We start from the raw sequence: 545,016 nt of genomic DNA on the forward strand, positions 1-545,016 counted from the left end.
ACAGTAAAAACTCCCCCAGATAGATGCTGCTATCCTGAGATAAGCGCAGATGGCACTTTGGGGCTCTATACCATTTTACAACTATGGAACTCACAGTTACTTTTTACGTCCAAAGTACATATTTTATTTTAATTAAAAAATATTTTTTGAGATAGGATCTCATTCTGTCACCCATGTTGGAGTGCAGTGGCATGATCATGGCTCACTGTACTTTCGAACTCCTGGGCTCAAGCAATCCCCCCGTCTCAGCCTCCCGAGTGGCTGAGACCATAGGTGTGTGCCACCACACCCAGCTAATCTTTAAAAAATACTTTTTTAATAGAGACAGGGTCTCCCTGTGTTGTCCAGGCTGGTCTCCAGTTCTTGGGCTCAAGTGATCCTCCTGCCTCGGCCTCTCAAAGTGCTAGGATTATAGACATCTGGCCTAAAAATATATTTTTAATAGAGACAGGGTCTTGCTATGTTATCCAGTATGGACTCGAACTCCTAGGCTCAAGAGATTCTCTCACCTCTGCCTCTGGAGTAGCTGGGACTACAGGTGTGCACCATTGTGCCCAGCTCAAAGTATCTATTTTAAAATATTAGAATATCTATCTATTTGTATACACACACACATACATATACTGTTTTAATTGAAAGTATTTAACCATAACAAACTGTTTAAGAAACCCGTAATCTGAGTGTGACAAACAAAGTAACAGTTTGGCAGAGAGTTGAGTACAAGCAGCTGGTGACAGTACTAAGGCGGGAGAAGGCGGCTGCGTCTTTTAAATGTGTTAGGGAAAGGCCCCAGGTTACAGGATTGGGAAGGCACTGTTGTTGAGAAGTGGCTGAGGGAATATGAGGACAGTTCAAATGCTCTGGGTTTAACATCGAGTGTGGGGTAATGTGGTGATTGTAGCAGTGGGTCCACACGGCACCTTGGGGCACAGGGAGGGTTTGGGGCCAGAGGGCAGCTGGGCTGCACTGGCTTCCCCAGAGGAAGATGGAGGCCTCTGGTTAATGAAGCAACCACAAGGGGTTAGGACCAAGAGATGTTTGTCTCAAATGGGTGTAACCATCCTATTTGAACTGTTTCCTGGAAAGAAATGACAGGGGGATTCTGACGGGGCACCTGTTATTTTATTGATAGGAAATGGTTTCCATCCCGTGACCATGGAAATTTCCATGGTGCATCCTGGCCATGCATATTCTATGAGCCAGCTACCCCCAGCCCACGGCATGTCACTGTGCTGGCACCCACGAGGCAGTGCCCTGCAGAATGGGTGACAAGGATGGCTGAGCCCTCCGGCCTCGGCCTGGTTGTGCAGTCTGGACTTGAACCCCTGGCGTTCAAGCAGTCCTCCCAGCATAGGCCTTCAGTACCAGCAGAGGTGTGGGCCAGCCCCTGAGCTTCACCCTGAGGGGAAGGTGGATGGGACTCCTTTCAAGAGCCAGGTGAGGGAGGTGTGGCACAGGGCAAAAGTTGAGGCTCCCGGGTGTCCAGGGAAGAGCAGCCTCTGAGGGGCCTGAGGGCACTCAGAGGAGGAATGGGTGGAGAAGAGCTGGCAGCCAGGGTGCAGCTGTGAAGGCCACGCCAGGGCCAGGGTGCCAGAACTGGGCTGGGCTGGTGGCAGTTGGGCCATATTCACTCTGTCCGCTGACTTCAGTCTCAGCCTGCCCCAGCCCAAGGCTTCGAGGAAGGCCTGGGCTCCCGGAGGATGCCCCCTGGCGCTATGGGGCCAGAGGCCTGGGCCAGGCTCCTGCTGGGGCTGGAGATGGGAGGGGTGGGGGAGGCCGGCCCTGGCCTGCCTCATTTCTGCGCTCCGACCAGGCTGGGAATCTGTTTCTGTCATGAAAGGCGAGGGTGACCTGGCGGGTTTCTGCTCCTGGTTGGTCAGAAAGTCCGGGGATCCTTGACTCCGGTTAAAGGGGTCCCCATGTCTGCCGTCTTGCCTGGCCGCCTCCGAGAGCCTCCAGCCCAGGGCTGAGGAAGGCGTGACGCGGGTAGAGAGCGCGAGGGCCGGGCAGGGAAAGGGGTCCCGGAGCCAACCCCACTGCCCCGGCCGCCCCCGGCCCGCGCCCGCCGCCCCCACCGCGCCGCGCGTCTGTTTGGAGAAGAAAGCGGGCCAATTTGTTTTCATTCAGAATCACTTAAGATCCCATTTTGGAGAAATGAAAAGAGAGAAGCGGGCTTCCCGCGCCCGGCCCGCTGGGTGCCCGCCCGTGCCCGGCGGCTCGTCGAGTGGGGGCACAGCGGACCCCTCCCCGGCCCCGGCCCCAGCGCGCCCGGCCGCGGCTCGCGGAGGTCCGAGGCGGCCGGCACCGCGGGCCCGAAGGCGGCGAGGCCGCGCTCATCTGCATGAAGCACACACTCGCGGCCCATCTGCAAAGGCGCAATTAAACGCGGGGGTGGGGGGGCAGGGGCGCCCGAAATTAGCATTTCCGCGGCCATCTGGCGCGAGGAGCGGGCGCGGCCGGACAAAGGGCGCCGGGCGAGGGGAGAGGCGAGTGTGCCGCGGCATTGACCTGCAAATGAGGCTTTGTGCGCGCATTAAAGCTCGCCGGACCCCCGACCCCGGCCCCCGCCCCGCCCGCCAGGCCCGCGGCCCTTAGCGGTCCAGGCTCGGACTGGGCACCCAGTAGGTCTGGGGGTCGGGCCGGGCAGTGCTGCGACTGGGCAGGAGGCCGGCCGGGCCAGGACAGGCTGGGGAGCGTCGGAGCCCCCCATCCAGGCCAGGTCCTTCTGCAGCCTCCAGGAGAGTCGCTGGGACCCTGGCCCCTTGACCCCTACCCCTGCCCCCACCTGGTCCTCGCCCCTCTGGGCCGGTATTCCCCAGCCTGCTCCTGGAAAGGGTTTCTCAGGACGCAGGGGTCCTGGCTAGAATCCCTTGGGGTGGGTAAGTGGAGGGGGCGTGGACAGGTGGGGGCTGCTTGGGGGCAGTTTTGTATTGGGAGCTACTAAAAACTGGCCACCTGGACAAGTTTTTGTTTTTCCATGGTCATTAATGCCCTAAATCTTTGAAAAGGGCCATTTCACAGTGTTTTATGAGCCTTAAAAATCAGGGACTCTTTGAAAATGATTGCGGTGCAGCTTAGTGACAGCCAGATGATTAGCAAGAGCTCAGGATCAGGTCTTTCGGGGACCAAGTGTGTGGGGTGGTGGTACAGGAAATCTGGGACTCCCCAGTGGGTACAACTGAGGCTGCAGGCAGGGCCGATGGGCCGGGGGGCAGGAGGCTGGGACTGGGAGCCCTGGGGCCAGCTGGACTCTGCCAGATGTCTGGGTCACTTGTGGGCCCCTGGAAGGCCCCCTGGACTTTCTGCCACATTGCTCAGGCTCTGGGTGCCTACGAACTGTCCCCCATGCCGTTGGACTGCTCATTAGGGGTTGTGGCCCCAATTAAACTGCAGTAGCTACCCCTAGAACCCCCAAAGGCCCGGGAGGCAGTGAGGGGCATAGAGGACAGTGTGTGGCTGTCTCTGAGTCTCTGTTCTCCCAGGTGGACCAGTGGGGGTGGTGGCGATGTTGTCCAGGGTGAGGTCCAGCTGTGGTTCCCGTTCTGTCTCTCAGCACCAGCACCCAGCATAACCCTAGGGCCTGGGCCTGGGCTCCGGACCCAGCCTGAGGGTGATGAGGAGGTTTCCTGAAGGAGAAAAGCCGGAGTGGAGTCCTGAATGGAGCAGAGGGACCGCGGCCTGCCTGCAGTCTGCTAGGTGGGGCTGGAACCTGGGGTTTTGCTTGGGTGTGATGAAGGAAGAGGCTAGGGATGCAGCTAGGTGCTGGTTCCTCATAGACTGAGTCATGATTTATGAGGACCTTCAATTATATCCCCTTAGCAGGGGCCACAAAGTCTCAAATCTGCCCAGAAATCCATGCCTCGGAGCTCAGGTGAGGTCTTCTTCAGGTTTTCCTTCTGCAGTACAGATGCTGTCAGAAACAGCAAGCTACAAATGGAGAAGTCAACAACACTCTAGTGAGAATTACTCTGCCAATTAATTTTCTCAGAAATCGGGGCCTCAGGGACCAGTGTGTAGTCACGAGTCCCTTAGATGGGGGGTTCAGACAGGGTGGATGTGGGCACACAGGGATCCGTGCTAAAGCCTGGCACTGGATCCCAGGTGTGGGGACTCTAGCTCCTCCCAAGGGGCAGGGGATCTCCCATCTGTGATGTGGCTGAATGACCCATGACCTCATCTGTGGGCCACACGTGTGGTGGGGTAAAGGTCTCTGGCCTGGTAGCCATGTGAGCTGGAGAGGGTGCACTTCTCTATCTAGGCCTTGCATTTTCTCTTAGGTAAATGGGGCAGAGTAACCCCCTCCTTCCCCTACCACAAGGGTTCTGGGAGGTGTGGAGCCTGGGGTGTGGTGGCGCCTGGTACTTAGTGTTCTTTGGAAGCTGGAATGAGGTTCCTCAGGCCAGTTATGGGTGTGAGATGTCTGGAAAAGCGAAGTAGACTGGACGGTGGTGTCATCTATCTGTGCTGGGCTGGGCACCAGCACCTCGCTCTCCCAACATCTTGGGGTGTGACCATGGAGGAGATGGAAGCGCAGAGGATTTCAGAACCACTCCCGCTTCAATGCTGCCTTCAAAAGTATACCAGTGTGGGATGTGGGCAAGGAGGATTCTGGGGATGGGTGGGCTGTTGGGGGAGTAGGCACATGGGTGGGGTGGGCCCAGGGGAGCAGGCATGAACCCAGGAAGAGGGTACATACATGGGGTGGAACCCCAGGGCTTCTGAGGGACCGCAGCACGGCTGGTCTGCCTGGACAGGTGCTGGATGGGGCACTCTGCAGAGAGCAGGAGGTGGGTGAGCCCCTCTTTCGCCTCCGTCCTTCCCATCCTCCAGGACAGGGAAGCAGCCGTCAGCAGACAGTGTGAGCCCTATGCTGAGTGTGAGCATGAGCACAGCTCCCTGCACTTTGTTCTCAGGAAGTCTCAGATCCAGCCTGCATTGGCTTTCGGCAGACCCCCATTTCCTAATCCCCAAGGATTCTCCTTGTCAGTCATCCCATTTGCTATGCCCTCGAGGGCCACTGTCCGTGTGGCAGGGAGATCAGCTTCAAGATTCACACAGACAGTATCTGCGGTGGGTGCTGAGTGCCAAGGGGGAGACCCTGGGCTCTTTTGGAAAAGGAGCATCACGGAAGAGGGGCCTTTTGGCTCTGGGCTTTGGAGGATGAGTAGGAGTTTGCTAAACCCAGATGGGGAAGAGAGCCAGTTTGGTAGGTGGCATTTGGGAGGGGCTGGGACAGCTGGTGCAGGGTGTGCTGGGCCTGGAGATACCTCCTGCGCCTGGGTTTCCAGCTCTTGCTTCCTGAGCTGAGTTGGAGCCGATATCCATGCCTCCCAGCCACTGGATGCTCTTTTCAGTGTGACCAACCGGGCAGAAGAGCTGAGTGACAGGCAACTCGTGGCCTGGTCTGTGGAAGGCAGGGCTGCCTCTGAGCCTGCGGGTTGGCGCCAGAGTCCGGGCCTGAGCCTGCCACTCAGGAGGGAGCCCAGGCAGCCTAGAGGAAGTACCAGGCCCTGGGGCCCTGCTGCAGAATCGGGGTGTGCCCTGCACTGCGGAGGGCCTGGCTGTCCCTGGGGCTGATGACTGGGTGTGGGTGGGGATGGGCCCCAGTGGCCTGAGAACACTCACACTTGCTTGTCCCCTCTGTCCTTCTCTTTACACCTGGCCCATAAGCAGCCAGTCTGGCTGGAGACCTCAAGCTGGGGAACCACTGGAAGAGAAATGGTTACTTTCTGCCTGGAGAGGGGGTGTTAAGCCTCCCTGGGGCTGGGGCCTGGTCTCTTTAGGGCCTCCACGGAGCCCACGAGGCTCCCAGGTTCAGCCATCCTCCACGAGGTGCTTGGGGGATTTGGATGAAGCCAGGGTCAAAAAGCCAAAGCCTCTTCCTCCACAGCCTTTGTCCAAATGCAGAGGCCAGGGCTGGGGGTAGGGGAAGGTGATGAGGGACCAGCTATGGCTGGTGGTCTCAGGTCTTACAGGATGTTAAGGAGGGGAGGGTGGGTGGGTCTCCTGTCTTTGATGCAACTCACTCAAGGGCTGTCCTGGTGCCTTCTTGTCAACTTGCTGCCGAGGCTGCCACTTCAGCTGCCTGTCTGTGAAATGGGTCCATGTGTCCCCATGCCTTGGCCTGTCTCCTGTTCTCTACAGGCTGCTGTGCAGCCTGGGGCCTCTTCCAGGCCACTTTCTCCATATGCTCACTGAGCAGGGACCCCTGAGGCAGCGAGGCGCCAGCTTGGCTGCACCCAGCTGGCAGGTGAGTTGGTGCCCAGCCTCAGGCTCCTCATCCGTAAGATGGGGCAGCAATGCTTGGCAACTTCAGGAGACATCCCTGTTAATGCTTGGCTTGGAGGCTCCCTCGAGCCCACTCTGGGCTGCAGGAGGCCCTGGTGATGGGGCAGGGTCTCTGCCACCTTCACCATCCATCCTCGAACTTGTGGGAGCCCCAGGGTGTGGCACGTCCCAGCCCTCTGTCTGGGCAGCACTGGCTAAGTGAGGCCTGGGCTCAGGCGTGGGAGGGCCCAGGTGGGGGAGGCGGCCGCCAGGTCAGGCCAGGCCGGCTCCAGCGGAGGCTGAATGGGCACTCTGTCCTGCCACCCTCGGCTGTCATCTGCCGCTGGGATTTGGTTTCCTAGACTGGTGCGGCTGCAGGTGGATTCTGCAAGGCCCGGTGACCTCACAGCTTGGAGCCCCCGTGTCTCCTGAGCCAGGCGGTGGCCGGGGGGCGGGAGACAATGAAGCCTTTTCCTGGGGAGCAGGGGCCAGCCCGAATAGAGGAAAGCAATCTGCCTGTGCCCTGAGGCCTCTCCGGCTTGCTGGCGGCAAGAGGGGCCACTGGGGACAGCGGTGCCAGGCCTTGGCAGAGCTATCTGGAGGCTGGGCCAGCCAGGCGCCGGGTAACTGAAGCCACCTGGACACACACGGGGGCTGTGGAGCGTTTTCAGTACACAGTTCTGCCTGCTTTACCTCAAGGATGGTGGCGGGGAGCCATGGGGGAGGGAGGGAGGAGTGTGTTCGTGGCACCAGGGGGCTGGGGACTAACCCCCACCGGCCTCTCGGCTCCCTAGCGCAGCCTGGGTTCTGCTGAGCTGAGGGCAGGGGCCGGCCTTCTCTGCTGGCTCCTCTGGAGGTGCAGGTGCTGCTGGTGGTGTAGGGAGTGAAAATGTCTCCCCCACCCTTCTCATTCTTTGGCTGGGCCACGAGTTAAATTGAGCAGATTAACAGGAGGAAAAAAATAATTTTCATTATGTACATATGAGGGAAGGCCACAAAATGTGACATCCAGAGAAGGGCAGGATGATTTAAGCTTATATGTCCTCCCAGCCACAGAGAGGACTAAGGGCTGGGGCTTCTGGGATGGGGGCGGCACGAGTCGTGGGAGGGCTGGGGAGGGAGCATGAGTGACGGTGGTCTCGCATGAAAAGTCCCCTGGGACCCATGTTGCCTCTGGGCAGCCCTCAGTGGAGGAGGTGAGGGGCCTTCTGGGCCGATGCCCCTGGCGGCCTCCTCTCCTGCCCGCAGCTCCGTGTGGTCTGCAAACCAAAGCAGCACGGTCTGGGGTGGTGTTTCCCGAGCTCCTTCAGTGGTGGGGGGTGAGGGGGCTTCCTGGTGGCACAGAGCTCCGAGTTCGAAGTCTGGCAGGTGCAGTTAGTCACGAGGGCTGAGCTTCCAAGGCCTTGTTTCTGTCCCATCAGTTGGGGGCATGGTAGCATCAGGTAGGCGATGAGGGGCCCCGGCTGGTACACCACAGACACTTGTCCTTGAAGCCCTCCGTGGGGTGACCCTCCTCATCCCAGGACCAGGGAAGGGGTGAGGCCAGGGCTAGGGGCGCACAAAGCCCTCTTACTGGGAGTGTTCCCAGCTTTCATTGGTTCGTTTGTTCCACCCATAGCCCCCAACCTGGGTGTGCCCACCTGGCTGTCTGCCCCAGAACAGTGGTCGCAGCCAATGGAGTCAGAGGAGCGGCCGGGCCTGGGAGCCTGAGAGGAGGCAACTTCTGAGCCCGGACTGTTGGCCACGCACCTGCTCGATGGGGCCGGGAGCAGCTCTGGGAGGGTGATTTTGGCTCTTGGGGGTGCATGTGGGGTGGCTGGGTGTGAGTTTGCATCTCAGTCCAACCCAGAATGGGTGAATTTGCATTTGCATAGGGAGGCTGGATACGGTTAGGTCACGGTCGCCTGAGAAACTCTTTGCAGAAGGTCAGGAGAACAGGAAGGTCTTCACAGATGGGCTCCATAGCATCTGATGGGTGAGGACAGCTGGCTGCAGAACAATTGGGATCGCAGGCCACTGCTGTGTGGTTTCAGAGCCCTTAGCACTTGCAGGTTAACCACCCAGGTGGGAGAGGTGTGTGGCTGTGGCGGGGGTGAATGGCCCTGCTTTGTTCAGCCTGTGACTGCAGGACATTTGGGAACACACAATAAGAAGGTTTTGTGTCTATACCTTGAAAAAATGCCCAACGTGGCCTGGAGCCGTGGCTCATACCTGCAGTGCTTTGGAAGGCCGAGGTGGGAGGATCACTTGAGCCCAAGAGTTTGAGACCAGCCTGGGCAACACAGCAAGACTCTGTCTCTACAAGAAAATAAACAAAATTAGTCAGGCGTGGTGGTGTGCACCTGTAGTCCCCACTTCTTGGGAGGCTGAGGTGGGAGGATTACTTGAGCCTAGGATCCGAGGCTGCAGTGAGCTGTGATCAGGCCACTGTACTCCAGCCTGGGCAACAGAGTGAGACCCTGTCTCTAAAAAAAAAAAAGTCCAAGGCAGATGATGCGGGGCATCTCGGGGATTCTGAAGGAGCCCAACAGGACCACTGAGGACTGTGGGCTTGCGATGTCACCGTGGAACATTGTGGAAGCACCTACCACATGTGCTGAGTTGCCTGACTCACAGCCCATCCCAACCATGTGAGGTAGTATGTGGTCTCAGCCTGTTTGATGGATGAGAAACCAAGGCAAAGCATGGTCAGGTACCAGGCCCAAGTGCCAGGGAAATTCAGGCTCTGGATCCTGTGGCTCTTCTATGCCTCAGTTTCCCTTTCTGTAAGCGGTGGTTCTCAGCAGCTGTGTTGATGGTTTGGAGATGCCGCCGAAGCCTCCTCCTAAAGCGGCGAGATGAGACATTTCCCTTGTAGACCCCCTCCGAGGTGGTGCCTGCTCCCTGACCTGGGCAGTGTGGGTTCGCCCCAGGAATGAGGTGGAGGCCCAGAGAGGAGACAGGCTTGGCTGGGGTCAAAAATGGAGTTACAGGCGGAGTGAGAGCCCACAGGCCCCCATGCTGCAGGGCCACCCAGTCAGGTGGAAAACCCACGAGAAGTGTCTGCCCCTCTTCTCCTCTCCAGAGTCCTTTGACGTGATCTTGTGGACCGAGAGGGGGTTTGATTAAGACCCTTTGAAATTGCTTAATGGACTTCACCACCATCCTGACAACCCCTCTTTAGAAGCCTTTCTCGAGCAGCCTCCTGCCCACCCCCAGGATGGGCCCTTTTCCTGGGCAATGCTGTGGTCCAGCTCCCTGGGCCTCTGCTGGGGTCTCTGGGGTCGGCCCAGGCCGGGCCCATCAACACTCAGGGTCTGCACATTTCCACCCCCAAGTGCCTTGGGGGTCTCCACCCTGGGGCTGTGGCCTCTCCCAGCTGGAGCCTCCTCTTCCAGAGCCTGGCCAGTCCACTTCTAGCCCATTGCTCCCATTGTCCCTAGTAGAGATGCTTCTGGCCTGGCCTTCCTGGGGTGGCTGGGGGTATAGCTGGGGTGAGTGCTCTCTGTGTGCCCACATGAAGGCCCCTCCCACAGATCCTCTGGCCCCTCTGGGTGTTTGGGGGGGCTTCTGACACCAGCGGCCTCCTGGCCTTGCTATGGGGCCACACTTCCCCATGGCACCTTGGCCACTTGTGACCTCTCTCGCTGTTCTGGGAGAACTGGATGGCATTTGGGGCCCTTCCCCCTCTGGTCACCTGTGCTGAGTCAGGCTCTGCCTGGCAGAAGTGTCCTGTGGGTGGATTTGCTGCGGAGACCTCTGTCTCAGGAACTGTTTGTGTGTTAAAGCTACAGGTTGCTGGGCTGAAGAGGACATCAGTACATGGTGCTCCCTGAGTGCAGCGAGCTCTGTCATTGCTGCTTGGTCTTGCATTTGCGGCAGCTTTTGCAATACCTTCCACTGAATGTCCTGGGGTCAGCCCTGTGGAGCTGGGGTTGCACTCAGTTACTGAAACTCAGAGAGGCCTGGCTCCTGCCCCAGGGGACCCGAGAGAGGGGGTGAGCCTGCCCCAGGGCACCTGAGAGAGGGGCTGAGCCAGGTTGTGAATGGGGGGATCCCTGGCTTCCGACTTCAGCTCTTCCTTAATCCCCACTGCCTTCCGCCACACACACAATGGAGGCAGTTCTTGTGTTTAGGTGCGTGTGTGTAGGTATGTAGGTGTGTAAGGGTGTAGAGGTGTGTGTAGGTGTGTGTAGTGGTGTAGGTGTGTGTGTACGAGTGTAGGTGTGTAGGTGTGAGTGGGTGCAGGTGTGTGTGTATTGCCTGTGCAGGTTTGTAGATGTGTGTGTAGGTATGTGTGTAGGTGTGTGTGGGGTGTAGGTGTGTAGGCATGTGTGGGTGTGTGTAAGTGTGTGTACAGGTTTGTACGTGTGTAGGTATGTGTGTAGGTGTATGTGTGTGCAGGTGTGTGTAGGTGTGAGTCAGGGTTGGCCAGGGGAGGGATGTGGCTAAGAAACAACCAAAAGTCATTCAGTGGGATTTGTTGAATCACATTTGTGGTCAGGCTGTAACAGAGTTTCTTGAGGATCCACCTGGGAAGTTGGGGATTTTCTGTGTGGCAGGTGCAACAGCAGCCTTCTTGGAGCCAGTTGATGTGTTCCGAAGGCCCACCTGTATCAGGCAGGCACAGTGCTTTGTGGCTTCTTGGCCTGTGTGGGCCAGCAGAGGAGCTGTGCTCAGACCACCCTGGAATTTTGAGCATCTCTTCCTCAGATCTGGCCTTTCCAGTCCAAGGTCCGGCAAAGCCAGCTCTTGCTTTCAGCCAGTTAGTTCCTTCCTGCCCTCTGGCTTCCTGGCTGAGCTACCGACTTCTCTGCTATCGGAAGTCCCATTTCTTCTCTGAGGCTTTTCCAATGCAAAGTCCCACAAACAGGTGCAGCACTGGCCCAGCCTTCCCCTTGCCTTGGTCTCCCTGTCTGTACCAGGCTGGGGGCTTCACGAGCTCTGAGGCCTTTTTGCTCTGGGGTCTCTCCCCTCAGCGTGAGTCTTCTCTATCCTTGGGCACCTGTTAACTCTCGCCGTGGGTTTGCCACTGCCACTGGCTTCCCAGGGCGCAGGCCCAGGAGGGAGACGAAGCTGTGAGCCTGGTTCCCAGAGCCTGCACCTCCTGCCCTGAGGCTGCTCAGCTGTGTTGCCACAGAAAGACCACATGCGTCCTGCAGGCTGGAAAGGAGCACGTCATGGGGAATGTTGTGGAGGGGCTGGCCGTGGGGAGAGGAGAAGGTGGGGGGTTTCCAGGGTTGGGGTCATGCAGGTGGGGATCACTGTGCCCAAGTGACAAGCCTGGACTCCGTCTTGACACCCCCACCCCTGCGTCTTAGGGCTACTCCCAGGAAGTGGAAGGAGCTGTGTGTTTGAGGTCCCAGAAGGCACCGGGATGGACTCTGTCCACTGAGTCATCCATGGCCACCTCTGGGCCTGGCTTGTGTCTTCTTGGGCCTAGGGCTTGCTGCCTGGACATGTGAAACCCAAGCCTGGGGATAGGTGGGGGGCGGGGCTGGGCTTGGCTCTTGGAATTAAGGGCAGCCTCATCCCCTCTGGGAGCCATGGGTGAGGGTCTAGAAGGAAGAGGAGGGGAGGGGGCCCGAGCATCCCCTGGAGTCCAGCAGGGCTGCCCTGGGCTAGGCTGTCTATCTCCTCTACCCTCTGCCTCACTCAGGTGCCTTGAGTTGTGGGGGCTGCAGGGGAGGGGAGTTGCAGGAGGCCTGGTACCTCGCAGGGGTGCTGAAGAGGAGGGCCAGGAGGTCATAGCAGGACCTACTGAGGGAGAAGGATGTTGAGGTCAGAGCGGATGCCCCACCTCCTATTACACAGCCAATGCCTGGGTGGGCACAGGCGGGTGCCCTGGCCTCTAAGCCTTGGGATGGGGGTGGCAGCCCCCAGCCCTCCTGCACTGCCTGACTGAGGGCCCTCTAGGCTTCCTCACCAAGGCTCCACAGTGGAGTTGGGAAGGGCCGGGGTGGGACCTCTCAGCTTTTAGGGGGCCCTGGCTCTGGCTGTCTACACTCAGAGGCCAGTGGAAACTGAAGTTCTGTTTGGCTCTGGCTGCCCCAAGCGTACTCCAGGCCTGGCTGCCTGGGACCCTGGCTGACCTGGGTGGGGACAGGAAAGGTGAAGGGTGCTGAGACACAGGACACAGGCCTGATCTCCCAACTAGCTGGCCCTCCAGGGCCACAAGAATAGGGCCAGAGGCAAGAGAAGGGTTGGTGCCGTTGGGGGCCGAGAATGGTGAGGCTGAGACATGCTTAAGATCCCCAAGGAGGCCGGGCGCAGCCTCCTTGTAATCCCAGCACTTTGGGAGGCCGAGGCGGGCGGATCACGAGGTCAGGAGATTGAGACCGTCTTGGCTAACACGGTGAAACCCCATCTCTACTAAAAATACAAAAAAAAAAAAAAATTAGCCAGGCATGGTGGCAGGCGCCTGTAGTCCCAGCTACTTGGGAAGCTGAGGCGGGAGAATGGCGGGAACCCGGGAGGCGGAGCTTGCAGTGAGCTGAGATCACGCCACTGCACTCCAGCCTGGGAGACAGAGCGAGACTCCGTCTCAAAAACAAAAACAAAAACAAACAAACAAACAAAAATCCCCAAGGAGCCCCTGGGTCCTGGGTCCTAGAGCCCAGAGGGCTGTACCGGGAGGAGGCAGGGGTGCTGGGGGGAGCAGGCTTTGGCACAGCTCAGATGGGCACTCCAAATGAAGGACCTGATACAGTTGAGAAAGTGGGGTCCCCATCCCTGCAGGTGACTCAGCAGATCACCTGGAGATGGGGGTGCTGCGTGTGGCAGCCCCAGGAGCCCTGGCTCTTGTCTGCCTTCCTGCTCCTTCCCCCAGCTGTCCGGCTGCCCCAGATCAAAACACCTGGCCTGATCCCCTCCTTCAGGGCACAGGGTGTGGACCCCTCTCCTATCCATTGGAGGGACGCCTGGTGATGCCCTGCTTGGGTCCTGGTACCTCTGCTGCATGTGCAATGCTGGGCAGCCTCCTTCCAAATTTTCGTTTTATTCCTTAATTTAACTGGCACTTCCTGAGCACCCAGCTGGGGCCAGGCCTGTACTAGGCACTGCCAGCCCCAGCCCCTTTTTGGGGCCCAAAAGGCCCAGCACAGCCCCTCCCCCAGTGGTGGGCCTGACTCCTGACCACCACGCTGGTGGGGGACTGCCTGCCAAGATGGTGCTCAAAGGACGTCCTGAGTAGGGAGGGGGGCTGGACATCAACTACAGGGTGAGGATGGAGAAGCCGGGCTCATGGCAGGGGATGCCCAGGGTGAGTGGCAGGGCTGCAGCCTGTGGGGCCTCATAGGCCCACTTGGCAGTGGGGAGTCACAGTCGGCTTGAAAGCAGGCTGGGGAGCTGCCAGCTTGGGTTTGGACAGCTCTCCCTGGCACCGAGGGGCAGGGAGCTTGGTGGGGTGAGGCTAGAGGCAGGAGGGACCTCGGAAAGGAGCTCCAAGGGGACAGGCAGGAGTGCAGCAAGGAGGCAGAGCCCAGTATCACCCACCCAGGTGGTTTGTCTGGCTTCCTTTATTAAGCACCTACTGTGTGGCTGGCCTAGGCCCAGAGCTCACGTCTCACCTCCATCAAGCCCCTGCCTCCTATGCCCCTTCCAAGGGGGCACTTTTACTGCTCGCCATTTCACAGACAGGGCTGTGGTGGGAGCTGAGGGGCTGCAGGTCGGCCACGCCCTTGCCTCCTCCTCTTCCTGGTCCCCCGGCCCAAAGACGGAGAACCTCAGGCTTGGCCAATGCCAGCCCTGGAGACTGGCTTCCCCAGGGCCACGCCCAGCACCCTGAGAGGCCATCTGAGGGCAGGCGATGGAGGAGGGGAGCCTGGCAGAGGAGGTGGGTGCCCCGGGAAGCAGGAGCAGCCCCTCCCCCAGCCACCCCCAGCAGATGCTCTTGGCACCCATTGGACCCCGAGGACCTCAATAAGGGAGCCCAATTTGGAGACAAAGCCGGTTCTGCGGACAAACACTCACGGCTATCCTCAGCCAGAGCAGCCAGGCAGCCGCGGTGAGGCCACAAAGGGCCCGAAGAAAGGGGCCGCGGGAGGGGCCATGAATGGGCCGGGGCTGCACATGCCACCGTTGCCCGGGCGACGGCCCTCTCGCAGAGAGGTCTGCCGGGCCATTGTCCGGGGCCCGCAGGACGTGCCACACACCAGATGGTCGTGTGCTGTCTAGGTCACTTATCGGGGGACAGAGTGAAGGAATGTGGCCGGCATGGCGGGCCGAGGCGCCATCTGTTCCCTAAGTCCGTGGGCACCGGCGGGCATTGAGCACCCGGCCGGCCGGGCCCAGCCTCCGCCGCGGCTTTAATTAGCTAATTCCATAATTGGGCTTTATTTCAGGTAAATTGCATTTCACACCCGAGAAGGCTGCAATGGCCCGTCCAGGAGTGGAGTCCTCGGGCACTTTGTGCACAGTCCATAATACGGACAACAAGGGCTGGGTGCCGGGGCCGCGCCCGGCCCAGATGGGCGGCCCCATGGAGCTCCCTGTGGGCCGGGGGCCTGGGGTGGGCGGCCGGGGCTGGGGGGCCCGGGCGCTGTGGAGGGCCCTGCTTTCCGGCCAGCATCTCCGGGTTTCCACAAATATTTACCCAACAAGGAAACAACAGTTCCTGCCTTTCAGTAACTGCTGCACTGGCTCCTCCCGGGTGGGTGCAGACCGGGGAAGCCTGGGAGGCCCTGTGCTGCCCCTCCACCTCGTCCATTCCGGTCAGTGCTGGCTAGGCCAGATGCCAAGACCCATGGATTGGGGGCACAGGCCCAGCGGGCTTGGCACCAGGTGGGACGTAGGGCCTTTCCCTCTGACAAGGGCTTCCACCTCTACTCCACACAGAAACCTGGGGCCCCTGTCCCTGCCACCTGCTGCTGGCCGCCTGCTGCCTCCAGTGGACTCAGGACAGCCCCATCCTTGAGATCTCAGATGCCCCAAGCCCTGGTAGCCTGAGACTTCGGGGTGGGCTCTGGAAAGAGGACAGAAGGGGGCTGCAGTCTTGAAGGATTGAGAAATGGTCCAATAGCTGAGGTGTGGGCACAGCAGATGCACCTGCCCCGACTGAGTGTGTCTGTGCCAAGAGTGAGGCACTCTTTCCACCCCAGGAGAGGAGGGCCTCACAGTAAGCTGTGGGCACAGGGTCAGGGCAAGCAGGGTGGTGGCCCCTCTGTCCCACTCAGAGAACTGGACAGGCTTAGGGAGCATCATGTTACCAATGGGGAAACAGAGGCCTGGAGGAGGACAGGGGTGAGCATAAGGGAGCCTCAGGGGCCCCAGGCCTTCCTTGCACCACACCCCATCCAGAGTCTAGCCCTTGGCATCCTGGGGAGTGGGCCTGGGTGGGGCCTGCTCCCAGAGTGGAGCATGTGGGTCCTTGGCCAAGGGCCACCCTGGCCTGGAAGGGGCAGACAGAGAGGCCCAGACAGAGCCCACCTGCCCCAGGGGCATAGAGTCTGCTGGAAGACAGGGAGTGACCACACTGTGACTGCACTCCATGGCCAGGGCCAGCCCAGGGCCCAGATCAGGAGCAACATCGCTGAGCTGGAGCCTTTGATGGCATCTTGCAGCCCCTCTGAACTCTTTGAACCCTGACCTCAGTACACGGACAGAGCGTCCCTATTCCACGGCCACCTGGGCACTGCTTCCAGGGGAACTGCAGGGGTCCTGTCCGTGGGTGAGGCTCTCCTGGGGAGGAAGCTACCCAGAGGCCCGCAGGCATTGGCAGGAGCTGGCCAGGGATGTGGAGGCCAAGCCCCAGTTTGTCCCAGAGACCCCATGGATGCCCCAGGAAGCAAGGTGAGAGCAGTGCCCAGCCCAGCCTGTGATTCTCCACGTTTATTAGGAAAAGCTTGCACAATTAAGAATCAAAATCACACCGTGAAACTCATTAAAACACAGATCCAAATCACCACAAATTATTGATTTCTATACGACGTAATGCCCAAAAGGAACCCCTGTCCTGTGTAGGAACCGTGACTTCTCTGCAGCTCAGCAGCTGGCGAGGGGAGGTGGCAGTCCCCTTCTGTGTGTTTGGCTGACTGCTGGGACTGGGAGAGGGGTTGGAGGCGGGAGTCCCACGCAGAGCGGGCTTGGGGGCAGGGAGCAGGGCTCCTCTCCAGCTAGGAAGAGCTGGCAGGCTAACCCAGGGAAGTGGGCGTTCCCCCCACTCAACCACGTGCCCTGGGGAAATGGTGAGACTGTTTCTCCTGCTGGTAGCTGGGGGCCCAGGAGCAGTCTCCACAGTCTTCCGCCCATGGGGTCAGCATTTCCTGAGAGGGAGGGAGCCAGCCACAGGCCCTCCAAATGGGCTCCTGGGCTTTTATTGCCGGCGGCCCTATAGTCAGTGTGGGCTGGTCCTGCCCTGCCTGTGCCTGGCAGGGTCCTGGATTTGAGGCTGGGGTCCAGAGGTTGCTCTGTCTCCCCTCAGGAAGCCCCCTGGGCCAAGCAGGGTGGGCCTGCACTCAGCCTGTGCTACTTCCTGGCCATACACGGGCCAGGCCCGGTACCCTGCCACTGGGTCCCAACCACCATGCCAGTGATGTCAACATCACCATGTGGGGGCCCAGGGCGCTAGGGGTAACAACTCAGACCTGAGACGGGTTCCCCACACCCAGCCAACTTCTGGTACCCACCGACCAGGAAGAGGTGGCCTTGCTGAGCCCCCAGGCTCAGGCTGTGCCGGACAGCATGGTCCACGGGGTATTGGGGCCGCCGAGAGCAGGGCTCTTCTCTCTGGGCCTTTCAGGAGGTGGCCACCTTCAGAGAGGGCCAGGTGGGGCCGCCCTTGGCCTCCCCTCTGAGGCCCACCCCCCAGCCCCAACCCCCCATCAGGACCCCTCGTCGGGGCCCCTCCTGGGCACGGTCAGCTGCTCGTAGGTGGGCAGGGCGTTGCTGGGCAGGAAGAGCTCAGGGTTAACGGAGCCGCCACTGCCGCAGGGCTGGGTGACGTGGACCCCGCCCTCTCTGGGGGGGCCACCGCTGCCGGGGGGGCTGCCACCGTGCAAAGAGAGCAGCTGGTGAAGCATGTCGGTGATGAGTGCCAGCCTCTGGTCCAGCTGCGTCACCTGTGGGGACAAAGGCAGACAAGAGAGTCAGTGGTGGGAAGCAGCCAGGTGTGTAGACAGCCTCAGGGGCCGGGGAAGGGAAGGTGCCAACCATCTCTGCAAGTGTGTGCTGTATGCAGGCGGCACGCACGTGTGCACCCTATGTCTGCAAGACCCTCGGTCATGCCCGTGTGTGTGCAAGGAATGTGCATGTGTGCCCATTGGAGTCCATCCCATGCGTGCTGGGAGTCCCTGTGTGTGTCCACAGGCATGTAGGCTCAGGGTCAGGAGCTCTCCTCTCCTCCTCCTCTGCTCCCCAGGCTGGCTGGCCTTCTGTGCCACATCCCCACATGGCAGGGTCTGCACCAGGGACCCGGACCTGGAATATTTGGGTTTGCGGCAGCCTTTGGCTTCTTGAGGCCAGGCTTGGGGACCTTTGGGTTAAGGGTCAAGAAAGGCTGGGGGCTGTGTCTACTCCGTTTGGAGGAGAACTGGACAGAGGGCAGAGTTCAGCAAGGCTGGCTCATGGGCAGGGCCTGGAGTGATTGAGGAGGCAGAGGCCTTGGGCCTTGCCTGGGTGTGCAGGGGATGCCCCTGCTGGGCCACCACCAGAAGGGGCTTACAGGGGCACAGGGGGCTTGTGCCTCTGCGATGCTTTCTGCAATGGGGTAGGGGTGGGGTTTTTTGTCATCCCCCAGGAACCACCATGCCCTTTCTTTAACCTGGCAGGGACAGCACCATTTTCCCAGACACCATCTGCACCCACATTCTGTGGTCAAAGCAGTGCCCCAGAGCATGCCCTCTGGCTAGCCATGTGGCCTCCACCTTCTCAGGGGCTGGTTCTGCAGTGAGCTATGTGCCAGGGTGGCTGCCCTGCAAAGCTGGCAGGGAGGTCAAGGCAGGACAGAACCCGAGATGCACCCGGCGCAGAGAGTAGGTGCTCAGAGGCCTCGCAGGGCTGCAGAGTCAGCAGAGAAGCCAGGTGGTCTGAGAGCTCCTTGGAAGGACAGCACCGCTGGGGAATGAGGCTGGAGCCCAGCCCTGGGTGGGAAGTGGCCCTCCAGCCTTGATGGGGAGACTGGAAGGCCCTGGCCGGCAGGCCGGCACCCTCAGAGCAGGTGCTGGGTAGAGCAGGGCCAACCCCAAGGGCAGACTAAGGCAGGTGAGGGAGTCCAGGTTGGGGATCCCTCTCCCTAGGAGGGTGGACCTGGGGGCCCCAGCATGAGGGAGGGTTTGGGGAGGGCGTACAGCTCTGTTGGTGGCCACAGGAGACAGGGGTGGTCCTTCAGCCTGCGGTGTTCTTGCAGGAGAGCCCCTCAGCGTACTCTGTGGAGAATGAAGTAGGCCCTTCCCCACCGTGGGTACCTGGAAGCCTGGAAAGACCTAGAAGTGGTGCGGGAGGGGCAACCAGATTAGCACCGGACAAGGGCTGAACAGCAGAGCTGCTTCAGGGAAACATGTGGCTCCAGAGAAAGGCACCAAGATGACTCAGCCACAACAATGACAGCCACTGGCCCTAAGGACAGGCAGCAGGCGGGAGCTGGCCTGGTCCACCTGGCCGTGCACTTGAGGTGTCTGCACCCTAGCTGCTCTGGGCAGGCCTTGTCCCTCATGCGCCCGGCCCCACTGCTGATCCAACTGGATAGGCTTGGGGCAAGGTGTGGGCCAGGGCTGGGTTCTGTGCGGGTGAGACCACCCCAGGGAAGATGCTGCTGGGTGACGTGGGCACAAGCCCCGAGATGGCCAGAGAGGGAGCAAGCAGTTTGCCAGAGTCCAGGTGGGCCCAGGCCAGCTTCAAAGGCTGGGTGCTATGGTCGTCACCCACAGCACCTACCATGGAGGCTGAGCATGGTAAGGAAGAAGTGGCCAACAGGGTGCTGTGAGAGGCTGAGATGAGAGGGGGGCGCCTGCCTGAGTGGGGTCGAGCGTCTGTCTAGAGGGCTAGCCGACCTGTCTAGAGGGCTAGCTGGGCAACCTCCACGTGGGAGGTGGGACTGTGCCCTGCCCAGAGCAGGAGTCCAGGGGACCCACTCCCAGTCCTGGGTGGTGGGGGCTGCACTGTGGAGGCTCCCGGCTCCCCTGTGGTTCTGCCTTGCAGGTATGGGGTGAGTCTGAGACCCACCTGTCCTGAGCACAAGGGCAGGTGTACGTCCAAGGTCTGACGGTCCAGGCCAGAGGGAGCCCCATCTTTTATTTTTCCCAGATAAACCAGATGTGAAGCCTGGATTGTGGAGGAACGGGGTGCAGGGCTTCTGTGGTTTGCCAGGGGCAGGGGCCCAAGGCCATCCACCGGGGCCCCTCACACCCAAGGACCTGCCAGCACTTCAGGGCTCTGCAAAGCCACTTGGGGACCAGCCACAGAGGTCCACACCCCATCCCACAGATGTAGACACTGAGGCCCAGGAAAAGAGGGTCAGGGTCACCGGCTGAGAGTGCTATGTCTCCCATCCTGTCCCCACAGCTCCCACCCCAAGGCTCCATCTCGAGACCGTGGAGCTGCCACGGGGGAGGACATAGTGTCAGGCAGGGAGCTGGCGACAGCGGAAGGCAGGATGGGGCAGGGCCTCTGGGAGGGGGACCGGCCTGAGGTCTTGTTCTTGTTCACCCACACCCTGACCCCTGTGTCTCCTGCTGCCGGCAGGACCAGCCCTCTCAGTCCCACGACCTGCTCGTGCCTGGCGGGAGGCACGGGAGGTTGCTCAGCCTTCAGGGTGCACATGAGGAAACTGAGGCCCAGAGACCTACGAGAGCATAGCAGATCAAAGGTGCAGCCAGCCTGGGTCTTTGAGGGCAAAGCCCAGGTTTGTGTCCTAGGACCCACCTCGGCTCCCTGAGTCCTGCATGCTGGTAGCGTTGGACGAGGCTTGCTCTGCATGGCTTACTGTCACTAACTGTGCAGGCCCCCGCTTGGGTATCAATTGGTTTGGCATTAATTAAAGCACCAAATACATCACAGATGAACATTTGTGGTTTCATAAATTTTCACTTTACGGCACTTGAACATCTGTCCAAGTCCCACATGTGCTAATGGGCGTGGAGGCCTTCATAGGGGATTCTTGGGACAGAAGGAGACAGTGGGTGTCAGGGCCACAGGCAGGGTGTGCAGGCTGAGGGTGTGGCTGGTGCCAGCGCTCAGTCCTGAGCCACCTTGGTGACAGCTCCTCCCGGCAGGGAGCCTCGGCACTGTGTAGAGAGGCACTCAGCCACCTTTGGGGTAGGGAGGCAGCCACAGGGCCGAGCTTGTCTCTGACTGACACTGAAGGGCTCCCGGAAGCTGCCCGGGCCAGCATCAGCCCATGCCTGGCTCTGGCTGATCCCAAGCTCACCTCAACTGCTGCCTGTGCCAACTGGGGCTTTGAGGGACTGGCTGGGGTCTTTGGCCCCAGAGACATGCTCTCATCATCCCAGCTGCTAGTGACAGAGGTCCCAGGGGTGGGCCAGGATGTGGGCTGGATGCCCAGGGCAGGTCCACAGTCTGATGCATCCTGATGCTGCCCCTTTTGTGGGAAGGGCCCAGGCCTGGGCTACAGGTGGCTCCTCTGCAGCCCCAGAGACTTAGCTCTGACTCAAGCACTTGTCACAGCCTGCGTCCCTGAAGGCTCCCACCCCACCACTCTGCAGGCAGGGTGCCTTCATCTTGCTGGCATGTTTGGTTTTGGTGGCGATGGAGGAGCCTGAGAAGCACCTCACATGGCTGAGGCCATACCCCACCCACAGGGGGATGCATCCGGGCAGGTGCCATCGGGGAGCTGAAGGCAGTGCATGCTCCAGGCACTGGGGCCGGTTCCCCAAGAACTGCTGGGACAGATCAATTTTGGGGATCTCGGCCCCCGCCATTATTTGCAATTTGATAGTGATTAAAAGGCAAGGCAGACAAAAGCTGCTTTGTGCCCAGCCTGCACTCACCAAATTAATAACCATAAGAGACCTATGCAGCCCTCGGAAGAGAAAAAAGCAATTAGAATAACAGCTAGTTAGAGAGCCCCGGGCGGCCGGCGATCAAACCCAAGGCAACGGGGATTCCTGTTTGATGTGGTTATGAATTTGTTTTCAAAAGAAAATCCTGAAAAAGAGTCTTTCAAGGGAAAGTTTTGCAGAACCTGCCCGGCCTTGATCCCCGCCTAGGACCGCCAAAGGCCCTGGCCTCATGGATGCCAGACTGGACAGGGACAGGCGGGAAAGGCCGGGCACACCTGCTGCTCCCAGGGTGGGGGTCCTGTGCTCTGCCAGGGCTGCAGCTCCCCAGGAGGCAGCAAAGTCACTGCTCCCTCTAGCATTCTCGTTGGGCAGTGTCAAGACCAGGCAGGGTCTCCCCGGGGCCCTCTGTGGGGTCACAGGGCAAAGGTCACCTTGGCCTTCCTCCTGTCTGCCCTGAGGAACCAATAGTTAGTAAGCCACTCTCAAGGCGGTACCTAGAACGCTTAATACTAGGCTCCGAGCAATCGGATGCCAGCCCCGGCTCCCGTGTGGAGCCGGGCACAAGCGGCAATAGGTCACAGCCCGTGGTAAGGTCACAGTTCATGGCAGGGCACGACGTGATTGTGTTTGACTTTGCTTTAGTGCTTCAGTTCTTGGACAAAAGTCGCCCGTGTTTCTCACTGCTGAGGTTTTACTGCCAGGCCCTCGGGCAGCTGCGCTGCTGGAGCTTGCTGTGCTGTGGCCAGTGGGAGACGGCCTCAGAACCTGCCACACCGCTGCAGGGCCCTGGGCACGCAGGCTGGCTGGGACACGGCACCTCCTCACGGGAGTATGCAGGCAGGCATGTGTGTGCCGTAGCGGGTCTGGGGTCAGACTGCCTCTGCCACTTCCTGGCTGGGTGACCTTGGGCAAGTCACTTTTGCTTCTCTGAACCTCAGTTTCCCTGCCTATAAAACGTGGCAGCTGTAGCACCTTCCCCAGGAGGATGCTGCGGGGATCAAGCAGACTGAGGCATGAAGACACCAGGGACAGAGCGTGGTGCTCAGTGCATGGCGAGCCACCCAATGACCACGATCGTTAGGGATTCCTTGAGTGCACATACAATCGCAGATGTGTGCCTGTGACCTGAGGCCAAAGGAGCATTGCTGTGCACATGGGAGGCATGCTAGGTGAGCCGGCACATGTGTACCTCATACGCACCTGTGGCTGTATGAGAGTGTGGGACACTGTGCAAGAACGCAGGAACCACCCTGCCTGTGATCTTGCACAATTCCCTTCACTTTCCATTAGGTTGTTCTCTGAGTTGCCCAAGGGTTGGAGTGCACCTGCCTGCACTCCCAGGCCTTGTGTGTGCTACAGAGGTGAGAACCCCCTGCAAACCATCACAGGAGTTGGGGGTGCTGCTGGGACAAAGCTGCATGGAGAGCAAGCAGCAAGTCCCATGGCACGGGTGCTTGGGCAGGTACCAGGTGTCCTCTCCTAATGGGGAGACAGATGGCACTGAGTCTGGGACCCACGGTCACACACATACCAGCTGCTCCACCTGTCCCCCAGAGCCCTCCACCTGGGCAGTGTCCAGGCTGGGTGTGAGTCTTGGCCCAGAGAGTCGAGTGTTGTGGCAGCCCCTGTGCTCAGGCTCGGGACTGGCGCCTGCGGTGGGGCTGAATTGGCAGGCACTGAGGTGAGTGTGGCCCCTCAGAGGCTGCAGACCAAAGCGTCATCCTTGCTGCTGTCCCTGATGTCTCACTGTTGTCTGCTGAGCAGCCAGAGGAAGCTCTGCTGCGGCTGGGGACCCACACTGTTCACGGTCAGTTATATCCTCAGCGGGTCCTCGGCACAGCACAATCACGTGGCGGGGGCCTGGTCAGCACCACCCCAACACCCTTCCTGGGTCTGCTGCTGCCTGGCCGGCCCTCACTGACCACCCCCCAGGAGTGGGGTTGCCTCCCTCTGAGAGAGGGCCAGGATGGTGAAAGACCCTTCCCGCTGCTGCTGACATCCACTTTTGCCAGCCTCTGCCCACCGACGGATGCTTGGCCCCCCAAGGGTCTCAGGGGCGCCATGTCCCTGGCTGACCGCTGTGGGGGATGCCTCGGGATCATCACCACATGACTCTGGTTCCCTTCCTGGGACCTGGGTTAGGATGTCTCCGTCAGCTATTTGCTCTCTCCAGGGGCTCCAAGGCATGCAGGCCACCAGCCCCGCAGCTCAGTGTGTCCCAGCAGGAGCTCAGATGCCTCCCAAGCCGGCCCGAATCCTGTATCCACAGGGCACAACCAACTACCCAGGGTCCCTGGTGTGTGCCTGGTGTCTGCGGCTCTCTGATCTGGAGCATGTGCTCTGAGCCTGCCCCCCACGCCCCTTGCCCAGGCTTGCGGAATCTTCTGCCTGAGCCGTCATAACCACCTCGCCATGTGGCTATGCCCCCAACCTGTCCCCAACTTGCTCCAGGCAACAGCCAGGCTGAGCCTTCCCTCCCAGCCTGGGCCAAATCCTCCTGCAGAATTCCCACTGGATTGGGAGTAAAATCCAGTCTCCTTCTGCAGTGCCCCCAGGGGTGTCTCCTCCACTGGCCCCTCTCCAGCACTTAGCACGTCCATCTCAATTGGGCCCTGGGGCCTTTGCACCCACTGTTCCCTCTGCCTGGAACACTGTCCTCTGTTGCTTTGTATAACCTTAGCTCAAAATCCTGGGTGGCCTCCTCATCTCGTCTCTCCCTGTGTTCCTCGAAGCCTTCACCACTCCCTGAAATGTCCTCGTTTATCGATCTCCTTGCTTGGTGTTTTGCCACCAGCTGGAGGCCCAGCTCTAGGCCGGACAGTCACCGTCTTAACCCCAGACAATCTTCCAGAGCCTGGAGCCTAGAAGGTGCCCAGTAAACACATGGACGGTAGAGTTAGTGCTGCAGAAATGTTTGTTGAATTAGTAAGTGAGGCCCTGGCCAATTTCCTGGGGCCCCAAGGATGGAGTGAGGGGGCAGAAGCCCCTCAAACCCACTCCCTTCCAGGGTGGGTGCTGGGCAGAGAAGCTGAGGCTGGGACTGGGCCTTTTCACGTTCATTGATTTGTAAGGACTCTGTATGTTAAGAAAGATGTCAAGTACACATCACACATGTTTTTCCCTAGTGTGCTATTTGTCTCGTGTATGGGTTTATGGCATTTATTATTTTTTTGTTTTGCCACACAGAGGTCTTACTTATGGTTTCACTTTTTCACGTGGTCAAAGCCATCCATCTTTTCGTTTATGCCTTCTCATCCTGTGCATGCTTGGAAGGGCCTCCTCCATTCCAACACCAAAATCTTTTTTCCTAATACTTTTTTGATTTGTGTTTTACCCTTAAATCTTTGAATCGCATGGGATTGATTCTGACCTACAGACTTAACTTTGGCGGGTTATCCTGTTGATACCCCACCACTTATGGCATGATCTACCTTTTCCCCACTGGATTCGAATGTTCTTTTTGTATATCACTGACCCTGAACAACACAAGTTTGAACGGTGCGGGTCCACTTCTATGCGGATTTTCTTCCTCCTCCATCACCCCAGACAGTAAGAGCCACCCCTCCCTGCCCCCCCAGCTAACTCAACATGAAGATGATGAGGATGAAGACTTTTACAATGATCTGCTTACGCTGAATGAATATCTTTTCTCTTCCTTATGGTTGTCTTAATAACATTTTTCTCTAGCTGACTTTATTGGAATACATGAAGCATACAAAATATGTGTTAATTGATTGTTTATATTATTGGTAGGGCCTCCAGTCCACAGGAAGCTGTTAGTGAAGTTTCTGGGGAGTCAAAAGTTATACATGGGTTTCTGACGGGGCAGTTTGGGGGTCGGTGCCCCAACCCCGCGTTGTTCAAGGGTCGACGGCACAAAGTTCCTGCACGTCCTCATGTACTTTGGTGTCTATGCAGAACTGCCCTAGTGATCGCTCTTGTACATGCTTTGATACCGGGGGCGAGGGCCCTGCTGTCTGGAGGTGAAAGACAACAGGCTCATTCTGCTGTCCAGTTGGGGAGTGGCGAGGGGAGCTGGAACCCGCCCTGTCCCAGGTGACCTCATAACCTCCCCTCTTTTCCCCCTGGTCGGAGAGGGCTCGCTCCTCTGCTAAGAACCCGGAGAAGGCCTCTTCTTTGTACTCGGAGCAAACAACAAAGTCCGTACCATGGCTGTGGAGGCTGAGGGATTCCAGCCCCTGATGCCTCCCCTCCCCCAGCTGGCTCCAGCCACCAGAGCCTCCCCTCTCTTCCTCTCGGCCTGGACGCCTTCCTAGATTCTCCCTCAGCTCAGCCCTCACCTCGTCATAGCCCTCAGGGGTCTACGTGTGCTGTGTCTGCTGACACGAGCCGGTGCCACATGGCCCCATGCTCCTGGACATTTAGCCACCTCCCTCCCTCTCTGCATCTGGGTTGGGGCTGACATTTATGCCAGAGCCAGACCTGTCACGTCCACAATCTCACAGCCCTGCAGAGGCTGCTCTGTGCGGACATTCATGTCAACTTCAGGGTGGGGACAGAGGTCTTGGAGGGAGTCAGTGGCAGAGCCAGGGAGGCCCACGTGGCACATCACTCCCTGGGTAGCACTGGAGCCCCTTTGCCCTCCTCCCTTGGAAGGGGCCTGGGCAGGGGGGCCCAGGTGCACCCAGATGCCAGGGAGCTGCCTTACTGCCAGCCAGGTGGGAGGGGGTGGGGAAGCCCCAGGCTGGGCTGGGGTCTCGAGCCTCCCCAAGGGCTGGCCCATCCCTAGCTTGGCCTCAGGAACGTCCTGCTGGCAGACGCCAGGTGGGGGCGGCTCTGCCCAAGAGCCTGGGTCAGCTGCCCACCTGCCCACCTAGGTGGGGCTGGTCCCACCGGCCGCTGTTTGGGGGCCAGGCGGGCTGGAATGCAGGGCAGGCTGGAGGCCCAGGAGCCGTGTTTGTGCTGGCGGCACGCACAGGCCCCACCTGCATTTGATTCTCTGCCGCTGCCTCCTGAGCTGCCCCCTCTGGCGAGCCCACGGAGGCCCAGAGGCCAGGGGACACCAGGCAGAACACTTTGTTCAGGGAGCCAGCGAGCACTCTGCTGCCTCAGCCAAACCCCAGCCCAGCCACGGGGGCAGGTAGGCAGGGGAAGCCAGGGCTGCCTGGCCACTCCCACGTCATTGCTCCAGGTCTGCCCACACCAGCCTTGCTGCCCCCACATCCTCCCCTACCCTGGGCCCTCAGCCACTTCCTGGGCCATCTGGAACTCCTGAGTGCACCAGCCCCTAGGACCCCAGCAATGCCCCTCGCTGTCCCCGGAAAACCACAAGCAGACCTTCGATACTTCATCTAGCCTCCCTTTCCCAGCCCAGCAGGGTGGCCCCATTCCACTGGAAGTCAGACCCCTGTCGTAGGCTCTAACCCTCAGTGGCTCTGGATAAATGCCAGAGTCCACTCCCAACCCTGTGGTCTGGCCCAGCCCCCATCCCTGGCCTCACTCTGCAGCCTGCTTCCCAGTGCCCCGGTCCCCGGCCCCCAGCCCCAAGCCTGCTTCCTTCTTTCCGAATGCTGTTTCACACTCCTCCAGGAGCCTGACCGGCATGGGGATAGTTGTGCACCTGTCCCCCCACCTCACCAGTGGATGTGAGCCATGTGAGATCAGTCTGGCTTCCTTCCGTCCCCCACCTCTGCCTGCCCAGTCCCTACTGGTGGTGTTTGCTTCTTAGAAGTAGATTCCCTTCCTGAAACTGCCCTTGGCATGCAGCAGATATACCCCAAATATTCCTGAACGTGGGCCGGAACATTTCTGGGCTGGCTCCCTCTGTCTGTTGCCACCATTTTTCTCTAAGATGAAGGCCTCTGAGGCCCGTGACCCCTTCTCCTTCCTGCAGACAGAGAAAGCACCTGCTGATCTCCCACACAACGTCAACTCACTAGGTGAGGACCCTTGAGGCTTCCCCGCTGTTCTCGAGATACAGACTTGGTGCCAGCCTCAGCTAAGGGTCCCTTGCCTTGGGCCCCTGTGGTCCCCTGGACACTGCCCTTCTTGCCCCAGAGCCAGTTTCCTCTGGTTCCCACTTCAGAACCCTCATATGGGCTGGCCCTGCCTCCTGGAGCACCCACCCCTCTCCTTAGCCTCCAGGCCCTTCTCATTCTCCAGGCCCCAGGTGAGGGTCTCCTTGGTGAGGCCCCCTCCCTTCTCCCTCCTGGTTTGGCTGTGGTCACTTCCCCTGCTTTCCATCCCCCACCTCTGTCTGCCCGGTCCCTGCTGGTGGTGTTTGCTTCTTAGAGGCCGTCTCCCCGAGGGCAGGGCACTGCACAGTTCAATGGCCTCTTGCTCGCTGGGAGACCTGGGCCCTGGTCACCTTTCGAGCAGGGAGGGGCTGGTGAGTCTGTTCTGTGGCACAGTGCAGCCTGGGGGCTCAGGCCGGGGCGTGTCTGGGAACAGAGACTGTGAGTGCAGGCCAGGCTCTCCTGGGCCCCAGGCCACTCCCTGGGCCTGAAGGGAGGGGCTCAGGGGAAGGATGAGGCCCCTGGTCCCCAGCTCCCTGGGCAGCACCGAGAGGCCTCTGGCCACCTCTGTCCCCCAGCATTGGCCACGCCCACAGCCTGCTGTGTTCTCTCCACCCAGGCCTCTCCCAGGGCGTTCTTGGCTGTCCCTGCTGGCTCAAGACTGTGTCTTCTTTCTGTACACTCGAGACACTGCCCAGGGTGCTCCCAAACATGCACACTATGTGAGCCTCTTCCTCAGCCCCACGTGCCCCACCTTGCCCATCCCCAGGAGAGGGCCGCCATGCCCCGTGCCCCCAGCCCGCGGGCTCTCTGCTGCTGGGGTGCTCGTCCTCCTGAACCCTTTCTGTGAACGCTTCACACGTTTGCTTCAAAACTACTCTGTGTACAGGTTTTTCATGACATAAGTACTCTATGAAGACATTCTCCCGCCAAATAAAGACATTTCAAGACACATCCCTGTCTCACCTGCCCCATTTCCCTCTAGGGCCCCTGCCTACCAGGTAACCAGCTTAGGGATCTGATGTTTCTCCTTCCAGCAACTTTACTATGCAGCTCGTGCCTGATTCTGCCTGGTCAGCAACGCTTAGCATGAGTGAGGCGAGGCGTGATGTGACACCATGTGGCTCTCCACTGCTTGTTTCCATGCGACACGCTTGTGGAGGCTGCACGTAGAATCACGTGGACAGTTCGCTCCTGGGACGGCTGTGCAGCCCTCCTTTCTGTGGGGATTGCTGACATCATCACCCAGTCCCTGCTGGTGGGCGTGGAGGCTGAGGGCTCCACAGGCCAAGTCTTTGTGCCTACATGTGCTGGTGTTTGGGGGGAGGGAGCCCCTCTTCTGGGGAGCTTGGTGGCGGCAGCCAGGCCATGCTCTCCCACCTCCTCCCCTTGGAGTGCAGTCTGGCCTCACCCTCCAACTCCTGGGTGAAAGCTTCTGCCTCCTGGCTGAAATGTCACCATGCCTCCCCACAGACAGACAGACAGATGGGCCTCCCTGCACCTGCTCTGTGGGTGTGGGGTTTCCTGCTCAGCACAGTTTCCAGACTCGTCTCCCTGCTTTCTCCAAGCCACCCGCCTTGAATCTGGGGTGCTCTACCCGACCCATCCCCTCATTTCTAAAGATTTGAGCCACTGGTCCTGTCCCTTTCCCTCAGAAATGCCTTTGTGACAGTTGGCTGCTTTCAACTCTTCCACCCTCTGCCTCTTGGTCTTGTCTTTACCTCCTGCTAAAGGTCCTGACCCCCACCCCCGCCATGCCATGGGGCACCCCATGGTGGTCCCTCCTTGGGAGCAGCTCTGTCCCTTTCCCGTGGCCTTTGCCCTACCTCCTACGACGTCGACTCCCACCTGTCCCTGATCCCCCAGGCCCGATCACCCTGTCACTGCCCTGTCGTCTGCTTACCCCATGCCGTGCTCTGCTGACCCAGGTCTTGCTGTCTCCCAACAGCCCCACAAGACTTCCCGTCGCTCCCGGACACTGCAGGCTAAGCCCTCTGCTCCACCGCCTCCATGAGGAAGGCTGTTCCTCTGCGAGCCCCAGGCCACCCCTTCCCTCCTGTAAGTAATTACTTATGTCCCTTTCCAGGGTCCTCCCAGCACCCTTTCTAAAGACGCCCCTGCCCCAGCACGCCACAGGCTCCTGCTCCACTTTCCTCTCAGGCCCTCATCGCTCTGGTGCTATCTTTGTTTTCTGTCTCTGCCATGGCAGGGGGTCAGCTCCTTGGGAGTGGGGCTTCTGCCCTTGCTGTACCAGTGCCTAGCACACAGTAGGTGCTCAATAAAAACTTGCAGGATGAGCTGCATGAAGAATTGTCACCAGAGGCCAGAAATGTCTATAGCTCTGATGGTAGGCCGAGGGGCTTGGCCTGCACATATGCACGTGTGTGTGTGTGTGTGTGTACACATGTGTGAGTTGGGGTTTATATGCAGGTGTCCACAGGAGACATGCTGGGTTCTGTGCTGGGTGTGAGGAATATGGGAGCAGAACCCCAGGGAGGTGGCAGAGACTTGGGGGCCAAAGGGCTGGGGTGCAGGGGGGCAACAGCCGAGTGCCACTGGCCACCCCAGCCCCAGGGAGCCCTGCCCACCCTCCGGGTGCCTGGATGTCCATCCTCACTGCTATTCCCACCTCAGGCCAGGCCCGGAGACAGAGGCCCCATGACTCAGCCAGGGCCGGTTTGCAGCTGCAGCTGACCCAGACGGGCGGGCAGCCCCCAGCCCCTGGGCCTGCACCCAGGACAGGGCCGCCCTCCCTCCCTCCCCCGCTTCTGGCTCCCGCTCCTAGGACAGGATTCCCTGAATTCAGCTCCCCTGAGGCTGGGGCCAGGTTGGAGGCCAGGCCTGGGGGCTCTGGGCTGGGGTCCCAGATGGGGGCTGGGCGGCCAGGCTTGGAATCTGGAATCCAGCCCCATTCCTGGCATCTGCAGGAGCCTCGTGGAGAGGGAGACTTGGGATGGACTTCAACCAGCCACGGCTGGATTCTTGCCCCAGAACCTGCGTTTCTGGGGCAGCCAAATTATCCTTCCCACTTCTGGGCCCAGTCTGTCCCTGCCTAGCATTTGAGGCCCAGATGGGGCTTGGGGGCATCTCCCCAACTCAGAGACATAAGGATACCCTTCCAAGCTCGTTCCTTCACCTGGCAGGGCCCTGACCCCCACACCCTTCCCCTGTCCTTTCTCCATCTGACATCAAGCGCCTCCCTGCCTCTCCTCGCACAGTCTCTGAGATGGGGAACTCAGTACCTCACAGGTGGGCCCAGCTCTGGTGCTCTCTGTGTTGGGGGAGCTGGAGCGGCCCCCAGAAGACCTTGGAGACAGGCCCTCAGAGGCAGGACCAGAGGCTGGCAGTGGACGCTGTGCCTGGAGGCCTCGAGGGTGAGGTGTGATGATGAGGCCCAGGCTGCAGGGCTCTTTCTGGCTCTCCAGCTCCGGAGAACAAGGGACTTCCTCCTGCTCTGCCTGGGCTTTGCCCACCTTCCCCAGCCAGTGCATGCTCAGCCCCAGCACTGCACCTGGGCGCCCTCCATGATCTGCTCCCCCTGGACACATGGCCCGAGGGGCATACTACCATGCCACACGCCATGCCATGCACCTTGCCACTCCACATGCGACACAACCCAGCCCCAGCCCCAGCCATGCCATGTGCCACACCATGCCACCACCCCAGCATGCACACAGCCATGCCAGGCACAGCAGGCGCTAAGCTCATCCTGTACGAACACAGCGGTGTGTGTGTAGGGGGACCCAAGCCTCTGCCCATGTCCTCCTGGGAGCCAGCCCCTGGCTGTACTCCTTGTGGCTAAGTGGGGTGCTGCTGCCCCCCAGCCCCTGCTGACAGTCTGGGAAGGGGGTGAGGACATTGGGGAGCAGGGTGGGCGGGCAGGAATTTGCTGGGGCTCCTGGCCAGGCCCCGAGCACTCCAGCCCCATCTGGACATATTTGGCAAGCCCTGCTCCCCTCCGCTCCTCAGCCTGTCAGAATGGCCCCTGGCGCTGGCGCTGGACACTCTGGCCTTCCGCCAGCTGCCTGGCCCACCTTCCCCACCGCTGTCTTGGTCCCACCTCGGGGCATGCGCCCCAGTTCCTGCTGCTGGGCCCAGTGGACCGCACAGTCACAGCCAGGTACAAACATGGGACTTGGTGTTTTGTCACCTCTCTGAACCTCCATTTTGCTTCTGCAAGACAGGGACTGCAGATGGAGTGAAGGGGGGAAGCCTGCCCACTCCAGGAACCCAGCCTCTCCCCTCCCAGTGACACGGTTGCTGGTAGGGCAGCAGCGGGGGTGCTCAGTGACTCCTGCCCTTGAGGCGGGCTCCCAGGTCCACGTGCCTGGGGTCGACTTGGGGCCTGACAGCTGCACCCAGGTGCCCACCCTAAGGCTGAGACCCCCCACATCTATGCAGTCTTCACAGAGGTCCCAAGGGGCTCTGGGTTCCTACTTAAGGAGAAGCTTGGAGAGGGGTGGGGCATGTGGGCAGGTGCGGGGAGGACTTGGCTCCAGGGCACTGGCCCGGCTTGGCTGCTCTTGCCCCACTACTCTGCCGTTGTCTCCAAAAGTCCATAGGCCCCCCGTCCCTCAGGGAAGCAAGAAGGGGCTATGTCCTCTGCCCTGCTGCATGGGCCCCTTCTGTGCAGGGGCTTCCACAGGGCCTCTGCTAATTGCCCAGGCTTCAGAGGCACATAGGTACCCCTGCCCAGCATGTTCTCCCACATCCACAGCCTCCTAGCTGTGGGATAGCTGTGGACGATGCTGCCAACCTCTTGTCCCCTGGTCTGGTGGGCAGTCGCTGGGCACCAGCCTGCCCTGAGCAGGGAACAGCAGCTGCATTGCCCATGTCTGTCTCCCACTGGGAGGAGGCTAGTGTCCAGGTCACTCTGGGGGAGAGGGGAGGGACCAGGTCAAAGTGGGAAAACGGAGTGAAGCCCCCTGAGCTGAGCATGTCTTCTGCCCCATGGAGCCCTGGCTAGGCCCTGTGGACCACGGCGGTGGCAGCCACCTTCCCCGCTCACTACAGCTGTGACCTGGGGCAGCCACAGCCAGATCATGGTCTCCTCCTGCCTTGGGGAGCATCAGCTCCAGCCTTGCCTTTCACCCCATAGCTGGGTCGCTCAGTGATGCCATCAGCAACCTTCTCCACACAGGCCCTACCGGGAGCTACAGAGGGAACATGCTCCGGGGAGGCGGGCAGACCCGAGGAGGGCTTCCTGCTGCAATTGTGGTGCCCCAGGCAGCGGGGCTGTCGGTGCTTTGCCTGCACTGGCTCTCCTGACCCTGCCAAGGCCCTGGGCATGGGCAAGGACTGCGTCCCATCTCCCCAATCTTGCAGCAAGGGACGGTGAGTTGTGGAGTCGCAGAGCCCATCTGAGTGAGCAGCTTGTGGGCATCCTGGTTCCTCTCACTCCCCGTGACCCTGTGCAGTTGGAGCTCTGAGGGCCCCAACTCCCAGGAGGGGACACAGGCACCCTGTCCTAGTCTCCCAGTCCAGAAGCCCCCACCCTCCCAGGCCCTACACAGGCATCTGGGCCTTCAAGTCCCTCATCTAGTTCAGCCCTCTGGTACCTCCATTCGCAGGGCCAGGTCCAAGGACTCTCTAACGCTGCCCATCTGCTAAGATGCCAGGCAACCCCCACTGTGCCCGAGGGGCCAGGCCTTCCCTAGGGGGTGTTGGGAGAGGGCAGGGTGGGGGCTGGGCTGGTGTGTGTCCTGGGGACAATGACGCTATCACTTGTCAGGAAAGCTGGGGGTGGTCTAGGCAGTTGTCCCAGGTCCTAAACTCCAGGCCCAGCTGTCTACCTGCAGGGCTGCCTGGAGGTGGACGTCTGCCTGGGCCTCAGGCCACCCCACTGGTGCAGAGGCTCCTAGTACATGGGCCGGGCCTCCTTTCCAGTTTCCTACCAGGGGCTTCTCCAGCTCAGGCCACTACAAGACCATGTGCCAGGGGCTGAGTCAGGCATATCCCACGGGCCCTGGTGAGACTCATGAGACTCAGAGAATTGAAATCACTGGGGGTCATGGAGTGGTCACTTCCTCGCTGTACCTGGCCTTCCAGGGCTCTGGTTGGGGAGGGAGGAGGGGGCAACGGAGAGGGGCAGAGGAGGGTAGCCGGGAGAGGAGGGGAGGGCAGTGGGGAGAAGGGTGCTCGAGGACAGAGGGGAGCAGTGGTGGGTAAGGGGAAAGGGGAGGAGGGGCAATGTGGAAGGAAGGAGGGGAGAGAGGAGTGGAGGGGACACTGTGGTTGTGGTCATCCAGGACATCAAGAGAAAACAGACTGAAGTCTACAGAAGGATCAGGAATAGATCTGGGCCTAAGGGTGGCTGTTCAGGGTGGAGAGTACCAGAGGGACCCAGAGACCTGGAGAGCCACTTGTGTCTGCACAGTCAGGGAGGGCTTCCTGGAGGGAGAAGCACCTTGGACAGCCCCACAGTGTTCCAGGCCTACAAGGCATTCACCCGTCATCTCCTCTGTTCATGGGTTATTTCCAGCCGCCACTGATCCAAGCACCCCCTGATGGTGTAGGGCGGGCCGGGCCACACACTTGTTCTCATGGCCCAACTGTGGGCATGGGCACCCATCACGTCTGCTGAGGTGCCTCCTCAGGCACGTCCTGCCCTGCACCCGATGGCTGTCCCTGTAGCAGCTGCTGATGGTCACAGAGCACCTGTCATTCTGAGAACATCCCATTCACAGCCATACTGGGAAGCAGGCAGGGCTGCCCTCTGCATGCCAGAGGCCAGGAAATGGGGCACAGAGAGCACGGGCAGCTTCCCTCAGGGGGGCCATTGGATGGGTGCTGGGGTGGGGCTAGCACCCAGGCCAGTTGCCTCTCATCATCACCACTTCCCTGTCCTGCCTTGACAAGACCTGCATGGGGTCTCCCAAGGGTACCCTTGCAGTCCCAAAGAATCCCTGGTCAGCTCCTAACCCTGCATTTTCCTGACAGGAAAGCTGAGGTCTAGAGAGGGCTAGGCCAGCCTTTGCTGGGTTACCTGATGATGGGGAGAGGGGAAGGCCCAGGTGTGTGGCTCTGTGGCCAGGGTGCTGGAGGGCACACACATGGGGTGCCCTTGGGAGGCCAGAGGTCTGAGGGCCACAGAGATGTGGGGGTTCCTGGGAAGGCCCACAATGCTCGGAAGGTGAGTGGAAGGGTGGGAAGGTCTCCACCCAGGAAGGAGGCCCTGGGCTGGCCCCCAGCCTGCCTGGCCCGGGCTGACCCTGTGAGTTGATGAGAGATTCAGGCCCCATCCTGCAGCTCCCAGCCCGCCCTTCCTGCTCCCGGGGCTGGAGGAAGAGGTTCTTGGGACACTGGGGCTGGGGTGTGGGGACACATGCTGACTAGACTGGGTGTGGTTTGCAGGCCGTTGGGAGGACCTAGGTCCTTTAACAGGGGACTTAACAGGGACTTAGATCCCAGTCCCTTGGAGACCGTCTAAGGTATCATTCAGGTCACAGCTCTGGGAGGCCTGCCCAGGGAAGAGCCCAGATCCCTCTGTCAACCCTTGCTAAAGGTGGGGAGGGGGCAACCACCAGTGAGTCCTCTTTTCTCACTGGCCTCATTCTGCAGAGCCCCAGCCCCAGCTAGTCAGAGGGCTCCTGTGTAGCGCCCAGCCAGTCCTGAGCCTGTGCCCATGGTGTAAAGGGTCCGCTGGTCTTTCCCCTTCACCACACACCTGCTGTTCCCAGCCAGGGTGGCATGTCCTCACCTTCTCCTCTCAGAGCTCCTTGGCCAATCTCTTCCTTCTCTCTCTTTCTCTCTCCTCCCTCCTCCTTCCTCCTCATCCTCTTCCTCTCCCCCTCCCCACCAGGGTATCAGCAGAATTCCCTATTCTCATTCCCTATTCTCTGGCACATCACTGCCTTCTTAAATTTTCTTATCTTCAGTGAGAAAACCCATGAAGCCCTCCCATCTTTAAACAGCCTTCCCTGGACGCTAGATCTTCTATCTCCAATTTCTGTTCCCAGAGGCAGTCCTTCGACCCTATTGACTACCTCTTGGCTTTACCGTGGCATTTCCAAACTACACATTTACGTTGCTGTTCCTTGCAATTTTGTCACTTTAGACATTATCTAGTGACTGCCTAACACAGAAGAGGAGTGATCAAGATTTTGTTCTCATGCCCCTACCCTCCCCACTCCCTTATCTTTGCAATACAGTTAAATCAGAATTCTAGGCTAAATAAGTACTTACTGTTTGCATTTTACACAAACATTATGTAACTCTTTATGTCACTATGTAATCACTGTTTTTAGCCGTGTCCTGTGGTCTGTTATGATTACATCTTTTTGTTTTCCCTTGGGTTACAAATGGCCTTAGGTTTTGCTTGTTTTTTGCTGCATCTGTCACTAATTCATTCTTGAACTTTCTGTAAGAATTGTAAAACTTCTTTCATCCTGTTGAGAATACTGGCAATCTATTACCTTCATTATTTTTTTTTCTCCTGGGATTTCTTCCTGTAGTCCTAGCAGGACTGTTTGCACTGTGGGCATGCTGAGCAGCTGTAATGCTAGAACTTCTTTCATGCATCATGTTGAAAATTCTCTTGGCCTTTTGTTTTTGGTGTTGGAATCTCCCTGGTTCTTGAATTGTGTTTCTCTTTCTTGGTTTTTCCTCTCATTTTGCTAGAGCACGTCCTCAAGTAACTTTCTGAGAAAAGGCACGTGGTAGATAAAATTTTTGACTGTGCATGTTTGGAAATGTCTTTATTCTACTCTCATACCTGAGAGTTTGACTAGGTATAGAATTCTAGATGGGAAATCATTTTTTCCCTCAGATATTTGAAGGCATTTCTCAACTATGTGCTAGCTTTCTGAATTTCTGTTAAGAAATTGGATACCATTTTGATTTTCTGCTGTCTTGTGTGTGACCTACTTCTTCTCTCTGGAAATGTGGAGTGCCTGCTTTATTGCTGGTGTTCTGAAAACAATGGTGTGCCCCACGGGGCATTCTGGAAGTTGATGAGGGAAGTGGGGGAGGAGGTCTTCCTTTTTAGCTTGAATGCATTTACTGAATCCCTGTTGTTTTCATCATGATAGCTCCTGCCCCACCCACAGCTGCTCCTGGTGGCCTTAAGTTCAGAACCTCTCAGGCTCAGCTTTTCTGGAGACTCAACCTGTCTCTGGCTGGACTTGAGAGTCGGTAGCATCTGGCTTCGTGGGCCGGGGTGAGATCTGCCTGTCAGTGTCCTGGGCTGGGAACTGCCTCATTCTTGGTGGCTCTTCCTCCTGCAGGGCTTGGTGTCTACCCCCTCCAGTCTCCTAGGCCAGTCTCCATCTGTCTTCCTGCTTCCCAGCTTCCAAACCTTTGTCAACATATTTTTGGTCTTCTCTTTTCTCCTGACCACTTTACCCTAGTTGATTTACATGTTTCCATGTTTTCATGCCTTTACTGTCACCTTCGTGGGATTCAAAGAAGCTGAGATAGACATATGTTTAACCAGTGCTTGCACATGGCTCCGCAGCCCTGGCTTTCAGCTCCGGCACCTACTGCTCCAGTCACCAAACCTTCCAGCAGCCCTCTGACGATGCCATCTTCTGTCCTGACTTCTCAGAGTTTTCTTCTTGGGTGCTAGTCCCTGCCTGCTGAGGTCCTCCAGCTCCCAGGCGCCATGTTCCCATGGGTGCCTTTCTGCACGTGGCTGCCTCCTCCAAGTCCCCACTGTGGCCCCTTCCCGCTGGCTGCTGTGTGGTGCCGCCCAGCCTTTGTCCTGCCCTCATCCCTTTGCAGGTGGTGTCCCCTCTGTTGCTGGCCTCCCCACATCTGAGCTTTCAAGACCTCTATGTGCCTGGTGGTGCCTGGCTTGGACTCAGGGCCAACGCCACCACAGGGTTCTCGGCCCCTGACATCACCACTTTCATGTCTCAGAGGCATGAATTTGACATATCCCAAACAAAGCTCTCACTGCCTTCTGCCAGCCCCTTCCTCTTCATTTCGGAAAACAGTACCACCACGTACCTGCTACTCACGCCCTGGCCTGAGCCACTGAAGTGTACCCCCATTTCCTTCCTCAAGCACCCAACCCCTATCTGAATCCTTCTGATCTGGCCTCCAAGCCACATGTGGAATCTTCCCTCTGGCAAAACAGCCACTTGTCCCCATAGCCACTCTCCCCCACCCTTTTAAAATTTTATTTATTTATTTTTTAATCAACAGAACCCTGAATTAAGCTGGGTGTTTGCCTGCCTGGAATAGAGACTCCATCCCCAGGGGCCCTTGCAGCGATGCAGGTGTGCGTCACATTCCGGCTGGTGGACAGAAAGGGGGATGACATGGGCCACCTCTGTGTAGGGTTTTACAGGAATGGGGCCTGTCCTTCATGTCTTTTACCTCCCTCCTGCTGCTGGAATGCAGATGTGATGGTGAATGCAGAAGCAGCCACTGGGGACCACAGGACAGAAGCACTGAGTTGTGGACAGCAAAGCAAACAGAGAGAAGAGGTCTGGGGCCAGGCTGTTTCGCTAGGCACACATCAACCCTGAAACTTCTGCTACTCTGGGACCTTGCAGGTGGCAGAGTTCTTTCTTATTTGGGCTGTCCCCAGGGTCACTGTCTCAGCAGCTGCTGAACCAAGAACAACCTCCCCTCCTCCCACCTGCCCTGACTCTAGTCCCTCAGCTCCTACCTGGGGGACAACAACACGAGGTGACTGTGCCTGGCCTCCTCTCTGCAGCCCAGCCTGTTCCCCACCTGGCTTTGTGACGTCCAAGCACGTCACCTCTGAGCTTCAAGCTGAAACACTCCTGTGGCTTGCGAGTGACTGAAAATGACTCCAGACTCCTTAGAGGACTGCTCTGATGTCACCTCCTTGGAGATGTCCCCTTCCCCACCTACTTCATGGCTCGTGGGCCACCTGCCTGGCTTTCTTCCTCTCTGCCCTTGTCACTCCAGGACCAGACACCGCACGCCCAGTGGTTTATGGGCTGCTGGCCTGTGCGTCTCTCTGGTTGTGAGCATATGGGGAAGTGGTTAGTGTGTCTCCCCAGCACCTAGCTCGGCTCCAAGCACACAGTGGGATTCTGAGTGGAGGCAGGGCAGGGGCCCCAAGTTGAGGGGTACCCAGGGGAGCCCATGCCTCCCTGGCTCTCTGCAGCCCTCTCTGTTCTCCCTCTGGGAGCACAGTAGTGGGCTGGGTGTGCTGGGCCAGCCCTCTTGTGCCACAGTCAATCCAGCGCATTTCTACCCTGTGGGTGCCCAGCTGCAGGTCTGCTGGGGAGGCCTTCGGGGAAGCAGCAGCAGGAGGGGGCGGGGGAAAGTGCTCCCACACCGGCCTGGCGCACCCAGCGCCGGGTCTGCCTGAGTTTCCGTGACTGTCTGCGTGGAACCGCACGGCGGTTTCCATCAGCACTGCCAAGTGGCGGCTGCTGGGCCTGGCCGCGGGTTCTGACCCCCAGCTGGCCTGGTTACTGCCAGAAGACCCTGGGAAGCTGGGGAATACTGGAGCCCAAAGGGTTAACCTGCCCTCCCCACCCCCAACCCCGGCTCAATTTCTTCACTTTTCAAAGGCCGGGCCCTCTTTCCTTCCAAGTCACAGCTGACGTGAAATGTAGTCTTAAAATGCAGCTGACATGAAAAACAATAGCACTCCCTCAGAGAGGTTCTGCTGCGGGCTGGACAGCCCCCGCCCCCCAATAATTACTCAAGACATTGGCATGAGCCAGGCCTGGTTAGGTAACAGGCTGCTTGCTGTGGAGGCTTATAACTCACAGGCAGTTACACATAATCTCTGCAGACAACAAAATCGTTTCCAGGATGGCGGGGAGGACGAGGCCTCGGGAAGAGGGTACAGGGGCAGGAGGGGCTGAGACCATGCCGATGGGGACAGGGTCTGTGGAAGGGGCTCCCGGTGGCCCTGGGGAGGCAGCTTGTAAATGTGGGGAGGTGGTAAAGTGTCTGTGGGAAGGGGTTGCCCTGCCTCTCTCTCTACTCCAAACTCCACCCTTGCCCCAGTCGCTGGCACAGAGGCTGCACTGGTCCGGTCCGTTACTGAGCAAAGTACCGGGAGACTCATTCATACTGAAGTGTGAATGACTGACTGCTTTGGGAGAGCTGTCCCCTTGCAGCTCTGTAGAGGATAATTAATTGTCTGTTTATTGTTCATGGCCCCACTGTACTGACTTCCTCATGGGCAGGTCCACATACTTTCCCCTGTGTTCCCAGAGTCTAGTACATAGCAGACATTCAGAAAATATTTGTTGAAGACGACGACATCTAACCCAAAGAAGGAAGCGTCCAGGGTGTGATTCCAGGCACATGGGCGGGGCCCCTGGCAGCAAGGGCTGAAGGACTGGAGGGACACTGGCGAGTAGAGAGCTGGGGCGCCCCTACACCCCCCCGCCGCGTGGTGCTTGCTCTTCCAGCACCCGGGGCCCCTGGCACCTTCCCACAGGAAACGCCCATTTCCCTGGAAGGACACTGAGCTGAGCAGGCTGAGGGCTTGAAGGTCTGGGCTGCAGAAGGCCTCCCTTAGCCTCCCATTGGTCTGGGTCTGCACCCTGGCGGCTTGGCTGCAGAGCCCACCCTGACAGGAACTGGTTTCCTGGGCTATGAAGGCACACGCCCGACAGCAGGGTGGGGGAAGCCAGGCCCCAGCCCCAGTCCCGCTGCAAGGAAACGGCACCTCCCATGTTCTCTGGACTCTCTTTCCACCATGACCCTGTCTCTGCGCATGGGACAGCCTTGTCCAGGCTGAGGCCCAGCACACTGCGCCTCCTGCACCCTCCGCATGTGCAGACCAATGTCTGAGCTTGGAGCTGGCCCACAATCCCTGGCCCAGGCCCCTCTGCTGGGCAGAGCCAGCTTCCTTCCACACCCGGCCTCCCCTGTCCAAATGCCCCTGTCCTTGCCCAGTCATTCGGGCCCTAGAACTCACTGGGAACCTGCTCTGTGCCCGGCAGGGGAACTCATGTCCCTGATCGGTGTATCCTCCGGTGCCAGGGGCAGGATGGATGTGGCATGGCACTGAGACAGGCCAAGTACAGAATTTTATGGCTCTGTGGGGTGGAACCCAGGGGACGCTCCTTCCTCAAAGCTGTCCCGGGGGGCCTCTGGGACACCCAAGCTCCTGACTATCTTCTTCCCGCCACCCCCAGCCGCTGCTTCCTATACTGCAAGGCCCTGTTCACCCCTTGAGTGGCCCCATTCTCGCTCTCTCCTCTCCCTGCAATCTCTTGCCAGGCAACCTCATCCACACCCCTTCTTCAGGTACCACCTCCATGCTGCAGCCTCTGTTTTCAGCTCCAGCCTCCCTGCTGAGCCTTGCAGCCTAAACTGCCGGGCAAACACCTCCACATGGACACCTCAGAACCTGCCAGGCCCTGCATGTCCTCCTCCCTGCTCCTGTCTGGATGAATCGTTTCAGCCTCCAACATATGGCCAAGCCAGAACCTGGGGGTCTTTCCTGAAGACTCCCTCCTTCACCACCATATCCAGCTTGTCCCCAAGTCCGGGGATTGTGTCTCCAAATCCCCTATCGTATCTGTCTTCTTTCCACCCCCAGTCCTTGCCTCCCTCCTCCCAGGGCCTCTGCGTAGCCTCCTCACCCACCTCCCCTCTACCCTGGGCCCTCCACGGACAGCCTCACACTTCAGCCAGGGGGTGGCTCTTGCGGGAAGAGTTAGTTATCCGTGTGCATGCATGTGTCTGGCTGTGTTTGTGTGAATGTGTTTCGAGTGTGGATGTGTGTGACGGTGTGTGTCACGGTGTGTGTACTGTGGAAAGGGCAGGCCTGCTGTACGATGGATAATCACAAGCCTCCAGGCCTTAGTGTGCATGCCCAGCTCTACTCCTGGGAAGCCCATCACTGGTCCTCTTACCAGCCTTTGGTGACATGCTGGCCACATGGTTTCTCGACTTGTCAATCTCAGCTATTAGAATCTTCCTTCTATGAAGGAGAGGCTTGAGCTCTCACCCCACCCTCGGCTTTGTCCACCCTCTCACTGTCCAGCACAGCTTTCCCACTGTTTTCATGAAATCTATGCCCAGTGCCTGGGTTCCCCATATAGCCACGGGGTACACTGTGCTCACATCTCCTGTCTGGGTTCTTCTGCTTCTCTGCTCTCTTCTCTAACAACACCTCCCTCAGGGAGATCCTCTGCTGTTTTGGAAGCTCCATTGCAGATTTTCTTCCCAGTCCCACCTATTTTCTCTTCCTGGGCGGCCTCTTCAGGAGTAGCCTGTCCTCTGCTCCTGCCTGGGCTGCCTGGGCTGGAGGCCTCTAGCCCTGAGCCAGCTGCTGGGCTTGGACCTCCCTATTGTCTCTGTGTAGGGTCTTCTGCCTCCTTGTCATCAGTGCCTTCCTTTTCCCTGGTTTCCTCCCACGTTTTGCTGGAGTACATTCTCCAGAACCTTCTGAGAAAAGGAATAGAAAGCAAATTTTACACTTTTTTTCCTGCCGTGACTTGGAAAATTTTTATGAGTTCTTGAGTATCTGAAAATGTCTTTATTGTATCCTCACCCTTGATAGATACTTTGACTGGGTATAGAATTTTATTTTCCTTCACAATTTTGAAGGCGTCTCTCTTCATAAATTTTCTCTACTAAAGACTGATCTGTTCAGAGGCCCATGTTTGGAAAACCACCTGTTAGTTCTTTGAGAAGATTCTAGAATGTTCTCTCTATCTCTGCTGTTCCTGAAGGGCATGATGACACAGTGGCTGCTCTTTTCTGCTAGAGGTTCTTAGTGGGTCCTTTCTTTAATCTCTATCTCCTCTCATCTCCCTTTCTGGAACTTCCAGTAGCAGGATATTGGATGTCCTTGGATTGAGTCTCCATGCTTCTTGGGTGTTCTGATTTTCTATCTTTCAGGCTTCATTCCACTTTTGGGGGAGATTTACTTCCATCTTTTACTAATTTATTTTTATTTTTATTTTTGAGATGGAGTCTTGCTCTGTTGCCCAGGCTGGAGTGCAGTGGTGCGATCTCAGCTCACTGCAAGCTCTGCCTCCCGGGTTCATGCCCTTCTCCTGCCTCAGCCTCCCCAGTAGCTGGGACTACAGGCGCCCGCCACCATGCCCAGCTAATTTTTTGTATTTTTAGTAGAGATGGGGTTTTATCGTGTTAGCCAGGGTGGGCTCCATCTCCTGACCTTGTGATCTGCCTACCTCGGCCTCCCAAAGTGTGGGGATTACAGGCGTGAGCCACTGTGCCCAACCCTGATTTTTTTTTTTTTTTTTAAATTCAGCAGCATAATTGACATTTCCAACCACTCTTTCTGCTTCTCTAATTGTTTCTTTTTCACAATGTCCTATTCTGGCCTATGCCACCTTTCTGAATTTCAGATCTGACAATGGTGAGATTTGTTAATTGCTCCCTTGCCTCACATCCTTTGGGGCTCCCCCTTTTCTGAGCTGAGCCCCTGTTGAGGACTCCACCTTCCCTCCCTAACTTTCTCTTTTGGCCCATGTTCAGCCCTCTCCATCTTCTCAGACCTACGGGCCAGGCCTATTCCTTCCTGCTTTGGGGCCTTGGCCCATGGCTCTCCCACCTCTCCACTTAGTTGAACTAATTTCCACCCATCCTTTAGGGTTCAGCTCACAGGGAGCTTCCTCAGGACACCTCTGCTAATACCCTAGGCAGGCTCACAACCTATTATGTAGCCTTTAGCTCTCTTTACAGCACCTAGCACAATTCTAACTAAATACTTGCATCCTGCCAAAGTGGCCTAATACCTGTCCCATTTCCCCACCTCCACTTCCTAAGGGACATCCCTAGGAGGGTTGGGTCCAGTCCGTCTTATCCACACTATACCCCAGGGCCTGGCGCTGCACTGGTGCTTGTGTCAGCATCCTGCACGGTGGTGCAATGTTACCACAAGCATAGTGCAGCGTGTGTGCCATCTTGCAGCTCTGGAGGTCAGGAGTCGCACTGGGCTAACAAGGTGTCGGCAGGGCTGATACCTGCTGGAGGCTCTAGGGCTGATTCAGTCCTCACCTTCTCCAGTTTTCTAGAAGCTGCCTGTGTTCCTGGGTTGTGGCCCCTGCCCCATCTTCAAAGCGAGCAGCACAGAACTTTCACCCTCTCTGAGCTCTGCTTCCAGTCCCCTGTCTTCTCCACTGACTGACCCTCCTGCCTCCCTCTTAGAAGGACCCTTGTGATCACATTCGGGGCCCCCGGATAACCCAGGATCATCTCCCTATCTCTGGATCCTTCACTTAGTCACCCTGCAAAGTCCACTCTGCCATGAAGATACAGGGATAGAATGGGGACATCACTGGGGCTGTGACAGGACTGTAGTACTCACACATGCTTGCTGGGGTGGGGGCGTGCAGAGCAGGGATGTGGCTGCAGAGGAGGGCAACAGGAGTGGCTTGGAAGATGCACCCTTTAAGGAACACCTCTAGGACCAGTACATAGCAGCCAGGAAAAGGTGGGCAGGTAGGTGTCATGGGCACAGGGAAGAAGGTGAGCAGAGGGCAGGACCTCAAATGGCTGGGAGGGCTTCCAGAAGAAGGGCAGCACGCAAGGCCCATACCAAAGGCCTTGGAAGCCACTGTGAACAGTCCAGAATTACCACATGGGGAAGAGGACACTGTGGGTGACTGAGTGGCGTCAGCGGGGCTCTGTCCTCATAAGGCTTTTTGCCAGCCACTTCCCAATGGCCTCCCACCCCATCTGAGCCCATCCCTCTGGCCCTCATGGGTCTGCAGACTCCCTCAGCCAGAGAAATGATTCAGGACACATGGTAGCCCTGAGGCTCCACTTGAAACTTCTCAAGAAAGTGTGTGTGGCTGGTGTGACCCCATGGGCACCATTCTCACCACACTCCCCAACCCTTGCCAGGCCCACGGCCGCCTTCCCATCCTCTCGCTTGCAGTGCTTCTGCCCCACGCGGGGCCTCCACGCCTGGAGTCACACAGCTGAGAGGCGAGGAAGCAGGACTTACACAGAGCACCAGGCTCCGGTGCCTGCCCTCTGACACCCATGGAGCTACAGCACCAGCCAGGGGCCACTGAACACTTGAGAGATCCACCCCATCCCACAGAGACGAAAGCTTCCCACCAAGGGAGCAGAGCAGGCCGGACCCGGTCTCGGAAGACTGTTGATGTCCTCAGAGGGAGGCGAGGGCTCAGGTAGCTGCAAAAGCAAGGCAGGTTAAGGAACCCCTCGCTTAGATGGCCCTAGAAGCAGCCCCAGAGATGGCCGAGACCCAGCACCGAACAGGGGAGGGTGAGCAGCAACGGAGGTGGGGTGTAGGCACTGCCCCTTTACAGCTCAGTCAGGGAGAGGAAAGTATGGGATGAAGGAAGAGCCAGGGGATGTGGAGGACATGGCTTCCAGAAGCTTCCAGAGGTGCTCTAGCAGGAGGGAAGGGAGGTAGGAGCCAGGCAGACTCAAACCCTCAATGGAGACCATTTCCCTAGACGTAAGGAAAGGACACACATACCCAGGCTTTAAGGGTCCAGAGGACAGGGCAGGAAAAACAAATGAACAAAACCAACACATCAAGAAATCCACAATATTATTGGCCATCCTAGTGCCTTTCTCTCAGAAACTGACAAACCACAGTGGGAAAAACTAACAAACAAACAAACAACAATGTAAGTCAGGAGGTGGAGGAGTCGCAGAACTCCACTAACAAGTTTAACACAACAGAAAAGAGTCCACTGCCTCTGCACATATATAAAAAGGTCACAGAAATGACCTTATTAGGCACCAAAGGAAAACTCCATAAATTTTAAAAAGTCTGTACCTTGAAGTAAAATAGAAAATTATTAATAAAAATAGCAACAGATGGATACATCTTGAAGTTTAAAAAGTACCCTTCTAAATAACTGTTTGATTAAAGAGAAAATAAGGCAAAGAGAAAATCTTAGGATGGATTCACAGTGAGCTGATTACACTCCAAGAGTGTGGGATGCTTCCTATAGGGTATTTGGAGAAGTATTGACGGCAATTTTAGAAAATAAAAAAGATTGAAAATAAATGTGCTAAGCTTTCAACTCGAGAAGCTAGAAAAAGAACACCAAAACAAATACAAAGAAAAGAATTAACAAAGACAAAGGAAGACATTAGCAAAATAGAAAAATATTTTATGAAAAAGAATTGACCAGTATAACCAAATGCGGGTTGTTTGAAGAGCCAGTAAAATAGATAAACCTTAAGCAAGTAAAGTAACAAATAAGAATTAGGCATGAACACTACTGCTACAGAGGGAATTGAATAATTGTAAGTGATTATGATACATACTTTCATATCAATAAAATTGAAAACACAACATGATGGATAAATTTCAAGGCAAAAAAATACCAAAAGTGGCTTATGCGGTAGAAAATCCTAAGAAAAATAAACCCACTGGGGAGACAGAAATGCCAGCTACCTACCCTCCTCTAAAAGGTTCCCAGTCTAGTTTTTAGGGGTGATTTCTATAATTTCCTAAAAAAGCAGGCGACATTCATCCCATACATCCCAGAGCACTAGCCAAAAGGGGAGGTTGCTCAACTTATCTGACAAGGTAAAACCAGGCACCGTAACTGCTCAAGGAAACACAAGAAAGTTCTAGGCCCAAATCAGCAGCTGGACTTGAGTCAAGATCATATAAGGTTTACCTCAGGAATTCAAGGAAGGTTCAATGTCAGGGAGGTTCCTGGCACCCGGTGTTTGGATCCTGCTTTTCAATTGGACTTCTACTCTCATGTATGGGCTGACAGGTGTTGGGTGTCTTCCATTCCCAAATCCCCAGCTTGCCCAGGGGAGGGTGGGTTGGGCCTCATACAAGCCTTGCCCACTCCACACTTAAACTCTGGTTTGCCTTCCTCCTGCTCCTCCCTCAGCACACGGTCAGGCATAGAGCACACAATGCTCTGTCATTGTCTGTTCTCCCAGTGGGCCACAGCCCTTGGGAGGAGGGACTTTGGCTGTCTGGCCTACCACTGATGCCTGGAGCACAGGGATGCTTGGTGAATACTTATTGAATGAATGAATGAATGAATGAATGAACCAATGAACAAAGGCCAGGTGAGGGTACTCCCTAATCCTGTAGGGCAGAATCTCCCTGGAGAATGGCCAGCTGGTCTTTTCAAAGGGACTAGAGAGGCCTAGCTCCTTTCAGGCTGGAGCTGGGAGCAGGAGGTGGGTTCTGTGGGGCTGGGTAATGCTGGAGGGTGGGATGAACCACATGTGCCACTTGCCTTCCAAGAGGCATGTGGCCCACTCTCCTAGACGTGATTCTGCTGGGCCTGGGGGTAGAGGAAAGAGCAGCTAAGCTGAGCTGTCTCCTGGCAGTTGTGGAGACACCTGTTGGGGAGTGTGTGGTGGGGGCTGTGCTGGCAGCTGAGCACAGGGCTAGCCTGGGCAAGGGAAAGGGCCTGGGTCATCAGACTAGGGTAGGGGCTGGGGGCTCTGGGCAGCTGGTGCTAAGGACCCAACAGGTGGGTGGGGTTAGGGACCAGCAGCTGGGCTGGTGGGGAACAACTGGAGAGAGGGTGGGCCGCATTCCAGGGGTTTCTAGTCTCCAAGCTGTGTGTGTGTGGGGGGTGGGGGATGTAAGGCATCTGGTGGAGAAGGGACCATGGGGGGTTTCTAGGCCCCTCATCCCAGGTGGGAAAGTCCCATGATAGCTCCCATCATCTGGCTCAGACATGCCAGAGGCACCTACCCTTGCTATTCCTCTGAGGAAGACCTCTTAGCACTTTCTGAGGACCTCTGGGCCACCTTAGGATGCACACTCTGTGGGGGCCTTAGCCGCATCTGGGATGGTGGCTCCAGGAATGTGGGCTGCAGCCTGTGTACATGCTCCAGCCAGGGCTTGGTGTGTGCCTTTGCAGAAAGGGAAGCTGTGTACCCACAGATGTGGGTGACGAGGGCACAAGGACGCCATGCCTGACTCCCACACTCTTGGGTCACCTGACACTGAGGGGAAGAGCAGACAAGACCCTTTCCTAGGGCTCGGAAGGTGGGGTGTGCTCTCCCACTCTGAGGGCCAGCAGACACTGGGTTTTCATGTTGTGGAACTCAGGGTGCGGGGGCGGGGTGGCCATGTGTTTTTCAGACAATCCTGCCACTTCTTTGCCAGGATAGTGGGTTTTAGGTGTTAATGCATGTTCTTTAATGATAAAAGATAAACATATTTTGTAGATAGAGAGTTTGGGAATAGTTGGATTATACAGTTAGGTTTTTTTCACTGCAGGCCTTCTCAGGGCTTTTAAAATGCAAATGTGGAGCATTTGCACAAAGCTGATAGGTGCTGGCTGGGGAGGGGAGAGTGCCAGAGGTTTCTAACATACATGTGGCTCTGGATTCAGGGCCTCTCCTTGGAATTTAAGTTGCATCCCAAGGGGATATCATGGCTCTTTGAGTCTAATGTTTTTACCTTTGCCATGGAAGAGAGGAGGTGGGTCATGCCTGGGTGGGCCCTTGTGGGAAGGGGGCCCTGCTCAGGTCTGTGCTAATAGTCCCCAGGCCCGGGGTAGCTCTCACCACCTCTGTGATGGTCCTGAGTTAATGCCCAGGGCTCTGCCCAGTGTCACCACCTCCCTGGCCAGGGATGTCATCTGAAGCCATCATCTCAGGCACCATGAACCAAAATTGGGGAACCTGTTCTTTCACAGGGTACATGCTGCTCAGGATCTGAAATACCCCAGCAGGTCCTTCCCTGCCTGCTGGGGTGGCTGCCACAACTGGGGTCAGCTTCATCCTAAGGGTGTCAGTGTCTGCACAAGGCTGGGGGTCAGGGGACACTGGTGTGATTCTCATCCTAGGGTACAACAGGGGTTCAAGGTAGTGCTCAGAAACTGGCTGAAGCCATGGAAAGGGCCGCCGTGGGTTCTGTCCAACGTAGTTAAAAACATCTGACTGCAACCACAAAAATGCTGGCATCCGGGCCTGCTGCAAAAACATTTTCATGTCAAAGGCAAGCGCACTGGTGCTGTGAGGAGCTTGCACCATTAACCCTTGAAAGGAGCGTGTGCAGAGCTGGCCTGTGGAGCAGAACCGGGTGCAGGCTGGCGCCACAGGCCTGGGTCATGGGTCGGGCATGTGGACTAGGGTGAGGGTGGGTTCCCTCTGTCTCCTGGAGTCAGGAGTGCCACTGGGCTCTGTTGCCCTGGGACCTGCCTGTTGACCTCAAGCCCTGACATCCTCTGTGAACAGGGACCAAGGTTTTGGAGGGGACCTCCGGAGGCAGAGGGGCAGCCACTGCCCAGGGGTTGGGCTGCGGTCACAGACATGTGTTCGTGCATTTGAGGAGCCCTGAACAGGCTCCTGTGTGGAGATGGAGATGCCTGAAACGGAGCGGGTGGTGGCTCAGAGAAGGCCTCCCGAGCAGGGGACTTTGGAAGGCATGAGCTGGGAGGAGTGTTCAGTTCAGGGAGTCCAGCCAGGGCAGTGGGCCTGAGGCGGGAGTGAGCCAGAATGTTCCAGGAGCAGCAAGTGCTTTTCTCACTTAATGGAACAGCACAGTTAGCCCTTGAGTCAAAGGGTCCTATAGCCCCCTTTCTGCTGCCTCTAGCCCCGCATCATATGTGGTGTGGCTTCACCACGGAGTGGCTGTCTGCTCCCTCTGGATGACAGGCAGTCAGAGTCCAGCTTTTCACCACTCCCGGATTGTGGTGACACACAACCCAGAAGCCGTTCTCAGTCCCAGGGGTATTACTGCTCCAGGGTGGATTCTTAGAAGGAGGAGATCACTGGACCACAGGGTGAGTGTGGTCTCACTTTCAGCAGCCTGACCATTTTCACAAATGGCTCTTGAAATTCTCCCTCACTGCGCAGGAGGCCCCTCTCCCCAACATCGTCTCCAGAACTGAGCTTGACTCCACTTTTTAGTTTTGGCCAACTTGCCCTTCAAGTCTCCTTCCCATGACCTGAATCTTTATCCACTTCATTCGCCTGTTTGTCTTTTCCACACTGCAGCAGGAACTCTCTGCACTGTGGCCACTGACCCTTCAACTGCAATGCCATGGTGAGTTTTCCAGGATGGGCAGAGGCATGCGAGGTCTTGCCCCTGGCTACTGTCCTCTTCCTCAGGGACTTGCTGATCTCCCAAGCCCAGGCTGCCAGCCATCCACATTCATCTAACGGAGCCCTCACCCAGGGCTGTGTGCACACTTGGGCTCCCCAGTGCCCTGCCCGCCTGCAAGGGAACATATCCAGCTGGCTGGTCCCCCAAGTCCCCTCCACCCCAACAGGTGTGCGGTGACTCAGCGGCGCTTAATTTTTCAGCACAGGCAGCTGTTAGAGACAGCCTGGAGACCCCCTGAACAACTTGGATTGGGTGAGGGTACAGCCTCGGAGCCTGGAGCTCTGGGGAGCCTGGCAGGAAGGGCTGGGGGCAGCTCTACCCAGTGCCTCCAGGGCCCCCACTCTACTCCCCTGTCTGCTCCCACCTTCTCCTGAACAGCCTCTAGCCCCTTCCAATTGCCCCTCTGCCTGCATAGGGAGGGGACAGCCCAGGGAGGGACTGGGCCAGGCCCCTGAACTCTACTCTCAGGCATCCTGGGTGCCTCATCTTTCTTGGGCTTGGCAACTACAACAGGACACCCTGCCCCCACTCTCAAAGGCTCTGGGATGGGGCACTGGGATAGGGATCCTGAGCTGAGATCAGGCGTTTGGATCTACAGGAGGTGGGTTTCCAGGACCTCCTCTGAACCCACAGGGCCAGGAGAGCATCCCCCGAACTCAGAACCATCCTGTGGGGCCTCAGCATAGCTTCTCAGAACCTAGAGGTGCCCATGAGCTCCCTAACAAGTCCCCCACCAAAAAGCCCAGAGGTCCAGTGGGTCCCTGCTGGGGTACCCGTAAGACCTATGTGGGCTCTAGGGGGCAGTGTGGATGCTGCGGTGGCAGCCTAGACACCCCCAAGGCCCCAAGAGAATAAAGGCTGCCTAGGTTCAAGCTGTGACCTGGCCACCCCAGCCTTGGGACCCTCACTGACACAGGAAGCACCCAGCTTGGTGCTCAGCACACAGCAGGTTCCTGGATGATGGTTGCTAGGACAACTCCTGCCCACGGTCCATGAGGCCGGGATGAGGAAAGTTGGATGTGCAGAGCAGGCCTCAGATGGGCATAGTGCTGGGGCCCTCTGCACAGGTGCTTTCTCTCCAGGTCCCAGGCCAGGCTCCAGAGGCAGCTGGGCCAGGCTGACCAGGAAGCTCCAGCAGTACCCTCTGATGAGCACGGAAGAGTCCAAGACCTACCAAGACCTAGGCCTTGGTAGGACAGCAGAGTGGTCTGCCCAGCAGGCAGAGGCAGATGGAGCAGGAGGAGATGCCAGCCTCGAGGACTTGGAGGCACATGTGTTTCTAAGGGAGACACCCTTGCTTGAGGTGCTTTAGCTATTCATCCAAGCCTGCTTACTCCCTTTCCCTCCCTCCCTTCCCTCGACCTTTCTTTCTTTCCTTTTTTCCTTCCATTCATCTACCCATCCTATCCATCATCTCTCCATCTGCCCACCCACCCAGCCATCTCTTTATCCAGCCTTCCCTTCCCTCCATCTCCCCATCCATCCATTCATTCACCACTCATCTGTCCATCCACCCACCCATCTCTTCATTTCCCCATCCATCCATTCACTCACCCACCATCCTTTTATTCAGATCTCCTTCCCTCCATTCATCTATCCACCTCTTTATCCATTCATCCATCTCTTCACCCACCCACACACCCATCCATCCATCCATCCATCCATCCATCCATCCATCCATCCATCTTTTATTCAGCCCTCCTTCCCTCTATCTCTGCATTTATCCATCCACCTCTATCCATTCATACATCTACCCACCCATTCAATCATCCATTCATCCGTCCATTATCCACCCATCCCTTTATTCATCCCTCCTTCCTTCCATCTCTCCATTCATCCATCCACCTCTTTATCCATTCATCCATCTCTCCACCCACATACCCACACACCCATCCATCCATCCATCCATCCATCCATCCATCCATCCATCCATCTCTTTATTCAGCCCTCCTTCCCTCCATCTCTCTATTCATCCTTTCACCTTTTTATCTATTTGTCTATCTCTTCATCTATCCAACCATCCATCCATCAACCATCCTTCCATGCATCCCTTTCTGCAACCCTCCCTCCCTCCAGCTCTCCATCCATCTACCTATTCATCCACCACTTACTCGCACTCATTCATGCTTCCCACACCCCAGGCCTATGTGCCCGCCCTCATTCTTTCCACAAGCAGTGAGCAGCTGCCTCCTGTGTATCTTGCGGCAACGAGAAGATCAAAAGGCACTGATGACGCAGTCACTGGCCTCTGGAGTGACAGCCCACCACCAACTAAAAATAGACCAGGATCAGCCAAGATGTTGGTCCTCCCTCTGTTCCTTCTCTCATCCTTTGAGTCCCAGCCCCCTCGACAGAGGACATACTCCATGTGGCTGAATGGCTCCAGATCAAAGAGGGGATCATAGAGACAGGGACTGGAGGTGTTGTCAGGGCTTGGTGACCAGGCGTAGGGTTGAGGAAGGGGGTGAGTCATGAAGATATGGTGGGGGAGGGGCATTTGCTGCAAGCACTGATGGCAGGCGGGTTTGGGGGTGAAAAAGAGGTGCAGGTCTCCAACCCTGTGAGAGTGGGGAGCCCAGGTTCCCTGAATGGAGGTGCATGAGGACACAGGGCAGATGCTCTTGAATGAGCCCTGGGCATCAGAGGGCCTGCTGGCATCCCGAGGCCATCAGTGACCTCCACAAGCGGCTCCAGGCACCTTGGGGCTGGGCTGGAACTCCCTCCAGCTCTGCCAGCCCCAGTTTGACAGGTGGCTCAGGGTGCCAAGAGGAAGACAGCGCTCACAGTCTGTCGAGTTCTCCCTCTGTGCCAGGTTCCATTCTAGGCACAGGGTTCTCACAGGTGAGATGGTGCCGGCCAGCCCTGTCTTCTCAGAGCTTCTGTTCCAGCTGGAGAGCCAGGCCACAGCCTCCAGGCACAGGCACAGGCGGGGCAGTAATGAGGGGTTGGAGGCTGGGGCAGAGACATGAGGCCGTGAGGGGGCAGCTTTGTAGCCAGGAGAGGGCAGGTGCCAACAGCAGACCTTGGGGGGCTTGAGGGCTGGCCATGGCACAACCCCAGGGTGCCACTCACACAGGCACAGAGGCCTTGAGGCGGAAGCCCCCAGAAGGCTGGGTGGAGTCAGGAAGGGGATGTTGCAAGGGCAGGCATGGGGCCCCGGGGGCGTGGGGCCTCAGGGGCGTGGGGCCTTGGGGGCGTGGGGCCCACAGCCATGGAAGGGTGCCTGGATTGCTTCCTAGGGAAGAGGGAGGCCATGGGGGGCTTGAGCAGGCAGTGCTGTGGTCTGGTTTATGTTTTAAAGTCCCTCTGGCTGCTGCATGGAGACAGGAATGTAGGGGGAGAGAGAAAGCCGGGAGCCCCTGGGGACGGGGCTGGCCCTCCTCTCCGGGAAGGAGCTCTGCCTTCATACATACTGCTCCCGCCTCCCGGAAATGCCCTTCCGGCCCCGGCAGAGGCTGCAGTAGGAAGATCAGGGGCCACAGAGCCAGCCGGGCAGGCTGTGATGCAAATATGTCCCCCATCATTTTCAACTGGAGCCCCCGAGCCCTGCCAGGGTGGGGGAGGGAATGGAACCCTCCTCTGCATCCCAGGTCTCAGGGAGGAAGGAGAGAAGGAAGCCAAGAGGGAGGGAAGGAGGGAAGGGGGGAAGAAGGAAGGAGAGAGGAGGAGGGAGGGGAGGACTTCGAGGAGGGACTCAGGCTTTTCACGTCTGTGAGTTGACACATTTCCTTCTTAGACAAGTTTCAGGGGTGTTTTGGTTCCTTGAAACAGAAAGTTTGTGTGGGGATCAGCCACCTGGGAGTGCCTGGCCAAAGCTGGGGGCTGGGGGTCAGTGCAGGGAGCATGGATGCCTGGGAGGCTTCCTGAGGAGGAGGTGGCTTAGAGAACCATGAGGGCTGGGCTGCGGGGTGGCCGGCGGTGCCAGGAGGACAGGAGCGAGAGGCGGCACAGCCGGTTGGGCTGCGTGCCAGGGCGTGGGGTCTGCCTGGGGCGGGGCCTGAGCATGCCTCTGTGAGGACTGTCCCCCTGTCACGCCGCGGCGGGCACTCAGGAGCTCAGGAAACTGTAGAATGGGAACGTGTTGCTCACTGAGTGCCATTTTCCAGGCCTGAGCCTGCAGGAAGCAGGACTTTTGCCGGCCCCTCCTCCTTGGTGGTCTCCACCCATCCCAGCCACCATTGTTCAGCTCCCAGGCCCACTGCCGCACCGCCTCCCACACAGCCCCCAACACTGACCTCCTCCAGCCAGGGGTCTGCTGACCCTCGTGCAGCACGCCCACTGGGACATCCCCATCCTGAATGTGCAGCCCTAGACCGCAGCCCAGAAGGAGGACAATCACTCAGTAACTGCCAGCCACCCCGACACTCGGCAGGGGCCCCGCCTGGGCTTGTCAGACCAAGCAGGGCCCTGTGTTCATCTTCTGTCCCCCCATGAGGGCTTTAGGGCAGTGAACCTCAAGAAAGTCTCCAGCAGCACAGACACAGGCACAGCCGCATGCATGCAGGCCCGTGGACTTGGCAGCCACTGCTCGACTGACCCAGACACTGGCTCAGGAGAACGTTCTGCTGCCTTCACAAAGCACTGATAAGGGCAGAGGAGCTGTGTTTGCAGAGATGATTCCCCACCCCAGGAGGTCACAGGCTAGGACCAGTTGCGATAGGGGAAATCTGGGTTGTAACAGGGACAATGAGCCAGGGAAGCCGGACAAGGGCCGCAGGGACGGATTCCCACCAGGGGCTTCCTGGGGGAGGCTCCATTTGGATTGGGGTATCTGTACAGGGGTGTGACAGGCTCTAGACAGGATACAGCACTGCTGAGCTACACAGCCTGAGGAGACACTAGGGTCCACACCTACCCTGGTCTCACCGGGGCTGTAAGGGTGTCAGGACTGGACGGGGGTGAGGCCAAGCCATCTGCTGCTCTGAATGCCATGCTGGGAAGGCGGGAGTCCTCGTGGAGGCACACAGCAGGCCCGCAGCACCAAGAGGATGGGAGGAGGCTGAGCGTGAGGTCCTTGGCTTGTCCCTCTACCACATCAGAGCATCCTACCAGGTGGGACTCCTGGCTGCCAGCCCTGTACCTTGAGTCCAAGCCCTCAGATGCAGCGGCCTCAGAGCTCTGACATATAGGGTTCCTCAGTGTAATGACAGGCACCTCCCCCAGTCATTGTCAACACATCCTCAATGCCAGCAGGCTCATCCATGCACAGATCCCGAGCAAACATTGAAAAACATTCAGAACATGAGAGAGAGGGGCCTGGCTGGCCAAACATAAACAGAAGATCAAGGAATTAAGCAGAACTTAAGATATAAGATGTATCTGGAGTCTCCAGAAAGATCCTAGGAACTGTTGTGCCCATCAAATAAGGGCGGAATGCCATGACCATGGTCAGAGAGCAAGCACATGCTCTGGGATATTAAAAACAGGACTGCTAAAAACATTTCCTAGAACTCTGAAGAGATAAAGTTAAGAATATAATGCCACAAAAAAGAGAAGAAAGTTGAGACATCAAAGTTTCATTAAAAATGTCTTCGATCTGACTTAAAAGGAATTTCAGAAAGAGAGAACAGAGATGGTGGCCTAAATGATGAGAAATCATGCAGAGACCTTTCCAGAGCTCAAGCACTAAAGTTTCCAAAGGCTCCACCAAGTGCCCAGAACAGTCAATGAACAAAACCATCCAACAGGGAACTTCACTGGGAAATTCAGACCCCTGAGTCCAGATGCTAGATACTAAACATTTCCAGGAAGAAAAGAAAGGCCACTTACAAAAGTATCAGACTAAAGCAAGTGTAAGACTTCTGAATAGTAAGCCTGGATGCTAGAAAATCATAGGACAAGGTCTTCAAAATTCTGAAGGAAAATTACATTCAGCTTCAAATTCTATACCCAGTTAAACTATCAATAAGGCACCATGGTTGAATGAAGATATTTTCACCAGGTAAGAACTTTGAATGCTTACCTTCCACACAGTCCTTATCAGGAAGGGCCCTGAGGCTTCCCCAGAAAACTGAAGAAATGAGCATTAAGCAGGTCTGAGTACCAGGGAACAGTAAACCCAACCTAGAATGGCCATAAAAAAGGTCAATTGCAGAATGATGCAAGGCAGGAGGGTTTCTGAGGAAAATGCATCAATTAGAGTGAGAGAGGAAGGGCTCAGGGAAACATGGCTAGAACCAAAGGGGGTTTGAGAGAAGGGCACTGGCCTGGAGTGATGAGTACACGGTGGAGATGATAGAGACCAAGAGTGCACAGGAGGATAGCAGGGAAGCAGGCACGAGCCGTGGGGCCCTCTAGAGTCAGCAACCGAGGCAGAAACCCAACCAGTCAGGAGATGAGTCCAACTGGAAAGGAAGAACTGAGAAGAGGCGTCTGTGGAGAGAGGACTATGGGGAGTCTGTTGCCACCTTCATACACAGCACCAAGACGAACAAACGGAGGGAAGCAGAGCCCCTGAGCTGCTCACAAGCATTGAAAACCTGGACCAAAGCCACGGTAACAACAATCCATAATGAACACGTGCTGCACCAGGAGGTCACGGGGGTGTGGTTGCAGCATTGCTGGCTACCACACAAAGCTGAGAGAAGACCGCAGAAACTCACAATGAGTCCAGCTTCCCACATTTTCTTTTCCTTAACCTGAAAGTGACATTTAGAAATGAATTTCTCTTTTGGTGAAGAAACATTTATCTGAATTCAGCAATTACTTCTGTTTTACTTAGGTTTCTTTTCTCAAAAAAAAAAAATCAACAATTCAAAAGCTGTAGGCATCCCTTGATTCCATATTTATATTTGTTTCTGATGGTATCTGTCTGTCTGCCCACCTATTCATCTCCACTCACCTCACACATTCACAAGGTTCAAGCCACCACCCACTCACCCGCCCATCCATCCATCCATTCCTCCATTTGTCCGTCCATCCATCCATCCATCCATCCATCCATCCATCCATCCATCCATCCATCCATGCCCACATCTACTTCTCTGTCTTTCCATGCATCCATATACCCATCCATCCTTCCATCTGTCTACCCATCTATTCATTCATCTACCCACACATTGTCTATCTGTTCATCCATCCATCCATCCATCCATCCATCCATCCATCCATCTGCCCACATCTACTTCTCTGTCTTTCCATGCATCCATATACCCATCTATCCTTCCATCTGTCTACCCATCTATTCATTCATCTACCCACACATTGTCTATCTGTTCATCCATCCATCCATCTATCCCTCCCCTAATCTTCCATACAACCATCTGTCAATCCATTAATCTGCCCATCTATCTAATCATCCTTTTTCTATGCAACATGCAGAGAACTGTCTGGAGTGCTGCTCCCCTCACACTGAGGATGGGCATTTCTAGGATAACAAGGGTATCCTAGGGAAAGGGAGCGTGGTGATGAAGGTATTTACCTTTCATTTCAGACCTTTCTGTACTGTTGGAATTTTCTAGAAATTCAAATAGAACCAAGATTATCAATCACTCAATCAACCAACCTACTTAAGGACTCCCATTTAAAAAATTAATGATAGTTCTCTATGGCGATATTATGGTCCTCTTTTGTTTTCTTCTCTGCTCAGTTCTGCATCAAAGCCTATTAATAGCAACTCTGAATGCTATTTTCAGATGCTCCTCCTTCGGAGGTCTTCCCTGACCACCCCTGTTCCTCTCCGGCACAGTGCCCTGCTCTGTTCCTGCACAGTAATTTTCCTGGTCTGTAATTACATGGTATATTTTTGACTGGGGCAGCTCTGTGATGCCAGGACCGAGTTCTAGCCCATCCCTGTAACACCTCCAGTATCTTCCACTGGGATATCGCAGGAGCTCGAGTGGGTGCTAGGGGAGGGATGGAAGGCGGGCCAGCCTGGATGGGTTCACCCTCGATGCCCTGGGCAGATGGCATCAGATCTTGGTCTGGTGCTTGGCAGCGGGCAAGGAAAATAAGCCCACAGGGTGCCCAAGTGGTGCCCACAGCAGTGCCCATGAGAGGGGCGGGAAGCAGGCGCCTCCACTTGCCACGTGCCAGGCACTGGGCCAGGTACTCAGTGGGGAGGGCTCCAGGTACCACTGGCTCTGCGCCCAGAGAGAGCGTTCCTGTCTCATCCTTACAGATGTGGAAACCGAGGCTCCAGGGGGCTGTACAGGGCGCCCAAACTTGGCCTTCTCTACCGCTGCCTCCCTCATGTCGCAGCCAGGGCTGGTTGGGGGAGCCTCAAGTTGGTGACCAGATTGCAGGCCAGGAGGCATGGTGGGCAGGGAAGGTGGTCACTGGGGCATTGTGATGGGGGAGAGGGGCAGAGAGAGGTCGGAAGAGGCCGGTAGGTGGCAGGAAGCCAGGGAGGAGAGTGTGGGAAAGGCAGGCAGCTTGGGTGGGTGGGGAGGAGGCTGAGGGAAAGGGGGCCCGGGAAGGGGTGGGGGGTGCCCCTCGCTCGCCTGTGCCCACCACCGGCCATCCTGGCGCGGGTTGCGGAGGCGCTGGGCGGGAAGCCCCAGTAGGCTGGGCCTGAGGAGAGCCCGGCCCGGGACTGTTCCGAGGAGGGATTTATTAGTGAAACAAAAGCATATTTTTCAGCAGGACTGTTTGTTCAGTTACCTCATGACATCGTGCTGGCCCTGGGCCCGGAGTGGGGGGGCGAGGAGGCCCAGTGCAGCGACCGCGGGCGGTACAGGCCCACTCTTCATGGAGGGTCCCTTCCTGGCCTTATCTGGTCCTGGACATCAAAGCGGGGGCTTTTCATAAGCGAATTAAAATAGCACACAAACAGCACAGGGCTGGGAAGACCCCGGGCCAATTAGCTTCCAGCAGAATAAGAGGCCTTTCAGGGCCGGCCACGTTCGAGGCGTCGCTGCGGCTTGTCAGGCTCGATGACATATTTTGCCCAAAGCTCATTATAATAATGAACCTGCATTTCTTTCCTCAAGAGAATAATTAGCAGACTTCCAAACAGGCTAAAGCAGCCATTTAAACACTGCCTCTTCATCGTCCCATTTACTTCATTCTGTGACAAGGAAATGCTGGCGCCTTCCGAAAGAGCCGAGACTCCCCGCACCCTCCCTGCATGGTCATAGACTGTAGGGCCTGCAGAGAGGGGCTGCACCCCAGCCCCAGGGACCCCACCCAACATGTCACCCCTCCTCATGCCACTGCCAGTGCCATCCCTCGTCCCTCTCGGGCTGGCCTGAGAGTGGAGGAGCGGAAGGCTTTCGTGTGTCACTGGGGCCAGCACGCAAGCCAGGCTTTCACTGTTTGTGGCAGCACGCTGTTCTCCCAGGGCATAGGAGAGGGGCGGGGAGGGGTCAGGTGGGGGCCACCCTCAAGGGAAACCTGAGCCCGAATGTACTCCCAGGCAGTGGCCTGGCACAGCTGGGCCTCTGATGATGTCCACGGAGAGAATGAATGGGGACCCCCCCCAGGGCAGGTGGAAGATGGGAGCTGGGGCTGAGCACGTTAGGGAAGGGTGAGCCGTACCCTCCTCGGAAAGCAGATGTGGTCCAGCTGCTCGGTGAGGAGCACAGACAGGTTACCTGGTGCCCAGCTATTGGGCATGACCGGGGTAAGGAAGAGGCAAGCCTGCGTCACACAGCCCAAGGCAGGTCGCCTACCCTTCCACACGGCTGGCACCACAGACAAGGAAGCCAGGCTTCACGGAGCGCAGCGGCCCACGTGGCCCCAGGCAGGCTGGAAAGGACAGACAAATTACGGAGGGGCTGGCGTCCTAAGCAGGGAAGTCCCCTTGCTGCCTCTCTGCGTACCTCCCTCCCTTCCTCTCTCCTCGCCCTCTCTTCTTCCTCACTCCACATTGATTGTTTACTCTTTTTCTATTACAGAGGTAAGAATCACTTATGGGAGAAATTTTGAAAAATACAAAAAAATCTGTTTCAAAAACACATCTGTAAGTCCACCCTGCAGAGACACGTTTTGGGGCATTTTCTGCAAGGTGATGTTTTGTGTGCCACCCCCCACCCCGCAAACTGGGACCATGTTTGTCTCCAGTAACCTTGTACACGGGGCATTTTCCTGGGTCACTGAGGGATGACTGAAAGCTGCATAATTGTCCCTAATGTGCATAACGAGAACCAACATCCCGCAAATGCTGCACATGCGGTCTGTTTCCAATTTCTCACTATTATAAATAAGGCTGTGATTAGCTTGTTTGTGCATAACTCTGATTTGTTCTTTAGGGAGAGAATCCTGGAAGGAGGATTATGAGGTCAAGGGGGGAGGAATGTTTTTTAATCCCCGTGATACGTGTCATCAGAGCGATTTCTGGAGCAGGGAACCGGCTCATACTTCCAATTCTCCTCAGCTTCCCCAGCACAGAAGACCACACAATTAGGTTCATTTCTGCATCTTGCGTCTCTTCACTGAAACTCTTAGGGCAAAGGGCTAGCACACTTTTCTCTAAAGGGCCAGAGAGTAAATTGTTCTGGCTTCGTCGGTCACGTCGGTCACACGATCTCTGTTACAACGACTCAACTCTGCCAAGGTGGTGTAAGGTTCGCCAGGGATGATGTGTCCACTGGTGGGTATGGCTATGTGTTATTAAAACTTTATTTACAAAAACAGGCAGTGGGGCCAGATGAGGCCCTCCAGCCATGGCTCACCAAGCCCATCTTACAGGATGAGTGCAGGGAGGACCTTCAGATCCTTTTGTAAATTGTCTTTCTAGTTCTTTGCTGCTTTCCTACTGCGGGGTGAGTGCTTTTCTCATTGATTTGAGTTTTTACACGCAAAGCGTAGTCCCTCTCTGTTGTCGGCTGCAGTTCTCTCCCCAGCTTGCTATCTGGTAGCAGCTTTGGGCTGGCAGGGAGGGGCCCTGTGCAGCTGCAGCCTTTGCTTTCCCCGGCCAGGCTGGAACTGGGGGAAAGGCTTTGTGACCTGGGTCCCCAGGGGCCTGTGAACCACCCCTGTGTCTTCTAGAGACAAAGCCCTTGCTTCCGGCTCTCAGCCTCATCTCCGCGTCTGGCTCAGCTTGACCCGCTGACACCAGAGGGCTTGTCCGGCCGCTGCCCATGGGCAGAAACTCAGGCCGGGGATGGCCAGGCACTCTTCCTGGTTTTGTTTTCGAACTGCTTCATTTTTACCCCGGGGGCCTCATTGCCTGCGGAACTCTGCCATCCCTGTCAGCATTGTATCTTTCTGTGGTGCTGCTTCTCCCTGACCAAATGTGTCGTCACATGTTCCAGTGGCCTGAGCTAGGTGGCCTAGGACAAATCCCAGCTATGTAACTGTGGGCTCGTGCCTCAGTCTCCTTATACACAAGATGGGATGAACAGCAGCATTGATTTCATGGTGGGGACACACATTTCCAGCAGCTCCAGACCCTGGGTGCGGGCACGGGGAAGGCCTTGGTGTCGTCTCCGTCTGCGAGACTCGTCCTGTGCCAAGGGCCAGGAGAGTGTCGAGAACGGTGGCTGCAACTTCATGCTGGGTGGTGCAACCCTACTCATTAGCTTTTGCCTTTAGAAATATCAGCCATTTTCACCTCTTTATGCTTCTATATGAGCCCTGGAACCACCCTGTCAAGTTGGAAATTTCAGCGATGCTCTCCACAAATCGACAGACAAAGCTGGGGTGACACCCAGCCCTCCGAGGGGAGTGGCCGGCTCTGTTCTGGCCTCCATCCCTTCCCTCCCCTCATCTCTCCCAGCACCGTCTACACGGCCTTGTTTCTGTCCAGGGCGGCGGGGTTCTGGTTCACAAATGGGTTTGACCAGGCGTCCTGCATTCAGATCTCAGCTCTACCACTGAGTTGGGTGACTTGGTGGCGGTGGAGTACTTTGTGCCTCAGTTTCCCTTCTGTGAAATGACGTTGCAGGAGGCCTGTGCTTGCTGACGTGCCGAGGCATTTGCAGGGCTGGGTGGAGAGCAGGCATGCGGCATGGGTAGGGGTGGGAGCTGGCGCATGGCGCGGGTGAACTGCAGTTGTTCTCGGCCCTGCGACCATTGCTGCCTCCGTCTCTTCTAATGGGCTCTTGCGCACTGTAGAAAATCCAGTGGATCCCTGCAGCACTTCCAAAGAAAATGCAGAAGGAGCTCCAGGCTCCTCCCCATGTGGTGCAGCCGCCATCCCGTCCTTTCCCCTCTGCCTTCGACTCCCCGAGACCTTCTGCTGCAGCCGGGGCTGTGGCCACATGCTGGGCAAGGCTCTGTGTGAGCCGAGTGGGACCTGCCAGGTGGCTGGAGCAGGTGACAGAGGCAGCCCTATCCAATGGCTGGTGTGAGGTGTCCTGAGTACCTGAGTGTGCATAAAAGCTGACCCTGGGGTCCCTAGGCATAGCAAGGTGGGAGCTGGTGGGCCCGAAGTGGGGATGAGAGGGGAGGAGGGAGGTAGGGAAAGCATCAGGGAGTGCTTCTGAGAGGCCAGGAGAAAGAAGGGCCCAGGAGCTCCCTGGCAAGTCTGGGCAGGCCACAGCCCTGGGCATTTGGGGGACAGGCTGGGGGTGGGCAGGCTAGGGCAGGCCGGGACCTGGAGATGGGGCTGCAGACGGCACAGGCCTAGGCTTGTGTCCCCAGTCCTGGCGGGCTCCGCTGAAGCCCCATCACCCCCAGCTCTGCCAGTGCCTGCAGGGGCAAGGGGCGAGGTTTGGGAACAACTGGCTCCTGCTACCCACCACACCACCTGGGTACCCCCAAAGCTCCTGGGAACACAAGTGCATTCTCCAGAGCCCAGGGGGCACCATGGTCTGGAGGGAACATCATTTTACACACACCATGAGAACTCTGCCACATCCTCCAAGCCCCATCCTCACCTCGCCAAGTCCTGTCACCATCCGGGCTGACCTGGGCCCCCAGGAAGTCCTTGCTGACTCTGGGGCCCTATTTTTTCCTGACTAGGGACGAGTCCTTGGGAGGATGCTCTGGACAGTCCCAGGGGCTTCCAGCAAAGCCATGGCAGGTCCTCCAGCAAAACCAGGGTGGTTCCTGAGTGCCCGTGGGGGCACCTGGCTGGGTTTTCAGGGCTACCCTGAGCCCCTTGCTCACTCTGCCCCTCACCATTGGCTCCCATGGCCTTCCGGCTGATGGGCACTCCCACCCTGCCACCTTCCCCTTCATGTCACCTCCTGCTCTGAGAGAGCGGCCAGGGTCAGCTCCTCCGGGTGGCGAGGTGGAGCCGAGGGGTTGCCCTATGGTGGCCAGGGCACTGTCTAGCCCACCTCCCTGGCTGGCCGGTCTGGCCTTTGCAGGTAGCACTGTAGGGTCTGCTGGGGCTGGGCCCTTCTGGACTAAGTAGGGAAATGCTCAGGGAACATCTGAGGATGGATGGCCACTCAGTTTCCCCTTTCTGGGACTGTGAGATGAAGGGCTGGGAGCATGCAGAGGCTTCTCCCCTCTAGCTTGCAGTCCTCAGGAGACAACCCCACCCTGCAAATGCCACCTTTCTGGACCCGGCCCATCTGTTCCCCAGTGAGTGTCATCTAGGGGGTGACCGGGAGAATGAGCATCTGCTGGGCCTGTCGTCACTAATCCTTGGGGTCTGGCCCTATGCCCCGGGGACCCAGGAGGCACTGGGCTGGTGCCTGAGAGGCAGGGTGGCTGCCAGAGCGACGGTCCCCAGAGAGCAGGACTTTATGAGAGGGCACCGAGCCGAGGCCCCCAGCTCCTGGAGTCTCCAGGGGGTTTAATTAATAGACATTGTGCATGCCCATGAAGGCCTGCCTGTGCCCAAGGATGGCACATTCCAGGAAAGGCTCCCTGCTGCCTCAATGGCCCCCTTCGGATGACAGTTAATACTGATGAGGGCTGGGAGGCTGTGCTGGTGTCCCCAGTGCTGCCGGCTGGGGACAGGGCCGGAGCCAGGGCTAAACCCCTGTCCTGCTGCCCCCAAAGCCAGCGCTGTCACTGTGAGGACAGAGGCAACAGCTCACAGACCAGGTGGGCTTAGCATTGTCAGAAGGTGGGTGTGGCTGAAGCTGGGCACCCCCCGGCCTCCCCCTGCCTGAACCCCGGAAAAGTGGAGTGGAGGGTGGATGGGCCCCGACGCCCTCAGCACATCCTGGGCCTGTGTGAGTCTGGGTGAACGTGCCCTGCTCTGCAGCTGGTGAAATTGCCCCCAGCCACAGAGAATAGGGAGCTCCCCCAACACCCCACTGGAGGTAAAGACCCCAGACCTTGTTCTGGCTTTTTCTGTGCTTGGGCCTGCCCAAGGCTCCAGCCTTCTGAGGTCTGTGTGCTGCCAAGAAGGGCAAGGGAGGAGGCAGTGCTGCCCCAGGGGCTGCGGGGACACCACCCCTGTTACTGCTGGTTTTCCCTGGTGCAGGCAGCGGGCACGGCCCTGAGAGGCAGGGACACCTCCCGCCCCACAGCTCTCCCCTCCCTCACCTCCTGTCTCTCAGCATGGAGTGGGGGCATCTCCCCACGCCCCAGTGGCCCGATGGAGGACTTGTGTTATGAACTGAACTGTGCCCTCCTAAATTCACATGTTGAAGCCCTAATCCCCAATGTGACTGTGTTTGGAGATGAGGCCTTCAGGAGGTGATTAATATTAAAGGAGACTGTGAAGGCGGGGCCTTGGTCCCATAGGACTCACGTCCTTACAAGAGAAGGCGGCAGCACCAGGGATGTGTAAGCATAGAGGAAAGGCCCAGCCTGTCAGCCAGGAAGAGGGCCCTCACCAGGAACCAACCCTACCACAACCTTGCTCTCGGACTTCCAGCCTCCAGAACCGTGAGGAATAAATTTCTCTTGCCTAAGTCCCCTGGTCTGCAGTCTTTGCTGCTGGGCCAGCTGATACAACTGGCCAGCAGGAAACTGGGGAGCTAGAGGGGACTGCGAGGGCGGGTGAGTGCCCGCCCCCACAGGCACAGGGCAGGGTCCAGCACTCCGAGTGGGTCAGAAGCCAGGCCACTTGCAGACAGTTCCACGTGACAGCCATGGAGCCCAGTATCCTGTTGGAATTGGGGAGCCTCCAGGGGGCTGGTCTATGCAAAGAGTGGACCCACTCCAAACCTGACTGCACTCTACCCTTCACCACTTCCAGTCTGTCTGGGCCACCAGCACCCCAGGAGCCACTGCCTGGCCCTGCCCCAGCCCTGAACCCACCTCCATTGCCTCTGTCACCGGCTCTGGCACCTCCCATTACCAGTGTTCCCACCCTGGGCACACCTGTTTTCCTGCCTCCCCATGACTTCTGGAACATTCTCTAGAGTGGGCTCTGAGACTCTGTCCTCATGAGTGCCTGCCAGCCACACCTTCTCCTCCTGCTCCAGCGCCATCCTGTTCTCTGCTCTCACCACAGCTGAATTCTCCCACAACTCAGGGAATGGTGATGGCAGATGGTCACTGAGTGGACAGCATGTGCTCTTCTCCGTGCTCAACGGGGTCTCCTGAACCCCCACAAGCGTGTCCCCATTTTAGGGTTGAAGAAACTGAGTCACAGAGAGGCTATGTGGTGCCCAGATTTACACAATGATAAGTTGGGCTTTGGACCTTGGCATCAAAACCTTTTCCACTTCAAGCTTGGAACCTTCATAGCTACAGCTGCTCTGGGCCCCGGTTCTGTAAAGGCCACCTCAACCCTTTGTGGGACCCAGGCCCCTTCCCCTACTCCCTGGGCCCTACACAGCCTCAGAGCAGGCAAAGTGGGGAGGGCTGCAGCTGGGAGTACCCAGGTTTGGGCTGAGGTGGGGCATGTGGGGTGGGGAAGAAAGAGGCTACAAAGTTGGTGGGGGCTGGGAGTGGTGCCAAGGACAGCCCAGGGGTCTGGGCTCAGCTGCCTGCACTTGAGGCTCTGGAAACCTCTATAGCCTCTACCCGGTAAGAAGCAGGAACTGCTGTTGGCCCCCTCTTTGCAGGGTTACCCTGCTGGGGAGGCCTCTGTCCCTCCCACACTCTCAGGCCACTGGGATGGAGCAGGAAGTGGCTTTATTCCCTTCTTGAAGGTGGTGGGAAAGGATCCCAGATCTTCGACCTCCGGGCCTTTTGGGTGGGGCTGTGGGCTCTGGAGATAGCGCAGGGTCAGAGCCCTGGGAACTGTGGACGTCTGCATCTGCTCACAGCCCCCAGGTCCCAGCCGCCTTATCAGAGACCTTGGCTGGGAGCCTGGAGACGTAAGGGTGGCTGAGCTGGCGCCATGCTTCTACCCCATCCTTAGGCAGCTACCCAGACCTCTCCGGACCTCAGTTCTGCATCTTCGTCATGGGGTCACCCAGATAGATATGAGGACTGATGGCAGGTGTGGGAACTTTGGAGCTCAGGAGGGCAGGCACAGAAACACACACCCCTCTGTGCTGTGACCGGAACCCCCCTATGTAAACTGCCAACTCATTTCCACTCTGTACAACTCTACTGAGAAGCTCCTCTAAATGTTCCCGATTCTGACCCAGAAATTCTACTCCTGGCAAATAAAACACAAGGGAAAAATGCAGAGGAAGGTATTTGCTGTAACAGGATGGAGAATGGTGACCACCTGCAGACAGCACAGATGCTGCTCCCTGGACACTCAGTGCATGAGCCCCTTGGAACTTCCCTTTGGCTGTCTTGGATACAACATATACACACCACACTCACACACACAAACACGACACAAACATGATACACGCAGACACAACACACACCACACTCACACGTAGAAAACACACCACATACAACAAAACACACACACTGCCCTCACATACAAACACACCACACCACACATGCAAACACATACTATGTCCAGGCATGCAAGCATGCTACACACCACACCACACACACACACTCTCTTACACACACACTTGAACGTACAGCTACAGAAGTTAAACATCACATTCCACTTCAGTCCATTTCAAAGAGTGCTAGTTGTCACCACAACAGTGACCTCCTGGCCCACCATGGATGGACAGTCATGTGGAATCTGAGCACAACTGCCCCTGTGGTCCGTCCCCCGCCTGCCTCTGAGAGTTCTCTCCTGCGCTGCTGTCTCACTCACTTCAATGCAGACACACTGGCTCCCTTTCTGTTCCACGGACGTGCCTGCCCCAGGCCCTTTGCTCTGCCCCCCGCCAGCTGGTGTCCTCTACCTAGTTACCCAAGGGAGCTGCTTTGTCCTCCTTTGCAGGTGCCTGTTTAGATTTCACCTGCTGGGTAAGTGCCACGTGACCACCTGCATTCTTGTCTAATGTCCCCTTCCTCGTGGGCTCCTTCACTTGGGTACCCTCTTCTCTCCTTCCTCTTCTTCCTCTCCTTCCCCCTTTCCTGTTCCTGCTCCTCCAGCCCCTTCCCCTGTCCCAAATTAGGCAAATGTACATGCATAGATCAACCCAGCCCTGAGCCACAGAGGCGAGAGTTCAAACAACGCAACCAATTTATAAACAATTTTCTCTGCTACGATTAAGTTACATTTTCCCCAATAGCTGCTTCATTTTCTTGTCAAAAATACACAGTTTTCACATTTGTCTCGCTGCAAGGGTAATTAATTTCCAGACCATAAGTAAGAACTTAATTTGATACCTGCAAGGATTATAAACTATTTCAAGCTGTTGTTTACATGAAATCAAGAAAATTCGTTCTGTTTGCAATTATGTTAATGAGGAAATAGAGTGGGTATTTTTTTTTCAGGGAACTCGGCATAATTTTGCCATTACCAATGAATTAGTTTAAAAACGTCTGCTGCTGCTGCCGCAAACCCCTCTACAGCTATTTTTAAGGTGACCCCAGTGAGGAGGCCCCACAGACAGCTGAGGATCCCAAGGAAGGCTTTTGTGGGAACAGCTCAGATGACCATGGGCGAGTGAGTTCTGGGGACTGGGCACAACCCCAGGTGGTTGGCAACTAGCTGGGTCTGTAGGTGGGGCTGAGGAGTCTTCTTCAAGCCCTCCTGATGCCAAGTCGAAAGGAGGTGACTAGGAAGGTAAGGGTGTTAGGGAACCCAGGGTGTGGATGGTCCAGCCCCTTCCTCTTAGACAGCCATTCCCAGGCTCTGGGCTGCCATGTGGGTTTGCACCATGCAGAATTGCATTGGCCTGGGCCACAGGTGGGGGCACTGAGGGTAGGAAAAGAGGCTGCTGTCAGGGTTGAGGAGAGATATCCCTAACTCAAGACTCAGTATTGTCCCATGGCCGCTGTGGATGGCTGTGCAATTAGGTCCCCTGTGGGGGTGAGAGGACTGAACTTGGCCTGGAAAGGGGCTGCATCTGCCCACCATAGTGTCCTGGGTTGGCCATAACCCTGAGCAGCCTCGGCTGCTGGGGCCAACCTGGAGGCTGGCACAGTACGTAGGGCAGATGCGCAAAGGGAAGAGGTGTCCCCTGTGCCTGAGGGCCTCACAGGATGGGACACTCGAACTGGGTGCCGAAGGCCATGTGGTCAGGGTGAGGCAGGCTCCTGGGGGAGGGAGTACAGGCACAGGCTGGGGGCTGTAAAAAGGCCCCGCACGAGAAGGGGCAGAATGGAGGAAGTACAGGGCCTGGGGGAGGAAGAGGGGCCAGGCCACACTGAGAAGGGCCCTGCTGCACAGAGAAGGCAAAGAACCTTCAAGACATACAAGAAGGCGGTCAGATGCTCGTGGGGAAAGGGCCCTGGAGCTCCCGAGTGAGGGTGGTGGGTAGGCAGGGGCAGGTGGCCAGGAGGTGCAGGGCTGGTACAGCCACGGGAGCCTGGGGGCTTCGGAAGGTTTGCGAGGAAGAGGCCAGCCAAGCCCGACCTTGATGACACAGCAGCCAGAGCTGGCATCACCGAAAGCCCAAGGGAAGGTTGTCTTCAGCCTCCTGGCCCTGCTGGGCACAGCTCTGGCTGCCCAGTGGGGGACACAGAGCATGAGGGCTCATTTGCGATGTGACCCGCTTGGTCTGCAGGCATGTTGGGGCCTGTTCCTGGCTGGCTGTCGCTGGGGAGCTGGGGGCTGGGGCCAGCGCTGCCTGGCCTCTCTGTGGCCCAGCCCCCAGCACTGTCCTCCTCTTCACAGGGCCTCCCCCGCCCCCCCCCCCCCCCCCGAGTCTGCCTGGAGCGGCCGGCATCGAGGCTCTGGGCTGAGTCCTCGTAAATCCTGGGGTGCTGGAGACAGCCCAGGTGAGGCTGTGAACAATGCCCCATTGTGGCCCCGTGGGGACGGTTTGCCACCACTTGCCACCAGCCCATACGTTGTAAAATCTCTCCCCACGGATCTAATTTCGCCTCTTTGGCCCTTGGGGGGTTAGGCCCGGGACAGGCACAGTCTCACTCCACACAGAAACCATTTACGGTCGGGATAAAGGCCGCCTTTATTGGCACCGAATGGCGAACATTTCCCTGCCCCATCGTTTTGTCACCGTCACATCTGTCAGGTGGTGCGGGAGGGACGGCGCAGCAGTGGGGGCTTGTGTGGGGACGAGGACAGGCCGAGAGCCGCTGTAGCTGGGAAGAATGGCTCCCAGTCTCTGTCTTCCTGGGAAACCCACGAGGTCTTCCTGGGCCTGTCCACCGCCTGCACCTCAGTGGGCTCATTATCTTCGGGCCCAGCTCTGCGGCAGGGAGACACAGCCATGAGAGGCTGAGCGGGCAGGAACCTGGACACAGGCCCCTTCGGGGCACATTTTCCTTCCCCATGGAGAGGGTGTTTGTGAGAGTGAGGAAATGAGGACTACTTAGGCCTCATGAGAGGCCTGGGTTGGCAGTGGGAGGCCTCGCCTGGCCTCGGGGTATAAAGGCTAAAGGCGGAACGGTGCTGAGAAGATCCGGGAGAGGAAAGCGATGGGTGCTTCCTGCCACCCCGCCATCAATGCCTGGGGTCCTCCATGCTCCTCAGTTTGGGAGGAGCCATGAGAACTGACGTGGCCGCCTTGGCCTTAGCCAGGCGGTGATCTCAAACAGAGCTTCATCAGCACTGTGGCTGCCATGGGGCAGCGTCACCTGGCAGGGGGCCAGGGGCTGTGCTGGCTTCTGGCGGGACATGGAATGATTTCAGGTGGTGTCCGAATAGTCCCTGTGTATTTTGATATTTACGTTTATGTTTTCATGCACGCCGGGAGGAAGTGCATTGTGCCATAAGCCAATGGTTTCACATCGGTTCTAGGCTGCTGCAGTATAAGTACTTAGGTGCACCAGGCACAGTGCGCTCAAGAAAACGTCATCTAAGAAATGTCAGTGGCTCTCAGATGTGGAAAAACACAAAGGGTGTCCCTGTGTGAGTGGGGCAGGGGCCGAAGGCCGGTCTCCCCTGGCGAGGGGCCTCCATTTCCAAGCCCTTTGCATGGGGTTGGCCACACTTACCCCCTGCTCCCCCAGCCCCCACCCTGTGGGAGTCCTGCTTGTGGAGGCGCTCAGGGGATGAGAGCTGGAGAGACTCCAGGGCAAGGAACCCGTGGGGTTCCTCATGGACCCGGGGAAAGGCAGGGTCCCGCCAAGTTTGTGGAGCAGAAAAATATTGTTTCTTGCAAAACGGCAGGGAAGATTTGGCGGGATCTGTGGCTGGGGGCTGGGTGTCACCATGGCAACGGAAAGCCAGAAGCCGGCAGAATTAGGGGCAGGCTTCTGATTTCTAGGGATGCTGGCCAAACCCCAGGTGAGCCCCAGTGGGTGTGGGGTAGGGTGGGTTAGATCAGGGGCCTGCTCAAGCCAGGTTGGGTTGGGGGAAGCTCAGTGGTGCCCACCCTGGTCCCAAGCATGACTATTTCTTTAGCAATTGCTCTGTGACTGGGTGGAGGAGGAGGACCCCCTAGGCTCACAACTCAGGCTGGTTTTGCTCCAGAGCTTCAACTTTAGGGAAAGAGAGAAACGAAGTGGGATACACGAGACAGGTCACCTGAGACCCTGGGGCCCGGTCTGTGGCCTCCCCAGACATTGGCGTAGCGCCCCAACTGCAGGTCTGGCAGCAGCGGGTACTACTCTGAGCTCCAGCCTGAGGTGAAGGCCTCCAGTTCATAGCCGCCACTCCTACCTCATCCTTACAGCACCTGAGAGGTCGGGGGTAGGGGTGGCGAGATGCAGAGACTGAGGCAGCGGAAGGTCAAGTGATGCCTTGGCTTCTTGGCTGCTGTGGGGTGGAGTTGAGTGGGACATGGGAGGAGGTGGCGAGTCAGATGGGAAGACCCCTTGGACCCCCGCCAACCACAGGCAGAGGACTGAGTCGTCAAACAACTAGGGTCTTGATTGTGCTGCCTGCCTGCCTTCCTCCCTGTGCAGCTTTTGGGGGTGTGATGAGCTACACCCGCTGCAGGCTGGGCCTGGTCTCTGTACATTGGTCCCCACTGGTGGCATCTTGCTTTCAAGAGACAAGGTAATCCGTGGACCTCTCGTCTTTCCCTCCACCAGGGAGAGCAAACTTGGGAAGAACAGGTATGTGGTTCTGGGTGGTGGCTTCAGAGCTGAAGCTGAAAGTGGGAGATGGGGGCCAGGGGGCCCTCCAGGCTCAGGCTCTCTTGCTGGGTCCGGTCCAGCCCAGCAGACCTTATGCCTCCCCCAGGACACCCTCACCTGGGAAGGTGATGTACTCCCTGACGCCCCTCCATGCGGCATCTGCTTCCCACTAATCTGTGAACACACATGCGTCATGTCTTTGTGTCTTTAAGGTCCAGTGTCTTTGGGGGCCTGGCTGGGCTCAGGACTGAGTCCCATGAGCCTGCTCCTCTCCTGTGCAGCCCCTGACCACGGCCTCCTTGAGGTTTTCCTTGCTGCCTCCCATCTCTCTCACACCCCCATCTTCCTCCTCTTTTCTTTTCCACCTGACCTCTAAGCACTGGGGTTTTGGTTGCCTACCAAGCTCCGGACTCTCCTGACCCTCCTACCTCCGCACCCCTCCAAACAAAGCATCCCCACCTGGGGGCTCACAGCAGAAGCCTGGGTCCTTCTCTAAATCTCTCCCCTCAGTCTGCTTGTTCTCATCAGCGGGGCTGGCAGATTGGGGACTGGCTCCCCAAGGTCTCCACCCTAGTCCAAGGTGCTGATGCCATCCCTCATCCCACAGCAGCCCTTCATCACTCCTGGAACTGCACCCTCACCTCCATGTAACACTCCTCCCATGAAGCCAGAGCCATCCCTGGATCCTTGGCCTGGTTGGGCCATCCCTCGCTCACCAGCTCTGCCTCACCTGCTCTCACGGCCTCAGGAGGATGTGCCCTCGTGCCCCAGGGCCTTTGCAAGGCTGCACATACTGGACACCCTTCCACCCTGTGTCACCCTCCTCCTCACTCACTCCTGGTTGGCTCTGGCCTCCTGACTCCACTGACTGGGAAAACCCAGTACTTTCTCCTTCACACAGACAGATATGTAATTACGGGTCATTATGTGCATCCCCCTGCCCAGCCATGGGGCTGTGCATTATAAGGAGCAGGGGGCCAGCCCATCCTACTCACGCAGCCCCGGGCAGTGGCGCAAGGTGAATGAATAAATGCACACGGTGCTTCCGAAGGATTCCTTTGCTTTTTTCCTTTCTGCTCCTATGACTTCTGGTCCCTCCATCCCTCCAGAAGGGCCTCATTAAAAAAAATACTTTTTACTTTTACTTTTAGAGACAGGATCTCACTCTGTTGCCCAGGCTGGAGTGCAGTGGTGCGATCATGGCTCACTGTAGCCTCAAACTCCTGGGCTCAAGCGATCATCCTAACTCAACCTGCTGAGTAGCCGGGACTATAGGCACACACCATCATGCTTGGATCATTTTTTTTTTTTTTTTTTTTTTTTTGAGACGGAGTCTCGCTCTGTCGCCCAGGCTGGAGTGCAGTGGCGCGATCTCGGCTCACTGCAAGCTCCGCCTCCCGGGTTCCCGCCATTCTCCTGCCTCAGCCTCCCGAGTAGCTGGGACTACAGGCGCCCACAACCGCGCCCGGCTAATTTTTTGTATTTTTAGTAGAGACGGGGTTTCACCGTGGTCTCGATCTCCTGACCTTGTGATCCGCCCGCCTCGGCCTCCCAAAGTGCTGGGATTACAGGCGTGAGCCATCGCGCCCGGCCGGATCATTTTTTATTTTAATTTTCATAGAGACGGGGTCTCGCTATGTTGCCCAGGGTGGTCGTGAACTCTTGGCCTCCTAAAGAGCTGGGATTATAGGTTTGAGCCACCGTGCCCAGCCTCAGTTTTGAGGATATTCCTGGGTTCTGGAGAAAGCTCAGAGCCCTCACATGACCCAGCTAGTGCAATTTCCACCCGTTATTGGATATGGTCCCTCTCAGTAAGAGGGGACATCACAGAGCCTTAGAACAAGACCTCGTGCATTTGTTGGGTACACCCAGGCGGGCCCTGCCTGATGCCCATGAGGCTGAATCCATTTGCAGCCCAGTGAGGATGGGTGGCCAAGTAGCATGGGTCACCCAGGCATCAGCATCTCCTCAGCAGCTCCTGCCCTGGGGGCGGGTGCTAGTGCCCTGACGTGGTGTTCACCCTGCTGGACAAGCGTCCCTGTGCGGGCAGCAGATAGGCAGCCACCTTGCCGCCCACACAGATGGCTCTTATGTGCCTGACCTGTGACTCCCGGGGGCGGGGAAGAGAGGGGGCCCTGTGCACTACAACACCTATGTGGGGGACCGGGGGCAGGGAGGGGGGCGAGGGCCTGCGTGCTGGCCCCGCAGTCAGGCTTGCCTTCCTCAGCTAATCCTGAACGTGCAAGAATAACGCTGCTAAAGCCATGAGCTGGATCTCAGCCCTCCGGGGGCCCCAAGCCCCCATCTCCTCTAATTGAGGCCTCACAGGGTGGTCTGCGCCCCCAGGCTCCCCCTTGTCCGTGGCTCTGGCCAGTGCCTCCTGCTGTTGCCAAGGTGTTCCAGGCACCGCCTCAGCCCGCACCCCACAACTGCTGTGCCCTCCGCCCAGAACGCTCTTCCTCCAGATATCCATAGGATGCGCTCCCTCACCCGCACAGACCTTTCTTGGGAGCCCGTACACCCTGCAACCTCTTAAGAGAGTTTCTCCTGTGCAGAGGGAGGTCTGCACAGGGAGGTCACGGCCCCGCCCCGTGTATCCACCTGGCGCTTTCTACCTTCCTGAGAGTAGAGGCCACTGTGAAAGGGACCCTGTGCTGGGGGTTTTCTCGGTGCTGGACTTGTGGGCACACCCCATCCACTACTGTCTGGTCCACACACTGGCTGCTGTTTCACAGACAAAGATCTGGTGGTCAGAGGGGCTCCAGCTTCGAGAAGGGCCCTCAGAGGAGCAACCCCTTCCTGTTCCTGCAGCGTCTTCCAAAGTTGGAGAGGGGTTCAGGCCTACGCTGCTCTGGGCCTGCAGGGCCACCCCCGGAGGCCGCGGGAGTGCGGGAGGGGACGCCGGGCCTGCAGGGGTGGAGGAGGGACCCGGGAAGGCATGAATGGAAGCGCCGGACCAGGGCGGGAAGCAGCGGACGCGGAACGGGGTGGGGAGGACTCAGGTTGCCAACCCAAACAGCCCAGCGCGCCTCGGCCCCGTGTTTAATCCACAAAAATTTCCATCTGCCTCTGGAGCACTCGGAACCCGGGCAACGAAAGGCTGTTCGCGCGGCAAAGTAAACACCGGCTCCGTGCAGGGACTGCCGTGCGCCGCGTCCCAGTTTTAAACGGCAGCGTCAGCCATTTTGTGGACGCCGCCGTCCAAAGTGAGGCGGAAGCCCCCACCTGCGGGCTCGGAGCCGGGGCAGGAAGCCGATCCCCCTGCCGGGGCGGCGCGGCGAGGACCTGGGCATCCACCTGCCGCCAGCGCCACCGAGCCCGGGAGGCCCAGACCCCCCAACTCCCACTCGCAGCTGCCGCCAAGGCCCTGCACAACCTCGGGGTCCACACCTGACAGGGAGGGCCCAGGACGTGCTGGGCCTGTGCCGCCCGTTCGCCCCGTCCTGCCTTCACCGCCCGCGGTTTCCCAGCCCAGCCGGCACAGCCAGGTCCCCTCCCCGGGAGGGAGGGGAGGCTCGGGTCGGGACATCTATTTTTGGTGGTGACCAAGCCACTACTTAATATGCAGAACCAGCCGGGGGCAGGCTGTGCCCTGACCCACGGGGTGACAAGTTTAAAAAGGGGCCCATTTTGACCAAAATACATGTTTTTCTGAGGTTGGCCAGGGCAGCCGGGCAGGGTTTGCCGCACAGACAAGGCTCTGCACCACCCTCACGCCCTGGCCCCTGCAGGCGGCCAGTCCAGCCGGACTCCCGCAATTGATGCTGTTGTTTATAGATCCGCACACAGTGCCCAGTGAGGGCTCGGCCACCGCGGGCTCCGGCCACCGTCCGCCTCGGGCACCTGACACGCCCCTGCCGCCTGCTGTCCTATCCCAGCCTCTCCGAAGCAGTTGCACCCACAGAAGTTGACACACACTTGAGCTTAATTTTTAAAAAGACTTAAATTTCCTCTCTGGCCAATATTGGAGGCCTATAAATAGAGTCACTCAGGAGAGGCTTGAGGGTGGCAGTTGTCCCCCAGACAGGCTAAGAGAGAAACACCCCAAGAAAGAGAGATGCTAGTGCAGGGACAAGAACAGTTCTTGGGGGATTGCTGAGGGTAAGAGAAGCAGGAAGCCGCTGGATAGCTGGGGAAACCAAGCCTGGATTCAGGAGGCCTGGCCAGGGCCACGTGGGAGGGTTGAGGCGGAACTTTAACCTGCAGAGGGGCCCCTGATGCCATCCTCATGCTCACACCCTCTGAGCTCTGCCATCAGCCAAGCAGGCCTCCTGGGCCGGGAGCTTGTGACACTGCCCACGTCATAGGGTCTTTGTACGTGAGCGATCAGCAGAGTGGTGCTGGCATTGTCCCCTCCACTAGGGGCCTGGAGACTGAGGCGCTGAGAGCCCATGTGACTCGCCGAGTCTCACAGCCATTGCGTATAGGGGGCAGAGCTTGCACCCCAGCCACTGGCTCCAAAGGCGCAAGAGGAGGTCAGGCTTTTGCCCTGTGTGGGATGGGAAGTGGGGATGGGAAGGGGGTCTGTGTGTGGGCCTGTGTGCACAGCTGGATGCTGGATGTGGATGAGGACCCTGAGTGATAAACCCCTCCTATGGGGCTCAGGGTCCCATGGGTAACCAAGGGTGACAAAATGAGACTGCACCTGCAGGATGGGGCTTGGCCCGGCTGTCTCAGTAGGTGCTGGGCCAGGCTAGGGCATCACTGCCAGGGCTGTCCTGAGCCCTGCAGTAGAACCAGGGGCAGTGCCAACTCCTGGTGTCACCGAGTGGGGACACTGCAGACAAGCCCAGCAGAGGAGGACGGGAGCCACATCAGACAGGCTTCTCCTCTGAGCTGGCGCTCTCCACAGTCCCATCACCCAGCAACAGTTAGTGGGGGCTGTCTCTGTGGCGGGTTGAGGGTCGTTTGGGCTCATGGTATGGCAGAGGAACCTGGGGGTCAAAGGGATGTGATCCCCTCCAAGTCCCAGGGCAGGGCTGGAATCTGCAGCTGACAAGTGCCCTTTGCCAGCCCCTGGCAACCTCATGGCAACCTATCCAAGAGTGGGCGGCACAGAGAGGAGCCTCTGAGTGGGGAGGACCTCACGGGATGTTAGGATTGGGGGTGGTCCTCCCAGGGGAGACCAGAGGACCAAGGTGGGGTCTTGTTTCTGAGGCTCCTTTTCCCATCACGCTCATCTCCATGTGAAGTCACTTTACTGGGGGACAAAGAAACACCTTGGAATGAGCACACCAACTACCTGACACATCCCAATCTCGGACAAGGCGAGAACTCACGGTGGATCTCAGAACGGATCTCAGAACCAAGCCTACGGCGGTCCCAGTGTCCAGGAGCTGGGCCTGGGAAGGGAGAGGCCAACAGCCCCAGTATCCCAGAGTACAGCTGTTCCCTGGCCTCCCTTCCCAGCTGCATCCTGGGTGGTGTGGTTCCACAGAGATGCGATCACGTTCCTTGGCAACTTTGGTTTCTTACTTAGCGACGCATCAACAATATCCCTCCCGAGCAATGACTGCCGGCAAGCTTGCCCGTGGTCGGCATTGGGGCTGTGGTGTCGAGGTGTCTCAGTATATATGATGCTCCTCTATGGACAAACAGACGGCTTTGAGCTTGTTGCATGACAAAGCGTGCATGCAAAGCCTGACCTTGGTGCTTTTCTTTCCTAGGAGTGACGACAGGTTTCTAGTTGTCACAGGCAGTGCTAGAGTCGCTTCCAGGAGTTGTTACTATAGTAATTGCCACCCTCTAGTAAGACAGAAGAGTGTCTGCTCTTCCGCACCCATGCCAGCACAGGGGATCATCATTTCCTTACATTTTGACTTCAGGGCTGTGAAATCCCCTGGCCAGTGGTGGGGCCACTGTTTGTCCACAGAAGGTTGTAGGCAGAGCTGGGCTGCGGTTCAGAGGTGCCTGATGAGCCTGGTTCTAGATGTGGCCTTTGGGGGTGGCCTGAAGTTGGGGGAGGGTACGGAGCCTTGGTTTCTGGCCAGCCAAGCCATGAAGGCTGTGAGAATGCCAGGCCCGAAGGGCTCCCACCTCAGGCTCCCTGGGCCAGACTCAACCAGGCCCAGGGGCCTCCCGCAAGCCTCCCCGGTGCTTGCTGGGCACAGGGACTCCCTGGCAGACACACCTACCCCTGCGCAGGAACGGGGTGGTGGTGCTCAGCGTCAAATGCCGCTTTCATTATAGGTTTATCTTTGGAACCCCAGACAAAACAGGGCTTGTGTGGTTTGACTGAAGGGCAGCCCCTCAGGACTCCGCCATCCACTAAGACGGCTCCTCAGGAAAGAAAAAATACACTAACCTTAAAATAACCAGTTCCCAGAATAGCAAACTAATGACGGCTTCTAAAGGGAGCCCTTTGATCAGCCAGAGCCCCCGCCTTTGCCTATTTACGGCCCTGTCACTCAAGAGCAGCCCAGCAGCAGAGAGAGGAGTGTTGGGGTGGGGGTGAGGGGGGAGCAGAGGGGAGGGGGAGCTGCCGAGGAGAGGTAGGACTGGGGCTGCCAGGGCAGTCCGGGCTGCCCAACTTTCTGATGCAACCAGCCCCTCAGTGGCAAGGCGCTCCCTGGCCTCTGTGACAGCCTGAAAGTGTGTACGGCATGCACTGACGGACACTTCTCACAGTTTCCTGGGCAGCACCTTCCAGTTGCGAAGCTACACCAGGGAACAGACCTGGCTTGCAGAGAACCAGAAAAGAACCAGAATCCCAAGCGGACATGCCTTAGGGACCTTGGGGAGGCGTGGGTCATGAGCTCTGGGGACTCAAGGCAGGGGAACTTGGGGAAGATGCTGTGGAGAAGGAGCCCAGGAGGGGTCTGCAGGGATGCATCTCTGTTGGGGGCATGGGGTGGAGAGGGGCACTGGGGCCATGAGATGGAAACTACTAGAGTGTGCTCTCCCGTATGGTCCCTGCCATCCACATTCACCACATTCTATGGGCACTCACTGAGCATTTCCCTGGGGTTGGCCTGAGTAAATGTTGGGGGAGCCACACTCACCTCCCCACACGTGTGCATGGCCATGCCCATTCAAAGCAGCGCTGTCCCAAAGCTGAATCTGTGTGGCATAGCACTTAAAAAGTGGCGACTGAGACCCAGGAATGGAATTTTCATTTCATTTTAATAAATTGAAATTAAAAATTAAAGACAGATCCTTCATTCAGTTATTAGAAAACCTTTCAGTATGTTTGAAACGACTTAGGCATGGGAATCTCCTTTTTCAGTGGTAAATTTTATGAAATCTAAATACAGACCAAGTCGCTCTCATGAAAACTCAATGTCTGAATTGAAATGTATAAAATACGCAATGGCTTTCGAAGACCCAGTATGAAAAAAAAGAATGTCAACAATTTCAAGAGTTTTAAAAATATTAATTATATATTGAAATGATATTTTGGATCTACTAGGTTAAATAAAATATATTATTGCAATTAATTTTACCTATTTATTTTAAATTTTAAAAAGTGGCTATTAAAAAATTTAAAATTCTATCTGTGGCTAGCATGGATGAGCTGACCAGGAAGTAAGGGAGGTTAAAGGCTGAAGACTCAGTGAAAGTGGAATCCCCAGAGGTAATAGGGGTCCTGAAGGCATTTGATGAGTGTGATGAACTTGAGCTTTGGTTTCACCAGGAATAGACGGCTAGGTGTCAAAGCCCAGGCCTGCCCCAGGAAGTCTCATAGCAGAGACTTACATAAAACTGTGACTCTCAAAGGGTTCTACTTTCATTGTGAGGGCCAATGAAAAATCTTCTCTTCCCTGAGAAGATTGTAAAGAAAACTGCCTTACTGCTAAGAGAAGGAGAGCAAGTTCTGTCCTGGAAAGTCATATTCACAAGCTAGTCCATGCTCAGCTTGGAGGCTTGAATTCACACTACCTAGGTGGCCTAGAAAACTTTGAGCCTACAATTGAAAGTCCAGACTGGCAGTACACCCACATATGTGGCAATGGAAGGGGTAAACATGATTCCTCTCTGAGGACCCCAACTTCACACCAGACTTCAAAAATTCCCACAGATAAATTTTAAGATATATAAGTTTACAATGAAAAACAAAACAAACAACAACAACAAAAAAAAACCAGAAAGGAAATGAAACACCGTGAATGAGAGTCAGCAGAAGAAAAAATCAAACAGGGATGTGAACTCAGAAATACTTTAGATAGTTATTTAATACACTTATTTAGATACACATTTAATACACTTCAAGAAAATTTTAAAGTTTGAACATGCAAGTAAAGAGGAAGATACAATTAAAATGCCCTATCAGATATGAATAAGAACCCAAAAGAACTTTTATAAATAAAATAATAATAATTGAATTTTAAAATTCACTGAACAGTTTTAACAGCAGATTAAACACAGTTGAAGAAACAACTAGTGAACTGGAAGATGGATTCCAGAATGTAGTACAGAGAGACAAAGTGAATTAAAAAAAAAAGGTAAGAGACATGACAGGGAGTGAGATGGCCAATAAAAATTTCAGAAGGAGATAATGAGACTGAAGTGAAATCTTAAGAAGTACTAACTGAGAATAATCTAGAACTGATGCAAGACACCAAACCACAGAGTAAGGTAGCCTAGGCAGAACAAAAGAAACCTATTAACACACCTAGTGAAAATGCAGAACACTAGAGTCAAAAGAAAGATCTTAAAGGCAGCCAGAGAAAAAGGACAGATTGTCTTCCAAGGAGCAACAATTCATCATCTTCATTCTCAACAGTAACAGTGGAAGCCAAAGGATAGTTCAATAACATTTTTAATGTGCTAAGAAAAAAAGAATTTTGATAACCTAAGGCCTATAATTTTATAATTGGTGGAAATATTTTTTAAGATGACAGTAAAATGGTCATTTGCAGACAAAATCTGAGAGTTTTTCACTGAAGAAAATTTAAATGAATCCCTCAGTCACATAAAAAGGTAATCCCAGATGTAAGATCTGAGATAAAAAAGAAATGACAAACAACAAAGAGGCAAATAGGTGGGTAAATTTAAACAAACACTGGTTGTAAAATTTAGCACTACCAATTAGTGAGTTAAAAATTAAACATGGTTCAACTAAAATATACAACAGCAAAGTACTAAGTCAGGAGGAGAATAATTGAAGTTAGTGTTCTAGGATCCCTATTTTATTACAGATATGGGTAGATATAGCAATTACTTCTGATATGTATTCATTTAAAATGTTCTAGGTTAACCTTTACAAGAATGGTAGTAGAGTACATAACTTCAAAACCAGTAGAGAGAAAAGTAGAATGAGAAGTAATAATCTAATGAGAGGCAAGAAAGAGGAGAAAAATAAAGATTTAGTACAAATGGAAAGCACAAAATACACTGCTAGAATTCAATCCAAATCTATTAGAAATTATATTAAAGGTAAATGTATTAAATGATTTTTTAAAAACTAAGTAATATAGTGTTTACAAAAGACAAACGTGAAATCCTATGGTTGTGGGATTAAAAAGAAAAGGATTTAAAAATCTGACATCAAAGTCAGAAAAGAAAACCACACCAGTATCCTTTATGAATATAAAGTACGTTCTTTTTTTTTTCTTTCAATCAGCTTTTGTAGGTTGAAGATACAAACATTCTTAACAAAATATTAGCAAACCAAATCCAGTATCATATAAAAAGGATTATATATCATGCCCAGGTAGGATTTATTCCAGAAATGTGAGATTGGTTTAACACCTGAAAATTAGTTAATGTATTATACCAAATCAGTAGGATAAGGAATAAAGACCACAGGATCATCTCACTACACACAGAAAGAGCACTTGATAAAATCCAATATCCATTCATATTAAGAGCTAAAAATAGAAGGAAATGATGAAAGGTATCTATGGAAAACTCAGAGCTAATGGAAATTGATTGAATGATTTTCCCCACGAGATCTGCTCTAGCACTTCTTCTATTCAATAATTTTTTTGGAAGTTCAAGCCAGTGCAATTAGGCAAAACAAAGAAATTAAAGGCATCTGATTGGAAAGAAGTAAAAATTGTCTGTATTGACACAAGACATGATCTTATATGTAGAAAATCTTAAGAAATCAATAGTGACAACAAAAATGACTAAAACCAAGAACAGAAAAGTCATAGTTTACAAGATTGATATAAAAATTTAATGTTATTTCTATATACTAGTAATGAACAATTAACTCAAAATGAAATTAAGAAAACAATTTCATTAACACTAGCATAACAAATAAAATATTTAGGAGTAAATGCAACAAAATAAGTATAAAATTTATATGCCCCAAACTGCAAAATATCACTGAAAGAAATTAAAGTAGATCAAATAAATGGAGGGATATACCATGTTCATTGATTATAATACTCAATTTTGTTAAGATGTCAATTTTCCCCAAATGGATCTATAGATTCAACACGATGCCTATCAAAATCCCAGCAGGGCTTTCTTTTTTAATTGACAGGTTGAACCTAAAATTTGTATGAAAATTCATAGGACTTAGAATGGACAGAAACAATTTGTAAAAAGGTGAACAAAAATAGAAAACGTACATAATTTAATTTTAAAACTTACTGTAAACCTACAATAATCAAGATGGTATAGTATGGGTTTACAGAAAGGCATATAGATTTACAGAAAGGCATATAGACCAACAGAATAGAACTGAAAATGCAGAAATAAACCTATAAATTTATGGTCAATTGATTTTTGACAAAGAAGCCATGATAATTCAAACGAGGAAATGGAGTATTTTCAACAAATGTTCTGGGGCAATTGAATATCCATAAGTAAGAACGAAACAAAAAAAATCTAGCCTTTACCTCATATCATACCCCAAAATTACCTCAAAGTAAATATAGACTGAAATGTAAGAGCTACTTCTATACAACTTCTAGAAGGAAAAAAAACCAAAACAAAACAGGAGAAAATGTTTATAGCTTTGGATTAGGCAGAGTTCTTAGATAAAACATCAAAAGCCTGAGCCATATAAGAAAAGACAAATTGGACTTCATTAAAATTAAAAACTTTTGTGATTTAAAAGATGTGATTAAGGAAATGAAAAGACAGCCACAGAATGGGAGAAAATATTTGCAAGTCATAGATCTGATAAAGGACTTGTATCCAGAACATATAAAAAACCCTTACAACTCAATAATAGAACAGACTACTTAATTAGAAAATGGGCAAGAGAGTTGAATAAACATTTCACCAAAGAAGACTATGAATGGCTAATAAGCACATGAAAAGTGGCTCAACATCATTAGTCATTAGGGAAATGCAAATCAAAACCACAATGAGATACCATTACATACTCACTAAAAGGGCTAAAATAGAAAAGACCATGTATTTGCAAGGCTGTGGAGAAAGTGGAACCTTTATACATTACTGGTGAGAAAGCAAAATGGTACAAATCCTTTGGAAACAGTTTAGAAGTTTCTTAGGAAGTTAAACAGAAATTTGCCCTATGCCTTCTCAGTAATAATAGATTAAGCAGATAAAAACATTCCAATGAGAATATAGAAGATTTGAACAGACCAATTAACAAGCTTTTTTCAGTGGATATGAACATAACACTGCACCCAACAATGTCAGAATATACCTTGTTTTCAAGTACAGAAGGCACATTTACAAAAATTGATGACATTTTTGCTGTAAACCATATTTCAAAACATTCTAAAGTATTAATATCATATGGATTGCTTTCTCTGACAAGAGGGCAACATTATGAGAAAGCTGTGCTACAATTATAACAATGACAAAAACCACATTGCTACAGAACTCCTAGGATAAACAAGAGATCATAATGGAGATTAGAAAAATACTAAAGTGAATGAAGATTAAAATGAAATGCCATATATCAAAATGTGGGAGATGTAGTTTGAATGATAGTTAAAGGAAAAATTTATAACCTTAAATGCATACCTTAAAAATTTAGAAAGCCACGAGATCGACAGTGGTTAGAAAGATTAAAAAAAAAAAAAGAAATTTAGAAAGCCTGAAAATTAAGAATTATCCTATTCTTAATTTAGAGAGGTTAGAGAAAGAACAGTATATTAAGGCCAAGTAAATAGAAGGAATAAAATAAAGAGAAGTGAATGAAACAAAACAAAATCACAATACAGAGGATCAACAAAGCCAGAAGTCCACTAAACATTTAATAAGACAGGTGAATAGTGTCAGGTTTGACCACTAAGGGGGAAAAGAGTGAAGGCATAAATAAATAATATTGAGAATAAAAAATGGGACTAAATGCTAATGGATGGACATTAAAATAATAATAAATGCCAATGAACATGGAAACTAAAATGAAATGTATAAATTCCTAGAATATATAACTTATCAAAACTGATACAAGAAGAAATGGAAAACCTGAACAGTCCATAATTATTACAGCCATTGAATCAGGAATGATTAATCTTCCCACAAAGAAAACACCAGGCCTAGATGTCTTTACCTTTAAATTCCACCAAACATTTGAGGAAAATAAAATTCTAATCTTATACAAAATATCCCAGTATAGGAAAAGAGAGGACATTTCTTAACTTAGTTGGTGGGGCTCACATACATTTGATACCAAAACCTCATGAAGACCATACAAGAAAGACCATACAAAATTATGTTATGTATGTATCTCACACATAAATACTGGCACAAAAATTCTGATATATTAAATACTAGTAAGTGAGATTTCAGCAGTGTTTAAGAAATAATATACAATGTGAAGGATTGGTGGGTGTGAGGAGAGGCCCGGAGATCGCATACATGGCTGGAAAAATAATCCAAGTAAGAGATGATAAAGGCCTGAACTCAGCAGGGGTTGGGCTGAAGGGCAGGGATAAACAGCAGCAAGGCGACTCTGGGGGCGCAGCTCGGAGAACCGCCCAAGGCAAAAAAGACTTGGGGTCCAGCTTGTGGGCCTGGTGGATGGAGGAGTCACACTGGAATGAGGGAAAGGGTAGCAGTGTCTGGGGGCAAATACCCAATTCTGGAAGGCTGGGTCTGCCTGCATCCTGGAGGTTGGGGTCATGCACAAAGCTTGGTAAAGGCATGGGCAGGGTGTGGTTGTGGGAGTCCTGGGGGGCATCCTCATCCTGGAGGCCTGGCTTCTGGGACCGGAGGCAGTGAAAGGAGTGTCAGGTGGTGGGGGCCTCTTCCCGCCCAACGCTTTCTGAACTGGGACATGGAAACCCAGGACTCCCCTGTGTCCGGCTCTCAGCCATGAACATTTCCGGCAAAAACAGAGAAGAAAGAAACTCTCCCAGCCCACTGTGCTCCTCATATCAGCAAAAGCAGTATGAGCTTAGCTTGCAAAATAAACAGGGCCCAACGTAAACAGTGTGGCAGGTCCTGGAGACCAAGCTAAGAATACTTGCTGGGGGAGGAGGGCTGGAGCGGCCTCTGCCATCTATTCCTCAGAGTGTCTGGGGTATGCAGCCCCCACACAGACTGCCAGCCCTGTGTGGGACTCCAGGAAGCCCAGTGGGGCCAGAGGGGGAGCGGGCAGGGCCAGCCCTCTCCGAACCTCTCCCAACCGCCTGCATTGGTCCCTGGCCCACACTGAAGGCCCTGGGTCCTGCTGCTGGCACCCCCAGCCTGCCCCTGGCCTCAACCCTCCTCAGCCTCTCCATACAGACTGTGGGTGATTATGAAACCCCTCCTTGCTGTCTCCACCTTATCTCCCACCCCTGTGTGTGTCCTCCTTGGGACCAGCTCTTCAACCTAACTAGCTGTGTGACCTCAGGCGACCGCTCAGCCTCTCTGAACCTCCGTTTCGCCATCTATAAAAGATGGTTTATTTGGGCATTTGAGTAAATAAGAGTCCTCTCCAGAATAAAGAAGACAGTAATCTAAGATGAAAACAGAAAGGGCATGAGGCAGCTTTTGTGACTTTTGACCCTAAGGACACAAGCAGGAATCAAACCCTCTCATTTGACAAGGGAAGGAGGCCCGCAGGAAGCAGACTTGCTGTGAGGAGGCCCCTGGGTCTGTGGGTGTGGGGGGTTTCTGCTCTCCACACCCTGGAGTGAGGCAGAGCCTGAGCCACCCGGCCAGGCACAGGGGTAGCAGGGATCCCAGGAATGGGGACATCCTGCAAGATAGTTGGGGGGGGTCTGTGTCGGAGCAGACAGCTGTGCCAAGCAAGAGTTTTGACGAGGCCGCAGGAATGTGGCGAGAAGGAAGATCCCCAGACCCCTCTCCCCAGTGTGGGTCGTGGACACAAAGGAAGAAGAGGGCTCCCTGCCAGGGAAACTGAGGCAGCCCTGAACAAGCTCAGCTGACCTGCACTTGTGAACTCCCTGCAAGGAGACACTCCAGGCCTCCCTGATTCTTAGCATGACCCCTGCCAAGACGGGTGCCAGCTGGCTGTGCATCCCAGAGACCTCTCATCCCATGGCTAGGCAAGCCGGCCTGGGATGGGACTCACTGCACAACCCAGGGGTGAGGGACTGAGCTGAGCTGAGAAAGCAGTTGGGGGCTGGGGCCTTGACTCGCTTCCGGCAGGCAGCCAGACTGGCGGGATGGGGTGGGGGAGGGTGCCGGTGGGGAAGGCCAGGGGCTCTGGCTGGGGTTGGCGGGGCCGGCGGGCATTGGCACCGCTGCATGCCTGCTGGGCCTCCGAGGGCTGGGGTGGCTGCTGGATTTCCTGCCCCTACTTCCCGAAGTCAGCAGGATTGCGCTTGGGGTGTTTACGGTCCCGATGGCTGTACTGATAACGAAGATAACTCGAGCCAGGCTGTGCCACCAAGCCCGCCAGGCCCAGCCAGGCCCTTTCCCAGGGTCTGTCCCTGAGGGGGGTACCAGTCAGTGGCAGGGCAAGGACCGGGCAGGATACCACCTGTCCACCCAGGTCAGCACAGCTCTGTCAACTCCTTGATGCGCAGCCAGGTTCCAGGTAGATCCCCTCAGAGGGGCTGAGATTTAGTGTCAACTGTGGGTGCCACTCACCACCTCAGAGACCCCAGGCAGGGGACTCGAATGTGACAGCAGGGAGCCAGGGCCCACCAGGGCTGTGCTTGCAGAATCTACCAGAATCCTCGTGACCCCGGCTCAGAGCCTGACAGGGCACCAGGATGTGGCCCCAGCCTTGTTCTTAAACCTTGCCCTAGGGATCAGGGACTCCGGAAAACGCTTCCCTCTGTTGCTCAGATGTGAAGAAACTGGGTGCATAATTCTGTACCTTCAAGGCCAGCGCTGGCCCCACTGCAGGCCCCCACACCGATCTTGGCTGACGGAGGACTGCGTCCTTGTTCCCAGGCCCCAGCAGGCTGCTGGACGGCTGCTGTGCACGTCAGGAAGGGGCCGCAGCACTTCAGGAGACCCTGTCTGCCACCCACCATCACCCTCGCAGGATGCCAGGTTCCAGGTCTGGGCTTACAGGGTGGTCCGTCCCCTGGAGCAGGGGCAGAGCCATAAGAAAGGCCTGGGACAGTAGCAGAGGGAATGGAACCAGAGCTGGGCAGGGCGTGGTGGGAAAAGGTAGGGGCTGTCCCCAGCCCGTGCTGTCCAGAAGGGGCCACCGGGACTCCTGCACGTCAGGGATATTCATGCCCCGCCTGCCTGGCTGCAGCAGAGACGGAAACAGGAGTGGAGGTGGGGGAACTGGGTGCCACTCCCTGTCTCTACCATGGCTTTCCTTGATGTCTAGAAACTCCTGGCCATGCCAACAACACAGGGTACCCAGTCCTGCTGTACTGGGTGTGCCAGCCAGGAGTCATCCAGCCCTTGCGCAGAGAGAAAGCCAAGGAAACACCGTGTTCCCCAGGCAGCAGAGAGGCCAAGGCTCCTGGGCCTCTGAGCTTTGCCAATCCTCTGAACAGACCTCTCCCGGGTCTTGCTTCCTGTCCTGCCAGATGGGCGCCATCTCCCACTGGGCCATCTGCCTGGCAAAGGCCGGCACCAGCCCTGCTCAGGCCTGTGCTGACAGAGGGTGGCCAGGCCCGTGGGACCCGGGATACTGTGGTCACACAGCCCCACGGGGCCAGGCACCTGAACACCAGCCCTTGCTCTTTCTGCCTGACCCAGTTTGTTGGTCGCAGGGCCCCACAGCCGCCCCAGGCCATGGGCAGATGGTGCCAGGTGGGGAGAGGGTGACGCTGCAGGTCCTGGGGGCCAGGACGGGTGGAGCAGGAGCAGGAGCCTGGGCTGAGCTGTGCCTGCCCCGCCTGCCCGGCTGCAGCCGAGATGGAAGCAGGCCAGAGCCAGGCGTTGCCGGGGAAACCGGGCAGCAGACGCACTCCCTGCCCAACTGAAATTCCTCTATTTTTAGCCTCTCAGCTACTTTCAGATAAAGTCCATGTAGACGGACTTGCTGTTCGGCAAGATAACAGCCCGCTTCAAACCACAGAAACTTCAAAGGGCAGTGGTGGGCTCAGCCATGGGCCCAGGAAAGGCCCTCCCACCGCTCAGATCCTCCGGCAGCTCCCAGGGTGCCTGGGATAGAGGCTCCAGCCTGAGGGACCGAGTGATGGGCATAGAGCCTGGTGGGGAGTGGGGGCCTGGTGGGTCGGGGTAAACAGAAGATTCTTCTCTTCCCATGAACCCATCCCAGCTGGGCCCTGCATCTCCCTGAGCCCTCGGCCGGCCCCAAGTGGAGGCCCCAGACAGCTGGGCCCAGGAGAAGGCTGGGATGTGAGGCCAGCTCCTGCCACCCTCCACTCAGGATGCAGCCAGGAGGCTCACAGAGCACAAAGCAGACTATGAGAGGCAGCGGGAAAGAGCTGGGGGGAGGGTCACTAGGTGCCACCTGCCAGTAAAGACGCCAATTGTCAGAGGATGCGAAACCAGCCTGGCCTGGCTCCTTCCATGAGGGAGCAATGCCCAGCCAGGTGGGCAGTGGGCCTGGGCCCCTCTTGGGAGTTGCTGGGCGGGCTGCAATAGGCACTGGCGGGAAGGTGGGGAGGCCTGCAGGCCCTGGCATCACTGGAGCTTCACATTCACACGCAGATCACAGGGAGGTGCCTGCTGGCCCCAGAACACTGACCAGAGCCGCTGCGGGCCCGCGCGTGAGCCTACCTTGTCTTCTACTCGGTTCAGGCGGGCGCCGATCGTGTTGCTGCCGCGATCCTTGCTCTTTTCTATGGGGGATAAAACACCCAAATCAGGGCTGAGTGCTGGGGTGGACCGGGGACCCCAGCTGGGCGTGGGGAGCAGGATGATGGGGCTGGGGGTGGTAGCTGAGAGTCAAAATGCCTAAACCTACTAGGACATTTTTAAAAAAGTGTCCTGTGACAAAAATACCAGAGGTGGTACAGTGGGCGGGCATGGCTGCAGCTGGGGACCTGGACTCCATCCTGCTCCACCCTCTCCACCTCTGACCTCCGAGAGCCCTAGGGGGCTGCCTAAACTGGCCACACTGCCAGCTGTGCAAGCCCGTGCCATTCCACTCCCAGGGCGGCATAGGCCTGACTCCAGGCTGGGGGACATAGCCACTCAGCTGCCCCCGTCACACCAGCCCACATTGTGAGCCATGGCTGCTGTTTGCATTTGGGCTAGGAAACCCCAGGGAACGTGCCTTTTCCATCATTCCCCAGAATGACTCACAGCCCCGTGTCCAGGGGACCCAAGGAATTTGGTCGAGGAGCCAGAAAACCAGCCCCCAGGCTGCGGCCAGGTACTTCTGTCCCTCTCAGCTTGAGCCCTGCAAGGCCCCCACCCATAGTCTCTTGAATTCTGGGCTGGCAACTCACCCTGCTCAAGCCCCACCCCAGGCCCATCCCCAGGATCACCCCCTTCTGCAAAGTTGCCCTGGGTTCATGTTTCCACACCCAGAGCCTAACCTCAACGCCCTGGAATTTAAAGGGACCCAGGTAGGTTCTTATGAAACTTGAAGATTCCTTTGTAAAATGTACTTTGGAGCCACTTTGCTAAGGGTGGGGTCTACCTCCCCTTACTCCCTGGCTTTCATGTCATGCACTTTGGAGGCCCAGTGGCCCATTCTGACATCGCGGGGAGAGCCAGGAGGTCAGAGGTGTGGGAGAGTCCATTGCAGGCTGCCGCGCCCAGAGCAACTGACACAGAAACCCACCTGAGACGGAGATGAACAGCGAGGGCTTCCCAATGGACTGGTCCAGCCTGGGAGGGAAGGAGACGGACACCAGTTCACACCTGGCCCTGGCACTGCACAGATGCACTGCCGTCCATGGGACAGACAGGTTGATGTGCCCAGCAAGACAGTGCACTACCCACCCACTCTGGGGACACCTCCGACCCTAAGACCTGCCAGGTCACTCCCAACCCCCCAGAGGGCCATGCTCCTGAGGGGCTGAGCAGGGAGCTCAGAGAGGAGGAGTCAGTGGGCTGCCTCTCAGACTTCCTCCCTGGGGTTAGGAGTAGGAGGCAATGGATCAGCCATGGGCAAGGCAGCCCGTGGGCAGAATGGACACGGATTCCCAGCCATACCCTGTAACACACAGAGCTAGTTCCCAGGCGAGCCCTCTCGGAGGCACAGCTGCTCTGAGCCTGTGCAGGCCCAGGAGGATGGCGCTGATGCCATGGGAACACGTTGGCTCCCCACAGTCAGGGTCTCCAGCTCCAGGGCCAGCCGGGGGAGACCCGTGGTCTTCCCAGGGCTGGGCCTGGCCCCTTGTTCAGGGGTGACATGGGAGGTGGGTGGGCTGGTTGCCAAGTGTCGTGAAGTTGTGGGGAGTGTGAAGCTGGTGTCGCTGCCTGAGCAGGGATGGAGGCGGGTGTTTTCCTCCCCGACACACCTCCCCACCCCAACTCCTCCATCGTCTCAGACCCGGGTGGGGAACAAGGCCGAGCTGCCTGGTGGGCTGGCTGTGAACCGTGGCTGTGGCCAGCTGCCCTCCCTCTGCAGGGGTAGGGGTGGTTGAGAGGCGAGAACTCAGGGTCTCAGCCCCTCCCTCCTCCTGGTACCGCTCCTCATGCAGCTGGGGCTGGGCTGGGCAGGACCCGTGCACCCTCCCCACTGCCCCTTGGCCGTGCCCACCTCCTCTGCAGCTCTTTGATGCGCACCATGAGGTTGAGGTGGCCCTGTGAGTACTGTTCAATGACGTCCCGCACGTCGTAAGGCTTCCGCGCTTGCTGCAGGACAGAAAGACACACATCACTTCTCCTCCCTGTGCCCCGGCCACGTGGCTCAAAGTGCAGGCAGTGGCAGTGTCTGCCCTTGGGAGGCTTGTGAAAACCTGGGAGCTCGCCTATATGGTGATGGCGTAGGCCTGGTCCCACGCATGCACAGTAGCGAAGCTTGTCCCCATCGGCTTGGCCACGGGGCTCTGGGTGGTCCCGGGCCATCGGCTCAGCCTCTCTGGGTTCCACCTTCCTATCCACTCACCAGCAGGGGCCTGCCCACTCCTCCCCCTCACCTCGCTCCCCTGCCCCAGGCTACTAGTCCTGGTTCTCAATGACTTCAGGAAGAGCTGGCCCAGCCAAAGGGCCAAGGAGCAGCACAGTGCCAGGCACTGACCAGGAGGCACAGCTCTGCATGGCCACTACCTACCTGGGCCCCAGACTGACTCTTGACATGCTCACTGGCTGTAGCCCCCACTGTCCTCAGGGTAGGGAGCGGGTCCACCCTGCATCCTTCCTGGCAGTTTGTGCCAGGCAGCAGGGGTGGCCCCAGATGACAGCCACAGTCTGCGGCACTTGCTGTGGGTGACGAGCATCTGCTTGGGCTCCCACAGTGGGGCTGGGGCCATGTGAGGCAGGGCAGGTGACCCCAGGGCTTCCAGGCTTGTCGCTAGCTCTGAGCCCATAAATGGGACTCAGGTGACATCTTGAAACCACAACAGAGAAAACAAAGCGTCTCATGATATCAGGAAACCCCAAGCCACATTTGTGGCCTTGCTCCCAAGCGCCTCACTCAGGTGGAGCAGCCAGGCGGAGTGAGGGTTTGATGGCCTAGGAAGGCCTTGGCCCTGCAGACAAGCCAGCACATGGGACAACAGACTGCCTCTATCCCGAGGGGCCACTGGGTGACCAGGTGAGGCCCAGGGTAGTCATCTTTAGTGCCCAAATAGCCTCGTTAGCACTGAGCTAGTAGCTTTCCTGCCTTTTGCTGGGGAATTTGCAAGACCCAAGAGACAAGCCAAGTAGCTTGGTGGGGAGGGGCAGAGCAGGGCCAGCCCCAGTCAGAGGGAGGCAGTTGAGGCCGAGGATGAGAAAGGAGGAAGCTCAGGTACCAGTGAGGGCCCGGGCTGGGTCTGGGAACATGCCCTCCCTGCCCACCTCCTACCTCTCTTTGGGGTCCCTACTCCTGAGACCAGGGTGACTTTAATCTGAGGATGCAGTCATTTCCACCTTGGGAAGCTGCAAGTTCCCAGATGGTGAGTCCCTGACGTCAGGGATCCAAGTACCCACTTTCAGCTCTAGACACACTTCTGACATGCCCAGGGGTTCTGCCACCAATGCCAGAGGCTTGGTGGAGTTCTTACAGCCCACCCAACATTGTTTTGGACCCCAGGAATCCCAAGGCAGGGCAGAGACCTCCTCCCTACCAAAGGCTGGGCCTCAGAAGTTCAGGGGTTTCCTTTTTCACCTGACACCAGCAGGTAGGGCCCTCACTGGCAACACTAGCCACTCTCTGGGCCCTGAACGGGAGATCCTGAGATCAGGAGGGCTGGGATGGGGCCTGTGTCCTCACAACACAGCTGTGCATCATGGAAGGAAGGGCCTGCGGCTCCTGGGGCCACACTGGGCACCAGGATCTCCGGCATTGCCCAGAAATGACACACTAAGGCCTGTGATAGGGTCAGGCATGGGGTTGGACTCTAGGCAGACCTTCTGGCCCGCCATGTACTCAGTTTGATAATAGTCATAAAAAACGTACTTATGTACAGGCTAGTAATAACATCCTCAGGTCTCAGTTTCTCCTGTTATAATGGGAATGCTAAGTCCTTCTTCTCTCTTCTGTAAGATAAAATGCTGAGCCTTGTCTCTCTCTTCTGTAAAAGGGGATGCTGAGTCCTGTTTCTCCTTCCTATAAGAAGGAGATGCTGAGTTCTCTTCTATAAAATGGGATGCTGAGTCTTGATTCTCTTATCTGTAAGATGGGATGCTGAGCCCTGTCTCTGTCTTCTGTAAGATGGGATGCTGAGTCTTGATTCTCTTTTCTGTAAGATGGGATGCTGAGCCCTGTCTCTGTCTTCTATAAGATGGGATGCTGAGCCTTGATTCCCCCTTCTGTAATATGAGATGCTGAACCTTGTCTCTCTCTTCTTTAAGATGAGATGCTGAGCCTCAATCCTCCCCTTCTATAAGGTGGGTTGCTGAGCCCTGTTAGCATTTGGTAGCATCTCTTGTACCTGGCAGCATCTCCTGTAAGATGGAGATGCTAAGCTCCCTTCAGTAAGATGGGATGCTGAGCCTTGATTCTCCTTTCTGTAAGATGGGATGCTGAACCCTGATCCTCCCTTTTGGAAGATGGGATGTTGAGCCCTGTTTCTCCCTCCTGTAAGATGGAGATGCTGAGCTCCTTTCTGTAAGATGGAATTCTGTAAGACTTGATCTTCCTTTCTGTAAGATGGGATGCTGAGCCCTGATCCCCCCTTTTGGAAGATGGGATGTTTCTCCTTCCTGTAAGATGAAAATGCTAAGCTCCCTTCTGTAAGGGATGCTTACAGAATGGGATGCTGAGCCCTGATCCTCCTTTCTGTAAGATTGGATGCTGAGCCCTGCCTCTCTCTTCTATAAGATGGGATGCTGAGCCTTGATCCTCCTTTCTGTAAGATGGGTTGCTGAGCTCTGTTTCTCCCTTCTGTATAATGGAGATTCTAAGTTCCTTTCTGCAAGATGAGATGCTGAGCCCTGCCTTTCTCTGCCTTAAGGGAGAGAGTGAAGATGAGAGAGGATGGGAGTTGAGAAAGGTCAGGGAATCCTAAGCCAGCACCATGCAAGAGCCAGAGTCAGAGCTGGCTGTGGCCGAGCCTCTCTTCAGCACACATTGAACATGGTGTGAGTCATGGTGGTGAGCCTCCTGCAGACCACAGAGCTCTGTGAAGCTGAAGCGTGAGGCACCTCCAGGCATGCTGGGTGAGGTGTGGGCAGGTGAAGGGAGGCAGGGCAGGGGAAAACCAAGGCCTGGGAGTCCCTGGGCCACTGTGACCAGGTGGGTGTAGGTATGTGCGTTAGCAGCCTCTGCAGACGCAAGTTCTTTCAAACAGGCCTGTTGTGGGCAAGGAACTATTATGTGCCTGAGTGTGTGCACGTCTGTAGGAGCAGGGCTGGGTGGGGCCTATGAGCAGAGAGCTCTCCACACCTTCAGCCACAGCCTTACCTGGTATAAGGCATAGCCTGAGGAGGCTCAGTGATGCCCGCGGACCATGAGGACCCACGGCCCAGGGGCATCCTAGCCCACAGAGACTTATCCTGGAGCCACTGAGATCGCTGCTAAGATATGGTTAGGGCTCATGGGGGCCTTTGTCCAGTGGTCATCCAGGGTTGGGCTGGAAAGATCATCCTGACGTCAGGAGCCTGAGATGAACCGAGATAATGCAGACCTGTCCAGACTGACTGACGGTGGACAGGGAGTTCAAGGGCGCAGAGGCTCTGGCTCCTTGGGGTCAGACACAGGGGTGGCTGGCCAGGGACTTATCGGCCATCAAGGCAGGCGGGGCGGGGGTCACCTGCCATGTCAGCAGCCCCTGAGGCCAGCAGGGGTGGGGTGACGTCCCAGCAAGCAGACAGGCTGGCATGGAGGAAGGGAAGCATCCTGAGAGGTAGGCAGGGGGAGCCCCTGGAGCCACACACAGCTCCTCACTGCCATGGGCTACTGCTCCTCTCACCCTAGCCCCACCCCTCCATGCTGCCCCCAGCAATAAGGGCCAGCTGGTGAGGTCCGAGGGAGCCCCTGCGGCTTCGTGCAGGAGCCTCTGTGCCCTGTGAGGATCCTGCTGCTGCCAGGTTTCTGCAAGGCTCCCAGGGCCAGGGAGCAGGGGAGAAGCAGACAGTGGGGTGGGGGTTTCCCAGTCTGCTTCAGGAAGCCTTCTGGGCCATTCTCAGGGTTCTGGCCTGTGTCCTAAGACAGGAAAGGGGACCCACTCCCCCTCGCCTGGAAAGGAGTGCAGGGCTCACTGTGCTCCTCCCCAGGGACCAGCTTTTTCGCCTGTGGCTCAGCAACAGGGCCTGCTGGGGCTGGCGCAGATGATCTCTCTCTCTCTGGCCCTCTCCCTCTCTCTCTTTTTGTATTTGTTAATTGTTTATTTACCAAGAGAAACGATTTCTTGGCCCACATATTCACGTTTCACAGTTCAGGACCACAGGTCACTGACAAGCTTCTCGGTAATTCAACCCAAAGAAATTCTTTATATTCTAAAATCACTTTGCACTCTGAAAGATACCAGCCTTCCTCATCACCTCAAAATCTTTTATGGCATCATCATATCTGTAGAAATCATTAGAAATCATGTGCCTTTTTTCTTGGTTCAGCCACATCAAACTTACAGAGAGCTGCAACTCCCAAGTATTCAACGAATGCTCCAACAACATGAAATTGCAGACGCTTGGCCAGGAGGCTACGCATCTGAGGTTTCATCACAAGACTGGAAGCCATGGTACTTATTATCACGATAGGATATCCTTGATATCAACCTCAATGCCAGTGTCTTTCCTGGCTGATGGAGAAATGGACGGCTGGACGATCTCTTGGACCTGAGCTGGAAGCTGCCCACTCCACCCCTGGAGCTAGGCCTGCCCAGGAGCCATGAGGGTCTGCGTGTTCTGCTGGGTTCCCCCAGAGCTTGGAAGCAGCCCCCAGGGTGCCCACGTGGCACAGTTCTGCAAGCCTTGGTGGGCTCTGGTTCTGCCCTGCTGGGACCTGCTCTGCACCCTCAGGCCAGAAACCGGCCCCACCCTGGGAGGCTCCCTGTGACCCTCTGCTGTACTGCCGGGGTGACGTCAGCTGCTTCGGCTGTCACGACCATGCTGTTCTCCAGTGAACTGACACACCCTAGCCCTTCCCATGGTCTCCTCTGCCCTCGGGGGACTGCCCTGCCCAGACCTGAGTCCCAAGGGGGTTCCTGCAGCCCCTTCCCTGCCTGGGAGAGCGCTGGTGCTGCCAGGAGGCCGGCCCCTCTCTTCCATTGCCCCCGCGTGAGCTACCCGCTCCGGCAAGGCCCTCCCTGCCAGCACCAGAGAGAGGAGACGGTCCCAGAATGGAGACACCCTGTCCACAGGGGCTGTCAGATCTCCCCTAGAACATGCCGGGCAGATCTCCGGGCACTGGCCAGCAGTGGCATTTACCATGACTTTTATTTTGACTGCAAGAGGTCCCAGGCCCTGCTAGGAGCTTTGACACAACTTGGTTCAGTTGAGTCATGAACCACCCCCTTCCTTGGGGGGATGCAGGCAGGAGGGCCAGCTGAGAAACAGCACTGTGGGAGGGCTGTGCATGCAAAACCCCCCTGGAGATGGTGGCCCGGTGGCCAGAACGAGGGCCCGCACACTACTCTCGGTAAGGGCCTGGCCGAGGGCTGCTCTTGGGGCTCGGGGTGACGACGGGCCTGGCGGGTGCTGGCCCAGGGTTGCCGTGGGTGAGGCCTGGGTGAGGCACGTGCATATGATCTTATGCCAAACCCTTAGGCTCTCGTTCCCCTCACAGCTGGGGAAGAACTTGCCCAGGGCTGCCTGGGCTGGGGTCTGCACCCAGACCACCATGTGAAGTCTGGAGGCTGCAGTGGCTCCAGCGCCCAGATGGGTGGGGGCTCCACCAAGGAGACTGTGGGAGGGCCTGTGTCAATCCTGGGTCCTGGCATGGAAGGTGTGGCCTGGTGTGAAAGGCATGGCTGCAGGGGGACCAGATTTGAGTGCCACTGTCCGTCCATCTGAATGGGCCCTGCATTTTTTTGGCTCATCTCAGGCTCCTGAAGTCAAGATGATCTTTCCAGTCTGACCCAATGACCACTTGGCAAAGGCCCCCATGAGCCCTGACCAGACCCTAACAGGGAGCTCAGTAGCTCCAGGATAAGCCTTGGTGGGCTGGGATGCCACCGGCTGTGGGTCCTGGTGGTCGGCAGACATTGCTGAGCCTTCCTGGGCTGTGCCTTATACCTGGTGAGGCTGTGGCTGAGATGTCAGGAGCCCCCTGCTCAGGAGCCCCACCCCACCCTGCTTCTGCTGACACATACTCATTCAAGCACGTCACACGCCTTCTGCTCCAAGGGACTTGGGCAAGTCACCCCTCAGCCTTCCCTGCTTTATGATCTATGCCTTCTGGATCATCCACCACAGAGGATACGGGGTTCCCACCCCTACACATGTATTTCCAAGTCAGGACTCAGTTCCCTCCACCACCGTCTCCATCTGAGGAATGTCCCCAAGGCAGGAGGAGGGGAGACATACCTGCCATCAATGGCACTCTCTGCAGGGCATGGACTCTAGGGGCTCTAAGGGGCTTCTGTAGGAGGCCTGGCCCTGGAGAAGTTAGGGCAGCTTATGGAAGCCGTGGAGCTCCAGCCTCACCTGGCCAAAGGGACCGCACCTCTCACAGAGCAGGGCTCAGCCTCCCTCCATCCTCCCAACTCACAGAGGGTGGGGGAGCAGGGAAAGAGAGCACTGAGCCAGTAGAGGACAGGGCTGGGGGGTCTGGGGAACCTGCCTTCCCAGTTTGGTGACTCAGGCCAGGCTCCACACCATCTCTGAGTCATTCTGATGTCGCCCTCACATCTCTCACTAATGCTTCCTTGCACGACCCACCCTACGGGAGGACTGAGTGAGCCACACGGCTGCTGCCTTCTATTTGGTGAAGAAGACACTGCATGTGACTCTGGTTCCAGGCCGGGCCTCCAAGGATACGCCCTCTGAGGGGCCTGCTGTCTGGGGTTCGGTGGGGTAGGCACTGTCAGGTCTCAGATAGGCCTGCCTGTGTGGCTTGGGGGCGGAGGCCTTGACAGCCTCCACTATGGGCAGGAGAGAACCCAGGAGAGGTGTGGGCAGCTGCAGCAAGCTGCGAGGGGTAGGCTGAGGGCAGGAAGGCTCAGCACAGGGCTTACCTGGAATTTCTTCTTGGCCACAAAGTACTGCATGCGTCGAATGACTTTAATGGTGGCCCGATGGTGTTCCCGCAGCCTGCAGTGGAGAGAGGAGAGGAGATTGTGAGTGGCCACCCTGTGCTGGTCATCCCCTCACTGCCCCTGCACTGCCTGAGGAGCACACAGACTGGATCCTTCCGGAAATAAGGAGAGTGTTCAACTCCATGGGATGGAGATACTTAGGCCATGTCCTAGTGTGGGCTTGAGGGGAGGCTGGGGGCAAGAGGCTTTTCAAGGTGAAATGTTTCACCTCACCTGTGAGTGGGAAGGGGGCTCTTGCCTTGAGTGTCATTCAGAAGGGGATCAAGTAGGAGTCAGGGCCCTGGGTTGGCAATGGCTGTGCTGCTAACACATGGCAGCCATGGTAATTTCTTTCTATGTTTGGGCCTTCAGGCTCCTTGTCAGTAAAATGAGGTAAGAGGGTACATGCTGGCGATGTCCATAGCCCCTTTCAACTGCTGTGTCCTGTAGCCCCACAAACAGCAAGTGCTTGGGAAAGTAGGAGCTACAGGACAAATTTACAAGGGAAAGTTGCCACCAGAGCCGCTTTGTTAAGGGGGCTGCATTGTTTTGCCTCCTAAAGTTTCTTCTAGAAATAAAGATCCTTTTAGAAACAGCATCACAAAAGGAAACAAAAGGGATGATGTGTGTGTGCATAGAAAAAAGACCGGAAGAAAACACAGTGCCATGGAGGCTGCAGGAAATTCCCTCCTGGTAGTAAAGCTCATGTCTGCCTGACCCTCCTGATGTAAACACCAGGGACTGTGAGACTAAGTGATGCCAACAGCAAGGAACAGCTGTGCGAGGCTTTGGAGACCAAAAAAGATGTGGAGGGTGAGGATCCCACATAGAATGGAAATAAAATGAGCTAATAAAATAAAATGAGCTGCACCCAAGCGTTTCCTCCGCAGGGCACCTGTCCATTTGTGGAGGGGAGCATTGACACCCAACAGAGCAGGGGCTCAGTGGGCTGGTGATAAAAATGTGGAGTCCAGGGCCACAGGACACCCAGGACATGAAGGAACAAGATTCTGGTCAACAGAGGACCAGGGTGCAGGGAGCCACCTTTCACACTACTTCCTCTGGAAACACTTGTGAATTCCTAAGCCACACGGGTGGGTGAGATTCACAGAAACTGAGAAAAAAGCAGTTGGTGAAGGGGTAAAAGCTAAGCAGAGCACTCAGTAGACTCATGGCACTGTGGAGATAAGCTTTGGGTTTTAGAAGCTATCTAGAAGGCAGCCCTAGAAACTAAGTAATGCCAACTTAGCATCACATTGACCCCACTTCTCCCAATCCCTTACTGGAGTAAGGTGCTTTGTGCATGGTAGAAGAAAATAAAATTATCTGTAGGGAGATAATATCCTTGAGCTTCTACAATTTTATACACAAAAGACTAAAAGGCAAGGGAAAAGACAGACCATACAGATCTAAAGGTGTGGTACTTTCTTTTTTTTTTTTTTTTTTTTGAGATGGAGTCTCGCTGTGTCTCCCAGGCTGGAGTGCAGTGGCGTGATCTCGGCTCACTGCAAGCTCCGCCTCCCGGGTTCACGCCATTCTCCCGCCTCACCCTCCCAAGTAGCTGGGACTACAGGCGCCGCTACCACGCCCAGCTAGTTTTTTTTTTTTTTGTATTTTTAGTAGAGACGGGGTTTCACCATGTTAGCCAGGATAGTCTCGATCTCCTGACCTCGTGATCCACCCGCCTCGGCCTCCCAAAGTGCTGGGATTACAGGCTTGAGCCACCGCGCCCGGCCTGGTGTGGTACTTTCAACAGCCTTAAATACTTGTAGCTCCTTCCATTAAGAGATGGAGTGTTTTCCTATTACTTGAATTTGGGGTGACCTTGTGACTTCATTGATGAAAGAGTGCTGGGGAACTTACACAGTATATAATTCATGTGCTTTTGGAATGTGGCCCTACAAACAAGCTTGCTGGTTAGAGAGGCCACATGGAGAACAGAGATGCCCCAGCTAACAGCCAGCACCAACAGAACAACCTCCTAGCTGAGCCAAGTCCAACCTCCTAGCTGAGCAAAGAAAAACAAAAAATACATACACACATACACACACACACACACACACACACACACACACACACACAGACGGAGTCTCGCTCTATTGCCAGGCTGGAGTACAGTGGCGCAACCTTGGCTCACTGCAGCCTCCACCTCCCAGGTTCAAGCGATTTTCCTGCCTCAGCCTCCTGAGTAGCAGGTGTGCACCACCATGCCCAGCTAATTTTTGTATTTTTAGTAGAGACAGGGTTTCACCATGTTGGCCAGGATGGTCTTGATCTCTTGACCTCATGATCTGTCCGCCTTGGCCTCCCAAAATGCTGGGATTACAGGCATGAGTCACCGTGCCTAGCCCAAAGAAAATATTTTAAGCCACTAAATTTAGGTCTAGTTTGCTATGCACAACAATAGGTAACTGATACAGAAATAAGGACTAAGAAATAGGTAATGTCATATCAGTATCCTAAAACATATGGCATTAATTTTGGGACAGGGAATTGGACAGAGGCTGGAAGAAGGGGCAGATCACAAGATGTCAGACTTCGAGCATGATGCCATTTGTAATTGGGTGAGAATTTTAGGTATCGTGGGGAGGGGGGTGAGGGAATTCTGCATTGGGGAGAATGTGAAAAGTTATGGCCAGAGGGCAGACTGTGATGAATTAAAGATGGCCACAATCCATTGTAGTTCCTCCCATTGCAGGCTAGAGTCTATCTCCACCATGGTGGAAATGATCATGTCTTCTGAAGCTCAACCTCAAGGACCTTGTGGTATCTACTCTTACCCTCTTAGAATTCTGTTGGCTCATGGACAAGTCTGAGCTAGCCTGCTGGAAGAGCCACGTAAAGGAGAGCTGAGAGACCCTGGCTGACAGCCCAGTGACTCCAGACACGTGAGGACAACGGAGACCACTCAGTCACCACCACATCACTATGCAAGTGCTGCCATGTTGTCAAGTCCAAGTGAGACTACCCAACTGGGATGCCCAGATTGCTGACCCATAGATTTGTAAGCTAACAGATGATTGTGCTTTGCCTCAGGATATTTAGATGAAGACTTTAAAATAACCATGATAAATAGGTTCAAGAAAACAGATGAAAAGATAGAAAACTTTACCAGAGAAATACAATTTATAGATATATAAAAAGGAAGTTCCAGAAAAGTAAGGACCATACTGGAAATGAAGAATGCAATAGGTGAGTTTGGATAGCAGGGATGACAGAGTAGAAAAGAATAGCTGTGAACCCAAAGAAAATAGCCAACTTGGAGCATGAAACGAAAATAGACTTAAAGGAAGAGATGAAACAAATGAAAAAGAAACAAGATGGTAGATTGCATGCACTATAAGTGGATTAATAGTCCAATTAAAAGATCAAGATTGTCATGATTAAAAGCAACTATATAAATCCACTTTAAAATATAAAGATACAAAAACATGTTGGGAAAGGACAGAAAAAGATAGGTCATGGTGTGGCCAAATGAAAACTGGTAAAGGAAAACCAATAGTAGACTTTAAGTATTACTAAAGAAGAATATGTCATAATTATAAAAGTGTCAATTCAGCAGGATGAGATCAATTCTAAATTTGTGTGCACCTAAAACCGTAACCCTAAAATATATAAAGCTAACTGGCAGAACTAAAATGTAAAAGAGAAAATGGTGGGAGATTTGAACACACCTCGTCAGTAACCAATAGAAAAGCAGTCAAAACTTTGTCAAATCAGAGACAAATTTGAACAGCCTAATTAGCAACTTGACATATACAGAACACTGCCCCTACAACTGGAGACTACATAAGCTTCCCTAGTGCACACAGAACATGTACCAAAAGAGACCATATGCAAGACTTCAGAAGCAAGTTCCAACAAATTTCAAAGAAAGCAAATCATGTTTATTATGCTCTCTGACTACAGTACAATTAAATTAGAATTCCATAAAAAGAGATAACTAGGGAATCTCCATATATTTTGGAAATTAAACAATCTAAATAACCCAGGGGTCAAAGAAAAATATATAATGAGAATCAAACAACAGTTTAAATTAAATAGTAATAAAAATGTAACGTATTAAAATTCATAGCTAAATAGGTACTGAAAGTACAGTGAAATAAGCACAGAGAGTGAACCTTATGGCTTTAAATGCACATCTCAGAGCAGAGGAAAGGCTGGAATCCATCGCAAGCAGTTAAAAAAATGTCAAATTACACCCAAAGATAGTAGGAGGAAAGAGATAAAGTTAAGAGCACAGTCAAAGAGATAAAAAATGAACATTATTTAAGGAAAATCAACAAAGCCAAAATTTGGTTCTCAGAAGAGACTAATAAAACAGACACACTTTTGGGAAGATTGATCAGATGGGGGAGGGGACACAAATGACGACCGTCAGGAGTTAAAGATGGAACGTCACTATAGGCCTAGAGGTGCTGAAACATTTATTCAGAGGACGTTACAAACAAAAATACTTTTGATGATTTAGATAAAATATGCAAATTCTTTAAAAACACAATATGTAAAAGTAGACACAAAAACAAAAATAACACAAATTGCCCAATAATTATTAAATAAGTTAAATTTGGAATTTTAATGATCTTCTGGCAAAGAAAACTCTGTATCTAGATGACATCACCAGTAAATTCTTCCAAAATTAAGGAAGAAATAATGTCAATTTTATACAAGTATTTTCATAAAGCAGCATAACCTTGATATCAAAATCTGACAAGAATATTTCAAGAAAGAAAAAAAAATCACAGGTTAATTTCTCTCGTGAACATAAGTGCAAATACCCCAACCACCACCAGCGAGCTGCATGTAGTGCTGTGCCCACACACATGCTCAAATGCGGTTTAATCCACTTGTGCATGCTCAGTTTACCCTCTAAGGCCCAAGCAACGTAACTCTTCACATCAACAGAAAAAGTAAAAAAAAACAGAATCAACACAGCAGATTGTAGAAAAGCATTTGATAAAACCCAAGACCTGTTCATAATTAAAAACACAACTCTTAGCAAACTAGGAATAGAAACTCCATTACCTAAAAAAAAAAAAAAAAAAACCAAAAACTAAAACAAAAACAACCCAAACCCTAAGCAGACATCATACTTAATAGTGAAACACGATACACTTTCCTCCTGAGACAGGAAGCAGGTCAAGGATGTTATCGTTTCTAGTTCACATTGTCCAGAAAGTCCCAGCTGGTATGTTAAAAAGGTAGGAAAAGGGAGATAAAAGGTAAAAGAATTGGACAGGAAAAAATAAAACACTCGTTATTTGCAAATGACATAACCATACACGTAAAAAAAATCTCTAAGAATCCGCAGAGAAGCTGCTGGAATCAATACAAGAACACTGGTTTTAAGGATGATATATAATAATTATATTTCTAGGCCTGGCAGAGTGGCTCGCATCTATAATCCCAGTGCTTTGGGAGGGTGGGGTGGGAGGATCACCTAAGCCCAGGAGTTTGAGATCAGCCTGGGCAACATGGTGAGACCCCATCTGTAGAAAAAATAAATTTAAAAAATTTAGCCAGGCTTGGTGGTGTGTACCTGTGGTTCTAGCTACTCAGGGGGCTGAGATGGGCAGACTGCTTGAGCCCAGGAGTTCAAGGCTGCTGTAAGTTATGGGCCTGGAATGCAGAGACCCTGTCTCTGAAATATGTTTATTTCTATATGCTAGTAACAATTAGAAAATAAAAAGATGTCAATTACAATAGCATCAATAACCATAAACTTGACCATAAGCTTAAGAACAAATCTTTAAAAAAATGGTTTCTTCTTTACTGTTTTCCTTTCACAATCTTTCTTTCTTTTTTTCTTTTCTAAGATGGGGTCTTGTTATTTTGCCCAGGCTGGTTTCAAACTCCTGGGCTCAAATGATCCTCTCGCCTCAGCCTCCCAAGTAGTTGGTATTACAGGTGTGAGCCATCGTACCCAGCTCTAAAATAAATCTGTTTAAAGATGTGTGAGACTACTACACAGAAAAGCACTGAGCATTAGAGACAGAGATAAAGAAGACCTAACTTGACTTGGCGATACAGTGTGTTCACGTATAAGAAGACTCAATATTTATAAGATGTTAATTTTCTGCAAATTGAGGTGTGGATTAAATATGATTCCAATCAATATCACAGTGCTTTCTGTTATTTATTTATTTATTTCTTGGAAATCGACGAGGTGATTCTAACATATTCCTAACAATGTGAAGGGCCAAGAATAGCCAAGATGATCTTGAAGAACAACAAAGTCAGAGGTCTGACACTCCCAGGGTTTCATAAGGCCACAGGGCTTGATTAAGAGCATTGGGCAGACAGATGAACAGTGGGGGTCTGACAGAATAGGGTAGTGGTTCCCTAACTTTTTTGGCACCAGGGACCAGTTTCATGAAAGACAATTTTTCCATGGACAGGGATGGGGTGGGGAGAGATGGTTTCAGGATGAAAATGTTCCAGTTCAGATCAGCAGTTATTAGATTCTCATAAGGAGCACACAGCCTAGATCCTCACATGTGCAGTTCACAATAGGGTTCGTGCTACTGTGAGAATCTAATGCCACCACTGATCTGACAGGAGGCGGAGCTCAGGTGATCATGCTCGCTTGCCAACTGCTCACCTCCTGCTGCATGGCCCTGTTCCTAACAGTCTATGGATGGGTACTGGCCTGTGGCCTGGGGACCCCTGGAATAGGACATCACACACACACACTCCTGTGACCACTGGTTCACAGAAAAGACGCCTTTGCCGTTGAGCTGGCGGAAGGATATTCTTCGCAATAAATGGTGTTGGAACAATTTGGATACACATGTGAAAATATATAAACCATGATCCTTACCACACACCAGTCACAAAGTTAACCCAGGTAGAGTCACAGGCCTAACTGTGAGGCAATCGGGCCTGTCGAAGAACATGGGAGAATATTTTCACCACCTGGGATGGGCAAAGCTGTCTTTAATGGAACACAAACAGTATGAACTGTCACAGAAAACTATTTGACAAATTGGAGGCCCCAGGATCTCTGAGATGGTCTCACGAAGGCCCCCTTCCCAGGCCTGACACGCGAGAGGAACTGTTACCTAGGCCTCACGTCCTGACCTCTTTCCATCACCCCAAACAGCCTGGGAGCAGACAGGGAACGGGGAGCCATAGGTGTCTGACTGTGAAGAGTCCCCCACTGGCTGTGACTTGGGGCCTTGGGAGCCTGTGGCCATGACCGCCAAGGTCTGGATGCGGCCCCACATCCAGTGAGAACACTCGGGACTTCTCAGATCCTGTTCTTCACAGAGGGCCATGCCCAGTGGCGGCTTCACAGGCCGCTAGAAGCTGCTGCGGGCCTCCCCTCCTGCCAACTTCCTAGAACACAGTCGGAGCCTTCACAGGCAAACAATCTGGCCAGGACTGCAAGCAGGCCTAGGGCTGACGGTGCCAGGCCAGGCCCCTAGCTCTGCCCAGGCCACGGTGTGGGTCAGCCACTGCTCTGGTGATAGCGCTGGCTACCTGGCTTTCCTGCTGAACACAGTCGACCCTGTGGTCTCAGAGAGAAGGGCCTGGCTGGCTCCTTTGCAGGGGGTGGTCTCTCTCTCTCTGTACTGGGTGAGGCCTGGGATGGGGTCAAGTGGCCTTTCCTGGTAGTGATACGGAAGAGGGGCAGGGAAGTGCTGGGAGGAGAAGGGCGGGTCCCTGGCTAGGGTTCCGCTGTTGGGCCTGCATGCACGGACCCAGGTAAGAACAGACATTTCTGCTTTTCTGCCCAAATGTTGCATTTCCCAAGAACACCCTGGCCTGCCATGCCCCGATTCTGTGTCTATAAAAATCCTGAATCCCTAGTGGGCAGACACACAAGTGGCTGGACATCAAGAGGAACACATCGGCAGAAGAAGACACAAGTGGCCGGACATTGAGGGTAGGTTGAGAGGAACACACCAACGTAAGAGGGCACCGACAGGCACTGACAGACCGGCAGGCCATTGACCGGAGGAACAATGCAGGGTTGGGCTGGGGTGGATGCAGGAGAGCCCAGGCTGCTGAGTGCCCGACGCCAGGGGAAAACCACCCTCCCACTCCATCTCCCTTCTGGCTTCCCCATCTGCTGAGAGCTACTTCTACTCAATAAAACCTTGCACTCATTCTCCAAGCTCACGTGTGATCTGATTCTTCCAGTACACCAAGACAGGAACCCCGGGATACAGAAAGACCTCTGTCCTTGCGGGAAGGCAGGGGGTCTAACTGAGCTGACTAACGCAAGCTGTCTATGGACGGCTAAACCAAAGAGCACCCTATAACACACGCCCATGGGGCTTCAGCTGTAAACATTCGCCCCTAGATGCTGCCGTGGGGTTGGAGCCCCACAACCTGCCCGACTGTATGCTCCCCTGCAGTTTTGAGTAGCAGGGCACTGAGGAAGTGAGCCACACCCCTGTTACACGTCCTGCGAGGGGGACAAGGAAACCGTTCCCATCTCAGTAGCTCTGACGCAGGAGCGAGCTGGTAAGAGACAAGGGGCAGGACGGAGGCTTTGGGCTCACTGGGCCCTGAAGGAAGTGACCCCTGGACCCTGGTTGCAGGAAGGGACCAAGGGCCCGGGGCTGGCGCCCTCCTGCCTGGGCTGGGCCACCCTCCAGGCCTGTGGCTTCCTCACCTACTGAAGGGAGGATGGACCCTCTCCCTGCCCGCACCACCTGGCCTGGGAGAGGAGGAAGGGACGTGCTGCCCAGCGGGGTCTTGGCCATGGGTCAGCTGCTGAGAAAAGACCCACTTCATTCATCTCCTCACTTGTTCATGCACCCACTGACCTGTATCTCACCTGTTCATTCATTAATGAACAAGTTATTGTTAATAATTTGTGGATTAATGACAGGAGCTCCCCACCCCCCCATCCGCTGGTTCATTTGTTAATGTGCTGCCTAAATTACCCATTAGCTCCTCCACGCCTGCCTGCCTGCCTGCCCCGTCCACGTACATGAAGTGCCGCTGGGCACACAGCCCAGGCTGAGTGGTCTCGGGGGCTGAGCCCACTGAAGGACCCGTTGTTTCTGGATAGGTCAAATTCAAAGCCGGCAGCCCCCAGTACTGCCCAGGCTGGGCTGGCTGGGGTGGGGGCTGCTGGGCTGCCCAAGGGGCCGGCACCACATTCAACACACGTCACTGGGGGCCATCGAGGGACACTGTGGGAAAGCAGAGACAGGAAGTTTCCCGGACTGAGCTGCCCAAGGCAGGCCGACCTTCCCACCTGTAGAACAGATTCCCAGCAGCTCAGGGACCTGGCCTCCATCCAGGCAGATCCTGAGGCCTAGGGTAGGGGCTGGCATGTGGGAGAGCTGGAGGTGACTCCAGGGGGTCCTGGGACTTGGATCCGGTACAGTTCAGGGTGGGGCTGGGCCTGGGGGATGTCCAACGTGGGGGAGGGGCTGGCCTCACCTGTGTCCCTGAGCCTTTAGCCCCTCCCAGGACCTCTGTCCCCCTCTCCCCCAGCCAGAGAGTTAAGTCAGATGCAAGCCCCTTTTACCCACCCTGCCTGAACAAGTTCTTGGCCCCGTCTAGAGCATCCTGTAACTCTGGAATAAGGAAGAATTTATCAGCTTTGCCTGGGAGTAGAGACGGAAAGAAAATAAGGAAATAAGAGCTCTCTCCCTTCCTTCCCACATGCTGGGGTGCTGCTCTTTGCAACTCCCTCCTGTGTGGTGAGTTCCCACACCTGTGTGTCCTAGGAGACACAGGGCTGTCTTCAAGGGCCCGAGCTTGGGGGGTCCTCTAAGTTGCCACAGTGCCTTGGGGAAGGAACATTCCCCTGGTGACCCCTGCTCTCTGCACACACGCAGGCTTGTGAGATGAAGAGAGGCAGATGGGTGGGGGTCTTGGCAGAGGAAACCCAGGGTGCTGGAGGACCCAGGAGACATGAAGAGGGAAAGTGAAACCACTCTATGTCACATGCCCCTAGCAGCCACCTCGCAGACATGGGGGCCTTGCAGGCCTTCCAGACTTTTCCTTGAGCACTTATGTCAGCAGACACAAGTACATTATGTGTGCAGTTTCCTGCACCTCCCAGTGTGTTGTTTTGCTTCTTTTTATTTTGCAACAATTATAGATTCCTAGGAAGTTGCACAAAAAAAAAAAAGTAACAAGAGATCCTGTATGCCCTCTACCTGAGTTCCCGACGGTCACACCTTGCATGGCCGGAGTACCAGATCAACGCCGGGAGGTCGACATTGGTACAGTGTGCATGGTTCTGCCTTGTGTTCACACATGCAGATTCATGTGATCACCACAGCAACGAGGAATGGAAGTCCTCCCCACCAGAAAGATCCCCTCTGCTGCTCCTGTGCAGTCACTCCCACCCTCACCGTTCCTCACCCTCACCGTTCCTAACCCCAGGAGCCACCCTCTGATCTCCATCCCTACAGCCTGGACTTTGAGAATGTTATCTACACGGAATCACACAGGAAGTGACCTTTTGGGGGAGCCTTTTTCTCTTCAGCACAATTCCCGTAAGAACCGCTTAGGTTGTACCAATAGTGGGTTCCTTTCTACTGCTGGGTAGTGTTTCAAGGTATGGATGCACCACCGTTTGCCTGTTCCCCTGTTGAATGATACTTAGATGGTTCTCAGCTTTCAGCTAATTAGGAACAAAGCGTCTATAAACTTTCATTTTCAGGTTTGTGTATGAATATGAGTCTTCATTTCTTTGGGATAAATGCCCAGGAGGAGTTCAGTTGCCAGGATGTGTGGTAGTTGCATGCTGACTTTCATAAGAAACGACCATGTTATTTTCCCTGAGTGGCTGCACCATTTTACATTCCCAGAAGCAACAGATGGGCGATCCCGTTTCTCCACATCCTTGCCAACATTTGGTGTCATCATTACTTTTCATTTTAGCCATTCTGATAGGTGTGTAGTGACCGCTCACTGTGGTTTTAATCTTCATTTCCCTCTTGGCTAACGAAGTTGATCATCTTTTGGTGTGCTTCTTCCCTATCTATCTGTTTTCTTTGGTGGAATATCTCTTCATGTCTTTTGCCCATTTTCTAGTTGGACTGGCTGAGTATTTTACTGTTGAGGTTTTTTTTTTTTTTTTTTTTGAGACGGAGTCTCGCTCTGTCGCCCAGGCCGGAGTGCAGTGGTGCGATCTTGGCTCACTGCAAGCTCCGCCTCCCGGGTTCACGCCATTCTCCTGCCTCAGCCTCCCAAGTAGCTGGGACTACAGGCGCCCGCCACCATGCCCGGATAATTTTTTTGTATTTTTAGTAGAGACGGGGTTTCACCGTGTTAGCCAGGATGATCTCAATCTCCTGACCTCGTGATCCGCCCGCCTCAGCCTCCCAAAGTGCTGGGATTACAGGCGTGAGCCACCGCACCCAGCTACTGTTGAGTTTTGAGAGTTATTTATATTCTAGATGCCAGTTGTCAGATATGTGGCTTGCACATATTTTCTCCAAGTCTATAGTTAGCATTTTTATCCCCTTCACTGGGGCTTTCACAAAACAAATGTTTTAAATTTTAATGGGGTCCATTTCCTCAATTTTCCTTAAACAGATCATGCTTTTAGCATCCAGTGTGAGAACTCTTTGCCTGTCCTAAATCCTAAAGACTTTCTCCTCCAAGTTTTTCTAAAGGTTTCAGAGTTGTACAATTCATATTTAAGCCCAAGGTGAATACTGAGTTAATTTTTATATACAGTGTGAGACTTAGGTCAGGGTTTTCATCTATTTATTTGGCCTATGAATGACCAACTGCTCCTGTACTGTGTGTTAAAGGAGGAGTCTTCCTCCACTGAATTTTGCATATTTGTCTTAAAATCAGTCAGGCATATTTGTGTGTGTCTATTTCTGGATTCCTTGTTCTGTTCTATTGAGCTACGTTTGTATTCCTCCACCAACATCAAACCATGTTGATTCCTTACTCTATAGTAGGCCTTACAATTGGCAGAATGATTTATCCCAATTAATTCTTTTTCAAAATTGTTTTAATCTACAGCATGTGCCTTTCCATGTAGATTTTAGAACACATTTGTCCATGTCCATAAGAAACCTTGCTAGGATTCTTGTTAGGAATTATGCTATATTTATAGGTAATTCTAAGGGGAATTGAAATGTTTACTATTTTGACTTTTCCAATTCATGAACATGGAATGTCTCTCCATTTATTTAGGTCTTGATTTCTTTCATCGGCATATTGTAATTTTTAGTATATATGTCTTTACATGTTTTGTTAAATTTATACCTAAGTATTTTAATTTCTTTAGCACAATTGTAAATGGTATTATGTTTCTAATTTTGGTTTTCACAGGTTCATTGTTAGGATATAGAAATGCAAGTGATTTTTGTGTGCTGAACTCCTAAGTTCCAGATGTTTTTATTGTAGATTCCTTGGGATTTTCTACATAGACAATTCTATCACCGCAAATAGGAACAGTTTTAGATCCTCCTTTCTAATCTACATGTCCCATTTCTTTTTCTTGTAGCTTGAACTTCCAGTACTATGTTGAATAGAAGTGGTGAGAACAGACAACCTTGCCTTCTTTTTGATTTTAGGGGGACAGTATTCTGTTTTTTGCCATTAAGTGTGATGTTGTGATGTTAGCTGTGGGTTTTTTTTTTTTTAAGATGCTCTTTATCAAGTTGGGAAAGTTCTATAACAGATCACATTAATTAAGTTTTGAATGTTGAACTAGCCTTGCATTACCTAGAATAAATCTCTCCCGGTTGTGGTATATAATATTGTTATACAATGTCACATAATTAGTTTTTAAAAACAATGTAGAAAGCTCCCAAGAACTCACTATTCAAAATAAATGCTAGACGGCCAGGTGTGGTGGCTCACACCTGTAATTCCAGCACTTTGGAAGGCCAAGGTGGGCAGATTGCTTTGAGCTCAGGAGTTTGAGACAGCCTGGGCAACCTGGCAAAACCATGTCTCCACAAAAACAAACAAACAAACAAAACACAAAATAAATGCTGGACCCTGATAGCCCCACCCCAACTGTATCCTTGTCTCCCCATTCTGGGTAACCATCAACCTGAATCCTGTGTTCCTCTCTCCTTTGCTTTCTTTTTCATATAATGTTATTGTATCTATATGTGTCCCAAAAGTCATTTTTTTTTAATTTTAGTAATTTAAACTTGATAAGAATGCAGTGGGCTTTTCCTTGGTATTATATTGCCAAGCCTTCCTACATGGTTGTCTATCACTCTGGCTTGTTTGTTTTAATTGGTGTAAAATTCTGTTTTGTATGGGCATTCCATGTTTACTCACTCTCCCTCCTGCTGGGGGGCAAGTGGCTGGTTGCACGCGGAGCTTGTGAATAGCGTTGCAACACACACTCCTGTTCGCTCTCACTCGTCCACACACCAGAGTTCCCTTTTGGTGTATGCCGAGACATGGGACTGCTGGGTCAACATATGTGAATTCACCACTTTGGAGGTGATGCCACCCTTTTAAAGTGGTAGTCCCACTGTACACTACCATCAGCAGTGTAGAAGAGACCCAGGGCCCTACGTCCCTGTCACCACTCCCAGTGGCCAGACTTTGTGGTTTATGCCAATGGAGTGATGTAAATGCTTTCTGTAAATGGTGCCTTCACATACTCACTGGCCACATGTGTTCCTCAACCGTGAAAGGCAGAGGAAGTCTTTGTCTTTGGCCCATTTTTCTGTCTGATAATTTGTATTTTTATTGATTCGTTATTTTAGTTTCTATTATTGATTGTATTGGTTACACACACACACATATATAAATACATTACACATGCTATGTATTAGTTACATGTACACCAATTCTTTGTCAATTCATTGTATTGTGACTATCCATTTCTTTGGCAGGCAGAATAAGGGCTCCCCCAAAGATGTCCTAGAACCTATGAATATGTTATCTTCTATGGCAAAAGGGACTTTGTATATGTAATTAAGGTCATGAACACTGCGATGGGGAAATTATATCAAATTTTCTAGGTGGGTACAATTAACCACAAGTCTTTAAAAGCAGAGACCCTGGCCAGGCACAGTGGCGCATGCCTATAATCCCAGTGCTTTCGGAGGCCAAGGGTGAGGCGGGAGGCTCACTTAAGGCCAGGAGTCCAACACCAGTTTAGGCAACAGAGAGAGACTCCACCTCTACAAAAAATTAAACAAAATTAGCCAGGCGCAGTGGCATGTGTGTGTAGTCCCAGCTACTCAGGAAGTTGAGGTGGAAGAATCGTTTGAGCCAGGGAGTTCAAGGTTGCAGTGAACTATGATTGCGCCACTGCACTCCAACCTGGGTCACAGAGCAAAACCCTATAACAACAACAGCAACAACAACAATAACAACAACAACGATGGAGACCCTTTCCTGGCTGTGGTCAGAAAGAGCTGTGATTACGAAAAAAATGTCAGAGAGGAGCAACATGATGGCTCTGAAGATAGAGGAAGGGGCTAAAGGCCAAGGAATGCAGACAACCCCTAGAAGTTGAAAAAGGCAAGGGCACAGATCCTCCCCTAGAACCTCCAGCCCTAATGACGCCTTCCAGCCCCATCAGAACTGGGGTTGGACCTCTGACCGATAGAAGTGGAAGATAATAAATGTGTGTTATTCTGATGTGTGTTGGTGGTCATCTGTTAAAGCAGTCCCAGGAAACTAATGCAATCCCCAGTCTGCAACTTGTCACTTTCTTTAAGGTATGTTTGGATGATGAGGGATTCTTATTTTGTAGAATCAAAGTGAGCAATATTTTTCTTTCATAATCAATGCTTTTGTGTCTTATAAAATAAATATTTCCCTATGCCAAGTTATAAAAGATACTAATAAACTTATATTATCCAGTAAGAGTTTTAAGGTTTGCTTTTGACATTTAATTCCTAGATCCACCTGGAGTTAGTTTTTATAGATTGCATGAAGTGGGGGCCCAACTCTATCTTTTTCCTTCTGGATGATGATTGGTTCCAGCAACCTGCAACACCTGCTTGGTCACATGCCAATGTCCCACACTTGTATGGATCTCTTCAGGGCTCTCTATCTTGTCCACTGGGCTAATTGTCTACCCTTGTGCCTACACTGCAACATCTTAGTTATTATAGCCTCTTCCACATCCTGGTATCTGGAAGGCACGGCCCTTCCTTGATCTTCTTGGCAAGGTCTTGGTTATTTTTATTCAGTTATTTATTCAGTCATAGAAATTTTAGACTCATGATGTTAAGTTCCCTGAAAAACCCACTGGAGGATGCCTGGGCTGCAGATGAGGGGCTAGGGTGGTGAGAAAGCCCAGCAGAAGCTCTTTCTGGCACCACTGCCTGTGCCCACTGCATGTAAACACACAGACATGGAATGGGCACACCCCTCCAGGGCCCTCCTCCAGATACATGGCATGGCCAGCCTGGCTCTGGCAGTCCACATCCTTGCCAACACTTGTTATTGTCTTTTTTGTTTTAGCCTAGTGAGTGTAAACCTCACTGTGGTTTTGATCTGCATCTCCTTAATGACTGCTGAGGCTGAGCGTGTGTTCATGGGCATGGGTTCATGTGCTCATTTGCCATTTTTGTCTGTTCTTTGGAGAAATGTCTGTTCAAGTCCTTTGCCCGTTTTTTAATTGGGTCAATGCATTATTGAGTTATAAGACCTCTTTGTATATTCTGGATACACATCCCTTATCAGATATACAATTTGAAAAAAAAAAAAAAAAAAAGCCAGCCATAGATGTCTCAGTTCCTTGTGTTGTAATGGAGTGAGCCTCAGAGAGAGGGAAGCTGGGGAAGTTTCTCAAATGTGTGTGTGCCCAGCCAAAGGAATACACCAGTGGATGAAAGAAGAACTAGAGTAAGGCCCAGGGGCAGGATTTGCAGCAGTCACAAGCCATCCCCAGGGGGCCTGGTATGGCTTTGTACCTGGGATGCAAGGTACATTTTGAGGGTGATGAAAATGCTCTAAAGTTAGAGAGTAGTGATGTTGCATGACTCTGAATATACCAAAAGCCACTGAGGCATATACTTCAAAAGGTGCAGCTGACTGTCCCAGATCATTCCCCAGGTGGCAGGTACTTTGCTGGGGAGAGAGGCAGGCTTCAGAGGGAGGGGACACAGAGCAGGTAGGGAGGCTTTGAGACATCCCCAGATTTCCTGGCTCTGCCCAGGGCACATGCCTTTTCTGAGAGGGAGCCCTTTCTCAGGGGGCTCAGGGACCCAGGCAGGAACCCTCAGGAGACCAGCTGAGGCCGGCCTCTGTCCCTCCCTGGGCAGACACGGAGGCCTCTGAGCTCCCTATTCTGGCTCCAGCCTCACCCCTTCCAACCCATCCCCCTGAGTGGCGGCGGGAGGGGCTTTCCGAGGGACAGACTGAAGATCTCGTGACTCCCCTGCCTCAGATACTATATGGTTTCCTACTGCTCATATAATGACATCCACACTGGCAGGGTGGCCTGCCTGGCTCCCTGCAACCTGGTCCAAATGCAACAGAAACAGAGCTTGCGGCTGAGAGAGCTCTGCGTAAATGCACGTTCTCTCTTCCCCCTGGGCTGATGCGTCACACGTGACACTAAGCATGTGTGGCTCTTATGCCTTTGCGAGATTGTTTTCATATCAGCAACCTACAAAGGAGAACAACCCTGTGCTGGTCCTCAAGTCCAGACCAGCCAGAGCAGACCTTCCTGGTTGGCAGTGAAATTCTGCAAGGATCGTAGGGAGAGGTGGCTGAAACAGATTCAGCAAAGCAGCTCATTTTGACATAACCCAGAACCGAAAGAAAGGAACCAGTTTCCTCTGTTTCCCCAGGAGCAAGGTGCTGTAGTTTGAATGTGTGTGTCTTCCCAAAGTCCCTATGTCGAAACCTAACCCGCAGCCCCTGATGGCGTTAGGAGATGGGGCATTTGAGAGCTGATTGAGCCGCGAGGGCAGAGCCTTCAGGAAGAGGATTCATGCCCTTGGAAAAGAGGCCTGAGGGAGCTTGTTTGCACCTTTTTTGCCTCTTCTGCCATATGAGGACACAGTTGGTGACATCCAAGAACCAGACAGACCCCTCACCAAACACCAGATCTGCTGGTGCCCTGACCCTGTGCTTCCCAGCCTCCAGAACAAGGAATTCTTAAGTGTGAATCACCAGGTCTAAGGTATTTGGTTATAGCAGCCTGAACAGATTAAGACATGAGGTATCCTGTCGGACCCCCCGAGATACCACCTGGCACAGACCAGCTGAACAAGCTGCTCAATGCAACTCAGTTTAGCTTAGTGAAGATCAGCTCCATGGAAGCCACTCAACTGGGTTCAGATCACCTGTGAAGCTAAAATCAACCCAGTCACCCCAACTCGGTAACACTCAGCACGGTTCAGCTCAAACACATGATGCAACTCAAGTCAACACTACACAACACAACTCCCAAGCTCTGGCTACAAACAGTCTTGTGGTAGAAACAGGGATGACCAGGGTGAGTGCTGCCTAGGACGGCCCCTCAGGGCGTGGGGAGGACAAGGCAATACAAGGTACCCCAGAGAGGTGCCAAAGTGGCAGTGGTGACCGAGAAAGTGCAGCTTTGCAGAAGAGCATCTTTGAGGAAACATCTTTTTTTTTTTTTTTTTTTTTGAGACGGAGTCTTGCTCTGTCGCCCAGGCTGGAGTGCTGTGGCCGGATCTCAGCTCACTGCAAGCTCCGCCTCCCGGGTTCCCGCCATTCTCCTGCCTCAGCCTCCCGAGTAGCTGGGACTACAGGCGCCCGCCACCTCGCCCGGCTAGTTTTTTGTATTTTTTAGTAGAGACGGGGTTTCACCGTGTTAGCCAGGATGGTCTCGATCTCCTGACCTCGTGATCCGCCCGTCTCGGCCTCCCAAAGTGCTGGGATTACAGGCTTGAGCCACCGCGCCCGGCTGAGGAAACATCTTGCTGTGTGTGGGCATCCACGAGGGGCCCAGAGTAAGGTCAGCCAGGCTGTGGGGGGAATAGGGCAAAGCTGGCTGGACCTCACATTCTGCAAGTTCCATTTTGCTTTCACCCTGAGCTGGTGGGAGAGGCCCTCTGTGCAGGGGACAGGGTGGCTGAACACCTTGGCTATGGGGACCTGTCCCTGGGGTCCCCATCTGCCTGCCCTTGCAGGGGCACAGCACATCAGCAGCTGCTTTTATTTAAAAACCATGGTAACGCTCACTGAGGGCTTCCCTGGGACAGCCACTGCTCTCAGAACAGCCGCCTGTCAGATGAGGGTTGCCGCCCCATTTGAAAGAGGGAGAACACACCAGTGGCCTGTTTGCCAGGAAGGTGCCCGCCAGAGTGAACTTGGATGCTCAGTTCGGAGCTGCGCTGTCCCTCCACTGCCCTCTGCACTGAGACGCAAGTCGCCGCATCAGGAGAAAGGGTTTCCTGGGGGTGGAACACGGGACGGACGCTCACTTTGGGCAGCTGCTCAGTCTTGCCTCCCCTTGCCTGTAGAGCCCCCATCCAGGACCCCACCTGCTCCTAAGCGTTGGTGTCCGTTTCCTGCTGAGAGCATAGGGCTTTCTCTGCAACTGGGGGTGGGAGATGAGGGTTTGGATGAGGGTGTGAGAGGACCCTAAACTGATTCCCATGCTAGGCCTCAGAGGGTTCCAGAAAGAAAGGTGTGGATGAGGATAAAGTTTTCATGGTGACCAGGGTGACCCTCCACTCACACAGCCCAGAAAAACCAGTCACTACCTTGCAGCTCTAAGCTTTGGGGATGAGCAGCTCCCACGAAATTGCTGCGGGGTGCGGGGGCTGTGGGTGACCCTAATTGGGCAGAGGGCCTGAAGGTCTAAGGCTGCCTGCACAGAGCCGCCAGGAAGGAGCTAGTGAAGAAATGCATCTTTGTCCTGGCTTTTTCCCGGGAGGGGCTGGCTGGGTGCACAGACAGAGGTAAAGAGCCTCGAGGTTGGGGTGTAGGCAGGCGGCTGGGGAGGACCCCGTTTAAATCCTGGGGAGATTATGAGGACGTTTGTCGCAGGCTGTCAGCCCTCATTAAGTTAATGGAACTGGCGAGTTGGCTGTCTTCCAGCATGCCGGAGAAAGAAAACAAGAAAAGTGTTTTCAGTGAAAGAGCCAGGGGATCCCATTTCACCCAGCAGCCCAGGAGATTATGAGCCATTGGTAATGGCCTGACTGAAATGACTTATTGGGAACTGGTTGATTAAAACAAGGGAGAGAAAACCCTAATGTGTCAGAAGAATGACACGGGCTTCTTACTGGTCTTCGTCTAGAAAAGTGATTTGTGAGCATTGCCTTCCAAAGCCTTGTGAATTGCAAAGCAACTAGTCCAGCCAGGGTCTCTGCAAAGAGGGTTACCAGGCAGGAGAGGAAAAGAAGTGCGGTGAAACCAGTGGATTCCACACAGACACTGGGAGCCAGAGAACTTGGAGCTTGGGCCGGCAGGAGCCTGGACATCGTGCTGGGAAGGCTCCCCAGGGCTCCTTAGGAAGGCCCAGCAGTTCACCAAGCAGGGCAAAAGGTTCCCATGGATTTCCCCAGCTGGTTAGGCCAGGCCAGCCACAAGCCCAACAGCTATACCCCCATCTCCCATGTCCTCTGCCCTGGGCTGAGGGCTCTGTCATCCTGTTTCAGCCTCTGGCCCCATTCTTCCCTGGAATACATGTCATTCTTCAACTTCCCCAGAGATCCAGCCCCAGCTGCCCCTGGCGCTGACCTGGACTCTGGGCCCTCAGTGCCTCACTCAGGTGGGGTTGCACAGGTCTCTCCCCAGCTTCACCAGCAAGATGCCCCTGGGCCCAGACTCTGCTTCCTGGCCTCTTGGCTGTTCCCACTCCATCCCTCTCACCCCATTTTCATTCATTTACACACATTTCTCAGGGCACTGTGTAGAGCCCCTGTGCTTTTTTTTTGAGATGGAATCTCACTCTGTTGCCCAGGCTGGAGTGCAGTGGTGTGATCTCAGCTCATGGGTTCAAGAGATTCTCCTGCCTCAGCCTCCTGAATAGCTGGGATTACAGGTGTCTACCACCATATCCAGTTAATTTTTGTATTTTTAGTAGAGATGGGGTTTCACCATGTTGGCCAGGCTGGTCTCAAACTCCTGACCTCAGGTGATCTACCCACCTCGGCCTCCCAAAGTGCTGAGATTACAGGAGTGAGCCACCATGCCCAGCCGAGCCTCTGTGCTTTTAAACATGTGTTAACTCCTCTATTATTCCTGTTGTACAAATAAGGGAACTGGGACCCAGACAGGCTCAGCAGCATGTCCAGGGTCACACAGCTGGCACCAGGCAGAGCCCTGGCCTTCGGATCCCCCATTCCCAATGCAGACTCAGTGACACTGAGCTGCTTCCATTCTCGTCTGTGCTTGCCCCCCAGCTGAGGCCTCCGACACCCCTCAATTTCTAGGTCTCCCAGTCTCAACCCTAAACCCCTCCCTGCAGAGCCCTGGCAGGCAGACGGGTTCTGGCACCACCCTGGAAAGCATGGCATCCTCCCATCCTCCCTGCTGGGGTGCTGGCAGAACAGTCCTCCATTTGGTAAAGGAGACAGACCTGAGGTCTCTGACATTTGGCCTGGCCTGAGCCTCCTTCCTCCTGTGGCCCCATGTGTTCAACTGTAGGGCCACCAGATTGCAGAGTTACTTTTTATGCCATCAGTGGCAACAGGGACTTGCTGGGCATGGCCACCGCCCTCTTTCCTTGCTCCAGAGGCCTTGTCCCTACCGCCATTTTGAATAGCTCATGTCTAAGGCAGCACAGCCCCAGTTAGATTCAAGGACAGAGTGACAACTGCAAAGAGGGGACGAGGACACTCGGGAGGTCTGGGGCTGCCCCTGCACACTCAGATGCCAGACCAGAGGTGGGGATCTTGGCCCCCAGGGGCACCATTCACCTGGCCAGAGCACAGTCTCAGCTCACAGTGAGTTCAAGAAAGGACTAGCCTGCCCTTGTCACGTGACAGATGGTCTTGAGGCCCAAAGGGAGGGGCAGCAGCAGCTAGCTGGACCCTAAGCTCTGTGACCCAGCCAGGCCTGGTGTGGGGAGTGCCTGCTGTGGGCTCTGGGTGGCCTCTGAGCCCCCACATCGCAGGCTGGCTGGGACTTCTGCACCTGCAGTTTCATGCTGGGCCCTGGTTGCCAGGCTTGTCCCATCCGGGCCCCACACCTCCACGTGGACACCCAGCTGGGGCCTCGGGCTCACCTGGAGGAAGAGTGGAGGCTGGTTTGGCATCAGATGCTGAGGGCCCTGCCTGGGGAGGTACCCAGGGACATCTGATGGGGCCTTCCGTGCCAGCACACCTTACCACATCTACCCAATACACACAACCACCCTTACTGGGACAGGCGGGGCAGGGATGCCTCTAGGATTCACGTGGGAGCAGGCCCTGCGTGGAACCAGGGTGGGCTGGGGGTGGGGGCACGCCAGCTTGACCAGCATTCCTGAGGGGAACTTGCTTCTCCCTCACTGAGGTCTGGGGACACGAGGAGACAGGGCTGACTGGGGAGCTGGGGGTCTGTGCAGGGGTCTTTCCCGGCCAGTTCTGGGTGTGCCAGGCCACTGAGGACAGTGCTGCACTGGCCACAAGCCCAGCCCTGGGAACCTGCCCTTTCCTAGGGTAGAGTGTGGGTGAGCCACGGTTTTCTGAAAATCAGACATTGTTTGCAGAGCCCTAGGCCTGAGTGGTCTTCTTGAAGTATTCTGCTGGTGGTGGAAGCAGCCGGTTCTGGTCTGTTTTCAAGACGCCTTGCTTCACGCCAGAGGGATTGTTTTGAAACAGAGACCTTATCACTCCTCATCTGCTAAAGCCCGGGGAAGCCGGCTCCTGGCTCCTGAGGCTGGGCTGCCTCACCTGCCTCTAGCCAGCCTCACCCTGCATGCCTCTTCCCACTACCTCCTTCTGATCTCTGGAACCTGCCCCATGATCCCCACTCCCTGTGGGCATCCAGCCCTCCCTTTCCCGGCATTCTCCTGCCTTCTCGCCATCTTAGCCTGTGGCCTTTCTGCAGGAAGCCTGCCCTGACGTGTCCACCCCAAAGCCATCTTCCTTTCCTCTGGGCACCTGTGACAACAGTGAACTTATGGCCTTCAAGGAACAGCTTGTTTCTTGAGGGTCCTGCCTTTCTCATGGCCATATTACAGTGTCTGGCACATGGTGGATGCCTAGTGAACAAGAATAGATCAGTGGGCACTGGGGCAGCTCCAGCCCAGGCCAGCAGGGACTGCGCACTGGCTACCCCAGGGCGCAAGGCTGCACCGCTGGGCAGAGGAGAAGGCTGGACAAGCCCCTCCTGGGGCCACCCCCAGGCCCCTGTCTTTCTCTCCCTCCCTAAAGGGAAGGAGAGGTTAATAAACCAATTACTTTGGGCAACGAAGCAAAATAAGTCCCATTAAAGTAATTAATGTCCTTTGCACAGTCCCCATTGGAGAAGACTAATAAATTGGGGCTTTGTCACCATCCGGTAATTTCTTTCTAAGGCGTTTCTTCATCCCCGTCCAACAGCACAGTTTAAGGCTCTGTTAATACTTTTAAGACGGGCTCAATGCCAGACTAATTAGATTTGCATTTCCACCATGGGCCAGGCTGGGCTCGGATGTGCCCAATGAGAGAGGCTCCAGGACCCCGCTGGGGCCCCAGGGACAGCACCCGTCTTTGAGAAGGGCCATGTGTGGATTCCCACGCCTGCCTGGGGCGGTGGCCCATTACCCAGGCTGCCTGCACAGCTTCCCTATCCCCGGGGAATGGGGGCCATGGCTTTGATCCAGGCAGAGGCCAGACCTCATTCCCAGGAGGTCCCTTCCTCGATCTGTCCCCACTGGGGCTCATAGGGGTCACCAGTGTGATCCACATCCCAGGGTCTCTCTAGGGCCCCAGAGCCAAATGCTGGCGGGTCCAAGGACAGTCTGCAAAGGGGAAAAAGAGCAAATCACAGTTGAGGAGATTGACAGCCATGGCCTCAGAGCCAGGAGACACGGACAGCATCGCCCACAACGAGCCACGCCAATAGGATGGGCCCTCGGAGCGGGGCGATGAGAAGGGCATTTCCCTCTGTCCCTCTGTGCTCTTCCTCCTCACACTCACAGTTCAGTCTAATTGTGAGGAGAGCAGCAGACTGATCCCAATAAGGGGCACCCTGCAAACACCTGACCAGTCGTCCTCTGAACCATCCAGGTCACCACTAACAAGGAGAGCCTGGGAAATGGTCACCGCCCAGAGGAGCCCAGGGAGACGGATGAGGGAATGTCGCATGGGACCCTGGGTGGGGCGCTGGGACAGAAAAAAGACAGTAGGGAAATGGAGGAAATCTGCATCAAGCATGGACTCAGTTAATAGTCATGTGGCATTGTTGTTTCCTTGTGACAAGTGCATACTAATGTGAGATGCTGATAATAGGGCTGCTGGGGGAAGGGCACCTGGGGACTCTCAGTGCCACCTGTGTAAGAATTCTGTAATTCCAAAACTATTCTAAAATCAAAGTTTATTTAAAATTTTAAAAAATGGTGGCGAGAGGCCGGGCACGGTGTCTCACACCTATAATCCCAGCACTTTGGGAAGCCAAGGTGGATGGATCACTTGAGCCCAGGAGTTGGAGACCAGCTTGGCCAACATGGTGAAACCCCACCTCTACTAAAAACACAAAAATTAGCTGGGTGTGGTGGCACACACCTGTAGTCCCAGCTACTCAGGAGGCTGAGGTGAGAGAATCGCTTGAACCCAGGAGGTGGAGTTTGCAGTGAGCCAAGATCGCACCACTGCACTCCAGCCTGGGCGACAGAATGAGACTCCATCTCAAAAAACAAAACAAAACAAAAAACATAAACCAAATAGTAGCAAGGGAGAAGAGGCAGCCAAGGATGAGCTGCCTTGCTGCTGCCCCCTGCTCCTGGTCCTGGTCCCGGGCTCAGGCAGGCCTGAAGGCGGCCCTTGCTGAGCAGCCTTCTCCAAGGCACCCTTAGTGAGCAGACAAGGAGCCGCCAGCAAATCCCTGTATTGTGTCAGAGGAAGCCCCTGCCTCCGCCAGTGCTGAGGCCCAGCAGTAGGATGGCAAATGTCAGGTAACCTCAGCTGCCAGCCCCACACCTGAAGACATGAGGCAAGAACTTTAGGGGCTGGGGGACGGGGGTCTGTGGTCACACTGACCCCTCCTGATAGGACCAATCCACTTAGACAATCAGCAGGATCAAAAGATCAATCAATAGAGCTGATAGAAAGTACGACACGGCTGTCAGGTATGAGATCAACCCACCCAAATCAATGGCATTTCTTTTTTTTTTTTTTTTTTTGAGACGGAGTCTTGCTCTGTCGCCCAGGCTGGAGTGCAGTGGCGCAATCTCGGCTCACTGCAAGCTCCGCCTCCCGGGTTCACGCCATTCTCCTGCCTCAGCCTCCCAAGTAGCTGGGACTACAGGCGCCCGCCACTGCGCCCGGCTAATTTTTTCTATTTTTAGTAGAGACGGGGTTTCACCATGGTCTCGATCTCCTGACCTTGTGATCCGCCCGCCTCGGCCTTTCAAAGTGCTGGGATTACAGGCGTGAGCCACCGCGCCCGGCCAATGGCATTTCTTTGTACGAGCAATAAACTCCTGGAAGAAACAAATTCCAAAATAGCAGGGGAAAGAAGGTCTCATCCAGGAATAATGGAAGCAAGACCCCACCAGCCCTTTCAGGAAAATGCTTCCAGATGGCAACAGAGGTCCAAGAGGACCTGACTCAGTGCAGAGAAACTCCTTGCTCTTGGAGGAGAAGATGCAAGATGAGAGAGACTCCAGTTTTTCCCAACTTTAATCTGCAGATTCGAGGCAATCCCAAGCAAATTTCCAGTTGAAAATTTTAAGAAATGCGATAAACTTAACTTTAAAGTTGGCATGGAGGAATAAAGGTCCCAAACAGATAAGTCAAACTTCAAAAGAGATTATTATAAATAGGGGTTTAGGAGCTCTTCTGAGCATTAGAACCTGTTTCTAAACCAGAGCAGCAGGTCTTGGGGTGCCGCCATTGTCCTTCCGACCAGCAGACTATCAGGGCAAAGAGGGAGCCCCAATCACACACCCTTGTATACTTGGGAACACACTAGACCACAAAGATGACACCATCAACCACCATGGACAGGATGGAGTGGCTACAGGGCAGGTGGGAAAGGGGAGTCACTCCAGGGAGGAAAAGGGAGCTGTATTCTTCCAAATCCAAAGGTGCACCTGGACATGATGAAAGACCTGAATGACAAAGGCTGAATTATAAATTTCACAGAAGAAAATGTAGGAAAAACTGCCCAACAGCACATGTGATGAGGCCAAGGGTGGATGCATTCGGTATGCCGTAATTTAGAATTTCTGTTTAAAGGAGGACACAGTTCACATCCTAAGATCTAGGCGGAAGGTCTCATCTCTTTTGTCCTTTTTTTTATCCCCAGGGCCTGGTAAGGTACCTGGCATGGTATGGGGCCCAGGAAACACTGGTGAATGAATGAATGAATGAGTGAGTGAGGGAATGCCACCTCACCTGCAGGCTCTGCGTCAAGAGCAACCGCAAACAAGTCTTGGCTATGCCTGCTCTCAGGTGACTGTCTCTAAAATGGGCACCTCTTGCACCCCTGCAGGTATCACATGCTCTGCGGTACTGAAGCAAGTAAGACATCCTTCCCTCCCAGGCACCCAGAAGGCTCTGCAGGAGCTCAGCTGCTACAAGAGCTGGTGTAGCCGGTGAGCCCAACCGGGGGCCAGCTAGCTAAGAGCCTTCGCTGAGTGCCGCATTGGTGTTCCCGATGCCACATCGTCTCCTGTTTGAGCAGAGACACCGGAGTGGACACACAGTGGCCTTTTATCCCCAACAGGCAGGGTGCAAGCCTGAGTCCCCAGGTCCCTGGGGGAGCAGAAGTATGTTCAAGGAGGGACTAAACATTGATTTTCAGAATGCGGCCAAGAGGGTGGTGAAGGTGCCGTGGGTACCGGCAATGGGCTGATGATGTCCCAAGCTACGTGGGCAAGGGCAGGTACCTGGGGCTGAGAGCCCAGGAGAGGCCTGTAGTCAAGAGGTCCTGGATCAGGCCAGAACAGGCAGGAGCAGGTCCGCAGGCCAGCACCCTCAAGGCCCACCAGGGGAGGACCCAATCTGCCGTCCTGTGACAACACCCGTTTACCTCCCGCCGAAATATCCCACCTTACCAGAAGAACCCGCTGCCTGCGAGATGCCTGTGAGATTCTGAGGCAATCCGCTGACTAAACAGGTGTCCGATGTCATTGCTGGGGGCAACTCCTTTCAGGCTCAAAGGCCTGTCACGAAGCACACTTGGGCCTTAGATGGCGGCTAATCAAGAAGTCTGGTGAAAGCTGGGAGGTCATGAATCTGACCCTGTGTAGCTTAGACGTGCAGCCTCACCCCGGACATCCTTGCAGGCACTAAGGGGAGACCCTACTGCTCAGGCCCAGGTCTGTCAGCACGCCATGACCTTCAGGTATCCCCTGAGAACAAAATTCTTCTAGAATCTCTTGCAGTCTCTAGTCTTCCTTGTCTTTTCAGCTGTTTGATTCCAACTCACCTATAGACCGTGTCTCCCCTCAGCTGACAAAGTTTCACAGAAATCTGAAATCCATTTCTGGGCACACTCACCTGGGTACAAAAAATTTAATGAACCCCCCTACTTACAACCAGGCAGTCACCTGGCTGAGCCTAGCTGGGTCCTGGGGCACAAGTGCAGTGATTGGGGCGAGGGAGGATAGTCTGCGGAAGGGCACACCACGTGCAGGCCGTGAAAATTTTAAAATGTGGTTAAAACAATAACTATTCTATCAAATTATTACTAGGTTACGTACTTTATTATATTTATTAAAGCAATAAAAATTACCTTAAAAATAGGCTAAGGTGGAATGGGAAGTGTATGTGTGGATGCATATATATTCTGGTGTACTTCCGGACCACAGGGAAGATGAATCCCACAGTGGGGTTGTGGTCACAGTGTGCCGGCCACTTCCTGGAGGATACTGAGTGGACTGTGGGCTCCAGATAGAGGGCTTTAGGGAGGACAGGGGGGGCTATAGGATGTGGTGCAGGAGAGCATCAGCTCTACTCATGGGAGCACTGTTGGCAGAGGAAGAGCCCTGTGGCCCAGCTGCGCAGACTCCAGGAATCGGTGAGAGCGGGCTGTGCAGGGCTGCTCTCCTCCGGGGAGACGCAAGTCGCCATGGGGCCATGCAGGAGCTGGCACAGGGATTTGAGCTCCTTCCCTTCCCTGCTCAAACTCTTCCTCCGGGAGCTGCATGCTGGGGAGCTGGGAGGGAGACCACAGGCAGAGCAACAGCCGGCGGGTGACCTGACATCTTGGGCCCTGAGCTCTGGATAAAAGCTGGGATAATTTCTTCCCCTAAGTCAACCAGTGAGCTGGATGGTGGGCCTGCTCTGAGGCCTGTGCCAGGGCCTGAAGGGGTGGGGGCTTGACTCACGAATGTTTCTGGAGAGGTGAAGAGAGACGCCCAGCGGCACCTCAGACCCCATCTTCTGGAGGAGCACAGGGCCCTGAAGACCCTCAGAGACAATGAGGGGCCCCCGCATGGTACGGGAGTCTAGGGAGAGGTGGGCTCACACCAGTCATCCCTGGGATTTCCGGGAATGCCCCTTCCCTCTCAAACACAACAACCGGATCTCCAGGCCCAGATCTGCCCAGCTGTGGTCCTCTGCTCTAATGCTCATCAAAGCCTGCTCAGGCCGGCTGTCCTCACAAGCAGCTCTCCAAAAATATGAAAAATTCACTAGTGGGTTCAGGCAAAAAAGCTTCTATCCTGGATCTGAGGCAGGAACAAACCACCTGCGCTCCTTGTGCCCACCTGGCAAGTGTGGCTGCCCACGTGGCCTCTCAGTTCAGTCTTGCTGGGTGGCTGCCACACCCCAGGTGTGGGGGCTCGGAGCACTGGGTTTCCTGTGGGTCTGCCTGCTTACTTGGGGGTCCCTAAGCTGCTGGCCTGCTTTGTTTGACCTGCATTCCCTCAGCAGCAGTGCAGAGGAGGCCACAGCGGGCCCCTGCACATGGCTGTCAGGACCGCCCCGAATTCAGCACATGGGGAGGGGAAGGCCTCCTTCTCTCTGAGGCTCTTGTTTGCAAAGCTTTAGAGGAGCCAGCGGGACAGAGCCTGGACAAACACTGAGCATCCTCAGCCCCAGAAAACCAAATCGGTAAACATTCCCCTGCCAGGCATTTCTGCCCCTGATTGATTCAGCTGCAAAGTGTAAACTGCCCCGAGAAAGGGCTGGGGGGATCCCAGGGCCCCCAGGACCAGCATTCGGATGAATCTACCACATGAGTGGACACAGCTGGGCAGGCAGTCACCCCGCAGGCATGAAGGCCCCACTGCTGTATCAGGGTGCAGTGGCCAGGTGGCCCTGAGTATGAGTATGAGACAGGCTGCAAATGGGCACATGGGGACGAACCTGAGGCCGCCCTGATGCCTCTCATTGTAGCTGATGCATCTGAGCTTGGGGCACAGGGCTTCCCCTGCCCTGGACTGCCCTGCCCGTCTCATAGAGGCTGATTCTGGCCAGCACCACCCAGGGTCTCAAGTCATGGTGGTACCGTCCAAGCCACCCGCTGCAGGGATGGTCGTTCTATGCGAAACCTTTGTCCACCTCAAGGGCAGGGCGCAGGCAGGGCAAATCTGTTTCTTTCAGAACTTATTTTTCTTCCTTCTACCTTCTAATGTGGAGAAAACCTAATCATGTCACAGCACCCAGCAGAGTGTCTTACAACAGGTTAAACAGTCAACGCTGACTCACACACATGAGAGCCAAGAGTTCTGGGGGTTACAAGGCAGCAGCTCGCCCTGGGGTAGGGGGATAGGAGGGGCTCTGCTGGGGGCCCCTGAGGGCTTCTGCAGATGGTGACCCACCCTGGCCCTGCCTGGGGTGGCAGAGAGTGGGGCCTTGGTCAGGAGAAGGATCTGGACCCTCCTAAGAAGGTCAGAGAGGAAAACCACAGGCAGAGGATCCTTGGAAGAGGCCCCCAGCCCCAGCTGTCTGCACGCCCGCAGCTGCCCCTGCAAGGAGGCCGGCTGTTCTCCGGCCGAGCACAGCTTCCTCAGCCTGCCCCCACTCACAGCGATGGGGTGATAATTGCAGGCCAGTGGTGGTGGAATGCTCTGGAATGTTCTATCAGTAAGAGAGGAGGCTAAAGGGCAGGAGGATAGAGACCCAAACAGAGCTCAGGCCTGGGTTGGAAGAGGGTGAGCTGGGAGGCCTGGGCCTGGGTAGGGGATAGGCTGTAGGTGGAAGGGATAACCAGGAGCACAGGGGACAGGCACCAGGTGTGGACAGGGGTCACACTGGGCATGCGTTTGCGCACACACTTATGCAGCCCTGTGGGGGCACACAGGGCTTTCAAGTCTGGACAGTAAAACAAAAAGGAAGAGCAAGTATCTCCAGGGCCCCAATGCCTGCTGCACATAGCCACCCCAGCAAGGGTCAGTCAGGCCTCTCTGGGGTGACTGCCTGGGCCACGCCGTCACTCAGTGGCAGAGTAAAAGTCAAACCTGCCCTCTCATAGGAGGCCCTGTCCTCATACTTCCTCCAGCTCATAGGGGCCTCCCCTGTCTCTGAGGCCACCCTCCCACATTTCAGTCTGAGACTCACCAGGGACTCTCGACTTTCCCCCGAGGCGGCACTGCCTGAGCTGGTTATGTGTCCAAGTGGAGGCTGCAGAGGACCACAGGAATGTCCCCCACCCCAGGGCGTCCCCGAAGGAGTCCATGCCCTAATCCTTGGAACTCACACATGCGTCACTCAATTCCCCTTTGCCACCTGATTTCCTTCGAAGGGGAATCAAGGCTATATGGAATTAAGGCAGCCAAGCAGCTGATCATGCAATGGGGAGAAGATACAGGGTTCTCTGGGCAGCCCAATGTAATGACAAGGGTCCTGATGCAGGAAAGAGGCAGAGGATCAGAGTCAGAGGAGGAGATGTGGCCGCAGGGGATGCACAGAGCCTGTGATGTGAGGATGCCACAGGCTGCAGCTGCCTTTGAGGGTGAAGGAGGGACCAAGATCCAAGGGATGTAGGCGCCCCTAGAAGCAGGAAACTGCAGGACGTGGACTCTCCCTCGAGCCTCCAGAAGGGACCAGCCCTGCGGACACCTGGATTTTAGGCCACCAAAATTTTGGTGACTTGTTACAGCAGCCACAGGAAACTAATCCAGGCACCCCCCCACCCAGGGACCCTGGCTCCAGCTGAGCTGAGGCCCCCGGGAGGCCCGGGTCCACCCAGCCATATTTGTGGCCTGCTGGGAAGAACTTCAAAGTCCACGTGCACTGTCCCCTGGGTGGGGCTGCATCGGGGTCCCTCGCCCCATCTGTCACTCATTCCATATCTTTGAACACCTGTACTATTGTTTGCTTAACATTGTTCCTTAAATAGACTCTGTTTCCTTATCTAAGTATATTTGGAGAGCCAGAAAAAAGTGACTTTAAGTGAAGGTAGTTGTTGAACATACACAATAAAAAGAAGAATTTGCTGAATTTGTTAGAGTTGCCCAGCAGCACCCACTCCCCATCCCCCATCCTCTCTCCTGCCATTCTTGGAGGCTCCCCAGGCCCTCTTCCCAGAGGCCATGCCCAGCCCATCTCACAAAGGGGTAAACAAGTCCTAAAGTTTCTCCTGGTTTTAGAGCAACCAGAGTCACTGGCACCCTGGGCGCCATGCAGGGCTTGCCTCTGTTCAGGGCCAAGGCGGCAGCGTGCCCAGGTTGAAGCCAGGGGGACCAGGCCAGCCAGCTCCGCACAGCTCCACAAGGACTCTGCTCCAGTTACCACTGCCACACGGCTCACCAGCCCACCTGCACACCCAGGCCTCAGCTCCAGTGACTGGATCCCACTGGCGAGGCCTCTGTCCCGGCCCATAGGGGCTGGCCTCCCTTAGGACACTGCTCCAAGCCACATTTGCAGAAAGGCTTCCAACAACCTACCCCTCGCCTCTCTCTGTCCCCTGGACATAGTCAACTTGGCCAATACCAACCAGGCAAGGACACCATACCGACAGGGCCGGCAGTCCTCGGAGCAGCTGACCCCCTTAAGACGGAGCACGTCAGCTCCTGGAGCTCCGCTGGCCCACTGCCGTGGATGGGAGCCATGGCTGGGCTGACAGAGTCTGGGGCAGAGTAAGAATAAGTTCTTAAAAAACCAGGACACCATCAGCCCCTGGTCTGAGATGGAGTCCTCAGCCTTTCTAGAATGAAATGGTGGCATTTCATTAGAGTAATGTTGTTCTATGAAATGTCCTTTTTTGCATAATAAAAATGTTGGCCACCTATGTCCATTCACCTTTGGGGGTGGGGGAATATGTAGTGGGCCTTTGATGGGGCTGTGACATCCAAATGGTTGGGAACCACAGATAGGGCAGAAACAGCTTACTGCCGGGCGCCAGAACTCCTGGGCGCAAATGTGTTACCATGTGACCTTGGGCAATCTCGGGCCTGCCACCTATCATCTGTGGCCTTGGTTGGTCCATCTGTGTGATGGGCTCTCAGTACCTCACACAGGAGCTGGGTCGGTGCCACCCGTGGCCAGTGGCCAAGTCTGACCAGCCTGGGTGGGTGGGGACCCTGCTGTGACCCTGGCCCTCCCAGACATGCTGGGTAACCATGTGGGGTACCTGCCTGTGGCAGACGCACTGCACACCCTTAAGGTCACCCCAGGATGGGGGATGTCAGTCCCACTTCACAGGGAGGCGGAGGCAGCAGGGAAGTCAGTCCTCTTTGAAAGCAGCATGGTGGTAGCAGAGCTCGAGCCATCCTCTGCAGACTCCTGGACTCCACCTGTACCAGGGTCCCCCAAGTCCCAACCCTGCTGGTGGGTGACAGCCTGCACCTCGCCCACCCACCTAGCTGCAGGCACCCCACTGCACCCGCAACAACAGGGCAGGCCTGGGGCCAGCGTCTGATGATAGCCCTCTCTTTGGCCTGCTGAGTGTCTACGGAAGGCTGGTGTGCCGAGGCCCGGGCGGCAGGAGGACAATCCCCTCAGGGTCTGTCTGCGTGGCCAGTGCTGCAGCCCACGTTCTGCTGGGAGGACGGCCTGGTCCGGCTGTGGGGCTCCCAGGAAAAGCAGACACCTCCCCACCGCTGAACACCCAGGGGCCACACAGGCCCCTCTCCAGGCTAACCCCTGCATCTCCTGGCGACTCTGGGGCCCAGGAGGGATGGGACAGGCTAACTTGGCCTCCTCCAGCCTCTAAGGGCACTCTGCTCTAGGCTTGGCTGGGAGTGGGGGGAGGTTGGCCATGGCTCTGGCCAGGGTCTCTGCCCTCAGCAGAGGTGAGCAGAAGCCTGAGATTCCCTTGTCACGCACGCTGGTGCCAGTGGCCCTGACCCGCTGCATTCTCACATGGCACTTAGCCTGGAAGAAGGATCTTCTGCCTCTTTCCTTGCTTGGCACAAATGTCACCTCCTTCCTTGATCTCCCGGCCTCATGACAACACGTCTGCCCACCCCCATGGCCAAGGAATCTGCTGTGCCCCCACACTCCAGACCCAGCCTCCCCTGGGCCAAGGAACCCACTGTGCCCACACTCCAGACCCTGCCTCCCCCTGGGCTAAGGAACCCACTGTGCCCCCACACTTTAGACCCCACTCCCCGGGCCAGGGGCTCACTTCTGCCCTAGTCTCTCCTCCCTCCCCACCATTTGGAGCAGTTTCTCCTTTCCTCGTTCATCTTCTCCATTTCCTGCCCTGACCACAGGCCCAGGCTCCTGGGGCCAGCAGTCTAGGCCAGGCTAGGCCCCTCCCAGCAGTGGAGGAGGGTGTGGTTCTCCCTTGAATCCCTGCAGCCCAGGCCCAGGGCCCTGCCTGGGGCAGGAACTGGATGAAGCTGAGAGGACCTAGTGTCATTCTGTGCCCCCACGTGTGCCTCCCTTGGGCAGGGGGCACCAACCCCTTTCCCTGTCTCCAGCCCACTCCTGTGTTATGACTGCTTCACGTCCTCATGTCCACGATAACAACAGCAGGCATCACAGGGTTAGGGCTGTGACGGTTGCGCCCTGCCGCAGCCCCACTCTCCCTGGCGGTGAGGTGGACGTGGCGTTAATAGGGACTTTGCTGTGACCCCATATCCCTGCCGGGCTCGGACCCACCAGCTGTGTTTTATGGTCTGTGAGGGCCGAGTCAGCACAAGGGCTTCCCGGCATTTTACACAAAGCTTCTTCGCCGTGAACGGAGTCAAATTCACTCACGTTGGGATCATAAATATAATTAGGAGACTTTTATTTTCAAGTAGCACTTCTGAAATCTATAAAATTAAGCTAATATACTGATTTTTAAAACACAAGAATTTTATTGCTCTGCGAGTCAGAGTTTGCCAGCCCACAAGGCCAGGAATTAACTCCTTGCAGCTCACGGGTGTCCACAGGCCTCCAGGGGCCCCCGTGGGTCTGGGCCTGCTGCACCCCTTGAGGTGCACATGCCCCAGGAGAGCAGGTTCCTAAGACAGAGAGGTGGCTGGGCAGCGGCTGGACGTCCACCCACACAGCAGCAGCTGCCCGGGGCTCTCCCTCTCCACTGGCACCCCTTCACTTCCATGCTGGGTGCCCTGGGAACAAGTCCAGATGCTCTTGGGATCCAGCCTCTGCTCACCCTGTGGAATACGCTCCCTCCAGAATTTCCCTGCCTGCCTCCTCCTCTCCTGGGGGAGTCCTCCCTAATCTGCTGCCCTACCCTGAAGGCTGGCCCTTAATGCTGGGATCTCTTCTGGACCCACTAATGGAATGTGGTACGCCTGGCTCCTCCTCGTGGAATAATGGGATCCCGAGTGTGGAGTCCTGGCTGGGGCACTCAGGATGTCCTGGGAAGGCAGGCAGTGGGGGGTCGGGACTGGGCTTCCTCAGCTACCCTCAGCTGGCACTTTAAGGTAGTCTGAGGCAGGCCCAGGCTCCGCACCACTCTCCGCCTGTGACTGTGGGGTCCCTGAGCCGTGGGCATCTTATCTTGACCGAGTTTTCACCCTAAGGCCCCACCAGGCCCAGCAAAGACACATGGCGCATGACAGCCAGCCGGGAACCAACCAGGGCGGCTGCATACCGGCGGCAGATGCGCAGGCAAAATGGGAAGCCGCCCTTTGCTCCGGGCCACGCCTGTATCAGTGGCGGGAGATCACAAGGGACACCTGGAAGGGGCTGGGGTGGGGTTTGCAGGCTGTGTAACTCGGGGGTGGGAGGGATGGCCCTAACCAAGCCGCCATGGTGATGACCTGGCATTGACTCCCTCAAGGGTCCAGCTCCAGGGCCCCCTCCTCAGGCCATCGGCACCTAGCACCTCCCATCCCCAGAGTGTAACTGCTCTCCGGGCATGGAGGCCACCATGTAACCCCAGAGACCCCTCAGACTCTCCCAAGCCCACTGGTCACAAGTCCCAGAAAGACTCCAAAAAATCCAGACTCCACAGATGCCTGCTGTTCCCCAAAGGCCTGGGACCTGGGCCCTCGGCACTCCAGGGATCCAACTATTCACAGCCACTGGTGGTCCCCAGATCCCAGATACGGCCCGAGCTCAGTCGCCTTCAATCCCATTAGGTCCCTAAGCCTTAGAATGGAGTTTCGACTGGTCCCAGTCCTCTACTCCACTGGACTGCTGGTCAGGAAAGGCTTCCTTCAGATTTGGGAGCACAGGGTAAACTGAAGGGCAGGCAGGAAGCCTGGGCCCCTTCCCAGGTAGGCTCTGCCCAGTGAGCTCCTCTGGCATCTAAGGTATCTGTAAGGACCACCCCCCCAACCCCAGGCAGCTCATGGGCCTTCTGTGCCCACATCCCAGAGGGCCAAGGAGCCCCCTCTCTTCTCTGTCCCTTTGTACACAGGGAAGGGGCTGCAGACACACTGGAGGAAGGGGGTGGGGTCATCCCACCTGCCTCCTCCTGCCTCTGACTGTGACTGTATTTGGAGATGGGGTCTTATAAGAGGTAATTAAAGAAGAATGGGGGTATAAGGGTAAGCCCTAATCCCACCTGACTGGGGTCCTTATGAGAGGAGAAGGTGACTCGGACACACACAGAGGGATGGCCCCCTGAAAACATGGGGGAAGGCGATGTCTACAAGCCATGGAGAGAGGCTGCAGGAGGACCCAGCCCTGCAGCACCTTGGCCTTGGACTCCAGCCTCCAGGGCCATGACAGGATGAATGCCTGCTGTTTGAACTGCCCTGCCGTGGTCTTGGTGGTGACAGTGGAGCGGACTCACGTCATCCCCCAGCTCCTCCAAGTGCTCCTCGAGTACACTCACCAGAAAATCGTGAGGAGGGAAAGGGTGGTGGGCCAGGCCCTGGGATACCTGTGGGGTGTGGACGGGTGGGTGAGGGGCACTTCAGGACGGGGCTGAATGCAGTGGAGTGTGGCTTTGGGCATCCCTGGCCTAGGAGGGGTGGGAAGGAGCAAGCAGTGGTCGGACTCTGAAGGAAGGGGAGAAGCTTGTGGCCTTGGGAGGCAAGGTGGGGGCAGCTATAGCCCACCCTCAACCGGGCAGGGCCTCGATTGCTGTTAGCCTGTCCCCACCTCCCACCCCATGGGTCCCAGGCATCTCTAGCCATCCAGGGGCCAGACTCTCCTGGGGCCTCAGGGCAAGTGGCTTCTCACGGGGGGTCACCATCAAGCAGAGCCCCCTGAGTGGCCCTTCCCCGGCTCTCATGCACAGTCCCTCCCTGTTCCGCTGTGGTGCTGCTGTCAGGTTTAACACGTTTTACGGGGGAGTTCAATGTAAGCCAGATGCGTGCTGACAGCCACGGCACAGGTGATGACAAGGCAGGGCTTCCCTGGCACATGTGCCTCTTGTTAGTGTGCCCTCTGAGGCGCTTGCCCCACCAGCCCGGGGCAGCGTGCAGAGCCAGCTGGGCACACGGCCACTCCGGGGTACGTGTGTCGCACTGGAACATGCTGCTGCCCCAGACGCCTCCTGGAGACATCACCTCTGCGATGGTCCCAGCCGGGGCCTGGGACGCCACAGCCAGGCCCAAGCACAGGAGGTCATCCCTATTTCACAGTGGAGGAAACTGAGGCTGGAGAAGGCAGGAGGCCCATCCAACACAGTTTATGGCGGAGGAGCAGTGGTCTTGTCCTTGCTTCTGTCTACACAGCAGCTTCCAGGATTACCTGTCACCTCCCTGGCTGGCACTGAATGTGCCTGGGACCTGGCTCACCTCTTCAGGAAGCTACCTTTGAGGACTGCTCCTTTCCAGTCCTTCAGGGCCATGGGAGACTCCTGTTATCCCCCACCCAGCAGCCACAGCAAGCATCCTGAGATCAGCCTGGACAGCTCTGCTCCCCACATCCGGCTCTCAACCAAGGGGCCCATCCTACCCTGCTACCCACATTCTGCCCATCACCAAGGGGCCCATCCTGCCTTGCCCAGCACAGCTGGCTGCGGGGCCCTGGGAACAGTGCTCCCCTCACCTGCAGTGGCCGGGGGGCCGTGAAGCTTCCTCATCCAACCCATCCATTGCTCCCCTGCCTCTGCCCTCGGTGCTCCCCATCACCTCTGGGAAGGTCTAGCCTTCCAGGCCCCTTTTGGCCGCCCCTGCCCTGCTCTGCAGCTGGGCTCCAGTCTGAGGCCTCTTAGGACCTGACCCTCCCAAACTGCCTCTGGCCTGTGCTGTGGATGGTTCATTCGTTTGTTCTTCGGACGTCCACCATGCACCTCTCACACACACCTGCAGGCCCTGGGGCCAGAGCAGGATCACCCCTGCCAGCACTAGACAGGCCTGAAACTGCACCTGTGATCAGAGGCCAGAACCACTAGAAAGGCAAGGCTGGGGCTGGGAGAACCACGAGGTGGTCCTGATTTAGAGCACGCAACTGCTCTGAGGAGGATGTTCAGGGGAAGCGTGGGTTGAAGCCTGAAGACTCAAGAGGCTTAAGCAGGGAAGAGGAGAGTGTGTGCATGTCTCAGGGTGCTGTGCCAGGCAGGGCAGGGGAACAGCAGGTGCGAAGGCCCTGAGGTGGCGGGGGGAGGGGAGAGAGAGAGAGAGAGGAAGGCCTGAAGTCCCCCTCCCGCCCGCTAGACCCCTCTCCACTGCCTCTGTCCTCCAGGAGGCTCTATAGCTTCAGATCTGAGGCCAAGAGGGCAGCATACCTGTCCCCAGCTGCTCCTCCAGGGCTGCCCAGGCCTGGCCGTTCTTCCTCTCAAGGGGCCCTCCGTGCCCGACTGTCTCCCTAGGAGCTGCCGGCAGCAACCCCGGGGGTCCCCTGCTACTCTTTGGGGTCCCTATGCTCTACCCATATCTTTGCAACTAGAATGAGTCCCCCTCACCAGGGGTACCACCGACGGCTGCTGTCCCTGCCTGACAGCGCCCAGGGGAGCCAAGCTGTGGGGAGGACCCAGGCCAGCCTGTCTGGAAGGAAGCTGAGCAAAAGAGACTGAGGGTTTGTGGGAAAGTGAGGGTCGGAGCCGCAGCGAAGGAGGGCGAGTGTGGGGAGCCCCTGCGTTGAGTGCAGCTGAGAGGCCTGAGTGGGGCCAGTGCTGAGGGAGGACACCCCTTCCCTCTAGACACACAGAGGAACACTAGGGAAGGCAGAGGCCTGGTGATGGGGGTGGGAGTAGATCTCAGAGCTCAGGGCCCTGCTCTTGAGACCCCAGATGCTGGGCCAGGGCTGTGCTGAGGGACTCTGGAAACGTGTGAGGCTGGGTGATGCCTCCTATTTTACAGAGGGGGAAACTGAGGCTCCAGGAGGTCAGGGGCTGGCTCCAGGTGGAGGATGGGCTCAGGTGTGGCTGTGTCCCAGACCCCCTCTTCCCAGGATCCTGGCTGGCTTGCTGCCTGTGGGTGGTCACAAGCTCCCAGCAGGAGCCTGAGTTTCTGGGCCCCCAGCGGGTGGGTGGGACCAGAGCCACCTCTGCCTCTGGCAAGAAGGGGCTGAGGCCCATGGGGCAGGGGAGACCGCCAGGGCAGGGGTCCCCTCCCTGGGCCCCAGTGGGTGGGACAGAGGCCCCCAGGCTCCGGCTGCAAGGCGAGGCCTCGGTGGCGGCCACAATAAATATGTTTGTTCAAGGGAAGCCAGGCTGGGAGCTGTGTGCGCCGGCCCGGTGAGGAAGAAAAGGCCGCTTGTGCCTTGCACACTGGGGCGATTGTTCCTGCTCACGCAACTGCTGCCCCGTGGCCGGAAAGGTCAGACGGCCCTCGGGCCCCGTCGGAAGCACCGGTGCCTCGGGCCCCTTCGCTCGCGCCTGCTGTAACGTTCGCCCGCGCTCCTCACTGCCCGGCTGCATCCACATCACCTCCAGGCCTTGGCACAGGGAGAGAAGGTACCAGACAAGGTCTGAAAGATGGCCCAGCAAAGGCGAGGGAAGAAATGAAGCCAGGAGTCCCCTGCCCTGCCCAGGCGTCAGGAATAGTGTGGAAAGAGAAGGCCCCAGTCGGTGGCCTCAGCACCCTCAGGGAGTGACTCTGGCCCCGAGGGTCTTCGCTGTACCCGTGGGGCAACTTGCTTTGTGGACTATGGTTTGGATATTGGGGGATGCCAAGGTGAGGGTTGGGGAGAGGCCCAGGGGCACACAAAAGCCACCAGCAACTCTCCTGAGGCAAGACCAAGCATCGTCCTCATCCACCAAAGAGAAAGCTGAGAGGCACTGCCTGGTCACAGCCCCGCTTCAGAGCAAATGGAGTTAACAGAGGCCACCACGCAGGCACTCCTGGCTCTCCCACAATTTAAAAACTCTAAAGGGAAAAAATCAGGAACTCAAGCCTGGTTTCCTCCCATTCCTCTGAAGGGGGAGGAAGGAACACAGGAGCCCATGGCTTGCAGGCCACACCCCGCTGATCCCGTGCCGGCAAGGCGGCCTCCCTCTCCTCTCCTCTCCTCTCCTCTCTGTTCCCGCAGAATCCAGCTCTAAGAGATGGATTCATCCAAAGGGCCCTCAGAATTGTGGTCCTGATGGTGAAGGCTGTGGGCAGCCGCTGCAGCGGTGTAATCAGACACTCTAGCTGAGTGAGTTTCCCACCACTGTCTTCCACCCGGAATCACTGGGAGACGGGGCCATAGGAGCCTCCTGGGTAGCTGGCGGAGGGGATTGGGGCTCTGGACCAGCCATCCCCTCCCTTGCTCCAGGCGCCTTTCTTTGGGCCTCAGGCCCTCCTGTGTACACTGCTGGAGGTGATTGTAGGAACCTGATCCCCACGACCACAGGGTCCTCCAAAAGATGGGTCTGTTCCAGAGGGCTTGCCTCAAGCAAGGAAGGGGACACTGACATGGGAGGAAATCCTTCTCCTGGGTGAGAACCTGGAGCCGCACCTCCTGCCCCGAGAGATGGCCTCCCTGGGTGTCCACCTTCCCTGTGTCTGGTGCCCGAGTGGGTGTGTGGTGGGCGGCCTGCAGTGCTGGCTCCCTTTCCCAGGCCTTTCCTGCTGACACACAGCCGGAATGTGCCGGACTCACCAAGGCCTGAATTCCCGAGGGGTCTGGCATGCCGACTGTGGGACGAGGGCATTTGGGCATTGTTCTCTCCACGCAACAGTGGGGTGCATGGGTGGTGGGGCACTTGGATTCCGCCTGCCGCTCTTGGCTTTATGAAGCTGCACCAGGTCTGACTCAGGCCTTGGGGAATTCAGCACCCACTTGAGTGGGCACAGGGGACTGCACCTAGGGGCCACCTCCCTCTGCCAGGCTGGGTAATGCAGCCCCTACCGTGAACAGAGGTGCCTGGCTGCCCTCTCTTCCCCCAGGGCCCTGAGGACCTTTGGGTCCGAGGTTTAGCTGTGAGGCCAAAAGAGGTGTTTGCTCCCAATGCAGGGCAACAAGGGCCTTCCTTTTCTATGAGCAAAGCTGGGCTCCCAGAGAGCGGCGGCTGGGAGGAGGCTGGGCCGGGGCTTTCATTCCTGTAGTTGGTTCAGCTGGGGGCAGCCTCTGGTCCATCTGGCCTGGTGCCCAGCCCTGCTTCTGGCCACAGTCACAGAGGCCTGCCACCAAAATGGCTTCAGGGTCTGTCCCCCATCTCTCCATTCTTTCCTCCTCTGCCCTTTGAAACCACCATCACTGAAGAACGCTGCGTCTCCCAGGGGCAGCCCTTCTCGGGCCACCTGCAGCAGTTCATACCCTAATTCACCTCCCCCAGGGTAATGGGGCCTGGATCGGGAGACTATGTGACCATACAAGTCTCACCTCTGCACTGGATGCCTACGGACAAAGTCCACCCACCTCCTGGGGCCTCCCAGGCCCCCTGCAGTCTGTCTCTGCCAGACTTTCCCACCACGCTGCTACTGACTGGCTCCTCCAGTTCACCCCTGTACTTCCCATAAGAGAAAGAGGGAGGCGGGGAGGTGGTAAAGAGCGCAGGATAGAAGCAGAGACAAGGGGGCTGTAGGAAAAGGCTGCAAGCTAAGGGAGGCGGGGCCTCCCTTTGAGCTTCTAGTGGGAACCAGCTCTGCTGGCACCTTGAATGTAGCCCACATTGGACATCTGACCTCCAGAGCTGTTAGATAATAAATATGTCACTTAAAGCCACTAAGTTTGTGGGAATTCATTACAGCAACCGTAAGAAGCTAAAATGGTCCCTCTCAAAGCAGTCCTGAATCAACGACTTCCTCCTCGCTCTCCTGGTTCAGCTGCCATCCTCTGCCTGGACTAGTGCAGTAGCCTCCATCCTGGTCTGCCAGGTCTGTGCCAGTCCCTCAATGGTCCATTCTTGGCTCTGCAGCCAGAGTGACCCTGTTGCCATCTGCACCAACCACACCGCACGCAGGGCCAGCCAGGGGTTCGCGTGCCCTAGCTCTCGGGGTCTCAGCACACAGGCTTCCTTGCTGTCCTGCCAGCCTGTGGGCCCGTCCCTACTTCAGGGCCTTTGCTGTGGCTGTACCCTCTCTCCACAATGCTTTTAGCCCTGACCATGAGATTCACCTTGCTTTGGGGACACTGTAAGGTCCTCCACAACCTCATCCACAACAGGCCCCTTCCCCGAACCAGCCCTGCCTGCCTTTGTTTTCCCTTCCAAGCACTCTGTAGATAAATAACGAAGTGCAGCCGTCCCTCAGCACCCATGAGGACCTCCCGCAGATACCCAAATCCACAGGTGCTCAAGTCTCCGATACGAAATGGTGTGATACTGACATGGAGCCCACATACATCCTCCCATCCCCAGACCACTTATGATAACTAATACAACACAAATGCCGCGTATACCACTGTTACATTCTATTGTTCAGGGAATAATGACAAGAAAAAAAGTCCGTACAAGTTCAGATGTTCAGCACAGAAGCAATTTTCTTTCCAAATATTTTCCGGGGTGCTGAAGTTGAATCCATGGATGCAGAACCCTTATGCATCTCCTGTCGGTAGACATCCCTTTGGAATTTCGTATCAGTTTTGTATTGTCACTGCTCTCCCTGGCACCTGGGGAAGGCATTCAGTATTTGTGGAGTAAACGCTAACACATCTCACTTTAAGGACTTTACTATCTTCTTTCATTTAATCCACCTGGCAGTGCTACAATGTGGGGACTTTATTATCCCATTTTATAGGTGTGAGCACCAAGGCACAGAGATTTGTCACCTCCAGGGCAGTTGCTCGAGCTCACAGCGTGGCCCTAGTCCTGTGGCGGGGGGCTCAAGGGAGAAAGAGCTAGGCTAGACCAGCCCTCGCCCCCAGGCCTTGCTGAGCAGTTCTGTGCAACAGGTCTGGACCCTCGGCCCTGGGAGAGCCCAGCTCATGGGTTCCTGGCCCAAGCGCCCTTTGTGCCCGCCTGGGGCAGGCGGGGGGTGGGGGTATGCTACATAAATGGGCTATTGTTCTGTGACTACAGTTGCCAGCCCTGCGTGCACAACAGCCCCTGTGTCTGCAGTGGCTCCCAGAACCAATCAACACCTTATCACGAGCATTAATCACCCCGCTATCTGCCCCAAATCAGGCAAACACTTCTGGGGACTTCAAACCCCTGACTGCACAGAAGTTTCTGTGTAATAATAGATTAAGTTTCTCGTGGTTCAGCAGCATCCACTGCGGCCGGCCCTCTGGGGTGCTGAGGGGCCGAGGGGCTGCCAGGACGAGGAGGACGCTCTGCTCCAGCCTCGGCTCCTCCTGGGTGCTCCTCCTGCAGCTAGAGCCCTCAGGGACTTCCTGGCCCCCTCACACTCTGGGCCTGCAGAACCCCATGCCCAGCTGGCCACCCTTAGCCTCCGTCCTGTAGGCCAGCTTCTGGGAGGATGCAGTGGGCTCAGGCTCTGTGCCCTCGTGCTCCCAAGGCCCGGTTCTGCTGGTGGGCTGTGCCAGAGTGTTTTAGAACCTCCTAGAGGAAGTGACCTGGACCCTAGTGGGCAGGAGGCTAGCAAGCCAGAGGCTGCAGAATTAGCAGGAAGCCAGCCCAACTCTTGTCACCAAGAACCAACCTCCGGTTCTAGAGTCAAATGCTGGGTAGGAGCAATATAGAAAAAGCAGCTAACCAGTTGGCATTCAGCTGGCTGTGGTCCCCTGAGGGCTGGCGCCGGGTCAGGGATGGCACTATGAACAAGAGTCCTGGCCCTGGCCTCAGAGCACATCCATCTGGGGTGGGACTTACCCTATGAGGTGCCAGGAAGAGCCTTAGGGAGCCACAGAGAAGTCAGGGCAGAAGGGTGGGCGAGCAGCCGCTCCAGAGGTGTAGGGGACAGAAGAGGTGAGGCCTGTGTGAGGGGAGGACAGAGCCATCAGAAGTCCTGGAAGGGATGTGTGCAAAGACCCTGGGCAAGAACATGCTGGAAGGAGCTGAAGGACAGGGAGAAGGCCAGAGTGGCTGGGAAGGGAGAAGGGGAACAGGGAGGCAATGAGGCTGGGAGGTGACCAGGAGCGGCCACATGAGCCTCACGCAGGGTAAGAGGTTTAGATTTTGCACCACATATGATGGAAATGAAGCGCTTTGACTAGCGCGGTCCCAGGGGCTATCAGTTGCTCCCTCTGCCTCCATAGCACGCCCCACAGTGCCCACAGAGGAAGGAATGCCTGGCCATGCCCCTGCCCCTTCATAGTGCAAGACGAACCCACACCAGGCCAGGTGCTCGGCATCGTACATTGACACTGTCGTGGAATCCTGGGCGCTGTCTGCTCGCCCCTCTGCACACAGCCCCTCTCCACTTGGCTCACTCTGCCCTAGGAGGCTGATCTCTGCAGGTTATGTCCACAAGCTCCTGGCCCAGGGCTTCAGATTGGGTCCAGCCAACTGGACCCCTGACAGGAGGCAAGGAGGGAGGAGAGCAAGTCCAGGGTGTCAGCTCCTGCTCCCTGCCGTGGAACTGCTGGGACCAGTTTTGAGCCTCATGTAATATAGCCATCATTCTGTTAAGCTCAGGCAACCTCCTCCTCCTCTTTATTCCTCAAGTCTGGGGTCGGATTCCCTCTAGGGTCACTACCCCATGTTCCTGCACAAGGCCTGGTGGTTCCTGACACCTGACTCAGAGGAACGATCCTTGGGTGCCATCCCATGCCCCACACATAGCTACCATGATTGTCCCTATTTTACAGATGAAGAAACAGAACCTCAGAGAAGACTTACACTGCCCTGGGTCCCTGAGCTGGGATTCAGACCCTGATGTGTCTGCCTCCAGGGCCCAGGCACATTCCCCAAGCTGCCTCCTTGTCCCCGATATCTGTAGACGCTGAGCTTTTGAGGCCTCTGTTGCTCCAAAGCCCCACTGCCCTGTGGCTGCTCCTTCCTGAAATCTGGCTTATGTCTATCCCACTCCTACAGGGGCAGATATATCACAGGACCTCAGAGGGTGAAGCAAACCTAACAGGGCACGGGAAAGGGCATAGCACAAGCTCCCAACCAAGTGGCTTACATGTCCCCTCCCCACTGCTGACCTCCATGCCCAGGGCCAACCCTTCACACGGGGGCAGGGACAGGGCTTGGAGAGTCAGGATCAGGGGCAAATGTGTTCCCTTTCTCACTAAGCAACACAGGTGCTTTTGGGCTTCAAGTGTTCTGCTGGGAGCTACTTGGGAGGGGCCTCTGGAAGGGCAGACCTGGCACCCATGCCAGTGGGGCACAGGAGATACCTCTCTGCCAAGCAGTGAGATGGGCACAGCCACAGGAAAGGCACATTCCATGGGAAGGCAGGCACGCTGGCGCTTTAAAATCACCATTTCCCCCTATTAAAGTCAGCTCCTATTCAGGCCAATGCAGAAATAAAATGTTGGGGGAAAATATCAACTACTATTCCTCCCTGCCATGAATGGGCCATCCCCTTTTCTCTGGCCTCAGTCCACCAGATCTTCACCGGGGTCCCACCCAGCATCCCTCTGGACTTCTGGCCACCTCCCTCACATCAGCCATGGTGGGGGCAGGAGCAGGGTGGGGGACGACTGGAACCTGCAGTGGGTGTATCTCCGCCTGGGGCCTCAGTTTCCCCACTCTGACAGGGCAGCATCCATCTGCTGCACTGCATCTGGGCCCCTTTGGAAACCTACTTCTGGCCCAGGAAGAGCACCAACCTCGCTCAACACGCCGCCTGTGATCTGAGGATGCCATAGTTCCCCCAAACCCATCCAGGGGCCCCAGGATCTTCAGGTCAGGGGGCCAGGCAGCCACTCCTTCATGAAGACTCCCGCCTATCTTGCCACGTCAGCACACATCTCGTGAGCGAGCTCAGCTTCTCTGGGCCACTGCCCCGGACCCACCCTTGGCCTGCTCCTCTGTCCTGGCCAGCTGGAAGCAATCTGCCTGGAGCAGGCAGGTGGTCCTCCTTAGTGGGCTCCCAAGAGGCCGTCCCCAGCCCTTCACCCACGCAGAGGTGGCTCTGTATGCAAGGCTGCCTGGGGCCCCTTCTCTGCCGGAGTGAACCAAGTGCTCTGGAATTCATGAAGAAATCAGGGGTCTTTAGCCTGCTGTTTTTCTTGGCGAGGCCTTATCACAAATTAGTGGGGAAGCCCGAAGGTTAGGGTTTCAGTTAGTTCAGCAGAATTGGAGGCGCGGGGAGTTGGCCTCCTGCCTCTCCAAGTCAGAAAACGCTCGGTCTGTGGGGCCCCAGGGAGCTCTCAGAGCCCAGGATGATTAACCAGGCAGGTGACCTGTGCTTTGGGTGGGGGCGGGGGTGGGGCCTGCGGGAGATAGCTTTCACACAAGCTGACAGGTTTCACAAAGCCCAGTGATCCCTCATACCTTCCCCAGGCTGCCCTCGGCTGGAGCGCGCAGCCTGTGGGCCTGGGGCCTTGGCACTGAAGGCAGGACAGGGCGCCCAGCCTCATGGAAAGGGCACGTCCGAGAAGGTGGCGAGGGCAAGTCTGACTGGGGTTCCAGGGGCAGCCCTTTGAACTTGGCGACTTCACGTGAACGCATTTCCTAAACCACAGCTAAACGCAGGGGTTCTACATCAGTAGCTCGAAGAAAACTGGGGAACCCCAACCAGACAAAGGGCAGGTCACCTCCATGTAAAAAGTGGGCTCTTCTGAGGAAAAGGTAGGCCAAGTTGCCTCTCCTGTTTTGGAAGGCAGGAACCCGAAAGTCAAACCACTAAGTATCCACCAGCCACTCATGAACTCAAAAAAGCTGGGAACATTTCTGGCAAGCACTGACCCCGCGGCCGAGCCCCCGGCCCTGGGGTGTTTCACAAGTCCAGCCGTCTGTCCCAGATGGATCCTGGGAGCTTGTCCTAGGCTCACCACTGGATCTGAGCACAGATGGCCCTCAGCTTCCTCCTGTCTCCACGTCAGGAATCCGTGCCTGCCCCACCCTGCCCTGGCTCACCCCTGGAACTGAAACGGGTCCAGTGCTGCTTCAAGACGTGAGCTTGTTTAGGAGTTGTGTCTGACGCTTCTCAGGCCCTGTGCTTGTCTACTGGGCTCACAGGCTTTTCTTAAACAGACAGGGAGCCTCGGTGGCACACCAGGTTCCAATCTAATGGCTCCTGATGGCCACATCAGGTTCTGCCCTCAGCACCCTGTCCAGGTTATTGGATCAGTTATCTCTACCCTGTGACAGAGACCACTGTGTTCCCATTTCACAGCTGAGAACGCTGAGGCCCGGGACCTTCCAGTGCCTTGTTCCAGCTCCAGATGACGGCCAGAAGCTTGAGCCCAGCGACTCCTTCCTCTGTGGGTGAACTGGCCCCTTCCCCCAACTCTAAGCCCTGACTCTGTTGCCTGTGTCTCCTTGTGTAGGTCCCCACGTCCTCCTCTGTGATCCCAGGACAATCACAGTATTACCTCCTGGGGGGCAAAGTGAGAGGGAAGGGCACGGCTTGGGTGCACCTGCAATGGCACCCAAGGGGAGAAGCTGTGTTTGCGTGGGAAAGGGTTCCTGGTGGGGCCCCTCGTAGGTGACAAGGCCCTTTCTGCCCTGGGTGCAGCCACAGCCCTGTAGGACAGCCTGCCCACTGCCCCCCACCACTTCTCTCTCTTTGCCTTCCCACCGTCCTTCCTCCAAGGGCAGTGTTAGCTTGCCAGGGAGGGTTCCAGGCCTAGGGCTGGCGGGACAGGGACCCTGGCTGCCAGCTCCATTCCACTGTGCAGAAACCCAATCCAGGCAGGAGAATGCTGTCGCTCCTGAGGATTTAGGGCCGTCACCTGGTGGAGCGGGAGGGCTCTCCTCCCTGACAGAATAAGTGGTTACATGCCGAAAGGTGACACCGCAAAGGGGTCCTGAGCCGGGAGGAGGACTGTATATCATCTGAGCCTGGATCTGTGCATGTTTTTCTTTCTGTCTTTCCTTCCTGGTCTCCTTGCTGCGGCCCCCTGGCAATCTTACCAGAACGTCCCGGTCCAGATGCGATTCTCTATCAAAAGCCTGGGCCCCCAGGCACCACGCGAGGAGCTGTGTGCAGAGGTGGTGGGGGCTGCATAGATGGAGTACAGGGCTCTGTGTCAGACACAGAGAGCCATGTTCCGATTTCTGCTCCCCCCGTGAAAAGAGTAAAAGCCTCCATGCCTATGGCAGGCTTTTACTGAGCCTTACTATGGCAGGCTTTTACTATGGCTGAGGGACATGCCCCCATCCCTGCGGCACATCCCCCCCATGTGTGACTTCCTCGTCCCGAGGTCCCCCTGGAATCTGTGACTTGCTTTGACCACCATATCATGAGCAAATGGGACAGAGAGAGACTGAAGTGCATGTCCACCGAGTGGCTGGGAACCCTGCGGCCACCAGGGTTAGTGAGGCCCCGCTAGCTGGCAGAGGAGAGGCTGTCTGCCAAGGGTCTTCCCCGGGAGCAAGACCATCCTAGACCACTCAGCCCAGACCAGTCCACCTGCCCAGCCAACCCACGAGGTGTGAGGGATCCGAGGCTGTTGCTACTTCGAGCTGCTGAGTTTGGGGCTGGCATCCCCTCTTTGGACTTCGGGGTCCTCTCTAAATGCCACTGTCTCCAGGCCCACTGCTGCAGTAAGGACAGAACTGTGGACCAGGTGTGGGGCTGCCTGTATGGGGTCTCTACGTGCCACAGCTGCCAAGTACCACCTAGTCTCACCTAACAGCTCCTCTCTCCCTGCCCATTCAGCAAGAAGGGTATTGTCACATCCCACTTTACAGATGAGGACACCAAGGCTCTGAGAGGGAGGGGCTTGCTGGGAGTCCTGAGGGCTGCAGTGTCCCGGGGGAGGCTGCAGAGCCTCCATGTCCCTCACTTGCCCCAACAGTAAATGGGACAGGGCTGTGGGCACCTTGTCCAGGGTGGCAGGGAGTGGGGTGAGCAGCTGCGGCAGGCGCGTGGAACACCACGGACAAGCAGGACCACACCCCTCTCGGGCCACCATGGAGGAAGCCGGAGCCACAGAGGAAGGTGGAGCCTGTTTTCAGGATCTGTCTGCAATCTCCCCTGTCCTCTCCACGCAGACCACCCTGGCACAGGAATGGAGGCAAGGAGGCCTTTGGGCCGCAGCTGGCCCACAAGGGTGTGAGCTGAGCCTACCCTGAGGCACCCCAGGTGGCAGTTGTAGTGCCAAAAGGCCTTCATCTGCCAGTTGGTCTGGGAGTGACACATGCCCCCACCCCTACTCCGCTAAGGCAGCAGTTGCCATAGCTCCCACTCAGAAGGGTGGCTCAGATGCTGCCTCACAGGGCCCTGGTGTCAGTTGGCTGAACCCGGTGGGGTAGAGGGAGGGAGGGAGGAAGGGTCTTGGTCACAGGGCACAGCTATCTAGGGGCAGCTTAGCCACCTCACTGTTTCAAGGGGCTGCCATAGCCTATTTACTAAACAAGTCACGAATCTCAACCATATGAGAAGGGAAGCACTCTGCCGACCCTGGCCGCAGCATTGCTCTCATTAGCTCCCCTAGGACCTCCACGTGGCCAAACCCCACTGCCAGTTCTGTTCTCAGCTTCAGTGGGACCCACCAGCCGTGGCTGACATGCTGGCCTCTCCTTCCTTAGAAAAAGCTCTTCCTGGGGGTGACCAGGCCTCCAATTTCCCGATCTCCTTTGCGAGGTCCTCCTCGATCCCTGACCTCTGAATGCTGCAGTCTCTGGGCTCAGTTCCAGGCTGCAGGCCCCAGTGGTCCAGCACTCAGCTCCCAGGATGGGCTGGCCTTGCCTAGTTCTGTACAAATGTCACTGCCACAGAGAGGCGTCCACCCGAGGCCTGCCCCGGCCTCCCATAGTCCTTTCCTATCTTCACTCAGCCCACCTCTCTCCACCTGTCAACACCTGGTAAGATGACACATCACCTGGGAGCCCCAAGAGGCAGGAACATGCTGGCTTTGTGGCTCCCTAGCCCTGACTCACCAAGGTCAGGACCTCAGGATCCAAGCTTGATCCCAGGGGCACAGGGCTTCCCATATCCTGTGCCTTCCAGGACCCTAGTAGGCTGTCTGTGTGGGCCCCGTGACCCCATGGAGGTGAGGTGGCCACCAAATGGAGGACAGGAAAGCTCAGCATGTGCCTCCCAGGGGCAGGGGGTGTGCATAGCGACAGGCTCCTTGGGCTTGGGGTGAGGGTATCCCCCGGCAGTGGAGTTGGGTCTCATGGGTCACCCCAAGAGAAGTCCACGGTGGGGTCTCCCTGCACTGGCAAAGGGGACAAGGCCTGTTAAAGGGGCCAAGGGACAGATGGATGGATGGACGGACAGCTCCAGGTGAACCTCCTCGGAGGCTCGGTCAGCCTCCAGCCAGGGCTGCCGCAGGCCAGGTAGGCCGAGGCGACCATCACCACAGCTGCTGTCGGAAGAGACAAACGGCTGGAGGGCTGCCTGGCGTTATGTGCAGCATCAGAAGTGGCCCAGAGTGAGTGGGTCCTACTGAAACACCCAGGTTCCGCTGCCCCGCCAGCTCTACGCGAGGCCTCCCACCCCTGCAGGCGGAGTACAGCCTCCCGAAGGCCGCTGACCGACGGAATGTAAATCCCTAGAAATATTTCTTGATACAATTTGCTGATTCCACTCACACCTTGGGGGTGAAACACCTCCCCAGACCTGCCCCTCTTGCGGGCTGGAGACAGTAATTTGCTGATCTGCCAGCCCTCTGAGGCAGGGAGGCTGAGCTGGGACTGGGAACAGCGGCCTCGCTGCAAAGCGCCCAGCGGGAGTCGGCTTATTAGCTGCCTCTGAACAAAGGCTGCGGAGGCTCGGGGGTCCCTCATGAGCAGACCCCTGCGGGTAGCTTTTCAACCCCCGAAGTGCTGCCTTTTAACTCGACCTCCACGGTAGGACAAACAGGGGGAAGAAATTAGTCGTGGATGCTGTTGGATGTTTCGTAACTTGTCGAGTCGTCTCCCTGGAGTTGGTCTGGCCCCAGTAACATGTCCCCCCGGCGTCCAGAATGGAAAACATGAGCCAGGCCTTCACCAATCCCCTCCCCACCTTTTAGAAACTCTTTACAAGCTTTAAGAAACAAATACCCTTTCTTGCATCTGGGGCCTGCTGCTGCAAGTGTCCAGGGACCGTCCATGGCTCTGGCCTGGAAAGCCGTGCCTGCCTAAGTCCCTGGAAAGCTGAGGGCCCCTGGGATGAGGAAACCCTGGGAACAACCTCATCTCCCTCAGGTAGCCAAGTCCCCAGTGGCCTCGAGGTCCAGGCCAGACCCCAACTCCCAGCAAGGCCATTCCCCAACCCAACACCACGTAATGAAGAGAACGAGGAACATTTGCATCAAGTGATCCAAGGGCATGACTTCCCATGGGCTGAAAGGAACACACTATGAACCCCACAGACAGCATGGAGTCCCAGGTTCTGGGAGCCACCTTGCAAAATGGGAAGGGGGCTGGTGGTGGCTTATGCTCTGTTCTTGTTTCAGAGGCCAAGGAGGCTCCCCTCTTCAGCCTTGACACCCAGGCTGACACCCCCAACATAGGACACTCAGAGAAGGACCACAGGAGCTCAGAGTTCTGGACAGATAGGGGTTAATGGCACTCTGCTGGCTCTGGCCAGCCCTGGGTCCCTCTCACCTTACAGAGAGAAAGGGGAGCAGAGGAATGCCTCTGCTTTGAGAGGCCTTCTCGAGGCCAGCAGCTTCCTCCTGGCCTTCAGCTGTCCCCAGGCGGGGCCAGCACATGTTCAGCACAAAGGAGGCCTGACTGTAGCCGGACCCCAGAAGATGGCTGAGCCAGGGAGTACACGCAAATACTCACAGGCTGGTGCCTATAGTCCCAGCACTTTGGGAGGCCAGGCGTTAGAGACCAGCCTGGGCAGTATAATAGGTGCAAACAGGCCAGATGAGGAGAGCTGCCAGCACACTCAAGCCCCCACGAGCCCACCAATACTTTTAAAAGATAATAAATGACAAGGGCACTTGGCTTCTCGATTCTTTACACGTCATGCCCACAGTCCATTTGGAAGACTGTGCTGTCTAACATACTAGAAGTGTCTCCTTGCAACCCTCCAGTGGGTTTGGGAACCGAACCCCACCTCTTTCAGCAAGAGCCCCTCCAGCGAGCTGGCATGGAGGGACATGCATAGTAAGGGACTTGTTTTGGGACATTTTGCAGTTTGCCACATTTGCACACATGGTGAAGGGGCTCCACCTCCACCCAGGCGTGCAAGGGGTCAGACCTTGGGGTCTTTTGAGAGGTTCGCCGACCTAGCTATACGTCTGTGATGTGAGTTTGATCTGTGTCCATTTCCGTCTTTCTATCACTGAAGATGATGGAACATTAGGATGCCTCCAGGGGCCACAGCTACATCAAGACTGTTTGTTTCTCTGAAACCAGCACAGTGTTTGGCTCTGAAGCTCTGCACCCAGGCCCATTCCCCAACCCAGCACTGTATGATGAGAAGCACAGGTGCCAATTTCCCCAAATGATCTGAGGGCACGACTTCCTACACTATCCTACCCTGGTTTCATTTGCTACTGCTGGGCCTTCCACCAGCAAGGCTCGCCAGCCAGCAGGCAGCATTTAGGTGATAACAAAATGAGGGTTTTCAGCTCGAGAGGATTCTCTGACTTCTTATTTTGATCTGTGTTCTCTGAACTCTGGGATTTGTGTGCAGGGTGTGATAATGGCTTTTTTGTGAGTGCCTGGTCAACACGTCAATCACAGTGATCATGGCTCACTGCAGCCTTGACCTCCCAGGCTCAGGTGATCCTCCCATCTCAGCCCCCAAACAGCTGGGACCACAGGCATTTACCACCTTGTATGGCTATTTATTTATTTATTTATTTATTGGGTAGAGACAGAGTCTCATTATAGTGCCCAGGCTGGTCTCTAACACCTGGCCTCCCAAAGTGCTGGGACTATAGGCACCAGCCTCTGATAATGGCTTTAAACAGCATCACCTCCTATGTGTGCTCCTAATCTTATGTACATAGCCACTGTCACCCCCAACTTGAGAGATGAGAAGCCTGAGACTTGGGAGGTCAGCTCTGCACCCCAGAGCATGTGGCTAGAGATGGTCCTCTGTGGATGGAGCTCCACTGGCCACAGGGCCTCTTGCCCCAGCACACACTTGAGGGGCAGGAGGTGGGTCACAAGGGTTGATGGAAATATCTATCATCTATGGTCCCTGGCAGATGCCAAGGCTTCACCCCAGGGTGGGGATTCAGTAACTCTTGGAATAGCCCAGGAATCTGCATTTGAATGGACTTCCTGACCTTAAGGTGCATGGCGGGGAGGGTGCAGACATGAAGGCTCCTACAGGCCCAGTAATGACCAGGGATGCCTGCCTAGCTAGCTCTCAGATCCCTCTAGTAAAATGGGCACCTGGATGCTGATGGGAGTGCCTGGCACAGCAGGGTCCAGGGCTTGGTCAACACCAGGGTGAATGTTAACCTTTTAGTGTGGTCCTAACTGCAACTGCCCTTCCCCTGACAGATGTAAGTGGCCCTAGCCCAGGTCATCTAGTACAGAGTCAGCTGGGGAGTCATCCATCTACACGAAGCACACAGAGGACTTCTGGGTAGTCCAGGCCATGCATGTGCTCCAAGGAACCTCAGCTAGCTCAGACACCCGAACTATCCTCCATGACATGTACGAGGCAGCCTTGCATCCACTGGAAGATAATTCCCGAGGTCCATCATCCCTGTCCTCCCCTCTGCTCATCCACATCCTGGGAGCTGTGCCCCATGAGGCTGCAGGGAGGGGCTGGTGCTGCGGGGATCGAGTTCCAGCTTCCAGAGGGGCCCTGAGGTGGAAACAGGCAGGTGAGGAGGGGGTCAGCCAAGTGCAGGGAAGCCAGTCTGGGGCTAGGGATCGAGTTTGGAGAGGCACCCTAAGTGTGGGGGTCTACAGGGGGCTTAGGTCCCTGAAGCCCAGAGGAAGCACAAGGTGTGTGAGGGGGATGTGGGGGAAGGAAGGGGCAGAGGAAGGCAGCTGTCAGGGGAGGGCCTCTGGGCTGCAGTGGGACTCTCAGCTCCCCCAAGAGCAGGGAGGGCCTCAAAGTGTTTAAGCCAGGACGGGGCACGCGGGCTGTCAACCCGGCTCTTCTAGAAGAGGCAACTCCACAGACATTGAACAGGCCCTGAGACTACACCCATCAACAAAACAAAACAAGGTTCACTTCTGCGACAGATGCAGCTTTCCCAGCCTTCAGAAACCAAGGAAACCATGCCAGGTGTAGTCCTTACTCCATGACCACGGCAGCCCCTAAAACGCTGGGCTAATACCCTGGGGGGCTCAAACCTGGAGGCCCTGGGGCGAGTGGGTCATCGGGGGAGAGGGGGTTCCTCTGGCCCAAGATCTCAGACAGGCATGTGCTCCCTGCTCTCCAGCCGCTGTGAGCCGCTTTCCTATCTACCTGATTTCCATCTCGGGCTCTCCAGTGCTGCCCTGCGGCACCTCCTGCCATCTGTCTTTCCGTTTCTGCTCTTCTGAAAGCTTGTGTTTAAAACAAAATTAAGAAGCCAGTTCATAGGGGCCTGAGGAACTTTCCTGAATATGGGGGTGAGGGGATTGGGACAGGAATGTTCCCGGGGGGGGCCGTGACCTCCCGGAGTTCCTCACCCATCCTAAGCCAGGCCCTGGTGGGGCAGGGGTACTTTCATTAAAAGGTTCTGGAAGAAAGCCAGGGAAAATGGTGGAACACTGGGAAGCAGAGAGGGAAGAATTCCACCTTGGCTACCCAGAAGTCTCCTTGTGGCTTTGCTGTCTACCTTCTCAGTACAGACATTCTGGAGAACACTGGCATACTGCGAGCAAAGGTGTGGGCTGCAGTCACGGCAGCCTGGGGGGCCTGGCTGTCAAGGCTCTCACTCTGGGGTAACCCTCAAACTGACTTCCAGCTTGCGCTTCCTGCTCCCCAACAGCCTTTGAAATGGCCAAGGTGACTCAACCAAGCCGTGGAGCCTGAGAGACGCTGTGCCAGGCCCAGTCTGTGTCGCACTGTAGCCATCAGTGTAATTGTCTGCCCTGCCAGGAGTAGGAAGGAAGACTTGGGCTGTCTGCAAGAGCACCTGGGTCCCTGAGCAGAACCCCGGCCACTTCATGGTGGACAAGCAGCACCAGAGGGCAAAACATCTGAGGGGCTGTTTGTCACTCAGCAGGACCATGGCTGTCCTGGTGAATACAGGACCCACTAAACAGCTCCACACGCACCACTGAGATTCCTGTACTCACGGAGGGGATATTCACTGAGCTCCTACTGCAGGCCTGGCCTTGGGCCAGGGTGATGTCTGCCAGTCACCCAGTATTCAGGATGCACTGGGTCCTGGCTCCTGCCTGCTCTCAGCTCCCTCCAAATGTGGGAAGAGACGGTTGCTTTGGATCCAGAACACCAGTGCTCCTGGCCTGTTCAATGTGGGCCACCCAGTTCCACCTCCTGAAGGAGAAGCACTGCGCTGCCGGTGCCCTTCACGGCTCCCTTCCGTAATGGGGAATCTGGAGTCTCTGGGGCTTGGGGCCTACTGTGGCTGAGAGGCCCTCAAGATAAGATGTTCTGGGAGGCAGGGAATGGAATTCCACCAGGCCCTGCAGAACTGAAGCTGCGTGTCCTAACACCACTTGGCAAGTCAACCCACGAGAGCCTGGATGGGAACCACATGCCTGGGAAGCTGGAGCCTGGCCCTGGAGGCTAGGGACAAGGCTTCTGCTGAGAAGGGACACCCAGCCATTCCTCGAGAGCCTAGCCGAGGAAGCCTGGGGACTGTGTTCTGGCCAACGGGCCACCTTTTCCCACTGTGGCTTGGCCAGCTGACCATGCAGCTCCACTCCCCAAAGCTGTGCCCCTAGAGGGTTCCTTGAGAGCCATGGCACATCTGAGGCAGCGGGTAGATGTGGGCGCTTCAGCTTGGAGCTTTTCTCTGACTTCTTTCCCTAGTGAGAGGACCACTTGAGCCTGGCCCGAGACGGTACATGTTGCTTTGGGGTTATTTATGACCCCTCCAAAAGTAAAAAATTGTTAAGTGATATAAACAGCAATTAATGAGGGTCCAGCAACCAAAATGCTCAAGGGAGGCTAGGAATAGGGGCTCTGACCCCGGCGGTGGGGTCAGTGCTCTGCGGACAGCGCTTGCCCATCACTGTCAGTGCATGAGAGGTCAAAGGCAGGGCAGCCTCTCCCAGGGCCATTCCTCACCAAGAGGCCAGCCCAAAGGGTTTGGAGGTGACGTGGGGGACAGTTTTATGGTTTGCATCACCATGGTTCCCACTCTGGCCACCCCCTCTACCCACTCAATCACCCAAGCTCTGGCTGTTGTGGCCACCCTCAACTCCAGGAGGCTGGGAGGCATTTAGACCAGTGCAAGGCTCTGGGGATGTGGGATGCGGGGCTGCTCCAGCTGGTCAACCCTCACAGGCAGGGCCAGCTGGAATGTGGCCAGAGGGACAGGGTGTGATAGGAAGGTGCCCCAGAGGGCTCCCCATGCCCCCTGAGCTGGTTCTTCTTCCCACAAGAGGTCCTTCTGTGTTTGACCACCTGAGGAGTCACAGGCTCCAAGTCTGGCAGGGGCTTGGAAGGATAGGTCCCAGGGGACTCCAGCAGGGCTGGTGGAAGAGGAATGCTCGGGCGCAGGCATCCCCAGGCACACTTCGGCTGGAAACCAAGTCCACCTGGTTACTCTCTTCCCCTTGGGCCCTCACACATGCCTCTGCCTGAGCCAGGCTACAGGGTGTCCTCCCTGGCCTCCCCCCCATTCCCACACTGGCCAACAAAGGATCTGGGTAATCTGCAAAGCCCCTCCTGCCCCGCTCCTGCCTCCTCTGTGCGCCTCCCTGGCTCCTCTGGGGTGAGGGCCCTCCATGACACAGCCCGCAGGTCATTACAGGTTCCCTTGAGCTCTCCAGAGAGCAGAGAGTCAGAGAGAGGCTCAGCACCAAACCCCAGCTGGCCACTTTCCAGCTGTGTCTCTACTGAGGCTCCTTGGCTGTAAATGGAGCTGGTGGCATGGGGTGCCCATGCTGAGGCTCATGGGAGGATGGGTGAGGGGTGTCTCATGTTTGGGTCGAGACACTTGCAGTCATCCTCGCCAACTATCATCAGTGGCATTACCGCCGGACCCCACCCTGCTACTCCTCACCTGCACCAACCACTGGCAATCTGCCCTACTGCGCCCTGGGGCTCTGCTTGTGTGATGCCAGGCCCTGGTTAGGCCCCTCCTGCAGCACCCCACCCCCCCACCACTGTGTGCCTCCATTAGAGTGTCCAGGTAACACTGACAAGCTGGAAAGCATGTTTCCTGAGAGACCCAGAAGTCAGGTCCCCAGGACCACCATTCTTTCTAAAGGCACCTCTGTCTGCATTATTCCCTTGCTTGGGGAAGGGATGCCACCATTTGAAAGATGATGTTGCTGCTGCAGCCACCCTCAAGATGCTCTCCTACCCCTACCACCCCAGCCCCAAGGGCCTCGTGTCCCTTTCTGGGATGCTGGCTACACCTGGTGCCTTCACCTCCCAGGCCTTTGCAGGTGCTATGTCTGCCACCTGGCATGCCACTTCCTCCTTTGAGATTCCACCTCTGTGAAGCCTGGCCTGGCCCTCCACACCCCATATGTCTACCCAACACTCCCTGCAGCTGTGAGCTCCTCCATCCATCTAGAGCACCTATGGCGTCATAGCCCTGTGCCCAGCCCTGGGGATTCAGAAGTGCACAGGGGAAGCAGAGAGAAGACAGTTCTCACTGATGGCAGAAGGGCTGTCCAGCTGCCTTGACTCCACTGCAACCACACTTAGCCCTACCCCAGGAGCCCTACCCCAGGAGGAGTACCAGAGTCCATGGCCCAGCAGGCCGCTTGCCCATAGTGCCTGCTGCCTCTCACGGGCCTGGGAGGGGGCTGACCTTGCGGTTCAGGCCATGTGAGGAGAGTGAGTTGCCAGGGAGGTGAGGCCTAACCCCCCCATGAGATGTGGAATGCTGGAATGCTCCCACTTGACTTATCCTGTGGATGAGATGGAGAAGCAGGACCTCTCCAGCCTGGGCACTGCGCCTGCCCAGGACCGTGCCTTTCAGGGAACAGGCCCCGGCAACAGAAGAGGCTCGGAAAGAGTCTTGGCCCACACCCTTGGCACTCTATCTCTGTGGAGACTGCCTGTGTGTGTGTGTGGGGGGGCGGGGGCTGCAGGTCTGGGTGCCCCAAGGCACCCCCACACACCCCTGAGTGGCAGCCACCCGGAGCTCCCCGAGTTAGCAGGAACCGAGCAGGAAGCAGAGAACAAAGGCACGGCAGTGAGCGGCGTGCTGGGCCATCGTGTCTGCAAGGCCAGGCTCCGAGCGCGCGTTTGCCCATCTGGAAGCAATATTGCAGTAATGTAAGACGGCCAGAATACGGTATATCCTCTGAATCCATGAACTCTACAGTGAGGAATATGGATTTAATGGATAATCTTACCAGCAGCCAAGAGAACCCAGATTCCTCCCCAGGCCTTCAACCGGCACTTGGCTTCTCCTGCAACCCAGCTCGGCCGGAGGCCCGCAGAGCCTGTGGCTGTGGCCTCCAGAATAGGGGCTGGCCCACGATGTGAGCTCACTTTTTTCTCTTGTTGGGTGGGTTGAGGGGGAATGGAAACCTACCCACGGTCAACAAGGGTGCCTGTCCTCCAGACTCCCTTCCCACAGTGGGAAAAATTAAGCTGGAGAAAGTAAGAAATAAGGGGGATGGCGATTAATCAAAATCTACAATGGCCATGACTTGTTCTGGAATCTGGGGGAGAAGAAATCATTTCTGTAGCTCTTCCCAATGTAATATAGCTGGAATAATAAAATAAAACAATAAAAACCACAGCGGAAAAGATGACTGGAGAGTTTTTATGGCGAGCAGCAGAGGAAGAGCCCAGAAGGCCTGAGAAGCGCGGTGAACAATGTGATTCAGGGAACGTTTCCAGGGCGCGGAGGAGGAGTGGGACACAGGTCTGGCTGGCCCAGGACGCCAAGCAAGTAGGGGCTCCAGGCTGCTCAGTCCACAGAAGCCACATCCCCAGCATGGTCCTGGCCCCTCTCCGGGATCTCATTTCAGAGGCTCATTAACCCTAATGTAAAATCCCCCAAATACCAAATGCTTCACAAAGTTGTTAATTTCATGGGGAGTCGTTAGCCTGCTACCTTCTGGGTGCCCCATGCCAAGGGGTGGGTGGCTCAGGCCTCTGGTTCCTCATACTTACCAGGACCCCTGCCCCACCCTGTTTACAACCCAGGTGTCTTCCAGGGAGCTGATTTTGCTCTGACAATTGCCTCGGAGGGAGGCGGGGGCTGCAGTCTTCTATTTTCCATGCTGCCTCCTCCCTGTGTCCAGCCCCAAACTCTCTAGGAGATGTTATATGTGCTCCTACCCAGAGGCTGTGAGGGAGTCCTGTGCAGAAAAAGCGGAGGAGCCAGGGAATTCTGGTGTGGTTGTGGATAGCAAGGAAGGCTGAGGCTGGAGTGTCCACAGGGCTCTCCTGCAGGCCTGAGCAGGGATGGGGGCCTTAGTCAGCCCCTTCTTCATGTTCCAAGGGGAATGGAAGCCCATAAGTCTCCTCAACCCACCTAAGAGAGAAGAGTGTCTAACATTTGGGCCGCCAGCAGGCATTCAGCTGGGGCGGTATCGGGTCTGGTGGCCTGGGGAACAGGTGGGAGGGATCTCCACTCTATCCCTAAACACCTCACTGTGATTACTGAGGCCCTGCTCTGAGTCTCCCCACAGCATTCCAGGGGATGGCTGGTGAGTCTAACATCCCCCAGGCTGGACTCCTGCTCCTGCCCCATTTGTGCCCCAGCCCCAGCGAGGGCTGTGATCTCCTGAGGCCAGGCTGCCCAACCAGAGTCTGCTTCCCCCAGGGAGGGGTCACCTGTGTCAGTCCATACCACACCATAACTCCCACATCTAGTAGAGGGCCAGGCACCCAGAGGGCACACAATAAATGCACGGTGTGTGGATGAATAGTCAGCAAGGGTTCATGGATTAAATGAGATGCAAGCACAAAGCCCCACTCAGGTTTCCAAAGGGCTAGAAAGCCGTTGCCTCCTTGGATCCTGGCCCCTCCCTGGCTCTCTGGGAGGTAGGGACACAGAAATGATTTCTCCTTTTTACAGATGGGTAGAGATTCAGCAAGGCCGGGCATACTACTTGGCAGTGATTCAATTTGGTCCAAAAGGACTTGACTGTGTGCTGCCCAAGGGGATGGACACAGGCGAGCAGGTGAGCAGCTCCAGCCACCTGCCACCTGCCATGCCTCAGGGCGAGCCTTTGCCGTGAGCCAACTCTACCTCCCCTCAAAGACACCCTCCTCAGAAGCAGTGCCAGGACCCTCCCTCCTAAGTCTGCTGAGTGGATTTGAGACCCCCGAGTTGAAAGGAAACTTGAAAAATAAAATTCCTTTGTAAGCTGCCAAAGTTCTATCTCCCCAGTGATGAAGCCTCAAGTTACCTCACCTTATTTAAGCACAGTTTATCGATTGTAGGGTCTGACTGGGAAATGGCTCCATTGTATCCACAGACCCTCTCTGGGACCCTGTGCCTTGTGCATGGCCGTGGAGTACAGAGGTTGGTGGGACAGTGGAGTCATCCTGGCCTCTGAGAGCCCCATTCTGGGCAGGCAGTGCCCAAGGATGAGAAGATTCCACAAGCTGCCACAGAGCACTTGGACATGATGGTGGCTCAGTAAGCCCACAGGAGGTGTTTTGTGAGGGCTCACAGAAAAGGGAGGAGAGAGAGCACTCCAGGCAGGATGCAGGATGTGCAAAGACTTGGGTAACAATTCGTGCAATAAGACAGGAGACCACAAAGAAGCATTACCAGAAGCCAGGGGCCTGAAAGGGGCCATGAGCCCTGGAGCTGGGGGGAGACTCCAAGGGAGATGGGCTGGAGGACGGGCAGAACCCAGTACATGGGGAGGAAGGATGACTGCCAGTCACTGTCACACAAAACCCTGTAGGATTTACAAAAGCAGTGCAAAAATTATACTCTGAAAACTGTGAGATATTCTTGAACCACATTTTTAAAAATCCAAATACAATGAAATACATGCTCTTGGATTGGAAGATTTAACACATTGTTAAGATGGCAATACTCTCCAAGTTGACCTACAGATTCAATGCAATCCCTATTGGTATCCCAGATGGTTTCTTTGCAGAAATTGACAAGCTGATCATAAAATTCATATGGAAATTCAAGGGACTCAGAACAGCCAAAACAATCTTGAAAAAGAAAAACAAAGTTGGAAAACTCACTTTCTGATTTTAAAACTCACTACAAAGCTATAATAATCAAGACAATGTAGTACTAGCATAAGGATAGACAAACAAATCAATAGAATAAAATTGAGAATTCAGAAATAAACCTTCATATTTACTGTCAATTGATTTTTGACAAGGGTGTCAAGATCCTTCACTGGGGAAAGAAGAGTCTTTTCAACAAATGGTGTTGGGATAACTGGCTATCTACATGACAAAGAATAAAGTTAGACCTCTACCTCATACCATACATTAAACTAACTTAAAGTGGATGAAAGACCTAAATGTAAAAGCCAAAACTATACAATTCTTGAAATAAAATATAGGGGTAAATCTTTTTGACCTTGGATTATATGTTGTTATTTAGTTATGACACCAAAAACATAAAGCATCGAGAGAAACAGATAAATTTAACTTCATCAGAATTAAAAACCTTTGTGAGTCAAAGGACATGATCAAGAAAATGAAAAGACAACCCACAAAAAGGAAGAAAATATATCTGATAAGGGACTTATCAGATAAAAACTTATATCTAGAATATAAAAAACATATCTAGAATATAAAGAACTCTACTAAATAATAAAAACACAACCCAATTAAAATTTAGGTAAAGAATTGGAATACATACTTCTCCAAAGAAGAGATACAAATGGCTAATAAGCACATGAAAAGATGCTCAGCATCATTAGTCATCAGGGAAATGCAAATCAAAACCATTAGGAGATATCACTTCACGCCCACCAAGATGGCTAAAATGAAAACGGCAGACAGTAACAAGTGTTGGTGAGAATGTGGAGAGGAACCCACATACACTACTGGTGAGAATGCAAAATGGTGCTGCCACATTGGAAAACAGTCTGGTAGATCCTCAAAAGGTTAAATATGGTGGCGCCATATGACCCAGCATTTCTACTCCTTTGTGAATGCTCAAAAAAAAAAAAAAAAAAGAAAAGAAAAAAAAGAAAATCTATGTCCACAAAAAAAGCTTGTACCCAAATGTTCCTGGCAGTATTATTCATAATAGCTAAAAAGTAAAAATGGCCCAAGTGTTCAATGAATGAACGGATAGATAAAATGTGAAAGTATCCATAAAATGGCATATTATTTGGCCCTAAAATGGAATGAAGCACTGATATATGCTACAGCATGAATGAACCTTGAAAACCTTAGGCTAAGTGAAAGAAGTCAGCCACAAAAGTTCGCTTAGTGTGTGATTCCAGCTATGTGAAATGTTCAGAACAGGCAAACCCGTGGAGATAGAAAGCAGAGCCGTGGCTGACTGGGGCTGGGGAATGAGAGGAGGGAAGTGGGGAGTGACGGCTAAAGAATGCAGGGTTGCTTTTAGGGGCACTGAAAATGTTCTGGAACTAGATAGTGTGATGGTTGCGCAACTCTGAACGTACTAAAAACCGTTGAATCGTACACTTTAAATGGGTGAATTGTATGGTATGTGAATTTTATCTTAATAAAGCTGTTACAAAAACAAAAATGAACACCAAAAAACACAAAATAAAAAAACAGCCCTGCAGGACCACAGCACCATAGCAGACACCGAGAGCGGCTCCCAATTCCTGGAAGCCCCCACAGGTCCTGCTGTCTGAGTCTCTGCCCACTTCTTGCTCCACGGTTCCCAGGTTTGATATTTCTCATGGTAAAAGCCCAGCAACAGGGAGCCAGAAGTCCTCTGCAGCTGGGGCTGGGGGGTGGGGGGGAGCCTGGAAGCTGTGCAGGAGAGATGGAGGCTCCCACGCTCCAGGGCCAAGCTGACGTGACTAAAGCTAAACAGACCCCGTGCCACAACGGGGTTACAGCAAATTCTGTGCAGCACACTCAGCCGCTCGCCAGTGATGGCAGCCTCAGGGAGGGGCGGTGGAGCAGGCAGCCCCAAAGGTAATTTGCACACGGAGTTTATAAGGCCCCTCAGCTCTTTTAAACATATGCTTCTCTGATTATAAACAGCTGATGGCTCACAAGATTCAGATTTTCCAGCAGGGCTTCCAAAAAAAGATTGCACTCCAAGCAGAGAAAGGTGACCGGGTGCTTTGCCGCAGACGTAAATCCAGCCATGTTCTCGCGCAGCTGGAGCTGCCCCTGTTGCCAGGCTTCGAACATGTCACATCTTTAAAATGTTTGCTGCTATTGACATGTCCCAAGGAGGGCTTTGGCTCAGGCCATTGGCCTGGGGAGGGAATAGGGAGATGGAAATGGAACCGCCCCCATATGAACTGTATCTTCTGCCTCCTAGGAGCTGAGGCTGCTTGAAACCCTCACCTCCCGCTCAGAGGCGCTTAGACCCAGATCAAGGGTCAAAATTAGAGGCCCTGGGGCGAGTCTTCTGGTCACTGCCCACCCTGTGCACTCCAGGGGTCTCCACACCGACCCTCTTGGGATTGGTCTCTTTGCTGCCTGCCTGGCCCACCAGGGTGATAAGCCTGGGCTCCATCTCCAGCCTCCTCAGCCCCACCCTCCTCGGGGGCTGTGGGTGCCCTGAAGAGAAGTTACAAACAAAAGAAAGGAGCAGGGAGCAAAACAGAAATGCCAGCAAGAAGCCTCAGGACCACGCGCCTAAGTGAGCTCCCAATTCACTGCTTTGCCAAGTTCCGCTCAGCCATGCCAGCGGCCCGGGCCGCAGACACCAGTGAGGAAAGGGATCCTGTTGAGAAGAGTGTCAAAGTCAAGTCTCCAAAGCAGCTGCTGCGGCAGGGTGCACGGTGGGTTCAGGAACTCTCTCCCTACAGAGGAAAGAGTCACAGAGGCCTCCCAGCCCAATTCCATAAAAAATAATGTTGTGTTCAAGTGGAACAATTCATGAGCGTGGTCTCCTGGGGGCCCCCGATCTTGGCCGTCTGTTGGGGAAATCTTGGGAAACAGGGGAACAGCCCTGAGGGACCTGGTGCTTTGGGAGGTTAGCTGCCCACATCACCTCCTCAACCTGTGCCCATTTACCTGGCCACACACAGGAACCCTGGGGGGTGGCACATGCAGGTTCAGTGCTCAGGAAGCCAAATGTGGGCCAAGGCACACCTGCCCTGCCCGCCATGCTCCATGAAAGGAGCTGCCTCTGCAAACGAGCTGTGTCCCTCACACCAAGGCCGTGTGGCAGAGAGGGAGGGATAGACCCTGGCTCCAGGATACCCGGGTGCAGCCCAGCTCTAGTACCTTCTCATCCTAAGGCCTGGCCAATCCCGTGACCTTGCTATGCCTCAGTTTTCCCATCTCTACAGTGGGTGGTAGTGTGGATGAAGCCCTCAGAACCATGCCTGAGACAGCAAGTGCTACAGGACTATTTGTGAGATAAACAAAGCCTCCCTGCTTGGAACGAGCCAGTGCACATCCATTTATCGCTCTCCTGGGTCCAGGCTGCTCTGAGAGCCTGGCAGGTCTCGGAGATGAACCTATGAGCTGATGACCCAGAACACCAGCTAGGAGTAAGGGTGGAGGCAGGGGCTGCCTGGCGGGGGGTGGGGGCACAGTCCCCAAAAGGGAGGGGTCTTGGGAGAGTGGTGGTAGCTCTGTGCCCAGGCAGGGCCTGACTAGGGCAGTTCTGTCTTGTTCTGTAACTTGCCTCCTAAGGGCTAAAGGAATTTCTCAACACTGCAATGCCTGCTTTTTATTCCAGTAGATGTTAGAGCAGAAGCAATCCCTGCTTCTGGCACAGGCCTGTCCCCAAGACCCAGGGATAAGAGAAAAACAGGAGCGAGCTTTGGTGCTACTTCCCTTCCACCTGCGGAATCCCACTACCACCCCGTCATGCCTGCTCCCCCTTCTCCGTGGCTGACCCCAAGAGGGCCCTTTGACATTCCTGGGCATAGAAAACAAATTTGGGACAGAACTAGCTTTTGAGAACCCCCTCCTGGTCCCTGTGGGTGTTGCCGTTAGCCTTATCCATGTCCCAAAGAAATGGATTTGGTGTTCTCTTGGGGAGAAAAGGTCACCCGTTACATTTCCTAAATCACATTCCAGCTGTCAGTTTCTCCCACCCATGAGCACCCGTCATGCACCCTCTCCACCCACTCCACCCAAAATGCCACAGCTCTCTGCTGTCTTAGCGATGGCCTGAGTCAAAACCGCTCTCCTCTCTGGGAGTAGGACCGGCACCGGGGAGTGGTTCTCACGAGCAGCCTAGGTTAAGAGCCACTGGTCTAGAGGGCAGAGTTCAAACTCTGCAAGAGCAAAGACATGGTATGTATGCCTGCGGCAGGCATACTACCCGGGCACAGTACTCTTTCTCCTGGGAGCCACCACCCATCAGTAAAAGCTAACAGGTAGGCTGAGCCCACTTTGCTGCCCCTGACAAGGGTCAGACTAAGCCTGGTGAGAGTGGGTAGCTGTGTCAGCTGGCCTTTGCTGTGTAACAAGTCACCCTACAGCTTCATCCCTAAAGCAGCCCACATTTATCATTCCACATGGTTTCTGTGGGCCAGGGATCTGGGGGTGGCTTGACTGGGCGGTTCTGGCTCCAGGTCTCCTGTGAGGCTGCAGTCAAGGTGTGGACCAGGTCTGCTGTCTCATCAGAGGCTTGACTGGGGCTGGAGGATCTACTCCAAAGCTCATACAGGAGGACATTGATAGGAGGCCTCAATTCCTCACCATGAGACCTCTCCAGAGGGCTGCTAGCATCCTCACACTGTGGTGGCTGGCTTCCTCCAGAATCAGTGATTCCAGTGAGAGGGCAAGGAGGCTGCAAGGCCTAGTCCTGGAAGTCATGCTCTGTCACTTCTTCCATATTTTATTTGACAGAAGCAAATCACAGTCCAGCCCAAACTTAATTAGAGGGGAATTAAGTGCCATTTCCTGAAGAACAGATTGTCAAAGGCCTTGTAGACACATACGAAAACCACCACAGCCACATGGTACCCCAGGTAGTTTTCCCTTTTCTTTCCCATTCTTGTCTTTTTCCTCCAAATTATATCCATCTTCTGAGCCTGACTAGCTTGATTATAATATTCTCATCAGGTTCTCTGAGGACCTTTACTGCCAATGACTGTGCACCCACTGCTCACCAGAGGCCTGGTGGGTTTCATTTCAGCAGCCTTACCCTCTACAAGTACGGAGCTGGGAATGGAGTTGGCTCTCTGGGCTCTCTGCAAATATCTGTTCTCACTACAAATACCTATCCAGGGCCCTTTGATGCGTACAACAAACTATAACCACCAGAGTGACGAGGATGGTGCTTAAAATAAACTATAACCACCAGAGCAACGAGGATGGGGCTTTTTGTTAACACCTCTCCCAGGACTCAAGAGATAATCAGAAACAACTTCCCAGGTTGGCCCTGGTTGTGGCAATGTCCTCAAAGGCCTGGGCCCACTTTTCCCTGGCAGGCTGAGGTGATTGTTCTTGGCTGGGGGGCAGCTGTGGAAGTGGCAGGCCTGCACAGGAAGGGGGGCACACACCCTGAGCTTGGGATGCTTTGTGGGAGGAAGCTGCCTCTGGAAGGTGGTGGTAGAAGAGGCCCTGCAGGCAATGGGTCTGGCAGGCCCAGTTCACTTCATTTTCCCACCCCCCGTGCCTGGCACCCAACCAGGCCCCAAGCAGGTGCTCAGGAGACAGCTGCTGAGTTAACCCGCGTCGAAGTGGGGGCTCTGTGAGAGTTGGGTTCGGCTAATCAAGGCTTGGCTGAGCAATGCCCAAACATATACACACACAGCACAGCTGCCCTCCCAGTGGGAACTGGCCCACACCCCGTGCTGCCACTCATGGAGACCGCCTGAACTCCAGACCCCCCACCCGTCTGGCCTCACGTGATCACCGACCCCAAATGCAGGAACGCAAATCTGCCCGTGAGGACAGGCTGGGAGCAACCCTAACACAGCACTGTTGTCTGAGCGCATTCCCCGAGTAGCGCATGCTGAGGTTGCTCTTACAGGGGGGCTGAGATTGTTCTGGAACAGGGGCTTCCCTGAGGGAGCAGGACCTGCATCTGTCACACTCTGTCAGCCTGAGCCATATGCCTCTTCCTGGGCCCTGGGTAGCTAAGACAGCGATGGACACCACAAACAGGCCATGCCACAGGGTAACAGTGCGCCAGAGCTACAGAGTTGGCTGCAGCTGGGCGGAGGGATGGGGGCTGACCCCACTATATAGGTTTCTGAAGATCTGGCTTGTCCATCCAAGCCAGGTCTGAAGAAACCCTCCAAACCCATCCTTCCCTTGGGCTCACTAGTGGTCATACATGCCCTAGGCTGCTACCCCTGTTGGATGCTGAGGGCTACCTTAAGCTCCTCCCTGTCCTCAGCCAGAAGTCTAGACAAAGTTGCCACCTGAGGGAGCCCAGCCTGGCACTTCTCACTCCTCCACAGATGCTCGCTTTCTCCAAGCCTCCCATCTCTCTCACTGGGTGCTGGCAAGTCCCCTGTAGTCTTCCCTCTCACCCTGCTGCCTCTCTTCAGTTCTCTCTCCATTCAGCAGCCAGAGTGAACTTTCTAGAAGGGAGATCTGATCCTTGGCACTGCCCTGCCCAAAACCTCCTAGAGACTCCACACTGTGCCTCACCTCTGACGACAGCCTACAGAGCCTGCCCATCCTGGTGGGTATGTGATTTGCGTGGGGACATGAGTGCATGCCACCTGTGGGTACAGCAGAGACCTGGGGCAGGAAGTCAAGTCAACACGTCTCACAGGAACACCCGTCTCATGGGCTCAGTGGGAACAGAGTTGTCAACTGGTCCATGTACCTGAAGCCATCAAGTTGGAGGGGAAGCCCCGATGGAATGCAGGTGCAGGCACACACAGGACACAGGAGGAGGCAGATTCTGGAACAAGGATATGGGCTGCAGGGTCAGCAGAAACCTATGATCAGTGAAGGAAGAAGCCGCTGGATGGTGGGGGTTGCAGGATCATAGAGCCCTTACCCAGGACAGCTGCAGTGGCGGGTATATGCACCAATGCATGCAAAAAGCCTCACTGAAGGGGACCGAGGAGGGGCCACAGAGTGCCAACTGCAAGGGCTGACCTTAAGAGCAGGCTTCTTGGCAATGCATCAGCCACTCAGGGATAACCCTGAGGTCCTAATCACCCCCACTCCCCCACGTTCCTGTCCACTCCTGAGAGCAGCGTGGGGTGGGGCCTTTCTTCAGAGGGACTGAGGAGGCAGCCACGTGGCCCTGGGCCTCTCGGCTTCCAAGGGAAGCAGCAACTTGGGAACCTGGCTGGGTCTGAAGATGGTTCCACCCTTAGACTCTGAGGGTGGGGGCAGGGTAGGGAGAGAATTGAGGCCCACAGAATCGCTCGGCCAGGGCCTGCCACATCCTGCTGCTTGGGTGAGGGGCTCCCACAGCAGTTCTTTCTCCTGCCTTGCACTGCAGAAGAGGACTGGTGTTTCCCCTGGGACACCGCCGGGGCTCTGGGCCCCATCTGCACTTCTGTGCTGGCAAATGCAAAAGAATTAGCTCAGCAACTTCCTCCCCTAATCCCCCACCCCCACTCTAAATACCTTGGAATCAAGAGAAAAGCCGAGTGGACGTTTTGAGCCTAATTCTCTTCAGCTGTGAGTGCGTGTGTGCGTGCGTGCTCTCGGTGCACAGGCTTGCAAGGGAACCTTTTGAACCCCAAAGAGTAAAGCTGGAGGGAGTGCAAGGAACGCTAACTCAGCCCCTACCATGTACAGATGAGGCAAACCAGACGCAGGAGAAGAATGGGACCTGCCCTCTGTCACTTGGGGAGCTCAGGGAGTGGCCACCAGGTACCCAGGCTTTCTCACACCCACCCCTGCAGCCTTGAGTCCCAAGAAAGTGACAAGGTACAGGCGCCAAATCTCAAAGCCTTCCACAACCCACAGAACAATTCAGAAAGGGAGCTGGCTGTGACTGCAGCCCCCTCCCAGAATTCTGCCATGGTGCCCAAGGCCAGCCCCGGGCTCACCTCCCAGCCTGCCTGGCAGCCCCCATCTGCCTCTGGGGCTGGCCTGGAGTCCGCCCAGCCTCGCATGCTTCTCTAGCCAATTCCCACGTGTCTCTTGTCGCCCGACGAGACAACAAACCCTTCTCAGTCTCGGCCTGTTTTCCTCTCCACTCTTCCCCCAAAGGAATAGAGGAGGCGGGAGTGGGGGCACACAACAGGTGCGCTGGGCTGGCAGGCGGCGCTGGCTGATTGACGGCACCCCGTGTGTGGCGAGGGGGTGAGGAGTGGAGGACACAGGACTCAGAACTGTCCTTCCTGACCACGTCTGGTGAGCTGGTCACAAACAATAGTGACAGGCTCCTTGGCCTGGCAACCCCACTGCTAAGAGTAAACTCAGGGAGACTTCATGCAAGCACACAAGGTGAAGTGCCCATGGAATATCACAGTGGGGGAAGTTTGTCAGGGAAAAATCCAAGCGCCCAGGAACTTGGGGTCTGAGGTTCCAGGGTTAGGTAGAGGGTGGAGGCAAGCCCGGAACATGAAAATCTGTATGAACAAATCAACTACTTGTAAGATGTATCCCCATCCAGGCCCACAATTAGAACCCACAGTTTTGTTAAGTGTAAGACCAAATAAGCTCAATTTTCATGATTTTACAAATCAGTTTTCAAGATAAAAATCCTAACCAACACCCTTTGTCACTCTTTAGTAGGAGGGTGGACATCGTTTTAAGTGAAATTGATTTAGGGAGCTTTTCAGCCTATGCTTAACTTCCTTGGATAAAACAAAAACAAAGGTTGGAAGACAGCTCTGTGTCCAAGAGTGAGGACTGAAGGAGTCTACCAGGGTACCTCCATCTGATGCAGCTAACAAAGGCCCAAAGAAAAATGGCCACATTTTGAAAATCTGTCTTTCCTACCAGAATGTAAACCCCACATGAGTAGGACTTTTATTCTGGTGAAATCTGTGAAATGACTCTGAAGACCTGGGCTTCTGCTCCCCTGACCTCCTGGGGAGGTAGAAATGGACATGCAGGGAGGGTGACCAGGGGAGGATTCTGCCCTCCTGAGGAAGGCTGAGGAAGGCCAGAGGAGGCCTGGGGGCCACAGTGAGGCTGGAATGGAGCTGTACCCCAAGCAGCAAGAAGGAGCAGGACAGGGGCCTGAGGCCACGCTCAACTCAACATTCCTGGCCCTGTCTTCCCACATAATCTCTCTCCTTTCCCATCTCAACAGCTCCAAGAGGCGGTCAGCATCACCTCCATCCTACAGGCGGGGAAATGAGACTTGTAGGTATCTCTGCATTGCAGAGTCCAGGCCAGGGTCAGGACTCCAGCCACTCCCTGCCCTTTTTGGTCAGGGACAGAGAATAATAGTGGTCACCGAGTGGGAGTCGTGATCTTCTGGATGTCAAGAGGGAGGCTGGGTACAGAGGAAGCAGGCAGACAGGCAGCTGAGAATCTGTCCTGAGGAGGCAGGAAGGTCGGGAAAGCCACTTGGGAGCTGAAGTTCCAAGCTCCACTTCCCCCTCAGACGTCACTTCTAAAACACAAGTTCCAAGATAACTATCAAGAATTTCAAGACAGTGACAGTATAGCATGAAACTCTGAGTCTGGGGCGCACCTGAGCACTGGTTCTGAGTGATGGCGCTGGTTGCATAGCTGCCTCTGGGACAGGCAGACGACAAAAACCTCCCAGCTAGGTGGTGAGGCTGGGATGCGCCCTCTGATCAAACACACGAACTCCCTGGGCCAGTGCGAAGTGACAGGCGCCCAGGAAACATGTCACCTGTGCCCAGCCTGCCTGTGGGCTGAGCAGGAGGCAGGGAGTGGACTCATCTGGGCGTCCTTGCTGAAGGCCAGAAAGGAATCTCTTGCTGCCTGAAAAAATGACACCATTTTCTCTTTCTCTTTTTCTGGGCTGAAGAACAACAAAACCCCCAACCCAGTCACCCTTGGAGAGAGATTCCTGGCTCTCCCGTAGACATATATTTTCGGCAGAGGCGGTGAAGATGAATGGCCTCCTTGCGTGCCTGGGTGGGGGGACGGCTGGCTCGCTTGGCTGGCTCCAGCCTCCCCCTTCCTCCTGTGTTTGAGGTCAACCCTGGGTTGGGGTTGTAACAACTTTCGAGAACATACCCAGAGTCCTGCATTCCAACAGTGTTTTTGCAGTCCACATGGAATGGCCAAACTGCCCCCAGCCTTGCCAGGGACGCCTCAGGGTGTGAGCTTCCAGAAGGGGCTTTTGTGACCCAGGCTTTTGTCCCCAGGGTTTATGGCAATGCTTGGCATTCAGAAGGCGCGCGCCAGAGGCGCAGAGGGAACGGACAAGGGGAGGGGACGGCAGACACGGTCAAGTGTCAGGCCCGGGTGGGGGATGGGAGGTGGGCAGGGCGGGCCCGGCGGGGCGCTGGCAGGCGCGGGGCGCTAGGCGCTGCCCTTTGCTAGGTGGGTGGCCCAGCATGTTCTGGCCACCTCTGCCACTCACACCCCCAAGGTCCCAGGTCCTCAGGGGTGAGCAGCAGACACGGGTGTTCCAGGCACAGTAGTGGGAGCTTCAGAACATCCTGATCCCCTGCACGGACCGGCTGCCAGGGGGGAAAACGCCTCCCGCACCCGGTGCCACGGCGGTGGTGACCTTGCCCCGATTCGAGGGTCGCTGCAGCGGCGCCGGCGGAGGGGCTGGCCTCGGGCGTGGCCTAGACGCCCACGGGCCACCACACCGAGGGCCCACAGCAGTGTCGGAGTGCGGCCGCTGTCCTCATGCGGTCACCCCAGGGTGGTGAACACATCAGGCAGAGAACTAGCCTGCGTCTCCGGCTCACCCCGGCAATGCCAACGCTGAGGCTGGTGCTGGCCCCTGCCCCAGCCCCCAGCGGTGCGCAGGACGGCGGGTGGGGGCAGGGAGGGCGGTGGCTCGCGCCACCTCACATCCAGCCAGTGCCTCACGTGGCACCCGACCTGCTGGGCCAATCTGAGACCGGGTGGCATCAAAACCATACCCTTTCGGCCAATGACAGGACACGGCACATCACTTTCCGCGCCCAGCCAATCCGTGCAGCAGCCCGCCGCAAGCTTTCCCCTGCTGCTGCCCAATCAGCAGGTGGGGGGCGGTCGCCACGTCAGCTGTGGTGGGGGTAGTCGGAGCGCCGCTGCAGTCTCCAGGCAGAACAGTCGCCGCGTCGCCTCAGTACGGACTTCCAGGGAGCTCCTCAGCAATATCCTGCCAGGGCGTCCCTCAGCGTGGCTCTCCCCGGGGCTCCTCAGCGCAATTCTCCCGGTGCGCCCCTCAGCGCGGTCCTCCCCGGTGCGTCCGTCATCGTGGTTCTCCCCAGGGCTCTTCAGCGTGGTTCTCCCCGGGGCTCCTCAGCGTGGTTCTCCCCCGGGGTTCCTCGGCGCGGTTCTCCCGTGGGCACCGGGGGCTTTTCGGCGCGTTTCTACCCGGGGCACCCGGGGCTTTTCGGTGCGGTTCTCCCTTGGGCAGCCGGGGCTTTTCGGCGCGGTTCTCCCCTGGGCACCCGGGGCTTTTCGGCGCGGTTCTCTCTCGGGGACTCCTCCACGCGGTTCTCCCTGGGGTTCCTCAGCGCGACTGTCTCCTGACGGCTCTTCAGAGCGATTCTCCCTGGCGGCTCCTCAGCGCAGTTTTTTCTCGGGGGCTCCTCAGCACGACTCTCTTCCGGCAGCTCCTCAGCGCGGTTCTCTCTTGGGGGCTCTTCACCGCGGTTCTCTCTCGGGCGCTCCTCAGCGGGGTTCTCTCTCGGGGACTCCTCCACGCGGTTCTCCCTGGGGTTCCTCAGCGCGACTGTTTCCTGGCGGCTCCTCAGCGCGACTCTCTCCCGGGGGCTCCTCACCGCGGTTCTCTCTCGGGGGCTGCTCAGCGGGATTCTCCCCGGCAGCTCCTCAGCCCAGTTCTCTCTCGGGGGCTCCTCACCGCGGTTCTCTCTCGGGCGCTCCTCATCGGGGTTCTCCCTGGCGGCTCCTCAGCACGGTTCCCTCTCGGGCGCTCCTCGGCGCGATTCTCCGCTGCGGCTCCTCACCATGGTTCTCTATAGGGGTCTCCTCAGCGCAGTTCTCTCTCGGGGGCTCCTCAGCGCGACTCTCTCCCGGGCGCTCCTCATCCGGGGTTCTCCCTGGCGGCTCCTCGGCGCGGTTCTCTCTCCGGCGCTCCTCAGCGGGGTTCTACCTCGGCTCCTCAGCGCGGTTCCCTCTCGGGGGCTCCTGAGCGCGGTTCTCTCTCGGGGGCTCCTCGGCGCCATTTTCCGCGGCGGCTCCTCCCCGCGGTTCTCTCTAGGGGTCTCCTCAGCGCGGTTCTCCCTGGCGGCTCCTCGGCGCAGTTTTCCCTCGGGCGCTCCTCAGTGGGGTTCTCCCTGGCGGCGCCTCAGCGCGGTTCTCTCTCGGGGGCTCCTCAGCGCGGTTCTCTCTCGGGGGCTCCTCGGCGCCATTTTCCGCGGCGGCTCCTCAGCGCGGTTCTCTCTCGGGGTCTCCTCAGCGCGGTTCTCCCCGGCAGCTCCTCAGCGCTGTTCTTTCTCGGGGACTCCTCAGCACGGTTCTCCGCGACGGCTCCTCAGCGCGGTGCTCTTCCGGGGGCTCCTCAGCGTGGCCCTCCCCATCTCCCTGGGAGGGTCCGAACACGGTCACCACGGAACTGGGCGGACGGCGCGGGACGGGTGATCACTGGCGTTGCTGAGGTGAGCTGTGTGCCCCGCGGCCGTCCCAGATCACAGGCGTCAGCAGTGCAGCCTGGCCTGGGCAGTGCGCTCCCCTCCGCACCTTATGGACAGCGTGGCCAGGGTCGGCGTCCGAGTTACCGGCCGCATCCCAGGGATCGGATTCCGGGTCTGTAGTTCGCGTGGTGGTTCAGAGTTGGCTGAATTGGGATTGGAGTCTGGAATCCGTATCGTGGTTCTGAGTCTGCGCTACTGGGACGGAAGTTGGGAATCCATGTTGTGGTTTTGAGTCAAAGCCCGAATTGGGACCGGAGTCGGAAATCCACTTAGTGGTTCTGAGTCAGGGCCCGAATTAGGATCGGAGTTGGGAATCCCCGTTGTGGTTCTGAGTTAGGTATCCTAGTTGGGATCAGAATTCGGGTTTAGGATCCACATCCTGACTGGGAGTTTGCCTGAGTTGGGATCGAGTAGTTGGGGTCCGAGTCAGTCCAGGTCTGGAGTCCGCATAGTGGTTTTAGGTTGGGCCTCATTAGGAACAGAGGATCAGGAGTCTGAGTTGGGGACCTGAATCCCGTTCTGGAGTCTGCATCATGTCTCTGAGTGTAGATCCAAGGGAGGTCTGAGTTGGCGACTGGAGTCAGGGTCTGGAGTCTGCCTTTGGGTAGAGGTTCTGAATGGGGGGTTCTGAGTTAAGAGATTGGGGCTAGAGGTCTGAGTTGGGTATTGGAGTCAGGACTTGAAGTCGAAGTTCTGCGTCTAGGTGGGGATTCTGAGTCAGGAATTAGGGGGCGAAGTAAAGATTGCAGTCTGAGTTGGGGGTGGTGATCACCTGCCAGGTGAGAGGCAGTGGTAGAAGACTTGGTCATATTGGGGATGAGAGTCGATTGGATGGAGGTCTCAGTCTGGGTAGTAGGCTTGAAGGGCCATCACTGTGTTCAGATCCCAGTGCCCCACTGTGGTCCCTGAGCAGGTCAAATAGCCTTTTCTATAAAATTGGGGGTAAGAGTGCCTTCCCACAGAACTGTTCTGGGTATGAAAGTTCTGTCTTAGATTATCACAACGTATAAAAACTTTCCTGATAATATCCACGTTTGATGTGCATTTACCAGTTCTTTCTTTATTGTGGTGCCCCTCTTGCTAGACCAAAAGCTCCCAGGGAGGAACTCTGTTTTGTTTTCTGCTGCCTGCCCTGCACCCAGGCAAGAGCCTGATACACAGCCTTGCTCAGTCAGTACTTGAAGGAAAGCAGGCAGGCAGGATTAACCAGATTTCTATGGTGTCTCAAATGATCCATTTCTGCACCTGTTTTCCAGATACTCACTAGGAGAAAAATTTAAGGATTGAGTTGCTTGATTATGGTTGTATTTTAATGTGTTTCCTAACATGCTGAGGAGAAAAGTGGGTCTGTTTCAGGATTTATGCTCCAGCTAGAGGGATCTTTTTAAATTGCGAATCAGAGCATGTCCAAATTCAGATAGAGAGCACAAGAAAACTATAAAGAATTTCCCTTATGAATGTAGATGCAGAAGTTCCGTGTACAAGGTTAGCTAACCAAATCCAGTAATATATATTAAACAATTCTTAAACAAGTGGGATTTCTCTTAGGAATGCAAAGATGATCCAATATCAGAAACTTTATCCATATAATTCACATTAAGAGGCTGCAGGAGAAAAACCATATGGTTCTCTCAATAGAGGCTGAAAAAATGATGTGATAAAGTTTAATGCCTGTGTGTGATTTGGGGATAGTGGAGGACACCACTTAGCAAGCCCGGACTAGAGAGGAACTTCTTCAACTTGATACAAGTTATAAACCAAAACTTAACTTTTCAGTAAACTTGATAGAGAAATTAAAAGTGTGTCATTCTCTTTAAGATAAGGAGTAGGCCAAGGATGTCATCTTGGCCATACCCTAATACAAGAAAAAGAAATGGAGATGTGAGGATCAGATAGGAAGTCATAAAACTTAGTGTAGCTCATAGGATTGATGGTCTCCATAAAGGTTCTCAAACATTTTGGTGTTACGACCCGTTGTGTTCTTAAAAATTATTGAAACCCCTAAAGGGCTTTTCTTGATAGAGATTCTATCTATTGATGGTTACCATCTTAGAAGTTAAAACTAAGAAATGTTTAAAGCAGAACTATACAAGCACATATTCCAGTGGGGTCATGGTGTGCTGCCTCTGGAAAACCCTTTATCTTTGTGAGAATGAAAGAAAAGGCAAATAATGTCTAAGTATTATTATGAAAATGTTTTTGACCTTTCCTGAAAGGGTCTGGGGTCCTCTCTGGAATCCCCAGACTACACTTTGAAAATTACTGGGCTACATGGAAAAAAAAATTAAGAAACTTACAACTAAAGAGAGATTTCAAATTTCAGAGAGGTTTTAGATATAAGATCAGTGTACTCAAAACAAAAAACAAAAACAAACCACATTTCTTTATGCCAATAGCAACTGACTAAAAAAAAGCATAATAGAGATTAAGACAGCAATCAGAATAGCAACAAAATTTATACCAGTCTAGGAATTAACAAAGATGATGACTTTTATGGAAAAAATTTTAAAACTCTATTGGAGGGATATAGAGGGAGATCTTTCCATATGCAGAGACATTTTATTTTCTTGAATGGGGCAACTTAGCATTAGAATGATGTCAGGATTTTCCAAATCTGTAAGTTCAATAGGACTCCACTCCAACTTCCAGTTGGAGGGCTTGAGTAATTTAACAAACATATTCTAAAATGTATATGGAAGAAAAATATTTGTAAATGCCAACTGAACTTTTAAAAAGGAGAAAGAGGACTTCTGCTGGCAGATACCAGGGCACACGCCAAGCTTCAGCAATCAGAGCAGTGTAGTGACAGAGGCCCAGAAGAGAGCTCAGAGGTAACTCCAAGTCTAGAGGAAGGGGACATGTGATAAAGGTGGCACCACATATCAATGGGGACTGTTCAGAAGATGATGTTGGAAGGCCAGCCCTAAAATGGAGGAATAGGAATATGGATTCCTAACTGAGCCCCTAGGAAAAGTAGGCTCCAAATGGACTAAAGATTTGAAAGCAAAAGGTAGTTGCCATTTGTTTAATAGGAGAAAAAAATGAATAATCTCCAGGGCCAGGGTGGCCATGGGGTTCTTAAACAGGATCCAGAAAGCACAAACCTCAAGACTAAAACGTATGCATTTGAATACATTAATGATTATGGATTAAGGATTTCTGTTAAATAAGTCCATCATGGCAATGGTCAGGACTGTTTTCATAATAATACTAAGGAAATGATTTGCCTTTTTCACTTTTACCCTCATGAATGTAACTTTGCCATGACTAGTTACAAGGTATTTGAAACAATTAAAGCTGAGAAGGGAACAACAGCTAAAATATACCAGAAAGCACCACACATCATTAAGATAAAGGTAGGAAGATTGGCAGTTTGCAGGAGGGTTAACAAATAGATTAAAATTTGCCCAAGCTAATCAGTTATCAGAGAAATGTAAATGAAAGCAACAGCTATTCTTCGTAGGAGAAGCATTAGAAAGTAGGATAAGGCCAAGTGTTGGCAGAAGGCAGGGAACAAGCCTCCCTGTGTGCTGCAGGTGGGGACGGAGACAGGCACAGACATTCTGGAGAGCCAGCCAGTACTTCTTCCTCAAATAAAATATTTTATACCTGTGGCCCAGCAGTTTCCCTCCTGAGTAAACATGCTGGAGCAGTTCTTACCCAGAACAACGAGAGGCTGTGTGTGTGCATGCTCAGGGCAGCGTGGATGATGGGGGTGGGCAGTTGGAGCTGGTCACTGTGGTTAGGAGCAGGGGACTAGATGTACACTTCACAAGATAGAGACGTGTGGAAACACAGTGCTGAGTGACACAAATGCCAAACAGAATGAGGGCCTCAGTACATGACTGTGTATTTAAATTAAAATTACACACCACCCAGACATGCAGTACTAGGGAGTGCTCGTGAGTGCACACACACACACAATGATATAAATAAATTACCCTGGAGCAGCTGTTTGTGCAAGGAGGGGAGCAAGGATAGAGGATAGAGATGAAGTGGGAAAGCATGGAGAGGAAGAGAGAGGTGCCTTTATGCAGACCCTTACAGGGTGATGGTGTTTCATAGGCTGAGGGCTGTGATCAACTCTGTGCAGAGTCCCAAAAGCCAAGAATGAACGAATGAATGTGCGTCCATGAGTCTCCTGCCAGATACCCTCTAATGACTTCTATTTCTAGGAAATAAAATTCAAATTCCATCAGGTTTTTACAAGATCTGCCCTGCTTACCTCTCTGACCACTGTCCTCCCTCACTGAGCTTTGGCTCTGCCAGCCTTCTTCTTCTTTGTTAAATCTGCCAAGTATCCCTCCTACCCCAGGGCCTTCACCACCTCTGCCTGGCTTGTCCTTTCTGGTGATCTTCCCTTGACAATTCCTTCTTATTATTTAAATCTCACAGGAAATTTTGGTCTGACCTGCCATATCTGTCATCCCCTTTAGTCACTCACTAGCTGAGGACTACATTTCAAGTCTCTGCAAAGCACAGGCTGTGCTTTTCTAGTTTCTTAGTCATCTACTTATTTGTTGGCTGCCTCTCTCTTCCACCGGAAGGGAGGCCCCAAGAGAGCATATCTGTCTTCTGTATAGGGTCCGCACGTGGTGGGTGTGTCACAGATTTCTATTGAATGAATGAAGAGGTCAGGCCAGGAAAGTGTGCATCCATTTTGACAACTCAGTGAGAAAGCAAATAGCATGTCAAAATCTGACCCCTTACACCAGGGTTTCTTAGCCAACCACACTGGTAATGCTTGGGACAGGATGTATCTTTGTTGTAAGGGGCTGTCATTTATATTGTAAGATATTTAGCATCCTGCCTGGTCTTTACCTAGTAGATATTAGTAATCCTCCCATAGTTGTGATAGCCAAAAATGTCTCCAGACATTGCCATATGTCCCCTGGGGGGCACCCCAGATGACAACCACGTCCTTAGACCAGCTCTTGGGACTGGGATGGTATCTCTGCTCTGGCTCTTTAAAGGCAGCAGGCCCTGGCTTGCATCCTGCCACATCTAACACCCATAGCCTCACCACCTCTGTGAGAAAGACCCCGTCCCAGGCCTGGCCAATCAGAGTACCCTCTTCCCTGGTCAGCAGTATAATTTGAGTTTGGCAAGTACTTCCAGTCCCACAGCCTATGGGCTGCCACCCAGGGGTTTAGTTGGAACTGCATTTCAGCTGCAGTCCCTCAGCCGTCTATGGCATGGGTACCTGTGGCTTGACCAAGTTGGAGGTGGCCTAGAGAGGCCAGGCTGGGCCTGCTCACCTTCTCCAGTTAGTGCAGACTGATGAATGAGTGGTTCTCGGCGGATACTGGATCCAGGTTTGCAGTACACTCCAGGAGGAGGATGAGAAAGGTTTCCCTCAGAGCAGGCCTGGATGGGAGGGCAAGGAGTGGCCTCTAATACTGCCTTTCCTTCCGGTGCCTCTGTCAGCCTGTGCCATGCTCCTCTGAACTGACCGGCCCCAGCATGTCCAGGTTACTGGCAAGAGCCTGGATAACCCAGGGTTCCAGTCAGACCATCCAGGAAGGCCCATGAGGCTGGAGCGCACCCAGTCTCTGGCAGCTCTGTCTGCGGAACTAAAAGCCTTTCTCCCAGAGCCTTTCCTACGGCTGGGCGAGGCTCTTGTTTGCAATTTAAATGGGGCCTCATTTATGGAAGAATCCCTGCTCCTCCGAAAAGCCTTGGGCTCAACCTCCCTAGCCGCCCCCGGCCTCAGCCAGGAGAAGAAATGGATCTAAAAGGCCTTTCTCCTGCTAATTGTAGCAATTAGCATTAGAGAATGGGGACTCGATGGGGGGCCACTGCCTGGCAAAACAAGCTTATTCCCAGCTTAGGCCCAGGCCCAGCTCCACACACTGCTGCTTGGCCAGACTCGGCCCCCACCCAGGGTCTGGCTGGCTTCAGGGCAGGGAGAGAGGGCCCAGGCCTGCGGGTGCTAAGAGCAGTTGTGGAGGGCGTGCATCTGAGTTGTTAAGACAGGTGGCCATGCAGGTAGCCCTGGGCTATGACTTGTGGTCCTCTCAGAAAAGGGCCTGACTGGAATGCAGAGCCAGACCAGATATTCATGAGCGGATCATAGAGTATAGACTGAGGGCTATCTGGTGATATGACAGAAAGTAGTCTTGCAGCAAATGACTCTTAAGAGAGTAAGGAGCCATTCCCCTCTATGGCTAACTGGAAGCCTTTCTCTCCCCCTACTCCAGAAAGGACTTCCTGTTCCTTCACTGAGTGTGCTTGCTTATGAGGCTTCTGGGAACCAGGAGAGTTCAGTGGGCCTCATTATTGAGCATATGGGCACCACAACCTGCTTGTGACATAGGCCATGCTACAGTTGATTTTAGCCAGCTTGCTGCATCTACACAGCACAGTGCCTTCCCAGGCAGTGAATTATGTCTGACAGGCAGGGGAATGATCATTGCCTCATTTTAGGGATGCAGTCATTCAAGAAATATTTGTCAAACACTCACCAGGTACTAGACCCTGGCCCAGCGGGAGGGATTTGATAGGAGCAGGGACCTGCCTGCCCTCTGAGGGTTTGTGGACAAAGGGGAGAAAGACTAACTAATGTTGAAGGACCATTTGCACCCTGAGGGGAGTGTTGAGGCCTGGGAGCACAGAAGGTGTATAGCAGGAACCCACTGGAACTAGCCTGGGGTCTGAGAAACTCCCCTGGGGAGAGTGGCAGGGGCAGGCCAAGGGCCCTCTGGTGGTAGGGAGCCCGTGAGCACCTGGGATGGAAAGAAGCCAAGAATCTGAACTACCAGAAAGGCAGCTGCAGGATTAAGCAAGACCCACAGGTCTCTAAACTTTGAAAGGATTTCTGTCCACTGAGTAGATAATTGATTGGAATGGGGCAGGGAATGTGAGAATGCCAATTAGGAGGTGCCTACAGTACAGAGAAACGGTGGCCTACCAGGGCAGTGGCAATACGGATGGAGGGAAGCAGGGAACCTCTAGAACTATGGATGGGTGAAGTAAGCCTGGCTTGGTGATGGGCTCGATGCGGGTGGTGAGGAAGGGGGTGTATTGGAAATGACCCCAGAGCTTCTGGCTTGTGCCACTGAAAGGGTGGGTGACAGACAGGGACCTTCAGTAGACTGGGCTATAAAATGATGGAGGCTGTGGAGAGGAGGTGGGGGCAGGCGACTGAAATGTGGGTCTGGCTGGGTTATAGAGACATTTTGGGGGAGTCAGGGCCTCACAGGTGGTCCGGAAGCCCTTGGTGCTGAGGGAACAGCTTAGGGAAATGGTTTGCATAGAGAAAGGCACTGGCATTTAGTGGCTATGCCAGGAGGGAGAACCTGCCAAGGAGACTGAGCATAGAGCCAGAGAGATGGCAAGAAAGCCAGGAGAACTGGGAAAGAGGGATGGAAAAGAGGACCTAGGGGTAATGGTCCTGGCAGAGGTCACATTGGATCCAGTGCTTGTGATTCTCTGATTGCTGGCAATGGATGGCCACTGGCCTGCAAATTGCCCTACTGGAATGTTCCCTGCCTGTGTGCCTCCCTATGGGCTGCCTTTCCCCTGGACAGATGGGGAGAGACCCTCTTCCCCACCTGGTTCTCTGTTTCACCCTTGGAACTGTGGCAGTAAAGAGGACCTCCCCACTGTACATGCAGGGAACAAGCTGGGTTGACTCCCTCAGGGAGGCCTCGTCCTTCCTGAGGTATTTTATAACCTCGGAAGGATACAGAAATCCCCCCAACTTTAATACAAAGCCAAGCAAGCTGAAAAATGGCCTTGAATAGGCTAAGATGAAAAAACAAAGAGGCTGTCAACATCAGGACTCAGTGGGGGCAGGGAGCTTCCGTGGACTGCCCATAGAGGCCTGAGCCAAAGATGTCAGGATGGGTGGTCACTGTAAGGGCAGTGGATCGCAGCTCTTTTTCTTGTCATCTCTCCTTCCTGATTAGCAGCTCAAACACCCTTCCGAGACTCAAGGGGTTAACTGCAGATCCTCTAACTCCTCCACTTGCTAATTTTTAAACACAGCTGAGCTCTGAGCACCCCTCCCAAGGCTGTGAGAGGCCAGAGGCCAGCACAGACTCTGTACCAGGTCTGCACAGCGTCCACCCCAAGTGTTGTCAGGAATCTGCAGGCATCTAGAACAAAGGTGCCTCCATTATTTCCCTCACCCAGCATATCCTGATACCTGAGCTAAGACTTCATCCAGAGCTTTTGCCCACTTCATTGATGGTCTGGTCGGCTTTTGTTGACACATATCCGTGACTCCCAAATGAACCTTTAAGGTTGGCTTAAAGCAGCTGGGACCTACACATGACAAAACCCAGCTGGAAACAGTGGCTTACACTCCTGTGCCCCCAAAGATACCTGCTCCTAACAGTGGGAGTGTCACAGCCTGGAAGCTGGAAGCCAAGGAGACAGGGAGCTCCCTCCTGCTGACCCCCTGCCAGGCCACATCCACCTAAGGGGTTTGGGATCATACTCCATCTTCAACCACTGGGATCAAATGGAAACCCCTCAGGAATTCTGAGAGACAGCCCTTATACCTATGTGCACTGACACACATACACTGACAAATATGCATTCTGACACATATATGAACATGCACATACATTTGCCTCACTCCCTGCCAGGAGGTGGGTTCTGTCCCATCTTTGACATGTTACTTCTTGTCCTTCCCTAGGCCCACCTTCTTTGTGATGGGCGCTGAGACCCCCCCACTGGGTCCAGTGGCTGTTCCCAGGACCCAGCCTCTGTTCTTATCTTACCCAACTGTAGTTCCTAGGACCCCAGCTTTTCTCAGGGAGAGAGATAGAGCTCTTTTGGTCTGGCACATGTTCCATGCCAAGTAGTTGAGACAGCAGCCACAGGGCAGCCTCAGACTTGATATCATTTAATCCTTGTAACATTCCTACAGGGAGGAAGACACTACACACACGTGCAGATGCAGCAAAGAGCAGCTCAGCCACATGGAGTGACTTGCTTGAGGTCACCGGACACTTGACACAACAGAGTTTAGCCCAGTCTCTGGAGAGACCAGCCCTCCACATCCTGTCATGCTGGAGAGGGCTGCCAGCTTTTGTCCCTGCTCCCCTAGTTCTAACCCCGGAAGAGTGATTGTCCCTGCTGTGCCTTCAACCCAGACAGAAGCAGGCTAGAAGAGGGGAGGAGAGGCAGGGCTGCCCCTTGGAAGGCTCACCTTCCTCACCAGTTCTCTGCTTGGACAAAGGTCTTCCAAGCAGCCAGGTTCTGAGGCTAGTCACTGTCATCATTGGGTGAGGCAGCCTGGGAGTACCAGAGGTTGGAGCAGTTGGGAACCTTCCCCAGGGAAGGGGCTGGATAGGCAGGGGTGGGTGCTCAGTGGCAGGCCACAACTAGGCACCTGGGAGGGCCAAGCACCACACTGAGAATGCAGTGCTTCCCCTCCCCTCCTGGGCTGCTCAGGAACCAAATACCACCCATCAGCCTTCTGTAAACAAATGAGACTAAGTCTCTGGCACTCTTGGCCCAAGTGCAAAGGGCAGCTGCCCCTGCAGCTACTCACTCTGTCCTGGCCCTCTCAGGAGGCTATGTGACCTCTGCACCTGCTGGCTTGTTTTGTTCCTAAAATACGTGGATGCTTGAGAACCTAGAAGATACCACTGCTAACAGATTTCCACATCATTCATTCTGTTCTTCCTGTGCAAGTCTAGTGCTGGGACAAGGACCATAAAACAAGGTGACCCAAAACTTTCAGCAGAATGCAGGTAGGCAGGACAGAGGTCTCTGGGAGTGTCATTCTAAGGCAGTGTCTTCCTCCTCCCCTATGCTCCCCATTTCCCAAGAGTGGGCTTCCTCCACCCCACTCAGGCACTTCTTCCCAAGGCTGACCTAAAGGCCTCAAGCTCTGTGGATAGGGGCAGTCCTGAGGTGGCACTGAGTCTTAGGGTTGGAGTGGGAGATATCTGTGCAAAGGCTGCTAGGAACGTCCCCCAAGGGCTGACTTCAAAGCTTGGCCTAAACCACTGCATCAAAGTCAGCAAGCTGAGCTGTTTGCACAGAAAAGGAGGAGGGGCAGGCCCTTGAGCCACCTGTAGCTCTCCTTAGGGTCTCAGGCCTTCACACCAGAGCAGGCCTCGGGCCAGACCACCCAACTTCTAGGCCGGATGTGCCACTGGGGAGGAGGAGGACTGCCCCTCAAAACACTGCAGCCCAGGACTCCAGGATTCCAACCCAGGGACCTGAAGGCTCCCCTGCTCTCCAGATCAGACCCCTACTCTCAGAGCCATAGGCCCAGTGGGGGACAGCCTGTGAGAGAGGCCTGTGTGGGGTGGCCCTAGCCCCACCTCTGCTTCCAACCTGGCCTTGCAGCATGACCTCTGGCCCAGCCCTCTCCACCTGGAGTGCCATCTCTCTTTGTGGGGTGGGCCAGGTGGGCTGTGTGTGGGGGAGGGCAAGTATATAGGTGTGGTATAGGTGGACACTGCCACAGTACCCAATAGCAGCTCAGAGCCAGGCCACCCAATTTGTATGCCAGCCCCAGCTGGGCTTAGGCATGTGGTGTGTGAAAATAAACAAAATAGGCAGCCCTAGGGTCAGGAGGCAGGTCCAGAGCTCACCCAGATGCAGCCCAAGATGAGTGCCTGGCCTCAGTGAGCGAGCACTGGCTGCTATTGCTGCTGTGGTGTGGAACCCTGACACCAGGGCCACTGGCCTGGCTGTGTGACCTCTACCTCAATACCCAGAGTGGGGCAACCAGAGGTAGAGTCTCAGTGTGGTGTTCTCCTGTGAAATAGTGATGGCACAGGCAGGGGCTAGGGCCCAGTGCCTGCATGGAGGATCAACAAAGGATGGCAATTATTGAAACCTCTATGGGGAAGTTCCCCAGACACGAGAGGAAGACCCCCGTGGAGGCCATGTGTGTGACGTGCTTAGATTTTCCAGAGTCTTCATTTTCCTTGTCTAAACAGAGGTCATGGCGCCTCCTTCTCAGATCAAACAGCCCTGTATGAGTGGCTACAACCTTTGGTGGGCTCAGGGCAGCCCCTCCTGCCCCCTTGCTTAGGAGCCGTCTGCAGAGGCCTAGGGAGCTGCGTGGGGTCTTTCCACCTCAGCCTCTCTCCCCACCCCCACCAGGTCCCCTGCCTGACTCCCCTGCCTTCTAGCATACCCAGGCCCTAGAAGCACCAACTCCACGGCTGCAGCTGAGTGGAGTGTGTGCCTGCCCAAGCCTAGAGGGGTACTGACCCCTCCCTCGCATGAGGAGACATCAAAGGGAAGCAGGAAGCAGCGGCCTGGCTGACCCACAGCAGGTGGGAGAAGTGCAGCCTCACAACTGCTGGGGATTTTCCATCCCACCAGGATTTCCGCGGGACACCCCAAGTCCAGCCTTTGAGGCTCCTCAGGAACCAGGGTTTGGCCTGGAGCCAGCTGGGGCAGAGGAGGGGGCCAGGCTGGGTGGTTTAGGGGTGTGGTTAGGCCTGCTAGGGGGCTCCTCTTCTCAGTCTCCCCATGATTTGCTGGTTACTGGCTTGAAATCTGGGCCCAGACCCATTCCAACACTGAACCCTGAGGTCCCTGAGACCTGGCTGGCAAGGACAGGTCCCAATTTTTACAGGGGCCTGAGAGGAATGAAGAAGGGATCTCCGCCCCTTCCCTTCTCAGTCACACCTCCTTGACAGGGCGTCATCAGAGTGGGCTGTGGTAGGTGCACCAGGGAAGGGACCATACAGAGGAGGCTAGTCTCAAATCCTAGGGTGCCTGGGATGGCCCTATTGAAATGCAGCAGCTCCTGTGCAGGCAGGGATCTGTATGGACAGCTGGGTGGACACAGGTGCCTACTGACCTCCCAGATCCTTCAGCAGAGCTCAGCCCTGAGTGACAGCCCAAGGCAGGCCTGGCTACCTCAGCCTCTGGCTCACAGCCCTCAGCCAGAGCCCTGAGAGGCCTGGGATCTCAAAGCTGCAAGGGGAGAGGCCAGGGGAGAGAAGCCTGGAGTTGGTAGTGACGCTGGCTGAGTGAAAATTGCACCTGTCCCAGCACTGTGATGCTCCCTATCCAGCCTGGGCTTTGGGCAGCCTTCTGTGCTTTGTGGAGGAAGCTGGCTTAGATTCCCCACCTCCCTGTGCAGTTTGTGTGTCAAGGTGTACTTGTCACACCCAACTCAGGGTGTCTTGCATCACTTCCTGGGTCCCTGTCCCCCAGAGCTGGGACTGCTGAGTTTTGGCCCTAAGCTCTTGCTTCCATCTTAGGAAGTCAGGGCCCAGTGTTGTCCTTGCCTTTGTGCATCAGGATGGTAAGCTGGGCATGCTCTGCATCACAGAGACCTGCATGGACCTGGATTGGGTTGCCTCTATCTTCAGGCTGGTCACTGGGCAGACACAAACCAGGGCCTCTGGTCAGAGGGGACAATGGCTTTGATACTTTTGCTGCTCTTTAGGGGTGAGCAGGGGCTGCTTGTGCATCGTAGTGCATTATAGGGGATGCACATTTACAGTTGAAAGCTATTGGTCCTGAGTAGAAGTGGGGCTGAGTAGGACTTCCCAGCCTTGAACATGGGGTTGTCATCCAACTGGGACCCACATTTGATCCAGCAGCCATGCTCTGTGCAACCTGGGCCTGAGAGTAGCCATGCTCATGTGAAAAGTGCTAGTAGCAAAGCTGTCATTCTGGTCACCACAGCTGTCCTTGCAGGAGCACATTGCCCAGGGCTGGGAGCTGTCATTTCCGTGACAGGAGTGAGACTCAACACTGGGTGAGGGTGGGGATATCTGTTGGGAATTATTTCAAAACAATTGTGGAAACTTGGCAGTGGAGGGGCTCTGGGCGTAGGTATCCATAATATCCTAGTCAGGGGTTGGGGTACCCTGGCTCTGCTGATAAGCCCAAGTGAACATGCTCCTCCCCCAGCTTGGAACAGGTGGAATGGGCCAGGTGACACTCAGTGTAGTCTGTGGTCTGGCCTCCCAGGCCAGTGGCAGTACTGGGGTGGCAGACATTTGCTGTGTACTATCCCAAGGCCTGAAGGTCACACAGCTAGGTTGGAGCAGAGTTTTGGGCAGGATGAATAGGCATTGCTGTGCTCTCAGAAAGGCAAAGCAAACCCCAGAAGCAAGGGGGTGAGACAGGGCAAAGGCCTACGCTTTGCCATCAACTCAGGCCTACTCAAGGCTGGCCCTGTCCCTCCCCTGCCCTTGCCCTGCCAGATGGTGTGAGGTGGAGGGGCTTAGAGTGAGCCCCGCTGACTCTCCTTGGTGTGGAGACTTGTGTGGTGTGTACAGGCCTCACCCGTGTGACCCAGCAGGAGAATGGGAGAGTGGGCCCAGAACTTCGTCAGGCTTATCCGTGGAGAACAAGTTCTTCCCTAGTCCAGTTGTGGTGAGTCCTGGGTGAAGCAGGAGGCATCCTGGGAAACAGACTTGTTCTAGTAGGAATCCCATTCTCAGGAAGGCTGTGCGGGGCCCTTTCTCACTGCCATCTGGGAGGATGCCTGCCTGCTGGCCATTTGGGCAGACTGTCAGAGCACCCTCCCTGGGGTCCCAGACCAAAGACTGAAGTCCACATGGGGCCCCTGAACTTCTGGTGCCTGTGTGGGCTTGTCCCCTCAACCCCGAGTGGAATGGCAACAGCCAGCTGCAACCCTCCTAGCTTCCTGTCACTTGCTATATGGAAGGGCCAAGAGCTGTAGTCATCTGCAGATCCTCCCACTGCACCTGTGGGACTAGCATCTCCTGTCTGGATGTGAGCAACTTGCTGGTGGCCTGTGAGGTGGGAGGTGCACTGGGCTTCCAGATAAGGGCTTCTTGTTCAGGTGACAACTCTATGTGAAGGAGACCCATGGACACGCATCTATCCCCTGCCCATGTACCAGGCAGAGATGTGGATGAACTCTTCCATGACATGGCAGGGTCCCCGAAACATCAGACAGATCGATACTCTGTGTGCATGTTTGTGGGCAAGACACAGTGGTGGCATGTGTGCCATGGAGTTTGGTAATGGGAGGACTGAAGTAGTGCCTCTGTGTGTGAGCTGTGCCAGCCATCCCCATGAAGGGGGCATTCCATGTAGATGGGGATCCTCTCTAGGCAACCTCTTCCACACCTGATTAGCTCTGGCCATCAGACTCCTCGTGCCAAAAGGGACCCTTCCCTGGAATCTGTAATTCTCACAGGCTGTCCCATACATTTTAAATGCAGGAAATGTGCTCACCCATGAGACAGGGATGGTGGGAAGGTATGAATGAAAAGCAGCCAGTCCTTAAAATTGGAAGCCATTTCACTCCTTACCAGGTACAAAGATAACATGCTGCGTGGATCAGGAACACAAACTAACCTGCCTTATGATGTAGTGAAAGAATCTGTAAAATTTTGTCTCAGCATACTCCCTGGAGGAAGCCAAGCACAGGAGGCCTTGACTAGGAGACCTCAAGCCTTGGCATGTGCCTAGACCAGCGGGGAGGGAAGGCTGGGAGGCAGTCCTCCCTTACCCCTTTTCTCCCAGGCAGACCTGCCCTGGGTTCTCCCCAGGCCTCTCAGCCCGAGCAAGTGCTCAGTTGGCCACTAGCTCCCTGCAAGTCCAGCAAGTCTTTCTTTCCTGTTCCTTCTTCAAGGAAGGCTTAGCCTCAACTCCAGGGCCACAGACAAAGGACAGTCACTCTCCTCTGCCAGAAAGTCATTTATGGGACATGGAGAAAGCATCAAATATATTGCTTTTCCAACGCCTAAGAGTGGAATAGGAGGAATGAAAGAGGAACTCAGCCAGAAAGTTCTGGAGCATAGTCTTTTTGCCAAAATAACATGTTTTCAAATGAAAGAGGATGGTCCTGGGGCACTGAGGAATCAGGGGGATAGACCCCACTGGAGCTTATCTCATGCTGGCAGCAAGTCCCAGGCCTCAAACACATACCTGGGCCACTTCAGGAGAGAGACTGCAGGGAAGAAATGAGTTGCAATGCTCCAGCCTAACCAACTCCCCTTTTGTTACTTAATCCAATCCCAGAAGGTACTGGGTAGGGTCAATTAACAGATAGATAGCTGCCTGTCTCCTGGCAGAGTCTGACCAAGGCCCAATGGGCGCTTCTCTTCCTAAATCCTCTGGTGTGCCCCATTCTTCAAGGGAAACAGTCCCCTTAAGATTCTATGTGAAAGGGTTCTGAAATCATTGTACCAGTTAATGAATTATTTACTCTAAACAATGACTTGATAAAGGGGGAGGATGAAGTTAGCTGGTGTTGACTAAGGAGAGACAGAGTTGCCAAGGAAATTCTTCTAAATGAAAAAATAAGAAAAAGCAGTCATCCAGTTTTGTCTGACAGTGAAACGTGTCACAGAACATGCACCTTTGGCCATCTTTTGCATTTGTGATTTGGAAGAGAGAGGCAGCAGTGAATGTGGGGCCAGGGAGAGGAATCCAACAAAGCTGTTCTGTGAGGCAGTGGCTGGGATTTTGGGGTGTAGAGTAAGGGCAGCCAGTCTTAGAGGCCCATGTCATCTGGGCTGCCTCAGAGCTAAAGCTAGGTAACCAGAGGGAGTAAGGAAAGGCCTGAGTCCCAGGCTAGGCTTTTCACAGTTGTATTGAGATGGGAAAGTAAGGGATGTTCCTTGCAGCAGATGCAGGGCCCAGTTGGCTAGAGTAGTATTTGAAATGAGTTGGCATTTCAGGGCAGTGTTTGTGATGCCAGTCAGTAGGTAGAGGCTTCTACCTCTTTTTAAAGTCTTGCTCTATGTTATAATCTCTACTTCTTCTCAGAAGTTTGAAATGTTTACTCTGAACTAAGCTCTATGCTTTAACAAGTTATGTTTTAATAGGAAAACCGTCATTGATGGAATCGTATGTAATTCCTACATTTTTCCAGTTACCCATTCCTAGGGAAAGCTTAGCCATTGGACAAACCAGCCAGAGCCCCAGGAACCTACATTTGCAGACAGCAGTGGCAGGCATAGTGGCCTAGTGTTGGATGGGGGAAACCTGGCCTCCATGTGTCTGGTTTTGCAAACTAAAATGCCATTGCCCATACTCAGGCTGACAGGTTCTGGAGGGCCGTTGACTCCTGCTCTGTATCTCACCTCTAGTTCCATCACAGTGCATGAGCTGTCAGTAGGAGCCTTTTAATGCAGATGCTAATACCTATTCCTAATGCTAGCCCATCCCCACACCTCCTGAGTTGGTGAGATATATCCTGGGAACAAGAGAATCTGAAAGCTCCTGGTCCTCAGGCTAGCAAGAGCCTTGCCTGTAAGAAGTGGGAGATCACCTCTCTCAGGAGGCAGAACTAAGGCTGCACAGCACAAGAGAGATGTCTGACTGCACAGTCTGGGTGGCAGAAGGACTCCTGTCCTTTTTTCCACAAAGACCTGAGTACCTTTCCAGGTGCCACCATTTTCTGTCTGGGAACATCTGCTATCACCAAGCCTCAGTTTCCTGGACTACAAAACTGAGATGGTCTTTTCTATACAAGGCCCCAGGAGGATCACTGCAAGTCACTGCATTTCATGGTGCCCGGATTTCCCTGCATTTCTAGAATGTCAACAGAGATAAGTGGGCTCCAGGGGAAGAGATTCTTTATGACTAGAGACATTCTGATCGACTTTGGACCCCAGCTTCTATGGACAATAGCATGTGGACATGAGCCCTGGGGAAGTAGGGATGACTGAGCCCGAAGAAGAGCTCTCAAGCCTTACACTCTCCCGACCAGCCTTGGGTTGCCTGAATCCCAGCATAGCCTCTTGGAACCCCTGCCTGGGTCCTAGCACCTAGTTTGACCTGGGCACAAGTACTCACTCACTCACTCACTCATCAAACATTCACGGAGGGTCCGTGACAGGCTCCCTATGGATTAAGCACTGAAGATAAAACACTGAACAAAAACAGCCAGCCTATACCCTCATGGGTCTTGAATGTGATCGAAGGAGCCAGCCAGTAAACCCTTTACCACAAGTAAACACACAGTTACACATTAAGAATGGGAGGGGAGGTATGTGACTTTTTACAGCCCAGTCTTAAGCTTTAGAAATCGGCTCCTCTGAGGAAGGGACATTTCAGCTAAGACCCACAGGATAAGACAGTCCTAGCCTGGGGAAAGGGAGAGAAGGTCAGGAGAGAGCTTGGTATGTTTAATACTGAAAGAATATTTGATGAGCTGGGACATCTCCTGCAGATCCACAGCTCCCTAGCTTTGTGACCCTGGGCCCTAGACTTAATCCCTCAACCCTGAGGAGATTATCTATAAAACAGGAATGATAATATTCTTGTGTTAAAAGCTGCTGTGAGGATTAGTGAAATGATGTCTATATTTGCCTGGCAAACAGGAAGTGTAAGTAGTAGTATCATTTGAAGATTATTCTTCAGCCTAAAGGTGTGTTCATTATGGCTGGCGGGTTTTCTCCCCACCTAGATGGTAGTGCTGGGCCTCCTTTAGAGTATCTTGATGCTTGTGGAGCATGGATGATATGACCATAACCTGAGAAAGTAGGGACTGTATCCACTTTGATCCTCCCCGGTCCCAGGGCCCCCACAGTGCCCTGGTATGTGGTCAGTGCCCACAAATACTGAATAAAGGAACAGACACATGAGAAGCAACAGCAATTGCCTGGTCTTTAAGGGTGAGGGAGCACCCTCTCCTGAGAGAGGGAGAGATAGGTGGGGGGAGGTTGGGTGGGGGTAGGGAGAGATAGTGAGTGAGCGAGCAGGCTAGAAACTTCCTGAAAAGGGAAGTTACTCTAGTTCCTTCCAGGTATCATGGGCTGGCTTAACCTGGACCAGTTTGACTTTACTAAGTCCCATTTCTCATCTAGGGAGCCTGAGGCCATTAAGGTTATCTGGTCCCCAAATCCCTTGGAGCTGTCACAGGGATCCCCATTCTTTGCCTTTAGTCACCCTAGCCCCAAGAGCCATCTTCCACATGGAGTGGGCAGGGAGCTACAAGGAAAAGATGGGCCACAGTTGGAGAGAGACACAGAGAACCAGGTGGGCTGGTAGGACAGGAGGACATAGGGAGAAAGTGAAGCTCTCTCGAGGAGGCAGGAATACTTCTACCCGGCTTCCTTTTACCCACTCTTCATAGAACACAAACACTGTAAGAATGACTTTTTCCAAACCCTCTTAGCATTCAGAAGTAGAATTGCTGTATAAGAATTTTTTCGTAGGTGCTTTTTTGGCGTCAGGAGAGGGGAGCATTTGTTTAAAAAATAACCGCATCATTAGTGAAATCTTCCAAAGTCTCTTTTTGGAGCCCAAATTGCACTAATGTCCACATCTGAGGAGGCTATCATAATAAAAGAACACATACCTATTTCACCTATGATGGTTAGTGCAATCTTGAAAGCACTAGTAAATAGGGTCCATCAGCTTTAAAAATACAAACCCAAATTGAGTCATACCAAAATGCAAGGCTACACACAATAACCTGGGTGAATCTTCAGGGAATTGTGCTGAGTGAAAAGAGCCTATCCCAAATAGGTAATTTGCTGTGTGGTTCCATGTATGTAATATTCTTGGAATGATAAAGAAATGAAGAATAGGTTAGTAGTTGCCAGTGGCTATGGACAGGGTGGGGTGGGAGGGAATTGGGGGTGGCTATAAAAGGGGGACATGAGGGGATTCTTGAAGAGTTAGAAATGTCCTGTAGCGAGACTTATCAATGCAATATCCTGGTCAGAATTTTGTACTACAGTTTTGCAAGATGTTACCATCGGGGGAAACTAGGTAAAGGAGTACGTAGGATTTCTCTATGTTGTTTCTTAGACTTGCATGTGAAATCTACAATTATCTCAAAAGTTTATTTTAAAAAAACCCAAATTAAAAAAAAAATCAATAGTCCTCCTAAAAATACCCAGAAATGAATTTTAGAATGTCCAAAATCCATACAAAAATCTAAAAAATATGGAAGGATGTTGCTATGGATTTGAACATGTGGGTAAACTGCTTCTATTTGTGGCTGGAAAGACTTTTTTTTGAAGTGGGGGGAAGGCAGTTCTTCCTAAGTTAATCTAAATTGAACGGAGTTTCAATAACAAATGCCACTGGGATATGGATATACACACAGATAGACAACTTTTTTTTTTAATTAGGCAAGCTGAGGCCACGGGTGGTGGCTCACGCCTGCAGTCCCAGCACTTTGAGAGGCCGAGGCCGGCAGATCACTTGAGGTCAGGAGTTTGAGACCAGCCTGGCCTACATAGTGAAACCCTGTCTCTAATTTAAAAAAAAAAAAAAAAAAAAATTAGCCAGGCATGGTGGCAGATGTCTGTAGTCCCAGCTACTAGGGAGGCTAAGGCAGGAGAATTGCTTGAACCTGGGAGGCAGAGGTTGCGGTGAGCCGAGATTGCGCCACTGCACTCCAGCCTAGGTGACAGAGTGAGACTCTGCCTCAAAAAAAAAAAAAAAAAAAAAAAAATTAAGGGAGCTGATTCTAAGTTTATATGAAAAAAAAAAAAAATGCATGTCCTGTAAAATTCAGAAGTAGCAGCAGTCTGGCCCCTTGTACTCCTCTAGGGCCCGTCTGGCCTAACAGGCCCTAGTGTGCAGCAGGGACCATTTTCCTATCACTGTCTACAGCATCTGGATAAGAATGGAGAGAAAGGCAGATTTCAAAAAATCTAATCTGAGATCCTATGCATCCTAAATAATCTTATGAGGATGCACTTGTACTTTTTCTGATGCTGATACTATTCATTCCAACTCACCTCCCCATCAGCTTTGTCAGGCACTGTGAATTGCATGGTACACATGATCACAATGGATGGAATGGCCATCATGAGGTATAGCAATACATTTAAGTAACATTGTGTCACTACTATAGGACAGGCACCTTTCTGCATACTTTACATTATTAATTTGTGTAATTCTCATAACAACCCTGTGAGGAAGGAACTCTTATGATTCCCATTTTACAGGTAAAGAAACTGAGACTGAGGTTAAGTGACTCACTCAAGGTGTAGCAGGTAGAAAGTAGTGGACTTAGGATATGAGTTCAGACTCCTAGATCCTGCTCTTAGTTCCTGTCTTTGCCTATGGATTAGTAAAGGAGAGCACAGCCAAGGGTGGGACAGGCAGCTGTAGTCCTCTGGACCAGATTCACACAGTTGGGGCTGCATTGCTACAGGTGGCCTAACTCAGACATGGAAACTGAGTCGCTGCTGCCCAACTCATGCCATGAAACCATTTTGGCCTGCACAGCTTACAATAGCACTCTAGCTCTAGCTATGGTACTTATGGTGTTAGTGGGTTTTTTTGGTGGTTGGTATGGAGGAGGGGCTGGGCTACAAGTTTTAGATTATGTTTCTTATTGTAGGTTTTTAAAAATTCTTGAATTAGGCCTATTTACTCTTTTATTCTCTATTGAGTTAGCAAATTCGGTTTTTCCAAGATGCCCTGAAAAGTATGATCATACATGTATATAAAATGGTCCCTGGGTCCAGCTGTCAACTCCTGTACACCCCCGACCTGGATTCTGCCTTCCGTGAAGTGAGCCTTGAAAGAAACAAGTGCTCATGCTCCCTGACATTATTAGTTGCCAAGATGAAGCCTCAGTCCCAAACACCCCAGCTTCCTGTCTAACTCAAGAGCTAATCCTGTGTTTAAATCTTAAGAGTGTTTAGATCTTAGGCCATGCCATGAATTCCCCTGGTTGACTGCATTGTGAAAATGAGCTTCCTATTATTGGCTCTTAAGCAATGGAGATGAGGGGGAGTCCTGCTACACAGATAAGTGCATCATAAAGTTACATAATTAAAATAACTGAGCTCTGGCCTATCAACAGACCCATCAGCAGTCCAGAATAGAGTCTAGAAATGGACACAAATTAAATGAGAGTTTGAAATATGATAAAGGTAGCAGTTGAAATTAGTAGAGAGATGATGATATACTCAAATAAATAGTGTTGGGACAACTGGACAAACATGGGAAACTAAATTGGATTTAATTACTATGCCAAAATCCAGATGAAGCAAGGATTTAAATGTAAAAAATGAAATAAAAAATGATAGAAGAAAACATGGAAGAATTTATTAAAACAATTCCAGGATGAGGAGGTTATTTCAAAATTTAAGATAAGAACCTCAAATCATAAAAGACTGACACAGTTGACTATGTGAAATTAAAAAAATTCTGCCACCAAAAAAAAATTATAGAAAAAGCCAAAATACCTAAGGAAAATTAGGATAAAATATTTTCAATGAATATGACAAAGCAAGTTTTTTACAAATCAGTAAGACAGGATGTTTTACAAAGTCCAAAGGGTATGAAGAGATAGTTCACGAAAAAGAAAAAACAATGATTTTAATCATTTGAAAAGATAAAAACCTCATTTCCAACAAAATAAATGTAAAATAAAGCTCCAGTGTACCATTTCTCATCTATGAAATTAATGAAGATAAAAACCTGATTATACACTCGGTAAGGGTGGGGGAAGCAAGTGCATTTGCGCAGTCATAGTGATGTAAATGGTATAGCCCTTATTTGGCAGTATCTATCACAACATAAACAATATTTTAATCCTGCTGGAAATGGGGGGAAAGGGAGGATCTCTTAAAGTAAATCCACTGAAAATGGAGACCAAAATTTTACAATAGAGATATTTGATTGGGAAGTTATTTTGAAAAATAACAGTAGTTAAAATATTCTTTTATCTCATATGTAGTAACAGTTGTTAGAGTTACAATTATGTACCCACTTTAGAAAAACACAAATCCAGAGGGGATTTTGGTTTGTCTTTTGTAAAACATTATATGGTAACATCTGAGGGCATCTTTTATACTTGGCAGAGGATGTTGGCAGCACTTCCACAGAGAGGATCATTTTTTGTAGAAGTATGGCATGGTTTCACTGCTTGACCAAGAGGCCACCTGCATCAATTGTCATCTCCTCTGCTGTCCTCTGAAATGCTTATCTAGGCATCAATCTTGGTTTCCTCTTCAACTGATAACTAACTGGTCTACTCTGCCCAGTCTCTATTTGAGAAATTCTTTGATATCATTTTCTTTAACTTGATGAAATCTATTTTGGCAAGATTTACAGTTCCTCTTTATAAGTTCCTCTTTACTTTGTGTGTGCTTTATATTGTCTTTGGTTGACAAGAGACAGCCAAAGAGATCAGTCAGCAGAGATACCAGTAGGGATAAGATGGATAGGGAGAAACAACAGTGTTCAATAGGGAGGGATGTTTCGGGGAAACTAATTTCATAAGTGGTCATTTCAGCAGTGAATATATTTGAATGGTTAATGGCTGTTTTTTAGCTGCCCTACATATCCATCAATAGAGGATCTGTTCCATAAATCACGGCACAATGAAACTCTCTGCAGCTGTTAATGAAAAGGAGATTTGCTAGATGTCTTAATACAGATCCATCTCCAGAACATACCAGCGTCTTTTAAGTGGTGCACATTGGGGCTGAATGCTTACTAAGAAATGAAAGGATCCCCAGTCAAAGCTGACAAGGGTCATTACAGCATGACCCTTGTGGTAGATCCCAGCACAATACACTGGCCATCACTCCATTCTCTTCAAATGTCCTGGGGTTGCTTCATACAGCAGACCATCATACCCTCAGCCACTATGCATACAACTTGGCTTTCTGCTTCCAGGCTGTAGTCCAGTTAGTGCTCCCTTGGAAATACTCAAGACCTTAAGGAACTATCCATCTGTGAATCTGTGAAGCTACCCATTTCTTAGAGGCCTCTTTGGAGAGCTGACTGTTGAATACCCAGTATGATGGTCCTTAGCCTTCTTAAATCTTTCCTGTACCACTACCTCTATGCCTTTTGCCAAGTCCAAGTGTTCACCAGAAATGGAATTGATACCAGAAAGACTACAGCTAACAATCTGAGCAGAACAGGGAGCACGTCCTATCTGGGAAAAGCCCAGCCCATTGGGCTAAATCTCTAACAGAACACAGAGACTATGCTTCTTCCAATTATACTGGAAGCCCAACCATAAGAAAACAACACTTCAGCTACACTGTTCAGAGCTATCACCTGTTCACACGTGTGTCTGTATACATGTACACACACATTTTGAAATAAAAATGCTTCTCAAATGTAGTGCACCATAATAAATCAGCATCATATGTACAGCTCAAAAAGAAGTATGGCATACCTATGAAAGAAGTCAAAGGCAACATGTAGAAGAATACATATAGTATGTTACCATTTGTATAAAAAGGAGCCATATCTACTACGTACATGCACACACAGACACACATATATTTGTTTATATAAAATATGTCTGGAAAGATGCAATAGGAAAGTGTTGAGTGGTAACCTTTAGGGAAGGAAACTTGGGAATTAGGGGTTGGGTGGGGAGAGTGTTATTTTCCACCCCTTTTGTACTCTGAATTTGTTTTACCATGTGTGTAAAGACTGTTTTATAATTTTTGTAGCACAACACTTGAATACATAAAGCACGATTGGCTCCCCAGAAGGCAGGTGTTGGCCAGGCCGTGGATGCACGGTAGGGCAGGGTGCAGCCCTGCATGCGCGTGTATGCCCTGCAGGCAGCAGCTTCCCGCACACAGTGCTGTGAGTCTCTGGTTCATGTCACTCTGTGGAGCAGGGGCTGCTCCAGCACAAAGAGGTTTTTGACAGGGAAAGGCAGAGCCAGAGTCAGGGCAGGCCCTGGGCGGGCTCCCAGAGAGCCCAACCACCCTCTAATAAGGGGTGCTCTCCACCCTATCTGAGGAGCAATTGGGATCTCCTAGGAAGTGAAACTGTTACGTATGTCTTATTACAGAATTTCAAGTGGAGTGATTCTGAAAGAAACAAATGTGTATGGCATGTTGTGACTGCTGTGTCTCATGAAATATTTAAGTTTTTATGTAACTTTTTTCCATTTCAGATCATCTTTTATTTTAACACAAAATGACAATATATTTTTCAATTGATTTGCCTGATGTCTGTATTTAAATGTTTTCTAATGCACACACGTGTTTTAAACTCATTAAGAAAATATGACTTAGATCCCATCCCACTTTCATGTTTTATATTGCCAAAACTCTGTTTTTGGGAGGGGTGAGTTATCTTCACTTCTGAAACAGTACTGCTTGGGAGCTGGTTTGGCCCTGGCTATTCTGGGGAAATGACACAATATTGACCTAGGAGGGGCCCTAATCTTTCCCCACTAGAGCACTACCTCTAATAGGGGGAAGGATGGGAGAAAGAGGCTAGTGAACCCACCTTCAGGCCTGTCCACTCAGGATATGCCCATACTAGCCTCTCCAGGGGCTCTGCCCTTGGCATCCCCGTCCCCCACCTGGGCTCTGGCAGAGAAGTCGGGCGGGAAGAAGCCGGCTGAGTGCCCGCCACTGTAAGAGGAAACGAAGAGAAACAGCTCCAGTCAGCCCCAGAAGCGAGGCCTGGAAAAACTCTGCAGCTGGAGCTAACACAAAGGACTTTTCAGACCCTGCAGCCAAGGTGCCCAGTGAGCTTTTTTTTTTTTTAAAACAGCTATTAGGGTGACAAGCCTTTCCAAAGGCCAGCAGTTGGCGAGAGTTTCCAGGAAGCTGGTCTGGCACTGGGCTGGGATTGGAGCAACTTTAACGAGTTAAATTCAGAAGGAAGGAGTCATCAGGAAAGGTTTAAGGTTCAACAAACTTTTCAAATTATTTTGCAAAAAGTTCTGGCTTTCCAATTCAAAGGCATGTTTCGCTGTGACTGTTTTAAGCCAGAGACTATTTAAAAGGCAACGCAACCAGCACACTTCAGATTCACTCACTCGAGGTATTTGTCTAAATCCTTGGAATGGGCTTTGCAAGTGCCATCTAGTGCCTAGTAACACTGGGGCCATCTTACACATCTCGACAGGCAGCCCTCCTCCCCATGTGCCTCCCCCCAGCCTTCGTGGTCGCGCGCGCACGCGCACACGCACGCGTGCACCTTCCCCAAGCAGGAAGCTGCTCTTTGCCAAGAGCGAATGGAATTCAGATTTCCAGAGGGTGTCCTTGGCCTCCAGCTCCACGGCTGCATGATGAAGAAAGGTCCTAGTGTGTGTGCTGGGGGCTGGGAGAGAGGGGCCTCCAGCTCTGCTCACATCTATCTGGGCCCCAAGAAAAACCCACAACTGGCTGTGCTCTCCCCAGCCACACCCAGCCTTGGTCACATTCCTTCCCTTCCTGAGCCCACACTGGGTGGCCCCGGCAAACCAGCTTCCACACCTCCCTCCCCACCGGCAGGGAGACCTAGCCCAAGCCCCCATAGGACAGCCAGCAAGTACAAATGAGGGGCTGCACCCAGACCCAAAGAGCCAGAAAGCACAGAGGACCCCCTCATGCCTCCCCACAACACTGGGCATCCCTTGTGGCTGCTGTCAGTCATGAGGAAAGAGACACACTCCCTTGTCTAGCACCCTGTGGGCTAAGCTCCCATGCCTTCCTGTGCCTGCTTTCAGGAAGTCCCTCTTCATATCTAACGTTGACTCTCCTGGCTGTGGTGCCTGTGGGTCTGGGATTGAAGGGCCATCACTGCCCTTTGCACCAGAACTTCCCAACATACCAGCAAGAAAGGACTGTACCCCTTCCCCTGTCCAGTCTGGGCCTTCCAAGCCCTAAGATTCAGCATCGTCAGGAATTAAACATTTTTAGGAAAACCAGGGACATGAGTCAGGGTGTTCATCAGCAGTAGCAAGGTGGGTAGGCTGGTCACGTTTAGCTTCTCATTAGCCCCAGTAATAGGGCCTTGCACCTGTGTGGCCAGGGAGGGGATAGGCTGAGAGCTACCTTTCTACAGGCTGTCAGCATCAACAAGTGGTTGTGACAAGCAGGAGTTTGTATGGCTTTTCAGGTGTGCTGGCTCAAGGAGGCCCCACACCAAGTTGGCACCTCCAGGCCTGGGCCTAGGCAGAGGGTGGGCTAAACAAAGGCCAAGGGGAGTTCTGCACCGTCACTTCCCTTTGTTTGGTGATGAGACTGTTTCCAGACGCTGGCCTGGTAGCCTATGGGATTGTTTCTCTTGAGATTTCTTCTAGGGGAGAAGGTGGCCAAGGCTTTGCAGTCTGCATCACCCAGTCCCCAGAACATACAGGGGACTCAGCTTGCCTAGTCACAGTTCGGCTTTTGGCCTTGGCTCCAGGGCCCATTCTGATCCTTGTGCTTGGCTCAGGGATGGTCAGCACGCCTGCCCTGATGCTGCCTGCTGGGGTCTCCTGCTGAGTACCATGAAGGCCTACTGTGGCCTGAGAAGCCATCTTCACGGTCTCTTTTGGCCAGCCCCAGACCCTATATTTGTTCAAGGAATACATTGATTCATTGGCTTCTCCTTTAGGCAAGGCCTGCAGTGGACTCAGCTGGGATTCATTATTCCCTGCCACCTGGGGTGGGCCTGCATGGCCAGGCCCAAGGCCTCAAGTGCCACATACTGCTCCCCTGACAGGTGGCTAGGGTATGACACTCAAGAAAATGGCCAGGCAGAACCTGCGTTGGGGTCACTTGGTCCAGCCCTTCTGAAGGGGACTGGTTGGATCTGGTGCACGGAGGAGACACGCCATGCTGGACCAGCAAAAAAGCCTAGAACTCAGAGTCTGGAACCTGACATCTGGCCTTGGCTCTGCCATCAGCTGACTGTGTCCACTGTGCAAGGTCCTATCATATCTGATCTTAGGGCTTCCATTTACCCAGAGTCCTTCCATCACCTGACACCTGCAGGGATGCTTTCCCAATCAAAATTCAGGCCATGTGGTCTGATAAGGCCACCTTCCAGTGTGGAAGACAGACTGGTAATGGAGGGGCCTGGGAGTATAGAGCTCCTAGGCACTGCCATGGAATGTGGGGACCTTAGGGGAAGGACATCTCAACTGAAGCTTTTCAGAGCCCCTGGGGTAGACAGTTCTGTACTCTCATCCCCTAACCCATACCAGCCTGAGCTCAATCATACCAGCCTGTGAAGGCTGCCCCACCACACTGCTTCTGCACCCAACACACCAGGCTCCCTTGAGCTCCCACCTGGAGCCCACACACCCAGCTGGTGGGGTTCATGGGGCAATTCAAAAAGAAAAGCAGAAAAAAGCATTCGAGTATTTCAGACTGGAAGGAATTCAATTTAACTTAACGAATCAAGACATGAACCTAAAGAAAACACTGAAAAACAAGCCCACCTTTGAAAGGCCCAAAGAGGGAGGATTAGGTGGGAGAAGAAAGGTCCCCTTGGGGCAGAAGACAGCTGTTCAGTGCAGACCAGGGACCGGGGGAGGATGCTGGACTTGAGTGCAGATCAGGCCAAGGTAGGGAGACAAGCCCAACACACACTCAAGGACTTGAAGTCAGGGGTGCTATCTAACTTTTTAGCCCACTCTTTCTACCACAGATACAGAGACTAGCTGCCTGAGGTAGCATAGCAGGGCCCACAGACTGGCTGCCTGGTGCTGCCCACCTCCTCTCCAGGGCTTGGCTCCCTGGGGCCAAAGGCTCAGACCTGTAACCACAGTGGGGTTGCAGGGATTTATTTGGGGGAAGAACCCTGACTGGGTCAGAATGAGTGTGTGCATGCATGTATATGTGTGTAGCTCATCCTTGTTCTCTGAAAAGTCCTGCCTACCACCTACTTACCAAGTACCCTCTACTGCCCTTGCAAAGTCACTCCTCTCTGCCTCAGTTTCGCCAGCAGGGCACCACAGGACACTGCTGTGGCAAAGTTTATACTTAGGGTGCAGTGTAGTCTGATTTCGTATGAATGCTCAGTGCCAAGACTTAGGAGATAAGTCAGCCAGAGTCAAAATTAACCTTTGAAAAATCCCTTGAATTGGCCCTAAAAATAATTCCTTTCTCAGATCTTTGTGTATATCCCCTGCTGGGTTGCTCTTCTGCCCGCTGAAGTGGGAGAATCTCTGGGTGGACATCCAGGATACCCTGGGAGAGGCACGCCAGGTGTTCCTTTACTTTTTTCAGGATATTCCCAGTGTCATCTTCAGAGGGAGCCTCTGAGGCTGTAGCCACACGTGGGAAAAGATTACTTATGGAGAAGATCAAAGGCTAAGGGGCTGGGGGATGGTGGAGACGTCTGATTCTGAGGTCAGACCTGGACTCCTGTCTACCTCTGTCTCTCCGCCTTTTATTTTTCTTCCTCCTCTCCTAACAAGGTCCTCTTTCTAAGATGGCACCTCAGGCCTCCCATGGGACCAACCAGGCCTTACAGACTAACTGCCAGACTTCCTCCTGCTAGCCAGTCACTACCAAGGACGTGTGCCTCAGATGCAGCCCCTGCCCATGACACCAGCATTGTCCCTACAGGGCCTACATATCTGAAGCATGAATGCCTAGTCAGGGGATCTGGGGCACCATGAGAAGGCATGAAGCTGGATCTGCCAATTTGCATCCTGGGAGGGCAGGTCAGCCTTGTCCAGGCAATCCAGAAGCCTTCCCAGTGGCCCACTGGCCAGTGAGGACCCTTGACCTCCTTGCCTAGTGGCACCAGGTTTATGATGCACATAGAAGCTGAACTTGAAGAATTCTTATTGCAGAGGGCAGCCACAAGAGCCACTGGTCAGTGCCCAGATAATCTCTGCAGACTGTTCCCCCCCTGCTCCATGGGCCACAGAATCCCTTTGTCTTGTTACTGCTACACGGCCTTCCTACCAATCTTCAGGGTTCATCTCTGCCTCTGCCGTGCATATCCAGGCTCCCCCAGAGATTGTGTGTCTGGGAATGTGCCCTGGCTTCTGCTACTGTCTCCCAGTGATACTGGCAAGTCCCTATCCTTCTTGAGGCTTCAATTTCCCCTTCTGTGAGCCGGGAGGACTGGCCCACTGGATGCTCTCTGAGGGACATACCAATGATGTGGGCTGTGTGTCTCAGCCAACAGCAGTATCCCCTTCTAACCCCAACACAAGAAATACACATAGTAGGTGTCTGGTTAATGCTCCTGGAATTTCAGGCTATACTAAGCACCTGAAAGCCACTGAGTCTGAACTCTGCTACCATATTTGAAATTATTTCTCCATTGGGCACCTACGGGTTGCCTAGAGACAGGCTACCATGGTCTTCTTCCCTCGCCCATCATGTGCAGGCTCAAAGGCAGGTGAGCTGCACAGCTCGCCCTGCTCTTCATTCTGCTTGAATGTGGGTGCTGGCCTTGGCAGATGGGCCCAACAGTGATGAGAACAAATGACAGATGCATACTGGGGCACCTGTGACTGCCATGAGGCACAGTCCACTGATTCTGCCTCCAGCCCCCTCCCCAGAGCAGAATAGTGAGTGCTGGGTTTCTGCCTGTACCTCCACGGGCGCCCCAGCAGCTCCTGAACCCCATTCCGAGACTTGAGGTTGTGACTTGGGGACCTCTAGACTTCCCTTCCCTCCACCTAACTCCAGACTGTCCTGAAGCTTGGAACTCACAGGCCTCTAGGCACATCTTATTCAGGACAGCAGCTGACAGCCATATGTTGTGGCCCCATTTGTATCCCACGGTAACTCATGACCTGGCAGTTTCAAAAGCTCTCAGGCCAAATAAGGAATGTCCCTACAGGATCTCCCATCATAAAGAGACATTTTATGCTGGCTAATATTTTCAAGCATTTCCCTGAGTCAGGTATGTGGCTGGATGCCTAACACCATCTCCTCAAAGCCTTACATTAATACTGTGAGATATACCCCCAGTGTATACAAGAGGAAACTGAGGCTTATAGAGATTAGGTGACTGCCCCAGTGTCCTGTGGGCAGGATGAAATGACCCAAGCTGGCCAGGGCTCCCTGACAGACCTGGTCCCTGGATTCAGTGAACATATACCAAACCATCAGCTGACAAAGAATGAATCTGACAAGCTGTTCATGACCACCACACTGAAAACTACAGGGCAGGGTAAAAGATATGAAAGTTAACCTAAATAAACAAGGGACACATGATGCCATGTTTCAGGAGCTCCAATACTATAAGGATATCCATTCTCCCATGCCCATCTAGAGTCTGCTACACCTAGAGGAGACTTTCCATGGCAACTGGCATATGTATGGTGAGGCAGAAACCCTACAAAGACAGCAAAGCCGGTGATGAGGAAGGAGAAGCAGTCAGAGCCAGCAGGACCAGCTGTCAAAACCTGTTAGCAAACTGCAGTGAGAATGAAACATGGCCCTGGCCACAAAGAACAACTTGAATCTGACCAGTGGCACCAAATAGGGTCCAGAAACAGAGCCACATGTAGCCAGTGAGCTGATTGTAAAGACACTGATACGGCAGGGTAGTGGGGAGAGGACAGGCCTTCCCATGCTGGGTGCTGAGCCAGACTGGATATCCAAGTAGGGGAAGAGTGGACCTTGACCTCGGCCTCACATTGGACACAAAAATCAATCCCAGATGGAGTGCAGATCTACATGGGAAAGGTGAGCTAATAAAGCTTTAGAATAAACCAGAATATCTTTATGACCTTGGAGTAGTCAAAGCTTCTTAAATAGGACACAAACAGCCCTATCCAGAGAGGAAATGTTTGATTAACTGGACCACATGAAAATTAAGACCTTCTGTTCATCAAAAGACACCATCAAGAGAGGAAGAAGGCAGCCTGCAGAGGGGGAGGCGATATTTGCAATGTGTGTGTGTGTGTGTGTTTGTGTGTGTGAGAGAGTGTGTGAGTGTGTGTCTCTCTCTGTCTGACAAATGACTCCAGAATATATAGAACCATAAATCAACATAAAACAGGCAGAAGATGTGGGCAATTTATACAGAATGATGTATCTGACTAAATGATAACATGGAAAGGGACTCAACTTCATTAGTCCACAGGTTACTGCAAATTAAAATCACCATTTGATGCTGCTGGACATTCACCATCATGGCTAAAAAGGAAACGGAAAATGCCAAGTGTTAGGATGTGGAGCAGCCAGAATGCTGCCTGTGGGAATGAAAACTGGGATGACTCCTTCGGGAGACTGCTGGGTAGTATTCACTAAGAGTAAACATATGCCCACCCAGGACCCTGCAGCTCCACATATAGGCATATATTCCCCAGGAATGCAACCTGATGCTTACCAAAAGCATGTACAGAATATTCTTAAACAGCAACCTATGCCAGAAACTGCCTGCTGGCCACAGGTGGTAGAATGGATGAATGATGTAAGCCATGCACACAGTGGAGCACCAGACAGCAAGGAGCACAAGGGAGCACTGCTCCCTTCAGCCCCACAGAGAGGCTGCCAGTCATCAAATTGAGTGAGGGACACTGGACACAAAGGTGTATGAGTTGCATCATTCCCACCTCATAAAGGTCAAATGTGGGCAAAGTTGGTCCTTGCTGCTAGAAGTTAGGCTTGTGGTTAATCTCAAGGTCAGTGACAGGAAATGGGAGTCTGAGAGGCTTTCTGGAGGTTCTGTTGCTTCCTCTGGGTGCTGCACACATGGGTCTCAGGGACTGAAGATGCCTCAAGCTGCACATTTGAGACCTGTGTACTAATCTGTGTGTGTGTCACACTTTAACTAAAAGTTTAACATTACTACCCTATAACAGGGTAGCCCAGGTGAGCCCAATTAGAGAGGTGGCTAGTCCTGGACTTCAGGGCTGCTAGGCCCAGTCCCATCCCACTCCCTCACTTAAGGGGACATGGCTCTCAGACTCCTGACTAGGTCACCTCTGTGCTTCAGCCTCTAGATGCTCTGCAGTTCAATCTCCCCTTTCAGGTCTAGGCAGAGCACATAAGAGATCTATATGGGATGTGCCCCCCCACCCTGCCCCCCCGACCCGCTGCCCCTACTGCCAGAAGTGTCTCCATGACAGTATTAGTGCAGTTGTGAAGTCCTTTGCCCTCCAGCCACCTCTGTGGTGTGAATGTTCTCTCTGTCACATCCTCTGACACTACCCGCTTGGCTGAGGACCTGAGCAGCATCGTGGCTGGGAGTTCACAAGTGGAGAGGGCTGAGCCTGGCCAGAGTGCACTGGGGCAGGGTGATTTGGATGGCCCTTCCCTTGCAGAGGAAGTGAGAAGCCTCACTGCTTTCCTCTGGGCCATCCACCTAGACAGTGTGGCCCTCTCCCCATAGCAGCAGCCCTAGAAGGCTAGCCACTTCTTCCTCACATGCTCAGATGGAGGAAGTGAAGTTTGGAAAGGTTAGGGGGCCACGGGGGGCCGCCACAGCTGGGCTGATGCAGGCTGGGAGCCAGATTGAGGGCATCTGATTCCCAATCCCATCTCTTTCCCACTGAGCCATTACGCCTCGGTTTTAATTTAATTAGAAGAACATTTAATCCCCCCATGCATTTCAGAGACGGGTTTGAGCCTGGCTGGGGCTATGTGGGGCTCTGACGGGGATCCTATGACTCATGCAGCCCTGCACAGCCCTCCCGGGCGGGCCCCCAGAGGGCTTCCTTGGCACCTCGTGCAGACAGAGGTGGTATGAAGCTTTGCAGAAGACAGGACACTGATCTAGAAAGACAAAATGGTCTCATCTGTTCTTGACAAGCCCCTCACTCATCCTTTTGGACACTGGTCCCAGAATGGCCTTTCTGTCCTTTCCCACCAAAGTTTACAGGGAGAGAAACATGGTGAGGAGCTTAGACACTCACAGAGCTGCAGTGCCTGGTACCCTGGGGTCTGTGGGAGTGGGTCACAGTGGGCCTGGATGTCTCCAAAATGTCCCAGGCCAAGCTGGTCCCATCAAAAGAGCTAGCCCCCTGGTCCATGGAGCCAAATTTGGGGCCACCCTTGTGACGTTTGCCCTTATTTCCAGACGGCACAGACTGGCCCTGTCCTTGCTGACAAATGCAGAATTCAGGAGACATTAGTAGTGATGTGGATGAAAGCCAGGCCACAGCGGCCTTGCTGGAAAAGAGCAACTTGAACGTCTTGGCGTGAGATTCTGCAGGGTCCAGGAGAAAGTTGAAGACATGGAAATTCTAATTAACGCACACGGGGCTGTTTTTGCTCAAGGATTTGCGAAGCTGTCATGTCGCAAGAGGCCAGGCAAGCACATGCTTGCCAGGGAGGCGCTCACAGTCACCTGGTGGGGGTCTCTGCAGCTTTCCCTCTGCCTTCTTTCCACCCCCTCTGCCCAGCCTCAGGGCTCCTGGTCCTCCCCCATGCCCATCTCAATGGGCAGGGTGCTCCCTGAGGGTCCCCCTGGAGAGTGGGACTGGGGGCAGTATCTGTTAACCTCAAGCTGGGGCTTGCCCGTCTTAGATGCCAAAACAGAAGAGACGGGAGCCCTTCAGAGAAACCACATCACTGGGCTGGGCAGAGCCACAGGCTGCAGGGCTTATGGGCCTGTCTTCTTGGTCTGTCTATCTCAGGTATCCATGTGCAACCAATGGGGCAGACGTGTGACTTCCAGGCCAGTCCTGGCTGGCTTGGCAGTTGGGGATGCAGTGTGAGGGAGGATTTCACAAAAATGGTTTAAGCCTCCCAAGGTTGCTGGGAGAAGCTCACCCAGGTCACACCTGCACACAGCCCCCAAGTTCAGAGACGTCGATCCTCAGGCCCCTAGCCCTGTGCCTCAGCACTGGCGCAATGTGCCTGCAGTCCTTGCCTCATCTCAGGTAGGGTTGAATGAGTGGCAATCCTAGTGCTTCTCCGTGCCTGCGGCCTTGGGGGTTCTGGAGAGGAAGAGACCAAGAGGGCTATACATGCCCTACTCCCTCCTGGCACCATTTGAAAGGCTTGGGGAACTGGTACTAAGGGCTTTGAGAGCCAAAGGAGGACACAGCCGTGCAGCCTGAGTGTGTCCTGGCGGGGGTTTGCTGAGCAGACACTGGAAAGATGAATGGAAATCTGATAGCTGCGGATGAGTGACAAGGGCATTCTAGATGGCAGGTCACCACACGCAAGGCACAGGGATGCACACAGGCTTGGCACCGTCCCCACCTACTGTCGTGCCAGTGACCCTTGGTGAGCAGAGGACAATGAGTGGGTCAGAATCCCAGGAACTCATCCTGGCTCTTGGAGTACAGGGCTCCTCTTCTGTCATGGGGGTTCTCCCCAACTGCCCATGCAGGCCTACTGTCTCTACTTCATGCCTTTCCCTCAGAAGCCCTGTCGCATGGTTCTGGGTGGGAGACACAGGCTCAGGGAGTTTGAGGCTGGCAGGAACTCTCTTGTGCCCCATTGAACCTAGGAAGACAGCTTCTGCCTGAAAGGTGTGTTTGAGGCTGAGTCCTGGCCCCCCAGAGCTGGTCAAGGGTCCTAAGGCTGAGCAGTAAGGCCCACCTATAGGCTGGGGTGCAGCGAAGCCACTCTGTCTCCTGGGTACCCCGTGCCTCATCTTGTTGTGGCTCCCTAGCTTGCATCAGGCCTGCTCACCCCCACCCCACCTCTGGCTAACAGGCCCCGGAAAGAGGAGCTTCGCCCAACCCCAGGGACCTTCCCGTAATCAAGGCTACAGTGACCTCACCTCTCTGGGGCCCTGCAGGCGGGGAGAGCTTGAGATGGAAACAAAATGTGTCTTTATTTATGTTTTTAATTTGAATTCTGGAACTGGCCCAGCATGGTAATACATTTAACATCAGTAAAATGCTGAAGAAAAATGGAAATTTTTTTGGTAACTGCCTCCCACCCACTCTGCCCCCAGTGAGACCCCAGCACACATCCCTGTTCCTTGCACACACCAGGGCGTGTGCCTCTCTTCCCAGTTCAGGGTCCATGGGGCCGGGCTGCCCACAGGAGCTTTGCTGCATCCCTGAGCAGCTGGAGCCGAGTTTAATTATGGGCTTCAGTCACTGGGCAGGCTGTATGGGAGGTGGAGGAATGCAGCCCCAACGCAGGCAGAAGACCTGCACGGCCCCCACACCCCTGCCACCAGGCGGTTTGGGTCCTGAGGAAACAGGGTGCCCACTGCTGCCAGCCTTCCCCCCCAGGTGGAGTGGGGCCTCTACCCAGCCTGTATCCCTGAAGGAGCGTGGGTTCCTAGGCCCTGACACTATATGTGCCCACTCTCCCCTGCAGGCCTTTCTGGAGGGACCGTACCCTGACTCCAACCAGCTCCCCTGACGCCTCAGCCCTGAGTTTTCCCTGACCAGAACACAATGCCTCAAGGTGGCCCCTTTGCAGCAACCTCCTTGTTCTTCCCTCCCCCAGTCCCCTCTTCAGATCCCTCACCCCAAGCGCCATGCCTGGGCTCCTTCCTGCCTTCCCAGGCTGGCTCATATCCAGCAGTCACTTTTGGAACAGTCTACTCTGAGAGAGGCCTTGGTAAGTTCCAGGGTAGGGACCTGGTTGGGTGATGACTGCAGTCTGTGATCTGCCTGGGCCCACTTATCACTGGAGGCCATGGGAGTGCCAACCTGAAAAGGCTGCAGGATCTTGCAGAATGATAATGTGCCAGACCCAGAGTGGGCGGAGAGCTTGGGGATGGGTGTTCAGGTCTCTCAGGCCCTGTCATCCTGGAATGGAACAAGAAACAGCCCAGTGTCCTAGATGACACAGCCACACAGGCTTTGGGTCACCCCTGGGGCAGGTGGGTAACCTCTGGCTCCAGGGAGCTTGGCATGTGCTGATAACAGCACTAGCAGCCCTCACTCCCATAGTGGTGATTTACTGGGCAGCTGCAGGTTTGGCTGTGATCCACATAGTGCCTGGTCTCTCACCACCTTCACCTGCAGGGGCCTTGCAAGACCCAAGAGTTGGTAAGGCCTGACTGCCCAGCTAGATGGACTGTGGGTGATGGCCCTCTCCTCCCAGTATGACTTTTTGCATGTCTGGAAGCCGGTCTGTGACCAAGAGAACCAAGGTGAGCGAGAGCTCCAACAGGAGGAACAAGCAGCCAGAAGGATGAGAAGGGACAGTCCCTGTCTGAGGGGACAGCCAAGAGGCAATACAGCCACTGCCACCTGTATTGCACAAAACATGAGCTACTAAACTCTAACACTGATCACTTTGGAGGTCTGTCACGTCCAGGACTTGGTACAAGCCTTGGCCACAGTGTAAACCATCATTCTGTCTTTTGGTGCTGACCTGTACCTGGGCAGCCCATCTGGCTACCAGCCTGCTCACACCTCTGCTCCTGCCTTTTTACCCAGCCAGGAGGGGCCCAGAAGCTTAGAGCCTATTCTCAGGGTGTCCATGACTAGTCACCCCTGCTTTCCAGTGACCTGCTGGCTCGCTTGGAGCCTCTTCATACCCTACCAACCATGAGGTACTGCCAACCTGTCTGTGAATTGGGGGGGCCTGGAAAGATGGTGGGCAGGTCCCATCCGATCATAATTACCCCTTAAGACAGCCACTCCTTCCCTGGAGGTGGCCTCATTCTGTCTACCCAACCCTGCCAGTTCTCTGGTTACACCTGCAGCCCCCCAGCACCATGGGTCACAATTTCCTTAGTGATTTGCAAGGCCAGGCCTGCACTTGGCTGGCTGCAAAGGCAGGAGTCCCAGGGCCTCACTACGACAAAGACACACATGGCTCAGGACAACCTCCTGACCCTCAGAGAGTCCAAAGAACAAAACACCGTTTAGAAAAACGTCGGTAGAGAGAAGGAGAGTCCCCGCAAGTGGCCCTCAGAAGGGCTGCAAGTGTCACTCACAGATCCTGACACAAAGACATTTATCAAGCGGAATCCCCAATGGGTTGGCAGCCAGAATGGAACTGTGGCCAGAATGGACCTGAGCGCCCCACTGACCCCACTGCATGGCTGTCACCGCTGGGCACCCCAGCGGGGAGCACTGAGTCACATGTCGCAGGGGAATCACACCATGGCCGGGCACCGGGGATTGGCCTGGCCATGCTGTGACGGCGGGGGAGGATGGGCATGCATCCCAGGCCAGCTGTGCCTCAGGGGAAGGCCAACTGGAAGGCGTGGAAAATCAGCCATTTCCTCCACCTGAAGGAGCCCCTGAGGACAGCAGCAGCAACTGGCAGACTGCACCCAGCATCTGCCCCGTGGCTTTGGCCAGGGTTCCACGGGGAAATGCTAAAAAACAAAGTCGTCTGTTTTTTGGGGGGCAGGGGAGGGGGCTCGGGGAGAGAAAAACAATCTCAGACTCTCAAAGCATGAAAACAAGTGGAAAATGATCAGTCTGGTTTTCCATAAGTCAAAACAACAGGATCATGTTCCCAGACTCAGTGGGAAGTGCCCTTGCTCTCCTCTCTTGCCTGGTGCCTCGGTGCTGGGGCCAGGCAGACGGCTAGTGGTGGGCGCTAGGCGAGTAGATAGCACTCTGGCCAGAGGGCAAGCCTTCTCCAGCACCAAGGCTGACTCCTTGAGCGCCAGTCCCCTCCAGCCCAGCCCTTCACACACATGTAGGCACTCACTGTGAGATGTGGGTGATGGGTGTCAGCAGAGTCTCCCCTTCCAGGTCCAAGTCCTCAGCGAAGCTGTTGGTTCTCATGAAGTGGGGTGTGCTCACTTCCAGCAGTGTTGGGCTCTTCCTCACTGAGGAGAAAGTGTGGGGAGAGCAGGTTAGGCCTCACACCCAACCTGCCAGTCCCGTGGAGCCAGGCCTGTGAGCTCCCAGGGCCAGGTGAGGAGTGGAGTTTGTGCCTGGAAGCTCCAGCCCTGACAGTCAGTTTTATAGTGGGGTGCTGGGGTGGGTGGGTGTTTAAGATGGCCCCAAAGTGCCTGACATTTCAGTGTCTGAGGAAAGTAAAGGCCAGTGAATCCTCTTCGAGTGGTAACTGTGCCTGGGGCTGTGCTCAGGTGTCAAAGACTCTCCCTACCTCAGGTTCTGGGCCTCTTCCCACGTTTTATTCTTGGGTCAAGAATAAAACAGAGGTGACAAGCACAGGCCTGGTATGGGACAACAGCTCCCACAACCACACATTGTCACACTCATACACTGACGGAGCGGTGGGTCAGGAAAGATGGGGTGATAGGACCTCTGACCCATGAAGAATGGCAAACCTGGGAGGTGGGGGCAGCCACAGAACTCCTTTCTCACAACACGATGCCACATCAACCAGTTGCACCCCCAGTGAGGCACAGGAGTCCCTCCAACAGCTGGTTTCACATTCTGATTCCTTGGCCCACCTCTGCAGCTTTGACACAGGAGCTCAGGATACTGATCCTTATCACTCCCCACTCTCTGTTCACACTATCAGTATTTGCTCTTGGATTATATTTGTCTTCATCTAAATATTTTATTGCAAAAGGATTAAGTACTCATCTGTAGGAAGTGGAATAAATCGAATATTCACAATGGCTTTCTTCCCCCAAGGTCATCAGTGTTAACTGTCAACTATATCCCCAGCCCCCACCCTCTCTGCTCATCCGAGCAGCAGATGCCAGGTTGGAGTTGCTTTTATACACATAGGATGACACTGTTTTTGTCACTCTGTAACATAAGCTCATTTCATTTTTCTCTAGGTATGTAGGCATGGATTTAATGATTTTAGTAGTTGCATAATAGTCCACAGTTTGGATTGGCCACAGCTGACCATTCTGTATATCATGGACATTCAGGCTCTTATAGTTTTAAGCTGCTTAATTATTCAGACTATGATACCATATCCATCTTTATTCTTAAAAGCTGACATATTGGAGCAGGGTGAGAGGGTGTGTCCTTAGTAATTTTAATAAATGTTGCTGGATTGCTTTCCCAAGAAGTTGTAGCAATTCAGGCTCCCCCAGCTTTCCCACATCCATGCCTGAATGAACTGTTGAATGAAGCCCGAATGAAGGTTGTCAGCACCTTTTGCAGGGACTACCAAGCATGGATGAAAACTAAGACATTGCTGTTATTTCCATCTGTGTTGAATACCTTTTATGGGTGGCATCTATTTGGGTTTCCTCTTGCAGAATTGCCTGTTCATATCCTTTGCTCACTTTTGTTTATCACTTTGTAGGAATTTTCTATATATTATAGACATTAACTCCTTGTTATATGAGGCACAAATATCTTCCCCAGTCTGTCTGTTTTTTCACCTGAATTATGTTGCTTTTATCCTAGAAAATGTTTTATGTTTTTAAAGTGATACATCTTTTGCTTTATAAAAAAGGAAGGTTTTCCCACATCAGAGTAATACAATTCTCTCTTAAATGTATTCCTAATTTAACTGTTCGAATGTGTTGTATGTATACGTATGTATGTATGTAAAAGTTTTAATGCATTTAGTATTTATGCCTGATGTGACAGATGATCAACAATTAGAAAATGAAAATTTAAAGGGTACTACATACAACCTTACTAAAAAATAAAACGTAAAACCACAAAATGTCTTGAAGAAAACATAAAGAGAAAATCTCCAGGACCTTGGATTTGGCAGTGAATTCTGAAATACGAAACCAAAAGTTTAACTCGCAAGAGAAAAAGAATCAACAAATTGGACTTTATCAAAATTAAAAGCTTTTGCTATGCAACAGACACTGCTAATGGAATGAAAAAGCACAGACTTGGAAAGAATATTTGCACATCACCTATCGGGTCAAGGACTTGCACTCAGAATATATAAAGAATGCTTACAACTTGACAATAAAGTGAACAATCCAATTTTAAAAATGGATTATAAATAAGCACATGAAAAGATACGTAATTAACATAAATATGGAAATGCAAATTAGAATCAAAATGAAATTCCATAAATTAAAAAAAAAATTCAAAACCTGACAATACCAACCACTCTTGAGGATGTGGAACATGTAGAACTCTCATATGTTGCTGGTGGGAATGCAAAATGGCACAGTGACTTTAGGAAATAGTTTAACAATTTCTTATAAAGTTAAACATACACATACCATGTGACCTATCGGTTCCTTTCCCACCCAAGTGAATTGAATTTTTATGTTCACAAAAACTTGTACATAAATGTGTATAGTAACTCTGCTAATAATTACCAAATACTGGAAACAATGAAGATGTCCTTCAACAGGTGAATGGATAAGCAAAATGTGGTATATATTCATGCAATGGAATACCACCCAGCAATAAAAAGAAATGAACTAATGATTTATGCAACAACATGGATGAATCTCAAATGCATTTTGCTAAGCAGTGAAAGAAGCCAGATGCAAAAGAATACATATTATAGAATCCCATTTATGGGACATTCTAGAAAAAATAAAACTACAGGGACATAAAACAGATCAATAGCTGCCAGAGGTTAGGGGAGAAGTACTTGACTTCAAAAGACTCACCCCAGGGTATTTTTAGGGGTATGGAACTTCTCTGAATGATACTGGATTGTGGATACATGACTCCAGGCATTTGTCAAAGCCCACAGAACTGAATCTCAAAGAGTGGATTTTACTGTATGCAAATTTTAAAAATTAACCCAGATGTTGGAGGACCCTACGATGGAAAGCAGACTGTGATAAGCGAATTCTATGTGTGTTACAAACAAATGACATAGCAGTGAAAGGAAAGGAGGAGGAGAAGCTGGCATATGTTGCTTTCAAAAACACTGTTTTGACTGGACACTCTATGGTTAAAGCAAAAGTCTGTCATAAACACTCTAGTAGGTAAATTTGCTTCACATAGGGTACTATGTGTACAATAGGGTCGCACAAATAAGTAAATGAACTGTAGGTAATGGGAGCCAGGTTTCTCGCTGTCACAGAAAAAGCTATAAATAAGTTTTGGGGGAGGGGGCAAGGATGAACTCTGGTCAGAAATGTCAGTATGAACTCATGGTTAGCTTTATATAGATACAGATATGTAAAGATGTGTGTGTACTCAGGTTACATACATACATATATTCCCTAGCTCTGTCCACTGAGAGGAGATAGAAGCAGTGATACCCTAGTAGCCACGAGCATACCCCGTGCCTAGATCCAGGTTTTTTATTCATTCTCCAATAAAAGGAGCCCGGGCCCTCTGGATGAATGGATGATTCTAGGGCTAGGGTAGGGAAAATAAAAGATGAGCCTGAAGTATTGTCAAGTGCTAGAAAAGAAGGAAATGCTTATAAATAAATGAAAAGGATGGGGGACACGTCAAAAGGACACATGAACCCACCAATGGCCACAGCTAGAACAATTTGAGCAACAAAATAAATAATACTGGACTATAACTAAAAAAATAAATACTCCCGAATCCACACTGATAAAATTAAATAAATAATTGGAGGAGAGGGACGACTCTTCCTTACAAAGGAATTCCAAATAAAAAATGTAGAAGGAATGAGGAAAATAGAAGTACATCACAGTAATATTTGCTGCAGGAAAATGATCCACAAATGAATGCTGAAATTAGTTGGTGAAACTCAGAAACTTCAAAGTTTCTTCCTTGAAATATATTCATTGCTGTGGTAGTTTTAACACACATTTTCAGATTTTTTTTTGATACTCTCCTGCAGGACGTAGAGTTGATCCCCACCTTGAGTGTGGGCTATAGTTAGTGACTCGCTTCTAAAGACTAAACTATGGAAAGGGGAAACCAGCAATTCACTTACAGTGAAGGAGCCTGGCCGACACCACTTTAAATGACTGGCTCAACGTTAATATTACCAGTGATAAACCATATTGATGTCATGTTCCACAATGAGGAAAACATCTCACTTCATTGGCATTCTTCCCCTAACCCTATAACCCTGGTCTAGTCCTGAGAAAACACCAGACAAACCCAAACTGAGGGACACTGACACCTGACTGGTATTCTTCAAAAGTGTCAAGTTAATGAAGAACAAGACTGAGAAGCCCGTCATCGATCAGAGATGACTAAAGAGACATTCTCAATAAATGTAATGATAGATCCTAGATGGGATCCTGGAACAGAAAAAGGACATTACTAGTTAAACTGGGCAAATACAAATAAATTAACAACTCTAGCTTAATAGTGTACCAATGTTAATTTCTTAGTTTTGGTCAATGTACCATGGTTATGTAAGATGCTAACGGGAAGCTGGTGAAAGGGATGTGGGGACTCGTTACTATTTTTATTTCTCTTCTGCAAATACAACATGTGAAATAACAAGTGAAAACAGAAACCGTATACAATAGCACAAAAGTATTAATTATCTAACTAAGGATATGCAAGAACTCTATGGAGAAAATTGTAAAACTTTAATAAGAGACAATGAAGAAGATATAAATGGAGAAATATGCCTTCATTCCAATGACTAGAAGACTTAATACTGAAAAGATTATCTCTAAATCTTAATAAATCTCTCCAAATCTTAATAAAAATTTCAAGGCTTCTGTGTGAGAACTTTGGTAAGCTGATTCTAACAGCGATTTGGAAGTGCAAAAAGCCAAGAATTGGCAATATTCTTGAAGAACAAGGTGGGAGAACTTGCTGTACCAAACATCAGTACTTCTTCCAAGGCAGTGATCATTAGGGCAATGTGGTATTGACACAGAGAGAAACAAATAGGCCAATGGGACAGGATTGAGCATTGGGAAATAGCCCACACAATATGGAAGCTTGCTGTGTATCAGAGGTGGCCTTCACATCCTGGGAAGAGGATGGACTTTTCAATCAAATGTTCAGGAGCAGCTGGATACCCACACTCGGAAAACATTAAGTTGGATCCTTAATTACCTCACATCATACACCAAAAATCCATTCTTGTCATTCCAGGGGATTGAAGACCTAATTATGGAAAGCAAAACTATAATGGTCACATGACCGAATATAGAAGAATATCTTAATGACATCAGCATTAGGATGGTTTTCTTTTTTTAAAAGAAGCAATAACCATAAGGGAGAAGACTGATTAATTTGACATTAGAGTTAAGACTCAATCATCAAAATACATCTTAAAGAGTGAAAAGACAGTGCCCACAAAATACAAAGGACTCCTACAAATCAATAGGAAAAATATAAATGACTTAATAGAAAATGGGCAATAGACAAAGTAGCACATCACAAAAGAGGAATCCAAAAGGCTGATGAGCATGTGGAAAGGTGTTGCGCCTGACTAGCAATCAGGGAAATGTAAATAAACTCAGGAGCTCATGGCCCATGGGGGCGAGTGGCAGACTTCCAGCAGGAAACCACACAGACATTACTTAGTCACAGCCAGGAGAAGGGCTCAGAGTGAAAGGGCTCTGTGCCCATGACATCCTTAGAGAGACCAGGGAAGGACCCGTAAGGCTTGAAGAATGTGTGCACATTCAGAGACCCACAGGTCTGGGACCTGGCAGAAGCATGCTACTGCCCCCATTTTAGAGATTTGGGGCTGAGATTCAAGTACCCTGGGTTATATAAAGCAGTTGTCAAGTGACATAGCTAAAACGTCATCCAGGATTCAATTTTTTTTTTAAGGAAAGAAAAAGAAAAAAACATATTTCGATGTTTGCATCACTTGTATATAGAAGGAACGATGGAGCAGAGGCTAGAATGTGGAGTTGCTTTCCAAACACCCATGATGACAAGTGCCATCGCCATCTCCAAAGCCTGAGGGCCAAGGGTGAGCCACCTGACCCCTGAGAAAGGTTCTGCCCTGGTGTTTTAGGAAATTAAAATGTGCACATCAGTTGGCTGCCCAGAGTGGGTGGGACCTGCACCTGCCAGAGAGGAATGTGTGCTTTTTGGTTTAATCCTGGAAAAGGCATATGGGGCCCCTATAGCAAGGGGCAGAGAAGGACTCCACAGGTTTGTTTTTCCAATTCAAGAGGAGAGGTTATTGTCTGTTGGCTTGTGTGTTGGAGACTGTGGGGCGTGCTTTCTCCACCACAGGGAGGCAGTGACCAGAGCCGCCACCTCTTTCCTGTTTTCACCTGTGGTTGTAGTCAGGTCAGGCATCTAGGAGAGCATGGAGGGGAGCTGGGGGTGGGTTGGTGGGGATTCAGCTCTTTCCAGACACACTGGTGCTGCCTCTTTCAGGCCAGGGCTTGAGGGCAAGTGCTGTGCCCTAACAAGTCTTGCTTGTCACCCCCACCTCTGAAGTGGGTATTTCACAGCCTGAACTCACACCTGCAGAGAAGGTTGAGCCCATGATGTACTTGAAAGGGCAGTTCATCTGGATATCCAGTCTCTGCAGGAGGTACCGGAGCAATGCCAGGTGCCCTTTGCTGAACTGCCTGGAGTGGCTGGCCCTGGGGACAAAGAGCACAGCATCCTGGTGACAATGAAGTCACACTTTCCTAAGACAGTCCTGGTTTTTGATGCTTTAATTCTTTGGCTGCCTTTGCTTTGTCAAGGCCAGGATCTGGGCCTAAATTTTCAGGGCAGAACAAAACAATTTTGTTTTCTAGGAAAATGGGAGGTCTGGGATGGCAAAGGCAGCCTTGGGCGTGGCGACTACCCCAGCTGGGGATGCTGGCTGCCAAGTCTCACCCTCTCAGGAGAACAGGAATCAAACTCAGCACAGCATCTTCCTTTCTAATCAGTGGTCCTGCTTGATAGAGGGATTTGAATTTTATTTTTTTAAAAAGACAGGCACAGAAAAAAGACTAGAAGGAAACAGATCCAAATGTTAACTTTGTCTTTGGGTGAAGGGACTTTGGGTAATTTTCATTTCCTTCCTTATTGTGTCTGTGTTTTCTATTTTGGATGATACTCTTCCAAGTCAAGAAACAATAATTGGTGGAAGTCTCCTGTATCTGTGCCTTGCTCTCTGGCCCACGACCCTGTACATCTTATCCTAGAGTTGCCAGAATATGTCCCTCTACCTGGCCTGGAGCTGCCCATGAGGCAACACAGAGCTCTCCTATCATCAAGATCTTCGAGGCTCTCTGTTCCCAAGAAATTCTGGTCTCACTTCCTCTGCCTTCTCATCGAGCCCCAGGCCCCTCCCTGCCCAGATTAGGTCAGCATTCAAGCCCCAAGTCCAGCCTATGACAAAGCTCAAAGCTCCAGCCCATCCCTGCCGCCCTCTGCCCTCAAGAGACTCTCGCCAGTGTCTGGGCCTTTCCTGGTAACTTCACCCAGCCACTCATCCCCTGCCCTTCCCCTCCTGATTGATTAAAATCCTGCCTAATCTCCCAGGTGTAACCCAAGCCCTCTTCCACAAGCTTTCCAGGGCTCTGGAGATTGCCCCCTCCCCTGTACGACTGCAGGGCTTATGTGTGCCTGGCACTCGACACGGGAACGTTGCCTTCTGCCTCACCCATGTCTCTCCAGGGTTTGGCACAGGCGAGTTCCCTGAGCCAGCCTACTTCACAGGGATGAACAGAAGCTCTCCCTATCCTTCGCAAGTAGAAGCCCCCTCCCTGGCCCCCTCAAGAAATCTCCCCCTTTCAGTGGATTCACCAAAGCCCTGCAGATCCTGCACTGTGAAGGAGAAGCCCTCCCCAGGGGCATCCGGACAGCTGCAGCCAGGCCCTGCGTGACATTGCTGAGCCGCAGCCCCACAGCCTGTGCCAGCTGCCCATGCCTGGCTCATAGACCCCGAGCCAGAGTGGCCCCGCCAGCACCTGTGTCTCCACTCAGAGGCGAGAAGTAAGGGACATGGATGGAAAGTGTAAAAGCCATTCCCACAACAGCTGCCAGGAACAAGGCGAGGAATGGAGTGAAAATGTATATTCACAGCTGGCACCCAGTTCCGCTTAGGAAAATACCTTGCTTGAGTGGACACCTGTTGTTTTTGCCGGCCCAGCAGCCAGGCCTGGCTTCTGGGAACAGCTTCTCAAATCTTCCTTAGGGGGCTCCTCTTTTCCCACTCCTAGTGTGCAGTGTTGAGGTACCCTCTGGCCATCCCCAAAGGGGTCCTTGTGGACCTTGCCTCAGCCATTGGAGGTACAGTTGCAGGTCCAAGGATGGCTTGTACCCCAGCTGAGGTCAATAAGAACCTGGCCTTAGATTCTGGCAGGAATCCTGGGGAAAGAGATGACCTCGTTCTGCTGGGCTTCCTGAGCTGTTGAATGCAAGCTGGTGGCCATTTTGCCCCTTTTAGAAAGTAGCTGCCTAAGGATACAGCCATCCCATGGGGCCAATGGATAGAGAGCAAGGGAAAGGGAGAACAAAAGATTGAATGGGGAGGGAGAAGGGGAGTGCAAGAGGGGGAGAGTGAGAGCAAGTGAGCAAGATCATCTCAGCTCTGGGGTCCAGCTGTGTCTGAAACAGCTGTGTCCAGCTGTGTGAGCCAAAAAATGTCCCTTTTGTGCTTAAGCTTGTTTGAGTTGGGGTTCCATCATTTGTTACCAAGAGAGTCTTCAGGAATGTGCATGACAAACTTGGGGGTGAGGTGTGAGCCTAAGGACATGGGCCTGGGGGCAGTCAAGGTTACAAAATAGCTGAACTGCTCTGCACTGCCCCCACTAGTTTTCAGGGCAGAGGGCAGGGAGAAGGCTTGTGGGAAAGAAGCTGGCCTGAGGCCAAGGCCCTGGCCCTAACCCTGCAACAGCACAGGGAACTCTTGGAAAAGGGACTTCGTAAGGTGGGACATAGGCTTTCTACTGCTGTGAAGCAAGTCCTCATCTCCCCAAACCTTCAGTGAGCCTCTCTCCACACCCTGCTGTATGAGGATGTTTGATGCAAATTATGGAACACGTTGGATCTCACATTGGATCAAAGGTGTGCAGAATAGTTTTGCCTCAAGCATGACAGCGATGTGACACAGTCAAAGATGATTTCCGGGATCCTGAGAAATCCCAGGGAGGATGCTGGGCTTTCTAAAACCCAAGTTTAGGATACTGAGGACCACCCCCACACCCCAAACACTTCTCCTTAGAATGAGTATAGCAAGCCTCAGCATACACAAATCTCAGAGTGAACGGAAATGGCTCTGCAGGCCCAAGGGTGGGGTCTGAGTAGCGGGGGCGCTGAGGAAGACAGGCAGTGACAGAGCCAGGACAGGGTCAACCCTGAGCGTGAGTGAGCCCAGGAAACGGAAAGAGAGCAACACAGCCACCCACACAACTAAAATCGACCCACCCGGGTCTCCATGCTGCAGGAAGTCACTGTCTAGGTCTCCCAAGACACATTTTCAGGGGAAGGTTCCAGGCAGCAAGAGCAGCCCTAGGAAACTTTAATATACAATGGAATCTGGGTTAAGCACTATCTTCTCCAAGAGTTGAGCTCACAGGACATTCCCCAGAAACCTCTGGAGAGGTGGGGAGGAAAGTTTCTGGAGGTCTTTGGATGAAGAAAACAAAAAAGTGGCCTTGATTTTCAAGGCAAAATTACACAGGAAGAAAAAAATGTTTTTAATCTAATTAAGAGCGATCTTTTCACCTTCATCACAACATCACGGAAATGTGCCAGTTCTTAACTTCACACAATAATCAAAGCAATTAGTGAGGGAGAAGCCTTGGAAACCGGTGCAGATGTTCTCAGAATGTTTAATGGGGAAATGAGTTGCAGGCCTCATTCTCAGCATCCGGCTCCAGGCCCTGGCTACCAAATCCAGACATCTGCTGGGGCCCCACCCCCAGGCCCCGAGGGCGCGGGCTTGAGAAACACAGGTCCCTTCCCAGGCCACCTCCCAGCCAGGCCAGATCTGGGGCCGAGAGGCTCCCTATAGCTTCTCAAGTTGGAGCCTGGACACAGTCAGAGCCACCCCAGAACTGGGGGGAGGCTCAACATCAAAATTATGTTAACAACTGATGTCAAAAGTAATCAACTCAGCTTGGCTCCCCCACTGCTGCTGGCTGCAGGAGGGCTGTGAGTAGGAGGAGAGCAAGCGGCCCCAGGGGGACCTCTCGGCTATGACCCCCTCAGCCTGAACACTACTTCAAGAAAAGATGTGGTGGCATCTGTCTGGTATGGTCCTGTGGGCTCCATTCCAATGCTAATGGACTCTTAAGGGGCCCAGGAATCAAAATGGTCAACACTTGAGGAATTTCCAGTAATCAGAGAAAATGTATAGAAATGAGGATGATGCTTACTTAGGAAATGGCCTATTACAGGGAACAGAGGGCCACATGGCTAATGTCAGCTAGCTGTGGGAGAGAGAGAGACCCCAGGTGGGGCAGGCAGATCAGCAAATCTTGGAGGACTTGCTATATGGCAGGCAGTGGAGACACAGAGGAAAAGAACACAATATCCACGTACTCAAGGACACACTCATATACCCTTAGCATTCACGTTCTCCACACTGACGGCTTCTTAATGCAAGCCCACCAGATACTTTCATAAGCACTACCTCTGACTTCAGGGACTTGCTTAGCTGCACACAGGGCAGGCCAAAAGGAATGGAAAGTGAGCCACCACTGGGGCAGCACTCACTAGTGACAGATAAATACCCCAGCTCTCTCAGCCGCTTGTAGAACTCTGAGGAGTGTTCTGTGCAGCTTCCCAGCTGCCCACCATGAAGCTCTTTCTCAATAAGTGACCAGCACAAGGATTTCTGAATTAAGCTGTGTGTGTCGTGAGACTGACATAAGACAGTGTGACAGGAAGCTGTTGGAACATTCGAGTAGGGAAGCAGCAAGATCCACTTTACATTTAAAGAACTCCCTTGAGCTGTTATGTGAAGAATGGAGTAGAGGAAGCAACAGTGGAAAGTGAGAGACCAGTAATGAGGTAAGGACAACAATGTAGGCAGAGAAATGGTGGTGGTCCCTAACCAGGGAGATAGCTGGAAAGACTAGGTGTGGGCAAATCCAGAGAGTTGATAAGACACATTGATAGATTAGATAGGAGCACTAAGAAAAAAGGATAATTTAAAAAAGACTTTCAGCCAGGCTTGGAGAAAAATAGCATGCTGCTCCCCGTCCCCTATGACTATAAATAATCTCACTTATCCTCCCCAAAAGCATAAAATCAGTTAGTGCAAATAAAACCACATGACCCATGCTGTTAGCAGTATTAGGAGAAAGAATATCTTTAAATTGTCTGTGAGTAGCAAAGTGAACTAAATTCCAATAGCATTCTAGTCCCCTGCCCAGCACTGCAAAACTGTGCATACAGAGTCAGAGAGAAGAGGCTTAAAATGCTTTGTCAAAATGTTTGAAGGTAGTTAGCAACATCAGGAAAAATAGAGGAGTAAGTACCTCTAAGGAGCCTTTTTGCCTTCACAGACATCCTAAGCACTAAGCAGCCTAAGCCACTGATGAACTTGCAGATACCACTGATGTTGATTATAGTCTAATTAATTGTAGAGACACCACACTTCTGCACCAAACCAGAACCAAAGCCAAAGCACCCTACCCAAATGATACTATAGACACGTGTACAGCAAAAGTCCTTACTAAGGCTACTGCATAAAATTGGAAGTCTCTGTTACTCCAGATATGCAGATATCAACTTGGGGACACAAAAATCTTGGGGAAATAAAAAAACAAGAAAACATGACTTGCCAAAAGAACACAATAATTCTCCAATAATAGACACCAAAGGAAAGGAAATCTTAAGGAAACCCAATGAGATAAAAGGTAACACAAATAGACAATACAAAGATATCAGGAAAACAATTCATGATATAAATGGGAAATCCAGCAGTTAGATATCATAAAAAAGAACCAAACAAAAGTCCAGGAAGTGATAAATTAAATGAATGAAATAAAAAATACAATTGAAAACTTCAAAAGCAGGCTAAATCAAGCAGAAGAAATAATTTCTAAATTTGAAGACAGGTGTTTTGAAATAAACCAGACAGATTTAAAAAATAACAATAAAAAAGAATGAAGAACGCCTGTGTGACATATGAGACACTATTAAGCTAACAGTAGTTCACATTTTGGGAGCTCCAGAAGAAGTATTGGGATACGGACCAGAAAATCTATTTAAGAAGATAATACCTGAAAACTGCCAAAGTTTTGGGAGAGAAAGAGACTAACAGATAAAGGAAGCTGACAAATCCCTAAATAGATTTAACCCTAAAAGGGCCTCTCTGAGGCACATTTTCATCAAACTGTCAAAAATCAAAGAGAGAATTTAAAAATCACCAAGAGAGAAGCATGAAGTCACATATAAGGGAATCAACAGCAGACGAACAGATTTTTCAGCAGAAACCTTCTAGGCCAGGAAGGAATTGGATGCCATATTCAAAGTGCTGAAAGGTGGGGAAAAGCTCACAAAATTGCTAGTCACAAATACTATACCCAGCAAAGCTATCCTTCAGAAATGAAGCAGAATGAAGGAAGAAATTTTGCTTCCCTCAGACAAGCAAAAACTGAGGGAATTCATTACTACTAAATCAGCCCCACAAGAAATGCTTAAGGGAGTACTACATCTGGAAGTAGGAGGATGATATCTACCATCATGAAAATACAAAAGCATAAAACTTACTAGTAGAGCAGATACACAAATGAGAAAGGAAAAGGAATAAAGGATTATCACTACAGAGAATCATAAAATTGCAAAGAAAAACAATGAGAGGAAACAAAAGTATACAAATCAATCAGAAAACAATAAAAAGACAGGAGTAAGTCCTCACCTATTGATAACAATCTTGAATGTAAGTAATTTAAATTTCCCAAGTAAAAAATAGATACTGGCTAAATGAATTAAAAAAAAAACCCAATTACATGCTGCCTACAAGATACTGACTTCACCTGTAAAGACACCCACTACTGCAAGGGAATGGATAGAAAAAGATATTCTACACAGACATCAAAAGCATGCAGGAGTAGATAGACAAAAAATATTAAGTCCAAAAAAAAAAAAAAAAGAAAAGAAAGAAAAAGAAAAAAGAGACAAAGGAGGTCATTATATATTATAAAAGGATCAATTCAGCAAGAAGATATAACAATTATGTGTGAAACCAACGACACTGGAGTACCCAGGTATATTAAACAAATATTACTAGTGCTAAAGAGATAGACCCCAATAAAATAATAGTTAGGGATGGCAACATTCCATAATCAGCAGTGGACAGATCATTTGGATGTGAAAATATCAACAAAGAAATACTGGATTTAAACTGCATAGATCAAATGGACCTAACAAATTTACACATTTCATCCACAGATGCAGAATACACATTCTTCATTAGCACATAGCACATTCTCCAGGATATACCATATGTTAGGACACAAAACAAGTCTCAATACATTTTTAAAAATCAAAATCTTATCAAGTATCTTCTCAGACCACAATGGAATAAAACTGGAAATCAATAACAAGAGGAACTTCTGAAATTGGACAGATACATGGAAATCAAACTACATGTTCCTGAATGACCATTGTGTCAGTGAAGAAACTGATTTAATTTTGTTTTGTTTTGTTATGAAATGGAGTCTTGCTCTGTCGCCCAGGCTGGAGTGCAGTGGTGTGATCTCAGCTCACCACAAGCTCCGCGTCCCCGGTTCATGCCATTCTCCTGCCTCAGCCTCCCGAGTAGCTGGGACTACAGGCGCCTGCCACCATGCCTGGCTATTTTTTTTTACTTTTAGTAGAGACGGGGTTTCACTGTGTTAACCAGGATGGTCTCGATCTCCTGACCTTGTGATCCGCCCGCCTCGGCCTCCCAAAGTGCTGGGATTACAGGTGTGACCCACTGCGCCCAGCCTGATTTGAAAAATTTAAAAATTCTTTGAAACAAATGAAAATAGAAACACAGCATACAAAAATGTATATGGTACAACAAAAGAAGTGCTATGAGGGACATTTATTTCAATAAACGCCCACATCAATAAGGTAGAAATATTTTAAACAACTTAATAAATGCATCTCGAGGAACTAGAAACACAAGAACAAATCAAACCTAAAATTAGAAGGAAATAAATAGTAAAGATCAGAGCAGATCTAAATGAAATAGAGATAAAAAATAAAAAAGACAAAAGATCAATGAAATGAGGTTCCCCCTGCCCCCTCAACCCCGAGACAGGGTCTTGCTCTGTCATCCAGGCTAGAGCGCAGTGGTGTGATCTTGACTCGCTGTAACCTCTGCTTCCTGGGCTCAGGCAATCCTCCTACCTCAGCTTCTGGGTAGATGTGCAGCACCACACCTGGCTAATTTTTTTTTTTTTTTTTTTTTTTTTGTAGAGAAGGGGGTTTGCCATGTTGCTCAGGCTGGTCTCAAACTCCTGAACTCAAGCAATCGGCCTGCCTTGGCCTTCCAAAGTGCTGGGTTTACAGGTGTGAGCCAACAAATCCAGCCAAAAAGTTGATTTTTTGAAAACAGAAAATCAATAAACCATTAGCTAGACTAACCAAGAAGACCCAAATAAAATCAGAAATGAAAAAGGAGACTTACAATGGACACCACAGAAATACAAAAGATTATTAGAGACTATTATGAACAACTAACTATATGTCAACAATTAGAAAACCTAGAGGAAACAGATAAATTCCTGGACATATATAACCTCCCAAGACTGAACCAGGAAGAAAAAGAATCTGAACAGAGCAATAACAAGGAATGAGATTGAATCAGTAATAAAGTCTCCCAGTAAAGAAAACCTCAGGACTGCATGGGTTTACTACTGAATTCTACCAAACTTTTAAAGAACTAACATGAATTCTTCTCAGACGATTCCAAAAGATTGAAGAGAAAGGGATTCTCCCTAACTTATTCTGTGAGGCAAGCAGTATCTTGATACCAAAACCAAATAAGGACACAACAACAGCAAAAAAGAAAACTAAGGCCAATCTCCCTGAATGAGCATAGATGCTGAATCCTCAAAAACAAAACCCACACACAGACACACAAACTAGCAATCTGAATCCAATTGCGCATCAAAAAGATAATATACCATTATCAAGTGGGATTTATCCCAGGGATTCAAGGATGGTTCAACATATACAAATCAATAAATGTGATATATCACATTAATAGAAGGAAGGACAAAAAATACATGATCATCTGAATAGATGCAGAAAAAGCATGTGATAAAATTCAACATCTCTTCATGATTAAAAAAAAAAAAAACTCAACACCTAATGTCTAGAAGGAACATAACTCAATGAAGGTCATATATGACAAACCCACCAGCTACCTGAGGAAAAGCTAAACACCTTCTCTCTTAGAACTAGAACAAGACAAGGATGCCCACTTTCACCATTCTTATTCAACAGAGTAAGAAAAGTCCTCACCAGAACAATTAGGCAAGTAAAAGAAAAAGGGTATCCAAATTGGAAAAGAGAATGTCATACTGTCCTTTGCAGATGGCAGTCTTATACATAGAAAAACCTAAAGATTCCACCAAAATATTTTAGAACTGGTAAACAAATTCAGTAAAGTTGCAGGATAAAAACATCAACAAACAAAAACCAGTAGAAGTGGACATGGTGGTTCATGCTTGTAATTTCAGCACTTTGAAAGGATGAGGTGGGTGGATTGCTTGGGCCTGGGAGTTTGAGACTGGCCTGGGCAACATGGCAAAACCCCATCTGTAAAAAAATGAGCTGGGTGTGGTGGCCTGCACCTGAAGTTCAGCTACTTGGGAAGCTGAGATGGGAGGATCGCTTGAACCTGGGAGGTGAAAGTTGCAGTGAGCAGAGATTGCACCATTGCACCCCAACCTGGGCAACAGAGTGAGACCCTGTCTCTATTCCCCCTGCCTGGCCCCCGCCCCCCCCCAAAAAAAATCAGTAGCATTTCTGTGAAACAGCAAATTAGCCAAAAGAGAAATCAAGAAAGCAATCCCATTTGCAATAGCTACAAAAAAAAAAAAAAAAAAGCAAAGCTTAACCAAGGAGGTGAAAGATTTCCACAATGAAAGCTATAAAATACTGATTTCAGTAATTTAAGAGGCTACAAAATTTTTGAGATATCCCATGCTCATGGATTGAAAGAATAATGTTAAAAGGATCATATTACCCATAGCAATATCCAGATGCTATGAAATCCCTATCTGGATATCAGCAGGGGCTTCAAGATGGCTAACTAGAGGCATCTGGCACTCACCTCCTCCACAAAGAACAAAAATAGCAAGTAGGTAATCACGGTTTATATAGATCGCCTCTGAGAGAATGCTGGAATTCAACTGAGAAGTAATAAGAAAAACCCAACGAAGGGATAAGAGGGGAGTCAGGCAGTCGGCTTCTATGGGACTGGCTGGGAGCATGAAGATACTCCTCGATGTGCAGAAAGGGTAAGTAAGTGAGCCCTCACTGGTCCACATTCCCACAGCAGATGCGTGAAATCCTAGTCAGAGAACCGCCTGACCCATAGATGCCCTGAGACTAACAAGAGGCTACCTACAGACTGTGCAATGGCAATGAACAGCTCCCAGAGAGGGAGATCACCCTGAATCCTCAGGCAATTCACACATCCCCTGAATCCTCAAGCAACTTCAGGAAAGTTCCATTTTGATAGCCCAGCCCCCACCAGGCTGCATCTGCCGTGGGCCCCACATCCCTGTATCTCATCCCTGGAGCCCCATGGACATCCCCTACACAAAGCTGGGTGCCACCCCTGACTGCTGCCTCCAAGGCCAAAACATGAGCCACTGGCAACACTCTGCCACCTCCGAAGCAAGGCTGCCATGTATTTTAAAACATCCTGAGAAAAGGTAACCCTGCCCATAGTCACCACCTGGGGCTGAAGCATGCATTGCCCAACTGCCTGTTTATAGCTGCTGCCACTGAAAGCAGTCCCACCCAACTTCCCCAGGAGTAGGGGTGCAATAGAGTTGCTGCTGCCCCTGCATGAGCATTCAGCAGGGTATACAGGGATCATCCTGTGCCTGCCTACCAGTCAGTACATTCTTGCATTACTGGAGGGCCTCAGGAGAGAACCACCTGGCTTGGTCCCACCCTCTTTTCTCCCAGTGCCAGCGCATACCATCTCTGGGCCTAGGGATCACCCTGCCCTATCTAGTATTGTTGGCACCTGAGCACTCCTGGGGGCTTGAGGACTGCACTACCCAACTGACCATTACCACCACAACTGGCATTCACTTGAATTTGCCACCTGTGGGCCTTGGGACAAGCTCATCCAGCTTATCCCAGCCATCCCAATACCAGCATGGACACCTTGGGAGGCAGAAGATTGTTCTGCCACCGCTACCACCATTGCTCAAGCCATACCTGCTACTCAGGGCTCAATGACTTACCCACCCTGTGGCCCAGCTCTGCCATCATTGGCACCTGAGCAAGCTGCCTGGAGGCCCAAAGTTGGTCTTCCTGGACCTGCTAACACTAGTGCCAGCATATACCACCATTAGGTCCAAGGATAAGCATTCAGGGCCAGCCACTGCTGCCACTGGGCCTGAGGACTGGCCCACCTGGTGTCCCTATCCCCAGCCAGACTTTACCACAGCCTCCACCAATAACTGCATCCTAAACTATAGAGGAACTCTCAGACACTACTGGTGCTGTTTACAGCTGAAAAAAAATTCCATGGAGATTACACTACTGCAGGCACCCAGAATCAAAACCAAAGTGCCCTGCCCAAAGAACACCATAGATACATCTTTGGGAATAAGACTCTCTTAGGAAAGACAGATCAAAAAATTGGATGAAGCTACTGTTACACCAGATGTGCAGATACCAATGTAAGCACACTGAAAACATGAAAAGGCAAGAAAACATGACACCTCCTAAGGAATGCAATAATTCTCCAACAGATTCCAGTGAAAAAGAAATTGATGGAACCTTGAACAATTCAATATAATATTAAAGAAGGTCCTAAAGACTATACAAAGAAATCAGAAAAGGCAATTCAGGGTATGAATGAGAAATGTGTGCAAGAGATAGATATAAAAAGAACCAAACAGATATTCTAGAATTGAATAATTAATTGAATGAAATAAAAAACACATTTGAAAGCTTCAGTAACAGACCACGCCAAGCAGAAGAAAGAATTTCACACCTTGAAGATAAGTCTTTTGAAATGACTCAGACAAAAATAAAGAAAAAATAGAAAAGCATGAACAAAGGCTATGTGACTTGCAGGGTGCCATAAGGTGACACTTTCAGTGTCCCAGAAGGTGAAGAGCAAACTAAAAGATTATAAAACCTATTTAATGAAATAATACCTGAACACTTCCCAATCTCCCATGAGATTTAGATCCAAATATAGGAATCTCAGAACCCTAAATAGATACAATTCAGAAAGATCTTTTCCACAGCACATTAGAGTCAAATTGCCCAACCAAAGACAAAGAGAGAATCATAAAACCAGTGATAAAAGAGGTTGTAGACACTTATAAGGGAACAACCTGCAGACTAACAGATTTCTCAGCAGAAACTTTACAGGCCAGGATGATGGGATTATATATGCAGAGTGCTGAAAGAAAAAACAAAACCAAAACCTGCCAGCCAGGAATACTGTATTTAGCAAAGTTATATTCGTCAGAAATGAAGGAGAAATAAAGTGTTTCCCTTAAAAGTAAAAGCTGAGGGAATTAACTGCCACTACACAGGCCCTACAAGAAATGCTTAAGGGAGTCTTACATGAAGATGTGAAATGACAACTTCATGAAAGCACACAAAATAATCAGAAATCAATTAATGACAGGAATAAGCCCTCGCATATCAACAGTAACCTTGCATATGGATTAAACTTTCTACTTAAAAGACAGACTGGCTGAATGAACTTAAAAACACGACCCAGCTAAATGCTGTCTACAAGAAACTCATCTCACCTGTAAAGACACGCATAGTTGAAAGTAAAGGAATGGGAAAAGATATTACATGCAAAAGGAAACAAAAACCAAACAGGAGTAGCTATACTTATATCAGATAAAACAGTAAAAAGAGACAAAGTCATTATATAGTGACAAAGGGATCAATTGACCAAGAGGATATAACAATTCTAAACATATATGCACCCAAAACCAAAGCACCCAGATATATAAGGCAAACATCAAATCTGAAAGGAAAGGTAGACTTCAACACAATAATCTTGGGAACTTCAATTCTCCACTTCCAGTATTAGACAGATCATCTAGACAAAAAATTAACAAAGAAACATTGGATTTAAACTACACTTTATACCAAATGGACCTAACAGACATTTACAGAACAGTTCATAAAACAGCTGTAGAATACACACTTTTCTCATCAGTACATGGAACACTCTCCAGGATATATGTTAGGAGACTAAGTATGATTTTAAATATACATATATTTTAAATTGGATTAGTGTCACATATCTTCTCAGACCACAATAGCATAAAACTATAAATAAATATAAAACTGTATAAGTAAATGGAAATTAACATGCTCCTGAATGACCATTGGGTCAAAGAAGAAATGAAGGCAGAAATAAAAAATTTACTGAAACAAGTGAAAATAGAAACACAACATTCTGAAACTTATGGGATACCGCAAAAGCAATGCTAAGAGGAAAGTTTATCGTAATAAATACCCCCATCAAAAAAGGTAGAAAAGATCTTAAATAATCTAATGATGCACCTGAAGGAACCAGAAAAGCAAGAACAAACCATACCAAACGTAAAATTAGTAGAAGGAATGAAATAACAAAGATCAGAGCAGAACAAGAGACTAAATATAAAGGATCAATGAAATGCAAAATTGGATTTTGAAAAGAAACAAAGTAGCTAAACTAACCAAGAAGAAAAGAAAGAAGACCTACATGAATAAAATCAAAAATGAAAAAGGGGATATTCCAACTGATACCATGAAATACGAAGGATCAAAACTCTTCAGTATGATCAATAAATTGATTATAGTTACAGGATTCAAAAATCAGGCGCATTTCTATATACCAACAAAGAATCAGCTGAGGAAGAAATCAAGAAGGCATTATCATTTACAACCACTACAAAAAATCTAGGAATGAATTTAACCAAAGAGGTGAGAAACCTCTGACAAGGAAAACTACAAAAGTCTGATGAAAGAAATTGAAGAGAACACACAAAAAAAGTCCCATGCTCATGGGCTGGGAGAATTAACAAAATTAAAATGACCATACTACTCAAAGCAATCTACAGATTCAATGCAGTCTCTGTCAAAATACCAATGCCATTTTTCCTGGAAATAGAAAAAATCCTAAAATTCAGATGGAACCAAAAAAAAAAAAAAAAAAAAAAAAAAAAAAAAAAAAAAAAAAACATAAACAAAAAAAAAAAAAAAAAAAAAAAAAAAAAAAAAAAAAAAAAAAAAAAAGCTGGAATAGCCACAACAATTCTGAGTAAAAAGAAGAAAGCTGGATGCATCACACTGCCTGACTTAAAAATATAAGGCTATAGCATCAAAAGCAGCATGGTTTTGGAATAAAAACTTATAGACCAATGGAACAGGGTAGAACCTGGAAATAAATCCATTTATTTACAGCCAACAGATTTTTGATAAAGGTGCCAAGAACATACACTGGGGAAAGAGCACCCTCTTCACTTAATGGAGCTGGGAAAATTAGATATCCATGTGAAAAATGAAAGTGTTTCTATCTCTTGCCATACCAAAATCAACTCAAGACAGGTTAAAGACTTAAACATGAGGCATGAAACAGTAACACCATTATTAATAGAAGGAGACATTGGGGAAACACTTTAGGACGTTGGTCTAGGCAAAGATTTTATGGATAAGACCTCAAAAACACGGACAAAAAACAAAAATAGACAAATGGGACTATATTAAATGATAAAGCTTGTACACAACAAGGGAAACAATCACCAGAATGAAGAGACAGCTGGTTGAATGGGAGAAAATATTTGCAAACTACTCATCTGACAAGGTACTAATACCCAGAATCTACTAGAAACTCAAATAACTCAATAGTAAACAACCAATTAATTCCAATAAAAAGTGAGCAAAAGACATGTATAGATATTTCTCAAAAGAAGACATACAAGTAGCCAATAGGTATATGAAAAAAATGTTCAACATCAGTAATTATCAGGGAAATGTAAGTCAAAACCAGAATGAGAATGGCTATTATTAAAAAGACAAAAAATAACCAGTGCTGGAGAGGATGTCAAGGAACTCTTATGCACTGTTGGTGGGAATATAAATTAATACTATAGAAAACAGTTTGATTTCTGAAAAACCTAAAAAGAGAAATATGATATAATCCAGCAATCTCACTACTGGATATTTATCTAAAGGAAAAGATATCAGTATACTAAAAATATACCTGCGTCCCCATGTTTATTGCAGCACTATTCACAACAGCAAAGATATGGACTCAGGAACCTAAGTGTATTATCAGTAGATAAATGGAAAAAGAAAATGAGGTAAATATATACAATGGAATACTAATTGACCAAAGAAGAATGAAATCATGTCCTTTGCAGCAACATGAATGGAGCTGGAGGTCATTGTTTTAAGCCAGGTACAGAAAGATAATTATCTTATATTATTATCATATGTGGGAGCTATAAAAGTTGATCTCATGGAGGTAGAGTAGAAGGATAGATACCGAAGGCTGTGAAAGGTATGTTTGGGGGGTGAAGATATGTTGGTTACTGGACAAAAATATACAGCTAGTTAGAATAAATAATTTATAATGTTTGATAAGAGTCGGTTGGCTATATTTAACAATGCAATGTATATTTCAAAATAAAAAAGAGGACTTGAAATGTTCCTAACACATACAGATGATAAATTGAGGGTGATGGATACCCTGACTTGATCATTACACATTCAATGCATGTAGCAATAGCACATGTACTCCATAAGTATTATGTATCAGTCAAAAAAAAAAAAAAGAGAGAAAAGAGAAATCTAAAAAAAAAAAAAAAAAAAAAAAAAAAAGACATTCTTCACAGAAATAGAAAAAACACAATCCTTAAACTTGCATGGAACCACAAAAGACTGCAAATAGGACAAACAATGCTGAGCAGGTAGAATGAAGCTAGAGGCACCACACTGCCTGACATCAAAATACAGTCAACTCTTCAACAACATAGATTTGAACTGTGTAGGTTCACTTATATGTGGATTTTCCCCATAATCTAACAAGGATAGAATGCAGTATTCACAAAAGTGAAAACCACGTATACAGATGGCTAACATTTTGTATATGTGCATTACACAGGGCTGACTCTGGGACTTGAATATACATGGCTTTTGGTATATACAGGGGGGCCTGGAAGCAATCCCCCATGTATACAAAACAGTGGTAACCAAATTAGCATGCAATGGGCATAAAACAGACATATAGACCAATGGAACAGAATGGAGAACCCAGAATTAAATCCATTTATTTACAGACAACTGGTTTTTGACAAAGGTGCCAAGAATACACTTCAGGGAAAGGACACTATGTTAAATGCATCATGTTGGGAAAACAGGATATCCATATGCAGAAGAATGAAACTAGACTATCTCTCAGCATATAAAAAAATCAACTCAAAATTGATTAGAGATTTAAACATGAGACCTGAAGCAAACAGTACTAGAAGAAAACAGAAGGGAAATCCTTCAGGATATGGGTCCAGGCAAGATTTTATGGGTAAGACTTTATAAGCACAGGCAACAAAAACAAAAGTAGACAAATGGGACTATATCAAACTAAAAACCTACACATAAAAGGAAATAATAAACTGTTAAGAGAGATCCTGCAGAATGGGAGAAAATATTCATCTGACAAGGGATTAATATCCAGAATATACAAGGAATTCAAACAATTCAACAGCAAAAAACACCAGATTATCTGATTTAGAAATGTGCAAAATAGAACAACTGGCCAACAGGTATGTGAAAAAATGTTCAACATCTCTCATCACAGAAATGCAAGTCAAAGCCACAATGATACATTATTTCACCTCAGTTAGAATGGCTGTTTTCAAAAAGACAAAAAATAACAAATGCTGGCAAGGATGCAAAGAAAAGGGAAATAATACATTATTTATGGGAATATAAATTAGTGAGTCATTAAGGAAAATACTATGGTGTTTGTCAAAAAAATTAAAAGTAGACTACCATACAGTTTCACAATTCCACTACCAGGTATTGACTCAAAGGAAAGGAAATCAGTATATAGAAAAGATATTTGCATTCTCATATTTATTGCAGTAGTGTTCACAACAGTTAAGATATGGAATCAACTTAAATCTCCATCAGCAGATGAATGGAGAATGTGGTATGTAAACACAATGGAATATTGTTCAGTCATAATAAAGCATTAAGTCCTGTCATTCACAGCAACATGGATGAACTTGGAGAATATGTTAAATGAAATTAGGCACAGAAAGATGGAGGATTTTGACTGCTCACAAAACAGAGAAATGATATTTGAGGTGATGAATATTATTTGATTATGACACATTGTATACATGTATCAAAATGTCACTGTATATCCCATAAATATCTACAATTATTACATGTTGACTAAAAATAAAAGGACACAAAGAAAAAGACTCCTAGAAGAAAAACCCACAAGGAGCATCATAATGGTGAAAAGACTGAGAGCTTTTCCTCTAACATCAGGAATAAAGCAAGATGCCTACTTCAGCCATTATATTAAACATAGTAGTAGACTTTCTAGCCAGAGAATGTAGAAAAGAAATAAAGGCATCCAAATTGGAAAGGAAGAATTAAAATTATATTTGTTCATAGATATGATCATATATGTAGAAATCCCTGAAAACTCACCACAAAAACTGAATAAATTAATTCAGCAAAGTAGCAGGATAGTAAGTCAGTACACAAAATTCAGTTGCATTTCTATATATTAATCACAAACAATCTGAAAGGGATATTATGAACACAACTCTATTTGCACAACAGCATCAGGACACTCAGCCTTGGCCACCAAGGACCCTTGTAATGTTTGCCACTGCTGACCTCAGCTGATGGAGCTGCAAGAAGTGTATTCCATTATATTCTCACCTGGGCTACAGCTGCTGCACCCTACCTACTTAACACTCCATCAAGTGAGCAGATTTCAATTCATTGTAACAAGAAACAGAAAACCTAAGGAAACATAGCACCCACCAGAGAAATACAATAATTTTCAGGGACTGACTCCAAAGAAATTGGGATACGTTAATTGCCTTACAGAAATTAAAAACGACTGATTTAAGGAAGTTCAGTGTGCTACCAGAGAAGAGAGAAATCATTAATACACAAAAGGAGACATTTAATAAAGAAATAGAAATCCTAAAAAATTACCAAACATTTTGGAGGTGAAGAATATAATGCATGAAATTAAACGTGAAATAGAAAGCAGCAGCAGCAGACTTAATCAAATAGAAGGAGGAATTTGTCAACTGGAGGATAAATTATTTGAAAATATCCAGTAGAGGAGAAAAATAAAGAATGAAAAGGTAGTAAGGGAAGTTTACAGGATTTATGGGACACCAGCAGGAGAGTGAATGTTCACACAGGATTTATAGAAGGAAAGGAGAGAGGTAAAGGGTAGAAAGCTAATTGAAAGAAATAATGGCTGAAAACTTCCCATATCTGAGGTTCTCCCCAGATTTATGGACATCTAGGTACATGAAGCTCAAAGAATTACAATTAGGTTCCATCTAAAAGAGATTTCACCTAGATATATTACCATCAAACTGTAAAAAATGGAAGACAAGATAATTTTGAAAGCGGCAAGATGAATAAAGTTCTTACATCTACAGGAACCTCCATAAGGCTATCAGTGGATTTCTGAGCAGAAACTTTCCAGGCCAGGAAACAACAGAATTATATATTCGAAGTTCTGAAAGATTAAAAAAACTGCCATCTGAGAATACATTACACAGCAAAGCTGTCCTTCAGATATGAAACAGATACAAGACTTTCTCAGGTAAACAAAAGTTGAGGGAGTTTATCACCAACTACTCTTACCTTACAAGATATGCCAGAGGGAGTTATTCAAGCTTAAATGGAAGGATGCTAATTAGTAACATGAAAACATACGAAAGTACAAAATTCACTGATAAATAAATAAATAAATAAATATATAAGCAACTTAAGAATACTCTAATAGTGTAATGGTAGTATATAAGTCACATAACTCTAGTATAAAGGTTAAAAGAAAAATAATTAAAAATTACTATTGTTTTAATAATTTCTCAATGGATACACAATATTAAAAGGTATACCTTGGGGCATCAAAAATAAAATGTAGAGGGGGAAGTATAAGATCAAAATATTGCCCCCAAACAAAGAGGGGACAATCCCAACTTATTTTACAAGGCTAGCATTGCTCTCATACTAAGGCCAGACAAGGACAATATAAGAAAAGAAAATAACTGGCCAATATTTTTTATGACAGTACACTTAAAAATTTTCAATCAAATGTGATCAAACTTAATTTAACCACACATTAAAAAAATCATATATCACAAACACATGGGATTTATCCTTAGTACATAAGGACAGTTAAATGTATATATGCAATAAATGGGATACATTACATTAATAAAATCAAAGATAAAAATCATACAATCATTTTGATAAGGGCAAATAATGCAGTTCACATAATTCAACATCCTTCCATGATAAAAACTGTGAACAGATTAGGTATAGAAGGAATGTACTGCAACACAATAAAGGCCATATATGAAAAGCCCACAGCTAACATCATACTCAATGCTGAAAAGCTAAATGCCTCTCCTCTAAGATGAGGAACAAGAAAAAGATATTCTCACCACTTCTATTCAACACAGTACTGGAAGTCCTAGCCAGAGGAATTGGGCAAGAAAAACAAATAAATACACTCGAATCAGAAAGAAGGAAGTAAAATTGTCTCTGTTTGCAGATGACACGATCATATATGTAGAAAATGCTACAGACTCCACAAAAAACACTTGTTAGAAGTAATAATCTAATTCAGTAAAATGTCAGGATACAAAATCAGCATTCAGAAATCATTTGCATTTCTATACACCTAATAATGAACAACCTGAAAAACAAATTAAGAAAACAATTTCATTTAAAATAGCATCAAAAAGAAGAGAGCTCCTAAATAAATCCTTTCATATATGAACACATGATTTCTGACAAGCATGCCATGTTCATTCAATGGAGAATGGATTACCTTTTCAACAAATTGTGCCAGGAAAACTGGATATCTTCATGTGAAAGAATGAAGTTGAGACCTTTACCTAACTCCATATACAAAAATTAACTCAAAGTGGACCACAAACCTAAATGTATGACCTAAAACTATAAAACTCTTAGAAGAAAACATGGGGCAAAAACTGCATGACATTGGATTTGGTATTGATTTCATTTGGATATGAGATAATACCAAAGGCACAGATAAAATAAAAAATAGAGAAATTGGACTGCATAACATTTAGGCATACATTTAACCAAGGAAGTAAAAGACCTAGACACTGAAAACTATGAAACATTGAAAGAATTCTAAGATGACACAAATAAATGGAAAGATATCTGGTGTTTGTAGATCAATAGAATCAATATTGCTGAACTATCTATACTACTCAAAGTGATCTACAGATTCAAGGCAATGCCTATCAAATTTCCAGTGACTTTTGTTCACACACATATACAAAAAAATCCTAAAATTTGAAAGAAACTACAAAAGACTTTAAAGATCTAAAGCATTCTTGAGCAATAAGAACAAAGTAAGAGGCATTACACATGCTTATTTTGAATTATATTTCAAAGTTATAGCAACCAAAACAGCATGGTACTGGTATAGAAATAAACCAGTGCAACAGAATAGAAAGCACAGAAATAAACCCACACATTTATGGTCAACTAATCTTTGACAAAGACACCAAGAGTACATAATGGGGAAAGGGTACTCTCTTGAATGGCACTGGGAAACCAGGATATCCATATGCAAAAAACTGAAATTGGAACCTTACCCTACACTTTACAGAAAAGTGAATAAGATTTAAACATATGACCTGAAACCATAAAACCTATAAAACAGGGGAAAACTCCTTGCCATTGGTCTTTGTGATGATTTTTTAGATGTGACATCAAAAGCACAAGGAATAAAAAGCAAAAATAAATTAGAACTACATCAAACAAAAAAGTACACAACAAAGGAAACAACAGAATGGAAAGGCAGCACATGTAGTGGGAGAAAATATTTCCAACCATATATCTGACAAGCTATAAATATCAATATATATAAGGAACTCATATAACTAAATAGCAAAAAAATCTTCATAATCCCATTAATAACCTGTTAAGATGGACAAGGGACTGAAGAGACATTTATCCAAAGAAGACATACAGATGGTCAACAGGTATATGAAAAGGTGCTTAACATCACTTATCATCAGGGAAATGCAAATCAAAACCACACTGAGATATCACCTCACAACTGTTACAATAGCTATTATCAAAAAGTCAAAAGATAGCAAGTGTTGGTGAGGATGTGGAGAAAAGGTGTCCCTTATACATTTTTGTTAGGAATGTAAATTGATACAGTCATTATGGAAAACATGATAGATCTTCTTTACAAAATTAAAAATGGAACTGCTATATAATCCAGCAGTCTCAGTTCTGGGTATATCTAAGGAAAACAAAGTCAGTATCCTGAAGAGGTATCTGCACTCCCATGTTCATAGCAACATTACAGTAGTCAAGAAATGAACAACATAGTGTTCATTTATGGATGAGTGGATAAAGAAATGTGGACCAGGCATGGTGGCTTGTACCTGTAATCCCAGTACTTGGGGGTGGCCAAGGTGGGAGATAGCTTGAACACAGGAGTTTGAGTCCAGCCTGGGAAACATAGTGATACCCTATTCTATATAAAATTTTAAAAATTAGCTGGACATGGGGGCACATGACTGTGGTCCCAGCTACTCGGGAGGCTGAGGCAGGAGTATCACTTGAGTCCAGGAGGCTGAGGCTAGAGTGAACTGTGATTGTGCCACTGTACTCCTGCATGGATGACAGATGGAGACCCTGTCTCAAAAAGAAAGAAAGGAAGAAAACATTGTGTGTGTGTGTGTATCACCAAAATCCCAAATAAACACATCACATACACACACACACACACACACACACACAAAATGAAATATTCATCCTTTAAAAAGTAGGAAATCATGCAATTTGTGACAACATAGATGAACCTGGAGGATATTATGCTAAGTGAAATAGCCAGACACAGAAAGACAAATACTGCACTATCCCAGTTACATATGGAATTCTAAAAAGCTTGAACTCAGAGAAACAGAGTAGAAGGGTGGTTACTAGGGGTCAGGGAGTGGGGGAATTAGGAAATGTTGGTTGAAGGGTAAAACATAGAGTTATCAGATGAATAAGTTCTTGAGACATAATGTCCAGATTGGTGACTATAGTTAATATATTCTAACTTGGAATTTGCTAAGAGTATAGCTTAGGTTTTCTGACCACACACACGCACACATGTGGCAACTACGTGAGGTATATGTTAATTGGCTTGATTGTAGTAATCATTTCACAGTAGGTAAAATATGTTCTTAAATATATGCACTTTTAATTTGTCAATTATACCTTAATAAAAGCTGAAAAAAGCGTCAAGAATAACATACTTAGGAATCAACTTTACCAAGGAGGTGAAAGTCTTGTACAATGAAAATTATAAAACAATGCTGAAAAAAATTAAAGTAGACATAAAGGGAAAACACATCCTATGTTCATGGATTGGAAGACCAATATTGTTAAGGTGTCAATACCACACAAAACAATCTACAAATCCAAGAGAATCCCAATAAAAATCCTAATGATGTTATCTGCAGAAAGAAGAAACCCCATCCTAAAATTCATATGGAATCTCAGGGGACCTTGAATAGCTAAAACATTCTTGAAAATGATGAACAACATTGGAGAACTCACACTTTCTGATTTCAAAACTTACTACAGGCCAGGTACAATGGCTCACACCTGTAATCTCAGCACTTTTGAAGGCTGAGGTGGGAGGACTGCTGAGCCCAGGAGTTTGAGACCAGCCTGGGGAACACAGGGAGACCTCATCTCTACAAAAAATAAAATAATCGGCCAGGTGTAGTGGTAAACACTTGTATTCCCAGCTACTCAAGAATCTGAAGTGGGAGGATTGCTTGAGCCTGGGAGATTGAGGTGGCAGTAAGCAGTAATAATGCCATTGTACTCCAGCGTGGGCAACAGAGTGAGAATGTCTGAAAAACAAACAAAAACCCCAACTTATTACAAAGCTACAGTAATCAAAACTATGTGGTATTGATATAAAGAAAGATGTAGAGACCAATGGAATTCAATAGAGAGCCCAGAAATAAACCATTGTATACATGATCAAATGATTCCTGAGAAGAGTGCCAAGAGCATTCAATAGGGAAAGTGCTATATTTTCAACAAATGGTGCCAGGAAAACTGAAGTTGAGACCCTTACCTAATACTATGTACAAAAATTAACTAAAGAGAATGAAGTTCAGATCCTTACCTAACACCATGTATAAAAGAGAATGAAGTTGAGACCCTTACCTAACACCGTGTACAAAAACTTACTCAAAATGGGTCAAAGTCCTAAAACTATAAAGTCTTATAAGGAAACATAGGGGAAAAATTTTACATCATTGGATTTGGCAGTGCTTCTTGCATATGACACCAAAGGCACAGGCAATAAAAGTAAAAATAGATAAATTGTACTTGCACAGGCAATAAAAGTAAAAATAGATAAATTTTAAAAATTTACATTGTGTACATTAAAAGAATATCAACTAAGTAATAAGACAACCTACAGGATGGGATAAAATATTTGCAAATCACATACCTGATAAGGGATTAATGCCCAGATTATATAGAGAACTTCTAAAAGTCATCACCAAAAAACAATGCAACTGAAAAATGGGCAAAGGGGCCGGGCACAGTGGCTTATGCCTGTAATCCCAGTACTTTGGGAGGCCAAGGCAGGAGGATCACGAGGTCAGAAGATGGAGACCATCCTGGCTAACACGGTGAAACCCCATCTCTACTAAAAATACAAAAAACTAGCCGGGCGTGGTGGCAGGCGCCTGTAGTCCCAGCTACTCGGGAGGCTGAGGCAAGAGAATGGCATGAACCCGGGAGGTGGTGCTTGCAGTGAGCTGAGATGGTGCCACTGCACTCCAGCTTGGGCAACAGAGCGAGACTCCTTCTCAAAAAAAAGAAAGGAAGAAAGAAAAAACATGGGCAAAGGACTTGGACAGACATATCTCCAAAGAAGGTATACAAATGGCAATTGTACACGAAAAGTTGTTTAACGTCACTGATCATGAGGAAATACAAGTCAAAACTACAACCCTACATACACTCAGACGACTACTATTAAAAAACAATCACAGCCTAAGCAACACAGTAAGACCCATCTCTGGTACCAGCTACGTGGGAGGTTAAGGTGGGAGGATCGCTTAAGCCCAGAGGTCTAGGTTGAGGCTGCAGTGTGCCATAATCACGCCACTGCATTCCAGCCTAGGTGACAGAGCCAGACCTTGTCTCAAAATAATCCCAAATAAACAGAAAATAACCAGTGCTGGTAGGGACATGGAGAAATTGGAATCCTTGTGCACTGTTAGTGGGAATGCAAAATGGTGCAGCCTCTATGTTAAACAGTTTGGTGGTTCCTTCAAAAATTAAAAACAGAATTATCTGATCCATCAACTCTACTTCTGTGTATTTACCCAGAAGGATTAAAAGCAGAGTCTCAAAGATATATTTGTATACCTGTATACCCATGATTATAGTGGCATTATTTAGACCAGTTAAAACATCAGTGCAACCCAAATGCCCATGGATGAATGGATAAGCAAAATGTGGTGTATACATACAATGTAATATTATTCAGCTTTAAAAATAAAAAAGAAATTCTGACACATGCCACAACATGGATGAACCTCGAGGCCATTATGTTAAATGAAATACAGCAGTCACAAAGAGAGTACTGTATGTTTCCACTTACATGAGGTACAATAGTCAAATCAGAGACATAGAAAGTAAAAGGTGGTTTTCAAGAGATGGAGGTGGTGGGGGAATTAGGGAATTATTGTTTAATGGATATAGAGTTTCATAATTACAAATGACAAGTGTTATGGAGATGGATGATAGTGATGATTGCACAACATTGTGAATGTATCTAATACGTTCACTGAATTGTACACTAAAATTGGTTAGGATGGTAATTTTTATGTTAAGTGTATTTTACCACAATAAAAGATTTGGAAATCAACAATAAACAGAAATCCCAGAAGATAACATAAGAAGAAATCTAGATGATCTTTAGTTTGGTGATGACTTTTTAGATATGACACCAAAGGCATGATTCATGAAAGAAATAATTGATAAGCTGGACTTTGTTAAAAATAAAAGTTTCTGCTCTGTAAAACATACTATCAAGAGGATGAAAGGACAGGCCACAGAAGGGAGACAATACTTGTAAAAAATATATCTGATAAAAGACTGTTACCCGAAATATAGAAAGAACCTTAAAAACTTAATTAGAAAACAAACAACCTGATTACAAAATGAACTGAAGACCTTAACAGACATCTCACCGATGAAGATACACAGACAGCAACTAAGTATACGAAAAGATGCCCCACATCTTATGTCATTAGGGAAATGGAAATTAAAACAAGAAATGTGATATATCTACACGCTTATTAGAATGGCCAAAATTCAAAACCCTGACAGTACCAAATGCTTGCCAATATGTGGGGCAACAGGAACACTCATCCATTGCTGGTGAGAATGCAAAATGGTACAGCCACTTTGACATACACCATTAATGGGAATGTAAAGTAGTGCAGCCCTGGTGGAAAAGAGTTTGGCAGTTCTTCAAAAAATTAAAAATGGAATTATCACAGGATCCATCAATTCCACTTCTGAATGTGTATATATATCCCCCAAATAATCCAAAGTATATCGAAATTGGTGGTTTCTTATAAAATTAAACATTTTCTTACCATGCAATTCAGCAATCACATCCTTGGTATTTACTCAAAGGAGGTGAAGACTTACATTCACATAAAAATCTGCACATAGATGTTTACAGAAGCTTTATTTGTGATTGTTGAAATTGGAAGCAACCGAGATGTCCTTCTGTAGGTGAGTAGACAGATAAACTGTAGTACATCCAGGTAATGAAATACTATTCATCACTAAATAGAAATGAGCTATAAAGCCATGAAAAGATAGGGAGGTAATTAAAAAACATATTACTATGTGAAATAAGGCAATGTGAAGATACTACATACTGTATGATTCCAATCATATTGCATTTCAGAAAAGACAATGCTATGGAGACAGTAAAAAGTTTAGTGGTTGCCAAGGGTTGGTGGGGAAGAAGGGATGAATAGGCAGTGCAGAGTACTTTTAGGGCAGTGAAAATGTACAAATGTATATAAATATACAGTATCTGTATGATACTATAATGGTAGATACATGTATATTAGTCTGTTTCCCCACTGCTATAAAGAACTACCTGAGACTGGGTAATTTGTGAGAAAATATGTTTAATTGACTCACAGTTTTGTAGACTGTACAGTAAGCATGACTGGCAGGCCTCAGAAACTTAAAATCATGGTGGAAGGCGAAGGAGAAGCAGGCACATCTTTACCATGGAGAGGGAAAGAAAGCGAGATGGGAAGTGCCACACACATTTAAACAACCAGATCTCATGAGAACTCACTTACTATCATGTGAACAGCAAGGGGAAGTTTGCCCCCATGATTCAGTCACCTCTCACCAGGCCATCTCCCCTGACACATGGGGATTACAGTTCTAGATGAAATTTGGGTGGGAACACAGAGCCAAACCATATCAACATGTTCCACATTTGTAGAAACCCACAGAATGTACACCCCAAGAGTGAGCCCTAATGTTAACTAGGGACTTTGATAATAAAGTATAAATGCAGATTCATAAGTTGTAACAAAGTTGCCACTCATAAGTTGCCACTCATAAGTTCATAAGTTGCCACTCTGGTGGGAGAGTTGGTAATGGGAAAAGCTGTGTATGTATGGGTGCAGTGGGTATATGGGAAATCTCTGTACTTTCCTCTCAATTTTGCTGAACCCTAAAACTGCTCTAAAAATATAAAGTCTTTAAAATACACATAAACACATACAGACAATCGAATAGAGCATTGTAATGGTACATTACTGAAAATCAACAAACACAAAAAAAGGCAGTAAGGGAGGAAATGTTGTATTTAAAAAGTGTAAGGGGGAAAAAAAAAGGCACAAAATGTCAGAATTTCTTTTTTATAAGTACTTTAAATGTAAATTGATTAAATTCTCCAAAAGGCAGAGGTTAGCAGAATGGATTTAAAAGAAAACCATCAACCTATGTTATTTATAACAAATTCGCTTTTGATCTAAAGACACAAGTAGATTGAAAGTGAAAGAATGAAAAATGATATTTCATACAAATAGTAACCTAAAGAAAGCTGGAGGTAATTATACTAATAAAAGAAATAAACTTGAATTTTAAAATTGTTAGAGGAGACAAAAGAGGACATTACATACTGAGAAAATGGTAAATTACTCAAGACTTTGTAACTGGAAATGTAGACACACCAAAATATAGAGCCCCAGAATATAAGAAAATATATTGACAGAATTGGAGTGAAAAAGACAGTTCTACAATAATGCTTAGGGACTTCAGTAAGTTACTTTCAGCAATGGGTAGAATCAAAGAAGAAATGAAAACAGAAACTAAAAAATATCTTCAGACAAATGACAGTGGAAACACAACATACCAAAAGCAAAACATTCAGCAAAAGCAGTTCTAAGAGGGAAGTTTACAGTGCTAAATGCCTTGCCTACATTAAAAAAAGAAGAGATATCTCAAATAAATAGCCTAAAATTATACCTCAAGGAATTAGAAAAAGAAGAACAAACTAAAGCCAAAGTTAGCAGAAGGAAAGAATAAAGATCAGAACAGAGACAAATTAGAATAGAAAAACCATAGGGGAAAAAGTCAATAAAACTAAGACTTCAATTTTTGAAACAAAGAATTGATTTTTGAAAAATAAAATCAACAAACTCTTGGACCAAGAAAAAGAGAAGACAAAATCAGAATGAAAATGGAGAATATATTACAACAGGTACTTCAGAAATAAAAAGGATCATAAGGGACTTTTATGAACAATTATATCCAAACAAATTGAATAACCTAGAGGAAATGGATAAATTGCTAGAAAAAATACAACCTGCTAAGATTAAATCAGGAATAGAAAGCCTGAACAGACCAACAGCAAAGAGATCACAGTGGTAAACTAAAGAGCTTCTGCAAAGCAAAAGAAATTATCAGTAAACAGACAACGTATACAATGAGAGAAAAAATATTTGCAAACTGTTCATCTGACAAAGGTCCTATATCCAGAATCCATAAGGAACTTAAACCGATCAACAAGCAAAAAACAAATAATCCAATTGAATCGGCAAAGGACATGAACATACATTTCTTAAAAGAAAATACACAAGTAGCCAAACAAAAAAACATGCTCATGATCACTAATAATCAGAAATGTGAGTCACAGCCATAATGAGACCAGGCGCAGTGGCTCACACCTGTAATCCTAGCACTTTGGGAGGCCGAGGCGCGTGGATCATCTGGGGTCAGGCATTCGAGACCATCCTGGCCAACATGGTGAAACTCCGTCTCTACTAAAAACACAAAAAGTAGCCAGGTGTGGTGGCAGTCACCTGTATTCCCAGCTACTCGAGAGGCTGAGGCAGGAGAATTGCTTGAACCCGGGAGGTGGAGGTTGCAGTGAGCTGAGATTGTGCCACTGCACTCCAGCCTGGAAGACAGGGCAAGACTCTGTCTCAAAACAAACAAACAAAAAAAAAACAACAAAAAAACCCCCACCAAGTCATAATGAGATACCATCTCACACCAGTCAGAATGGCAATTATTAAAAAGTCAAAAAAAATAAAAGTGGCTGGGAAGGCTGCAGAGAAAAGAGAACACTTATACACTGTTGGCAGGAATACAAATTAATTCAGCCATTGTGGAAAGCAGTTTGGAGATTTCTCAAATGAAAAACTGAAAACAGAACTACCATTTGACCCAGCAATCCCATTACTGGATATATATTCAAAGGAAAATAAATTGTTCTATCAAAAAGACACATGCACTTGTATGTTCATCACAGCACTATTACAATAGCAAAGACATGGAATCCACTTAGATGCCCATCGATGGTGGATTGGATAAAGAAAATGTGGTACATGTACACCATGAAATACCACGCAGCTGTAAAAATGAATGAACTCAGCCAGGTGCGGTGGCTCTCACCTGTAATCCCAGCACTTTGGGAGGCCAGGCAGGTGGATCACCTGAGGTCAGGAGTTCGAGACCAGCCTGAGCAACATGGAAAAACTCCACCTCTACTAAAAATATGAAATTAGCTGGGCATGGTGGTGCATGCCTCTAATCCCAGGTACTCAGGAGGCTGAGGCAGGAGAATCACTTGAACCCGGGAGGCAGAGGCTGCAATGAGCCGAGATTACACCATTGCACTCCAGCCTGGGCAACAAGAGCGAAACTCCATCTAAAAAAAAAAAAAAGAAAGAAAGAAAGAAAGAAATATGAATGAACTTATGTCCTTTGCAGCAACATGGATGCAGCTAGAGGCCACTATCTTAAGCAAATTAATGCAGGAACAGAAAACCAAATACTGCATGTTAAACACTGAGTAAACATGAACATAAAAATGATCAACAGACACTGGGGACTACTTGGGGGAGGAACAGAGAGGTGGGCTGAAAAACTACCTACTGGGTACTATGCTCACTACCTGGGTGATAGGCTTATCCACACCCCAAACCTCAGCATCATGCAATATACTCAATATATCCATCATGCAACGTACAAACCTGTACATATACCCTCTAAATCAAAAATAAAAGTTAAAAAAAAAAAAAAAAAAAAAAAACCTCCAACAAAGAAAAGCCCAGAACCAGATAGCTTCATGGCTGAATACTACCCAATATTCAAATAATACTAATACTTGTTAAACTCTTCCCAAAAAAATGGAGCTAAACGGAATACTTCCTAACACATTTTATGAGGCTAGCATCACCCTGATACCCAGGTGAGACAAAGGCATCACCGGAAAGGAAACTATAAGCCAATATAACCCTAGAATACTGATGCAAAAATCCTTAATAAAATATTAGCAGACTAAATTTAACAACACAGCAAAAAGATTATATATCATGTCCATGTGGAATTAATCCCTGGCATGCAAGTCTGGTTTAATATACATGTGGCAATCAATGTGATATACACTAATAGACTGAAAGATGAAAACCACATGATCATCTCAATTGACACACAGAAAGCATTTGATGAAGTTGAACATCCTTTCTTGATAAATTCTAACAGTTCAGGTATAGAAGGAACACTCCTCAATATAATGAATGCCATTTATGAAAAGCCCACAGCTAACATTATAATCAATGAGGGAAAACAAAAGCTCTTCCACTGTGATCCAGTACAAGGCAAGGATGCCCACTCTAGCTGCTTCTACTCAATGTAGTACTGGAAGTACTAGCAAGACCAAACAGACAAGAAAAAGAAATGAAAGGCATTCAAATAAGAAAGAAGTAATATTATCTCTATTTGAAGATGATGTGATCCTACATATAGAAAACCCCAAAGACTCTGCTAAAGAAACCTGTTAGAACTAATAAATGAGTTCAGTAAAGTTGTAGAATATAAATCAATATAAAAAAGTAGTTGCATTTCTATACACAAATAATGACCTGGCCAAAAAAGAAATCAAGAAAACAATCCCATTTATGATAGCATCAAGAAAAATGCTTAGGAATAAATTTAGCCAAGAAGATGAAAGACCTGTACACTGAAAACTATGAATCATTGATGAAAGAAATTAAACAAGATACAAATGGATGGAAAGATATCCCATGCTCATGAATCTGAATAATATTGTTAAAATGTCAATAATATCCAAAGCAATATACAGATTGAATAAAATCCCTATCAAAATCCCATGGAAAATTTTTTTAAATTCTGAAGTTCGTATGGAATAGCAAGAACCTTTACTAGCCAATGAAATTCTGAAAATTCTGTTCTGAAAAACAAAGTTGGAGACATCATACTTTCTGGTTTATTTTACAAAACTATTGATCAAACAGTATGGTCCTGGCATGAAAAACAAACATGTAGACCAGTGGAACAGAATAGAGAGCCAAGAAAGAAATTCAAAGATATACGATCAACCAATTCTCCACAAGAACATGAAGAAAACAACACAGAAAGGATAGTCTCGCTCATAAATGATGTTAGGAAACCCAGTTTTGTGTCTTGTCCAAACCATGGCCCGCAGACCACATGTAGCCCAGGATGGCTTTAATGAGGCCCAACACAAATTTGTAAACTTTCTTAAAAGATTGAGTTTTTTTTTTTTTTTTGCATTTATTTTAGCCAATCAGCTGTTGTTATTGTTAGCGTATTTTATGTGTGGCCCAAGACAATTGTTCTTACAATGTGGCCCAGGGAAGCCAAAAGATTGGATATCACTGCCTTACACCATAAATAAAAATAAACTCAAAATGGATAAAAGACCTAAGCATAAGACCAAAACCCAAAACCAGAAGAAAACAGAAGGGAAAAGCTCGACATGGCTCTGGCAGTGATTTTTTGGAGATCACACCAAAAGCTCAGGCTACAAAAACAAATAATTGGTATACCATCAAACTAAAAAACTTCTGCACAGGAATGGAAACAGTCAACAAAATGAAAAGGTAACCTATGGATTAGAAGAAAATATTTGCAAACCATGTATCTTATAAGGGGATAATATCCAAAATTTATAAGGAATGCATACAACTCAATAGCAAGAAAACAGATAACCCAATTAAAAAATGGGCAATGGACCTGAGTAGACATTTTTGCAAAGAAGTTATAAAAATGGCAAACACATATATGAAAAGACATTTAATATCATTAATCATCAGGGAAATGCAAATCAAAATTACCATGAGATATCACCTCACACCCATTAGGATAGCTATTAAGTGTTGGCTAGGGTTAGGGAACTCTTGTACAGTGTTGGTGGGACTGTAGATTGGTGTAGCCATAATGAAAAACAGAATGGTGACTCCTAAAGGAATTGAAAATATACCATCATCCGACCCAGTAATCCCTCTTCCTGGGTATATTCCTAAAGAAAATGAAATCGCCACCTCGTAAAGATATCTGCACTCTTATATTCATTGTGGCATTATACGCATGAGTCACAATATATAAACTTAAGTGTCCTTTGATGGATGAATAAACTGTGGTGTATATGTGTACAATGGGATATTATTCCGCATTAAAAAAGAAGGAAATCCTGCCACTTGCCATATGGATGAAACTGGAAGACATTATGCTAAGTTAAATAAGCCAAATACAAATGAAAGTTTTAAATAATCTCACTTATATGTAGAATCTTAAAAAGAAAAAAGTCAAATATACAGAGATAGAATAAAATAGTTGTTACCGTGGGCAAGGTGTGGTGAAAGAAAATGGAAAGATGTAGGTCAAAGGATACAAAGTAGCAGATATATAGGATAAACAAGTCTAGAGATCTAATGTATAACATGAGAATAGTTAATAGTGTATTGCATTTGGAATTTTTGTCAATTGAGTAGATTATAGCTTTTCTCACTTATACACACAAAAGAATAACTGTGAGATGATGGATATATTAATTTGCATCACTATGTTAATGATTTAACTGTATGTTTTATACACTAAATATGCATATTTTTAAAATTAAAAAAAAACAAAAACCACAAGATAATGTACAGCCAGACAAAAGCCCAATAAGAAAAGAGAGGACTTGAACAATACTATAAACCAACTAGACCTACAAACAAATATGGACTTTCCACTTAACTACACATTCTTCTTAAGTGCACATGGAACATTCCCCAGGAGGGATGATACGTTAGGCCACAAAAAAGTCTCAATAAATTTAAAAATAAAGAAATCACACGAAATATCTTCTCTAACTACAATATAGTGAGGCCAGAAATCTGTAACAGAAGAAAAATCTAAAAACTAACAAATTCATGGAAATAAAACTACACACTCTTTAAAAATTATTATGTCAAAGAAGACATCAGAATGAAAATTATAAAATACTTTCAAAAAGTGAAAATGAAGACACAACATACTCAAACTTATGGGATGTAGTGAAAGAAGTGCTTAGAGGAAAAATTATAGCTGTGAATGCCCACACTGAAAAAGAAGGAGGATCAATAACCTAATATTATACCTTATGTAACTAGAGAAAGAAGAACGAACTAAACCTAAAGTTAAAAGAGAGAATGAAATAATATGTATGAGAGTGGAGATAACTGAATTCGAGATTAAATACACAACAGAGATAATTTAACAAAACCAAAAGTTGCTTATTTTTGAAAAGATCAAAGTTGAAAACCTTTAACTAGAATTAGTAAGAAAAAATTAGAGAAGTTGCACATATCTAAAATCATAAACAAAAGTAGGAACACAACAGAAAAAAACAAAAATAAGAAAAAAAGTGGGAACGATATAACTGCCCTTATGGAAATAAAAAGTGTGATAAGAGAATAGTATGAATAACTGTATACCAACAAATTATATAACCTAGATAAAATGGACATATTCACAAAATACTAATATAAAAAAGAAATTGAAATTATGAGCAGACCCATAACAAGTAGAAAGTTTGAATCAGTAACCAAAAACCTTCCAATGAAGAAAATGCTACGACCAGATGGCATCACTGTTGAATTATACCAAACACTTGAAGAATTAACTCAAACTCTTCCAAAAAACAGAGGAGGAGAAAACACTTTGCAATACATTCTATGAGGCCAGTATTACATGGATTCCAAAGCCAGACAAATATACCACAAGAAAAGAAAAACTAGATACTAAAATATTTTATTTAACAAAGTACTAGTAAGCCAAATTCAGCAGCATATTAAAAAGGATTATATACCATGACCACATGGAATTTATCTCAGGAATGCAAGGGTGGTTCAGTACAAGAGTATCAATCAGTGTAATACACCACATTAATAAAATGAAGAAAAAAAACCCCATGTGATCATTTCAATTGACTCAGAACAAGCATTTGACAAAATTCAACAACCTTTCAGGATAAAAACATGGAACTTTCAAAATGTGTTAAAGAGGATTTGTGAAAAATCCACAGCTAATATACTTAATGCGAAAAAAACTGAAAAATTTCTCCCATAACCAAAAATAAGATATGGCTGTATGCTTTACCCAGTGCTACTGAACAATGTACTGAAAGTTTTAGCCATGACAATTAGGCAGATAAATAAACAAACAGGTAAATGAATAGCATCCAAATTGGAAAGGAAGCAGTAAAACTCTTTATTCAATAATGACATCTTATATCTAGAAAATCTCAAAGAATCCACAAACTAGTAGAGCTAATAAACAAGTCCATCAAAATTGCAGGGTACATGTTCAACATTTATTTTAAAAAATCATTTGTGCCTCTATATACCAGGAATGAACAGCCCAAGAAGGAAGTCAGTTTTAAAAATTCTACTTATAATAGCATCAAAAAGAGTAAAATAGCTGGGAATAAATTAAACCAAGAAGGTGAAAGACTTCTGCACTAAAGACTACAAAACACTGTTGACAAAAATTAAAGAAGACCTAAATAAATAGAACTATACATCCTGTGTTCACAGATTGGAACATTTAATATTGTTAAGTTGACAATATTACCCAGTTATCTACAGATTCAATGCAACCCCTATCAAAATCCCAAGGGCCTTTTTATTTGCAGAAATTTAAAAACTGATTTTACAATGTAAATGGAATTTTTCCAGGGCCCTAAATAATCTAAAATCAATTGAAAAAGAAGAAAGTTGGAAGACTCAGGCCTGCCATTTTCAAAACTTTTACAAAGCTGCAGTAATCAAAATAATGTGGTACTGACACATTGTGGTCTCTAGGACACAAGGATGGACATATAGACCAATGGAATATAATAGAGAACGTAGAAATAAACACTCACATATATGGTCAATTCATTTTCAACAAATGTGTCAAGAAATCAGTGGAAAGAGTAGTCTTTTAACAAATGGTGCTGGGGCAACTGGATCCTCATATATCAAAGAATGAAGTTGGACCCATACCTCATAGCATATAAAAATTATCTCAAAATGGATCAGAGACCAAAAAATAAGAGTTAAAGGCATAAATTCCTTAGTAGAAAACATGAGTAAATCTTTATGACTTGAGATTGGAAATAAATTCTTAGAAATGGCACAGAGAACACAACATTGTAAATGTACTAAGTGACACTGAATTGTATATTTTGAAATGTTATTTAAAAAAATTTAAAGGGTGCATAGAAGACTAAAAAGCAGCACAGACAGAATTATCACCAGAAAAATAAGGCTCAACATTAAATGTCAACATGGAGAACACATGTCAGAAATAGACAGCCCAGAGCAGCAGCTATAGTGGAGGCTCTTGCGAATGACTAAGATTTGAGGTGGCAGCCTCAGAGAATCACTTCTTGGGGGTAGATTCGATTGATAGAGTAGATGTATCTCTCAGAGACATGGTAGGAAAGCCAAAGAATGGTGAGCATAGCTGCCATTTAGAAACTACCTACACATGCAAGCATAACAGATTGGTTGAAAGGTTATAGTACAGACACACTAAGGAATACTATGCAACTTTAGCAATAAAATGAGAAAGATCTCTGTGAATGGATATTGAGTGATTTCTAGGAGATGTTAGGTGAGAAAAGCAAAATTCAAAAGAGCATATATAGAATAGTACTTTTTTGGGAAATGAGAAAATTATCATGTCTCATAAAGAACACACACACACACAAACTATAAACTAGAAAACACTGAAACTGGTTACCTATAAGGGGTAGGGGGAATTAGGATGGAAGAGATATGGATGAGAGGAAGATTTATCTCAGTAGCTCCTTTTGTTTAGTATTGACTTTTGGAAGTATGTTAATGTTACATGTATTTTAAAAATAAAATTAACAAGATAGGGACCACTTCTGAGATGGTGGAATGAGCACCTTGGTATAACCACTCCCTGAAAAGCAATGATAAAACTGGACAAAACTGTCAAAAACAACCATTTAAGAAGTCTGGAAATTAACCAAAGAAATATAAAAATTGAAAAGTGCTAATTAAATAAAAAAAAAAAATAAACCTTCCTAAGAATAGCAGGGTTTGTTCTGATTTAACATGGGGCTGCCATCTCCCCACCCAAGCTCAGGGGCACAGTAGATTTAAGGACCAGCAACCAAGAAGGCTCATCTGATGTTGAATTCCACAGAAAACCCTATGCACTATGTCAAGCAACAGCGATTTCAGTGGCAAATAATTGGAGGCAGCCAACATCACAGCAACCTAATGTTCCAATACTGGTTGGGCAAGCGACAGATTAAGAAAAATTTTAAAAGGAAGTCTGGAGATATGGAAGATTGTACATTCTCACAGGAGAGATCAGAGAGGTTTCCTGCTATCTACTTATCCTTGGCTGACTGTGAGACCTTTTGAAAACAGACAGTAAAATACAGGACAGAGTTGTAAAGTGCCTGAACTTTGAATGTCCCAACCCACACATAGATCCCCTCAGCAGAGGGTGGAAGATTCACTGGCTCAAGATGTTTAAACAAATGTCTGACTAATCATGGTTTAACCACTAGGTTATGCTGATCCAGGGGTGACACCAATGAAGCCGGGCTTACAAAACAAACATAAGAGTTAAAACAAACAAAACTGAGCAGAGACACCAGTGGCTGCACATTGCAGGAGAACACAGACGCTGCAGAATCCATGCAGAGAAGGCATAAACAAGCCAACAAACAAACGAGCAACAGAAATCATCCCTGGTTAGGGAGAAGAATTAGAATCCAGAGTTTCTGTGATATATTATCTAAAATAAGTTTTTAACAAAAAAATATTATGAGATATGCAAAGAAACAGAAAATTGTGACCCTTAAACAAGAATAATGAGCAGTAAATAGGAATTATCTCTGAGGCGCCCCAAATGTTAGGGCGTGATTTCAAAATAAGTATCATAACTATGTTCAAAGAACCAAAAGAAACCACATTAAAGAATGAAAGTGTGATGACAAAGACTCATCAAATAGATAATATCAATAAAGAGATAGAAATGATAAAGTAAACCAAATAGAAGTTCTGTAGTTGTGAAATATAATAACTTAGATGAAAAACTCACTAGTGGGGCTAAGCAAATTTGACCTGGCAGAAGAATCAGTGAACTTGAACATGGATCCATAAAGATAATTCAGACTGTAGAAAGAAAAATAATGAAGAAAAATGAAGAGATACCCATTGGATACCATAATATAGTGGTCCCTAACCTTTTTGGCACGAGGGAACAGTTTTGTGGAAGACAATTTTTCCATAGCCAGCTGGGGGAGGCTTTAGTTAGATTCTCATAAGGAGTGCACAACCTAGATCCCTCACATGCTCAGTTCACAATAGGATGTGCTCTCCTGTGAGAATCTAATGCCATCACTGATCCGACAGGAGGCGGAGCTCAGGCAGTAATGCTTGCTTGCCCACTGCTCACCTCCTGCTGTGTGGCCCAGTTTCTAATAGGCCACAGACTGGTACCAGTCCATGGCCCTAGGGTTGGGGAACCCCGTCCTAACAGGATGTGTAACAATGTATGTGTAATTAAGTTGTAATATACATGTAATTAAGAGTAGAAAACATATGTGGAATTAAAGAGTAACAACATATGTGTTAATAAGAGTACTCAGAAGGAGAGAAGAGAAAAGGGCAGACAAAAATATTTGAGTAGATTATTAACCTGAAGCAGATTGTTTTCACTTAAGTTGCTTATTGTAACCTCTAGATTACGCTTTCAAAATAGGGGACCCTTCCCCCGCTTCCCAGCGCCGCTGGGCCTGCAGGTCTCTGTTGAGCCGCGGACGTGGGTCTCAGTTCCGCAGGATGGGGTTTGTTAAAGTTGTTAAGAATAAGGCCTACTTTAAGAGATACCAAGTGAAATTTAGAAGACGACGAGAGGGTAAAACTGATTACTGTGCTCACAAACGCTTGGTGATACAGGATAAAAATAAATACAACACACCCAAATACAGGATGATAGTTCATGTAACAAACAGAGATATCATTTATCAGATTGCTCATGCCCGTATAGAGGGGGATATGATAGTCTGTGCAGCATATGCCCACAAACTGCCAAAATATGGTGGGAAGGTTGGCCTGACGAATTATGCTGCAGCATATCGTACTAGCCTGCTGCTGGCCCACAGGCTTCTCAAAGGTTTGGCATGGACAAGATCTATGAAGGCCAAGTGGAGGTGACTGGCGATGAATACAATGTGGAAAGCATTGATGGTCAGCCAGGTGCCTTCACCTGCTATTTGGATGCAGGCCTTGCCAGAACTACCACTGGCAATAAAGTTTTCGGCGCCCTGAAGGGAGCTGTGGATGGAGGCTTGTCTATCCCTCATGATACCAAACGATTTCCTGGTTATGATTCTGAAAGCAAGGAATTTAATGCGGAAGTACACCGGAAGCACATCATGGGCCAGAATGCTGCAGATTGCATGCACTACTTAATGAAAGGAGATGAAGATGCTTACAAGAAACAGTTCTCTCAATACATAAAGAACAGCATAACTCCAGACATGATGGAGGAGATGTATAAGAAAGCTCATGCTGCAATATGAGGGAATCCAGTCTATGAAAAGAAGCCCAAGAAAGAAGTTTAAAAGAAGAGGTGGAACCGTCCCAAAATGTCCCTTGCTCGGAAGAAGGATCCGGTAGCTCAAAAGAAGGCAAGCTTCCTCAGAGCTCAGGAGCGGGCTGCTGAGAGCTAAACCAAACAATTTTCTATGATGATTTTTCAGATACAGGCAATAAACTTATGGACAGAAAAAAAAATAAAAATGAATGGGGGAAATAAACCAATAAAGGAATTAAAATGGTACTCTAGAACATATCTATTCAACATGCAGAAGGCAGTAAAGGAGGAAGAGAGGAACAAAAGTGATATGAGACATATAGAAAATAAATAACAACATGGTAGATATAAATCCTTCAGCATCAATAATTATATTACATATAAGTGAATTAAAAACTCAATAAAGGGCAGAGATTGCCAGACTGCCTTAAAAGCAGGATCCAAATATATATGGTCTGCAAGAGTCACACTTTAGATTCAAAGACATAGTTGAAAGTAAAATGGTGGAAAAAGATGACATGCAAACAGTAATAAGAAAGCTAGAGTGACTGTACTAAAATCAGACAAAATTGGCTAAGTGCAGTGGCTCACACCTGTAATCCCAGCATTCTGGGAGGCCGAAGCAGACAGAACACTCGAGGTCAGGAGTTCAAGACCACCCTGGCCAACATGGTGAAACCCTGTCTCTACTAAAAATTAGCTGGGCATGGTGGCAGATGCCTATAGTCCCAGCTACTTGGGATGCTGAGGCAGGAGAACCACTTGAATCCGGGAGGCGGAGGTTGCAGTGAGCCAAGATCACGCTACTGCACTCCAGCTTGGGCAACAGAGTGAGACTCCATCTCAAAAATAAAATAAAATAAATAAAATCAGACAAAATAGACTTTAAAAACAAGCCGCGTTATTAGAGATATTGAGAAACATTTTACAATGTTTACAAGAGAGAAAATTTAACAGGAAGAAATAGAAATCATAAACAAAAATCATAAATAAAAATTTATAACAGCTAAAAACACAGCCCTAAAGTATATGAAATAAAACTGTCAGAACTGAAGAGAGAAACAGGCAATTCAACAATAATAGACAATTTAACAATAATAGTACGAACTCTTTCATATCCTTGTTGATTTTCTGTCTTGTTGTTCTATCAGTTATTCAGAGTGGGGTACTGAACTATTACCCAACCACTACTGTTGGATGAAGTGGTGGGAGGTGAGGCTATGTGGCACTCTGCTTAATATCCTCCCCTGTTCTGGTGTCAGGGAGACAAATGTGGAGCTGACTTTTCGTCAGAAACAGTGGTACACAGAAAGAGTAGGGTAACATATCCGAAGTGCTCAAAGTAAAAAAAAAAAAAAAAAAAAAGTTGACCAAGAATACTGTATCCAGAAAAGTTTCTTTCAAAAATAAGGCAAAATAAAAACATTTCTAGATAAACAAAAACAGAATTTCTTGTTAGCAGACCAGCTTTGTAAGAACTACTAGAGGAAGTTCTTCAGGAAAAAGCAAGTGCTCCTAGTAAGTTCACATATATCCAAAAGCAAAGAACAAGGAGGTAAATAGGAGCAAAGCTGTTCTAGAGTAAGGAAATGCCACCAGTTAGTAACTCAAATCCATAAAAACCAAAAAAGTAGATCAAACATATGATATAAGGAGGTTAATAAAACAGAAACTAGGAATATATACTTGCTCTCCTTTCAGCTTCTTTAAAGATGTATCATTATACAATACGATTATAATAGTGCATAATGAAGATGTAATATATGTAACAATAATACCACAAAAGTGGTAAAACTGAATAAACTCATACAGGAATAACTTCTATATCTCACCAGGATTAATATAAATATGAAGTAAATTTTGAGACAATACATAAGGTAAGCCCTAGAGAAAACACTAATAACAAATAGAATATTGAAGAATCATAAACGAAAATTTATATTAGAAAATATTCACTAGATGGAAAAGAAAGCAGCAAAGGAGAAATAGAGGAACAAGAAATAGTACATAGAAAAGACAAAAAGTAAAACTGAGGATGTAAATATAACTATATCAGTAATAACATTAAATGTGAATGGATTACACAATCTAATCAAAGGCAGGAATTGTCAGACTGGATTTGAAAAACAGGATCCATCTGTGTTCCATCTATATGAGGCATACTTTAGATGAAAACTGCCGACTGAAAGTAAAAGGATGGAAAAATATATATCATGTAAGCAGCAACCATAAGTAACTTGAAGTGCTATAATAAAGTCAAAGGAGACTTTAAGAATGTTACTGAAGTTAAATGTGAATATCTCATAATAAAATGTCAGTTCATGAGAAGATATGATTATAAACATATATTCACCTAACAATAGAACTAAAACATATGAAGCAAAAACTGACAGAACTGAACAGAGAAATAGTCAGTTCAACAATAGCAGTTGGAGACTTCAACACTCCACTTTCAATAATGTGTAGTAGAAGAAAGAAGATCAATAAGGAAATAGAAGATATGAGCAACACCATAAACCAACTAGATTCAAAAGGTAATTATAGAGGACTTCACCCAACAACCAACATTTAATATACAGTATTTTCAAGTGCACATGAAGCATTCTCCAAGAAGGACCATATGCTAAGTCACGAAACAAACCTCCATAAATTTAAAAGGATTGAAATAATACAAGGTGTTTTTTTCTGAATATAATGGAATAAAAGTAGAACCCAGTAGCAAAGAAATTAGGGAAACATACACATGTGGAAATTAAACAACACTACATTCTTAAATAATCAATGGGTGAAAGAATTCACAAGGGAAATTAAACGTGCTTTGAGATTAATGAAAATGAAGATACAACATAACAGAACTTATGGGATACATTTAAAGCAATGCAGAGATGGAATTTTATAGCTATGAATGCCTGTATCAAAAAATAAGGCTTCAAATTAATAAGCGAACTCCCCAACTCAGGAAACTAGAGAAAGAAGAGCAAACTAAACCTAAAGCAAGTAGAAAAAAAACCAAAATAATAAATATTAGAGTAGAAATAAAATATGGAATATAAAAATAATAAAGTCAACAAATCCAAAACTTTGTTCTTTGAAAAGATCAGCAAAATTAACAAACCTTTGATAGATTGGTAAGAGAGAGGGAGAAGGAGAAGAAAAGAAAGGGAGAAAGGGGGAGGAGGAAAGAGAGAGGGGGAAGTGCATGAGGCGATGGAGGAGAGAGAAAAATCACTAAAATTGAAAATGAATGGCAGTTTTACAAATTAAAGGAAAAAAAAGAGGCTAGCTGCAGTGGCTCACCCCTATTATCCCAGCACTTTGGGAGGCCAAGGCAGGAGAATTGCTTGTGGCCAGGAGTTCAAGAATAGCCTGCACAACAAAGCAAGACCCTATCTCTACAAAATATTTTTTGAAAAACAGCTGGTGTTGTGGTGCACACCTATCATAAGGTAAGGGGCAAGGATCACTGGAGACTAGATCAAGGTTACAGTGAGCTATGATTACACCACTCTATTCCAGCCTGAGCAACAGAGAGAGACTCTGTTTCTGAAAAAGAAAAGGAAAAAGGAATGAATGAGGGAAGTATACTACCAACCTGACAGAAATAAAAAGGATTATGAAGGAATACTATGAACAATTTTGTGCCAATAAATTACACAACTTAGATGAAATGGACAAATACCTAGAAAGATGAAAACTGACTAAGAAATAAGCAGAAAATGTGAATGGATCTATAACAAGTTAAAGAGATTGAATTAGTTATCAGAACACTAGTCAAAAAGAAAAGCCCAAGAGGGCCAGGTGGCCAAATATCTAAAGAATATAAATTCTTCAGGGATATTGGTCTAAAATTCTCTTTTTTTGTTGTATCTCTGCCAGGCTTTGGTATCAGGATGATGTTGGCCTCATAAAATACTGGCAAACCGGATTCAGCAACACATCAAAAAGCTTATCCACCATGATCAAGTGGGCTTCATCCCTGGGATGCAAGGCTGGTTCAACATTCGCAAATCAATAAACATAATCCAGCATATAAACAGAACCAAAGACAAGAACCACATGGTTATCTCAATAGATGCAGAAAAGGCTTTTGACAAAATTCAACAGCCCTTCATGCTAAAAACGCTCAATAAATTCGGTATTGATGGAACGTACCTCAAAATAATAAGAGCTATTTATGACAAACCCACAGCCAATACCATACTCAATGGGCAAAAACTGGAAAAATTCCCTTTGAAAACTGGCACAAGACAGGGATGCCCTCTCTCACCACTCCTATTCAACATAGTGTTGGAAGTTCTGGCTAGGGCAATTAGGCAAGAGAAAGAAATCAGGGGTATTCAGTTAGGAAAAGAAGAAGTCAAATTGTCCCTGTTTGCAGATGACATGATTGTATATTTAGAAAACCCCATTGTCTCAGCCCAAAATCTCCTTAAGCTGATAAGCAACTTCAGCAAAGTCTCAGGATACAAAATTAATGTGCAAAAATCACAAGCATTCTTATACACCAGTAACAGACAAACAGAGAGCCAAATCATGAATGAACTTCCATTCACAATTGCTTCAAAGAGAATCAAATACCTAGGAATCCAACTTACAAGGGATGTAAAGGACCTCTTCAAGGAGAACTACAAACCACTGCTCACTGAAATAAAAGAGGACACAAACAAATGGAAGAACATACCATGCTCATGGATAGGAAGAATCAATATCGTGAAAATGGCTATACTGCCCAAGGTAATTTATAGATTCAATGCCATCCCCATCAAGCTACCAATGAGTTTCTTCACAGAATTGGAAAAAACTGCTTTAAAGTTCATATGGAACCAAAAAAGAGCCCACATCTCCAAGACAATCCTAAGTCAAAAGAACAAAGCTGGAGGCATCACGCTACCTGACTTCAAACTATACTACAAGGCTACAGTAACCAAAACAGCATGGTACTGGTACCAAAACAGAGATATAGACCAATGGAACAGAACAGAGTCCTCAGAAATAATACCACACATCTACAGCCATCTGATTTTTGACAAACCTGAGAAAAACAAGAAATGGGGAAAGGATTCCCTATTTAATAAATGGTGCTGGGAAAATTGGCTAGCCATAAGTAGAAAGCTGAAACTGGATCCTTTCCTTACTCCTTATACGAAAATTAATTCAAGATGGATTAGAGACTTAAATGTTAGACCTAATACCATAAAAATCCTAGAGGAAAACCTAGGTAGTACCATTCAGGACATAGGCATGGGCAAAGACTTCATGTCTAAAACACCAAAAGCAACGGCAGCAAAAGCCAAAATTGACAAATGGGATCTCATTAAACTAAAGAGCTTCTGCACAGCAAAAGAAACTACCATCAGAGTGAACAGGCAACCTACAGAATGGGAGAAAATTTTTGCAATCTACTCATCTGACAAAGGGCTAATATCCAGAACCTACAAAGAACTCAAACAAATTTACAAGAAAAAAACAAACAACCCCATCAAAAAGTGGGCAAAGGATATGAATAGACATTTCTCAAAAGAAGACATTCATACAGCCAACAAACACATGAAAAAATGCTCATCATCACTGGCCATCAGAGAAATGCAAATCAAAACCACAATGAGATACCATCTCACACCAGTTAGAATGGCGATCATTAAAAAGTCAGGAAACAACAGGTGCTGGAGAGGATGTGGAGAAATAGGAACACTTTTACACTGTTGGTGGGATTGTAAACTAGTTCAACCATTATGGAAAACAGTATGGCGATTCCTCAAGGATCTAGAACTAGATGTACCATATGACCCAGCCATCCCATTACTGGGTATATACCCAAAGGATTATAAATTATGCTGCTCTAAAGACATATGCACACGTATGTTTATTGCAGCACTATTCACAATCGCAAAGACTTGGAATCAACCCAAATGTCCATCAGTGACAGATTGGATTAAGAAAATGTGGCACATATACACCATGGAATACTATGCAGCCATAAAAAAGGATGAGTTTGTGTCCTTTGTAGGGACATGGATGCAGCTGGAATCCATCATTCTTAGCAAACTATCACAAGAACAGAAAACCAAACACCGCATGTTCTCACTCATAGGTGGGAACTGAACAATGAGATCACTTGGACTCGGGAAGGGGAACATCACACACCGGGGCCTATCATGGGGAGGGGGGATGGGGGAGGGATTGCATTGGGAGTTATACCTGATGTAAATGACGAGTTGATGGGTGCAGCACACCAACAGGGCACAAGTATACATATGTAAGAAACCTGCACGTTATGCACATGTACCCTACAACTTACAGTATAATAATAATAAATAAATTAAAAAAAAAAAAAAAGAATATAAATTCTTTATGAACTCTTCCAACAACAACAACAACAACAAAAAAAAAAAAAAAATAGAAGAGGAGGAAAAATTTTCCAATACATTCTTTGAGTCCAGTATCACCCTGACACTAAAATCAGACAAAAACATGAAAAGAGAACTTATAAAATTTATTTTACCCATTTTAGGTATATAGTTCTGTGGCATTAGGTAAATCCACGCTACTGTGCTTTATTCTTTCTTGATGTTGTAAATGGGATTGTTTTCTTAATTATATTTTCAGATTGTTTTTGACAGTGTATAGAAATACTATTGATTTTTGTATCTCGTTACAATAACTGTGATGAAAATGATGTAAAAGCCTCAAAACCCTCAACAGAATACTAGCAAGTAAAATCAAGCAATGTTTAAAAAGGATTACACATTATAACCAAATGGGACTTATTTCAGGAATGCAAGGTTGAATTAACATCTGAAAATCAATTAATGTAATGCACCATTATCAATAGAATAAAAGACAAAACACCACGATTTCTGTCAGTCTGTTCAGACTGTTATAACAAAATACCACGAACTGGTGGCTTATAAACACAGAAATTTATTTTTTTTTGCAATTTTACAGGCTTGGAAGTTCAAGGTCAAGGCACTGGCAGATTCAGCGTCTGCTGAGGACCCACTTTCTGGTTCATGAACAGTTGTCTTCTTGTGTCCTCATATGATGGAAGAAAAAAAAGAGCTCACTGAGGTCTCTTTTACGAGGGCACTAATCCCTTCCATGAGGTCTCCACCCTCATGACCTAACCACTTCCCAAAGGCCTCACTTCCTAATACCAACATTGGGGGTTAGGATTTAAACATATACATCGTGAGGAAACACACATTCCGTCTATAGCAATTAACGATAGAATAAAAGACACAGAAAAGCATTTGGGTGATAAAATTCAGTACCCTTCCATGATGGGAGAAAAAGCCGTACTCAGTATACTAGGAATAGAAGGGAACATCTTCAACCTGATAAAGGGCATCTATTAAAAATCACAGTTAATATCATACTTAACAGCAATGACTGAATGTTTCCCCATTAAGATCAGGAACCAGACAAAGAGATCTGCTCTTTCCACTTCTATTCAACATTTACTGAGTGTTCTATCCAGGACAATTTGGGAAGAGAAAGAATCCAGACTGGAAAGAAGTAAAACTACTTGGAGATGGCATAATCTTTGTGTTAGTTCAGTTTTGCATTACTATAAAGGTACACCCAAGGCTGGGTAATTTATAAAGAATATTTTAATTGGCTCACAGTTCTTCAGGCTATACAAGAAATATGGCACCAGCACCTGCTCCTGGTGAGGGCCTCAAGAAGCTTACAATCATGGCGAAAGGCAGAGGGGCAGGCATATCACATGGCAAGAGCAGGAGCAAGGTGGAGGGAGGTGGCAGGTTCTTTAAACAACCAGCTCTTAGCATAAACTACCACAGTAAGAACTCGCTGATTACCATGGGGATGGTACCAAGCCATTCATGAGGGCTCCATGCATGATCCAAACACCTCTCACCAGACCCCGACTCCAACATTGGGAATCATTTTAATATGAGATTTGGAAGGACCAAACATCCAAACCATATCACTGTTGTATACAGAAAACCCCAAGGAATCCATTGTGAAACAATGATAACTAATGAGTTCAGTAAGGTTGCAGGAGACAAAATCAGTATACAAAAATCAATTGTATTTCTACACACTGTCAAAAAACAATCTGAAAATATAATTAAGAAAACAACTCCACGTACAACAACCTGAAAAAAGAGTAAAGCACAACAGTGCAAATTTACCTAATGCCACATAACTATATACCTAAAATGGGTAAAATAGTAGATTTTATGTATATTTTTACCATATTAAAGAAAAATAAAATACCTTGGGAATAAATTTAACAAAAGAAGTACAAAATTTATCCTCTGAAAATTACAAAACGCTGTTGAAAGAAAAGAAGATACAAATAAATGGAAAGACATTACATGCTCATAGACTAGAAGACTTAATATTGTTAAGATGGCAACACTCCCGGAATTGTGTTGATCTACAAATTTAACACAATCCTTACCAGAATCTCAGCTGGTTTCTTTGTAGAATAATAAACTGATGTTAAACTTCATATGAAAATGCAAAGGACCCGGAATAGCAACAATTTTCAAAAAGAAAAGTTGGAGGCTTCACACTTCCTGATCTCCAAAATGACTACAAAGCAACAGTATTCAAGAAAATGTGATACTGGCATGAGATAGATATATAGATCAAGGGAATAGAATCAGAGTGTTAAAATGGAGCCATACATCTATGGTCAATTGATTTTTGACAAGGATGCCAAGAACATTCAATGTGGAAAGAATAGTCAATCGAAACAATTGATATCCACATGAGAAAAATAAATTGGACCACTCCACATCATATACAAAAATTAACTCAAAGTGGATCAAAGACATAAATACATAACAGATAAAGCTATAAAATTCTTAGGGTAAACATAAGGGTAAATCTTTATGACCTTGGATCTGGCAGAGATTTCTTAGATATAACACCAAAGAACAAGGAACAACAATAAAAAAGTAGATATATTGGACTTCATAAAAGTTAAAAACTTTTGTGCTTCAAAAGACACCTTAAAGAAAGTGAAAAGACAACCTACAGATGGGAGAAAATATTTGCAAATAATTTATCCGATAGGGGACTTGTTACTGAATATATAAATAACTCTTACAACTCAAAAACAAAAAGACAAATATCCCAACTTAAAGAATGGATGAAGAATTGGAATAGACATTTCTTCAGTGATGACATATATATAGTCAATAAACACATGAAAAGATGCTCAACATGATTAGTCATAGGAAAATGTAAATCAAACCCAAAAGGAGGTACCAGTTAATAACCACTAAGATGGCTGTAATTGAAAAAAGATAATAGCAAGTGTTGGTGAGGATGTGGAGAAATTGCACAGTGCTCATATGCTAGTGGTGAGAATGTAAAATGATGCACCCACTTTGGAAATAATTGGTCAGTTCTTCAAAGAGATAGTTATCGGCCGGGTGCTATGGCTCACACCTGTAATTCCAGCTCTTTGGGAGGCCGAGGCGGGTGGATCACAAGATCAGGAGATCAAGACTATCTTGGACAGCATGGTGAAACCCCATCTCTACTAAAATACAAAAAATTAGCTGGGCATGGTGACACGTGCCTGTAATCCCAGCTATTTGGGAGGCTGAGAAAGGGGAATCGCTTGAACCCAGGAGGCAGAGGTTGCAGTGAGCTGAGATCGCACCACTGCTCTCCAGGTTGGCGACAGAGCAAGACTCCGTCTCAAAAAAAAAAAGAGTTATCATCTGACTCAGCTTTCCATTCCCATGTGTTTTCATATCCCTTTCTTTTTTTTTTTGAAGCAGTCTTTAACAAATTTGCCCAGGCTGGAGATGCAGTGGCATGGTCTCAGCTCACTGCCTCAGGTTCGCTAATCTCACAGGCACCTCCCGAGTAGCAGAATTATAGGCACTTGCCCTCGCTGTTCAATAAGAATGGCGTTCATGTTGGCCAGGCTGGTCTCAAACTCCTGACCTCAGGTGATCTACCTGCCTCGGCCTCCCAAAGTGTTGGGATTACAGGCGTGAGCTACCACCACACCCAGCCTTTCATATCACTTTCATGCCCAAGAGATATGAAGACACATGTCCACACAAAAACCCATATACACGTGTTCTAGAGGCATTTTTCCTAGTAGTCAAAACGTGGAAACAATCTAAAATGCTTATCAACAAATGAATGGATAAACAAAATGTTTATTCATTGTATATCATATGATGGTAGATTATTCATTCATAAAAGAATGAAGCACAAGGACTGGATGCAGTGGCTCACACCTGTGGTCCCAGCAGGTTAGGAGGCCAAGGCGGGCAGATCACCTGAGGTCAGGAGTTCGAGACCAGCCTGGCTAACATGGCGAAACCCCGTCACTACTAAAAATACAAAAATTAGCCAGGCGTGGTGGCGTGTGCCTGTAATCCCAACTACTTGGGAGGCTGAGGCGGGTGAATTGCTTGAACCTGGGAGGCAGAGGTTGCAGTGAACCGGTATTGCGCCACTGCACTCCAGCCTGGGCAACAGAGTGAGACTCTGTCTCGGGAAAAAAAAAAAAAAAAAGATGAAGTATGAACCTTGAAAACATGATGCTAAGTGAAAGCAACCAGTCACAAAGGACCATACATTGTATGATTCCATTTATATAAAATGTCCAGAATAGGCAAACCCATAGAGAGAAAGATTAGTTATTGCCTAGGGCTGAGGGGGGATGGAATAGTGGGTTTGGAGTGATATTTAAAAGGCACTGGGTTTCTTTTTGGAATGATGAAGATGGAGTGGCAGTTGCACAGCTCTGGGGATACACAGGCACACTTCACTTTATTGCACTTTGTGGATATTGTGTCTTTAAAAAATTAAATGTGTGTGGTAAGCCTGCATTGAGCAAGTCTATCAGTGCCATTTTTCCAACAACATGTGCTCGCTTCATTCTGAGTCAGCATTTTTTAGCAATAAAGTGTTTTTCAATTAAGGTAGGCACATTGTTTTCTTAGACATGGGGCTATTGCACACTTAATAGACTACAATATAAACATAACTTTTATATGCAGTGGTAAACCAAAAAATTTGTGTGACTTGCTTTATTGCAATATTTGCTTTATTGCAGTGTACTGGAGCCGAACCACAATATCTCCGAGGTATGCCTATACTAAAAACCATTCAATCATATTCTTTAAATGGGTGAATTGTATGTATGTAAACTATTATCTCCATAAGGCTGTTAGAAAAAAGCTATAGGAGAAAATATTTGGGGTCCAGGGCCAAAGTCTTCTTAGACCTGACATCAGAAGTGCAATCCATAAGAAGGACACATTGAATCTCATCAAACTTTAAAATGTTTGCTCTATAAAGTACCTTGTTGAGATGATGACAATGAAAACTACAATGAGTAAAATATTTGCACCCTGTTTCTGACTTAGTATAAGTATCTAGAATATATAAATATCTCCCAAAACTCGACAGTAACAAAAAGTCTAATTGGAAAATTGGAAAATGGTATCAATAAGAATTTCACTGAATAGAACATAAAAATGGCAAACAGGCACATGTAAAGATGTTCAGTATCATCCTAATGAGGAAATGTACATGTAAACCGCAATGAGATCTCACTACACACCTATCTGAATGGATAAAATGAAAAACAGTGTGAACATCAAATATCAGCAAGAATGCAGAGAAACTACATCACTTAGACATTGCTGGCAGGAATGGGGAATGTGAAATGGTGCAGTCACTCTGGAAAATCAGTTTGGTAGTTTCTTATAAAACTAAACATGCAACTGCCATACAACTCAGCAGTTACCAGCGGCTTTTATCCCAAAGAAATAAAAACTTATGTTCACACAAGAACCTTACAAGAATATTCATGTCATCCTTATCAATGTATAAGGTTCCCATGGCTGCTGTAATACATTTCCACAAACTTAGTGGCTTAAAACAACACAAGCTTTTTTTTTTTTTTTTTTTTTTTTTTTTTTTTTTTAACAGTTCTAGAGGCCAGAAGTCTGAAAAGAGTCTTAAGGGACTAAAAATCAAGGTGTCAGCAGGGCCAGTTCCTTCTGGAGGCTCCACTTCCCTTTCCTTGCCTTTTCTTCTGGAAGCTGCCTGCATTCCTTGGTTTGTGACCCCTTCCTCAAATCACATTGCCATTTCCTGCCCCTGCTTCCATGGCCACATAACCCTCTTTCTCTTCTATAGTCAAATATGCTTCTGCCTCCCTCTTATAAGGACCCTTGTGATTACACTGGACCCACTCAGACAATCCAGGATGATCTCTCCATCTCAAGGTCCTTCATTTAACACATCTGCAGAGTGCCCTTTGCCACAGAAGGCAATAGTCATAGGTTCCAGGAGTTAGGACCTGGCTACTTTGGGGGCCATTGTTCAGCCTACTATGATTTGTAATAGCCCAAATTGGAAATGACCCACATGTCCTTGGATGAGGGAATGGTTAAATAAACTGGGGTATATGTCCATATCATGAAATTCCACTCAGCACTACAATTTAGTGAACTGTCGCTATACAAAACAACTTGAATGAATCCAGAGAATGATGCTGAGCCAAAAGACCCAGTTTCTAAGATATTGTGTACGGTGTGATTCCATTTATATGGCATTTTTGAAAAGACAAAACTACAGAATCAGAGAACAGATGAGTGGTTGCCAGGGATTAGATGAATAGGGTGGGAGAAAGTTGGTGTAAAAGGACAAACAATGGGAATCCTTGTGGTGATGGAAACACTCTGTATCTTGACTCTCACTGTTGACATCCTGGTTATCATATTGTGCTATGGTTTTAGAAGATGCTACCACTGAGGGAAACTAACTAAAGGGTGCATGGGATCCCTATTATTTCTTACCATTGCATGTGAATGTCTAAAAATAAAAAGCCTAAAAGTGTCATTTTTTAAAATGGGCAAAAGATCTGAATAAATATTTCATTAAAGAAGATATACAATTGAGCACCAAGGACATGGAAAAACGCTCAGCATCACTAGGAAAATGCAAATCACAACCACGATGAGGTAACCATTCCAACAGGACAGTATTTTTTTTTCTTTCTATACTTTCGTGGAAGAGGTGCTAGAGTTGGAAAATTATCATTTTTGCAACTACCACAATAAAGCCTGGTTTCCAAAAGCATTTAAATCTGGGGAGACTTTTTTTGATACGCAGCAGGGTATATGCATGGCCTTAAAGAATCTCCCCCAGATTTTCTATCGGTTGCAAGACAAAATATAGTAACTGTAGGGTAGAAAAGTGGATAATGCCTCAATTTGGTGATCAAAATAACATCTTCAATAAGGGGCAGATACACTGTGTGCCTCAGGATGTGGTACACTAAGAAGGACATCAGGTCACTTACAGAGTACACAACGTGGATCTAACCTGAGGAAACATCAAACTCCCCCAAGAAGTGGCAGACTGTATCTTTCAAAAATATCAGTGTCGTAACAAGAGAAAGAGACTAGAAATGCTCCAGATTAAAGAAGACTGAAGAGACACATCTAAAGGCAATACTGACCCTGAACTGGATCTTTCAGTGGAGGAAAAAATGCTACAAAGGACATTGTCGTGGCAACTGACAAAATGGGAACATAGGCATTAAATTAGGTAAAAGTATTATATCGATGTTTAATTGCAGAAGTCGATAACTGTATTCTTGCTTTCAAAGATAATATCTTTATTTTTCAGAAATACACAGCAAAATGTTTAGGGGCAAAGGGCTGTGGAGTATGCAACTCACAGATGTTTCAGAAAAACATGTTATGTGAATATAATGTAGAGAAAGGGGTTCAAATGATAAAGCGAATGTGGCAAAATGCAACAATTAGTAAACTGGTAAGTCTTAGTGAAGGGTATATAGGTGTTTTATATCTCATGCTTGTAATTTTTCTGTAGTTCAAAATTATTGCCAAATAAAGTTTGTTTTGTTTTAAGAAAGAATCCTGAGGGACCACCTTAGCCCAGCAGGTCACAACTGGGGGCAATTTTGCCCTCCAGGGGACATGTGGCAACATGTCGAGATGTTTTTGGTTGTCATAACTGAGGGAATGATGCTGCTGGCTTCCTGGTAGAGGCCAGAGATGCTGCTAAACATCTTACAATGGACAGGACTTCCTCCCTCAACAAAGACTTATCCGGTACTAGATGTCAATAGAGGTACAGTGGAGAAACTCTGCCCCACTTGGCTGACAACAAGTCAACTCTGCCAGGATGGGTGGGCAGGAATGCCGGCCCGGAAAGAGGAACCCTGCCTGTGGAATTCAAGGTCAGACAACCCAAGAAAAACAACGTGGCCACATCACTGAAATTAACATGCCTATGCCTGTGTCATGGGCTGAATTGTGTCCCACAAGATTTGCAATTGAAGCCCTAGTCTTTAATACCTCAGCATGTGACTCAGCATATTTGGAGACAGGACCTTTGAAAAGGTGATGAAGCTACAATGAGGCTGTTAGGGTGGCCCTAATCCAATGTGACGGGTGCCCTTAAAGAAAAGGATATTTGGACACACAGAGAAACACCGGGGTGCAAGTGCACAGAGCAACGACCATGTGATGACACAGGAAGAAGGCAGCCATCTGCAAGGCAAGGAGAGAGGCCTCAGGGAAAGCAACCTTGCTGACACCTTGATCTCAGACTTCTATCCTCCAGAATTGTGAGAAATAAATGTCTGCCATCTAAGCCACCCAGCCTGTGGTATTTTTGTTATGGCAGCCCTAGCAAACTAATACATTCTGGAAATTTATCACATAGAAATAAAAGTTCTGTACATAGAAACAGGTTCAAGAACCTATGTTCAGAAACAAAATGAATTTTAAGCAATAGAGAACATCACAGAATATGTACACCAAAGGAAATTAAGCAGAGATTATAAATTTTAGAATAGAATTGAAATAGAAATAAAATTCAATTAGAGATAGAATTAAATCAAAATAAAATTGTTCCAGCAGCCTTAGGGACATTTTTACTATTTTACTGATTGAGAAAAACAAGATGCAGAAACCAGGTATGATATGATCCCATAAGTTTGGAAAACAATGATAATGCCTTCATTATGTCACATGTATTTTATTTCATTGAATATTATGTGAACATCAGGAAAAATGTTAGACAACAAATCCTAGATTATCAACATAGGTAACAGAGAGGAGGGGAGCCCAAGCAAACATAAGAAAAAAGTTCTGTACTGAAACACATCTATTCCATTCTACTCATCTGTAAAGTTAAAGTGAATATTAGAAAGTAATACAATATTAAGGACACTAAAAGTAAGAATAGCCCCTAGATTTGTGGTACAAGTGTTTGGAAGGAGAGCAGAGCTGATCTGGTGTTGATAGAGCCTGGGGCCAATTTGGCAGTAGACATAGACACAAGACTGCTGCATATGGGCCCTGGGTGAGCACTTACATGTTCTAACTCAGTCAAGACAGGAGTCCTGGGAGCAGGCACAGTTAGGATCCTGATTTCACAGATGTGGAAGCTGAGGCACAGAGAATGCAGTAGCTTGCTTAGGGCCACGTAAGAAAATGGCAGAGCTGGGCTATGGCCCTAAGAAGGTTGGCCATATAGGCTATGCTCCAAACCACTCCATGAAACCTGCCACTCAAGTTTTAGAAACATAATTGTACAGGAAGGATTTAATTTTCCTGTATCAGAATTTGGCAGATGTATTAGGGTTTTTTTTTGGTTTTTTTGTTTTTTTTTAAACTAAGGGCAGAGCAGACCTAAATGAGGCAATGAATAAACATATATATATATATATGTAAATATATATACACACACACAATCCATCTCAATATACATTTTAGCTGTCCATGTATACAAATAAAACTTTGTGTCCTACAAATACAGAAAATATTTTCTGAGGTCTGTGGAGCATTTACAAAAATAATGGTCTTATTTACATACTTGGACACAAAATCTTCATTAAAAAAAAGTGGAGACTTCATAGGCTACATCCTTTCACTGTAAGCCTACTAAATTAGAAATAAATAACAGTGATAAAAATTTACTGCTTAAAAATTAAGAAGACATTAAAAGAACTCTAAAGAGAAAAATCAAAACACAAAATAAAAACTATCAAGAAAGCAATGAAAAGGAACATATTTCATAATCAGATCTATGTGTCACAGCTAAAGCTGCAATCAGAGGAAAATTTATAGCCTTTAAAAATGCCTTTAGTAGAAGAACTTCAAATAAATGAACTATGACTCTTAAGTAAAAGAAAACAGAGTTAGCCAAGAAAAGGGAATTAACAGCTATAAAAGCTTAGATTAATGAAATAGATAACAAAGAGTACAAAGATAGTTTTCTGATAATATAAATAAAATAGATAAATCTCTCATGTGCTTAAGAAAAAAGGAGAAAAACTACAAAAGTTCAGGCATAAAGGAAAAGAAAAACAAAGAGATGATAGAGACCATAAAATCACTAAAGGAAAAAATTAGTTGCTACCGAGTGGCAACACAATTGAAACACTTGAGGAAATTAAATAGGAGTGAATAAATCACTCCAAAAGATGCAATAAACTAATGTATAACAACTTATCATAAAACAGACTAAAAAGAAATTACTAAAGATGTCCTATAAAACATGTATCAGGCCCAGATGGTTTTACAACTCGGTTCTATTTAACCTTTACAGAAAAGATAATCCCAACGTTCTTCAAACAGTTCCAAGACACAGAACAAGGCAGATAAAACTTTGTTTTGTAAACCATTGTATTTGCCCCCACATAATGGCAGATTTCATACTCTTCTGAAAGATGTACTGTTATTTCTAGGATCAGATATCAGGGATGGCCTGCACCAGTGATGAGAGTGCAGCTTCACAGTTTTGATGACTGTTTAATAGAGATATGCTACTTGAAGCAGACCTCCACTGATGGGCATGTTGGTGGTTTGCAATTATTTGCTATTTAACAATTGCAGAAATCAATATCCTAATGATGGATTATTTTGCAAATGTGTAAGATATGTGTAGAATAAATTTCTAGAATGATTCAAAGGCATATGCATCTTTAATTTTGATTGAGATTGCCTTATTTATCTCCACAGAGGTTTGTATCAATTTATTTTTCCAACATCAATGACTGAGAGTTTCCCGTTACACATACCCATAGAGTGTTATCAAACTCTTTGATATTTAATAATCAGATAAGTTTCAAAAACCCCATTGCTTTAATTTGCATTTCTGTCATAATTGAAGTCATCCGGCATATTTTCATTCTTAAGAATCATTGGTATTTCCTTTTCTGTGAACTGTTTAACTTTTATCTTTATTTACAAGAGCATTTTTTTTTTTTTTAATTTTTTGAGATGGAGTCTCTCTCTCTCTCTCCCAGTCTGGAGTGCAGTGGCGTGATCTTGGCTCACTGCAAGCTCTGCCTCCAGGGTTCACGCCATTCTCCTGCCTCAGCCTCCCAAGTAGCTGGGAGTACAGGCACCCGCCACCACGCCTGGCTAATATTTTGTATTTTTTTAGTAGAGATGGGGTTTCACCGTGTTAGCCAGGATGGCCTTGATCTCCTGACCTTGTGATCTGCTCACCTCGGCCTCCCAAAGTGCTGGGACAGGCGTGAGCTACCGCAGCCTGGCCAAGAGCATTTTTATATAGCAATTAAATTAGCCCCATGCCTATAGGTGAGTGGCAACTGGTTTCTTTAGGTTATCAATAAAAAAGTATTTTCAGTATTTTTTTGCTATGCAAAATATATATTATGTATTTATATTACATATTTATTATAAACAGCTTTATTGAGGTATAATTGACATAACTTGCATATGTTTAAAGTGTGCAATTTGGTAACTTTTGACACACGATGAAACCATTGCCATGATTATGATAATGAACATATCCACTGCCCCAAAAGTTTTTTTGTGCCCTTTTGTCCTTTTCCCTCATGCCACTACCCCTGACCCCCAGGTAACCACTGATAACCACTGACATTTTTGCCACTCTATATTAGTGGTCATTTTGTAGATTTTTACATAAATAAGATACCATGTACTCTTCTTTTTTTTTTTTTTTTGGTCTGGCTTCTTTCACTCACCATAATTATGTTGCAATTTATCCATATTGTAGGTGTATCAATGGTTCATTCCTTTGTATTTCTGAGTAGTATTCCATTGTAGAAATATACCACAACTTTGAAAAAAATCTATTCAAATGATGGGCATTTGGGTTGCCTCCAGTTTTGGGTTTCCAGTTTTTATAAAGCTGCTATGAATATTCCATGTACAAATGGTGGCATGCATATGATCTTATTTCTCCTGGATAAATACCTAAGAATAGAATGGCTGTGGAATATGGTAGGTATATATTTAACACATTAAGAAACTGCTGAACTGTTTCCCAAATGGTTGCATCGCTTTGGACTTCGCATTCTCACCAGGAGCATGTGAGAGTTCCACCTCTGACACATCTTAACCAACACTTGGTATCATCCATCTCCCTAATTTTATACAATATAATAATTGGGTACTGGTATTTCATGGTGTCTTTCATTTGCATTTCTCTAATAACTAATGATATTTCAGCCACATCTTCAGGCTCCACTTCTAATTCTAGTTCTCTTGCAGTTTTCACATCAGCAGTTACTTCCTCCACTGAAATCTTCAACCCCTCACAGTCATCCAAGAGGGTTGAAATCAACTTTTTCCCAATTCCTGTTAATGTTGATATTTTTACCTTCTTCCATGAATCACTAATGTTCTCAATTTCATCTAGAATGGTGATTCTTTTCTAAAGTGTTTTCAATTTACTTTGGCCAGATTCATCAAAGCAATCACTCTCTATGACCGCTATAGCCTTATAAAATGCATTTCTTAAATAATAAGACTTCGAAGTTGGAATTACTCCTTGATTATGGGCTGCAGAATGGAGGTTGTGTTAGCAGGCATAAGAACAACATTAATCTTCTTGTACATCTCCATCAGAGGTCTTGGATGACCAGGTGCACTGTCATTGAGCAGTAACATTTTGAGAGGAATCTTTTTGTCTGAGCAGTAGGTCTCAAAAATGGGCTCAACATATTCAGTAAACCATGTTGTCAACAGATGTACTGTCATCAGGCTTTGTTGTTCCGTTATAGAGCATAAGCAGAGTAGATTTAGCATAATTCTTAAGGGCCCTAGGATTATTGAAATGGTAAATGAATACTGGCTTCAACTTGAGCAGGGTTGCCACAAACCTTCAATTTGTAAAAAATGCATTATCAGCAAAGTGCAACCAAAGTGCAGTCAATAAGAATGAGACATGCCTGTATTTTAAAAATTTCAATTTCTGGTTATTTGCTGCAAGAATATATGAATGGAATTGATTTTTCATATTAATCTTGTATCTGCCACCTTACTAAACTCATACATTAGTCATAGTGGTCATCTTGTATATTCATCAGATTTTCTACATAGATAACCATGTCTTCTGCAAATAAAGACAGTTTTACTTTATAAAATAAAACTCTCCTCTCAATATATGTAACTTAGACTTGCTCTCACAGGAGACTGGGGTTTCTGTTTACACTGCATAGGTTGTCTAGAAGATCCCATTTCTAAAACATGTATCATGAAGGTCCTGGATTGGTTCACTCAGTCACCCTGTACAAGCAAAAGTACAGCTTCTCCAGAGGCATGTACCTTATACAGGATACATAGGAACCCCACAAACAAAAACATCCACCACACAAACTCATGATCTAAATTGCACACCCACCGTGAAATGAGCCATCATGAGCAAGAGTCAGGAAAAACTACAGTGAACAGAATTAGATTCTCCAAGAACTGCAGATGATGAAATGACATGATAGAGCGTACAAAATACACAGGTTCAAATGACCTAAAGATTTAAAGTTGTAGTTTAAAATATGAGAAAGGTACAAGATGCTAAAATAAAGCAAATTAAACCCACATACAAGGATTTATAGGAATGGAAAAAATATGTAACTGAAAGTCTCAGTGGGTGGATAAAGCAGTGGAACAGAAACATCTCAAGAGTTAGAAACTGCATGGAAAATTCTGTGAATGAAGCAGAGGGAGACAGAGATAGAAAATCTATGAGATAGCTGAGGAAGACAATGAGATGGTTAAATAGAAGTTTCTGGAAAAGATCAGAAGCATTAGGGGAGGCAATATTCTACAACATAATGGTACTGACTTTCCACAGTTGACGAAAGACATAAATCCTCAGATTCAGGAATCACAACAAATTGTAGGCACGATAAATAAAAATAATCCACCACCTTGGTACAGTACAGTGAAATTTCTGAACACTGAAGTCAAAAGGAAGGTTTCTGAAGTCACTAGAGGTAGGGTCACTTACAAAGGAAAATCAATTAGCCTGATGAGCCACAGAAGCTAGGAGACTGCGGTGTTATAGCTCCAGAGTCTTCAGACAAAATGTACACATTAACCTGTAACTTTCCCCCCAACGAAATCATCATCCAAGAATAAAGGCAAAGTAAAAATATTTCAGACAACCAGAAACTGAGAGTTTACCTTCACTGAAGGAATCACAGACTTCAGGAAAAAGGAAATTAAATCCAAACAGTGAGACAGAAAACTGCAAGTCCATGAGTAAATATCTAGATGTATGCAGCATCAACAAAAAGAGGATTGTTTAAAAGACAAAACCAAAACACTGGGCAACAAAGGCCCAGGAAACGGCAGGAGACAGTACGATCTGGAGCACCTTGAGGTCCCAGTGAGGTTCCAGAGGAGTTGGGGTGACTTTTGATCTCAATTGGCAAAGCATTCAGGATTTAATCCTGCAGCAGCCACCAAAAATGTACAATCAGAACACACAGCTTGAATGGAGGAGTGGGTGAAAGGCCAGGCTTGGTGTGTTGGGCTGAGGATGTCAAGCTGGGAGCAGGAGGAGGCTATAGCCTGACCCTGTGAGAACCAGGCTCACAAGCGTAGAAGTGAGAAGTTAGGCTGTTCCATGACGCATGCTTCCAAAAAGCACACATACGAGTGTGAAGGATGAGACCCCAGGCCACACTGGGGACCTCTGGGTATGTGATGCATGCTCCTCCAGCACGCTGCCCCACTTCACAAATGGGAAACCACACAATCATCCCAGGTCACCTGACAAACACGTGGTGACATACACAGGCACAGCTTTGAAGACACCTCCCCAGAAGCCCTTCAGAATGACCTCCAGGCCGGTGGACACGTGCGTGCTACCCGATCCTACGTCACAGACCCCGACCTTCCAGCCCAGTGTTCTCTGAGCAGCAAAAGGCCTCTGAGGCGGCCTCCAGGACCAGTGAATTTGGGGAAGTCTCCTCTGCCCTCCTAGGGACTCGGGTGTTCAGGAGGCCACCTCCGGCCAGCCCTGCTCTTGACAACCCACCTCCGGCCCCTTTGTCAAGACAAAACCCTGGTGGCACAGCCCTGTATTTTTATCGTGTACCCACCATGGGTTACGTATGGTACCAGCTCGGGAAGGGTCAGTAGTGAAAAACAAATGGCCACTCCCCTTTGAGGAGGGGACTGGACAACCTGGTCAATGGTGACCTGGCTGTGGAGACAACTAGAGTGGAGGAGGGGCGGGGTAGTCAGCGCAGGATGGAGGTGGCTCCTTCAGGACTTCTGGGATCCAGGAAAGACAGTTCCAGGCAGAGTGAACACAGTGGCTCTGAGACAGGGACAGCGAGGCAGGATGGCCAGTATGTGGCTCCAGCCCAGGCCTCTTCTGACCTGCAGATGTGGATGGCCTGTGCCTGCTTGGATCCCCTGGGCAGGAGGCTGCCTGTGTCTGCCCCCACCCCGCAAGCATACAGAGGATCTTCAGGACCCCCAAGGCAGCAGCAGCCGGGCTGTGAGTGTCAGGCTCCCCAGGCTAGGCATGGACAATGGCCGCCGCATCCTCGCAGGTCCCCCGTCCCTTCAACACTGCCAAGCCAAGCGGCATGAGGTTGGGTCCCCTTGCATCCTTCATGAGCAGTCTGTGACACTTCACTGCAAAGACCCTAGGGCTAGGCTGGTCAGCCCCTGCTGCGCTCTGGCTCTCGGGTTGGGCGGCTGCTGACATTCCCCTCCCTTTCTACCCAGGTCAGAAGGTTGGGGGAACGGCAGCAGGCCCTTCCTGATGGGATGAGGGCTGGTTCCTCCCCTTAGTGAGGCTGCTCTGCAGGGACCACGCAGCCCATTTTTGCTGCAGGTTAGTCTGTGTTCTGATGCCACCGTGAGGGACCTTCTTCCTTCCCAGCCTCCCTCCCCTGAGGTCTGCCACTGCCATACCTGCATGTGCCTCTTGGCAGGCTCAGTGGGGTGTCAGGACACACAGGTGTCCTCAGGAGTTGCCCACATGGCCCTGTCCTTCCGTTTCTCCATCTATAAATGGGGCCAACACTGCATAGCACCAGCTAGAGCACAAGCTGCAGGGGCCTGTGTGCAGTGGATGGCGCAGACAGGTAGGAGCCCTGAGGCAGGGACAAGGGGACTTCTGCCTAATCTGCGGGTTCACACAACAGAAAGCACAGTCAGGCAAGGTTGAGGCCTGGGTTGGCCTTTGCGGGGGATCAGTGTGGCTGTTCATACCCTCCTTGAGGGAGTGGGGCTGTGGGGCTTCCCCAGGGGTGGCATCTGCCCTGGGATCCGCATGCCCTTCTCCCCATGCCAGGACTCTCCAAGAGCCTTCTGGGCAAAGGGGACTCAGGAGTATCAGGGGCTGCTCTAGGTCCCTGGGGGCCAGGCCGACAGCTCAGGCTCCAGAAATCTGGTGGCTCCAGCCTGGGCTGACTTATCAAGTTAGGAAAGAAAAAAGTCCAGCAGGAAAGAAAAACCTTCTCCGTGGAGGAGCATTCCACAAAAGGCGCCTGACTTTCTCCGCACTCGCCCCTCATTAACATTCCGCAGACAGCACTAATGACTTCATAACACTAACCAGGCTGAATGGATGGCATCGACTCGGGCTGCCCCGCATTCAGCAAGCAGCAAGCGATGCTTCTCCAGGCCGCACACAGGCTGCGTCCCCAGCCCCCGGCCACGCCCACCTGCCCGTTAGCATGCGCAGAAAGCCCCCATTTGCATGGAGACAATGGTCCCAGCCCTGAATCCAGAGCTGTGGGGGCACTGGGCACTGGTTGGCACAATCGCCCTTTGTGCCGGCTCCAGCGGGCAGGCGGGAGCACATCCCAGGGGCTCAGAGATGTGGCCGGGTCCCAGCCAAATCCTGATGGCATCTAAGGCCCCGGGGAGCCTGGTGCCCAGTGGACGGGTGCCTGGACTTGGTCTTGCCTGGTGACTTCCACAGTGGATGCCCAGGAAAGCCCCAAGGGGCAGGGAACACCACCCGGCCTCCTGCCAAGGATGGGGTGATGCAGGTGAGCCATCCTGAATAAACTGGAGCTTGGCGGGCTGGGCTGGTGTCTGCGAGCACAAAGGGTTGTGAACAGTGTGGGTTTGTCCCCTCTCTGCCATGCATATGATGTGACAGCATCCTTACAACTGCTGGTAAGCTGGAACATTCGGGTTGGTCCCAGGCACTGGGAAGAGGTCTGAGAGGGGAGGGATGGATACAGAAGTGACCAAAGGGTAAAGGGACAGCTGCTGAGGAGGGAATGGATCATATGACCTGGATGGGAGGGCAAGGTGGATGACCCACCTCCTCTGCCAGGCATGGAACCCTGGCCACTTGGCACAACTGAGTCAGGGCCTGGCTTCCAATAGCCCAGAGTCCAGAACAGTGGGGTCAAGTTTCCAAGGAACTGGGCCACATGGAGTCCTCCCACGGGGCATGGAAGGCAGGGAGAGTGGGGAGCAGTCCCTCCAGGGTGGGGTCAAGCCTCCTTAGAGGGACATGCCTTGGAGTCATGGAAGAAGGGGTCTGAGACTTCAAGGGGCAGAAACCAGGTGAGCAGAAACAAGGTGAGCAGGAACCAATGCAAGGCCCAAGTGCGTGATGTCTGTCTGGACAACAGCAAGTGGTCAAAGGGGAGTGGGCTTCAAATGCTGTGCTCCCCCCACCACCTGGAAAATGAGGGCTCTCCCATGCTGGGAGGGCAAGGCCACTGTTTCGCATGGGCCTGAACTAGTGCTTCTTTCTGGCACTATGACAACCAAGTGTTTTCAAAACAGGTGCCCCTTTCCCCCCAGGGGGACTGCACCCTGGGACAGGGGCTTCTGCAAACGTTTGCCAGGGCCCCTGCATTGGTGCTACAGTGCAGCAGCCAGCAAGTGCCATCTTTGTATCAGAACACAGTCACCACTGTGTCTGCCTCAGAGGAAGCAGCGAGCAGGGTCACAGATGGCACCTTTGCACGAGGTACTGGGGAGCAAACAGGCTTCACTGTGTTTTCTCCTGGGAAGACAAGGGGCACGCCCCTGTCCTGGTGGCAGCACAGCTATCTCAAATACCCTACACTGGGCTCAGAGGTCAGAAAAAGCCAGAATCCTTCACATTTGGTTTTAAGAGAGCTGCTAGAGAATTTGGCAGTTTGGGATCACAGTCCCCAGAAGTGGGCATTGAAGTCATATGCGAGAGAAGTTGGAGCTCCCAGGGAGAAGCGGGGTCCCTTCCACCTCTCCTAACTCTCAAGGGCATCTGTGGCCAGGGAGCATGAGGTCTCCAGCCCCTCACACTCTGTAGAGCTGGCCAGTTCATGGTCCTGTCCTATAGGAGGTTTGTCTCAAAACTGGTCCCAAGATGACGGATGCATCACGTGTGCCTCCTGAAGCAGCCAGGAGGCCAGGTCTGCCCTGGAGCAGTGTGGGGAGACCAAGCACTGATGCTCTGGCATCACCACAGGTTACCTGCTGTGTGTGTGCTCAGCCAACTGCACTTCTGGGAACAGCAGAAGTTGGCAGGAGGCATATGGGGGCCACAACCAGGCACTGCTGTGTCCCTGCCATGTGGCTGGAGCACACGAGCCCAGCCTCCAGGGCCTCGCTCTCCACGTCTGTCAAAGAGCCATGCTTACGAGTTAGCGTGGGTAAAACCCCTTACCCGGGATGGAGGGCATCTAAACCCTAGACAGGTCTGCCATCCAATTATCAGGTGCTGCAGAAGGTAGCTTCATCCCAGCCCCTGCTGCAGGGGTGAGAGGAGGGACGCAGGTCCGAGCCACACCATCACGTACAGGCTCGTGGCCTCCAGGCTGCATGAGAACGGCCTGTCCCATCAGACCCCCCACGTTTTACCCAGGCCTGGTGCTTCTCCTCCAGAGCCCCATGCCCAGACCCCTTACCTCTGGTCTCCCTGCCAGTGGGCCCAGAGGTCACCCCAGACACTTTCCAACCACAGCCCGTGGGCTCAGCTGGGAGGAAGCCAGGCAGCTGGAATCAGGAACATAGCCTTCCCTCAGCACGGCCGGACAGAGCTGACCCATCCTGTCATCTGCCCAGGCTTCCTCTCGCATCAGAAGGTGTGGCCAGCCCCTCCTTGGGAAGACTCTGAGGGGAAGGTGGCTGGAAGGTTTACAGAAGTTTCTAGAAGCTCCACTCTCTGTCTGTTCATACCTCGTTATCAGAGACCCCAGCCCAAGGGAGAAACTCATTGGCTTGCTCGGGCTCCCAAAAAAGGCAGTGACCTTCCCAGCCCTGCGGCCCACACCTGCTTGAGGGGTTCTCACCAGAACTGTCATAGCCGTCAACAGAGAAGTGGTCCAGCCTCCGCTCTTCTGGGGGGTCGCACGTGATATGGGGGACTGTGAGCATCTTCTCTCCGGGACTCACCCCATTGTCTTTGTCCAGCTTGAACTTTTTTTTCTTTACCTAAAAAAACAGACAATAGATTAGCGGTTCCTGGACGTCGTCTGCCAGGCCTTACGCTGGCCCCAAAGTGCCTGTACAGCTGCCCTGAGCCCAGCCCCCATCACATACACCTGGACAGCGACATCACATCCACCTGGACAGGGACCTGAGGCCTGGGGTCAGCTCCAGAGTCCTCACACAGAGACAGGGCAGGGCTGCTGGGGGTCACATGGGGGGCTTGGCCCTGGTGCTGCCCTGTGAGCTCATGGCCTCGCTAACAGGACAGCAGGAAGCAGACAGACATACAAGATGGTGCCAGTGGAAGTGGTAATGGGAGCTGTGACCAGTAGGGGTGAATGCATATGGGGGGAACAGGCTAGGGGCCAGCAGGGCATGAAGAGGGCGCCTGAAGTCAGGGAGCAGGCTGTGTGGAAATCTGGGGGAACATTCCAGCACAGGGAACAGTCGGTATGGAGGCTCCACTGGCAGCTGGAAACTGGGAAGGCCAGGTCTCTCCACAGAGGGTGTGGGCACAGGCCAGGAAACGGAACCATGCCAGCATCAGCCCCAACCCCTCTTATGACCCCAGCCACGTCACAAGACTTCTGCCTGGCACCTGCCAAACTCCACTGCCCTGTGACCTCCAGACCCCCTTCGCTACACCCCTGCATCACCTCCCTCCCCTGCTGCTCCCCTCCCACTGCCCACTGCTCACCACCCACTGTGCCCCACATGGCAAGCCCAACCCCAAGGCCCTCTGAAGAGCCTTCTTTCCAGCGCGTCCTGCTCCCAGAGCTCTCTCTCTGGAGGTCTCATGCCCTGACCCTGGAATGACCGATCCTACATACCCCCAAGCTGGGGGACATTGGGACAGCAGGAACCTAGCGTCGGGTGTATAGCTCAGTGTCCCGAACGATGCTGACACCCTGACATAGGCCGCACCAGGTCAAATGCATGGTGAGATCCCAGCCTTGTGCTGCGGCCCCCACGGCCCCCCCCACCTGCTAGCAAGAAGGCCCTGCCCTGGTGGCAGGTGGGCTACTCACCACCACAGACTTCTTGGGTTTGGGGCTGGGTGACAGCAGAGCGTGGCTCCGGGAGGGCTTCCGGACGTAGATCTTCCAGGTGGAGGAGTCGGGGTTCTCGGCAGCATAGCACCTCCACGCGGTCTGAGGTTGGTCGGGGGAGAGGCTGTCACCTGCTGAGCCACCCAGTGGGGGCCCTTATGGAAGCTACAGCTCCCCCTCCCTGTTCCCCAGGCCGGACCCCCTCCCCTCTGGGTGGCAGGGTCTGGGACCTCAGAGTCACAGGCTTGACGTGGTCCCAGCTCCCAGACCCTCTGCCCAGGCAACCTGGCTTGGTCCCTTGCTGTACCAGGCAGCTCACCGCTGCCTGGGCCAACTGTTACCCACAGCTGGGACACCACAAAGGTCTTTACCGGCCCTGAGCCAGCCTTGAGCCAAAGGCAAGACTCGCAAAGGTGGGCAGGTCGCACATCGTCCCCGGGTGCCAGGGTGCACAGCGTGCATAGGAGACCAATGCAGAAATAGGCAACCAGCGGCCACACAGTAAGGAAGGGCTGAGAAAGAGAGGTTGTCCGGGACCTGCAGGTGCTGAACAGGGGGCAGGGAGAGGCAGGGTCCCTTGGGCTGACAGGAGGTGAGGTCTCTCCTAGAGGCCTGTGAGTGCCACCTTGCAGTTGGGAGAGCCTCTGATGGCACATGGGTGCAGCTCTGAAGCCAGCATTTCAGAGAGACCCTATGGCAGCACCACATGGGAACAGTGGGAGAAGGGGACACTATCGGTAGGGGACTTGGCGGGGGGAAGTTGTGCAGCGTCCAGGTGGGCAGGAGGGGCTCCCAGGGCCTTGTATGAGGACACATCCTGGTGGCCTTGTCATCACTGGCCACATAAGCCTGAGAGAGGGCCAAGTGGAGAATGTGTCCCCACACTGGTGGGCTCCTGGGTGATAGTCCCAGATAGACACAGCAGCTGGCAAGGGGCACCTGCAGCCCTCACTCCCACCCAGCACCCAGGGACAGGCAGGCAAGGGCACAAGCCCAGCCTTCCAAGGCCCGAGCATCACACATACAGGACGAGCACTCCACGTGGTCCCCCAACCCTGGCAAACCCCACAACCCCTGCCCTGCTCCTGTGCAGGCCTGTCACCTGGGGCCCCCACTCCAGTCCTCCCACAGTGTGTGCAGCTTCCGAGGGAGCCCCCTTTCACAGGACCAGGGAGTGGGACCAGGAATCCAATGTGGTCCCCTGCTGGGCGTGGGTGGCCAGCATGCTAACGCTGGGACCAAGGTGGGTTTACGGGCCTGATTTACGGTCTCCTGGGAAGGAGAAACTGTGAAGTCAGGCTGAGGGTGGGAGCTCACAGCCCCCCGATAGCTGAGCCAGGAGCCCGGCAGGATTGCGACTTGCCCCTGATAGCCTGGGCCTTGCCTGGGGCAGCAAGCTCAGGAGGCCTGCAGGGGGCACCCCAGCCAGCAGGGGCTGCCCAGGCCCTGGGCCTTCCTGGGGGACATCAGGCCCAGTGTGCCCAGAGGAGCTGACACTGCTCCCAGCCACTGCACTGGGCAGAGGCCCTATCCCTAGCGGGCACTTGTCATTCAACCTAGCAATGCCCACCCTCCGGGCCCCTCAGCAGCTGTTCCTCAGGGCAGCCCTGGCCCTGCGGTGGCCAACAAGAGAGACCCACAGGGATGCAATTCTCAAGTGGCTTCTGTACTAAGTCCTTGCTTATGTTAACAGGGCAGTCCCATTCTCTGGTGGGTCCTGGAGAGCCTGGAGTGACAGAGCCAGAGCCCAGCGTCCCAGAGCTTGGTACTGCCTGCCTCCCACCCACCTCCAGGACCTTCCTGCCCATGATGCTCCAGGGCTCTGCCTTTCCCTGCCCACTGGCCCTGTGAGCCCAGAGGGAGGCCCATGCCGTCCATCGCCAGCCCTCACCTCCAGGCACCAGGGCCTCCCGAGCCCTGAGGGATGCCAGGCCCTCCAGAAGGCACCAACTGCACAGCTGGGTCCTACCTCCCTTGGGGACAATCACCTGGCTCCGCCACTCCCAGACAGCCCTCAGGTTGTTGTGCAATGGGAGGGAGAATGGGAGCGCAAGGGAGCCTCAGAGCCAACCACGTCCACTCCTGGCATGGCCACGGCCGTGCCTCCTCTCCAGCCCACAGGGCATGGCCCTTGATGGGAGTGGCTTTGGAGGAAGACAGGCTCCAGCGCCCCATGCTCACCCCATCACCAGAGAAGCCAAGGCTTCCACAAGCAGGGTATGCCCCACAGGCCAGCCAGGCGGACACAGGGGCCAATGGTGGTTCCGACAGGTGGCCATGAGGGCTGGACGCAACAATAACAGTGACCAAAATGTCAGTGACTAGGGCCTTGCAGGTACCGCACCTGAATGAGTGAGGCTGCCGCCGGGATCTGCCGGTTGAAGTGCTTCTGCCTCTGCTTTTGCTGCACCTTCAGGGCAAACCCCGAGCCGAGAATCCCCTGGGAAGGAATGGACAGGAGGGTCCCGTCCACACAGGCCACTGCCAGCTGGGTGCAGCCTCAGGACATGGTTACCAGTCACAGTTGTGGGAAGGCCAGGCATGGTCAGTGCTGGAAGTTCCCCAAGTCCCACCTCGGGCCCAGCCTGCCTGTCCTGGGCCAGCATGGGGGGCAGAACTTATACCCCAGGCCCCAGCAAGGGGCCCAGTCCCATGGGGCGGGGCTAGAGCCTCTCTAACCCATTCCCAGGGACCATTCTGGGGGCCAGGTGGGCTGGCCCATCTGTATGCACCCAGGAAGGGGTCATACCACTGGGATGGGGGTCGCAAGTGAGAAGTCGGCCCTTCTCAGTCACCACTGCTGCCGCCCTGCCCAAGGACAGCTGATGGGATGCAAAGGACCCACCCAGAAGCTAGAGAACTCCCGGTCTACAGAGGGGATCACGTGGTCCATATGCATATGTGACGCACACGCACACACAATAGATATGCACACTAACACACACTAACAAACACACACACTAACACACACACACTAACGCACTAACACACACACACACAAACACTAACACACACTAACACTAACACACAAACACTAACACACTAATGCACACTAACACACACACTAACACAAACACGTCTACATGTCATGTGCACACACACGTACACAGCACATAGATGTATAATATATATACCTGTGACACACAGATACATACACATATGCAAACATACTAATATACATGTATAACGCATACATGTGCACACAACACACCACACATACTAAATACAACATATGCACATACAATATGTATACACAGTATGCACGCACATATACGGTACAATACACACCCATGCGATACATATACACATACCCATAGTATACAAGTAACATAAAATTATACACACACAGCACAAACACATATGCACATACACACATAACACACATACACCCACATACGGGCACTGCGAACTAGACACATCACCTAACAATCTGTGGTTTCTGGAAAGGCCATGGAACAAACCCCCTGCCCGGCCAGCCACAGCGTGGAAGTGCTCTCTCCAGGCACAAGATTCTTTCTCCATGGGGCGTGGCAGCAGCATTGCCCACCCCCCAGGGCTGAGTAAGCAGGCCTGTCCCACACTGTGTCCATGCACAGCCACTCCAGGCTGCCTCCCACACTGCCTGCAAGGACCCCAGTGGGGACTGCAAACAGGAAGTCTGCATCCAGGGCCCCAGGGAGGGCAGGTGGAGCTCTGGAGTATAGCACCTTCTAGCAGGGAAGCACCTTCTTGGTTCTGAACATAAGCGGGTCTGCTCAGAGGGAGGGCGTGCAGCCACCCCAGGGCCCCAGCTGTCCGAGGAGCTGGGAAAACACACCATGGAGCACCTACCGCTGGGAGCGCAAAGAAGGAGATGGCAAAGACAGAGAAGCAGGAGGCAATGGTCTTCCCGACCCACGTCTGGGGCACCTTGTCCCCATAGCCAATGGTGGTGACTGTGACCTGCAGGAAGAGGGACAGTGGTCAGCCACGGATGGGACTGGAGCCTTGGAAGGGCCACCTGCCTAACCCAAACCCACCACTCTGATGAGCGGAGAGGCCGATGAGAGACCCTGACCACCAGGACGACCCCGTGTGACTCGGCGAAAGCACCAGGAACAGAGCCGCGGGATGGCGTGTGTCTCCCAGGCTCTCGGTGTCACACACAAGGCATGTCCCACCAGCACATGCAAGGAGCCCAGCACCCACAAAGGGCCGGGCCTGCTGGCTGGGAATGTGGGCCTAAGAGCTCACCCCGCACCTGCTGCCTCATCTGCCTGCCTGTCCCCAGGAGGCTGGGCCCCTGGACCACCGACATTGCTGTGTGCCGGCCCCCAGGAGACAGGGAGCTCCCACTGAGGCCGGTCGTCGACAAAGAGCAGGGGCTGGGATGACGCGCTGCTTCCTGACGCCACTCCAGGGCACCAGATGTTTTATTTTCCTCTTTTCTGAGAGTACAAGATGCAGCTCAAGCCTTCTTGGTGGGAGAGCCATCCGAACAGGACGTGTGGTGGGACAATAGGAGGCTCCCCCCACCCGTGCCTCCTGCTGGCATCTGAGGTTTGCTTCCTGGGGCTTCCAGCCTGAGCCTGGAAATGTCATCCTGCAGGACTTAGGAGCCCACCCTGGCTGGGCCTGGCCTGTGCGGGCTGCCTGCTGGGTTCTTCAGGAGCTGGCGCTGAGCCCAACAAGGAGACCCAGAGTGGCCCTGAGGCACAGCTCACCCTGTAGACACACAGGCTCATGCCCAGGCTCACCTGGACAGCTGGCATGGTGGCCCAGACCATGGCTGTGGCTGCGGGAGGTCTTTGCAGCCCTGCTCTGGGCACCATACTCAGCTATTAGCCCAGCATTTACCCGCTTGGGGCTTCTGGACTGCTTGCAGGCCCAGGAATGCCCTAGCTGGGAACCACATGGAGACCCCCATTGGATTCTCAGCCCTATGGGCCCAGCGCTGATGGCAGGAAGGCCTGAGGCCTGTTTAACACACTCTGATGGAAGGCAAGAACAATTCCCGGCCCACCTGAGCCCCCACGAGACCAGGGTCCCTGGGCCACCCCATGGTTTCCACCGGCCACTGAGGAGGAGGGAGGGTGGGGAGAATCCCCGTGACCACCGCCGGGCAGGCGCGCACAGGCGCACACGTGGAGAAGCAGGTGCCCATGGCTCATGTGACTGCCCAGAACTGCCAGAGCAGGAGGCTTGGAGGCGCAGGCAGCAGAAGGGGCCACATTACGGGAAACCAGGCTGTGCTGATGAGCACATTAACGAACACTGACAAATGCCAGCCACCGCCATCAGGCCGCAGGGCAGGACTGGCCTCTGCTGAGCCCTGGCCGTCACCCAGGCCCCTGCCCCGCTAATGCTCTGACCGCACGTTCGCTTATGGTCAGGATGCTGCCGCAGAGGCTGCTCGCAGGTTATCTCCTGCAACTGCACACAGAGCTCTCCCTGCAGTGCCGCTGTTCTTAAGAGACACCCATATGCACCCATGCCCCCGCCATACACACAATGTGCACAGGAAGCTGTTTACTGCCAGGCCCTTTCTGTGGGCCACCCGGCTCTGTGTGCGTGGGCGCGCACCCACAAACATGCCTCATGCAGAGATGGGACGCTCCACACGTGCACATGTGTGCACACGCGTACACACGGAAACATACAATGACCCGGCCAGTACACACACGTGCATCACACAGGTGACAAGGTCATGTAAAAAGGGAGCTGGTTCCCATGTCCGAGCCTGACACTCTCAGGTGCAGACACTGAGGTGCAGACACCTTGAACGCGCAGCGCAGGCACACAGTGCAGCCACATCCCTGCAGGGTGCAGCCAGGCCACGGGTGAGGCTGACAGTGGCTGGCAGAGGGGGACCCTGGGGGAGCCCGAGGCCCTCGTCTGCAGGGTGTCCTCCCCAGAGGGCCTGCACCCACATGCACAGGCTGGGCTGCTGCTAAGTTCCCCAGAGGGGCCACGTGCACTGGGGTGGGGAGTTGCAGAGGCAGACACAGGGCTGCAAATTGGGCGGGGCATCGGAGACCCTGTGCCAGTCCTGCCCTGGGGAGCAACTCCCACCTGGTGAGCCCTCAGCCCAAAGAGGCTCAGAGCCTGGGGGCCCAGCACATCCACTATTTACCAAGTCTACAGCAAGTCCAAGAAAGCACACACGGGTGGCCCATTAATGGGCCTAGAAGGGCCTGGGCAGAGCGGGGACCCTGGCCTATCCTGGCCTTAAGCTCAGAGGGCCCCTGCAGCCTGGACAAGTAACAAGAGGGCTCCAGAGTCTGTCTAATCCAGATTTCCTGAGGGGACACTCACTCCTTCAGTATGAACATGCTGATTCCTCCTATTCATCCCTCAAACCTGTGCCTGGGCCTGCACAGCCCCTGCTGATGCCCTGAGGCAGTGCTCACCCCTCCACTCCTGGCTCTGCCTCTGCTCTGCAGAAGGACCCCTCTCAGCACCGTCCGCCTGGCTGGCATGTGCAGCCCGAGACTTGAGAAGCAGCCCAGCGCAGGCCCAAGTCCCACCCCACCTGGACATCCTCCTAGCACTGGGCCCCGAAGGACAAGATTAGGCCGAAGAAAGCGGGGGTGGTGGGGTGTGGCAGAGCAGTGCCCCAGGTGGGGGCCAGGTACGAGAAGCAGGGTTGGAGGGCTGCGTCCAGGACAGGGCTGAGTCTGCTTCCCCAGGCAAATGTGCACTGATGATCTGCTGGGGCTGGGCTCAGGGACGGCAGCCCTCGCTATGGCTGGGGGGCACTAACCGGTACTCCTGCTCCCACCCAAGCGTGAGCAGTGGGACATCGCTCTTGACAGACAGGCCCAGGGCAGGCATGGGGATCCCCGTCCTCTGGGGAGCCAGGCTTTCTGGAGATTTGCAAAAATGCTTATTTTTCTTTCAATAATATTTGTTTTGGAAAATATAGAAATTTTTCATAACATTATTTATGAAAATGTAATGGGTCTATTATTTTAATAAATTAATATGGAATTGTTTTTACATGTCTCCACTGTATTAAATATTGATGGCACAATGCCCACGAATGAGGCTTCTCTGTCAGGGGCGCCAAGGGGCCCTGAGACCAAGAGGCCTGGGCACGGCTGCCTCCCGAGGAGGCCGGGGACAAACCCAAGATAGGCTGAGAGGCAGGAATTGGGCTGTAGGGGGGCCAGGCAGCAGGCGGCTGGGGGACGCCAGCAAGGTGTTCGTGCCTTGGGTGCCAAGCGTAAGGGGCGCCAGCAAACTCAGGCATCAGAACAAATGGCAGGGGCTGGTATATTAAACGTCATTTTAATAATAACATTAAATTATTTAAAAATATTTAGAATCATTACTTTTTAAATGAAAATACCATATTTTGATATACTTAAAAATCGAATACAGAAACTCCATGATGAAGGTGGAATGGAGTAGGGCTGGCCTGGAAGCCAGAGTGGAGCTGGGGTCAGGCGAGCAGGTGAGGTGGCCACCTGCTCAGGTAAGGACACCCGAGACCACCTCCCAAACCTGCCCCCAAACAGACGAGACCTGCCGAGGGTGGGGGCGTCACCTCCTGGGGCTGAGATGGGTGCACGTGGGCGCCTGCTGGCTGGCTGGCTGGCTGGGTAGTCCGTAGAAGCCAGGGGTGCCCCCAGCGGGAGAGAAAGGCCAGCCCCAGAAGTGCCCCTGGGTGTCTGCCCACTGTGGAGAGCACACAAACAGCCGGATGTAGTTCCAGGACCCCACCTTCGCCCTGTCCGCCTGCCCGTCTGCCCAGACCCGGCCCAGACCCTCCCCTCAAGTTCACAAGGAAAAGGCCCCTCCCTGCAGACCTGTTTGTTTTTCCTACATTCAGACACAAGCAGCTCAGGAATGGGCTGTTTTATGGTCACCATGCTGGGGATTAGTCCCTGATGGCCCGCCACCTGGAATGCAGATCCACATGTCTGTCTCCTGGGTGACAGCTCCTCGCCAGGGCGCCAGTCGCACGAGGCACACAAAGTCACACCCATGGCAGGAACTGTGGGGGCGCGTGGGGAACCCACACCCCACTGGTCAGCACGTTCCCCCACCCTCCTGCTGGCCTGTGCCTTCACTCCCGTGTGAAGGGGCGGGAGGCATGGGGAGCCTTCTAGTTCCCCATTTTCCGCCCTGAGGAGCACTGGGATTCTATTCCCTCCTTTCGGAAGCAGCCTCCTCAAGGCTGGCCTCAAGGGGATGACTGAGGCCAGCCCAGAAACCCGAGCTCCAGCCACACGCCAAGCCCTGGCTCCCAGAGCTCACTGGCCCCGGCTGGAGACGCGGTAGTCATTTGCCCAGAAGGAAGGGGTGGCCCTGGCTGGAGAGGTGGTGGTCGTCTGTCCAGAGGGAGGGGTGGTCAAGAGCGGGAGCAGGAGGTAGCCCAGAGGTGTCACACCCCAGCTGGCACCCTCAGGTCAAGATCATCTACGGAGGAGGAAACTGAGGCTGGGCAATCACTGTGTTGAGGGCTTCCCATTAGAAAGTGTCCAGGCAGACAGCTGGACCAAGGCCTGCAGGACCCACGCTCCCCGCTGTGGCCCGCGAAGGCAGAGATGGGCTGAGGCTGCTTCAGCCTTGCAGGCCTAGACCTTGCCCAGCCTCGAGGGCCCAGCCTGCCCGTGAGGAGGCACTCGAGGATGGAGTCAGGAGAGTGCAGCACCCAAGCTTAGCCCCACAGCTCCAGGGAGGGTGGCAGGGGCTCCGGGACATCCCATGCGGCCACAGCCATTCCTAGGTTGCTGTGCTGGGGCCCCAGCCATGAGGAGGCCCCCTGGCTCTTCATGGAGGCTCTGGGCCAAGGATGCCCTCCCAGGCCTGGTCCCCTCTCCAGGGCCTAGCAGGAAGCCCATGCAGGATCTCCCAGAGCTGCACCCTCAGTCTCAGTGCCCCCAGTAGGCTGAGCACACAGAGGTCCAGGCAGGTGTCCCCTCTCGTGGCACGATGCCTGTCTCAGTGGTTCCAAGGGATGTAGGACAATGCCCTGTGAGTGAGGGCCTCGGGCCCCACCTGGCACCCTCGCCTTGTCTGGCAGTCCTGTGGTTGCCCTGCTGGCAAGGCTGGGCTGGCACCATGGTTCTGAGTGTGGGGGCAGTTCTCACCCTGTCCATCTGGCCTCAGGCAAAGCCCCAGCCTGTTCTGTGCCTCAATTTCCCCCTCTTGGGAAGGTGCATGGTCACAACACACTTCTCACGGGCTGCCTGCTGGGTTAGGGTTTGGCATGTGGCCAGCCTGTCACTCACTCCTGGAATTTGTAAAGTGCTTTGGTGCCCCTTGCAGACTTAGAGACCCAGTCTAGGGCCTGTCTAGAGCCTCTGCTAGCTGGTGGGCTCCCCCCATGCAGGGCTCAGAGACATGCACTCCTCAGGACAGGGCAGGACAGGGCCCCCTGACCGGGGTGATACTACGGAGAGCAGGGCCAACAAAGTTGGAGAAGAGGCGCCTAGGGGGGTGGCCTGGGGAAGGGGGAGCCATGGACAGAGGGAGGCCCCTGGGTGGGAGGCAGGACTGTCTCTGGGGCAGAGAAGGGTGGGGCCAGCAGTCCTGGGGCTCTAACAGGCCAGGCACTCACATTCCGAGGGGACGCCCAGCACATTCCGAAGATTCGCCCAGCCCCCGTGGGGCCGCCCTGGAGACTCTGGCCTGGCTTTCAGGAAGAGCTATAAAGGGGCTGACGCAGCCACGTGGGGGTGGGGGAACAAGCCAGCAGGCTCGCAAACTCTCAGGGTAAAAGCAAAAGCAAACACACACCCCAAAATAAACCCGCTTCCTTTCAGCAGGAGAAAGTAAATAAACGAACACAAATTCACGAGGGCCAGGCCTCCCCATCACACGGGGTCCTCTCTTCACTCATGAAGCCCAGAGCCCCACACACGGGCTGGTGGTGAAACCGTCAACACCCCCATGGCACCCAGGCCCCAGGCCGCGTCTTCCCCGAGGTACAGTCAGGCTCAGCACCCTGCCCGAAGGTGGCCCAGGTGACTGTGTCTTGAGATCTCAGCTCAGACGTCACCTCAGGGAGGCTTCCCTGCTCCCGCGTGGAGACAGTCTTGCAGGGACACCCCAGTGGTGTGTCCCATGGCCACCTGTGAACCACCACAGGCCAGCACCAGCTCACACCATGCTTCTTGCTCCTGACCGTGACAGAGAGAGCAAGACAGGGCTGCCCGAACCCCTGCCAGTGCCTGGCACAGAGCAGGACCGCAAGCCACACGCCTCAACAGTGAGTCCACAAATGGAGACCCAGCCTCACCAGGAGGCCTTTTCGGTCCAGGGAAAGTCACCGCAGCAAAGGGAACGGTTGCAGCCTCTGGGACTACAGTCCTCAGCAGCCTGCGCCGCGGGCCCCACATTGGCCCTGGGAGATGGATTGCTGTCTCCCATGTGCAGATGGAGAAACTGAGGCACGCAGCAGGTGTGTACTCTGCCTCTGTCCCCAGGCCCACTTAGTAGGGCGGCTGAATTCGTTCCCCTTTGCATGGAACGCCAGGAGGAGGAAGAACCCTGACCCAGGTGCTCAGTTGGGGGCCGAGTCCTGCTGCGCCTCAGCCCACAGTGCCTTGGTTTCCCCAGCAATTCCTGACACCACCCCTCCCGCTGGGCAGTGCCAACAGGGCTTGCCTGTGACTGCCTGGGAGGCCCTGCCCTCACGCACACCCCTGCACCAGCCCCCAGCCCCGTCTGGCCTTGCCCCGCCAGGGTGCAGCATTGCCAGGGAGGGGGGAGTCTTTGGAGCCTCCAGGTGAGGAGAGAGTGAACGGCAGGCAGTGAGATTCCACTTCAAAAGGCGGCGGAAATATAGGAATGGGGTTCCAGTTTTTTTACTCTCAATTCTAAATTTAGATGCAGAGGGGTAAACAGCCCGGCAGCCTCCTGTTTTTAGAGACCCCCAGGCTCTGAACAGAGAAGCCCGTGTTTGCAAGTGCTTCTCCCTCCACTCAAACTTTAACACAAACAAACGCATTTTGTTCCAAGGGCAAAGAAAAGTCTTAAATTCTCCCCAAACGCCTCGGCAGCCAGGGCAGGCGCCACACTTAGGGGATCCGGGAGTTCTCACATCCAAGTTGGGTATACCCACCCCGGGGAAGGGGACAGGAGGGGACACTCAGCCACTGAGCTGGCACCTTCACTGGACAGCTGGCAAGGGGAGAGACCTTCCCAGGAAGCCCACCTGGGCCACCCACTGTCCTAGGCTGGACTGCATCCCTCCTAATTCATAGTCACTTGGCCCCACAGAATGTGATATTTGGAAATAGGCTCTTTGAAGATTCAATCAAGATGAGCTCTTCCTGGATCACCTGGGTGGACTCTAAAGCCAACAGTGTCCTCCTGAGAGACAGGGCCTGACACGGAGGAATGAGGCGGCCGCACACCGGGCACGCCTGGAGTCTCCAGCCACTGGGAGAGGGGAGGAAAGTTCTCCCTGAGCCTTCGGAGGGGCCGGCCCTGCGCACACCTCGCTTCGGGCTCTGGCCTCTAGAGCTCGTGCGTTTCTGTTGCTCTGGGCCCAGCAGTTCGAGGACTTTGTTGTGGCAGCTCCAGCACCCTCTTAGGGTGTGTCTGAGGGGTGAGGAGTCCACAGAGTCCAGGCAAGGCCTGGGGCAGATGTAGCATGATGTTCAGAATGGCCTGGCCTCCAGGAAGCCACCTCCCACCCAGTAAGGGCCGGTGGCAGCCCGGACGGACGGACGGACATGGAGCAGGCCTGGCTGCCTGGCCGGCGGGGGCGTGCTTCCCTCCCCAGTGGAGTGAAGGAAGCAGGACAAAGGAGCTGAAAGAAAACAACTGCTCAGGGCGCAGTTACAAATTGGCAAAACTGGCTTAAAAGCCCCCATCTGGGCTGCCCCTTCTTGCATTTCTCAAGTTCTGTTTGTCCGAGAAACGCCAGGAACACAGCCCATAACTCAGGCCTCAGGGGCCGCTCCCCCCAGACAGCTGCAGGGCAGCTGAATGGGAGCTGTTTGCCCCAGAGCCCCGGGCGGCGGGGGGCCCAGGGCGACCAGGGGCGCAGGGCCCGGCGGGAACAATGGCCAGGCCAGGGCGCGCGATGGCCGAGGCTCAGGCTGCAGCTGACAGTGCGGGCCGGGGCACTGATGCCAAGCCGGGCACAAAGGGGCCGTGTTCCCGGCCAGCGAGCGGATGTTTGCACAGGTGTGGGAGTGGGAGCGCCGCTCTGCCGCGGGCTGGGGGGCTGGGGAGTAGCGTCTGCCGTCCATAGCTCCAGTGGGCGGCCGGGAAGGCAGGCAGGACAGCACCGAAGGCTGGGCACTGCTTATCAGCTGTTCCGGGGCCAGTATCCACTGGCTTCCGCCACACCGCCACTCCTCACTGCCCACCTTGCCACCAGCCTCCTGGGAACTCTCCTGGCTTTGGGCAGTCCATCCCCCGAGCAGGCCCTACCCAGCCACACTCACTGCCGGCAGGCTCCCGCCAGGGGGCTGGGCCCTTCTGCCCAAACCTGCCCAGGCCTGCCACACTGGGGCCTTCGGGGACACAGGCCCCCAGGAAGGCGGGAAGAGGCCAAAACTGGGGCCTGCCCCAACCCAGGAGTTGTGTCAGCATGCCCCTGCCATCCCTGAGCAGTGCAGCACTTTGGAAGCTTCCAGAAAACCTGCTGACTCTGCCTATGTCAGGAGCCACTGCTGAGTGTCTGGCCTCATGGGGGACGCGGTGGGGGAGGGACGAGGCACAGCAATCACAGGGACATGCGCCTGCCTGGGGAGCCACTGGGAGGCTTCTCGTCCCGCCCAGATAGGCTCTGATGGTGGTCGGGGGGCCCAAGAGCCAGCAACGCTGGTCCTTTCTGGAAGGAGAACTTGGGGCAGACAGACTGGGTCCTGGCACCACCAGCATGTGTTGCCCATGGATGCCCTGCCCGCCCCACCTCCAGCCCCTGTGTGGCCCGCAGGCCTTGGCTCCCACCCTGTGTGGGCTTCGATGGCCTCCTCCACAGCCCCAGCCCCTGTTGCTACCACGATCCCATCTGACCTGTTATCGGGCTGAGTGAGTCCGGAGGTCAGTAGACAAGGGCAAACGCGGGGGCAGGCTTGTGGCGGCAGAGCAGGGGGCACCCCGTCACCTCGGCATTTGGGCTTCCCGGCCCCCACCCAAGGTCACTCCCCAAGGTGTGATGGTGCCACCCTGGGCCTTGGTGGCCTCTGGACGGCCCACCCGGCCCTGCAGCTGTGGGGGGAGATGGGATGGAGTCACTCCCTCCCCGCACTCTGGCCTCCAGCCAGCTGCTCCCCTCAGGGTACCCACGTGTCCCCCCTAGAAGCAACCCTCAAGCTCCATGTGTATATAAACGCCAGCTTTCACTGGAGGATTTGAAAGCAACCACCAGCTCCCAGAGGGACACTGGCAAGTTGGGCCTGCCCCTAAAAATGCCACAACCAACGTCCTCTGAGCCGTGAGAAACTGCTGCTGGGCCCACAGGCCAGTGACATGGGACTCAGGGAGCCTGCAGCTAGGAGGGCGCGCCCTGATTCCTGCAGCTGCATCCTCATCGGAACATCTCCCTCTCCCACGTGCAAGCCTGACTCCCTCAAGGAAGCCGCCACAGACGGCCTGAGACACTCTGCCCCACCCTTCCTGTGCAGGCTCACGGAGCTTTGGGTGGCTTGGTGTTCCGGTGCGGGGATCCGCCTGCTGCACACCCGCTTCCCCAAGGCTCCTGGGCTGCTCTAGGTGGTTGGAACCCACTTTCACTGCCAGGGGCAGCCTCTGGGCCCACAGGCCGAGTCCCTGCCCCCCCCCCAGCTCAGCTGCACCTACGTCACCACTGCCCAGGGCCGGCTCCAGAACTTGCAGGCCCAGCATCCACTGGAAACACGGGGGCTCTCTGATCTCTGCTGGGGTCTCTTGAGCCATCGTGGTCCTTCCTGTTTGCCCTCTGGCTCCTTGGGGACAGGGGCACTCACAGGGCCTGTGCGGACCCTCAGAGACACGGGAGGTACGCATCTGACGCCGCTCTCCTGGGGCCCTGCCAGGGTGAGGGCCGGGGTGGAGGCAGAGAATGGGCAGCCTAGGATGATGGTGGGAGGCAGAGCCACGGGGGAGCCGAGACCGCTAAGCCCCCAACACACACTCCAGTGACCACTCCAACTTCCCTCTCAAATCTCAAGTTCAAAGGCGAGACATTCAGAACTTCAAGACAGTGATGCTGAAGGACTCGACACTGAGTGTGGGGACCCATGACAGCGGCTCCAAGCGCAGGTTTGTGGACAGAGGCCTGTGAGCACACAGGTGAGAAGCCCCCGCCAACAAGGCCTGAAGTCTCGAGACACCAGTGCCCTGGTGTCCTGTCACCTCTTCAGCCCCAGCTGCCCCTGTCCCCATGCCTGGAAGTTTCTGACTTACCACCCCCCACCACAGCGCATCTGCGTAGCTGCCGAACTCCACGCGGCCTGACTCGTTCACCGCGTCCTTCTCAGCCAGGTACACAAAGTACGAGGAGAAGATGAGGCCCAGGAAGCCAATGTACAGGGTGGTTATCAGCTCCTAGGCCAGAAAACAGACAGTGTCGGGCTCTAGGAACTGTAGGCTGGGAGCCTCCTGTGCAGACACCTAAGGCAGAGAGTCCCAGCGATCACTGGGCGTCCTACGCCGCTCTGGTTCACATGCGTGGGGCCGGCTTCAATATAACCCACTCCTCATCCAGTAAGTGGCAGGTGGGGGTTACCCTTAGAATGAGGATCAGCCCTGGGGTTGCCCCAGGCCCACCGTCTGGACCGCCGCAGGCTCCGGCTCTCTTTCCCGCCACATGACAGAACCAAGAATGGACCAGGACCCAGGGGATCCCCAGGGAGAGGAAGGGTCCCCTCACCCCACAGAGCCAAGGGCTGGTGCAGCTTGAGCCCATCCGGGCGCAGCCCTCGGGAAGGGGTGCGGGTGTCCCCGCCTTGACCGGGTTCCTGATTTGCCTGGGTTTTTCATTTCTGACTTTCTGTCTTCTTTTGCCCCCAGCTCAGAGGAAGGTGAGCACATCAACAGCCTGGTAGGCCAGGGGCACCGGCACCCGGCTGGGGTGAGCATCCAAGCTGGGCTCAGGCTTAGGCTTGCTCTGAGATCCTGGGCCCCATTCAGGTACCCTTGCGCCTGGGCACCCACCGACCCCCAGGGCCTCAGCGCATCTCAAGCTGTCCTAGCGTGGGCTGCTCTGCTCCCTCCATCCTGCCCCCAACCCAGGCCCCGCACCCCCAACCTGGGCCACCCACCTGGCGGTGGATGAAGACCACGGAGCCCAGGAGCCTCCAGGTGCCTCCCTGGCGGTCGACATGTAGCATCCTCAGGATCTGCAGAAAGCGGATGCCCCTGGGAAGGAGATGGTGTGGGGCTGAGGGAGCCAGGCTGGGCTCAGGTGTTCACTCCGGGCCTGGGGGTGGCCGATGGCATGGGTGTCCCTGCCCCTGCCGGGCGCCCACTCTGGGTGGGGAGGCCAGATATACATCCATCCCCACAGGGGCCTCGGAATTTCCCTCCCAGGTGCAGCCCCCCCCAGAGTCTGCTCTGAATCTGCTCACACAGGGCTGGGGCTGGGGGTCGACCAGGTACCTCCAGATTCCCTCAGTCCCCAGACTGCCTTCTGAGGGAGCCCCTGGGGTCACCCCAGTTTGCAGATGGGCAGGCTATGTGCCCAGATGGTCAGGTTACAACCCAAGCCCTGGAAGCTCAGAGGCGCTGGCGTTGGGCCAGAGCCTAGGGCTGCCTGAGGCATCTTGAGTCTGAGCTGTGCCCTCCACACTTGCCCGCACCTACCCTGCTCCACCCACCCCAGCACATGGCTCAGTGTCCCCAGGAGCAGCGGGCACCAGGGCACCTTGCATCAGAGCAAGGCGGATGGGGCACGAGACCACCCACGGCTCAGGAGGGGTGCTCGGGGCAGGTTGGCATGGCAGGGAGAGCTCATGGCACAGACGCACCTGATGGCTGATGTGGCAAACACCTGCCCCTTGGAGCCCACGCAGAGGACCACCATGGAGGCCACAACCACGATGAGGTCTGTGGAGTACAGGAGACGGGGGAGCTTGTTGTGATCGTCACAGCCAGGATCCCGGGGAAGAGCACACGCCCTGCTCTCATCTGGGGAAGGGGCTTGCCAGTCAGGCGGGTCAGGCCCTGATGACCAGGGACATGGGGACATCTCGGATAGGGAGACAGGCAGCGTCTAAACTGAGAGACTCAACCTCTATCCTGGTCATGTGGAGCCCCCAGCCCTTCTTGGGCCCTGTGCTGAGCCCTGCAAGGGACCAGAAAGGGCAGGGCCTTAGGCCTGGACCATGGTTCTCAGGCCGCCAAGGGCGACTGGCCCACCGTGAAGCTATGCTGGGCTGCAAGGGCTCATGGGAATCTGTAAGGGACCAACCCCCTACTCCCAACACCATGTTAGCGTCTTGGTGCAGAGGTGGCTGAGGGCTGCCAATGCTCCTATGCTGGGTCCTGGGCAGTCACCCGCTGCTGGCCTTGGGGTTCCCCCGTCCTTAGGGGACTCCATCTGGTGGGGATCATGAGGTGGGGATCATTCCTGGTCTGGAAACCTGGGCGTGACCTCCACAGGGCAGGCATGACTCACCGATGATGGAAATGGGCTTCCGGGCAAAGCGCAGCCGCCCCCAGAGGCCCACGTACTTGCTGCGGCAGCCGGCGGACCAGAGGCGGACCACGTACTCTGTCCCAAAGAACACCACCAGCACGATCTCCTGCAGCGACAGAGTGGGGCGCTCACTGCAGGCGGGCTCGGCCTTGAGTGGCTTCAGACCCTGCAACCTGTTTGAACCCAGCCATGCTGGAGCCTCCACTGAAGGACACCCTGAGAACAGCAGGCCCAGGTCCTGGCCTGCTGGGGATGGTGATGCCTGTGCACAGAGGCCCTGGAGAGCCGAGCAGCTTCAGCTCACGTCCACAGGCGTGGAGCCCAGGTGAGGCTGCAGCTCTCAGGCCAGGACCACCCAGGCCAGAGGAGGCCCCACACCAGGAACTCCAGCCTGGGTCAGAGGAGGCCCCACACCACAAACCCCAGCCTGGGTCAGAGGGGGTCCCACGCCAGGAATCCCAGCCTGGGACAGAGGGGGTCCCACGCCAGGAACCCCGGGCGCCCTCCATGAGAAGCATTTTCCCACCAGATCCAGCCCTGGAAAACCTCACAGCTGGCCTTTGAGTCTGGTATACCCGGGGTAGGGGCAGCCTCTGGACCACGTTGCCCCTTATAGGGAGTCACCTGGCCCCTCTACACCCCAACACCTCCTCAACTCTACCGACACCAGAGGGCTGAGGTTCCTGGAGGAGTGGGAAGAAGATGCTCGGAGCTGGATCCCACCCCCTAGGCACAGAAGTGGGAACCTGGGCCTCAGTTTCCTCGGCTGTAAAGTGTGGATGCAGCAGTGCCAGGCTCAGTGGGCTTTCGCGGAGACTTATTGCCAAAATGCAGCTTTCATGTGAAGTGCAGCCCGTTGTGACACTCAAAGCATGGTGGCCACCTGCAGGCTCGAGCCCAGCGCCCAGGCAGCCGGGGTGTATGGGAGGCCCTTGGGGAAAGTATATGGGGCTGGAAGATGAAAACAGCCCCCACATGTGAGAGGCGCTAGCCACACAAAGCCACAAAGCCACAGGCATACAGCGTCTCAGGCCCACTTCCGGCAGACTCCTGCCTGTCCTCCCTCAGAAGCCGGGCCCTGGAGGGGACTTCCGCTCCCACTGGGTGACAGTGGCTGGCCTTGCTCCCATGCCACACCCCCACCAGGGAGTCTACTATGAGCGGTCAGCTGGACACTGCCATCGCTGGCTCCCAAATGTTATTAATTAGGATGGAATGATACTGACACCATCCAGCATGTGTTTGCGGCAAGCCCAATGGATAAGGGGAGACAGGCTGGGAGCTTAGTTGCTTTCCTTTTGGAAAAATGTTTTAGGCTCATGACGTCAGGTCCTTCAGGGGTTGGGGTGTGTGCAGTCAGGTGCATACGGGAGATGGCAGGGGTGCAAGGTAAAGAAAGGGTGTGGGCCGGGCACAGGGGCTCACGCCTGTAATCCCAGCACTTTGGGAGGCTGAGGTGGGCGGATCACGAACTTAGGAGTTCAAGACCAGTCTGACTAACATGGTGAAACCCCGTCTCTATTAAAAATACAAAAATTAGCTGGGCATGGTGGCGCATGCCTCTAATCCCAGCTACTCAGGAGGCTGAGGCAGGAGAATCGCTTGAACCCGGGAGGCGGAGGTTGCAGTGAGCCGAGATTGCTCCATTGCACTCCAGCCTGGATGAAAAAAAAAAAAAAAAGAACAAAAAAGAAAGCAAACAAAAACAACAAACACACACACACACACACACACAAAACAAAAGGTGTGAACACCTGCAGGCTCTGTGGCTTCATGGTGGGGTTCGGGTCCCACCTCTGTCTTCAGCTCCTGGGGACCGGGGCTCTAGGCTGAGGTCCGGCTAAGCTCCCTGGTCTTACCCACCCCCATTTCCCAGGCCCCAGAACAGGACCTGCTCCAGTCAGTGCTCAACATGGACATGCTGAACGAACGAACGAAGGAACAAATACATGACTCTTCCAATGAGCCGGCCTAGAGCTCTCTGGTAGCAGGAGCTCTGTCTCATCGGTCTTTGCTTCTGAGAACCTGCCCTTTAGGGAGACCAGGCCTGGACACCATAACGCCTGCCTTTGTTTAGTCATCGTGAAAAAGGCCACAGAAACACGGAGCTCCAAGTCCCTGGAGCTGAGACAAGGTGCCCATGATGGCACAGAGACCAGCTCACCCGACTGCTGGTGGCCTCGGTGGGGAGGCGTAGCGGCTCCCAGCCCAGCTCTGCTGACCCAGACAACACCCCGCAGACTGGTCCTTAGCAGGGTTTTTCCTGTTTTGATGCACTTTATTTATTTATGATTTATTTATTTTTGAGACAGTCTCGCTCTGTCACCCAGGCTGGAGTGCAGTGGCGTGATCTCGGCTGGAGTGCAGTGGCATGATCTCGGCTCACTGCAACCTCGGCCTCCCAGGTTCAAGCAATTCTCCTGCCTCAGCCTCATGAGTAGCTGGGACTATAGGCGCCTGCCACCATGCCTGGCTAATTTTTTGTATTTTTTTTTAGTAGAGATGGGGTTTTGTCATGTTGGCCAGGCTAGTCTCAAACTCCTGACCTCAGGTGATCCGCCCGCCTCGGCCTTCCAAAGCGCTGGGATTATAAGCATGAGCCACTGTGCCTGACCTTGTTTTGATGCACTTTAAAAATTACTTAAATACCTTCTCCAGCCATGTCCTAGGCAGGTCTGAAGTGCTAGGTGTGTCTTATGTTATACCTTGAAATAAATAAGTAACTATTAGGGATTGCTGTGGATAACTGTGTGACTTTCTAAAGTTGTCTTGACCTAACACTCAGGGAACCTGTTTAGGGGCCGGCCTTCTGAGATGGCAGGACTCCTGCCTGTGGGACAAGGTGGGAGAAATAATTAAAAACAACGCTGATCCCCAAATCCAGCTGGATGTGGGAGGGCGTGCAAGGCTCCGTGGCTGGGGGGGCCCCGCTTGTTGGGTTAATTAGGCTGGTGCTATTGGCAGGCCAGGAAAGAGCCAAGGAAAAGTCCCTTCACCATCTCTAAGCTGGAAACGGCAAGATGGAATGTTTGCTCAGAGATAAAACTATCTCCACCACCATGAGCCTCAAACGCTCTCCTGGGTTGTACGGGACAACACCCAGGGCCAAGGCCACAGCGAGACCCCAGGGAGCTCACACTCAGCTGGGGACAGGGAGGAGGGCTAGTCCCCCACACCATGCCATGGCCCATCCCTGATTCACGGGACCACAGCCCCAGTCTAAAGCAGGTTCATAGAATGGCAGGCCTCCCCCTGGCTCCAGCAGTCCAGACCCCAGGTGGGTGATGCCCTAGCCACCCTCCTAACCCTGGGTTCATCTGTATTTGCAGACTTGGCTCTAAGCTCCAAAGGTGAACTAAAGGGGCCTCAAGTTCCTCCCCAGAACCTGCATGCATTTGGCACTTCTCCCTTGCCCGCCTTGTTTAAGCAACTGCCATAGCTCCTGCTGTCCACACTGAGGGTCAGAGTCTAGGGCTGTCCCTGAGGCCTCCTTCCCGGGGGCTCACAGCCCAGTCTCCCCCAGAGCCTCCCATGGGCCCCAGGTGCCCCCTATTCCCTGGGGTGCCCCTGTCTCCTCAGGGCCCTGTGTCTGGAGCGCTCTCTCCCTCCCCCATTCCACCGCCGAGGTTATCCCACCCACCCTTCCCAGGCCAGCTCAGCACCCCCACCCCCAGCCCCTCTGAGAGGCCCACCCACTACACATGCAGAACCAGGGGTACTTCCTGACTCCCCCACTGATAACAGGGCCAGCCCCAGGCCCTTCTCTGAGGGGCACCCAGGATCGTCCAGCCCCATAAAGCGTCTCTCACAAGATCTATGTGGCGCCTGCAAGCCCCCCGGGGTCAAGGATTCAATGGCCCGGGACGCTGATGGAGTGCGGCCCTGAGCTCTGCCCCACAGATACGAGAAAAAGAGCCGTCCTTGGTCTCCACTGAGACCACAAACAGACCAAAGGGACAAAGAGGCCCCTCCCACCCTGGTCACTCTCCTTCAGACTAAAGCAAGGCCGCCTCCTGGCTGCGAATGGCTTCATGGACAAAAGGGCCTCAGAGCTGGGCACCGAGACGTGCACAGAACAAACACAGACCCACATAATGGGGGTGGTGGCCTCTGTTCACATTTTACAGAGGCGGAAAGCCAGGCTCGGCTAGGTCAGGTCACCCGCAGCTTAGGGGAGGGAAGGCTGGTGTCCAAGGCAGAGAGAGCACCCCCCCCCGGCCTCCGGGACAAGGTACAGGTATCCTCAGGTGTGGGAGAGGACACTGGCAGGTGAGGCCAGGCCTGCCATGGAGGGCTGACCACTTTCATGCACAGACACGACCTGGGCGTGGTGGTGGTTCTGGAAACGGTGTTACTGCCGGATGAGTGGGCACAGGACAAAGGCTGGAGGACCCTTGGCTAAGGGGACCCAGACATGAGACAAGGACACCAGGCTGCAAAAGCAACCCCAGGAGGGAGAGGGTAACCAAGAGAGACTCCAGAGCCTCCAGCCCTGCCAGGGGAAAGGGAGGTGTCTCAGCCCTGTGGTCCGAGGTGGGGAAGACAGGCCTGGGCCTCACAGAGCCGTCAGCACCACCAGCCGCCCTGCCTTGGTGGTCATCTAGTGGGCAGCTGGAGAGCTGGGTCTGGCCTGGAGGGAGGGTGTGGGTGTCAGATGGCCCCAAGGCGGGTGCAGGCACAAGAGCCACCAGGACCACCGTACCCTCCTTCCTCCAGACCCAGTGAGGGGCTGGGGACAAGGATGTTCAGGGTCAGGAAGCCAAACCCTGTGGGTTCTGCCCCTCCCTGAGACCCCCTCACAGAAACAACAGAAAAGACATGAGAAATGGGAGGAAACGCCCCGGAGCTTGGCTGATGCCACCGCCCTCCACATCGGACCCACTCGTTCGACTGTGTGCTCTTCTAGCAAGGCCTGAAAGCAATGGGTTTCTGGGTCCCTGCCCCCCAAAACAAGATAGGCCATGGGTCTTTCCCCTGCCCACAAGCCAGCCATCCCATGCTGCACCCCTAGCTCCATTCTACCACAAGTCCATGTCCATCCTGGGGCGTGTTATAAGTTGGCTCTCGGGGGTATTATTTGTGTGATTTAAAATTATTTTAAAAAACAAAGTTCCTAACAACTCAATTTTTAAAAAATAGGCAAAGGGCTTGGACAGTCATTTCTGTGAAGAAGATACACAGATGGCCAACAGGCACACGGAGAGGTGCCCAGTGTCACTAATCATCAGGGAAATCAAGACCACAATGAGATGCCGCCTCTCATCCACTAGGGCGGCTACCACCCCAAACAGAGTGATAAGTGCTCCCAAGGACCTGGAGAAGTTGGGACCTTGTGTGCTGCTGGGGGAAGTAGAATGCTGCAGCTGCTTTAAAACATGAAACAACCAGTCTCTCGATTTTGCGGTGAACCTAAAACTGCTCTAACAAATAGTCTATTTAAATAATATGCCTGAAAAAAAATAGAATGACTGTATGGCCCAGCAATTCCACCTTGGAGTCTGTCCCCAGTCTCTTTAACGGAGATCCACACACACCCATGTCCACAGCAGCACCATTCACAACAGCCAAAAAGTGGAACTAGCCCGGTGACCCTCAGCGCGCCGACGGAGACAGAAGATGTGGTCCCTCCATACCACGGGATAGGATTCGGCCTCAAAAAGGAAGAGAATTCTCACACAGGCTGCAACATGGAGGAACCTTGAAGACATCACTCTCAGTGAAACAAGCCAGTTACACAAGGACAAATACTATCTACTTCCACTCATGTGAGGTCGCTACAGTTGTCAGATTCACAGAGGTAGAAAGTAGAAGGTGGGTGCCAGGGGCTGGGGAAGGGGGAGTAGGGAGTGAGTATTTAATGGGGACAGACTTTCACCAGTTTTACAAGATGGAAAAAGCTTTGGAGCTGGATGGTGGCGACGGTCGCAATGAACTATGATCTTAAAAAGGGTTAAGATGGTAAAACACATTTTCCTTTTATTTTATTTTGAGATAGAGTCTTACTCTGTTGCCCAGGCAGGAGTGCAGTGGCACTATCTCAGCTCACTGCAACCTCTGCCTCCTGGGTTCAAGTGATTCTCCTGCCTCAGCCTCCTGAGCAGCCGGGATTAGAGGTACGCACCACCACACCAGGCTAACTTTTTTTGTATTATTAGTAGAGATGGGGTTTCACCATGTTGGCCAAGCTGGTCTCAAACTCCTGACCTCAGGTGATCCGCCCACCTCAGCCTTCCAAAGTGCTGGGATTACAGGCATGAGTCACTGCGCCTGGCCTTATATTTCACCATAATTTAAAAAAGAATGTGTTTGTCAGGAACTGGGAGAAAGGCAATGGGGATGGTTTTCCTTTTGAGGTGATGAAAAACCTCAGGAACCAGAGATAGGTATTGGTTGCACTGCCTTGTGAATGTACTAAATGCCACCAAATTGCACGCTATGAAATGGCTGAAATGGTGAATTTTACGTTAAGTGTGTTCTCTGATACGGAAATGAGTGCCTTGAGGGGCCCGGCCCCATGGCGGTTGCTCACCTGGGCTCCCGCGGGTCACGTCTCCCAAAGGATTCTATGGACCTTCAGGGCCTCCCAGCGGCCCTGAGTATCTGCCACACTCCAGCTGTGGTCATCTGTAGCTGTCCTTGAGCCTTTAGTTCTTAATCTTCACTAACTATTGTTAGTTCAGCATTAAACAAAATAGCTAAGCGCAAGTCATTTGTCAATTGCAAAATGGCACGCAGACCTTGAGCCCTCTCAGGATGAAGACAGAAAACAAATAGCGGGCAGTGCAAAGGGCCCTGGGTGGAAAAACACAGGCAAGCTGTAAAATTCCCCTAATCTTGTTTCATCGTTGACAAGACTTATGCTGAATGGAGCTCAGGGCCATCCTTCACAGGGGGTCCTGGATGCCAACGGGACACCCTAAAGCACAGTCACTGCCGCTGACGGCTTCACTATTGGGTTGAAATCTTGTCATTAGGCAGACAGACCCTGGGACCCTCAACCTCAACCCAGAGGAAATCAGTGCGTGGTGTGGAAGGAAAATGGAAGCTCAAGGTAGCTCAAGGTCACACAGGAGGAGACACACGGCCCCGCAGGCCGGCCCCATGCTGGTATCCGGTGTTGTGGGGTTACGGTAGCGTAAACAGGAGATCTGCCCAAAGCCGGAGGGCCAGCGAGGGTTTAGCAAAGCAGGTGCTTATCTGGGATTTTTAGTCTCTGAGTGAACAGAGGGGGGAAAGGTCGCACTTTGGCTCAAACGTGTTGCAACCGGCTGTGGAACCAGTGTTCTCCGAGAAGGCTGAAGGTCGATCTGGCCATCTTATCTATTGTTTTGCTTTTATCAGCCGGCAAATCTGCATCATAGCGAAGATTTTCTGGGGTTCAATGTGTTTTGAAGTTCCATGCTGCCGGAACCACATAATTTAGGATCTGAGAGAAGGTCCCTGTGTCAATCAATCACATGGGAACGATCGCAGGGCAGCCTGAAATAACTGGTTCTGACCAGCTGCACTCACATCCTGTCTTTCTGGATGAAATATATGGATTTTTTTTGCAAAACAATAAAGGAAGCGTCGCAGACCCTTATCGCGAGGACTTTAGCGTCTCTGATATTACTCTTCTATTATCTCTTTTGTCTATTTTGGTGTCTCTGATGTTACTGCTCTACAGTATCTTTAAAGGAAATTTAATTTTAAAGAGGGCTGGAAGATGAAGATTAAATACCAAGGATCAGAGCTGAGCTTTGTGGAAGGGGCCAGGGTCAAGGAAGCAGAAACACAGCCGGCCTCCCAGGCGCCCCATAGACTTAGGCCTGGGGACCTTCCGCTGGAGTCAGGAATCCACCCACCCCCCGAAAAGCCTGAGATCTGTGCCCACACTTTTTTAGGAGACAATGAGATCCCATCAGGCCAAGATGGGGCCTGGAGACTCTGAAGAGGGGTGGACACAGGGTTAGGCTGAGGGTGCTGTGGGGACCCGGGATTAGGGTCTCACCCCCTCCCATAGCTGGGACGCCAGAGGGCTGGGCCTGCGCTGAGCCAGGCATTTCCCTGTGGGGGCAGTGGTCCCCACAGCACAGAGCCCGGCTGGCGGGCTCTGGGGCCAGCTGTTCCAACTCCACGCCGGCCCGGCCCTGATAAGCCACAGAGAGAGCCAGTCTCGGCTCCCGGGAGGGTCAGCTGGCCGGAGGGCGATGCAGGCACTCAGGCGGCTCAAAGCGCCCTTTGTCCCAGGGCCTGCCTGTGGCCAGCTGCTCCCAGCCGCCAGCCTGTGCTGAGAGCTTGTGGGCCCCCGGTGACGTGCTGGGCACAGCTGGGGCCCTCAGTCCACACTCACCACCCCCCCCACCCCCCGAGAGAGCACCAGTCCCCACCCTGCCCAAGGTAGCCTGGTCTGGGGCAGGCACCACAGTACAGCCGGCCAGGCCCAGGTGAGATGCACCAGCCACTGGGCTGAGGGTGACACAGTCGGGGTCCGGTTGCCCTGTCCTGGTCTTACTGCTGGGGAGCTGACCCTGCCCTGCCACAGCCCCTCCCCTGCCAAGTGTCCCCTTAGTGTGGGCACCGCTGGGGTGCCACGCGGAGCCAGCCTTAGTCCAGGGCTGCAACCTTCTGCTCGGCTGCTTCCCCAGGCCCCATGGAATGTGCAGCCCGCGACCTTGAGTGGGGCCCTCTGTGTCCCTCCTGAGGCCGTGCCCGCCCAAGGCCCTGCCCGCCCAAGGCCCTGCCCGCCCAAGGTAGCCTGGAACAGGCCCACCTCCTTGGAGGGAGGGCTTCTGGGCCCCCACACAGCTAGCTCTAGGCAGCCAGGGGTGGCACTGGGAGTATGGTGGGGGGACCCGCTACCTCGGCCAGGCCTCCTGGGAGCCCCCGTCCCACACATTAGCAAGCGAAAGGACCGCTAAGCAGGAGGAGAATGGGCGCAGGGCAGGAGCAGGCTGGTGTGAGGACACTGGTGGCATCCCAGGCAGGGGGCCTGGACGAGCAGCTCAGCCACTCTGTGCTCTGCATCTACATCTGTAAAACGGGGGCACCAGCAGTGCCCACCTCCTAGGGCTGTGGGGAGGGTGGAACTACAACAGTGGCTTGGGCCTGTGGAAATGCCATGGGAACAGTGTAGCAGGAAGGCGGGGTTCCGTGTGCTCAAGAGGGAAGCAACCTCGTCATCGGGGGGTGGGGGGCAGGGTGCTGAGTACAGGTGGGGTACAGACTCTCATGCTGCACACAGCACAGGAGAGCCCCGCTGACCTGACGCCCCGTCCCGTGCTGGCCCAACTGCCTGGAGTCCTCCACGTCACCCGGCCTTCCCGGCTGTGGAAGTTCCTATCTGTTCACAGCTCCAGCCTGGGAGTGCCTATCTGTCCTGGAGGGCACTGCTCAGCCTCACCTTCCTGTGGTGAAGCCCTGCCCCACCCACTGCTGCCTCTGCCTCTGCTGGGATCCCTCCTTTCCTCCAGTCTGTCCTCACCCCGCCCACAGCACCCTAAAGTCAGGGGCCGCCTTCTCTACCTGCAAGCTCAGTGCTGAGACCGGCTCACTACCCCCCTGTGCCCAAAAGCCTGCTGAGAAACTTCAGGCAGGGGACAGGTGCGTCTCCCTCACAGGCACCTGCCTTGTGGGTGCTGTACTTGGGGTGTGGAAAGGGAAGCTGAGGGGCCTGTAAAGATCTGCAGACCCCCACTCTGGACATCACCCCCCATGTTTGGGATGTTGCCATCTCCCCCAGGATGGACATCACTTCCTTGCCCCCCCACGCTCGACCTCCCCCCCCCCCCCCCCCACGTCGGCCCCCCCCCCCCCCCTCCCCCCCAGGACGGACATCCCCCCCCCGGTTCCCCAGGATGGATGTCACTCCTCCCCAGGATGGACGTCACTTCCCGTCCTCCCAGGATGGACGTCACACCCCATCCCCCAGGATGGACATCACCTTCCCCCGTTCCCCTGGGCTGGACATCACCCCACCATGTCTGAGATGCTGCTAACCCCCTCCTGACTGGATGTCACTGCCCCCCATGGCTGAGATGCTGCTATCCATCCCCAGGCTGGTTGTACCCCCCTCCCCCATGTTTCGGATGCTGCCGTCTCCCCACAGGGCACCTCTGGAGCTCCTCCTGGTCTGGCTCCCCCTCCCTGAAGTCACTGGAACACCTTGGGGGTCCTGGCCCTGCAGGAAGACACACCCAGAAAGTCAGCGGAAGCCACACACCAGGCCCCACCCTGACTTCCCATGGGACCCCAGAGACAGAGACAGAGGAAGGAGCCCCTGCCCAGGAAGCGGGCAGCAGAGCCCTAGCCACAGGCCTTCCCACAGCCGGCAGCCATCTCTGACCTTCAGAGTCGCAATCGGCCAGCTGCTCTGTGTGCTTGTCTCCCCGTTAATGATTTCGGGGTAACTCTGGGAGGCATGGGGCCTCTTTCCCTCAAGAACTAGCCCCACCTGCCAGCTGCCCGGACGTCTCTTCTTCCTGGTGGGCAAGGGACGTGCTGGGTTGTCATGGGGACGGCCGTTCCCATCCACCGGGCAGCCGGGCCCTGCAAGTGGGCGACAGCTGTCGTCTGGTCCCCCCATCCTGGACACCATCCCAACAGGCGGCATGAGGCCCAGTGTCCCCTGTGGGCTGTCTGGGGAGACTCTCGGGAGGCTAAAACCATAGGAGCTGGCCCTCCCCCTGCCCCGTGCTCTACATCTAAGTAGCCACAGGGGCACACCCCGGGGTGTCAACAAGATCCAGGGCTTTCCTGATCCTCCCTGGTCCTCCGTCTACCCCTGGCCTAAGGGGAGCCATGTTCACACATTTCCCTACGACTCTCCAGGCCCTGGGACTGATCCCATAAGGCCTTGGGTGTAGAACGCATTCTCTCCATGGGCTTCCCAGGAGGCACCTCTGGGAAGACTGCCTGGTGGGCTTTCAGAGAGCAACAAAACTGCAATATTTTGCTCAAGGGACACTCCTTGAGCAAAACCTCCCTGCAGGCCAAGGCTCAAGTGACCCCTCTTGCTGGGCCGGTGCCTCCAGCCCCTCCTTGCCCCTTGTCTGTAGCTCTGGAAGTAACTGCAAACTCTCGACATTTGTCACTCAGGTACCTCACCTGGGTCTGAGCAGGAGGCGCTCAAGGCAGCTGGCCCCATGTGTGGGTGTAGCGGGGGGAGGCTTCTCAGGGTGGAGGGGTTAGCTAAGAAAGGAACTTGGACCACACCCTGGGCCCAGCACATTCTTGGGCCCATTATCATTGGGGCCAAATCTTTCCCAGGACTGCTGGCTTCCGGGCCTTGGCCTCCGCATGAAGGCTGCCCACCCACGGTGGGGAGGAGAGTGGGGCCTCTCGGTAATTTTAATTTCACATGTACTGCCGGTGCCTTACGGGGGCCGACTAGAGTTACACACGTTTCAGGCGGTTTAATGAGGTGCCTCCAGCCCTGGGACCCAGCTCGCTGCACGAGCTGGCGGGGTGGGGGTTCCCAAGCGCGGCCCACTTCCTCCCCCACCTGGGTGTTCTCAAGGTCAGGAGGCGGACACAGGGCGCAGCAGCCACCCGACACCTGCCTGGGGTGGGAGAGGCAGATGGCGTTAGGCAAAGTGCCCATAGGCTGGCCTGTCTAATCTCTGCCCCGAACTGGGCTTATCAGCAGATTCTGATGAAGCAAAAACTATGTGGAACCCCCCGCCTGGAGACCCCCAGCACACTGAATCAACCCATCACCTGGCAAGGGGTGAGAACCCAGGAGGCACTGAATAAATGTGTATGCTTACACAATGTGCAATGCACATATTTCATTACTTTCAGGCAATAGATGAATTTCAATCTATGTGGGGGACAACATTTGCAAACACAGTGAAGCCACCAGCAAGTGGCGCGGGCACTGGCATGGAATTTACAAAATAAAAGCATTTACAGTTGTTGCTGGGGGAAAGCTGGAGTGATGTGGGGGCTGGGGCAGGCAGAGGGACCTACGTCTCATAACACCGTACAGGGCCCGCACTTCCCACATCAATCTCTTCTTTCTGGCTATTTAGGAGAGTGTTGCTTAATTCTCAAATACGGAAGGGATTTTTCTTCCCCAATCTTTAAGTCATTTATTTCTCATGATACTGGGTTTTGATCAGAGAACATGGCCAGTTAAATCTCAATTTTTTGAGGTAGGTTAGATTTGTTTATAGCCACATGAATGATTGGTTTTGTAAGTGTTCTGCAGACATAAGGGAACAAAACAACTCCATTACTAGGGTTTGAAGACATAGCATTGGTTTTAAAGCACAGTCCTGAAGTTCTTTGCCAGTCCTCCCTAGTTGAACCTGGGCTCTGTGACACCTGCATCAAGAGAATACAGCCAGGTGGCTCTGCAGTCCCTGGCACTGCCTGTCTCTTGGACTGTTCATTTCTGAGATGTAAGGAATCCACGCAGCCTTGGAGAGGCCCTCGTGAACAGGAGCCTTACCAGCCACGTAGGTGCAATGCTGCTACGGAACCTCCAGCCCCAGCTGATACTACGCAGAGGGGAGATGAGCCGTCCCACTGAGCCCTGCCAGACCGCATGCTAGCGAGCTCAGGCGTGATGCCTATTTTGAAGGTGCTAGATTTGTGAATGGTTTGTTACATAGCTATAGATAGCAAGAATAGGAGTTATTTCAAATTAGTTAGAATCTAAAATTGCTCATGATTACAACATTTAACTGTCCATGTCCTCACTTATTTTGTGCTCACTAGAACTGTCCTATTCCAAAAGAGGTACATTAAAATCTCCTCCCATTATCATATTTAACCTTCTTGTCCTTGCAGATTTTCAATAGTTTTTGCTTTATGTATTTTATGTTGTCTGATGCCTTAAAGATTACAGTCAGGTCTTCTAATAGTGCCTGATTTCATTCACACTTGTCTTATTTGGGCTTCAGTGTTGATATGAATCCTAATCTCCCTGTTTTTTTCTCTCTTTTCTTCTTTCAGCTTGCAATTTCTTGGCATCTCTTTTGCCATTCATTTATTTTTCAACCACCCATTATTGCTTTGCCTTACTTAATGCTACTGAGCAATGTATTTGTTAAAAGATAAAAGCCCAGCAGCTATGGTGGGGCCTTCTCTGTCTTTCAAAGAGGAATTCAGGCCATTTACATTTGGTGTGGAGTTAGATGCATTTGATTTGACTTTTTCTATCTTTATATTTGCTATTTGACTCTGTTGCTTCTCCCTTTTGCTTTCGGTTATTTAGTTGACCCACATATTATCCATTTTCTGATCTCATGAATTTGAGAATTTCACTGAACTCTCATTTCACTGGTTCCTTCAACTCACAATCAAGTCTGCTACTTTCTAAAGACAGTTTCCACTATAGTGTGTTCCCTAAGGCTTTCTCCTCAGGAAGATAAGAATTTGCGTGTGACTGCATTTCACCCCTCTCCCTTCACCCCATCAACTGCTCTGTGGGTAAAGAAAGCAACCTCCAACATTGTTTTCATAGTTTAGAACAGGGCTTGACAAGCTTTTTCTCAAAAGCCAGATAGTAAATATTTTAGGCTTTGCAGGCCACGCGATTTCTGTTGTAACAATTCCAGCAGACAATTTTGTGCTGTTATAGCACAAAAACAGCCAGAGATGAGATATTCACAAGCACACGTGGCTGTGTGCTAATCAAACCTTATTTATACAAATCAGCAGCCAAGTTTGTAGGTTATGGTTTGCAGACCCTTGGATTAAAGAATCCTCTGACGGGTAGGTATTCCTACCGGCTAAATTGTGTCCCCACATTCATATGTTGAAGTCCTTTACCCTCCAGCACACCTCAGAGTGTGACCTTGTTTGAAAACAGGGTTGCTGCAGATGCTATTAGTTAAGATGAGGTGGTTAGGGTGGGCCCCTATTCCCATACAACTGGTGTTCTTATCAAATGGGAAACCTGGACATGGACTTGTAGGCCAGGGGAGCACTGTGTGGAGGTGGAGGCAGAGCCTGGTGTGCTGCATCGACCAGGAACCCTTCCACAGTAACTTCGGGGAGGCCTGGAACACTCACTCTCACAGCCTTAGAAAGAACCCACCTAGATGATACCTGGATCTCAGACTCTCCTGGACAGGTAAGGGGCTACCGCTGGCACCCAGGGGCTCCAGGTCATCAGCAAGGCCAGGCCAGAGGTCTGTTCTAGGGTCTCTGGAGAGGTCCAGGCCATAGGCCTCAGGGCCTGAAGCTTCCCCCTCCCCAGGCAGTGTCCCTGGGGTCCTACAATAAACAGTGCCCTGTCTCTCCAAGAGGTCTATCAGCCTACCCCTGCCCCTTTCCACCAGAAAACCCGGGCTCTGAAGGCAGAACTCAAAGTGACAGTGGAGGCACTCCAGGCCGACGACCAGCAGAAGAAAAGGCCCAGGGGCAGGAAAACGTGGGCGTGTGGAGGCACCCAGGGCTCTGGACAGTCAAAAAGGCAGGTGGGGCTGCTTGCAAATCAGGCCCTGAACCCTCTGCTGAGCCCCACAGTTTGGGAGCTGCCTCCCAGGAATCATACCCAGGGCCCCGCACACACAGGAATGGCCCAAACCGGCGGCCCTGCAATTTGTGGTGGGGGAGTCCATGGCCCGGAGACGCCCACGCCTGGCTGCAGACACCATTAGCCGCCCGGCAGGCAGCTTTACACGTATTTAAAGCAAATCCCCCATTTTCCCCAGGCAGGGCTATTTCCGTCTCCAGGCCAGTTAAACGAGGATTTACTTTCAGCCTGGGAACCCCACTGCTGATGGCTGTTAACCCCAAGGACGGTATACCCCTATGATCACCGTCTTAGCTGGAACTGGGATGGGGGGAAAAGGGAGTGGAGGGAGGGACATTATTTTTATCTGCCAGGAACCGAAGCTTCTAAAAATGTCTTATTTAAGAATTTCACCAGCACTAGAAGTTCGGCAAACCAGGTTCTGAGCACCCTTCTTTTGACCTGGGGAGAGTGCTGAGAAGGCCGCAGGGTTGAACGCTGTTTACTTTAGCAGAGGTTGAGGAGCTGCGACCCACACCAGCCTTTCAGGGGCTGGCACGGTGTTGGGACAGGAAGGCCTGCAGTTATTAAAGGCTGCCCTGTGTACGTGTGTGTGTGCACGTGTGTCGGTGTGTGTGTGCACGTGTGTTGGTGCGTGTGTGCACGCGGGCCTGTCTAGTCTGTTTTCTGACTGCTGCGTACCTCACTCTGATTCTGCAAATCTAGAGATTTTAATAACAGGCGGTGAATTTAAACAGTTTTTTTTCCCCCCTTTCAGGAATGTTTTAAGGGATTGAGAGGAAATTGTGCACGGATTTTGCTGTTTTAAGAGCTAATATGTGAACAACTTCAGAAGGATGTATGTTGTTTTAGGGCTGAAGTTTACACAGTAAACGGGAGAGTCAAAAGCAGACTTGTCGTGAATTTGTAGGGCCCATCTTCTTAAATTTCATTCCTCTGAGAAGGGGCTGCCTTCCTGGGGAGCAAAGCTGGAAGGAAACAGCGAAAGTCTGATCTTTGTCCCCTGTGCCCCTCACTGTGTCCCGTTGCAGAATCCCTGGGGAGGCAGTGCCCAGTGGGATGGCCAGCGGCAGAGACCACCCAGCCCAGGCCCCCTCAGGGCACTGAGGAGGATCCCCCAGCAGATGGCTGCATTCAGAGGTCTGCAAACCCCAGAGCCCCTAAGCTGCTCAGGAATGACATCTCAGCACAACAGGGTCTTGTTTCCAAATTTGGGCTGGGGCTTCTGTTTCTTGGGGACAAATACCTTCAAAGACATGAACTATCAAAACCTCATCAAGAAGAAATAGACAACCTGCATAGCCCTGTATCTACTGACTTTCCAATGACAAACTTCCCCACAAAGAAAACTCCAGGCCCAGATACCTCCACATGTTCTTGCTATCAAATGTTTAAGGGAGAAATAATTGCAATTCTACACAAACTCTTCCTAAAAATTGAAGAGCAGGAAATATTTCCCAACTCATTCTCTGATGCCAGCGGCATCTGATGCCAAAACCAGACACAACAGCCAACACACAGCAGGCGACGCCCTCGTGAGCGTGGGTGTGGAAGTTCTACACACAACCGGAGTCAGTCACATCCAACAAGGTGTTTTAAAATGCATCATGACAGCTGGGCACGGTGGCTCACGCTTGTAATCCCAGCACTTTGGAAGGTCGAGGCAGGCAGATCACCTGAGGTCAGGAGTTCAAGACCACCCTCGCCAACAAGATGAAACTCTATCTCTACTTAAAAATACAAAAATTAGCCGGGTGTGGTGGCGGGCGCCTGTAGTCCCAGCTACTCAGGAGGCTGAGGCAGGAGAATCACTTGAGCCCGGGAGGCAGAGGTTGCAGTGAGCCAAGATCATGCCATTGTACTCCAGCCTGGGCAACAAGACCAAGACTCTATCTCAAAAAAATAAAAATTTTAAAAAAGTACAAATACATACAAAATAAATAAATAAAATAAAACAAAATAAAAATTCATCATGACCGAGTGGGTTTTGTGTAAGGAATGCAAGGTTGCTTTGCTATTTGAAAATCAATCAATGCGATTCCCCCCACTAGCAAATTAAGGAAGAATTTGTGATTGAGATCATTGCAAATGATATGATTATCTCAACAGGGGCAGAAGGAGCACTTGACAAAAATCCAACAGCCATTCTTTTTTTTTTTTTTTTTTTTTTTTGAGGAGGGTGGCTCTGTCGCCCAGGCTGGAGTGCAGTGGCCGGATCTCAGCTCACTGCAAGCTCCGCCTCCCGGGTTTACGCCATTCTCCTGCCTCAGCCTCCCGAGTAGCTGGGACCACAGATGCCCGCCACCTCGCCCAGCTAGTTTTTTGTATTTTTTAGTAGAGACAGGGTTTCACCATGTTAGCCAGGATAGTCTCGATCTCCTGACCTCGTGATCCGCCCGTCTCGGCCTCCCAAAGTGCTGGGATTACAGGCTTGAGCCACCGCGCCCGGCCCCAACAGCCATTCTTAACGCACTCTCCCTTCCCAGCAAACCAGGAAGAGGAGGAACTTCTCGGCCTGGTAAGTGGTTTTTACTAAGACCCCACAGCTCCCACCACACCTAATGGTGAGAGACTGCCTCACTTCACCTTAGGAGTAAGACAAGGATAGCGGCCCTCTCCCCACTGGCAGACACTGTCAGGTGCATTCAAGCAAAAACAAGAAATCAACAGCATATGGATTGAAAAGGCAAAAATAAGACTGACTTAATTTGGGACAACACAATCATCTCCATAGAAAATCCTAAAGAATCTACAAAAAAAAAAAAAAAAAACAAACACCTAAAAACAAATGAACAAGAAACCTTCTCAAACTAATAAGTAACATGAGCAAAGTCACAGGATGCAAGGTCAATATACGAACAAATCGATTGTATTTCTATATCCCAGCAACAAATAATCCAAAAGTGAAACTGAGAAAACAATATCATTTCAGTAGCTTCAAAAACATAAAATACTTAGGAACAAATTTAGCAAGTTTCGCACCACTAAAAATTACACAATACTGATGAGTGGTGTTGAAAAATATCTAAGGCACTGGGGAGCGAGACCGTGTTCGTGGATCAGAAAACTCGGTATTATTAAGATGTGTATGAGACCCAAATTTATCTACACATCCAATGCAATGCCAATCAAAATTCTAGCCAAATTTTTTTTTTTTGGTAGAAATTGATGAACTGATTCTAAGATATTCATGGGAATGTGAAGGAGCTGGCAGAGCAGCACACTCTCGAAAATGAACAAAATTGGAGGATTAACAGGACCTGATTTCAAGGCTTAGCGTAAAAGTCACAGTAATCAAGACAGTGCTTTCCTGGCAGAACAGATGACAAAGTCCAGAAATCGAACCCACACACACGGCCAACTGATTTTCATCAAAGGTGCCAAAGTAATTCAACGAGAAAAAAGTCTCTGGGACAACTGGATAACCACATGCAAAAAGATTTAACCTCCATCCATACCTGTCACCATATATAAAATTAAACTCGAAATGAATCACAGATCTAAACAAGAAATGTGAAACTATAAAATTTCTATAGAAAACAGGAGAAAAAACTTTGTAACCTTGGATTAGGCAAATATTTCTTAGACAGAACACAAAGAACATGAACCCTAAAGAAAAAAAAAAAAAAAAAAGAACCCTGATGAATTGAACTTCATCAAAATTAAAAACTGCTGCTCTTTTGAAAGATCCTGTTAAGAAAATGCAAAGACAAAGCCACGATTGGGAGAAAATATTTGTAAAACAGATCTGGTGAAGGACGGCTATCCAGAAAATAGACACAACTCTTACAACTTACATTATTATTCTAAGAAGACAACCTAATTGTTCAAATCAGCAACAAATTGAACAGATACTCCATCAAAGGAGATAAATGAATGGCAAATACGCCCAACACCATTCGTCACTAGGGAAATGCAAATGAACACTACGATGGAATATGGCTCCAACCTTGAGGATGGGCAAAGCTTAAAAAGCAGACAATACTAAGTGCTGGTGAGAATCCATAGGGGCTCATACATCGATGGTAACAGTGAAACACGGGCCTACCATTTTGCAAAACGGTTTGGCAGTTTCTTCGAAAGGAAAACATGCATCTAACACATGATCCCACAATCCCACTCCCAGGGATTTACCCCAGAGAAATGAAGACATATGATTACTCAAAAACCTGCACGCAATATTCATGGCAGCTTTAATCATAACAGCTGAAAACTGGAGACAGCTCAAATGTCCATCAGCCTGTGAATGGATAAACAAACTATGGTACATTTTATCCTTTCCAAATAAAAGGAGACAAACTGCTGAATGCAGAGACCGTGACACGGATGGACCTCAAATGAATTATGCTAAGTGACAGAAGCCAGGCACAGAGGCTACACGCTGCAAGATTCCATTCACATGACGTTCTGGAAAAGGCAAAACCATGGGGACAGGAAACACGTCCACGGTTCCCAGGTGCGGCGGGGGGAGGGGGCTAGCTGCCAAGGAATACCAGGGAGCTTTCGGGGTGATGGGAACGCCTTGGATCTTGATTTTGGGAGTGGTTACAGGACCATAAATGTTTGCCAGAACTCATCAAACTGGACACCTACAGAGGAGGAGAGTTTTCCTGTACGTAATTTAAACCTCAACAAACCTAAATTTAAAAGAAGAAGAAATTAGAAAATAAGAAAACCAAAGAAATGCATGAGTCAATCAACAATATTTTTTAGTTAATCTGTTTAGAGGAGAGAGGCAGCTATGACCCCACCAAGCCCACTGAGCTCAGCATAGCCTCCCTGGATCCTGCTACCACCAGAGTCTGGCCTGGGAGCCACTGTACCCCGTGGATGTAACGCAGGGGCCCTGTCTCTGTCTGTGCCCCCCTCGCACGGCAGCCTCCCCAGGCACCCCTCGCCTGCCGTGTGGGCCCCTGGAGAGCCAGGTGCTGGGTGAAGCCTGGCTCCTGTCCATACCTCGTACTCGGGACTCCAGCCCTATTTGCACTCTGGTTCTGGGCTGAGCCTGGTGCTGCCCTGCTCTCCCTGTGAGGCTCTGGATTCCAGAAGCCTCTGACCCAACACCACCCGGGACACTGTCTCTGTTGGCCCTCAACTTGCCACCCCAGTGCCCTTCATTCACCTGCTTAGGGAGGCACCCCCCTTCCGGTCACTTGGCTCACATGTTGGCATTTGTTCCCCTACCCCGCCTGGCACTCTGGCCTCAGTGAGGATGCATGTCAGGCATCAGCTCCCAGGGCAGGCAGTGCCTTTGGCTGCTTTCCAGCTCCAGGGCCCGGGCGTGGATCTGCCCAGGGAGGAACATGGGTGTCTGGGCCATCACGATGCTCCCAGAACATGGGCTTCTTCCACCTTCTACCTATGCCTTTTCATTCAACCCCGAGAGGGACCCTAGGAGGGGGCGTGAGGGGTGACAGCGAGGATGCAGATGCCGCAGTGTGTTGGAAATCCAGGCGCCATGCCACGGCTCTGCCTCTGCAAAGTCCCTCTCACCCTGTGATCAGAAAGGTTCGAACTCCAGGCACACGGCCCAGTCCCAGCAACGGCAAAGAGAGGCGGGGGAGGTACGTGCACTGCCTGCGGGATGTCCATCCAGGCCGGGGCTTGGAGGCTCTGATTCTCTACAGACAACTCTGGGCATCCCTCATCTGAGCTCCCCAAAGACACACAGGTACATCCACACGCAGACCTGCACATTGGGGTCCAGTTCTGGGGTCTGTCCCTCTCGAGGCCCAAACAGTCCCCTGCACCCTGGCCTCCCCGTCTCTGGGTCTACTGGAGGTGGAGCTGGTTCCCCTTTCTGCTGCTCTACGCAGCTCGCACTGGGTGGTGGGGGCAGTGGGCAAGGGGCTGGAGCCCCCAGATTGAGTGGTGCAGAAGGAAAAGCCAGGGAGGGGTGTCCTGCCCAGGGGTCTCTCCACCACCCAGGGCCAGCCATGGGGAAGAAGGTGCACAGGGGCCTAGGGTACTCGTGACTAGGGGCCACGTGCTGCTGCTCATGTCCATTGCCCCCCAAGGCATCCCCACACCAGGCCCGGGGAGCCCAGGGCCGCCCACGCAGAACACAAAATGCCTCTTGTTCCCACCCCAGGTGCTTGGGACCAGGAAGTCCCCCGGCCCCTGGGCTGTGCAGAGCACTGGAAGTGAAGTCACAGCCCAGCTGTACCATGAGCAGGTCACGAAGCTCACAACAGGACCTGCCCAGGCCGGGACACCCGGTAACACTCCATTCCCTCAGCTTTCGCATCCCCCAGGGGACCCTCCTCGAGGGCCCCATGTCTTCTGGGTTCCATCTCTTTGAGGTAGAAAATCTGAGGCCCCAAACTGCCCCCAAAGTAGGCAAAGGTCAGAGGTGTAGAGAGAGAGGATGGCGAGGACGGCCAAGGAGGGTCGTCCCAGGTGCCTGGGCCCAGGTTTCTCCCATACCCTGGCCCACCTGCCTTCCTTCCCCATAGCCCCACCCCAGCATCCTGGCACCAGTGAGCTCCTGGTGGCACTGGCTGGATGCTGTAGCCTGCTGATGGCCACTAGCACGTGCTGGGGACCTAAAGCCACATGGTTGAGTCACCATCATTTGCTCCACAATCCCCACGCCTGGCTTCTCAGACCTCAGCCTGCCCCTCTTCACCTAGTCACTCTCCCTTGGGTGAAAGCTGGATGTGCTCTATAACCCACCCTGGAGACAGCCCCTGGGATGAAGAAACCAGGTCCTGTCCAGGCCCCAGCACCTGTCACTAAACATCCTCCAAAGTACGGATTTTTCAGCCCCAGGGGCTCAGGAGGGCCGGGGGTAGTGGCTGGGGGCAATAGAGCCCCTTTATTCCCGCCAGACAGGTCCTCACTTTACTTCAAGGTCGACAATGGCGAACTTCTCCTCAGACACCCACCCACCTGGGCCAAGTCAGGCTGTGTGTGTGTCTGTGTGTGTGTACGTGCACCGGCATTTGTGCACAGCCTAAGCACACCCAGGCCACCGCCAGAGCCCAACACCATGTGTGCACATGTGCACACACACAAGCATGGTGCTATCTGAGATGCAAGAAGAAGATGTCACCTTGACCCAGAGCTCAGGACACTTCACCTACACCTAACAAGGCTGAGAAAGGGAATATAAACTACTATGGAAAAATTATACCGGAATTTTTCTTTGTTCATTATGAAATCTTTCAAACATGTCAGAATACAGCAAATAACCTGACCGATTATACGCATGGATACTCCCATCCCACGTTCTGCTGTGTTTTCTTCTGCCACGCGTGATTCAGACTTTGAGAAACAAAACCCGACAGAAGCAGCAAAAGACGTTCCCCAATCTACCTCCCTGGACGAAGCCACCATCCTTCTACCTACGTTTCTGTGCTCACACGACACATGCAATCAGGACAAACATGTGTGACCCTGGGACCTTAGGTCTGAGCTGCCACTGCTTAGTGGCCTGCCTGCTGCCACCTTATCCTGGGCCTGGCCTCTACCAGTCAGAGGGGCGGCGTTAAGTCTGAGTCACACCATGCCAGGCCCCAGGGCTCCTGTCGTGCAGAACAAAACCCTAAGTCCCCAGAGTCGCCCCAAGCCCTCGCACGCCAGGTCCTACCACCTCCCTGACCTCATCCCCCACCGCTCCCTGCTCCCCATCTCTGAACGCTACGGGCTCCTCACAGCTCCCTCCACCTGCACCAGGCACACACCCTATCTGGGTCTCAGCGTGTGCCATGCTCTCTGCCAGGAATGCTTGCCCCCGAAACCCCAACATTTGGACCTTCACCTCCAGAGACTTGCAGCCTGGCTGCTCCACTGAGAACTGCCGCCCCTCCCCTTCCATACCATTTACCATTTCTTACCCTCGAAATAGTCCACCCAAGGTTTTGGGGGTCTGAACTTATAAAAGATGGAAATGGAGTCAGCTTATTGTTTGTAGTATAGGCACTAAGTGGAGGCTAAGGCACATTAATAAAAACAGTAAAGTTTTAAATGAGAAACCAGGGACTAAAGAAACTTAAAAAGGCATAAGTATAAAGGTAACTATTAGGACAAAAATACAGGCCGAGCGTGGTGGCTCACATCTGTAATCCCAGCACTTTGGGAGGCCGAGGTGGGCAGATGACTTGAGGTGAGGAGTTCAAGACCAGCCTGGCCAACATGGTGAAACACCATCTCTACTAATAATACAAAAAAATTAGCCAGGTGTGGTGGTGCCCACCTGTAATCCCAGCTACTTGGGAGGTTGAGGCAAGAAAATCACTTAAACCCTGGGAGGGCCGGGCGCGGTGGCTCAAGCCTGTAATCCCAGCACTTTGGGAGGCCGAGGCGGGTGGATCACGAGGTCAGGAGATCGAGACTATCCTGGCTAACACGGTGAAACCCCGTCTCTACTAAAAAATACAAAAAATTAGCCGGGCGTGGTAGCGGGCGCCTGTAGTCCCAGCTACTTGGGAGGCTGAGGAGGGAGAATGGCGTGAACCCAGGGGGCGGAGCTTGCAGTGAGCCGAGATCGCGCCACTGCACTCCAGCCTGGGAGACACAGCGAGACTCCGTCTCAAAAAAACAAAAAACAAAAAAAACAAAACAAACAAAAAAAAACCCTGGGAGATGGGGGTTTTGGTGAGCTGAGATCGTGCCACTGCACTCCAGCCTGGGTGACAGAGTGAAACTGTTTTTCATAAATAAATAAATAAATAAAAAATACAACCTCCTAATTACCCAAATGGTTTTAAAAAGAGAATAATACACATATTGTAAAGAAAACTACAACAGCAACCGTGACAAAATACATGTAATTATAAAAGACAGTGACAGAGTTGAGACCAAGAATATCAGTTATATGAATAAATGCAAATTAGCTTTACTTATCAGGAGAAAAATAGTTTGACTCACAGAATAAGACTCAAATATATGCTTCATATGAAAAACAAGTTTTGAGTCTGAGGACACAAATGGTTTAAAAGTAAATTAATAAAATACATACTATGCTAACAATGATAAAAAGAAAAAGCCAGAATAGCCATTTTAATCTCAGACAAAGCAGATTTCAGAGCAAAGAAAGTGACCAGGAATAAAAAGGCAGTTTCATAAAGACAAATGTGTTGATTTCTCAAGAGGACACAACAATCCTAAATGCTAATGCACCCAAGAACGAAGCTTCAAAATACATTGAACACATGGTATACTTGTATTGAAATATCATATGGACTCCATAATGTGTACAACGATTGTGTATCCACAAAAATGAAAAATAACAAATGTAAATAATTTTTTAAATGACCGAAGCAAAAAAATACACTAAACAAAAAACTAATAACTAAAGAATAAAGATCTAAAGAATAAAGAGAGAAATCCACATATATAGTTGGAGATGCTAACATCCCTCTCTCAAGAACTAACAGAACAAGTAGATATAAAATCAGTAAGGATGTATCATTACTGATGTAGACTTGGAAAATGCCATCATCAACCACATTAGTCTCATTGACATTTATAGAACAGTCCTCCCAACAACGGCAGTACACACTCCTTCCGAGCACACAATGGCGTATTTACCAGGATAAATCATATTCTGGGCCATAAATCAAGTCTTAATATATTTTAAGAGACCAAATTATATTAAGTATTTCTATAGCCATAAATGAATTAAAGTAGAAGTCAGTAACAGAAAGGTATCTTGAAAATCCCTCAATGTTTCGAATACACTTTTAAATAACGCATGCACCGAAGAAGAAACTAAAAAGGAAATTAGAAAATATTTTAAATGGGATTAAAAAAACACAAAATTTGTGGATGTAACTAAAGGGTGAGAAATTTATACCACCAAGTGCCTGTATTAGAACGGAAAAAAAATTTCTAATCAATGACCTCAGCTTCCAGCTTAAGAAACTAGAAAAAAAAGAGCAAATTAAAACTAAGCAGAATAAAATAATTAAAAAGAAGAAATTAATCAAGTAACCAAAAAGAAAAAAATTAATGAAACCAAAAGCTGATTATTTGAGATCTATAAAATTGCTAAAACTTTAGCTGGCTGACTACACTAACGAAGAAAGGGGCACAAATTACCAATATCAGGAATGAGAGAGGAGACATTGCTACAAATTATAAAGCTGTTTAAAGAATAATAACAGGATATTCTGAACAACTTTATGCCAATATAATTAACACCTAGGTGAAATGAACATATTCTTTCAAACACACAAAATACCAAAGCCCACTCAAGAAGCAATCACCTGAATATAACTATTATCAATCACCTGAATATAACTATCAATCACCTGAATATAATTATCAATCACCTGAATATAATTATCAATCACCTGAATATAACTATTATCAATCACCTGAATATAACTACTATCCATCACCTGACTATAACTACTATCAATCACCTGAATATAATTATCAATCACCTGACTATAACTATTAAGTCAATTTAAAATCTAGTTAACAATCTTCTCATCAAGCAAAGTCCAGGCCTACCTAAACAACTTTCCTGATGGAGTCCACCAAACACACAGGGAAGAAATAAAACCAGTTCTACACAAACTCCCTCTCGAAAAGGCAGAGAGAACACTTCCCAACTCACTTCTCACGCCAGCATTACTCTAGTACCAAAGCCAAAGACGTTACAAGAAAATATATAGACAATATCCCTCACGAACCTAGATGCAAAGGTCGTTAGCAGAATTTTAACAGGTCAAGTCCAATGATACACAAAAAGAATACTACAACATGACCAAGTGGGGTTTATCCAGGAATACAAGGTTTAACCTGTGAAAATGAATCAGTATAATTTATCATATTAAGAGACTGAAGAAGAAAAACCACATGATCATATCAAAAGATGTAGCAAACAGCATTTGACAAAATTTAACACCCATTCATATTAAAAGACCTCAGCAATAGTATTAGAGAGGATGTTTCCTTAACCTGGTAAAGACATCTATGGAAAACCAGAGCCAACATCACACTTGACGGTGAACGACAAGGTGTTTCTTCTATGGCTGAAGACAGGGCGATGTTCACTTCTATTGGACACTGTAGTGGATGAGCTGCCCAGTGCAATCAGGCAAGAAAAAGAAACAAATAGGCACCCACATTTGAGAAAAAGAGGTAAAACTGTCTTTATTTTCAGAAAACAGTATTAACGTAAGGAAATCAATGGAATTCATTTTTTCAAAAGCCACTAGAACAAAAATAACTGAGTTTAGAAAGGTTGCAAGATTCGGCCGGGCGCGGTGGCTCAAGCCTGTAATCCCAGCACTTTGGGAGGCCGAGACGGGCGGATCACAAGGTCAGGAGATCGAGACCATCCTGGCTAACACGGCGAAACCCTGTCTCTACTAAAAACACAAAAAATTAGCCGGGCGAGGTGGCGGCGCCTGTGGTTCCCGCCATTCTCCTGCCTCAGCCTCCCGAGTAGCTGGGACCACAGGCGCCGCCACCATGCACGGCTAAGGTTTTGTAATGGCGGGAACCCGGGAGGCGGAGCTTGCAGTGAGCTGAGATCTGGCCACTGCACTCCAGCCTGGGCGACAGAGCGAGACTCCGTCTCAAAAAAAAAAAAAAAAGAAAGGTTGCAAGATTCAAGATAAATTTGCCAAAATGAATTTCAGTTCTAAATTAGAAGAAATACCAGTGACAATAGCATTAAAAAAAATGTGAAATACCTGTGGGTATCTCACAAAAGATGTACAAGGCCTACACCCTAAAAGCTACGAAACATCTCTGACGGAAGTTAAAAATCTAAGTAAGTGGTATATAACCTCATATGTATATATATATGAGATATATAACCCTTCTATGTATAAGAGCTATATAACCATATACATATTAGACATATAACCATACATATATGAAATAGATAATCTCATTGATCAGAGGATTCAATATTGGTAAGATGTCAATTCTCCCCATGTTGATCTTGAGGTTGAACGCAATCCCAAACAAAATTCTACCAGGCTTCTTTGTAAAAATTGGCAAGCAGCTTCCAAAGTTTATATGTAAATACAAAGGACCCAGAACCACCAACACAACTTGAAATAGCAAAACAAAGTTGGCGAAATCACCCTAACTTATTTTAAGCCTTATCGTAGAGCTGTAACGATCCCAGTGTGTGACTGGCAAAAGGACGGATCAATGGATCACAGCAAAGTGTCCAGAAAGAGACACTTTTATGATACATTGAACCTTTTAAAAGGAGTCAAGGTGGTTCACTGGGGAAAGTATATTCTTTTCAATAAATGACACTGGACCAGTCAGTCATCCATAAGAAAAAAACACATGAATCTCCACCTTTGTCTTACATGATAGAGAAAAATTAACCCAAAATGCATCCTAGGCCTAAATGTAAGCACAAAAATTATAAAACTACTGGCAGAAAATCTTAGTAACTGTGTGTTTCGTAAGCATTTCTTAAATATAACGTGAAAAGCATGAGAAATATTTAAAAGGAAAAAGCTGCATTTGACTTCATAAATTGAAAATGTTTGGTCTTTAAAAGATACTATTGGGCCTGGAGCAGTGGCTCACACCTGTAATTCCAGCACTTTGGGAGGCCAAAGCAGGGGGATCGCTTGAGGCCAGGAGTTTGAGACCAACCTGGGCAACAAAGTGAGACCCTGTCTGCATAAGAACTTTAAAAAGTTAGTAGCTGTGGTGCACATGCCTACAGTCCCAGCTACTTGGGAGGCTGAGGTGGGAGGATCCTTGGAGCCCAGGAATTCCAGGTTGCAGTGAGCTACGTTTACGCCACTGCACTCCAGCCTGAGCACAGTGCAGGGGCCCAGTCTCAAAAAAACAAACAAAAAACAACAACAACAACAAAAAAAAAAAACAAAGAAACTACTAAATAAATGAAAAGGAAAGCCACCAACTAGAGAACATATGTGTAAAACAAATAGCTATGTAACCAGGATATACAAAGAACTTTTACAACTCAGTAAGATGACAAACAGCCCAATTGTACAACGGGTGAAACATTTGAAAAGATATGTCACCAAAGATGTTCCCTGGATGCCTATGAAACACGTAAAAAGATATTCAACATCACTGGTCATTAGGAAATGAAAGTTAAAACCACAGCAAGATGCCACACACACCTCTGAGACTGGCTCACATGAAAATGACGGACCATGTCAAGTGTTGGTGAGTTAGTCGGTTTCTTAAATAGTTAAAAATATACACCCGGCTGGGCGCGGTGGCTCACGCCTGTAATCCCAGCACTTTGGGAGGCCAAGGCGGGCGGATCACAAGGTCAGGAGATCGAGACCACGGTGAAACCCCGTCTCTACTAAAAATACAAAAAATTAGCCGGGCGCGGTGGCGGGCGCCTGTAGTTCCAGCTACTCAGGAGGCTGAGGCAGGAGAATGGCGGGAACCCAGGAGGCGGAGCTTGCAGTGAGCCGAGATCGCACCACTGCACTCCAGCCTGGGCGACCGAGTGAGACTCTGTCTCAAAAAAAAAAAAAAAAAAAAATATATATATATATATATATATATATACACACACACCCCCACCACATTATCCAGCCATTCTATTCCTAGGTATTTACCCATGAAGAAAGGAAATATAAGTCCCTACAAAGACTTTTTACAGAGTCCACCAGCACATGAGTGGATAAACAGACTGCGATGCGTCCATACAATGGGATACGGCTCAGCAATGAAAAAGGGATGAATTATTATGTGCCACAGACTGGACGACTCTCAAACGTGGAGTGACGGGAGCCAAACAATAAAAACCATACACACTATAATTCCACTGACAGCAAGCCCCAGAAAACGCCAACCGTCTACACTGACAAGACAGACCAGGGGTCCCGTCCAGAGCCAGGAGCAGCGGAGGAGGGGCCAGCGACGGGCACGAGAGGCCTTTTGGGGGTGATGGATGTGCCTGCTGTCTCGATTGTGGTGATGGTCCCGTGGCACACACCCATGTCCAGACTGGTCCAATCGTACATTTTAAACAAGGCCGTCTACTCTATGCCAATTATACCTCAACATAGCTGATTTTTTGTTTGAGTGAGCAGAATAAATAAAACTGAGGCTATGGCGGTTCCTGGCTGAGGCCCCTCCTTCGCAATTAGTGCCCCTCTGGTGGGCACGGGGCCCTTTACACCTGCTTCCCCAGCACCTCTTTTCCTGCCCCCGCCAGGGGAGGAGGCATCGTCCACCAACACCCTTTTGCCCTCTTGGCCATTGGCTCTGGACTGAGAACCTTCGTGCCAAATGTCCCCACACCCTCGGCACAGCCCCGGGAACTGTGGTCCTGATGTGACCTGAATTTTACACATGAAGAAACTGAGGTGCAGAGAGGATTGGTGATGTGTGTGGACCCATTGGGAAGTCTCGGGAGTCTGGATCCCCCCACATCCTGGAGTTTCTCCAGCAACGTCTGGGAGTCTTTCTACAATCCCAGGCTCCAGGGCCATGAAGAGCCACAGCAGGCACAGCGACAGCGTCTGAGGCCCACCCCAAGCTAGGGGGCCCCACGCCGCAGCTCGACGCTGGCCTTTCACAGGAGGGGTGCACAGGCCTCCAAAGGCTGCTGACTGGCCCCCAAGCCCCCTTAGCTGATGTCTATGCGAGGATCGGCCACAGGACCCGGGCCTCAGTGCCTCTGACAGGGGCTCCATGAAAACTGGGGAGAAACTACAAATTCTTACAAACTGCCGGGATGAGAGGCAGTTTTCCTAAGGTTCTAGAACTCCTAAGTGGTCTAACAGATGTCCTCATTTAAAAAGAACACCCAAAACACCTGAGCCTGAGATGAAGAAAGCAAACTTGAGCAGAAGGGGCTTTCTGGGAACGTTCAGAGTATCTTAACGGTGGGGACAAAGCCCTGCTCACAAGCATCCTGAAAACGGCGTCCCCATGGCTTTGTCCTCAATCCCAGGCTTTTTAGCCACGGCCAGGTCCAGGGACCTGGCTGGGTGGGCAACACTGAGAACTGACCAGCAAACAGGGCCCAGCTCAGTCCCTCCCCGGAGGACAGCAGCCACCCCCAACCCTCCCTAGCCAGTTTCAGAAAATGGTCAGTGAGAAGAGACACAGGCGCCGCTAAAGAAAGCTAAAATGAAATAAAGACGCCCGCCCTTCCCCCAGGTTCCCCACCAAATGCTGCTCTCAATGCACAAATTATTCTCAGCACATGGTGCTCGGAAACTGACCAGATCATCGCCCCGCCAGGAAAAGGGGCTGGCCTGCGCCTCTCGGCACACACTTGACATTTTGTTCTCATCCAGGCTTCCCATGCTGACAGTTTCTGGATTAAATGTGCAAATGGAACGCGGCCCCAAGGGGGTCTCTCTCCCTGCCTGTCCAAGGTCCAGGGCTGGGTGTGCACGTGTGCATGTGTGCATGCAGGCACGTGTCTGAGCCTGAACGTGAGCACACACATGAGTGTGTCCACATGGGTACCTGTGTGTGCATGTGTCCACACGCCCATCCGTGCACCCATGTCTGTGCGTGTGTGCCCGTGCATCGTCTTCTCCATCAGGCATCTGGGCTGGACATGAGTGTTTTCCAACCCCCAACTTCAACTACCTTGACCATGACTAAGTCTGGAAACCTCACCACCAGCTCACGGCCGCCCAGGACTTTTCTCAGCCCAACAGGGATTGGCTCCACCTAAAAATCCAAATGCAGTCCCCTCACAGCAAGTCCCCAGGCTGTGCTCTCTGCCTCCCATTGCCATCCTAAAGGGCATGAAGCTGCGAGGTCCGGAATACACCTTCCCAAGTGGCCAGGAGTCAAGACTGCATATTTGGGGAGGAGACTATTGTCCCCAATTGCCAGGGTCCTAAAGACACCTGAAGTGAACATCCACTCCTCCTGAGGCCAGCTGAGCCAACCTTGGGGCTGAGAGCATCTCCCACAAGCTACTGAGGAGGCTGCTGGCAGCCCCTGGCCCCAGGTATCCCACCAGGCATCCCTGTTGGTCACAGTTTTGTACCTGGGAGACAGAAAATCTTGTGGGAAGAGCTGTCTAGGCCTGGCCCTGAACAGGGGGCTGGGGTCCGAGGTGCTCGAGCCACAGCTCCTGACCCCATGAGGCCACACCGAGCCCCGTCCCCCCACCTGCAAAGTCACACGATGACACACTTCAATGGTCCATGGCCAGGACCTCTGGTTTTCGCTCCGTGTGACCTGGGAAGCCCAAGAATGTGATTAGAACTCATCTGAATGTAATGCCCTAGGAGGTTCCCCTGGCACCTGCCCAGCCCCCTCCCCAGGCTGCTGCCCAGTGTCAGAGGAGACCTCAGGCTACCTCCTCGTCCAGGGACACAGCGGGTGGACCCCACTGTGCAGCACCCCATGGCCAGTGGGCCCCACAGGGCGGATCCTATTCTCCCCCAACGACTTCCCTGGCAGCCCCCTGGGAGCCCCACGTGCAGTGCCGGTGCCAGCTCCCCCACGCCTGCCTGTGCCCGGCCTGCTCAGCCCGTCCCGTTGTGTTGTGTCAGCTGCTGCCCTGCGCTTCAAGCGAGGCTCTCCAGCTGGCCAGGGTCAGATGTGAAAACAAGGACCTAACCCAACCCGGCCCCCCGGCTCCCCTGCACCAGAGACCCCCACCGAACGTGGCGCTCACTGATGAGGCTCTTTCCAGCCCTCAGGCAGAACATAAAGGAAACACCTGTCCCCACGGCCGCACACTCTAATCCCACTAAACCCGAATGGAGAAGCCCGGGGGCCCTGCAGCAGGCGCACCCCCCACCAAGGTCTGACTTTTGTCCCGGACTATGGGGAAGGCGGGAGAGAAAACACGGGAACTGGCCTGGGAGAGCTGGAAAGCCGCGGCCGCCCTTCACCAGGGATACAGCTTCCAACCAGACCCAGGGCTGCCGAGAGCAGAGCACCATGGCGGTGTGGGGGCCTCCAACAGCCTGGGTGCCTAAGGGTCCCCCTACTCCTGTCCTTGTGCAGTCACCACCTTCCAAGGGCTGGGGGCTCCCGCTCCAGTAAGGCCCTTCCTCCCGACACAGAGCCCCTGCCCGGGCTGAGCCCCAACCCTGGCAGAGCCCGCAGGCGCCCTGCTCGGCCCCAACTGCGCCTGCACCCAAACCCAGGCCGCTGGCTCTCTCATTACCAACCTGGAGCTAAATCATCACAATTTCTAAAAAGAGGAGAAAGAGAAGCGAGTGCGGTAGGGGGAGTTAGGGAGACCACCCAGACACCTGGCACTGGGGAGACACCTGGAGACCACGCGCGCCATGCACGCCAGGCACTGGGGGTGGTGGGGAGTGCTGGCTGCCGGGCAGGCACCTGACTGCGTTTGGTTTCTTGGTTCCTCCTGCCCCAGAGAGAGATGGGCCCATCCCAGCCCCGCTTTCCTTCCCACCAGCCTTTCCCAGGGGCTTCTGGAAAGGCAGGATGAGGGACGCTCCCTACGGCCGGCACAGCCATCGGTTCGGCCCCCAGGCTGCCGCGGTGGAGTCTGTACGGGGTCACACGCTTGTGGGGCCTCTCACCAGGATTCCGCAAAGATGTTAGGTATTGTCTAAGATGCCAGCGCCTGCCTAGCATAAGCCCGTTCCTCTAGTCACTCAGTGCTCTGGAAAGATCGCACTCCTGTGGCTTGAAAACAGGGAAGACGACGGAATGAGCCAACAGGGCCCCAGACTCTCCCGGCACAGCAGGTGGGAGCTTCTACCTGGCCATATGGGGTCTTTCTGGGGCCCAAGAGGACTTGCTCCCAGGCACCAGCCAGATCCCCATCCCCTTTTCCTCCAGGGAGCGCACCTGGCAGATCTGGAGGAGTTCTGATGGAGGCGCAATGGGGAACAGGCACCTTGACCCCCAGAGGGACCACAGGCTGCAGACGGGACATCGTGCACTCATGCCGCGGCTGCCCTACCCCTGGCCGGGGCACCATGGGCTAAGAGTGCCTCCCTTGAAGCCCCAGGTTCCTCAAACCCAGGTGGGGCTCACTGCCTTCCCTCTGCACAGCCTCCCTGGAGGAAAGACGTGGACTGGCGGTTCCCAGGTTCCAGCCCGGGGGTGTCAACCCCATTCTCACAAACCACTTGGACAGAATCGGGTTACTGTCCAAGTTACTTTTCAGGAAGGTTTAAAAAATCTTGCAGTTTCCTCTACCTCCTGCCCCGGGCCCCTCACCGCCCCCCCACCCCACCCCATCTTGTTCTGAACGAACTTGATATATATGACAATTCTGGCCTGCAAAAGATAACGTGAGGCCCGGCTGTGGGCTGCACAGAGGAAGTCTTTGTTAAAGAAAACGATTCACCGTAGGGCCCCTGCACACACAAGGCCCCGTGTGCTAGGGGAAAGTTCCGGTTCCAGCCCAGGATTCCTATGTACTCGGGGAACATTCCGGTTCCAGCCCAGGATTCCCACTTTCACGACTCTCCCGCGAGCAGATTTTGCATGAAGGAATGTCAGCTGTCCTCCGCCCAAGCAGCTGCCTTCAGACAGGAACGCAGCCAACCCAAACCCTGTCGACCGCGGTCCTGGGACAGGGGACCCGGCTGGGGCATAAACGATGTCCACTGTGCTGGAGACAGCCTGCCTGCTGCCTCCTGCCCTGGGCCCCACAGAGGGGCCTGTGAGCCCTCCAACTCCTCCACACAACATCCCTGGGGCCAGGGGACTGTCTTCAAGCCTCCATGTCCACCACCTTTCCCTGCCCAAGAGAGAGACCATGAAGGGAAGGCCGGGCAGGGCTGCTCCAGGTCAAAGAAGCCGAAATCGTGTGACAGCCACATGCAATGAGGAAAAACCAGTCACACACACTGGGATGAGTGATGAGCCTTGAATGCAGGCTGTGAAATGGACAGCAGTGTCTTGAGAATCAGACACCCTGGCTAAGTTGAAGGTCCTCATTCCAGAGGATATACGCGGGCTTTATAGGGAGAAAGGATCACACTGTCTCCAACTCACTCTCAAATGACTCAGGATAAAAACAAAGCAGGCTGGGTGCCGTGGCTCACACCTATAATATCAGCACTTTGGGTTGGCTGAGGCGGGAGGATTGTTTGAGCTCAGGAGTTCAAGACCAGCGTGGGTAACATGGCAAAACCCCATCTCTACAAAAAATACAAAAATTAGCTGGACATGATGGCACGCACCCACAGTCCCAGCTGCTCAGGAGGCTGAAGTGGGAACACTTGAGCCCGGGAGGCCAAGGCTGCAGTGAGCCGTGAATACACCACTACACTCCAACCTGGGTAACACAGCAAGACCCGGTCTCTCTCTCAAAAATAAATAAATAAATAAATAAATAAAAATTTAAAAAACTAACAACAAAAAAGTTGGGCGTGGTGGCTCAAGTCTGTAATCCCAGCACTTTGGGAGGCCGAGGTGGGTAGATCACGAGGTCAGGAGTTCGAGACCATCCTGGCTAACACAGTGAAACCGCATCTCTACTAAAAAATACAAAAAAATTAGCCGGGCGAGGTGGCGGGCGCCTGTAGTCCCAGGGGCCCAGCTGAGCGCCCCTGCTGCCCTGCCCTGAGCCTGAGCTCCCATCACAGGCAGGGAGCAGGCTGGCCTTCCTTCAGCAGCCCCTGTCACCGCGTGGCCTGTGCATGGGGCTGGGTGGCTGGGGACAGCAGCAGGTATGCTAAGCAGAGCATGTGGCCAGTGAGGCTGGACCGAGGCTGTCCCGGGGAAGCAGAGCCACTGGGTCTTCATGCCATGTCCTGTGGGCCTCAGGCTCTGAGACTGTGGCTTCAGCAGCGCCCCTGCCCCCCAGCTGTGCATCCCACACCCTGAAGCAGAGCACTCGAAGCAGGGCGCCCATCACACGCACAGGCTGCCTCCGGGGAGCAGCAACGCCGTGGTTCCTCTAGTCCTAAACAGCCCCCAAAGCAAGGCTGATCCTACGCCCAGCAAAGCGGCCTCAGAAAGGAGACACTTTGGTGGATTCCCAGAGGCAAGGGGCCTGGTCCGGGGTCTTCAGGGGACACCAGTCACCTGGCCGCCCTCTCTCAGGTGCACAGTGGGTGACAGAGATGCTTTTAGGAAGCTCTATGGCCAGCACATGAGAGAGACGCCACAGGGCTCTGCAAGGCCGCGAGGGAGCTGCACAGGACTTCCCAGGACGAGGAGCTCCTGGCAGACGGAGATTTCAACAGCTTCAGAGTCACTACAGGGGAAAGCAGGAGGGACTGGTATCCGGTGGTCCTCAGTGACCAACACCGGGCTCTGGAGAGTCGGCCAAGTCACTTCTTCTGTCCCCACAGGGCAGTGCCTTCAAGTTCTGCCTGGTGGATTCTGAGCCTTTGTTCTTGGAACTCTTGCCAGGACATCAGGGGTCGACCCTGACCCTGGAGGAGCCTTGGCAGCTGAAGCTCAGCCCACCTGGGTGCCCCCAACTGCCCCAGAGAGACACTCGGGCCTACCCTGTTCCCCCTGCCCCTGGTCCACATTCACCTTCGCTACCCCTGCCTGCCCAAAGCCTACAGGCAGCATCCTTCCACCCTGAACAGGCTCCGAGAGCCTCTATCTCCCTGGGGTGGGCTCCAGGCAGGGTCTCAGGACAGATGAGTGAGAAGTTCCTCCTACAGGCTCACGGGGCAGTGACCTCAAGTCTGGCTGTGCAGAGCTGCAGGCCACCCTGTGCCGTGGGGGCTGTGCAGAGGGAGGGCCCACATCTGTCAAGTCCTCTGTCAAGTCCTAGTTCCAGGGTCTCAGTGCAGACAGGAACCAAGGCTCCGGCCCACACATACACAGGGCCCTGCAGTGAGGATCCCAGGGGTGCAGAATCCAAGTCCAGTTCTGCCTTTCATGAGCCCATGGTCTGCTTGCACATAGATCCTGGCACACAGTAGGTGCTTAATAAAGATTTGCTGGCTGAACAAATGCAGGCGGAAAGAACCCTGCCAGGGAGCTGACGACTGCGTTCTGAAGCCTCAGAGTGGCCTGGGCGGTGGGGACCGGTCTTGGCTGGGTAGCTCCCAAGTGACAGGGACAAAAAGGCAAGCGAGCCCACAACCCCACAGAGGGACACGACGCTTCCCAGAGCACCCTGCAGCCCTGAGGAGGGAGTGGGTACCCCCGTCCCTGGGCAACTAGTCTAGTGGGGAGTTGCCCCTGAAGCAAGTGTGCAGGACGGGGCTTTGTCAGACCCGTAGGAGCTCACCAGGCAGGGAGGAAGAGAACCCCTAGCGGGCGGCAGCTGCAGAGGGAATCAGACCTCGGGGTGGGTTGAGGAAAATCTTGAGTCACCCACTGGTTCCCCAATGCGGGCGAAGGTGCCTTCACTTCTGCGTCTTTTCCCGGCAGCAGCAGTAAGGGCGCTGCGGGAAACCGCCTGAGGCCGTGCGCAGAGCAGGCTTCTCATCACAGCAGCTGCGGGTACCAGGTGGAAAACACCAGGTGAGGACCTGCGGGCCTGCGGGCGCCCTGAGCAAGTGGAGGCCAGAGCGCTGAGGACAGGACCCCACCTTCTTCCACAGAGAGGAGCCCGCCCAGGGCCGTCACGGAGGCCCAGAGACTCTCCACAGGGTCTCTTTGTTGCTGGGAGGGAAACTGAGGCCTTGCTCTGTGCTGGGAGGGAAACTGACGCCTTGCTCTGTGCTGGGAGGGAAACTGAGGCCTCGCTCTGTGCTGAAGGGACAGCAGAAACCCAGGCAGTGAAGGCTCCAGCTGGCGGGAGGGGTGGGCCACCGGGCGGGGTGGAGGGAGCCTCAGCAGAGGGGAGGAAGCCGCAGCGATGACCTCATCCCCTAGGCCTCCGGGGCCGCCGCTCACGGGGTTTTTTAACCACAGGCATTGCAGGACAATTCCCTGGTATGTTCCCCACCAAAGGCGCGGACGAGCCATGTTTGTGTTGTGCTTTTGAGTGCCTCTCTCTTTGTGTGGGGTTTGACAAAAGCCGTGATCCTGGAGACAAAAGCCAGGCCTTCACCTGGGCCAGGGCAGGGTCTCCTCCTGCAGAGAGCGGGGAGAGGGGGGGCCGTTTCTGGCAGCAGCCGGCCTCAGCAAGAAACAGGAGAGCCACCCAAACCGAGAACTCCTTCCCAAGCAAGAACACGCAAAGCACACACACGTCAGACACACGCGTGCGCACACACAGCAGGCACATGTGTATGTGCGCACAGAGCTACCGACAAGCACACACACGTACACAGTACACACATGCACACGTGTGCCACTTCCACAGACGTGGGCACACAGATGTGCACACGCATGTACGTAAACACGTGCACACACAGCCCCCTCTGAATTCAGAAACTAGGCTGGGGCCCTCTTTGCAGCCCAGGAAGTGGCTCTCCTCCCTGGGAGGCCATGAGCAAATCTCCCCTGCCCAGCAGATTTCCGACGTGCTGTTCACGTGCTGTTCACGGTGTGGGCCGGACCCCAGCCGAGACCAGATTCCTCCCGAAATGGCTTTTTCAGGCCCACCGCATATCCCTGGTTCAGCAGAATGCCTAATCCCTCCGAGGCCGCGCTGGGGTTTCCTTAGCCGTGCTGAGATAACAGCTTTCTGGCACTGCAAAGCAGGGCGGACGAAAAGAAACGAGAAAACAGGGGCTCCCTGGGAACACGCCGCTTTGATCAACTTTTTCCCCAACATTTAAACACCGTGCTCCCGGAATCCCTCACGCGGGTCCTGCACCCGGCGGGCCCCTCCTGGGTTCCCCAAGGCTGCGGTTTGGGCTCCCCGTGCTCAGCACTCCTTGGCAGGGGCCGGCAGCTCCGGAGTTGCATGTAACCCGAGCGCCCTCTGGCGTCTGCAGGCGTCCCCGCCGCCTGGCCCCAGGGGCTGCAAACACTTTTGCTGCTTGTGCCCCCTGCCAGTGCCTCCAACCGTCCTTCCTGCAACCCTGCACAGCCCCCCTCTGCTGGACTCAAGAACCCAACAGCCGTCCTCACTCCTCCAGGCCTGAAGCCTCAGGAACCTGCTGTCAGCCCCTTCCCCAGGAAGTCCCCAACTTCTGCCTGTGCTCTGAGCCCCGCTGCCCTGTGCCTGCCCTGCGCCTGCCCTGCGCCTGCCCTGTGTCTGCTGTCCACTGGAAGCTGTGAGCCCTGGGAGGGGTCCCTGCCTGCCCTGCAAGCACCTGTTTACCTCCTTCTCACTGTGCCCCTCCCACCTGAGCGCCCCCTCCTCCAAGCAAGTGGTCCCTGTCCCTGCAGATAGTCCCCACCCAGAGCCTATGCCTCAGTCTCGGCTCTGCCTTTGATGATGACTGAGTGACAGCTGGACCCTCAAATCCCCTTGAAGGATTTGACTCCACGAGGCCAGTGCTTCGAGAGACTGCTGGGAAGTGTGGCGAGGCAAGTGGGAGGGCGTCTCCCACCCCTCCACCATGCAGGGGCAGCTGAGACCAGGAGCACATACCAAACTGGGGTGTCCTCATTGGGCAACTCTGGCCTATGGACTTGAGGCAGGGAGGGACATGCACAGCCAGGAAGCGCCATGCTGAGCCTGTGGGGATAGCGCAGCCACGGGGTCCTGCCCTCAGGGAGTGTGGAATGGCCTGAGGTAGACAGATGCTTCTGAGCCTCCCAGAGCCCCACCAACCCAGAACAGGGCAGGTTGGCGGGGATGCTGCGCAGGATGGCCCCAAGCAGAGGCCTGAAACCTGACAAAAGGCTGAGTGCTGACACTCCCGAGGACAGCCAGGCCCAGGGCAGAGGGCATGCGAAGGCCCTGGGGCAGCCAGGAATGTCCAAGGCTTGGCCTGGAGTGAGTGAGCCCAGGCTGGGGGAGGTGGAGAGGGGAGGGTTACAGGTGACGGACCTGAACGTGGCACCTTGGGGAGTGTACCCTAAACGTCACAGGGAGCTTCTGGAATGATCAGATTTTTGTCTTAGAAAGTCCTCCCCAGCTGCTATGTGCAGGGTTGCCTGGTGAGACGCGAGGTGTGGCAGGGAGGCAGCGGGCATGAGAGAAGGAGGGACAAGGGAGGCGGCCAGGGTCTCTGCCTTCCAAGCAGTGGAAAAGGCAGAGGGGACTGCAAAGGGGACTGCAGCAGAAAGGGGGCTCTCTGCTTGGGGGTGCGGGCTGCTTCTCTGCCATCCCACCCCAGCCTGGAGGAGAGGGAGCTGCAGGGCAGTGAAAGGCCTGGTTCCCGCTGACCAGGGGTCTGTGGCCACAGTTCAGCAAATAGCCACCAGGTGGCGCACAGACCCCAGGGATGCGTGGACAGTGGGCAGGGCTGCCGGGATGAGGACCATCCTGGAGGCTTCCCTGGGGGCACAGCTCAGCACTGTGCCTTGAAATCTAGGGTCTGCCCTCCTGCCTGGGCAGGGCTGCATCCTAGGGAGCAACCCTACCTGGTCTGCTCCACACCCCTGTCCCCTGCCTGGTTTAGATGCCACACGGGGGCCCTGGGGCGCTGTTGGTGATTCTAGGGCTGCAGATGGGCACGTGGAGCCCAGGGTACGTCTAATTCTTGAGCTGTAGATGGGTGCATGGAGCCCAGGGAATGTCTAATTCTCGAGCTGTAGATGGGCACGTGGAGCCCAGGGCACATCTGAAGGTCCCTGCAGGTCGGGCCTGGGTGCAGGCTTCTCCAGGCTTTGCCCTCCCAGCTGCCTGGGAGATGACCACCTAGGAAGTCAGGACCTGAACTTAGATGCTGTGGTGCTGACAGCCCTGGCTGGGCACGGGCACCTGGTGGGCTCACGTTAGCACCGGGGCTCCATGCTCCATTTAAAACCAAGCAAGTCCCAGACCACGTCGGGGACGAGGGGCTAACCACCCAGATCCAAGTTAGTACATGAGGGACAGGACAGGCAGGATCTCACGTCTCACACACAGCACAGGCATGAACACACATACATACACATAGGTACACACACACAACACATATCTATACATAAATACACACAACGCAGCCATACATAAACACACAACATATGCTCACAGGTGCACAGTACAATGTGCCTATATGTGGCCACATTTACACATGTGTACATGCTCAGATACACACATGCACACATGTACACACATTGAAACAGAGCCAACCATGCATGAAAGTCCCCACGTGCTCATGTGTATGCACGCTTACATACTCAGATACAGATGCACACTTAAGCACACAGCTCACCCATACACACACACGCGTGTACACACAGCCACATGTGTACACATTCCCATGCATATGGGCACACACATACACACATGTACACACACCTGCAGAGGTACAAAGGGCCTCACACGGAGACCCTCCAGGGGAATATTTGGCAATCCGGCTCTCACAGCCTGGGAACCACTGGCATCCTTGGCCCCAGGCCCTCCAGGGACAACTACCAGGTCAGGGAACCCCCTACAGACCCAGCCCCCATGGCAGAACCAGCAAAGGACATCCCATGCCCACTCCTGAAGTTGAGCCAACCCTGTCAGTTGGCGAGGGCAGAACGTCCTCCTGCTAGTCACAGCCAGAGACTTGGCTGGGTGCTCACCTGAGAACCGGGTCTGTGGTAGGTGCGGAGGACTTGGGGATCCTGGACAGGTGCCGTGGGGACCCCATAAAGCATGGGGCCCGTGCTGCCAAGGCTACTGGACATTGCCCTGTGGGGGAAGGATGGCCTCACCCCAACCAACATGGCACAAGACGACACATACACCCCACTTCACTGGTGCAGTGCAAAAGTCTGAACAAAGTATGAGGGTAGAGTGTGATGGGACATGAACCTCAAATGCCAGGACCAAGAGGGTTTGTCCCCGGAAGGCAAGGCGGGCCCCTCACCGACAGGAGCACCTCACAGAAGCAGGAAAGACCCCTGACCAGAATCCACGTGGTCACCGTAAAACCACACCAGACATCGGACCTGAAGGACCCTTCCTAAGTGCGGGAGGTGCACACCCCCCGCCCAGCAGCCAACCCGCCCACGGAAGCCAGGAGGGCCCAGCTGGCCGCAGGCACCACCCCCAGCTCTGGACAGACCCAAGCAGCAATCTGCCCTCCTGGGCATCCCTTATCTGGAAACACAAAAGAATGCAAAGGATAGAGGGAAAAACTTCTACGACCACAGTCATGAGAGGTGGTGGGGCCACAGGCTGCAGCAGAAATTAACAGCTTTCACAGATGCCAGCAAAGTGCCTGGAAACCATGATAGACTAGAGACTCCCTATGTGATGGGAACAATAACAACTTATTCTCATCAATATTATTATCATCAGGAATACACTTAGCAAAAACTGCCTGAAATATACATAATGAAACCATAAAACGCTGCCCATAAACACACACACCGCGCTCCTGGAGACCACCGAGATGTCGGTCTCCCCCAATTCATTTACCCACTGCCATTGGGTTTCTTCCTGGGGCTGGATAAGGTGATGGCAACATTCACTGGGAAAAGCAAGGCTGCAAGCACCACCAGGAAACCCCCCAAAAAGAAAGCCCCGCCGAGGCATACAGTGGCATCATGAAACTGACTTTAGTACTGGGAGAACCACGTCACTAGGGCCCCGGTAAAGGAAAAGTCCAGCAGACCAGTGGGACAGAATAGAAAAACCCCCAAAAAATCCCCAAAGCAGACCCTTCCTATTGCCTCTGGACCTCTGGTTTACAGAGAAGACAGCCCCTCCAATCAGGCAGGACAGATGGACTGTGGAAAACATGGCGCTGGGAGAACTGGGAAGCACAGCAGGCCTGTGCCTCACACCACTTAACCAGGAAACTCCCAGCCACCATGGAGCACACACAGTTAACCTGGTGAGGGCTGGAGGAAACCACAGGTGAATTCCTCCAGCTATGGCTCAAGGTCCAAAAGCAACGAAGGAAAGCTAAAATGGACTCCCTAGAAATGGGATGGATTCCACCACTGAGGCCATCATGAGAGGACTCTAGACCCCGGCGGGACAGGCTCCCCTGGCCAGGAAGACACAGCACCAAAAAGCAGCAAGAACCCAGCCCACAGCTGCCTGTGCCAGGACCTGAGTCGTGACTCTCTTTCTTCACAGATACTGGAAATATTCCACGACAAGACAGGAAAACACGAAAGCCCAGCCACGGAGAGGTGCTGGACCCAGTCCTGCCGGAGTTGTTGCCCACGGCCCACATTCAGGCGGCTTACGTGGGGACCCTGTGGGTTCCAGACACAGCTGGTCCCTGCACCCCGCCTTACGGGCAGCCTCACGGCTAGATCAACTTTGGGGTTTTCCACCAGGCTATGAGCCTGCCCTGCCCTGCTCTCAGCACCTGCCTGGCACAAATGGCACCGACACCACTCAGGCCAATGGAAGGGACCATCCAGGTGCCTGGGGTGAGGGCTGCTGCTGGGACACCAGTAGGGCCTGTGTGCCAGCCATAACCCAGGGGCAGGTGTCACCCAGACCCCAGGGACACTGTGCATGAAGGCTCAGGCAGGCCCGAGCTACCACAATGCCAGCTCTACCCTCCCTCCTCCTTCCTTCCTTCCAGCCCAGCTTGGAAGCCCCTCCTCCGGGAAGTCCTTTCAGACCACCAGCTCCAGGCTCCTCTCAGTCCTTGGCCCCCCTCGCCTGTGGCACATACATCCCGAGTCACTTGGCAAGTGTGGGGTCTGGGGAGGTGCCCCTGTATCAGGGCAGGGCCAACGTGTGGGCAAGGGGCCGGGGGCGGCTCTGCCCCACCTTATGGGGCCCAGCGCTGGGGAGATGCCAGCCTCCAGGGCAGCTGTGACATCCAGCCACGCCCTCAGATGCTACGTACCATCCAGAAGAGGGTCCCCGTGGCCAGGGCGGCATACTGCTCGATGGTGGACAGCACGCTGAAGATGAGGCAGACCAGGACGATGAGGAAGCTGTAAGACAGGGACACGGTGGTCAGCGCCACGGCCTCCGCCCACCCCACAGATGCACCCGGCGAGTGGAGGGGCCCTGGCCTCCGCCCCGCCCCTGGTAGGACTAGACAGTGCTATGAAAACTCAGTCGTCTGTTAGCTGGTGAGCACACACTTGAGGTAGGTCCACACGAGGGATGCTGTCCTGCCATGGGAAGGGACGAAGCACCAACAGGTGCCGCCACGTGGACAGGCCCTGGAAACATGGCGCCAAGGCCAGACACAGACAGGTGACCACCTGCTGACCACCTGCAGTGTGGCTACGCCTTGGACAGCCAGAGCCACAGAAACAGAAAGCAGGCTGGTGGCTGCCCCAAGGCAGGACTGCTACGGGCATGGGGTTTTCTTTCGGGGTCATTAAACATTCTGGATATGGATGGTGGTGATGGCTACACAACTCCGAACGTCCTAGAGCCACAGGGGGCCCACTTTCCATAAGTGAACTGTGGCATGTAGTCACGTCTCTGCAAAGCTGATTTTACAAATCACTTCCAGAGGCCGGGCGCGGTGGCTCAAGCCTGTAATCCCAGCACTTTGGGAGGCCAAGGTGGGCAGATCACAAGGTCAGGAGATCGAGACCACGGTGAAACCCCGTCTCTACTAAAAATACAAAAAATTAGCTGGGTGCAGTGGCGGGCGCCTGTAGTCCCAGCTGCTCGGGAGGCTGAGGCAGGAGAATGGCATGATCCCAGGAGACGGAGCTTGCAGTGAGCCAAGATCGCACCACTGCACTCCAGCCAGGGGGACAGAGCGAGACTCCGTCTCAGAGAAAAACAAAAAAAACCAAATCACTTCCAGAGAGCAGTCAACAGCCCCCTGTCCAGAAGTTCAGGGCCCAGGGCAGGGGTGCTGGTGGTCACAGCACAGAAGCCAGCCCGCCAGGTGGGGGTCCTGATACCTGCACCAAGTATCTGTTTCCCAGGGGAGCCTCGAGGCTGCAGGCTGAGGGTGGCTCTCCTCCAGTTTCACTTCCTCCTCCCCAAGGTCCGGAGGCCAAGTCACAGAACTCATGAAAAGGAAGGTGCACAGAGCCCCACCCCGGGGCAAACGTTCTGTACTGTGGGCACGCAGAGAACAGACGGGCGGCCCACTCTGATCCAGGGAACCATAAAGATAAGGAGCTGCTGCCTCTGCAAAGGTACCCTCCAGGGCCCGCCCGGCCTTCCTCCCGCCTCTGGGGAGATTCCCGTGGGCTCCGGAGACTCCAAGGACCCCCGTGGATCCTCAGCGACAGGAGAGCCAGGAAGTGGCCACACAGCCCCGAGGGCCCAGGGAGACACAGAGAAAGCCACACACAGACCCTGAGGGCCCTGGCATAGATCCTCCGCCCGGCATAGGGTGCCCCAGGCCCCCTCTACTCCCTGAGATCCTGCCATCCCAAGTGGCTTCCAACCCATCCCAGGGCAGCCAGAAGGCCCCCTGCATTGCCTCTCACCCAGCCTCCAGAACTCAGCCCCACCCGGAACCCATCCTCTTCCACCTGTCCGGATGTGTACAGCCCAGCCCACCCTCCCCAGGCCCCCGGAGCCCACAACAAACAGGCTACCTCCCAGCACAGCCTGCCTTGGTTCATCCTCCCAATGCACGTTTCTTGGGGAGGTGGGGGGGGCTCTGCACCCCTCTTCCCAACAAGCTCCTGTGGGCAGGGCAATCCTTTCCTGGCCTCTGGCAGCCCTACCCAAAGGCCCTTGATGGCTCACTCAACCAACGACCCTGCTCAGGCCCCCTTCCTGGGTTCCTCCCTCCCCATAGCCATAGTCCCACTGCTGGCACTGGGGCCAAAACCTGCAGCTACCATTTCCTCAGCCACCTGCCTCACCAACACCCCCCGTCCCTCCCACACTGGTCAGCTCTGCAGCCAGCCCGTCTGCACCCTGCCCATCCATCCTCATCTTCCCCTGACCACGGTGCCCACCTCCACCCGTGGCGTTCCCAGCCCACATACCCAGCCAGTCAGTGAACCCTCAATGTCACACCCCAGTATTACACCGCAATGGCCCCAGACCACCCCAGCCCCTCCTGGCCCTTGTTGCCAGTCCTGACTATGCCTGGCCCAGCGCACCTCAGGGCCCGTGCACCTGCTGCTGCCCAGCCTAAAAGCCCAGCTTCAGGGTCCTACCAACAGGCCCTGTCTCATGGGCAGAGGCCAGCTCTGATGTCTGACCCTGGCCCCCACAACACCCCAACTGTGTCCTTTATACTCAAGTATCACCGCTGGGACCAGAGTCTGTTGTGCACCCCCTAGACCATGAGCACCCCAAGAGTGGGGCTGTGGGCTGCAGTCCACGCCTAGGATGCGGCCTGGTGCACAGTAGGTGATCAGTCCCGTGGGACTTCCTTCATTTAATCTCTAAGCCCCAATGCTGCTGCTTCATCCCCTTCACCATGACCCTTCCTCTGCTCCCTGAGGTTACTCCCCAACTGGGACATTCGACCCAAAGCACAAGTCTGATCAGCCATGTGGTTCCAGGAGCACCTGGAAGGCTGGCACGCAGCCCTGCCTTTCCCTGGGCCTCAGTCTTTCCAGCCTTTCCCTGGGCCTCAGTCTCCCCAACCCCCGCCGGCCCGAAGCTCTGGCTGCATAAGCTGCACGGCATTTGCCAATGCGGTGCTTCCAGCCAGGGACCCTCTCTGCACCCCCACCCTCCACACTGCTTTGGCTCTGAGGACTCTTCCTGGCCAGCGTGGACAGGATGCCCTGGCCTTGCCAGGCTCCCTCCGGCTGCTCCCACACTGACCACTCCTGCCCTCATCTGTCTCTGGGACCAAAATCCACACGGTGCTGGCACGGGGTGGGTGGGTGCAGAGTAATTAGTTCAACAGACACAGCTGGAGCCTCTGGGCCAACCCTGTGGGGAGCCCTCCATAGGGTGATTCTGTGGATCTCATGGGGATACAAGCAAAGATTGGTTGGAAGGGTGAGTGCCCATCTGCATTGGGCACCATTCCAGGCACTGGGAATGGGCTCAGACTGGCCCAAATTGCACACAGCATGCTGCCCACTGCCGGAGCAGGGTTCCCTCCAGGTTCTTAGAAGAGCCTTTGCGCCAAGCCACAGGCCCTGGCCCCACACTCTGCAGCCCCCAAGGCAGGGCTGGGTCTCTGCCCCTTGTTGGTACAACTGTTGGCTCTCTCACCCCACCAGGGCTCCCTCTGCCATGACTGCCACACTTAATCCTCCTGGACGTCTGTTTGTTTTGATTTGCAGTGAGCAGGGAAGTGAGATTAGACACAGCCTGGCTCAGCCACGAGGAAGCAGAGCAGGGCTGCCCAGGGCAGAAGATGCCACCTGCCTGCTCCCCAGGCCCACGGGGTGCAGAGAGGCCCAGGGCACCATCTGCACATGGAGATGCAGCGCCCACCGGTGCCCCAGGCAGCTCCCCTGCCTCAGTTTCCTCATCAATACAAAGAAGTGGCCCACAGGTGCTTCTTCCCAGGCTGTGGAGGGAAGTGTCACCCGACGTCCAGCAGGGAGTCAGGAGCGAGTGTCGACGTCACCCTGAGGCCTTGGATAAGCCAGAAGCTCCCGGTGCTGTCTCCTGCCAAGATGTGGCAAAACCTACCACCCAGCAGGGGCCCTGGGGAGGATCCACTAAGTTGCTCTCTGTCCAGCAACAGGAAGTGCTCCTGGGGGCTGCAGGCCACTGCCCGGTACCCACACCCCTGCTCACTGACCACCAGCTCAGCCAGTGCTTTGCAGACAGTAACACAGACCCCCACGAGACCCTGCCAGACTGTGACGTCACTGCCACACTGTCATCAAACACATGCTACAGGTAGGGAAACTGAGGCTCCGAGGGCTTCTGAGGTCACAATTGGGGTAAACTGAGGAGACAAAGGACTGCAGTCTGGTTCCCCGACCCGGCATGGCTGGGGTTCCTGGAGGCCGGGCCCTGGGTCCCTTTGGCCCTCAGTGTGAGACGACTGCCGGGCTCTGGTCTCGGTGCATGTGAGCAGGGATAGGGCTGCAGTGAGGGGGGCACTGCAGCTTCCCCATCGCGGAGCGTGGCTTCCATCCTCCCGTCTCCTCCTCCAACTCAGATCCTCCTGCTTCTCTTAGAAGAACCCGCACAATCACAGTGAGGGCCCACCCGGGTGACCCAGGACAACCTCCTCTCTCACGAGCCATCCCTCAGTCGCCCTGCAAAGCTCCTTTGGCCACACAACCTAACTTGTTCACAGGACAAGGACACGGACACCTCAGGGGCCACCGTTCAGCCAAGTGATAGCCATGTCTGAGTCACGCGCCCGAATCCACGCCACTGCCCCAGCCTCTCAGTGACCTGCACGGAAGGCGCTGCACTCACCCCACTCTCAGATGAGCAAACGGGGGCCTGGGGAGGGAAGGGGGCCATGGGCAGGACCCAGATCTGCTGACCCTGCAGCCTCCAGGCTCAGGTTGAAAGCTTTAAAGAAAAAAAAAAAACTGTAAACTTCCTCCGTGGCAGAGGCGAGCGAACAGAATCGCCTGCAGCTTCTCTTCCCTTCACAGGGGCACCGTGATGGGTACCTGCGACGTGGAAGCTGAGATAGCCCCACTTCACGGCCACTCTTCTAAAAGACCACAGGCGACACTGCCTTCTGTATCTGCCGTCGATTCTTGTGCTGTTTGGGCGACAGCCGGCCATCACAGTGGCAGTTGGTGACCTCAGCCACGGCATAGAAAGCAGTGATGGGGCTGGGTGCAGTGGCTCATGCCTGTAATCCCAGCACTTTGGGAGGCCGAGGCAGGAGGATTGCCTGAGGACAGGAGTTCGAGACCAGTCTGGCCAACATGGTGAAACCCCGGCTCTACTAAATATATGAAAAAATTAGCTGGGTGTGGGTGATGGTTTGCGCCTGTAACCCCAGCTACTCAGGAGGCTGAGGCAGGGGGACTGCTTGAACCAGGGAGGTGGAGGTTGCAGGGAGCCGAGATCGTGCCACCGCACTCCAGCCTGGGCGACAGAGTGAGACTCCGTCTCAAAAAGATAAAAATTAAAAAAAAAAAGCAGTGATGGATGCTGGTTAGCACCATGTGCAGAGTGGGCACTCACTCACAGGCCGCGAGTGAGGGCTTGGAAGCTTGGTGACTGGCCGCCAACGCCAAGCGCTTGGGCTTCATGGCACGGATTCCAGCTGCAGAGGCCTCTCCTGCCCATGTCCTGTGCGCGGGAGACACAGTGGGCTCAGGTGTGTGGAGTTACTCCAGCGGGAAGATTCTTGACTGGGCCTTGCGGGGGAATACAGGATCTGACCAGGGAAGACTACATGTGGGTGGTCCTGGACCAGCCCCCCCAGAGTGTGCACCCAAGTGGGCGTTCACCCCAACCGCCTGGGCAGAGGTGCCTGGGAAAGTCCCGTGCAGTGGAATCGCGGCTGAGTCAGAAGACGGGGCTCCGGGGCCCGGGCTGGGAGCCAGCAGGGGCTGAGAAATGATCCCCCACAGGCCAGGCAGATGGTGGGGACAGGTGCCCATGGGCCAGGCTGGCTGTCAGCCTTGCCATATTCTGAAGGCTAAATGATGCTTCCGATATTTTGATACACCGTGCTAGCCTCAGAAGGAATTATATGACAAAGGTTACTTTTATCTACTCCAGATAAAAAGAGTTTTATCTTATTTACCGCTTTATCTATTCTTGTCTCAGGCGGCGCTGGGAACCTCACAGGTGCCGAGCTGGCGTCCCTGCCCTTGAGGCACTCAGGGCCTGGGGTGCCTGTGCACCCTCCTGCCTCTGCAGAGCCACGTGTCACCCCCTCTGCCTCAGCTCCAAGGCCAGGCAGTCGCAGCCCCCAACTCTGCAGAGCCGGGAAACCGAGGCCCTGGGAAAGGATGAATCCCATGCATGTTCTGGACACGGAGTGGGCAGCAGGGCAGGCTAGCGAAGGGCAGGGAGAAGACACCGAGCTCCCCCCAGGTCATATGGTTCCCTGAATGCTGTCCCACCTGAGCTCCCGGGACAGCGTGGTCATGCAGGGGGCACTGCATGAGTGGGGAGCCCACCACGCCCCAGGAAACAATCCCCTACTTGTCCTCCTTGGCAGCAAATCGGCCTCAGGAGCAGTGACGGCGAGCGCCAGCCCCGAGGGCACCTGGTGAATTATCCAACGTCATTTCAACATCTCAGCCCCAGGTGCCCGAGAACACGGGAGAATGCAGGAATCCTGCCAGGGTCATAGCCCGAGACACTGCGGGAGGGTTCCCCCAGCGTGCAGGCGGTGGGCCTGGGTGGGCTCCACGGCTCAGATGGCCTGGGGCTAAAGCAAGTTAAAGGCTGCAGACTCCATGACCTGCCCTGTCGCACACACTAGGGCCCCTGAGCAGTGCCCCTAAATGGGCCTGATTGATCCAGGTGCGAATCCAGTCCAGGCAGGGGCCATGCTGGGACTCTGGCCTTCTGTGCGCACTCGAGGACAGGCCCCACACACAGTGAGTGACAGCCTTGTTAGCCCATGGGGGGGTCACTGATATATAACCCTGAGATATTTCCCAATAAAGCTGAGAAACCTGAAAGACAGCCTCCTACTTCACGTGCAAAGACACGTGGGCAGCTCGAGGGGTGCCCTTAGAACTCCAGCTCGAAGCCACTGCACCATGGAGCTCACCCAGGGTCGAAGCTGAAACCCCGGGACGCATAACCCCTGGAGCGTTTCATAGAACTTGGCACTCTCGTGTCCGTATGCTTAATTTCTTGAAACTGTAAACATTAAAAATTACGTTAATACTTGAAGAGTTTTGTCAGTCTGAAAGCATCATGCATGGAAGGGCGTGAGCACAGAGGCACCTTGAGCGCCGCACCACGCAGACTGCCAGTCACAGAAGCGCAAAGGCCGCAGGGCTCCACTCGGGAGGCACCCGGAGCAGCTAAATCCACCGTCGCAGGGAGACGGACAGCGGGACCGGGGGATAGGGGATCTGTGGACACGGGGAGGATGGATCCATCCATGGTCGCGGAGAGCAGGACGGCAGGGCTGGGGGGAGGGAGTGGAATTTCATGGGTGCAGAGTTTCAGTTTGGGAGAGAAGTTTTGGGGTGGATGGTGGTGATGGTTGCACAACCATGTAAATGTACCTAATGCCACTGAACTGTAACCTTACAAAGAGTTAAGATGGTAAATTTTGTGGTATGTGTATTTTATCACAATAAAAAAAAAAGCACTTTTTAAAGGAAACCGTAAACAACATTCATAGAGCAAGCACCAGAAGGTTCAAAATGTTTCACGTGGCTGGTGAACGAGATCGAGCAATGTTCAAAGACCCCTACTGCGGACAGGACCTCGCCAGGCTGATAAGCAGACAATGGGTTAAGCGAACGTAAAGCCGAAGGCGGGACAGGGCCTTGAATGTGTAACCTCGAGAGATTAAATATTGATGCTTAAACCCCAAACCACATCCAGGGGCTTAAAAAAAAAAGTCATCCTGGAAGACTCCAAATGCCTCCAAAACCCACGTGCCCCAGGAAGGAAACACTGGGGGCTGGAGGGGATAGGCTTCCCCTGCTCGCTCACTGGCCACCAGCAGGTCTCCATCCCTGATGTGGCTGCCGGCTCCAGGGCAGCTGAGCTCAGAGTCCTGGGATGTGGATGCCCAGGGGCAGAGGTTTCAGGGCCTGCCAGGGCTGTTCCCCAGGGCTGAATCTGCACCTCAGTAAAAAAGCTACCAGCTGGTCACCCCCCTCACCAGTGGCTGTCAGCGGGCAGCCTCAGCAGGGTTTGGGGGTCACCAAGGTTACCCACAGGTTCACCTGCTTCCTGGCTCTGCATGGGTGGAGCCTGGGCCAGGCATCTCCTGACCCCTCCCAAAGGGGTGAGTCCTGGCCCGCACAGAGGGCCCCACACTGGGCTGGACACTGGGCACAGGTTCCCCCCTCTGAACCCCATGTCACATCATGGAAGGTGTCACATCATGAAAGTCCTGGTGAGGAGACAGAAGCTCTGGTGAGGCATGTCTGGTCCCAGGCTGCCCCCCGGAAGCCCCCTGGACTGGGGCCAGGAGGTACTACCAACCGATGGGGACGCTGGGCTCAGACACAGCATGGGACGCACCCAGACTGGCTGACTCCAGGACCCCCGGCCCCACCACTCGGTGCCACGGTCCTGAGGCAGGAATGCCATAACCAGGCCATGCGTCATCCTGGGTAGGGGTGGGGGCTACAGGGCCCTTTTCAACCTTCCAGCCTCTGCGGGCTCCCGTGTCCTGGGTTTGTGGCGGCCTCACTCCCGTGCTGTGTGGTACATGGCCGGATCCTCCTCTGTTGAATCTATCCTGTCTTTTAGGAGGACAAGTGTCACTGGACTTGGGCCCCTGGGTAACGCAATCACGCCTCTCCAGACCCTCAGCCTTGGCTGCAAAGGGGTTTTTTCTATGTCAGGTCACATTTGCAGCTTCCAGGGATGGAAACCAGTCTTGGGGGCCACCACCTGGTGTCCTATGACATATCATAAGTATTTAATACATTACTTATGATCATTATTGGTCGATTTTGAATTCTTAAACAGCCGAATTGGGTATTGGTCAAAAACATATATTAGCTTTTTTTTGTTTTGTTTTGTTTTGTTTCGTTTTGAGACAGGGTCTTGTTCTGTTGCCCAGGCTAGAGGACAGTGGTGTGATCCTGGCTCGCTGCAGCCTCAATTTCCTGGGCTCAAGCGATCCTCCCACCTTGGTCTCCCAAAGCGCTGGGATTACAGGCGTGAGCCACCATGCCTGGCCGATGTCTTCATTTTTAAAACATAATTCAAAATGTACTCAAAACTCAGAGTTTCCTTTTCATCCTCTCACCTCCAGATCCTTCATGGAATTGCATCTGCAAAAATTCTTTTAAAAAGAGGGTGGCGTCCATGCACACTGGTGTCAGCATAGGGACGTCTCCCTCACCATTCAGCCCACAGGGCATCACCCAAACCCTGTCGTGTTGGAGAGAAGGGAGCTGGGGGTGACAACTCCCAGCACAGGTAGGACCCGGCTGGTCCATCTTCAGCAGGCAGCTGCCATGTCAGGAGTAGGTCCACGAGGCTCCCTAGCACCCCAGCCCCTCAGGGACCAGCACTTCTCACCAGAAAGGCAACAGCTGCCCCCAACCATTGCCCCTCAGGCCCCCACAGAGCACCCTGTCTGTTGTCCACACATCCCAGCTGGCTGGCAGGGCCTTGGAAGCTTCTCCCCTGGCAGCTACAACAGAGCACAACCCACAGGAGGAGCATGGATGTGATCCCACACCCGCTTCACAGACCCACAGCCTGGGCCTCCCGGTCCAGCACTGGGTGCGTGGACGCCTCCCCACCCGGCCGGGCCTTCTTGGCCCAGGGCTTCCGTGGCCACCCCATGCCTCACGCTGTTTTGAACTCTTTAACTGCGACTTGTTCCACAGCAGCTGAGTCTCATTTCTTTCAAATGTTCTTGAAGGCAACGTGATCCACAGCCCGAAGGACACAACAATGGGTGACTTGGTGCAGCCGGGGGTAAGATTTCTGCCCTCATTGTCTCCAGAAGCCCCAAGTGTGCTGCCCCCGTTAGACACAGCCACCAGCCGGCCTGTCAAGGAGCCATCCGGAGATTAAACCTGTGTCCCGCAGCAGGACTGAGGCTGTCTCCAGCCTCTTGGGGTTTCAGCTGACACTTTTCCCAAAACAGATCTGGACTGGGAACCCCCAGAAACAGGTCCCTCCCTGCCAGCTTTCGGCTGGGCCCCCACAGAGCTCCTGTGCCTGCAGTACCTCCCCAGAGGCTGGTCCCCCTGCCGGGGCCACCGGGCCTGCACCCCAACTGCGGGGCTACCAGGCCTGTACCCCAACTGTGGGGCCTCTCAGGAGGCCTCTGGCTCTGGCTTGTACCACTTCATGGACCACCAGGCAGTCATTGCCACCACTGCCTCCCCGACCAGAGCAGGGGCTCCCCAAGCAGGGGCCCACCAGCTGCATCCCCTCCGAAGGCCCAGTGCCAGGCTTGGGATGCACGTCTGTGAAGCGTTTACTGAATGACTGCTGGTGTGAATGAATGTTTACGGTAAACCCTGAAGCTCAGTGAATGAAGTCTCCGTGCTGCCTCCTCCATGCAGGCCTCCAGAGTGAATCTGGAAGTGAGATTAGGCTCCTTAGGCTCTGTTCTTTTCCTTCCTATCCCGCCCCACACCACAGGCTCAGCCTAGCCCCCGAGTGGCCTTTGAGCAGGACATAGTACTGAAGCAGCGTTCTGCAACCCCCTCACCCCCAGGCTGCATGCCAACAGCACAGGTTGACAGGTCGCTGGGAGCCTCCTGGGGTGGGCTCTGACGTGAGCTGCGGGTGCACGCATGGCCACCCCAGCAGGCAGGTGTGAGCGGACAGGACGTGCAGGCACATGCTCCCAGGGCCATGGTCCCACTGGCCAAACCAGTCCCTCTTCCCCGAAGGAGCAGTGTCTTAGGGGCTGCCCCTAGAAGACCAACTCAGGACAGGTGCAGGAGGTGGGGATCCTGCCGGGGGAAACCCTCCCAACCCACCTGGCTGCCACACCACATGCCTGGACGTCCTGAGACAAGGTCCTGCCTTTACTTCCATTCTGCCTGAGTCCTGCCAGACAGAGAGGTGAGGCGCCACAGGCCAGACAGTGACGCAGCTGGGACTCAACACGCGTGGGGTGGGGAACGCGTCCCAAATCCCACCTGTCCCAGGGCTTCTCAGCCCTGAGCCCCCTTCGGTGCAGATAGAAAGCCAGGTCTCCCACCAGAGCCCTCCAGGGTGTCCCAGGAGCTGTCCCTGGAGATCCATCAGGTACATCTCACCCCATCCTCATCACCAGGAACCTGGATGCCCCCGAACCAAGAGGCGACAGGTGTGCGTTCCCTTTTCAACAGCCCTGCAGGGTGTTGGGTTCTGCTGAGGGACTGCTGGGTTCAGCTGAGCACAGGGCTCCTGGATGCTCAGGTTGTGCAGTGGGGATGAGGGCTGGCCCCGCCTGGCAGCTACTGAGGGCTCATTCGCAACTCATTCTCTGACGCCCGGGACCCTCGACCACACCTCAGTGCAGAGCCTGGAGCCTGGGCCCTGATCCCTCCTTTCCAAGAGCAGCCTCGGGGCAAACACAGCCATGCTCGAGGCCCCTGCCGCACCATCCTGAGTGTCACATCAAAGCCCTTCAGAGGCACTAGAGGGACAGGTGCTGGGGGAGCCTCAGGCTATCAGGAAGCTTCCCAGTGACACCACTAGGAAGTCAGGGCAAGGTGGGGGAGAGATTGGGGCAGGGGGGTCAGAACAATGTCCCTTCCTATCAGAAGAGCCCAATGCAGGCCTGGCACACCTCTGGGGCAGAGAGGAAATGTCCTAGGTGTGGTGGGGCAGGTGTCCTCTGTGGCAATATTTGGCTGGGCATGGCTGTGTCCTAATAAAACTTTATCGACAAAATCAGGTGGTGGCTGTAGCATGAAGACCCTGGCACAGAGTACTGCTGAGAACCCTGGGCTCTGGCAGGATGACGTGGCTGTCTGCACCTGGGTGTTGGTTTCGTGGGACCTGCTGCACGATCAGGAGCACCCAACAATGGCACGTAAACATCAAGCTGAGGGCAACCGAATTGGTAATGTCTGGCTCCCTGTCCATCTCAAAGGCTTTCTGGGGGCCAATTTTGAGCCCAGAAATTGAGAATTCAAACAGGAACGTGTGCCCCCAGAGCTGGCAGCCACATCCCCTTTACAAACAGGCTCTATCGTGGCCTCCCAAGAAGCACAGTGGGTCAGTGGTCCCAGGCGTGAGGGGAGGCTGGGATTGAGCCGTGTAAAGTCCACTTCCTCCTGTCAACTCTAAACTTCATGAGAAGCCTGAGAAGTTGACTCATCCCTCATTCACAGGACAGGAGGAGGCTCCGAGAGGTTAAGGGACCTGCCTCGAGTCACACAGCACTGAGCAGTTGGCGAGAACTGGATTCCAGGTCTGCCTGACAGCGTCACAGGTCCCCACTGCACCTCAAAGCACCCTGAAAACTATAAGCCAGAAGTAAGCCTGGAGTGGTGGGCATCGGGCAGCCTGACTTTCCAGAGGGGGATTCCAGCAGGAGCCCTGGCCTGGGGGTGGGCAGATAGGCCCAGGGGCCCAGTGAGGAGAGCAGTGGGATGCCCGGCCCCTGGGGTCAAAGCTGTCACTGCAGCCACGGCACACACAGAGGTGGCCAGGGCCTCAGCAGAGGACGGGGGTGGCCAGGCTCTGGGGTGCAAGCAGGAAAGGCACGAGCTTCTCCTGGGGCCTGGAGGGTGCAGGTGGCCAGGCACAGGCACAAGCCCGCCAGGGCCGAGGGCTGCTGGGGACGGGGCTCTGTGCTCTCAGGGCCGGCCACACAAAGCCTGGCTCCCTGGGCTGTGATAAGACACCCACAGAGAGTATATTTAGAAGGCGCCGGGAGGACAAACTGAAGTGACCCCATGGATGTGGCCCTATCTGCCCTAGGACACTCGTCTTTGTGAGAGGCCTGCCCGGGGTGGGGAGGAGCTGGGCAGACCAGATGCACCTGCACACCCCCCACCCCAGAAATGGCGAGGCTCTGCCTGGGCATGGCCTGGTCACAGCAGCCTTGTCCCCTCACCCCCACTGATGGCGGTGGCACTGTCCTGGAGCAGAGGGTGGTGGTCTTGCCAGGCAGCAGGGGCCTCGGGGACGTGGGAGGGGTGGCCAGGCCTCCCCACCCCCAACACACAGGGCAGGCTTTAAAGCCTCCAAGAAGTGAATGAAACCGTGTCCTTTGCAGCAACATGGATGGATCTGGAGACCATGATCCTAAGCAAACTAACAGAAACAGAAAACCAAACACGGCACGTTCTCACTCATGGGTGGAAGCTAGACAGATGGGATGCTTGGACGGAAAGACGGAGAAAGGTCACTCTGGGACTCCAAAGGGGAGGTGGAGTGGGTGGGAGGGGGAGGGTTGAAAAATTATCTTTTGAGTGTCATGTCCAATACCCGGCTGATGGGCACACGAGAAGCCCAAACCCCACCATTACGCACATAACAAACAAGTATGTGTACTCCTCAAATCTAAAATAACATAACATAAAAAATAAGAAAGACTTGAGGAAGCCGGCAGAGCTCCCAGAGCACCTCCACTTGGGAAGGGGGCGAGGTGCGGAAGGACAGAGAAGGCCTCAGGTGCCCGGGAGCCACAGGCAGCCAGGTCAACGCAACTCACTGGCAGCTCAGGGCGTGGGTCCTCAGGGTTCATCCCTACTTGGGAAAGTCGCTCCTCACATCTAGCCCAAGTCTTTCTTGCTGTAGCTTGGTCTCCTGCATAGGGAAACCTCCTACCCACTACAGAGAACACAGGGTGTCCCTGGAAACAGAGCTGCTGTGTGGCCTCGAGCCTCAGTTTCCCCACTGGGACATGGGAATGCATCTAGGGCACCCGGCAACCTGAGCCACGTTCATCCTCAGATCAGCCCCAGCCACACCTCAATATTCCAGAGATGGGGCAGCCCCAGGCTCCGGGACCACAGACACCTGGCAAGATGCTGCCAGGCTCTATGACCAGGCTAAGAGCAAGCTGGGAGGTGGCCAGTGTCCCAGCCAGCTCCCTCAGCTCTTCTCACTGCCTCCATGGCCGCCAGCGAGGTAAGGTGTGACGATGGCAGGCGAGGGGGGCATCTTCCCCTCCGTGGAGGGCCAGGCTAGGAGCTGAGGGCAGCTCAGGTTGGGGAAGCTGGCCCGGGCACCTGGAGTGACCTGCACACCCTCCACCACCGCCGATGGAGACAAACAGTCCCCCAATGTCACTGTGGGGCCCGGGAGCCACCTGCCTCTCTGAGCAGCTGGGTGAACCAGCATGGGACAGGTCCCATGCACACACCTTGCAGGCCGGGGGGCATCAGGGGCCTTGAAACAGGCAGGTGGGGCTTTAGCCGGGCAGGTGAATTCTCTTTCTGCACCTGACCTTCCTCCCTCTCCCAGCGCATTGGAAGGGGCAATCAGGGAGGGCTTCTCAGAGGTGGAGGCCCAGTCCAGGCAGACAGAATGGCAGCCTGTGCAGAGCCCAGAGGAGAGAGAAGAATGCAACCTACAGGGATGGACGGAGCTCAGGAGAGAGGCCAGTGCAGACGCAGAGAAGCAGCGGCTGGGGTGGCTGGGACAACCCCAGTCTGTGGTGATGGAGGCTCCCAACAGCAAGTGGGTGACCATCTCTCCCAGTAGGCCCCAGTGTGGTGGACTGGTGTCTGTGGAACCCTACACAGGACAGGGGTGCCTTGGGCCCGGCAGGGACCTCAGGCCGGCAGGTACTTAGGCCATGCCCTGGGGAAGAGGGCCCAAGACCCCCTAGGCTCTGCGGCTCTGGGGGACTGCCCAGCACTTTGAGGGCAGGGCAGGTGGATCCCATCCCAGACACTCCCCTTTGATCCACAGGGCAAACAGCTGCCCCACCCTCATGTCCCACCGGTCTCTTGAGGTCATGAAACCTTTCCAGCTAAGTCTAGAACTGACACTTAGAGATAGTCTTTGCATGCCCATACCAGGTGACAGCCAAGAAGAGCAAATAGGGCTCAGGTGAGTGATGCCCCCTGGAGCTGTGCAATGACATGGCCAGGAGAGGACAAAGGTCCTGGTGGGGTCCCTGCACCCACATCACACAGGGTCAGGATTCCCCTCCAGATAAGACCTGGTAGCCCAGAGCACAGCACAGCATCACAGCTCTCTCCTCGGGAGCTGTCTCCTTGGAGGACGGCTCTTCCCAGTGACCAGGCCAGGGCACGCGCAGCCTCCTTCCCGAGCCACCAACTCTCCGACCTCCCAAGGTTCCCGCTCCAGGGCCCACTGCCTTCCCAGAGCCAGAGCTCCTAAAGCCCCATCATCGACTCCCCAAGACCCCGGGCCAGGAAAACCCTCTGCTGACACAGCAAGGATCTCGCCAACGGGACAGACCCCCTCGGGGAGCAGGACACGCCAGCCCCCACAACTGGGGGTGCCTCCTCATTGGGGTTGTTTACCTGAACTCCAGGCAGGCAGGCAGGTGCCCTCAGCCTCCATGACCAGTGGTGGCCCTGAGGCATCCCCTGTAACAGCAGGCTGGACCAGAGAGTGTGGCCCCAGGCACCCAGGGACCCAGCCCAGCTCAGCCTCAGGCCCAAGGCATGCACATTCCCACTCACAGAGCAAGAGGTGGCCAGAGGGCCTCAGGGCAGGGCTGCCCATCCCCAGAAGCCGCAGAGGGACACTTCAACTCACAGCCGCTGGCCCCATGCGGTTGTGGCCACACTTGTCTTGAGGGAAGACTGGGAGGGGCTGTTATTCTAGGTGGCCGTGCGTCCCATTGGAAATCCGGGTGTGTGGGGGCAAGGATGGGGAGGAAACGGGGATTCAGAGGGGGGTGGGGTGGGCATATTGGCATGGGGGACAGACAGTTCTCCTGGCTGCCCATCTTGGGGGCATCACTTTTCTGCCAATCCCAGTGGCCCCAGGCATCGAAGGGGAGGATGCAGAGGCAGGGGCAGCCTGCGGCCCTCTCCCGACCCGGCTCCAGTACCCATAGGGCCCTGAGTCCAGGGAAGGCTGAGCATGTGCAGTTCTCATTGTCACGGGCTGGGCAGGCCGAGCGCTCAGTGAGCTTATGTCCCAGGTTTTGTGCAAATCTTGTTCGACTGAGGGTGCACGGCCCATGGAAAGCCCTGGCATGTAGGAGGCACCCAACCCTGGGATGAGACGCAAATCTTGCATGCCGAGCCCGACAGCGCAGCCCCTGACGTCTCTGCCCTGCAGGAAGCGGTCCCATTTCCTTTCTCCAGCTGGCCCGAGACAAATGCTCGCGCTTCCTCCGCACTGCTTCCTCATGCCCTGTCCACGCCCACTCTGACCTGTGCCCTCCACCAGGGAAAACCACAAGTTTCTCCCTGCACAGGGGCTGCAGGCCAGGCCAGGCTCCACAGGGCAGATTGAGGGGCCCGCGCGTGTCCAAGCACCCGCTCCCCTGGGCTCCTGCATGGAGGTTCTCAGGGCACAGAGGACCTTCCGGGCCACAGTTCCACCAGGCCTGGCTTTCACCAAATCGCGGAGTCACTCGTGGGCCTGGAGGGAGGAAGTGGCTAATTTTGCAACAGGCCTGGCATGGGGCATTGAATTATTCAACAACAGATGCATTTAGCAGTTTTATTTCTGTCTCAGTATCCTCAGTCCCGCCCAACAGGAGCCCAACTCTGGCAGGAGGGGCAGGTTGGCACCTCTACACAGCAGCTGGGAGCATGGAGACCACTCACCTGTCACCTGCCACAAACCACCAGTCATGGAGGGTGGACTCCCAGGCCACAGACTGACCAGGACTTGGTTAAGCCATATTACCACCCACTCAGAGACTGACCCTGAAGGGCTCCTGGGCCTGACGAGTTGGTTCTGGCTCCATGGGGGTTGGGGAGAGGGAGAGGGCATTCAGAAACAGGAATCAGGTGGTGCCAGTTGCCTCCCCAGGAAGCCCTCCAGTGGCAACCTCTGGCTCTCACTTCTGGTCCTGATGCCAGGAACAGTAGGGGCTGTCCCCTTCCCCACCCCACATCCCCTTTTCAGTGACAGCCACACCCAAGCCACATCCCACAAGAGCCACATCCCATGCCTTCTGTCTCTGCTGCCCCCAACCCAGGAGGCACGCTGGGCCCCAGGGGTGAAGCGACAGATGACAGACACAGGGAGAGAGAAAATAAACCAGTAAATGAACACATAAAACCACCACCAATGGGGAAAAGAGAAAGGGTGATGTCTTGGGGAGAGGCAGGGCAAGAGGGCTGCCCCAGAAGTTGGTGTGGGATCTGAATCGAGTAGAGAGCTAGAGGCAGACCCTGCAGGCAGAGAAAACTGTATGTGCAGAATCCCCGAGGCCTGGCCTGGTCTGGGTGATGGGAGCAGCGTGATGGGCAGGGAGAGTTGCTTACACTGCGATCGGAGGAAGGCCACGCCCAGGAGTGCCTCCAGGCCCAGGAGCAACATGTGAACGTGCCAGCCTACCCAGGACCTGGAGGCAGGCTCTGGCCTAGAACCTGCTGCTAACCAGAGAAGCGCCTGGCCTGGGCCTCAGATACTTCAGCTGGATGGAAAGTTAGAACAATACCAGCGTGGCTTCACTTTCATGGGCATTGCCCAGAAGCAGAGAAGCCCAATAAGCCTTGTTTGTTTGTTTGTTTGTTTGTTTGAGACAGGGCCTGGCTCTGTCCCCCAGACTGGAGTGCAGTGGCACAACGTGAGCTCACTGCAACCTCCGCCCCTGGGCTCAAGCGATCCTCCCACCTCAGCCTCCAGAGTAGCCCGGACTACAGATGTGAGCCACCACGCCCGGCTAATTTTTGTATTTTTAGTAGAGACGTGGTTTCACCATGTTGCCCAGGCTGGTCAGGCTGGTCTCAAACTCCTGGCCTCAAGCAATCCACTTGCCTCAGCCTCCCCAAATGCTGAGATTACAGGCGTGAGCCACCACGTCCAACAAACTTTCATTTATTTATTTATTTATTTATTTATTTAGGACACAGGGTCTCATTCTGTCACCTAGGCTGGAGTGCAGTGGCAAAATCATAGCTTCTGCAACCTTGCACTCATGGGCTCAAGTGATGCTCCTACCTCAGCCTCCCGAGTATTTGGGACCACAGGTGCATGCCAGCACACCCAGTTAGTATTAATATTTTAATTTTTTTGTAGAGATGGGGTCTTGCTATGTTGCCCAGGCCGGTCTCAAACTCCTGGGCTCAAGCAATCCTCCCACTTTGGCCTCCCAATGCGCTGGAATGACAGGCCTGAGGCACCACGACTGATCCCAATTAGCCTTTAAACACGAGGAAACCAAAGTCAGATGCCAGGACACATCTAAAGAGAGAGGCGGCCCTGTCAGTGGGTCTGTTCCCAGCTGTCACTTGTCACCTCCATGGGCATTTCCCAAGCCAGGCTACATCACACCACCATTGGCCGGCCCCGCCAGGGTTCCCTGTCCACGCCTCCCAGTCCACTTGGCTCAGCCAGCAGCCACCCAGCCCCGCTCCCCACCCCCGGAAGCCCCTCTTTTCTTTCTCTATCCCAGGACTGTCTCCTGGCCCAGACCCAGACAGCTCACAGCTGAGGAGGAACAAAGCAGAGGAAAGGGACGTGGTGTGACGTGGTGGGAGTGAAATGCTGACACCTCCGTGGCCATCTGGGACCACGGCCTGCACTACTGCCCTCATACCCGGACCTGGAGCTGCCACTTCCTGCCTGCCTCCCAGAATAGCCGGGCACATCCTCTGAGCAGGCTGCCCTGCCTTCCCCTGCCTCTCCTCAGGACAGAGACTCCTCCTAAGACACCGAAGGCACCCCACACAGCACAGACCCAGCCTCCCAGCCACCGGCCACTCACTGGAGCAAAGGGAGCCAAGTCTGGCTTTGGAGAGGAAGATGGGGTTTGCCAGGCAAGGGGGTGCAGAGATGCTGAACTTGAACATGGAGGGGAAGCAATGATGATGCCGAGGGAAGGGGCCCTGGGATCCTACCAGCCCCTTCCCCAAAGTCCAAAGCCATTCTTCATGAAATATTATGTGATATTAAAAACTTAAATTTTCAGTTTCATGAAACAGCAAATAAAAGCCTTGAGATAGGTGCTCTGTCTCCCAACCTGTGCTATGTTTTTGGTAGCAGAGTCCTTCCCCCAGGGGCCCCCAAGTTCCCCAGAATGGGGCATGTATTGTACTAATTTCAAGACCTCTATTTCACCCTGAGCAATACCTCCTCCTCCAGGAAGCCTTCCAGATTGCTCAATCAAATCCCATGCAGACTCTGCACACACTTGCCCAGCACTGTGCCCCTTCCCCATGGCCCTCATCCAGCTGGAGCTCTACTTTCTTCGTTTGCCTCTGTGAGTGTAAGGTGCCCTCCAGTGCCCACAAGGGCCAGGCTGTGTGCATCAGGCACATGGGTGTGGAGGCAGTACGTGTTCAACTGTGACTTTCCTTAGCCCTCCTCAAGCCTGTGTGAGAGCAGGGGAATTGATGGCTTTCTTCCTAAAAAGCTTAGTTCAACAGTCTTGCCCATCCCTCCCATTCGGGGAGTTTCTATAGAGGAAGCCAGGTGGTCACTGCCATCTTCAAGGATTCCCTGGGGGTCTCTGAGCAACAACAGGAGATCTGGGTCACCCACACCCTCTGTGCTCTGAGAAGCCCACCTACTAGTCTCCTGAGACCCTGTGAGCCAAGCGAGACCCTCACCCCACCTGCTGGTTATATCATCACCCTGTCTGCATGACACATGGGACACTCCACTCAGGACCCACACTCCTCCCCGTGCAGAGCAGCCAGGCCCTGGGAGCTGTGTCCTGACCTGAGATGCAGTGTCCAGGGCACTGTCTGGACGGTGCTCCCCAAAGCTTGCCCTGCCGAACCCAGGTTCCAGGACAATGATGGGCTCCTGGCCTAAAGTCTTTCCAAATCACATCTCCGCCAGGTAACGGCAAGTCAGACAAGCCGTATGGTCCACACAGGAACCCAAAGACCCTTGGTGACCACCATGGGTTGGTGGAGGTTGTTGCACCTCAAACATGCATGCCTAGTGTTTGCAAACCTCACCTTCAGCAGCAGCAACCCCGGGAACCCCCAGCTCCACTGCTGTGGGGTCAAGGCAGCACGGACCCTGCCGGGGCCCAGGCCAGCTCTGTGGGGCCAAGCTGGGTGTTTGTGCCTGAGAGGTTTCAGGCAGGGTCCCAGCTTCCATGTACGGGGCTGGGACCCACCAGGACCCAGACTCCCACATACATGTGTGGAATATAACTCACAACCCCATGTCACCAAGTCAAGGCTAGTTCTGAAACCTCTCAGGAGTGCTCAACACTGAGTCCTTTGTTCTTCCTCCATCGCCCCTGTGGAGGCTGCAGGACACCCACACTCCTGGATTTGCCTTCCCTGCCCTCAGCCTCCACAGCTGCCATCACTACAGCTCTCGCCCTCTGCCCTTCCACCCACCCAGGCTACGGGAGGCCCTGTCTAGCCCCGGCTCTCGTGTCATTTACACACTGACACTTCCCCTAACCTGTGAGCCAGCCTGCACTCTCTCTCCAGAGCTCCTACCTGCGGGTCTTACTGCCTTCAACTCGCCTCATGTGGCTGCCTCACAAACACCTCCAAAATAACATGTCCCCAGCTGGACTCCTTCGCCCCAACCCTGATCCATGTCAGAAACAGAAAATGCATCCTCCCAGGTGCGAGGGTCCTAGCAGCATCCTTGCCTCTACCTCCCCCTGCGCCCACCACCCAATCTACCCGCAAACCCTGCTTTCGACAGCAGTGGTCCTGACTTCTCACCCTTCCTTCAAACCCTCTAGAGCAAGCCATGCCGTCCCATCCCACAGTCACCTGTCAGTCACAGCCTTCTGCTCGTCTCCTGTCCTGCCCAGTGACCCAACACTCCATGTTCCACTTAGAGGCCAGAGGGGCCTCATGAAGGCTCCAGCCAGTGGGGTGAACTTCTAAGGAAGTGGTCTCAGGCCACCATCTGAGAAAAGATTACCTTAGATCATGCACAAGAGCAAACTCCAAATGGACAAGGAGCTAAATGCAGAAGACAAGGCCCCAAACTTCTAGAAGAAAACACAGTGGATTCCCCTTAACTTCAGTGGAGGAAAAGCCTCTCAACTGTGGCCCTTAATCGAGAGGCAGTAGAAAGAAGCATGATAAAGTTGATGATATGAACATGCAAAATTTCTCATAGCAAAAGGCACCATAAGCAAAGTCAAAGACAGGTGACCAACTAGGGAGACAATTCACATTAGTCCAGACAAATGTTCCCACAATATAAATGACTTAAAGATTGAGAGACCAAGAACCAAAAACCCAATAGAAGAAGCTGGAAATGAGAAGACAGACGATTTACAAATACACACAGACATGACTTTCAGACACAGGGAAAACATTCAAACTCAACGTAATTACAGAAAAACAGATTAAAACAAAGCTATGGACCTGGCAAAAAGTAGTGTGACAGCACACTGCCAGCACAACTGTAGAAAAAACGGCATGCTCAGGCATTGCTGGGGGCGTGCAAATGTGCAACCGTTCTGCAGGGAAATTTGGTCACATCCAACAAAACTATGGGCTTCTCTTTCAGCCCAACACTCCCATTTCTAGGAATCTACCCTGAAGATAACACCTCCAACAATAGGAACATCCATAGATACAAATTTATTCTTTGTAACATTGTTTCAACAATACAATATACATATGTATAAGGCTACACTGTGCAACATTGTTTATCATTGTACAATACCAGAACAACCTAAATGCCCATAAACAGGAGAGGGTTTGAAAAAGCATGGCACATCCAACCATGAAACATGGGGTGGCTATAAAAAAGAATATGGAAGGACCCCACGAACTGATATGTAGCGGTCTCTAGGAAATACTATTACGTGAGAAAAGCAAATTCCAAAAGTTCATGTGTAGTCTTTTCAACAAATGATGGTGGGAAAACTGAGTATCTACATGCAAAGAATCAAGTTGGGTATACAAAAATTAACTCAAAATGGATCAAAAGTCTAAATGTAAGACCTAAAACAGTATAAACGCGTAGAAGAAAATAGAAGGACATTGGATTTGAGGATGATTTCTTGAACATAACATCAAGGGCACAGGCTCCGGTGAACAGTGCCACGATAAACGTAGGAGTGTGGATCTGTCTCTGCTGGACTGATTTTCTTTCTTTTTGAGTATATAACTAGCAGCGGGATTGCTGGATCATAGGGGCTGAGCACATGGACAAATCAAATTTTATGAAAATCTAAAGTCTGTATATCAAAAGGTAATATTGACATTGGCAGAATAGATAAACATGATCCAGCTACATGCTGTCTACTAGAGACTCATGTTAGAGCCAAAGACACAGAAAGATTGAAAGTGAAAGGGTGGAAAGAGTGGAGAAAGATCTTCCATGCAAAGAGCAACCACAAGAGCAGAGTGGCTACTAACATCAGCCAAAAATAGTTTTATAATAAATCTAAAAAGGTTACAAGAGACAAAAGAGGACACTGCATACTAATCAAAGGTTCGACACTGCAAAAAGATGTTACAAATAACCATTATAAATATTTATGCATCTAACGGCTGATGATCAAAAGATACAAAGCAAAAATTTACAGGACTGAAGGGAGAAATAGTTCTACAATGATGGTGAGAGACTTCAATACCACACTCTCAACAATAAGCAGAACAACCAGGCAGAAGGTAAGTTACAGAATAGAGGGCTTAACACAATAAGCCACCTAGATCTAACCAACATACAGAGAACACTCGACCTGTGACCACAGCATGCATGTTCATCCCAAGTGCACATGGAAATGTTCCCAGGAGAGATCAGGCCATGAATTAAGTCTCAAAATACTCAAAAAGATGCCAGTCATACAAAGGATCTTCTCCAACAATAATGGGATAAGGTTAGAAATCGATAATAGAAGTAAAATGGAAAAATTAACAAATTTATGGAAATGAAACAACATACTCTTAACCAATGAATCGAAGAAAAAGGGGGGCAGAGGGAGGGAGAGCATCAGAATAAATAGTTAATGCATGTAGGACTTAATACCTAGGTGATGGGTTGACAGGTGCAGCAAACCACTATGGCACACATTTACCTATGTAACAAACCTGCATGTCCTGCACATGTATCCTAGAACTTAAAAAAAAATCAGAAGAGAAATTAGAGAATACTTAAATGCAAATGAAGATGAGAACACAATGTACCCAAACTTACTGGAACACAACAAAAGTGGTGTTAACAGAAAAATGTACACCTATAAGCTCTTTTTCTTTTTGATTTTTGTGGGTACATAGTAGGTGTATAGACTTATGGGGTCCATGAGATATTCTGATGTAGGCACGCAGTGCATAATAATCACATCGAGGTAAACGGGGGTATCTACTACCTCAAATATTTATCCCTTGTGTTACAAACAATCCCATTATACTCTTTTCGTTTTATTTAATTTATTTAGTTAGACACAGAGTCTCACTCTGTAACCCAAGCTGGAGTGCAGTGGTATGATCTCAGCTCACTGCAACCTCCACCTCCTGGGTTTGAGTGATTCTCATGCCTCAGCCACCCAAGTAGCTGAGATTACAGGTGTATGCCACCATGTCCAGCTATTTTTTCTATTTTTTGTAGAGAAGGGGTTTCACTACGTTGGCCAGACTGGCCTCGAACTTCTGGCCTTAAGTGATCCACATGCCTTGGCCTCCCAAAGTGCTGAGATTACAGGTGTGAGCCACCATGCCTGGCCCTCTTTTAGTTATTTTTAAGTGTATAATTAAATCATTGACTATAGTCACCCTGTTGTGCTATCAAATACCAGGTCTTATTCATTTTTCTATTTTTTTGTTGCTTCCATTAACCATCTCTACTTCCCTCACAACCCCCACTACCCTTCCCAGCCTCTGGTAACCATCCTTTCACTCTATCTCGAGTTCTATTGCTTTAATCTTTATCTCCCACAAATAAGTGAGAACATGCAAAATTTGTCTTTCTGTGCCTGGCTTATTTCACCTAATATAGTGACCTCCAGTTCCATCCACGTTGTTGCAAATGACATGTTCTCATTCTTTTTCATGGCTAACTAGTATACCATTGTGTGTATACACAGCATTTTCTTTATCCATTCATCTGTTGATAGACACTCAGGTTGCTCCCCAACTTTGGCTATTGTGAACAGTGCTGCAATAAACACAGGAGTATGGATCCTTCTCTGCTGGACTGATTTTCTTTCTTCTGGGTATATAACCAGCAGTGGGACTGCTGGATCATAGGTAGCTCTATTTTTAGTTTTGAAGATCCCTGAAACTGTTCTCCACAGTGGCTGTACTAACTTACATTCCCACCAACAGTGTACAAGGGTTCCCTTTTCTCCACATCCTCACTAGCATTCATTATTGCCTGTCTTTTGAATAAAAGCTGTATTAACTAGGCTGGGGTCATATCTCATTATAGTTTTCATTTGCATTTCTCTGATCAGTGATGTTGAGCACCTTTTCATTTACCTATCTGTTATTTGTCCTTTTTTGAGAAACGTCTATTCAGATCTTTTGCCCATCTTTTAATCGGATTATTAGATGTTTTTCTTGTATGGTTGTTTGAGCTCCTTATATATTCTGGTTACTAGTCCCTTGTCAGATGGGCAATTTGCAAGTATTTTCTCCCATGCTGCAGGCTGTCTCTTTGTTTCCTTTGCTGTGCAGAAGCTTTTTAACTTGATGTGATCCCATTTGTCAATTTTTGCTTCAGTTGCCTGTGCTTTTAGGGATTACTCAAGAAATCTGCTCACTCCAATGTCCTGGAGAGTCTCTCCAGTGCCTTTTTAGTAGTTTCATAGTTTGAAGTCTAGATTTAATTCTTGAATCCACTTTGGTTTTTTAATATGGCAAGAGATAGGGGTCTAGTTTCATTCTTCTGCATACGGATATCCAGTTTTCCCAGCATTGTTTATTGAAGAGATTGTCCATTTCCCTGTCTCAGGGTTTTCTTTGTTGGAGGATTTTTAAATTACAGGTTCAATCTCATTACTGCTTAGTGGTCTGTTCAGGTTTGCATTTCTTCCTGGCTCAATCTTGGTAGGTTGTACATGTCTAGGAATTTATCCATTTCTTCTGGATTTTCCAATTTAACACATATTGTTGGCACCTTTGTCAAAAATGAGTTCATTGTAGATACATGGATTTGTTTTCTGGGTTTTCTATTCTGTTCCATTGGTCTATGTGTCTGTTTTTATGCCAGTACATGCTGTTTTGGTTACTATGACTCTGTAGTATAATTTGAACTCAGGTAATGTGCTCCCTCCAGTTTTGTTCTTTAGCTCAGGATAGCTTTGTCTATTCTGGGACTTTAGTGATTCCAGATAAGTTTTAGGACTGTTTTTGCTATTTCTGTGAAGAATGTCATTGGTATTGTGATAGGGGTTGCATTGACTCTGCAGATTGCTTTGGACAATATAGACATTTTAACAATATTGATTCTTCCAATCCATGAACATGAAATTTCTTTCCATTTTTGGGTCCTCTTCAATTTCTTGCATCAGTGTATTATAATTTTCATTGTAGAGATCTCTCACTTCTTTGGTAAAGTTTATTCCTAGGTATTTTATTTGTAGCTATTTTAAATGGGATTACTTTCTTGATTTGTTTTTCAGATTGTTCACTGTTGGCATATGGAAATGCTACTGATTTTTGTATGTTGACTTTGTATCCTGCAACTTTACTGAATTCATCAGTTCTAATAGTTTTTTTGGTGGAGTCTTTAGGTTTTTCCAAATATACAATCCTATCATCTGCAAACAAGGATAATTTGACTTCTTTCTTTCCCACTCAGATGCCCTTTATTTTTTTCTCTTGTCTGATTGCTCTAGCTAGGTCTCCAACTACTGTGTTAAATAACAGTGATGAAAGTGGGCATCTTTGTCATGTTCCAGGTCTTAGAGGAAAGGTCTTCAGTTTTTCCCCATTCAGTATGTTACTAGCTGTGGGTCTGTCACATATGGCTTTTATTATGTTGAGGTATGTTCCTTCTATAACTAGGTTTTTGATGGTTCTTATGTTGAAGGGATGTTGAATTTTATCAAGTGCTTTTTCAGCATCAATTGAAATGTTCATGTGGTTGTGTCCTTCATTCTGCTAATACGATGTATCACATACATTGATTTGCATATGTTGAACTATCCTTGCATTCCTGGGGTGACTCCCACTTGGTCATGATGAGTGATCTTTTTTAAGGTGTTGCTGAATTTGCTTTGCTAGTATTTTGTTGAGGATTTTTGCCTCAATAGTTATCAGGGATATTGGCCTGTGTTTTCTTTTTTTGATGTATCTTTGTCTGGTTTTGGTAACAGGGTAATACTGGCCTTGTAGATGAGTTTGGAGGTATTCCCTCCTCCCTTATTTTTCATAATAGTTTCAGAAGGATTGGTATTAGTTCTTGAAATGTTTGGCAGAATTGAGCAGTGAAGCCATCAAGTCTCAGGGTTTTCTTTGTTGAAGGATTTTTAAATTACAGGTTCAATCTCGTTACCGCTTAGTGGTCTGTTCAGGTTTGCATTTCTTCCTGGCTCAATCTTGGTAGGCTGCACATGTCTAGGAATTTATCCATTTCTTCTAGATTTTCCAATTTATTGGCATAGAGTTGCTCATAGCAGCCACTAATTATCCTTTCAATTTCTGTGGTATCGGTTGTAAAGTCTCCTTTTTTGTCTCTGACTTTAGTTAATTGGATCTTCCCTCTTCTTTCCTTAGTCTGGCTAAAGGTTTGTCAATTTTATCTTTTCAAAAAAACCAACTTTTTATTTTGTTGATCTTTTGTCTTTTCTTCCCTTCAATTTCATGTATTTCTGCTCTAAACTTTATTTCTTCTACTAATTTTAGGTTGACTTACTCTTGCTTTTCTTGTTCTTTAAGATCATTAGGTTGCTTACTTGAAGTTTTTTTCTTTATTGATGCAGGTGCTTTTAACTAGAAACTTCCCTCTTAAGCTTTTGTTGTATCCCACAGGATTTTTATTATTCTTATAAGTTCTGGGGTACATGTGCAGAACATGCAGTTTTGTTACATAAGTGTACACGTGCCATGGTGGTTTGCTGCATCCATCAACCCGTCATCTACATTAGGTATTTCTTCTAATGCTCTTCCTTCCCTAGTCCCCCATCCCCCGACAGGCCCTGGTGTGTGATGTTCCCCTCCCTATGTCCATGTGTTCTCCTTGTTCAACTCCCAATTATGAGTGAGAACATGCAGTGTCTGCTTTTCTGTTCTTGTAATAGTTTGCTGAGAATGATAGTTTCCAGCTTCATCCATGTCCCTACAAAGAACATAAACTCATCCTTTTTTATGGCTGTATAGTATTCCATGGTGTATATGTGCCACATTTTCTTAATCCAGTCTGTCATTGATGGGCATTTGGGTTGGTTCCAAGTCTTTGCTATTGTGAATAGTGCCACAGTAAACATAAGTGTGCATGTGTCTTTATAGCTGCATGATTTATAATCCTTTGGGTATATAGCCAGTAATGGGATGGCTGGGTCAAATGGTATTTCTAGTTCTAGATCCTTGAGGAATCGCCACACTGTCTTCTACAACGGTTGAACTAGTTTACACTCCCACCAACAGAGTAAAAGTGTTCCTATTTCTCCACATCCTCTCCAGCACCTGTTGTTTCCTGACTTTTTAATGATCGCCATTCTAACTGGTGTGAGATGGTATCACGTTATGGTTTTAATTTGCATTTCTCTGATGGCTAGTGATGATAATCATTTTTTCATGTGTCTGTTGGCTGCATAAATGTCTTCTTTTGAGAAGTGTCTGTTCCTATCCTTTGCCCACTTTTTGATGAGGTTGTTTGTTTTTTTCTTATAAATTTGAGTTCTTTGTAGGTTCTCGATATTAGCCCTTTGCCAGATGAGTAGATTGCAAAAATTTTCTCCCATTCTGTAGATTGCCTATTCACCCTGTTGGTAGTTTCTTTTGCTGTGCAGAAGCTCTTTAGTTTAATTAGATCCCATTTGTCAATTTTGGCTTTTGTTGCCATTCCTTTTGGTGTTTTAGACATGAAGTCCTTGCCCATGCCTATGTCCTGAATGGTATTGCCTAGGATTTCTTCTAGGCTTTTTATCGTTTTAGGTCTAACATTTAAGTCTCTAAACCATCTTGAATTAATTTTGTATAAAGTGTAAGGAAGGGATCCAGTTTCAGCTTTCTACTTATGGCTAGCCAGTTTTCCCAGCATCATTTATTAAATAGGGAATCCTTTCCCCATTTCTTGTTTTTGTCAGATTTGTCAAAGATCAGATGGTTGTAGATGTGTAGTATTATTTCTGAGGGCTCTGTTCTGCTCCATTGGTCTATATCTCTGTTTTGGTACTAGTACCATGCTGTCTTGGTTACTGTAACCTTGTAGTATAGTTTGAAGTCAGGTAGCATGATGCCTCCAGCTTTGTTCTTTTGGCTTAGGATTGTCTTGGCAATGTGGGCTCTTTTTTGGTTCCATATGAACTTTAAAGTAGTATTTTCCAATTCTGTGAAGAAAGTCATTGGTAGCTTAATGGCAATGGCATTGAATCTATAAATTACCTTGGGCCGTACGGCCATTTTCACAATATTGATTCTTCCTATCCATGAGCATGGAACGTTCTTCCATTTGTTTATGTCCTCTTTTACTTCATTGAGCAGTGGTTTGTAGTTCTCCTTGAAGGGGTCCTTCACATCCCTTATAAGTTGGATTCCTAGGTATTTTACTCTCTTTGAAGCAATTGTGAATGGGAGTTCACTCATGATTTGGCTCTCTGCTTGTCTGTTATTGGTGTGTAAGAATGCTTGTGATTTTTGCACATTGATTTTGTATCCTGAGACTTTGCTGAAGTTGCTTATCAGCTTAAGGAGATTTTGGGCTGAGATGATGGGGTTTTCTAAATATGCAATCATGTCATCTGCAAAAAGGGACAATTTGACTTCACCTTTTCCTAATTGAATACCCCTTATTTCTTTCTTCTGCCTGATTGCCCTGGCCAGAACTTCCAACAGTATGTTGAATAGAAATAGTGAGAGAGGGCATCCTTGTCTTGTGCCAGTTTACAAAGGGAATGCTTCCAGTTTTTGCCCATTCAGTATGATATTGGCTGTGGGTTTGTTATAAACAGCTCTTATTATTTTAAGATATGTTCCATCAATACTAAATTTATTGACAGTTTTTAGCATGAAGGGCTGTTGAATTTTGTCAAAGGCCTTTTCTGCATCTATTGAGATAATCATGTGGTTTTTGTCTTTGGTTCCGTTTACATGCTGGATTATGTTTATTGATTTGCATATATTGAACCAGCCTTGCATCCCAAGGATGAAGCCCACTTGATCATGGTGGATAAGTTTTTTCATGTGCTGCTGGGATTTGGTTTGCCAGTATTTTTTTTGAGGATTTTTGCATCGATGTTCTTCAGGGATATTGGTCTAAAATTCTCTATTTTTGTTGTGTCTCTGCCAGGCTTTGGTATCACGATGATGTTGGCCTCATAAAATGAGTTAGAGAGGATTCCCTCTTTTTCTAATGATTGGAATAGTTTCAGAAGGAATTGTACCAGTTCCTCCTTGTACCTCTGGCAGAATTTGAAACATTGAATCCATCTGGTCCTTGACTTTTTGGTTGGTAGGCTACTAATTGTGCCTCAATTTCAGAGCCTGTTATTCAGATATTCAGAGTTCAGCTTCTTCCTGGTTTAGTCTTGGGAGGTGTATGTGTCCAGAGGTTATCCATTTCTTCTAGGTCTTTTTCGTTTATTTGCACAGAGTGTTTATAGTATTCTCTGATGGTAGTTTGTATTTCTATGGGGTGGTGGTGATATTCCTTTATCATTTTTATTGCATCCTATTTGATTCTTCTCTGTTTTATTAGTCTTGCTAGTGGTCTATCAATTTTGTTGATCTTTCAAAAATCAGCTCATGGATGCACCTATTTTGAAGGGTTTTATGTCTCTATCTCAGCTTCAGTTCTGCTCTGATCTTAGTTATTTCTTGCCTTCTGCAGCTTTTTGGTCATGTTTTCATGCACTTCTCTAGTTCTTTAATTGTGATGTCAGAGTGCCAATTTTAGATCTTTCCTGCTTTCTCTTGTGGGCATTTGAGTGCTGTACCACTCACACACTGCTTTAAATGTGTCCCAGAGATTCTGGTAGCATGTTATATCTTTATTCTCATTGGTTTAAAGAACATCTTTATTTCTGCCTTCATTTAGATATGTACCCAGTAGTCATTCAGAGCGGGTTGTTTGGAGTTTCCATGTAGTTGAGCAGTTTTGACTGAGTTTCTTAATCCTGAGTTCTAGTTTGATTGCCCTATGGTCTGAGGAGACAGTTTGTTATAATTTCTGTTCTTTTACTATATTTGCTGGGGTGCTTTACTTCCAACTATATGGTCAATTTTGGAATAAATTACAGTAATGGTGCTTTCCAATGAAGAATACCATATTCTGTTGAGTTGGGGTGGAGAGTCTGTGGGTCTCTATTAAGAGTCCTGCTTTGAACAGGCTGGGTTCAGTCCTGGATATCGCCTTATTTAACTTTCTGTTCTAGTTGGATCTGTCCTAATGACAGTGGGGTGTTTAAAAGTCTCCATTACTATTACTTAAGGGAGTCCTAAGTCTCATGTAAGTCTCTAAGGACTTGCTTTATGAATCCTAGGTGCTCCTATATTGCGTTACGTGTCTCCCCAGAATAGTTTTTTCTTCTTGAATTGATCCCTTTACCATTATATAATGGCAGCCTTCTTTGTCTCTTTTGATCTTTGTTGGTTTAAAGTCTGTTTTATCATAAACTAGGATTGCAACCCCTGCCTTTTTTTGTTTTCCATTTGCTTGGTAGATCTTCCTCCCTCCCTTTATTTTGAGCCTATATGTGTCTCTGCATGTGAGATGGGTCTCCTGAATACAGCACACTGATGGGTCTTCACTCTTTATCCAATTTGCCAGTCTGTGTTTTTTAATTGGAGAAGGTAACCCACTTACATTTAAGGTTAATATTGTTATGTATGAACCTGATCCTGTCATTATGATGTTAGCTGGTTATTTTGCTCGTTAGTTGATGCAGTTTCTTCCTAGCATCAATGGTCTTGACATTTTGGCATGTTTTTGCAGTGGCTGGTACCAGTTGTTCCTTTCCATGTTTAGTGCTTCCTTCAGGATCTCTTGTAGGGCAGGCCTGGTGATGACAAAATCTCTCAGCATTTGCTTGTCTGTAAGGGATTTTATTTCTCCTTCACTTATGAAACTTTGGCTGGATATGAAATTCTGGGTTGAAAATTTTTTCTTTAAGAATGTTGAATATTGGCCCCCACTCTCTTCTGACTTGTAGAGTTTCTGCCGAGAGATCCGCTGTTAGTCTGATGGGCTTCCCTTTGTGGGTAACGCGACCTTTCTCTCTGGCTGCCCTTAACATTTTTTCCTTCAGTTCAACTTCAGTGAATCTGACAATTATGTGTCTTGAAGTTGCTCTTCTCGAGGAGTATCTTTGTGGCATTCTCTGTATTTCCTGAATTTGAATGTTGGCCTCCCTTTCTAGGTTGGGGAAGTTCTCCTGGATAATGTCCTGCAGAGTGTTTTCCAACTTGGTTCCATTCTCCCCGTCACTTTCAGGTACACCAATCAGACGTAGATTTGGTCTTTCCACATAGTCCCATATTTCTTGGAGGCTTTGTTCATTTCTTTTTACTCTTTTTTCTCTAAACTTCTCTTCTCATTTCATTTCATTCATTTGATCTTCAATCACTGATATCCTTTCTTCCAGTTGATCGAATTGGTTACTGAAGCTTGTGTATTTGTCACGTAGTTCTTGTGCCATGGTTTTCAGCTCTATCAGGTCATTTAAGGACTTCTCTACATTGGTTATTCTAGTTAGCCATTCATAAAATCTTCTTTCAAGGTTTTTAGCTTCTTTGCGATGGGTTTGAATTCCTCCTTTAGCTCAGAGAAGTTTGATCATCTGAAGCCTTCTTCTCTCAACTTGTCAAAGTCATTCTCCATCCAGCTTTGTTCCGTTGCTGGTGAGGATTTTAGAATTTAATTTAGAAATTTAGAAATTTTAGAATTTTCAGCTTTTCTGCTCTGTTTTTTCCCCATCTTTGTGGTTTTATCTACCTTTGGTCTTTGATGATGGTGACATACAGATGGGGTTTTGGTGTGGATGTCCTTTCTGTTTGTTAGTTTTCCTTCTAACAATCATGACCCTCAGCTGTAGGTCTGTTGGAGTTTGCTTGAGATCCACTCCAGACCATGTTTGCCTGGGTATCAGCAGCGGAGGTTGCAGAAGAGTGAATATTGCTGAACAGCAAATGTTGCTGCCTGATCGTTCCTCTGGAAGCTTCATCTCAGAGGGGCACCCGGCCGTGTGAGGTGTGAGGTGTCAGTCTGCCCCTAGTAGGGGGTGTCTCCCAGTTAGGCTACTCGGGGGTCAGGGACCCACTTGAGCAGGCAGTCTGTCCATTCTCAGATCTCAAACTCTGTGCTAGGAGAACCATTACTCTCTTCAAAGCCGTCAGACAGGGACATTTAAATCTGCAGCGGTTTCCGGTTTCTGCTGCCTTTTGTTTGGCTATGCCCTGTCCCCAGAGGTGGAGTCTACAGAGGCAGGCAGGCCTCCTTGAGCTGCGGTGGGCTCCACCCAATTCGTCCTTCCCAGAGGCTTTGTTTACCAACTCAAGCCTCAGCAATGGCGGGCGCCCCTCCCCCAGCCTTGCTGTCGCCATGCAGTTAGATCTCAGACTGCTGTGCTAGCAATGATGGAGGCTCCATGGGCATGGGACCCTCTGAGCCTGGTGCAGGATATAATCTCCTAGTGTGCCATTTGCTAAGACCCTTGGAAAAATGCAGTATTAGGGTGGGAGTGACCTGATTTTCCAGGTGCTGTGTGTCACAGTTTCCCTTGGCTAGGAAAGGGAATTTGCTTCCCCCTTGTACTTCCCAGGTGAAGCGATGCCTTGTCCTGCTTCAGCTCTCGCTTGGTGGGCTGCACCCACTGTCCTGCACCCACTGTCCAACATGCCCCAGTGAGATGAACTCGGTACCTCAGTTGGAAATGCAGAAATCACCCGTCTTCTGTGTTGCTCACGCTGGGAGCTGGAGGCTGGAGCTGTTCCTATTTGGCCATCTTGGAACCACTGCCTCCTGTCTTCCTTTTAGTGGAGGTGATTTTCTCTAGTGGTATGCTTTAATTTCTTGCTTTTTATTTGTGTGTGTGTCATTTGAGGTTACCATGAGGCTTGAAAATATCTTATAATTCATTATTTTAAACTGATGACAACTTAACACTAATTGCATAAACAAGCAAAAAAAAAAACACACACACACACACAAAATCAAAAACTCTACACTTTAGATCTGGCAAGATGGCAGAATAGGAACAGCTCCAGTTTGCAGCTCCCAGTGAGATCAACACAGAAGGTGGGCGATTTCCGCATTTCCAACTGAGGTACCCAGTTCATCCCATTGGGACTGATTAGGCAGTGGGTGCAGCCCACAGAGGGCACACAGAAGCAGGGTGGGGCATCGCCTCACCTGGGAAATGCAAGGAACTGGGAGACCTCCCTCCCCTAACCAAGGGAAGCTGTGAGGGACTGTGATACCCGGCCTGGATACTATGCTATTCCCATGGTTTTTGCAATCTGCAGATCAGGAGATTCCTTCATGTGCCTATATGACCAGGGCCCTGGGTTTCAAGCGCAAAATTGAGTGACTGGACAGACACTGAACTAGCTGCAGGAGTTTTTCTGTACCCCAGTGGTGCCTGGAACCCCAGCAAGACAGAACCGTGTACTCCCCTGAAAAGGGCGCTGAAGCCAGGGAGCCAAGTGGTCTCGCTCAGTGGGTCCCACTCCCATGGAGCCCAGCAAGCTAAGGACCACTGGCTTCAAATTCTTGCTGCCAGCACAGCAGTCTGAAGTTGACCTGGGATGCCCGAGCTTGGTAGGGGGAGGGGTGTTTGGTATTACCGAGGCTTTGGTAGGCGGTTTTCTCCTGATAGCGCTAAGGAGGCTGGGAGGCTTGGACTGGACAGAATTCACCAAAGCACGGCAAAGTAGCTGAGGCCAGGCTGCTTCTCTAGACTCCTCCTCACTGGGTGGGGCATGTCGGAAAGAAGGGCAGCAGCCCCAGTCAGGGGATCATAGATAAAACTCCCATTTCCCTGGGACAGAGCACCTGGGGGAAGGGGTGGCTGTGGGCACAGCTTCAGCACACTTAAACTTTCCTGCCTGCTGGCTCTGAAGAGAGCAGCTGATCCTGACAAGGGGGAGTCTTCCAGCACGGTACATGAGCTCTGCTAAGGGACAGACTGCCTCCTCAAGTGGGTCCCTGACCCCCGTGCCTCCTGAGTGGGCAAGACCTCCTAACAGGAGTCAACAGACACCTCATACAGGAGAACTCTGGTTGGCATAGGCTGGTGCCCCTCTGGGACAAAGCTCCCAGAGGAAGGAGTAGGCAGCAATCTTTGCTGTTCTGCAGCCTCCACTGGTGATACCCAGGCAAACGGGGTCTGGAGTGGACCTCCAGCAAACTGCAGCAGACCTGCAGGAGCGGGGCTTGACTGTTAGAAGAGAAACTAGCAAACAGAAAGCAACAACATCAACATCAATAAAAAGGACCCCCACACAAAAACCCCATTCAAAGGTCATCAGCCTCAAAGATCAAAGGTAGATAAATCCATGAAGATGAGGAAAAACCAGCACAAAAATGCTAACAATTCTAAAAACCAGAATGCCTCTTCTCTCCCAAATGATTGCAACTCCTCTCCAGCAAGGGTGCAAAACTGGATGGACAATGAGATTGACGAATTGACAGAAGTAAGCTTCAGAAGGTGGGTAATAACAAATTCCTCTGAGCTAAAGGAACATGTTCTAACCCAACGCAAGGAAGCTAAGAACCTTGATAAAAGGTTACAGGAACTGGTAACTAGAATAACCAGTTTAGAGAGGAACATAAATGACCTGATGGAGCTGAAAAACACAGCATGAGAACTTTGTGAAGCATACACAAATATCAAGAGCCAAATCAATCTTAAGTGGAAGAAAGGATATCAGAGACTGAAGATGAACTTAATGAAATAAGGCATGCAGACAAGATTAGAGAAAAAAGGATGAAAAAGAACGAATAAAACCTCCAAGAAATATGGGACTATGTGAAAAGACCAAACCTACAATTGATTGTTGTACCTGAAAGTGATGGGAAGAATGGAACCAAGTTGGAAAACACACTTCAGGATATTATCCAGGAGAACTTACCCAACCTAGCAAGACAGGCCAGCATTCAAATTCAGGAAATACAGAGAACACCACTAAGATACTCCTCAAGAAGAGCAACCCCAAGACATGTAATTGTCAGATTCTGCAAGGCTGAAATGAAGGACAAAATGTTAAGGGCAGCCAGAGAGAAAGGTCAGGTTACCTACAAAGGGAATTGCATCAGACTAACAGCAGATCTCTCTGCAGAAGCCCTACAAGCCAGAAGAGAGTGGGGACCAATATTCAACATACTCAAAGAAAAGAATTTTCAACCCAGAATTTCATATCCAGCCAAACTAAGGTTAATAAATAAAGGATAAATAAAATCCTTTCCAGACAAGCAAATGCTGAGAGATTTTGATACCACCAGGTCTGCCTTACAAGAGCTCCTGAAGGAAACACTAAATATGGAAAGGAAAAACCAGTATCATCCACTGCAAAAACACACCAAAATATAAAGACCAATGACACTATGAAGAAACTGCATCAACTAATGTGTAAAATAACCAGCTAGCATCATGACAACAGGATCAAATTCACATATAACAATATTAACCTTAAATGTAAACGGGCTAAATGCCCCAGTTAAAAGACACAGACTGGCAAACTGGATAAAGAGTTAAGGCCCATCAGTGTGCTGTATTCAGGAGATCCATCTCATGTGCAAAGACACACATAGGCTCAAAATAAAGGGATGGAGGAATAGAAACCAAGCAAATTTGCGATCCTAGTCTTTGATAAAACAGATTTAAAATAAGAAAGATCAAAAAAGACATGAAAGAGCATTACACAATGGTAAAGGGATCAATGCAACAAGAAGAGCTAACTATCCTAAATATATGCACACAATACAGGAGCACCTAGATTCATAAAACTAGTTCTTAGAGACCTACAAAGTGACTTATATTCCCACACAATAATAGTGGGAGACTTTAACACCCCACTGTCAATATTAGATCAATGAGATAGAAAATTAACAAGGATAGTCAGGACTTGAACTCAGCTCTGGATGAAGCAGACCTAATAGACATCTACAGAACTTTCCAACCGAAATCAAGAGAATGTACATTGTTCTCAGCACCACATAGCACTTATTCTAAAATCGACCACATATTTGGAAGTAAAACACTCCTCAGCAAATGCCAAAGAACGGAAATAATAACAGTCTCTCAGATCACAGTACAATCAAATTAGAACTTAGGATGAAGAAACTCACTAAAAACCGCACAACTGCATGGAAATTGAACAACCTGCTCCTGAATGACTGCTGAGTAAATAACAAAATTAAGGCAGAAATAAAGTTCTTTGAAACAAATGAGAACAAAGAGACAATGTACCAGAATCTCTGGGACACAGTTACAGCAGTGTTTAGAGGGAAATTTACAGCACTAAAGGCCCATATCAGAAAGCTAGAAAGATCTGAAATCAACACCCAAATATTACAATTAAAAGAACTAGAGAAGTAAGAGCAAACAAATTCAAAAGCTAGCAGAAGACAAGAAATAACTAAGATCAGAGCAGAACTGAAGGAGATAGAGACATGAAAAACCCTTCAAAAAAAAAAAACCAATGAATCCAAGAGCTGGTTTTTTGAAAAGATTAACAAAATAGACTGCCAGCCAGACTAATAAAGAAGAAAAGAGAGAATAATCAAATAGATGCAATAAAAAATGATAAAGGGGATATCACCACTGACCCCACAGAAATACAAACTGCCATCAGAGAATACTAAAAACACCTCTGTGCAAATAAACTAGAAAATCTAGAAGAAATGGATAAATTCCTGGACATACACACCCTCCAAGACTAAACCAGGAAAAAGTTGAATCCCTGAATCAACCAATAACAAGTTCTGAAATTGAGGCAGTAATTAATGGCCTACCAACCAAAAAAAAAAAAAAAAAAAAAAAAAGCTCATGACCAGATGGATTCACACTCAAATTCTACCAGAGGCACAAAGAGGAGCTGGTACCATTCCTTCTGAAACTAATCCAAACAGTAGAAAAGGAGGGACTCCTCCCTAACGCATTTTATGAGGCCAGCATACCAAAATTTGGCAGAGACATACAAAAAAAGAAAACTTCAGGCCAATATCCCTGATGAACATCAATGCGAAAACCCTCAATAAAATACTGGCAAACCGAATCTAGCAGCACATCAAAAAGCTTATCCACCAGGATCAAGTGGGCTTCATCCCTGGGATGCAAGGCTGATTCAACATATGCAAATCAATAAATGTAATCCATCACATAAACAGAACCAATGACAAAAACCACATGATTATCTCAACAGATGCAGAAAAGGCCTTCAATAAAATTCAACATCCCTTCATGCTAAAAACTCTCAATAAACTAGGTATTGATGGAACATATCTCGAAATAACAAGAGCTATTTACGACAAACCCACAGCCAATATCAGACTGAATGGGCAAAAGCTGGAAGCATTCACTTTGAAAACTGGCACAAGACCAGGATGCCCTCTCTCACCACTCCTATTCAACATAGTATTGGACGTTCTGGCCAGAGCAATCAGGCAAGAGAAAGAAATAAAGAGTATTCAAATAGGAAGACAGGAAGTCAAATTGTCTCTGCAGATGACATGATTGTATATTTAGAAAACCCCATCGTCTCAGCCCTAAAACTCCTTACACTGATAAGCAACTTCAGCAAAGTCTCAGGATACAAAATCAATGTGCAAAATTCACAAGCATTCATATACACCAAGAACAGACAAGCAGAGAGCCAAATCATGAGTGAACCCCCATTCACAATTGCTACAAAGAGAAGAAAATACCTAGGAATACAACTTATGAGGGACGTGAAGGACCTCTTCAAGGAGAACTACAAACCACTGCTGAAGGAAATAAGAGAGGACACAAACAAGTGGAAAAAAATTCCATGCTCATGGATATGAAGAATCAATATCATGAAAATGGCCATACTGCCCAAAGTAATTTATAGATTCAATGCTATTCCCATCAAGCTACCATTGACTTTCTTTGCAGAATTAGAAAACTACTTTAAATTTCATATGGAATCAAAAAAGAGCCTGTACAGCCAAGGCAATCCTAAGCAAAACAACAAAGCTGGAGGCATCACACTACTTGACTTCAAACTATACTACAAGGCTACAGTAGCCAAAATAGCATGGTACTGGTACCAAAACAGATGTATAGACCAAGGGAACAGAAGAGACCTCAGAAATAAAACCACTCATCTACAACCATCTGATCTTTGACAAACCTGACAAAAAAGCAATGCATAAAGGATTCCCTATTTAATAAATGGTGCTGGGAAAACTGGCTAGTCATATGCAGAGAACAGAAACTGGACCCTTTCCTTACATCTTATATAAAAATTAACTCAAGATGTATTAAAGACTTAAATGTAAAACCTAAAACCATGAAAACCCTAGAAGAAAATCTAGGCAATACCATTCAGGACATAGGCATGGGCAAAGGCTTCATGACTAAAACACCAAAAGCAATTGCAACAAAAGCCAAAATTGACAAATGGGATCCAGTTAAACTAAAGAGCTTCTGCACAGCAAACACACGACCTACAGAATGGGAGAAAATGTTTACAATCTATCCATCTGACAAGGTCTAATATCCAAAATCTACAAGGAATTTAAATTTACAAGAAAAAAACAAACCCATTAAAAAGTAGGTGAAGGATATGAACAGACACTTCTCAAAAGAAGACATTTATGCGGCCAAGAAACATGTGAAAAAACAAACTCATCATTACTGGTCACTAGAGAAATGCAAATCAAAACCACAATGAGATACCATCTCACGCCAGTTAAAATGGCGATCATTAAAAAGTCAGGAAACAACAGATGCTGGTGAGGCTGTGGAGAAATAGGAACACTTTTACACTGTCGGTGGGAGTGTAAATTAGTTCAACCATTGTGAAAGACAGTGTGGCGATTCCTCAAGGATCTAGAACACAAATACCATTTGACCAAGCAATCCCATTACTGGGTATAAACCCAAAGGATTATAAATCATTCTACTGTAAAGACACATGCACATGTATGTTTACTGCAGCACTATTCACAATAGCAAAGACTTGGAACCAACCCAAATGCCCATCAATGATAGACTGGATAAAGAAAATGTGGCACATATACACTATGGAATACCTTGCAGCCATAAAAAAAGAATGAGTTCATGTCTTTTGTGAGGATGAAGCTGAAAACCATCATTCTCAGTTAACTAACACAGGAACAGAAAACCAAACACCATATGTTCTCACTCATAAGTGGAAGTCGAACAATGAGAACACATGGACACAACGAGGGGAACATCACACACTGGGATCTGCTGGGAGATGGGGGCCAAGGGGAGGGAAAGCATTAGGACAAATACCTAATGCATGTGGGGCTTAAAACCTAGATGATGGGTTGATAGGTGCAGCAAACCACCATGGCACTGTATACATATGTAGCAAACCTGCACGTTCTACACATATATTCCAGAACTTAAAGTAAAATAAAAAATCTCTACACTTCAACTTTTGTCTCTCTGCTTTTTAAGTTTTTGTTGTCTCTATATCTTATTGTACTGCCTATTGTACAGCAAAAGTTGCTGTAGTCATTATTTATCGTTCTTCTTTTCATTACTGTAATCCCAGCACTTTGGGAGGCTGAGGCAGGCAGATCACCTGAGGTCGGGAGTTTGAGACCAGCCTGACCAACATGGAGAAACCCTGTCCCTAATGAAAAATAAATAAATAAATAACCAGGCATGATGGCACATGCCTGTAATCCCAGCTACTCGGGACACTGAAGCAGGAGACTCGCTTGAACCCAGGAGATAGAGGTTGCAGTGAGCTGAGATCACACCATTGCACTCTAGCCTGGGCAACAGGAGTGAAACTCTGTCTCAAAAAATAAATATTAAAAAAAAATACTGCCTTGGTGGTCTTAGATAAGATCCAGAAGAATTCTCTGCATTACCAGGCAGAGATTCTTATTTTCTTCTCTTACTTTCTCCCAAGGAAATGGAGTCTCTCTCTGTGCTGAGCCACCTGAAGCTTGGGGTGGAGTGACACAAGCTTACCTGTGGCCACCACCACTGAGACTGTGCTGGTCAGACCTGAAGCCAACACAGCACTGGGTTTCACCCAAGGCCCGCTGTAAGCACTACCTGGCTACCAACTATGTTCACTCAAAGCCCTAGGGCTCCACAATCAGCAAATGGTAAAGCCAGCCAGGCTTTTGTCCTTCACTTTAGGGTGGTGAGTTCCCCCAAGTCCAAGGTGGGTCCAGAGATGCCATCCAGGAGCCAGGGACTATAGTCAAAGACCTTAGAAACCTACCTGGTGTAGTATACTACAGAGGCTAAGCTGGCACTCAGTAGTAGCACAAGACAAAGTCATTCCTAGATTTCCTTCTCCTTTCCATAGGCAAAGGAGTCTCTCCCTGTGGCCACCACCACTACAGACCCATAGGCAGTACTGTCAGGTTACCATCGTTGTTCACTGAAGGCCTGAGGGCTCTTCAGTCAGCTTGTGGCGAAGGCTTCTAGGCTGTGGACTCAACTTCTAAGGTCAGTGGGCTGTCTTCTGGCCTAGAGCAGGTCCAGAAGTGCTGGCCAAGAGCCAAGGCCTGGAATCAGGGACCCCAAGAACCCGTTTGGTGCTCTATCCCACTGTGGTCAAGCTGCTACCTGAAGTCAGTATGCTTCAGAATCTCATCCAAGGCCCACAGGATACTACCTGGCACTGCTGGTTGTTCAGGGTCCAAGGGTTCTTTAGTCAGCTGATGATGAATACTGACAGCAATAGGTCCTTTCCTCCAAGCCAATAGATTCTCTTCTGGCCCAGGGTGTGTCTGGAAATGTCCAAGAGCCAGGGCCTCAAATGGGTGCCCATTGACGCTGCCCAGTGCCCTCTCCTACTGTGGTTGAGCTGGTATTCAAGATGCAAGACAATGTTCTCTTTACTTTTCCCTCTCCTCTCTTTAAGCAGAGGGAAAGAGTCACTTTTGTTTCTGTGAGCTGTGCTGCCTGGGGTTAGCCACCCTGGCTGGTGTCTCACTAGGTTGTGTGCCCCCCACGTCCACTGGCTCTGAGCCCATTACAGCAATAGGACTTGCCTAGGAATTGCAGTTATTGTGGCCTAGACTGCCTTACAAGTTTATTTAGAACCCCAGAGTACTTTAGCCCATGGTGGCAAGGTTTTCTGGAACTCAGTTTCTGACCTCTAGGATATGTGATTCCCCTCTGGCTAGGGCTGGTTTAAATTCTCCCTCTGTGCTGGGTGTGGGCTGAATTTAGCCTGGTTCTGCTTTCTGCAGGCAACAGGGAATCAGAGCTCAATGGAAAGTCCCAAAGCACTGCACTTTCCCTCCCCCAGGCTCTCAGATTCTCTCTCCATGCCACATAGCTGGGGGATGGGACAGCAGTGCTGTTTGTGATTCAATGCTGTCTCTCTTGTCCTCTTCAGTGCCTCTTCCAGCAATATAAAGTTAAAAGTAGGTACTGTGATTGCTTATCTGATTTTTGGTTCTTATGAAGGTGCTTTTTTGTGTAGTTATCAAATTTAGTGTTGGGAAGGGCAATTGGAGGCTTCTATTTGGTCATCTTGCTCCACCCCCTCCCTAAAAATTGCTACATTAATAAACAAGAAAGATCTCCAATAAATAACCTAACTTTACTGCTTAAGGAACTAGCAAAAGAACTAAACCCAAAGCTAGCAGAAGAAAGAATACCACAGCAGAGATCAACAAAATAGAGAATAGAAAAACAATAGAGAAAAATCAATGAAATCAAAGTTGCTTCTCTGAAAAGATTTTAAAAATTGACAAACCTTTAGCTAGATGGACTAAGTAAAAAAGAGAGAAAACTACTAAAATCAGAAGTGAAAATAGGGACATGACTATCAATTCTACAGAAATAAAAAGGATTATAAGAGAGTATTGTGACCAATTGTGTATCAACAAATTGGATAACCTAGATGAAATGGACAAATTCTGAGACACACAAAACCTACCAAGATGAAATCACAAAGAAATAGAAAATCTGCATGGAACTATAACTAGTGAGGAGATTGAATCAGTAATCAAAAAACTCTCAACAAAGAAAACCTGGACCTGATGGCTTCCCCAGTGAATCCTACCAAATATTTAAAGAATAAACTCCAATCCTTCTCAAACTTCCCCCAAAAAATTAAAGAGGAGGGGAAACATCTCTAACTCATTCTATGAGGAAAGCATTACTCTGGTACTGAAGTCAGACAAAGACTACAAGAAAACTACAGATCAATATTCCTTATGAAAACTGATGCAAAATTCTCAACAAAATACTAGCAAACTGAGTTCAGAAACATATTTAAAGTATTACACATCATGACCATGTGAGATTTATTCCTGGAATGCAAGGATAGTTCAACATACAAAAATAAATCCATGTAATAGAGCATATTAACAGAATGAAGGAATAACACTCACATGATCACATGATCTCAATTGATACAAAAAAGCATTTGACAAAATTCAACATCCTTATTAAAAATTCTCAACAAACTAGGAATAGAAGGAAACTACCTTAACATAATAAAAACCATATGTGAAAAATCCACAGCTAACATGATAATGATGAGACTGAAATTTTTCCCTCTAAGGTCAGGAATAAGCCCAGGGTGACCACTTTCATCACTTCTATTCAACATAGTACTGAAAATTCTAGCCAGAGCAATTTGGCAAGAAAAACATTAAAAGAAATAAAAGGCATGCAGAATGGAAAAAGAAGAAGTAAAACTATTTCTATTCACAGATGACATAATCTTATATGTAGAAAACCCCAAAGATTCCACAAAAACTTATTAGAGCTAATAAATGAATTCAGCAAAGTTACAGAATCTAAAGTCAGGCAAAATCAGTTGCATTTCCATATACTAACAATGAACAATCCAAAAATGAAATTAAGAAAAACAATTCAATTTATAATAGCATCAAATAGAATACATAGGAATTAACTTAACCAAGGAGGTAAAAGACTTGTGCAGCAAAACTCATAAAACATTACTGAAAGAAACTTAAAAGATGCAGATAAATGGAAACATATCCCGTGTTCATGGATTAGAAGACAATGTCGAGATATCAACACTAACCAAAGTGATTTATAGATTCAATGCAATCCCTCTCAAAATCCTAATGACATTTTTTGCAAAAATAGAAAAACCCATCCTAAAATTCATACGGAAATCTCAAGGAATTCCAAATAGCCAAAAACAATATTGAAAAAGAAAAGCAAAGCTGGAAGCCTAACACTTTCTGATTTCGAAACTTTACTGTAAACTTACAGTAATCAAGACAGTGTGGTACAGGCAAAAAGACCAACATATAAACCAATGGAACATGAAAGAGCCCAGAAATAAACCCCAGCATAAATGGTCAAATGATTTTTGACTAGGGTTCCAAGACTAGTCAATGAGAAAAGGACTGTCTTTTCAATAAACGGTGCTGGGAAAACCGGAAATCCACATGCAAGAGGAAAGCTGGACTCTTACTTCATACCATATACAAAAACTCAAAATGGATCAAATATCTAAATGTGCAACCTAAAACTATAAAAATCTTAGAATAAAACATAGGGCAAAAGCTTCATGACATTGTATTTGGCTATGATTTCTTGGATATGACATTAATAGAGTTTAGATGCTTGTCCCCTCCAACTCTCACATTGAAATGTGATACCCAGTGTTGGAGGTGGGGCCTGGTGGGTGCCGTTTGGGTCACGGGGGCAGATTCCCCATGATTAGGTAATGAGTTCATGCAAGATCTGGTTGTTAAAAGGAGACTGAAACCTCCTCTCTCTCACTCCCTGTCTCATCATATGAGATACCTACTCCCGCTTCACCTTCTGCCATGATTGGAAGCTTCCTGAGGCTCTCACCAGAAGCAGATGCTGACACCATGTTTCTTGTACAGCCTGCAGAACCATGAGCCAATTAAACCTCTTTTCTTTATAAATTACCAGCCTCTGGTATTCCTTTATAGCAATGCTAAATGAACTAACACAAACAGCAAAGGCACAGGCAACAAAACAAAAAATAGACAACTTGGACTTCATGAACATTAAAAATTTTTGTACACCTAAAGACGCTATCAACAGAGTAAAAAGACAACCCACAGAATGAGAGAAAATATTTACGCATCTTATATCTGATAAGGGATTAATATGCAGAATATACAGAGAAGTGCTAAAACTCAACAACAAAAACAAACCTCTCAATTTAATGAAGTGGGCAAAAGAGCTGAGGAGATATTCTCCAAAGAAGACATACAAATGGCTAATAAGAACATGAAAAGATACTCAACATCACTAATCGTAAGAAAATGCAAATCAAAACTAAGAAAATGCAAATCAAAACTATAATGAGATACCACTTCACACCCACTAGAATGGCTACTATTAAAAAACCCCAGAAATTACAAGTGTTGGTGAGGATGTGGTAGCCACCGTGGAAAACGGCATAGTGCTTCCTCAAAAAATTAAAAAGATAATTACCATATAATCCAGAAATTCCACTTCTAGGTATATACCCAAAAGAATTGAAAGCAGGGCATTGAAAAGATAGTTGTACACCCATATTCATATCAGCATTATTCACAATAGCTAAAACATGGAGGCAACCCAAGTGTTCATCAAAAGATGAATGGATAAGCAAAATGTGGTCTATCCATACAATGGAATATTCTTCAGCTTTGAAAAGGAAAAGGAAGGAAATTCTGACACATGCTACAGCATGAGTGAACCTGAGGACATTTCGCTGAGTGAAATAAGCCAGTCACAAAAGACAAACAGAGTACTCAATGATTCCACTTACATGAGGTTCCTGGAGTAATCAAATCCATGGGGACAAAAGGTAACTGGTAGGTGCCAGGGGCTGGGGAAGAGAGAATGGGGGAGTTGGTGTTTAATGGGGACAGAGTTTCAGTTTGGGAGGATGAGGAAATTCTAGAAATGGATGGTGGTGATGGTTGCATAACAAAATCATTGCACTTAATGCCACTGAACTGTGTGCTTAAAAATAGTTAAAATGGTAAATTTTGCATTACATGTATCTTACCACAATCAAAGATTTACAAAGGAGTATCGATAGTGTGCTTCCCTTTTTGTAAGAAAGAGGGGATACGGGAAAACACACGTGTATTTTCTCATCTATGTGAGAGGCCTGCAAGAGAGACATAAAAGGCTGAAGAGCTGGTTTTATCCAGGGTTGGGGGTGGAGGATGGAGGGGGAAGGGAGGGCCTGGCAGGGTGGGCGCCTAGCTCTCCTCTGAGGACACCTCTTCCTGCAGGTCTGACTCCGGGAGTCATAGCAGCTTTACATTCCCTTCACACAGACCCCCAGATAAGTAACTAAAACAAATCAGAATCGGGGGACACCCAAAAAGGAATACCAACCTAACAGATGAATCTAAACATATCACAGATGAATGACATAATCACACTGAAGGGAGTAGAGAAGTAAAGAAATACCTGAAGTCACTGTGGGGAAAAGCACTGATGGGACGCGGTGAGGCTGAAGACAAGACGTGCCGTGCACAGACGCCATGCACAGACGCCGGGCTCTGGGTGGTGGGTCGTTTCTCATGGGGGCACGCACCAGCAAGTGTGGAGTCAGTTCCCTTGCAGCTGGGGTCGGACAAGCAGGTGAAGGTGTGACAGCCAGGTTTCTCACTATCGAAGAAAGATGTTACAACAGAGAGAACTGGCCCCACTGGGGCAGAACTGGAGTTGGAGACAGTATGAGCCCAGGTATGTATGAATATATCTGCAGATGAACACAGAAACATAGACGTGAGGGTGCCCTACACATATACCCCAGCTCCGTCAGCTGAGTGGGCCCAGAGCAGCAGCTCCACAGTGGCGATGAGCACACCACACACCCAGGCCTGGGTGTCTAAAGACCACTCTCCAATGCAAGGAACCCCGGCTCCTCGGAGAAGTGGCTGATTTCAGAACTGGGACAAAGAAATACAAGCTGAACCCACAGCGTCTTGGGGTGCCGGGAAGTCAGTGTCCAAGAAAAGACAGGGCACACCAAAGGGGCATGGAAGCTGGCTGGAAGGTGTTTCTGGGGCCAGAGCCAGCACAGTTTGAGCAATGAAAATAAATAATGAGGCCAGGAGTGGTGGTTCATGCCTGTAATCCCTGCACTTTGGGATGCTGAGGTGGGTGGATCATCTGAGGTTAGGAGTTCAAGACCAGCCTGGCCAACATGATGAAACCCAGTCTCCACTAAAAATACAAAATATTAGCTGGGTGTAGTGGTTCATGCTTGTAATCCCAGCTACTCAGGAGGCTGAGGCAGGAGAATCACTTGAACCCCGGAGTCAGAGGTTGCAGTGAGCCAAGATCATGCCACTGCACTCCAGTCTGTGCAACAAGAGTAAAACTCTCTCTCTCTCTCTCTCTCTCTCTCTCTCTCTCTCTCTGGAGAGACAGAGGAAAATAAATAATGATAGCATTGGCTTATAGCCCATAACACAAAAGAAGTATCTATGAAACCATGTTGATATAAATAAGCCACTGGATACATAACCAGAGCAAAGGGGACAGCTCTTCCTGGAGAAGAATCCAAATTAACAAACATAGAAAGAAAGCGGGAAATAAATCCCCATTTGGCAAGCACCAGAGACTTTGCCTGTCACAAGCAAGACCCGCTGATGGGTACTAAAATCAGCGGGGCAAAATCTCAGGAGACAAAAGGCATCTGCAATGTCTCGGTGCAGCTTCCTCAAGGGGTTTACTAATTAGGAAGCGGAAAATGGTCATTTTGCAGCTGAGAAGCCCGGCTGACACACTCCTACCTGAGCAGTCAAGGTCAAATGAACCTGCCCTAAGTCATGCTAACCTCACACAGCCCTGCCACGGGGACTCCTCAGGACCCAAGAACACCCCCGCGGTGTTCTTGCCAAAAATGCACAATCTTGATCTAATCATGAGAGCATATCAGAGAATCCAAACTGAGGGGCGTTCTACAAAAGAGCGGCCCAGTACTTATCTCAAACATCAAGGTCACAAAAGACAAGGAGAGACTGAGGAGCTGGCACAGGCTGCAGGACACGAAAGGAGACCTGGCAGCTGAAAGCAACGTGGCGATCACAGAACAGAAACCGGACGCTAGAAAAACGCGGGATTTGAATCGGGTCTGCAGTTGAGTTCACAGGAACACATCAGGTGTCGGTTTTGATCCATATACCCCGTTATTAAGATGTTAATACCAGGAGTCTACAGGAACTCTCAGTACTGTCGTGGAACTTTTCTGTAGGTCTAAAATTACTTCAAAACAAAATGATTTTTTTAAAGTACAGAAGCCAAGAGAGGACTGATGTTGTCCCTCATCACTCACAACCCCACCCTCCGCCCCCATTCCCCCCGCATTGCTCTTGGGATCTTAACCCTCATGGCCCTCCTGTCCTATCTCCAGCACTTTCCCCACACCATTCCTCACATGCACCAAGCACGTTCCCGCCACAGGACCTTTGCATGTGCCGTGCCCTCTGCCTGGGTGATCTTCATGCAGAAGCACACACTGCCCACTCCCTCAGTTCCATCAGGTCTCTGCTGAAATCCCATCTGGCCCAGGAGGCTGTGTCCGACTCCCCTCCACAAAAGGCACTCCTTCAACCTCCCATTCCCCCATGCCTGGCTTCTTCTCAGGGTCTTACTGCTGAGAGACACGCGCCATATAATACCACGCCATCCCAGTCCATGACTCTTTCCACTGTCTTGCATATCACTTCCTGGAGGGTGACCCTCCTGCTCCACTCACTCCCAGTTTCCCCAGCAACCTAGATGACAGTCTCACTGCTGCAGGTGCACGAGGGGCAGGTGGGCCAGTGAATGGGTGGCTAAAATACAAAGAAATCAACAAACATAAACACACTCCCCTCACTAAGAAAGAGGAAGGATATTCTATTTTTGCTTCATCAAAATGGCAGTGTTTTTAAGATAATACCCAGCTTTGTGGTGCGGTGGGGGGTAGGGGGTGGCGGGGGGAGTCAGTGAAGTCCAGCAACACAGTAGAAGCTAAATTAGGAAAACAGTCCCGGAAGGTGATTTGGCCAAAGGTGTCAGAGCCATAAAAATGCAGGAACCCTTTGATCCTGTCAGTCTTCTCCTGAAAATGTGACCCAAGGAAATAATCTTGAGTTCCAGGCAAAAATGAGTGTACAAGGATTTGCATCACAATGTTATTTACAGCAGTCAATTAGGAAATAACCCAGCCATCAGTAGAGAGTTGGTTACATTCAATAACACAGGGGAAATGCCAGGCAGTCATTGAAAGCTCACATTTGGAGGAAGAACAAATGTGAGACATGTCTGCCATGTGTCAAGAGGTAAGAAGATACAAATGAGTTGTCTAGTACCCTCCCAATTTTACCAAGTATTTGCACAGACACGCATAGGCAAGTACACACACACACACACAGTGATAGGGGTTACCCTGCTCAGCACTTCCTGAGCTGGCAAGAAGCTAAGAGTGCTGGACAATGAGTTCATTCAATCCTCAAACCACCATATGCGGTGAGGGATCCCATCGTTCCCATTTCAGAGATGAAGAAACTGAGGCACAAATTCGTAAAGCAAACAGCCTATGGTCGTGGTCCCCAACCTTTTTGGAACCAGGGACTGGTTTCATGGAAAACAGTTTTTCCACAGACCAGTGGTGGGGGTGGTTCTGGGATGATTCAAGCACATTACTTGTATTGGGCACTTTATTTCTACTGTTAATACATTGCAATATAGAATTAAATAATTATACAACTTACCATCATGTAGAATCAGTGGGAGCCCTGAGCTTCTTTTCCTGCAACTAGACAGTCCCATCTGGGGGTGATGGGAGACAGTGACAGATCATCAGGCATTAGATTCTCATAAACAGCAGTCAACCTAGGGCCCTCACATGCAGTTTGCAACAGGGTTCACACCCCTATGAGAATCTAATGCCACCACTGATCTGACAGGAAGTGGAGCTCACGCGGTAATGCAAGCGATGGGGAGTGACTGTAAATACAGATGAAGCTTCATTTGCTCACCCACCGCTCACCTCCTGCTGTCCAGCCTGGTTCCTAAGAGGCCATGGACTGGTAGTGCTCCATGGCCTGGGGGTTGGGGACACCTAGCTGACGGCCACACAGCCTCGGGGGAGCAGTCTAGCTATAGACCTGCAACTCACTCCTGACTGCACTGTGTGTGCACACGCCCTTAACACACACACAATGACCAAGAAGAAATATGTGCCTGCACACATGCACACACACACACATGCTGAGAAAAAGAGACTAGCAGGAAACTAAAAGCTGGCATCTCTGGTTTTTGGTATGATGAGTCATTTTCCTTTTCTTCTTTAAAATTTCCGCACGTTCTCTGATTAACATTTCTGGACTTTACAATCAGAAAAACTGATCTACTAAAAACATTTTCTCATGTCTGGTGAGGAGATAACCGTAACCCTCCCAGCAGTGACTGGAATTGTCACCTGCTTTGGATGAGAACTAGTGACATCACACATCACATCAGTACACTGCAGAAAAGACCACCACCCATTCTTGTGGCTATGAGTGAAATCCAATGTGATGTGGTAATTCTCTTCTAACTTTCGATTTATATGATTTCATTTCAAACTTAAAGAGAAGTTGCAAGAATAGCAGGAGGAACTCCCAAACGTGCTCTGCCGAGACTTGCCTGCGGTTTCGACACTGTCCCCGTCCTGCTCCGTCCTATCCCTCTCCAGCCTTTCCTCTTTCAGCTGAATGTTTCTGAGCCCTTGGAGACACCATGCCTGTTTTCTGCTAAATGCCTCCTCATGGATTTCTTAGGAATAACGGTGTTCTCTTCTGTAACCATGTGGTACTGTTGTCGAAATTGGGAAAGAACACTGATATGCACACTAAAGGTCTCTATTGCACACTACAGTTCTCTACCTCACACCCTCATGTCATCAGCTGCCCCAGCGCTGGCTATTGCAGCCTTCTCTTCCCAGCCAGGATTCAACTCTGATATGGTTTGGCTGTGTCTCCATCCAAATCTCATCTGGAACTGTAGCTCCCATAATTTCCACATGTTGCGGGAGGGACCCGGTGGGAGATAATTGAATCATGGGGACAGTTTCTCCCATACTGTTCTCGTGGTAGTGAATTAAGTCTCATGAGATCTGATGGTTTTATAAGGGGGATCCCCTTGCACTCAGTTTTCATTCTCTCTTTGCCAGCTGCCACGTAAGATGTGCCTTTGCTCTTTCTTCGTCTTCTGCCATGATTGTGAGACCTCCCCAGCCCTGTGGAACTGGGAGTCAATTAAACTTCTTCCCTTTATAAATTATCCAGTCTCAGGTATACCTTTATCAGCAGCATGAAAATGGACTAATACAGTAAATTGGTACTGGGAGTGGGGTGCGGCTGTAAAGATACCCAAAAATGTGGAAGCAACTTTAGAACTGGGTAAGAGGCAGAGGTTGGACAGTTTGGAGGGCTCAGAAGAAGACAAGAAAATGTGGGAGAATCTGGAACTTCCTAGAAACTTGTTGAATGGCTTGACCAAAATGCTGATAATGATATGGACAATGAAATCCAGGCTGAGGTGGTCTCAGATGGAGATGAGAAACTTTTTAGGAACTGGATTAAAGATGACTCTTGCTATGTTTTAGCAAAGAGACTGTCAGCATTTTGCCACTGCCCTAGAGATTTGTGGAACTTTGAACTTGAGGGAGATGATTTAGGGTATTTGGTGGAAGAAATTTCTAAGCTGCAAAGCATTCAAGAGGTGACTTGGGTGCTGTTAAAAGCATTCAGTTTTAAAAGGGAAACAGAGCATAAAAGTTCAGAAAATGTGCAGTCTGACAATGTGATAGAAAATTAAAACCTATTTTCTGAGGAAAAATTCAAGCTGGCTGCAGAAATTTGCATAAGTAACGAGAAGCCAAACGTTAATCACTAAGACAATGGGGAAAATGTCTCCAGGGCATGTCAGAGACGTTAGTGGCAGACTCTCCCATCCCCAGCCCAGAGGCCTAGGAGGATAAAATGGCTTCCTGGACTGGGCCCAGGGCCTCCCTGCTGTGTGCAGCCTAGGGACTTGGTGCTCTGTGTCCCAGCCACTCTAGTCATAGCTAAAAGGTGTCAAGGTACAGCTTGGGCTGCGGCTTCAGAGGGTGCAAGCTCCAAGTCTTGGTAGCTTCCATGTGGTGTTGAGCCTGTGGGTGCACAGAAGTCAAGAATTGAGGTTTGGAAAGCTCTGCCTGGATTTCAGAGATGTATGGAAATGCCTGGATGTCCAGGCAGAAGTGTGCTGCAGGGGTGGGGGTCCTCATGGAGAACCTCTGCTAGGGCAGTGAAGAAAGGAAAAGTGGGGTCAGAGCCCCCATGCAAAGTCCCCACTGGGGCACTGCCTAGTGGAGCTGTGAGAGGAAGGCCACTGTCCTCCAGATCCCAGAATAATAGATCCATCAACATCTTGCACCATGTGCCTGGAAAAGCTGCAGACACTCAATGCCAGCCTGTGAAAGCAGCCAGGAGGGAGGCTGTACCCTGCAAAGCCAGAGAGGCAGAGCTGCTCAAGACTATGGGAACCCACCTCTTGCATCAGCATGACCTGGATGTGAGACATGGAGTCAATGGAGATCATTTTGGAGCATTAAGATTTAACTGCCCCACTGGATTTCAAACTTGCATGAGGCCTTTAGCCCCTTTGTTTTGGCCAATTTCTCCCATTTCAAATGGGTGTATTTATCCAAGGCCTGTACCCTAATTGTGTCTAGGAATTAACTAACTTGCTTTTGATTTTACAGGCTCATAAGTGGAAAGGTCTTGCCTTATCTCAGATGAGACTTTGGACTGCAGGTTTTTGAGTTAATGCTGAAATGAGTTAAGACTTTGGGGCACTGTTGGGAAGGCATGATTGGCTCTGAAATGTGAGGACATGAGATTTGTGAGGGGCCCAGGGGTGGAATGATATGGTTTGGCTGTGTCCCCACCCAAATATCATCTTGAATTGTAGCTCCCATAGTTCTGACATGTTGTGGGAGGGACCTGGTGGGAGATAATTGAATCATGGGGCCGGTTTCCTCCATACTGTTCTCATGGTAATGAATAAGTCTCATGAGATCTGATGGTTTTATAAGGGGAAACCCTTTGTGCTCAGTTTTCTTTCTCTCTTTGCCTGTCACCATGTAAGATGTCCCTTTGCTCTTCCCTCATCTTCTGCTGTGATTGTGAGGCATCCCCAGACATGTGGAACTGTGAGTTAATTAAACTTCTTCCCTTTATAAATTATCCAGTCTCAGGTATGTCTTTAGCAGTAATGTGAAAATGGACTAATACATAACATAGTGGAACCATAGACTCCCACTTAGGGATCACATTTCTTCCTTCCCCTTCGCCCTGAACAGTACTTTATTTAGCCTTTTACGTTTTTTGGCCCTGGCATTTTTGAAGTATTCAGGACACTGTGTGTCTCCCTCCATGTGGGTTTGCCTTATGTCTCCAGATGATTTGACCCTGGACAGCTGTGTCTTTGGCAGGAGTTCTGCTACCAAGGCTGTCCATCCAGAAGGTGGTGAAGCTGGCCTGTCCCGCTCCTGGCGATGCTAACTTGGATCACTTGGCTCGGGTGGTGTCACCAGCTTTGCCCTTGGAAAGTGACTCTTTTTCCTTTGTAACTAGTAAGTAGTGGTGGGAGACACTGAGACTACAACCACCGGCTCTTTGAACACCTGCCCCTGCCACGGGGTTTCCTTGATGGCCTTCCAGCCCCATTGATTCTAATGCGAGAACTGGCTTCCTTTCTTCCACTTATTTACTTGTGTATATACATGGGTGTGTCCCCATGGATGCATAGATTCCTTTTTCATTTCATGAGTTATAATTCATTACCACTGTTGTGTGTGCATGTGTATATGTGTGGTCTTTTTTTTTTTTTTAAACAAAAATATCTGGGGTATCACTATGTCACCCAGGCTGGTCTCCTGAGCTCAGGCGATCCTCCCACCTTAACCTCCCAAAGTGCTGGGATTACAGGCATAAGCTACTGTGCCTGGCCTACATGTGTGGTCATTTTTAACACACTATGGGTTTAGCCTGACATCAAAATGAGGATTTTCATCTCTCTCTGTGTACATATCAGTGGTCTGTAGTTTTCTCTCGGCTAGCGAGGCAGCAGAGAGATCACTTTGTTCACAGCCAATCTGGGCACCCTGCCCATTGAGCCACTAACATGACTGGATCTCTCAGTAGCAGACGGCATCTTACTTCAACAGTGAGAGGTTTTTCCAGAAAAAAACTTTTTGATGACTTTGTAAGGAGCATTTCCTACCTTTGATCCCACATTAAAAATTTTTCAAACACACAGGATGAAAACAGTGTCCAGGGAATGCCCATACAGTATCTCCATCCTGCCATGAACACTTTGCCAAGCACTTTCACCACGTGCCATGTCTCCACCTATCTCACCTTCCAATGCGTTCGACGTCAGCTGTGGGCGTTCTGATGATGGTTCAGATTCATCTCACACATACTGAGATTGTCTCCACTTCTTCCTAATTTTGACTTAACATCTTTTCCCAAAGAATAAGCCATCTCACAACATTTTTCAAATTCGTTGGAGTACAATTTTACAAAGTACTGTCACATTAAAAACTTGGCTGGGTGCAGTGACTCATGCCTGTAATCCCAGCATTTGGGAGGCCGAGGTGGGTGGATCACTCATGGTCAGGAGTTCGAGACCAGCCTGGTCAACATAATGAAACCCTTGTCTCTACTAAAAATACAAAAAGTTAGCCAGGGGTGGTGGCCAGTGCCTGTAAACCCAGCAACTTGCGAGGCTGAGAAGGGGAGCAGTGCTTTAACCCAGGAGGTAGATGTTGTAGTAAGCCAAGTTTACACCACTGCACTCCAGCCTGGGTGACACAGTGAGACTCTGTCTCAAAAAAACAAACAAAACTTTTCTAAATCGGTTGCTGAAGAGACTTCTCATGTCTAAATTTAGTTATATATTTTGGATTTTTCCATGATTGAAATACATTTTTTTCCTCAAAGAACCAAGAATCACCTCCTGAAAAGAACTCTCAAGTCTGTTTTCCTGTTTCCTATTATTTTCTGTTCTTATCTCTTATTTACATTTGCTTTTCTAACTGTGAACTTTTTAACTTACATATTTACCTTTTTCAAAAAATGAAAATGCCTGTAGCTATAAATTTGCCTCAGTGTACAGATACGCATATATACTCCTTTAACGTTCATATCTATTACACAAAACATCTATTTTGATCTATTAATCAAAACGTCTATTGTTGATGTTTTTACTTCTAAGTAGATTTTTCTTCTTTTAGACTTTCATTAATTAAACTTGTAATTAATAATATAAGTTTTAAACATATGTTGAAATCAGAGATATCCAGCACAGGTTCTTAATTTTAGAATGTCTTAAAGTTTTTGCAGTCTAGTATATGATCAATGTTTGTGAGTGTCCCAGAAATACTGTAAAAGGTACACCTTTTGCTTTAAAATTACAAAGTTTATCTATTGATTTAACTATATTAATAATTCAGATTATTTTTGTTTTCTTGATCTACCAAAGACTGGATAAGGAGATTTAAATGTATATTTTCTTTTGCATTTTAAATAGTTTTTACTTTATTGTCTGTATTAGTCCGTTTTCACACTGCTGATAAAGACATACCCAAGACTGAGCAATTTACAAAAGAAAGAGGTTTAATTGGACTTACAGTTCCATGTGGCTGGGGAAGCCTCACAATCACGGCGGAAGGCAAGGAGGAGCAAGTCCCATCTTACGTGGATGGTGGCAGGCAAAAAATGAGAGAGCTTATGTGGGGGAATGGCTCTGTTTAAAACCATCAGATCTTATGAGATGTATTCACTATCACGAGAACAGCGCAGGAAAGACTCGTCCCCATGATTCAATTACCTCCCACCAGGTCCCTCCCACAACACACGGGAATTCAAGGTGAGATTTGGGCAGGGACACAGTCAAACCATGTCATTGTCTTCATGAAAGTTACAGCTTCACAGCTGACTACGTCTTCAGCCATTTAGAATTGCCCTCCTTGCCCTAATTCTTTGAGATTAAGGCTGAATGAAACTTCTGCTATCTTTAGGTGTGTGTACTTGAAAATCTTTAGCCATCTTTTCATTTTGATGGCATCATACTTAATTTGTTGATTTTCATAAGCAACACATATTTGAATTTGTTTTTAAATCCATTCTAAGTATTAGGCGGTTAGGAAGGCACCTCTGGCCACAACAGCCAAAGGCAGGACAACTGCACATAGTCCACCCACACGACAGACCACTACTCAGCTCAGAAAGGAAGGGAATTCCCTTGTGTGTTGTAACACGGTGGACAGTGAGGACAGGATGCTCGGTGAAGGAAGCCAGACACACAGGGCCACGTTTGCCATGATTTCAGGCACATGAAATGTCCAGAAGAGGTAAATCCAGAGGTAGAAAGTGAGCTTGTGGTTGTCAAGAGCTGGGGGCAGGGGGAAAGGAGTGGCTTCTAATTTCCTTTCGGGGATGATGGAAACATTCAGGAATTAGAAGAAAGAAGTGGCGGATGCATAGCGTTTCGAGTAAACCGAAGACCACGAAACATGGGTTAAAAAGGTCAATTTTACGTTACGTGTATTTTATTACACTACAAACAACACAAAAATGCACAAAGGTCAGCTCTGAAGTCGACGCCTGGGTTCCCATCTGGCTCTGCCCCTCACTAGCTATGCACCCCATGCCTCAGTCTTCCCATCTGTAAAAGGGGCCAGTGTGGGGCTGTGATGAAGTTGCCATGGGCAAGTCCCCCGCCGTGAGGACCACCATGCCATCACAATCTGCCATAATCCACCTGGCCATGGACACCCTCCTCCTCGCCTTAACCTAGTCCCACCAACGGCATTCCCAGCAGGTGTGGCTGCCCCAGGTCTGGGCCTCTCCCTGGGAGCATGGGCCCAAGCTCTCAATCCAAGCTCCCGCCCTACATGGAACACTCTGACGCAAGGGCCTTTTGTCTGGGCGGTGAAAGAGCCTCCAGCTGATGTATGAAGTCATAAATGTTTCAGAGACCTGGGCTCCACCGCTGCCCCTCCCTAAGGGCACCAAAGCCACCTGTGCTGAGCCTACAGCCTCAGATGGTCTCTGCATTTAATGGTGCCTGCTATCCGCAGCCACTTAGGGCCCATCATCTGGCGGCTGCCGTTCTGCTCGGCTGCAGACTCAGGACTTGCCACAGCGCTCGGGTGTCCACCGTAGCCTGGGCGCAAGAAGAGGCAGAGAGACCTGCGTGAGCCTCGCTGCCCTGGTGTCTGCCCTAGGCTCACCCTTGCCCTCTTCCCTCCTAGGAGGTGAACAAAGCAGCTGTGGGCCAGGTGCCACAAGAGTCACCACTGGTCACCACCAGGAGACCCGAGCACAGCAGAGTGGTCCCCGAGACCCTGACTACCCCCAACCCTTCTTGACAGACCCTGTATACATCCAGTGTCCCCAGCACAGCCCCACAGTGAGCCCCTCAGTGAGGAAAGCCTGTTTCGAAGGAAGGACAGAAAACCACTCCACACTGGGTGATGTGTGGAGAGACCACTGGGCCAGCACGCTGGTAGGAGGCTGGGGCCAGCCACAGCCCTTCCCCAAGCAGCAGGTTGGCCCGGCTGCCCGCTTACCTCCCTCCCGAGGGCCTTGCAGTGCCCCGTTCCTGGCATCAGGCCTACTTTGCGGGTTTGGTGAAGGAGAACGTCCATTCCTGGAGGCAGGGCTCTCCCAGGCTCCCGTCTGTGAAGAGCGAGGGGTGAGTGCATGCGGCTGTCTGCCCAGCTGGTGCCACTGAGCAACGGCCACCCTGGCCAGCGGGCCCCATGGCCCTGCCGCTGCAGAGAAGTGCCTCCCCCAGCCGTCGGGGGTTTCAATCTGCAGGCTGCCATCTCCAGGACCTGCCCTGGCTCTCAATGCGATGGAGGAAGGCTCTTGGCTGGCAGCCCCGGGCCATGCCCACCGAGGCCCGCTCCCTCCAGAGCTCCCTGGAATGATGCCGACCACACACCCTCGCTCCACAGGCCACATGACACAGCTGAGCGTCCGTGCCGTGCTGAGGGCTGTCCCACGGCAGGGGACTCAACGACAGACCAGGACGGGAAATGGCCTTGCCCCTCGGATTTCCCAGCACAGACCCTTTCCTTCCCCACCCTGCTCACCTGGGAGGGCCCAGCCCCTCACATCTCCAGAAACCAGCTCTCCTGCCTCCTGCTGGATGGGACTCCAGGCAGGACTCACTGCACCACGTGCCCCACAGCTAATGGAAGCCATGGAGGTCCCCAACCCTCCCTGAGTCCCCAGCAAGCCCCCAACCACTATTTTCTTCCATTTATTATACAAATATAGGAACAGCAATAAAGGACATCAGAATTAATGGAGCTCCCTCCTGCCAGACCCTGGTGTCTCGCCTGCTCTCCTTGGCCTGACCTGGCCTCGCCTCAGCCACAGGCAGCAGCTCTTGCAGGTTCCAGCACAGGGGAGCTATTCCCATGGAAGGGAACTGCCCAGGGACAAACCGGGGATGGGACACTTGAGATGGGTGGGACCCTGTGCACCACTCTGCCCAGAAGGTGCTCCCCATTCAGGGGCATGATTTAGGGGGACATGGGATGGTCTCCTCCAACGACAGAGGGCTTCATGTGCAGGCTTCTCCCAGCCACGCCACCCCATCACCACAAGCCCCTCTGCTCATGCCCATCTTGGTGCTGGGGTGATGGGGCCCCTGGAGTATCAGGAAGGGCCCCAGAGCTGTGACTTGGCTCAGAGCCATGGAGTCACCCCCATGCCCCTGAGGACAAAATCACAACTGGCTCCACTCACAGCATGGTTGCACCTGTTCCTCAGACAAGCTGGGGTGGCAGGGCTGGGCAGCCCTACTGGGTACTCCCAGACAGGGAAGGAGACTGACAAGGGGCAGGGGCTGACTGAGGTCGCAGCAGGCAGGGAGCTCAAGTCCTTGGCCGGCTCCCTGTCCAACAGACCTCCCACTCATATTGCACACAGCCAGCAACTCAGAAGGCCCTGTATGACATCCCTCCCAGTCACTCTGCCTTGCTCTTGTCAGTGACAGAGACCAGGACTCAAGCCCACAAAGTAGCCCAGGCCATGACCCTCCTTTTCTGGGTAGAGGTGCTTCATTCACTCTGAGATGAAGGGACCAGCCTCGGCCTCTCCAGTTCTTTCCAGCTCTGTCCTGAGGGACATGCACACATGCATACACACACACACACACACACACACATGCACCCATACAGACATGAACACACACAGCCATACAGACATGAACACACACACACAGACACCCATACAGACATGAACACACACACAGACACTCATACAGACATGAACACACACACGCACCCAGACATGAACACACACATGCACCCATACAGACATGAACACACACAGACACCCAGACATGAACACACACACAGACATGAAAACACACACACCCACAGACACAGACATGCACATACACACACCCCCATACAGACATAGGTACACACCCATACAGACGTGAACACACACACACAGACTTGCACATACACACACACAATCATACAGACATGAACACACACACAGACATGTACACGTACACAATCATACAGACATGAACACACACAGACATGCACACACACACACATGCACATACACACATACACACCTATACACACATAGGTGCACACACACTCATAAACACACCTATACAGACATGCACATACACACATATACACACATAGGTGCACATACACACACACACCCATAAACATACACACCTATACACACATAGGTGCACACACACACAAACACACCTATACACACATGGGTACACACACGCCCATAAACATACACACCTATACACACATAGGTGCACACACACCCATACACGTGCACACACACCTATATACACACGCACACACTCATACACATTGCACATGCCCATACACATGCACACACACGTGCAAACACATGCACACACCCATACACATGTGTACACACATCCATGCGTACGTGCACACACCTATACACTCCTATACACACAGGTGAACACGCACCCACACACACGCACACACACACAAATGTGCATGTGAGGCTGTGATGTTGCCATGCTTAGGACCCAGAGCTGGACCATCAGCGTCCTCCAAGTCCTGGGGACCCGGTGGTGTGTGGGGTGAGATGGATCTCGCAGGTTCCCTGGGTCTCTTGACACTTTAGTGCCCTGGAGTGTCAGAGGCTGTGGCATTGCTGACCCGTGCAGAGGACACCTGGGTCAGGGTTGGGGGTGCAGTCGAGAGCAGATGGGGAGAGGGAGGAAGGCAGGAGAAGCAAGCAGCATTTGGGGTACAGCCCTGCCGATCCCCACTTGCAGAGCAACACAGAGGTGGGGTCTGAAAGGTTGGGGAGCCTGAAACCACACCATTTGGAGGTTCAGAGTCCTAGGTCGCTGAGTCTGGCTGCAGGATGATTGCAGCCGAGTCAGCCCTTGTTCCCCAGCCGTTGGAAGATTTCGATGAGATGGGTTGATACAGGGTGGTGAGGGCGGGCAGAGCTCTGCTGTGGAGGGAGGAGGGCCATCCCAGCAAATGTGCTGGAACCCACAGGCAGAAAGGGAGCCTCCACCGACACCTCTCAGCTAGTCAGACATTAACTCGAAAGGAATAGCCACCTCCGTGTGAAACCTGACACTACAAAATTTCTAGGAGAAAACAGAAAATCTGTGCCCTTGGTTTAGGCAAAGATTTCTGAGATGGCACCAAAAAACACAATCCATAAGGGAACAAACTGATAAACTGGACTTCATCAAAGTCAAAACGTTTGTTCTCTAAAACAGCATTATTAAGAGAATGGCAGGCCGAGGTGGGAGAATGGATTGAGATCAGGATTTTCAGACCAGTCTGGGCAATGAGAAATAAAAATAAAATTCTAAGCACTTTCTCACCTAACTGAATGGATCCCCACCTGGCCGAGGGAACCCCAGAGAAACCCTGGAAGCTGAGTTCAGGGCCATGATGGACATGCGGTCGGATACGTATCATCACACCCCCTCCCTCGACAGTCATTGGGTTTTCCTCCCAAAGGGTGAACAGAAACCAGCCTTTTCATAAGATGACCGCTTGTCTTCCTTTCCAGGCACAGAACAAAGACAAGGTGAGATAACAAGATGTTCTTCCGCCTCCCTGAGATGTTCGCTTCCACGCTCCCTCTTTCCTCCAATGTGCGTCTTCTATAAAACGTAGATTTACTGGCTACTAACTAAAGTCTCGCCAGTATATAATCATTTGTCTCACTTGATGTCCCTCCCCTCTTCAAGAAAACATATAAATATGAATGAAACCTCCTAAGCACCTCTTTGGAAAAAGCAGCCACAGATGCTTCTGTGACTCGAGATTTTCCTGGGCGTGCCCTCAAGCCGGCGCAATAAACCTCGATGATTTGAGAAGTATGCTTCAAGTACTCATTTTGATTGTCAACAACATAGCGAGACCCCAGCTCTACAAAAAATTAAAAAACCAGCCAGGTGTGGTGGCATGTGTCTGTGGTCCCAGCTACTTAGGAGGCTGAGACGGGAGGATGGGTTGAGCTCAGGAGTTGGAGCTGCAGTGAGCTATCATAGCACCACACACTTCAACCTGGGTGACAGAGTAAGAACACAGCTCTAAAAAAAATTGTTTAAAAGAATGGAAGGACTAGCAAGGGACGAGGGAAGCCTTCACAGAGCAGGTATCTGATAGAGAACTTGGTCCAGAATATAGAAACATGTAACATCTTGGCCGGGAGCGGTGGCTCACGCCTGTAATCCCAGCACTTTGGGAGGCCGAGGCGGGAGGATCACGAGGTCAAGAGTTAGAGACCGGCCTGGCCAAAGTGGTGAAACCCTGTCTCTACTAAAAATACAAATATTAGCCAGGTGTGGTGGCAGCGCCTGTAGTCCCAACTACTCAGGAGGCTGAGGCAGGAGAATCGCTTGAACCTGGGAGGCGGAGGTCACAGTGAGCCAAGATCGTGCCACTGCACTCCAGCCTGGGCGACAGAGTGAGACTCCATCTCAGAAAAAAAAAAAAAAAACTATTGAATTCAATACAAAACAACCAAGTTTTCTTAACAAGCAATTGGACAGACACTTCACCAAAGAAGATATGTGGACAACTAAGCAGCTGAAAAGATGCCCCCACACAGAGAGTCACCAGGAAGGCCAGGGACGGCCCCGAAACATCCATTAGATTGGCTAAAATTAAAGACCAACCACATCAAGTGTTGACGAGGAGACAGAGGAACTAGAGCTGTCACAGGGCTGCTGGACTGCAAAAGGGGATTGTTGCTTTAGAAAAAGAGTTGTCAGTGTCCTAGAAAGTTAAACCCACACCCATCCCATGACACAGCCGTTTCACTTCCCAGCCGGCTGTGGACAAGTTAAACCATTTGCTTGCGCAAGAGAAGCAAAAGCATTTGCTCACACAAAGACTCCAACTATTCCTAGCAGCATCATTTGTGAGAGCCCAAACGGGATACAGCCCACATGTCCATCAACAGGTGCATGGAACAGCAAAGTAGCCTCTACCCAAACAACAGGCTGACACACACAACAGACACACAGCTCAAAATCATGACGCTGAGTAAAAGAAGCCAGACGAAACCAGCACTGGCTGCGAAAGTCCATCCAAATAAAGTTCCACAAGACACAAGCCCATCCATCATGGCTGATGGTAGGCAGCGGTGGCCTGGCCGTGGGGACAGGGGGACACTGTGAGGGTGATGGGTGTGCCCACTCTGATGCTGGTTTCACAGGTCTCCAAACGTCAGGATTCATGGAACTGTCTGCTTTAAACTGGGGCAATTTACCACATGCCAAGCACGCCTCCGTAAAGCTACTTAGAAAAAACGTGCATGCCTGTAATCCCAGCACCTAGGGAGGCTGAGGCAGGCAGATCACTTGAGCCCAGGAGCTTGACACCAGCCTGGGCAATATAGTGAGACCCCATCTCTGCAAAAAAATACAAAAATTAGCCGGGCGTGGTGGTGCGCGTCTGTCGTCCCAGCTACTCAGGAGGCTGAAGCGGGAGGATCTCTTGAGCTGGGAATGTCGAGGCTGCAGTGAACCAAGATTACACTACTGCACTCTAACCTAAGTGACAGAGGTAGACCCTGTCTCAAAAAATAAAAAAAATAAATAAACTTCTGGGAATGGGCCTGTGGCCTGTGAAAGGTTAGGAGCCCAGGAGAGACAGTGCATTTTCAGGGTGCAGTCTAAGCACGTGGCTAACAGCCCCTGAAGGAGCTGCTGTTATCCCTATTTTACAAATGAGGTAATGCCGAGGCACATGGCCTGCACCCACAGGGCCACTGGGCAGGTCCCCACACTGGGCCAGCCCATCAGCCTCCCTGCCCTGTCCCTAACCACATGGAAGGCAGCACCTGGACTCAGAGGTCACAGCAGCCCCAGTGCGGGTGGCCCGTGCCATCCGGCAGTGTCCGGCCCCTGCCCTGCTCCACACCTTGAATCTACCTTGCCTGGGTCTGCAGGGGAGGGATCGGGGAGCAAAGGGGTTCCCGCAGCCCCCACTGCAAGATGCACGCCTTCTGGCTGTGTGCGCTGGGCCCATGTGCCCAGGCATTGATGTGGGGGGCAGGTGTCTCTCACCTCACCTGGGCCAGGCCCAGTGGTAGACAGCAGCCTGTCCAGCACAGGAGCACCCCAGGGCCTTTGCCAAACCCCAGCTCCCAGCCTTCCCCCACCTACACCCTGACGTGATCTCAATGGTCTCTTGTGACTCGGATTGTGGTTCTCAGCAGAGATACAAAGCCACTTCCTGAGCCCGTATCTGTCTCCTGGTGGCTTCTCAGCTGAGCCCCCGGCCACACCATATCCTCTGCGGAAGCCTACATCGAGCCAGGGGACCAGTCCCCCACGCCATCCCTGGCTGCTCCACGGAAGACGGAGCAGCCTTCTCTGTGAGGACCAAAAGGGTAGAGACTGACACCGTCAAAGCCAGTCATGCTCTCCTCCTGGGCCCTGCCTCCCTGCTGGACACCAAGGTGCCACGAAGAGCACCCATGGCTCAGCCCACCCCATGGAGCCCTGTGCAATGGGGAGATAAACCCAGACCCCCTCACAGCCCACTTCCACCCCTGCAGAGGCACCCTGGCCCTCACCCCAGGGATGCCCAGGCCCTCGGTCCTGCTGACCAACTCTGCCTGGCTCTCCAGCCACAGCTTGCTCCCTGACTTCCAGGTCGCCTCCTGCCCCTGCCTGGAGTACCCCCATCTGTCGGGTCTCCCCTGGAAGGCATCCCCTCGGGCTCCCACAGCCCCCTGTAGCCCAGCTGCCCACAAACTCACCCCAAAGCCCCTGGACTGTGGCCAGGTCAGGCTCACTGCTGCAACCCAGGGCTGGCCCTCAGAGCAGGAGGCCCGGTGTTCTGGGAGTGGGCAGAGGAGACCACAGAGGAAGAGGGCAGGGGTTGGGCCCTCGCTCTCTATAAACCAAAACTATTATGATCCCTGTTTCCAGATAGGATGACTGAGGCCAAGAGAGGCTAGGGAACTGCCAGGCATGGAGCCCAGCCCTGTTCTCATTAGGACAGGAAGGCCGTCTCCCTCTGCCCCCCGGGCAGGAGGTCCCCTGGACAAGGCTGGCCAGCATATCCGTAGCCTGGCCCCAGGCAGCGGCCTGGCAGCAGCTCTCCTGAGGACTTCTGGCCTGCTGAGGGCTGTGCCCCTGGGCAAGGCTGGCACCACACAGAAGCCCCCGAGGCTGGGCAGATGTCTGTGATAGCATCTTGAACCCCACTCCACGACAGGCCAGCAAGGGTCAGAAGGCTGCAGCCAGCAACAGGGGCCAGCCCCTTGCCCCTCTAAGAACCACAGCCCCAGGCCCAGGAAGGGACCCCCAGCACTGTGTTCCCCCAAAACTCACTCTCTTCTGGGAGCCCCACTCCTCCTGCAAAGTAGGGGACAAACCCCAGCCTGGGGAGGGGAACCCCAGGACTTCTCCCCACAGCAAGCACCCGTCAGGCAGGGGCTCAGCCTGAAAAGGGATCACCTCCCCTTTGGAGATCCCTTCTCCACTCTGGGCCTCAGTTTCCCCAGCTACAAAATGGGGTAGCTGGGCCACAGCCTACCTGCATCTCCTCCCCCAACAATGAAGGTCGCTGCTCCAGCTTCCTCAGCAACACTCCCTAGGCAGAGCCTCAGGAAAACAAAAACGTCCCTGAGCCCCCTGGGTGGATGGGCAGGTCCTGGCTAGGACAGGAAGAAGCGATGCCCCCACAGCCAGTCCAGGAACACTCATGCAGGCCCTGAAGGGCAGGCCCCTGGGAGTCGGCCTGAGCCATCACCAAGCTCCCTCAGGAAAGGACAGGTCGGGTCATGAGCCTGGCAGGTGCAGCCAGGAACCAACCACATCCAGATCCGCCTGGCAGCACTCAGCTCCTGCCTGCCGACCAGGCCCCAAATGACCTTCCAGGAGGCACAACTGGCACCCACCGAGGCCTGAGGGGAGCAATGGATCTGTACCATTCATTGTTCCCAGCCTGCCCAGAACACAGGCTCTACCCAGAGGGACACCAGACAAGGCCACTCCTCTAAAAACCTTCCCCCAGGAAGCTCCGGGAAGCATGCTAGTAGGAGGCAGAGCTCCGCGCCCACCCCTCCCCTCTCTGATTCCACCCCCAGGCAGGCACTGGTACAAGGCACCTAGTGTGAGCAAGGTGTGAGAGGGGCCGGCATGGGGCAGGGGCTGGACAGAGAGCTCTGCTAGCACAAGCTGTGTGACCCTAGGCAAGTGTCCGCCCTCTCAGGCCTCCACCCAACCAAGACGGATGATGAGCTCAGAGGAGTCTCAGCCCTGGTGGGGGCCATGGTTCCTCCCGACTCAGATCCCAGCTGGCTGGGCCTTGGAGGAGCATCTAAGGCCACCTGGCTTGATGGAGGCAGTCTGCTATGGGCACAGAGCACTGCCCAAGAGCTTCCAGCTGCAGCCAGGGCCTCAGAGCCTCACACCTGGACTAGAGACCAGCCTCCCAGGCTGGTCCCTTGGACGAGGGGTCACAGTGCCAGCTTGAGCCCAGGAGGTCACGCTGCAGTGAGTTATGACTGCGCCACTACACTCTAACCTGGGCGACAGAGTGAGACCCTGCTTCAAAAAATAAAAAATAAAAAAACTTCTGGGAAGGGGCCTGTGGCCCGTGAAATGTTAGCAGCTCTGGAGGGACTGCGTTTTCTAGGCGTGGTCTAAGCACATGACTAACAGTCCCTGAAGGAGCTGCTGTTACCCATTTTACAGATGGGGCAAAGGAAACAGGAGCCCATGGCCTGCACCCACAGGGGCTGCCGGGGCAGCTCCCCACACTGGACCGGCCCATCGGCGCCCAGAGCTGGTGCCCAGGACCACAGAGATTGCTGTCTTACTTCCTTAGGCAGGAGGCCTTTGAACTACCTTAACATACAGGAAAAGGGAAAAAAAGTGCCCTGTGGACTCCGGCTCCTTCCATCTCTAGGCAGCGCCCTACAGGTGGGACCCGCCTCAGCCCCAGCCCACCTAAGAGGGGTCAGCAGGGCCACCCTTTCCTCCTCACCCAGACTGTTCTTCCCACCAGCATCCCAGAGTCCAACACGGACCGTGCAATCCTGGCCCCTGAGAGAAGCTGGAATCTGCCAAACAGAGGCACTGCTCATCCCACCCACTCCCGTCCCCCAGGCCTCCCCAAGGACAGGACATGGGACTCATGCCCTGTGCAGGGCCCAATAGAGGGGCAGCAGCCAGGGGCCAGAAGCCCATGGGACCCTGGCACCATGTGGACCCAGGGCCACAGTGCACCTGCCCCCACCCCGGCACCCTCCTAGGTCAAATCACACTCAATTCAGAGCTCTCAGCCCTGAGATACCAGAAGACACTCCAGGGGCTCCAGAACATTCTTACCGGCCTCTCCTCACTTACATATTTTAATTTAAATGATCTTTTATAATTTTTAAAAAGCAATAGATTTTTAATTAGAAAATTCAGATGAGCAAAAATGAAAAGATTAAAACCCACAGCCCACACCCAGGGGTGACCACGATGAAGGCTTGGTATCTGCTGTCAGGGCCATTCCACATCTGCACATCCGTGCGTTCTGGCCCAGGGAGCACCCTCAGCCCACCGCATACAGCTTGTATCTGCTGATGGCAAGCACCGTATTCCACATCCCTGTGCCAGTCAGGCCCAGTCGTTCTAATTGTCCCTTGGGTCCTGCAAACATCTTGGCCCTGCCTGGATCCACCTGGCAGCATCAGTGTCCATTTTCCACAGTCCTGCTTTGCAGAGTCAGGGCCTGTCGCCCCGGTCCACGGTTATCAAACCAGACCCAACTCCCAACAGCGAGCCTGCTGGGCACGGAGCCCTCAGAGCTCCCTCACACCCTGGGGAGAACCTTCCCTCTGATCCATCGGCCAAGCAAGTCCCCCCACAGGGGTGTCTACATGAGCAACTACAGGGAGTCACCACGTGGTAGCCAGGGGCCGGGCCATCCGGCTTCAGGGCTGACCCCCTCACAGGGCAATGTCTTGCGAGCAGCAGAGGTCACCGCTCTGAAACTCAAGTTGCACAAACTCAGGGTTCACATCTTGGCCTGGGCACCCACAGACCTCCCTAAGCCCCTGTGTGTTGAACTCAGTGAAGGGCCCAGCACAAGGAGTACACCCATAAACACGGCTACCGCTGCCCCAGCCCCAGCCCCAGCCCCAGTCCCCGGAAGCGGCAGGACGCCCAGGGCGGCGTGACTTTGAGGTGGCAGGCAGCCTGCCAAAGGGGCACGATAAAAGGGAGGTGGAGCCTGCCCAGGGGACCGAGGCCAGGAAGGCTACAGAGCCCCCAGCCCCGCCCGCCCCTTGCACCAAGGACAACCAGAACATTCCACCACTTGCCCTGTGGTTGCTGCACCTCCGCAGAGCTGCACCGGGCTCCTCGAGCAGCCGCTGATCTGGGAGATAGAGGGGGCAAATTTATCCTTAGCAGAACACAGCCTCTACCTTGCAGGTCAGCGAGAACTTCTGAAAGGCCTTCTGTATTCCTGCTTACTGTTTCACCCACTGGCAGGTAGGGATTAGGCTCACCAGGCACACAGTAAGGTCAGTGGTCCCCCAAGGTCACAGCCGGCAGAGGCTGCGCCAGGGACGGGGAGTCCGGTTCCCCACTCTGACCAAGCACAACCTGGGATCCTGGAATCCACCCCGCCCCCCACTCCCCACACCCTGACAGCAGATATATCCCTGAAAGACCCCCGAGGACCCCCGACTGGCCCCACTTCCCTGGGCCCCCTGCCGCTGCTGCCCCACCTACCAGCTCAGGGGCCTCACCCGAGACTCTTCCACCAAGAGCCTGCAGCCCTCACCCAAGACCCTCCCTGTCTGCTCGGCTCACTGGGAAGAAACCTGAACCCCAGGCTGGGCACGGCACATGGACCCAGGTTCGGTCCCTGTCACACTGGGCTGGGCCCTGACTCACCAGTCCAGGGAGGGTCTCCTTTCTGCTCCTCAAAACTCCAGGCCTTCCCTGCCCCCAGCACCCTTTGCCTGTGGCTCTTACCAGCAGTGCCCACGCTCCCCTTCACTCCACTGGCCCCTCACCTCAGTCCTAGCACTCTAAGCCGTCTAAGTCACAGACAGGGTCACCCCCTACTAGGAGAGCAGGCCCCAGGGCACACAGAGGTCAGCAGAAATTGCCTGCAGGATGGCACATGGGGGTGTGGGAGCACGTCCCTGCCACTCAGTAACAGGTGGGTGTCTTAGAGGGGGCATATGGGGGGATCATGACAGCTTACAGTCAGCTGGTGGCAACATCACAGGTGGTTCCCGTCATGCCAGGAAGAGATGGTGCATTCTAGAAACCAGCAACCTTCACTGGGAGCCCCCAGGCAGGTGTCAGGCTCAGGAGCAGGCCCGTCAGAGAGAGGAGGCAAGTCAGAGGGAGATACAGGGGGAGATGGGGCGGCCCTAGACACTGCCTCTGATGGCCACGCTGCCCTCATCCACAGCCACACTCGAGTGCAGAGTCCTGTCTACCTTGCAGGCCTGGCAGCCCCAGGAACAGCCATGAAGACCCACCCAGCACCCACCGATCCGGAACCCAAACCACCAGAAGGCTCCAGCCAGGCTCCCAGGGGCTCTCCGTGAGATACACCCACAGCGACGCCCCTCAGCCCAGGGAAGGGCTCGGAGTCACTTGTGAATCCCAGAAAGACACAGTGGGGCTGGGTCTCATCCCTGGGCAGCTGCTGGGACGGCGGAAGGAGCAGCAACGCATCCCACGTGTACTGGGGCTAGGCTGGCCGAGACCACACGCACGGAGAGGCCTTCTCCAGATCTTCCCCCAGGAGAGAAGACGGCAGACAGCTGCACCCAGTGGGTGCGGGAACCAGCATGCCCCATCCATTTCTCTCCCTGCCCATCCCTCCGTCCACCTACCCCTTTCTCTCTCCACCCACCCACTACTTGATCTATCCAGCTGTCCACCCATCTACCCGCCACCCATAACTCACCACAATCCATCCCCCCATCCACCTGCCCATCTCTCCCTCTGCCTACCTGTCCACCCCCAGGGTACCTACTCCATGCCAGGCCCCGCACTGTCTCAGGCAGCACAGGCTGTTTCCCAGGGTCCACAGCGGCCACAGGCCTCAAATTCCTGAGAGCCAGAAGCCTGGAGTTGTGGGTGAGAGCAGGGGCCACGTAAACAAAAGCAGCCATGATCTGGGCTGAGTAAATCTAGGCCCAGCACCAGCGCCCTCCCGCACTCCAGACACACACGTGTGCAGGCGCAAAGGCAGGGCCTTCCCGGGGCTCTCACAGCGCCAGGCCATGGAAGCTGGAGGGGAGGAAGGGAAGAGGGGCCACCCCCCGCCCCTGGCCAGCTTACCCAGTCAGCGGCCTTATCTCCTCCACACTCAAGGTTCCCTTCCCGGACAGAGCTTCAGAGGCTATTTCAGGAACGACAGCAACCAGCCCGCAAATCTGCTGCGAGGCGGCCTGAGACGCCATCCCCTCTGAGGTGGAAGAGATGGGGGGCATCAGACAGCCCTGCAGGCCTTCAAACAGCCCTGCACACACAGACTGAGTCCCACACACTTAATCACACCTGACACATGAAGACAAACTCAGAGACGCAAGGTGGCTGCCCAGGGCCTCTCACCCACCCCAGGCTGCCCCCAGCCACGGCCACTGGCTCACAGATCGCCACCCCTGCACCCAGTGGAGGCCAGGAGAGGGAGGCCCATCTGACTCCCGGACACCCCTGGAAGCCCAGGTCCTGTAGCGGTACCACCCAGAACAGGGGCCCTCCACAAGAGGCCACACCCCCAGGCAGCAGACAAGACTGACAAGAGGGCCACCTGCACAGGCAGCGACCCTAAACCAGAAGCAGTCACACCCCAGCCTGGGGCGAAGTGCTCCTCCAAAGGCTTGAAGCAGTCCTTGGCACCGGAGAGATCTGGTCCCCCACTGTGGAGACACACCTACCTCCCTCTCATAAGGGCCTCGGAGCATCCAGAGACAGACCCGGCCACAGCCACCTGGATGGGGAGCTGCTCCCACCCAGCCCCACCACCCCACCAGAGCGAGTCCCCAGCATTCCCCGGCAGTGGGCACAGGGCTTTGGCAAAGGGGCCCATGCAAACTTATGGTCCAAGGTCCCCTTATAGCTGGGCTGACAGTCCCTGTACCTGAGAGCCCTTCCAGACACATGGACACAGCCTTTCTCCAGTAGGCCTCAGAGCCACAGGAAAAAAGGGAGGGAGGAAGGGAGGCGGCCTGTGGAGGCCAGAGCCTTGAGTTGGGAAGCAGGACTGATGCACGGAGTAGACAAGTACCTGTACCCACAGGGCCGCCTGGGGGCTTGGGCACCTGCTCCTCCCTTGGGGCACTGCTGCCCTCCACCAGCCATAGAGCCCCCTGAAAGACCAGGGATATGAGCACAGTATCTGTCCAGCCAGAGAAATACAGGCCAGCAGCAAAGGCTCCACTGCCCTGCAGCCACCCTGCCTGGCCTGCCCACAGAGAATCAGGTCACTCAGGGACTCGCCCTGCCCCGGAGTCCTGCCCCCAGCTGGGCCACAGGCTGGTAGGGGTCTGGGCCCTATTGCGTCTCCGGAGACCTCTGCTGCCCACGGGCGCTACGAGCAAGGACTTGAGTGAGGGGCGCCCTGGGGGTGGCAGTCAGGACACCGAGGCCCGTCTGGGTTTTGGAGGAACTGAGCTTCCACATCTGCACTGGGGTGGGGCTCTGGAGCCTAGAGGAGAAACAGTTGTTCACGTCAACTGCTATTCATTTGTCTGAAAGACTGCAAAACCACACACCTTTTCTGGTTAGCAGGTAACCACATAAAAGAAAAAAAAACAAAAAACAATTCTTACTAAACCAGTCCTCTGACCCAGCCGCGGGTTTTGGCCGCAGGTGTCTCCGCAGGGAAGGAGAGCGGGTTTTAAGCAGAAGTGAACCCCTGCCCTGATTTCACAGACTCCGATCATCTACCTCTGAGGCCCAGGCCTCTCGCCACACAGGGGGAACTCTTTGTAGGCAGGAGGGCTGAGGGGGCCTCCAGGGTGGTCTGGGGGGAGCGACCACGCCCTCACGGTCAGCTGTTCACCCCCAGGGCTGCCCTCCACTGTGGACAGAAGAACAAGCTGACTGGTCCCTGCCTGGTTGGCTTAGAGGCAGTCAGTACTGCCAGTCACCACAGTGCTACAGTCTGCCCTGCACGGAGGGAGCTACAGACTGGCAGTGACCCCTACGTACCCTTAAAGGAACCAGACTGTCTCAGACTCCCACAGCTCCTCATTACCTGAGACAGGTAAGCCTTCACCTGTTCCCACTAAGCCCTGCAGTGAGGAACTACATGGGGTTCTCCTCCAGGAACCCTGATTGCCCCACCGCTCCCCTGCCCCTGTTATGGCCTAAAGTCAGGGAGTGTCACATACGTGCTTTGTCTCTGCCCAGCTCCAGGCAGGCCACACAGCCCCTGGACACCACACCCCACATCCTAACCTCACACCACCAGGCACCACGGGGCGTCCAGAGGAGACAGACCAGTGTCCCCACCACTGCGTCCCGGAGAAGTCTGCCTCTCCTCGTTTTACGGTTGAGGTAACATGGCCAGCTGGGAGCCGGGTGCAGACTCTGGTCTGTCTGCTCCAGAGCGCCATTAAGCCCCTGTGCTTGGGAAGGAAGGAAGCCACTCACAAAAGCATCCCAACAGCCCCAAACCCTCCCAAATGGGCACATGGATCAGAAACGCACCCTGGCAGGTGGGGCATGGGCACAAATGGAACATGTCAGCAAACCAGAAGTAATTTAATACAATATTTGTTGTCATTTATTTAGTGAGGACCTAACTAAGGCCGATGTCACAACTGGTGGATAGGTGGTTCTTTCCTCCTTGCTTTCCCATTATTTCTTGGTCATTGACTTACTGAGGAAATCAGGTCATGTGTCCTGTGGAGCATCCCCCACCACTGGGATTTCGCAAGCGGCCTCCTGTAGTGTCATTCAGCGTGTTCCTCTGGCCCGAGTATTTCCAGTAAACTTGTACTTAGAGCACGAGGTTTGGTGAGATGGATGGATCCATCCATCCATCCACCCATCCATCCATCCATCCATCTGTCCATCCGTCCATCCGTCCATCCAGGCAAGGAAGCATTGTGGATGGGAGCACTTTCCGTACCCCATCCAAAGGCCTTCGCTGCTTTGGAGAGGTTGGCAGCCGTGACGCTCCATGCGGAATCCCGGACCTCCCAGGAGCTGGAGTCTGGCAGGACTTTAGCAGCACCTGCTGCTTCAGGCATCTGCGGGAGTCTCGAAGAAAGAGGCAACCTCATGAGCTGCTGGGTTTCCCCAAGTTACAGTTCACAGGGGAATCACGGCAGGGACACGTGTCAGATTCTCTCCATTTACCCTGCCAGGATTCAACATCATGAGTGATCTCCCTGTCGACCTCCACAGATCATCAGAGAAATGCAAATCAAAGTCCGCTGGTTTTGCCCCTTAGTATCAGGATGAACTTGGGATCTGAACCCCATCGATGCAGCTCATCCACTTCCTCTGTTATTTTCAGTGAGGCTTACCCACTGCATCTTCAGCTTGGGGAGAAGGGGGAAGACAGGGACACCTTCAAGTCCCACTGACATGGCCCTAGAGGGCCTTTGATAACTTCCCTGCCTTCTGCTGTGATGAATACTCCAGGCTTAGCTTGCACATCTCCCGCCACAACCTGGAACCCGCCAGGGGCCCTGGTTTCTTTCAGGGGGAAATGGTACCTAGAGGCCACAGTCTGGGGTCTAGAGATGCTCTTAGCTACTGAGTGGTCCTTGGTCCTGGGCCTTTCCAGTAAACAGAGATATTTAAGTAAATGTCATCATGGATGCATACTGGTAGTCCTCATTCAAATGTAGGGATGGAGGATTTTTGCTTAACCTCTTCTAACTTACATGTTTTTTTTTTCTCCCACACCAAAAGTGTCCACTTTTTTTTTCAACTTTTTTTAACAGGTTCAGGAGGTACAAGCGCAGGTTTATTACAAAGGTATATTGCATAATGTTGAGGTTTAGAGTATAAACGGATCCTGTCTCCCATGTAGTGAGCACAGCACCCACAGGTAACTTTTCAAACCTTGCTCCCCTTCCTCCCTCCCCACTCTTGTATTTCCCAGTGTCTCTTGTTCTCATCTTTATGTCCACATGTATTCGATGTTTAGCCCTCACTTATAATCAGTGAGACCATGCAGCATTTGGTTTCCAGTTTCTGCATTAATTCCCTTAGGATAATGACCTCCAGCTGCATCCATGTTGCTGCAAAGGACATGATTTTCATGTCTGCATAGTATTCCATGCTGTATCTATACCACATTTTCTTTATTCGATCTACCATTGACAGGCACCAGGGTTGATTCTATGTCTTTTGCCATGAATGTATAGGTGCATATGTCTTTTTGGTAGAACGACTAATTTTTCTTAGGGTATAAATTCAGCACATGAGACTGCTGGATCGAACGGTAGTTCAACTCTTGGTTCTCTGGGATATCTCCAAACTGCTTTCCATGGTGGCTGGACTCATTTACATTCCCATCAACAGGATGTAAGTGTTCCCCTTTCTCTGCTGTCTCTCCAGCATCTGTTGTTTTTAGACTTTTTAAACAAAGGCCATTCTGACTGGCGTGAGATGGTATCTCACTCTGACCTTGATTTGCATTTCTCTGATGATCCGTGATGAGCATTTTTTCAGGTGTTTGACTGCTTGTATGTCTTCTTTTAAAGAAATGTCTACCATATCTTTTGCCCACTTTTTTTTTTTTTTTTTTTTTTGAGACGGAGTCTTGCTCTGTCACCCAGGCTGGAGTGCAGTAACGCAATCTCGGCTCACTGCAAGCTCCGCCTCCCGGGTTCACGCTATTCTCCTGCCTCAGCCTCCCGAGTAGCTGGGACTACAGGTGCCCGCCACCACACCCAGCTAATTTTTTTGTATTTTTTTTAGTAGAGACGGGGTTTCACCACGTTAGCCAGGATGGTCTCGATCTCCTGACCTCGTGATCCGCCCACCTTGGCCTCCCAAAGTGCTGAGACCGTGCCCGGCCATTGCCCACTTTTTAATGGGGTTGTTTCTTTGCTTGTTGATTTGTTAATTCCTTGTAGACGCCAGATAGGCCTTTGTCAGTTCAAAGTTTGCGAATATTTTCTCCCGTTCTGTAGGTTGTCTGTTTATTCCCTTGACAGTCTCTCTTGCTGTGCAGAAGCTCTTTAATTAGGTCCTGCTTGTGAATTTTTAGTTTTGTTGCAATTGCTTTTGAGGACTTAGCTATATATTATTTGCCAAGGCCAATATTGAAAAGGGTATTAGGTTTTCTTCCACGATTTTTTCAGTTTGTAGTCTAATGTTTATATCTAATCTTTATTATTACTATTATTATTATTTTGAGATAGAGTTTCGCTCTTGTCACCTAGGCTGGAGTACAGTGGTGCAATCTCCTGCCTCAGCCTCCCAAGTAGCTGGGACTACAGGGACTTACCATCACACCCAGCTAATTTTTGTATTTTTAGTAGAGACAAGGTTTCCCCATCTTGGCCAAGCTGGTCTCAAACTCCTGACCCCATGATCCACCCACCTTGGCCTGCCAAAGTACTGGGATTACAGGCATGAGCCACCGTGCCTGGTCACGTCTAATCTGTTTTTAATTTTTGTATATGGTGATAGATGGGAATCTGACTTCATTCCTATGCATACAGGGAGCCAGTTATCCCTGAGCCATTTATTGAATATGAACCTTTTCCCCATGGCATATTTTTGTTGATTTTATTGAAGATCAGATGGCTGTAGGTATGTGGCTTTATTTCTGAGTTCTCTATTCTGTTCCATTGGTCTGTGTGTCTGTTTTTGTACCAATACCATGCTGCTTTGGTTACTGTAGCCTTGAAGTATAGTTTGAAGTCAGGTAATGTGATGCCTCTGGCTTAGTTTCTTTTTTGCTATTTGGCCTTTTTGGTTCTACATGAATGTTAGAATAGTTTTTTCTAATTCTATGAAAAATGATATTGGTAGTTTGATAGGAATAGCATTGAATCTGTAGATTGCTTTGGGCCATATGGCCATTTTAACAATATTGATTCTTCCAACCCATCAGCATGGAATGTTTTTCCATTTCTGTCATCTATGATTCCTTTCAGCAGTGTTTTGTAACTCTTGTGTAGAGATCTTTCACCTCCTTGGTTAGATGTATTCCTGGGTATTTTAATCTTTTTGTGTCTATTATAAATGGAATTGCATTCTTGATTTGGCTCTCAGCTTGAACGTCATTGGTGTATAAGAATGCTGCTGATTGGCCGGGCACGGTGGCTCACGCCTGTAATCCCAGCACTTTGGGAGGCCGAGGCAAGTGGATCACGAGGTCAGGAGATTGAGACCATTCTGGCTAACACAGTGAAACCCCTTCTCTACTAAAAAATACAAAAAATTAGCCGGGCATGGTGGCAGGCACCTGTAGTCCCAGCTACGCAAGAGGCTGAAGCAGGAGAATGGTGTGAACCTGGGAGGCGGAGCTTGCAGTGAGCTGAGATTGCGCCACTGCACTCGGCCTGGGTGACAAAATGAGACTCCGTTTCAAAAAAAAAAAAAAAAGAATGCTGATTTTTGCACATGGATTTTGTATCCTGAGACTTCACTTACAGTTCCAGGAGACTTTTGGCAGACTCTTTAGGGTTTTCTAGGTATAGAATCTTACCATCACCGGTGAAGGGAGATGGTTTGAGGTCCTATTTTCCTATTTGGATCCCCTTTTCCTTCTCTTGCCTGATTTTTCTGGCTAGGACCTCCAGTATTATTTTGAATAGGAGTGGTGAAAGTGGGCATCCTTGTCTTGTTCCTATTCTTAAAGGGGAATGCGTCTAGCTTCTACCCATTCAGTATCATATTTACCATGAGTTTGTCATAGATGGCTCTCATTATTTTGAGATATGTTCCTTTGATGCCTATTTTTGTTGAGGATTTTTAAATGAAGGGATGATGCATTTTATCAAAAAATTTTTTCTACATCTATTGAGATGATCATACGGTTGCTTTTAATTCTGTTTATATGTGAATCATATTTTGTAAAACCTCCATTCTTGGTGACACCAACACAATTACTTATCTTAAATTGCAATTCCCATGCAGCACTCTTAGAATAATAAAACAAATAGTATCACAACAATGATGTGGTCACTGCATGCAGCTCTATTCGTCTTCAGCAGTAACCCGCTAGAAATATGTCACCTGAAATCAGTCCTTCTGGGTGGTTAAGCCACTAACGCAGCACACATTTTTAGGCTCATTTGTTTCATTTCAGTTTTGAGGGACTGCTTTTTCTGGTTAAGATTTATTTAGGGATTTTTCACTAAGCAATTAGGAACAGCTTTTTTAAAATTATGCAAACTATTTACATGGCTCCAAAGTGAAATCTATAAAACAAGGTACGTTCAAAGACATCTTGATTCCATACCCCCCCTCCTTTTGAGGTAAACTTTTAAGATTTGGAGGCTTCCATTGCTTTTGTTTTTAATATACATCTAGACTTGCATCTTCCCCTTTATCAGACGAAGAATAGCTGCTATATTTTTATTCACTGTCCTTTTTCACTTAAAAAGTATCCTGATATGCTGGGTGTGGTGGCTTATACCTGTAATCTCAGCACTTTGGGAGGCTGAGGTGGGAGGATTGCTTGAGGCCAAGAGTTCAAGACTACCCTGGCCAACACAGCAAGATCCTGTCTAAAAAAATAAATAAATCCTGATAATCATTCCATAACAAGAGAGATCTACGTATTCCTTTTTCACAGCTGCATAATATTCCACACATCTCTGATTCAACCAGTCTCCTACAATGGGCATTTGCAGTTTTCCAAACAGTACTTTCGCAAGCAGCCCTTCACACGTGGCTCTTCCTGCCTCTGCCGGTGCCGGTGCCGGTGCCTTCAGGTAGGTTCCGGGGTGGGGGATTGCTGGGTCAGAGGTCAGTGCAGACAGTTTTGCTAGATGTTGCCAAATCCCCTCCTCACAGAGTCTACCCTCTTGCATGCCTGCTAGCAAATGCCAAAGGATTTCTGCCAGCCCGACGGGACCTCAGTGACATTTCCTCGGCACCCCTCTCGCCAGGAGTGTAGGTGGCACCTTCTCACATGTTCAAGGGCCCCCTGTGGGTTGCTGAACTATGAGTGGTGTTCATATCTCCTGCTGGCTGTGGGTTTTCTTCTGTTTTCAGAAACTCTTTCTATAGTAAAGAGATTAACCCTTCATCAAACAGCACATTCCCCCAGCCTGGCATTGGCTGTTTCCCGTTAAGTTTGCTTTTTCTTTCCCCCCCCTCCCCCGATATGGAGTTTCACTCTTGTTACCCAGGCTGGAATGCAATGACGCAATCTCGGCCCACCACAACCTCCGCCTCCCAGGTTCAAGCGATTCTCCTGCCTCAGCCTCCCAAGTAGCTGGGATTACAGGCATGTGCCACCACACACAGCTAATTTTGTATTTTTAGCAGAGACGGGTTTCACCACGTTGGTCAGGCTGGTCCTGAACTCCTGACCTAAGGTGATCTGCCCGCCTCGGCCTCCCCAAGTGCTAGGATTACAGGCGTGAGACACCGTGCCCGGCCAAGGTTGCTTTTTTCTTATGTGGTCAAACGCATAAATCTCCTCCTCCACACATCTAGCTTTCAAGTCACAGAAAAGGTTCTTCACTCTCCGGTTAAAGAATTCCAGGCGCTTTCTTTTGGTACCCAAGTGGCTTTCTGCCCCCCTGGAAGTCTACCCTGGTGTGTGATGTGACAAGTGGGTACAGTCTGATCACTTTCCACGTGGCCACCCACCCACGCCGCAGCACGCATGAAGCTGCCCATCTGTTCCCCACTGGTTGGAGATGCTGCCTCTGTCTTTTACTAAAATTCATATACAATGGAGTTACATGCGGTTTTGAAAAGCTGTTCCATTGGTGATCTGCCTGCCTATAAGGCAGTGTCATGCTGTTTTAATTAGCAAAGCTGTATGTTTTATAATATTTGAGCCATCCTAGCCAAGAGCACAGACGTGACTCTTCACAAGAGAACAGCTGGAGACGTCATGGAATAGAATGCCAAGCCCAGGGCCCGCCAAGATCAAACGCTTGAAGCGCATGGCTCCTGGGGCTGCTCAGACACAGCCAGAGGAGGCTCCCGCCCCCTGTCTCCAGCTGCTCCCCTCTGTGGGGCTGCCTCTGGGAGGGGTCTGCCCCTCTCAGTCAGAGATCCTTCTGCTCCCTCCTCTGAGCTGCCCAGGCTGCTCTGAGTGGAAGTCGAGGAGGCAGCCCCTGGCCCCAGGGTGGGGTGAGGGGTCCCAGTGCAGCTGGGCTGTCTCCATGCAGAGGAGCGTTCCAGGGCCGAAGGGAGTGCAGGGGTGGGGGTCCCTGTCCAGCTGCTCTGCCTGTGGTTCCTGCTTTCTGAATCTCTTCAAGTCTCTGCCTGGAGCAAGTTCAGCCAGGAGCTGGGGAGAGCTACTCAGAGCACCCTTTCAGTGTGCCCCAGAGTGTGATTTGGGAAGGCAGCAGAGAAAGGCGTGCACCTTAGCAGATATGGAGGGGAAGCCAAGAGCCACCACCCCAGGGAACCTGCACCCTCTGGGTGAGGGCGGCCAGAGTTCACCCGCTACCAGGACGCAGGCACAGAGCAAGGCTTTGGGAGCCGCCTCTCAAAGGGGACAGTCCTCAGGGTGCTTCCTCGTGGCAAGTTCTAGGTGGGAGTGGGGGCCAGGAATAGTGCGTCACCTCACTCGAGACCACAGCATCCTAAGGACTTCTGGGCATGCTAAGGGTTTCCTGGGTGTGGCATGAGCAAAGTGGCCAGGCCTGGCTGTCTCATCTGTAAGGCGACCCAAATGCCCCCGTCTGTGCATGGATGAGCGACATGGGGAGCAGAGCCCAGGCCCCAGGCCCCAGGTCCCAGGTCCCAGAGTGGGCAGGGGCATGTCCTGGGGTCAGCTCCCCAGCCCGGCTCTTCAATCAAGAGAAGTTCCTGCCAGAGATGGCCAGGAAGATGCCAACAGACTCCAGGCGGCTCATCCCGACAGTCCCGTGCCGATGACGGAGCCACCACCCTCCTGGGAGCCTTTCTGCTGGTCCATCCCACACAGTGCCTGGGACCACAGTCGGGTCCTTCCGGCGCTCAGAGCCCTCCAAGGGCAACGACAGTGCCGATCCCACGGCCCCGAGCCTCAATCCTCTAAGACAAGGTTCCCCAACCCCGGGTCCGTGGCCTGTTAGGGAGCAGGATGTACGGCAGTGAGTGAGTGTCAGGTGAATGAGCATGACCACCTGAGCTCTACCTCCTGTTGGATCAGCCCTGGCATTAGATTCTCACAGGAGCACAAACCGTATTGTGAACTGCGCACGCGAGGGATCTAGGTTACGTGCTTCTTATGAGAATCTAATACCTGATGATCTGAGATGGAGCCGTTTCATCCCAAGATCACCACTGTCCCGGTGGAAAAATCTTTCTCCTATAAAACAGGTCTCTGGTACCAAAAAGGTTGAGGACTGCTGCTCTGTGGGGAATGGTGTTTCTGCAGAAGGGCTCAGGCACGCCCTTGGACACACCACCCTTAACCTGGATCCTTCTGGAAGCACCACGCCTGCTCAGACAGACCCCACACCCTGAATCAAATATTAGAACTTCCCAGGAGATGGTCGAGAAGTGGGAAGACACCTGGGTCCCATCATGGATCTTCCCCACCCTCAGCCAGGGCCTGCTCCCCAGAGAGAAGACCCTGCCCAGCCAGCACCCACCCACGTGCGGCTCCCAGAAGGGGGCTGGGCCGGGCAGCGGAAGCCACACTCCATCACATGGTCAGATGCCTCATGTAAAACCGGCCCCCTGGACTAGGGTCACGCGGCATCCCTGTGGTCACCCAGCTGGTACCACAGACACCAGCCGCCTCCCTTCATCAACCACCATAATTTTGCATCCATGAGGTCTGGGGTTTCTCATGGTGCTCCGAGGAGGCGCTGGAAAGAGACAGCCACCCACCAGGAAGGGGTGGGGAGGCCAGGACGTTCTCACCGATGTGCCTGCAGGGACCCCAGGCACAAGCAGAGCATGGTGTAGGAGCGCCCAGGGGCTGGAGTGACCCGTGGTGACAGCAATCCCATACTGGCCAGCCCCAAGGCACCTCCTGAGCGTGAAGCCAGACCTTGCCGCCCTCCCTTCTGTAACCAAATCCTTGGGGTCTGGGTCAAAGGGGCCCAGGATGGTGACATTCATTGCCTCATTCTCCCCCCCAGCAGCAGATGTTGGGCTTCTGGAAGCTTCTCTGCGGCATCTCCCCAGGCCAACACCATGCTCTCCTGACACTGGCCACACACCAGCATCTCGCCTTGAGCGTCTGCTCTCTCAGCTCCTCCTAGGCCTAGAATGTTCTCCTGACATCACCGGCCTTGGGACCTGTCTCCTCCCACAGGTGCCTGAGATGAGATTGTCCCAGCCTTGTTGTTCTTGCCCGTGGACAGAGTCTTGAATCACAGTGACATATCGCAGGGGTCAAAAGCCAGTTTGGAATGTCAGGGCTAGGGAGGGCTCGTCCACCTCCCAGACAAGGCAGGTGGAATGCAAGGGACTGGGGGCCCTGCCCAGGGCCGAGCAGGGGCTCAGGACCAGGACGCGTGTGTCTGCACCTTGGCTACAGGGACCGGTGGCATTCCCATCGCTGGAAGGCATGAGCTCCCTGGACCTGCTGCAACAGGCAACAGCCCTGCTAACAGCACCCCTGGGACTCGAGGACGCTTGCTCGTCTGAGCAGCTCTGGATCACCCTGGCAAGGGCGTCGAGTGTAGAAGGAGCAGACTTGAAACCAGCCTGGCAGCAGGAGCAGAATTCTCGGCACCCAACGCCTTTAAAAACAGCGGCATCAACCACCCGAGTGGAACTGCCTGCCAATCCCTGTCACTCTGATACCCGCGGTGGGCACGGTGCTCCTGCCCATCTCAGCTGCCCCCAAAAGCGCTCAGCTCCACACAGTCTGTTTCCAGCTCTGGAGCACACATAGGGTGGGTTCGGAGCTGTTCACCCTTCCTGTCCTCTGCAGGACGTGCCACATGCCAGGATGGCACGTGGCAGAACTCATAGCAGCAGCTGACATGCCAGCTCCCTGGCTCCAACCACCTGACCTCGCACTGGACGGCCCAACTGCACCCCAGGCCCTCACACCCAGCAGAATTTCATCCCATCGGCACCCAGGAGTGTCCCTGCAAAGCCCCTCCCTCAGACCCGGACCTGCGACACACTGCAGCCAGCACATTATGTGCAAAGGTTCCAGGACCTCGCAACTGCCAAGTCAAAAGGGACCCCCTGCCTCCAGCACCCCAGGGTTGTAGGCTCAAGCTGCGAGTACCATGCCCACAGGGAGCTGTGGCTTCAGTGCCAGGCACAGACGAATGTTCCCTCCAACTGAGGCACCCTGCACTGAGGGCGCCAGCACCAGTAGCCTCTGCCACAGAGGACAAGACGCAGACTCAGAAGGCCCCGGACCCTGGCCAAGGCGGCCCAACCATGGGGCCATGCGCAGACACAAAACCCTGCCACCTGCTCCACACCCACCAGGCACTGCCCGGGCCACCTCCAAGGACCCAAGTCCCTACCATGCTCCTGACCCCCCTGTCCCCACACAGGCTGGGGAGGCCCTTTCTCCCAGACTCCAGGCTCTTGTGCCACCTGGACTACCCCCTCCCCAGCTGATGGCCAGGGGTAAGGACTAGAGTGAAGCCACAGTTAGGCACTCAACATGTTGGCAAGAGTGGATCCAGAAACACTGGGCTGAGTCTGTAATGGAGGTGAGGTGATCCCAGACAGCCAGAGGATGAGACCAAAGACTCAGGCCCCACAGAAGGTGGCACTGGGAAAAGCCCCAAAAGGAATTCCCAGTTTTACTGGGAATCTAGGGCTGAGGAGTGGGTGGAGGGGTCTTAAAGAAGATGGAAAGAGACCTGATGGCCCAAAGAGCTCCGTCCTCCTCTGTGCCCAGCTGCAGCACCTGCTTCAGCCTCCGGCCTCCCTGCCCAGCTACAGAACAACTGCCCAGCAGCTGCCTCGGACTCCAATGCCAGAGCCTGGAGACAGGAGGGCACTGAGGTCCACAAAGTTGGGTGCTACACCCTGAGAGCTGGCCTCTGCATGGCTTTGTCTTTTGGGGAGGCAACCAGATCGGCCCAATCCACCTCCAGGACCTGCCTCTGGCTCCATTGTTGATTAACATGCATCCGTGAGGGTTCTGCCAACACCCCTGGAAAATTCTTGGGAAACAGGGAAAGGCAAGGCTGTGGGAAGGGGGAACAGCGGCTGCTGAGCCAGGCTTGGGTTTGAGAGCCTACGAGGGCTGTCCCCATGCACTCCAGGTCCCCCCTCAAATCTCTCTCCTTGACCACAACCAGGATCTCCAAGCGTCTCAGCAACCAGAATAGATGCCAGCTGGATGTCCACACCCCCGACGAAGGCTCACAGCAAGGGAGCTAGGACCTCTGGGTGCAGCAGGGCTGTATGGATCCCCATCCCCTCAGCTAAGATGGGAGCTACCCCCAGTGGGGGTGCAAGCAGCCACAGATAACTGGGGGTGTTGGGGGTAGGAAGCCTAAGCGGGCAAGGGTCGTGGCCCAGGTGCCGTGTCCACCCCGGCCAGCCCAGGGAGGCCAAAAGGAACACAGGAAGAGCTGCTCTCCTGGGGGCGGGGGTTCCCCAAGGAGGGGACAGGATATCCTGACTGGCTTCCCCAGCCACACACAGGAGAGTTCGCCTAGCCCTGTAGGGTCAGCGGAACACCGGCTCCTGCCTCAACCCCCCTGGCTCTTCAAGGCCAGGCTTGTCGTCTTCAGGTCAAAAACCACAATACTTCTCATTTCACAATCCACCTAAGGACAGGGCCCTGTCTCTGCCACCATTGCCAAGACTTCTTACAGCAACACAAGGGCTGGACTGGCACAGGGCTGGACCTGATTTTGTGAGGCTGTAGGTAGCCTCCAGCTACTCTGCCATCCTGGCTCTATGACCAGGTCTCCCCTTGAGAGACTGGTCCTGCCAACCTCCTAGAGCACTGAGGGTGGGAGTGCATCTCCCAGGCCCCCACCAAGCCACATGTCCTGCCCAGCCAGGGTCCACCTCCAGTCCCACCCCGCATGTAGGTACCTGGGAAGGGGCTGTTCATGACAACTTCCCAGGGCCAGGCACACATCTTACAGGGACAGGGCCCAGAGCTGGAAAGGACCAGCCCCGGGTCTGGCCACTTCACAGAAGCATCCCTTTCCTGGCCACCCCCTCACAGAAGCCCTCCTGCCCCTGTGCCCAGAAGCCACCCCTGCCTTGCCAGCTCTACGGAGGCTGGGTAAAGGTAGACTCTGCTGAGCAAACTTCCGAGACCTAAACAATCCAAATCAGGAAGAAAACACAAGTGCAAGCAGAGACTTCCTCTGGGGCGCGGCGAGCCCTCTTCCTCCTCTTCCTCCGCACGGGTGGCTGCAGTGAGCCCAGAGGCACATGTCCACAAACCTGAATACAAGCGAGAATTGAGGGGGTCTGCAGGCGCTTTGTCTTGGCCTCTGGCTGAGGGGGTCTTCCCACCCCCGGACATCTCAGAGAGTCTGGGGTCCAGGAGGCAGGTGGCCAACAGCACACAGCACCTGTGAATCTGGCATCTGCTGGACATTTGCACAATGGCATCAGACTTGGGTGGGTTCCCCTGGGTCACTGCACACAAACATCTCCCAAACCCCAAGCCAAGCCCCCGCTGCTGCAGCCATGAGCAGAGCCAGTTCCTCTCACAGACCAGCAGCGGCTGCGGCCCAGGCACCCGCTGACATGTCAGGAGACAGGGGCTTGGGAGCCGGGGTGGGGAAAAGTCTCCAAGATAACACCCCAACCACATCTTTGAGGATAGAGGTGGTTGAGACTTCCCCTTCCTGATGTGGAAGGCCACCTCTCAGCAAGGAAGGCAGTAGCCCTGCAACCTCTACCCCACCCTCTCACCTGAGACCAGGCTTGAAGCTGGCTGGGGCCTGGCTCCTGCTGGTGGCAGCTGCCAGCAGGCATGGACAGGCCCCTGGATGCCCTCCAGCCAGTTCTCTACTGAGCCTGCCCAAGGCAGAGGAGATGCTTCCACCTGAGGATGCTCAGGGAGACCACCCTTCAGCCCTCAGGTGAGCCCCACGGCCATCAGCCATGGGATGGCTGGGTAGAGGCTCCCAGGCCAGAGGCTGGCACCACACCAAAAGGCCGCTGGCTGGGCAGCCAGGAAGTAGGGCCACTGGGGCGGCGGGGGAGGGCCCCAGGCAGGCACCGAGGAGAGCAGCCTGGACCTTTCCGGAGGTGACTTCCCGGGCCCATCCCCGAGAAATCCAGTGCCCAGCCCTGCTCAGGCACGCTGTACCGGGAATTGGAACCACCTGGTAACAGGGAGGGCCAGGAGCCTCTGCTACCAGCGCTACCGTCTGCGGGAGCACAGCTGCCTCTGAGTGAGAGCTGCAGACGTGCCTCTCCACTCTGCATCAAGCCAGGTTTTCATGAGCTTGGTTCGGTTAATATGAGACCGGTGGGGACGCCCCATGGCACGCTGAGCCCTCAGGGAGCACTGCCACCGTCACCTTCCTCTCCTGGACAGCCCCCTGCCCCAGAGTACAACTGGGCCTCAGAGGGGTCTGAGATGTGGCACCAGCTGGACATCAGGCGCCTTCTCTCTTGGGGGCTCCTGAGCCTCGAGTCTCAGCCGACCTTGAGGAGTTCTCTTACTGAACCCAAAGGTGCGCTCCCCAGCAGGCTTCTCTTCCCAGAAAGAATCACACCTGGACCGACCCTCCCCGGACGTGTGGAGCCAAATTCTGGGCTCCAGGTGGTCCCCTCCCCAGCCGGCTCCCTCCCCATGCCGGGCCTCCGAGCAGCTGCGCACCCCCAGACACAGCAGCGCCCCTAAACTTCAAGGGGGAGTGCAGTTTGTGTTTCTGCGTTTCCCCACTTCCTTCCCTCCTCTGCTCCAGGGTCGCAGCCCCTATGGGGCAGGTGGCGCTGGGACAGAGCTCCCCCACACAAGCTCTCAGGGAGCACCTTCGTGCCGGCCGTCGCCGGTGGCGATACTCACACGGCGAAGTGGTAGACGAAGCATTTCCAGCCGGTGGGACGCTCGAGGAAGTTGTAGACGCGGCCCTGGACGTGGGTGCGCGCCAACAGCGGGCGGCGCGTGCTGTAGATGGAGACGCGCGGATCTAGGTTCACCCGCGGCCGCGGGCCAAGGTCGGAGGCAACTGGGGGCGCTGCGGGCGCGGCCGGGGACGCAGGGGGTGCGGGACCTGGGGCGCCGGGCGCGATGGGCGCGTAGAGCGCGCCGCCCGCCGGGCCGCCCTCCGCCAGCTCCAGCGAGAAGGGGCACTTCTTGGCCAGGCCCGCGCTGCCCCGCCGGGCGCCTGGCAGGCGGCCCCAACCCCAGCGCTTCCTCTCGGCCCTGGGCGGGGAGGAGGCCGCGGCCATAACAAGGAGAGCCCGCGGCGGGCCGGCCCGGGAGGCGGCACCCGGAGCTGCAGCGAAGGCGAGCGCCCAGGCACAGTGCCGATGGCAGCCACCAAGAACTGCACAGCCAGGGCCGCCGCGGCGGGGTCCGCTGCCGGCATCCATTTGCCCGGGCGCTCGGGGCGGGGCCGGAGGGGGCAGTGGCCGAGGACCGGTCTCATGGAGCGGCGGGCCCCGCCCCCGCCTGCACGCCCCGCCCCCGCCAGCCCGGCGCGCTCATTTCGTCCCTACCCGCGCCCACCGGCTTGGCCCGCCCTCTCCCTCAAGGACCGGCTTGGACCAGCTGCCTCCGCCTGCAACCACTGAGCTTGTGCCTGTACCCCCCAGTGGGAGCTGTGCGGGTGCTGCTGGGAAGCGGGGCGGCACAGCCTGAGTCTGCACCTGGCTCGACTGCTGGGCATAACGGGCGGGGCTGCCTGGGCAGGTCAAGGGAGAGGCGCTTGCGCCACCCTAGGGTCATGGAGAATGGGCGCCTTGTCCTCCCTACCCTCCGGACCGCGCTGCCGCTGCGCCCTGTGGATTCCCCTGGGTGGGGGTGGGTTGGTCACATCGGAAGATTTTCACAGGACTCTGCACTGCCTCCCGCCCGCTGCTGGCATTTGGGTCTCAGCACATCTCAGGCTTGGGGTGGTGGTGGGGGGCAGCCAACAGAAAAGACCAGCTTTTTTCAGGATGTTGCACACAGACTCGAGGCAAGAACTGAAGGTGAAGCTCAGCGGTGACTCTCAGCCCGGCCAGGAGACCCATAACTCCTGCGACACTTCCAGGTCATCGCTGAGCACCCTGGGCCAATTTGACGTATCCACCACCCCACTGTCCAGCCCAGGCCCTTGACACCTGGGTGCACAGTCTGTATTTGCAGCAAGAGTGGATGGAGTGGGGTCCCAGCTTCCCAGCTTGTGCTGGGCACTATGATAACGCAGGGGATGCAGAGGAGAGGATACCTTCCTGGGAAGCATATTGTACAAAAGGGCAGCGGGCCAGAAGATGGGGGCAGTCAGTCAGCTCTGCAGGGCACACAGCACGCATTCAGCAAGTACTGCCTGCATGGAGTCTCTGTCTTCCCCTCCCACCTCAGCGGGAGGAAGGTGAGCTTTGAATAAGCAGTGTTTGGACAACTGGACAGTCATAAAGAAAGAAAGAAAAAGGATAGCTTGGGTCCATCTCATCACACACAAGAATAAATCTCAAATGAATCAGAAGCTTAAGTGTAAAAGGTGAGATGAAGCCATGCAAATTCTACAAGAATGTACAGGTCAATTCCTCAAGAACCTGTGAACTGGGAAAACATTTCCAACTATGACTGGAAATCCAAAAGCAATAGATAAAATAAGAAAAATCAAAATAAAAGCACCATTAGCAAAGTAAAGGAGACAAATGGCCAAATGGGAAAAGTATTTGCAGTTTCTATCACAAAGGATTAATATCACTAATACATAAAGAACATCCAAAACTGAGGTGAGGAACCTGCCAGACAGTCCTATGGAAAAGGGAGCAGAAGACATGAGCAGTTCATAGGAAATGGGGTTCATGACCTTTGCACTTAGGAAAAAATGTTCAACCTCATTTAGAACAAGAAAAATGCAAATTAAAAGTACACTCTGATACCACTGGTTGCTTATCAGATTGGCAAAAATCCAGACCTTTGATGGCAACTCTGTGGGAGAGGCAGCAGGTGCACTCCTCGTCACTGGTAGAAAGCGACCTAGTGATATTACTAAATGTATCATTTGATACAGAAACCCCACTTCTAGGAAATAACCCAAAGATATGTAGGAAAAATAGAAAAGTACATATATATAATGATAGTCAACACAGCATTTTTTATATTAGCAAAAGTCTAGAGACAATCACACTGTCCTTCAATTGGTTCAGCTGTGCCATGGTACAGCCACACGATGGAGTGCCATGATCAATATGGATACTAATACTCAAAGAACCAAAAGATCCCAAAGAACTGTTTGTGTGTGTGTATATATGTATATATATGTTTATATATTTATATTTATATATGTGTGTGTATGTATATATATATCAAAGACACAATGATGCTAAATTCCTTTGAAACCAAGATTTTCAGTATAAAAAAGATGTAGATTTAAAAAATCAAAGAGGTACAAACCAATCCTTAAATTTGAATGGACTATGTTAGCATAGACGCCTCAGCTATTTTATCTTAGGAAAAAGGTATATTCTATTACTGTTCATTGTCAAGTTGGAGAATGGGCTGATCAACAATGGGACAATTTGAGCATCAAAAAGAGTCATGGATTAAAACACATCAAATAGCTGAAAAGCCCATGCATTCATAATAATACTGAAAAATCCTATTTGGTCCTCTGCAGGTTGATTGACTAATTATTCTGAAGACAAGTGAAAATGCAGAGTGGTCAAGCAGGTCAAGCCTCCATATTTTAAAAATTCTAGGCCTGGCACAGTGGCTCACACCTGTAATCCCAGCACTTTGGGAGGCCGAGGCAGGCTGACCGCTTGAGGTCAGGAGTTTGAGACCAGCCTGGTCAACATGGTGAAATTCCATCTCTACTGAAAATACAAAATTAGCCAGGTGTGGTGGCACATGCCTATAATCCCAGCTGCTCAGGAGGCTGAGGCAGGAGAATCACTTGGACCCAGGAGGTGGAGGCTGCAGTGAGCCAAGATCGCACCACTGCACTCCAGCCTGGGTGACAAGAGCGAAACTCCATCTAAAAAAAAAAAAAAAAAGAAATCTAATAACTCACTGGGCAGGCTTCTTGGAGGACCCCAGGGCTGTCTCCTGGGCCCTGAGCTGTGCCACAGCCTGCTGCTCTGGGATTATGGGGTCCCATTGGCTTGGGGACACTGAGGCAGGAGAGAGGCTGGACAAGGGATTGTCTTCATGCTCCCTGCAAACTCCAAGGAACTGAAGGGGGATGGGTGGGGAACTGAGAGGAGGGAGTAAGGCCAGGTGCACAGGTGAGGTAAGGTGGGGCTGGGCTGGGCTGGGTATGGGCTCAGGTGAGGGAGTAAGGGCTGAGGGTGGGGGAGTAAGGGTAGGTGGCCTGGTAGAACAGGAAATACAAGTGGGGCCTGACTGAGCCCAGTGGCCACTCTGTGTGAGCAAGGAGGTGAGGAGGGCCCCTATCAGCTGAGGGAGCAGGACCCCTGGGGTCCCTCCACTGAGGAAAGCCCCTCCTCTATCATTCTGGTGGGTGCACATGTCCAGCCCTGGCTGTCCTGGATGCAAAGGCTGACAGACCTATCCAGCCAGCTTGAACAGGGAGGCAACCCTCCCCCAACCTCTCAGGCCCTCAGGCTGTCCCAGAGCCTCAGAACCTTCTGAAACACAGCTCTCAACCTACCTCACACCAACCTTCCAGGGCTGTTTGCCGACATCCCTCAGTTCACTAGGCTCACCTCATGTTCCTTTGACAGGGTCAGAGGCCCGCAGTGGGAGGAGCCTCAGAGGTCACCAAGAATGCATGAGGAATGGGGAAACTGAGGCTGACCAAAGGAAGCGTGTGTGGCTGCTATGAGATCAGCATCTGTGGGCCAGGGATGGGCTGCTAGAACAGCCAGCCCACCAAAGGCTTCCTGGCCAACATCCTCCTTCAGGTCATCTTCCTACCTATTCATTATTCCTTCATTCATTCATTCGTTCCCCTAGATCCTCGTAGAGCACCAGCTGAGTGCCAGGCACTGTTCTAGGCGCAGGCCACAGAGCTGTGTGCAAGACCACCAGGTAGTGGTGAGACAAAGAAAATGAAGGGGGCACAGGATGGGGTTGCAGACTGTGGAGGATGGTCAGCAAGGGCCCTGGGGGCATCTCCACAGAGACCCTGGAGCAGGCCCCTCAGCGAATCTGGGAGGTATTTGCTGTTGGAGGACTCTGCATGCAGTAGGCACTCAATGCAGAATGGATGGGCAGCTAGGAGATGGTGGAGGGTGGCTGGACAGAGCCACCGCCCTGTATTCCTCAGGCTGATGTGTCTCTTCAGAGGATCCTTCTGGCTGGAGAATGTCTCCTATGGATATGATGCCCCACATCTGTAAGGCATTGCCTCACTGAAGGACCTGTTGCTCTTTTTTAGATTCAGAGGGTATGTGTGCAGGTTTGTTACGTAGGTATATTGCATAACGCCGAGGTCCGGGGTATGGATGATCCCATCACCCAGATAGTGACAATGGTAGCCAATAGTTTTTCAACCCTTCCCCCGCAACCATCTACTAGTTCCCAGTGTCTATTGTTGTCATTTCTTTGTCCATGAGCATCCATCGTTTAGTTCCCACTTTCCCACTTATAAGTGAGAATATGTGGTATTTGGTTTTCTGTTCCTGAGTTAATTTGCTTAGAATAATGGCGTCCAGCTGGACCCATGTTGCTGTAAATGACATGATTTTATGCTTTTTTATGGCTGCATAGTATTCCATGGTGTATACATACCACATTTTCTTTACCCAGCCTACCACTAATGGGCACCTTGGGTTAATTCCAGGTCTTTGCTATTGTGAATAGTGCCGCAATGTACATGGAAGTGCAGGTGTCTCTTTGGTTGAATGATTTTTCTTTTGTATATGTATCCAGTAATTAATGGAATTGCTGGGTCAAATGGAAGTTCTGTTTTGAGTCCTTTGGGAAATCTCCAAACTGCTTTCCACAGTGGCTGAACTAATTTACATTCCCACCCACAGTGTATAAGCGTTCCCTGTTCTGCTCACCCTTGCCAGCATGTATTGTTTCTTGACATTTTAACAAAGGCCACTCTTACTGGTGTGAGATGGGATCTCAGTATGGTTTTGATTTGCATTTCTCTAATGATTAGTGATGTTGAGCATTTTTTATATGTTTGTTGGCCACATGGATGTCTTCCTTTGAGAAGCATCTGTTCATCTCCTTTGAGCAATTTTTATGGGGTTATTTTTTTCTTGTTGAATTGTTTGAGTTCCTTATAGATTCTGGATATTAGACCTTTGTCAGATGCATACAGGCAAATATTTTCTCCCATTCTGTAGGTTGTCTGTGTACTCCGTTGATAGTTTCTTTTGATGTGCAGAAGCTCTTTAGCTTAATTAGGTCCCATTTGTCAATTTATATTTTTGTGGCAATGCCTTTTGAGAAATTAATCATAAATTCTTTCCCAGCGCTGATGTCCAGAATGGTATTTATGATGTTTTCTCTTAGTAGTCTTATAGTTTGAGGTCTTACATTTAAATCTTCAGTCTATCTTGTGTTAATTTGTGCATATAGTGAAAATTGGGGGTCCAGTTTCATTATTCTGCATATTGCAAGCCAGCTATCTCAGCACCATTTATTGAATATGGTGTCTTTTCTCCATTTCCTATTTTTGTTGACTTTGTTGAAGATCAGATTACTGTAGGTGTGTGGCTTTATTTCTGGGTTCTCTATTCTGTTCCATTGGTCTATGTGTCTGTTTTTGTACCAGTACTATGCTGGTTTGGTTACAGTAGCCTTAAACATTAGTTTGAAATCAGGTAATGTGATGCCTCTGGCTTTGTTCTTTTTGCTTAGGATTGCCTTGTCTATTCTGGCTCTTTTTTGGTTCCAAATAGATTTTAGAGCAGTTTTTCTAATTCTGCGAAAAATGACATTGGTAATTCAATAGGAATAGCGCTTAATCTGTAGATTGGTTTGGATAATGTGATTTAATGATGCTGATTCTTCCTATCCATGAGCATGGAATGTGTTTCCATTTGTGTGATCTATAATTTTTTTTAAGACAGGGTCTCACTCTGTCACCCAGGCTGGAGTGCAGTGGCACAATCATGGTTCACTGCAGCCTCAACCTCCCAAGCTAAGGTGATCCTCCCACCTCAACCACCCTAGCAGCTAGGACTACAGGCATGTGCCACCATGCCTGGCTAATTTTTGTGGGTTTTTTTGTAGAGATGGGGTTTTCGCCATATTGGCCAGGCTGGTCTCGAACTCCTGGACTCAAGTGATCCGCTCACCTCAGCCTCCCTAAATGCTAGGATTACAGGTGTGAGCCACTGCGTCCAGCCAATTTCTTTCAGGAGTGTTTCTCCTTGTGGAGATGTGTCATCTCCTGGGTTAGATGTATTCCTAGGTAATTTTTTTTTGTGTGATGAGAGTGGACATCCTTGTCTTATTCCTATTCTGAAGGGAAATGCTTCCAGCTTTTGCCCATTCAGTATGATGTTGGCTATGGGTTTGTCATAGATGGTTCTTATTATTTTGAGGTATGTTCCTTTGATGCCTAGTTTGTTGCAGGTTTTTATCATGAAGGGATGTTTGGATTTTATCAAAGGCTGTTTCAGAATCTATTGAGAGGACCATATGGTTTTTCGTTCTGTTTATGTGACAAACCACATTTATTGATTTGCATACATTGAAACAACCTTGCATCCCAGGAATGAAGCCTACTTGATTGTGGTGAACTAATTTTTTGATGTGTTTCTGGATTCAGTTTGCTATTATTTGTTGAGGATTTTTACATTACGTTCATCAACAGCAAGCCCCTGTTCTTGATCCTAGCCCCACAGGCGACTTCTGGTTCATTGTTACCTCATCTATTCCCTAACTACCTGCCCCCGCATGCTCATAAAGACTGGTCAGCTCAGATCCGCTCCTACCAGCAGGTCTGGGAAGGGACCCCAGGGCAGTTGCCTGGGGACTCTGTAAACAGCTTCCAATGCAGACCCGATGCAGTGGGGCTGGGTGGGCCCCAGGAATCTGCATTTGAGTGTACTCCCCTCTCTCCTGTGCAGAAGACCCTGAGGGTCCCCAAGTTTGGGCACCACAGCAGGACAGAGCCAGAACTTGCCCAAGGTCCTTCAGTTCTTCCTTGACCTGGTCCTTCCTGATTTCAGCCTACGTTGAATGGTCACTCAGCAGTGAGCACTGGCATTGACTGTGCCCCGCACATCGCACTAGAGGCCTTACCTTCGTGAATCTCACAGTGGTGCAGGACAGACACGCCTTCACAGAGAAAGGCACCCCCCCACCCCAGGAGCAGGTCCACATGCACACTGAAGCCAGGGCTCCCTACCAAGGCAACTTTCTCACCTGTGAAACCAGGAGATGTAGGAGATGGGTGTGCCATGGCCTGTCCGCCAATTCACAGCTTGGGTGTACCCTACCTCCTCCTCTTCCAAGATGCCAAGCTGGGAACCGGCCAGGGAAGACTGAGGCTGTATGTGTGTCTGCCCACACGTGTGCAAGTATGTGTAGGCGTGCATGTGTGAATAAGCCTTTTTGTCACCATGAAGGACCTGGGGATCCCCCATCCCTTCTCCTAAGAAAGGCAGCCTTAAAGCAGCAGGATCCGGCAGGCTGGGAAAGGTGCACCCAGGACAGAAAGCAGTGGGGCAGAGTAAAGAGGTGGGGAGCTACACCCTTTGGGCCCATGGCTGGTGGCCGGGCGCTCCCTGCAAGTCACACACCCACACTCACTCCTCCCAGCCCAGGACCCAGGGTCTTGGCCCGGCGCCCAGGTGGGCGAGCAGGGTGCTTCTGACTGTGTTTGCTTTGGTCTGGGGTTAGGTCATCTGATGTCACTGCAGACTTTCTGAGCTGGTCTCATGCCCCCTGTTGTTCTGGGGAAGCTCCCAGATTCCCACCTAGGCCCAGTCCGTCTGCAGAAATCACTTCTAGACACTGCTCCTGGAGCAGCATCCATTCTTGGAGTTGTCGGCATCGCCTTGTGGGGGAGGTTGGCTTCAGCCAGCAGTACAGGGCCCTCCGTTGACCCTCCCGTCACTGGCCACCAAGTTTACCACCCCCAGTGGGAGTGTTGGGTCTGAGACCTCCCCAACCCTGGCGGGGCCCCTGCCCAGGGCAGCAGCCTGCCACCTCCACACATAGCCCTTCCCTGGGCCCAGGCAGGCCTGTGACAGGGGGTGGGCAGCATGTCCCTACATCCTTCCAGGCCATGGTGGGCCACTCCTGACCAGGGCACTCATCTGTCTTGCAGATGCTGCCAGACTGGTACAATGGTGTCAGGGGCTCACCCTCTGAAGCCCACCATGGCCCATCACAGGCCGGAGCCCAGAGCTGGCCCCAAGCCGAGAGTGGACTTGAGGTGGCAGCTGAGCGGGTCACCCAAAGGCTAACAGGGTTTGGGCAATGGGGCCAGAAGCTGAATGGGTGATGAGTAGGGGAGGAGGAGGTGGGATGACTCAGCCAGCCTGACAGGATTTATTGGGCACCTACTGAATTCCCAGCCTGTGGGGGAGGCCAGGGGAGCAGAAGGTGAGGCTCCTGGCCTCAAGGATGGTAACCTCTTCTGTGAGATACGCTGGCTGGGGAGAAACCATGAGAACTACCCATGCTCTTGGGGTGCTCTGGCCAATCCCCCATGGCTACCTGCAAAAGAGCTGCCTGTGCCCCAGCGTGTGGGCATCCTGAGACCAGAGACTGACTCGCCATCCTGGAGAGACCAGGCACTGGGGAGGAGTTAGTAAGTGGTGAGTGGGTGACTGGAGAGAGGAGTGAACAGGTGGGTGAAGATAGATGGACGGATGGATGGATGGATGGGTGGGTGGGTGGACAGATGGACAGATGCACACGGACAGATGGATGAACAGACAGATGGATGCATGGATAGACAGATTGGTGGATGGATAGATGGATGGATGGATGGATGGATGGATGGATGGATGGATGGATGGACAGATGGACAGACAGACAGATAGATGGATGAATGGACAGACAGATGGGTGGGTGGGTGGATGGATGGATGGATGGACAGATGGCGGATAGATGGATGAATGGACAGACAGGTGGGTGGGTGGGTGTACGAATGGACAAATGGACAGATGGGCGGACGGAGGGATGGATAAATGGGTGCATGGGTGAATGATGGGTGGGCAGGCAAGTGCAAGGCTGGATGGTTGGGTGGGTGGTAATGGGTGAGGAGGTGCCTGTGTGCTGGTGGATGTGTACATGAGTGGGTGGGTGAGTGGTTGGGTGGATAGACCAGTAGATGGGCCGCCCTTCCTCCAGTTATTTGCACAAATGGAACCTTCTCCATGAATTCTTCCTCGACCAGCCCATTTAAAAATAAAATCTCGCAGCCACTGGGCCTCCCCTGCTTTATTTTTCTCCATAGCCATTTTAATCATTGATTGATTTTCCTTCTTCCTCACTTATCCCCTTGTTTATGGTCTGTGTCTCCCCCGACACAGTGCCTGGCACATAGAAGTTGCTCAATAAATCTCTCCCCAGGCCAGCTGTGGTGGGTCATGCCTGTAATCCAGTGCTTTGGGAGGCCGAGGTGGGAGGATTGCTCGAGTCCAAGTGTTTGAGACCAGTCGGGGCAGCATAGTGAGACCCCATCTCTACAAAAACAAGTGGATAAATGAATAACAGTAAATCTGTATCCAACGACTGCACGAACTGGTCGTTGATCCGGATGGTTGGTTCCTTCCAAATTCCAGTGGCTGTCATTCCAGAATCCATTTCTCCCCCCCGTCCATGGGGCCAGTCACTGGGCCTCCTTCCTCCACTGTTTCCTGGTTCCTTCCTTCACTATCCATGGGCCACCTGATCCACTTTCCACTGTGATCCACATACCTCCACTGGGTTTTCCATTCTCCACAGACCCCTGCTTCCTTCCTTTTCACACGAGGGTCTCTGCTGTCCTTCCATGGTTATTCCATTCCGGTCCACTGATCCATTCCATTCCACTGGTGTCCTGTTCCATTTCCTTCCACTCGGGTGTTGATCCATTCCTGTCCATTCTTTCCTGGCTGTCTCCACCACTCATTCTGAACCTGTCCTGTCCCTCCTGTTCCACCACCACCCCACTGTCCCTTCCACTGTCCATTCCATTCCTTCCACCATTTTCCTTCATCCACTGAGATTCCATTCTGTCCTGGCCCTGTCCCCTTCCTTTGATCCACCACATGAACTCCACTCAGATCCACACACCCAGCCACGGTGTCTACGCCACTCACATGCTGGTGCTTACAGACACATGCACAGGCACACATGGTGTCCGCACACACAGTACAGCTACACACACACACACACACAACATCCACACAGAAATGCCCACGGTGTCCACACATACACACACACACACACCGTGTGCCCACAGTGACACACACACAGGCACGCTGGTCACTTGCTTCGCACTTACCCAGGCCATGTCCAGGCCCCGGCCCCGCTGGTCCTCAGGACGTTCCAGGCACACTGGCTCAGGCCTCACATACCCTTCAGTGGAGGGAATTCTCATGATCCCCATTTCCAGACAGGAGCTGGAATCACTGAAAGTCCTACTGCAGCCTTGACCACCGGCCCAGTGCCCACTCCACACACAGCACACTCACACAGGTGCACACATGCCAGATGGACAAGCCCTCAGGGACGGTGCATGGAGCCCCCTACCCCAGCCACTGGGCCCAGGCGGCGCTTGGCCTCTCCCCAGCTGGCGTCTGCTCTCGATGGTGGAGTTGGCCTGGCAGGGCTTGTGCACACTGAGAAGGGTACGCAGCTTCGCTGCAGATCCGCTAGTCCTGACCGCCAAGCATCTCTGGGGGCTTGAGGTGAGGGGCGGGCCTCTTCCCTGCATGCGGAAGCTCCAGGACAGAACAGCAGGGGAGAGGGCATGGGCCTTGCCTCGTGGCAGCATTGATATGGGCAGGTCACTGGGCCTCGCTGGCCCCTACAACCTCTACCTCTGTTCACATCTTGTGATGGGGGCAAGGTTGCCCTCCCGGAGTAGAAGGACAGGCATAAGGTGAAGCTGCAAGGATGGTGCCAAGACAGCGGTGTGTGCTTCCGACACTGCAGAGCCAGGGAGCTTAATGGAGTGGGGACGGACGTGTGGCTCTGCTGGTCCCCAGACTCCCGGTCTGCACTGCTGGGCACTCAGGATCTGCCCAGAGGCCTTGGACACAGGCACCACTGGCAGAGCTTGTCCATGGCCCTGCTGCCCCATGGCATGGCTTCAGGCCGCCCCCCTGAGGGGTCAGACCTGACGCCCGCACCATCAGCTTTCCTGTCGGAGGGGCTCCAGCTGCCTCCCTCTCACCGGGGGCTGGACCACGTGTGGTTCAGAGGGAGGTGCTGGGTCGGGGGGACCCACCACACTGGCATGGGGACGGGCCCAGGGCCAGCGGGCCCTTCTCTGGGTGGTGGTTTCTCTCCTCTGAGACGACGAAGAAGTGGGTTGCAAGTCTTTCTGTAAATAAAATGCCACGTGGCACCCAAGAATGTGCCCGGGGTGGAGGCTGCCTGCAGCTCCTCCTCTCAGCGGAGGCCCGAGGACCCCGGTCAGGGACGGCTCATGCTCTCCTGGACACTGGGGTCAGCTTCTGAGCCTGTAGGCCCAGCCTCGCATGGCAGGGCTTAGCAGGAGAGAGCTGAGCCTCTGCAGTCAGCCGGACAGGTTGCTGGGGGTCCAAAGGGGATCCGCTGTCCCAGGGATAGAGGCCCGTGGGGGCAGGGGCTGGAGCCCTGCCCTACGGCATGGCCTCTCCCACAAAGGAAGTTCCAACGTAAAGCCTGCCCAGGGCCAACTGTAAAGGAGACAGAGGCCGCTGAAGGCAAAGCTGCTGTAGAGGGCAGGCAGAGCTGGTTCAACCCCTAGGATGTAAGCTCATGACGGCATGCATGGGCCTTGAGTGAGCGCTGGGCACCTCCTCCCCTGGCAGCAGTGCCCGTGGCTAGAGCGGGCAGACAGTGGAGCCCCGGCCCAGTGTCTGCCCTTCCACCCAAGGCATGAGTGTGGGCCAGGAAGTTACTCCTTGCAAAAATGCAGCCTTCCCTAGACACCTCCGTCTCTGCCTTGATGGCAGTGCTCACACAGAGACACACCTGGACACTCATAGATTGATTCACTCATTCATTCGTTGACTTACCACTTTAGAACATGTCTGTGGTCTGTTCCTGTGTGTTCTGGGCCCCAGGAAGGTGGCAGGGAATGCCCAGGCCTTAGTTCATGTAGGGGACACAGACAAGCAAAAAAGTAAATGAAAGACATTTCAGTGGGTGAGGCATACTGAAAACTAACACCAGGTCACATGGGAAGAGACCGAAGGAAGCACCCTGTGCTGATGTGGTCTAGGGTGAGGGGTCTCTGAGGAAGGACATGACAGCTGAGATCACAGGTGTAGAGGAGCCAGCAGGAGTTCAGGAAGGGAGTGCTCTGGCAAAGGCACAAGCCCAGGCTCAGGCTACTTTAGGTTTAATGTCAAGGTAATAGGGAGCCATGGAATGTTGTAGGCAGGGAGGGACATGACTTGGTACTGAACCAGGGGTGGCTGGGGAAGAACTTCTGCAGTCCTTTGGGTGTCCAGGAGATGGAGGTGGAGGGCAGGACCAGGATAGAGGAAGGACTGTGCCTCCCCAACCCCATAGGCTTACAGGGTCTGGGAGAACCTCCTCATTCTTCACATACCACAGACACTAGCAGAACCTGCTGTAGGACAACGATCCAGGCTAGAGGAGTGGATGTGAGCTCAGGCTGGACTTTCAGGGTCTAGTGGACCCTCTGCCTTGCCCAGGGCCCTCAAGATAGGCCTCTCACCTTCAGAACCAGCATTTTAGGGTCTCAGGCCTGAGGGTTTGTGAGGTCCCTGGTCTCAGTCCCATTTGCCCAGAGCCAAGTTCTGGGTTTCTGAGCTCAACACCAACCTGCATTTACTGAGGAATCTGATATCTGCTTCTCCTCTCAGGATGAGGGTTTCAGCCATGCTAGGGGACAAAGGGACACTTACAGAGCAGCCCGTAGGTGCTCACTTTGGGAGTACCTGGAGGCTTTCTACGCAGAGCAAGCTGCTAGCATTATAACACGGCCTGCTACCACAACCACTATTACCACAACCAGCATCATCACTGTCATCACTACCGTAAGCATGACTACCATCATCACCACGACCTCCATCACCACCACCAAAGCTACCACCACCACCATCACCGTCGCCACCGCCACTACCCTCATCACTGCCACTAACATCACCACCACCACTATCATCATCATTACTACCACCACCATCACTACTACCACCGTAATTACCACAACCATGCACCCCCACCACCACCATCACTACCATCCCCATCATCACCACTGTATTGGAACTGCCTGAGACTAATTTATAGACGGAAGAGGTTTAATTGACTCAGTTCCTTATGGCTGGGGAGGCCTCTGGAAACTTACAATCATGATGGAGATGAAGGGGAAGCAAGGCACCTTCTTCACAGGGCAGCAGGATGGAGTGAGTGCAAGGTTCTTCACTTCAGGTTCTGCCAGTGTCTGAGTGGCAAGAGGGAGCCAGCTGGAGTTCCAAGGAAGAGTGCTCCTGGCAGAGCACCAGAAGCCAAGGTTCCAAAGCTTCTTTGGGTTTTATTGTCAGGGTAATAGGGAGTCATGGAAGGTTGTAGGCAGGGAGGAACATTACCTGGTACTGAACCAGGGGTGGCTGGGGAAGAACTTCTCCAGGTTTTTTTGGGTGTCCAGGAGACAGAGGTGGAGGGAAGGACCAGGATAGAGAAAGGACTGTGCCCCCCAACCCCATAGACTTAGAGGCATCTTCTTCACATGGAAGCAAGATGGAGTGAGGGGAAATGCCAGATGCTTATAAAACCATCAGATCTCATGAGAACTCACTCACTATAAAGAGAACAGCATGGAGGAAACCACCCTCATGATCTGATTACCTCCACCTGGTCCCGCCTTTGACACATGAGGATTATGGTGATTACAATTCGAGGTGAGATTGGGACACAGAGACAAACCATATCAAGTACCCATGCCATCATCATCATCACCATCATCCATAACTATCACTGCCACCACCACCACCATCACCAACATTTTAACCATCCCCCCCACCACATCACCCACACTGATATCACCATCACCATGATCACCATTATCACCACCACGATCACTACCATTGACACTACCACCATCTCCAACATTATCACATTATCAAAAACCACCATCGCCACCACCAGGATCATCATCCCCACCACCATCATGACCATCAGCACCACCACCATACCACACCATCAACAACACCAGTACAGTCATCATCATCATCATCGCCATCACCACCATCACCACCATCAACGCCATCACCAACACCACCAACAACATCATCACCACCACCACAATCATTAACACTATCCCCTGTCCTTCAACCACTATCCACCATCCATCCATACTCATTCCATCCACCCTTCCTTCATCCACCATCCATCCACCACCACCATGTCCATCCACCACTATCATCATCACCATGACCACAACCACCAGCATCACCCGGTGGGCTATGGTCACCACCGCCACCATGATCATCCACTGCCACCATAAAATAACACCATCCGCAGCCACCACTACCCCATCCACCATCCCACTGTCCGTCATCGCCACCACTGCCAGTACCGCCACCACCCGTTACTGCCACCTCCCGTCATCGTCCGCCGCCACCACAGGCCACTAACGTCGCCATCGCCACCACCGCCAGTTTGCCCGACGCTATCGCCACCACCAAATCATCCGCAGCCTGATCGTTGTCGCCGCCACCAAAGTCGCATCCGCTTTCGTCGCCACTGTCCGCCACCGCCATGATTTCCGTCAGTCGTCGCCGTGAGTTTGGTGCCACCCATCCATCCACCTTTCTTCCACCATCCTTCCACCACTGATCCATCCTTCCACTATCCATTATCCATCCATCCACCATTCCTCCATGATCCATCCACCACCATTCCTTGATCCACCATCCATCCCTTTATTCCATCCATTCCATCCACCCCCACACCACCCTCCATCCACAATCCATCCATCCACCATCCACCATTGATTCCATTCCATTCCGTCCATCCACCATCCAATTACCATTATCCACCATCATCCACTTCATCCTTGTCCATCCACCATCCATTCCCCACCACTACCATCATCACAACTATAATTGCCACCACCAGCACCATCACCACCACCATCACCATCCACCGGAATCCGCCACCACTATGATTAAGTCCGCCACCACCGAGTCACCACTGCTTTACCGTCATCCGCCAGTCACCATCACCACCATTGTCACCACCACCACCATTATCACCACTGCCATCATTATCACAGCCAAATCGCAATAAATCACCGCATGCGTTATCCTGCATTGCCAGCATGGACACAGTAAATCCTGACCACCACCACTGTCAGGCACAAACGCCATCGTTTTCCACCATCGCCACCATAAATCACCACCACAGCCATCATCCGCCGCCAGTCACCGCCATCATGATCAGCCACCAGCGTTGCCGCCACCATGAGACACCATCATCCGCGACCATAAATGTTTGCCATCACCGCCGCCGTCGCCATGGTTAATCGCGTGATCGATTGTCGTCATAAATCGTCACCACCGCAGTCGTCGCCATCATCGCCGCCACGTTTGTCAATTGATGCCACCGTCACCATCACCACCGGCGTCATCCAGCGCCGCCGGCGTCGTCGTCGGCCTGCACCATCCTTCCATCCACATCCGCCATTGTCCACCATCCTTTCCACCATCCATGATCGTTGTTATCCTGTCCACTGCCACCATCTGGCCAACATTGAACACCATTGTCCTTCCACTATCATCCACCACAAGCATTCACCACCTCCACCATCATCCACCGTCACCACCGCCATGGTGGTTAATCGCCGCCACCACCACACCACCATGTTCACCTGCACCAATCCACCGCCGTTTCACCGTCCGCCATGATCATCCGGTAAATCATCCGCCGCGCAAATCTTCGCCCACCCCTCCGCCGGCGTCCTGGGCTTGCCGGTGGGATGCACCACCACGGTCATTATCCGCCACCGCCACCAAATCATCGCGATACATCGCTATCATCCGCCACGCCACCACCGCCGTCGCCTGCCAGTGTTCCGCCGCCGTCGTCCGCCGCCACCTTCACCGCCACCGCCATCATCGGCATCATCCATCACCATCTTTGTCAGCGCTATTACCGTCGGCAACAGGCACGGTCACTTCCACTATCCATCTTCGTCCATCCACCACTACAACCACAATCACCACCACCATCACAACCACTGCCACCATCATCACAAACACTACCATCAGCACGGTCCCCATGATCATTGTCACCACCACCATCATGACCATCAATATCATCATCACCACCACCACCACCATCACCACCACCACCCTGACTACTGCCACCATCATCACCACCACCACCACCTTCACCCATTACCACCACTGCCTCAGATTCTGCCTGTGGTCCTTTGGCGCCCTCTGGTGGCTGAAAGGCCAGACTAGCGAGGCCACCAGGGTCCCAGAGAGCAAGTCCCAGATACTGTCCCCCACCATTCCTGGAGTTTATGGTTTGAGGGGCCCTGGACAGGGGGTCCTTGGAGTCTCTTTTGTGAAGGGGCACACAGAGGTATCCCCCAGGCTCTGTTCTCCTCATGTGTTACCTGCAGCCTCCCAGAAGCCAGGCTACTAGAGTCCCTGTTTGACACTCCAAGGTACTGAGGCTCAGAGTGGCTAAGTAGCTCAACAGCTATGCAGGATCCAATCCCAGGACTGTGGGACTCCAGAGGCACACTCTGTCCCACTGGCACCCTGTCCTGACTCCAGATGCAGGGACAGTCCTCACAGAGCATGCCCGGTGCTGACCGGTGACTGGACATCACTCACAGCTGGCCCATGGCTGGGCAGCCTTTCCGGTACAGATGAGACACCATGGGGGCCGATGCCCCGTGGCCTCGCAGGGCCACAGGAGGGAGGAGGCAGTCCCTCTGGCTCCCTGTCCTCCATGGGACAGCTGGGCCCAGCACTCCAGATGACACGTGTGCTCTTGAGGCAGCTCCTGTTCCTACTTACCGTGGAAACTGAGGTTGAAGAGCCCTGTCCAATCACATTTCAGGGTGGATTTCAGCTGTGTTCAGTCCCGGGCCACCCCGCCAGACAGCACCAAAGGAGGCAACAGCAGCAACCTAAGTGGCCTAGAAGCCACGTCCACACAGGGTCTCCTCTCCCAGTCAAATTAGAGATGCCCCCAGGGCCTTGGTGCCAGTCACACCTGAGGAAGGCCAGCGCTTGGTGTCTGGGTGGCTTTGACAACAGCAGGCCTGTGGGCTCGGCCGTGCCGAGCAGGTCAGGTGGTGCCCTGTGTTGGTTCACGGCCAGCTCCCTGGGGCCGGCATTGGCTGCCCCGGCCAGAAGTTGTGGGCGGGGAAGAGGAGGAGGAGAGGCTTGAGAGCTGGGCCCACAGGCACACCCTGCAAGGTAGGCAGACGGCTCCACCCGCGCCTTGGCCAGCAGCCGCGTGTCAGGGTACTGGGGAGAAGGCAGGCAGGTAGGGACCCTCACACCGCTGCCAGCCCAGGTGGGGAGAAGGGGCAGGATTGTAACCCCTCCTCCCGGGCGGGAAGGGCAGGTGGGCACGAGAGGAGTGAGGACCAGGACAGTGCGGCTTTGGCCACACCCTGCCTCTTGCCTCAGTTTCCTTATCTTTAGCAGGGAGGATCCCCGCTTCCCTGGGCTGTGGAGGGCCGGCCCCACTGTGGGTGAGGTGGGGCATTCTGGAAGGGGCTGCCCAGTGCTGGAAGATGGTCTGGGCAGGAGGGCCAGCCCCACGGGCTCTGGATCTGAGACTTCAGGGACAGTGTCTGGCCGGCAGCCTGCAAAGGCAGGTGTGGCTCAGAAGCCGAGGGTGAGGGGAGTGGGGCAGTGGGAGGGGTCTGGGGTCACCAGCTCACTACTGTGTCCTCTCGCCACCACTTCCCTGAGCCATGTCCTCCACTGCAGCCCAGGGAGATGTGGCATCCTCATAGGGAGGACACAGGGACACACATCTGACTTCCTGCCTGCTGCATGCAGAGACCGTTCTGGCACCTTCCTCTTGTGACTCGCCGTTCCCCCAAATCTCACAAATGAGACAGGCCCAGGGAGGCTGAGGGACCCGCCCGAAGTCACACAGCCTGGTGGGGATGAGCGGGGCTGGGACCCCAGGACCTGGTCATCCAGTTCTGTTCTGTGCTGGTCCTGGGGTGCCAGGGAAGCCATGTTTGGCTCTGGCTGTCTCTGGGATGGCTGTGGCTACGGGTGCCCCACTGCCCTGACAGCCCCAGCACCTTCACTGCCCAGGGCGCTGCCTCAGTGTTGCCTCTTGGGAGTTCTGGGATGGGCTTCTGGCCAGGGGTCACGAAGGCCCCTGGCTGTCCCCGGCTCCCTGCCCCACCCTGGGATGCACAGGGAGGGGTGCGGAAGACCTGGGCACCTGCTCATGCAAATCCCGGCTGTTTGCATTGCCTCCCTCTGGGCCCATTTGCCTGGTGCCCAGCACCTGCCCAAATGCCTCCTCAGCCCCTGGGCTGGCCGGTGGGTGTAGGGGGCACCGAGCCTGGGTGTGGGGCAAGGGGTGGTTGCGGCCACCGGGAAGGTGAGGCTGCCCCACGCTGCTGCTGGGCTTCCCTGACCTCAGCTGCCGGGCGCCTAGTTCTGCCCCGTCCTCGGCAGGAAAGAGGTGCTGTGGGCCCTGGGAAGGGCCAGAGCTTGGGTTGTGGCTGCTTCCACCTCTAATGGCTGCTGCTCTTCCCCCCGGGGGGCTTGCACAGAGTCGGGGAGGCACTGCTGAGCTCCAGGCTGAAGGGTGCTCATGGGCGTCCTATCCCAGAACTTCCAAGAGGCAAAACTGAGGTTCACTGGAGAGGAATCCAAGGGTCAGGGAGCCCCGTAGGACCCCTCCCAAGGCCCAGGCCCCCATTAGCTTCCCCACCGGGGATGAAGGGAAGAGAAGAGGGAGTCCCCCATCTACGGCCTAAGCCTAAGAGTCATTGGGAAGGTAAGGATAACAGTGTTGTCCAGCCCAGCCTCGTCCCCCAGGCTGAGGGTCATGGCCAAACCCCAACCCCTACACTCTGTGCTGGGGACAAGTCTGGCCATGCATCCCCAGCCGCAGGGCACATGTCCAGATGTAGCCAGGATTGACCCCAGTGGGTGACCAGGTGTGGCAGGGCCTGGTGGGAATGAAGGCCAGCCTGAGGACCCCCGCCGAGGGTGAGACTCCCACCCAGAGTGAGGACTCCCGCCCAGGGCTGCAAGCACGCATCCCACCTCACTGCCTGTTCTGTGTTAAGTGGTGTCCTCCCAGACGGGGCGACACTAATGGTGGGATACTGTCCACTGCGAAGCTTAGAATGTGACCTCATTTGGAAGTGGGGTCCTTGCACACTGGGGTAGGGCAGGCCTGGGCACTCAGTGATGGCAGAGGAGACAGACAGGCGAGGCGGACCGCACGCCAACCAAGGCGGAGGCTGGAGCCACGAGGCCACAGCCAGGGACACCTGGGGCCTTGGGAACCTGGAAGGGGTGGGAGGGACCCACCCGAGAGCTTCCAGAGGGAGCACGGCCCTGCCGATGCCTGGATTTGGGATGTCTGGCCTCTAGAACTATGAGATCATCGTTTGTTGTTTTGAGCCCCCGAGGGTGTGGCCCTTTGTTTCAGCAGCCCTGGGACGCAACAGCAATGCCAAGCCTTGTCCCAGCCTCCAGCCCCCACCTAGGGCCTGGCCACAGACACGAGCTTCCAACACTGAAAACCGCCAAGCGTCTCCACCAGCGCGGGAGGCCGTATTCAAATACTGCCTCTCTGCGGTCTGCGGCTGGTTCGTGCTCTGCAGGCAGGAAGTGCGGGAGGATTTGCATTACCCTGCAGGGAAGGCTGAGGCCCACGTGGTGCTGACAGCATCAGGGCGCCTCCGCAGGCCTGGCCGGAGGAGGGGGCTGAGGTCCGTGAGTGGGTCCTGCCTGGGGCTGGCAGTCACCAGAAGTTGTGCCAGGCTTGACTTGGGCCTCGCACAGGGACCCTGGGCAGCCGTGACAGCAGCCTGAGCTGGGCATCTTAAAACAACGGCAATTGATTTTCTCATGGTTCTGGAGGCCACCAGTGCTAAGTCCTAAGTCAAGGTGTCGGCAGGGCCAAGCTCTTGAGGGGGATCCTCCCTGCCTCTTCCAGCTTCGGGGCTCCAGGTGTCCCTTGGCCTGTGGCTGCATCCCCCAACCCCTGCCTCCACCTCCCCTGTGTCTTTCCCTGCTCATCTGTCTCTATGTCCAAATGTCCCCTTTTTATATCAGAACCTGGGAATCAGGGTTCCCCCTGCTCCAACATGGCCTCATCTTTACTTACATCTTAATCACATCTGCAACGGGCCTGTTTCCAAAGGTCGCATTCCCACGTACTGGGGTTTGGGGCTTGGACATATCTGTCTGGGGATGCAGTAACTGTGCTGGCTCCACAGGCCTAATGGGGAAGGCCTTGGCCTTAGCCTCTGCCCCAAAGCCAGCCCCCACCAGGGGTCCCAGGACATACTCCCTCTCGTGCCTGAAGGTCCCCTCAACTCCTATGTCCCCTCCTGAGGTCACAGGTGGGCCCCTTTCTAGGAAATGAAAGGTTTTACAGAACGGTCCACTATCTTCTCACAAAGGGCCTTCTGTGGTGGGCACAGCCCAGAGTGCCTGGGCATAGGGTGGGCACAGGATAACAAAGGGACAGTTCTGTGGGATCAGGAGCTGCCAGGTAGCCCCAGGTTGGGGAGGGTAGTGTGACTGGGGGCCCAGGGAGACCTCTGCCTGGTGGCCTGTGACCTGGCGCATGGTTCCAGGAGGGCAGACAGCGGAGCAGGTGCCCTCTGCCTGCCAGGGCTTGTCCTCAGACACTCAGCTTCCAATATTGAGTTTTCAGACAAGCAATCGGAAGGAGGTGGGGCCAAGCCAGGCCGAGATCAGCCAGACTGGGGCGGCTGAGAGATGAGGCCGTGGGCAGGGATGGAGCCAGGACACTGAGGGGACAGCCCCGATCCTTGGATCCCTGCCACATAGAGAGGGGCCGGGATGCCCGACCTCACCGGGCAGCTGGGAGACGTGAGCCCCGTGAGGGTTGAGGTGCACGAGGCCTCTTCTCCCCTGATCTGAGAGCGCTGAGAGAAGAGCTCTGCCGCTGATGCTGTGTGGGCCTGGGTGAGGCCTCCCCTCTGTGTGTCCTGGACCTCCTGGGCAAGGAAGGTGGTCCCTTGTCCACACCGCCTCCTGCACCTGAGCTGAGGGCACCTGCCTCACCTTCTCACCTCTGCTCAGGTGCACCCAGGGGCTCTGCATCCCTGTCCTGGGAGTGAGTGGGCTGTGTGGCCAGGGGGCTGCAAGGCCTCTGCTGAGTCTTCCAGAGTTTCCAGGTCATCCCCGCAAAAGGCCTCTGGAGAATCGTCTGCAGGTGTGGCTGACCTGAGGTGCCCAGAGTGGGGTGAGTAGAGGAACCAGGAGCCAGTGGCAGAGCCCCACACATCCCATCCTCACCTGGAAAGGAGCTTGTTTGGGGCGGTGCTACAGCAAGAGACAGAGCTGCAGGGGGTCGCTGGGCAGGGCCCGTCTGGAGAGAAGATCCCTGGGGCAGAGATGCCTGGGGCAGTCCCCAGGTCTCCTTGTGCATGTCGGCTGGAGAGGGGCTTCCTAGGGGAAGGCAGCACCCACCCCCTGAGGGGAGGGAGGCGGGGATGGGCATTCCCAGCCCTCAAGGGCCGGGGTATCCCTGCATCTCTAGAGGCCGTCATGCAGGATGTCCAAGGCCCCCGTACCGGAAGCCCCGGGGATGCTGAAGACCGGCAGGGGCTAGGCTTGCGCAGGGGCGAGGTCGACTTTGGAGGGTCTGGGAAGAAGCGAGGCAAGGTAGGGGCAGTCCCCAGGCCTCGGGCGATGTCTGTGTTGACCTGGAACCCATGAGCCCCCATTTCCTTCCCTGGAAGCTGAGTGCCAGGGTCCTCCCCACCCCTGGGGTCTGCTCCCCGGGGGCCATATTCAGACCCCCAGACAAGCAGAGTTCCAGAGCTGGAAGGAGTGGCTCTGGCCAGCCTCCTACCTCCCTGCGATAACCGGGACCCCTGAGGTCCCCCCGAGAGATTCAGAGGTGCAAGGTTAGGTGCATCCAAGGCCCCACCTCTGACCAGTGCCCTCAGCTCACTGAGGAGGATGCCAGCCCAGAGAGGGGTCAGGACTCTTCAGGTCACACGGCAGGTCAAAGGAGGACTGGCTCTGTCCCAAAAGGGGTATTGGGGGCCACTCTTCTCCTGCTACCTGCCACCAGGAACCAGCACCTCCCCAGTGCCCCCTGTGTCCAGCCCCCTTGATGCCCAGAACCTCCCCAGTGCCCAGTGTCCCCTCGTGTCCAGCCCCCTTGATGCCCAACACCTCCCTAGTGCTGAGTGCCCCCCATGTCCAGCCCACAAATGCTCAGCACCTCCTCAGTGCCTCCTGTGTCCAGCCCACCCCAATGCCCAGCAGTTCCCGTGCCCCGTGCCCCGAAAGCCCTGAGCTGCAGCCCCCGCCTTGCAGTTTGTACGGGTGCTGAGCGGAGTGGCCCCGTCTGTGCTCTTTGACCTGATGCTTGCTGAGTGGCACCTGCCAGCCCCCAACCTGGTGGTGTCCCTTGTGGGCGAGGAGCAGCCTTTCGCCATGAAGTCCTGGCTGCGGGACGTACTGCGCAAGGGGCTGGTGAAGGTGGCTCAGAGCACAGGTGAGTCCCCACCCCTCACGGCAGCCCGAGGCCCTGACTCTCCACCCCACCCGGCACGGGCAGCGCTCCCACCCCACACAGCAGCCCGAGGCCCTGACTCTCTGGACCATCAGGAGAACATTTCCCGAAACTGCCCACCTGTCCTCTGCAGTACCCACAGGTGCAGCAGTGCCTATGTACTGGACCAGGGCCTCCCCGAGCTGGGCCTGGCCCTTCCTTAGAGCTGCCCCCTCCACTACGAGATGTCCCTGCTCCCACATACCTGGGACCAAAGCACCCCAGTGTATACAGGGTGGGACCCCCTGGGGAGGCAGTCGGGCCAGCCAGCTGTAGGGGCCAGAGTCCAATGACTGGGCTCTTTTTTGAGGCAGCTTGGCCTATGCAACACCCTGGAGAAGGGCCTGAGGTTTCAGGGACCCTCACTAAAGAAATGACTGTGGCAAACTCAAAGAGATCTTCCAGCCAGACATGGCCGAGGGCTTTGTAAAAGTTTGGGAAAACATCCTGGGATTCTGGCCCAGCAGAGGCAGCTGGACAGAGCTGTGTCGGATTTGTCCCGGAGGGACCCCAGAGGAAGGACTGGGCCCCAGCATGTGTGCTCCAGGTGGGGTGGGGGTGCCACTTCACAGGTTCTGGGCCCAGCCAGTCCCACTGCTGCCCAGTCCCCAGTCCTTGGGTGGCTGTCTTGCCCTCTCTGGGCCTCGACTTCCCCACCCCGCCTTGAGGTATTCCCCAGCACCCACCACTGGCTCCCAGGTAACTGGCTGCTGATTGGGCCTAGGTGTTAGGGCGTGGGGCCAACTAGGAAAGACCTGGGCGGTGCAGCACAGTGAGCCCCTCCTCCGTCCCCACAGGAGCCTGGATCCTGACCAGTGCCCTCCACGTGGGCCTGGCCCGGCATATCGGGCAGGCCGTGCGCGACCACTCGCTGGCCAGCACATCCACCAAGGCCCGTGTGGTTGCCGTCGGCATGGCCTCTCTGGGCCGCGTCCTGCACCGCCGCATTCTGGAGGAGGCCCAGGTGCACATCCAGCTCCCAGCACCACGACTGCTGGGGGCCTGGAGGCAGGGGCTCAGAAGGGTTTGGGCAGCAGGCAGAGAGCTCTGGGAGGACAGGATTCGGGCTGGAGGAGGAGCAGGGATCGGACAGAGCAAGCACGTGGCCGGCAGGTGGCAGTACCGCATAGGGAACGGCCAGTGTAGAACGTGGCGAGGTCCCTCGCCTCCTCCTATACCACGTGGGCCCAGGCCCCAAGCCCTGTCCAAGCCTGGACAAGCAACTTCCGTCCCCCATGCTGGGGTCTGTCTAAGGCACTGCCGAGGGAGGCCCAGGCTGCCCCTGGTGGATGTCTGGACACCAGCCCTAGAGTCGGGAAGGAGGAGCTTCCGGCAGCCCCGGCTGTCTCCATGGCTCTGTCTAAAAGAACCTGCTCCCCACCGCCCCTGCCCCTGACTGTCGAAGGAGGGTCCCCGGGCCCCAGCTGTTGGTCCCTCCTTTTGTCTGAAGGGTGGGGAAACCAAGGCTCAGGCAGAAGCCTTGTGCAGGGTCCCATAGTGTAGTGTGTATGGCCTGGCAGGGAGGATCCCGCAGCGGGACCCAGCCCAAGCTGCCTCCCGAGGGCTCAGCCTCGTCTCCCTGATGGGCACAGGAGGATATTCCTGTCCACTACCCCGAGGATGACGGCAGCAGCCAGGGGCCTCTCTGTTCGCTGGACAGCAACCTCTCCCACTTCATCCTGGTGGAGCCAGGCCCCCCGGGGAAGGGCGATGGGCTGACGGAGCTGCGGCTCAGGCTGGAGAAGCACATCTCGGAGCAGAGGACAGGCTACGGGGGTGAGGCCCGCCCCAGCCACCCAGGAAAGCCGCCGGCGGCCAACTGCCTTGGGACCCAGTGGGGATCCAGGGACCCGCCTATGGGAGGGTGGGGGTGACCGCCAGGGAGAAGGAGGAGGGCTTCCCAGGCAGAACGCAGCCAGCATGGCTGGGCACCGAGACCTGGGCCGTGGGGGCCTGGGAGGAGGAGCTGTCTGGGCAGGGCGGTGCAGGAGGCACAGCTGGATAGAGTGGGTCTGGCTGGGCAGTGACATTCCCACCAGAGCAGGTGGAGTTCTGTTTTCACTGGGCCTTGCCGTGGTCAGAGGCTCTGGGGCGTGAGTTGAAAGAGGGCTACTTCCTGCCACCAGGCATGAGGTACGCTGCCACCAGAGGGCAGCGTCACCCGAGAAATGGGCACCTCTGGCCAGTCGCACTTTCAAAAGCTGGACTTACTAAGAAAATGCTAGTGTGTAAATAATATTCATAAACAAAGCATATAATTATTTATAACGTCTATGAACAATATACAATATTTAGAAACAAAAAATGGTTTTTTGTGGGCAGTTTTTGGGTGGGCAGTTTCGGGAAATGTTCTCCAGATGGCCCAGAGAGTCAGGGCGTCGGGCTGCCGTGTGGGGTGGGAGCGCTGCCCGTGCCGGGTGGGGTGGAGAGTCAGGGCCTCGGGCTGCCGTAATTTCTTGGCAAGGCCAACTGAGCCTTTTTTTTTTTTTTTTTTTTTTTTTTTCTGGTAGAATCTCACTCAGTCCCCCAGGCTGGAGTGCAGTGGTGCAATCTCAGCTCACTGCAGCCTCCACCTACCGGGTTCCAGCAATTCTTCTGCCTCAGCCTCCTGGGTAGCTGGGATCATAGGCATGTGCCACCATGCCTGGCTTTTTTTTTTTTTTTTTTTAAGTAGAGATGGGGTTGCACCATGTTGGCCAGGCTGGACTTGAACTCCTGACCTCAGGTGATCCGCCTGCTTTGGCCTCCCAAAGTGCTGAGATTACAGGCGGGAGCCACTGTGCCTGGCCAACTGAGCACTCTTTAGAAATGAAAACACGAAATCTCATCAAACTCTGGGGACACAGGCAGAGGGTCCTGCTCTGCTCTGCGGAAGCCCTGCTGGCCCGGGCACCGTTTGGCCAGGTCTGGTTTATCCTCGAGATTCAATCAGGAGGCACCTTTCAAAGTCAGGGCCCGCCTGGGAGCCCAGTTCCCTGTGGGTGATTCTAAGGCACCTCCAGTCAATTCGCTCCCTCACAGAAGACGAGGGCAGGTCCAGGACTCTCTGGGGGCTTCACATGTAGAAGTCTCATTTGCAGCTTCTGTTTGGGGGAGAAACCTGAAGACTCCCTCGTGTACCTCTTTAGTTTGCTGAGCGGTCAGGAGCAGCCCGCCCAGCAGAGCTCCCTCGATGGTCGAGATGCTGCCTCTGCCACGCTCAGCATGAGTGTGTGGTGTGGCGGTGCACCTGCAGGGCTGGGGGCTCCGTTTCCTCCATGTCACTTTGTATTTTAACAGCCGTAGGCCAGCTCTTGCCACAAAGTCCGCGTGCTGGGCAGTGGGGGTTAGAACTGGAGCCCCCGGCCCCCGTACGGCAGGGGCTGTAATAGCGGCCTGTGCCACATAGCCCAGACGAAGCCCTCACTTTATTCGGAAGAGCTAGCTTTTGACCAGAAAATGTGGTGGCCTGAGAGCCTGAGATCCGGGTAGTCACCCCAGGCAGAGAGTCCTCAGGCCTCACGGGTACCCTGTCCACAGGCACTGGCAGCATCGAGATCCCTGTCCTCTGCTTGCTGGTCAATGGTGATCCCAGCACCTTGGAGGTAGGGGCCTGGCTGAGGCCCCCTGGCTGGCTGAAGCCTTGTGGAGGGGTTTGGTGGATTCTGGGCACCCCTGGGACGAGGCTGGAAGGGATGAGGGCCCCCCTGACACCTGCAGCCAGATGTCGCCGGGATGATCTGGGCTCCGCTCTCCCCTCCCTCCCCGTCTCAGAGGATCTCCAGGGCCGTGGAGCAGGCTGCCCCGTGGCTGATCCTGGCAGGCTCAGGGGGCATCGCCGATGTGCTCGCTGCCCTGGTGAACCAGCCCCACCTCCTGGTGCCCAGGGTGGCTGAGAAGCAGTTTAAGGAGAAGTTCCCCAGCGAGCATTTCTCTTGGGAGGACATCGTGCGCTGGACCAAGCTGGTATGCGCTTCCCCCTCCCCTGTCCTCCCGACCCTCCTCCCGGGGTGGCGCTGGTCCTCTCGGAGAGCCCCTGCTGATGCAGCCTCCAGCCCACTCCCCCCACCTCAGACTGCCGGGCCCCCCTCCCGCTCTCGCTTCAGGCCCACAGGGAGCAGAGGGATCCAGGCAGCCCCTTGGTCTGCGGGTGGTCCCGGGCCGGGCCCAGTGGGTGGTGGGCACGCAGGCTGCAAGGCTCACCTGGGGACACTGCCTGTGCCTCCGCTGGTGTCGACCACAGCCTGCCCCTGCCCCTGCCCCTGTCCTGGCTGAGGCGGCCCCATCGGGGTTCTGTTCTGGTGCCCAGCTGCAGAACATCACCTCACACCAGCACCTGCTCACCGTGTACGACTTTGAGCAGGAGGGCTCCGAGGAGCTGGACACAGTCATCCTGAAGGCGCTGGTGAAAGGTGAGGGCGGGCAGGGTGGGCACGGCAGGCACCATCAGGCGGCTTCATGCTCGGAGACACTCTGGGGTTTGGCAGCCTGGCCGTTTGGGACGCTCGCCCGCCTGTCCCTTCCCGGGAAAGATGACACGTGATTCATGCATCTCTCTGTATTTGGCAAGTTTTATGACATGTGTTTTTTACCACAGCTTAAAACTATACTTAAAGCTCTCAATTCAGTGGGTTTTTTTTTTTTTAGTAGGGGAGGTTGTTTTTTGTTTGTTTTGGTTTTTGGTTTTTTGAGATGGAGTCTCGCACCGTCGCCCGGGCTGGAGTGCAGTGCTGCGATCTTGGCTCACTGCAACCTCCTCCTCCCGAGTTCAAGCGATTCTCCTGCCTCAACCTTCCAAGTAGCTGGGATTACAGGTGCCCGCCACCACACCCAGATAATTTTTTGTATTTTTAGTAGAGATGGGGTTTCACTATGTTGGCCAGGCTGGTCTCAAACTCCTGACCTCGTGATCTGCCCGCCTGGACCTCCCAAAGTGCTGGGGTTACAGGCGTGAGCCACCACGCTGGCCAATTCAGTGGTTTTTAGTATATTCGCGAGGTGGGGCAACCATCACTGTTATCTAATTCCAGAAGCCTTCATCGCCCCAGAAGGAGCCCATACCCCTTGGCACTCACTCCCCATTTTCCCCCAGCCCCTGGGAACCATCGATCTGCTTCCTGTCTCTATGGATTTGCCGACGGGCGTTTCGTGTCCATGGCTCCCTGCAGGGGCGGGAGGGTTTCACGGTTCATCCGTGTTGCAGCGTATACCATTTCATGCTTCATTCCTTCTGTAAGGCGGAGTCAGGTTCCAGCCTGTGGACAGACTGTGGCTGATGCATCCGTTCACCCGCCGATGGAAAATTTTGATCAGCATTTGATGTGCTTTTTGTTGGAGACAAACACGTGCTGAAGGGCTGGCTGCTGGCAGGCAGACATAGCCCCAGCAGGGAGGGGCGCTGCTGAGCAGGGTCTGGGGACACCTTGAGTGAGGGGCCGCTCTGGGAAGGGTGTCTGGACTGCGGGTAGCTCGGGATTTAGCAACCTCACCAGGACAAGGAGGTCAACGGAGCTCCCCTGTTTAGGAACCTCCCTGTTTAGGAGCTCCCCCACCCCTTCTCATGAGTCTCAGTTTGGTCCCAGCGGCCTGAGAGAAGTACCGTAGTCTTATGGGGCCTACGACTGTGGAGGCTGAGGCTGGCGAGGATGGCGGTCTCCAGCAGATGCACCCGGCCCAGGTGCTGCAGGCCTCCCTCGAGTGACCCTGGTGACCTCACCAAGTCATGGTCAAATGCCCTTGCCCGTGGAGGAAACATGGCCCAGCGTGCTACCCTGACAACATCCAGGAAGTGGCCTCAAGGCCCAGGTGTTAGCTGGGGTACCCCCGTTGCAGCCAAGGAAGGTGCCTCACATGGGAGCAGATGGGCCATGCTGACACAGACCAGGGCAGTGCGCCTTCTCCTGGGGTTTGCACAAAGTCTTATGCCTCCTGCTGGTGCTCAGAAGTGGCACATGTGCCCCCTCAAGTCCCAGCGTGAAGTTCCCGTTTCCGCGTCTCTAGGCAGCCCACCTTCGGGGACCCTGTGCCCCAGCTCTGTCAGGCCCTCAGCTTCACCCTCGCCAGTGCCCGCCTGCTCTGCCCACAGCCTGCAAGAGCCACAGCCAGGAGCCTCAGGACTATCTGGATGAGCTCAAGCTGGCCGTGGCCTGGGACCACGTGGACATCGCCAAGAGTGAGATCTTCAATGGGGACGTGGAGTGGAAGGTGCCTCCCAGTCTGGCCCACCTGCCTCCGCCTCCCCCTCCCTCCCCCTCCCCCTTCCCCTCCCCCTCCCGGCACTGCCCAAGCTGCCTACGCTGCCTGCTTCTGCACCCTGCGGGCTGCTGGGCTGAGCCCATTCTGCCCAACTGTCCTAAAGTCTGGGGCAAGACCAGGCCACACGGTTCCGCCCGGGGTTCTGCCTCGCTCGCTGGCCCAGGCAGAGCCAGCTGGGTGCCAGCTGTCCCCGAAGCCCAAGGGGGTCGTGACACCCTCAGCATTTTCTCACAACTGGCCCCTCTGTGCCCGCCCCAACTCAGGGGGCAGGCTGGGGTGCAGGAGAGCACGAGGGTCTGCGTGACCTGGCCCTGGGGATGGGGTCCCTGTGCTCCCTGCTCTCTCCTTCCTTGGGCCCCCCTCCTCCTGTCTCTCACTCACTCTCTTGCCCCCCTTCCTTTGGGTTTCCATGGCCACCAAGTCCTGTGACCTGGAGGAGGTGATGGTGGACGCCCTGGTCAGCAACAAGCCCGAGTTTGTGCGCCTCTTTGTGGACAACGGCGCGGACGTGGCTGACTTCCTGACGTATGGGCGGCTGCAGCAGCTTTACCGCTCCGTGTCGCCCAAGAGCCTGCTCTTCGACCTGCTGCAGCGGAAGCAGGAGGAGGCCCGGCTGACGCTGGCCGGCCTGGGTGCCCAGCAGGCCCGGGAGCCACCCACGGGGCCACCCGCCTTCTCCCTTCACGAGGTCTCCCGTGTACTCAAGGACTTCCTGCAGGACGCCTGCCGAGGATTCTACCAGGACGGACGGCCAGGGGGCCGCAGGAAGGCGGTGAGCGGGGCTCCAGGGAACGGGGGGGTGAGACAAGGGCCACAGTGGGAGGCCGACGCCCATGTCCTCCAGGAGAAGGGCCCGGCCAAGCAGCCCGCAGGCCAGAAGTGGCTGCTGGACCTGAACCAGAAGAGTGAGAGCCCCTGGCGGGACCTCTTCCTGTGGGCCGTGCTGCAGAACCGCCACGAGATGGCCACCTACTTCTGGGCCATGGTGAGCCGAGGCCGCGGGCCCAGCGTGGGGGCGGGGGAGGGACGGCCTCCTGAGACCGGGTCTCCTAGGGCCAGGAAGGTGTGGCAGCCGCTCTGGCTGCCTGCAAAATCCTCAAAGAGATGTCGCACCTGGAGACGGAGGCCGAGGCGGCCCGAGCCATGCGCGAGGCGAAGTACGAGCAGCTGGCCCTGGGTGAGTGACTGGCCGGGGCCAGGCCCGCGTGTCGGGGGAGGACGTGATAGAGGGTCAGACAAAGGGTCCTGGGCCTCGCCAGGGCCGCTTGTTACCGCTGTGGGGCTCCAGGTACCCTCAGTGGCCTCCTCTGTAGGAGAGGACAGACGGCTCTGCCTGGGGTAGAGGCGGCCCCAGACCCTGAGTGTGGGACCGCTGGGCACGTGGTGAGGAAGATAGAGCCTCACGCCCCAGGCATGCACTGGGCCCTGCCGCGGGACAAGGGACATTCAGGGCGGCGGAGGCCCCCTCATCCTGCTGGGGGAGGGAAAGAGCCAGAGAAGGACAAAGGGTCAGGAAGGGTCCAGAGCAGGCCAGGCGGGGGCAGAAGGCCTGGCTGGGCCCTGGGAGGTGAACACAGGGTGCGGCCACAGACCCCAGGTCTGGGCGGGGGATGGAGGAGGGGCGTTGGGGGCCGGGCATCGGTGTCTTGTCCTAGCGGCCAGGGTCTCCGGGGGCAGACCTCTTCTCTGAGTGCTACAGCAACAGTGAGGACCTCGCCTTCGCCCTGCTGGTGCGCCGGAACCGCTGCTGGAGCAAGACCACCTGCCTGCACCTGGCCACCGAGGCGGACGCCAAGGCCTTCTTTGCCCACGATGGCGTGCAGGTGAGTGCCAGCTGGCCTGGGGGAGAGCTGCCAGGGGGCAGGGCTGGCAGGCGAGCTGGGCCCAGCTTGAGTTGACTTTGCAGCCTGCGGCTGCCGTGTCACTCCCGTCCCCGGCACAGGGGAGCGGGGTGGGGCTTCTGTTCCTGGAAGGCGCTCCCCTGGCTTCCTCCACCAGGCACATTCCTGCCTCTGGGCTCAGCGGAAGTGCCACTTCCTCCTCTCAGTCCTTCCCGACCACCAAGCCCAATCTTTTCCCTAGTGAAGGGCACAGCAGCTCAACCCACACCCCTGCGATGAGCGTCCCGAGGAGCATGTCCCCCACCAGGACAGGGGCTCCGGGAGGGAAGGCTGGGCTGGGCGCCCCTTCAGCTCACGTGGGCCAGGCACCTGGGCATTCCTGGGGCAGGGCATAGCCTGGACGAAGGTGCAGAGGTGGAGCCAACAGTTTTGCCTTCACCTCAGGCCTTCCTGACCAGGATCTGGTGGGGGGACATGGCTGCGGGCACGCCCATTCTGCGGCTGCTAGGAGCCTTCTTCTGCCCCGCCCTCGTCTATACCAACCTCATCACCTTCAGGTGGGTCAGGCCTGTGGGCTGCCTGCTGGCTGGGCCAGGTACCAGTGCATGTGCTGGAACCACAGGGAGGGCCTGGGCCTCGCTGGTGCTGGTGGCAGCCTGACTCTGTAGCCCCCAAGTCCAGACTCCCTGCAGGTCGCACTCCCCACAGTCCTTGCACCCAGTGGGCACTTTGATGGCCAAGCGCCTGGAGCCACGCAGGCGCCTCTGGGAGTCCTTCCTGCAGGCCCTGAGCTCTCCTGTGCTTGCAGTGAGGAAGCCTCCCTGAGGACAGGCCTGGAGGACCTGCAGGAGCTGGACAGCCTGGACATGGAGAAGAGTCTGCTGTACGGCCTGCACAGCCAGTGCGAGGCAGAGGGCCGGGCAGAGTGGAGGGGACCGGTGGGTGGTGGCTGGGAGGCTGGACTGTGGTGGGGCACCCAGCTGGGCGCCAGCCTCACCGCTGCGGCCTTCTCTGCGGCACAGGGTAGAGGAGATGGTGGAGGCGCCGAGGGCTCAGGGTGGCCGAGGCCCGCGTGCTGTCTTCCTGCTCACACGCTGGCGGAAGTTCTGGGGCGCTCCCGTGACTGTGTTCCTGGGGAATGTGGTCATGTACTTCGCCTTCCTCTTCCTGTTCACCTACGTCCTGCTGTTGGACTTCAGGCCGCCCCCCCAGGGACCCTCGGGGCCCGAGGTCACTCTCTACTTCTGGGTCTTTACACTGGTGCTGGAGGAAATCCGGCAGGTAGGTGGCCACACTAGCTTGGGTCCCCTCCACTCTGCAGCTTCAGGTTGGGCAACCTAAGCTGGGTCCTGCCCTCTCGGGGTGGGGCTACCCATCTGTAGAACAAGAACAGCATGGGGCCTCCCACCTTCCCAGTCACCAGTGGCCATGATCCTGGTCAAGGACCCAGCCCTGAGCCCTGCTCCAGACCGAGCCCTGAGCCCTGCTCCAGACTGAGCCTTCATCCCTGCTCCAGACCGAGCCCTGAGCCCTGCTCCAGACTGAGCCTTCATCCCTGCCCCAGACTGAGCATGACCATGGTCTCCTTCGTCAGAGTCTGAACCCTGACCTGTATCACAGACTGAGTCCAGACACTGAATAAACTGATCCCTAGACTCTGGGCACAAAAAGCCCTGACTCCAAGTGAAGACTGACCTCAGCTTCTGTCCCCAGACAGCCCTGGAATAGCTTCAGTGGACCCCCAGTCCCACTGGTAGCCTGGGCCCTGGTCATAGATGGAACCCCGATCCCCATGGCACACTGAACCCTGATCCTTACAGATCTGAGCTTGTCCAGGTAGGGCTGTCCCCAGCGAGGGGGCCTGGACAGCTATCAGTGGACTGCCTACCTCCCTCCCAGGGCTTCTTCACAGATGAGGACACACACCTGCTGAAGAAGTTCACACTGTATGTGGGGGACAACTGGAACAAGTGTGACATGGTGGCCATCTTCCTGTTCATCGTGGGTGTCACCTGCAGGTCTGTGGGGCCCAGAGGCCGTGTGGCCTCAGGGGGGCTTGTGGGCAGGCTTCCAGATGAAGCCACTCAGGTCGGGCGTGGTGGTGGCACCTGTGGTCCCAGCTACTCAGGAGGCTGAGGTGGGTGGGTCACTTGAGCCAGGGAATTTGAGGCTGCAGCAAGCTGTGATCACGACACTGCACTCCGGCCTGGGTGACAGAGCAAGACCCTGTCTGCTAAAAATAAATAAACAAAAGATGAAGCCACTCAGGGCCTCAGGAGTCCTGGCCTGGCCCTGGCCCTGGCCCTGCCCACACCCAGCATGCTGTGTGCCCCTGGGGAAGGCTCTGCCCCTCTCTGGGCCCCGCGGCCGCATCAGCCTGCCACCCTCCAGGATGCTGCCCTTGGCGTTTGAGGCTGGCCGCACAGTCCTCGCCATGGACTTCATGGTGTTCACGCTGCGGCTGATCCACATCTTTGCCATACACAAGCAGCTGGGCCCCAAGATCATCGTGGTGGAGCGCATGGTGAGCCCTGGGCCTGGCCCTGGAGGGACAGACAGCCCCTGCCTGGGCCCCTGGCTGGCCGCTGATGCCCCTCTTTCTGCCCCACCCTGTGAAGATGAAGGACGTCTTCTTCTTCCTCTTCTTTCTGAGCGTGTGGCTCGTGGCCTACGGCGTCACCACCCAGGCGCTGCTGCACCCCCATGACGGCCGCCTGGAGTGGATCTTCCGCCGGGTGCTCTACCGGCCTTACCTGCAGATCTTCGGGCAGATCCCACTGGACGAGATCGATGGTTTGCACACAGCCAGCGGGGGCGGGGCGGGGAGCAAGTGGAGCCCTGTGTGCACAAGCCCTGGGCACGAGTCTCTCCAGAGGGGTCTGCTGGGGCCAGGGAGACCCTAGCCTGGGGCAGAGATTGGAAAAGTGGCTGAGGCCTGGTCCCCAGGCCCCCCACACCCCAAAGGGCCAGGCCTGGTTCCCGAGGCAGAGGCAGCTCCAGTCACGGAGCCCCGACCTGGGGCCTTGGGCTGGGAAGGAGACACAAGGAGACCCCAAGGCAGCCAGGACTGGCCTCCTGCTTGGGAAGGCCAAGCGTCAAGTCTTGCTCTGGCGGTGGTCTATCGGGGGCGAAGGGATGGGCAGTCACTAAGGGCACGGATTGGGCCCAAAGGCTGTCCCAGCTATGGTCCAGGGTCTGGGCCCTCTGGCTCTCCTCACGGCCCCTGGCCTCTGCCCTTCTCCCACAGGGCCCTGCTTGACCTAGGTGCCCCATCACCCACCCACCCACCAGAGCCCTTATGCCGTCCTTCCACCATGCGGCCACTCCTAAAGGCACCCTGGCTGCTCCTGGGGACCCACCCCAACGTGTGTGTGGCCTGTCCGTGCCTGTGGGTGTCCCCAGGCCGACCCCTGTAGCTGGCTGGGGCTGGTGGAGGCTCTGGAAACTTTTTCATAAGCCAGTGCAGTGGGGAGGGTGGGGTGGGGGGACAGAGCCGCTTGGCCATGGGGGCCTCTGTGCTGATGGGTTGGTGGGAAGCTCAGGGACGGGGAAGCTCAGGGATGGGGCAGGGACCTGTGCAGTCCCCTGGGATGGCTGGGACTCAGTGAGGAGCCCCGACCTGGGAGGGGACGCACACCTCTGGGAAGGTGGGCCAGCAGCCAGCCAGCCCCTGGGGCCCTCGAGGGGTGCCGTATGCTTGGAGATCCAGCAGAGAAGGTGCTGGAAACATTGTTCAGGCGGTGTCAGGCGGCTGGGGCTGCCCAGCATGGGGCAGTCATGGCACAACGTGCTGCCCAGGCCTGACCCTGACCTCTGTGGAGTGGCGCTCAGGATCTGCGATAAATATTTGTTGATGGGATGACGGCCAGACCGGAGCAAACACAGGCCTCCGGGACAGGCGTGGGCGACGCCGTGATGGAAATCGCCTCTCCCAGCGCGGCTCATTTCCTTGGGCTGTTTTCTTAGCCCCCGCAGCCCCTGCTGACATTTTGGTGTTTGCTCATCACAGGCATTCATTTTCCAGGCCATTAGTTTAACCAGACCCTGCCTGCCTGCGACCCCACCTCGCCCTCACCATATGGTCTCCAACACTGCCCTGTCCGCAGGGCCCCTCGGGGCAGGAGGAGCTCTAGACAGGCGCCTCCAGCCGGGGCAGGGTTGGGGGTCCCCCCTTTCTTGAGTGGCTGCCTCTCTGGCGGGCCAGTCCCAGACACCCGTATGGGGAGACAGGCCTGGCCATGGCCTCCTTGTCGATGGGAGAAGGCGGGAAACAGACTCCCGAGGAGCCTGCTCCGAGTGCTGCCCCAGGGAGGTCTGCGGTGCTGCTGGGATCTCTCAGGGAGGTCTGCGGTGCTGCTGGGATCTCAGAACCCTGTGCTGAAACGCCTACAACAGGGCCAGCCCCGGCCGCACACTGAGTCTCAGATGTGTCACTTCCCCTCTCTGAGCTGCAATTCCTTGGGGTCAGTTCAGCTGCCAAGCAAATGTCTGGGCCCTTCAGGCTGGACCCAGCCACTCACTGTGAGCCCCTCTGCTGCTGGGCAGAGAGTCACTCACACATGCTGGGCAGAGAGTCACTCACTCACACACGCTGGGCTGCTGGGCAGAGAGTCACTCACACACACACGCTGGGCTGCTGGGCAGAGAGTCACTCACACACGCTGGGCTGAGAGGGAGACTGAGGCTCAGATAGTTTCTGCATAGCCTGCAGGTCTCCTCAGAGCCCAGGACAGCCCCCTGCCCCACTCTGCACTCGTGCCAAGCTGGAGCTGGGGTTGAGCTGTGGTGATGAGCTTGTTCTCTGGGGCTCCAGGCCCCAGGGACAATTTAATTTCCAGCCCGGCCTGGTGGCGCCTTCCCAAATCACAGAGTCGGGGAGGGTGTGGGGGTCTCATTCCTCAGAGCTGCTTTTATCAGACAGATTTACGGCTTCACAAACAGGCTCTCCAGGCTGGCCCTGGCCCGCTCCTCCAGAGTGCAGGGACAAGAGGGGTCATCAGTCTGCCCAGGAACAGATTCATGGGCTGGAGGTGGCCAGGGCGGGCAGAGGAGGGGCAGGCCTGGGGTGGGAGCGTGGGGAGGGCTGGTGCTCACTGGCTGCCAGTGCACACACAAACACTCAATAACTCACACACGGGCCAATGTGTCACAATAACTCACTCGGGAGAAACAAGGCAGGAATTCACCCCAGGAAGGAGAACGGACCCCTCCAGCTCAGGACCCAGGCACAGAGGCAGGAACCTGGGAACAGGGAGACCCCCAGAACCCACCACAGGGCAACCTGTAGCTGGCAGGCACCAAGACACACTTGAATGTGCCTGTGTGTGTGCCAGTGTGTTCACACAGACTCACACATGAGCATGTGTGCCAGGCACATCCAAACACATGTACAGGCTCACACAGACACAACCTAGCGTGCAGGCTGGGGAGGGAGGAGAGAGCGGAGCTCCCATTAGGATATGGAGGGGATATGTGGTCCCGGATGGCCGGAGCATGCTCTGGCCTCTGGCTGGGACCCTGAGTACCCTGACTCTCACTGTGGCTCCCTCCTCCCTCCTCCTGCCCTGCAGGCTGGGGTGGGGTGGGGGTCCAAGGCTGAGCCCTGCAATGGAGAAGCCGGTGTGAGGTTCTGGTTTTAAGGGACTGGAGTGAGATCTGCTGCCCCTCCAGGGTATCCCTGCCCAGGGCCGAGGGAGCTCAGCCTGCCAGCTCCCAGAGTGCACTGCCTGAAGAATGTTCTTGACTTGAGTGGCCCAGTGTGGGATCAGTGCCCTCAGGGCTTGCAGCGAGCCCTGTCTGGAGCCTGCTGGCACAATACAGTTTGGAAAGGTGGCGGAATTACTGCCCAGCTTGGAGTATGATCACAGGGGTTAGTGCTGTAACGGCTCTGAGACGTCCTACAGTAAGGACCCCATCTCCCTTTCCTCAGCAGCTTCCCCAAACCTTCAACAGCAGAGGCTTTTTTGGGATGAGGGGTGGAGGTTTTAACACACGCAACAACCGGCAGAAACCTGTGTCCCGTGACCCCTCTGTCCCCCACCTTCCATCCCTCCAGGGGTCTTGGCTCTACCTCCAGGGCCTGTGGCCCTGGCTGACTCCAGTCCCTGGTGGAAGCCCAGCAGACATGGCAGAGGGGGCCCAGGGTGGGGCTCACCACCTGTCTGGTTCTGGTTTGCTGTGATGGGGGTTTCGGTGCTAAAACCTAGGCCATCCTGGGTGAACTGGGACAGTGGGTCACCTAACTAGCACCTGTGTCCCCTGGGTTCAACACTGAGACTAAGCTCTCTACCTCAGGGCGTTTGCCTGAGGCCGCCCTTGTGGCTGCCCCTGGTCTGGTCCCCACGGTGTTCCCCACGGCACCCTTGCCTTCCAGAAGCCCGTGTGAACTGCTCCACCCACCCACTGCTGCTGGAGGACTCGCCATCCTGCCCCAGCCTCTACGCCAACTGGCTGGTCATCCTCCTGCTGGTCACCTTCCTGTTGGTCACCAACGTGCTGCTCATGAACCTGCTTATCGCCATGTTCAGGTGACTCCAACCAACCCCCGGAGGAGAGCGCCCTGGAGCGGAGGGAGCAGAGGGTCATTCCCCAACACCGCCTCCTTCACGGTCCACCTGCTGCGCCACAGAGGGTGGGGCTTGGTGCCCCAGGGCAGATAGGAGGCGGCACAGCCTGGACTGCGGGGCTTTGCCTGCCCAAGACCTCGAACTCTGTGGGCCGCCCTCCTGGTCCCAGGAAGCAGGGCCTGGGTCTTTGGGGGATGGGTGCTGTGGCGAGAACTCTGGGCTTGTCCAGGAGAGCAGAGCGGACAGGGGAAGACCCAAGGAGAGCGCAGAAGCAGTGCTGGGCCTCGGCCCCTCGTGACACACCCCACAGGCAACGCAGACGCAGTGCTGGGCCTCGGTTTCAAAAAGGGCTCCCCAACAGCAATCAGGGTACAGGTGGGATGCGTCCCCCAGGTGGGCGTGGGGAGCCGGTAGGTGACGGCTCGGCTGTGCCCCTGCAGCTACACGTTCCAGGTGGTGCAGGGCAACGCAGACATGTTCTGGAAGTTCCAGCGCTACAACCTGATTGTGGAGTACCACGAGCGCCCCGCCCTGGCCCCGCCCTTCATCCTGCTCAGCCACCTGAGCCTGGCCCTCCGCAGGGTCTTCAAGAAGGAGGCCGAGCACAAGCGGGAGCACCTGGGTGAGGCCGGGGCGGTGGGTCCCAGGGCGGGGCTGTGCGCTGGAGGCGGGTCTGGAGAGACCTGGGCCCCTCCTCAGCGCCGTGGGTCCTCGGCTGGGCTCTGTGCAGGCTGGCACCGCTGAGCCCGTCCCCCTGCAGCTTGGCCGTCCCTGCACAGGGTTGTTCTCGCCCTCCATCCCCTGGCTGGACCCCACTCACTCCTGCCGGGCCTACCTCGCCCCGGGACCAGGCCTGGGCTCTGCCACTGAGGCCCACGTGCTCTAGGAACGCTGACTGCCGCCCCGCTTTCCCAGAGAGAGACCTGCCAGACCCCCTGGACCAGAAGGTCGTCACTTGGGAGACAGTGCAGAAGGAGAGCTTCCTGAGCAAGATGGAGAAGCGGAAGAGGGACAGCGAGGGGGAGGTGCTGCGGAAAACCGCCAACAGGTGCGGGGGCCCGTCCTGATCACTGGTGGGTGTCGGGCTGCCTTTAAGCGGGGATGTGCCCTTGGCGTCAGTGACAGAGGATCTGAGCTGGGGAGCCGAAGCTGAACGGGTAGGGGCAGGCCCTTGGCCAAGCCCAAGGGCCTCGCTTTCCAGCCTGACCTGTGCAGGACCCTGCTGGGATGCCCGGCCAGGCGAAAAGGAGCGTGCACAGTGGCCGTGGCGCCCTCCCTGCTGTGGTCCCAGGAGTGGGGCTCCCCACCCCGGCTTCCCTCCAGCCCTGGCTGCAGGGGCCTGTTCCCGACGGCCTGCCCTGTACTGTCTTGCTGGGTGGTGTGCCCAGGCAGGGACGGCACCCCAGCCCTACCAGGAAGGCACAGAGCGCTCTGTACCTGTGCCAGGTGCACTTTGAGGGGTCCTGGTGCCACCAGATCTGGGCATGAGGGGGGAAGGGAAAGGGCCAGGGCACCCAGACTCGGGCACACAGGGAGGCCTGAGGGGATGGGGAGGCTCCCCACACGCGGAGTGCTGCGTGGCCATCCACAGCTACCCGCCTGCTCCTGCCGCAGAGTGGACTTCGTTGCCAAGTACCTCGGGGGGCTGAGGGAGCAAGAAAAACGCATCAAGCATCTGGAGTCACAGGCAAGCGAGCCCCGGAGTTCCTCTCCCTGACGGGAGGCGGGTGGCCGCGTGGGGCCACTGGGACCTGCCCACAGCCCTGCCCGGTCGTTCACAGAAATGAGCCAGACCAGAGCCAGGACAGGAGCACCCCAGTGGGTGGAGGAAGGTCCTGGGGAAGGGGGCCGTCCCCACCTGTGCCTGCTCCCACCCTGCCACTTAAGAGGCCACAGCCTTAAATGAGGGTGTCACATTCACAACCCCTCGCGTTTCACTCTACATGCCTCACGGGAGCCTCACCCACCCCTGCCTTTGAGTGGCAGCTCCCAGAGGGAGGAGTCCCGGGGCAGCGGGGCCCTGGCAGGAGAGGGGAGATGGGGAGGTTGCCTGTCCCCTGCTGTCCTGAGAGCCCTGGAGCTTCCCAGACATGTTTCCCTTCTCCAGATCAACTATTGCTCGGCGCTCGTGTCCTCTGTGGCTGACATGCTGGCCCAGGGTGGCAGCCCCTGGAGTAAGCCTGTTTGGGGAGCGTGGGATGAGGGTGGGCATGGGCACCCACCCTGCAGCAGCTGGTGGGAGCAGGTGGGGGGCCGTAGGCTGTGCTGTGTACTCTGCCTTCCCTGCCTGGCCTGGGAGTCTCAGGAGGCCTTGGCTGGACACGGTTCTTCAGGGCAGTGTGGGAACCCTCTGATGGAGCCCCGGCCTCGGCCAGGGTCAAATGTGGTTCACTCAGACTCCTGAGGCTCTGCTTGGCACAGGCCCTACCGGGCTGTCCTGCTCAGGGGGCAAAAGGGCCCCTCAGCCTCACGGGAGTTGCTTTCCTAGTCCCAGGAGTGCAGGCGGAGGCCTGGTTGTCTCTGGGCTCCCCATCTTCCCCAGGCTGGCCTGTGGGGACTCACTCTGGGAGTCATGGCATCCTGGCCCTTGCCTCTGAGCCAGCTACCTCTCCCCTTCCTGGGCCTGCCCTGCTGGCTCCCACCGCTCAGGGGGGCCTTCCTTCCCAGCAGGCTCTCGACACTGTGGCGGGGGAAGCCGGCTGGTGGCCTCTGACCACAGAGGGGGTTTAGATGGCCAGGAACAACCCGGGGCTGGCCAGCCTTCCTCGGACACCTAAGCTGCTTGGCCTGCCATATGTGGGGCCACCTCACCTCAGCAGGCCACCCTGGGTCTTGTGCACTGACCTTTGCCGACCTCCAGCGGAACCCCCAGGGGGCAGCAGACCCCCCAGCAGACAATGGCCCTCCTGGTGCCTCACCAGACCCTCACCCAAAGGAACCGCTCCTTGTCCCTCCCGGCCTCCCTGGGGGCACCGCAGTGTCATGGGGCTGTCTACCCTGACAGGCACAACTCCCCGGGCAGAAAACGTGCCCCACCGTAACCCTACCTGGAAACTGACCAGCCTGCACCACAGAGAAGCTGGCCCTGCGGTGCGATGGGGGAGCACCCCCATCCAGACTGAGCAGCTGCTGTGGGATCCGCACCCACCCCTGCCCTGACTTGTGTTGCCTGACAAGAGACTCATCTTTTTTTGAAACACTACTGGTTAGAATTTCTGCCACTTAAGACCCAAAAGGTCCTTTGGGGCTCAGGTGATTGGCTCCTGGAAGACAGGGCTGGGCACCCACGGCGTCTGTCAGCTGTCCCCCCAACACCCAGTGGCCAGTACAGCACACGCTGGTGTTTATGGCGCTAGGACACAGCCCCTGTTGGTGCCAGTGGCTGCTTTATCTCCAGTGGAGCCTGGAAAACACCCAGATAAAACTGGACCCCTGGCTCAGTCAAACACCTGCCCAAGCCCCCCAACTGCCCACTCACACCCCAGCCTTCTCTGTCCAGACCCATTTTGTCATCTCCCTGTCGCCTCCCAAGCTGTGGTCCGCACTAGGCCTGGGGCTGATGGCATCCTGTGGGCTTTGGTTGGGGGATGGCAGATTCTGGACCCACTCAGGCCCATTGAGGGTACTCGCTGGACACCTGCCACTGAGCCACAAGCCCTAGAGGAGGCCTGGGGTTGCCAACTCTTGCTGTCACCTGGGTGATCTGCTGTTAAGGGATGCAGGTGTCAGCCACCCTTGAGTGGTCCAGCACTGTCAGGTGTGGGGACCTCTTGCTGCCGACAGACCCCTTTGAGTAAGCAGGGCCCAAATATACAAAAAGTCTGAGAAAGACCCAAAACCTTTATTGTCTCCATCAGGAAGCCAGTGCTTCCAGCCCACACCCCACACCCCAGGAGCCTCAGCAGGTCTCTGCTCGGGAGGACGCCGCCTAGAGCTGCAGCCAGGGCCTCCAGTGCCACCTACAGGCAGCCTGCAGGCTTCCTCCCACTCCAGCTGGGCAGTGGCCAGGCTGCCCCTTGACCAGCCCCACTAGGAAGGCAGCAGGATGGCAGTGGCCAGTGTGGTCAGGCTGGGCCATCTCCCTCTCAGACCTCAGCACCTGGGTCCTCAGGGCTGCTGCCCTTGTTCCGGAAGTGGTCTCGACTCCGCTTCCTGCTGCCATGGAAGCCAACAGTCTCCACCGGCGGGAGACCTGTCACAGACCCACTGTGGACAGGCCCTGACAGTGCCTCCACCTCCTGCAGGCCCCCATGGGGGCTGCCCCACTCCTCGGCCTCTGGGCTCCCGGGCCCGGCCAGATGGGCCAGCTCCACAGGGCCCTCGCCCCTGTCTGTGGCAGGGTTCCCAAGGCCACCCCTGCCCGGCTCTCCCACCTTCCCCAGGACCCTCTTCCTCTCGTGTCTGGCCTCGACCCCTCGGACTGGTTTGGTGAAGACGACCCTCCCCTCCCCACAGCTGGAGGGGTCCTGGTTGAAGGAGGACACGCAGTCAGTGGGGGCAGCCAGGCTCTGGGAGCCCAGGAAGGCCAGGGCGGCGGCCTGATTGCTCTGCTCGCTGACCTCGGTCACATCTTCTAGGCTGTACTTGGTCCAGCGCTCAGGGTGTGCCACGTAGTCAGGGACCGGAGGCACCCTTGGGGAGGCAGGGCTCCGATGGGCCCTGCCCAGGCCTTCCACTGGAGACCGGCCTGAGGGCGCTAGGGGCTGCTTGAAGCCTCCATTGTCACTCATGCTCGTGTGGGCCACAGAGGATGGAGCTCTCCTGGCCGCTCCCTCCAGGCAGTCAAAGATGTCACGGCTGCGCTGGGAGAAGGTGGAGCTCATGCCTCTCAGATGGAATGGCTGCACCGTGGCCGGGAGGAGGCCTGACGGGGGTGAGGGGGGTTCATCAGGACCTGAATCCTCCTCCCCAGGCAGCCCCATCGGGGACAGTGCTTCCACTTCGGCACCACCGGGCAAGCTGAGGTCAGAGTCCGAGTCACTGAGGGAGACTGTGTCGGAAGGCAGCGTGTCATACTCCGTCCCGTGCTCGCCCTCCACGCTGGGGGACGGCTCACCTGTCCCTGCATCAGCCATGGGTCCCCAGGGCCACGCCACACCTAAACCAAAACGGCCCAGGAAGTTTGTCTCTCAGGAGGAACAGTATTGAGAATGAGTTCCCCCTGCAGATCCACTGCCCCTGGATAAGTAAAGAATCAACTGACAGAACTGTCCCACACAGGGTGGAGTCCCGCCTCCCCCTCCAAGCCCTCCTCTCACCTCTCTTGGCTGCTGGGTGCCAGTGATTGACACTGGAGAGTGACTGGACAGCCAAGTGGGCCAGGTGAACGGAGCCCTGATGAAGGTCCTCAGTGGCACAGGCGTGGTCGTCTCAGGCCTGGGAGTGCCCCAGCATTGCCGCTGTTCAGCTGCTCAACTGCAGGTGGGTGGGGTGGGGGAGAGGACCAACTTCAGACCAGAGCACACATGTGTGAAACAGGTTATGTCCAGTGCCAGCCCATTGTCACCCCTCAAGGTGCCAGGCAGGACCGACTTAAGTCTGGGTTTTCAGAGCCCCTGACAGGCTAGGACTCAGGGTAGGGACTTTTGACTCGTTACCTCATTTAATCGTGCCAACCCTCTGCAGGCAAGCTTGGAGCTACTAAGCGATTTTAGTAGTAAGCAGCCACCCAGGGCTTAAACCCAGGGCTGAGATCAGGCAGGAGGGCCACTTATAAGCTGCTTGCTGTGCAGGGTGAGCAGTTGGTACTCCACAAAGAGCCGGCACCTTCCTGATCCACGGGGAAAAGGTTTGCTCCTATTTGCTGGAAGATCCCCGGGAGCTCCCAAGGAATCTGCAGCCAAGCCCCTGGCATCTGAGGGTCAAGCTCTCAGGAAAGTGGGGTGTCGACCATCACCTTGAGCAGCCCTGCTAGGCAGAGGCAAATCCCCGCAGCTCCTGGAGCGACCTCCAGTGGCCTTCCTCCTGTAACACTCAGCACATACCTTGCCTTTCCAGCTGCCTGGACAAATGCTGCCTCCTGTACCCATTTAGTGGTAGAGTGACTAGATGCCTCAGAGCTTGCGTTTCCAACCAAAAAAGACGGCCCATCCACACCCTTCTTCACTGTCCTCGGCCATCCATCCACTGACTGCTCTCCTGCTACCAACACTCCTTGCCCGCCCAGGGTGACCTGTGTCTTGTGCACCCAACAAGGATGGGGTCAGGGGTACTATTAGGGACTGTCAGTGCCCTCCACCAGGTCAAACACAGGAAGGACCTCAATTCCTCTGAGGCCTGACTCTCCTCAGTGAAGAAGCCACCCCAGGGAAAGGCGATACCCAGTACCCCCCACACTGATGACCGTTTTAAAACTGGCAGGAACGGGGCGGGGGGCATAATTTGTCCAAGTCACACAGTATGTTGCAGACGAAGCTGGAGTTCCAACCAGACCCCTGCTTCCCAGATTCGCACTCCCGTCCTCTGCAGCAGAACGCCGCCGCGGCCAGAAGCAGCCTGGTCAGCGGGGCACTCCGAGGGGGAGCGGGGATCGGGCTGCAAGACAGGGACTCCGGGAGTCCGTTCTCGGGGTTCTCGGCGAGATCCGGCAATAAGTGGAAGGGCAGAGTTGACTCCTTCATGTCCGGAGGCTGAAGGAAGCCGTCTCTTTCTCCACATGAATGCAAAGCCCGGCCTTTCTCCACTCTATGTGCCAGCAAGACCTCCCCGCCAGGGAAAAAACGAACTCTCAGTGCCAAGTTGGCTCTCGGTGCGAAGTCGGGCTGGACAGGCCCGGGTCCGGGCCTCAAGAGGATGCTGGTGGGTGCCAAGGGCCCAGTCGCAAGGTACGGGGGTCGGCGAGCACAGCGGGGCCTCCGAGCTCAAGTGTTAAAGCTGCGCTCGGTGACCTTCCGGAGGCTCGGCCGGCCACCGTGGCCCGTCCTCCCTCAGCACAAACCTACCGGCTCAAGGATGCACGGCCATCTCCATCTTGGTCGGCGCCGCACGTCCGTGCGGCGCGCTCAGCCCTCTGGGAAACCGAGTGCTCTGCCGGCCGAGCGCTGCGGCTTCCGCGCCTGCAGAACTACAACTCCCACAAGGCACTGGGCCGCCACTCCCGACGCCTGTCGGGAGGTGTAGCCCTGTGCGCATGCGCCCGGCCCTCTACTCTACGCCCCGGCCCTTGGGTCCGGCTCGGAAGCGGCCCCGGAAACGACGGCATTTGTTGGGGAACCAAGACCGGAATTGACCAAGAAGAACAGGAAGAGGAGGGGCCAGGCCTGCAATTCCCAGAATGCTCGACGACTAACCGACAGCCGGGCCGGCTTCCCGTGGTCCCAGCGCCACCTGCCGGAAACCGCGAGAACAGCGGCCGCCCCAGGCAGGAAGTGCATCATCTCGTATGGAGAACGAATGCCGTTCCCGGCACTTCCGGTCGTGACCGGAAGCGGTAACTGTCGCTCCTCCCGGGCTTCGTCAATGCAGCGAGGCGGGGCTCCCCAGGATCCCACGGTCCCGCTCAGGCCAGACGCAGAGGCGGTCCCAGCCCGAGATGAGGACGCGGGGTCGTGGCCGCTGGGTCCCGGGTGAAGGGGGCTTTACCCGCTGGCTGGGCCGACGCTTTCCCACCCCTAGGGGTTTACTGGGCCCTGGCCGCAAACTTGTGGGGCGTCGTCCTCACACAATTGCCCGGCCACCCTGACACCTCTGGGCCCTCAGCTCTGGTGCATTGGTCCGGGCTCCGGGAGGCACTGAGACGTCCCCCGAGGGCGCTGCGGGGAAGCCGGGGCCAGGTCCCTGGTCCTTCCGGGCAGGATGGAGGCCGCTGAACGCTCAAGCTTCCAAGTCAGCGTGGCTGGGTGGGCGGCAGCCGGGAAGGTTTGGCCTCCGCCGTGCTTGGGAGCCTGTCCAGGGGGCAGGTCAGCTGCCCGCCCTGAAAGGAAGACGAGGGCCCAGGTTCTCCCTTCGACAAGCCGCGTCTCCCTTGGCCACTGGGCCCTGTTGGCACCTTGTGCCCCTTCTCAGCTGGGAGAGTTCATGCCCCACACAGTCAAGGAATCTGAGTTCCCCGTGGCTGCTAGACCTCTGGTCCCTCTGAAAGGCTCGAGAGAGAACTCCCCCAGGGCCTGCTGTCCTGGCATCCGCTGGGAAATAGGATTCAAGGACCTGCTGTGGCTCAGCCTAGAGAAAAGGAGGGGAAGCAGGACCCCCTCCTCGGCCCCCGGTCTGCTGTGCGCCTTTGGGATACCTTATTCCTTAAACTGCTCTTCCCTCCGCACAGGGAACATAGTGGAAAGTAGAGAGGGGGCTCCTTGAACCATCCTGTTACCCCAACCAGTGCAGGCTTGCAAGTTGGGAGCAGCAGGGGAGGAGGGCCTTCTGAGAGACTCTGTAACGCCCTAAAATGCAGGGCTGGGGACAGTTTCCAAATTGGCCCGCAAAGAGGCTGCTGGGAGCCCTAGACATGAATTCCCAGGCACTCATTTCCTCCAGGGGTCAGTTAAATGTGCCAGCATCTCCCTCCCCACAACTAGGGAAAAGCAGCCTGACCCAGAGCAAGCCCCACCCCACGATGTAGGGGAAGATAGGAGAGTCTAGACCAAGCCCATTGGCTGGAGGAGCTCAGACACAGGGAAAAGTACCGGTAGCGCAGGGGCTGCTGAGCCCCAGAGCCTGTCCACCCCCCAACCACCGCCCGCTGAGGGGCTGGTGGGCTCCCTAGTAGGACGAGGTCTTTCTTCCCCTCCAGCCCCTTTGAGACATGGCTCAGGCCTTAGCCACCAGCTCCTCAAAGGAACATTTACAGGAAATAGATGGGCAGGACAGAGACCCTCAAATGCTCGGGAGGGGGCAGTGTGTCCATCCTTTGCCGTCCCTTAGGAGGAGGAGGAGTCCTGCAGCGCACCCAGCCCCGACCCCAAGCCCATCTCATACTGCATTCCTTGGCTGCCCGACCCCTCCTGCCCACCTGCTGACACTGTGTGCTCCTCATGTGCCCAAGGGGCAGGGTGGAAGTGACTGCAGGCAACACAGGGCCTCTCCCAAAAGAGAACACAGAGAACCCTCCCAGAAAGGGCCCTTGCTACCTGGAGTTACTCCCTGGTTTAAACCCAAAGTAAAATTCTAAGCAACCCCAACCAACCGAATGGACACCTCTTGGCCAAACGCATTCTAAAGTAAACCTGAAAAGCTAGTTCAGGCCATGATGACCGTGGGTGGCCCAATGTGCCTCATTATACCCCTCTTCCAGTGGGAATTCAGGCACCGCTGACCAGCATTCACATTAAAACAGACACCTTAGGCCGGGTGTGGTGGCTCACACCTATAATCCCAGCACTTGGTGTATCACCTGAGTTCGGGTGTTCAGGAGTTCGAGACTAGCCTGGCCAACATGGCGCAACCCTGTCTCTACTAAAAATGCAAAATTGGCTGGGTGTGGTGGTGCATTCCTGTGGTCCCACCTACTCGGGAGGCTGAGGCAGGAGAATCGCTTGAACCCGGGAGGTGGAGGTTGCCGTGAGCCGAGATCACACCACTGCACTCCAGCCTGGGCGACAAGAGCGAAACTCTTGCCTAAAAATAAACAGAGACCTTAAGACTCACAAAACAGACTGTATCAATAAAATACCAACGTGACAGCAGGCCCTGAAAGAAGTCAAAGTATTTTACCCCAAAATATATTTCTCTGATGTATTTTGAAATGGCCCTGCAAAGCTGTCTCTTGGGAAAATCTACATTCAATAGAGAATCCCCCTCCCTTTCAGGGTCTATTTCCTGATCCAGGAGATAATTAACTAAGATTCTGGCACCTTTTCAAGTCTGATAAGAAACATTTACAATCTGGAGGCTTCATCTGCATAAGAATAATCTTGGTCTCCACAACTCCTTCTTTTAACCCAGACAGTCCATTCTATTGATTTCAGGTCTTTAGATAAACTCAACCAATTGTTAATCAGAACATCTTTTAATCCGCCTATGACCTGAAAGTCCCTCCCCTTCAAATCATCCCACCTTTCTGACTAAACCAACATACATCTTAGATGTATTGATCGATGTCTTATGTCCCTAAAATGTATAAATTCAAGTAGCTGGACCACCTTGGGCACCAGTTCTCAGGGCCTCCCGGGGCTGTGTCAGAGGCCACAGGTGCTCTTATTTGGCTCAGAATAAATAACTCCGCAAATTTTACAGAGTGACTCCTTTTGTGAACACCAGGGATCCCAACCCACCCCCTCACCCTGGAGCCCACACAGTCCACAGAGCCGAGCCCCACCCGTGCCGGACTCTCCCGCCCTCTGGCCAACCCCTAGGTCTCAGACGCCACTGGCACTGAGGGGCTGGACAGGCCTGGTAGCATGCCTGACGTTCCTTCTTTATTAAATGACGGATTCAGGATGTTGTGATTACAGTTGGAGGTGACTGTTAGAAAGGACAGGTGCATGAAGGCAGAGAGTGCCCATAGACTCGGCTCTCGAACCGGGGCAGAAGGGAACAAGGTGAGCTGTGCAGCCCACAGGACGGGCGGGCTGGGTGGACACAGCCCCCCAGGTCGGCCAAGCTGAGTCTCTGGGCGAGTGGCTCCCAGGAGAGGCCTGGCTGAGCAGGCAGAACTCCCTGGGACCCCAGGGGCAGAAGGACCCCTGCCCTCCAGTCCCCAAGGCCCAGGCCCGTCTCCACTCACACACGCCACCTACATGTGACGTCAGCCCTGAAAAGGTAACAGGAAAGTTCAGAACAAAAACAAAACCTCAAAAGTAAAAAGGCTACGTATAGCAGAGTAATACCGGAAACGTTATATACACAGGCGGTGATGGCCCCCTCAGAAGTGTCCGGGTCACTTGGGGGGCACTGCAGAGGTCCCTGCGGCCAGAGCTGCGGGGCCTCAGTACACGGAGCTGTTCCGGATGCCACAGCACAGCACCATGCTCAGGATCATCTCGAAGATCTGCGGGAGGGTGGTGGGGCGCTCGGTCAGCATAGGGCCCTGCGGAAGGGGCAGCCCAGAGAACAGGCCCTCCGCCCCCGCCCACTCACCATGATCACGGCGACCACGATGGCAGCAATGCCGATGAGGTACAGCTTCCCGGAGAAGAGCTCATCGATCTTCTGGTGGCAGTCCTTCTGCAGGGTGGCCAGGCGCGTGTGGTCAGGGACCGGGCCTCGGCTCCCGGCTCCCTGTTGTCACTCAGTAATCCGCGGTCACCACAGAAAGTGCAGAGGGGAATCCTGGAAACAGCCCCCACCCCCCACCCACCTCGGACCAGGTGGGTGCAGCGGCCCGGCCTCTGCCAGCTTTCTCTTTTCCACCCTTTTTAACATAATTGCGAAATGCCTGGGACACACTGTGCCCTTTTCCCCTGAGATCACGATCATTGGTGTCACTAGACCCCTACAGCATCACTGATGTGCACCCACTGACGACTTTCACTGAGGCCTCAGCAGGCAACTTCCACAGGGCACTATACGGCCTGCAGGCCCTGCCAGCTACAGGCTCTCAGGGGCATCCACACCCACAAGTGCACACGCGGAGCTGGGGGTGCAGGTGAGTTCCGCCCCCCCAGAGCCTCCACCTTCTTCACCCGGCATGCACAGCGCAGGGTGCCTGCCTTCCTCGTGGGCCAGATGCAGTCCCACCCCGACCCTCCCAGCAGGGCAGCCCTGGCAGGGGCCACGCCACCCAGCGTGGTCGCTCCCCGTGGGGCTGCCGTGTGACCTGCCGACTCCACCCAGGGGCTGGGTGGCGCGAGGGGATCAGGCGCGGCCCCGGCGGCCTCGCGCACCTTGAGGAGGTTGCTGATGATGTTGCTGCCCGAGGGACACAGATTGTTCTTGAGCACTGAGGTGGTCAGAGCGGCCAGCGTGCTGGAGCCACAGCAGTCGAGCTGCACAGAGCGGGGGTGCGAGGTCAGCCCTGGACGTGCCCGGGGGATGGCGGCTCTGGGGAACCCACGGGGAGGCGGCCAGGGGTACGCAGCGCTCCCCACTGCAGAACGCATCCAGGGGCCAGCCTTCTTCCTCCTCAGCTGCGCTGCTCAGAGCTTTCCACACCCTGGGCCAGCCTGGCCCACTAGGTTCCCACCCGAGGACCGGTTGAGCCCAGGGGTCCTGGAGGTCCCAAGGGCACCCCTCCTGCTCCTGAGGTCTGGGCGGAGGCAGGATTTGTTCAGGACGAGACACTCCCCAGCCGGGTTCCCGCGGCCCTGCTCCCCGCCCTCGCCCCCGCGGGCCGCACCGTCTCGTGGAAGGTCTTCACCACGGCCTTGGCGTTGTTGGCGTCGTCATCCACCACAGCCTGCTGTAGGGCCTGGTCATAGAACTGCTTCACATCCTTGGCGATCTGGGGGAGGGATGCGGTCACATGCACGGGGGGACCTCCCCCACCTTGCCCCCACCCCACCCCGCCCCAGGCGGACGCACTTTTCCCAGGCTCTCCCTGGGCAGGGTGGCTTCGAGGCCAGACCCCAGAGAACAAGGACTCTGCACTCTCAGCTGCCCGGGGGGTGTTGGGACACGGGAGCTTGGCCTTGTGCTCAGCCCCAATGCTGCCTCCTCCATAAAGCCCCTGGAGATCCTCCTAGCAAGGGGGACCCAGGAGGAGCCCAAAGAGCTCCCACAAGCCATGGGTCAGCCCAACCCCCACCCACGACAGGAGGAGGGTGCCCCTCACCCGCCCCACCCGCGACAGGAGAGGAGGGTGCCCCTCACCCGCCCCACCAGCGACAGGGGAGGAGGGTGCCCCCCTCACCCGCCCCACCCGCGACAGGGGAGGGGGGTGCCCCCCTCACCCGCCCCACCCGCGACAGGAGAGGAGCGTGCCCCCCTCACCCGCCCCACCGGCGACAGGGGAGGTGTGGCGGGTGAGGGGCACACCCACGCACCCAGGCTCACCTGGTCCTTGTTGACAAAGCCCCAGATGCCGGCCGCCACCTCACAGGCAAACAGGATGACCAGGCAGGTGAAGAACTGGAGCCAGGCAGTGGCCAGAGGGAGGAAAGAGGGCAGGCTGTGGGAAGGGCCCCAGGACACACACCCAGGTGCCCAGCCGGTGTGTGTGTGAGGGGCTAGTGGGAGTCACCAGCCCACGACCTGACCAGGAGTGAGCAGCTTGTGTGGAGCCCTGGGGCACAGGGCCTAAGACTCAGTCCAGGAAGGAGCCGTCAAAGCCCACGATGTCCCCACGCGGCACCAGGCTCCGCAGGACGGGGTGGATGGGGCGGGGCGCGAGGTTTGGGGTCACAGGCTGGTGAGTCCAGGATGTCTGCAGCCCCCAGGGAGGCGTGTGCAGCAGCATGACCCCTGACTGGTCTTCCCCACCCCCTTGCTCCTGCTCCCCACAGGAAGGGGGAGCCATGGGATGTGCCTCAGTTTCCCCCACTGGAGACAACGGGCACAGGCTCCCTCTTCCTGGACTGGCCAGGCCCTGGATGGCACAGCCAGGCCTGGGCTTCCCACTGGGGGCGGTGTGCCCGGGACGCTGAGGCTCGCCTCAGAGCTAAGGCTTGCTCCCTGTTATATTTGTGGCTATTTTTTGACAAAGAAAAGCGGTCACGTAGGAACTGGCCACGATGGAGATCAAGCATGATGGGATTTAATTTAAAAACCAAACAGGAAAACCAGGGCACAGGAGCCACCTCCCCCAGAACTCTAGGTTCCACCCTGAGCACCAGCTCTGGCCCCTCCTCAGGGCTAGACGCAGCCCCCCGCCCCTCCCGGGCCCCGGCGTCTGCAGCCCGGGACATGAATCCCCCTGTCTTACCGTCCCCAGCAAGCACTGGGATTCCTGGATGGCCCCGTAGCAGCCCAGGAAGCCAACGAACATCATCACAGCGCCCACAGCGATGAGGATGTAGATGCCTTGTGGGGAGAGAGACACCGGTGGGTGCCTGCACACTCGTCACAGCCCAAGACCCCGGAGGGTCCTGGGTGCCGACCCCACCACAGGCCGCCCAGCTGGGAAGATGTGGGGTTGCTGATGGCCAGGGATGAGCAGCGAGGGACCCCACATCCCAGCCCAGCCTGGTGAGTTCTCTGTGCCTCAGCTACCTCTCCCATGACACAGGACGGAGACTGAGGAGGCCACGTGGGGACTGTGCACCTTGTGAGTGCTCTGAGTGCTGGTGACAGGTGCTTCGCAGGGATGACACCTACGGTGTGGCCCACCGCCTGCCACCCGCCACCCACCACCTGCACCCACTCCCAAAGCCTCTGGGACTGGGCGTGGGGTGGGAGTGGCATCAGAAGGCACAGGGTGGGCCCCGCTGTAGGCTGGGGTTGAGGGGGCAGCCCAGGAACCGGAACCGGAACCAGTGCTGCCTCCCCAGTGTGGTGCGAGAAGAGGGCGGGGGGCCCTGCTGGCTCCTGCCCCCCATCTTGGCTGCACAGCAGCACTTCGGTTATGGGACCTGCGTTTGAACCTGGCTGCTGTGTGGGCGGATCAAGTTGGCTTCCTAGGCCCTGGGCTGAGGGCTGAAGCCCAGCACCCCACCTGGGACAGCTGGACCAGGACATGTAGGCCAGCCCTCCCGAACTCCCCCACGGCCCCTGGCTGGGCAGCACACACCTGGGGAGGGAGAAGGTGCCGTCCAAGGGTGGGGGGCACACTGTGGGCCCGAGACATGGGCCTGGCCACCCAGACAGGGCCCTGTACCCTCGGGACAGCTGTTAGTGTCTCTCAGTGCCTGCCCATTCCCCTATCCCTCAGCAGGCGGGACCGTCCCCTGTCGCTGCGGCAATGCAGAAGGCAGCCCAGGCCCCCTCCTCACAGCCAGGCCCATTGTCCCTGCCCAGTCAGTCCAAGGGAGAAGGTGCCTGGGGCAGGACCCACCGCCAGGCAGAGAACACACCCAGATCTAGGGCTTGGCCACCCAGCCTCCTGCCTGATCAGATGAAGCCTCTGCCAGCAATGCCTTGCAGGTGGCCACCTCCTGATGGGCACAGCGCCCAGGAGCCAGGTCTCCCCCCCCTCAGGCCCTGACACTCCTGGGTTGCAAGGTTGGGTTCACTCACAGGTGCAGGTCAGGAGGGGCGCATTGCCTTTTTTGGTCCTGACAGGAGGTGGGAGGCCCAGGGCTGCCGGACCCCCTGCCAGGCCCGAGCCCCACTCCAGGCTCCTCTCCAAAGCCCTCAGGCCTAACCCACCGCACCCGCAGCGTCTCTGAGGGGAGTGAGCCCAGCAAACCCGCCCTGTTCCCAGCGCTGGGAAAAAAAGCCCTCGGCAGGGCCCAGCCCGCATCGGGGACAGCAAGAGGCTCCAGAAGGCCAGTTCTGGGATGGGCAAGGACTTGACGGCCAGAGGAGATCCAAGCGGTCTCCGTCCAGTGGGGACCCAGGCAGAGCCCACGTCAGAGGTGACGGGTCCTGTGGTCGTGTGGCCAACACCACAGCAGGCTCCTCCAGCCCAGGGAAACCACAGCCAAGGACCGAGGGTGGTCGGCTCTGGGGCTGGAGCTCTGATGTGACCACAGTGACACCATGCGGGTCAGACCCTGGCTTCCAATGCCAGCCTTGCCCTGGCACTGTGAAGGCAGCACCACTGCCCCATGGGGCCTCAGCACAGCCTGTGACCTCTGCTTCTGCTGAGAGTGGGGCGCAGGAAGGAGGCCTGGCATACCTGTCTGGGGTGTCCCCTGTCCTTGCCCCAGCCTGAAGCTTAGTGACCCTTCAGCTCCTCTCCGGCCACACGGGGCGGGACGCCGGTCCAGCAGCAGGAGCTGCTCCAGCCACAAGGCTCGGCCGCTGGGTGCCTGGAGAGTGACGCCTTCCAGGAACACCTGCCTCACACCCAGCGGCCCCAGGTCCTGGAGAAGGGGGCAGCCCCTCCTGTCCCTGGACAGGAGTACGAGGAATGTGCTGGGGGCAGCCTCGTTCTAGGCCAGGGATGCTGTGGTTGTCACTGGCTGGACTGGTGGCCCTGGAGGACAAGGCCCAGGATGGCTGGGAGGACCTTCTGGACCCCAAATAGCCCTAATGATCTGGGGAGCGGGGAGGAAGAGGCCCGGGAGGGGCCCCCCAGGAGAGATGCACCCTCGGAGATAGGATGCTGGCCAGGCTTTGCTGCCCACAGCCCAGGCACACGGGCAAAGCTAAGCCAAGTGCTTCTGAGGACGCGGGCAGAAGCGCCCCAGCTGCGTGCAGGGGGTGTCTCCACACGAGCCCCCGGGACAAGCAGCCTTTCCCATTCTCCTGACACACACCTGTGAGGGCACCACGCCCCGAGAGAGGCCAGGAACCTATGGGCAGGGTCACGGGACCCTCCCCAGAATTGGCTGGGCCCAGAAACCCTCTGTGGGCCACAGGCTTCTGTCTCTGGGGAGGACAGGGACTGTCCCTGTTGACACCGTCTGGACCCCAGCACCAGCCATCTGACCCATGAGCGGGGTATGGGGAAGAAGGAACGGGCACGCCGTGTGGCCAGGGCCCTCACCTGGCCCTGGGGTGACTGCACAGAGGCGGGACGGTGCAGGTGTGGGGCCATTTCGGGCCTCCTGGGGCCCTGGTTCAGCAACCAAGCCAAGCAGCCTCCGTAACTGGTGGGGGGCCTGGCCCTACAGCTCCAGGCCTGGGGCACCTGCCGGCTGAAGGAAGCCCTGAAGACTGGGGACACACAGGCTGCCCACCCCACCCACCCCCCAGCTTGTGAGGGCAACAGGGCCATCCCAGGGGCCTCCTCTAAAGGACAGAAGCAACTCAACAAATGCTCCCAGAGCCCCACCAGCACCAGCCCTGCCAGGGGCACCAGGAGGAGGGGCGCTGCTCTGCACAGTGAGACGGTCCTCTTCCTGCTCCGGGCCTTGCCCCTCCCCGCCTCCTCCTCCATCACTTCTGCTCCTGGGGGTGGGGAGGGCAGCTCAGTCCCCCACACGCAGCCTAATAAGGCCGCAAGGTGCAGCTGCCTGCAGAGGCAGCTGAGTCACACCAGCCTCTGGGGTGTCTCCACCCCTGCCCTGCCCCCTCTCCACCCCTGCCCTGCCCCCTCTCCACCCCTTACTGGGTTCTATCCCTTGAGCTCCATCCCTCCCTCCCTCCCAGGCTCAGTGCAGCCCAGGCATCCAGCCCCACCCTTCCCCGGGAGCCTCCCCTGAAATAACCCCACACTTAAAATAAGCAAGCTCTCGACACAGTCCCTGCCCAGGCCTGGCTGCCACCCCCTGCCCTGACTCAGGCCAAAGGAGCCAGCAGGCCACAGGCCCACCTCCATTTCAACCCTTGTGCCCAGAGCCCTTTCCAGGGCCGCCTCCCTGCCCAGATATGCCATGCCTAACTGCCTTTCACCCTCCATGTCCTCACCCAAAAGGCTAGGCCCTGCCTCCTCCTGGAAGCCCTCCCTGAATGCGTCTGCGGCCACACGTGCACTCACCTACGTAGAAGGTGTTGGGCGCAGGCTTGTCTCCCAGCTCCAGATACAGGAGGTTGGTGGTCTGCGGGTCATGGCGGAGCCACAAGGCTACACCCAGGATCACGCCTCCAGCCAGCTGGGAAAGAGCGGGAACGGTGTCACATGTACCAAGAGGACTGCGCCTGCCCCACACGCGCAGCCTGAGCAGCCTCCTGCCTTGCTGAGCCGCCCGCTGGCTCCCGAGCAGGGACCAGGTGTCAGCTCTGCTGCCCTGGTTTTCGCAATGCCCCGAGGAGCCCCGGGAGTCAGGAAGCATGAGGCAGGTGCTTTGGCCGCCATCTTCTTGGAGCCTGGCCCTGCCCTGCACCTGTGGAGTGCGACTCCAGCACAGGACTGCCAGGAAGACACGGGACGCCGGTTCAATCTGCCTCTCAGATGAAAACGGAATACAGCTTTAGGATAAGTGTGTCCCAAATATTGCATGGGACATACAAAAAAATAATCTAGTGTTTATCTGAAGTTCAAGCTTAATTGGACACCCTGTAGTTTCACTTTCCACATCTGGCCAGAGGTGATACCAGGACCTGAGCATCCCAGGAACACCACACCCTCCTGCAAGGATGTGGCACCACCCCAAGAGTTCTGAGCTCGTTGGGGCACTGCCTCTGTCTGGGGGTGCTGAAAACTCTGGGGTGGGGGCACCCCATCTTTGCTGCCAGGAGGAGGGAGTAGGATTTGATGTTACCAGGCCAAGCTGTAGGCACCAGGGCCTGCGGGGTTTGTGGGATACATCCCTGCTGCCATCAGCCCTGGGAAGGGAAATGGGAGGAAGGAAGCTGCTGTGGTTTCCAAGATGGGCTGGGGGAAGGGGTGCACAGAAGCCGGCCCAGCACTGCCGCTCAGCAGCTGGGGCAGGAAGGGGGCTGTGCTGGGAGTCTGGCCGGCGGGGATGGGGCTCACAGAGAGGAGAGGCCCTCAATGCCAGGTCGTCCTGTGTGCACACAACCAACTCTAGCCAGGTGGGGTCTACCCTTGAGACTGGGTCCCAAACCAGGCCCAGCTCAGCCCACTCTGATCATCCGACCAGGCCAGGCACGTGCCCTAGGCCCCCCTCCGCACGCACCAACTCCTCCTCTCTCCCTGGGGCAGTGCCCAGCCCTCTGGTGGTGGGAGGGGACACAGGCTTTTCTTCTGTCCCTCGTGCCTAGCACCATGCAGGGCACACTGCGGCCATGTGATCCCCATAAATGACCAGTGGCCCTGAGTCCTGCTGCCCCTACCCTCCACTCCAGGACCCCTCGGCCTCCTGCTGCCCCCTACCCTCCTCCACTCCAGGACTCGTCGGTCGCCTCTTGCAGATGCTCCTCCCTGCTAGATGGGATGGGGATTGAGTCCCCTTCAGACCCCTCCTGGGGTTTCTTCCCGCCCCAGGCATGAAACATGGCCCCACAACCCTCCAGCAGCCTGGGGACACTGCATCTCTAGGACACAGTCAGTTCCAGGGTCCCTGGTCCACAATAGGAGGCCCTTGTTGCTGGACAGTCTGGGTGGGTCAGGCTTTACCCCCTGCTGCCCCAAGAGGACAGTACGAGAATCCCCTAAAACCCAGTCTGGCAGACAGCCGTGCGCAGCACTCAGGCAGGGACCATCCACACCAGGGCGTTCTGAAGAAGCCTGTGGGGTCAGGGCCCCACAAGTGTGGCCACCATCCGGCTCCCATTGGCCTGGGCGAGTCTGCCTTCCTCCTCCATGCCACTCTCACAAAGGGCCAGGCCCTGGGGGCTTCCTGGAGGAGGAGGCAGGGGGACACAAGATGAAACCAGCCAGGTGAGGAGACACCCAGGGCGATGAGGGCACAACTTCCCCAGCGGAGAATGTCAGCCCAGAAGGCAGCTGCTCCCAGAGCTGAGTCGGAATGCTTGGCTCTGCCACCAGCTGGGTGCCAGGCAGGTCCTGTCCCAGCAGCTGAGGCCTTGCCTCACCAGCACCAGGCGCCAACCCCACCACAGATGCAGGGCTGCCGGTCAACTGCAGAAGAGAAACCGAAAGCTTAAAAAAAAAAAAAAAGAGAAACCGGGAGCTGTACCCAAGACCACCACCTGGACAGCCCCACTCCTGCTCCAACGGCCCTGCCAGGGAAGCAAGGCCCTAAGGTGGGGGTGGGCAGGGGACTGTGCCCAGCAGCGTGTGAGCTTCGGGCCCCAGTACCATGGCCCACACGCAAGGAAAGCCCTGAGGACTCCCCAGGCAGGCCGGTCTAGGGCCTCGGTGAGGGTTCGGGTGGGTGGAGGAGCTGGGGGCTCTATACCTCTTCCCCCTTCCCCTCCCCTCCTCTGGGACCTAAGCTGGGCCTGGCAAACAATAAGGCCAGAGGGGGCTGGGCGTGGTGGCAAGCACCTGTAATCCTAGTACCTTAGGAGGCTGAGATGGGAGGATCGCTTAAGCTCAGGAGATTGAGGCTGCAGTGAGCTATGATTGTGCCACTGCACTCCAGCCTGGGTCTCAGAGCGAGGCTCTGTCTCCGAGAAAAAAATTATCCAGGTGTGGTAGCTCACGCCTGTAATCCCAGTGCTTTGGGAGGCCGAGGTAGGAGGACTGCTTGAGGCCAGGAGTCTAAGACCAGCCTGGGCAACATATCAAGACCCCATCTCTACAAAAAGTAAAAATAATTAGCTGGGCATGGTGGCATATGCCTGTGGTCCCAGCCACCTGGGAGGCTGAGGTGGGCAGACTGTGGGCCCAGGTGTTGGAGGCTGCAGTGAGCTGTGACCACAATGCTGCTGCACTCCAGCCTGGTGGGGCTCTCACCCCAAAGGGGTTGTTGGTGGTCCCCCGTAGCGGGGCTGCCAGAGCACCTTCTCCACGCACCCGACACAACCACCTGGGCTGTGGTTTCTCAGACCTTCTTCTGAGGAGCTGTACCTCCTGCCCTCCTATGGGAGTTTCAACTCAATTTCCATACTTTGGTTTAGAGAGGACGGCAGCCTCCTTCCCCTGCCCAGGCCCCAGACTGAAGCTCTTCCGTGCCGAGGGGAAGGTGTGTTAGAATCACCGAGGGCCCGACGGGCACCTGCGGGCAGTACTGGAAACCATCTGGCAGCTGGGACCCCAAGTGTGCCCCTCACATGACAAGGCCCCAGGGAGGCCAGGGGCCCCCGACTTCCAGAATCCTGCAGGAGCAGGCAGCTCCTAGTTCTTCTAGGCCCATTACACCCGTGGGAGCACAGGGAGGGTCGTGGACAGTGCAGGAGAGGCAAGAAGGGTGGGGGCTGGGGGGTGGCCCCAGAGAGCCTGGCTGTCCTCACCCTGTTGCCCTCCTGAGCTGGCTCCATCTGCAGCCTGGTGGGAGGAGGTGGCGAGGCCGAGAGTTGCCGTGGTAACTCTGGCTTCCTCCAGGGCCTCTGAAAACATCGCTTATTTTGTTTTGAAACTGTGGTCCGGAGACCGTTTTGAGAGCTGTTCCAGGACAGAGTGGGGCAGGTGGATGGGGGAGCCTCATCCCCACAGAGACCTGGCGACAAACCCTGACTCAGTCACAGGAGCTGCGGGGCCGCTGGAAGGGTCCCCGGGCTCCCTGTACCTCAGTGTCCCCCTCTATGAAACAGAGCTGATCCTGGAACCGTGCCTGGCTTGGAAGCTGCTCCATAGGGGCTGATCCACCCCACGCCCTCCCTGGCTGGGCAGGGACCACCTCTCCTGTAGCCTGGGCACTGAGGGGATGACCCCATCTAATGGGCACAACGTCCTAACAGAAAGGTAGTGACAGCAAAGCTTAGCCTAAACCCCAAACCTGCTAATGGTGGGACTCCAGGCCACATTGCAGCTCCTTGCTGGGCTCTGGGAAGGGGCTTCTTTTCAGACTCCAGGGCCATGTGGGGAGGCTGCCCCCAGACAAGCCCCGGCCCCAGGCCTCTGCTGAGGGTTGCAGGGAAGGCTGGTCCTGGCCTGCAGGGCCTGGAGGAGCCTGGGTCAACACCAGGAAGGACCCGAGGGCCCATGTGACTTTTAATAGGGCAGAACAGCTGGGCCAGGAGGGGGTGGGTAGGACAATGGGAAATGGGGGTGACGCCAGCCTGCCCACCTCAATTGTCCCCGAGGCTACCAGAAACAGTCAGGAGCCACCCTGGGTGGAAAAATGGGGCAGGAAGGAGTGCCAGGCACTGGGCAGAGGCCTCACCTGGGCCTTGGTCTTCCCAGCCCTAGCATGGACCCACAGGGGGCCACGCCAAGCTCTCTGGCCTTCAGCAGGGACCCTGAGCTGGAGCTAGGTGACAACAGTGGTGGTGATGGTCACCCCCAGTTTCTGGATGAGGAAATGGAGGCGGAGGGGCTCCCCTAGGGCCACCTACGAGGGAGGGCAATGGCATCTCCAAAGCCCCACGCCCCGTGGTGGGAAAGGCAGAGGTGCCCCTGCCCCATAACAGACCCCACGTGGCAGGACTAGAGTTCCCCAGAGTCAGGAACCTGCTCTCCGAAAGACACGGGGCAGGGCCTGGTAAAGGACCCGTGCCCTGAACGTATGCAGAGCTTTCCAAATTCAACAGCAAGCAAACCGACAACCCAAGCTTTACAAGATGGGCAAAAGATGGGAACACACCCTTCCCCATAGAAGATACACAGCAAATAAGCACACGAAGAGATGCTCCACCTCGCTAGGGACCAGGAAACCCAGGTCAAGCCGCAGCCACAGCCTGAGCACACCCGGTGGATTGGCTGCCATGAAAACGACCAACCACAGCACGTGCTGCTGGGCGAGGTGACTGGGGTGCACAAAATGGTCCAGCCACCTTGAATAACAGTTTGGCAGTTATGTAAAACTGCTGCTTAAGTGGTGAAACCCACATACACATGACCCAGCTGCTCCACGCCCAGGTATTTATCCAAGAGAGATGAACTCAGGTTCACACAAGACTTGTACACAAATGTTCTAGCAACGTTTCTTGTAAATGCCCCAAACGGAAATAACCCACATGCCCACTGACCGGTGAACGGGTGGACCTGGGGGTCATCGCGGCCTTGCACACGTGGGTGCAACCCTGCTCGGCAATAAAAAGGAACAGACGACGGGCACGCCACAGCACGGGTGCGCCTCTGGGTAACTGTGCTGAACCAAAGAGGCAGAACAGCAACGGTGCACAAGGGCCTTCTGAGTTCACTTGTTGAAATGCATGCTGTGTGCACCCACAGCGAGGGCCTGTGGTTGCCCTGGGACGGGGAGGAGGGGCAGGAAGCAGGGATCCCAAGGGTCCCAGAGGCGCTTGGGGAGTTGGTGACGGTTTCACAGGGGTATAAATCTGTCAAAAGTTACCAAGTTGTTCCCTTTAAACATCTGCATTTACTGTGTGTCAATCACGTCTAAATAAAGCTGTTTGAAAAGCCCCCACGTCCCAAGTCCCTGATGACTGAACTCCTGGGGGCCAGTGTTTCTTCTGGGCCCCAAAGGCCCCAGGCTGCCATCTTGGTGCTAACTTCTTCCGAGGCGGAGCCAACGCTTCCCAGGGGCAAGCAGCAGCGTGGGAAACACCAAAGCCGTGTCCTTAGAAGTGCAGTTTTAGGATCCATCAGAGTTAGGACTGGAGTAACTATGGAGCCTGGATGTCAGTTATAAGAGAGAGTCCCGCTTTCATGGTGATGAGGTAGAGGGCAGCCCAAGGCCCTGGCTGCTGAGTGCCTTTCACCTAGGTGACCTCAGGCCCATCTCAGCCTCTCTCTGCCTTGTCTACAAACCAGGAAATAAAAGTGCAGAAGCTGTGACATCCACACAACTCAGCCTGCACAGCAGCACCCGGCTCTCCAACACAGGTTTCATAAGTGCTGGAATCTGGACCTCCTGTCATCCCTCTCCCCACAGAGACATCCATACAGGCACCTCCCTGCTCAAAGCTTGCCTGTGGGACGCCTCTCTGCCACCAGCTCCCACCTCCTAAGATACTCCAGCCTCCCGAGGTGCCCCGCTTCTGAGATGCCCTGCCCTCATGATGTCCCGCCTCCCAAGTGGCCCGGCCCCAGAGATCCACCACCTCCCAAGACACTCCACCTCCCGAGACGCCCCACCTCCCGAGACGCCCCACCTCCCGAGACGCCCCACCTCCGAAGACACTCCACCTCCCGAGACGCCCCACCCCACAAGATGCGCTGCTGGGGGTTGGGGATGGAGGGTGGTCCTCAGGATGGAGCCCAGGTAACCTGTGGGGTTCCTGGAGGGCTCCTTGCAAGGCTACTGAAAGCAGTGTTTGTAACTCTATGAAGGATTGTTTCTTTCTCCTTCCTGGGAATTAATAAATAACAGAATCGACTTCAAACGGGGGGGCTGCCAAGCACACTGGGTTCCTGCCCAGCCTGTCCGCTGTTTCCAAGAAGCAGCTGAAAGGGAGCAAAAGGCAGCAGGCGCTGCCCAGGCAGGCCGAGGGCAGCTCCCCTAACCATGCCAGCTGCCCGCTGCCCCCGCAGGCCCCAGACAGCCGGGAGTCAGAACTTCGGGTGGGAGCTCTCCACGCCAGCACACACACCCCCACAGCTGCAGGAAGGGGCAGGGATCTGGTCGCTGCACCCATACCTTACCCCCACCCAGACGGGCCAAGTGGTCACCCCAAGTGCTGCTCAGGCACCCCAATGGGGGACGAGGACAATGGTACATCAGCTCACCCGCCTTTACACAGAGGCCAGGCGTCTGTGTGTCTCTAGCCCAGGCCCTCCCTTGATGCTCCTGGGGAGAGGGGTCACCAGGCAGGGCCATACTGCGGGCTCTGTGCCTGCTCGCCCACCCCAGGCAGGGCCGTACTGCGGGCTCTGTGCCTGCTCGCCCACCCCAGGCAGGGCCGTACTGCGGTCTCTGTGCCTGCTCGCCCACCCCAGGGACTGCACAAGCAGGAAACACACTGGGAAAGGCCCATTTGGTTCAGCCACTGGGAGGTGCCGGGGCCTGAGACCCCCCCTCCAGGAGGACAGTGAGGCCCTGAGGGAGGAAGGAAGGGAAGAAGCTCCCTGGAGATACTGGGTGAAGGAGGGTGAAGGAGGGTGAAGGAGGGTGAAGGAGGGGAGTGGTTCGCCAAGGTGCTTCCAGGAAGGGACGCAGGGGGCCGGAGGTGAACGGCCCCTCCAGCCTGGGTCCCCGCAGGCCAACCCCTCACTCTCTGCCCACCAAGAAGGGGCAGTGCCAGGCCTGGGTGTGGAGGTTGGGGACAGGGCCAGACTCCTCCCTGGGTGATGTGGGGCCCTCTCAGGCCCTCCTAGGTGGTGAGCAGCTGCCCCTCCGACCCCATTGTGGCCTCCAGGGCCGGGAAGGCAGCATGGAGGGAAGAGGAGCAGGAATCCTCTCCTAGGCCAGGAAGCGGAAGCTCCACTCACAGGGCCCCTGGCCCCTGGCCCCGAGGAAGCCGCCTGTCTCAGCATCTAAAAATAGGTGTCAGGCGAGGATGCTGGCCTTCGGGCCCCGCCTGCTGGGGGCATGTGAGGAGTCATTTCCCTCAGGACCAGGAGGATGGGCACAGGCTCAGAGGATGCTGGTGTCTCCCAGGCATCGGGGGTGGTGGGCACCGGTGCCCCGAGGACCAAGCCCCTTCCAGGGCCAGCTGTTCCCAAGGCAGGGAAGCCAGGAAGCCCCTTGCTCCACTCTAAGCCTATCCCTGCTCTGGGAAGCTCCTCTACCCCATTGGCCCCTGTAGGAAGGGTGTGTCAACACAGTCCCAGTGACCCACTGGGGAAGAGCCAGGCAAGGGGCTGTGGGGTGGCTGGCAACCCCAGGGCCATGTGCTTCAAAGAAAAAGGTCTGGGTGGGCCAGTGCCCCCGAGGGAGGGTGACGGGAGGCGGGAGATGGGTGGCCTCAGGCAGAGGACCAGAGAGCAGGTAGAGGGGCCCAGGGCAGCTCAGGGTGTCTCTGGCCACCAGCAGTACCTGAGATGCTGCCCAACACAGCCTGGTCAAGAGCCAGTACCTGCTCCCGCCTGGGTGTGGCCACCCGCCCCAGAGGCACCCCACTCAGCTGGGGCTCCTCACAAGCCACCACTCTGGAACCGTGGCTTCCTTACTGCCCAGTGGGCCTGATAATCACCAGGCAAGCCTGGGGCGGTGTGGGTGGCTCCAGGCTCGGAGCCTGCCCAGCGCAGAGTGGGGACTACTTCCTTTGAGCTGCCTTCATCTTCTCGGGGACAGAAGGAAAGACTGTTCCATGCAGCCCCAAGGTCAGGCCGAGTCCCGGGGGGTGGAGGAGTGGCCTGCGGCTGCCCCATGTACTGTGTGAGAGGGTGAGCTCCCAGGGGCCCAGGATGGGGTGTGGGCTGGAGTCTGTGCTTCCCAAACCGTGGCCCCTCGGAAACCCCTGGGGTCCCACTCAGAAAGGAGCTCCAGGATCAGGACTGTTCTGGGCCCCCATCAGCCTGGATCCTTCAACTGTCCTGGGGTGAGCCTCATGCCCTGTCATGTGTTTTACCTACGCTGTTACCTGGGGTTGAGCTTTGAGGTTAGTTCTGCACCGCACTGGATATCATGCTCCTGGCAGGCTGTGAGGGGCCTGGTCTGGCTGGGGACAGAAGTGAGGACCCCAGGCTGCCCGCCTGCCCTGATCCTGGAGCTCCATGTAACACAGCACAGGGCGCCCTGCGGGGTCCCCATCACTCAGCCCTCTCCCTCCCATCCTTTACCTTCTCCGAATCGCACCCCTTCCATAACTGGGAGCCCAAGGGGCTGAGGAAGAGGGAAGCAATCACTTTCGAAATGTAGTGGGAGAGCACAGCTCCAGACAGAAGGGCAAGGCGGGGTGGGGGCGTGAGCCACCAGCCTCTGGCCAAGCTGGATGCTCCCTCCTCTCAGGCCCCTGGCATTTGGCATCTCACACCTGGACTCTCGAAGCTCCCCTGCTGGGGCACCCGCATCCAGGAGAGAGGCACTTACGAGCTCTGCGCCCCTGGCCCCCCAGCCCTACCGCATCTCCTTGAGCCCGCAGCCCTCAAACACCTCGTGTGGGGAGTGGGGGGCAGCTGCCTTCTCCTGGCCATCCTAAGGCCATGGCATTGGCGGCTAGCACAGGACGCCTACAGCCCCGAAAGCGAGATCCAGCTGACCTTCCATGCCCTTGGGCATGGCCCCTGCCTGAGGGGACTCCTCCAGCACTGGGGGCCTACCTGGAAGACCCTCAAGGGTCTCTCATGATTCAGCACCTGCTCTGCAGCCCAGGTTGGGGGGCTTAGTTTGGGCCCAGAAACACAAAGAATGTGTGTGCAGGGCTGGGGGACACTGAGTAAGTCCAGAGGTTCCTGGAAGGCTGTCCAGCATACCAGGTGCCACTGCGTCCTACCAGGCAGGTGGGGACGACTCGGAAGTGGAGATCACTGAAGCCCATTTCTGGGAAAGCCTGGTTCTTCTTGCCCAAAGGGGTGCTGGGAACAAGTCAGACACCTGCAGGGGTGGAAGACCACCTAGCACCCACGGTGCGCCCAGCCTGGATCACAGGGAGGTGGGGCCCAACCAAGGGGCAGGGTACCTGGCTCCTCCCAGCCCCACCCCATCCCCAGGGTCCTCTCCAATCCGCAGCCGGCACGAGGGTGACCACCTGCTCCCTCGCACAGGTGCCTGGACTCCAAGCCTTATTGACTCTATGAGCAAAGCTCTTCCCATGGCGGGATTTCAGGTGCGGAAACAGGGGATCGTTTGGGGTCTGTCTCCCTGTCTGGGCTTGGAAGCAGTTATGAGATAGGGATTGGGGATGAACCAGATTTCTGAAAGCTGAGCTGAACTGGGCGCTGGGGCGGGTGTAGGAGAAGGACCCTCAAACCCAGGAAAGAATGGAGGGCTTTCGGGCACGCACCCTGGTGCCCTCAGGGAGGGTGGGTGACTTGTCAGCACGCGGTAGAGCCACAGCCAGCCAGAGGGGCGACCAGGAAAGTAGGCCCACACCTCCTTGCTTTCGCTCTGTGCCCTGCACTTCTGGACGGCCTCACTGGGGCCAGTCTTTAGCAGGGACAAACTACAGACTTCCTCTTCTCAGCCTGCTTGCCCCAGTGACCGTTTCCCCAAAGCTGTGCAGTCAGACAGCCTGGGGGAGCCAGGGAAAGTCCACACGCCCACTTGGTGAAACCAGGCACAGGATGTCCTAGCCCCCCTCCCCCACAGCGCCTGCCAGGGTTGCAGCCCCTCTCCCGGAAGGACGGCGATAGACTTGCCAAGTGACAGTCATGTGCCGTCTGGAAGCGAGAAATACCCGTTAGTGAGGCTTCTAATCAGTCTCTTTCCCGGCCGGGTTTGGCTGCCCTGCCACTGGGAGGTGGCCACCAGCTGCATTAGGTTGGGGGAGCAGCCAGTCCCAGGCAGGAGACACAGCTCTTCTCCCTGCAGGGACTGGTGACACCTCTCCTGGGCTCCCTGGCCAGCCCCCGAGGAGAAGACTCTTATATCCATTTCACAGATGAGGAAGGCAAGGCTCCCACGGGCCAGTCCCCTGCCCCAGGACACAGGCTTTCCTGCCCTGCTCCTGGCAGCAGTGGGTCTCAGGTACCAGCCGCCTCTGATGGAGGCTCCCAGACCCACCCAAGGGACAGGATTTCCACACTGCTTGGCCAGGGTGTCTGCAATATCTTCCCTGCTTGGGCCAGCCCCGCACCCAGGGAGACCAGTTCTCATTGGCCCCCAAAGCGGTCAGGGCGCAGGTGCACGCTGCCCGGACCTCCCCCTCGCACCTTGGCTCGGGAAGTGAGACAGCAAGAGTGTGAGTGTGTGTGCAGGTGGGAGTGAGGGTGTGTGCACATTCGTGTGTGTGAGTGCCTGTGCGTGTGTGTGGGGGCTCCTTTCTGTGAAAGAGGTCAGGCTACCCCAGCCGCCTTCTCCCACAGGCAAGGCCTTTTTCCTCTCTAAAACGGAACTTTTAACAAGCGCCCCATCCAGACACGCATTGTCAACCTCCTCCCCACCAGCCTCCCCTGAGCCCACGGGACTGCACTGAGTCCCTCTGGGCCCTGCAGGGTTCCTGCAGCCCCTTCCCCACTGCACATCCTGTCTGCCTGGGCTGGGTTCTCTGAGGCAGGGGTCCCTTTGGACCCTTGGCCAACCCCCATACCCTGAGCCCTTCCTGTACCAAGCCCCCTGTCAACACTCAGGCATGTCAGTGAATCCACCAACAATGCCAGGAGGCAGGCTCATTGAGGGCCCCCACTGCAGACGGGGGAGGCCAAGGCCCAGGACCAGGGCAGTGTGGTGGGGACTCCACTGAGGGAGGCCCAAGCCCATGGCACTGTGCTCTCAGCCACACACCCTGCGACACCACGGTGGAGGGGGGTCCACCAGGGTGGTGCCCACCAACCTCACCTCACCCAGCCTGGCATTCCTGGCTACAACAGAGCCCCAGTGGATGGGTGGGTCCACAGTGACTGTGAACGGACTCAGTTCTCAATGCTTTGCGGGGAGCGGGCCCTGGGGAGAGGAGTGGTGAGGCCTTGGAGACATTTCCTCGAGCCTTAATAACAAGCATCCCTGGGATGCGTCAGGTCTCCACCCCAGCTGCCTGGGAAACTTCCAGGCCCGCCGTGGCGACACTCCCGGGGGACTGCCAGGGAGACCTCTCAGCCTGGGCAGGCAGGAGGGACTCACCCAGCGGTGACCCAGCGGTGACGCATTGTCCAGAGAGCAAAAATCCACCTCCAGAGAAGTCCCCTTCCCTGACTCCCCTTCAGCCCCCGCCCCCAGGCCCACACTCTCCTCATCAGGGGATGGGGCTCCAGGGGCCGGCAGAGGGACATCCTGTGTCCCGTGCCTCTCCCACATGCCTGGGCTGAAGCAGGCCACCACTAAGCAACGGCCGAGGTGCCAGGGCTGTGCCTGGGGAGGGCAAGCCCCTCCCAGATGGCCTCGCTGCCCCCACTGCCAGGGCAGAGCCAAAGGCTACAGTGACTCCCACCAGTGTCCCAAGCAGACTGTGCAGAACAGTCGGTCTTGGGGAAGGTGGGATGTGACCGCCCCACTCCTCTCCCAGCTGAGAGTTCAGTTCAGCCTCTGTCCTTCCCCGTCCAAACAATCTCCCTGCCCCAGATCCGCACTGGGATCCTCAGCAGTCCAGATGGGAAACAGATGTCTCTGGTCCCACACACTGGCTCCAGGGGCCATTTTAAAAGTTTGCCCTCCCTGCCTCAACTTGAGAAACACTCGGTCCACTGGGACATCAGCCGAGTCTTCCACGAGAAGGGGGTGACAGCCTGGGGGGACACGGGGAGGGGCTTGCAGTGTCTGCCCAGGGGCGTGGCCTCGGGGAGGCCACGATCATGGACACCCACTCCAGTCCTTCCAGGCCAAGAAGGGATTTCCACCCCCTCCCCAATTCCAACACTGACAGGAAATGGAAACAAAAGGCGAAAGCCCATCAGTCACTTCCCAGCAGCAAAGACTGCGGTCAGGAGAAAGCCATTCTCAGCAGGAGACCCTCCTCCACCCACGTTGGCACCCAAAGATGCCCAGCGTGGGGGCCCCTCTTTCCAAAGCAGCGGCCCCACTCCCAGACCCTGCCATCCACTCCAGGCCCCTGCTGCCACTCTCTTCCTTGTGCCAACTCAGAACCGCGGGACCCCACTCCTGCAAGGCCTCCAGAGCCCTTCTGGGAGGAGGCCTAGGCTGGAACGCGTCTGGGTGAGGAGAGGGAGCTCGGCCCCCAGGCAGGACAGCCAGGGTGCGCGCACCCCAGCTTTTGGGCCATCCCAGCGGTGACGTCCTTTTAGGCGCGACCCCCGGGAAGGTCCCGGGTGGTGACAGCAGACTGGCGAGTTAGCTGGGCTGGGGAGAGAGTGAGGCGGATCGCCCCCAACCTCGGGCAAAGTGTGCGCCCCCGCCCCACCATCCAGGGGCGGCGGCCCTTGATGAGCTCATGGGGGCGGGGCGCCAGGAGTCCCGCCCGCGAGCCCCCCCTTCGTCCCCGCGAAGCAGCAGTCCGGAATCCGCGGCCAGGGACCCGCGCAGGCCCCTCCTCAGCTGAGGGGCGGCCGGGTACTCGGGTCCCGGCCCGCGCCCACCGCACCCATCACTACCACTTAGCGGGAACTGCCCGGCGGCCCCCAGAAGCCCCGGCCCGGCCGCAGAGCTGGGCCCCCGCGCACAGAGGCCCCGAAACTCGGCTCGCAGCCCTCAGCCCCAAAGTTGGGGGGCGCGGCGGCCCCGGGCGACCCCCCACCCCGCTCCTGGAGCCCACAGGTGGCCCCACAACTTGGCGGCCCGCGCTGCGCCCGCGGGGCCTAGCACGCGGCCGCGGGACCTGCCCGAGGTGGGGTGTGTGCCCGTCCCCTCCCGCCCTGGCCCCCGGCCCAGCCCTTACCCAGAAGACGAAATTGAAGACGAAGAGCAGGTACTTGATGCACTTGGTACACCCCTCCACTCCCATGGCGACGCGGGCGGCGGGCGGCCTGCGGGGCGCGGGCCGGTCCTGGGAGGCGGGCGGGCCGGCGCGGGGCCTGGCGGGCAGCCGGCAAGGGGGCCTGGCGGGCCTAGGGGCCTCGGTGCGAAGAACGGGGCGCGGGGGCGCGGGGGCGCAGGGGCGCGGGGGGCGCGGGGCGCCGGAGGCCTGACCGGATGCGCGGTGGGGTCGCCGCTATCTCCGCGCTGCGCGCTCGCTCTGTGGCCGGGCGCGCGCCCCGCTCAGCACCACTTATAGGACGCCTCGGTCCCGCCCCCCGTAGGCCCCGCCCCGGCCAGCTCGCGCCCCGCCCCCGGCCCCGCCTCCCGTCGCCAGGGCGCGCATCGGAGGGGTATGGGGGCGCTGCACCTACCCCCAACTTGGCGCGTTTCGGCCAGGACCTCAGGGCCCGGGTGCACCGTGCTGGGCGCGGGAGGCGTCCCTGAGCTGCTGTCGCGCTCCGAGCCCCCGAGGGGGTGGCAGCAGGGCCGCGCCTGAGGACAGGCATGCAGCGTCTGCCCAGGAGTGCAGGCCCGGTGCCGGGAGAACAACCTATTTCTCCCTCCCTCAAGCACCTTGGACAATCTGGGAGGGCTCCCCAAAGGAGGTGAGCACCTTGGACAATCTGGGAGGGCTCCCTAAAGGAGGTGATGCCACAGTGGTTGGCTTTGCAGAGACAGGAGGGTTTGCTCACATTGCTCTCCGGGGCTGGAACGGGGGCAGGCATGAGGCCCCCTAGTCAGTGTTGGCCTCAAGTACAGGCAACCAATCCCTGTCCCATGGAAGGGAAGAATTGCTGACCCATGCTGCAGGGTCTGCATCTGAAAAGGTCACCGGGCCCTGAGAGGGCAGCTCCCAGACCAGTGTGAAGTGTCCAGAAGGCCAGAGCCACCTATAAGAGAACCTCCAGATATTGCATCTATTTCATCCACATCCTGGTTGTGTCGTGCCCCAGGGATGCCAGCCTCACGCTGTGGCTCTTCCTGTAGGTGTGGGGCCAGGCCCGCTGCATTTACTGCTTTGGGCTAATGATTCAGAGTGAGGGGTGCTTCCTGCCCAGAGGAAGGAGTGAAGGCCTTCGCAGGAGATGACACACCGACAAAGGTTTCCCATGCCCTCTCCAAGAAAATTGATGGACAACAGGGCTGCGTCGTGGGCGGGAGCTTACCTGGGAACCACGTGGAACCAGGTCCGGAGAACCGTGCTCTAGCTAGCTCGTCTTAGCAAATGTCGTCCAATCCAGTGCTAACTGATAGAACCTTCTGCAATGATGGGGATGTTCTGTAGCTGGATAACCCCTGGCACAAATGACTACTGGGTACTGGAAATGTGGCCACAAGGAACCAAATTTTTCATTGTGTTTCCTTGTAATTTAAATTCACATGGCCCTGGGTGGCCAGTAGCGCTCACATTGGACAGAACAGCTCTATTGTAATCATCTGTGCTCTACCAGTTTTCTGGGTGGTTAGTTTGTAAACTGGTTTTGGCTTCATGCCTGCATAAGAACTACAAGCACGAATTTGTGCCTGGTTTTACATTTTGTGCCTGTCAAAGTGACATTATAAGAAAAGACACTATATGGTCACTTGAGAGTCTTCGAGGGTTCTTTTTGTTTAGAAGGGAATAGACAAGGGTTCCAGTGTGAGGAGACATTTCTCTGGATGTCCTGGACACCTGCTCTCCCATCAGCTCCCTGCTGTCCCCAGTGATGGGGACACTTCCCGCTAAAGGTGTGGGCTGTGTCCTCAGCAGGGGCAGTTGGGTGGAGGGAGACGTTGACTCCACTCTCAGGAAGTTGGAGGAGGGGCAGACCTGTGCACACTGTGTCCTTGACCACCAGCCTCAGAAGCAGGCCATGCCCGGCCAGCAGCCAGCCTGCCTGTCCTCTTCAGCCATGCATCAAATATTTAGTGGGTGCCTGCTGTGTGCCAGGCACTGTTCCAGGCCCTGGGTGTGGGAGCCAGGCAGCAGACCCCTCTCCTTGAGGACCGGCAGCTCTGGTGGAGATAACAGGTGTCACAGCACGATGGTCATAGCAGTGCTGGGGAGGGAGGGAATTCCTAGGATGCTTGCTAGAGGGTCACGGGGTTGGGGCACTTCTCAACCACGGGGCTGGGGCACTCCAAGTGCAGAGGCTTGGAAGAGCCATGATGGATCCAGGCCCTGATGCCTGAGAAGGAGTCAGCCAGGCGGAGCCGGGGAGGAGCACTCCAGGCAGATCGGTGAGGCTGGAGGAACACAAGCAAAGCAAGGGCCTCAGAGCGGACAGAGCCAGGGGAAAGATGCTGGACACAGGTCAGGGGCAGGTGCAAGCCTGGGAGGCAGGGGGGCTGGCCTTGGGACCTGGAGGCCAGAGGAGGGCTGCATTTTATTCTGACTGCAGTGAGGTGATGGAGGGCTTCATGGGCCTGACTTCTGATTGCAGGGGCAGCAGCCTGTGTCAGCTCCAGAGTGGAACTCACGTTCACAGGCACTTGCAGGCTCACAGGGAGGACTGGCTACGAGGAGGTAGGAGCACCACTTCGCAGGGCCTGGGTCATGGGAGCACCACATCTGAAGTGCCCTTCCCAGCGGCCCACTGGTGTGACCTCATGGGGACCTTGGGGATCCCATGGCTGACATGGCTCGTGTCTGTGTGATACTGGGACAGTAGGCACCCAGGAGTGCATCTGAAAGGGTTCCTGTTGTTGGCTGGGCCTGCTGGAGCTTCCATCCTGGCTCCAGGACAAATATCCAGGTTGGCTCTGTCAGAGGATGAGGGGGAGAAAGGGGAGGGGCTTGCCCAGCAGCCCGGCCTGGGATGGGAGCACCACTCCCTGGGCCTGCCCTGCCCAGGCTTGCCCCTGAGAAGGCTTATGCCTGGGGAAGGTGGAGCTGCTGGAGCAACGTGGGCACAGCCGGTGGCACGTTGAGGAAGGGCAGGCGTTTGCAGCCCGGCTGGGCTTGTGTAGGAGTCTTCCCGTCCCTGTGACTTCAGGCTGGTCCCTCAGATTCCCCATCTGCAGAAGTACCATCTCCCAGCATTTTGGGACAGGTGACACGTGCATATATTCCCATTGCACTTGGGGGGCAAGGCCTGGCCTGTGGGAGGCACCAGGTCCCTGGCTCCTTGAAGCCATGTTTGACAGAGACCTTTCCCCCTGGTGTGAGGTGACTCACAGCCCCAGTGGAGTACACCTTCGGTTGGCGGAGCCATTCATGAGACCCCTGTGCCTTGATTTCTCGTGGAATACGTGAAGATCACTCAAATGAGGACAAGCAGAGGCTGTTTGTGCAGTGCTCACTCTAGCAGGGAGTCGGCCACTGGCACTCGTGTTGGGCAGACACGCACAGGCAGGTTGGGGAGTTGTACAACTTTCTATTAAAAGGGGTGGCAGAAGTGTTTGGATATTATCAACACCCAAAAAGCAACCAAGGTAATAAATACGCCATATCCATAGAATAAGGGACAGAAACCATACGATCATCTCAACAGACGCAGGGGAAGCACCCAAACCAAAGCTCACACTCTTCCCTCATAAAGAAGCATTGAACTCACTAGAAATGGAAAGGACCTGCCTCCACCTGATAAACAGCACTGACAAAAATACCCCAGCTAATGTGGTGTTCAGTGGTGAAAGCTGGGTAGCTCTTCCCCTGCGATCAGGAGTGACGTGGGGTGAACACTCCCCGCTACCATTCAACACTGTCCGGAAGGCTCTGGCAGGGCAATTAGGTAAGAAAAAGACGTTAAGGGCACCCATATTAGAAAGGAAGAAGTAAAATGCTATGTTGAATATCTGTGCCCCGCCCAGTGTTGAAATTCTTACTCCCCAGGTGATGGCATTTGGAAGTGAAGCCTTTGGGAGATTAGGTTATGAGGTCAGAGCCTTCCTAAATTGGATTAGTGTCCTTATAAACGAAGCCTTAGAAAGACCCTGGGCCCCTTCCGTTCACTATGGCGGACACAGTGAGAAGACAGCTATCTGCGAACCCAGAAGTAGGCCCCGACCAGACACCAAACCTACCGGTGCCTTGATCTTGGACTTCCCAGTCTCCAGAACTGTGGGAAATACATTTGTGTTGTTTATAAGTCACTCGGTTTATGGCAGTCTGTTGTGGCAGCTCAAAGGGACTAAGACATAAAACTTTCTATTTGCTGGTTATATGACATATATAGAAAATCCACTAAAAACTTTAAAACTAATAAACATGCATAGCAATGTGGCAGGATACAAGATCAATATACAAAAATCAATTTTATTTCTATACCCTAGCAATGAACAATCCAAAAACGAAATTAAGAAGACAATATTTATAATATCGGCAAAAAGAACATACCTAGAAATAATTTTAGCAAAAGAAGCGTAAAACTTGTGTACTGAAAAATACAAAATATTTTTGAAAGAAATCAAAGAATATCGAATTAAATGGAAAGATATCCTGCAGTCATGGATCAGGAGACATAATATTGTTAAGATGGCAAAACTCCCGAATTCATCTATAGCTTCACAATCTCTATCAAAATCCCACCTGTCTTTTTACAAGCTGGTCCTCCAATTCATAAGGAAATTCATAAGGAAATACAAGCGTTTTGTATTTGTATTTTAGAAGAGCCAAAACAATCTAGAAAGAGAAGAGCAAAATTGGAGGGCTCACATTTCCTGATTCAAACTTACTGCAAAGCTACAGTAATCAAGACAGTGTGGTACTGGCATAGGGATAGGCATACAGATCAATGCAGTAAAGTTGAGACTCCAGAAACAAATCCTTGCATTTATGGTCAACTGATTTTTTTAAAGACAATTCAAGTGCAGCAGTGAGAAGGGGGGAAAGAGTAGAACGAGGTGTTCCATCTGTAGCTGACTGTAAACAATCAATTGCGATAACTCACTGCCTTCAGACCAGCCATCAGTTGATTTTTGACAAGGGTGCCAAGACAATTCAATGGGGTAAGGAATAGTCTTTTCAGAAAATGGTGCTGAGACAACTGGATATCCATGTGCAAAAGAATGAAGTTGGACCCCGACCTCATGCTGTGCACAAAAATTAACTCAAAATGGATCGTAGACCTAAATGTAAGCACTAAAATTATAAAATCCTTAGGAAGGCCAGGCGCAGTGGCTCACACCTGTGATCCCAGCACTTTGGGAGGCCGAGGCGAGCGGATCACCTGAGATCAGGAGTTTGAGTCCAGCCTGGCCAACATGGTGAAACCCCATCTCTACTAAAAACACAATTAACTGGGCGTGGTGGTGGCGGGTGCCTGTAGTCGCAGCTACTCGGGAGGCTGAGGCAGAAGAATCACTTGAACCCAGGAGGCAGAGGTTGCAGTAAGCCAAGATTGCACCACTGCACTCCAGCTTCGGCGACAGAGAGAGACTTTATCTCCAAAAAAAAAAAAAAAAAAAAGAAAGGAAAAAGAAAATAAAAAATAAAATCCTTAGGAAAGGACATAGGAATAAATCTTGATGACCTTGTGTTAAACAATGGTTTTTAATATACACTACCAAAAGCACAGGCAACAAAAGAAAAAATAGAGAAATTAGACTTGGCCAAAGCTAAAAACTTTTGTGCATCAAAGGAAGTGGAAAGGCAACCCACGAAATGGGAGAAAACCTTTGTGAATCATCTATTTGATAATGGAGTAGTATCTAAACATGTAAAGAACTCTTATAACTTACCAACAAAAAGACAAACCACCTACCTTTAATGATGGATAAAGGATTACAATAGACCTTGCTCCAAAGAAGACGTACTCATGACCGATAAGTTCATGAAAAGATGTCCCCATTATTAGTCATCAGGGAAATGCAAATCAAAACACAGCGAGATACCACGGCTATAAATAAAAGAGACAGACAATAACAAGTGTTGGCAGAGGTGTGGAGAAGTTAGAACCCTCCTTCATTGCTGGTGGGAATGCAAAATAGTGCAGCCACTTTGGAAAACAGACTGGCCGTTTCTCAAAATGCTAAACACAGAGTTGCCATAAAAACCAGCAACTGCACTCCTAGACATATGTGTGTGTGTGTGTGTGTGTGTGTGTGTGTATCCAAGAGAAATGAAAGCATATGTCTGCATAACAATATGCACATATACGTTCATAGCAGTAGTGGTTTGTTTTGTTGTTTTGTTTTGTTTTTTGAGACAGAGTCTTGCTCTGTTGCCCAGGCTGGAGTGTAGTGGCGCACTGCAACCTCTGCCCCCCGGATTCAAGAGATTCTTCTGCCTCAGCCTCCTAAGTAGCTGAGATTACAGGCATGCCCCACCATGCCTGGCTAATTTTTGTATTTTTAGTAGAGACAGGCGGTTTCACCATGTTGGCCAGGCTGATCTCAAACTCTTGGCCTCAAGTGATCCACCTGCCTCATCTTCCCAAAGTGCTAGGATTACAGGCATGAGCCACTGCACGCAGCCAGCACTAGTTTTAATAGCTAAAAAGTGGGAACAATTCAAATATTCATCAATGAATAAATAAATAAACAAAATATTGATCTACCCATACAGTGGAATATTATTCAGCCATAAAAATAAACGAAGTACTGATACAAGCTACAACATGGATGAACTTCGAGGATATGATGCTGAAGGAAAGAAGCCAGACCCAAAAGACTGTTGTGATTCCATTTTTTTTCAAGTGGTTAGAATGGGCAAATTAATAGAGATGGAAAGTAGATTGCTGAGTGGCTGCCTGGGGCTTTGCGGACATGATGGGGAGTGGGTGCTAACAGGTATCTATGGGGGTCTGTCTTTGGGATGTTGAAAATGTTCTAAAATTAGGCAGTGGTGATGGTTGCACGATTCTGTGACTACTCTAAAGTCACACCACACTAAGTCTACAGTTTAAATTGCTAAGTTTTATGCTATATGAATTTTATCTTATTAAAGGTATAAAAGACCTTCCAAAGGCCGGGCGCAGTGGCTCACGCCTGTAATCCCAGCACGTTGGGAAGCCGAGACAGGCGGATCATGAGGTCAGGAGATCGAGACCATCCTGGCTAACACAGTGAAACCCCGTGTCTACTAAAAATACAAAAAAAATTTAGCGTGTTGGCAGGCGCCTGTATTCCCAGCTATTCGGGAGGCTGAGGCAGGAGAATGGCGTGAACCCGGGAGGCGGAGCTTGCAGTAAGCCGAGATTGCCCCACTGCACTCCAGCCTGGGCGACTGAGCGAGACTCTGTCTCAAAAAAAAAAAAAGAAAAACTTTCCAAAATACCAACAAAACCAACCAAGAGAGAAGGCTTCAGATGTGTGCTGCTAGAGGCAGAAGGCTGGGGAGGCTGAGGCTGTGGGCTGGGGAAGCTGGAGGCAGCCACCCTTCATCAGGGGCATATTTGCCTTCCTGCAGTTGGTCTTGAGTTGGGGGCAAAAATAGGGAACCTGGCAGCCATTAGCCGTGGCCTGAGCCTCTGGGCTGATTGCTACAGAGGTGTGGTTTGGCTTCCAGGCTTCTCAGGGGTCAGAGTTCTATTGACATATGTGATCCGGCCGCTGCCCGCCAGCATGGTTAGTCTTTCCTCCTTGTGTAGAAAGCCGGGATAAAAACTGCCCTATTGGCCAGGCGCGGTGACTCACGCCTGTAACCCCGGCACTTTGGGAGGCCGAGGCGGGCGGATCACGACGTCAGGAGATTGAGACCATCCTGGCTAACACGGTGAAACCCCGTCTCTACTAAAAATACAAAAAATTAGCCGGGCGTGGTGGCGGGCGCCTGTAGTCCCAGCTACTTGGGAGGCTGAGGCAGGAGAATGGCGTGAACCCGGGAGGCGGAGCTTTCAGTGAGCCCAGATCGCGCCACTGCACTCCAGCCGGGGCGACTGAGCGAGACTCCGACTCAAAAAAAAAAAAAAAAAAAACAAAAAACTGCCCTATGTCCAGCATTGACAGGCAGGGCTGAGTGCCATCTGGGGCCTGGGGCACACGTGTAGCTATCTTCTGCAGGGGCTCCTGGCCGGCACTGTTCTTGCCCAGGGGGCCCTGCCTTTGTAGGGCTCCCAGTCTAGACGGGGAAACATTAAATAGGTAGACACATCACTCAATTCAGGAATTTGGGGTAGTGACCCGAGCTGCAGAGAAACCAAGCCGCAATGGGAAAAGGAATGATCTGAGGCCTAGCAGTCAAGACCAAGCACGCCGGGCAGGGACACTGTTCTGAGGCCTTTGTCTGACACTTGGGGGATGAGGGGGCCCTTCCAGGCCCCGGGAATAGCAAAGGCCCAAGGCCAGATAGTGTTGAAAGGGACCGTGGGGCGAGGCGGGGCTGGGAGCCTCCGTGTTACTGCGCGGGTGCTCAGAGGTGTGGAGCCCTGGGGGGCAGGGCACGCAGGGCCCGAGTTGTGCTTTTAAACCTCTCTGGCCGAAGGGCAAGAACAGACCTTGGGGCCGGACGGGAAGCAGGAGAGCAGTGATCGCTTCCTGCTGGGGCCAGGCCAGGGCTGACAACAGCTGGGACTGGAGGCAGAGATGGCCCAGAGGTTCCAAGAAAAGGGCCCTCTCTGCTTTCAGGAGAGTAAACAATCCTCTTGTGAGGTTTGCAAGAGGATGCAAGGCTTGGGGGCAGGGAGGGGAGGGGACCCCAGGGAGGAGGGGAGGACTGGGCACCAGAGGGTGCAGGGGACCCCAGGGAGGAGGGGAGGGCTGAGCAGCAGAGGGTGTGGGGGACCCCAGGGAGGAGGGGAGGGCTGAGCAGCAGAGGGTGTGTGGGACCCCAGGGAGGAGGGGAGGACTGAGCACCAGAGGATGCGGGGGACCCCAGGGAGGAGGGGAGGACTGAGCACCAGAGGATGCGGGGGACCCCAGGGAGGAGGGGAGGACTGAGCACCAGAGGGTGCGGGGGACCCCAGGGAGGAGGGGAGGGCTGAGCACCAGAGGGTGCGGGGGACCCCAGGGAGGAGGGGAGGGCTGAGCACCAGAGGGTGTGTGGTGCTTTCAGGCTCATGCATGCGTGGATTTGGGGTGAGATGCGGGACTGGGCACACCCCGTGGGGTAGGCCAGGGGTGGGAAGCCTGAGCGTGTGGTGCCCAGGGGAGTCTTGATGAGATGTCCCGGGGGTCTCTTTGGAGACCCCAAGTCATGGGATCCGCTAAACTCTCCGGCAGTTTGTGGTGATGGCGTGTGGGGTGGGGACGGGAGTCTCTCCAGGAGCTGCAGGGCTCTGGGGGCCTCCCCTTCGTTCTGCTCTGGGTGGGAGACAGGTGGAAGGAGCAATTCAGGAGCCCAGTGGATAGAGGGGATGCTGTAGGCACAGGCTGAGGCCTGGTTGGCCTCTGAGGGTCCATGATCTGGACCAAGAGCAGCAGGCAGTGGCCAGGCAGGGCCACGGAAGCTCAGGATGGACATCAGAGAGGTGCTCCACTGTGGAGATTTCATCCCCTCAGAGGATCCTGGCCAGTACCTGCACAGCCTGGTGCACACACTGTTATCATCACGAGGACTCCTGGGTATGAGAAGGGCTGGTGAAGCTCTGATACTATCTCCTCCTCAGGATCCCTGGCAGGCAGTGGAATCCGGAAATCCAGGCTGAGCTGAGCAGGGGGAGGCCCTGCCCAGGGGACATGGCTAGATAGTCCTGCTGGCTGGAGTGGGGTTGGGGCCTCCTGGGTGGGCCCAGGAGGTCTGGTAGCCACTGGACTCTGTGACTCTGTGGGACTGGCTTGAGGGGGAAGACAGTGAATAGTCTGCCTATTTACTGTTTCCAGCTGGGGCTTCCCTCTGCTGACGGGGTCCCCTCTCCAGGGGGGCCCCCCTTCACTGATGGGCTCCTCTCCCTGTACTGAGTGACCCCTGTCGGTGCCTGCAGGTTGGGGGCAGGTGGGGCTGGCTGGCACCTGACATTGATTTAATAAATCAATAATTTTGGGGGCGGCTGCCTGCTGGAGGTGGGATGGGTGGTGGGGGAGTCACCTTCACTCTTGTCTGAACCCATGAGTTTTTGTTCAACATAGGGATAAGGAAGCAGCTTGTTAGGACCCTGTTCCCTGAGGAAGGGTGGGTAAGGCTGGTGGGAGGGTCTGTCGGCCATGACCAGAGCTGGCTGAGCTACCCTGGGCTTCATGTCCCCAGGTGCAGCATAGCTGTGGGAAGCCCACGGGCCTCTGATCTCCTTCCTACAAGCTGCGTGAGGTTTAAAGGGGCTGGAAGCACAGAAGAGGACCCAGTCCTGCTTTTCCGATCGGCTGTGTTCCCTCCATGCTGGTGCCCACCAGGCCCGGCCTTTTTTGGCCAGGGTCACCTTGTCCTGGACCCAGCCCTGACCCCTCTGTCCCCCACTGTGTTGTCACCATCCCCTGTGAGGAGGGACCCCTGAGGGCTCTTCCTGACCTCTGACCCTCACAGCCTGGGCCTCCGCAGAGGCTTCTGGGGCCATTGGTTCCCCGTACAAGCTGATACCAGCTGTTAATGACATTGCCTTGTTTACTTCAGCATGAGCTGGGCCACAGAGAGGAAGCTGTGTTGCTGAAGGGGACTCTGAAGGTTCCCCCTGGAGGGGCTGCCTGGCTGAGACCTGAATAAGTGGGCAGTGCCCGACAAAGAAAGGGGAGCTTGTCGGATACTGGGCAGCCCTGCCTGGCCTCAACCTGCAGGCACAGATAGGGCAGGGGGGTCACCTAGCCCAGTGAGGGGAGCTCATCGGTGGAGGGAGCCCCCCTGCAGTAGAGATCCCATCAGAGGACCCCGTCGGCAGAGGGGAGCCCCCCTGGAGAGGGGACCCCATCAGTGGAGGGGAGCCACAGCTGGAGAGGGGACCCCATCAGCAGAGGGGAGCCACAGCTGGAGAGGGGACCCCATCAGCAGAGGGGAGCCCCCCTAGAGAGGCAACCCCATCAGCAGAGGGGAGCCACAGCTGGAGAGGGGACCCCATCAGCAGAGGGGAGTCCCACCTGGAGAGGGAACCCTGTCAGCAGAGGGGAGTCCCAGATGGAAAGGGGACCCTGTCACTGGAGAGGAGCCCCAGCGGGAGAGGGGACCCCCTCAGCAGAGGGGAGCCCAACCTGGAAAGGGGACCCCATCAGCAGAGGGGAGCCCCCCTGGAGAGGCGACCCCATCAGCAGAGGGGAACCACAGCTCGAGAGGGGACCCCATCAGCAAAGGGAAACCCACAGGGGTATCCAGAGGGGAGGCCAGGTTGGGTATCTTGGGAGTGGGAAGTTGGGTCAAAGGTAAGATTTTTTCAGCGAGCAAGCTTGCTTCAGCTTGGAAGTGCCCAGCGGGCAGTGGGGGTTGGTGGACGCAGCAAGGAGGAAGTTCCGGGGTCTTTGACAGCGGCTGCTCCCACTGCAGAACTCACAATCTCTTGAGGACTCCAAGAATGAACGGATGGCCAAGCCTGGGCCTCCGCTGGGAACAGCACAGCCGTGGAAGAGGAGGGAGATCGTGCTCACTTCGGGGGCAGGCTGGAGAGAGAGGCTTGGGGTGGATGATGAAACTTGGTTCTTATGTGAAGGAAAGTGAAGAACCACGTGCGGTTATTGCTCTGCTCTCCAAATCAATCCTGAATAACCGGGAGAGAAAAACTGAAAAATGAGACCAGTGAATGGGAGGTGGGAGGGGCTTGTGGCAGACGAGGTGGCCGCCCCACTCCTGTTGGCCATGGGAGCGCGGGGGGCCACATGCATGCCAGGGACACCAAGCTCCTGGCCCTGGGCCAGCCTCACTGGCAGTGGCTGGGGACAGTGGGTCTCTGTGTCTCCTCCTCATCTCTGCAGTCCCTGGCTGGGTGCCCACCCTCTCCCTCATCTCGCCGTCTGCCTTCCTTTCATTTCTTTTTGGCGTGGTTCTCTCACTGTCCAGGAAGGAACTTGGCGTCTTGCACTCCAGGCAGGCAGAGCCAGGAGCCCAGCTGACCCAGAAGGGCTCGGGTGGAGTGGGTGGGTGATGGGAAAGCGGCTGGTGCCCCGAATGCAGAGCCTGCCCCATCTGCTGTGCCTGGAGGGCACCCCTCACTCCTCAGGCTCTCCAGAAGGTCAGCCATGGGGCCAGGGTTGGGGCCCATTCTGTACCCTGCTGTATCCCAGGGACCATTTAAATGGGGGCCTGGCACAGACTAGGAGTTCATTTGTTAATTGAATAAGCAAAGCCCAAAGCCCCCTGTGTTCCTCGCCTGAGCCAAGAAGGAAGCCTGGGCCTGACCTCTGAGTCCACCCACCCTCCTTGTGGGTAGGAAGGCAGTGGCATTGCATAACTGACCACCTACAGGACCGGGCCATGCCAAGAGGGAGCAGGCGCCTTGATGCTCCTAGATCGCCGGCCAGACTCCTCCTCCCCAGTCCTTGGAGCCTCCTTGCTTCTTCAACCCCTGTCAGAGTCCATGGGACAAGGCGAGACTGGGGACACTGTCTCCTCCCCCAGATGTGGCTGATCTCAGCCTGGAGCCTCTCCCCAGGGCTGCCCAGGACCGGGGTTCAGATCATAAGCCCAGGATGCACTGTGGACTGTGTGTTCCCCACACTCGTGCACCGAGAGACCCATCTTGTTTCCCACGAGCCCCTTGGTGCTGGGTGCCGGGTGAGGGCATAGCCCTGGTGAGCCTGGTGGTCTTCTCCAGGCTCTGATGTTTCCTTCCAGTGCCCCGGCCCTCCCCTCAATGTGCAGTATGTGGAGGTTGAGGGGGCTGCTGTGGTCTGAATGTGTCCCCCATCTCTCTGCCCATAATGTACTAACATCATTGTCATGGGAGCAGGCTCTGACAGAAGGAGGAGTTTGGTCCCCTTCTTTCTGGCCATCTCTCTCTCCCTCTCTGCCCTTCTGTGGTGGGATGAGGCAGTACAAAGGCCCTTGCCAGAGGCAGCCTCTCGATCTTGGACCTCGCAGCCTCTAGGACGAGGAGCCAAGAAGTTACCCAGTCTGTGGTTTTCTGTTCTAACAGAACATGATGGACTAAGACCGCAGGACTTGCCAAGTCCCCCCAGTTTATCACCCTTAGGCCACACCCTGATATGGTTTGGATCTGTGTACCTGCCAAATCTGATGTGGCATTGTAATCCCCAATGCTGGAGGTGGGGCCTGCTGGGAGGTTATTGGATCCTGGGGGTGGATTTCCCCCCGGTGCTGTTCTTATGATAGTGAGTTCTCATGAGACCTGCTTGTTTAAAAGCATATGGCACCTCCCCTCTCTTCCTCTGGCTTCCTCCTGCTCCGGCCATGTGAAGTGCCAGCTCTTCCTTTGCCTTCCGCCATGATTGTAAGTTTCCTGAGCCCGCCCCCAGAAGCCATGTGGATGCCAGCACCATGCTTTCTGTACAGCCTGGGGAACGGCAAGCCAATTAAACCTCCTTTCTTTATGAATTACCCAGTTTCAAGTATTCTTTATACCAGTGCGAGAACGGACGAGTACGCCCACTTTGTCCAATCCAGTCACACTTCTGCATGACTCTCCATCAAACTTCACATTAAAATACACGGGTTTCCCTCTTCCTTTGGGTCCTCATTTTTTTTTTCTTTTCTTTTTTCTTTTCTTTTTTTTTTCTGTCACCCAGGCATCTCGATTCACTGCAACCTCCACCTCCTGGCTTCAAGAGAGTCTCCTGCCTCAGCCTCCCCAGTAGCTGGGACTACAGGTGCCTGCCACCATGCCTGGCTGATTTTGTATTTTTAGTAGAGATGGGGATCTCACTATGTTGGCCAGGTTGGTCTTGGAACTCCTGACTTCAAATGATCCGCCCACCTCGGCCTGCCAAAGTGCTGGGTCCTCATTTCTGAAGGCTCCTATACTACATGAAACTGATATTGAATACATGTGTCTGCTTTTCTCTTGTTAATCTGTCTTTTGTTATGAGAGCCTCAACCATGAATCTGGCGACAAATGAGGAAATAAATCTTTTCTCCTCCAGGTGCTTCAGACGTGCTGGGGGATTCTGTGAGGGCCTCGCGGTTTAGAGAAGCAAGACTCCCATCACAGGGCCCTGGGCAGAGAACACACCACACCAAAGACGGTGGGACGCCCAGCTGGGCTGGGCCAGGACCCAGGGAAGCCCAGGAGGAGACTGCCCTCTGCCCCACTCGCCTGGGAGCACCTCCCCCGTGGCGTTCTTCCAAATCTGGTGTCTGCCTTGACGTGCTCCTGATTCCTTTGCTTCTTGTCCTACACTCCCTGTGCAGGCTCTGGAGACAGAGCTCCGATGGCTCGTGAGTCCCCATCACTTTCACTCTTGGCCATGTCAAAGGCTGCTGGTCAGACCCTGAGTCCCTCTGCAGTGGCCCAGGGTTCCAAGGTCCTGTAGGTCAGAAGGAAGGGCCTTGCCCCACTCCATCGGGGCTATGGATGGAGCCCCCAACCAGGGCTGTCATGGGAGGGTTTGAACGCCCACGCCTGTCCAAGCAGCTGCAACTGCAGTTCTTCCCGGAGCTTCCAGCCCTTTGGGCGTCTGCCCGCTCTCCCTCTGGCAGAATGTGACGCACCTGCTGGTCTGATTCCATGATAGGAGGACAAGCAAGTTGCAGTCCTGACCTTCAGTGCCTCATATGTGACCTTGTTTGGAAATAAGGTCACTGCAGATGTAACTAAGCTATAGCCATTAGGATCCTGCTCAGATCTGACCGGTGACCTTAGGAACAGGGAAATTTGGATGCAGACGCACACACAGGAAGGACACCGTGTGAAGGTGAAGGCAGAGATTAGAGTGATGCTCCATGAGCCAAGAAGTACAAGGCTGCGGGGGAGCCCTAGAGGCTGGAGGGACTGGACAGAGGCTGCAGGGACTGGGCAGAGGCTGGAGGGACTGGGCAGAGGTTGGAGAGACTGGGCAGAGGCTTCAGGGACTGGGCAGAGGCTGCAGGGACTGGGCAGAGGCTGGAGGGACTGGGCAGAGGCTGGAGGGACTGGGCAGAGGTTGAAGAGACTGGGCAGAGGCTTCAGGGACTGGGCAGAGGCTGCAGGGACTGGGCAGAGGCTGGAGGGACTGGGCAGAGGCTTCAGGGACTGGGCAGAGGCTCCCTCACAGCCCCCAAAGGAACCAGCCCCAACAACAACTTGGGTTTGGACTTGGGGCCCCCAGGGCTGGGGAGATAAATGTCTGCTGTGAAGGCTGCCAGACTGTGGCGTTTTGCTGTGGCAATCCTGGCAGATGACGGCGGGTGACTTTAGTCATGCTTAACAAGCAGCCCCGAATGGTGCGGACCCATCAGAATGGGGTTGGCCACGGCATCGAGTGACGTTCCAGAAGCTCTCTGTCGTGCCCTGCTTGGATCCTGGGGGAAGGGACCGGGTGGCCTCTGGGGGACACCTGGAGGCTCAAGGTCGGGGCTGTTCAGCCAGCATGGAAGCCATTCTGTGTTTTAACAACCAGCATGGAAGCCATTCTGTGTTTTAACAACCACATGTATGTGCAGGTGCACACCACTCAATATCAGGCCTGCGAGACAAGAAACGCCCTCAGGTCCCAGGTGGGCATGGCTTCCGTGTCAGCAGAGCTCCAGGCCCAGGCACGACCTTTGGAATTTGTTGTTTCCAAACCGCTGAGGTTTGGTTCCCCGAGAGACACTGCCAGACAGACGTGCAGGTCAAGGGTAAAGTGGCGAGTGCTCTTAGGGACAAAGGCTGGGAGAGAGGGAAGGAGCAGGTGTGGGGAGCTGAGCTGTGTTGCACTTGCAAAGATGGTTTCTGATGATGCCTTGGGTGCTTTTGGAGCATTGGCCTTTAGAGAGGCCATGAATTGAGGTGAAGGACCTGACCTGTTGCTTCCTCTATCGACCATTCATTGGGTTGAGGTGGCTTCCAGGGCAGGGAGAAGCCATGGGTGAGGGACCTGACTTTGGCTGAGGGCATTTCCTTGGGAGAAGAGAGCTGAGAGCTGTGGGCAGCCAGCTGGACCAGTGCTCTGGTCCCACTGGGAGGGACGGTGCAGTGCACAGCGGTGAGCGCCTGCCATGGTCCTCCATGATGTAGATTGATAGATACAGAGACAGATACACGGAGTGAGATAGATGAATAAGTACAGATCCATAGAGACCAAGACAGACAGACAGATAGACAGACAGGCAGACAGACAGGCAGACAGGCAGGCAGGCAGATAGACAGATAGGCAGACAGACAGGCAGACAGACAGACAGGCAGGCAGATAGACAGGTAGGCAGATAGACAGGCAGACAGGCAGACAGACAGGCAGGCAGACAGACAGACAGATAGACAGGCAAACAGGCAGACAGACAGAGAGGCAGGCAGGCAGACAGACAGACAGGCAGATAGATAGATCGAGATTACCATAGAGATAGAGATAGAGGCAGGAGAATGGCGTGAACCCGGGAGGCGGAGCTTGCAGTGAGCCGAGATCGCGCCACTGCACTCCAGCCTGGGCGACAGAGCGAGACTCTGTCTCAAAAAAAAAAAAGAGATAGAGATAGAGATAGATCAGAGAGATATACAGATGTAGACAGAGATATAGGTAGACATAGAGAGAGATAAGTAGAGACATAGGTAGCTAGCTGAGTAGCTGGGTGGATGGATGGATGGATGGATGGATGGATGGAAGAAAGGGGAGTTTATTATGGGAATCGGCTCACATGATTATGGAGACTGAGAAGTCCCATGATTTGCCCTGTGCAAGGGGACCCAGGGAGCCTGGTAGTGTGGCTCAGTTTAAGCCTGAAGATCTGAGAACCAGGGAGGCCGACAGTGTAACTCGCAATCAGAGGGGCCACTGGTATAAGTCCCAGGGTCCAAAGGCCAGAGAACCAGGAGTTCCGATGTCTAAGGGCAGTAGGAGGTGGGTGTCCCATCTCTGGCGGGGGAAGAGAGAGCAAGAGAGCACCAATTCTTCTTTCCCTTCTGCCTGGGCCCTCAGTGGATTGGATGGTGCCCTCCCACACTGGGTGAGGACAGACCTTCCTTACTCAGCCCACGGACTCAAACGCCAGCCTCTCCTGGAAACACCCTCACAGGCACACACAGAGATAATGCTTTCGTGCTCTCTGGGTATCCCTTCATCCAGTCAAGTTGACAGCTGAAACGAACCATCGCAAGTTCACTCCTTGTCAGCTTGGAACCCATACACGCCTCCTTAAACTGTACTTCATCTCCAAATAGACAGCAGCAAGGTCATGGTTCCAACCAACATGTTACAACTATCCCGCAAACAACCAGACACGCACTGACTCCCTCCCTGGAAGAGGAGGTGAAGCCTCTCCCAATATCCCACGGCCTCAACACTGTCATGTAAAATTCACAATACCTTGATACTGAGACAAAGTCTCTGCTGCTGGCAGATGGGCACACAGTGCTGGTGGTACCTAGCTTGGCCTTGGTGAGTGGAAGTCCATGTTGCTGAGCCCATGCACAACCTCCATCCCTGCCACCACAGCCACTTTGCTCAGGAGCTCACTGGGTGATGAGAGGGGTGGCTGGGAAAAGCCTAACTGGTGTCCATAGAGCAGGTCATCCTGTCCACCTGATTACTGAAGTCCTCCTCTGCTGAGGTCACCCTTTGGTGAGCATCCACGTGGGACACAGATATCATTTGCCTGTTCAGAGAGGGCTGTCTATACATCTCTTCCATACACTTCTTGGTCACCAATTTTCCAATCATGTTCCTTTCAAGCACCTAAATCAATGGCAACAGCCATGAGTCAAATATCGTCACACATCTGCCCCTTCTAAGTGGAGCACAGACAGGTGCATGCCGGAAGTTCTACCCACGGGGAAGACTCCTCTTCACCACTGTCCTTGAGGGATGTCTCCCAGGGGCTATAGGACCGCAGCTGTCCACTTTCCGGTAGTGTCTGCGTACTGAGCAGAACCATTTGTAAGTCTGGCCTAAGTTTTCTCTTCCTCTGTCAACTAATGAGAGGGAACTCCCCACGCAGCCACAGGTACAGACGGGGAGGGAGAAGGCAGGAGAGCAGCAGTGGGGTGGCCCAACAGGCTTTGGGCCACTACTTCACATAACTTACTTGTGCCTTCAGGACCTGCTTGGGCCTGATCACCTATCCCCCGCTTCCACTGGCTGATGCAGCACTGCTGTGCACACACGACTTTATGGCTACGTGGGTCAGATAGTCCCCAGATCATGATGAGCAGTTCAGGTCATGTGGTAACCTGGTGGCCCTTGTCTAGTTTAGTTTCTCTTTCTTTCCTTCTTTCTTTCTTCCTTCCTTCCTTCCTTCCTTCTTTCTCTTTTTTTTTTTTTTTTTGAGAAGGAGTCTCGCTCTGTCACCCAGGCTGGAGTGCAGTGGCGCAATCTCGGCTCACTGCAAGCTCCACCTCCCGGGTTCACGCCATTCTCCTGCCTCAGCCTCCCGAGCAGCTGGGACTGCAGGCACCCGCCACCACACCTGGCTAATTTTTTGTATTTTTAGTAGAGACGGGGTTTCACTGTGTTAGCCAGGATGGTCTTGATCTCCTGACCTTGTGATCCGCCCACCTTGGCCTCCCTAAGTGCTGGGATTACAGGCTTGAGCCACAGTGCCCGGCCTCGTTCTTTTTTTTTTTCTTTTAATGAGACAGAGGCTCCCTCTGTCACCCAGGCTGGAGTGCAGCGGCACCATCTTGGCTCACTGCAACCTTCACCTCCCGGGTTCAACCGATTCTCCTGCCTCCGCCTCCCAAGTAACTGGGACTACAGGCACTCGCTACCACGCCTGGCTAATTTTGTATTTTTAGTAGAGACAGAGTTTCACCATGTTGGCCAGGCTGGTCTTGAACTCCTGACCTCAGGTGACCCGCCCACCTCAGCCTCCCAAAGTGCTGGGATTATAGATTCACACTGCCAAGTGTTTAATTTCTACGAAGGCCCAGAAGCAGGGCAAGAGCTGTTTCTCAGAAGGAGAGTGAGTTATCTGTGGATGATGACAGGACCTTGCTCCCAAATCCTAAAGGCCTGTGCCTACAGGGGCCTGGCAAAGGCTCCACACAGGGTCTCTGTCTGCCACTGACACCCCAGGCACCATTGGATCTGCTGGGTCGTGTGGCCCACGTGGCAGAACGGCATGCACAGAACCTGGACCTACTGCAGACTTCTCTTGCTCTGGGCCATGCTTCAAACTAGCAGCTTTTCAAATCACTCAGTAAATGGACAGAGTTGGACACCTAAAAGAGAAAGAGCATGTCAACCCCATGTCAAACAGGCCCGCTTAGTGCTGTTTTTCTCTTTTGGTTGCAGGAGGATTCAGATGCAACGACTTGTCCTTCACCTTAGAACAGGCCCCACACGCCTGGACATTCCCCTGAGGTAGAAGGCTCTGAATTTTAGTTGGGTTTATTCCCCACCCTCTGACACCGACAAGTCTGGAATGGTGGCTACTTCTTGTGCCTTACGTCCCATCAGCATGATGTCATCAGTGTAACGGGCCAGTGTGACATCCTGGGGAAGGAAAAGGCGATCGAGACCCCTGAGAATTATCTGTGACACAGGCTGGAGACGCGAGAGGCCCCTGAGGTGGGCGGCGAGGGTGCGCTGCTGGCCTGGCTTCTGCTGGGCCTTGTGGACGGGGGTGGAGGAGAACGCATTTGCCGGATCAGTAGCTGCGCACCAGGAAGCAGGAGATGTGCTAATTTGCTCAAGCAATGGAAACACGTCTGGCCCAGCAGCTGCAGTGGGAGTCAAACTTAGGACAGTCTCCCGTCATTCTCCAGGACCCACCTGTCTCCCCCACGGGCCGAACAGGCGAGTGGAGTGGGCTGTGGTGGGGATCACTGCCCCTGCGTCTCTCAAGTGCTTGGTGGTGGCGCTGATGTCTGCAGTCCCTCCAGGGATGTGGGATGGCTTTTGACTGACGGTTCTAGGTAGAGGCCTCTCTAACGGCTTCCACTTGGCCTTTCCCCCCATAGCAGCCCAGGTCAGGGGATGCATGTGGGGACTCTGCCGGCTGCTGAGTGTGTCTGTTCCACTTACGCATCTGGAGCCGGGGAAATGACCACAGGATGGGCCGGGGACCCACTGGACCCAGGAGTCAGACCTGAGCTAAAACTCCACTGATCCCCTGGCTCCCTAAGCCCCTCCCTAACTGGATGGCCACAGTGTCCCTCCAGCATCTCCTAGAATCAATGTCAGGACAGAGCCAGTGTCCAATTGTCCCAAAATGTCACATTATTTTATTTTCTCCAATACACAGTTACCCAGATGGAAGGCCATAGACCCCTTTGGAGAAGACCAGGGGAAGAATTAACAGTGTATATACATTTTTGGCAGTCCTGGGGTCCTTCCTCAAGGGTACCCAGACTTTCTTTCGTTCTTTCTGGATTCATAGACTGACTCAAGTCTGTGAATGACTGAGGCCATGATTCTCGGTTTTTATGGTTGGAGTTAGAGTTCTGTCCACTTGATCTGGAAGTTTTTTGCTTGTACCCAGTAGGAATTGAGCAGGCTTCTGGTCTGTTTCACTGCTAGGAACAACATGGTAAGCAGCCAGCGCCGTAGGTCTACATGGGTCAGACCTGTGGCCCAGGTCTGACTGCTACTTTGCCTCTGCTGTCGGTCATGGTAACCATGCCCACTTTGCCTTTGGTGCTTGAGTGCCCCCACTTGGGCCCTGCTACCCCAGGATCCAATTATTCCTGTTGCATGTAAGTTTCGCAGTTGATTACTGCAATTCCCACTGTGAGTCTGGCCTACGGAGAAGAACAATTGCAGAGCTCTGCAAGGAGACTGGGCTCCCTCACAAATCTATGTCTCAGCGTTGTGAAACCACAGTCCTCAGCCTTTTTGGCACGAGGGACTGGTTTCATGGAAGAGTATTTTTCCACAGACTCGGAGTTGGAGGGTGGTTTGGGGATGATTCAAACACATTACATTTATTGTGCACTTATCTGTATTATTATTACATTGTAATATATAAGGAAATAATTACACAACTCACCACCATGTAGAATCAGTGGGAGCCCTGAACTTGATTTCCTTCAACTAGACAGTCCCATGTGGAGGTAATGGGAGACAGTGACAGATCATCAGGCATTAGATTCTCATAAGGAGTGTGCAACCTCGATCCCTCATATGTGCAGTTCACAGTGGGGTTTGTGCTCCTATGAGAATCTAATGCTGCTGCTGATCAGACAGGAGGCAGAGCTCAGGTGGTAATGTGAGTGATGGGGAGTGGCTATAAACACAGATGAAGCTTCGCTCACTCACCCACCGCTCACCTCCTGCTGCGTGGCCCAGTTCCCAACAGGCCCTGGACCAGCACCAGTCCACGGCCTGGGGGGCTGGGGACCCTGTTGTGAAAGGTCTGAGTTCTGGGCCCTTCCAGGGTGGGTGAGGAAGTTTTAACTGTCACATTCCAGTCTCTCTAAGTCTTTGAACCCCTTTCTCTATGTTAAGCCAAGGGGGCTTAAGCACCTCCAGCTCGCTCACTGCAGGCATCCTTTGATCCATGTTTCGACTAACCCACCAGATAGAGCTTTTCCAAGTCCCCGAGCTGCAGCCTGGAATGCAGCCTCTGCTTGGTGGACACGTCTGCACACCCGGCCCCTCCACCTCCACGTTCCTCCCCCAGTGCCCACACCCAGTGTCCGTTCCCACTCATGCCTCCGGGTGTCTGTCTGTATATGTCAGAGAGGTCAGGTGGCTCTTCTGGGATGTGGCCTGTCTCCTCCTGTGTCACACCGTGGGCCTCACCTTCAAGGGGCTGCTGGGCTGTGAGTTTTGTTATAGGTCTTGAAGCAAAGGGAGGGGTTGGGGAGGCTCCTGAGAAGAATCAGCAACTGCCTTAGGGGAAGTCCTTACCCGTTCCTCAGGCAACACAGATTAAGGCCTCAGAGGAGGTGGCAAGGCCAGTACTGCTGGGGGTGGGTGCAGCACTGGGGGTGGGTGTAGCACTGCCATTGGGTGCAGGGAGGCTGCTTCTGCTGACAAAATGACTCATCGTAACTTAGAGGCTCACCGTCCCCAGCTTCATCAGGGTCCTCCCATATGTCTCCATCCCAATTTACAGGATCCCCTGTTCCCCAGTCAATGCCCTCACTGTAACAGTGGACAACCTGCAAGGCTGAGAGTTCAACTTGCTTTGTAATTCATCCAGTTTCATGATGAGGACCCATGTTTCCTTTTCAGCAGTCTTGGCCCCAGGGCTACAGGAAAGGAGATTCTCCTTCAGGGTTCACTCAGCCACTCACAGGTTATTTATACAGAGCTGGAACTGGGAATTTGAATCACTGAGCACATCCTTTGATTTCATCACTTTGTCCAGCAACCAACTGGTAACCAGCCTACATCACTATATTCCTTGGTTTTCCACAAGCATTCGAAAATATCATATACAGAGTCACTAAGCTCCTCACCTCTTGTAAGTGGTTTACTAGGAGTCTACAATGCAGAAATTTGCATATTTTCATAAACTGTTCACACCATGGACCATCAGTGTTCTGTGTACTATTGAAAGTAGAGTTCCTTGCACTTTTAAGTCAAGTCATATTAGAAAGCCAGTTCCAAAAAGCACAACACACATTCAGAAAACTCATTCTTATGATTCTGTTTCTCTAGAATCGCTCCTGATACCAAAACCTATGTCAGGGTTCTTCAGGTAAACAGAACCGATAGGAGAGAAATAGGATCGAGGCCAGGTGCGGCGGCTCACGCCTGTAATCCCAGCACTTTGGGGGGCAGAGACGGGTGGATCACGAGGTCAAGAGATTGAGACCATCCTGGCCAACATGGTGAAACCCCGTCTCTACTAAAAATACAAAAATTAGCTGGATATGGTGGCACGTGCCTGTAGTCCCAGCTACTCAGGAGGCTGAGGCAGGAGAATCGCTTGAACCTGGGAAGCGGAGGTTGCAGTGAACCGAGATCGCGCCACTGCACTCCAGCCTGGGGGACAGAGTGAGACTCCATCTCAAAAAAAAAAAAAAAAAAAAAAGAAATAGGATTGATACAGGTATGGATATGTAGATACGTGAAAAGGGATTTATTATGGGAACTAGCTCATATGATTACAGAGGCTGAAAATTCCCACAATAGGCCATCTGTAAGCTGGGGACCAGGGAAGCCAGCTGTGTGGTGCAATGTAAGTGTGAAGGCCTCAGAATCAGGAAAGCCAGTCGGGTAACTCTCAGTCTGTAGCTGAAGGCCTGAGGACCTGGAGGCCACTGGTACAAGTCTCAAAGTGTGAAGGCTGAAGAATCTGGAGTTCTGATATCCAAGGGCAAGAGAGATGGGTGTCCCAGCTCCAGAAAAGAGCGTGTGGAGAGGCAAAGAGAGAGGGAGAGTTCGCCTTTCGTCTACCGTTTTTCCTCATCTGGACGCATGACTGATTGGATAATGCCCACTCACGTTGGGTAAGGATGGACCTTCTCTACTGTCATGGTTTGAATTTGCCTTCTCCAAGTTTTGTTTTTGTTTTTGTTTTTTGTTTTGTTTTGTTTTTTTGAGACAGAGTCTCACTCTGTTGCCCAGGCTGGAGTACAGTGGTGCGATCTCGGCTCACTGCAACCTCCGCCTCCCGGCTTTAAGCCCTGCCTCAGCCTCCCGAGTAGCTGGGACCACAGGTGTGCACTGCCACGCTCAGCTAATTTTTGTGTTTTGTAGAGACAGAGTTTCTCCATGTTGGCCAGGCTAGTCTTGAACTCCTGACCTCAAGTGATCTGCCCGTCTCAACCTCCCAAAGTGCCAGGATTATGGGCATGAGCCACTGCGCCTGGCCTCCAAACATTATATTTAAACTTAATCCCCGCTGTGGTGGTATTAAGAGGTAGGGTTTTTTGAGACGTGATTAAGTCATGAAGGCTCAGTCCTCATGAATGGACTAACGCTCTTATAAAAAAGGCTTCAGAGATAGTTCACCTTGTATTGCTCTTCCACCGTCCGCCATGTGATGACACAGCATTTGTCCCCTTCAGGAGAGGCAGTGACAAGTCTTCATCTTGAAGAAGAGACTGGGGCCCTCACCAGACACCGAAACTGCCAGTGTCCTGATCTTGCACTTTTTCCAGCCTCCCGTACTGTGACGTAATAAATTTGTTGTAGAAATGACCAAGCTACAGGTATTTTGTTATGGCCGCACAAAGGGACTGAGCTGTAATTCGCTACCCATAGGTGGGATGTTGCTGTAATAAATACCTGAAAATGTGCAAGCAGATTTCGAACTGGGTAACGGGTTGAGGTTGGAAGTGTTTCGGAGTGCATGGCAGAAAAAGCCTAAACGGCTGTGAACAAAGTATTAAAGGCAATTCTGGTGCAGGTTTAGAAGAAGAGGAGATCTGTAGAGAGAGCCTCAGTCTTCTTAGAAATGTTTAAGTGGGCCCGTCGCTCGCGGTGGCTCACGCCTGTAATCCCAGCACTTTGGGAGGCCGAGGTGGGCAGATCACAAGGTCAGGAGATTGAGAACATCCTGGCTAACACGGTGAAACCCCATCTCTACTAAAAATACAAAAAATTAGCTGGGCATGGTGGCGGGTGCCAGTGGTCCCAGCTACTGGGGAGGCTGAGGCAGGAGAATGGCGTGAACCCGGAAGGCAGAGCTTGCAGTGAGCCGAGATCGTCCACTGCACTCCAGCCTTGATGACAGAGCGAGACTCCGGCCAAAAAAAAAAAAAAAAAAAGAAAGAAATGTTTAAGTGATCATGATCCCAAAGCTGGTAGAAATACAAAAAGTAAAGATGAAGTCTTAGATCAAAATAAGGAATATCTTATTGGAGTCTGGAGGAAAGACCGTTCCTGTTACAAAGCGGTAAAGAACTAGGCTGAATTGTGTCTGTGCCTGAGGGCTTTGTGGGAGGCAGAATTTAACAGTGATGAACTAGAATACTTAGAGGAAAAAATTTCTAAGCAAAACGTGAAGGGGGCTGCACGGCTTCTCCCAGCTGTGTAGAGTAAAATGCAAGAAGAGAGAAATGAGTTAAAGAGAGAATCTATAATCAAAAGAGAAGCAGAACTTAAAGGTTTGGAAGAGTCTCAGCTTGGCCACGTGTTTAGGAGAGAAAACCAAGGGTGCGGCCCAGTGACCATTTGATAAGATTCGTGGGGATAGAGGGAAGTCAGGTGCTATTCGTTAAGACAACGGAAGAAGGGCCCTGACAGCATCTCAAAGATCTTCCAGACTGCCGTGGCCATCACAGGCTCAGAGTTCTAGGGCTTTGAGGGCAGAATGGAGTCAAGGGAGGAACCCCGGGCTCTGGAGGGTCCCTGGGTGCCTATAGGACCTTGGGCCTCCATGCCTATTACTGCCTCAAGTCTCTGCTCCCTGTATTCCAGTGTAGCACTCCTCAGCTGCCTCAGCTATGGCTCACATGGGCCCAGGTGTGGCTCAGGCTGCCCCTCCAGAGGCACAAGCAATAAACCTTGGCAGCATCCTCTGCAGGCACACACAGAGCATGTGCTATGGAGATATAGCCTAGTAGAGTCATGGGATCAGCCATGGGATCAGTAGAGCCTCAACCACGGGCCAGTAGAAACACCGCTGCGCAACTCCAGCCTGGGACAGCCAAAGGCATGGGACTGCAATGCGTGGGAGCCACAGCCAGCAAAGCCATGGGGGCAGGACCACCTGGAGACTTGGGGGCCCAACGCCCACCCTAGGGTGTCTGAAAGGTGGGACGTGGAGTAAAAGGAGATGATGCTCAAGTTTCAAGATTTGATTTTGCTTGCCTTGTTCAACGTTGGATTTACTTGGGATCTATTATCCCTTTTTTCATTCCTAGTGCTCCCTTTTGGAATGGAAATACCCATCCTATGTCTGTCCTACCATGATATTTTGGAAGCATGTAACTTGTTTGATTTCATAGGTTTACAGCCGGAGAGCAATTTGCCTCAAGATGAATATTACCTAGAGTCTCACTCATATCTGATGTAGACAATGTTTAGATAAGACTTTGGACTTTGATTTTAAAGTTGATGCTGGAATGAGTTAAGACTTTTGGAGTTACTGGGATGGAATGTATATATTTTTAATGTGATAAGATCACAAATTTTGGGGGACTAGGAGTAGAATGCTATGATTTGAACATATCCCCTAGAAATTCATGTTAAAACGTAATCCCATGGTGGTATTAAGAGGCAGGGCTTTTGGGAAGTGATTAAGCTATGCAGGCTCTGTCCTCATGAATGAATTAATACCCTGTCAAAAAGGCTTCAGGGACAGTTCACCCTGTATTGCTCTTCCACTATCCTCCATGCGAGGACCCCAGCATTCGTCCCCTCCTGAGGAGGCCGCCACAACGCACCATCTTGGACGCAGAGATAGGGTCCCTCACCAGACAACGTATTTGCTGCCACCTCGATCTTGAACTTCCCAGCCTCCAGAACTGTGAGAAAATAAGTTTCTCTTCTTTATAAATCACTCAGTTTCAGGTGTTTTCTTATAGCAGCACAAATGAACTAAGACACTCAGTCCACTGATTCAAGTGCCGATATCTTCTGAGAACGCCGTCACAGACTGTCTTAGGCTGTGATTGCACTGCTATAAGGAAAAACCTGCAGCTGGATAATTTATAAGAAAAGAGATTTAATTGGCTTATGTTTCTGCAGGCTATATAGGAAGCATAGCAGCAACTGCTTCTGGGGAGGCCTCTGGAAGCTTCCAATCATGGCAGAAAGCAAAGGGGGAGCAGGCATGTCACATGGCAAAAGCATGAGCAAGAGAGAGGTGGGGGGAGGTGCCACACACTTTTAAACAACCAGATCTTGTGACTCACCATCTCGAGGACATCACCAAGCCATGTGGCATCTGCCCCTGTGATCCAGTCACCTCCCACCAGGCTCCACCTCCAGCATGAAGGATTACAATTCAGCATGAGATTTGGGTGGGGGGTGGAGGGTGAACATCCAAACTATATTACAGACACACCCAGAAATAATGCTTTTCTGGCTGGGCGCGGTGGCTCAAGCCTGTAATCCCAGCACTTTGGGAGGCCGAGACGGGCGGATCACGAGGTCAGGAGATCGAGACCATCCTAGCTAACACGGTGAAACCCCGTCTCTACTAAAAAAAAATTCAAAAAACTAGCCGGGCGATGTGGCGGGCGCCTGTAGTCCCAGCTACTCGGGAGGCTGAGGCAGGAGAATGGCGTGAACCCGGGAGGCGGAGCTTGCAGTGAGCTGAGATCCAGCCACTGCACTCCAGCCCGGGCGACAGAGCGAGACTCCGTCTCAAAAAAAAAAAAAAAAAAAAATAATGCTTTTCTAACTATCTGGGTATCACTTAATCTAGTCAAGTTGACACCCAAAATTAGCCATCACATCTTGCAAAGCATTATTTCTGGGTATCTGTGAGGGTAGATTTGAAAGAGATTGTCATTTGAATCCATGGACTGAATAAGGAAGATCTACCCTCACCTGATGTGGGTGGGCACCATCCAATAGGTTGAGGGCCTAGAGAGAGAAAAAAAGGCAGGGAATGACAGATTCTCCTTCTCTCCAGAGCTAGGAAACCCATCTTCTCCTGTCTGTGGGCATCGGAACTCCGGGTTCTCCAGCCACTGCACCCTGGGACTCATACCAGTAGCTACTCCACCACCACCAGTTTTCAGGCCTTTGGCCTCAGACTGAGAGTTACACAATCTGCTCCCCTGGTTCTGAGACCTCTGGGCTTAGGCTGAGCCCTGCACCAGCTTCTCTAGGTCTCCAGCTTGCAGACAGCCTGTCGTGAGACTTCTCAGCCTACATAATCAGGTGAGCCAATTCCCCTCATAAATCCTCTCATGTCTGTATGTATATATCCTATGGTTCTGGTTCTCTGGAGAACGCTGATTAATACCTGGGTTTACAAGTTTAGAGAAATAGCCAACTGCAGCCCCTGTCCCCCAGCTGGTCTTGGCCACGGCTGACATGATCCCCGTTCTTCTCTGACTCACACTTGTTTCCCTCCCTGTCAGTGGGCACCTCTGCTGGTCTCTGTGGCCTACCCAGTGGGCCAACTGGGACCCTCCTCAGTGAGGGGTCTGAGGCCCTGGTCACCATCCCTGCTCAGGCCAGGGCTGCTGTACTTGTCCACTCACCAATAAAACAGTTAAGGCAACACCGAGTCCCCTAAGTCCCACCACTTGGATCACCAGGCACCAAATTTATCCTTCCCTGTCCCCAAGTGGAGTAGCAGTTCTACTGCCTCCTAATGGCCATAGCCCACCTCCCTCCCTGTTTGGGGGCTCCTTGTCATGACTGTTGGTCTCCAGGGACAAAAAATCCAAAGCGACAAGGCATCAGCTGTAGCTTGAAGTTCAGTGGGTCTCCCATTTGTCCACTGGTGGAGTGGTCCCCTGTGGAAACCACGACCCCTGACTGGCAGCCTGGAGTGGAGGGAACAACACGCACAAAACCCCCAGCAGGTCGCTGGCAGTGGTGGTACGGGGGATGCTGCTGCTTCTGCCCCTTGGTTCCCAGGCCTCTTGGGGACATGGCACGCCATGGTGGCTGTTGAGTTGGAGGGATTACCGAGTTCCACAATGTGACACCCCATCCTTGAACAGTATCACCCCCACGCTGGGGCCTTCATGGAACTCTGAAAAGGCTGCTCCCCTGCTCTGTGGTGCTGGCTGCGTCTGAGTGGTATGGGCCGTGATAGGACCAGCAGATGCCATGGCCACATGCCATGTGCCATGGCTGCACCTCCTCCCTGTGTTGTAAAGTGGGACCCTTGGTCCAAGGGACTGCTATACAGGCCTTGTTTGGTGGATCAACACTTAATAAGTCCTAGGGGTCAGCCTGGGTTATGTGTCAATTCTAGTGGAGTTGAATTGCTGCCATCAATGGGATGGATGCTTCTGTTGCCTGGTCAGCTTTCTCTATGGATAGTGCCTAGTGGGGGCTCCTCAGCGGCCCACATTGCAGACAAGTTGGGCATTTGTGGCAGCAGTGGCTAGACCAGCCTTGGTGGGTGGAGCTGTGCTGCTGGTTCCATGGTCAGCCTCCCTTTCTACCACCAAAGCTACTCCATGCATGCACCCAGAGGGCCAGCACTCAGGTGGCCAGGACAGAGGCTGGCTGAAGTCAAGGGCTACGGCCATTCTGTCTAACTGGTTGCTTAGTGGCTCCCTGGTGGATCCTCTCTGTTGGGAATGAACACATGATACTGAGCTCTTCACCTCTCATGACCACACCCGTGGGTTCATTCATGTGCCTCCTCTCCCGGGGTGGTGGGCAGAATGATGATGTCCCCCAAAATGTGTCCAGGGCTTTTTAAAAATAGGGATGGAATAGAACTCATCCACCCACTAATGGCTGCTTAACATGTACCCCATTCCATATCCCTCTGCTCCAGCCAATACAGCACAGCTGGCACAGCAACAATCATTGGGCTACTGCTTGGTGGAGTTTGGGATTAGCTGTACCTATACACAGGGACTTATTAGGGGAGATTGGCTCCTGTGATTATGGAGGTTGGAAAGTATCCCCATCTGCCATCTGCAAGCTGGAGACCCAGGAGAGCTGATGGTGTAAGTTCCAGTCTGAGTGTGAAGGCGGAAGACTGATATCCCAGCTCAAAGACAAGCGTCTCTTTGAGCTGGGATATCAGCCATGTTGAAATTTGGTCCCCAGTGCTGGAGGTGGTGTCTAATGGGGGTGTTTGGGTTGTGAGGGCAGATCCCTCATGGATGGCTTGGTGCCATCCTCATGGTAGTGAGTGAGTTCTCACTCTGAGTTCCCCTGAGAGCTGGTTGTTGAAAACAGCCTGGCAGTCCCCTGTTCACTTGCTTCCTCTCACCATGTGATCTCTGCACACACTGGCTCCCCTTGATCTCCTGCCATGAGTGGAAGCAGCCTGAGGCCCTCACCAGCAGCAGATGAAGGTGTCACATTTCTTGCACAGCCTGCAGAACTGTGAGCCAAATAAACCTCTTTTCTTTATCAATTACCCAGTCTCCAATATTCCTTTATAGCAACAAATACAGACTAAGATGGGTAGGGAGAGTGAATTTTCTCTTACTTAATCTTTTTGTTTTAGTCAGACCTTCAACTGATTGGATGAGGCCCACCCTCACCAGAGAGAGTGACCTGCTTTTCTCTGTCCACAGATTCACATGCTAAGCATATCCAGAAACACCTTGCAGACACACCCAGAATAATGTTTAACCAAATATCTGGGCACCCCATGGCCCAGTGAAGTGGACACATAAAGTGGACACATAAAATCTCCCATCACAAGTTGACAGTAGTCTGTTAGCATCCTCTGGGAAATGGGGGAGATGATGGGAATCACCTCACCTACAACCCTCAAGTCTTCCAAAGGGGCCCACATCTCTGCCATTCCCCACCAATGAGATTTTCTTTTTGGTGTATTGCCTTGGCTAAGGCAGTGGGCAGTTTCGGAGACTTCTACTCAGTAACACTATGATAGTTTTTACCCTACGGGACAATGAGCCTACATGAGGATCCAGCCAACTACCAAGATTGTCTGAGTGTACATTTAGGGTCTGGGGGAATATGCAGCGTTCTGGGGATGCAGAGGGCTGACTCAGTGTGAGCCAGATCTGGACCAGGATTGCACTTTGCTGGCCTCCATATGCCCTCCTCTAATGGGCCCATGATGGTGCCTTGACTCCAGCTGTCAGTGTCAACTTGGTCCCAGAGTCCCCCAGCCCTGGGCATTGGCCTTTTCCTAGTGCACAGTTACTTAAATACACCTTTGGTCCAGCAACCTATGAATTTAAACATTGAGTTATCTGCCCCCCTATGATAGATTGTATCTGTGACCCCAGTCTCTTGCCCTTTCCTGTGTCCAAGGCCAGCCACGACTTGCTGTCATAGGAATGTGCCCAGCCAAGATCAGTCAAGCAGAACCCAGACACATGAGCAGGAAAAACTGACTGTTGTGCGCCACGGAGACTGTGTAGATATGTGTTAATTTGCGTTTCTCATTATGGCAGCACCCTCCTTCACAGCGCCTGCTTCTGTATTAGTCAGGATAGGCCAGGCTGTATTGTGGTAGCAATCAGAGCCCCCAAACCCAGCTGCTGCCAAGAGAGCAGGCATTGGGGGCCTGAGTGATGGGGACTTGGTGGTGCTGGAGCAGCAAACTTGCTAAAATCACTCCTGGTGACCTGGCAGGCGGAATACAAGAAGGCTCAGCCAGGAGCCCAAGGGGCGAAGTGGAAAAACACCACATTGCGAGTTTTGTGATGGGTCCAGTAACACGAGACGGAGACCAGCTTGAGAAAGAAGGCCCAGCTTACAAGCAGAGATGAAAGTGAACAGAGAGACGGATCCAGAAATTCAGAGCACTGCAAGGGCAGAAAAGCCAATTGCTCCAAGCGTTAGGATTTTAACAAGCTTTGGGAGACAAAGGCCCAATAAAATGCCTGAGTTGGACCGATCAACAGAAGACAAAGATGGGATTAAGGCCCATTCAAGCCTGAGAGCCTTCTGACAGCGGCCATTGAGCTGACGGAGAGGAATGAGAGCAAATACATCCTGAAACTTCAGTTTTCTGTGTGCATTAGCCATGGCTTACTGTGGTCTGAATATTTGTGTCCCTCCAAAATTCATGTTGAAACCTAGTCCCCAACGCAACGGTAGTAAGAGGTGGGGCCTTTGGAAGGCGACGAGGCCATGGGGGCTCCACCCTCATGGGCAGGATCAGTGCCTTATAAAAGCGTGAGGAATGAGCTTGGTGCCTGTATGCACTTTCACTTTCTGTCGTGTGAGGACGCGACAAGAAGGTCCTCTCCAGACACCTCCTGCAGCGCAGGATTCCCAGCCTCCAGACTGTGAGCCATCCATTTCTACAATTTACAAATGACCTATTCTAGGGTGTTTTGTTAGAGCAGCACACACAGGCTAAGACAGACATTGGTACCAGGAAGTGGGGCTGTTGCTGTAACAACCACCTGAAAATGTGGTGGCAGAGCTGGAACCGGGTCATGGGAGAGGCTGGAACCATTTTGAAGGGCACGCTGGAAAAGCGCACATTTCTGTGAACGGAGGTGGTGCGAAGGTGACTCCCGTGCAGGCCGAGGCGGGCAGGGCTGTAGAGAGAGCCTCTGGGTTGGTAGCGATGACCTCAGTGGTCGTGATCAGAATGCTGGTGGAGATCCATGCAGTCAAAGCCATTCTCGTGCGGTCTTAGACAGACATGAGAACTGTCTTATTGGAAACTGCAGGGGGGCCGGCCCTTTTACGAAGTGGCAGGGAACCTGGTTGAATTGTGTCCGTGCCCTGGGGCTTTGTGGGAGGCAGAAGTTAGAAGCGATGAACTAGCATATTTGTTGGAAGAAATCTCTTTGTTGGAAGCAAAGCACTCTGGACGCTGCATGGCTTCTGTTGACTGCTTATAGCAAAAGGCGAGGAAAGAGAAATGAGTTAAAGACATTGATAATAGAAAGGAAACAGAACTTAAAGACTTGAAAACTCTTAGCCTGCCCATGTCAAGAATAAGAAAGCGTGTTCAGGAGAGAATAGCAAGGGTGTGGCCAAACATATTTGGATAAGGAGATTAGAATGGGTAGAAGTAAACCAGAAGCTGCTCATCAAGACAATGGGAGAATGACCCCCAAGGCATCTCCGAGACCTTCCAGGCTGTCATGCCCATCACAGGCTCAGAGTGCCCAGGCCTTGAAGGCAGAATGGCTTCAAAGGAAGAGCCCAGGGCCTCTGTGAGACCTTGGGGTGTGCTGCCCAGCCTTGCCTCAATCTCTGTTCCTCCCTGCAAGCTGGTGCATCACCCCTGGCCCACCCCCGTGGAGGCTCACGTGGGTCCAGGTGTTCCTTGGGCTGCCTGCCCAGAAGGCGCAGGCAGTAAACCACGATGGCGTCAGCACGGTGCCAGCTCTGCAGATGCGCAGAGTGCACAAGCTGCGGAGGAAAAGCGCCTGCTCCTGGATTCCAGTGGGTGTCATGGAGAGCCTGGGGCCCAGGCAGAGAACTGCCATAGCGTCGGGCCATGGAGAGTCCCCACAGGACAATGCCTAGTGGTGCCAAGGGAGCAGAGGACACTCCAGACCTGTAGAGCCACCAGCCTGGGAAAGCCACAAGCACACAAAGCCGTAGGAGTGGAGCCACCTGCCCCAGTGTGTCCAGAAGGTGGGACAAAGAGTCAAATAAAATTATTCTTAAGCTTTAAGATTTAATTTTGTCCTGTTGGGTTTTGGATTTGGTTGCGCTCAGTCAGTCCTTTCCTTCCTATTTCTTGTGTTTGGAATGGAATTTTCCATCCTTGGCCTGTGCCGCAGGGGCTGTAGGGCTGCAGCTGTCCATTTTCCGATAGCGCCTGCCTATGGAGCAGACCACCTGTAAGTATGGCCTGAGTCTTCTCTTCCTGTGCCGGCTGATGAGAGGGAACTCCCCATGCAGCAACAGATGCAGGTGGGGAGAGAGAAGGCACCTGGAGCAGGAGTGGGGGCCACAGGCATTTGGGCCACTTCTTCATGTAACTTACTTGTGCCTTCAGGACCTGCTTGAGCCTGATCACACATACATCACTTTAATTCAAATGGAGCACTGCTATGCACGCCCAACTTTATTTACTTATTTATTTTTATTTTTATTTTTTTTTAATTTTTATTTTTTTATTTTTATTTTTTTGAGACAGAGTCTCGCTCAGTCGCCCAGGCTGGAGTGCAGTGGTGCGATCTTGGCTCACTGCAAGCTCCGCCTCCCGGTTCATGCCATTCTCCTGCCTCAGCCTCCCAAGTAGCTGGGACTACAGGTGCCCGCCACCACGTGTGGCTATTTTTTTGCATTTTTAGTAGAGATGGGTTTTCACCGTGTTAGCCAGGATGGTCTCCATCTCCTGACCTCGCAATCCGGCCGCCTCGGCCTCCCAAAGTGCTGGGATTACAGGCGTGAGCCACTGCGCCCGGCCGCACACCCAACTTTATAGCAACGTGGGTCAGATAATCCCCAGATCATGATGGGCAGCTCAGGCCATGTAGTAACTTGGTGGCCCTTGGTCAAGTGTTTAGTTTCTATGAAGACCTAGACGCAGGCTGATTTGGTTAGGCTTTGTGTCCCCACTCAAATCTCATTTTGAATTGTAATGCCCAGGCGTTAAGGGAGAGACCTGGTGGGAGGTGATTGGATCATGAGGGCTCTTTCCCTCCCTGCTGTTCTCATGATAGTGAGTGAGTTCTCACAAGATCTGATGGCTTTATAAGTGTTTGGTAGTTCCTTCCTTGCTCATTCTTCTCCCACTCACCGCCATGTAAAACGTGCCTGCTTGCCCTTCTGCCATGACTGTAAGTTTCCTGAGGCCTCCCCAGCCATGCAGAACTGTGAGTCAATTAACCCCCTTTCCTTTATAAATTACCCAGTCTCGGGTAATATCTTTACAGCAGTGCCAAACAGACTAACACGCAGTCTAAGACCTGTTTCTCAGAAGGAGAGTGGTTATCTGTGGATGATGACAGGACCTTGCTCCAAAATCCTAAGGGCCTGAGCTATGAGTCACCTACTGGGGCTTGGCAAAGGCTGCACACAGTGTCCCCGTCTGCCGCTGACACCTCAGACTGGACGTGCTGGGTCATCTGGCCCACGTGGCAGAGCAGCTTGCACAGAGCCTGGACCTGCTGCTGGGCCACATTCAGAACTAGCAGCTTTTCAAATCATTCAGTAAATGGGCCAGAGTTGGACACCTAAATGAGGAAGAAACTGTCTTCCTCACATCAAACAGGCTCACTTGGTGGTGTTCTCTTTGGTTGTGGGAGGGTTCAGATGCAACAATCTATGCATCACTTTAGAGCAGTCCCCACACCACTGGACTCCTAGAAATTTCACCGAGGTAGAAGGTTCTGAATTTTAGTTGGATTTATTTCCCACCCTCTGACTCCAACAAGTATAGAATAATTGCTACTTCTTGTGCCTGATGTCCAATTAGCATGATGTCATCAGTGTAACGGGCCAGTGTGACATCCTGGGGAAGGAAAGGGTGATCCAGACCCCTGAGAATTACCTGTTACACAGGCTGGAGACGCGAGAGGCCCCTGAGGTGGGGCGGCGAGGGTGCGCTGCTGGCCTGGCTTCTGCTGAGCCTTGTGGACGGGGGTGGAGAAAGACACATTTGCCAGATCAGTAACTGCGCACCAGGTAGCAGGAGATGGGCTAATTTGCTCAAGCAATGGAACCAAGTTTGGCCCAGCAGCTGCAACTGGAGTCAAGCTTAGGACAATCCCTTGTCATTCTCCAAAACCCACTTGCCCTCCCTACTGGCCAAATAGATGAGTGGAATAGGGCTGTGGTGAGGATCACTGGCCCTACATCTTTCAGGTATTTGATGGTGGCACTAACTTCTGAAATTCCTCTGGAAATGCAGCTTTTGACTGACTATTATCGTATCGCTTTTGACTATTTTTCTAGGTAGAGGCAGCTCTAATGGCTTCTACTTGGCCCACAATAGTAGCCCTCACCCCAGACATCAGGACACCAACGTGGGGACTCAGTTGGTGGCAGAGTACAGTTGTGCACAGCATGAGGATGCTTTGGTCAAGAATGGGTACATGTATGGTGGTGGTCCCATAAGATTATAATGGAGCTGAAAAATTCCTATCACCTAATGATGTTGTGGCACAATGCATTTTGTATTAGTCCATTCTCACATGCCTAGTAAAGACATACCTGAGCCTGGGTAATTTATGAAGGAAAGAGGTTTAATTGACTCACAGCTCAGCATGGCTGGGGAGGCCTCAGGAAACTTACAATTATGGTGGAAGGGGGAGGAAACAGGTCCTTCTTCACATGGCAGCAGCAAGGAGAAGTGCCAAACAAAAAGGGGGAAAACACCTTATAAAACCATCATATCTTGTGAGAACTCACTCACTATCACGAGAACAGCAGGGAGGTAACCACCTCCATGATTCAATCACCTCCCACTGGGTCCCTTTCAGAACACATGGGGATTTTGGGAACTACAATTCAAGATGAGATATGGGGGAAACCATATCAATTACTCCTGTGTTATGTGGCGATGCTGGTGTAAGTAAACCTGCTGTGCTACCAGTCATATAAAAATGTAGCACATACATTTATGCACAGCACCACAGTACTTGACAATGATAATACTCGTTTATGTATTTACTATACTTTTTTTTAGAGTGTACTCCTTCTACTTACATATAAAACAAGTTAAATGTAAAACAACTTCAGGCAGTTTCTTAGGGAAGTATCCAGAAGAAGGCATTGCTATCACAGGAGATGACAGTTGCATGCATGTCACTGCCCATGAAGACCTTCCAGTCACAAAACTGGTCAAGATGTGACAGTGAAAGACAGTGAACCAATGATTCTGACCCTGTGTAGGCCGAGGCTGATGTGTGTGTTTGTGTCTTAGTTTTTTTTTTTTTTTTTGAGGTGGAGTCTCACTCTGTAGCCCAGGCTGGAGTGCAGTGGCGCGATCTCGGCTCACTGCAAGCTCCGCCTCCTGGGTTCACACCATTCTCCTGCCTCAGCCTCCCGAGTAGCTGGGACTACAGGTGCCCACCACCACTACAGGTGCCCGCCACCACGCCTGGTTAATTTTTGTATTTTTAGTAGAGACTGGGTTTCACTGTGTTAGCCAGGATGGTCTCAATCTCCTGACCTCATGATCTGCCTGCCTCGGCCTCACAAAGTGAGGCACTGAGCCCGGCCTTTGTGTCTTAGTTTTTAACAAAATAGTTTAAAAAGTAAAAAAAAAAAAGAAGTTATTAAGTAGAAAAAAACTTATAGAATATGAATATAAAGAACGAAAATATTTTTGTACACTTGTACAATGTTTGTGTTTTAAGCTATATGTTATTACAAAAGAGTAAAAAAGTTTTAAAAAGTTAAAACTTTATAAAGTGAAAAAGTTACAGTAAGCTAAGGTGAATTTAGTATTGAAAAAAGAAATACTTTAATAAATTTAGTGTAGCCTAAGTATACAGTATTTATGAAGTGCACAGTAGTGCACAGTAGCATCCTAGGCCTTTACAGTCACTCACTACCCACTCCTTGACTTACCCAGAGCAGCTTCCAGCCCTGCAAGCTCCATTCGTGGTAAGTGCTTTATGCAGGTGTGCCATTTTTAATCCTTTCTACTGTATTTTTATAGTAACTTTTCTGTGTTTAGATACATAATTAATTAGCAATGTGTTAGAGTGGCCTATGGTATTCAGTACAATAACATGCTGTGCAGGTTTTTAGCCTACAATCAATGGGCTCGACCCCACAGCCTGGTGGGGGCAGTAGTCTCTGCCATCTAGGCATGTATAAGTACATCCTATGATGTTTGCACAACGATGAAATCACCTAATGATGAAATCTCCTAACAATGCATTTCTCAGAATGTGCCGATCATTGACACATGACAGTATGTCTATTCCAATTATGCTTTCTGTAACCTGCAAAATAACCAATAGTGGATTTGGGAATCCACTGAGCCAACAATGAGATGAAACTCCGCCGATCACCTCATCCCCCACAAGCCCCTTCTCTGAACTGCAGGGCCACAGTGACATTTCCACTCTTCTAGAGTCAGTGTCAGTTCAGAGCCAGTGTCCAGTAGTCCTCAATCAATCTGATTGTTTCATTTTCCCCAGTGGATAGTTACTCTGGGAAACTATGAGAAGGCTGGGAGAAAGAGTAACGGTATAAATTTTTGGTAGTGGACCAAGGTCCTTCCTGGAGAAGACCCAGCCTTCTCTTGATTTAAGGAGTCTGGATCTGTAAACTGGCTCAAGTCTGTGAGTTGACTGAAGGACTGTTGACTCTGTGCTTTTATGATTCAGGGCTAGACTTTTGCACATTGAACATGGAAGTTTTATGCTTATACAGATCCAATAAGAATTTAGTAGGCTTCCTGTCTATTTTACTTTGTTGAAAAAAAAAAAAGAAAAAAAAAAGCCCAACTCTGTAAAATATTTAAAGAGGTTGATTCTGAACCAGAAGGCACAGTCTCAAGAGGTCCCGAGAACATGTGTTCATCATGACTGGGTTGCACCTTGGTTTTAAACATTTTAGGGAGACATCGATCAGTACATGTGAGGTTTCTATTGGTTCAGTCTGGAAAGTCTGGACAAGTCAAAGTGGGGAGTGTGGGCTTCCAGGTCATAGGTGGATTCAGAGATTTTCTGATTGACAATTGATTGAAAGAAGTTATTATCTAAAGACCTGGAATCAACAGAAAGGAGTGTCTGGGTTAAGACAAAGGGTTGTGAAGACCAAGGTTCTTACTATGTAGATGAAGTCTCATAGGTGGCTGCCCTCAGAGACAATAGATGGCAAATGTTTCCAATTTGACCTTTAAAAGGTGCTAGACTCTGAGTTACCCTCTTCAGAACTGGGAAAGCCTGGAAGGGGAAAGATCTAATTATGTTAATAGAGACTCCTTAAAAAAATGCAAACTACCCCCCCCCCCACAAAAGTCAATGTTGCAGGGCCACCTCAAAATATGGCAAAAAAAACTTATTTTGGAGTAAAATATTTTGATTTCCTTCTTTATCTGTCACGTGATGCTGTACTAGAGTCAGGCTGGAATTCACTATCTTATTGCTACAAAGTCTGGTTGTCAGTCTTAAGGTCTCTGCTTTAATGTTAATGCAGCTCGGTTGTGCCTGAATTCCAAAGGGAGGAGGTAATACAAGACATGCCTGACCACCCTTCCAATCATGGCCTGAACTAGATTTTTCAGGTTTACTTTGGAAATCTCCTTGGCCGAGAGAGGGCTCCATTCAGTTGGTTTGGGGGCTTAAAATTTTATTTTTGATTTACAGCTTTCAGGAACACAATGACTAATGACTAAGCAGCCAGTGCTATAGGTCCGCACAGATCAGACCTTTCTGATTGTTGCTTTGCCTCTGCTGTCCATTACAGAAACCATGCCTACCTTGCCTTTGATGGCTGAATGCCATCACTTGGTCCTGCTACTCCAGGATCAATTATTCCCATTGCATTTATGTTTTCTAATTAAATGGCTACTATTTCCACGGTAAGGTCTGACCTTCAGAGAAGAGCAATTGTAGCACTCTTCAGGAATGCCAGGGCTCCCCTTACAAATCTGTTTCTCACAGTTTTGATGAAAGGCCTGCCTTCTGGACCCTCCCAGAGTGGGTGTGTAGGTCTTATATGACAAATCCACTGTAGCGTTCCAATCTCCCTAAGCTTTTGAATCCCCTCCTCTGTGTTCAACCATGGCATGTCTGGTATTTTCAGGTCACTCACTGTTAGCCACCTTTTGGTTCATGCTTCAACCAACCAACCAAACACACTGTTAGAAAGAGTTCTAACCTTTCTAACTCCCCCAGCTGCAGCCTTAAATTCAGACTCTCTGCTTGGTGGCCCCATGTCAATATATTCAGCCTGCTCCACCTTTATGTTCTTACCCCATTGTCCCACACCCTCAGTATCCATTCCCTCTCATGTCCCCAGATGTCTGTCTGTATAAATTACAGAACTCAAGTAGTTCCTACGGAGTGTGGCTCACTACCTGCTGGGTTACACTGTGTGTTTCACTTTCAGATGTCTGCTGGGCCATGAGTCTAGTTACAAGTCTCAAAGCAAAGGGAAGGGGCAGGGAATTAGCACTGTCTCACTTGGTGATTACCTTAGAAGTAATCACCCTATGATTAAGGCTGTGACTGTTTTCTCAGGCAGTGCAGGTTAATATCCTCAGATGGAGGTGGAAAGGCCAGTACCCCTTGAGGTGGGGAGGACACTTTCATTGACAAAGAAGACTCATCAGAATTTAGGGGCTCAGTGTCCCCAGCTCCAATAGGGTCTCTCCACATATCCACACCCCAACACACAGGATCCCGTTGTTTCCCAGCCAATGTCTTCACTTTAACTGTAGGCACCCTGTGAGGCTGAGAATTCAGCTTGTGTTGTAATTCACTCAGTTATAGGATGAGGTTCTGTGTTTGATTTTCAGCAACCTCAGCCTTGGCTGCAGGAGACAAGGCTCTCCCTCAGAACATACTCAGAAGCTCTTAGGTCATCTATGTGGTGCCTGGGCTGGGAATTTTAACCCAAGAACTCGTTCTTTTCTTGAAACACTTCTGTCCAGTGACATTAAGAGAAATGAACTAACAACATTATATTCTTTAATTTTCAAAAAACATTTCAAAGTATTATATACAGGATTACTTAGCTCCTTGCTTCTTAAAAGTGACTGATTGAAAGTATCCAATGCAAATGTTTTGTGTATTTCTGTATGCAGCTTACATCATGGTCTATCAGCACGGTTTACTACTTGAAACAGAGTCATCCATGCCTTTTCAAAATCTAATAGACTGGGAGCACTCATTCGAGAACCCCTGAAACCAACTCAGAAAACTCATCCTTAACTTTCTGTTTTGCCAGAACTGTCAGGTCTCTGAGCTGAAGCTCAATTATAACCTCTGTGACCTGCACATACACATCCAGGTGGCCTGCAGGAGCCAAGAATTCTGGAGCAGCCAAAAAACCACAAAGAAGTAAAACAGCCAGTTCCTGCCTTAACTGATTAACCAAAATTACAACATTTTACCAATGTGACTTGTCCCATTAGGTGATCAATCGACTTTGTGACATTCTTCTTCTGGACAATAAATCTTACAATCGCCCCACAATGTACCTTGTGACCCCCTCCTCTGCTAACAATAGATACCCACCTTTTACTGTAATTTTCCATTACCTACCCAACTCCTGTAAAGCAACCCCTTCCCCATCTCCCTTCACTGACTCTCTTTTCGGACTCAGCCCACCTGCACCCAGGTGAATTAAAAGCTTTATTGCTCACACAAAGCCTTTTCGGTGGTTTCTTCACACAGACGTGCTTGATAAGAACCACCCCTGGCACCAACATCTGTACTAGTCTGGGTTCTCCAGATTAGGGGTGCTGACCCCCTGCACAGTTGAAAGTGTACGTATAACTTTTGACTCCCCCGAAACTTTACTAATAGCCTACTGTTGTTAGAAGTCTTCCTGATAACATAAACAGCCAATTAACACAGATTTTTTATATGTATTTGTGTGTGTGTGTGTATAAAGTGAAGAATTGGCTCCTGTGATCATGGAGGCCGAAGAGTCCCACAATCTGCCTTCTAAAAGCTGAGATCTGGGCAGCCAGTGTACAGTTCAGCTGGAGTTTGAAGGCCTGAAAACCAGGAGCACTGACTGTGTAAATTTCATGCCGAGGGCAGGAGAAGACTGATGTCCCAGCTCAACAGTGAGGCCAGAAAGGGGAGTGAACTTCTCCCTTCCCTGCCTTTTGTTCTCTTCAGGTCCTGAGTGCCCTGGATGAGGCCCCCACACTGGGAGGGGTGTGTTCTGTACGGGGCCCATGGTTTCAGGTGCCAGTCTCATTGGGAAACACCTCACTGGCCCACCCAGAAACAATGTTTAGTCAGGGCACCCAGTCGCCCAATCACACTGACGTAGAGATGAAGCATCATACAACGCTAGGCCCCTTGTGTCACAGTCTGGTGTGGGCTGGGTGCCGTCCTCCACCTTGAGCTGTGCTAGAGGGGACGAGTGGCCTCTGGGGTCAAGGTGGTGAGGGAAGGGAGGGCTGGGGACAGGCTGGGCCCAGATGTGCTGTGTGTCACCCGCCTGCCTGCCTGGGTCAGCCATGCAGGAGCACACCTGGGAAGAGGAGGTGGGCCATGCACTGCCTTGCACCATCTGGCCCCACCTCCTCACCACAGGCCCTGCCCCTCACTGCAAGCCCCACCCCTCACCACAGGCCCCGCCCCCTCACCGCAGGCCCCATCCCCTCACAGTGGCCCTGTCCCCTCACAGCAGGCCCCACCCCCTCACAGTGGCCCTAATCCCCTCACTGCAGGCCCCACCCCCTCACCACAGGCCCCGCCCCCTCACTGCAAGCCCTGCCCCCTCATCGCAGGCCCCATCCCCTCACTGCAGGCCCTGTCCCTTCACAGCAGGCCCTGTCCCTTCACAGCAGGCCCCGCCCCCTCACAGCAAGCCCCAGACTGATCCCTGGCCTCTGGCCCTGGGGTCTGTATCCCTGAGCTGGGTGACAGCAGCAACCTGCACCTGCAGCCTTTGTTGCTCCCCACACTGTGGTCCTCACCTGCAGGACACTGGGCATTCAGTCTCCTCTGCTTAGAAGGTTCCCTCTTGCCCAAGACACACATGTGTGTGCACACACACATATGCACACACACGCATGCACACACACTCCCGGGCACACACACGCATGCACACACACTCCCGGGCAAACACACACATGCACACACACTGCAGGGCACACACACATGCCCACACGTACTCTTCCTCCTTGCTTTTTGTGTCTCAGCTTGTAATTGCACCAGGGTGTCCCTCCAGCCCCCCATGGCTCCCACTCTTGCCCTTCCCTCCTCTGGGCACTGCATTGCCCGGCCTTCCTCTTCCTCCCCTGCCAGCCTGTGTTGCTGCCTCAGAGCTGCTCTCCCCACCCTCCAGGCCCAGACAGGCTTTGTGGATGTTTGTGTGTTGGGTAGATGAGGGCACGGTTGAGCAGGCAGGTGAGGGGCAAACTGTGGCCCCTCGAGCTGGTACTCCTGGCTATGACACGTGTGGGATCTGGCCCAGTCCTTCAGTGGAAAAGCTGGTGGGACCCACCCATGCAGGGGGCTCTGAGGAGACCCCCCAGGCCAGGCCACTGAGAAGCCTTGCTGGAGCCTCCAACTCCAGGGCTGAGGCGGGATGAGGTGGCAGCTGGCACTTCCTGAGCTCTCTTTCTAATCAGCCCAAGGCTGCTCTTTAGCAGCTGCCTAAATTCTCCTGGCCCCTCCCGCTTCCGCCTGTGCTGTTCAGGAGTTTGGATACTGCAGCCTGGAAGGGAATCAGCCCCAGGGCAGGGGAGGTGAAAACCCAAAATGGCACAGGGTTCCCTTACTGCACCCAGTTTCAGGCGAGGAGGGGCCTGCACAGCTCCCTGGAGCTCCCTGAGTCTCTGGACCTGCCAAGGAACCCACCAGTCCTCTGCTTGTCAGTTTCCTCCTAGGACAAAGAGGCTGGACAACAATGGGGGTTCCTGCCATTGTCACAGCTGCCTGGAAGTGTCCAGGAGGGAGGCCCCGGAGGAGCCACTGGGAGAGGCTAAGCCCTCACTTTCCTGGTGCGAAGGTGAGGCAGGCAACACCAGCTATGCTGGGCAGATGGGGATGTGCTGGGGCCTTATCTCCAGACACTCAGGCTTGGTGTGCAGGGGGGTGCTGCCTGGCTTCTACCTTCTGAGGCGCAGCAGGGACCCTGGGCCTGGGAGGCCCACTTGCTATGATTGTCCCCTGTTCCCTGTGGCTGGGAGACTGAAAAGGCTCAGGCTCCCCTCAGTGCTTCTGTGCCTGAGTAGCTGAAACCCCCTGGCTGGGTCTGAGACCTGACCAGTGGCTTGTCCTCATGGGTCACCCTGGCATGGTCTGGAGAGACTGCCAGACACACTCTGGGGGAGGTTGGGAGGAGAGCCGGGGTCTGTGGGCACAGGACGGTGCAAAGAGCCCTGAGTGGGAGCGTCTGCCTTTGGCCAGGTGCCCACTGCTGCCCACATCACAGTGAGAAGCCCACACAACCAGCCTTCTTTCCTTCCCATGGCTGTGCCTCAGTTTTCGTGCATGATAGGCGGGACCAGACCGCACTGGGGCACTGGGTAGGGCGAGTCAGCCCTGGGAGAAACTCAGGCTTGCACTCAGCTCGGTGGCTGCACCACACCTGTTGGGACCGGGACCTCCTGGAGCTCGAGACCAGGGCGCAGAAGCTCAGAGCAGAGGAGGCTGGTGACAGGGATGGCTGGGCCTGCACAGGTGCTTCTTACATTTGAAACGCTGTGAAATGTGCAATAGACACAAAAAGAGCACGTGCGATGTTGACCCGCGGTTCAGGGAATAATGACGAAGTGACCCCAGCAGAGGAAGGAGGGCGTCAGGCTTCCTCAGAGCCTGTACGCCCATCTAGGCAGGGCTCACTCAGAGTGGATGCCTCAAGCGGCCAGTGCACTCAGCCCCATGGCCACAGGAGGACGGGCACTGAGCCCCTAGGCTGGGGCTGGCTGTGGCCTCTGGGGACTTTGCTGGGCCCTCCTGTGGGGAGCATGAGGGAAGAGCTGTGAGGATGCTCTGGGAAGCCTATGGCCGCCCAGCCAGGCCTGGAAGGGCAGTGTCAGGGACAGATAAGGACAGCGGGCAGGAGTGTGCCTCTTTCCATAGCACCAGGTCCTGGCTCCAGTGCTCAGGGCCGGGCCCAGGCCTGCTGGGGTGAGTGCCCCCAGCTGACCCCAGCAGCAGGATGTGTGGGGAGGAGGGGGCTGTCATTGTCATTCGGTCAATTCAGGCCACGGACAGAGAGCTGGTCCAGGCTCCCTGGTGAGAGTGGAACGTGGGCACAGGCCCCCTCCATCCAGCGCCCCTCAAGGCCTCTCCTCAACACTGGGCCCCGAGGGTTTCAACCAACCTCACGGCTCAGAATCGTTCAGGCCAGTGTCCCATCCCACCCGAGTAAGCCAGAGGCCCATGATAACAAGGTGGTTTGAACATTTATTCTAAACAACTAAGGGGCCAGGTGTGGTGGTTCATGCCTGTAATCTCAGCACTTTGGGAGGCCGAGGCAGGAGGATTGTTTGAACTCAGGAATTCGAGACCAGCCTGGGCAACACAAGAAAGCCCTGTCTCTACAAAAAAATACAAAAAATTATCCAGATGTTGTGATGTGCACCTGTGGTCCCAGGTACTTGGGAGGCTGAGGTGGAAGGATCACTTGAGCCCAGGAAGTCAAGGATGCAGTGAGCCTTGATCACAACATTGCACTCCAGCCTGGGCGACAGAGTGAGACCCTGTTTCAAAAATAAAATAAACAACTAATAGGCCAAAGAAGAAACTGTGATGAAAATTTAAAAATACGTAGAGGTGAATGATATTGAAAAAGTTGCACGAAAAACTTGAGGGATGTGGTGAAGTGGAGTTGGGAGGAAACATGTGGACTTGGTACGTGTATTAGATGGAGGCTGGAAGTGAATGAGCTGAGCATCCCGGTGAACATGTTGGATTAGATACAACGGAATCATCCCAATAATGCAGGAGGAAGGAAATAATAAAGGTAAGAGTGGGAACTGACAAAATGGGGAGTGTGTAATAGAGAGGTCCAAGAGCCAAAAGCTTCCTTGAAATGATTAATAAAATTAGCAAAGCCTCGCAAATCAGATCACGACAAAACAGAAACAATATTAGGAAAGGGAAAGGGGCCTAGGCGTGGATCGAGCAGGCGGTTAAAACGCCAGTGACAGAATATTATATAAAGCCAGGGGCTGGTTATAAATCTCAACATGCTTTTTTTGAAGGTTTTTTTTTTGTGTGTGTCTCCTTCAGTTCTGCTCTGATCTTAGTTATTTCTTGCCTTCTGCTAGCTTTTGAATGTGTTTGCTCTTGCTTCTCTAATTCTTTTCATTGTGATGTCAGGGTGTCAATTTTAGATCTTTCCTGCTTTCTCTTGTGGGCATCTAGTGCTATAAATTTCCCTCTACACGCTGCTTTAAATGTGTCCCAGAGATTCTGGTATGTCGTGTCTTTGTTCTCATTGGTTTCAAAGAACATCTTTATTTTTGCCTTCATTTCGTTATGTACCCAGTAATCATTCAGGAGCAGGTTGTTCAGTTTCCATGTAGTTGAACGGTTTTGATTGAGTTTCTTAATCCTGAGTTCTAGTTTGATTGCCCTGTGGTCTGAGAGACAGTTTGTTATAATTTCTGTTCTTTTACATTTGCTGAGGAGTGCTTTACTTCCAGCTATGTGGTCAATTTTGGAATAAGTGCGATGTGGTGCTGAGAATAATGTATATTCTGTTGATTTGGGGTGGAGAGTTCTGTAGATGTCTATTAGGTCTGCTTGCTGCAGAGCTGAGTTCAATTCCTGAATATCCTTGTTAACGTTCTGTCTCGTTGATCTGTTTAATGTTGACAGTGGGGTGTTAAAGTCTCCCATTATTATTGTGTGGGAGTCTATGTCTCTGTATAAGTCTCTAAAGACTTGCTTTATGAATCTGGGTGCTCCTGTATTGGGTGCATGTATATTTAGAATAGTTAGCTCTTCTTGTTGAATTGATCCCTTTACCATTATGTAATGGCTTTCTTTGTCTCTTTTGATCTTTGTTGGTTTAAAGTCTGTTTTATTAGAGACTAGGATTGCAAACCCTGCCTTTTTTTGTTTTCCATTTGCTTGGTAGATCTTCCTCCCTCCCTTTATTTTGAGCCTATGTATGTCTCTGCGTGTGAGATGGGTCTCCTGAATACAGCACACTGATGGGTCTTGACTCTTTATCCAATTTGCCAGTCTGTGTCTTTTAATTGGAGCATTTAGCCCATTTACATTTAAGGTTAATATTGTTATGTGTGAACTTGATCCTGTCATTATGATATTAGCTGGTTATTTTGCTCGTTAGCTGATACAGTTTCTTCCTAGCATCAATGGTCTTTACATTTTGGCATGTTTTTGCAGTGGCTGGTACCGGTTGTTCCTTTCCATGTTTAGTGCTTCCTTCAGGAGCTCTTGTAAGGCAGGCCTGGTGGTGACAAAATCTCTCAGCATTTGCTTGTCTGTAAAGGATTTTATTTCTCCTTCCCTTATGAAACTTAGTTTGGCTGGATATGAAATTCTGGGTTGAAAGAATGTTGAATATTGGCCCCCACTCTCTTCTGGCTTGTAGAGTTTCTGCCGAGAGATCCACTGTTAGTCTGATGGGCTTCCCTTTGTGGGTAACCCGACCTTTCTCTCTGACTGCCCTTAACATTTTTTCCTTCATTTCAACTTTGGTGAATCTGACAATTATGTGTCTTGGAGTTGCTCTTCTTGAGGCGTATCTTTGTGGTGTTTTCTGTATTTCCTGAATTTGAATGTTGGTCTGCCTTGCTAGGTTGGGGAAGTTCTCCTGGATAATATCCTGCAGAGTGTTTTCCAACTTGGTTTCATTCTCCCCGTCACTTTCAGGTACACCAATCAGATGTAGATTTGGTCTTTTCACATAGTCCCATATTTCCTGGAGGCTTTGTTCATTTCTTTTAACTCTTTTTTCTCTAAACTTCTCTTCTCACTTTATTTCATTCATTTGATCTTCAATCACTGGTACCCTTCCTTCCAATTGATCAAATTGGTTACTGAAGCTTGTTCATTTGTCACGTAGTTCTCATGCCATGGTTTTCAGCTCTATCAGGTCATTTAAGGACTTCTCTACATTGGTTATTCTAGTTAGCCATTCGTCAAATCTTTTTTCAAGGTTTTTAGCTTCTTTGCGAAGGGTTTGAATTCCTCCTTCAGCTCAGAGTAGTTTGATCATCTGAAGCCTTCTTCTCTCAACTCATCAAAGTCATTCTCCGTCAAGTTTTGTTCCATTGCTGGCAAGGAGCTGCAAAAAATCAATGAATCCAGGAGCTAGTTTTTGAAAAGATCAACAAAACTGATAGACCGCTAGCAAGACTAATAAAGGAGAAAAGAGAGAAGAATCAAATAGACACAATATAAAATGATAAAGGGGATATCACCACCGACCCCACAGAAATACAAACTACCATCAGATAATACTATAAACACCTCTACGCAAATAAACTAGAAAACCTAGAAGAAATGGATAAATTCCTGGACACATACACTCTCTCAACACTAAACCAGGAAGAAGTTGAATCCCTGAATAGACCAATAACAGGCTCTGAAATTGAGGCAATAATTAATAGCCTACCAACCAAAAAAAAAAAAAATCCAGGACCAGATGGACTCACAGCCGAATTCTACCAGAGGTACAAGGAAGAACTGGCACCATTCTTTCTGAAACGATTCCAATCAATAGAAAAAGAGGGAATCCTCCCTAACTCATTTTATGAGACCAACATCATCCTGATACCAAAGCCTGGCAGAGACACAACAAAAATAGAGAATTTTAGACCAATATCCCTGATGAACATCGATGCAAAAATCCTCAATAAAATACTGGCAAACCAAATCCAGCAGCACATCCAAAAGCTTATCCACCATGATCAAGTGGGCTTCATCCCTGGGATATAAGGCTCGTTCAACATACGCAAATCAATAAACATAATCCTGCATATAAACCGAACCAAAGACAAAAACCACATGATTATCTCAATAGATGCAGAAAAGGCCTTTGACAAAATTCAACAGCCCTTCATGCTAACAACTCTCAATAAATTCGGTACTGATGGAACGTATCTCAAAATAATAAGAACTATTTATGACAAACCCACAGCCAATATCATACTGAATGGGCAAAAACTGGAAGCATTCCCTTTGAAAACTGGCACAAGACAGGGATGCCCCCTCTCACCACTCATGTTCAGCATAGTGTTGGAAGTTCTGGCCAGGGCAATCAGGCAGGAGAAAGAAATAAATAAAGGGTATTCAATTAGGAAAAGAGGAAGTCAAATTGTCCCTGTTTGCAGATGACATGATTGTATATTTAGAAAATCCCATTGTCTCAGCCCGAAATCTCCTTAAGCTGATAAGCAACTTTAGCAAAGTCTCAGGATACAAAATCAATGTGCAAAAATCACAAGCATTCTTATACACCAATGACAGACAAGCAGAGAGCCAAATCATGAGTGAACTCCCATTCACAATTGCTTCAAAGAGAATAAAATACCTAGGAATCCAACTTACAAGGGATGTGAAGGACCTCTTCAAGGAGAACTACAAACCACTGCTCAATGAAATAAAAGAGGACACAAACAAATGGAAGAACATTCCATGCTCATGGATAGGAAGAATCAATATCATGAAAATGGCCATACTGCCCAGGGTAATTTATAGATTCAATGCCATCCCCATTAAGCTACCAATGACTTCCTTCACAGAATTGGAAAAAAACTACTTTAAAGTTCATGTGGAACCAAAAAAGAGCCCTCATTGCCAAGACAATCCTAAGCCAAAAGAACAAAGCTGGAGGCATCACGCTACCTCACTTCAAACTATACTACAAGGCTACAGTAACCGAAACAGTATGGTACTGGTACCAAAACAGAAATATAGACCAATGGAACAGAACAGAGCCCTCATAAATAATACCAGACATCTACAACCATCTGATCTTTGACAAGCCTGACGAAAACAAGAAATGGGGAAAGGATTCCCTATTTAATAAATGGTGCTGGGAAAACTGGCTAGCCATATGTAGAAAGCTGAAAATGGATCCCTTCCTTACACTTTATATGAAAATTAATTCAGGATGGATTAGAGACTTAAATGTTAGACCTAAAATGATAAAAACCCTAGAAGAAAACCCAGGCAATACTATTCAGGACATAGGCATGGGCAAGGACTTCACGTCTAAAACACCAAAAGCAATGGCAACAAAAGCCAAAATTGACAAATGGGATCTAATTAAACTAAAGAGCTTCTGCACAGCAAAAGAAACTACCATCAGGGTGAACAGGCAACCTACAGAATGGGAGAAAATTTTTGCAATCTACTCATCTGACAAAGGGCTAATATCCAGAACCTACAAAGAACTCAAACAAATTTACAAGAAAAAAACAAACAACCCCATCAAAAAGTGGGCAAAGGATATAAACAGACACTTCTCAAAAGAAGACATTTATGCAGCCAACAGACACATGAAAAGATGCTCATCATCACTAGCCATCAGAGAAATGCAAATCAAAACCACAATGAGATACCATCTCACACCAGTTAGAATGGTGAGCATGAAAAAGTCAGGAAACAACAGATACTGGAGAGGATGTGGAGAAATAGGAACACTTTTACCCTGTTGGTGGGACTGTAAACTAGTTCAACCGTTGTAGAAGACAGTGTGGTGATTCCTCAAGGATCTAGAACTAGAAATACCATTTGACCCAGCCATCCCATTACTGGGTATATACTCAAAGGATTATAAATCATGCTGCTATAAAGACACATGCACACATATGTTTATTGTGGCACTATTCATAATAGCAAAGACTTGGAACCAACTCATATGTCCACCACTGACAGACTGGATTAAGAAAATATGGCACATATATACCATGGAATACTATGCAGCCATAAAAAGGATGAGTTCATGTCCTTAGTTGGGACATGGATACAGCTGGAAACCATCATTCTCAGCAAACTATTACAAGAACAGAAAACCAAACACCGCATATTCTCACTCATAGGTGGGAATTGAACAATGAGAACACTTGGACACAGGGTGGGGAACATCACCCACTGGGGCCTGTCATGGAGTGGGGGTGGGGGGAGGGATAGCATCAGGAGATATACCTAATGTAAATGACGAGTTAATGGGTGCAGCACACCAACGTGGCACGTGTATACATATGTAACAAACCTGCACGTTGTGCACATGTACCCTAGAACTTAAAGTATAATAAAAAACTAAATAAATAAATAAATCTCAACATGCAACTGCCACACGGCCCAGCAATTGCACTCTTGGGCATTTGCCCAAAATAAATAAAAATTTATGTCCGCTGATAAAAACTGTACTTGGCTATTCATAACAGTTTTATTTATAATAGCCTCAAACTGGAAATAAGTGTCCCTTAAAAAGCAAACTGTTGAACGCACTGTGGTCCATCCATGGACTACTACTCAGCTCTAAAAAATAATGAACTTTTATTTATTTATTTATTTATTTATTTATTTATTTATTTAGACGGAGTCTCGCTCTGTCGCCAGGCTGGAGCACGGTGGCACAATCTCGACTCACTGCAGCCTCTGCCTTCCAGGTTCAAGTGCTTCTTCTGCCTCAGCCTCCTGAGTACCTGGGACTACAGAGGTGCACCACCATGCCTGGCTAATTTTTTGTATTTTTGGTAGAGATAGGGTTTCACCATGTTGGCCAGGATGGTCTCCATCTCTAGACCTCGTGATCTGCTTGCCTCAGCCTCCCAAAGTGCTGGGATTACAGGTGTGAGCCACCTCTCCCAGCCTTTTTGTTTTGTTTTAAAGAGAGGCTGGGTCCTGCTTTGTTGCCCAGGCTTGTCTTGAACTCCTGGGGTCCAGTGATCCTCCCTTCTTGGCCTCCCAAAGTGCCAGGATTATAGGCGTGAGCCACTGCACTGGCCCATCAGAATGAACTATTAATACCTGCTCCAGTGTGGGCGGACCTCAAAGGAATTATGCTGAGTGACAAAAGGTAAGTAAGCTCAAAAGGTCATTTGCTATATGATGGTCATTATACAGCATTCTTGAGATGACTCAAGTGTAGGCAGGCAAGCAGCCTAGGGGTTGCCAGGGTTGTGGGTTGCTGGGTTGCCAGGTGGATGTGGCTCTAAATGGTCTCAGGAGGGAGTCTGTGGTGATGCAGAAGCTCTCATTTTTTATGGTAGTGGTGATTACATGAAGATATGTATCTGCTGCATGAATCACGTGATGTGAGCACATAGAAACACACACATGAGTGTGTGCATAGCTGGTGAAATCTAATGTCTAGTCCATATTCCAATTTCCATACTTACCCCCAAAATGTCTTTTTGTAATTTTGTTCAAACAGCATCTAATCAAAGTTCACATGTTTAGTTATAGCCTCCTTCATCTCTTTTAATTTAAGCCACTTGCTGTGTACGTTGTCCCACATACTGAATTTTGGCCGATTGTTTCCTGTGGTGTCATTTATTTTGTTCCTCTATTCCCTGTAGTTCCTGTAAACTGGAAGTTTGGCCTAGAGGTGGGATTAGATTCAGATTAAGCATTTTTGGCAGGAAGAATTCATAGGCGATATAGTGTATTCATCCTATATCAAATTAGGAGGCATATATGACACTTAATGACACGTTGTTCCACACGTGGTAATACTAAGCATGTTAAGGTGTTAACTGCCCTATCTTCTCATTGTAAGGCACATCTACATCTACCTATTTGTAATTAGCAAATCATGTGTGAGGTGATGCCTTCGTGCCACACTCATGAGTAAAATGGTGAAATCTGAGTCAGCTCTTGGACTGGATCAGTGTTGGCTCCTGGCGTTGATACCGTAGTAGAGTTGGGTGCATTGTCAATGTTGGAGCAAAGGCTATGTGGTGCCTTCAGTGCATTTCTTTGCAACTTTTTGTTTGGCTATAATTGTCTCAAGATAGAGTGTTGAAAAAGGTTAGGTCATCAAATTTGAAAGCTTCAATGAGATGAAAACATTGCTAGTTAAATATAAGTGGGCAAGACTGACTTAAGAAATAAAATTAAGAATTTCTCAGTGGTTCCTAAGCAGTCCCAGCTGAAGAAGGAAAGAGCTTCTCTTCCCAAGGAAGGACCAGCTAAGGAACACAGAAAAAGTGGCAAAAATCAACGTATTAGTTATTCATGGCTGTGTGCCAAATTAGCCTCAAATTTAGAAGGTTAAAGCAACAGGTTCATTTTACATTTGCATTTTTCTTAGTCATAGTCAGGTTAAACACATTTTCAGGCTAGTAGTCATTTGTACTTCCTTAGTGAATTCTCAGGTATACTTCTCTGCCCATTTATCTGTTGGCATGTCTTAATCACTTAACTATTTTTGAGGGTCAAGTTGTAAATAAATACAAATTTCTTTTTTTTAAACATTTTTTAGTCTTGGCATATGATTCTATTTGGAGATTTTATAAATAGCATTCTCATCATAGTTAAGGTTTAGTACCAATTTTTTTTTTTTAAGTTGATATGTCCTGTTGGTAAAAACTGTAGCTTTTAAAAGTATGTTCGTCTTGGGGAATTTTTTTAAAATGTGGTGTATGTAGTGCCAGAAATAAACAGCACTTCCTTGAAACACACAAACAACAATAATAACAAACCAAGCAGCATTTCTTGTTTCACAGTTTCTGTAGGGCAGAAATCAGAGCGTGGCTCAGCACTGAGTCCTCCAGCTCGGGAGCTCTCTCAAGGTCGCCCTAGTGATTGGAGCTTTGGCCTCATCTGAAGGCTCAACTAGGGGAGGACCCAGCTCCAAGCTCCCTTAGTGGCTGTGGGCAGGATTCGGTTCTTTGCGGGCTGGTGGATGAAGGGCCTTGGTTCCTCACTGGCTCTTGGGCACATGGGCCTCTCCATTGGACGGCTTTCAACATGGCAGCTGACTTCCAGTAGAGAGAGCGAGAGAGGATAAGAAGATGGGAGCTGGAGTCTGTCTGTGTTCATTTGTGTTGCCATAAAGGAATACCTGAGGCTGGGTGATTCATAAAGAAAAGAGGTTTATTGACTCACAGCTCTGCAGGCTCTACAAGAAGCATGGCCCCAGCATCTGCTGCTGGTGAGGGCCTCAGGCTGCTTCCACTCATGGTGGAAGGCAAGCCAGCGTGTGTAGAGAACACATGGCAGGGTGGTGGGGAGGTACCAGGGTCTTTTAAAATATTTATTTATTTTTTAGGGACAGAGTCTCACTCCATCACCCAGGCTGGAGTGTAGTAGTATTTTTTTAGGGACAGAGTCTCACTCTATCACCCAGGCTGGAGTATAGTGGCACAATCAAAGCTCACTGTAGCCTCAAACTCCAGGGCTCAAGTGACCCTCCCACCTCAGCCCCCCAAATAGCTGGACTACCGGCAGGCACCACCATGCCTGGCTAATTTTGTTGTTGTTGTTGTTGTTGTAGAGATGAAGTCTTGCTATGTTGCCCAGAGTAGTCTTGAATTCCTGGCCTCAAACAACTCTCTGGTCTCAGTCTCCCAAAGCTTCGGGATTACAGGTGTGAGCCACTGTGCCCAACCACCAGGCTCTTTTATACAACCAGCTCTCACGGGAACTCACAGAGCAAGAACTCACTCATTACTGTGAGGACAGCACCATACCACTTATGAGAGATCCACCCCTATGACCCAAGCCCCTCCCAGTAGGCCCCACCTTCAACACTGGGGATCAAATTTCAGCATGAGGTTTGGAAGGTCAAATATCCCAACTACAGCAGAGTCCTTTTGCAGCCTAAGTAAAGAAAGGAGGAAGTGACTTCCCATCACTTTGACCTTAATCCATGTGTTAGGAGCAAATGACTAGATCTGGGCAATGCTCTAGAGGAGGGGTGGCACATGGGTATCACTATCAGGAAGGGGATCCTGGGACTATTTTAGATGCTGCACGATCAGAAACTTGTACTTTGCAACATCTAGTGGGATGGGTGATTAAGGCAAGGACCATCAATAGATGCTCCAGCTAGAAAAGAAGATATTTGCTGGGGACCTGAATTACATCATAACACTCACAGATTGGTTGCTAGTTGCAAAGACAAGATATCACTTTACAACCGTGTCTTAGTCTGTTTGTGCTGCTATAACAAAAAGCCACAGACTGGGTAATTTACAAATAACAGAAGTTTATTTTCTCACAGCTCTGGAGGCTGGGAAGTCCAAGTTCAAGGCACCAGCACTCAGTGTTGGCGAGGGCTGCTCACTGTGTTTCCAAGATAGCACCTTGTTGCTACATCTTCCAGAGGGGACAAAGACTGTATCCTCACATGGCAGAAGAGATGAAAGGGGAAAAGGGTGAATGCTGTGTGAAGCCTCTCTCATAAGGTGTTAATCCAATTCTCAAGGGTGGAGCCCTCACGACTTCCCAAAGGCCCCACCTTCTAATACTGCTGCATTGGGGATTCAGTTTTAACATGAATTTTGAGGGGTCACAAACATTCAAACCATAGCAAATGGAAATATCTGGCTCTCCCCCGGTGGCCTTTGCCTCACTGATGAGGGACAAGCAGACATCATTTACCTCTGATGTGGGCTTTAAGAAGCACACAGTCTAACAGCATCCCCTGAGGAGTCTCCCATATGGTCAAGCCCTCAGCTCTGAGATTTAGTTACAGGAATTTGCAAGGGAGAGTGGAGCAGGTAGAATGACACCTTTGGGAAATGGGACCTAGAGTCTGGGATCGTCTGGCTGCTGATCCATGCTCCTGAAACAAGTTAGTGGCTTGGGGAAAAGATTATGGGCAGGGGATGGGGAAGAAACTGGACTACAGAGACATTCCCAAAGCATGGGACTTGACTCCATCTTGGCTGGAACAAACCAGCAAAAAATGTGTTTTGGGGGACTTGATAAAAATTGAATATGGATTATGTTTTCAACGCTATTAGGGAATGATTGTTTAACTTAGCTAGATATGATAGTGGGATTGTACTTTCATTGGAAAATATCCTCTATTTTTGGAGATGAATGCTGAATTTTCTGAACTATTTATTTATGCTTGAGGTGCCACGGCCATGTGTTTGTAATTTACATTAATCACATATATGTGTGTGTGTGCATATATATATATATATATATATATATATGGAGAGAGAGAGAAAGCAAACAAGGCAAAATGCTTATGTTGTTTTAATCTAGGTGCTGGCTGTATTAGGGTTTTCCAGAGGAACAGAACTAATACAATACACAAACATAGTATATACAATATATGTATGCATTACATATATATCCATATATACACATACACAGAGACTTATTTTAAGGTGCTAGACCCTGTGATTGTGGGTCTAGCTGGTTTGAATTTTGTCGGGTGGGCCAGTAGGCTGGAAACTCAGGTAGAGTTTGTACGTTTCAGTCTCAAGGCTAAATTATTTCTTCTCCAGGAAGCCTCGGTCTTTTTCCTTAAGGCCTGATTGGATGAGGCCCACTCACCTCATGGAGGGTAACCTGCTTTACTCAAAGTTTACTAATTTAAATGTCAATCATACATTAAAAATACCTTCACAGCAATATCCAGACTGGTATTTGACCAAACAGCTGGGCATTGTGGCCCAGCCAAGTTGACTCATAAAATTAGCTATCATGGTGGGTATTTGCATGTTCATTGTATTATTCTTTCTGCATTTTTTTCTGTATTAAGATTTTCATTAAAAGGTAAAAAATAAATTAAGAACATTTGTTCACCAGAGGTCACCATAAAGAAAGTGAAAGTCAAATCACAAATTGGGAGACAATATTCATCCTCCATATAAACAACAAATGAATTCCATCCAGTAATACATAGAAAGACCCCCATAAACCAGCAAGAAAAAGGCCTAGATCCAATCAGACAATGAGCAAAAGATGTGAACAGGCATTTCACATCATAATGGGAAACAGAAATGGCCAAGAAATATGAAAACCTGGCAAGTAAATAGGGAAATAGAAATTAAGCTATAATGTGATACCATTTAACACCTACCAGATTGGCAGAATGTTTAGATTTGTGAGCAAGGATACATACCAGAACACACAGGCACAGCTGGTGAGCACTGCAGGGCCCCTTATCCACGGGGGCTGTGTTCCAAGACCCCAGTGGATGCCTGGAACTCAGATAGTGCTGATCCCTATACATACTGTGTTTTTTTCTTATTCATACATACCTATAAGGTCTAATTTATAAATTAGGCACAATAAGGGATTAACAATAACTAATGAGAAAAAAGCACAATTATAACAATATACTGTCATGAAAGGTATGAGAATGTGGTCTGTCTTTCTCAAAGTATCTTATTGTGCTCACTTGTTTTTCAGACTGTGGT

General features: G+C 52.3%; 4 protein-coding genes and 1 pseudogene across 7 annotated transcripts; 2 read left to right on the top strand and 3 right to left on the bottom strand.

Annotated features, from left to right (window-relative positions):
- Nucleotides 1–16,056: 16,056 nt before the first annotated feature.
- KCNQ1 (potassium voltage-gated channel subfamily Q member 1) lies at nt 16,057–421,093 on the bottom strand. Of its 2 annotated transcripts, none has more exons than XM_017948145.3 (16): nt 420,579–421,093; nt 336,068–336,158; nt 293,987–294,113; nt 293,337–293,415; nt 292,632–292,728; nt 291,775–291,915; nt 281,272–281,382; nt 279,785–279,880; nt 277,420–277,542; nt 276,253–276,394; nt 205,786–205,906; nt 96,302–96,377; nt 89,328–89,396; nt 88,378–88,424; nt 87,366–87,427; nt 16,057–17,303 (listed from the first exon to the last, which is right to left on the bottom strand). In XM_017948145.3, the coding sequence occupies exons 1-16, from the start codon at nt 420,962–420,964 to the stop codon at nt 17,152–17,154; spliced, it is 1,920 nt and encodes a 639-aa protein (XP_017803634.2). In that variant the 5' UTR covers nt 420,965–421,093; the 3' UTR covers nt 16,057–17,151. The 2 variants fall into 2 exon arrangements, with proteins under 2 accessions (XP_017803634.2, XP_017803633.2); XM_017948144.3 differs by having other exon boundaries at nt 89,302–89,396.
- LOC101003914 lies at nt 249,539–250,890 on the top strand (annotated as a pseudogene). Its single transcript, XR_637036.4, has one exon. The product of XR_637036.4 is annotated as a 60S ribosomal protein L5-like (transcript).
- A 17,597-nt stretch (nt 421,094–438,690) lies between the features above and the next one.
- Nucleotides 438,691–461,893, top strand: TRPM5 (transient receptor potential cation channel subfamily M member 5). Its single transcript, XM_031653820.1, has 24 exons — nt 438,691–442,651; nt 443,315–443,495; nt 444,350–444,516; nt 445,145–445,328; nt 447,072–447,136; nt 447,306–447,497; nt 447,841–447,943; nt 449,617–449,735; nt 450,208–450,558; nt 450,631–450,771; nt 450,840–450,963; nt 451,464–451,609; nt 452,072–452,184; nt 452,436–452,528; nt 452,650–452,908; nt 453,527–453,645; nt 454,019–454,151; nt 454,246–454,420; nt 458,001–458,154; nt 458,634–458,815; nt 459,109–459,241; nt 459,808–459,880; nt 460,301–460,367; nt 460,864–461,893. Exons 1-24 carry the CDS (start codon nt 442,382–442,384, stop codon nt 460,968–460,970), a joined length of 3,651 nt encoding a protein of 1,216 aa, XP_031509680.1. The 5' UTR covers nt 438,691–442,381; the 3' UTR covers nt 460,971–461,893.
- A 120-nt stretch (nt 461,894–462,013) lies between these two features.
- On the bottom strand, nt 462,014–467,554 carry TSSC4 (tumor suppressing subtransferable candidate 4). Of its 2 annotated transcripts, none has more exons than XM_009185367.3 (3): nt 465,135–467,554; nt 463,452–463,608; nt 462,014–463,371 (listed from the first exon to the last, which is right to left on the bottom strand). In XM_009185367.3, exon 3 carries the CDS (start codon nt 463,266–463,268, stop codon nt 462,279–462,281), a length of 990 nt encoding a protein of 329 aa, XP_009183631.2. In that variant the 5' UTR covers nt 463,269–463,371; nt 463,452–463,608; nt 465,135–467,554; the 3' UTR covers nt 462,014–462,278. The 2 variants fall into 2 exon arrangements, with proteins under 2 accessions (XP_009183631.2, XP_009183629.2); XM_009185365.4 differs by having other exon boundaries at nt 462,014–463,291; nt 465,135–467,553.
- Nucleotides 467,555–468,523: 969 nt separating this feature from the next.
- Nucleotides 468,524–489,086, bottom strand: CD81 (CD81 molecule). The gene is made up of 8 exons (XM_003909386.4): nt 488,794–489,086; nt 475,529–475,643; nt 471,929–472,026; nt 471,061–471,135; nt 470,405–470,509; nt 469,953–470,054; nt 469,207–469,293; nt 468,524–469,117 (listed from the first exon to the last, which is right to left on the bottom strand). Exons 1-8 carry the CDS (start codon nt 488,857–488,859, stop codon nt 469,055–469,057), a joined length of 711 nt encoding a protein of 236 aa, XP_003909435.1. The 5' UTR covers nt 488,860–489,086; the 3' UTR covers nt 468,524–469,054.
- Nucleotides 489,087–545,016: the final 55,930 nt, after the last annotated feature.

The sequence above is a fragment of the Papio anubis genome, chromosome 12 (genome assembly GCF_008728515.1).
Source record: "Papio anubis isolate 15944 chromosome 12, Panubis1.0, whole genome shotgun sequence".
Lineage (NCBI taxonomy): Eukaryota > Metazoa > Chordata > Mammalia > Primates > Cercopithecidae > Papio > Papio anubis.

Coding starts and splice junctions, on each gene's coding strand:
- CD81 (XM_003909386.4), bottom strand. CDS start 488,859: ATGGGAGTGGAGGGGTGTACCAAGTGCATCAAGTACCTGCTCTTCGTC. Junction 475,644..488,793: donor TCTTCAATTTCGTCTTCTGG/GTAAGGGCTGGG, acceptor GCTCTTTCCCAG/CTGGCTGGAGGCGTGATCCT. Junction 469,294..469,952: donor TCATCAGCAACCTCCTCAAG/GTGCGCGAGGCC, acceptor GCCACCCTGCAG/AAGGACTGCCACCAGAAGAT.
- KCNQ1 (XM_017948144.3), bottom strand. CDS start 420,964: ATGGCCGCGGCCTCCTCCCCGCCCAGGGCCGAGAGGAAGCGCTGGGGT. Junction 336,159..420,578: donor TTCGTCTACCACTTCGCCGT/GTGAGTATCGCC, acceptor CCTGTCTTACAG/CTTCCTCATCGTCCTGGTCT. Junction 17,304..87,365: donor TGAACCGAGTAGAAGACAAG/GTAGGCTCACGC, acceptor TTGTCCCCACAG/GTGACGCAGCTGGACCAGAG.
- TRPM5 (XM_031653820.1), top strand. CDS start 442,382: ATGCCTGGGGCAGTCCCCAGGTCTCCTTGTGCATGTCGGCTGGAGAGG. Junction 444,517..445,144: donor GCATTCTGGAGGAGGCCCAG/GTGCACATCCAG, acceptor TGATGGGCACAG/GAGGATATTCCTGTCCACTA. Junction 458,155..458,633: donor CTGCTTATCGCCATGTTCAG/GTGACTCCAACC, acceptor GTGCCCCTGCAG/CTACACGTTCCAGGTGGTGC.
- TSSC4 (XM_009185367.3), bottom strand. CDS start 463,268: ATGGCTGATGCAGGGACAGGTGAGCCGTCCCCCAGCGTGGAGGGCGAG.